At 39.0% G+C, this 552,431-nt stretch overlaps 8 protein-coding genes and 1 pseudogene across 16 annotated transcripts; 6 read left to right on the top strand and 3 right to left on the bottom strand.

Annotated features, from left to right (window-relative positions):
* Positions 1 to 22,146: 22,146 nt before the first annotated feature.
* Positions 22,147 to 22,910, bottom strand: FGFBP3 (fibroblast growth factor binding protein 3). The gene is given in 2 exon segments (XM_037495866.1): positions 22,147 to 22,331; positions 22,334 to 22,910. Coding segments are annotated over 2 exon segments (762 nt in total).
* Positions 22,911 to 29,455: 6,545 nt separating this feature from the next.
* BTAF1 (B-TFIID TATA-box binding protein associated factor 1) lies at positions 29,456 to 110,395 on the top strand. Its single transcript, XM_037497556.1, has 38 exons — positions 29,456 to 29,770; positions 46,875 to 46,998; positions 50,687 to 50,801; positions 53,057 to 53,203; positions 56,040 to 56,203; positions 58,831 to 58,967; positions 61,736 to 61,865; positions 62,121 to 62,189; positions 65,194 to 65,283; positions 65,777 to 65,872; positions 65,968 to 66,144; positions 67,084 to 67,224; positions 68,637 to 68,761; positions 71,462 to 71,582; positions 77,007 to 77,111; positions 79,211 to 79,360; positions 80,203 to 80,345; positions 80,691 to 80,865; positions 82,323 to 82,526; positions 85,053 to 85,479; positions 86,391 to 86,581; positions 89,464 to 89,617; positions 90,296 to 90,405; positions 91,716 to 91,917; positions 94,063 to 94,211; positions 96,127 to 96,279; positions 96,779 to 96,900; positions 96,991 to 97,158; positions 98,170 to 98,247; positions 98,383 to 98,512; positions 100,110 to 100,251; positions 100,337 to 100,467; positions 102,023 to 102,148; positions 105,023 to 105,175; positions 105,956 to 106,167; positions 107,037 to 107,196; positions 107,643 to 107,813; positions 108,916 to 110,395. The coding sequence occupies exons 1-38, from the start codon at positions 29,757 to 29,759 to the stop codon at positions 109,057 to 109,059; spliced, it is 5,550 nt and encodes a 1,849-aa protein (XP_037353453.1). The 5' UTR covers positions 29,456 to 29,756; the 3' UTR covers positions 109,060 to 110,395.
* Positions 110,396 to 127,414: 17,019 nt separating this feature from the next.
* Positions 127,415 to 311,276, bottom strand: CPEB3 (cytoplasmic polyadenylation element binding protein 3). Its single transcript, XM_037497586.2, is given in 15 exon segments — positions 127,415 to 133,107; positions 154,563 to 154,744; positions 164,748 to 164,862; positions 178,803 to 178,921; positions 199,987 to 200,076; positions 201,703 to 201,870; positions 216,481 to 216,504; positions 233,894 to 233,950; positions 241,902 to 242,061; positions 278,944 to 279,762; positions 279,764 to 279,948; positions 280,213 to 280,327; positions 280,752 to 280,892; positions 289,708 to 289,788; positions 311,139 to 311,276. Coding segments are annotated over 11 exon segments (2,136 nt in total). The 5' UTR covers positions 279,938 to 279,948; positions 280,213 to 280,327; positions 280,752 to 280,892; positions 289,708 to 289,788; positions 311,139 to 311,276; the 3' UTR covers positions 127,415 to 132,879.
* A 104-nt stretch (positions 311,277 to 311,380) lies between these two features.
* On the top strand, positions 311,381 to 359,367 carry MARCHF5 (membrane associated ring-CH-type finger 5). The gene is made up of 6 exons (XM_037495598.1): positions 311,381 to 311,741; positions 326,376 to 326,578; positions 350,567 to 350,697; positions 357,394 to 357,577; positions 357,979 to 358,145; positions 358,919 to 359,367. Exons 1-6 carry the CDS (start codon positions 311,707 to 311,709, stop codon positions 359,033 to 359,035), a joined length of 837 nt encoding a protein of 278 aa, XP_037351495.1. The 5' UTR covers positions 311,381 to 311,706; the 3' UTR covers positions 359,036 to 359,367.
* A 45,344-nt stretch (positions 359,368 to 404,711) lies between these two features.
* On the bottom strand, positions 404,712 to 487,112 carry IDE (insulin degrading enzyme). Of its 8 annotated transcripts, none has more exons than XM_037497227.2 (26): positions 478,097 to 478,214; positions 463,194 to 463,250; positions 458,068 to 458,252; positions 456,811 to 457,018; positions 452,141 to 452,310; positions 446,026 to 446,148; positions 441,041 to 441,153; positions 440,361 to 440,523; positions 439,648 to 439,740; positions 438,839 to 438,930; positions 437,490 to 437,570; positions 435,983 to 436,086; positions 433,205 to 433,307; positions 430,023 to 430,145; positions 428,227 to 428,309; positions 423,683 to 423,827; positions 420,850 to 420,960; positions 419,576 to 419,696; positions 418,695 to 418,786; positions 417,616 to 417,727; positions 415,795 to 415,962; positions 413,787 to 414,059; positions 412,718 to 412,779; positions 408,693 to 408,765; positions 407,708 to 407,775; positions 404,712 to 407,004 (listed from the first exon to the last, which is right to left on the bottom strand). In XM_037497227.2, exons 1-26 carry the CDS (start codon positions 478,186 to 478,188, stop codon positions 406,909 to 406,911), a joined length of 3,111 nt encoding a protein of 1,036 aa, XP_037353124.1. In that variant the 5' UTR covers positions 478,189 to 478,214; the 3' UTR covers positions 404,712 to 406,908. The 8 variants fall into 8 exon arrangements, with proteins under 8 accessions (XP_037353124.1, XP_054546532.1, XP_037353128.1 ...); XM_054690557.1 differs by lacking the exon at positions 423,683 to 423,827 and adding an exon at positions 423,052 to 423,196; XM_037497231.2 differs by lacking the exon at positions 478,097 to 478,214 and adding an exon at positions 464,785 to 464,847.
* KIF11 (kinesin family member 11) lies at positions 478,823 to 525,476 on the top strand. 2 transcript variants are annotated; one of them, XM_037497226.2, is made up of 22 exons: positions 478,823 to 478,910; positions 490,817 to 490,949; positions 491,180 to 491,277; positions 491,365 to 491,443; positions 493,393 to 493,578; positions 493,692 to 493,816; positions 496,722 to 496,812; positions 497,717 to 497,959; positions 501,978 to 502,073; positions 503,605 to 503,693; positions 505,205 to 505,292; positions 505,885 to 506,073; positions 506,747 to 506,954; positions 510,146 to 510,318; positions 511,721 to 511,846; positions 512,331 to 512,489; positions 512,878 to 512,984; positions 516,221 to 516,500; positions 518,629 to 518,851; positions 519,822 to 519,973; positions 520,912 to 521,028; positions 523,975 to 525,475. In XM_037497226.2, the coding sequence occupies exons 2-22, from the start codon at positions 490,947 to 490,949 to the stop codon at positions 524,104 to 524,106; spliced, it is 2,964 nt and encodes a 987-aa protein (XP_037353123.1). In that variant the 5' UTR covers positions 478,823 to 478,910; positions 490,817 to 490,946; the 3' UTR covers positions 524,107 to 525,475. The 2 variants fall into 2 exon arrangements, with proteins under 2 accessions (XP_037353123.1, XP_037353122.1); XM_037497225.2 differs by lacking the exon at positions 478,823 to 478,910 and adding an exon at positions 487,445 to 487,587 and having other exon boundaries at positions 523,975 to 525,476.
* Positions 479,835 to 480,374, top strand: LOC119234350 (ubiquitin-60S ribosomal protein L40). The gene has a single exon (XM_037497234.2). It carries the CDS (start codon positions 479,869 to 479,871, stop codon positions 480,253 to 480,255), a length of 387 nt encoding a protein of 128 aa, XP_037353131.1. The 5' UTR covers positions 479,835 to 479,868; the 3' UTR covers positions 480,256 to 480,374.
* A 2,600-nt stretch (positions 525,477 to 528,076) lies between the features above and the next one.
* LOC119234219 (tropomyosin alpha-3 chain-like) lies at positions 528,077 to 533,141 on the top strand (annotated as a pseudogene).
* Positions 533,142 to 540,414: 7,273 nt separating this feature from the next.
* On the top strand, positions 540,415 to 546,241 carry HHEX (hematopoietically expressed homeobox). The gene is made up of 4 exons (XM_037495937.2): positions 540,415 to 540,800; positions 542,935 to 543,113; positions 543,325 to 543,375; positions 545,129 to 546,241. Exons 1-4 carry the CDS (start codon positions 540,437 to 540,439, stop codon positions 545,345 to 545,347), a joined length of 813 nt encoding a protein of 270 aa, XP_037351834.1. The 5' UTR covers positions 540,415 to 540,436; the 3' UTR covers positions 545,348 to 546,241.
* Positions 546,242 to 552,431: the final 6,190 nt, after the last annotated feature.

The following is a 552,431-nucleotide window of genomic DNA, read 5'->3' as shown; positions in this document are numbered from 1 at the left end:
TGGGAAACAGAACAGAGGGAAGCAAAGGGCAAGACAGGAAAGGTCTGCTGTGCCATGTGGGTTCGCTCCTGGCCGGGGATCAAATTCATGTTGCAGTGGCTGCGGAGAGCTTCATAATGTTGTACTTAACCCCTTGATCCACCAGGGAGGCCCTGATTGAAAAATATTAAAGTACAGAGCCTCCCTAGTGGTGCAAGGGGTTAAGCACAGCACTATGAAGCTCTTCGCAGCCTCTGTAGGAGGAGTTTGATCCCCCGGCTAGCCAGGGAGTTACCCACATGGCATAGCAAACCTCTGCTGTCTCGCCTGCTGCTCTCCTCCCACTGCTGCTGCAGTGTTTTTCAGTCAGTCTGCCTGTTCTGTTGCCCACTCTGTCTCTGGTGAATCCTCTCACCCCCGCACCTCTGGCCTGTACCCAGAGGTACAGGTATTTATTTTATGCATAAATAAATCTTTTTAAAAATATATTAGGGCCTCCCCTGGTGGCGCAGCGGTTGAACGCTGGGCTGCAAAGCTGCCCACAGTCTTTGCAGCGCCAGTTCGATCCCTGGCCACCCATGAGGGTCCCTCATGGTGTGACAGACCTCTCCTGCCGCGCCCACTGCTCCCCTCAGCAGTGCTCTCCTCAGCAATGTATTTCGTTGGTCTGCCTGTTCTGTTCCCCACTCTGGCTCTGGTGAATTCTCTCACTCTCCTGCGCTTCTGACTGTACCCAGTGCTTGTATAAATATAATAAATCTTTTAAAAAAATAAAAAATATATTAAAGTACAAAAAGATATCAATAAGGTGTCTCTCCTATCCCCTATTCCTCTGGCACCCAATTCTCCTGTATGAGATGAATGCTGTTACTTGTTTCTGGTTTACCTTACCGGAGATTTTAATGCATATTTAAGCAAATATGAATGTATATATTTTAATCTCATTTAAAAATCCATTATACACACAGTTCTGCATCTTTCTATTTCCACTCAGTGACATCCATGTCAGTATATAAAGAGCATCCTTAGCTTCTTCACAAACACTTGGCATTCCATTTTGTGGATGTGCCACAATCTACCAGTCTACTAATGAATATTGTTTCATGCATGTGTGAATGTTTCAACAAATAAATAAGTCACACATTCATCATTACAAAAAAAAAAAGAAAAAGAAAACAGTAAAGGACTCTGTGGTCGAGTGTTTTTAAAGTGATAATGTATCTATAGGTTCAATTCTCATAAGTAGAGTCGCTGGTTAAAGGGTCAAAAGGAATTGGGGGCAGGAGGAAACCAAAGTAGTTTAAAAAGAGGAAGAGGCACATAGTAGAAATCAATTTCCCCCCTTACCACCTGCCATTCACTTCCCTGCAAAGAAACAACAAGCATTATCAGTTTCCTGGGTATTTTCCTAGAGACTCTGTACATAATCAAATATAAATGTCTCTTCTTTCTCTTTTTTAAACACAAATAGTAGGACACAGACACTGTGGCATTTTCCCCTCTTTATATCTACCAAGACACTCCCGTGTTGGGATAATGTTGACTCAGTTTAAAGGGGAATTTTTTAGACTTCAGTGTGATATGGTTATAATCATTCTTTTTAATATCTCATCCAACAGGAAGCAATTTAGCTCAAGTCTGGGATGCTCAGAGATTTTAAACTCTTGTTTATGTCTATTTTTAATCTGCATGTGATTTGGAGGTTTGTGTTGTTTGCATTTCATCTCTGTGAACCTTGACAAGAAACATGTTCATGGAGGGAAAACCTGAAATGAAACTTCACCTGGGCTCTGCACTCTGACTTGCTAAGTCCTGGGGGATTCCTGTGAGCTGTCAGGGCTCCCACAAGTCTCCTGTCCTGTCCCGCCCTTGTCTGTTTTACACATTGGTGTTCAGCATAAGAATTTGTTAGAAAAAGACAAAGTATGTGCTTCTAATAGATTCCCTTGGATTTCAGAAGAGGTTAGTGAAGCCAAGAGAAGTTGCAAATCATATTCAAGCCCACACTTAGAGCAGGACCAGAATGAGATCTCCCTAGCAATGCCCACCTCCTTCTCTCCTCGCCAGGATCCTCGTCCACCTTCTTAGGACAGTGTAATGGCCTATGTTGACTGCGGAGCATTTAATCAGCTCTTCCAGGTGATATTTATGCCTGTTACGGCCACAACAGCAGAACCCAGAGGACAGCTTAAATAGTGAACATTACAGGGCCTTTGGTGGCACAAGGGGTTAAGTCTCAGCACTATCAAGTTGTCACCAGCCACTGCAGCATGAGTTCGATCTCTGGCCAGGGAGGTGACCCACATGGGCCAGCAGACCTCTCCTGTCTCGCCTGCTGCTCCCCTCTGCAGTGTGATTCAGTGGATCCGCCTGTTCTGCTCCCCTCTCTGGTGAATCCTCTTACCCCCCGCATCTGTGGCCTGCACCCCAGCTCTTATATGCATAAATAAAAAAAGGTGAACATTACAAAAAAAAAAGGTGAACATTAAAAAGGTGAACATTTAAAAAAAAAAAGGTGAACATTACAAACATCAGGTAATGTTAGTAGAAGGAAGACTCAGACATCTGTTCTCTAGATGACACAGGGTGTAGGATTAATGAGTTAATTGGCTTTTTACGCCACTAGCCTCTGTGGCTATCACCTGTGGCCTTCATTGTGTTAACACAGAAGGCACGTGGGTGTGGGCAGTGGGCATGAGTGTCTGATTGTGGACACCTGGAATATGGGTGCATGTGTATGTGCAAGTGTGCACACCTGTGCCTAGGAGGAAGGGGATTAAAAAAGGTGGCATCACCCTGGGGGAGGTGGGCTCAAGTTGCTGTCTCCCTGCTGGCTTGTTTCCCCTTAGTACTATTAAAACCTGTGAAGATGACACCAAGGGCTCCAAAGTTCTCTTTTAAACTGTTAGAACCGATGGTAAACCTACCCACCTGGAATGGTTGCAAAACACGAGGTAAAGGAAATTCTAGATCCAAGTGCTGACAAGAAGAACAATGAATCAAGGGGGAGGTGCAGCACGGGGGCCTCCCTGGTGGCGCAGTGATTGAGCAACACACTGCAAAGCTGTCCACAGCATCTGCAGCCCTGGTTCGATTCCCCACTGGCCAGAGAGATTCTCACATGGCAGGGCAGACCTCTCCTGCCTCGCCCGCTGCTCCCCCCAATAGTGTCTTAGGTCCATCTGACCTGTCCTGCTCCCCGCTCTGTCTCTGGTGAATCCTTTCACCCTCCCACGCCTCTGACCTATACCCCAGTTCTTGTATAAATGAATAAATAAATCTTTAAAAAAAAATGAAACACTTCGGGTTTTGTCTAGGTGAGTTGCCTTCCCACTTTCCTGCAGAGACATTCCAAGGCTCCTAGACATTAATAAACTAGAAACTGTTACAGGGTTCGTTCCCTTTACTCTGCAAGTGGGTCCTTAAGAATGTCAGACTCGGGCCTCCCTGGTGGTGCAAGGGGTTAAGACACAACCTATGAAGCTTCCGCAGCCACTGCAGCATGAGTTTGATCCCTGGCCAGGGAACTACCCACATGACACAGCAGACCTCTCCTGATTTGCCCACTGCTCCCCTCAGCAGTGTATTTCAGTCAATCTGCCTGTTATGCTCCCCACTCTTTCTGGTGAATCCTCTCACCTCCCAGACCTCTGGCCTATACCCCAGTTCCTGCATGCATAAATAAATAAATTAAAAAAAAAAAAAGTCAGACTTGCACACTCTCCTTCCCCAACAGGAGTTTATACTCAGTGGTCTCTGATCTAATGAAAATGCAGGCTGCTAATGCCCACATTAAAAGAAGTTTTCTTTCTCTTCCTCTTCAAGTGCCTGTAGACTTGGAACTACCATTTAAAACAAACAAATTGCAAGAGACCATTTCATGCTCTGGTAGAGTAGAATCTCAAATTATGCTTAGCTAGGAGAAAGTGGTGGACAAAAATCCCCTGACTAGAGCAGCAAGGCTTAGAAAGTGGACTCTAGGTGGAGAAAGCCCTGTCTTTCAGGGGCCACCGCTTGCCTCCACTGACTTGACTGGTACTCTTCCTTGTGGCTTCCTCATCAGGCTGTTCTTGGCCTTTCCTGTTTTATGGCGTCCTAAGTTTGGCAGGCCTTAATGCTTTTTTTTTTTTTTTAAGATTTATTTATGCATATAAGAGCTGGGGTGTAGGCCAGAGGTGTGGGAGCAGAACAGGCGCAACAACTGCAATACACTGCTGAGGGGAGCAGGCAGGGAGGCCCCCATCTGAGCTCTCTAAAGCAGTAAAATAATATTCAGTTCTGCCATTTCATTTTACTCATTATGTATATGCCAATTTACTTACTCAGGTGGTATCATTTGGTGTTGCCCACTTAATCACACTTTCTATAATTGTATGGTTATTGGATAACATAATTAAAATGAGGCATTTACACTTCCATGTCCCATAGATTTTAGAAAATACTGCTAGCTGATGGTATCAAATGATCCAAAAATATAACTTGTCGCACTCAAAGTTTCGATGATTTACTTGGTCCAGGAGCATTACTTGTGAAAATATGTACTTTAAGTTTCTGTAGACCCCAAACCTGATTTTTCTATTCCTATTAATAAAAAAAGAAAAAGAAAAAACTGGCAGGCAGGGGGGCGGAGGAGCAGGGACTTTCTATTTCATGAAATATGCTTATAAAATTAGATAAACACAAATCATACAAACCCCATGTCTCCCTTTTGTTGGGTTCATACAGATCGGTACACATACACAATTTCTGAAGTTGTACCGCGTTTGATTTCCAAAATTCAGACAAAGAAACAGATCTGCAAACACAGCGCCCCAGGAACATCAGGGAAGGGGTCAGATTACAAGGCGGGGAGCCGGGAGGGGGTGCTTTCAGAACCATGGCAATTGTCTGCACCTCCCTGGCCTCCGCACATCTAGCCTCCGCGACACCCGCAGACTTCCTAATGTCCCGCTTTGTCAGCCTCGGGGCCGCGTGTGTGGCGGCGAAGGTAACGTGACTGGGGGGCGCGGGGTCCGCCTGGGAGGGGCCGGGCCTGGCCAGTGGCAAGGTCGGAGCGCATCGGCGACATCACCCCACCGGCATCAGGCCATCGCCTCCATTCAGCCCCGGAATGTGGGCGGGCAGAGGGTGCCGGTTAACCCGCCTGGCGTTAACCCTGTGCTCCCCTCGGCGAAGCAGCACCTGCCGCGCCGGGCAGCACCCCCCTCGCTAGGGGCGCCCCCCTGTCAGCCCCGCCTGCGGGTCTCCCCGGCTCTTTCGACCCCGCGCTGCGGCGCCTCGGGTGCCAGGACTCTGGGTGCTTCAGTTTATCCAAATTTCCTCTACGTGCACGCGTGACTTTTGTTGTTCTAGTTTTTTCAGGTCACCATTTAATCACTATGATTATATTCCGCAGGGCTACGCATTCTCACAGTTCAAATAACTTAGAAAACCTTGCAAAGTAATCGCGGGGCCGGGGAAGCAGAGGCAAAGTAGGTGGGTGGCTTCCTCGGCTGGAAGTCACCGCACAAAGCCCGAAGAGGGAGGCCACGCCCAGGCGAACTCCCAGCGCTGGGCCTGGCCTGCAGCTTGCAGGAGGGAGCGCTGGCCACGCCTCTCCCCTCTCTCTCTGTGTTGTAGTCCTAAGTAGAGGCATCATCGGTTTCCAATTAGTTTTTCTTTAAAACTTTTTATTCAGAATATATTCAAATCTATAGAAAAAATTGAAAATGTTGTACAATAATGCAATTGAAAATTCCTTTATCACTCATCTAACTTCATTTTGCCATAGTAACTGTATCTTCTACCTGTATAGAGTCTTTCTCCTGAAATATTTGAAAGCAAATTGCGGGTCCAATTGCCCTGAAATGGTTCACATGCAGCAAGTAGGACCAGGAATAAGGATGTTTTCCATTATAACCACAATGCTGTTATCACACCTAGGAAAAATTAACCCTCGTTAAATAATACCCCTTAAAAAATGACCATAATAAAATTTTCTCAGTTGCTCTAAAAATGATTTTTAATTTTTTAATTTTAATTTTTGAGGTTACATTTTTGCTCTTCCATTTGTGCACATGTGCCACTCTCTCTCCACCAAACCACCCTGCGAATGAATAGTCCAACTGCCGCCCTCCCCATCTCCCCCTTTTCCTCTGGAGACCAGAAATGCTTTTTTTTTTTTTTTTTTTTTTAAATATTTTAGAATTTCTCTTCAGATACCTTCTTTTTTTTTTTTAAAGATTTTATTTATTTATTTATACAAGCACTGGGTACAGTCAGAAGTGGAGGGTGAGAGAATTCACCAGAGCCAGAGCGGGGAGCAGAGCAGGCAGAAGGACTGAAGTACACTGCTGAGGGGAGCAGCGGGTGGCAGGAGAGGTCTGTGCGCCATGTGGGACCCTCCTCCGGTGGCCAGGGAGCAGCTGGGTATCGAACCAGCGCTGCAGAGGCTGCGGGCAGCTTCGCAACCCAGCGCTCAACCGCTGCGCCACCGGGGAGGCCCCCAGAAATGCTTTTTAACCAATTTTTTAAAAATCAAAATCCAGGGCCTCCCTGGTGGCGCAAGGGGGTAAGACGCAACCTATGAAGCTATCCGCAGCCTCTGCAACATGAGCTCTATCCCCTGGTGGGCCAGGGAGCTACCCACATGGCACAGCAGACCTCTCCTGACTCGCCTGCTGCTCCCCTCAGCAGTGTACTTCAGTCCCCCTGCCTGTTCTGTTCCCCACTCTGTCTCTGGTGAATCCTCTCATGCCCCACACGTCTGGCCTCTACCCCAGCTCTTTTATGCATAAATAAATAAACCTTTAAAAAAATCAAAATCCAATCGAGTTTCAGAAATTGTACTTAGTTGTATTATTTACTTTTTATGGTAATTTTGCTATATATTTTTTTAGTCTGCATAGTACATTTCTAGACATTAAAAACTTGGGAGGGGGGCTGTGGTTATTCTAGCTCTCTCGTGTCCCTTAGGCTAGTTAGTGCATTTCAAAATCAGGATTTTGAGAGAATCTTTTGCTGCTGAGCTTCTGGTACAAATCCTGGGTTTCATATACAGAATAAGGTGTGTTCCTGCTGGGCAGCTTGACTGAACCTTGAGGCAGCAAACTCTCCCTCCCTAGAGTTAAGTATCCCACAGAGTCTTTCCATTTTTCCTACCTCCCCTTGGAATCACAGTGATTTCCTTGATGTTTCACAACACTTGTTTAAACCTAAATAAAATCATTCTGTTTGCTTTTTAGGTGATTTTTAAGAACATTTAAAAGCTTCCCAAGTCCTATCACTCTTGTCCATACGTGTCCATATGTGGAAAGGCAGTATCCATGGAGGGCGCTATTGGAGAGCCTCTTTTCCTACAATCTTGATTGCCTTTTTCTCCTGGCTTATCTATAATAAAAGTGTAGTAGGGCCCCATTTTGCAACAACAACCAAACAACAACAACAACAAAAACTTCCCCTATCTTAATTGACAAACAGGAATGTTATGACCCACTGGTCTAAAATACCTAAAATAAATCTTCAAAAGACAAGGAAAGAGGGGGCCTCCCGTGGTGGCGCAGCGGTTGAGCACTGGGTTTCGAGGCTGCCCGCAGCCTCTGCAGCACCAATTCAATCCTGGGCCACCGGTGAGGGTCCCACCAAAAAAAAAAAAAAAAAAAAAGACAAGGAAAGAGGGCTGCTGGCCATGGCCCAAGTGACAGATGTCCAGAAAAGAAGCGAGAGGCAATGCAGACCCTAAACTGGATTGCCACACCAATTCTTCTCTCTTCCTTAAATTTCTACTTACTCATTCCCACTCCTCCAATAGATCCCTTGGGAAATTCTACCAGGAGACTCCATGTAACAGTTTATCTACTTACTGCTGACCAAGAGAAGGAATGCTAACCATAGCGGACAGGTAATGTCCAACATAAGAAAACTTCAAGAATGAGCCACCAGACTTAGAGAAGAGTCTCTTCTGTGGGGGCGGGCGGGTGGCTCTCCAATAGGGCCCTCCATGGATACTGCCTTTCCAGGCTCCTTAGCCACTCGACTCTTTGGATTTTGCATACTCAATTTCACTGTTAAATTTGTTTCTTCTCACTTAGAAACCATTAAACTAAACTCCAAGTACTGCAGGAGAGACAACAGTCTGCCCAAACACTCCATTCCTTTGACTCTGCCTATACCTCCTTCCAGAACCAGCAGAAAGGATCAATCCCCTGCCAGTTTAGGGGCCAGCATTAGGGAGACCATATTCCCGGCACCTTAGGGAAATCTCTGTCCCGCTGCAGCCTGAAGAAGTTATGGAAGACCAACCTCCCCCCTTCCCCAAATGTTTTTGGGTGGGATATGGTGTGTGCCCGAGTATATTTGGGGAAGGAAGGAAAGGGGCGTTTGATGGAAGCTTAGAGTAGAAAAATTAGGGAGGAAATTTCACAGAGGAGGGGGATTAACATTGTTAAATCAGCTATGGAGGTTTTGAGAGGCCAGGAATTAGAAGTGGGGGCACAGAGGATTATCAGTCCTTACAGAAAACCAGCCCAATCCCAAAGTGATAAATTCCACAAAGTAATACAATTTCACCAAAGAACAATATATAAGGCCATCCCTTGCTCTGGTAAAATGCACTTCTTGCCTGCCTTTTAAGACTGCTGCCTGCCCGTGTCTGTGTGGTGCAGAGACTGCTAAATTCTTTCTCAGAGGAAACCAAGAATCCCACTCACTGAATCCCAACAAGAGTGTATTAAGCAGGGCCTCCCTGGTGGCAAAGGGGGTTGAGCACAGCACTGTGAAGTTGTCTTCAGCCTCTGCAGCATGAGTTCAATCCCCGACCCAGCCAGGGAGCTATCCACATGGTGCAGTAGACCCCTCCAATTTAGCCTGCTGCAGTGTATTTCAGTCAGTCTGCCTGTTCTGTTCCCCACTCTGTCTCTGGGTGAATGCTCTCACCCAGAATTTCATCTGGCCTATACCCTAGTTCTTGTATACATAAACAAATAAATCTTTAAAAAAAAAAAAGGGGGGGCCTCCCTGGTGGCACAAGGGTTTAAGACACAACCTATGAAACAATCCGCAGGCACTGCAGCAAAAGTTCAATCCCCGGCCAGGGAGCTACCCACATGGCGTAACAGACCTCTCCTGACTCACCTGCTGCTCCCCTCAGCAGTGTACTTTGGTGAATCTGCCTGTTTTGTTCCCCGCTCTGTCTCTGGTGAATCCTCTCACCCCCTGCCCCTCTAGCCTACACCTCCATTCTTGTATGCATAAATAAATATATCTTTAAAAAAAAACAAAACAAAAGATGGGCCTCCCTGGTGGTACAGGCGGTTGAGGGCGCACTGTGAAACTGTCCACAGCCTCTGCAGCCTGGGTTCGATCCCGGCCAGCCAGCAAGAATCCCACATGGCGCAGCAGACCTCTCCTGTCTCGCCTGCTGCTCCCCTCAGCAGTTTATTTCAGTCAATCCGCCTGTTCTGCTCCCCACTCTGTCTCTGGTGAATCCTCTCACCCCCCACACCTCTGGCCTGTACCCCAGTTCTTGTATGCATAAATAAATAAATCTTAAAAAAAAGAGAGAGATAAATTGACTTGTCAGGTCCTTACTCTCAGCAGGAATGCAGTAAGTTCTTGCATGATGACTATAGTATATATTTCCCAATCATGCTAAGAGATGATCTTATTTTCTTCTCTTCTGTGTTCCAATTCATGATTCTAGAAGTAGTCTTGAATAAGTAGGGTGTTTATAATACATATGCCAGAGAAAAACTTTTTCAATAGTGAAAAAATCATACTGCTCTTCAGTTTGTGTATATGTAGGTCTGGAAAGTCATAAGGCTTTATCACAGTAGTTTACTTTGGCCACTAGGAATGGATAATAAGTGCCAGACATGAAAATAATTTTTATATACTCAATAATATTAATTTTTAAAAAGATTTATTCTTACTTATTTGTGCATACAAGAACTGGGGTATCGGCGATAGGTGCTGGGCATGAGAGGATTCATCAGAGACAGTGGGGAGCATAATAGGCAGATCTACTGAAATACACTGCTGAGGGGAGCAGCAGGCAAGACAGGACAGGTTGGCTGTGCCATGTGGGTCAGCTCATTGGCTGGGATCAAACTCACGCCACAGTGGTTGGGGATGGCATGATTGCACTAAGACTTTAACCCCTGCATCACTGTGGAGGCACCAATAGTAATTTTTTAAATTAAATAAGTTTTTGGCTGTATTTTAATACCTATGACATAAAGTTTTAAAATTTATTAGTTATAATTTGTATTTCCTTTCAAATTAATAGATTTTTAAAATATATTAGTAAAATAACCTTTTAAAATTAAAAAAATTACATGATTATAACTCAAAACAAAATAAATCAGGTAAAATTAATTTTAATTATTTTATTCAACCTTATATATCTAAAATATCACACATGCAAGCAATATTTTAACCATGAGCTATTTTACATTCCTTTTTTGTACTAAATTATTTCTTTTTTTTAAGATTTATTTATGTATTGTGTGGAAGAACTGCATTGTAGGCCAGAGTTGCAGAGGGTGAGGATTTACCAGAGACAGAGAAAGGAGCAGAATAGGCAAATTTACTGAAATACACTGCTAGGGGGTTCAGTGGGCGAGACAGGAAGGGCCTGTTGTGCCATATGTGGGTTAACTCTTTGGCCAGGGATTGAACTCAGGCCACCTTAGTGGTGATAATGCTGAGACCAAACCCCTAGGCCACCAGGAAGGTCCCTAGTAAGTGTTTGAAACCTAGTGTTTTATAGTTGCAGTGTATACTTGATTCAGACCAGCCACAATTCAAAATCCTCAAATTGGGGGCTTCTCTGGTGGCTCAAGGGGTTAAGTCACAGCACTAGCTGACCTACATGGCCCAGCAGACCTCTCTTGTCTCATCCACTGCTCCCCTCAGGTGTATTTCAGTAGATCTGCCTGTTATGCTCCCTACTCTGTCTTTGGTGAATCCTCTCACCCCTGCAAATCTGGCCTGTACCCCAGTTCTTGTTTGCATAAATAAATAAATCTTAAAAAAAATGCTCAAACTGCAATTTGTCTAGTGTTTGCCATACTGGGCAGTACAGTGAATACTTTGAATTTATTTCAGGAGACATGGCTTCAGCTGTGCTAATAGCAATGCCATTCTTTGGAACAACTCAAAAATTATGTGCAGTATTTTCTGGATCTGCCCAGAGATGTCACATCTTAATGAAATACTTATCAAAATTGACCTTTCAAACACATGATGTAAGTGCTTATTAAATACTCCTAAAGCAATTAGACTTAACCTAGACAAGACAGAACACATGTGAGATGAGTTAAGTCAATAGATTTTATTTGTTTGTTTGTTTGTTTGTTTGTTTTAAAAGATTTATTTATTTATGCATACAAGAACTGGGGTACAGGCCAGAGGTGTGGGGGGAGAGAGGATTCACCAGAGACAGTGTGAGGAACAGAACAGGCAGATTGGAGTTAAGTCGATAGATTTTAAAATGAAGAATAAATTGTAGTTGGTGGTGGAAAAGGAAATTAATTTCAGATTTCTTAATCCACAGTTACTTGGTATAGGTATCACTTGCAACCAATAGTGTTATCAAAAATTTGCCAGAGTAAAAAGTAGATTCAAGATTGTCTATTTAACTAATAAAAGACATTTAATTTTAAAGAAAATTGCTTATTTAAATTGAATGAAACCACATGTGACATGTGAACAAAAGTGACATTCTAATAAAACAGAAGAAAATCAAGGCAAGGAAAAGAAAATGTATACATGACTTTGAAGGAAAACAATTCATTCATAAATAATCCTAAAATAATCTCTATAGAGCCTATTTTCTGGCAATTATACAACAAGGTGTAATCTCTTCAATTGAAGAGAGATTTGAACAATTGAAAACTTTGAAAGATGAATTTAGGAAACATTGTATGGTTTTAGATATTGTTTTAAGAAATGAAACATTGCAATGTAAGTAATTGTGATTTATACGATGAAACTAAAATATTTTATATTTTATGCAATAATGTTAAGCTATCAGATGCAATTCCATTAGAATATTTGAATGTGATTTGTAAAATTGAGGGTTCATTTCTGAATCTAAAATATGTATTGGGCCTCCCTGGTGGCGAAAGGGGTTAAGACCCAGCACTATGAAATTATCCACAGGCACTGCAGCATGAGTTCAATCCCTGGTCAGGAAGCTACCCACATGGTGCAGCGACCCTCTCCTGACTTGCCTGCTGCTCCCCTCAGCAGTGTATTTCAGTCAATCGACCTATTCTGTTCCCCACTCTGTCTCTGGTGAATCCTCTTAACCCCCATACCTCTGGTCTGTACCCCAGTTCTTGTATGCATAAATAAGCAAATATTTAAATATATATGTATATAGACAAATCCAGTTGCTACTGACTTAGCAGAATGAAGTATCTTAAAATTGCAGCTAATAAAAAAAACACCTAAAATTATGACTTAAAAATTATGATGTAATTTTCCATTTCTGGGAAATAGCACATAAATCATATTGTCATCCAAACAGCATAATTAGCAACCCTCAGGGAAAATCTGGAGGGTGAAACCGCTTTGACTATTGTGAATGGCTGGCACCTGCAGTGTTATAAAAGCTTTCACTGAGTCACCCAGAATGAGGGACAAAATACAAATGTATAATACAAAATATACAATATAAGCATATAATACATACATACACAATTTAATACCCATCCAATATTCAATATTCACCAACATATCAACACAACAGACATGTACCATGATCATTAAAAGTCATTGTTTTATATTTTTACCAACTTTCAGTCACACCAAAATTAGCGTTCATATATACACTTAAAATTGTGTTATTTGAAGATATAGTTAAGATAGAATATATTAGCTTGAGTTATGGTTACTTAACATTTAGACACATAAATGTGCAAGTATCAATATGTAGCAAGTATGAGGAAGTTTGTGGGTTTCAATTTGAATTTAATGGCAAACTTTGAGGTATACATTAAAATGATAAATGAAGAAACTTTTATGTTATTCATATTGAATCTGTAAAACTGCAGTACCAAAAATAACACATCAGGCAAATGGAACTGCATGGCTATTAAAAGAAATGGCCTCCTCTGCTATTTTGAACAAATTTACCAGAAAGCAGTAGTCAAATACTGAGGCTGCTAGAACCTCAAGGCTGCAGCCAAAGGCTTCTGCTGGTCTTGTCTTGCCTCCCCCTTCCTTCATCCCACGAGTATCATTATCCCTCCAAGTAACTCCAACTTTCAAGCCTTAAATTTGCCCTTAGACTTCCTAAGGCAGCCTACTTGCCTTTAGGCACATATGAAGTCATCTTTCACTGAGAGCCTCCTCCCTTCTGGGTGACTCACTGAAAGCTTTTGTAACACCACAGGTGCCAGCCATTCACAGTTACTCAAAGTGGTTTCACCCTCCAGATTTTCCTGAGGGTTTATGTTGCAGGCACATCCAAACCCATCTAAGAAAATGCTTGCATACCCCCAAAGTTGAGATAACTGGTGTGAACTAAGAATAAATAAGGGGGTCTCCTTGGTGGCATAGGGGTTAAAGTCAAGCTATTGCTAGCCACTGCAGCCAGAATCAGATCCCCAGCCAGAGAGCTAACCCATGTGCAGCAGGCCTCTCCTGTCTCACCTGCTGCTGCCCTCAGCAGTGTATTTCAGCCTGCCTGTTTTGCTCCCCACTCTGTCTCTGGTGAATCCTCTCACCCCCACCCCCCACACACCTCTGGCCTGTACTCCAGCTCTTATATGCGTAAATAAATAAAAATAAATCTTTAAAAAAAGAAATTAAAGGTAGAACAGTCCTAAACATCTTTCCTTTAGGCACACTACTGCTGGCAAGTTTTCAAAAGCTCCAATCATCTGTGTGTTGTGTGTGTGTTTATGTGATCTATCATGTTGTTTGTTATTATTGCTTTGCTTTGCCTTTTCCCCCCCAATTTACTTGAGAGCATTTCTGAGTTTTGGGGCAGTAATAAGAAGGGGTAAGAAGTGAGAAGAGTAAATAACCACTTCTAAATAAAGCATCCTGCGGCACTGAAGAGTACTTACACCTGGTAAACACAAGCCAAGAGATCTCGCCCTCCTGGGGTTTTCCCACTGACCACCTTCCTTCACCTCTCTACCCACATCTTAAAATTAGAGCAGAGAGGCCTTGTCCCCATCTTGATTTGAAAAAGAATCATTCTCATTGTGTGTGGGAACAAAAGAGCATATGGATCAAAGGTCTAGGGTCTTCAGCCCCACCACAATCACATGAGTACACAGCTCAAAGGCAGGGACTGCCAAGTGAAGTGCTTGTCAGAAGCTTCTGGCCTCTCAAGGGGAGACTGTTACCTAGAAACAGTCTCCCATGTCAGTTACACGGTTTTGTACTGTGCTGCCCACAGTCCTCCAGGAGAAATCTGTATTTAGTCATTTCAAGTTGTACCCGGTATGAAAGCATCCTTTTGAAAATTTTCTCTGTGATAAAAATCCTTGCATGCACTCCAACTCCCAGATTCATTTTGGTTTTCCTTTGGAACTTTAAAATCTGTTTGCCTAGCTCTCATACCACAAAATCCTGTTGGTAGCTATATTGGAATCCTGTTGGTAGTTATATTGTAATCATTTTTAATGTATAGGTTATTTAAAGATTGTACTTTTTTTTTTACTTGGTAAGGCTTCCCATCTAACAATAACAATGAATCCATATATGTTTTTATTTGTTCAAGTCTTTCTTTTCTGCCTTTAATATTTTTATGCTCTTATTATGACTCATATACTTATTGTTGAGTTTAGCTTTAGTTTGTCTTGTGTTAATATTAATGACATCTTCCATTGTCTTTTCTGACTGCCTATTGTCTGCATATGATGACCATTTAATAATTTTAAATTTACTGAAACAGATTTATTGTTTTAAAATGGGAGGGCTTTGCCCTGTTTTATGCCTGCTTTTAAAAACTGAAATGGGAAGAAGTTTGAATGTGTTGAGTCAGAGGTCACAGGAGGGACAGACTTGGGGTAAGTTTATCAAAGCCCTACAGCTGTAAGCATTGGTCAGAAAGTAAGAAGAGTTGCTCTTTGAAGTTGTAAGAAAGCCGTGGAGCTGGGAGGTCAGCCTCTGTCCTCAAGCCTCCAAGATCAGAAATTCTCATCTTTCAAGTCATCCTCACTGAAGGAGATTTTTCTACTGGGCAAAACCAAAGGATTTTGTTAAGAGAAAAGTCCCATATTGCCTGTTCTAAGGGTTCATGCCTACCTATACACATAAAAGCAAGTAATCAAGCTCTAATGTCCCCAAAGATTTTTTAATCAATGAAAGATCCAGGGCCTCCCCGGTGGTGCAGCAGGTTGAGAGCCTGTGAGGCCGTCCTCAGCCTCTGGAGCACTGGTTTGATTCCTGCAGGCCAGAGAGATTCCTGTCTCGCCTGCTGCTCCGCTCAGAGGTGTCTTCCGTTCATCTGACTGTTCTGCTCCTGCTCTGTCTCTGGTAAATCCTCTCACCCTCCCTCGCCTCTGGCCTGTACCCCAGTGCTTGTACAAATAAATAAATCTTTAAAAAATAAATAAAACTACCAGGATAACTCAGAATATCATTACTTCCCTTAAAAAAAAAAAAAAGAGAGAGGCCCAAAGGGATTAGGGGGAGGAGAGTAAGGGAGAGAGATTTCAAAATATCGACACCTGCGGGGGTAAACAATTGCCAGGCTTTTCTGGCCTCCTGCCATTAGGATTGATGTTGGATCCCTGCGGTCCTGAATGCATGCCTGATGGCGGGCACCTGGAGTAGGGTGTGGGAATGCATAGGTGGGTTCACCTGGTCTGAGACTGGCTTTTAAGGGTGGCGTCACAAGAACACCAGAAGAACAGAACCGGAAAGAGAACCAGCAGAGAGAACGAGACCACAAGAGAACACGAGAGAGCCCAGTAAAGAGTAAGATTTGCCAGGGGGTAGGAGACCTACCGGCTTCCTCGGCACCTCTCCCCCCCCCACACCTGCCTGCCCTGTACCTGGTAAACTCAATAAAAGTATGAAAAAAGTGGGGCCTCCCTGGTGGCGCAAGGGGTTAAGATGCAACCTATGAAGCTATCTGCAGCCACTGCAGCACGAGTTTGATCCCTCTGGCCTGTACCCTGGTTCTTGTATGCATAAATAAATAAATCTTTAGAAAAAAAAGTCTGAAAAAACCACCAAGGGTTCCAAGTCTCTCCTTTACCCATCTGCTTGGATCATAGAGAACCAGCTCTGTGCCTTCCGGGCACTACAACACCCCATCACACCCCATCAAACCACCCTTCAGTACCAAATGTCCCAGTTCAAGAAGTCAGGAAGTGAAGGAAGTGAAGCAGTGGGACTCAGCATTCATGGAAATTTAAGTTGCACACACCATTTGGCCACAATTTAGTAATGTGATCACACTGTAGGGGAGCAAAAATCTGTGACCCCAAAGTATGTCTTTTTTTTAATATTTATTTATTGGGGATTCCCTGGTGGCACAAGGGGCTAAGATATAACCTATGAAGGTACTCACAGCCACTGCAGCACAAGTTCGATCCCTGGCCAGGGAGCAACCCACATGGTGCAGCAGACCTCTCCTGCCTCACCCACTGTTCCCCTCAGCAGTGTACTTCAGTCAGTCTGTCTGTTCTGCTCCCCACTGTCTCTGGTGTGGGGGGAGGGGTGTTAGAGGATTCACCAGAGACAGAGTCTTTTGAGCAACAGGGTATTTCATAGAAAGAACCCTGAAGGTTGGGTGGAGATGTAACTGTGATAGCCATAGAAAAGGGAGGTTTCAGATTCCCTGCCCCACCCAAGGAAGGGTGGGGCTGAGCAGCCAGGAGAAGGGAGAAAGTACTGAGAGAGATGGTGAAAGACTGGAGGAGGCACTTGGAGCAGACATATGTGAAGAAACTGCACCTGCTTGAACTTGTACCAGGGACTTGGGGAACATGGAAAAAGACACTTGAAAGAGACATGGGTGAGAGACCCACGGGAAGGCTGACAATGGCAGGTGTTACCTTGACTAGTATTTTGATTTTGCCTTTTTCCTTCCAGACTTGCCTGGCCCATCCTGCCCTTTTCTATGGCACCAGAAGGTGCCTTGGATTTGTGGCAAGCTTTTGGGTCTCATTAGCCCCACTTTGGGCCAACCCATTACCCATGAGGGGATGGATAATTTGAGTGTTTAATTGGAACGTATTTTAACTATATTGTTTCTCTTTGTTGCACACGAATTGTGTTATTTTCTGTTGGAAGTCTTATGCATGAAGAGTATTTTTGTCTTTATGTGGCAGATGGCAGAATCCATTTAAAGCAGGCAAGTTTGGGGGGCCCTGGGTACCTCTCATTCTGCCTGATAACAGAGGTTGCTTTTGAAAAAAAGGTATTTACTTCTGTCTATAAAGGTATATACCAAAAAACCCTAATCTCCTTAGCTCCTTTCTATGGAGAAAGCAGAGGTATATGTGTTATTAAACTCTTAAGATTTTTCTTCTTATCAATCCGTGATGCCTATTTGATTACTTGCCAACCCAAAGAGGTATGGAATGATCTTCTTTGTGCCTTGACAACTCCTATTTGCAAGGGACAATAGAACATATCTCTGGTTGATATGTACTCCCAGAAAAAAGGAAAATTAAATTTTAGGTAAATAAATGGCAATTTACCACAAAGAATGATTAAGAAACCAGAGATATATTTCTAATCCTGAAAATTTCATCATAGAATATGTTAAAAAATATATATTGAGGGTCTCCTTGGTGGCTCAATGGTTGAGCTCTGGGCTGCAAAGCTGCCTGCAGCCTCTGCAGCTCCTGGCTGCCAGCAAGGGTCCCACATGGCATAACAGACCTCTCCTGCCACACCCCCTGCTCCCCTCAGCAGTGTATTTCGTCAGTCTGTATATTCTGCTCCCCGCTCTGGTTCTGGTGAATTGTCTCACACTCCCATGCTTCTGACTGTACCCAGTGCTTGTATAAATAAATAAATAAATAAATAAATCTTTAAAAAATATATATATTATCAGAATACTTTTTTAAAAAGATTTATTTATTTATGTCTACAAGAATGGGGTTACAGGCCAGAGGTGTGTGTGTGGGGGGATTCACCAGAGACAGAGTGGGGAACAGAATAGGGAGATTGACTGAAATACACTGCTGAGGGGAGCAGTGGGGGAATCAGGAGAGGTTGCTGCGCCATGTGGATAGCTTCCTGGCCGAGGATCGAACTTGCGCTACAGTGGCTGTGGACAGCTTCATAGGTTGTGTTTTTTTTTTTTTAAAAAAGATTTATTTATTTAATTATACAAGCACTGGGCAGAGTCAGAAGCGCGGGAGGGTGAGAGAATTCACCATAGCCAGAGCGGGGAACAGAACAGGCAGACTAACGAAGTACACTGCTGAGGGGAGCAGTGGGCGTGGCAGGAGAGGTCTGTCGCGCCATATGGGACCCTCCCGGTGGCTGGGGATGGAACAAGTGCTGCAGAGGCTGTGGGCAGCTTCGCAGCCCAGCGCTCAACCACTGTGCCACCAGGGGAGGCCCCATAGGTTGTGTCTTAACCCCTTGCACCACCAGGGAGGCCCTCATCAGAACACATTTAGAGATCAAAATAACTTTAGCAAATAATTTGTGAATTGGGCAGCACCCTGCCTAGCAAATAGAAACATACTGCAAGGGGTGTGCACAAAGTGGAAGGTGTTTATAGTAAAAAAGAAGGTGGTACAACATTTTTAACAAAAGAAAGTTATTTATACATATGTTGATTTTTAATAATGCACACCTGAAACTTATATAATGCAATGTTACTTCAATTTAAAAGAAAAAAATATTATTTCAGGCAAAGCCACCTTTCCTCACAGGAAGGCAGGAGGTTTTAGCATACAGATTATCTCACTAATATTGATCAGGAAACTCCAGATTGATTGGCTTAAAATAACACTTTTGTGAAAGCTTGAAATGGCAATTAGGTTAAGTATTACATCTGGGTGGGACCTGGCATGAATGACTTCCACTTTGGGACAGCATTTATTTATTTTTTACAAAAATATGGGGAGATCAAAGATTTTTTTTTCTGTTTCTGCCACTAACAGGCCACATCTTTTATCCAATATAGGTTTTTCATGCTATAAACCTCTAAGAACTGCTTTAGCTGCAACACACAAAGTTTAAATGTGTTCTATGTTCATTTTCATTCAGTTAAAATATTTTCTAATGTCTCTTGAGACTTCCTCTCTGACCCATGGTTATCTAAAAGTGTTGTTACATGGCAACCCCAGAGGAAACAGGGTCACTTGGATTGTGAGTCCTTACCCATGGACTTAACTTGGGACAGGGGTTGGGGTGGCAACACACATCTCAGCAGGTATGAACCTAGTCCCTAAATCAAGTACAGTGTTGCTTGTATAAACCATCGTTGCCTCAATAAATAAAATAAAATAGAAAGAACTCAGGACAAGACACAAAGCAGACACACAGAGAGAAATTTTGAAAAATAGGTTTATTTACAAGGAGAGTGAGAAGAAGGGGAGAATTGTGAGGAGGAAGTAGAAGAAGAAGATGATAATTGGCTAGCAATTGGCTGGATATCATCTGTCCTGCCAGCAGCACTGTCTGAGCTGATGGTGGGCATGGTGTGATATTCTTAGTTGCTGACATGAGAAATTGTATACCTGAAACTTACATAGTGTTGTAGACTAATATTACCCCTATAAAAGTGCAGAAAGCTATGATTCTAGCTAGGGTGCTGGATAGTGTTGTTTCATTTCAAATTCCCTTTTCTGGGCCTCCCTGGAGGCGCAGCGGTTGAATGTTGGGCTGCGAAGCTGCCCGCAGCCTCTGCAGCACCGGTTTGATCTCCAGCCACTGGTAAGCGTCCCACATGGTGCGGCAGACCTCTCCTGCCGCGCCCGCTGCTCTCCTCAGCAGTGTACTTCATCAGTCTGCCGGTTCTGCTCCCAGCTCTGGCTCTGGTGAATTCTCTCACCCTCCCGTGCATCTGACTGTACCCAGTGCTTGTATAATTAAATAAATAAATCTTAAAAAAAAAAACCCAAAAAACAAAAAAACAGTTCAAGTTCCTTTTTCTGATGACATCCAATTTTTGCCAACCTTTTTGGGAAAAGTATACATGGGTCCTTATCTCTACCTCCTCTGAGCTCCCTTGCTAGGCCAAAAATGAATTTTACATAATGGGCAGTGTTATTCAGAATGTGACTTGAATGGCATGAAATTGTGTGTCATCTAAATGTTTTGCCAATTTTGTGAATACAAGAATTTACTGATAAATAGGTAAATAGGTAAAAGATACTTTACATTTCTTAGAGGCTGGTTAAAAAGTAAAAAGATCAGAAGATGTTCACTCTCTGTAAGATTGTAGCATTTCCTACTAGTTTGGGGGGTGAGTAGAACAGAAGTTCACTGAAAAGGTAAAAACTATATACCTTTGGGTGACTTAAATGTTTAGTGGTTTCCAGATTGTAAAATAAGTGAAATTGATCAGATGTATTGCAATAGTGGAGAACTCTAGAAGATATGCCTGCTGTGACAATAGTCCAGTGTCATTTGTTGTCGTGTGGGATGGTGGGTCCAATTGTTGCCAGATCTGATTTTCAAAGGAGTTCAAACATCTGGATTTTTTGATATGAAATTATCTAATTTTTATTTTTTTTTAAGATTTATTTATTTATGCATACAAGAACTGGGATACAAGCCAGAGGTGTGGGGGGTGAGAGGATTCACCAGAGACAGGGTGGGGAGCAGAACAGGCAGATTGAAATACACTGCTGAGGGGAGCAGCGGGCGAGTCAGGAGAGGTCTGCTGCACCATGTGTGTAACTCCCTGGCCAGGGATTGAACTCATGCTGCAGTGGCTGTGGACAGCTTCATAGGTTGCACCTTAAGCTCTGCACCACCAGGGAGGCCCAAATTATCTTATTTTTAAATGCTGGCAACAAATCCAAAGTGGAAAGGAGGGAGGAAGGAAAAGAGAAAAAAATAAAAGAGAACCAGGTGCAGGATAAACAGAATAGTGATAGGTCCCAATGTTTGCCAGTTTGTGACATTTGCCTTATGCAGACTTCTTAATTCCTATCTTTTCCCAACAAATCAAGATTATATTTATGTCAAGATATACTCAGAATGACATCAAATGCAGTTATAATTCCCAGTATCTTGCCAGTTGTTTAAATCTCTCCACACATTTTTTTTTTTTTTTTGTGGGACCCTCGCTGGGGGCTGGGGAACCAACCGGTGCTGCAGAGGCTGCAGGCAGCCTCCTAGCCCAGTGCTCAACTGCTGGGCCACCAGGGGAGGCCCCACACATTTTTACTGCTAAATGCTCAATAAAAATATCTATCATTATTTCTTATTTTATTTTACATTTTATTTTAAATGGACTGTGTTTACAATTACATGCAAAAGAGATACAACTTCCATAATGCTCAAGATGACTCTGATGCACACTTACACCTTAAATATTTTTTTTTAAAAGATGAGCAAGTATAAAGAGAATTTTGGGGGGTAAAATCTACTGGAGCCCTGACTTCTACAATTCACTTCTAAATTTAGAAAGTTAATGGGAAAGTGTCAGAAATATTAGGCACCACTCTGTTCAAAAGCAGCACTTCTAAAAGAATTTTAAAACAATCGTCTTTTGACTTCTGAAAATCCATTATTGGAGTTATTTCGACTTCTGAACAACTTCTATTCCTTATAGAGGTTATCTATGATATCAAGCAGCACCACGTATATAGTAATCCCCAAAGTAAAAGCAATCGTTACTCTTCTCAACGGATTGAGAAAACCCTGGCAATTTAACGTTATTGTATCCCGATTCCCTCATGAGATTCACATCGCTTTAGTCACCTTTTCCTTATTTCTTTCAGAATATTCTGTGCCCATCTCGCTCCCAGGACTACAGCTTTTGCCCATTTAAGATATGCCTACTTTCTTCTATTTCCTCTGCTTTTAATTAGGCTGGAGACTTCAACATTTTCAACTTCTCTGCCTTTTCAACAAATTTTACACTCCTCCACTCTCATCCCTAATCATCCCTAATCATCCCTACCCCAACCCCGCCCATTCTAGAACCTGAACACCCCACTCTCTATTCCCAGATCTCTTGTCCTAAAATGCCCTTAGCTTCCCGTGCCCCGCGACACACCTTCCCCACGCTCCCCCAGCTCAGCCATTCCAGAAATTGACAAAGAAGTTGCAGAGGGAGTGCCACTTTTCTGCGCAGTAGGTCTCGGTGAGTTTCGCGTTCTCCTCCAGGCCATCAGGGTCGGGCCGGGTCCCCGGGGTCAGCTCCTTTTCGTGGTCCGAGGCCGCCTTCCTCTTGCCCGCCTTGGCCTTCTCAGAAGGGTTTCCTTTGGGGGCGCGCTGGGGGGTGGTGGGACCCACGCGGAGGGGCCGGGCGAGCGCCCCCGGGGGCGCGCTCGGCCCCTGGCCCAGGGCTTGGATTCCCGGCGGATGCCCAAGGCGGAGGAGCCGGCGGGTGGGGAGCCGTGGGGCACCAGGCGGAGCTCGGCGCGGTGGCCTTTCTTGCCCGCGCACAGGCGGGCCCTGAGCGGCGCGGGGTCGTGGCAGGGCAGCCGCTTCTTGCGCAGCCCGCTCAGCACCTGCTTCCAGTAGTGCGCGCGGCGCGCGGGGTAGTCGGCGCAGCGCCCCGGCTCCCCGCGGTAGGCGCAGTGGTGGCGCGCCCCGTCCGGGCCCAGGCAACGCAGTGCCAGTTCGCTGCCCGCCGCGTGTCCAGGGGCCGGGGGCAGGAGCTGCCAGGTGCACGCGTGCCTCTCTGGGCTGACGAAGCGACCCGAAGAGCCGCCCGCGGGACCCCGGACCGGCTCCGTGGCTCTGCCGGCCGCGCCCTTGTCCCCCCCGGCGGAAGCGAGAAGGCAGGTGCCCAGCAGCAGCGGCCAAAGCGACGCTCGCAGCCTCAAAAGACTCATGGCCCCGCGGTGTCTGCACTCTGCGCTGCTTCTCTGGGGTCCCCTGGATGTCACTGGTGACAGGGCCAGGAGCACAGCGTCCCCCAGACCTGCGAACAGAGGCAAAGATATTATTGATTGAGTTGGGCTAAACTTTTCGCCCAAGCCGTGCACCTGCGAAATCTCCCTCCCCAGACTTTCTAGGCGCTGGTTCACCGTGGGCAGCAGCAGTCTGCGAGGGGCACCTCTGGAAAGTTTTCCTGGCAGGAAACCAATTACTGTCTATTGGTTTTGAAACCAATTGAGCGTTGAGATTTTCTTCCTGGTGCAAATGAGGATAGCAAAATGACACCTGATAATTTTCTCTACTCCTTTTCTCCTTCACCCCCTGCCTTCTCGACCTCTAATAAAATCACTTGAGCCTGTTCCTCAGAATCATGCACTTTGAACTTACCGAGTTCTGGGAAAGATGACAGAGCCTTAATTGGGTAGAAGGAAGGAATGGCTGCAAGAAGGATTAGTCTGTTTTAGCAGGCTCCCACTGAATGAACGTGTTATCAATGGGACAGAAGGGGCCTCCCCCACGATGCCCCTCCCAGACTACTCCAGCACTGGGAGATTTCCCACCCACCGCCCCCCCTCCCCACACCACCCTAAGAGTGACAGAAGCGGCACTGTAACATGAAATACAAATCTTGTATTTTGCTCCCAACGTTTAAAATAATCACACAGATTTTACACATTTCATTATCTGAAAATAAAAGTTACATAGAAAGATCTGATTTTCAAGAGTTAAATAAAACAAAACAAAACAAACTCTTAATATTCTAAACCAGACACTAATTACACTCTATTTTTCAAATAATTCTGAGTTCTGTATTTTCACCCATTTTTCTGATAGCCTTTTTCATCCTAATAATTTGACATTAATTCTAGTAACTGTAACTACTAATAAATAATTAATTGTCCTAGTTTATTAGCATACTATACTGTCTAACAGTTCACCCAGGGGTGGACATTTGCACTTTTGATTATTTTTAGGTTCTACAAATAAATGATAAGCTTGTTACAAAAATTGTAAGTCAAAAAATATTTGGATGATAGTTACAAGATAATCTTTAAGAATTAATGTGTTCTTGAATTTTCAAACTTTTACATTTAAACAAAACCATTTTTTTAAATGGGCAGAAGAGCTAAAAAGAAACTTCTCTTTTTTTTATTTTTTTATATAGAGGCATGTTTTCTTTCTTTCTTTCTTTCTTTCTTTCTTTCTTTCTTTCTTTCTTTCTTTCTTTCTTTCTTTGTTTATACATGCACTGGGTACAGTCAGAAGCGCGGGAGGGTGAGAGAATTCACCAGAGCCAGAGCTGGGAGCAGAGCAGGCAGAGGGACCGAAGAACACTGCTGAGGGGAGCAGCGGGCGGCAGGGGAGGTCTGCACGCCATGTGGGACCCTCCTCCGGTGGCCGGGGAGCAGCCGGGGATCGAACCGGCGCCGCAGAGGCCGCGGGCAGCTTCGCAACCCAGCGCTCAACCGCTGCGCCACCGGGGAGGCCCTAAAAAGAAACTTCTCTAAAGAGGAAATGGCCAACAGGCATATGAAAAAATGTTCAACATCACTTGTAATCAGGGAAATGCAAATCAAAACTACCATGAGATACCATCTCACACCAGTGAGAATGGCACATATTAAAAAAACTAGCAACAACAAATGTTGGCGAGGGTGTGGAGAAAAAGGAACTCTTCTGCACTGTTGGTGGGAGTGCAAACTGGTCCAACCACTATGGAGAGCTGTGTGGAGATTTCTGGACCTACTAAACATAGAACTTCCATATGATCCAGCAATTCCACTCCTAGGTATTTACCCAAAGGACACAGAAACATCAATTCCAAAGAACACCTGCACCCCTATGTTTATAGCAGCACTATTTACAATAGCTAAGCTTTGGAAACAGCCCAAATGCCCAAAAATAGATGACTGGATCAAGAAGATGTGGTACATATATACCATGGAATATTACTCAGCATTCAAAAAAGATAAACACATGCAATTTGAGGCAACATGGATGGCGCTGGAAGGGATCATGCTCAGCGAAATAAGCCAGAAAGAAAAAGAAAAATAGGGCCTCCCCGGTGGCGCAGCGGTTGAGCGCTCGGTTGCGAAGCTGCCCGCGGCCTCTGAGGCACCGGTTCAATCCCCGGCTGCTCCCCGGCCACTGGAGGAGGGTCCCACATGGCGCGCAGACCTCTCCTGCCGCCCGCTGCTCCCCTCAGCAGTGTACTTCGGTCCTTCTGCCTGCTCTGCTCCCCCTTCTGGCTCTGGTGAATTCGCTCACCCTCCTGCGCTTCTGACTGTGCCCAGTGCTTGTATAAACAAACAAAAACTAAATAAATAAAAACATGCCTCTATTAAAATAAATAAATAAATAAATAAATAAAAAAGAAAAAAAAAAATACCGGATGGTCTCACTCATAGCAGGAACCTAGAAAACTTAAATAAGGGACCAGGAAAATGAATAACTATAAGAAAGTGAAAATCAAAATCAACAAAAATCTATGCACCAGAGACACTTTTGGGGGGGTGGGTGGAGGGAGGGGAGGGATTGGGGTCAAAATGGGGGGGTTGAAATTGTATGGGGAATATAAAAATAAAATTTATTATAAAAAAAATTAAAAAAAAATAAAACAAGGGGGGGTGGGAATTGTACCAGGACTGTAACCAAGATGAAAATGCATACATTGTGCAAAAATGAAGAATTATGTAAAAAAAAAATAAAATTTAAAAAATTGTAAAAAAAAAAACACCATTTTTTTACATTTCAGGACATTCCACTGACTTTTTAAAATGTTCTCATTTTAAAAAGGTGATCCTTTTTTATTTCCAGAGTTTATACTTCTGACTATAATTTTTTGTATACAAGGGAGTATTTTCCTAAAGTACCTACTCAAGAAGTCTCATTATATGCCCTAATGTTTTCTATGACAGTATTTTCTAACACTGAACTCCCTTAATGTTGTATTTTAAGTTATAATTTGATAATTACTGTAAAAAACCAAAATGTTTTAGAATTAGAAGAATATTTAAATGTTTTAGCCCCTATTCAATATATAGTAGTGTATGCTGGACTAAGAAAGGAAGTTTTACCACTCTGGTGGAATCGGAGAGTTTACCCAAAATCACAGATTTTTTAATGATAAAGCCACATCATCTGACTTTAAGTGATCAATAATATTTACATTTCAGCTTTGTGTTTCACTATCACTTTCAAAGTATGTTATGTTTTAATTATACCAATTCAATTTATACTGAAAAACAATCAGTACTTATGAAGTTAAGAAATATTAATGTTTTATAAAGTAATTTATTAATACATTTCACAGATGGAAACCCTCTCTTTCCCATAAAACCATATCTGTATATGTAAAGACCTGATAAGTAATTACAGGCTTTTTTGTCTATTGACTTGGCATTACTTATTGTTATCATCGGAACTAAATCAGAATAGTTTTTCAGCTAAAGAGTGACATCTTGTGACATTCTGCACTAATTACAATTGAAATTTATTATCTGAAAAGGCATAATAAGTTTTTTGGGAGACCGTGTTTTCTATCAGAAACACATAGCTGTGCTACTCCATGTTGGGAAGGTGTAACTTCTTATTAGAAGGTACCTTTTAGATAATGTGGCAAAATATCCATAACAAAAAAAATTACCTTTTTAATCATTTTTAAATGAACACTTCAGTGGCATTTAGTACTTTCACACTGTGTTGCAACCATTTCCAGCATCCATCTCCAGAACTTTTTCATCCTCCAAAACTGAAACTCTGTCCCCATTAAATACTAACTGCTTAATCTTCTCCTCTAACTGGCAACCATTATTCTACTTTTTGTCACTATGAATTTGACTACTTTAGTTACCACAAATAAATGGAATCATAAAATATTTGTTCTCCTGTTTCATTGAGTATAATGTTGTAACTGAGGCTGAATGGTCAAACTGGTCTCAGACACTAAGGGCACAAAAAAGAAAAAAATGTATATCTAAATGTTTTCGCTGATACTTGCTTTTGCAGACATAGCAGAGCCTGGAGCCTTATTAGCTAACCTTGAGCTGACTCCAAAGTTGGTTGGAGCTTGAAACACAAACACAGAAAATGGGGACTGCCTAGAGCTGAGGCAACAGAACAGAACAGAAACACCAAAGTCCAGTTATCTGAAGAAAAAAAATCTCTTCATATTTCATGTATGAACTGCCTTGTGACTAGATAATGAACTCCAACCAAGTATATCTTTGTTCATAACCTGTTCTTTAGTCAATAAAATTTAACTCTTTAAATTTATACAAAGCTAATTAGTGGTGGAAAAGTTTCAGAGCAGGGCTACCTCTGAGAGAGATTTGGGGGGTGGGGGGCTGGGGCTTGTATTGCTCAGGTCTCATCATTAACCAAAAGAATTATCAATGTAGTTAATATTTTTGATTGCTTATTGTGGCAGTCACTAAGTGCGTTGCATTCACTATCTCATTTAATCCCCACCACACAACCCTATGAGGTACTAAAATTTTCCCTATTTCCCAAAGGAAGGAGCTGATGTTTGGAAAGTTATATACTCCCTTGACACCTGTGTGGTCTCATCACTCTGGTGGTGAGAAAAGACTTAAAAACAAGCTAATCTGACAACAATATATTTGGTTATTACACTATCTCTCACAAATCTATAACACCAAACTTTTCCCTGTCTCCTAAATATCATTCAGAACTATATAATTACCTCTTAGTAAAGAGTAAGATTTCAAAACGGTATGTAAGATTTTACTAGATGCTTACTGAAAACCCGCCTATGACTTTCTGTTTGATCTAGTGTAAAACCCAAATCCTTTACAATGGCTCTTTCTACTTAGCCTATTTCATCCACTACACAGCAGACACCTGTTAGGTTTTACACTAGGTGTATCATCTCTACCTGAAGGCTCCCCAGGTCTTCACACAGCTGTCTTCCTTTTGTCATTCAGTTCTCAGCTTAAATTCCTGTTTAGCTTTCTTCTCCCCAATGTAGTCCCTAATCACCCTTTATCCCATAATTCTGGCTTATGTAGCATATAAACATGTGTTTTCTCTTTTTCCTTCCACTGGCATATAGGTTCAACCAGGGTTGGCATCTTATCTGTTGTTTTTTGTTAAGTCCCAAAACAATGTTCAACATGTGGGAGGTGTTTAATTTTAGTGAATAAATGAACATAGTACATAGACAGTAATACCTGCTCATTAGTTTCAGGGATAAATTGAGAAGTCAGGTGGGATGAGACTGTAAAATGTGAAGATACTTGAACATCACAGTTCACCCAGATTTTTCTAGTAGCATATACATTAGCGTCTTACAGAGTGACACAGAACAGGTGCCAATATTTATTAAATGAATGAACTACAGACAAGTATTGATAAAAAAAAGAATATCTGGAAGGTGAAGGCCCCAAATGAGCTCATCAAAAATGTGGAAGGCAACAAGAGCTCCTTGACAAGTATTGATTAAAAAAAAGAACTACAGTAAATATTATTAGCTTGGATCTTGGGTAAATTACTTAACCTTTCTCAGCTTAGTTTCCTCAGCTATAAAATGAAGATTAAAACTTAGAGGGCTGGCCTGTAAATTATATGAGATAATGCATCCCAAATGCCTAGCACATAGCAGGTACTTGTTAGTTTCTTTACCCTTACATTAAATACTACTTTATGGGTTGTAAAGCTCTTGTAACCTCTTCTAGATACATGACCTCATTTTATTTCCATACCCATTTATAGTAATTCTCATTTTAAAGACGAAAAACAGACTCAAGGGTTGACACATATTCTTTTCAGGTAATAAGAAGCCAATGGACAAGTTTTATAAGCAGAGGAATGCCATGACAAAAGCAGTGTTTGGGAAGACAAATCTGATGGTGGCCTATAAAGTGGGCTGGACTGAAGAAGTTGGAGAAATTATTACTTTTATACCACAAAAGTCAAGTTTAAGGTGCTAAGGGCCTGCACTAGGTGACAGAAGAATGTTAAAAAACCTATTAAGCGATAGCCAGATAAGCAAAAAACAAAAAAGGGGGGATGGATATAGACTTTGGGGGGGGGGGAATTTTCAATCCCTCTAACTGCAGAACTTCTGGCAAACACGGCAAACCATTTGAGCTGCGTGTTAAATGCCTTTTCCGTTTTACTGATTTCACCCCTCGCAATGGTCCTGCTACCCGCCCTGGAGCATTTTATGCTTCTCTGGATCCTAATTTTCCCAGCAGCAGTCTGGAGGGATAAAGGTGGGACGCCAAGGAATTAGAAAGGATTTGAATTTCCAGAACTTCGGCTAAATCGCCTTTCATCCTTTTCCAGGAAACAGGGGGGTCCTTATTTCTCTTCCCCGCCTCGTTTTAATATTAACGACGCTTCCCAGAGAAGCACAAAGACTTTTCCTCAGCACGCGCCGCCAAAAGCTGAAGCAGCCCTCGGCTCCGGCTCCGCGGCGGAGCCCAGCTCCTCGCGGTGGGCTGACGTCATTTCCGGCGCGCTGACGCTCAGTCCGGCGTGCCGACGCCTGCGTCAGCAAAGAGCGGGGCTGGGGGCACCGGGTTTGAAGTCGTGCGGGTCGGAGCACTGTAGCCCTCGGCGCGGTCTCAGACCCCTGCTTCCCGGCCGCGGCGGGGACGAGCTCGGGGAGGCGGCGGGACAGATGCCCGAGGGCCCGCGCCGGGACGCCGCGCGCCGCACGGGCCGCTCCCCTCTGCTCCGCGGCCTGGGCCTGCGCCGCTCGGCTCTCTGGAAACTAGCGTCCCAGCGGCGCGCCGCGTAGCTCGCGGGGAGCCCCGAACCGCCGGCGCCCGGCCATGGCGGTCTCCAGGTGGGTCTCACTTCTGACGAGCGGCCGGGAAGGCGGCCCGGGAGAGGCACGGTCTCCCCTTCGTGCCTCCGCTGCCGGAGAGGAGCGGTTCCATTGTCACCGGGGCCGGGTGCCGTCTTCCCCCAGACTTGGGAGTTCGCCTCCCCGCCGGCCGGGCTGTGGGCTCGGGTTACTCCTCGTCAGTCGATTCAGAACTGTCTTTCCTTTTGAATAGACCCCTTGGCACTTGAGAGCTAGTTTTTCTGTTCCCTCCTCAGGTTTCTTATCTTTGGTTTCTCTTCCCTCTTTCATTTCTAGGAGAGGCTCTTAGTGTCCTCACCTCCATTTCACCGGAAAACTTGTTAGAACTGTCGAAGTCGGAGAGATTTGAATTACTATTATCTAAGTTACCCTCTAGTTCTGTTAATTTTTTTCTTCTTGACGGCTCTAGGGATATTTTCTTTTCTGACGACCTTTTTCTTTCATAATAGCTTACTTCTTTTGTTTAGCAGTAAACATTGAATCATCGGCGTTGTAATCTTGAGGAAATTATTGTTTTAGTGAGGTGTGCCTTGAGGAAGGCATGGAAGCTGTGTCACAGATCTTACTATTTAAACATTTTGCCAATTAATGGGAAAGTCTCGGAAAGCCAACATTTGTATGTATAGCTCTAGGAGGGAAGTTCTCCTTTCCTCCAATATCATGGAATGGTGTGAGAACTTTTTTTTTTTTTAATTTTAGTGGGCATGTGTACAGGGAAAGGCCCTCTGACAGCAATCAAAAGGATTTACCAAGTTCATTAAGAGTTGATGAGGCAAATTCTCATGGTAATTAGGTGTCTCTGCCATAGAGACTGAAGAATAAAATGGTAGTTAAGAAAAAAAGTAGTTTTTCATTCATTTTTCATAATTAGTTGAGCGCCTTCCTTGAGCACGTTGTGTGCTCAAGCTTTATCTGTTTTGCAGGCGAAAGGATAACCCATCCCTCACAGACTCCCCAGACAACTGATGAAATAGTGTGTGGGAGAAGCCCATGGGAGTTGGGTGAAGGGGGTTGCTAGGTATCTGTATTATGAGGCATGTAATTTTTATTTCATAGATTAATTAAATCCAGTGTGAGGACATTCTTATTTTGTGATATATAAAACTGTCTTGAGAGAATACAAGTCCTATTTTCAACTTTTGCAAGTATAGAAAGGTGTGTCCTCTAACTTGTTACCTGCCATGTTAACATAAATATATACATTAGAAATAGATTGATACATGAATGTAACATGTAGGTAGGTTATACAATGTTTAAAAGAATAAGTAGCTCTTGAAATTCCTTAGAGCAGGCCTATATTTTCACCCTATTGCATATAACCTAATGGAGACAAAAATGAAAGGTAAAAATGAGCCTAATCTGCTTGGCCAGTGCTAATTAACTATTTACAGAAGTTGAGAGCACCTAAATTTTTGAATGGCTGTGTTAGTTTTGAAAGCTACTTCCGTTCTTGACTTTGGATTTACAAGGGTAGTGTTCTCTTTTCTGTAGATTCTTACTTTGCAAAACGCTATTGAATTTTACTTTAGGGGGAAAAAGCCTGTCATAAATTTATGAATGAGCTACTTTTGTGTGTATTTTAGTATAATAGGTTTGAGGAAAACACCTTTCAAACACCTGTGTTTTGGGGGTCAGTTCTTGCATCAGTACTCTCAATGCTTGAGTTCATCTGTGAATTCATTTTTTTAAATATTTGTTTATTTTATTTTTGTTGAATACTTGTTTATACAAGCACTGGGTACAGTCAGAAGAGAGGGAGGGTGAGAGAATTCACCAGAGTCAGAGTGGGAAGCAACAGGCAGACTGATGGATACACTGCTGAGGGGAGCAGTGGGCGGCAGGAGAGGTCTGTCGGGCCATGTGGGACCCTCACCGGTGGCCGGGGATCGAACCTGCGCTGCAGAGGCTGCGGGCAGCTTGGCAACCCAGTGCTCAACCGCTGCGCCACCGGGGAGGCCCTGTGAATTCATTTTGAATAGCAAACTTTTGTTGCAAGCTCACCTCCACACACTTAGCACCTTTCTTTACTAGCTGAATTTACTTTTGCTCCTGTTTGTGTATGCTTGTGGAATTCAGACTCATTTTAATATTATGCAGAATAGATGAAAGATGGTTTAAGATAATAAACTTATTTGCCAGAATCAAATGTAGGATATTTTTGCACTATTTTATATCAGTGTGCATAACTGAAAAGAAACTGATATTTTTTAGGACCTTTTAAATCTTTCCAACAGAAGGGAATTAGTAAGTTGGTACCACCATTCCTTCAGTTACCAGTGTCAGAAATCTGGGAATAGTATTTGACTTCTCCCAAAGCTGTCATCAGATTCAATCCTGTCTTATTTCTACCTTTCTTATCTTTCTCTAGCCAATCTTTTTTTCTTCCCATTCCATTTAACACAATCCTATTCTATACCAAGGTCATTGCTAATATAAGGCACTTGGAACAGCAGCCATTCTGCTCTTCATGCCTCCATGGCATCTCTTTCTAATTTATTCTTCACTTCAGTCATAATATTTGTTTATATGCAAATTTTGATGTTCTTTCTCTTGCCTTAGGATAAAACCCAAAATTACTTAACAAATATATCTTACTAGATCCTTTTTAATCTGGTTCACCTTTTTAGCTCTATTTTGTGCCAAGTTCTCTCCTCTCCCCCCTTCTTCCTTTTATTTTGAGTCTGGATTTTTATCTTCCACTCTTTACCCCTGGAACTTTTCTGCTTTTCCTCCTTCCAAGCCTTCCTAATTCTGACCTTAGTTTTTGGGTTCATTGCTTTGTTCAAAAAGCCTTCTCTGCTTTTACTTCATCTGGGCTGTTTGCACTAATGCGTACTCCTGTCAGTCATAATATTTGTCATACTTTATAATTGATTATTTAACTGTTCTCTACCCATGCCTTTGGTTAACGTAAACTCTGTGAGAAAAGAAAATATGTCTGTGATATTTATCCCTAGCAGAGTGTCTGGCTCTTAGTAGGTGCTTATTATAGTCTTTTAAAATGAGTAAGTTTTAAAATGAATAAGCTTGTGTTTCCTGTTTTAATACCTGTTATGACTTTACCATCATTTATGTATAATAGAACATTCCCAGGGTTTTTTTTAGTGAATTTTACTGCAGCTTTCCTCAGGAAGAAAAACTTCTACAATGGCTTAAAATTGGCCAGGATAAGAATTTTATTTTATTTATTTATTCAAAGATTTTATTTATTTATGCATACAAGAGCTGGGGTACAGGCCAGAGATGTGGGGGGTGAGAGGATCCACCTGAGACAGAGTGAGGAACAGAACAGGCAGACTGACTGAAATACGCTGCTGAGGGGAGCAGCCGGCGAGACAGGAGAGGTCTGCTGCACCATGTGGGTTTCTCTGTGGCCGGCCGGGGATTGAACTCGTGCTGCAGAGGCTGTGGATTGCTTCATAGTGCAGTGCTTAACCCCTTGCGCCACCAGTGAGGCCCAGGATTATAATTTTAATTTTCAAAGCCTAATAATAGGTATTTTCAGAACTATTTTTATTTTTTAATTTTATTATTATTATTTAAAGATTTATTTATTTATACAAGAACTGGGGTACAGGCCGGATGCGCAGGAGGGTGAGAAGATTCACCAGAGACAGAGCGGGGAACAGAACAGGCAGACTGACTGAAACACATTACTGAGGGAAGCAGCAGGTGAGAGAGGAGAGGTCTGCGGGGCCATGTGGGTTAGCTCCCTGGCTGGGTGGGGATTGAACTCGTGCTGCAGAGGCTGTGGATAGCTTCATACTGCTGCAGCTTAATCCCTTGTGCCACCAGGGAGATCCCCAAAAAATTCAATTTAAAAACTATAATTTAGTTTTTTCTCCAGTGGTCTTTGCTATAAAGGTCATGTCTAAAATGTCTAGACAGTAATCATGATTTGACTTTTATTTACAAGCTATACCTTAAGTCTGTGACACAACTTTGCTTTTTTAAATGATACAGTGTTTATAAAGAATTCAGGAAAAAAGGAACACATGCTCTTATGGAAGAAACAAATTGCTACACATAAGCAGAACTTACTCAGTTTTGTTAGTTCTTTGCACTGCTGATACTTCAGAAACATTGTTTCAACTAGCTTATTTTCCAAATAAAAGAAACTTTTACTATAAGAAATTTTTTGATCTGGCCAAAGTTCTTCTAGTGGGTTCTTCTTTAAGGACAGGGATAAAGATAAAATGATCTTTGGGCCTCCCCTGGTGGCGCAGCAGTTGAGCGCTGAGCTGCGAGGCTGCCTGCAGCCTCTGCAGCGCCGGTTCGTTCCTCGGTTCGTTCCCCGGCCGCCGGCGAGGGTCCCACAAAAAAAAAAAAGATAAAATGATCTTAATTACCTGTGGGATACCGTGGTTTCCTTTTGTTTGCTAGTTCTTTTCCTCTGTTACTTCTAGTTTCCTTATGATACTGAAAGAGGAGACTACTATGGTAAAGATAAATATCAAATATTTCATATTGAAAAAATTTTAGAACAAACTGGGAAAGTAAGAGGAAGCAGTAAAGCATTTCTCATTTCAATTCCTGTAGTAAATTCCTCAGTTTCCTTAGTTTATTCCTCAAAGTAGTTGTATGAAGGGTTCTTTTTGTAAACTTAGGATAAAATACATGCAACATAATACTCAGCCATTTTTTTTTAAAGATTTATTTATGCATACAAGAACTGGGGTACAGGCCAGAGGTGTGTGTGTGGGGGGGGGGTGAGAGGATTCATCAGAGACAGAGTGGGGAACAGAACAGGCAGATTGACTGAAATACACTGCTGAGGGGAGCAGTGGGCGAATCAGGAGAGGTCTGCTGCACCATGTGGGTAGCTCCCTGGCTGGGGATTGAACTCGTGCTGCAGTGGCTGTGGATAGCTTCATAGTCTGTCTTAACCCCTTGCGCCACCAGGGAGCCCCAATATGCAACCATTTTTTGCTATAGAGTCTAGATTTTATTTATATAAAAGACAAAATCTTAAGAGGCTATACTTTGTTAGATCAGGCATAGAGGTTGGGAAAAAATGTCCTGAAGTGAATAACACTACTTGATTGTACTTTTTTAGCATTCCTTCAGCAGGTATCTCAGAATACTTTCTGTGTTCAAGGTGCTAGAGATTTAGCAGACAACAAAAATGGAATCCCCATTCTAACTTTATATTCTAAGGTGGGAGTAGGGGAATGTAATTTATCTAGCATGCACCTGACCTTGCCTTTGGTGTAGTTTCACATCCTCATATTGATTCTGTGTGGTATCTTAAGTTAATTTCTTTCTTTTTTTTTTAAAGATTTATTTATTTATGCATACAAGAACTGGGGTACAGGTCAGAGATGCTGTGGGTGAGAGGATTCACCAGAGAAAGAGTAGGGAACAGAGCAGGCGGATTGACTGAAATATACTGCTGAAGGGAGCAGCGGGTGAGTCCGGAGAGATCTGCTGTGCCATGTGGGTCACCTTCCTGGCCGGGGATCCAACTGGTATTGCAGTGGCTGCAGATAAATTCATAGTGCAGCGTCCTAACCCCTTGCACCACCAGGGAGGTCCTTGAAGTTGTTTCTTTTGACCGTAACTTTTTGCTTAATATGTCAGACTTAGTACAGTTTTTAAAGATTTATGTTTGCATACAAGAGCCAAGGTGCAGGCCAGAGGTGCCAGGGGTGAGAGAATTCACTAGAGACAGAGTGGGGAGAACAGGCGTAATAACTGAAATACGCTGCTGAGGGGAGCAACTGGCGAGACAGGAGAGGTCTGCTACACCATGTGGGTCACCTCCCTGGCCAGGGATCAAACTTGTGCTGTTCTGTAGTGGCTGCAGATACTTCTTTAGTGCTGCGACTTAACCCCTTGCACCACCAGAGACGCCCCCTTAGTACAGTTTTTATAACAGATATTTATTTTTATTCCCTGTGTAACAAAGTAAAAATTCAAATAGTTGGTATTTTAAATTTTACTATACTTCTGCTAAATGTAAAAAAGAATACATTACACAGTGCATAAACTTGGTCATTCTCTTTTAAAGTTACATACCCATCCATGTGAAGTACTATGTCAGTTGACCTTCCACAATTTTTTTTTAAGAGTTATTTATTTATTTATACAAGCACTGTGTATAGTCAGAAGCGCAGGAGGGTGAGAGAATTCACCAGAGCCAGAGCGGGGTACAGAACAGGCAGACTGACTAAATACACTGCTGAGGGGAGCAGCGGGCGGCAGGAGAGGTCTGCGCACCATGTGGGACCCTCACCGGCGGCCGGGGATCGAACTGGTGCTTCAGAGGCTGTGGGCAGCTTTGCAGCCCAAGCTCAACTTCTGCACCACCAGGAGAGGCCCACGCAATTTTTTTTTTTAAAGATTTATTTATTTATGCATACAAGAGCTGGGGTACAGGCCAGAGATGCCGGGGGTGAGAGGATTCACCAGAGACAGAGTGGGGAACAGAACAGGCAGACTGACTGAAATATGCTGCTGAGGGGAGCAGCAGGCGAGACAGGAGAGATCTGCTGTGCCATGTGGGTTGCTCCCTGGCTGGCCAGGGATTGAACTCATGCTTCAGAAGCTGCAGATTGCTTCATAGTGCGGTGCTTAACCCCTTGCACCACCAGGGAGTCCTGACCTTTCACAATTTTTCAGAGAGATTAAATTCTGAAAATGGAAATAGGTTGAGGAAATACATGTCTTACACCTTTTCCCCCCATTTTTTATTTGTTTTATTTATTTTTTAAAAAAGCATTCCTTTTTTTTTTTTTTTTTAAAGATTTATTTATACAAGCACTGGGTGGTACAGTCAGAAGCGCGGGAGGGTGAGAGGGTGAGAGAATTCACCAGAGCCAGAGCGGGGAGCAGAACAGGTAGAAGAACCTAAGTACACTGCTGAGGGGAGCAGCGGACAGCAGGAGAGGTCTGCGCACCATGTGGGACCCTCCTCTGGTGGCCGGGGAGCAGCCGGGGATCAAACCAGCGCTGCAGAGGCTGTGGGCAGCTTCGCAACCCAGCGCAACTGCTGTGCCACCGGGGAGGCCCTTTTCCCCATTTTTAAAAAATTTATTTATGCATGCGGGCGAGTCAGGAGAGGTCTGCTGCGCCATGTGGGTTGCTCCCTGGCCTGCTGGAGGATGGAACTAGTGCTGCAGAGGCTGTGGACAGCTTCATAGTTTGTGTCTTAACCCCTTGCACCACCAGGGAGGCCATTTTTCCCCATTCTTGAATGACGTTGGAGGGAAATGCAACATATATGAACAATGAAGTGATAACCTAGTACGTGTTTTTATTTTTTTTTAAGATTTTTATTGTTTTATTTATGCATACAAGAACTGGGGTGTAGGTCAGAGGTGGGGGCGGTGAGAGGTTCACCATAGTGGGGAGCAGACCAGGGAGATGTACTGAGATACACTGCTGAAGGGAGCAGTGGGCAAGATAGGAGAGGTCTGCTGTGCTTTGTGTGTTAGCTCCCTAGCTGGGGATCAAACTCATGCCATGGTGGCTGGCAATAGTTTGACAGTGCTGAGGCTTTAACCCCTGCGCTACCAGGGAGGCACTAGTACATGTTTTATTGTCAAATTTCATGTTTTTTTTCAGTTTCTTTTTGTATCTTTATGAGTTATAGTGCAAACAGATAAAGAGAAGAGGGGTTAGGTTGCAGCTGCCAGCATAACTGCTATAACTTCCATGTACTCTTTCTGTTTTCAAGTTTTAAGGGCAGTTACCTGAAATCATATATTGGTAAACTAAACATAAATAATGTCTTGTGCAATTGTCTCTCTGAATTAAAGTTCAAATTGAAAGTGGGCCAGATTTTCTTATCAATAGATTCATAACCAGTAGATGTTATCAAATATAATTCCTGTGCGTTTTATTCACTTTGTTTTTCCACAGTCTTTGGTTCAGCTTCCATTCAGCTGGACATCTGTTACCTCTTTCTCCATCTGTCTGTCCCTCAGAGAATGAAGAATAACATTTTTTTCCTACTAGCTATTCTGCAAGGGAGGGCTTAGCCAAAAGAAATATTGTGGTAAGTATTGTGTTCCCTAAGCCAGTCCTTTTAAATTCCTTTATCTTCTGACCACCTACCTTCCTTCAGACCTCTCCCTCACTAAAGTCCCTGTCTGCCCTCCAACATAATACTGACTCTGTCTCATACCCTTTATGCCTCCCCCACCAGTTCATTATACCAGCCTTTTCCTTTGTGGCCTGCCCCTGATGCTTATTCTGCTTGCCTCATAGCTGGCTGCCCTGGGATAACAGGTAAGACAGCCTTCTTGGCAGATCCTGGTCTGTCCAACTTTTTGTTCTTGCTTTTGTGTGGTGTCTGATATGCTGTCCCGGAGAAAGGAATGAGAACTGCAAAGGAGGCTTTGAGTCAACAGGACCGAAGAAGCATTCTTGTGTCCCTTGTGTCGCCATTTCTCTATTCAGGGAGTCAAGTTTGGCTATCACCAAAGTGGAAATTGTGAGAATAATTGGCCCTGGAATTGGATGAGAGCGTGAGCTGATCTGTTACCCTCAGAGAAGTTGGCTGGTGGGGAAACAGAAGTGATATGATATGGCAATCAGATAAAAACTTTGCAGAAAGGAGAGGCAAGGGGAAATATGTGGCTGTGAGATAGAATCAGCATTAGGTTACAGAGGAGTGTGCTTCTGATGAAGCTTGGTAGCTGGGGATTAAAGGAAAGTTTAGGAAGGTTGGGGTTATTGAAGGAATATACTACCTACTACATGAACTCCTGCTGGTTGTTTGGAGCATATATGACTGCCTTGATGTGCAGAATGTTGAAATAATACTATGCTGATCTTGTCCCTTATTGAAATGTCACCTTAGCATCAATTCCATTATTTTATAATGTATTTTTATGTAATATAGGTATTATAGGTTAAGATGTTTCTCAAAGAAAGTAAAAAAAAAAAAAGAAAATTGTATTATAGCACACACATTCTTTTTTTTTTTTTGCAGAAGATATTTTTATTGTTCAATCCTTCCTTGACTAGATTTTTTTTTTATAAACTTTATTTTTACATTCCACATACAATTGCGACCCCCTTATTTTGATCCCAATCCCTCCCCTCCCCGCCCCCCACCCCCCATAGAGTGTCTCTGGTTCATAGTTGTTTGTTGATTTTGATTTTTACTTTCTTATAGTTATTCTTTTTCTTGGTCCTTTAAGTTTTCTAGATTCCTGCTATGAGTGAGACCATCCGGTATTTTTCTTTTTCTTTCTGGCTTATTTCTCTGAGCATGATCCCTTCCAGCTCCATCCATGTTGCTGCAAATTGCATGTATTTATCTTTTTTGAATGCTGAGTAATATTCCATGGTGTATATGTACCACATCTTCTTGATCCAGTCATCTATTTTTGGGCATTTGGGTTGTTTCCAAAGCTTAGCTATTGTAAATAGTGCTGCTATAAACATAGGGGTGCAGGTGCTCTTTGGAATGGATGTTTCTGTGTCCTTTGGGTAAATACCTAGGAGTGGAATTGCTGGATCATATGGAAGCTCTATGTTTAGTAGGTCCAGAAATCTCCACACAGCTCTCCATAGTGGTTGGACCAGTTTGCACTCCCACCAACAGTATAGCACACACATTCTTTGGTTAAAAGTGGTTCTTAAACTTGTACTCAAGAAACTTGAACTTTCTTTCTTTTTTTTTTTTTTAAAGATTTATTTATTTATACAAGCACTGGGTACAGTCAGAAGCGCGGGAGGGTGAGAGAATTCACCAGAGCCAGAGCTGGGAGCAGAGCAGGCAGAAGGACTGAAGTACACTGCTGAGGGGAGCAGCGAGCGGCAGGAGAGGTCTGCGCGCCATGTGGGACCCTCCTCCGGTGGCCGGGGAGCAGCCGGGGATCGAACCGGCACTGTAGAGGCTGCGGGCAGCTTCGCAACCCAGTGCTCAACTGCTGCGCCACCGGGGAGGCCCAAGAAACTTGAACTTTATTTCCAATTTTAGATACAATAAATACCAGCTGTTCATAAATACTTGAATACTGTGCAGAGTATTGTAGGGATAAAAAGAATTATTGAAGGAAATAAAGGCTAATGAGTATGACATTACATGATAAATAAGATAACACAAAACAGAGCACAGCAAATAGGAAAATGGCTATTCAAGATGAGAATTCATGTGGATTTTTCAGCAGAGGACGTAATCTGTTTTGTATAGTAGTCTGGGATGGTTACAAGAGGGTAAAGGACTGTAACTGAATCTTAATGTAGTTGAATCAAGAAAAGATATTCCAAGTAGAATAAACAGTATAGGCAAAATCGTGGAAATCTCAAAGTCCTGTGTTTTCGAGATACTTTTTTGTTTTTGGTTACTATATGGTAGGTAAGGCTGAACCATTGTAAGATAGTAATTTGATTAAATGAGCTTTAGGAAGTAAAAGTGGCAAGTAGATCACATTATTACGGGATTATGCTCACCAGGTAGTGGGAAGTGTGGCAGTGCTTCCAGTTGACTTGATTTTGGGATTATGTGTACTGTGCTACAGTTTAAACAAGTAACAATACAGTTTCCTAAGGGAGAAACTGTTGAGTTGACAGGACAGGATTGAATCTGAGAGAATGTTCATTTAAAAGTGGTAGAAGTAGGGAAACCAAGGAAAGAATTACGAGATTAGAGAAGGATAGGATGATATAATGTGAAAATTTCAGAAGCAAAGTAATAAGGATGGGATACTTGACATCAGATGTCATAAAAAAGTTAAGATTGGATTTACAAAAAAAAACGGATTTGGGGCCATCCCAGTGGCGCAGCAGGGTGAGCACTGCACTGTGAAGCTGTCTGTAGCCTCTGCAGCGCGGGTTCAATTCCCCGCTGGCAAGAGAGATACCCACATGGCAGATAACCACATGGCGCGGGAAACCTCTCCTGCCTCGGCCGCTGCTCCCCTTAGCACTGTATTTTGGTCAAATCTGCCTCTTCTGCTCCCCACTCTGTCTCTGGTGAATCCTCTCACCCTCCCATGTCTCTAGCCTGTACCCCAGTTCTTGTATAAATAATAAATATATCTTTAAAAAAATGGATTTGGAGTTTACAAGTTTACTGGTGACCATCAGGTGTGCTGTTTCGGTACTGTAGAAGGATAGAAACTTGATTTATAAGGATTAAATTGTATATGATAAGGGAATTAAAAGAAGTGGTTTTAAACATTTGTTTAAGGTGTAGCAGTTTAAAAAATGTTCTAGATGATGGAGATCAGGCAGTTCATTTTGTGATTATAGGATTATAGGTAGACCTGTGCATTTTTGAAGATAGAAGGAAATGCAATAAATTAATAAGGCATGACTTATGGTATTGGATTAAGGATGATTATATGAGGATAGGACAAGATAGTAACAAGAAAACGGTGAGGCAATATCTAAGCTTAAGAGACTCACTCTAAGGAGAGAACTCTCTTCATTTGAAATAGAGGATAAGTGCAGAGATCACTTTTGAGGTAGTGAGGAGAGAACTTCAGATAACTTGTAGTCCATAGCCTAGAGATCTATTCATTGAAGTAGTCCATTATTATGCAAGAGCTGGGTTGTAGGCCAGAGGTGCAGGAGGGTGAGAAGATTCACCAGAGACAGTGGGGAGCAGAACAGGTGGATCCACTGAAATACACTGCTGAGGGGAGCATTGGCAAGTCAGGAGAGGTCTGCTGTGCTATGTGGGTTAGCTCCCTGGCAGGGGATTGCTTCATAGTGCTGAGACTTAACCTGTTGTGCCGCAAGGGTTTCCTTTTTATCCAACAGTTAAGCATTTCATTCCTTTTTAAGGAATAGGGATTGATAATTGGGACTTGAGGGAAGTAAAAATGATTGTGGAAAGCTTCAAAAACTGTCAGTTTTCTATAATTCTTTACGTATGGATTTATAAACAGGTTAATGTTTTCATTTCCTTTGAGTCTTCATTTTGCAGTCAACTTTGCTTTTGGTCACAATAAGCAGAAACTACATCATGGAAAAAGAATAGTGAAGTAGTTGATATTTTTCTGCAGGGAAGTCTGAAGAACTTGGTATTTAAAAAGTGAAAGATAGGAAAAACATGTTACATGAGGAAAAAACACACACACACACACACAAACAAACAAACAGTGATGTAAAGCTCTAAAATATGGTTAAATTAACTGATTTATTCTCCAAAATAAAAGATTAAGGGAAATTAAGTGAGGTTCCCCAAATCATTTAACAAGTGATAGAACTAGGACGTTTAAAGGTCTCCTAATTTAGAATTTAGTTTCATTTTACCATTCCTTCCTATATATAGGAAAGTACTAGATCTTTGTGAACACTATGCATTATGCAATAGAGTCCAACACAGTTATAAAGAACATATGCAACATGTACACATGAGTCCATTGTAGCATAAATATGATCTTACAGTAACGAAACACTTTTGATAATTTTGCCTGTCATAGAATATATATTTGAAATGAATATTTGTCTTGATACTTACAGAAAGTTATATGTTTAGGTTTAGATATCTTGAGTAGAGACATTCAAAATCATCATCATGTCAATATGCAGATATTTGTTGAGAAGGTTTCAAAAGGGTTTCTCATGAACTTTTTTTTTTTTTTTTTTAAAGATTATTTATACAGGAACCAGGGTACAGGCCAGATGTGCAGGAGGGTGAGAGGATTCACCAGAGACAGAGTGGAGAACCATACAGGGAGACTGACTACGCTGTTGAGGGGAGCAGCAGGCCCAACAGGGGAGGTCTGCCACACTGTGGGACCCTCGCTGGCCGACAGGGATCGAACCAGCGCTGCAAAGGCTGCGGACAGCTCTATAGTGCTGCATTCAACTGCCTGCGCCACCAGGAGAGGCCCATGAACTTTTTTTAAAAAAAGATTTATTTATTTATGCATACAAGAACTGGGGCACAGGCCAGAGTTGTGGGTTGTGGGGGGTGAAAGGATTCACCAGAAACAGAGTGGGGAACAAAACAGGCAGATTAACTGAAATCACCACTGAGGGGAGCAATGGGTGAGATAGGAGAAGTCAGCTGCGCCATGTGGGTAGCTCCCTGGCCGGGGATTGAACTTGTGCTTCATAGGTTGCGTCTTAACCCCTTGCGCCACCATCCAGGAGGCCCTCTCATGAACTGTTAACATCACAACCGATTTTATTTTATTTATTTCTTAAAAAAGATTTTTATTTATTTATTTATTTATTTATTTATTCATTCATTTATTTATTTATTTATACAAGCACTGGGTACAGTCAGAACCATGGGAGAGTGAGAGAATTCACCAGAGCCAGAGTGGGGAGCAGAGCAGGCAGAAGGACCGAAGTACACTGCTGAGGGGAGCAGTGGGCGGCAGGAGAGGTCTGCGCGCCATGCGGGACCCTCCTGGTGGCCGGGGAGCAGCCGGGGATTGAACCGGCGCTGCAGAGGCTGCGGGCAGCTTCGCAACCCAGTGGTCAACCACTGCGCCACCGGGGAGTCCCAACATCACAACCGATTTTAAAGGCAAAAATAAGTTAAAGGACATTCTGGGAGTTATGTTTGAGTTGGGTGAGGGAAATAATTTTATGGGGAAAGTATTTGGAATTTGCTTAATCTTTTTTATGAATAACTGTCAAAACATTTTTTTTCTTTGTCCCACTCGCTCTGAGTCACTGTCCCCCACATCCTGTAGCAATAACTGATGAATGAGTGAGTAAAAGCAAATATTTAGATAGTCCTGAATGAATAAAGAGAAGAAAATACAGTGTCGAATGGTGGAATGTACCTATGCAGAGTGTATGTATAAAGAACATTAATTTTGGCATGTCTTACAGAAATTAATTTTTTTTATAAACAATCTGCTGTTGCAAAACAGTAAAAACTGGAAGCAAAAATTGGGTTGTATGGCTGTTTTTATGTCACGGGTTTTCTTTGCCTCAAATATTTTTTGTGAAATACATTCTTCATACACACCCTTAATTATAAAATTCGAACCTTGCCTCTTTGTGTTTTGTTCTGAAGCATGAGAATTTTTCATAGTACTTTGAAAAATAGCTATTTTAGTTAGGTTTCTTAACAGTTACAATGATTTTGTGCTTATTAGTGACTGACTAGTTTGATAACTACTATCAAAAAAAAAAAAAAGAAAAAGTAAAAAAACCCGCCCATTTCATTTGCCCTCTTACAGATTTACCTTTTCTTATAAAAGACTTTCAGAACTTTGCTGTGTAATTTTGTAGCTCTTTGTGAAAGAAAGAGAATCCCAGAAGTAAAACCTGAACCTCCTTGTTGTTTATAATGTTCATGCTTAGCTTTGGGGGCTTGCTTGCTTTCTCTTTCTCACTAGATAAAATTTGAAGCTATATTCACTAAATTGCTCTTCATATAGGATTGGTCACAGTCAGTATATCCTTAACCCTTATAACCCTGTCTTGTTTCTTTTTTTTTTTTTTAAGAGGCATGTTTTATTTATTTATTTATTTGTCAGTTTGTTTGTTTGTTTATACATGCAATGGGTACAGTCAGAAGCACGGGAGGGTGAGAGAATTTACCAGAGCCAGAGCGGGGAGCAGAGCAGGCAGAAGGACCGAAGCACACTGCTGTGGGGAGCAGCGGGCGGCAGGAGAGGTCTGCGCGCCATGTGGGACCCTCCTCCGGTGGCCGGGGAGCAGCCGGGGATCGAACCGGCACTGCAGAGGCTGCAGGCAGCTTCGCAACCCAGTGCTCAACCGCTGCGCCACCAGGGAGGCCCAACCCTGTCTTGTTTAAAGCACTCTTTATTCCATACATGAAGACACCTTCCTTTTTGCTTGTAACATTCTCTTTGTCTCATTGAGCCTGACGGGGGCGGGGAATAGATCTATATGTTATGTGGATGATTGGTGGTAGTGATTTTACCTTTCTAAAACCAAAGGGCAGAAGCTCTCCTATGCGGGTGCTTCTCTTCACTGACCTCTCCCTTTGCAAAAGCAGCAGTGGCTGCCCTCCTCCCGCAGCTGCCCACCTGTGTCTGTGCAGGCCTCTTTTTCAGCAAACCTGTCTCTTACCCAGCAGCTCTTTTCTGCCCGCTTGTGTCTGTGCAAGAGTCCTTTACTCTCCTTTTCCTTTTTATCATAAATCTGCCATTTTGTATAGATATAAAAAAAAAACCACAAAGAATTTTCTTGTATCCCAGAAACTGATTCGGTTTTGCATTTCCACTTTTTCCAGGTATAAGGCATCGTGATTTTATTCCAAACTTTATTCATTGGATAGGTGGCAGAACTAGGATTTGAACTGTGGTTATATAGGATTTGTACAATATGCAATATGCCTTTATAAACTTTCCTCAGAGATCATATTTATTGCTGTTTCTATCATTTCTATACAAATGACTCATATACCTATGTATCTTTAGCTTCAACTTTTATTTATTTATTTTAAAATATTTATTATTTATACAAGCACTGGGTACAGTCAGAAGCGCGAGAGGGTGAGAGAATTCACGAGAGCCAGAGCGGGGAGCATTCACGAGAGCCAGAGCGGGGAGCAGAGCAGGCAGAAGGACCGAAGTACACTGCTGAGGGGAGCAGCGGGCGGCAGGAGAGGTCTGCACACCATGTGGGACCCTCCTCCGGTGGCCGGGGGGCAGCCGGGGATTGAACCGGCGCTGCAGAGGCTGCGGGCAGCTTTGCAACCCAGCGCTCAACCACTGCGCCACTGGGGAGGCCCCTTAAATAAGAGAAATGATAGATTTAATCAACTGAGGAATAACTTCCAACTTTCTCTTGAACTTCAAGGTCTCTATTCCAGCCATCCTTTTTGGTCTTGCATAGCTATAGTAAATTTGTTATCTTTTCCCATAACTTTTTCTCTTCTAGTTCTTCCTGTTTCTTTATTATTATTATTTTTAAATCTTTAACTATATTTAATTTTAAATTAATTTAAATTTAATTTTTTAAAAGATTTATTTTTAAATCTTTAGATAATATTTTTAAGTTTTTAGAAACGGGTCTAGGCCAGAGGTACTGGAGGTGAGGAGTCACCAGAGACAGAGTGGGGAGCAGAATAGGCAGATCTACTGAAATACACTGCTGTTTCCTGTTTCTTTTCATTATCTCTTCACTTCCTTTTTTTTTTCAAAAAAAAAAATAGAGTTATTTATGCATACAAGAACTGGGGTAAGGCCAGAGATGTGGGGGGTGTGAGGATTCTTTAGAGATATAATGGGGAACAGAATGGGCAGATTGACTGAAATACACTGCTGAGGGGAGCAGCAGGTGAGTCAGGACAGGTCTGCTGCGCCATTGTGGGTAGCTCCCTGGCTGGGGATTGAACTTGTACCACAGTGGCTGCAGATAGCTTCATAGGTTGCATCTTAACCCTTTGCGCCACCATAATTACCTCTTTACTTTCTAAGATTCAATCAGAATCCTTTTCATTTCATTGATGCTTCAGTTTACTTACTATATCATGTGTATTTTACTTCTGCAGCATTTCTCCCAACTTCTTTTTGCCATGATTGTGCAGCTCTGCACTTTTAGCCTAAAATTTTCTAAATGTTTCATTTTACTTTGTTTCACGCTGCTGCCAGATTAACCTTCCTAAAGCATAACTCTTTCCTGACCTTCATAGACCATCATGGTTGAACTATATTTTCAAATGTTTGTATAGTAGGACTCTAGCTACTTCTATAACTGTTATCTTCTTTTGTTCACTTAAGTGTACCCTGGATTACAACTAAGCTGTGTTACTCAGTTCTCTGAATATAGTTTCCATTCTTACAGCTGTACTTTTGTTAGGCCTTATACCAAGTATATACCTTCTCCTTTTCACCAACTAATCTCTACCACTGTTGAAATCGTACTCTTATCATTAAGGTCCATCTCACACCATTTCTTTTATGAAGCCTTTTCAGTATCACTCCATTGGGGATATAGAATTTACTTCTTTTATTCCCATTCCGGAAAACACTTTCTATTTCTTATCTAACACTGTACATTTATTCTAATTATTTGTGTACTTGCCTTACTCGCCCCATCTCCCCATACCAAATTCCTTGAGAGTAGAGATAGTTATCTCCACCAACCCTAGCATTTGTTCATAGATGCCCAAACATTTATGACCCAGACTTATACCTATGAGGAAACATGTTTCAGAGTAACCATTATATTTTCACTTTAGGCTTGACCGTCTTTTTATTTTACTGGATACTGGCACTACTCCAGTTACGAGAAAAGCTGCTGCACAACAACTTGGAGAAGTTGTGAAGCTTCATCCCCATGAACTAAATAATCTCTTATCTAAAGTAAGAATTCTTTTTTTCCTTTTAGTACAATACTGTTGTGGAACTTTGTCCATGGAATAGGTACATGAAAGTAAAGATAGTAATTATTTTATGGTAGTGACACTGTGTGGTTTTCAAATTCTATTAATATTTCTTAGATAGTTAAAAAGTTTTGCTATTTGTTTTTGTTACAAGATTAAAAATACTTTGTTTTTTGCCTCAAGCTTGATTGTTTAAGGTATTTAATAATATTGAACCTTTTGCCTATGACAAATTGGAATCTGACCTAATTTGGTAATGAACTAAGTTGTTAATCTAGTTTGTTAGTGGTTTATCTTGTTCTTAACAACTAATAATTATATTGTAGTTGGCGGTCTTCAAATGGGTAAGTACTCATGGGAAATGACTGAAATATATGAGAAACTAGTTGCTATATTACATTCTTAGTTATCAACTGCTTGAAAGTGAAGGCTCTCTCTGCTTTGGTGGATTTGTGATTTCATAATCCTCTCCCATGTTCCTTCCCTAAGCAATAGTTATATTTTTACTGAACTCTGGACTTGAGGAAGTGTGCCTATGTTCTTTTATTCCCATTCCTCAAAGCACTTTGTATTTCTTATCCATGTGTTTAAATCTTTGACATACAGAATAAAAAAGAGGTTGTTGTGTGTTTATGTTGGGCAGGGATAGAAGATAGGATATGGGAGTAGTATGATAACTTAAACACTGGAAGCCCCAAGAAACCTCTTTCAATTGTTCTTACCTTCTCCTTTCTTTCTTTCTTTTTTTTAAATGAATTCCCATTGTTATTTTTTTTTTTTTAAAGATTTATTTATTTATTCGTACAAACACTGGGTACAGTCAGAAGTGCGGGAGGGTGAGAGAATTCACCAGAGCCAGAGTGGGGAGCAGAGCAGGCAGAAGGACCGAAGTACACTGCTGAGGGGAGCAGCGGGCGGCAGGAGAGGTCTGTGTGCCAGGCGGGACCCTCCTCCAGTGGCCGGGGAGCAGCCGGGGATCGAACCAGCACTGTAGAGGCTGTGGGCAGCTTCGCAACCCTGCGCTCCACCACTGCGCCACCAGGGAGGCCCTCCTTTCATTTTTTTTAAAGATTTATTTATGCATACAGGAACGGGGGTACAGGCCAGAGATGCAGAGGGCTGAGAGGATTCACCAGAGACAGAGCAGGGAACAGAACAGGCAGACTGACTGAAATACACTGCTGAGGGGAGCAGGAGGCTAGACAGGAGCGGTCTACTGCGCCATGTGGGTTGCTCCCTGGCCGGCCGGGGATCAAACTCTTGCTGTAGAGGCTGTGGATTGCTTCATAGTGCGGTGCTTAACCCCTTGCACCACCAGGGAGGCCCCTTCTCCTTTCATTTTATTTTTGTCTCGGATTCATATGAGTAGGAGTTCTAATATACAAATATACAAATTTGCACCATGCAGGCAAGCAATAGCTCTCTTCACAACATATTTTCCACTTAGTATCAGAACTACCACAATGTAGTTGGAGAGAATGATTTGAAACCTATAGGCTTGGAGTTTTCACGTGAAGGATACATATTAGACAGTAGTATACTCATGTGTAAGGTGAGGGGCTAGAGAGGCATCTCCTTTTCTTCTGTGCCAGGGGAGGAGGTGGAGGACTGAATGAATTAAAATTGGAAAAAGTAAACCAGACTAAACTGTGCTGAACTGAGAAAAAATTTCCAGTCTTCCCTGTGAGTTCTGAACAACTTAACTCAGACTTCAGTGTAATTCCATACCCTCAGATAATTAAAAAAAAAGGCAGTTTGTTTCTCGTATCGTCTCCTTTCTCTGTTGTCACTGTTTTCTTGTTGCCTTTTGGTTTAGTTTTTGAACAACTTTATTGAAATATAATTTACATACCCTACAGGTCACCCATATAAAGTGTATAATTCAATGATTTTCATATCGTCTCTTTTCTCTGTTGTCACTGTTTTCTTGTTGCCTTTTGGTTTAGTTTTTCAACAACTTTATTGAAATATAATTTACATATCATACAGGTCACCCATATGAAGTGTATAATTCAATGATTTTTAATATACTTACAGATTTGTAGCCATTTTGCAGCCATTACAACACTGTTTTTAAAACATTTTTATCTCTCTAAAAAGAAGTCTCATGCCCAGTCACTCATCTCTCCTTTTCTCGTACCCAGTCCTAAGCAACCATTAATCTACTTTCTGTCTATAGATTTGCCTGTTCTAAACATTTCACATATGTATGTGTCCTTTCACTTACTTATGTATGGTTTCTTTCACTTAAAATAGTATTTTTTCAAGATTCTTTCATATTTTATCATGTCTCGTTACTTCATTACTTTTTCATCAACAAATATCCCATTTTAAGGATGGACAATGGCATTTCTCCTTTTGGCATATTACCAGTAATGTTGCTATGAAAATTCACATGTTAATTTTTGTGTGGATGCATGTTTCATTTTTCTTGGAGGTTTATTTCTACCTGGGACTATAACTGTGGATTACATGGTAACTATGTTTAACTTCATGAGAAACTGCTAGACTGTTTTCCAAATAGGTTCTACCATTTCAAGTTCAACCAGCAGTATATGAGGATTCCAGTTTTTCCATCTCCTTGTCAACACTTATTATTAACTGATTTTGATATATCCATACTTGCAAATGTGAAGTTATATCTTTTTTAAAAAAGTTCTATTTATTAAGCATATAAGAACTGGGGTACAGGCCAGAGGTGCAAGGGTGAAAGGATTCACAGAGTAGGGAACAAAACAGGCAGACTGACTGAAATATACTGCTGAGGGGAGCGACGGGTGAGTCAGGAGAGGTCTGCTGTGCCATGTGGGCAGCTCCCTGGCAGGGATTGAACTCAGGCTGGGGCAGTAATAGTGCTTAGACTAACCCCTAGGCCACCAGGGAGACCCCTTAATACTTCGTTTGTTAAATTTTTGTATGGTTCATACTTTTTGGTGCTATTATAAATGGAATGTTTCACTTAATTTCATTTTCATATTGTTTATTGAAAGTGTATAAAAATAGGGGCCTCCCCGGTGGCGCAGCGGTTGAGCGCTGGGTTGCGAGCTGCCCGCAGCCTCTGCAGCGCCGGTTCTATCCCCGGTTGCTCCCTGGCCACTGGAGGAGGGTCCCACATGGCACGCAGACCTCTCCTGCCGTCCGCTGCTCCCTTCAGCAGTGTACTTCTGTCCTTCTGCCTGCTCTGCTCCCAGCTCTGGCTCTGGTGAATTCTCTCACCCTCCCGCACTTCTGACTGTACCCAATGCTTATATAAATAAATAAATAAATAAATAAATCTTTAAAAAAAAAGTGTATAGAAATATAAATTGATTGTTATATAGTGATCTGATAGCTTGCTAAAATTCATTCTTTCCTTTGGTTCTTACTAACTCTTTGCATTAGTAGTGGGGCTTAATGAATAATATGCACTTTGCTTTTTGTATGTTAAGGTATATTTTTTTTAAATGCGCTTAAGCATTTTTTAATTAAAAGTTTTCTTTTCCTTTTTTAAGGTTTTGTGATTTCCTCTGAATGATAGTATCTTCTAGATGATTTCAGTAATTTGAAGGCATTTTAGAACTGTTAAATGATAAGTTAATAAATAGCAAGTAAATTTATATTTCTCTGTTCTAATGACATTGGAAAAACAGTGTATTTTCTTGGTATATGACTCATTTTATCATTTTAAGGTGCTGATATATTTAAGGAGTACAAACTGGGATACCCGGATTGCAGCAGGACAAGCTGTTGAAGCGATAGTGAAAAATGTACCTGAGTGGAATCCTGTGCCAAGAACCAAACAAGGTGCTTTTAAGTTGAACAAAAGTTTGCAGTAAAAACTTCACTGTAGAATTAATTATACTGTAATAACATTTTATATTTTAATGGTTTCATTGTTCATTTAAAAGCTTTTAATTTTCATGCTTTTTAGTGCAACCTTGTGAGGAAATGACATTGAGTATGAGCATGCTTTTAGAAAACCACTAGTTAAACAGAGTTTTTAATATATATTAAATTATTCTGCAGTATGCTTGAATCATAGAGACAGTTATTTTTTTCAAGGTGCTTAAATCCTAAAAATAGAAATTAAGTCAGTGCTGTGTAAATGTTTGAAATTGTCTGAGAGAATTTTCTTCTAAATTTAAGCACAATTTCATATGAATATTTGGAAGGGTAAGTCTTTATTTTTTTTGCGTGTCCATTAACTGTCGTGTGGAAATTATTTTTTTTCTGATTGCCTGTAATGACATATAAAAAAGAATGTATGTTTTTAAAATTTTATAAAGGTGTACATTTTGGTTAAGTGAAAATTTAATGAGGGTAATTGGAGTTTCATTTTCTAGTCACTGATAATAACACTTTTTTTTAAAGATTTATTTATGCATACAAGAGCTGGGGTATAGGCCAGAGGTGTGGGGCGGGGGTGAGAAGATTCACCAGAGACATAGTGGGGAACAGAACAGGCAGATAGACCGAAGCACACTGCTGAGGGGAGCAGCAGGCGAGTCAGGAGAAGTCTGCTGCGCCAAGTGTGTTGCTTCCTGGCCGGCCGGGGGATCGAACTCGTGCTGCAGAGTCTGCGGACAGCTTCATAGGTTGCGTCTTAAACCCTTGCGCCACCAGGGAGGCCCAATAACACTTGTTTTAAAAATATTTTTTTTTTTAATGCATATAACAGCTGGGGTGTGGTATATATATATATACACACACACACACACCTAAACTCAGTTTCTTTTTTAAAAAATGTATTAAATTAGTTATACTAGCATTAACGTTTATAGTAAGATTGCTTGTCATCACTAAAAAATTTAAAATATTTGTAGCAGTTCACTTTATTTTTTAGTTTACAGAGGTGTTATATGCAAATACCAGCTAAACTATTAAAGTCACTGAACAATTACTGTACATTTAAAAAATTTTAATGACATAGCCTTTCATAAATATTTTAAGTCTAAGATGTATATATAATTTTAGTAGGAGATTATAATTTGCTTATATTATGAGAAATGAGTCCTACTGAATAGTAGACGCTTTGTGTCCTAAATATCACTCAGGTGCAGGAGAAGGGGGATAATGCTTACTGGTCTAATTTATGAATACATACTGTGAGTGTTTGTATGACAGGTTAGCTCATAATAAATTCATGCTGCTAACTATGGTATTTTTAAACTGTTTAATAGCCATAGTCAGTGGAGCCAGATATTAAACATACATATTTCAATGTCGAGGTGCATTTCTTTATATAACATTGCGCCTTTGTGGTAAAAAACACGTATACCGGTTATTATTCTTATGGTTTATAGAAAGGGTACCACCAAATATTCATAAATAACTAAGAGTTGAGCATAATTAAGCCACAGTAGCTTTTCTATTTCTTCTGCCATTTACTTTTCTTAAAATATTACTGGCCCACCCCAACCAATACTATTTTCTTTCATTCTACACTTTGGCTATATGATCAAGTTAATTATTTTTATTTTACTTATTTATTTTTTAAAAAGATTTATTTTTATTTATTTATGCATACAAGAACTGGGGTGCAGACCTGAGGTGGGGGGAGTGAGAGGGTTCATCAGAGACAGAGTGGGGAGCAGAACAGGCAGATTGACTGAAGTACACTGCTGAGGGGACCAGTGGGTGAGACAGGAAATGTCTGCTGTGCTATGTGGGTTAGCTCCCTGGCCAGGGATCAAACTCATGCTGGTTGAAGACAGCTTGACAGTGTTGAGACTTTAACCCCTGAGCCACCAGGGAGACCCCTTTATTTTATTTTAGATATATTTTATTTATATATATAAGAGCTGGGGTATAGGCCAGAGGTGTAGGGGCTGACAGGATTAACCAAAGACAGAGTGGAGAGCAGAACAGGTTGATTGACTGAAATACACTGCTGAGGGGAGCAGCAGGTGAGACAGGAGAGGTCTGCTGTGCCATGTTGGTTAGCTTTCTGGCTGGGGATCGAACTCTGCTACAGTGGCTGCCCATAGCTTGATAGTGCTGAGACTTACCCCTTGCAGCACCAGGGAGGCCCAAGTAAATTGTTTTTAAACTTCGTCTAGAACCTGCTTCAGAAAGTGCTATAGAAGATTCATCTACTACAGATCGGTTGAATTTTGACAGATTTGATATATGTAGATTGTTACAACACGGAGCATCACTTTTGGGATCCGCTGGTGCAGAGTTTGAAGTACAAGATGAAAAATCAGGTATGTAGTAGTCCTTTAACAGAATGTCTGAAATGTGTGTGTTCAAACTAGTTTGTCACTAGATGGGCTATGTATCAGGCATTTAAAATCTAACATCAGAAAGTGAAAATTAATTGACGTCTGCTGTTGGGAGTTGGGGCACAATGGATGGGGAAAGTAACCAGATGCATTTGTTCTGAAGCCCCTATATGAATACTTTTCTCCCCCTTAACTGAATATGTACCATATATTGCACCATTAATAGGTACATATTAATATTTCTGCAATCATTTCATTATGTAATACAGAAATTTTAAAGTGTTAGCTAAAAGCTTCAACTCAGTAGATTTTAAAATTCAGGATTAGTGATTGTGGTAATGTTTTTACAATTCTGGAAATTTGAGAGACTATGTGATAGTTTTCTTTTTATCATGTGTTTCAAATATTTAAAAAATTGGATCTATTCATGCTGGTGACCAAAGCAGAAACTAAAAATGAAAAATAAATTTGAATAGGTAATTGTCCCATTATCTTTAAACTTACAGAATCCATCTGGATAAAAAAATAAATGTTTTGGCCATTCAAGATTGATGCCTTGAGTGGAAAAAACCTTGATGTTTTTAATGGATTTCTGTAAGTAAATAGTTGCTTTTTTGACTAAAACCAAAACAGAACACCATTTTGTTTTGCTGCTTATTAAATTAATCATTAGTCAGGTCATATCTTGCCAGATATGCTATGTATAGGCATTTAAAATCTAAGTTAATCTTGAAATGATCTTCAATTTGTTCATCTTTTAAAAAAATGTCAAATATTCATTCTCTCACTTCATATGAGACTTCTGTTGAAAGATCTATTTTAATTATTTTGGAGAGAAGAGAATACTAAGTTCTAGAGAAGTACAATTTTTCAATAAAGGAGATAGAAGTCTTTAAAAAAATTTCCAATTTGAAAAAATTATTTCTAAAAATTTACTGATCTTTCTAGTCTACCAAAGGACATCATCAGAGGTCATAGCCCTTTCCAGGAGTAAATCAGTGTCACCTTAGCCATTAAAAAAAAAAAAAAAGTGTGTGTTTGGGTCTTATTCTTGAGATTCTGATTTTTTTTCAAAGATTTATTTATTTATACATACAAGAACTGGAGTGTAGGCCAGAGATGCAGGGGGTGAGAGGATTCACCAGAGACAGAGTGGGGAACAGAACAGGCAGATTGACTGAAGTACACTGCTGAGGGGCGCAGCAGGCACGTCAGGAGAGGTCTGCTGCACCACATGGGTTAGCTCCCTGGCTGGGGATTGAACTTGTGCTGCAGTGGCTGCTGATAGTTCATAGTGCTGAGAATTAACCCCTTGTGCCTCCAGAGAGGTCCCAAGATTCTGATTTAATAGAGCTGTGAAGAGGTCTAGGAAGTTTTATTTAAAAGAAAAAATACTCCACAAGTGACTAATATATAGCCAGAATTAGGAACTCCAATTTTTTGATAACTCACTGCTAAATCTCATTATGCTGTGCTCATTTGAAACCCTATAATTAGGTTTTCTTTAAATGTCTGTGCCTTTGTGTTAGCCTTTGCAAGTATATGAATGACACATACTTTGTAGGTGCTGGTCAGTGTCTTTTTTAAGTTGTGTAGGTTATTTTCCCCAACAGAACTTTTTCTGAATCTATAAGTATACTAAGTTTGAGATTTAGTAGTCTTTACTTTTTTGGGTGTCTAGTGTTTTTCTCTCTGGTTACAGCAGCCTTTAAATTAAAAAAAAAAAAAATAGCCTTATTGAGATAATTCACAGACCATTTAAAGTGTAGAATTCAGTAGATGGACTCAAACCTCAATTTTTAGCTTTAGTTGGACCGTTTAGAGTCTACCTTGTGCATGCATATTTCAGAGGTCAGTCAGAGATTGGAGTTTATATAGAATTTGTGTGTTCTCTCTGACTCACTTCTGGTTTTTTCCTCTCCACATTCTAGTGGCTCTAGTGACCTCTGATTCTGTTTTCTCTAGTTCCTCAAACCAGAAAGATTGTGGATTTTTAAATCCAAATTTTAGGTGTCTCACATAGCTTGGGCTGGTTTTACACTCAGATGAAAAGTTGCAAAAATGGGAAAGTCACCCAGTGACTTGTTCTTCTTCCAGGTAGTGAGAACTCCCCTAAGTATATGCCTATTTTCATTCTCTTTCCAGTACCTTCAGGTAGTGAAATCTGATCTTTTGTAGACTTTGATTTTTGTAGAGGGTTAGAGCAATGAAAATTTAGTCATCATTAAAAATATTGTCTCTTGCTATTGAGCTTTTTTAAGTCAAAAATCTTATTTTAAAAATAATATCTTTGATCTGTTTGCCACTGAAGTATTGAGGATTTTACTTGGGAAATGAAAAATCTGTCCACTTACATGCCTTTATTTTTGTTATTTGGGCTAGGAATGTTCTGTCATCTCAGAATACATAAAGACCATCCTTGGAATAAGTATGAATTTTTTGAGATTTTTTTTTCTGTCAAATGAAATCTAGGTTTTTAAAAAATCCTGGGCAGATATTTCAAAGAATGTGTTAAGGTGTTGCTATATAAAATCATTGGTTTATTTCAGTAGGAAGGGATCTTGTATATACTTGATAATTGACAATAGAATAAAGTGGGAATCACAATGAAATTTCCTAGTGTGTTAGCTAGGACACGGTTTTCCAGTAATGATTAGATATTAAGAGTTTTATGACATGTTCAGATTATGAATGTGGTTTGTTTTGTTGTTAGGAGAGGTATTTTTATCAATTGTTATTAAAAATTTCGTTTTAGTCTTAATCGGTTAGAAGAGTTCTTAACTGATTTGAAGGAACTGTATTTCTTTTCTGTTTAAAGGAGAAGTGGATCCTAAAGAGAGGATAGCACGCCAACGAAAATTATTACAGAAGAAGCTTGGCCTTAATATGGGAGAAGCCATTGGAATGAGTACTGAAGAACTCTTTAATGATGAAGATCTGGATTATACCCCTACTTCTGCAGCCCTTGTAAACAAACAACCTGTAGGTAAAACCTTTGTTCCATTATTAGTAATAATACAAGGGAGTTTGCTTCATTTTTGCTTTGCAGTTGCATTTATTAAAAATCCCATATTTAATTCGCTCATTAGTGCTTAGTACCACCATAATTTAGTGTCTTTAGAAATTGGATTTCTGGTGACAGATTCTAAACAGACAGGTGTTCAGCAGCCTCATAGATACCAAATTGTTAAAGTAATGTGTGTAGGGAAGGCTTCTTAGGAGCCACTGGTTTTGAGAGTCGTAATTGCACTGATGCTGCAATTAGAGAGTGGGAGATAGTAAAGGCTATCACAGATATGTTAATACTAAAAATCGTTAGAGCTGCAACTCATTCTTTTATTTGAGAAAATAACAAGCATACTAAATAGAAAACTTTCAAACAATGCAAAGTATATGCAGTATGAAGTAAAAGAAGTTGAAGTTTCTTTCCAATAATTGATGAACACCCATGTTCTTTTGCCCCACAGGTAACCCTTTTTAAATTACTTGTTCATCCTTTATGAAATTTATATATATATACAAGTGTTTTGTTGTTTTTTTTTTTTTTAAAGATTATTTATGCATACAAGAACTGGGGTATAGGCCAGATGTGCGGGGAGTGAGAGGATTCACCACAGATGGAGCAGGGACCAGAACAGGCAGACTGACTGAAATACACTGCTGAGGGGAACAGCGGGCGAGACAAGAGAGGTCTGCTGTGCCATGTGTGTCCTCCCTGGCTGGCCAGGGATTGAACTCATGCTGCAGAGGCTGCAGATAGTTTCATAGCGCTGTGTTTTACCCCTTGCACCACCAGGGAGGCCCACAAGTGTGTTCTTTATCTTTTATCACTTCATATAGCATCAGATTATACAGATCATTCTTTCTGAACGACTTCCTGCTATTCTATTATATGGCTGAATCATAATTTCGTTCTATATTCCTCCCTTTTCTCTTACTCTTTCAGTTCTTTATGGATGCCTGTGTGCTGCTTTTTTTTTTTTTTTTTCTTTGTGCCCCAGACTTTTTTAAGCTCTAGAAAAAGCTGTGGATCTTACAGAAAATGCACATATAAGTGAAATACTAAATACTGTCTTTTCAGGGGTTTAGCACTCTTCCATCTTATCCTTGTAAGACCCTTTTAGGGTTCCATGGGCTCCATTAAAAGTTCCTGTGTTGCAGTCATTAAACCCTTGTCTTATTCCCTTAACCTTTCCCTTTGCTTAAGTGGAAAATGGTTCCATTTGCCTTCATAGTAGTTACCCTCTAAATCTTTAGAATTTGTTAAACTGTTTTTATGACTACAGAGAGTATGATGATGAATAACTTTTGCAGACAACAAAAGAAATAGCAGATACCAGAAGGGAAAAGGAGAATAGGATAAAGAGATATAAAATATTATTAAAACCAAGAAGGAATGGAAAGAAAGGGATATAAAGAGAAGCAGAGATGTAGATTGGAAGAAATCACAATAAAATAACATCAAAAAATATAGTAATATGATCACAGTGTGATAACTGGGCCTGGGTAAGAAAATGGATAGGGGCCACAAGAGGTTAAGTACTGCACTGTGAAGCAATCCACAGCCTCTGCAGCATGAGTTTGATTCCTGGCTGGCCGGCCACATGGCGCAGCAGACCTCTCCTGTCTTGCCCTCTGCTCCCCTCAGCAGTGTATTTCATTCAGTCTGCCTGTTCTGTTCCCCATTCTGTCTCTGGTGGATCCTCTCAGCCCCTGCATCTCTGGCCTGTACCCCAGCTCTTGTATGCATAAATCTTTAAAAAAAAAAAAAAAGAGAGAGAAAATGGATAGGCAGTTGTATTAGAGAAAACAAGCTATAGACAGAATAGTTGGCTATGTAGTGGACAGATGCCAGTTTGAGGTTTGCAAGATCCATGTTTGTTTGACCTTAAATGTCATGAACCTTTGGGAGAAGTTGCCATTCGCTCACCACTGCTTCATTGCATTGTACATGCACAAATGGTTCCTGGACCAAGACTATAGGACAACATCCCTATCAGTGACCCCGTAGAAGTAATTAGCTGTAGAAATGTACATTTCAGTTGAATCTTGATCATTTAAAGGCAGAAAGGGATTTTGGGCTTGGACGACTCAAAGCATTTCTATCTCACAGCCTTTATGTCTCCTATAAATGGAGAAGAAAACAGAAACAGTTAGGCAATGGGTTGTGAAGATGATAGGAGTAAATGGGCTAAATTGACTGTAGAATGCTGGACACTGACCATTTATGGTTATAGTTATTTTTATTTTTTTCACCTAATGTTCATCAGTTTCTTAAATTGATATTGTTTAACTTTTGGCTGTTATTAGGGTTATTTTGAAGTCTTACCTCTTTAGAGTCCTCTTTGTTGGTTAGGATCATACATTTTACTACATCTGTGACTTAAAGAGGTTAAACACATAAGCATTTGTTGGGAATGGGAAGAGTAGGAAAGAAGGAAGAAGCCAGTGAAATGATGGTGCAGCCATATAACAGTGTCATATAGTTGTCAAAAAAGAATGTGCTCAATCTGTGTCTATCTGTATACTCAGCCATACTCGTATGAGGCCGAGTATGGGTATTTATTTTAACTTCAAAGTTCAAACTCTGTGTTCTTTTATTCTTTTAGACTCTCCAAGCTGCTGAATTGATTGATTCAGAATTTCGAGCTGGGATGAGCAATAGACAGAAAAACAAAGCTAAAAGAATGGCCAAGTTATTTGCAAAACAGAGATCCAGGGATGCAGTGGAAACTAATGAAAAGAGGTAGTAGTCTTTTTCTGCTTATTTATTTAAAACCTTAATGTTAATGCATAAATCTGTGTTGGCTTGAGTTCTAAAACTATTTTGTGGACATTGTGTTTCACTGTGGAGTACCATTTGGATTGGCTTGTTCAATTGTCAGATGATATTTACTATTGCTAGGGACTAGGGCAGCTTCCCCAGAAAATCCACATATGTCAGGTTTATTGTTCTGACTAATTATTATGGGCTGTGAATGTGGGCTGAAAATCTTCAAAGGGGGTAACATGTTCCAGGCAGAGGAATAGGTGTAAATGCTTTAATCAGGGAATTTTCAAGAAACAAAAAGAGCAGTATATCTAGGATAAATAGAAGTGAAAGTAGTAGAGAATGAAGGCAGAGATGTGTTCTAAACCACAAGTTAAGAATGTTGCCTTAGTACAATGAAAAGTGTCGCAGTATCACATCATCGGTTCCCTAGGCTGGAGGCTATGCCAAATAGGGGGGTGATAATCCAGTCTTGGTTACCAAATTCTGTTATAAGAAAGAATTCTGTGGGTAAAATCACTGTCCTCACTTTCTCAGTATGTTGATGAAAATAGTATTTTTGTATGACTTGGAGTAGCATTTCTGAGAATTATTCAAACACCCCTTCTGGGAACATTTTGAGGGACTTACTAAAATTCAGATTCTTGGGCCCCATTCAACTCTGTTAAATTGTAATCTTTAATGATGTTCAAGAAACGTTTGAGGGCCTCCCCGGTGGCGCAGCGGTTGAGCACTGGGTTGCGAAGCTGCCTGCAGCCTCTGCAGCACCGGTTCGATCCCCGGCTGCTTTCCGGCCACCAGAGGAGGGTCCCACAAGGCGCGCAGACCTCTCCTGCCGCCCGCTGCTCCCCACAGCAGTGTGCTTCGGTCCTTCTGCCTGCTCTGCTCCCCGCTCTGGCTCTATTGGGTTCTCTCACCCTCCCACGCTTCTGACTGTACCCAGTGCTTGTATAAATCAATCAATCAATCAATACATCTTTAAAAAAGAGAAAAAAAAGAAATGTTTGAGTAAAAGATCAATTAATAAATGCATAAGAGCCTATGAAAATAAGATTTTATTACAAAAGATAATTTTTTGTTCTTTCCATTCATGTAAAGCTAAAATGTGTTCATTTAAAAGTTAGGCACAAAAGGATATAAATAATAAACATCTGTGTGGCATACATTTTAATGTGTGGCTAAATTGTTGGGCCTTTTTAAGCATGAAATCTTGTTGAACATGTTAACTACAGAGTTTGTTTGCTAGTAGCTTGTTAGGCTCATAGAGTAACCTAATATTAGTATTTCTACTGACTTTAGTCTTATAAGGACTTTTCTCCAAAGATTTGAGTTTGGAAATACTAGACCTTAATTTTTAGAGTTCATGATTCATTCCACAAATACTTGTTGAATACCATTTATGTGCCAGATACTATCCTAGGTCCTCAGGATAAAATAGTGAATAAAATAGGTAAGAACTTCTGTCTTTGTAGAACTTATAGAAAGATAGATAAGGAGCAAGATAAATCAGTAAATGTATAAAATTCATATATCATTTACTTATGATAAAGGGATAAGGAAAAAAAAGAAATACTGCAAGAAAGGAACATATAAAATGTTTTGTGAAGAGTTTGACATTTTAGACAGGATTAGCAAGGGATTCAACAGAGATGAATCTTTTGATTAAATATCTGAAAGAAGCAAGGATGCTAGCCTTCAGAATATCTAGAAAAGACAGTCCAAATAGAGGGAATAGCAAAAATAAATGCCTAGAAGTAGAAACATGCCTAATAAGTTCAAGGGCAGTAAGGTGACCAAATACAGTGAGTGTGTTGGAGAGTAGAGAGGCTCAGATTTCTTTCATCACCTTATAGAAAAAACTGGTTGGCCAAATGAATTATATTTTAAGATGGAGGTTATGGAAAATAACGCTGTATTTTAACAGTGCTAGTTATTTCTTTCTTTTAATACTAATTACACTTATCTTCTTCTTTGTAATAAATTGCTAGACTAGGTTTGATACTTCTGACTTTTTAGTCATAAGATATTTCCTCAAATTTTCTAGACACATTTTTTATTGGTCGCTTGTTTTGTTTCTGTATTTTTAAAGCAGTGATAAAATTATATTGTATTACTCAGTATATTGGTTTTCTCCAGGGTACAACAACCTAAAAATGTTAGGCCGGGCCAGATTTAGGTTGTTATATCAAGGGAATTTAAAGTAAGAAAAGGAGCTTCTTCTTTTAGAAGAGAGGAAGGTAAAAAGCCTTGTTAAATTTGAGATTCAATTTGAAAGCAAGAATTCATTGACTTATATCTATCAATTAGGGGAGTAAGGCATATTTTTGCTCAAAAAAAATTATAAGCAGGGGCCTCCCTGGTGGCGAAAGGGGTTAAGCAACGCACTGTGAAGCAATCCACAGCCTTTGCAGCACAGGTTCGACCCCCCGGCCAGCCAGGGAACAACCCACATGGCGAAGTTGACCTCTCTGGTCTCGCCCACTGCTCCCCTCAGCACTGTGTTTCAGTCTGCCTGTTCTGTTCCCTACTCTGTCTCTGGTGAATCCTCTCACTCCCCACATCTCTGGCCTATACCCCAGCTCTTGTATGCATAAATAAATAAATCTTTAAAAAAAATTTTTTAAGTGGTTAAATTTTAAGTAAAGCATAGCAAAATATGGCAAAACATTTGTTCTAATTATGGTTTCTCTTACATTCATTACTTAACCTTTACTCACTCTTCTAATTGATTTTTATTTTTTTAGCAATGATAGCACTGATGGGGAACCAGAAGAAAAGAGGCGAAAAATAGCAAATGTTGTTATTAACCAGTCTGCAAATGATTCCAAAGTCTTGATTGATAATATTCCAGACAGTTCTTCCTTAATTGAAGAGGTATTATTGAAATGTCCTAAAGTGTTCTTTGAAATTGTTATTTTTTCTTAATGTCAGCATAATAATCTGCAACTGAGAGAAATTTTATTAAAAATCTTATAAATATCTTGATTTCATTAGTAAAATTTTTAATTAAAAATTTTAAAGCCTGTCTAATATTACTAGACCTGGAAAATGAGTATTTTTTAATTAAATTATTAGCGTAAAATATGCCTTTTGAATTAGAAGTAATTCTCTTTTTTTTTTTTTGTTCAGACAAATGAATGGCCTTTGGAAAGCTTTTGTGAAGAGCTTTGCAATGACCTTTTTAATCCCTCCTGGGAGGTAAGATTTCTTCATTGCAATTTCTCTCAGCTCGATTTTCTTTGTTAATGAGAGAACCATGTCATACATAATTTATTTTATCAGGGTTCCTATTCTTCCCCTATATTCCTCTTAGGAGCACTTACAGTACTTAATATCATTTACTGTCTAAGTAGAAAACTTGTATACTGATTATTACTGTTCATACCCTTTCTGTCCTATTTCTTTAGTGAATTGTTCATTTCTTTTCATTTTGTCACCTAAAATATAAAGACTTAAATATCTTTCCCAGACAGTGAAACTTTCCTGTGGAAGTTTATAATTTTCACTGAGAGCTTCTTAACCTCAGAAATACTTCTTCACAGAATATCTTGAACAAGTGCCAATAATATGTGAATGAGATGAAAGTGAAACCCTTTTGGTTGTGAAGTTGAGGGTTGGTGGTCTCAAAGCATTTTGTCCCACCTACTTGCCTTTGGGTATTTTTTTTTTTTAAATACTGTATTGGAATATCTTTTAGCATCCTTTCTGCTCCTGAATGCACTTCTGTTTAAAACTATTCAAGCCTCAAATCAAATGGGGTCTTGAAGAAGTGTGCAATGTCAGTTGCCCTCAGATGACAGTGCAGAAAACTGCGAGACTACAGTGAAGCATTAATCATGAGATATTTTGAGTTGACTTCATTTTACACTGAACACTGGTAACTTTGGAACTTAGTTTTGATGCACTTTTTCTTTTATCTATTTTTATTGAGATAATATTGGTTTATAACACTGTGTTTTAGATATGCGGATTCACACTTTTTCAAATGCACATTACCACATCACACCCAATAGTACCAGTAACCCCCACCACTGTCCATTGAACACTCTTTGTTTCTACCCACATCCCCCCTTCTGGTAACTTCAATTCTGCAATACTTGGATTCTTCCAAGAATTTGTTCTGGCTTTACCTGTTACTTTGTTTCTTTATATTCCACACATGAGTGAAATCATCCATTGTTTTTCTCCTTCTGACTTATTCCTCCCTTTCCTTGATGTTGTTGCAAATGGCAAGCTTACAACCCCTTCATCCCTCCTTTTTTAAGCTGAGTAATATTCTATTTTGTATGTATTTTATACCACATCATCTTTATCCAGTTATCAGTTGATGGGCACTTGGGTTTTTACCATAGCTTGGCTGTTGTAAATAGTGCTGCAGTGAACACAGGGATGTATATATCTCCTTTCAACTCACTGTTTTTATATTGTTTGGGTAGATCTCTAGAAGTGGAATTGCTGGATCATATAGATTTATTTTTTAATGTCTTAAGGCACCTCCCTACTGTTTTCCATAGAGGCTGCACCAGTTTACATTCCTGCCAACATTGTACATGGGATCCTTTTTCTCCACACCCTCGTCAACATTTACTGTTTTTGAAATTTTTGTTTTGGGACATTCTGACGGGTGATGTGATATCTCATTGTGGTTTGCATTTTCCCTATTAATAACTGATAATGGAACATTTTTTTCATGTGTCTATTGTCTGTACTTGTCTATGTACTTGTCTGTACATCTTTGGAGAAGTATCCAGATTGCCTGTTTTTTTGATTGGGTTATTTGCTTTTTTGTTGAGTTGTATAGATTCTTTATATATCTTGGATATTAACCTCTTCTGTGTGTATGATATACAAATATTTTCTCCCTTTCAGTAAGATGTCTGTTCATTTACATGATAGTTTCTTTAACTGTGCAGAAGCTTTTTAGTTTAATATAGTTCCATTTGTTTATTTTTGTTTTTGTTTCCCTTGCTGTTGGAGTCAAGTCCACAAAACTTCTCTAAGGCAAACATCATGGTATATAATGCCTATGTTTTCTTTTATGTATTTTATGGTTAAAAATCTTATTGCCAAGTCTTTATTTTTTTAAAGATTTACTTATGCAGGGGCCTCCCTTGTGGTGCAAGGGGTTAAGCACAGCACTATGAAGCTATCTGCAGCCTCTGCAGCACAAGTTTGATCTCCAGACAGCCAGGGAGCTACCCACATGGCACAGCAGACCTCTCCTGTCTCGCCTACTGCTCCCTCAGCAGTGTATTTCAGTCAGTCCGCCTGTTCTACTCCCCATTCTGTTTCTGGTGAATCCTCTCACCCCCTGCACCTCTGCCCTGCACGCTAGCTCCTGTATGCATGAATAAATTTTTTTTTAAGATCTATTTATTTATGCATATAAGAACTGGGGTACAGGCCATAGACAGAGTGGGGAGCAGAATAGGCAGATTGACTGAAATACACTGCTGAGGGGAGCAGTGGGAGAGACAGGAGAGGTTTGCTGCACCATATGGGCTAGCTCCCTGGTGGGGATCGAATTCATGCTGCAGTGGCTGCTGATAGCTTCATAGTGCTGAGACTTAAACCCTTGTGCCACCAGGGAGGACCTTGCCAAGTCTTTAATCCATTTTGAATTAATTGTTGTGGTTGTCATGATAGTGGTCTAATTTTACTCTTTTGAAGGTGACTACCTGGTTTTCCCAACATGATTTGTTAAAGAGATTTTCTTTTTCCATAGTGTGCTCTTGGTTCCTTGGTCATAAATTAACTGTTTGTGTGTGGGTTTATTTCTGGACTCAATTCTATTTCACTGGTCCTTGTCTCTGTTTTTTGTTCCTGTACCATGCTGTTTTGACCTACTTTATAGATACTAGGGGTGGGGCTGTACAGAACAATAAATGATACTTCCTTCCCTCCACTTCACTGCTGATAATGCTGAATATGGGCAAAGGGTAAAGGAGTGACAAATAAGTGATGGGCATCTCAAAAGAGTTTAAAATAGCTGTTTTCTTAAATTGATGTTAACAAAAATTTCACATGACCAAAACTGTGAAACTAATTATGTAAGGCTTCTTGGATAGTAGAAGAAAGACACTTCTTATAAGTACCACTTAAAGTTTAATTTCTTTAATATCACTTTTTCATACTGAAGCAAAGTTAAATTTAGTTTCTTGAGCATTTAACCTCTTAACATGTGCATCTTGCATCTTTTTAGGTTCGACATGGTGCAGGCACTGGACTTAGGGAAATCCTGAAAGCTCATGGGAAAAGTGGTGGTAAAATGGGAGACAGCACATTAGAAGAGGTAAGTGTATAAAGCAGCAATTATCAAGTTTCAGTAGTTGGCCTCTTTTGCTAAGTAATAGCATAAGCAGGGAAGTAATAGCATAAGCATGAGTATGAGAAGGAAATAATAGATTGGAAAGTAGAGTGAGATGAATAAGGATAGTTTAGAAGTTGGTGACCAATATGATTGGTGAAGCATGGAGACACTAGTAGTAGGATAGATAATAGATACATGATTGTTATAATTGATATTAGCAACTATAAATATTAATTTCTCTTGGAGAATGTAGAATTTATGAATTTTAGAGATTTTGGTGTATTTGAATCTAGTTAATCAACAAAGAGGATGTGGTTGATTTAAAGGTAATAATTGGGCTCTTCTGCATTTTGGTTATTGTTTTTATAACAAAAATAGTATGTCCTTATATTTTATTTTTGAATTGGGCCTTTGTTTTCCCAACCCCAGCTACAGAGTGTGATCTATGTTATTTTAAAAATGTCTGTTTTAACAGATGATTCAGCAGCATCAAGAGTGGTTGGAAGACTTGGTTATTAGACTCCTTTGTGTTTTTGCATTAGATAGATTTGGAGACTTTGTTTCTGATGAAGTAAGTATCACCTAAGAGTCATAATCCTATTATATTTCAAATTGTACAAAGTGAATTTTTTGTAAATAGGAATTTTTTTCTTTTCTCATTTCTAGGTTGTGGCACCAGTTCGTGAAACATGTGCTCAAACATTAGGTGTGGTGTTAAAGCACATGAATGAAACAGGAGTTCATAAGACTGTGGATGTTTTGCTTAAATTACTTACACAAGAACAATGGGAAGTTAGACATGGTGGTCTGCTGGGAATAAAATACGCTTTGGCAGTTCGTCAGGTAAACACTTCAGTTTTTGAAGGATGTAGGAAAGTCTTTTTCCTTTTAGTTTATCTTCACTAATTATATGGAATGACCCTAGATTATTCTTGTTTAAGATTAGCCAGTACTTCCAAGGTTTGTCATCTTGAGATAGTATGATAGAGATAGGTGATGCTAGTAAGAATTTAAGTACAAATCAAAAGATGTTAAGCTAGATTTGGAAAATTCTTCCTATTTCATGGAAGACCAATTCTCAGTAAGATTCCTAGTGTAAGATCACAGGAGCAGCTTCTGGAAGCTGATTTTATTGGGAAAATTGAAGTGTTGATTGGAATAATCTATCATATCCACTTCTTGTGTGTGTGTGTGTGTGTGTGTGTGTGTGTGTGTGTGTGTGTGTAAAAGAACTGGGATGTAGGCCATTGGTGTGTGGGACGGGTGGGATGAGAGACAGAGAGGGGGGCAGAACAGGTGAATTATTGAAATACACTGCTAAGGGCAGCAGCAGGCAACACAGGAGAGGTCTGCTGTGCCATATGTGGGTTAGTTCCCTGGCTGGGGATAGAACTTAGGCTGTAGTGGTAATAAGGCTGAGACTTAACCTGTAGGCCACCAAGGAGGCCCCTTGTCATACCCCCCTTGCTTGTCAGTTGTATTGCATGAGAAGTAGAAGTTAAGGTTCTAGCACAGGGTATGTTTGTGTATGTGGTAACACAGGGAATTGCTAGTCTTACCTCATGTTCTGATGTTTTAAATTGCAAGAATAATGAAGTACTTGATACTATTGTAATCTTTTTCAAATGGGATTAGTACATAGACATCTGTGGATATTTTTCCTTTCTGTTTGTGATTCTTTTTTAATACTGGATTTTATGCTTTCACATGGCAAATTAATTTTAAAAGTCTAAGCACAATAATTGTACTATAGAAAATTAATATATTTTGATATTTTTACAGGATGTAATCAATACTTTATTGCCTAAAGTCTTAACTAGAATAATTGAAGGACTCCAAGACCTTGATGATGATGTCAGAGCTGTTGCTGCAGCATCTTTAGTACCTGTGGTAGAAAGCCTTGTGTATCTTCAGACACACAAGGTAAATTAAATATTTTTTTTTAAGATTTATTTATGCATACAAGAGCTGGGGTACAGGCCAGAGATGTGGGGGGTGGGGGGTGAGAGAATTCACCAAAGACAGAGTGGGGAACAGAACAGGCAGACTGACTGAAACACACTGCTAAGGGGAGCAGCGGGTGAGACAGGAGAGGTCTGCTTCTCTATGTTGGTTTTTCTCTGGCTGGCCAGGGATTGAACTCATGCTGCAGAGGCTGTGGATTTCTTCATAGTGTGTTGCTTAACAACCCTTGCACCACCAGGGAAGCCCTAAATTAAATATTTTTGAATTTTCTTCCCACAGAGCTTGTTTACATTTTGGGTGTAGAGATTTGGGAAAAACATTGAGTACATTTTTCTCTTCATCCTTCATTTTCCTTCTCACTCCCTTGTGAGTCATGTGATCTCGATTAGACATTATCCTTGAGAAGAATGAATATTAATGTACAACCCTTCACATACAGAGTGTATAGGGAACATCTTTAAGAAAAAAGCAGCCATTTCTTCTTTATTTTACTCCTGGTTTTTAAACATGTGAATGATTTTGGCATTTGACTTTTGGATTTTAATTTGGTCTCATTTTTTGAAGTTCCTCTTAAGTTCTATCTGATTTTCCTTTGCATTGTTAAAACTAGAACACACATTTGGAAGTGCAGCAAGCAGTATTTTTAAAATTAAAAACTAAGTTTGTTCTTTTGGTGATGATTATTGCCATGTTAAAATACATTAAAATTACAGAGGGTCGGGCCTCCCCGGTGGCGCAGCGGTAGAGCGCTGGGTTGCGAAGCTGCCCGCGGCCTCTGCGGCGCCGGTTCAATCCCCGGCTGCTCCCCGGCCACCAGAGGAGGGTCCCGCATGGCGCGCAGACCTCTCCTGCCGCCCGCTGCTCCCCTCAGCAGTGTACTTCGCTCCTTCTGCCTGCTCTGCTCCCCGCTCTGGCTCTGGTGAATTCTCTCACCCTCCCGCGCTTCTGACTGTACCCAGTGCATGTATAAACAAAAAACAAACAAACAAGCAAACAAATAAATAAAGAAAAACATGCCTCTATTAAAAAAAAAAAAAAAATTACAGAGGGTCACGACTTGTGTGCCCATACCATATTGTTTTCAGTTTTGTCTTTTTACATAAAATAGTAGATTGACGCATTTCCTGAATTCTCCTACCCATTATGAGCCTGGTTAGGAAGGGAAGTGCTGAAGTAGACTTGAATAGCATTAAAAAGACTTGGTTAAAGACAAGTTATGTCTTTCTTATTTTGCTCAAAACCAGCACTATCCAAGTTCATTGGAATTGGATATGTTGTTGAATCACTAGGCACTCCTTGAATGTAATTGAACATGGCTTATGGATATTTTGCATAAAATTAACAACTTTTCTTGATAACTGATGTTATAGGTACCCTTCATTATAAATACATTATGGGATGCTCTTCTGGAACTGGATGATCTGACAGCTTCAACAAATAGTATTATGACTCTTCTTTCATCTTTGTTAACTTATCCTCAGGTCCAACAATGCAGGTAATTATTTCTATTTAATGTAATAAGTAAAAGATGTTTATGTATATTTCCAGGTAATTAAACCTAATAATATAATGATCTGTCACCTTTGAGAACTATAAGTTGGGAGTACTGTAAGTCTGGTGGTACATTTGGGGAAGGAATTAGAAAAGACATATTCTCTACCCTTGTGTTAATTCATTTATATAATTCTTTGTCTTGTAACTTTAGAAATGTAACCCTTATATTTTAGCTTTGCATATAGAATTTTAACTTTCTTTAGTTGACATTTAATTAATAGTATTATCACTGAACATACATTTTCCAAACTTTGCTCTTCTGTTAACTTTTTCCTTGTAATGTTCATTTTATTATTTTTTTTAAAGATTTGTTTATTTATGCATACAGAACTGGGGTGTACAGGTGAGAGGTGCAGGGGGGCAGGGGTGGATTAGAGGATTCACCAGAGACAGAATGGAGAGCAGAACAGGCAGACTGACTGAAATACACTGCTGAGGGGAGCAGTGAGTGAGGCAGGAGAGGTCTGCTGCGCCATGTGGGTAGCTCCCTGGCTAGCCAGGGATCAAACTTGTGCTGCAGTGGCTGCCGATAGCTTCATAGTGTTGTGCTTAACCCCTTGGCTACAAGGGAAGCCCTGTATTGTTCATTTTAACTCTTGCTCTTGATTTCAACAATTACACATCAGGAAGTGAATATACAATAATGAAATATCATGTGGAAAGGCGAAGGTTGGGTGCAGCAAAAAACATGCACCAAAAAAAGTGTCACCTTTTTTCCTATCCTGATATTTGAAATGAAGCTAATTAACATGTTCCTTACCATGCAGACTGATTCCTGAATATTAATGTTTCTATTAATAGTATCCTTGGAGATACGGAGGGAAAAATTTGTATGCAATTTGAAAAATATCACAGATGAGAAAATTACTGTCCTTAGCCTAGTGAAGTTGTTCAGTGAGTGTTCATATGATTATAAATGTCTGGCTCTGTGAGTGACTCTGTTTCTAATGAAAATCATACTTGTATGAAAAACATGTAGGGAATGTTTCAAATAATACCAGTCTACTGGGAGTACTTCAAAGTTAAATTTACAGTTCACAAGTTGGAATAGCAATTTGTGCCTTTGAAGTAAATGCCTATAAAAGCAAATTAAGATTAAAATTGAAGTGATAATAAATATATGGAGTTTCCTAATTTTCAGATACTTTCATGAGCAATAAACTATTTAATAGTGATTAGTTAATATATGTGATGAAAGTCCTTCTAAAGCTACAAAATGAAAGAGTTTTTAATTACCCCAAATCAGGGTTTGGATCTTTTATCTGTGAAGGCCCAGATAGTGATATTTCAGGCTCTGTGACCCATAAGATCTCTATTGAAACTCCTTAACTCTGCCATTGTAGTGCAAAAGCAACCATCAAAACAGTAAAGGAATGAATGTGCCTGTGTTCTTACTTTCTTGTAAAAAATGGATGGATCATATTTGACCTGTGGGTCTTAGTTTATTGACACTGTCCTAAAGAACTTAGTACCTTTTGAAAAAATCAAGTGCATAGAATCAGAAAAGCTAGATAATGTAAGAAAATGAAAGAATATAACAGAAATTCTGTTAATTCAATATGAATAATGTAGTGTTTGATCTTTTTTCCTTCAAAAATTGCCTTATTAGAAAATTTGCTTCATATGTTGTGATATTTGGCAGATACTGTCCAGCTTATGTAAGAAGAAATGCAGCATGTCATTTGGACCATGAACAATTACACTATTAACAAGACCTTTTTATAATGCTTTTACATATTTTATGTGTTTTATGTCTGTGTGTGCATGTGTTTAATATAAGTAAATTTACTAAATGTATAAATAAATGTAAGAAGTTGTTTTTATACAAATCTGAACGTAATGAAAACAAAAATGATAAAAGGTAGACCTCCTGAAAGGAACCATGAAAGAACAGGTAGTTACACTGGTGTTACTGTTTTTTTTGCTCATGTGTTTTTTTTTTTAATAAGAGGTTTGTATTTCAGAAGCTACTTTTAAATCATTTCCTAATATCAGGTAACTTTTATGCCTCATGGATGTGACAGGAATCCTGTAGTCTAGGTTTTTAGCCTAAATAAGGCTTTGCTTTCTTCCCCATTTAAGAATATAATCTGTGAGAATGAAGATAATTGAGTTTTCCAAGCTTAAAAGCTACATCAGGATAACAAATTTTAAAAGCTACCACCACACCACCTCTTGCTCATTAGATATGTGGCAGAGATGGCCCTAAAAGGGGATGTATAATTTTGTATATCTATTGATTACCCCGTGGAGTTAGCCATGGCAAAAGAGGTAAGGATTTAGCAACCCTGATTTTCTGTATTTAGCCACCAGCTAAGATACATGTCCATTTTCTTGAATAAGAGAAGATTGAGAATTAAGTCAGTTATATTGGAAACTTCTAATATGATAAAGGTAATTCATGGCATTGGTGCTACAGAAGAAACTAATTTTAATATTTCTGCTCTTTATGTTCATTTGCTCTGGCTATTCTGGTGCTAATGTAATAGTTTTGAGTGAGACTTAAATATCTACATGAAAATTATATTACCTTTTTAGAATCTTTCCAAAAAGGTACTCAGTTCACCTGGAAAAAGCAGATAATATATCAATGAGGCTTCAACTGAGAATGAATGAGATTAACTTGTATCTTTTTTATTAGTATTCAACAGTCGCTCACAGTTTTAGTTCCTCGTGTCTGGCCTTTTTTGCATCATACTATATCATCAGTTCGAAGAGCAGCTTTGGAAACTTTGTTTACATTGTTATCAACACAGGATGAGGTAAGAACTAATAATTATAGTAATCTTGAAATTTATATAAATCAATTTTATAAAACAGATCTGACCACTTGGTTACTCTTGCTACATATCCAAAGATCTGGAGAATGTGCGGGGCCTACGAATAGTAGTATAGTTATCTTGTAGACACATAAGCGCGTTACTGTGGCACTAGAAATATTTTAATATTTTGTTCTAGGTTGTAATCCCAATACTTGGAATAGCTTAATACATATGGAACCCTCAGTAAATATTCTGAATGAAAAATTGAATAAGTTCTTCCTGTCAGAGACCTATTGTTAAGTCTTTGCTTGCTGTTTGATTGACAGTTGGATGGTTGGCAGACCCTACCCCAGACTAGAAATCTGTATTTGAAACTCTGCAGTATGACTCCTAAAGATGGACAGTAGGGTTGTTACACACTTGCCTCCTCTCAAGGATTAGTAAATCTTAAGAGGATGGTATTTTCCAAGTATAATATCCTTTAGTAGTCACACATTGAAATGCTGAGATCATTCAGATTATCAGTGTGCAGATGGCAACTGTAATGCCCTGTTAAAGGCATCCCTATTTTTAAGATAACGCTAGAGATCAAACAAAAAAATAGTAGAATTTAGGGGATGTATCAATAAGCAATCCATTATCCTATCATGCTGTTTTTTATAGGTACTGCAATTTGAACCAGTCTTTATTATTTTTTTTTTAATATTTATTTATGTATACCAGAACTGGGGTACAGGCCAGAGGTGTGGAGGGTGAGAGGATTCACCAGAGACAGAGTGGGGAACAGAACAAGCAGATTGACCAAAGTACACTGCTGAGGGCAACAGTGGGCGAGTCAGGAGAGGTCTGCTATGCCATGTGGGTTGCTCCCTGGCCGCCTTGGGATTGAACTCATTCTGCAATGGTTGCGGAGAGCTTCATAGGTTGCATCTTAACCCCTTGCGCCATCAGGGAGGCCCTGAACCAGTGATCTTTATTTTTTATTTATTTATTTATTTTTAAATAGAGGCATGCTTTATTTGTTTGTTTTGTTTATATAAGCACTGGGTACAGTCAGAAGCGCGGGAGGGTGAGAGAATTCACCAGAGCCAGAGCGGGGAGCAGAGCAGGCAGAAGGACCTAAGTACACTGCTGAGGGGAGCAGCGGGCGGCAGGCGAGGTCTGCGCGCCATGTGGGACCCTCCTCTGGTGGCCGGGGAGCAGCCGGGGATTGAACCAGCGCCGCAGAGGCCGCGGGCGGCTTCGCAACCCCAGCGCTCAACCGCTGCGCCACCGGGGAGGCCCCTGAACCAGTGATCTTTAAAAAGCAGTGGTTAGTTTTTAGATAATAGATTGTTGTTTGGATAAAAGTCTGTTTTGTGTTCACTAACCTATGCATCTGTATGTGAATTAGGAGTAGTCCCTGTAGTCTTGTTTTAATATGCAGCATGATAGTGAGTTGTACTTTTGTGACTCAATACCTGTAAATTTTGTTTTGCATTATCTTTGATTTTGTATAATAATCTTCTGAGAAAAATATGTCAGGTTTATTTCATAATCCTTAGTTGATCAGGCATATATGAATGTGACAAAACTGGCATGGATTGTTCTGAGTTATCACTTCAATTTTGTCTAAGATTTGTGGTGTTTAAATGTTTTTAATGTCATATTCCTAAATTTACTTTCGATGAGCCTCTTGAAGTTGTCAAATTTCTTCCCTTTACTTTTTTTAATAGAGTTTATTTTTAAGACCAGTTTTAGGTTTACAGAAAATTTAATGGAAACATAGTTTCCATATTCCTTCTTCCCTCCCCTCCTGCCCTTTCCCCCATTGTTAACATCTTTACATTTGTTACAATCGACCCAAAATTGATACATTATTATTATTATTATTTTTAAGATTTATTTATTTATACAAGAACGGGGTACAGGCCAGATGCGCGGGAGGGTGAGAGGATTCACCAGAGACAGAGAAGGGAACAGAATAGGCAGACTGACAAAATACAATGCTGAGGGGAGCAGTGGGCGTGACAGGAGAGGTCTGCTGCGCCATATGGGACCCTCGCCGGCCAGCTGGGATCGAACTGGCGCTGCACAGGCTGTGGACAGCTTCACAGCACAGCGCTCAACGCCTGTGCCACCAGGGGAGGACCGATGTTTTAAATTTTTTGAAGATTTATTATATTTATACAAGAACCGGGATACAGGCCAGATGTGCGGGAGGGTGAGAGGATTCACCAGAGACAGAGCAGAATGACCGAAATACATTGCTGAGGGGAGCAGCGGGAGAGACAGGAGAGGTCTGCCGCACCATGTGGGTTGCTTCATGGCCAGTAGGGATAAAACCGGCATTACAGAGGCTGCAGACATGTTCACAGCGCTGTGCTCAACTGCCTGCACCACCAGGGAGGCCCTTATTTGTTTTCCATTTCTCAGCAATCATTGTCCTTCATTGCTTGGTATATCCAGTTTCTTGGAAATTGTTGTTTCATATACTTGTCTCTTGTTTTCCTGGTCCATTCAAGCAAGAAATGAAATCTGTTCTTTGATAGTCTGTATTGGCCTATCCGCCAACCTGGAAACCCAAAGTCACTCTCTGAGCTGGCTGGACACTGCTAGCTGGTGGAGAGCCAAAATGGGGGAGCCCCCAAAATTGATACATTATTAAGGTCTAGTTTACATAAGGTCTCATCCTTTCTATTATAGATTCTAGAGGTTTGACAAATGTACAATTGTATGTATCCATCATTACAGTATCATACAGAATAGTTTTACTACCCTAAGATATACCTGTGCTCTGTTTATGAATCCCTCTATTCCCCCCTCTAAGCCCTTAGCAACCTCTGATCTTGTTATTGTTTCCATAGTTTTATCTTTTCCAAATGTCTTATAGTTGGACTCATACAGTATGTGGCCTTTTCACATTGGCTCCTCTCATTTAGTAATAGGAAACTAAGGTTTTTCCATGTTTTTTTTTTCATGACTTGAGTTGTAGTAGTCCAGATTATAGTTAATTTAAGCTTAGAAAAGTAAATAGTCTATGGTAGAAATTTTTTCTGTAGTTCAGTTTTAGCTACTAGCATACTTGAAATCCATTGGCCTTTTTTTTTTTTAATATGGGGAAGGGAATTAAGAGGTAGATAATCTCTAAAGGACTGAAAATGCTATACTCCTCATTGTTCCCCTTTATCTCGACCAACTCAATTAACCCAATTAAATAGACCTACAAATACAAAGCAATAAGAATAGGTTACCTGCCTAAATCAAAGACTATTGGAAGATAGGTGCAAGAGTAATGGGAACTTTTAGATTTGCTAAAGACAGATTGACCCTGGATGTTTTTCCAACCTTGTATTTTCTACTAAGCAGAATTTACACCATGCTATGGGAAAATCTGCATTTCTCAAGTATTTTTTCTTGTGATGATGATAACTATGTGTTCTGGGGTTGGTTTTGTTTGGTCAGATTTTTTCCTCTATTTTTTAAACACAGTTTTTCTCTTTATATATTGACTATTTTTAGGGCAGCTTTAGGTTTACAGAAAAATTAAATGAAAAGTACAGAGATATTCCATATACCTCCTCTCCCATCCCAAGCACAGCTCCCACCATCATCAGGGTGGTATGGATGTTATTTACAGTCAGCAAACCAGCATTTACACATCATTAGCAATCAAAGCCCATAGTTTGTACTAAACTTCACTCTTGATGTTCTACATTTGTTCTTGGGTTCTGACAAATGTGTAGTGATACATGTTCACCATTATTCTATCATGAAGAATAGTTTTGGTACTCTTAAAAACTCCCTGTGCTCTACCTATCATCACTTCCTTTCTCTGCTTTTTTTTAATATAAAGTAGAATTTACTATGTTATTAAAGTTTGTAGTCTGAGAAGAATTCTACAATTTATATCACATGCTGATTATAAATATGGGGGGGGGGAGAATCTTTCTCTCTACATGTCAGTTTGGGATCTACAACCTACTGTTTGTATTTCCAATCACAGGGTTGAGAGTTAGGTTGAGAGAACTGGTAAATGTGGGGAAAATCAGAAATGAGATTTTGGAAAAGTAATATTAAATTATTTGCTTGTTGCTGTTATAGCTTTCCTAATTCTGTTAAGATTGTTTCTAATTCTCATGAGAAAAGATAATTTTTTCCCTCAATGTTCCTTTCCCTCTTAATGAAAAATATTTAAGACTTAGGAAGCTAGTGTGTGGGCCTACCCAACTGATGATTTTGTTTTAGACTTCTTTTCAAACCATTTTGAGAACATGTAACTCTGGTCTTGTCCTTAGTTTTCTATTGGCTATTAAATTATAGGTTGCTTTCTAAATTATGCATGCATTATCCTTAGAACTTCTGGCTTCTGGAATTTCAATATTTTTTTTAAATTTCAGTCTCTTCCAAAATTACGATGTGGCAATAGGTTCACTAGAATGTTTCTACTGATCATTTGTATCAGTGAACTTGCAATTGAACAATAATAAACAATGTGAGATTCCTTTTCTAAATATTGGGCATGTACATAATATATTAAGCACTATTTCAGTTTGATTTGGGTAGGCTTTTGAATTATTGAGAAATTCCTTAGATGGATGTGCTAAATTTGGGCTTAAAAAAATCTCTGAATCCTCTGGAATTGGAAGCAAAATGTTATACTTAGGTCATATATAAGTGTATTTTTCTATATAAAGAATGTTTATAGTTTTTACTGGATTTTCAAAAGATCCCTGACCCAAAACAGACTAAGAACCTTTGCATTACTGGTGATCATACTTCAACTCTGATCATCTAACACATCAGCAGTAATCTGATTATTTTTTCTTTTTCCTTAACAAAGTGGTGACATTAAATGCTGGTTGGTCTGCTCCCATATGGAGGGTGATTTTAACTTACCTGAAGCAGAATTTAGAGTTTTTAATCATAATCATACTTTTTGTTTTTCAAAGATTTATTGATTTATTTATTCAAGCACTGGGTACAGTCAGAAGCACGGGAGGGTGAGAGAATTCACCAGAGCCAGAGCAGGGAACAGAACAGGCAGTCCGATGAAACACACTGCTGAGGGGAGCAGCGGGCGCTGCAGGAGAGGTCTTTCGTGCCATGTGGGACCCTCGCTGGTGGCCAGGGATGGAACTGGTGCTGCAGAGGCTGCAGGCAGCTTTGCAGCTCAGCGCTCAACTGCTTCACCACCAGGGGAGGCCCCATAATCATACTTTTTACAACTTTCCAGTGATTATATGCCATTTAGTTTCTCCAGACCATTGGGGGGGAAAATGGTAGTATTGCTTCAAAGTCTTGTCAAAATTATCCTTGATGAAGGATATGTTGATAAAGGCCATGTTGTCATGGTAGCATATTTATTATTTGACTTAAAACTCATGACATAAGCTGACACCCCAAAATTATATGATACAGCTTTGATTCTGTTTTTGTTTTCAGAACTCTTCATCTTGGCTTATACCTATCCTGTCTGATATGCTGCGACACATTTTTCAGTTTTGTGTTTTAGAAAGCAGTCAGGAAATTCTGGACCTCATTCACAAGGTACACAATGAATCTGTTTATACTCCTTTTCCCAGTAACTTGCTACCAAAAAATTTTAAAACTTTCGTAATTCTAGTCTGTTGTTCATGGTTTTAAGAAATTAGAAATCGCCCAAGAGATTTGAAAAGTCTGGAGATCTGCAAGATGAGACAAAGAAATGGGTTTCTTACAGAATGTAATCATTAAATCCTAGTTGGCCATGCTGCTTTCTCTTACTATGTCACTTAACTAGGAAGTGTTTTAAGTACTTTTGATAGCTTTGATGCATAAAATGAAGGTAAGACTACTTTCCACCAAAATCATTTTGTTATTTACCAGCTTGTATATTGATCCTGAAAAATACCTTTTGGAACTTATTGGTAATATATTGTCACAGTTTAGACATGTACTTTCCCCCCTTACTTAGCAAGATCAGTTAAATGTGATGCACATGTGCTCGCAAAGTGCGCGCGCGCTCTCTCTCGCTGTCTCTCTCTCTGTCCATTTTAAAAGGGCAGGTTTATTTAGGTTTCTTCTTCTTTGGAAGAAAAAGAGAGGCACCTGCATAGTCATAGGGTGGGCAGGAGAGCTTGTGTTGGAATCTTTAAGGAAGAGCCTTTTGACATATTTAATAAGGTTTATGAGGAAAATGGTAGTATTGTACCTTTGGAACATATTCAGTTTAGACCAGTATTATTCTCGTAGGTGACTCATTTTTAACAATGTTGGATAACAGCTGTGTTATTTCTCTATACTTGTCTTAGTCTCTTTAGTGATAGGCATCAAGAAAGAAACTTTACTGATAAGATCATGAATCAAGACTTATATTGTTCTTAATTTATACTAGTGTATTACCCCCTTTAAATTTAGCAGAGGATGTGTATCAGGAGGGTTTTTTTTTTTTTAAATTTATTTTTATTTATGTATGCATACAAGAAGAGGGATCTGGGCCAAAAGTGAAGGGAGGGGTGGTGGTGAGAGGCTTCACCAGAGACAGAATGGGGAGCAGAACAGGCATATCTACTGAAATATAATGCTGAGGGGAGCAACAGGTAAGACAGGAGAGGTCTGCTGAGCCGTGTGGGTTAGCTCCCTGGCAGGGGATTGAACTCAGGCTGAAGTGACTTGATAGCTTGGAGATTTTTGTTTTTATTATTGTTTTATTTTATGTATTTTTTACATAATTTTTCATTTTTGTACAATGTGTGCATTTTCATCTTGGTTATAGTCCCTGTAAAATTCCCACCACCCTTGTTTTCATCCTTCTTCCTTCTCTCCCCCTGTCCCGTAGTGTGTCTCTGGTTTATAGTTGCCTGTTGATTTTGATTTTTATTATTATAATTAGTGTTTTTCCTGATCCCTTATTTGGGTTTTCTAAATTCTTGCTGTGAGTGAGACCATCCGGTATTTTTCTTTTTCTTTCTGGCTTATTTCACTGAGCATGATTCCTTCCAGCTCTATCCATGTTCCTGCCAATGGCATGAGTTTATTTTTGTTGATTGCTGAGTAATATTCCATTGTGTATATGTACCACATCTTGATACAGTCATCTATTTTTGGGCATTTGGGTTGTTTCCATAGCTTACCTATTGTAAATAGTGCTGTAATAAAAATAGGGGTGCAGGTGCCCTTTTGAATTAATGTTTTTGTGTCCTTTGGTTAGATACCTAGGAGTTAGCTTGGAGATTTTAACCCCTGTGCCACCAGAGAGGCCCCCCTGGTGCAATTATATCTTCAAGTATATATTGAATATAGGACTTCTTTCACATCAAGCTGATATATATAAGGGATTTCAGTGACTTATAACTATTTTTTGATGGGTATCTTTTGATTTTGATTTTTGATTTTGATGACTGTTTTTTATGGCTGTCTTTTATTTTAAATGATTTTCATAAAATACTGCAGAAAATTCTTTGTATATCTTTTTTTAAACTATGTTTTGTATTCTTTAGTATAGAAATCTACCTCGAAAAGTAGTATTTAAAAATAAGCCTCTATATTGACTTGTAAAATTATCTCTGTACTATTTCCTACTTAATTTTTTCAATTCAGTATTCCAAAAATAAGTATTAGGTCTTACTAGGAAAATTTCATTTTCATGTTACCCTTTCACTCTGTAGGTTTGGATGGAATTATTAAGCAAGGCTTCAGTTCAGTATGTGGTAGCAGCTGCTTGTCCATGGATGGGTGCTTGGCTTTGTTTAATGATGCAGCCTTCTCATTTACCTATTGATTTAAATATGTTGCTGGAAGTAAAAACTAGAGCAAAGGTAAGTATAGAGAAAGACAGTGTATTTGTTCAGTCATAATTATTAATGCAGGAGGGAGGTACATGGGATATGGGCACAGCGTGGTTTGGTGGAAGATGAAAAATATATATAAAATAAAAATGAATTCTTTCCTTTCCAATAGCAAAAGAAATGATTTACTATTAGAGGCTTTGGCTAGAGTAATCAGAAAAGAAAATGATTAAATTAATGCTTTTTTTAATTGTTGAAAATTTCCAACAGTAAATAGCAAATACATGCTAAACCTTCACTTTGATTCTTCCTCTAAGAAAATTAATGTTTTTTGTCAAAAGTATTAAAGGAGAGATTATAGTCTATTATACCATATATAGTATTTTCCGTAATGATTTCTGTAATACTACATTATGTTTACAGTTTTGAGATCAAATGTAAAGTGTCATTGGGTTCTTAAAAAGAATAATACAGTAACCATGTAAGAAGTCTATTGCTTTATTACAAGTGTGATTTCATTAATTTAACATGAGAAGTTTTTTTTTAAATTAGGACCTTGACAAAATGCATGGTTATTTTTATCTGTTAAAATTTTATGAAAGGACAGTGGACTGTGGTGGAAGACTATGGGTGCTTTGGTGGTGGGAGAGGTATGGTGACCATACTGAGAGGAGAAATCCTACAGTGTCAAAAAATTAACAAAGGGGTAAGAAAATGATACCTACTGAAAAGAGGCTGAATGCCCCCCCAATTTTTTAGTGTGAAAAGAACAGTATTTTAGTAGAATATAACAATGAGAATATTTTCAGTGTTGCACTTTAACTTTTAATGATTAATCTTTAATTATTGGTTTTTTTCATCTTTCCCTCTAGGAAAAAACAGGTGGTAAGGTGCGCCAAGGCCAAAGCCAGAGTAAAGAAGTACTTCAGGAATATATTGCAGGTGCAGACACCATCATGGAAGACCCTGCTACCAGAGATTTTGTGGTTATGAGGGCCAGAATTATGGCTGCCAAGTGAGTAGACATAATTTCAGAAGTCATTTAACCATAAGATTCTGTATTATATCTGTCAATGTATCCTATATATCAATATATAGTTATAGAATAAGAAAAATTGAAGCATAAGAAAACATTCAAAATTTGGGGGGAAGCTTTAAAACGGGGGGTGGGGAGGTGGTGTGTGTGTGTGTGTTGGTGTGTGTGTACACACACACATAAGTGTACAATCCCCTCCCCTGAGGGTTTCTACGTTTTTTAACAAAAACATGTTAACGTCTTCCTTGGGAAAAATTATTGCTTCAATAGGGGAAACTTACTTCAAGTGATTTCTGTAGTTACTTCTTTTTTTCTCCCTCTTAGGTTGTTAGGAGCACTTTGTTGCTGTATTTGTGACCCAGGTGTAAATGTGGTAACCCAAGAAATTAAACCAGCTGAATCCCTTGGCCAATTACTGCTCTTCCATTTGAACTCCAAATCTGCCTTACAGAGAATTAGTGTTACTTTGGTAATCTGTGAATGGGCTGCTTTACAAAAGGTAAGATTTTGCCCCCAAAATAATGAAGACAAATTAATTAAACTAATTTCCATTAGCTGTCAGGATTATTTTCATTATAGTTGACAAACAGAAAGGTGAAACTTTTTTCTGTATGAAACTCTAACAGTTATAGAAAGGTATTCCAAAATGCATTGAAAGATTGTTTCTCTCCTATTGGTCTTTAACCTTAGACTTTCTTAGCACCTCCAGTCTTGAACCTGAGACTACTAGCAATTTCTGTACTTAGTATTTGCTCTTGATCCTGCAATTACTAACAAATGTCCCCATTAAAAAACATTTAAATGGAAGCAGTCCAGAAACTTTTGGTCATTCATTCCTCTGTATCTCTCTTTCACTAGAAAGTATAAAAATTAAGAGGCTTTGAGTATTAGCGATCCATTTGTATGAGTGGTAGCAAGGGCAGAATTTTTGGTCACAGGAAGAATAAAATTTCCATATTTAAACCAAATCTTCATGTTTCCAAATAAGCCTTGCAGCATTTTTAATCTTTAATTTCTAGTAAGATATATGATTTTGTATAAGACTTGCTTCTGTAAATCAAAAAAACTTCCTGCTGGCTTTGTTTATTCCATTGACTGGAATTCTGGAAATTTAACTGTCTGCACTTGCTGTGAGAGTTGTTACTGCCTCTTAGCAGTTTGTCAAAACTGTGTCTAAAAGTAATTGAGCCATGCTCTGTTGCAACTGAAACCGCCCCACCTTTGCCTCTGGAAAGAAGCAAGGCTCATCTGTTTTTAGGCAGGACTCGGTGTACTGGAGAGGCAGTGATGATGTGTTTTTGTGCCTCTCAGACTCAGCAGCAAGTGTTGACAGTTCGGTTTCTGGACCCTCACAGAGCTTCTCTGGATTTACTCTGTGAAGCCCAGGCTGATCACCCAGATCCCACAGAACCCCTCATGGCTCACCACTGAGGCCATTCCCCCTCTGGTTGGGGCAGGCAACAACCAGAGAGAGTGGGAAGGGTTAGTTAAATTTGGGGGCAGGTAAGTAGCTTTTAAATTATATATCCATTTCTACAGTATGGCATGTGAAAGCTGTGGGCTCAACTGTTAAGAAATCTAATGAGTTTTTAAATAACATTTTTAGTGCATGCTAAGTGTTCTTTTCTGACTGATTTCTTTTTACAGTTACATATTTTAAAATCTGCTATATATATAAACATGGAATAAGTTCAGAGTAAAGTAAAAGTAATTAGGTGGAAAATTTAATGGAATGTAATAGTTCCATGTGCATGTTCTGTAGTCATTCATATTAAAATTTTAGAGTAGTTTGAGTGTGATATCTTTTCTCTGTGCAACTAACTATGTTGTTTGGATATAACAACATAGATTCAAAATCAGTAGGAATTTAACTTGGCAGTTTGCAAGTGAAGATTTATGCATCTTTCAAATTATGTTTTTATATTTGCTCTGAATATTTGTTGTCTTATGTTTTAGGAGTGTAGAACTGTTACCCTAGCTGTGCAGCCACGTTTACTTGATATCCTTTCAGAACATTTATATTATGATGAAATTGCCGTTCCATTCACACGAATGCAGAATGAATGTAAACAGCTTATTTCATCATTAACTGATGCACATGTTGAAGTTGGTAACAGAGTAAACAACAACGTTTTTACAATAGATCAAGCTAATGACCTGGTAAGTAAAGAATTTTAAATAGAGCATGAAATAAAGACTAGAAATTTGTCATGTTTTGTTTACCATACAAACAGTAATTTTTTGAAACTGTGGCTTAGTAGCCTATCATCCCTACCCTTTAGAAAGATTATTTTATTGTATTGGCTTTTCTTGAAGTAGGAGAATGAGGAAGGGTTGTTTTGTTTTTTGTTTTTAAATCTTAGCGTCTGACAAACCAATGCACCTTTGTTAGAAAATGTTTTTCCTTTTTTTTTTTTTTTGGTTATTTGTCTTATGATTGGCAGTGTATAGGAAAAATTAGTTCTGTAAGTTCCTGAGTATTTTTCTCTCCCCTCCCCACTTATGATAATATTCAAACATAGAGAAAACGTACAAGGATTAAACATTGAGCACTCAGTATATCCCCCAGCTAGAACCTTCAGTGAACATTCTACTAAATTTGTTTTATCACATCTATCTACACTTCTATTAGCCATCAGCCCTTCATATTTTTTTGGTGCATTTCAAAGCTGCAAATATCAGTATATTTCAGTATGTATATGTCATTAACTCAAATTCAATATTTGTTTTGCATTTTTAAAATAAAATTTATATATGACATCTCATGTCATAACAGCTATATAATTTTTATGTATAATTATATATGATATTAATATAGTTATATAATTTTGAGACACATCTTCACATCTCTTTGTGTACTTCATGCTTCACTCACCTTCTACCAAAGCTTTAGGAAGTGCACAGATCTTCAGTGGACCATTTGATAAATTTAAACAGATGCACATATCTATGAAACCCAAATCCTTATCAAAATACAGGCAATGGCATTACCACTTGCCTGTCAGTCCCTGCCTTTCCACACCCTCTTCTAATGTTTCCTCTATATAGATTACTTTTGCCTGTTCTAGAGCTTTGTATAAGTGAAAATGATATATTCTGTGATGTTTGGTATAAGAATTTTTCATCATGTTTCTGAAAGTAACCCATGCTGTCATAGCTATCAATAATTCATTCTTTTTTATTGTTGAATTTTAGACCTTAAATAAGTATACCACAATTAGTTTAAGCCTCTTTTCTATTGATGAACACTTGGGCTGTTCCTAGTTATTGGCTGCTATAAACAAAAGTGCACTAAACATTTATTTTTTATTTTTTATTTTTAAAGATTTATTTATTTATACAAGCACTGGGTACAGTCAGAAGCATGGGAGGGTGAGAGAATTCACCAGAGCCAGAACGGGGAACACAGTTGGCAGACTGACGAAATACACTGCTGAGGGGTGCAGCGGGTGCAGCAGGAGAGGTCTGCGTGCCATGTGGGACCCTCGCCGGGGATCGAACCGGCACTGCAGAGGCTGCGGGCAGATTCGCAGCCCAGTGCTCAACCGCTGCGCCCAGGGGAGGCCCAGCATTTTTTTTTAAAGATTTATTTATGCATACAAGAGCTGGGGTACAGGCCAGAGATGCGGGGGTAGGAGGGTGAGAGGATCCACCAGAGACAGAATGGGGAACAGAACAGACTGAAAAACACTGCAGAGAGGAGCAGCAGGTGAGACAGGAGAGGTCTGCTTTGCCATGTGGATTGCTCCCTGGCCGGCCGGGGATCGAACTCGTGCTGCAGAGGCTGTGGATTGCTTCATAATGCAGTGCTTAACCCCTTGCACTACCAGGGAGGCCCCCACTAAACATTTTTATACAAGATCTTAAAGGCATATATTTTCATTTCTTTTGGGTGAATACAACAGAGTGAAATTGTTGGTTTGTAGGGTAGGTGTTTATTTGTTTTATAAAAAATTGTGGACCTTTCCCCAAAGTTACTGTATCAGTTGCCCAACTCTGAATATAATAAAAACTATTAAATTGTATACCTTAAATGAAAACAGTTATAGTATGTTGATTATATCCCAGTAAAATTGTTTTTAAAAATAAATTAAACAGTCTTTTAAAGTAATATGATACAACAGTCTTAAAGCTTTAGGTAGCTCTAGGCAATTAAAGATTGAATTAGTTACTTGCACCATTTTTTTCACATTTGCTTTCTGCCATCCCCAAATTACCTGGACATTTTATCACTAGATGGGAAGTCAGAGAAAGAATAAAAGTAATCCAATTAGCAACACTGAGCCACTTTGCAACAGGTACCCTATACATTTTTGAGTTAAGAATATTATTACCTAAAGGAAGTTCATGAATTTTGGTATTATAAGAGTTTATATTTGCTAGTAGCTTCTCATTTCACAAAAGTACATGTGGGTGTTGAGGTTGGTTTTCTCTCAAACATATTAGACATATTTAAAGAATACATAATTTTGTTCTCAAGAACAAAAGAAAGAATATAATGCTAATGTTAAATAACGTCAGATTAAAATAAAGTTTAGTTGGGAGGTTTAAGACATTTCGTTTTCTAAATACTAAACATTACTAGATATTGTGAAACTTAAAACTAAGAGCTAGCTGTCCTTTAGGAGTTCATAGACTATTTGGGGTTGATGTGATTAATGATTTTTAATTTCTCTTTTTTAATAGGTCACTACTGTTTTTCATGAAGTCACATCATCTTTTGATTTAAATCCACAAGTGTTGCAGCAGTTAGATGGTAAACGGCAACAGGTCCAAATGACAGTTACAGAGACCAACCAGGAGTGGCAAGTGTTGCAGTTGAGAGTGCATACTTTTGCTGCATGTGCAGTTGTGAGCTTACAACAACTTCCAGAGAAATTAAACCCTATCATAAAACCATTAATGGAGACAATTAAAAAAGAAGAGAATACACTAGTGCAAAACTATGCAGCTCAGTGCATAGCAAAACTCCTGCAACAGTGTACAACAAGGACACCTTGTCCCAATTCAAAAATTGTTAAGAATCTCTGTAGCTCACTTTGTGTGGACCCCTATCTAACTCCTTGTGTCACATGTCCAGTACCAACACAAAGTGGCCAGGAAAACTCTAAAGGTATATATCTATATCTAAACCTTCGTTTGGAGTAGAGAAAAACCTCTTAAATTTGTTTAAAATTTATGAGTCAGGTATTAACCCTTACCTTCCCTTTCAAGACTATTATAGAGTCTAGAAAACTTAATTGTATCAAATGTTATTGAATGGAAATACTGCCCATAAAACTAGTTTCTTAAATTTATTGCATGCCATTAGATAAGTGAACTCTATTATCTTTACCAAATAATGTGTAATTAGCATTTTTATTTTCATCTGGGGAATTTATATGGAAAATAAGAATTGCTCTTTGTCTCAAGGATCAGCGTTTCTTCATGTGCCTTAGTCTTCTATGATTTTTTTGTTAATGAGATTTTGGAAAAACAAATTATTCAAAATGTAATAAATGTTCAACTTTGGCACAATATATATTAAGAAAAATGTGAATGAAGAAGAGGACAGACATTTTGCATATCAGCATCTTAAAAATGTAATAGGGTGATTCCCCACCCCGACTACCATAATGCTATGTGAACCTGCAGTATTTTGCAGTGGTCATTGTTTCTTAATTCATGGTAACTATGGACATTTATTTTTTAAGAGAGAATTTATATTCTACAATGTTTCTTTTTATATCTAGACATTTATTAAAAATATTAATATACTTAAGTCATAGTCATTCTTGCATATAATTTTTCTTGTTAATATAATGCTACATTTTTTAATATATTAAGGATAATCATAACTAACAAATTTAATGTTATAAATTATCAAATATTTTGTTGACATTTCATCATCTAAAGAAAATGTCATTGTCCTATAAAAATTGAGGCTTAAAGGACAGTTTTAAAATATGTTGTATCTCTTTTAAAACAGGAAGATTTGGTCATCTATATTATGCTTCAAAGTTATTTAACTTTTTTCCTTATTAGGATCTAACTCTGAAAAAGATGGAATGCACCATACTGTCACCAAACACAGAGGTATAATTACACTCTATAGGCATCAGAAAGCTGCTTTTGCTATAACAAGTAGGCGAGGTCCTACTCCTAAAGCAGTGAAAGCTCAAATAGCAGATCTTCCTGCTGGAAGTAGTGGAAGTATCCTTGTTGAACTTGATGAGGTAAATAGTTTTTTTGTTTGTATACTTTGATTTTTAAACACGTATCTTACAGATGGAATTAAGATGTCTTATCAGTTCTCAAATTGTATTTTTATATGTATTTTTTAAAGATTTATTTATTTATGCGTACAAGAGCTGGGGTACAGGCCAGAGATGCTGGGGGTGAAAGGATTCACCAGAGACAGAATAGAGAATAATAGAACAGGAAGACTGACTGAAGTACACTGCTGAGGGGAGCAGCAGACAAGTCAGGAGAGGTCTGCTGTGCCATGTGGGTTGCTCCCTGGCTGGCTGGGGATTGAATTTGTGCTGCAGAGGCTGCGGATTGCTTCATAGTGCAGTGCTTAACCCCTTGCGCCACCATGGAGCCCGTTTTATATATATATATATATATTTTTTTTTTTTTTTTTTCCCCAAAAGACTTATCTATTTATGCATACAAGAGCTGGGGTTCTGCTGTGCCATGTGGGTTGCTCCCTGGCCAGCCGGGAATCGAACTTATGCTGGAGTGGCTGCGGAGAGCTTCATAGGTTGCATCTTAACACTTGCGCCACCAGGGAGGCCCCCCCCTTTTATATTTTTCAAATGAAAGAACTGGAATTTGATAATAGCCTTTTGGATTACTCTAGATACACGATCCAGAAAAATTGCAGACGTCTTCAGATTTCTCATGCCTGTTAAAACTTTTACCCACTTACTTTTGATTATCTCCGTAGGCAAGAAATACTCTTGATAGTGGGAACCTAAGTTATTCATAAATATAAACTAATCCGGGCCTCCCCGGTGGCACAGCGGTTGAGTGCAGGGTTGCGAAGTTGGCCGCAGCCTCTGCAGCGCCAGTTCGATCCCCGGCCACCGCAGGAGGGTCCCACATGGCGCGCAGACCTCTCCTGCTGCCCGCTGCTCCCCTCAGCAGTGTACTTCGGTCCTTCTGCCTGCTCTGCTCCCTGCTCTGGCTCTGGTGAATTCTCTCACCCTCCCACGCTTCTGACTGTACCCAGTGCTTGTATAAATAAATAAATAAATCTTTAAAAAAAAAAAAAGATGCTTATATAAAAAAATATATATAAACTAATCCATTCCGGTAGCAGTATCTTCAGAGATGTTAAGTAACAGTGAAAGCTAACATTTTCAAATACTGTCAATGTCAGAAATTCCTCTTGCTCTTCAGAGGATAAGTTTATAAGTGTCAAATAATTGTTGTTCACAGGCTTTTAGTCAACCTTTTATAAGTATGTAATACGGGCCTCCCTGGTGGCGCAAGAGGTTAAGCACAGCACTATGAAGCTATCCGCAGCCTCTGCAGCACGAGTTCGATACCCAGCTGGCCAGGAAGGAACCCACATGGCGCAGCAGACCTCCTGTTTCACCTACTGCTCCCTTCAGCAGTGTATTTCAATCAGTCTGCCTGTTCTGCTCCCCGCTCTGTCTCTGATGAATCCTCTCACCCTCCCGCACATCTGGCCCATACCTTGATTCTTGTATGCATAAATAAAATACATAAATCTTTAAAAAAAAAAACCAAAGATCAAAGGCAGGAAGTGGCCATGATTACATGGTGGGAGAGCAAAGAAAGAAATGTACTTGGTCAGAGGGTTGGGAGCCAAATAAGGTGAGGCTCAAAAGAGCTATGAGGATTGAAGAAAGTTGTCTTTTTTTCCCCTCTAGTTAACAGGGAGGTGACCCACATGGTGCAGCAGACCTCTCCTGTCTCGCCAGCAGCTCCCCTCGGCAGTGTACTTCAGTTATTATGCCTGTTCCGCTCCCCACTCTGTTTCTGGTGAATCCACTCACCCCCTGCACCTCTGACCTGTACCCCAGTTCTTGTATCATTAATAAATAAATCTTTAAAAAAAATAGAAAAATAAAAGTGTGTGATATGAAGTGGGGATCTAAATTTATTTCCTCATATTATATGGCCACCTCTCCCACTATTAATTCCTTTCCTTCCTTATAATGGTATGTATCTCTTTAATATATCATGCTTCATATATGTGAGAATCTATTTGGGCTTTTTTTCTGTTGTTTTAATTTGTTCCACAGTACAATCTTCATTAAAAATGATAAGAAAAAGTGGTTATTAAAAATCTTACAACTACATTATTACAATGGAATGAATGCTTTAGGTAGCTTTTTGGTTGCAAGACATAGGAACTTACCAGAGATCAGCAGGTAAATTATGAATCCTAAAAGACATGTTTAATGTATTTCTGTAACAAAGAGGCCTATTTTAAGGTTCTTTTATTTAAATTTAGGTATATTTTTTCAAGAATACTTTGAATGAAGACTTTTTCACTAAAGATATTCTCTTTTTTTTTTTTTTGAAGATTTATTTTTATTTATGTGTACAAGAACTGGGGTGCAGGCCAGAGATGTGGGGTGGGGGTGAGAGGATTTACCAGAGACAGAGTGGGGAGCAGAACAGGCAGATCTACTGAAATACACTGCTGAAGGGAGCAGCATATAAGACAGGAGAGGTTAGCTCCCTAGCCAGGGATCAAACTCATGCCACAGTTGCTGGCGATAGCTTGATAGTGCTGAGACTTTAACCCCTGCGCCACCAGGGAGGCCCGCATTCTCATTATTTTAATAAGAGGTCTGTGATTTTGATATTTATACCTCTGGTTTGCATAGAGTTTCCTTTACTTATATAATCTTATATATTTATATATGTTATTTTATGTAAAAATATAAGTTGAGGTTTAAATGCCCATGTAAACTTCATTTTGAACAATATCTATACTGTGATAAATATGTCCAGTACTTAATTGGCTAATGGTAATACTGTAAGTTCTTAGATGGTGACTTTTAAATTCTCTTATAATTTCAAATGCATTATACTTTTTCATGAAATTCTATTTTCAACTAACATTTAATTTTAGGCCCAGAAACCTTACCTGGTACAACGGAGAGGAGCTGAATTTGCCTTGACTACTATAGTGAAACATTTCGGTGGTGAAATGGCAGTGCAGTTGCCACATCTCTGGGATGCTATGGTTGGTCCACTGAGGAATACAATTGACATAAATAATTTTGGTGTGTACATATTTTTCTGAGGTTTTTTTTCCCCCCTTGCTCTCTTCTGATTTGGATTTTTAACAATTTCAATGTATGTCCATCACAAATGTCCTTATAAAGCTGATAAATTTTAAAAACTGACTGTTGGTAAAAACAATTTCATATCATTTTGTATATTTCTCACTTTTTCCCCCCTAAGAGTTTATTTGTATATACAAAAATTGGGGTACAGGCCAGAGGTGTGGGGGTGAGAAGATTTACCAGAGACGTAGTGGGGAACAAAACAGGCAGATTGACTGAAATACACTGAGGGAGCAGCGGGCGTGTCAGAAGAGGTCTGCTGCACCATATAGGTCACCTCCCTGGCCGGGGATCGAACTCATGCTCAGTGGCTATGGATAGCTTCATAGTGCTACGTCTTAACCCCTTGCACCACCAGGGAGGCCCTTCACTTTTTTTCTATTACATATTTAGAAAGAGACACTTGAACTGGATTATTATGTTAAACATCTTTAGTTGCTTTAACTACATTACATTGGTACTTAAATTAAGGGCATAGGCATTTAATATTATATTAAAAAGTAAAATAAATTCTCTCTTGATGGCTGGGGAGGTATACTAAAACTTTTTGTGGACTTCAGATCTTGAAAAACTATTTGTAAGGTAATATGAACTTAAAACAATGTATTTTAATAGATGGAAAGTCCCTCCTTGAAAAGGGAGATGGGCCTGCCCAAGAATTGGTGAATTCTCTGCAAGTTTTTGAAATAGCAGCAGCTTCAATGGATTCTGTGCTTCATCCCTCGGTAACTATTGCAAATGTAGTTTTTATCAAGTGGTCTTATTAAAAGTTTTAAGGCTAGGAAAATGTAACTATAATGTAATCTCTAATAATTCCATTTTCTTTTGTATAGTGTAAATAGATTTTTTCCTTACTAACAGTGCTATTGTGGGCTTTGAGGCAGAACTGGTGCATGAATGAGAGCAGTCACTTCTGGGAGCTTACAATACGGGGTAGTGGGAATGGGTCTCTAACATAGAAACTGGGTATAAATAGGAAAGAAAGCTGCAGCACTATTCATCTGTGCCATCTTAATATAGATCCAAGAAAGGTCATATAGCCTCTTTCTAAGATAAGTCTAAAGATAGAAGGAAGTTACCTGTCTAAGATGAAGCTAGTCACTGGCAAAGATAGAATGTTTGTACTTTTTGACTGTTGAAATATTTCTTACAAAAATTTGGAACAGAGGAAGAAAGAAGATAGACTAGATAATTCTCTAGCTTTTCCGTAAAAGAATGTATTATTGTTTCCATTTAACTGCAATGGGGAGTTCTCTGATTTATAGCTTTGTGAAGTAATACAGCTCTGATTATTCATAACTAACATAAAAGGGAGACTCTACAGAAGAATAGGAAAGAATGAACTTTTCCTGTTTATATAGTAATAAAGTGTGTCCTTTTGTTAAAATATTGCTGATTCATCATTAGGAAAGAAAAAAAATCCATCCATAAGCTCTTATCCTCTATGATCCACAAATGCACACAGTTGAAGCTGTAAGGGTAGATTGTTGAGTAGGTAGCTGGCTCTCATCAACATTAATCTTGGCATTCCATCCAGCAGACCTTTAATAATGGCATATGTGCTGTTTGTGACCATAATGACTGTGGTAAATTTACCAAAGTATGGTATTTGAAACAAAATCAGGAGCACTCAACTTAGTGAATAAAAAGTATGTACCTAAAGTGCTACCGAACTTGAAGGGGGCTGGTGATGTTTGGTGTCATTTTCCTAACTCCTGTAGAAGAATCTTGTAAGCATCTTTTGATGTGTTCCCTATTAATTTTGGAAAGAATTGAGTTCCTAATGCCTGAGAGAGAGTATTAAACAGGGTTCTGCACCTCTATTTTCTTTCTGAAGGAATTATAATGCCTTAGTTTGGGTTTAGATTGATTTTATTGAGAATGTTTTAATAATGTCTTAAGGTAATTGTAGTGTTCTTGAATTTAGAGTTACTTTGAAAATTGAAAACCTCTAAGTATAGGCTATTGTAGTTATATTTTCAACAGTTGATTTCCCTAATGAATATTCTAATTGTCTTAAATGTTTTATTTGTAGTTGGTACAACATTTGCCTCATCTTTATATGTGCCTTCAGTACCCCAGCACCGCAGTGAGGCACATGGCTGCTCGTTGTGTAGGCGTTATGAGCAAAATAGCTACCATGGAAACAATGAATATTTTTTTGGAGAAGGTTCTTCCATGGCTGGGAGCAATTGATGATAATATCAAACAAGAGGGTGCAATTGAAGCACTTGCCTGTATCCTTTTTTTATTTTGGCTATTCAGAAATTATATTCATTTTTATTTAAAGATGTCTAAAATAAAATCCATTTATTCAAATAGGCACATAAATAACCTGTCTTGTCCCTGAAAGAAAACTTTGTACATTTTATTTTGAAGTGTTTTTATATTACATTAGAAGTACATTACGTACGTGTTTATGTTTTATTAAAATTCTCACACTGGAAGTTTAAAGATTTTATATTACATTAGAAACAATTATGTATGTTTATATTTCATTAAGATTTTCACACAAAAAGTTTAAAGAATTGCTATTTTAAGAGATTTTTTCATAAGGTAAAAATAATTCTGTAAATTTAGTAACTGATCCATTTGGTTTATAATCATTTTATGAACCAGATAATATGTATGTAATCCTTACAACCATATTTCCAAAGTTCATTGGTGAAAGATAAATGCACTAAACAAGTAAAAATATTCAGGCAAGCTCTTTGCTAAGTAATAGTATGGCACCCACTGATGTTCTTTTCATTTGAAAATTATTCCACAGATCAAGAAAGATGGAGATTAAATCAGTAGAAACTGTGGTTCAGAAATACTGAATATTTTAGGAGGACTGATCTCTGGGTCTGCTGTGTCCAATTTCTGACAGTCAAGATCCTGGTGGGAAATTTGGAATTAATCTTTGAGTAACACTGAGTTGTATTCCATTGCTTGCAATGTAACTCACTTTATCTTGGTATTGCAGTTCTAGAAATTTATAGGAATTTATCAAAGAATATTATTAGTTGGGCTGTCTTTGGGCCAGAGGGGTGGTAGAACTTTTTTTTTTTGAAGATTTATTTATTTATGCATACAAGCTGGGGTACAAGCCAGAGATGCGGGGGGTGAGAGGATCCACCAGAGACAGAGCGGGGAACAGAACAGGCAGACTGACTGAAATACACTGCTGAGGGAGCAAGGCAGGAGAGGTCTGCCTTGCCATGTGGGTTTCTCCTTGGCCGGCTGAGGATTGAACTCATGCTGCAGAGGCTGTGGATTGCTTCATAGTGCAGTGCTTAACCCCTTGTGCCACCAGGGAGGCCCGGGTGGTAGAACTTTTAATAACTGAAAACCAGACTCTTCATCAGACTACTCCTCATGGAACTGGAAGAGTGTTGCAGTTTCTGTATGCAAAGGAACTTAGATTGTGATATGAAAAATATCTTACTGATGTCTACCTTTTTAGAAAGGACATTTTTGAATTGGACATTTAGAATTGGACATTTTTGTTTAGATTAAAAAATATGTAATTTGAAAAAAAAAGTCATTAGTCAGATTCCTGAAGTTTTCCTGAGATGAAAACATCATTTAATGTTCTTAATCAAGAGAAAATTACAGGGCCTCCCGGGTGGCTTAGTGGTTGAGTGCTGGGTTGTGAAGCTGCCCGCAGCCTCTACAGCACCGGTTTGATCCCTGGCCGCCCTGCGAGGGTCCCACATGGCGAGCAGACCTCTCCTGCCACCCACTGCTCCCCTCAGCAGTGTACTTCGTCAGTCTGCTCTGCTCTCCCCCCTGGCTCTGCTGAATTCTCTCACCCTCCCATGCTTTTGACTGTACCTAGTGCTTGTATAAATAAACAAATAAATATTAAAAAAAAAAACTTTAAAAAAAAAAAAGAAAATTACATAATGTTATAAAGGAGCAATAGTGTGCACATGCTTTTTTTTTTTTTTTTTAAAAGATTTATTTATTTACACAAGCACTGGGTACAGTCAGAAGTGCGGGAGGGTGAGAGAATTCACCAGAGCGGGGAGCAGAGCAGGCAGAAGGACCGAAGTACACTGCTGAGGGGAGCAGCGGGCGGCAGGAAAGGTCTGCACGCCATGCGGGACCCTCCTCCGGTGGCCGGGGAGCAGCCTGGGATCGAACCGGTGCTGCAGAGGCTGCGGACAGCTTGGCAACCCAGCGCTCAACCGCTGTGCCACCGGGAAGGCCCAATGTTACAAAGGAGCAACAGTGTGCACATGCTGTTTTAACTGAATTGTCATAGACTTTGAGGAACTTTACCCTCTTAGAGTAGAGATGAGAGGATGAGGAACAATTTTAACAATATTGGTGTATCTCTTTGCAAAAATGTCTACCTTAGAACCATTTAGAAATTTCCTTAATAATTGACTCAGGTGTAATGGAACAACTGGATGTTGGTATTGTCCCATATATTGTCCTTTTAGTTGTGCCTGTGTTGGGAAGAATGAGTGATCAAACGGACAGTGTCAGATTCATGGCAACACAGTGCTTTGCAACACTAATTAGACTCATGCCACTTGAGGTAAGTTGAAGATACTTGGTTTATATACTTGGTTTTCTGTAACCATGTCTACAATAATTGTGACCCTTTTTAAAGAACATGTCAGATTGGGAAAAAAAGGACAATGTTGTTTTGAATATATTTACCTTATAAGCACTAAGAATTGTATACTTAATGGATATTTCATTGATACTATCCAGAAAGAGAATTGTTCCTAAGTAACCCTGATGATCTAGGTAATCCCAGAATCCAGGTAAAGATTTCATGAAAGGTAAACTGTGCTAAAGTTTTCATGAAAGGTAAATTTGAGAGTGGTAAAGTAATTGAAAGTGTAAAAAGCAAATGAATTCTCCGTGAGACTATTAAGAAAGCAGACTACCAGGCCAAACTTGGAAGATTTTGGAGTAAATTTATGGGGGAGAAATAATATGTGAATCCAATGAAGAAAACAGAAGTAGCTTGAAGCAAGGGAAGAACCAGAATCCCACTACCAAGCTGCTTAAAATATATATATATATAATTTTTAAAAAAGATTTATTTTTATACAAGAGCTGGGGTACAGGCCAGAGGCACAGGAGGGTGAGAGGATTCACAAGAGGCAGAGCAGGGAGCAGTACAGGCAGACAACAGAAATATACTGCTGAGGGGAGTAGCGGGTGAGATGGGAGAAGTCTGCTGTGCCTTGTGGGATTCGTGCCAGCTGGCCAGCCGGGATCAAACCCGCACCGCAGAGGCTGCGGATAGCTTCACAGCGCGGTGCTCAACCCATTGCGCCACTGGGGAGACCTGTTTTATACATTTTTTACATCATTTTTCACTCATAGAAGGAATTTAGAAAACCTAAATAAGGGACCAGGAAAAAAACTAATTATAATAAAGTAGATTAGTTTTTGTTTGTTTTTTTTTTTAAAGATTTATTTAGTTATTTATACAAGCACTGGGTATAGTCAGAAGCGCAGGAGGGTGAGAGAACTCACCAGAGCCAGAGCAGGGAGCAGAGCAGGCAGACTGACGAAGTACACTGCTGAGGGGAGCAGCGGGCGGCAGGAGAGGTCTGCGCGCCATGTGGGACCCTCGCCCGGAGGCCGGGGATTGAACCGGCGCTGCAGAGGCTGCGGGCAGCCTCGCAACCCAGTGCTCAACCGCTGCGCCTCTGGGAGGCCTATTTTATACATTTTTTACATCATTTTTCACTCATAGAAGGAATTTAGAAAACCTAAATAAGAGACCAGGAAAAAAACTAATTATAATAAAGTAGATTAGTTCTTAAACAACCTCACTGCTACTTTTCTGAAACAAACTACTTTAATATGCATCATGAATGATTTATGTGTACTTCACATTAAAGATGTCCATTCAAGAGTTGAGATTTGATAGTCTTTTTTTTTTTCACTCCTTCCAGGACATTCTTAGATGAAACCAGCTTGTAAGAATACTAGGAATACTGTGAGGAATACAGTGACTACTGGTACATTTGTTGCTGAGTCATGAGCAGTTTTGCCCACCATTACTGTTACATTAGTGCAAATGTCAACACAGTGAAAAGGAAACAATATCTTTTATTATGTAATAGCTTTCACTTCAAGGACTCTTTGAAAAGTTTTGGGAATCCTGAGGAATCTGCAGACCACATTATACCTTAAAGAATCATAATACAAAAATTGAGAAATTCTTGTAATAGCATATTATTATCCAACTGTATTTGCCTCTTTATCAAGTAATGCATGGTGTGGGGAAACATAAGTTGTAGCTGTGGTCTTTAAACCTCAAATCTCATTATTTTTAATACTAGTCACATTCTTTAAACTATTTGCCTCCCAATATTTAAACTACAATATTTAAATGTTTTTCTGCATTTATATTTTGGTAAGACTTGAAATTGTTTCATAATCTGCAAGTTATGAGTAGTTTTAAACACTTTAAAAAATCATTTTAGGCAGGCATTCCAGATCCTCCAAATATGTCAGAAGAATTAATTCAGTTGAAAGCCAAGGAACGACACTTCTTGGAGCAATTGTTAGATGGGAAAAAATTAGAGAATTACAAAATTCCAGTACCAATCAATGCTGAGCTCAGAAAATATCAGCAGGTAAAGTTTTATATTTACCTTGTAAATATAGTGACCATTCCTTTCAGATATACCTTATTTCACATTTTTTTGTTTTGTGTCTTATACCCATTTAACTCTTTTGCCTGTAAAAATACAGCTTTTTGTTCTGTCCATATATGTTTTTTAGAAGAAAAGCTTTTTTTTTTTTTTTTAAAGATTTATTTATGCATACAAGAGCCGGGGTACAGACCAGAGGTGGAGGAGGTTGGGGGGAGGTGAGAGGATTCACCAGAGACAGAGTGGGGAACAGAACAGGCAGATTGAAGTACACTGCTGAGGGGAGCAGCGGGCGAGTCAGGAGAGGTCTGCTGTGCCCTGGGGGCTGCTCCCTGGCCGCCTGGGCATTGAACTCATGCTGCAGAGGCTGTGGATTGCTTCATAGTGTGGTGCTTAACCCCTTGCGCCACCAGGGAGGCCCTAGAGGAAAAACTTTTTAATCTGTTCACATTTATAATTTTTCTTTCTCCCAACCTTTCAGGATGGTGTGAACTGGTTAGCATTTCTTAATAAGTATAAACTTCATGGAATTCTGTGTGATGACATGGGTTTAGGAAAAACTTTACAGTCCATCTGCATTCTAGCAGGAGATCATTGTCACAGGTAATTTTAGATGTTATCTTAAAAGAAGGAAGGCATCCAGATGTTGAGAAAGCAAGCAGGGTAATTTATTGTTTTTTTGCTATTGCAAAGGGCCCAGGAATATGCAAGATCGAAATTGGCAGAATGTATGCCACTTCCTTCATTGGTGGTTTGTCCACCAACATTAACTGGTCATTGGGTGGATGAAGTAGGTAAATTTTGTTCCAGAGAATATCTCAATCCATTACATTATACTGGACCTCCTACTGAAAGAATAAGGTAAGAACTATACAACAAAAAACTTTTAACCTTTCATTTTAAGTAGTGCGAAAAGAGTAAAATGTATTAAAAACAAATTCTAGGTAGCATTTTTGGTTATAAGACATAGAAACTTATTCAACTTATTTAAGACAGGTGAGTACATTTACATAATCAGTGAGACTCATCAAAATTCATATTCTTTTACCAATTAATTGGGCTTTCTAAGTATGGAATCTAGAAGGTTATCAGGAACCAAAGCCACTTTCTTGGGGAGCCTTGTGATCATCACGTCTCCTAGGTGCTTCTGTTATATTTTCATTGTTTATCTAAAACCTCTCCCAACTTCCTCTTCCCTAAGAGTGCTTTTGATCCACAGTGACTGCTGTGGCTACTCTGAGACCATCAAACACTGTTCTTGTAGCTTTACCCTCTGCACCATGGGATTGCTTCCTGGCTGGCTGGGTATCGAACTCATGCTGCACAGGCTGCAGATAGCGTCACAGTGCTGTGCTTAATCCCTTGCACCACCAGGGAGGCCCCTCTATTGTATATTTTCACTTGCCTTTCATGATATGATTACTATATTGTCTCCTATTTGCAGATAAGAATCCAAAAACATGGGGCCTGGGTCCAAGGCCATTCAGTTAATTAAATGGGATTAGTGAGGAACTGAACACAGACAATGCACAAGCTTGCACTCTTAAATAATTTACTGTAGTTTTTGTTAGAATTCATTCATTTACAGGTATATAAAATTCAAACTAGCTTAAGCAAACAGTTTATTAATTCACTAAATTGATAATTTCACCAATGAGTTCTTGCTTCAGGAATGATAGTTTGCGCTTCCTTCTCATATGCAACTTGTTCTGTTGGTATCTACTACATTTCAATTGGTGGACAAGATGACCATGATCCCCAGAAGGGAATGTTGAGTTAGTAGGACAGATTAAAAGCACCTTTACAAGGTGGTAGCTATAGTTAAACTTTGCTGATTCCCCTTTTCCTAATCTTATTTATTTTAAAACACAGGTTACAGCATCAAGTAAAAAGACACAATCTGATTGTGGCTTCATATGATGTTGTAAGGAACGACATAGATTTCTTTAGGTGAGAATTAAAATTTGTTTCTTTAGAAAAAGTATTAAATTTGAATAGATTTTGTGTTTTACTGATTCAAGATTTTTCATATAGCTCCTGACATTCTGTAGAAGAAGCTAAAATTTTCCATTTCTTCTCCCCTAGAAATATTAAATTTAATTACTGTATTCTTGATGAAGGCCACGTCATCAAAAATGGGAAAACAAAATTGTCAAAAGCAGTAAAACAGTTGACTGCTAATTACAGGATTATTCTGTCTGGAACACCAATCCAGGTAATTATTTACTGTTTTTCCTTTTTTAAAAAAAAAAACTTTCACCATGTGGAAAGGCTTGAAGTCTTTGCATTTGGCAGTGAATTAAAGAAGGGATTTTGTTTTTTCATTTCTAGGGGTGATAATTTCTCAGTAATTATCTTACTTTTAGAATTATAAATTTAGTATGCAACAGTATCTGAGCAAAGCAAGTTTTAAGTCATATTTCAAATATATTTTAGGCTACAGATATAGAAATCTATCCAACATCTGGGGGACATTAGTCAGACTATTCCACACTGGCTGTTCTCCCTCCAGAGTATTACAGCCCAGTCTGACTTAGCACTGAAAGAAATCGACAGCTGATTCAAAGGCAAATCATATAGTAGAGGTGTGGATATCTAGGGTGAGGAAGCAATTGTAAGGAAGAGTTTCCAGAAACTTATCTTGGAAAAGGAGCTGGGTGAGTATGTAGATGTCTTCAGATATTCTCCAGAGATTCTGTTATTTTCCAGAGGAATTGTTTTGCAAATGTTAACACCCAGCTTAGATATCCAACCTTATAGGTAGAAAGCCTCTATCTCCAGTTAGTGGGAGGGTAAATAGCAAGTGACCTCTAAGATTCATTGTGAAAAAGAAAATTGGTGGTTCTTTATGAATATATGAATATATTTTTCATTTAAATGTAGTTTTGCTATAGACTATTGTTTTAATAACCACAATAGATAACTTAATTACAAGTATTTCCAACTATAATAGAAGCATTTAAAAGGGAAGAATACTCTTTAGTCTTACCAAGATTTTTTTGCCTTCTATTTAAACTTATATGGAAATTTCACAGTATTTTAAATAAGTCATTGCTTTCACAGCAAAAGTTATGGGAGGGGGTTGTTCTTGTTTTGTTTTTTTTCTGAAAGGCCCTCTTTCTTTCCTCCTTCCCCACATCATCAATTTACTCTGAAGTTGGAAGGTGGGTTTTTGCATTGAAGAACAAGGGGACAGAGCTTAAGTGGGATTAGAAGGGTGTCCATACTGGGAGAACAGCCCAGCATGGTAACCAGAGCCTGAGGAGGGCTTCTGAGAAGGCTGAGATAAAGACCAGGGGTGCTACCTTAGGATCCATACATTGGCAAAGTGTCCAAAATGAAAAAAGTGCTGATTTTTTTTTCTCATGAAACTTCAACAGTAAAATTGGAAAGAAGCTATACCTACGCCTTGTGACCCATGAATTCTTGGTGGACTTGAACTATCACCAAATTCTTACAGGTTTTCCTTTATCGAATAAATGGTGCTATGGGCCAAATTCCTTAAAACATGCTGTTTGTCATATTCATCTTTCTGCTCTTCTGTTTATTATTGGATAGATGCTACCAGTAGGGCACAAATTCTGTGGATCAGGCTTATTCTGGTGGAGGAGACTTGGAAATTTCCCCCCAAAAGAGTATTTTCTCCAAGGAAAGCTGAAGTAAAATACAGACTTATACCGTAAACCTAAAAATGTGGTGATAATATGTCACCTATGTCATCATAATGGGCTTTTGTTAATTTTTAACTTTTTAAGAATAAGGAAATCATTCCAGTATACGAAAGATAACTGGTATTCTCTTCTTAAATTCAGAACAACGTTTTGGAACTGTGGTCATTGTTTGATTTCCTCATGCCAGGATTTTTGGGGACTGAACGCCAGTTTGCTGCTCGATATGGTAAACCAATATTAGCAAGTAGGGATGCTCGGAGCTCCAGTCGAGAACAGGAAGCAGGTATGAAAGAGGTGTAATTCTATACCCTGTGCAAGTGAATATATTTTACTCAGAACTTTTTGAAAGCCATTTTCTTTATTAACAGGTGTTCTTGCAATGGATGCATTGCACCGCCAAGTCCTGCCATTTCTTTTAAGAAGAATGAAAGAAGATGTTTTGCAGGATCTTCCTCCTAAAATTATTCAAGACTATTATTGTAATCTTAGTCCTCTCCAGGTTAGGAATCTCATGATAATGATCGTGTTTGTTGGTGGTATGATAAAGTAGAATGCTTTATATAAGCCACAGAAATACCGAATACAGGGGATTAGCCTTTGGCTTTATCACTCCAGTCTACTTTCTGCTTCCCTTAGATTTTAGAAATACTCTTTTTCATACACATGTAGATAAGGCCTAAATGAATCTCTTTGGACATGTGCATTTTTAACATAGCATTAAAACAGAATCTATTATCATACTTGCTTTCTTACATGTCTGCATAATTGAGAAAGTCAGAAGGTTAAATTGGTGGGGTATATAAGCCAGTGTTTATAAAGACCAAAAATATGGCTATTAATGTTATATCCTCACAACAGCTTTATAGGTATTATTAATCCCCATTTTTGCCAAAAAGGAAAGTTTAGAAGAAAAGTTAATTTGCTCAAGGTTATATAGCTACTATCTATGAGGGCTGAATTTCAAACTTTGGGAAATAGGACCTTATCCCTCTTGGATTAGCTATAAATGTTTGAAGTAATTTTTGGCTTCTGCAGTTCTTATTTTACACATAGATAATATCAAAGGGATTTATTTTGTGCCTTTTGTTGAGTAGTACTTTTTTGTATGGGGAAACTGTCCCTTAGTAGGACAGGGCCTATGATCAAAATTTTCTGTTTGAATATTTATTTTATGCTCTAATTAGTATGCATCAATCTTTTTCATTATCAAGAGTTGATTCACTATCACCAAATGAATAAAAGATAGACACATCCAAAAACTTAGCTTTTCCCTCTAGTGTGTAGATAAGATATTAGTATTTACCTTCACAACATGAGTTTAGTGGCGGGACACTAATTTAGATGCGAGAGCTCTATGATCATTTATTTACCTTATCTCTCTGGGCTTCTATTCCTCATTTGTAAAAGTGGAATTAATATTTCTTGAAAGGATGATTTTAGGAGTAATGCAATAATGACTTTCACAAGTAAGTGGAATAAAGAAAAGGCGTCATATGGAAAAAACCTTAGGTCGCTATAACTGTTACACTGTCAGCCAGCATAAGGCTCACTGCTGGAGGGGGAGTGGAGAGGAAAATAACATCCTACTTGGGTTAGCATTTTTCCTTTCACATTGTTTTAGAACCTAGAAGGCAGAACCCAGACCCAAGGTAATGCTTGCTAGGAGTCGTCTTTTAGTCCACAGTGGTGTTCTTTTAAATCTTTTTTTCTTTTTAAATAAATCAATAGGGTATTGTCCACATTGCTTCACTTAAGATTTTTCTCATTTATTTGTAAGGGTTTATTTAGGTTCTCTTTCATCAGTAATATTTATCTTCTAGTACAGAGAAGAAAAATTAATAAGACTGTTTGGTTGCTTAGTATTTTAACAGCCCTACTTTCTGTTTTCTAAATGTAATTTTACTGAAATACAGTACATAATCTAATCAATAGTGAGGTACAAGTATCAGAATTTATTTTCTTTAAAGAGACTGATTTAAATTACTGCTCTTTTTGTGCTTTACTGGTTTTGTTTTAATATACACTTAACTGCTTTGGTGGGGGCAATTTTATAGGTTCAGCTCTATGAAGATTTTGCTAAGTCTCGTGCCAAGTGTGATGTTGATGAAACAGTTTCTTCTGCTGCACTTTCTGAAGAAACTGAAAAACCAAAGCTTAAAGCAACAGGCCATGTCTTCCAGGTATAGATTATAGTCCACTTTTTTAAATGTTTTTGAAGAATGTTCTTCAGTGTAACAATTTTTATATGGACCATGGAAATATGGGTTTATTTAAATTTTTTTCAATAGTATCTATACATTTGTGAAAACAGGTAAAGTACCAGTGTGTTTTTATATTCATAATAAGTATTAATGAGTAATTTAATATTAGATACACAGAATGCAGTATGTATATATTAAAAAATGGTTGTAGGATTGAGAACTTTTTGCTTTCCATTCAAAAACTATTGAAACACCTACCATAAGATAGTAATTTTTCAGACTGGGGTTAAAGTAGTAAACAAAGCAGACCACTTTTCTTGTAGAGATGTAAAATATTTAAAAAGAAATAAGATAGGAGTGATATAATATAGGAGTCAGAAGTAGAGGGCCATGTGGGACCCTCGCTGGTGGCCAGGGATCAAACTAGTGCTGCAGAGGCTGTGGGCAGCTTCGCAGCCCAGTGCTCAACCGCTGCGCCACCATGGGAGGCCCTATAGCGTGACTATAATCACGCTTAAATAGCGTGATCAGGGGTGACCTCACAAGAAGGTGATATTCGAGAAGTGCTCTGAAGGAGGATTGTGCTGTGCAAGTATGGGGTCTAGGGGAGGGGAATCAATCCATAAAAAGTACAGAACTTTTGAGACTGATGATGATGCCTGTGCTTGAGGGACTAACAAATGAAAAAGATGGGAGGTGTCAATTTTTTCTTTCCTTTCGGAAAATAATTTCACCATAGAAAACCTAACTTCCTTGCCACCAATTAAATACTTTTTCTTTTCCTTTTTTAAAGATTTATGCATAAAAGAACTGGAGTGTAGGCCAGAGGTGCAGGGTTGCGGGGGTGGTGAGAGGATTCACCAGAGACAGAGACAGGTTGGGGAGCAGAATAGGCAGGTCTACTGAAATACATTGCTGAGGGGAGCAGCAGGAAAGACAGGAGAGGTTCGCTGAGCCATGTGGGTCAGCTCCCTGGCTGGGGATCGAACTTGTGCTTCAGTGGCTGCTGGCCGATAGCTTCATAGTGCTGACGCTTAACCCCTTGCACCACTAGGGAGGCCCCATCAATTACTTTTTCATTTTTTTTATTTTTTTAAAGATTTATTATTTATACAAGCACTGGGTACAGTCAGAAGCGTGGGAGGCTGAGAGAATTCACCAGAGCCAGAGTGGGGAACAGAACAGGCAGACTGATGAAAAAAATACACTGCTGAGGGGGCAGCAGGAGAGGTCTGTCATGCCATGTGGGACCCTCGCCAGCGGCCAGGGATCAAACAGCACTGCAGAGGCTGCGGGCAGCTTTGCAGCCCAGTGCTCAACCAGTGCGCCATCAGGGGAGGCCCTACTTTTTCATTTTTAAAGAAAGAGGGAGAGGGCCTAACATAGTGGTACAGCGGTTGAGCACTGGGTTGTGAAGCTGCCCGCAGCCTCTGCAGCACCGGTTCGATCCCCGGCTGCTCCCCGGCCACTGGAGGAGGGTCCCGCATGGCGTGCAGACCTCTCCTGCCTCCCGCTGCTCCCCTCAGCAGTGTACTTCTGCCTGCTCTGCTCCCCGCTCTGGCTCTGGTGAATTCTCTCACCTTCCCGTGCTACTGACTGTACCCAGTGCTTGTATAAATAAATACATAAATCTTTAAAAAAAATAAGAAAGAGGGAGAGGGGCCTCCCTGGTGGCGCAAGGGGTTAAGCACCACACTATGAAGCAAACCACAGCCTCTGCAGCACGAGTTTGATCCCCGGCCGACAAGGGAGCAATCCACATGGCAAAGCAGACCTCTCCTGTCTCACCCGCTGCTCCCCTCAGCACTGTTTTTCAGTCAGTCTGTCTGTTCTGCTCCCCGCTGTCTCTGGTGATTCCTCTCACCTCCCATGTCTCTGACCTGTATATACCCCAGCTCTTGTATGCATAAATAAATCTTTAAAAAAAAAAAGAATACGGGAGGGTCTCCCTCATGGGGCGGGGGTTAAGGCGCAACCTATGATGTTATCCGCAGCCACTGCAGCACGAGTTCGATCCCTGGCCAGGGAGATACCCACATGGCGCAGCAGACCTCTCCTGACTCACCAGCTGTTCCCCTCAGTGTATTTCAGTCTGCCTGTTATGTTCCCCACTCTGTCTCTGGTGAATCCTCGCAACACCATCCCCCAACACCTCTGGCATGTACTCCAGTTCTTGTATGAATAAATAAATCTCTTTTCTTTTTAAAGGGAAACAATGGTTGTACCTCTCCCACAGTTTCTATCATAGTGCTCAGCAGTCTTTTGGCCTTTTCTAGTGGAACTTACTAATACAAATCTATGTTCAATGTAAGACCCAAATCATATGCCAAGTGGAAAGAAAAAGACCCTGTAAAATTCTGATTCTCAAACACAACCACTTGAAATAATCATTTAGCTCTACCACTGCATCAGATTATATAAATTGGAGAGAGAGGCAGATTCATAAGGTCCTCTAGACATTTTTATACCCCTGAAGTTTGACAAACCCCTCTGTAGGAAATGCCTGATTCTAGAAGCATCAGTAAATATTGTCTGGCACTTTGTGTGGAAAGAGTTATAGGAGCTAAAGGATAGGGCACTTTTTTGCCAGGAGAAGTTCATTATCTAGTGGGCAGACAGACATAAACAGAACAATTTATACAAGTTACAAATACTCCCATAAAAATATATACAAACTGCACCAGGAAGGAAGAAATCACAAATGAGATATTTCAACTGGTTCTTGAAGAAGTAAGTATGAGTAGTAAGAATTGCATTCTGGACAAATGGAGTAGAATAGGAAAAGAGATCAAGATACAAAACAATTGTGGCATATGAAGTAGACTCATGTATACTTTCTTTTCCTCCTTAAAGGCATTACAGTACTTACGTAAGCTGTGCAACCATCCAGCATTAGTCTTAACACCTCAACATCCAGAGTTCAAGAGTACTACTGAAAAACTGGCAGTTCAGAATTCTTCTCTTCGTGATATTCAACATGCCCCCAAACTCTCAGCTTTGAAACAAGTAAGTTGGTCTTTTAGGCGTTACATGTATGTTACCCATTGCCAATGTGTACATTAGGTAAATATACTTTTCAAAAAGGTTACTGATAGGGCCTCCCTGGTGTCGCAGCAGTTGAGCGCTGGGCTGTGAAGCTGCCCGCAGCCTCTGCAGCACCGGTTTGATCCCGGCTGCTGGTGAGTGTCCCACATGGCGCACAGACCTCTCCTGCCGCCCGCTGCTCCCCTCAGCAGTGTACTTCGTCACTCTGCCTGTTCTGTTCCCTGCTCTGGCTCTGGTGAATTCTCTCACCCTCCACGCTTCTGACTGTAACCAGTGCTTGTATAAATAAGTCTATCTTTAAAAAAAAAAAGTTACTGATAATTGTAATTTTTTTAGTTTTTAAATAACTTTTTAAAAAATTGTGGTTAAAATATATATAGCATAAAATATTCCATTTTAACAATTTTTAAGTGTACAATTTTGTGGGATCAGTAACACTACCAGTGTTATATAATCACCACTATTTACAAAAATTTTCTTCATTCAAACAGAGCTCTGTATTCACTAAGCAGTAACTTCCCATTCTCCTTTCCTCCAATCCCTGGAATTCAGGAGATCTAGGAAGATGCTTTTGGCTCTCTTTTTTGTAATTTTGATTTTGCCAAATTCGGCTTTTTCATTTTCTTCACTATAGATGACAGGTACATTTAACCTTTTCTCACCATGAAGAGAAATATTTGTCACAGTGAAATCGGTTACCCACTTTTACTGAGCACCTTTTAACTATTTTTTTCCCCCAAGTTGCTCTTGGACTGCGGTTTGGGAAATGGCAGCACTTCAGAGAGCGGCACAGAGTCTGTGGTGGCCCAGCACCGGATACTAATCTTCTGTCAGCTTAAAAGCATGCTTGATATAGTAGAACATGACCTTCTCAAACCTCACTTGCCCTCTGTCACTTATTTGAGATTAGATGGCAGCATACCTCCTGGTCAGAGGCATTCCATTGTTTCACGGTAAGTGGGTTGCAGAACTCTCATAAATCAAGTGATAGTCCATGTATTATTACTTACATAGAAGTTTGCCTCATGAGATATTTAGCTATCTGCAGATTTTTTTTATTATATGATTAATCTAACAAATCCCTTTTAAAATACAGATCTACAGAAATATAATTGAAGAGTTTGCTGACTTCAGGAGTGAGCATTAATAAGTAGCCCTAAGAGATTGTTAGGCAAAATAAATTAGAACCCATGAAAGGACTTCTGAGGCAGACATACCTAGGTTTGACTCCTGACTACTAATTAGGCTTTGTTCTGTTTATCCATCCATGCAGCCTGAGTCTCTCAGATAATAGCCTTGTAGCATTATTGTAATAATTAAGTAACAATGCATTCATAGTGAGAAAATATTAAATAGTAGCTTGGTAGCTGCTGTTATTACTGTTGGCTACAATGTTAGTTTTTCTTTACTTTAGAAGCTACTAGATGTCCTTTGTCAGTATCTTTTAGGACTAGTACAACAGTGGCAACCCTCAACCTCTGCCTTCCTTGAAAGATCTAACCTGTTCTGCACTCTCCTGTCTCCACACTTTAAAGGTTTTGTCTCAATTACAATTAGTGTTTACATTTTTTGCAGCTAGTCTTTATAATAATCTAAAATATAACTCAGTTGGACTTATTTTTATGAAATTCCGACATGTCCTAGAATACGTATTATTTTTCTACTATTGAAGATGTGATATGTATTAGTTTCCTCTCATGTGGTCACAGAAATGTCCGTATCATGGGTGTTTAAAGAAATATTCTTACTTGGATTGTTCAAGACTAGTTTGTTTTAGATGCCATAGAAATGTACTAATTTTATTCTAATCTTATGTTTTTAGGTTTAACAATGATCCATCTATAGATGTTCTTTTACTTACAACTCACGTTGGTGGCCTGGGGCTTAACTTAACAGGCGCTGACACAGTAGTGTTTGTGGAACATGACTGGAATCCCATGCGTGATCTACAAGCCATGGATCGGGCCCATCGCATTGGGCAGGTAAAAAAAAAAAAAAAATAAATCACGTGTTAATCTGTGTACTGGGAAAAATACCTCTCCCAAAAGATAAGCCTTGGTTCAAGTTCTTAGTCTGATGTTAAAAAGTGTCATGACCTTATGCAAGTCACTTAATTCTCTGGCACCACTTCCTCATGCATTAAATAAGGTGCTCAGGGAAATAAAATCTGGGCATAATAGAGTTAGAAACCCACAAAAGGACATCAAAGGCAGGCAGACCCAGGTTTGACTCCTGACTAAACTATTTAGGCAGCATTCTCTTGCACCTGTTTATTCCTAAGATGCTGTGATTCCTTGCAAATTTTAGCTCTTGCTACCAGATAAAGAAAAGCCCAATCCTAACTAGATAGTAAGTAGTTCAGTACCTATTATAAGTATATGTAAGTCCCTTGACTTGGTAAACCTCAAAACTCCTTTTTCTCATTTAGAAACGTGTAGTTAATGTATACCGATTGATAACCAGAGGAACACTGGAAGAGAAAATAATGGGCTTGCAGAAATTCAAGATGAACATAGCAAATACTGTTATTAGCCAAGAGAATTCTAGTTTACAAAGTATGGGGACAGATCAACTTCTGGATCTTTTTACTCTTGATAAGGTAAGAACTTACACAGTGTGCTCTATCTTTAAGCAGTTCATAGACTTTCTGGTGAAGACATTGACTTTGGTGTCAACTAAACCCTTTGAGGGAATTTTGGATGTCCAGGTAAAATTTTAAAATGCTGGGAAATGTGTGATGGCTGTCTCTAGTATCCTGCCTCAAGATTTCATTTCTTAGTCGAGTCAGCTAAATGTGGATCTGTGTTTCTGGCTCTACCTATTATCTGGTTACCTTATACAAAATAATTTGTCTGAGCATCGACAACCATAGGCTAACAATGCCTACATGGTTGTGAAGATAAAAATATATAAGTTCTTAGAGTACTGACTCTCAGTAAATTGTGGATAATATCAAGTAACAATCCATAATCAAAAGGATGTGCCAGCTGGGAAATATTGCTTAATCTTGTAATTGATTTAAAGGCATGCATTGGTTCAGAAAATGAATTGCATGCACAGTAGCTATCAATCATGGTGAGAATGACCTTATAATTATCTAACTAACAGAAAGGCAATGTTTAAATCTGACAGAATGTAATTCCAAGGAGTACTATGTGTTAAGCCACATTTTCTAAGTCCCCAAGAGATTGCCAGAATAGAAGGTTCTTCAGTCATGCCATTTAAGGTTGAAAGAACAACATAAACATGAATTGCTATCAAACAGCTTTTATTATTATGGGTGACCTACAGTTAATACATCCCCCTGAGCCCACTTGTGAAGAACTATTACCATGAAAGAGCTCATTGAGGCAACTGGCAAATTTGAATAAAAAGTATAGTCTACTTAGCTTCTAATAAAGGGACTCTCCAACTTATAAAATCTGATTTTAACCATTGTTTATACAAAGCCAATGAAACAATTAAAAATGAGTTCTTTGTAAGGTTCCTATGATTTTGAAATTCTTCCCAAATAAAAAGCTTAAACTGACAAAGCTACTAGAGCTGTGGGAAAACAAAACAGACTCTTGAATGAGATCATGAACTTCCCCGTCACTGAAGGTGTTCATTCTGTTGAGTAAGTGCAGTTTTAGAAACCTAAGTGTGATATTTAAAAGGGAAAATATAATTTCTAAAGTTATTTTTCTGCAAATTTTCTTAAGGATGGTAAAGCTGAAAAAGCTGACACCTCTACTTCTGGAAAAGCAAGTATGAAATCAATTCTTGAAAACCTGAGTGATCTGTGGGATCAAGAGCAATATGATTCAGAATACAGCCTGGAAAATTTTATGCATTCTCTCAAGTAACTATCAAATATTGTAAATGTAATTGCTGCTAGTTCATTTACATTTCTGCTGATATTCAGCAAATTTCAAAGTTTATGGTGAACTTTTAGCTCAATGTGTAAATAGATCTGAAGAATATTCAGCATAACGCTGGTTCTTGTTTCACTGGGGGAACAAGTTATTCTCAAATATTTGCACTGTATTAAATTTAAATATTAATGTGAAATGATTTAAATTTTACATGCTGAATAGCTGCAGAGCAGAGGAACCAAACCAGGTCTACATGTGCTACCACGAGGTGTTCTCACTGGGAACGAGCCTCCTGTCTCTAAATGGTCGCTTTGTACAGCATAATATCCATGAGTGCTTTAGTGTTCATGTACATTTTTTTCCTTTTAAATAGAACTTGTTTTTATAAATGATTTAAAAATAGGGCTTTTTTTTCTATAAAAGCCTTAATGAGCCATAATTTGAATAATGACTACAATATTGGTCAATCTTAGACAATGAACTGAACCAGGCCGTTGGTGGAAATCTTTATATATTAATGCAGATGCATAGTGTTTTCCAAATCTTTAACATCATTTTGTCAACTTTTAATATATCAAATTCAGGTAATGGTCTATTTAAGGCTATGTAACATCCTATTAAGAGGGTGTTTTTTTAATTTATCTAATGGCTAAGATATAGCCAGATTCAGAGAACATATGTACTCAATAGGTTTCAATCATATATAATATATTTTTTGTAACTATGAACTTATACAGTTTTCCTGACGTAGATTTTACACTGTTTAGAATTCTAAAACCTATGGTGAAAAGACTGTTTATTGTAGTGATGCATGAACGAGGCATAAAAGGGAAGCAAACATCCATAAATACACATATCTATATGCACAGATGTTACCTATCCTGCATCCGAAAAGGTGCTTGGTACTAAAATCATGTAGTTATACTGAGCAGCAATAATAACTGGCATGAAAGTGATTAACTAGTGTTAGAAAGTGAGCTCAATGGTGAGGGTGGGTCTATGTATATAGGTATGCAAGTACCTGTATGTATATAATTTTATAAATTTCACATAAATTAATACATGCCTGTGTGCATATATGTATGAGATACATTTGTATATACATGTACAGGTAATAAACATCCCCAAGTTTTGTGACTGGCCATACACATAGGCATCGGTTTAAAAAACCATCAGACCTCAGCTGTAAAATAATTTTTTGTTTAAAATCACTTATACTGTTCTGCAGCATTTAGACATGGACATGTCATGTTTCAGTAGCTTTGACAACCAAACTGTAACATTAAACCTAGCATTCCACAGAGAATAAATAAGACTGAAACTGTAACATATGCAACTGCGTGTTATTTGTAAGAAATTATCACTAGAAAATGTTAAAATTATTATTTCTAGTACAAAGGTTCTAAAAATGTTTGATACTCTATGCTCAAATTGTAGAAGATCAAAAGGAAACTCAGCTATATATAATCAGCTGTATATAACGCTGGGTAGCTGAGCCAGTATTCCTGAGTTGAATTATTTTAATTATTTATTTGCTATTTCTGTAAGCGAGCTACTTAACACCAGCTCAGAGTAATTAATACATTGTTTAATCCCTGCTATTATTAAAGCAATGGGAGGGGGACGAAGCATTCACCCCGTAAAAGTTTACTCAAACTGTGTATGTGTTAGTAAAATTTTTCTGGAAGCATAGACAGGGAAATGCTAACAGTGCTTTGTCCCTCTTTACCCAATCAGAAGCAGTGGAAGATAGTGTGACTACATCTAAAAAGTAGTCTTTGAGTTACGAAAATTAAATCACACATTCCAGCTTCCCAAATAAAGTTCTTAGGTAAGAACTAAGTATTCTCAATTAAGTGACCCATTTCGAGTCATGTAATATAGTTTAGGAATAATGGAGACATAGGGAAAATTGAACAGAGTAGGGAATGGTATTAAAGATATAGTAAATGGTGATATTAATTATATATTAAAGATGTTAATTTTGTGAGATGTGGTAGTTGTTTTAAAATGTGTGCATGTGGGAAATAAAGCATGTGAGAATGTTGGTAATATTTTAAACTGTGGGTAATGGGCTCATGGATATCCATTGTACTGTTTACCCTCTTGTGTGTATTTATTATAGAAAATTTCAAATGGCTAAATTCATTTAGAGATTATCAGAATCATCAAGTGTTTTCTGTAGGAAAAATCTTTAGTGCTTAAGCCTTAATACTAAAATTTGAGGTTCTGGGTATCATTTTTGTTATGTATCTGGCCACAAACATATCTCCAACAAATGTTTTATTCTTTCAAAGTGCTGCTTATTATAATGGTAACAAGAGTAAAAGTCTCTGATTAAGCCAGTATAGCTTTACTCCTTGAGATGAGGGATATATAAGCATATGCAAAAGCAAATACTCCAGTAAAGCTACTTAGAGACAAAGGTGAGGAGAATCACAAAAGCAAAATAGAAATCATAGAAAAGTAACAAGCATTTTGTCACACATCTGTTCCAAATATTTAATCTCAATATAATCTACCTCCTGGTTAAAGACAGATCTCCATTTCCTAGAATACACAGTGGTAGCAGTGAAATCTAAAGTGAAACTGATTTCAAGAACATCTGTTTCACCCAGGTCCAGAGTACTCACTGTGAAACCCTAAAGTAAAACTTGATTTGTGCCAGCTAATAGAACATGTTTGCTGGTCACACTGGCCATCATCTCTAAGAAGATTTTTAAGTTTCCTCAAGAAAGGGTTCCTGCCAGTCTCTGACAAATTCCCTTAAACCAGTAAAGTTCTATTCAAGAATATATAGGCTAAGAACCTGATGTCTTGTAGGATCAAGAGACTTGGTTTTAGGCCCACAGAAGAATATGGAGCTGTAACTTAATTCCTGCCAGAGTTCCTATGCTCACAGAACCAGTACGTACTGGCTATAAAGTCAGCAGAGAAATTGGAATCCCAGGACTGGACCCACAGGTAGGTTTAAGGTCTGGGTTTATGCTGAAAGCACAAATCAAGAAAATAAGCAAACCACTCTGGGACATCATAGAAACAAACACAAAACTGCCCTCTGGGGACAGTTTCAGATAGAATCCCTCCTCTAGGACCCTAAGATTAAAGTTAAGATTAATACACGTGTTCACACAAAATCTACAGGGGACAATCAGCTCCCAAAAGGGAAAAATAAGCGTGTGCAAATAGAGAAATAGGTTCTCTAAAAACTACAATCTAGAAATAATATGATTAAGTTAATTAGGATAAGGAAGATTAGGCATATTTGAAAAAGCCAATAAATGAAAATGTGACTGGAATTGAAAACTTGATGGTAATCAATGCAGATCAGACACAGTTGAAGAGAACTTGTAAACCTGTATCCTACAGTAGGATACAGAACTGGATAGAAAATATGAAAGAAAAGGCAAAAATCATAGATGGAATGAGAGTGTCTCATATACACTTAAAGGAAAAGGGAGATCATGTGAGAGACAACCAAGTCTCTAAGGAAGCCAAATGTGCTTACCTTGCTATTGATTCTTGCACAACTGTTTGAATGGTGTCAGGAGATACGGAACACTGAACAGGAAGGGGAGGATAGGAAATCAAGAATTATCCTTTGGGAATATGCACTGGAGCAAAGAAAGTTTGTTCAATAAATGGTGCTGGGAAAACTGGGTCATTACATGCAAAAGAATGAAGCTTGACCACTACCTCACACCATACACAAAAACCAACTCAAAATGCATTAAAGAACTAGACATAAGACCTGAAACCATAATATATATATAAGGAAATATAGGTAAAACACATGACATACACCTCAGTAACATCTTCAAAGACACATCACCCAAAGCAGGGATAGTGAAGGCAAAGATAAACAGCTGGGACTATATCAAATTAAAGAGCTTCTGCACAGCAAAAGCGACAGTAACCAAAACAAAGAGACACCCCACTGACTGGGAGAACATTTTTGCACACAACACTAATGATAAAGGACTGATCACAAAAATCTACAAAGAGCTGATGAGACTCAACAAGAACAAAGAAAATAATCCAGTGAAAAAATGGGCAGAAGAGCTAAAAAGAAACTTCTCTGAAGAGGAAATGCAAATGGCCAACAGGCATATGAAAAAATGTTCAACATCACTTGTAAAAAGGGAAATGCAAATCAAAACTACCATGAGATACCATCTTACACCAGTGAGAATGGCACATATTAAAAAAACTAGCAACAACAAATGTTGGCGAGGTTGTAAAGAAAAAGGAACTCTCCTGCACTGCTGGTGGGAGTGCAAACTGGTCCAACCACTATGGAGAGCTGTGTGGAGATTTCTGGACCTACTAAACATAGAGCTTCCATATGATCCAGCAATTCCACTCCTAGGTATTTACCCAAAGGACACAGAAACATCCATTCCAAAGAGCACCTGCACCCCTATGTTTACAGCAGCACAATTTACAATAGCTAAGCTTTGGAAACAGCCCAAATGCCCCAAAATAGATGACTGGATCAAGAAGATGTGGTGCATATACACGATGGAATATTACTCAGCAATCAAAAAAGATAAACACATGCAATTTGCAGCAACATGGATGGAGCTGGAAGGGATCATGCTCAGCGAAATTAGCCAGAAAGAAAAAGAAAAATACCAGATGGTCTCACTCATAGCAGGAATCTAGAAAACCTAAATAAGGGACCAGAAAAAAGACTAATTATAGTAAAGTAAAAATCAGAATCAACAAGCAACTATAAACCAAAGACACGGGGTGGGAGGAGAAGGGAGTATAATCAAAATAAGAGGGTGGGAATTTTACGGGGACTATAACCAAGATGAAAATGCACACATTGTACAAAAATGAAAAGTGTAAAAATACATAAAAATAGATTCAAACTAGCCCCAATATAAAGAAAAAAAAATTATCCTTTGGTTATTACACTTGAGATGCCCTGCTACATATCAAAATAGAGGTGTTGAGTAGATAGGAAGACATAGGAGTCTAGAGCTTAAAAGACTAAAGAGAAATTTGTTAGTATTTTAGGATCAAGAACTGAATGAGAGCTCTTAAAGGAGTATCTATCACAAAATACAGCAATGAAAATCAAATGCATGATAAAACATGGATAAATCTCAAAAACAAAATACGTATAGTTTGAGTTCATTTATATAAAGACCAAAAACAGTACTATACATGGGCTCACCTCCCTCCGTATACTTTTAAGATAACAAAGACAACAGCCTCCCTAGTGGCCTAGGGGTTAAGTCTCTGCTAGTATCCAGATGGCCTGAGTTCGATTCCCCAGCCAGGGAGCTGACCCACATGGCTAGCAGACCTCTCCTGTCTCGCCCACTGCTCCCCTCAGCAGTGTTTTCTGTCCATCTGCCTGTTCTGTTCCCCACTCTGTCTCTGGTGAATCCTTTCACTGCCCCCCACCCTCCACCCTCTGGCCTGCACCTGAGTTCTATGCATAAAAATAACAAGATGATTCCTGAAAGAAAAATAAAAAAAAAAAAGATGTCTCGAGATCAGTGTTTTCATGGGGAAAAATGACGACAGAGAATAGGAAAAATTGTTAAGTTTCACTTTGAACACACGGGGGCCTGGTGACCTAAGAGCAGGCGAGCTGGCTGCAACATGGACGCTTTTTTTCTTGGTGACAGAGGCTGACAGTCATCTGGGCCACTAGTACCTGGGGACTACATTGGAGAGGGGAGCACACACCATCTATGGAAAAAAGGGGTCTTCCTCCAGGTAACGGCAGGATTCTGAGGACCAGAGAGCAGCAGCCAGGCTGCTTTGGTAAGGGCCTATGCCATATGGCTAAAAACCAAGGAGCCAGGGCTGGAGGGCAAAATGCCTGGCATCAGACAGTCCTGAGGCCACTAAGGGCACCTGAGGCCATCAGACAGTCCTTATGGCTACTGACGCAGCCTGTGTCCGAGGCAGTGCCTGCCAGCTCATTCCTGCAGCCCCCAGTGTAGGCAGCTGGAGGTCGAGCCTTTGGCGAGAGCCCAGTTAGTGGCACTTGTTGGAGCAAAATGAGATCCCCCTGTGGCCCTCTCATACGAAAGTCTGTCTACAGCTGGCTTCTATGTTCTATGAAACAGCTGCCTCACGCCCGCCTGAGGCCGTCACTGAGAGGACCTTTTCCTGGATTGCTTGCTGCCTCTAGTCCGAGTTTCAGGCCTGGCTGTAGGAGCTTTTTACCTCTGGTGGAAGTTCTGTTTATAGAAGTTACTGGGAACATACCCTGGCCTGCAGCCTCTCCCACAAGAGCTCCCTCCTCAGACTACAGCCCCCCAAAGAAGACTGAGAAAGTTCTGTAAGGCAACCTTTTATAGATGGCACCACCCTCATCCTCCTGTGACCACTCTTGTGGCTGCAGAGTGTCTGCAGTCCCAGGTCCACTGCTCTCAGATTGCTCTTGCCCATACTCCTGAGAATAATGGTGGGTGCAGAACCTGCAGACAAGAGCTGGACTCAGCCGTGGGGGTCACTGTTAGCCGGGGGCTCTGGGAAAGTTCTGACTGAACTAGAGAAAAGGGTTGTTACAGATCTCCCCTCCACTGAGGCACCCATCATGCTTAGTGGGGCTTGAATTTGTGGGGCTCCGACAGTAACCACTTCTGCTGCCCTGGCTCATACCCTGTGCCAGCACTTGAGTCGCAGTCATCCATACTGGGGCAGAGGCATCCGCTTATACGTACCTGGAGCAAATAATCTAGTATTTTATCCTGCACCTTGTAATTTTAATACAAGATCAAGATCTCAAGTGAAAGCAAGCTATTTAGCTCAACCAATAGAAATGAAAAACTAAAAACAAATGCTTAGGGATATACAAACAGCATGATAGATATGGACATTATACTTTTGAGAAGCAAAACTGAGTCGTGTACATTAGTGATCATTTCACACTGTTTCAGACACAAGGGAAGCTCAAAGACCAATGAGAGGGAGGATACGAAGCCAACACTTTGTAGAGTTACATCTACAAAAAAAAAAAAAAAATGCCTGTCTAATGTCATGGTGGGAGATTTTAACAGCCTCGTTAAGAATAAGCAGATTGGGCCTCCCCGGTGGCGCAGCGGTTGAGCGCTGGGTTGCGACGCAGCCCGCGGCCTCTGCAGCGCCGGTTCAATCCCCGGCTGCTCCCCGGCCACCAGAGGAGGGTCCCACATGGCGCGCAGACCTCTCCTGCTGCCCGCTGCTCCCCTCAGCAGTGTACTTCGGTCCTTCTGCCTGCTCTGCTCCCCGCTCTGGCTCTGGTGAATTCTCTCACCCTCCCGCGCTTCTGACTGTACCCAGTGCATGTATAAACAAATAAATAAATAAATAAAATATGCCTCTATTAAAAAAAAAAAAAAACCTGTTCAAAAAAAAAAAAAGAATAAGCAGATTAAGGGGAAAAATGCAATAAGATGCAGATTATTTTAATAATACAGTTAACAAATATGACTTAATATACTCAACAGTTGCACAATACATTCTTTGGCAGCTTTAGCCAACACTGACCATATGCTGAGCCATAATGCAAATCCTAGCCAACTTCGACATATTAAAATCATGCCTAGAGTCCACTTTCTCTGGTTCTAATCAACAATATACTTGAGGTTCTTCCCAAGCAATAAAACAATAAAAGGAAAGCATACAGATGAGAAAATAATAAAAACTTTGTGCTTACAATGATTGTAGAAAATGCCAAGAAATCTACATAAAAGATACTAGAATTAAGTTTGGCTAGCTTGCAGAATACAAAACCGGTGTACAGTCAGTTTTTTTTTTCATTTTCTTTTTCTTCAGTTTTTGTTTATGCTTATACATAGTATATATACTTATGAGTACTAGCATAAAGAAATTGGAAATTCAAATTTTTACAGACTTAACAGCACAAGAATCCAGGAAACGGATAAAAGTCTTCCAAAATAGAAGATCTGTATATAAGGTATTATGTTGAAAATGTCAAAATGCTAATGAAAAAAGACCTTGAAAGTGGAGACACCATATTGTGGACTGAAAATATTGATGTCTTTCCCAAAATGAATTATACACATAAGGAAAATCAAATAAAATTTCTAGTAGGATATTAACTAGAAATAAACTGATTCTAAAAAGCAGTAGAGCTAGAATCAAAGAACAACTACGAAAAAGGAACAGCTGGAAAACTAACATTGCTGGATTTTAATGCTTATTATAAACATACAGTAATCAAGTGGGTGTATTAGCATGAATATCCAGGCCGATGAAAGAGAGTGCCTACTGTATACAAATGCACTGACACGGTCAATTTAGTTGATTCTGCAAAAGTGCTAAGGCAATGGTGTAAGGATGACTGAGTGTCTGTAGGCTAAAGAGCAAGCAAAAATCCCAAACATAGTTCATTCTTTATGTAAAATTTAATTCAAACTTAATCGTGGACCTATATAATAAAACATAACTTCTAGAAGCAAGCAGAAAAGTTTTGTGATTTTTGGATTTGGCAAAGATTTCTTAGATTTGCTATGAAAAGCATGAACCACAGAAGAAGAAAATTATAAATTGTTCTTATCTTAAAATTACCACCTACTCTGAATAAAGACACTTTAAAAAGAGAAAATCCACAAAGTGGGACAAAATATTTCCAAATCACAGATAGATGGCTTATATGTTGACTGTATCAAGTATATTTAAATTTCCAAAGCTCAATAAGTTAACAACCCAATCTGAAAACAAGCAAAATATTTGAACAGACACATCACAGAAAGTAAATGCACATCAAATGAAGTTCAACATCTTTCCTAGTAGGTGTGCAACAGACTCTCCCTACCTCTACCGATGAGAATAGCTCAAAAAATGTGAAAACTAACAATCCAAAGTGCTGATGAATATGCAGCTCAAGGGGAGTCCTGTACACCCCTGTTTGGAATGCAAAATGACAAAGCCACTTGGAAAACAGCTTAGCGGTTTCTTAAAAACTTGAACATACACTTGCAGGTGACCCACCAAACCGCTCCACCAAGGTATTACCTAAATGTTATAGAAACGTATACATAAACGGTTGTAGCAGCATTATCCATAATAGGCCAACAAGTGCGAACATCCCAAATGGCCCTTAATCTATGGAGTAAAAAAGTATATCTATGAAATGGAAGATTGGCTGGCAAAATGAGTAAGGTACTGATACATGGTACAACATGGATGAACCTTGAAAACACGGCTCAATAAAAGCAGTTGGGGGCCTCCCTGGCAGCGGAGGGGGTTAAGCACCGCACTATGAAGCAATCTGCAGCCTCTGTAGCACGAGTTTGATCCCCAGCCGGCCAGGGAGCTACCCATGTGGCACAGCAGACTCTCCTGTCTCGCCCACTGCTCCCCTCAGCAGTGTATTTCAGTAGATCTGCCTGTTCTGTTCCCCACTCTGTCTCTGGTGAATCCTCTCACACACAACCTCCCACCCCCACACCTCTGGCCTGCACCCCAGCTCTTGTATGAATAAATAAATCAATCTTTAAAAAAAAAATAAAGCAGTCCTTAGTTGCACAAGGGGTTTATTCTTAGCACTATGAAGCTATCCCAGCCACTACAGCCCAAGTTCAATCCCCGGCCAGTCAGGAGATGACCCACATGGTGCAGCAGACCTCTCCTGTCTCGCCTGCTACTCCCCTCAGCAGTGTATTTCAGTAGATCTGCCTGTTCTGCTCCCCACGCTCTCTGGTGAATCCTCTCCTCACCCACCTCTGGCCTGTACCCCCACTCTTGTATGCGTAAACAAATAAATCTTTAAAAATACATTGTGCAAAAATGAAAAATAATGTAAACATATATAAAATAAAATTTAAAAATATACTCCACTCCAATTAAAAGGCAGAGACAGTAAATTAAAAAAAAAAACAAGTATACATTATATATAAGAAACCACCTTTAACTATAAACTCATTGAATAAAAGTAAAGGGATAGAATCATCTCCTATGCATTAGCAAGAATGTGGAGAAACTGGAGCCCTGCGCAATGCTGGTGGGAGTGTAAAGCAGCGCAGCTACTATGGAAACAGTATGGCGGTCCCTAAAAAAGTGAAAACTACCATATCATCCAGCAACTCCACTTGTGAGTATCAAGTAGATTTGATAGCAGGATTTCAAAGAGGTAATTGTACACCCAGTTTTATAGCACCATTATTCAAAATAGCTAAGAGGTAGAAGCAACCCACCTGTACACTGATGGATGAATGGATAGACAGAAGGTGATACAGACAGACAATGGAATACTGCTCAGCTTTAAAAGGAAGGAAATCCTGACATGTACTTAAGGATATTATGCTAAGCGAAATAGAACAGTCACAATAAAATAAATACTATGTAATTCTACTTAAGTGAAGTATCTAGCTAAATTCATAGAAACAAAGTAGAACAGTGGCTGCTGGGGCTGTGGCGGGGGAGAAAGTAGGGAGCTGCTTAATGATTACAGTGTTTCTACTTCACAATATGAAAATTCCTGGAAATCTATTGCACAACAATGAATAAACTAAACATTACTCCACTGAACACTTAGAAATGGTTAAGATGGTAAATTTTGGGTGTTTTTTTTCACACAGTACAAAACTTAAAAAGAGGTAGTGAAAGGTGAGGCTAACACAAATCAAAAGAAAGCTGAAGTAGTTTTATCAATTTCAGACAAAGCAGCCTTCAAAACAAGGAACTTATCATTATCACGAGTAAGACAGGGGATTACAGAATGACAATGGGATCAGTTCTCCAACAAGACATAACAAATATTTTTAGGTGTATTTGCCTAATAATAAAGCATTCAAATGAGGCAAAACTGATAGAATTGTAAGGAAAGACAGACAAATCCACTGGTGCGGCTCTAGTCATCAACACATCTCTACCATAACTGACAGATCCAGCATCAAAGATATATACACATGATCTTTTTTATATATTATATCTCTGTGTGTGTGTGTGTGTGTGTGTGTGTGTGTGAGAGAGAGAGAGAGAGAGAGAGAGAGAGAGAGAGAGAGAGAGAGAGAGAGAGATCTTTTCCCCCCTCAAGCTGACATGGAATATTGACCAAGATGGGTCACATTCTGGGCCAGAACACCTACCTCAACAAATTCAGAGCACAAAGTAATTAAACTAGAAATCAATTTCCAGAAAGAGGACTGGAAAATAACAGAATATTAGGGGATCAAGCAAAACATTTGTAAGTAACATATGGGTCAAAGAAGAAATTGAAAGAGAAATTACAAATATTTTGAACCCAATAAAAATACAAATTATATCAGTCTGTGCATGTAATGAAAGTAGTGCATAGGGAGCCTTCCTGGTGGCGTGAGGGGTTAAGAAGCAGCCCTATGAAGCTATCCACAGCCTCTGCAGCACGAGTTCCATCCCTGGTCAGGGAGATACCCACATAGCACAGACAACCTCTCCTGTCTCTCCCGCTGCTCCCCTCAGCAGTGTATTTGAGTCAGTCTGCCTTTTCTGTTTCCCACTCCATCTGTGGTGAATCCTCCCACCCCCCACACCTCTGGCTTATACCCTAGTTCTTGTATGCATAAATAAATCTTTAAAAAAATCTGATGAAAGAAAAGACAAATAGATGAAGAAATATTCTCTGTTCATAGATAAGACTCAATATTGTGAAGATATCAGTTCTTCCAATCTGCTCTGTAGTCATTACACTGCATACCCAAATCCCAGGAAGTTATTTTATGGATATCGAAAAACTGATTCTAAAATTTGTATATAAAAGAAAAAAAGAACCACTACAGTCACCAACATAATGCTAAAGCAGCGTCACCACCCTGGGATGTGTCATTACCATATAGTCAAAGATAAGGGATTGACACTACCTGACTTGAAGACAATACAAAGCTACAGTAATCAAGATGGTGTGGCACTAGCAAAAGAACAAATAGTTCAATGGAACAAAATACAGACCCTCATAAATACAGTCAACTGATCTTTGAAAAAGGAGCAAAGGCAATACAATGGAGAGTTGTCTTTTCACCAAATAGTGCTGTAAAGACTGGACACCCATATGCAAAAATAAAAAGTTAATCTAGCACCTCCCTGGTGTCGCCAGCCACTGCATCATGAGTTTGATCGCCAGCCAGGGAGGTGATCTTCATAGCACAGCAGACCGCTCCTGTCTCACCCGCTGCTCCCCTCAGCAGTGTATTTCAGTAGTTCTGCCTGTTCTGCTTCCCACTCTGTCTCTGGTGAATTCTCTCACCCCCCACACCTCTGGCCTGCACCCCAGCTCTTGTATCCATAAATAATTTAAAAAGAAAGCGTATCTAGACCCATACTTTATACCTTTCACAAAATAGATCACAGACCGAAATGTGAAACACACAACTATTAAACCTCTAGAAGATGAACAGAAAAAAACCAAGCTGACCTTGAAGAAAAAATCAAAATGAGTTTTTAGATGCAACATAGAAGGCATGTCCCATAAGTGGGAAAAAATTGATTAGTTGAACTTCATTAAAATGAAAAAACTTCTGCTCTGCAAAAGACACAATAAGCTATAGACAGGGAGAAAATATCGCGAAGACATAAAGGACTCACCCCAAATTTACAAAAAACTGTTAAAACTTACCAATAAGAAAACAATCAACCCAATGTAAGAAATGGACACAGTCTGAAATGGTGATATCTTGTATGATACCAACTCTATTACATTTTGGAAAAGGCTCAAACTATAGTGATAGTGAAGGAAAAAACAGTGGTTATCAGGGGGTGGGGCGAGGGATGAATAGCTGGAGCACATGGGATTTTTAGGGCAATTAAACAATTATGTCTGATACTAGAATGGGAGAGAGGACAGTGTTCATTTGTCAAAACCCATAGAAATACACAACTCAAAAAGAGAACCCTAAAGTAAACTATGGCTTAGAGTTAATAATAATAATGTGTCTTTATTGGTTGCTCAGTTGCAACAAATATATCCACTAATGCAAGATATAATGGAGGAAATCTGGCAGGGGATGTTGAGGGGGTTCATGACAACTATTATTTGCTTCATTATCTATGAATTTCAAATTGTGCTATAAAATAAAGTGATCATAAAATACAGGATTATGCATTTATTTCATAGACTTGAAGCAGGTTCCCACTACAGAGTCAAGAAAAATGTATCCTTGTGCTTTGTCTGATTGTGGCCGCCAAGATTACAGGGGCAGACAAGGGATTTTTGCAACTCGAATAACCTTGTAAACAGTAAACAGCCTATTTTGCTCCAAAGAGGAATCTAATATTTAAGTTTATAACACGTGTTTGAAAAGTATTCCTCTCCACCTTTGCTTATGGTTGATCACATGGAGAAAGGGATAGAGAAACTAGAGCACTCATACATTCTAGTCAACATATGAAATAGTAACCCACTGGAGAGGAGATTGGTAATTTCTTTTTTTAGTGTAGAGGAACTGGGGTGTAGGCCAGAGGTGCAGGGAGGGTGGGTAAGAGGATTTACCAGAGACCAAGTGGGGCACAGGACAGGTGGATGCACCATATGTGGGTTAGCTCCCTGACCGGGGCTCGAACTCAGGCCAGTTCAGGCCATAGTGGTGATAGCACTGAGACTTAACCCCTAGGCCACCAGGGAGGCTCCCCAAAATTGGTAATTTCTTTAAAAACTAAGCATGGAACTAGCATGCACTCCTGAGCATTTATCCTAGAGGAAAACATGTTCGCACAAAAAAATCTGTGCAGGCATGTTTATAGCAACTTTATTTATAATCGCCCCAAACCAGAAATAATCCAGATGTCTTTCAATAAGTAAAAGTTACACTCTGGAGCACCCATGCTGTAGAATACTTGGCAGTCCAAAGAAACAGACTATTGATGGATATGGTGGCCAAGATGACTCTCCAGAGAATTATGCTGTTTGAAAAACGCCAGCCCTAAAAAAGCCATATGCATTGTATATTTCTACTTTTCTACCTTTTTTTTTTTTTTCAAATCTACCATTCTTGAAGTGAGAAAGTTATAGAACTGGAGAACAGATTAGTCGTTGTCAGGGGCTACAGGGGTGGGGATAGGAGGAAACGTGACTGTACTTTGTGGGGATAGAATGTTCTCTGTCCATACCAATGCCAATATTCTGGTGGTGATATTTAATAGAGTTTTGCAAGAGGTTAGGGGGAAACTAAAGAATACAGGGGATCTCAATTCTAACAGTATATGAATCTAAAATTATATCAAAACTAAAACATGAAATGTTAAAAAATCAGATTATAAAGTGGAAGTGCAGCCAACAGACCTTGGATGTTAAAGAAGACTTTATAAGCAACTCAGTAGATGCACTGGGAGCTAATCAACCTGCCTGGATGGATGCCCAGCCTTCAATCAACTGCAGAGATTAACAGATGGAGTCTGTTCTTTGTTTCTCTATTCTGCCTCTTCCCCAAATTGACTAAAAATCCCCTAGAATGTTGGTAGCTTAAGGGAGAGCAGAAATTGGAAGGACAGTTGGGAGCAAGGAAATGAAGATATGGGTGATCACCTGCCAAGAGGGATGGGGAAGTGGTGGCAATGGCAGCCAGAAAGGAAACCTGGTCACTCAGGAGAATGAGACGTGCATTGCGATGGAGGTAGTGGGGCAATAATTCCATTTGAGCCAAGCATCAGCTTTGGTCTTTCCCAGAATCCATTTTTTCTGGGCTTTACCTGGGTGAGAAGCTGAGTTACAGGATATGCATTCAGCTTTGCAAAGCGGTTTTCTAAAATTGTACCACTTTATATTTCTACCAGCTATTTGTCTAGAACTTCTTTCACACTTGGCATTTTCAGTCTGTTAAATTTTTCATCATTCTTGTGGGCATATATGGGAACTGAGATTCGGTTTGAGTGATGAGTAATGAAAATGAATAAAAGGGTCCTGTCTTTTGAAAGGGGAAGTCAGGCACACACGACAATGCTTCACCTTAGAGAGCAACCCTTGTCCAGGGAGTTATTCTTCCATTTACAAGAGATCATTCTGTGTTACCCTGCGCTGAATGAGGCAAGTCAGGATGTTCCCTTTCACTCAACAGTTCAGCCAAACTATCTTAACCAAAGGTTTAGGGCCAGAAAGAGCAAAGAAGAAAATGACGTGACTTGGGCTGACCCTTGTGGGACCAGAATGAAGAGGTGAGCACGTTCATCATTACAGCCAGGTCTTCTTTAGCTAAATTCAAACAATACCCAAACCTAGAATTTTATTCCCTCCATAATCCTATCTAATGGGATAGAACGAAGAATAACTTTCATTTCTGTTCCAGTGACAGCTGTACTCTAAATCTATCTTTGGGAATCGTTGGGGCCCCCAGAGTTGAAATGAAAATGATTCAAACCTGAAGACAGCTGAGATTCAATAAATGTGAAACCAGCTTTTTCAGAGCTTCCCTGATAGAAGGGCAGAAACTTCAAGAAGGCAGCTATAAGGAAAGCCCTCCCCGGGCAGTTTTCCTAGTCAGAAAGACTGGGGACACCTGCATGAACAAACAACACCCCAGCCTTTCTAACCTCCCTCCCACCTCCCCCCAACCCACTTACTTTCCTAAAGAAACCCCTGCTCTTCCCCTAGAAGTCCTTTATTCCCCTGCATTGACCCCCACCCAGCTAGGTGTGTAACCCCTATCTCTATTTCCAATTATTGAGGGAGCCCCTTCTTTGCACTTCACAGGCAGGTAAGTTTTGTTAATCTCTCTCTTTTTTAAAAAAGATTTATTTATACAAGCACTGGGCACAGTCATAGGCGCGGGAGGGTGAGAGAATTCACCAGAGCCAGAGCGGGGAGCAGAGCAGGCAGAAGGACCGAAGTACACTGCTGAGGGGAGCAGCGGGCGGCAGGAGAGGCCTGCGCGCCATGTGGGACCCTAGCCCAGTGGCTGGGGATCGAACTGGCGCTGCAGAGGCTGCGGGCAGCTTCGCAACCCAGCGCTCAACCGCTGCACCACCAGGGGAGGCCCAGAATTACTCTTACACGTGTAAGTCTGGCTTGTTCACGGAGGCAAAGACAGGAGGGTTGGGAAGCAGAGGGGAGGCGGGGAGGAGGCTCACACCTGAGCACTGAGACAGGTCTCAGTGCTCAGGTGTGAGAAATGACTAGCGCTTTCTCCTTGGAGTTCCTTGGAGTGAGCGCTATGCGGGACCCTCCTCCGGTGGCCGGGGAGCAGCCAGGGATCGAACCGGCGCCGCGGAGGCTGCAGCGCAGCTTCGCAATCCAGCGCTCAACCGCTGCGCCACCGGGGAGGCCCTTGTTAATCTCTCTTGTCAGTTAACAAGACTCATCTCTTAGGAGGCTCCTAATCACAGTCTAAATTGGCAGAGGACAGTTTCTCCTTCCCAACAATCCTCTGCACAGGAGCAGGACCATTACTTCTGACTCCTTCACTGTCACAATCACTAACCTAGTTAGAACCATGCAGTTAAAACACAGGACGTTTAAGGGCTTGCAAAGTGAACCCTGTGCCAAGGGTCTGCTGAAAAACCATGTCTCCATTTTAAAGCTGAGCATGCGTCAGTGTTCACAGGTGTGGCCCTTTCTGTGCTGTAACGCAGGTGCTGGACACAACAGGCCTGTGCTCCGCAGCGCGGGGTTAGGCTCCTGGAAGGGGGCTGCTGCGGCTCCTCTGTGCTAGAACGCCCCATTTTTACCCCTAGAAAAACAGGCTGCTGCGCGCAGGGGCACCATACACCCCCCCATCACGTCATACACACCACCCCACATCACGCCAAGAGTTGGGGCATCGTTGCTGCTCCCCTCAGCAGTGTATTTCAATCACCCCGCCTGTTCTGCTCCCTGCTCTGTCTCTGGAGAATCCTCTCACACACACCCCCGCTCCGCACCTCTGGCCTGTACCCCAGTTCTTGTATACATAGGTAAATAAATCTAAAAAAAAAGTTGGGGCCTCAAACCTTGCCCCAGGGGACGAATCCCAAGTCAGAAGTGTTTTGAAGCCAGGATTCTATTTGCAGCTGGGTGCAGGATGCCCTTGTAGAAAGCTAACTTAAAGGGGACCTGGAAGCGGCTACTGCTCTCCCCGTGCTGGAAGGCACAGCCACTGTGGCTAGAAAGCGGCAAACGTCAAGCGCTGTTCTCGGCGGCCCAGCGGCTGAGCTTGGACGCAGGTCTGGGCGTTAGCATCGGGCCGCTGGGGCCCAGCCGCTCCGGGGCGCAGCGCCCCAGCCCCCGCCGCGGCGCCCCGCAGCAGCCCGAGCTGCCCCCGCGGCCCAGCGCGCGCGGCGCCCCCCGGCCGGGCTGGCTTACCTGCAGGGCCGCGGCGGCGAGGGCGGGCGCGACTCGTCAGGGCCACCGCGGGAAGGGGTGGACGTGGGATCCAGAACTGGGTGCCGGCTGCAGGGTGGGGTGCAATGCAGATGGAGGTGGGGAGGCGGCCTGTCGGGGAGTCCGCGGCCGAAGAGCGTCCGTCGCCTCGGCTGGACAGGAGCGCGGGGCGCGGGGCACGACCCCAGCCGGCCCTCATCCCTTCCCGGGACCGTGCCAGCCCGCGGGGCCCGCCTGCTGCCCCGTCCGCGGGGAGGGCGCAAGGCCGGGGCTCCCACCTCTGCGGCCGCCGCCTGCTGGCGGCTGAGCCCCCCGTGCGCCCCGACGCTGCGCGGGCGCGAGGCCCGGCCTCCTCCGGGAGCCCCCGGTGACCCCCGCGCGGCCGAGGCCGCCCCTGGAAGGCCCCGCGGGGCCCCGCCGCGCCGCCGCCCGCCCCGCCTGATGAGAGCCCGGGGAGGAGGAGATTGCGGACACCTGCGCCGGCCCGCCCGGCCGGGAAGCCAGCCTCGGCCGGGGCGCGAGCGGCTCCAGGTGCCCAAAGCCCCCGAGGGCTTCTGTCCCGCGGCCCCTTGGGGGCCTCTTTCTCAAAGGATTCAAGTCAGCATTTCCAAAACCTCCGTGGGATTTAAAAAGACCCCCTGCCCGAGCTGCCTTGTGGAGAACCTCGTGTAAAAAATGAAGCGAAGCGAACATACTTACGTTTTCATTGCTGGTCTCGATTTTAATTTTGAGAATTGGTTTCACGTGGCAAGTGCTGGCGTGAAAAACCAAGGTGGGCGCCTCTGCCCACCTCGCACTGAACACACACGCTCACCATGTGCCAACGATCAAACACCGTCCGGGGGCTCGTGTTGTGTTTGTTTGTTTGTTTCTTTTTTAATGAGAGTTGTGTCAGCGAAAAGGTGAGGTTTGGGGTACTTCATCTGCTCGATGGGGCGTTCCCCACCCCTCCCCACAAAAGCTAACCCAGCGAATTGGCATGTGCGAATGTTCCCAGGTGCGGATGCTTCTACTCCAAGCTACTCCTTAGCAAATGCAAAGGATGACAAGTGTCCGTACTTCATACAACTAGATTTAATAAGTTGTTATTACAGAAAAAAAGAAGTCCAAACTACAAAGTTGAAGCAGTTGTAAGCAATAGCTGCATTGAGCTCCATGGTGAGTCACAGTACTGCAGTTCCATACAAGCACTATTAGTCCAAGCCCCAACAGCGAAAGCTGAATAAAGGTTACTAGCAAAAACAATCTAAGAGAACAGTAATAAAAGGTACAATACATTTAAAATTAGTTGTTAGTTGAAAAACAAATACAGAGATCTTAGCTGTGAACACTCTAAAAGTTATGTCCATTATTTTGACAGCAAAAATACAAATACCTAACACTTTATACCCCAACAGAACTACATCCAGAAAAGATAAAGAGCAGAAGTTATCCTGTATTAGCACCCGAGTTTTCTACTTGTTACGATTCACTCCGTCAGACAAATTTAAACCTCCCCGAATCACATATCCACTTCTTGACCCATTTTGGGGTATAAAGTCAACAGCATTAATTATAAAATACTCTGTGGTAAAATGGAACACTATTGCAGCTGAGATAGAGAAATTTGGTTATTAAAAAAAAAAGAACAGAAAAAGTTAGCTGACATACCATACAAACTGGTGAAAAAAGCAACAATCCATACAAATAAGCCAGTTTTAACAAAAAGGTACTTTTTTTCACTAATCTGTGACTACTAATCTTTCACTCAAACCTTGCAAGTAGAGATGTCACAATACTCAAATATTTAGGTAGGAGCTTTACCCAGTTAAATGCCTTTTTGTTGCTAATATAATAGATAAATGAAAACTAGCAGTTATTTGCTAATTGCATAAATGCAGTACATTCTGCATTAGCCCATGCCTCACTAACAAGCTATAAAACACAAGATATAGGCAGATATCTAAGCATAATCTTTATACCACTAAGCAAGAATTTTCCAATTTCTTTTCTTCTGTTCCTAATCACTTATTTGTAGTTAATGTAAAATTCCAACCAGTAGTACCCAATTTGAGTTAAAATTTTACATCACAACTTGATCTAATCTATATATTATTTACAAAACTGAATACATAGAGCATACCCAAAAGCCAACTCTGGACACATGTTTCGCTGAGTTATTGACAACCTCACCTCCGTGGCAACGGAACTGGGAGAGGCCACCAAAAACTAGCAGAAACACACCATCTATCTAGAGCAAGTCATTGGATGTTCTGTTTACGCAACACCAGTTTTGCAATTGTATGATTTAAAAAAAATTTTAGGTGCCATTACAATGACACGCTGCCTTAACAGCACAGCTTTGGGTGAGGTGGGTGTCGGAAAAGAACCAGGAGGGAGACAGATCATGCTCGGAGTGGCCAGATGTGCTGCCACAATAAGGGGCGAACGAGGGGCACTGTAACAGGGAGCAGGTGGGGGTGGAGGAAGACAAAGTCCGAGATCGTCCATATACCGTGGTGACGTCTGAGTGTGCTTCCTCAGCACACCTCACGAGCCGTGCAGGGAGGGGACACAGGTGAGACACTGCGACCCAAGTCTAATCACACAGAAAGTCGTGTCCTCTTAGCAACCTTCCTGGACTCTCAGACGTCACCACCGTAAGTGCATGGAAAAGACTTGGCTTAGGTGACAGGCACCGTCTCACACATGGACAGCAGTTGGTGGCAGATTCACACACACACACTCACACACACATGCACGCACACGACATAATGAAGAGTTAGAGGGGAAAAGCAATGTATCATTCTGTTGACCTGGCCAGGTTTTAAACCTGGAGGTGTTTCCGTAAGGGTGACTTCATTATCAGGGCCACAGATTTGGCTGCGCCTGGTGTTGTATAAATCCACTGTGACATCCCTAGAGAACTGTACTGTGACATCCCTAGTCTTACACTAAACCACTGTAATAAAGGAAAAGGCTTGTCAAAATCTCACATGTTCTGCTCATTCTGTCATTTTATTACCCAATTATTCATTACATTTTCCAATCACGTTACATAACCAACCATTTTCATCATTGTCACACTATTGTAAACCACATCAGCAAGTTAATACATAAAGCTTTGCATTTCAAAAAACTAGACACTTTAGTAACAATATTACAAAGGTTTTAGCTTCAAAAATAACTGAAAATGAAAAAAATAAACTTTTAAAGAATTAGCATCATAAAATTAATTTATTCCAAGTAAAAATACAAAATAATATTATGACATTGACCAGATATGAAAGTCCCTCCCAGAAACAACTCTATTAATGATTGAGAAAGCACTCCTTAAAGAAAATACGAAATAAAATGAAAAATATGTAAATATGTTTAATTTTTTTCTTAGCAAAAAATCTTTCTAAAAATAACAATGAAAATTTGTCTCAGTACAAAGGCTACATTACTATTGAAAAAATACCAGCATGAAGAAAAGGTACATATTTGACAGTAGAAAAATGATTTCAGTGAATCACAATGTCTAAAGTTTGCAATGAAAATAAATCTGCAATAAAGATTTATGCCTTTTTTCTTTTCTTTTTTTTTTCTATTTTTTATACAAACAGTACAAACAGTATTGCACATAACAACAAAGAGTCGAGGTTAGGTTATAGCCTTCAAAAAATCGACTAGTTCAAGTGTCACGTCAAGGAAAGGCCACAACAGGACCTGTGATACCCAGGGGCTTCCCAGTCAAGTTGCAGGTCAGAACACCTCTGTGTTTTAAAAAATAATTTTTTTTTGAAGGACCCTCTCTTTTAATATAACATTAACAACTTGGGGGCACATTTATTTACAAAACAAAAGGGAACATGTTATAATTTAATAAACTAAAAAAGTTCTCTTTAAAAAAATACAAACAGAAGAACTCTTTCACAATCCTGGTCAGTCGTGCACAATCAACGCTTGATTATAAATATACAAATTAAGGGAAAGTAGTTTCCACCATCTATTCACAACTTTCAGCACCAAATGGAGTTTATTATTTGTAACCTATTCTTCATGACAATGTTATTTCGCCTTTACTTTTAGCTTTATGCTGTACAATCTTCCAGCTTTTTTTTTTTCTTCAAATCTCGGTTATTTTAGTACATGAAAGAGGGGTGCTTCTTCAAAAAGTTTTGCTTCTTTCACATAATTAGGTAGATTTCTGTAGGTTAGATATGATCTTTAATATTATAGTTATAAAGCTCTAACTTCTTCATTTTCAAAAAACACAAATAAGCATGAAAAAAATAAAGTTACCCATCTGTTAAATCATTTTTCTTGCAGAATTAAATTAATATATATTTTTCTGAATAAACTTACTTAGAAAATATCATTTTCTTTCCTATATTTCAAAATTGAGGTATTGCAAAAGATCATGTCAGTCAGAAAGCATGCCTTTTTCCTTAAAAACAAACAAACAAATCTTCGGCCAACTTTTGAAAACTTTCTAGAATACAAAAAGTAGTAGTGCATAACAAAATTTCTTGTACAGATGAAAAAAACCACAAACATAGAAAAAAAACAAAAACAAAAACAACAAACAGAAAACCACAGCTGGGCTGGGAAAAAAGCAATTATTACCAGAAAGCCCAGACATAACTGCAAAAGGGAGAGTTCTAACAAGCATTTTTAATCCAGTAAAAAACTATTTTGTTTTTTTTTTTTGAAAACCAACTCTAGTTTGAGAGTTGGTAATTGCAACTAAACACTCGAGAAACAAAACAAAACCAAACCAAACCCAAACAAGCAATATTAACTTAAGACAGTACAAGGACATCACAGCACATAAAACACAGCGACTTAAATCTATTCTGCAGTGTCATATCCAGTCAGATTGTCCCCAGAATTCCAAAACATAGGAAGATTAAAAAAAAAAAAAAGATTTACATAGTCTCACAATCATTGTGTGTGTTTTATATATTACTATCTGCAGCCCACGAGTGAATGCTAAAAAAATGTCCATGGTAGTTCTAGCAGGTCTTAATTCTATTCAAGCTTTACAGGAAAAATCCAGGGAATTAAGTAGTTAATTTCTCACCCAGACAACCAACCCTACCCAGGTCCTCTCATTTTGTACAGACATTTCTTTAGCATCACCATCACACAACTTTCTTAAAATGTGCCTAGTTTGTCAATCTGACAACTTATCTCTATATACTGTATATATTCCTAGTGTTTGTAAGCTAAGATGAGCTCTTTGGTTTTCTGGACAAGGTCTGAAGCTATGTAAAATGGTGCAAGCACTAGGAGATTGTAACTAAGAGCTCATGTGTTAGTTAATAATATACCAGTTATGAACTGTCAAGTTCGTTAATGTCTGACACAAAGGCTTTAAACAGTTAAGTTTGATCACAGTAAGACATAATCACTTTACTATATAAAATAAATTGCACAATATATAACAGAGCACCGCAAAGTACTTCATCTACCATCCACAAATTTGCTTTAAGAATATCCTACACCTAGGGTTTATATTGGTTGTAATATAGGTCATTCTGTTATGGGCTCTTCCTAATTTCAGAAGCATTCCATTTATTGAGGCATGCCTTCCTCCAGTCAATTACCAACTCTCTGAATGAAAAAAATCTTAAAAAAATCAGTATTTTATAGCTTATATAGATTCTTAATTTGTGCATTGTGGGAAGGTTTTATACTAGACATTGGATATAAAATTTATTGCATGCAGCAACCTGATTAAGTAAACATGCAGTCAGAAATAGTGACCTTCCATTGAAGCTTTCTGAAGTCTAATCTGATCTCCGTTCGGCAGCTGATTCTATCCCTAAATCATAAAAGTGTGTTGTTGGGTTTTTTTTTTTAATTGATACCTTAGCCTGAATAGAGTACTATGGTATTAATCATACCATTGTAATAGCAGCAAAAGCTATTGCAGCATAAATTTACATAACACTAAAAGATCTAACCAAAATCCTCAGCAAAACAAAAATCAAACGTGAAGGAAAAATAAAGATTCAGCTTATGAGGTATCCTTACATGTCAAAATAGAGAGCAACTAAAGGCTTATTTCATTAAGGGTTATCCTTACTCTAAATGACCCCAACTAATGAGTGATTGCTGAATTGTTGTGAAGTGTTTGCTACATCTGCCACCTACTCTCGAGTATTACACCTTTGGTAAGTCTTCTCCTAGGGGCAACTTTCTAAGTTTCTGAAAATAAGTGCATGCTCCAGTTCAAAAACAATCAGAACAACAGCACAACAAACAAAAAAAATCACAGACATCCACCTGATGGCCGCTGATGAGAATGGCAGTCTACGCACTGTCACGAGTGACAAATCAGGTGTTAAGAAATTAAGGTACCAAGCAGACAAAGGTGTGAATCAAAGTGCAAATCAGTACCGTTATACACTCTGCAATTTTGCATTATACTGGACACTGAGTTCAGTAATATGACTGTAAATAATAATAATAAAAAGACCCATTTCTTCTTTAAAAATTGAGAACAAATGCACAAATTTCCAGAACACTGTAAGCCCTGAGGCAGTGCCCTCTCTTTTCCCTCCTTGTTATCTACTCCAGTACTTGTGGCTGGGTCTGCCCTGGGCTCAGCTCCAGCGGAAAGGGACATGACGAGGGCGGTCACCTCCCTCCTTCACCAGCGGTTTGTGGAACTCCCGCCCGGCGCGGGAATGTATGCTCGCCCAGCAGTATTCGCAGTAATACTGCAGACAGGTGACGTTGGCACAGAAGAACGGGGCAAACTTCCCACCACAGCGTGTGCCCTGGCACTCATCACACATCTGATCATCCAGCACATATGGCTTCACTTCCACCTGGACCCAAGAGGAAAGACAGGAAAAAAAGTTTAGCAAAGCTTCCTCACGTTTCTTCCTTTTGAGAGTAGACAGAATAGCTTAATGGTGTCTCAGTGAGATGTCGCTTTGGAGCCATTCAGAGTCCAGGCTTTGGCAGTTCAGAGTCCAGGCTTTGGCAGTCGCTCTTTGATTTACTGTTTGTATGATCACAGGCAAATTCTTAACCTCCCTCTGCTCTGTATGTTCTATTTGTCTATCCGAAAAGTGGGTGTAACGGTCACACACATTTGCATGTCTGAGAAATGGGTATAGCGTTTATACATACACACGTGTGTATCTGTAAAATGGGAATCAGACTGTCTACCGAAAAGGGTGCTAGTGAGGATGAAGAAGGTAGCGCGTGTAAACAGCACATGGGCTGAATCTGAAAGCCCAGTGGCACATGACAATGGAGGACAAGGAAGGGTGTTTTAGGGAAAGGAACCAGCTAAGACAAAGGCCCAGAAGCGCATAAAGCAGGGCATAAACTCCAGGAATGGCTTGGCAGGAGCCAAGCTGGAGCTGAGGAGTTCCACTGAGGCTGGCGAGACAGGCTTAAGGGAGGTACTGGCATAAGCTACCTAGACCATTCAGGCTGCCTCTGGATGCAGCCAAGAGGTTCCAGCAAAGCAGGATGCAGGGTGCAATGAGGGCGCAGAAAGAGTCCCTGCCTAGGACTAAACAGCTACTCTCCCAGATGTCCTTCCCCTCTGAAGATCTGTTGCCAGCCTCCTCTAGAGTTTTGTCTGTAGCCATGAGCTCCGGTTCACAGGTATATCAGCAGTTGCCATCTCTACTGGGAAGACCCACCTGTACCAACTCTTCGTTGCACAGGGGGACAATGTCCCTCCTCTGGTTTCCGTCCTCCCTCTTCCCTCTCCTCAACCTGACAAGTTAGTCAAGGGCTTTGAAAAAATTGCACATTCACCTCTGTTCATAATGAAAACTATACTGGTTCTGGGATCCCAGCTGGGTTCAAATGTAAGCTGTGCGAACAGGCAAGTTTTTCAGCCACTCTGAGCCTGTGACAACGTTTGTACACTGTTCCAATTTTACAGAATTCCTGGAGGATTAAGTAAATTAAACCACACAGAATTAAATAAAGCGCACAGAACAGTGCCTGGCATGTCATAAGTATTATGCATAGCTGTTACTCCTACTGCCTCTGTCTAGTCTAGGCCATAACAAGTGACTCCTGGATGTGCTCAATATTGATGGTGTCTGCACTGGTCACCAAGTCACCGGCTTCCCTAGTTCAATTCTCCATGTACATGTTGACATTTCAATTATCTACTTTCATAATGTTCCTCTCCTGGTCAAAAGTCACTCAGATTCTCTACAGCCGAATGGATTAATAGGCAGCTGCCTCTGTGTAATAGCAACAACTCAAATACAAACCAGGCCCTTCATGATTTGCCCCAACTCCTCTCTCAGCTACTCCCCAACTCAAATTTTGCTTTACTTGCACTTACTTTTTATCTTAAATGCTCTCCTAAATGCTCAGTCCACTCAACAATTTCAGGTACCCAGTAAGGCCCAGTCTTTTTCTTTTTTATTTTAAAACTAACCATTTCAGAGTGAATAACTCAGTGGTATTTAATGTTCATAATGTTGTGCAACCACCATCTCCATCCAATTCCAGAGCATTTGGATTACCCTAAAAGGAAACCCTGCCCCACTTACTTCCTCTGTAGTCCCCACAGCAACCAATCTCCTTTTGTTCTTTTTGGATTTAACTACTCTGGATATTTCATATAAATGGAATCACATGAAGTGTGACCCTTTATGCATGGCTTCCTTCACTTAACACAATTTAAGAAAAAAATCATGTTTTAAAGTTCATCCATGTTGTAACATGCAGCAGTATTTCATTCCTTTTTATGACTGAATAATATTCCCCTGTATATGTCACATTTTATTTACCCCTTCATCTGTTGATGGACTTGTGGAGAGTCCACCTTTTTAGTTATAGTGAATGTTGCTGCTATGAATAAGTATGTATGCTTATTTATTTGTTTTCAGTACTTTTGAATATATATCTAGAAGTATAATTGCTAGGATATATAATAATTCTATGTTTAATTTTTTGAGGAACTGCCAAATTGTTTTCCACAGTAGCTGTACTGTTTTACATTCCCGTCAGCCATACATCGGGTCCCAATTTCCTTACATATACACCAACACTGGTAGTTTTCCACTTTTGTGAAAAAATGCAGGTGTGAAGTGATATCTCACTGTGGTTTTGATTCCCATTTCCTTAACGACTAATGACACTGAGAATCTTTTCAAGTGCTTGTTAGTCTTCCTGTATCTTCTTTGGAGAAGACTCGAGACCTTTGCCCATTAAAAATTTTCTTTTGTCAGATAAACACATGCAATTTGCAGCAACATGGATGGCGCTAGATGGGATCATGCTCAGCAAAATAAGCCAGAAAGAAAAAGAAAAATACCGGATGGTCTCACTCATAGCAGGAATCTAGAAAACTTAAATAAAGGACCAGGAAAATGAATAACTATAAGAAAGTGAAAATCAAAAACAACAAAAAACTATGAACCAGAGACACTCTATAGGGGAAGGGGAAGGGCAGGGAGAAGAAGGACTAGGGTCAAAATAAGGGGGGGGGGTGCAATTATATGGGGAATATAACCAAAATGAAAATGCATACATTGTGCAAAAATGAAAAAGGATGTAAGAATTACATAAAATAAAATAATAAATTTTTTTCTTGTCTTTTGAAGCAGAATTACAAGAGTGCTTTTTATGTGCTAGGTATTAGACTTTTTAAAAAAGATTTATTTTATTAACTCATGCCATTCGCAGCAACATGATGGAACTAGAAGGGATTATGTTCGGTGAAATAAGTCAGAAGGAAAGAAAAATATCAGATGGTTTTACTTATAGAAGAAATATAGGGGAACCAAACAAGGGATCAATGAAAAAAAGAATAACAATAAAAAACACAACAAAACAAAAATAAACAACTATAAATCAGAGACATTCTGCAGGGGAGGGGGCAGGAGAGGGATCAAAACAAGGGTGGGAAGAGCACAAAGGACTATCGGGATGGTGCACGGGTGAACTGGTGGTGGAGATTCTATGGGGACTACACCTGAGAAAAGAAAGCAAACATCGGGAAAAATAAATAAATAAATAAATAAAAATATTTTATTTATTTATGCATATGAGAGCTGGGGTGTAGGCCAGAGGTGTGGGGGATGAGAGGATTCACCAGAGAGACTGAAGACCAGAACAGGTGGAATGTCTGAAATACACTGCTGAGGGGAGCAGAGGGCAAGACAGGAGAGGTCTGCTGCGCCATGTGGGTCACCTCCCTGGTCAGAGATTGAACTCATGCTGCAGTGGCTGGTGACAGCTTGATGGTGAGACTTAACCCCTTGTGCCACCAGGGAGGCCCTAGGTATTAGATTTTTTTTTTAAAGATGGAAAAATTATTTGATGAATTCTTAAGAAGCACTGAGAATAAACTGTAGCCTAGAGTTAGACAAATTTAATAATAGCTCAATTCCAAAATAAAAATTATTGAAGGTGAGATCATGAAATTTCCTAACATCGGGATATCTATTTATCTAAATAATCTGATCTGTCTACCTATCTGTCGATCAATCTATCTATCCATACCCCAAGATCATTTGAACTAGAAAACATGTTGTATATCTCAACAGCAGTACTAGAGCAAAGAGTCTGAGACTGGGATTTATAAATGCTTTTTCAAAGCACGGTGTTTGGAAAATAGTAGACTTTGAAAATATTTTCTCCTTTTTGTACATTGTCTTTTAGCTTTCTTGATAATGTCCCTTAATATACAGAAGTGCTTAGTTTTGATGACATGCAATTTATCTTTTCTTTCTTTTGTTGTTCCTCCTTTTGATAACATTATCTAAGAATCCACTGCCATTGCCAAGATCATGAGGATTCCTAGGGGTTCGCCAAAGACTTTTAAGATTTTAGCCCCTATATTTAAACTGCCTGATTTGGAATTAATTTTTGTATATAGGGTAAAATAGGGTTCCAACTTCATTCTTTTGCATGTGGATATCCTATAGCGCTAGGACCATTTGACGAAGATACTATTCTTCACCCAGCCTTTTGTAAATCAGAGGCTTCTTAAACTAGCTCAGTTCCACAGAGATCTAATCCTTCCTCTGTGGAACTTAATACTCTATACTGCTCATCCAGCATTTCCTATCTAGGGTCCTGCCTTGGTCAACAGCTCTTCCTAGAGTCAAGCAACCTGAAGAGAGTGTCACAGGTCAAGACAGGGGTGGATCTGACAAAGAATGTGGTCAGCAGAGATCGGTAGACTCCTGGGGGAAGGAACTAGCAGCTTCTAGCCTACTCTTCCTATACCTGAAAGTCCAAGAAGCCAAAATAGTAGAATGAACCCTCTCTGCTCCAAAGCTGAAGGACTACAGGTAGACGTAAGGTATGCAGGAAACTGGTAGTCACCTGTTTCTCTATGTCCATGAGGAAGACTGCTTTGATTCTACAGTTCTGTAGATGCCTATAATCAGGGTACTCTATCATCTATATCTGAGCCCAAATAAGCCTAGAAAGGGGGTCCAGCAGTGAGAGAGAAGATTGGTCTGAACAAACAGAATTCACACTCAGCAAAAGAAAACTGTTGGAGGAGAAGACAATAGCCATTTATAAAACCTACAAACATGAAAAGAGCACTTAGGAGATACAAGCATAGCACAAATATATGTGTATATATACAAATATATATATTTAAAGAATTATTCCTTTATTGTAAGACTGATTTTTTTAAAATTTATTTTGCATAGAAGAACAGCGGTATAGGCCAGAGGTGCAGGGGGTGAGTGGATTCACCAGAGACAGACACGGAAACAGATAGGCAGATTGACTGAAATACACTGCTGAGGGGAGCAGTGGGCAAGACAGGAGAGGTCTGCTGCACCATGTGGGTTGCTTCTGGGCTGGGGATTGAACTCAGGCCACTGAGGAGGGCCGTCGCAGTGGTAGCATTGAGACTTAACCCCTAAGCCACCAGGGAGGCACTGGTAGTATATATATTTTTAAAGGTTACTTTTGTTTAGGTGTAAAAATGGCATTGTGATTTTTTTTTTCCCTCCAGGTGATTTTTTTAAGAGCTTAATTTTTTTTAAATTGAGTTTAAGGTAATTAAAAGTTAACAATTTTAAAGTGAACAATCTAGGGACATTCAATACATTTATAATGTTGGGTAACTGCAATCTCTATCCAGTTCCAAAATATTTACATTATTCCCCAAAAGAAAGCTCATACTCCTCATATTCCACAAGCAATTCTAGTTCTATATTTTGAATAACTCTTTTTTAGAGCTATATGCTGAGTTATTTCAATTATTGCAGGATAAAATTATATGATGTCTTGGATCTGTTTCAAAATCATATGGGGTTAGGGTGGGAGTGGGCAAAGTATAGATAAAACAAGTTGAATTTATTGAAATTAGACGGTAGGAACATTGCTGATAATTGTAATTGGATTATTATACTATTAGGTAAAACTCATCACACTGTTCTCTGTACTTTTATATGTATTCAAATTTTATTATCATTAAAAATCTAAATCACAACATTTTAACTAAATAATGAGATGATAAACTGAAGAGAGGATAATCACTATTAAGTTTATTGGCATATAAGATCAATTAGTAGAACTATATCAAAGCTCTGGAAAAAGTTTAAAAAATAACAAGTAGGAGGAAAGAAGAAATTTTATAATAGATCCAGGAAAATCTAGTGTATGAATAACAAAATTCCAGAGGAACAAAAAGGATTGAGGAAAAGCAATAAGCTGACAAGAGTTCTGAACTGCGTATCAAAAATCCCACCATGTCCAACCTGGACTGATGAGAAAAAAACATACCACCAGGCGCAGTCTGGTAAAATCATTAGCTAAAATTTCTGAACAAGAAAGGTAAAGAGAAACAGCTACATGCTTCCAAGTGAAAAGAGCGCCTTACAATCTCCTACAAAGGAAAGAAAGTAACGACTTCTTATCTGAAATTTCAGAAGCCAGAACATTAAAAGAAAAAGAGTTAATCCAAAATCCAAACACCTAGTTAGTGTATCATTTTGCTGTCAGGAAGACTTGTAAGAAAGCTAGTAGCTTCATGCTATTTTAGTAATAAAAATGAACAAAATTTTTTATTCACAATTTTAACCAAAAAAGTATAAATTACTCAGAATTAAATGACCAATAAAGACAAAGGAAATACATGAAAAAAGATTAAAATCCAAAAAAAAAAAGAGGGAAAAGAATCATAAAAACCAAACAAGTAGACTTATCTGTACAAATTAAGGACTGTGGCCTCTATGCATGTAAGGTTTGGAAGAAACACTCCTGTATGACTGCCCTAAGACAATGACCCACATCACAAGGCAAGCAAGGGATACCTAGGTAGCTATTGATTGATTGTGTGGCCATAGTCTGAGGTGGTCTGAGAGTACCTCACAGATTACATCAAGCACATTCCACTACTTATAAAGGATGCCCTTTCTATATATGTGGCCAACAAAGGACAAGGTAGACCATCTTAATAAGGACTAGGAACCTAGAAGTTTCAGAAGAAAATGAAATATATTAGACTATGTAAAAATAAAAGACATTTCAATGGCAAATGATGCCATGAGAAAAGTCAATAGGCAAATGATGGATTTGGAAAAGTAAATACAAAGAACTCTTGATAACTAACAACAACAACAACAAAAGACATAAAACACAGTGAAAAAAATGGGTGGAAGAGAATTCACATGAGAATTCACAGGTAATCCAAATTAAGAAATGTTCACATATGTTAGTCAGGAAAAAGAATATTAATAGCACTTTACTTTTAGCAGCATGGCAAACATTTAAGAATGATGACTCTTGGGGCCTCCCTGGTGGCGCAGTGGTTAAGCACTGGGTTGCGAAGCTGCCCGCAGCCTCTGCAGCACCGGTTCGATTCCTGGCCACTGGGCGTGGGTCCCACATGGCACGCAGACCTCCCCTGCCTCCCGCTGCTCCCCTCAGCAGTGTACTTTGTCAGTCTGCCTGTTCTGCTCTCCGCTCTGGCTCTGGTGAATTCTCTCACCCTCCTGTGCTTCTGACTGTACCCCAGTGCTTGTATAAATAAATAAATCTAAAAAAAAAATGATGACTCTTATTATTTGCTGGCAGAAAATGTGTATTGTTACATTACATTAGCAAATTCTTAAAATTAAAAATACATAATACATATACTCTTTGACCCAGTAATCCCACTGTTGGTTATTATTAATGCTGTAATTCCACTGCATGAAAATATAACCACCAGCCTTGAGGACATGCAAAGTATATTTATTACAGAATTATCTAGAGTGGTAAAAAAATAAAAACAATGTAAATGTGATCTATAGGGAAAGGGCTGAATAAAATGTGGTACATTCACCCCCCATGGAGTATCATACAGTCATGAAAAAGATTCAATTAATGCTCTACCAGTGACTGAAATGGATGTTCACAACATGGGGACATTAGCATCAGTAGAATGATGTATACAAAATACCTACAGCAAACTGTAAAAATGGAACAAACAAAAAGGTTAAACAATACATTCATACTGATATTTGAAAATACCATATGAATAAAACTGCATCTTCTGTCTTTTCAGACTTCCAGCTGAGCTTGGTAACTGCTTCTTCCTAGCTAAGGATTTTTTTTTTTTTACACTAAGTACCAAAGATCTTTATTATCAGATCTAACACTGAATCTGTGATTGCAGTTAATATGTCACTATTTTGAGAATAAGAGGTCCCACTATCTCCATTCTTTGTAAGTCTTCAGTCACAAGGTTACCTCTTACTCTCATCACAGCAGGAACAAAGGAGTTTTGAGGGATCTAGTCAACATGGTATCTCAGCAGATATATCATGAAATTCCTCAGGTCAAGGTACACAGTGATGCCCTATTTAATCAGCTTCCTTGGGAGTAATGTTTTCTCCTAAGTTACTTTTCTAAAGAGCAGACATTTTTTCTTTCCATTGTTAAAACATCTTGACTTTGGTATTTTTTTGGTGGAAATCTTCCTACAATGTGTTATTTACTCACAAGCAAGAAGTTATGAACATCCTTTTAGTAATATCAAATAATACAGTGGGCAGTTTTCACGTCTTCTGTCACCCTCAAAAATCTGTCTTCTATAATTTTTTTTTAAAGATTTATTTATTTATTTGTTTGTTCATTTATTTATTTATACAAGCACTGGGTACCGTCAGAAGTGCAGGAGGGTGAGAGAATTCACCAGAGCCAGAGCGTGGAATGGAACAGGCAGACTGATGAAATACACTGCTGAGGGGAGCAGCAGGTGTGGCAGCAGAGGTCTGTCGTGCCATGTGGGACCCTCGCTGGTGGCCAGGGATCGAACCGGTGCTGCAGAGGCTGTAGGGAGCTTTGCAGCCCAGCGCTCAACCGCTGTGCCACCAGGAGAGGCCCTTCTATAATTTCTTTTTTGTCTCTTTTTTTCCTTCTATCATTTCTACTGACAACTTTCAATGTCCTTTTTTTAAACTTGCAAATTCTAATCATTTTCATTTGGATGGAAAGGCTAGATAATCAAGTTTTCTAAGCCTTGCACATTAAATGCTAGCCAGACTCTGAATGAACCCAGAAAGGAAAAAAAAAAAAAAAAAAAGATTGGTTTTGGATTGCTACTGTGCTCTCAGAGGCCATTCCAGACAAATACCAGAGGGGCTACCTTCCAGGTGAGTGAGTAGTGTTATTACTGCAAAACAGCTTCCAGCACATGCATGCACAGTGTTGATTCAAAAAACAGAGGTTGGCTCAAAAGATAAGACATACAGCATGACTCAAAATGGTCCACAAACACAGATATGCAAGTTATCTACCACAGCTTCTCAAAGGCAATGGTAAGGCAGTATCACTGACAGTGTATTTAGTCATCAAAGAAAAGAAGCTGCATGATGGCACTGGTATTTAGGTGTCCCTAAGCGAAAGAAGGGTGATGACTGTGTCTCAAATGGATTCATTCATTTGACTAATATTTATGGAGTGGCTATTCCTTGCCAGCCACCCATGTTTTCAAACATTAAAAACTTAAATATAATAGAGAAAATAAGATATAGTTTCTTCCTTAAAATAATTGATGGTATATCTGAGAATTTCCTACCATTTGTAGTTTTTCTAGGTTTGTAGACATCATTTGTAGTTTTACCATATCCTCATGCCATCTGTACTGTCACTGGGTGTTTTAATTGACTATCCAAATGAATTATATTTTTCCTAATACACAGATACATAACTACTGAAATAAAAAAGATTCCTGTTATCCACCTAAATCACCTGGGAGTGTCAGTAAGCTGTAAGACTTTGGAGACACCAACCCAGTGAGATCACATTACTGATATGTACTACTACGGGAGTCCAAATATTAGAGCCCTGTGCAGAGCTGATCACACTGCCCAGCTAACCCTCTACTTCAAAGGGATTTACGGAGGCAGGAGAGAACACTTCCTGCTTCTTATGAAGAGACACTTGAATTCTTACTGTATGCCTAATGGGGATGACTATGCCCAAGTATACGGTAGAGTAAGTATAATATATTGCTGAGATGGTAATCATTAAGGATAAGGAGCACTGATATGGAAGCCTGGATAAGTGGCTATACGAAGCTGATAATTAGAATGATACAGACAAAAAGAAAGCCATATTTTTACATGCTGATCTCTAAGCTGACATGGTTTTATTTCTAACAAGCTAGAGAAAATATTTGGATCTGTAGTCATTTTCATATAAATCAACAGAAATGACCTTCTGAAGTAAATAAAGCAATGACTAAATAGCTCTTAGTAGAAAAGAGATACCTATAGGGAGACAAAAAGCTATTCATAGGTCCAGAATTTCCTTTCCGTGGATTTAAAAGATCATAGAAAGGGAGGCATTAGCCAAGGTCAAACTCTGTTTGAATTATGTGCTAAAGGTCATATTAGGGATAGCTAAAAACTGGTGACAGGAATAATACGTTAAGTCTGCAGGCACCAAGCGATCCCAAGGCAGGGATGCCATGCTTACAGGTGCTGGAGGTTGGGTAGAAGCAAGAATTTTAGTTAATGGAGTCAGAGAGGACAAGCTGGAGAAAGAGGTCAAGCAAAAGGGTATAATTTTTTTTTATTTACTTATACTTTTTTTTAATGCTCACATTATTTTTTAATTTTAACATTTATCATTTTTAAAATTTTTTTAGAAAATATTTGCTTCCCCCACCCCCTCAATTGAGTTCCCACAGAATTTCTTTCCCCAGTGCACCGGTGCACCATCACCTCAGTCCCCTGTGCTCCTCCCTCCCTCCCTCTGATCCCTCTCCCTCCTCCTCCCCTGCAGGATGTCTCTGATTTATAATTGTTTGTTTTTGCTTTGTTATGTTTTGTACTGTTTTTTTTTTTTTTACACTGATGTCTTATTGGGTTCCCCTATATTCCCGTTATAAGTGTAACTATCCGATATTTTTCTTTTTCCTTCTGGCTTATTTCACTGAGCATAATTCAAAAGGGTATAATTTAATAGGGATAAATGGAAAGGCTTGCCAACAAGTCAGGTAGGACATCTCCTATCTGAAGCAACACGCTTCCTGGAAAAAAAAACATTTTACTTGGTGTTTTTATAAACACTGATTTAAAAACCCATTTATTTAAAACATTTATTTGGTGTTTTAAAAGTGTTTATCAAAAACTTTTAAACATAATGTGCTCCTAATCTTGGCTGGTGTGACAGAGTACATTTATTCAGGCCTCCAAACCACAGTAACCTCATTAACATCCCTATTAAATACTGTATTTACAGCTGTTAACATAGGGTCCCCACTGGTAGGTAATACTAAGAAAGTTTAAACACAAATTTTCAGTTTTCAACTAGCTATGAGCTGGAACCCTGCTGTTTAGAAAGCATATGACAGATGCCAGGAAATTAAGGCAGAGACATAAAAATAGCTTTTCTTTAGCAACAAAATTATCCACAACTTTCAGATCAGATATAACAAATTCACAGTTAATAATTTTTAGAAGCAATCTGGAGTATATTATAAAAAAGACAAGGAGAAATGGTTTGGAATTTATTTTCTTTTTACCTTTCAAAAAATGGGACTTACTATTTTCCATGTTTTTAAGTGCTAGGGGAAAAAAGGTTTTAAAATCACCCATATACCTTTCCCACAGTTCAGAGTGTGCTTATTATATTCACACCTTTTGCAGTACCCTACATACTCCACAGATTCACCCTTTAGTCTGGTTTCCTCCCATGCTACTTGGGAATGGAGCTTGAGATGTGGATATAATTCAATCCCAAACTAAGATCTAGTAGCAGAAGACTATATCATGTGGTAAATAAAAGGTAAGAAAATCATTAAAATATGTGAAAAGGTAACTGCTATTGCACCTCCACCGCCACCCCAGCATGAAGACGAGAAAATTGGACCAGCTCTTTCAAGTCAGAACAAACACTCACAAAAAACTGAAAATTGACTGATACCAACTGACTTCTGGAGTTAAAGAACTTGAATATTCTATTGATATAACTATTTGGAATGGAAATGGTCTTTTCCCCATTATTAATTTCATAAACAATCTCTATATTCCCATATGAACAGAAAAGAAACATTTTAACCACTCTAAGGAGTTTTGATACAAAAAATTATCACAATTCTGGTGCCTCCCTGGTGGCGTAGGGGTTAAAGACAGCGCTATGAAGCTGTTCGCAGCCTCTGCAGCATGAGTTCCATACCCCGGCCAGCCAAGGAGCTACCCACATGGCACAGCAGACCTCCCCTGCCTCACCCACTGCTCCCCTCAGCAGAGTATTTCAGTAGATCTGCCTGTTCTGCTCACCACTCTCTCTGGTGAATTCTCTCACCCCCTGTACCAGTTCTTGTATGCATAAATAAATAAATCTTTTTTAAAAAGTTATTCTTAAAGTCTCTAAAAAAAATTATCACAATTCCAAGGGAGAAGACAGAAAGTACAGGACTGGAGAAAGATCAGGGATCAAGACTAGGATGGAGAGGCAAGACAAAAAGGTTCCACGCTGTTCAGAGAAGAATATCTTTCTCTTTCTCTTTTCTTTAGAAGACCCAAACTCCATTTAAAAATCTATTTCTGCCAAAGCTCTCAGATTCTCAGTACTTTAAAATAAGCCTAAGTAGGATTAGTTCAGATAATATTTGAACTCACTTCTGGGTGCTGCTTCTTTCAAAGGGTCAAATAAGACATAGCTATAGTTATAGTTGGGAAGCTTTCAAGTCACATCAGGAGAGGCTAGTAACAGCAGCAGAATAAAGGCTGGATTGTGAGAGTCCCAGACTAAAGCTGAGGGCGGAGATAGTCTGGGAACAGGTCATCAGTAGCCTAACATTTTATGCTACTGAATCATCTTATATATTCTAGCTCTTGTCAGGGACAAAGTATAGTATTATCAGCATTTTTGTTAGTATGGTTACTGGGTCCTATTAATCTTTATGCAAGCTAAAAATATAACACCTTTGGCAGTCTTTAGCTAAAATTCAGACTCAACATGCTTTCAATGAAAAGAGAAAAAAAGATTAAATATATGAAGTACATAAAGTGCTTGCAAGGAAAGGTGCAATGGAGAACATCTCATTAAATTTAAAAAAATGGGTTATTCTAAGTATGCTATTCAAAGCAAATATTGTGTTATGGTTTAGATGATCACAGTGTTTCTTAAATAGAAGTACCAAAGAGCCCCAAACTGGCTAACTGAAAGTCAGTCTCCCTGGTCCTCTGCGTTAAGCAAAAACAGAGTCAAAGGAATATTATTTGTCAATAGCATATTGATTTCAAAACTATCTTCCCATCTTTATAGAGGTGGATATGCTAGAAAGATACAGTACATAAGCTCAAGTTATCAAAACACTAGAACTATAAATCCTAAAGGGAATAGCAACCTTCGATGCCTTAACCAATGTCTCCCTGCCCCACTCAACCCTCTGCAGATAAAAGATACATCCCAGCAACCTGACTTTTGGGTGTTTTTTCAAAAGAATTGAAATCAGGATCTTGAAGAGATATTTGCACTGTAACGTTCCTTGTAGAATTATTCACAATAGCCAAAGTGGGGAAGAAACCTAAACACCTATCCACAGATGGATAAAGAGAATGTGGAATACACAGACAATGGAATATTATTTACTTTTTTAAAAGAAGGAAATTTTGTCTTATGTAACAACATAGATGAACCTTATGGACATTATGCTAATTGGAACCAGCTGGTTTGAGAAGGCCAAAATTGCATCATTGCCTGTATATGAGGTGCCTAAGGTAGTCAAATTCATACAGAGAATGGTGTTCACCAGGGGTTGGGGCTGGGGTGAGCTCAGAGAGTATAAAATTTCAGTTATGCAAAAATGAAGAAGTTCTTAAAGATCTGCCATACAATATTGTACTTATAGTTAACTTTATTGTACTGTACACTTAGAAAGTGTTAAGAAGGCAGATTTCATGTTTTTTCATCACAAGAACCACACACACAAAAGAAACAATGTAGTGGTGCAGGAACACTTAGAGAAAAGGAACTGAGGAAGGGAAAAAGCAATCAACTGCTTATTAAGTTTCTGAATTTGAGCATGAGAGGAGAAAAGAAGCCGAGAAAACATATATATTCCCAACTGGGTTTCCTTGAGCATTACTTCCAAGAGATGGCACAGTTTAGAAGAATTTCATGATCAAAAAATTTGAAAAATTGTGTACTGTCTCCTTCTTGGACTTTCACAATGAAGGCTGGTATATAAAAGATTCTAAGAAGTGCTAGAATGAGCCAGCCTATTTAATGTCCTCAAGAAAATATTTCTGAACTCATTTGACTCAGAAAAAGTTTTTTTTTGTAAGATAGATATTAAAATCCTAAAGGTGTCACAGAGAACAATTTAAGAAATGATCTTTTAGGAGGACTAATTTTAGAGATAGTCTTGGTCAGGGAAGGCTTGCCTACTGAGGGTTCCTACTCATTTAGCCAATCAATTTTATCCTTATCTTGCCTGAAATATTTAACTCCTTTTATCATGTGAAATTCCAACTAGACTGCCTAATAGCCATCTTCCAGTAAAGCTCAAATATTAGTCATTCATGCTTTCATGTAAATCAATGTGTTGATAGTGCTAATGTACATTAACTGAGTGCCTTACAGTTTTCAATAGCACTTTACTTACACCCACACTCAAGCTATATAATGAGTAGTACAGTCAAGACTAAGCCCCAGGTTGTATGAATCTAGTCTAGTATCCTTTCTACTACTAAACATGTCTTTATGGGCTGAGTTGGGAAACTATAACCAATCTCTAAATTGATGCATTTTGAGTTATAAACACCTTACAACAAATTTTTAGGAGACAACATAACCAAGTTGTGCTGAAAAATAGTTGTGGGGAATTCCTCTCAGATTTTCATAAAGAAATCATTCATATCAATCAAATCACATGTTTTTGTTGGACAAAAAGGTTCAACTGATTCTAACCTTGCAAATTTTTTTTAGGAACACATAGAGTAGACAAAAGGGTAGAAAATGGCCATGAGAAAAATTACCCATTTTCTAATGATCTCATTTTTCACACTACAAAAATCTTTCATACGTAAGTGACCTAGACTTGAGTTATAAAGAAAGCTGAATTTAGCAGAGCTTTCACATCTTAAGTGTTCATTTGGCATCACTTCTAAAAATACCATTAAAACAGACAGAATGAGTACAGGTGCCCTCTTTTGCCCTTATTGTACTTAAATACTTTAAGCTGTTCCAGTTTTTCACAGAAATACTGTTCAAAGGAACATAAGCAATTTCATCCTAAGCTAGTGAATTTCAGGATCAAGATTTTTTCATTACTAGAAAAAACTATTGGTAAAAACACCTTTCTAGATTAAAGAAAAAAAAAAACTTTTCCATTTTGTAAATGGAAAGTGCATCCAGTTGTTTACATCTATAAAAGGAATTTAAGATTCTCTCTTTATGTGTCTTGATTAATATCCAACCAGCATGTTGGCAGATTGGCACTTTATGTTAATTTTTTTTTTTTTTTTTTAGTGTCAACTTGAAATAGTTCATTATCTTTATATTAGAGCTTCTTAGTGATACTCAGTAGGCACTTTAAATGAGAAGAACAAAAAGAGTCAACAAATACCCTTGAACACATAGTTAGGTAAGAGTACAGTTTAAATAGGTTAGGTTCAGCAATATTACAATTCAACATTTGTATAGTCTAATAATTTTCTAAAGCAATTCTTTATCTGTCATTATTTATCTGTTCAATAAACTGTGAGAGAGTTAAGCTGGTATTCTTACTACAATGGGAAAATAAAATCAAGCCTTGTCCAATATTACATCATGACTGGGAGAAGTGCTAGGGTGTAGATTCAGATCTACCAATTTCTAAGTCAGGCCACTTTTTTTTTAACTTTATAGCAAAGTTTTACATTATAGTAGAGACTATAGTGAAGTCACCCATGGTTCCCTGTGTAGTGAGGATAGGAGTAGGCATGTCCATTTCACTCCTTAGATACTGATGGTGAAGTCCCATAAAAGCACCACCCTATTAGTGTTCCAGGAAGTCTCTGTTACCTATGAGAGTGGATCACATGTCTCATGAATGTCAAGGCAGAAGAAATAGTGTGTTGGGTATCATACAACCTCAATATTGCCAACACAGGGACAAATTACCAGTTGCTTATAGCTGGTGAACATTAGTCATAAGATATTAAATAAAGCTTACATAAAATGTAAACTTTAAAAATATTTATTTCCGGATGTTAATAATTTTTCCTTTAAATTAAAAAAATGAGGCATGAGTTGCATTTGTGTCATTCATAATAATAATGCTTGGTAACAAGCATCATTATGACACTGAAAACGCTAAACATTTCACTAAATATGATAACCCAGTGGAACTGCATTGACTAACACTGACTTAAAAAGGTTTTATATGAAGACAACATAAAAGTGAAAATCAAAAGCAAAACAACTGCAAAAAGAGCAAAGGAAAATTTCAGCTCATTTGGTTAATGTTCAAAATGAACTACAAACATATTAGAAAATCCTGATAACAAACTCCAGATGTTCCCTGCTCTTTACAGTACATGTTCATCTGGAAAGTTATGTGAAATACTGAAGTATATATAAAACACACTAAGGGACCTATAATCTAAATCAGAGGTTTCTAACCTAGGTCTATGGAAGAAGGATTTCATTGTCTTGAGGGTTCTGAACCTCTCCTAGATTGTCCTCTATTGCAGAATAAAGGAGAAAATATCAGGTCACACCTTAAGGGTTAAGTCCAGCTTTAATGTACTGTAAGTGTCAAAGAACACATTCTGATATTGTAAACAGCAAAACTCAATCCTATTACTCAAGTGAGTATTTTTAACTAGGTGGAAAAGGAAAGCTATGCAAAGTACCCTCTGGTGGACACTGGATATGTCAGTGGTTGGGACATAAGGGTTTTCTACATGGGCCACCTCTTAATGAGTATTCACTCCACAACTCTCTCATTCATTCATTCAAAAATAAGTCCTTAATGTGCATCCACTCTGTGTCAAGTATGTCAAGTATTGATTGAGACTACATTAGCTAATATAAAAAGACAAAGAGTCACTGCCCTCATGGATTGTACAGTTTAACTGGGTAGATGGACATTAAAACAAAGCATTACTTCATTATAGAGATATTTATTACCACAAAGGAATGATAACTGGTATTATGACAATGATCTGTGGCAGATATGAAAGCATCACTGAAGCTAAGACTTGAAGGAAAAGAGGGTGTTAGGCAGGCAGAGGAAACAGTATGTATGATGACCCTGAAAAAATAGAGAAAAATGCCAGTTATGACTGACTTAAGATAAAGAAGGGAGAATTAAGGCAGAAGCATAAAGTACATGAAGGGCCATGTAGGCTATGTTATTTATTTATTTATTTATTTATTTATTTATTTATTTATTTATTTATTTATTTATGCAAGCACTGGGTACAGTCAGAAGCACGGGAGGGTGAGAGAATTCACCAGAGCCAGAGCAGGGAGCAGAGCAGGCAGAAGGACGGAAGTACACTGCTGAGGGGAGCAGCAGGCGGCAGGAAAGGTCTGCGCGCCATGTGGGACCCTCCTCCGGTGGCCGGGGAGCAGCTGGGGATCGAACCGGTGCAGCAGAGGCTGTGGGCAGCTTCGCAACCCAGCGCTCAACCGCTGCGCCACCGGGGAGGCCCCATGTAGGCAATGTTAATTAAATATTTTGGCCTGCATCCTAATGGTAGTAGAACATCATCAAAAGTTTTAAAGGAGAGGAAGACATGATTCAAGATCATGATTTCAAAGAACCATTTAAGAATGGAGATGGGCTAAAGTTGAATTGGGGAGACTAATGGAGAGGCGACTTGAAATGTCCAGGTCAGAGATGACAGTGAGTCTCCACTATCCTTGACAACCTCTCATGGCTGCTTCTAGTTCCTGCTTTCCATACAGCCTCCTAATTTATTTTAAACATTTACTGAGTACCATCCCATGCCACCACTCCCATTTAGACTTCTGGGCACAGGTAGAGGAGTCAAGATCATGGCAGCTCTCTAAGGAGTTACCATTGGAAGTCCCTTCTACCTCTGTTAGTCCTGCCATTGCTAGATATGCCACATCTAAAAATTTGTGGGGCCTCCCTGGTGGCGCAAGGGGTTAAGATGCAACTTATGAAGCTATCCACCGCCGATGCAACTTATGAAGCTATCCACCGCCACTGCAGCATGAGTTTGATCCCCGGCCATGGAGCTACCCACATAGCCCAGTAGACCTCTCCTGTCTTGCCTGCTGCTCCCCTCAGCAGTGTATTTCAGTAGCTTTGCCTGTTCTGCTCCCCACTCTGTCTCTGGTGAATCCTCTCACCCCCTGCATCTCTGTACTAAACCCCAGTTCCTGTATGCATAAATAAATAAATCTTTAAAAATTTGTGAATCATTTATTCTTGGGGGATCTTAATTACAGCTATAGCAATGGTCAGAACTATATCCTGGAACTATCTTGTTCCTGTGACATTGAAGAGTACAGTCTAGAGGATTCCCTCTATAATGTGCCTCTATAATGAGTGAAAGTATTTGGGACATATGCTGTATTGTCTTCTTCTAACAGGGCTATTACCCAATGGATCATCTTAAACAATGCACATTGAAATACTTCTTAAAATATACTGTGGTGATGGTTGCATGATTCTGTAAGTATAATAAAAACAACTGAATAGTCCACTTCAAATTCACTGTTTGTATGATATGTGAATTACAGTCTCAATAAAGCTGTTAGTAATTATAATTAGTCTTTTTCCTGGTCCCTTATTTAGGTTTTCTAAATTCCTGCTATGAGTGAGACCGTCTAGTATTTTTCTTTTTCTTTCTGGCTTATTTCACTGAGCATGATCCCTTCCAGCTCCATCCATGTTGCTGCAAATTGCATCAATTTATCTTTTTTGATTGCTGAGTAATATTCCATAAAACAAAAAGAAACAAACAAAAAAACTATCTCTTACTTAAATATGGTGACATATGACTGAGTGAAAAAAAGGCAGAGCTCTAAGTGCCAAAGTTATAGGTTTCACTGTCCCTATAAATGTTGCATATTGTCATATCTTATTTTATATTTATAGGCAAACCAAAAGATCTCTAAGATGGCAAGAAGATATCAAGACAATAGAGGTTTATTTTCTCCATAAATCGTTTCATTTAAAATGGAGAAGGTGAAAGAGAGGGGGTGAATAAGGAAGAAGAGGAAGAATAATATCAATAATATATATAGATTCTCATAAGAGTTATCTTTTTGAAGAAAGTTGGTTGAATATAAAAAAGGTAAAGGAAATATTCTGGTCAAATTCTTCCTCATGTACCTCCAATACTTTATTTAGGGCGGGTACAACCTGAGAACCCACACTTTAAACAGCTCTAGAACTTTCCTAGTTCCAGCCACTGTTGTGCTGCAGGTGGCCCTCTCCCATGTGTCACATGGGCCAAAAGCTAACGGAGTGGGGCTGCAAACAGGAAGCAAGTGCTCCTTAAAATGCCACCTATCCTGATTCTGTTGAATCTGCATTTATAACAATGCATACTGCAAAGGAGGCTCATTTGATCAGAAAGATAATACAGACCAATGCATTCAAAATAATCAAGGTCTTGGTTTAAAGGCAAGTTTAGGCTAACCAGAAGGAAAGTGAAAGCTTGTTGCATCTCAGAGTTGATAGCAAGGAAAACGGACTGTGAGCATATGTGGGCATCTGCCCCTAATTTTAGGACAGCAAGTTTAAAAATCTTAGCTGGGAGATCCTTGCTAAAATCTTGGAGAGGTAATTCAGGAAAGAAGAATTCCCAGCAGATTTTCTGCAGACATTCTTTTCTTTCTGAGAAAGAAAAAGGGCATTACCAAAGGAAATACAAATGGGCTTATACATGGGGGGATCTCTCTGGAGAAGATCAATTTAAGCTTTGGAAGAAAGATGAATAAATAGACAATTACGAACCTAAAAGAACACCTGTGAAGCGTGTAGTTAACAGAGGCTCAAGATGCCACAGAAAAAATAAGATGAGGTTGGTGATGTTCAATCAAAAAAGAAACAAGAAGAATAACAGTTTGGGGGAAGGAGCATAATGTTCACAGAAAAAAAAAAACAGTTAAAAAGGAGCCCAAATCAACATGGAAGCTGGCTTCTCTCTCTCATAATAAAGAAAATGGCCTTCATATAGGTCAGAGTAAACAAAGCATGAAGATGTTGCTGGGAGGCAGGGGAGAGTGGGGACTCCACCACTTTCACTGATTTCTAATTCTCTCACTTAGATAACTCTCATCCCAGAGCACCAAAGGAAGTGACATGTCCCTTTTTGAAACCACATGGATGGAGGTGGCATTCTTGTGACTATAACATTCCCACTACAATACACAGTGTCACATTATATATATTGCGCATGTGTGTGCGTGTGTTTGTGTGTGTGTGTTTTCTGTAGCTCTTTTGGTATTCTCAGTCTTGTGGGATACACAGGCAATTACCACTGCTCTCATTACACAATGAAGCTCAGAATTTAAGTGACTTGCTCAAAGTTGTTGAGCCCATGGGGAACAGGACCAGATCTAGTCCCAGACATCTGACTTGGTTGGGGCCACAGCTCTTTTCACTAACCAGTGTACCTTTTTACTGCATCGTGAACAAAGAACTGATAAAATTCAAGTTATGTAATATTAACATCGGCATTAAGTGCATCTGTAGTGAGATGAATATTGTTAACCAGCAAGTGCAACTCATATATCTATCCACTGTGGTAAGGTTCTGGCTGTTCAATCTTCAAACCCCATTTCATTTTCACACCGTCCCCAGGAGGGAGCTATAGATGAGGGCCCAGGGCATTAATTTTCCTGGCACCAGTGACTGAGATAGCAGAGATTTTAATATATCGAAATTTGTTCTAGCTCTGAACTCCACACTCATCCTACTGCAACTGGTGAAACCTTCACATCTTAAGAAACTTTAATCTGCTATACAAAATTAATCAGAGATAACTGTAGAGCATAGGTGAAATTTCATAATAGAACATATTTACTACTTTACTTTAGTGCGGCATGTATCCAAAGAACATTCATCCTTTGCTGGAAGCCTTAATAGTCACTGTGCAATTGCGCAGAGAAATGAACAAGACTAGATGCTATTTTCCTACTTGCTCTTTTAATCTATTGATGTAGGTGCCAGATTAGTTCCTACTATTCCCCGTGCTTCCAAACAGTGGGAAGAGTCGGGATTTAAGAGATTTAAACTCATTTCTGTAAAACCAAATAAACATATCAATTCCCTGCAACTCTCTCCTGTGCCCCTCTTTTGATCAGATGTAGCAAATTTTAATTCCTCTAGAGATCAGGCAGGTATCTCAGTGAGCAAAGAGGTAGGTAATGCATATGCATATATGGTATGAGCAGTTAAACAGTGGAGAGGTGAAGAGAGGACAGTAGAGACAGGAACTATTTGGTGCCAATGATTGGAACCATGTGTGATCTTGCAATTTTGAGAGAAAACAGAAGTTCAGAATACTAGTATACTCCTGACCATTTACAGTAAAATGTTAGTCCAAGTTTGTTTATTTTAAGAGCACTATGTGGTCACCTGTTCTTAACCTTAGTTAATGCACTGTCATCCTTTGAATGTTGGTTTGGTATGCTAAATTCTGCAGAGTTATTTTCATAAGTGTAATGTCACCCTGAGGATGAGTGAGGCAGAAGGTCCATTAACGCCTTAAATACCACAGGTGCTCTTTTTTAGCCAGCCTAGATGGATTCCTGGATTAAAGCCTTGCAAGGTAGAGCTCCTCATTCATGAAGGGGTTCACAAAAAAAATTTCATTTCTTTCCCATAGCGATTAGACCCCAAGCAGTTGCTTACCCGTTTGTCAATGTCATTGTGTTGGAGCTGCACAAAGCGAGCGCTGATGGCTGCAATGTAACTCTGCTGATTGGAGAACGCTACACGGCCAGCACCTTTGGGGTACTTCAGCTCTGGGTCCGTATCAATGCCAGCGTAGCAGACACCACCATATAAACGGTCCATGATCATTGCCAACTCAACTGTAAGAAAATAAAAATGATTCTGTATAAACGTTTAGAAGGTACTTCTACCCAGGAAAAGCAAGAACTACTTAAGGATCATGCAGTATGATTTAAAAAAGGAAAACCCATGTTAAGTACCATGAAGAGTGTCCATACCAGTCTCATAACTCAAGTGGGGAAGCTTCTCATAGGATATTAAAAAATAAAATGAAAAAAAATTAAGAATTTACAAACACAACTGAATGTACACAATCAGAAATTCAGCTACAGTATAGAAGGAATGATTCATCAGTAATCTTCCTGTTTTAATTTCTAACTGCTTAGTCCACTGGAGTGGGTCCCGGGCAGGCAAAGCATTTCACAGTGCCCTAACAAGTTAATAAGAAACAGCCCTACTTACTGACCTCTTAAACTGAAAGCAATTACCAAAGTCACACTGCTATATTAATTTTAGGCACAGAGAGGATTAACTCTGTTTTAAATAGAGGCAATATCTTTACAGCCTTATAGTAAGTATCTATAAACTTTTTAAAAATAAATATTTTTAGAGTATATTCTATCCCAACTGAAAAATCTCCACTCTAACCTCTCATACTAAATTCTAAATAATAATATTAGTAATAATTCCAACAATGAACATTTACTGAGCACTTACAATGTGCTGGGAAATACTAAAATGCAACAAAAGCAGGAAAAATACAAACAATCTGCATTATGCTATAAATCCAAAGGTCTGGCCTGCATTCCTTGTCATATTTCTTCTAATCCTTACCAGAAAGGTACAATGGAGAGACATGTAGCAGTTACTTACCTGGGTCCAAACTGCCTGAAGGTAATTGTTTACTTGATACTGGGTGGCACCTTCTCCAGGCATGACCATTCCTTTCAGGCCACTCACATGGTTTAAGTCCAAAAGACTTAACCCTACCCCTGGGGAATAACCCAAGAACCCATTCCCTCAAACACCTACATATGGTATTTGGAAAGCAGAAGACAAGAAAAATAGATGATAATCTAGGCCACAGCCAGTGTCCAGAGACCATCACACACTAGAGCTCCACAGGAATCAGTATCTGGGGAGAAGGAAAGCAGCACAACGTGGTGAGATGAAGGAAGAACTTTGCAGCAGATACAAGGGTGAAAGGGCTAAATGGTATATGAACTCCACTGGATTTCTATAAGCAGAAGGAAATCAAAGACTACCGTAATTGAAGCTGTAGTTAAAGCTGCTGAGGTAGTAAGAAAAGCTATTTTGCCATAACAGAAAGGCTGTCTTTCTACTTAGTATCTTCAAATTTTCTTCCTAAACCTGGCTGCCTAATATTAGTGATTGTTTTCTAAGTACCTATATTCAATAGGGAAGAATGACCTGCAACCAACAGGTAAGTTTCAGAAGGTGAGAAAATAATTCAGCAATAACTAAACCCAAGAATAAGTGCTTCTATTAGAACAGCAGGAAGCCATCCCAACTACTCCATTATGGTCAGAATTCCTGAGTCACATGAGGAATTATACTGCTGATTAGAGCCCAAACAGACCCTAACTGTAGTCTTGGGGTAGGATCCAGGAATCACAGTTATTCAAATACTGGAGTAAGGATCATGCACATACCCTGAATCTCAGAGTTCAGTGATTCCTTACACTTCATCCCAACCACATTAGGAAGCTTGAGTACCTCCTCATAAGGCCAATGTTATTTCACTAACAGAGATCAAGAACTGAAGTTAAGAGTTAATTAACTGCAGACACTAATGAATTTCTCTTATTGGTCAAATAGTCTTAGTAAAATAAGTAACATTAGAGCCTGTAAATTAAAGTAACTTCCAAAGACCTAGCTTCCTCTGGAACAGAATAAGAGAGTGAACACTCCTTCAGGTTGGTGAATGACCAGGAAAAGAATGTTGGCAAGTGACTGGATGGCGCTTCTCCTTTATCGTAGGAAGGATTCAGGAAGTGCCTGAATTAGAAAAAAGGTATTCCAGTTGCAAGCTCGAAGCTCCAGTTGAGGAGAGTTGCTAAATCACAGGTTCTTCTGTAGTAGTCTCCAAATGAATTTTAGGGATCCTTGGATGCCAAAGAAGGCACTTTCACAAGCACGAACATTCCATTACTTTGTGAATCTAGCTGCTGGAAAACCATCTTTGCATGCCAAAAATTAGGTCATGGCTGATGCTGTTGGCAGTTAGGTAGTTTTGATAGGAAACAGAAACCCTTACGTACTTATGCTTTTAGGAAAACTAATTATAAATAAATCATTTCCACTTAAAGCATATATACAGTCATTTTCTTGGCCACCAAAAGGTCTGCACACATTTGAGCCAATAAAGTATCACTCGAGTGAAGTGTAATTTGTTGAGAAGCTGAAAGAAACCAAGATGTAAAAAGGAAGAGATGAACATCTCTCTACCATAAGCTAATTTTAACTACAGAAGGTCTAATACTGTGATCACCCTTGAAGAAAGATAATGATCAAACAGCTACTGTTTGTATTTGGTCTTTTTTTCAACCAGCAAGTCTACATTCAAAGCATACCTCCTGCAGGCTAATCTCTTGGTGGGATTAAACACCAGAGGATATAACTTAAGTACTTACTAAACAGTTTCTAATTATTCAGAAAAGTAACCACTTGGTAAAAACAGCATTAAAAAGAGAAAAGACTAAATATTTCATCTACTATACAGGTAACAGAAACACAGAGTAATAAGCCTTCCTCAAATCTTAAGTCTCAGAATTTTTTTAGATATAGAAGATATAAATTCACCTACAGATGTCAGAATGTACAACTACTTTCAGAGAAGAGATTTTAAAGGATTATTTAAAGTATCATCAGCTAATATAGGAAAATCCCACATAAATCCCTTTCTTTTGTGGGGAGGGAAGCCGAGCAGAGAAGAGGGCTCCCATTTTTTACTATTTGAGAGGAGAGGAGAAAAGTAGAAGAAAATCAGCAAGGATCTGGCAGACTAGAACCTTCTGTATCTTGTGACCTATATACTGAGATCTCAACTCTGCTCATGAAGTCTTAGCCTTTGGATCAAGAATGTGTCTTATCACATCACCCAAAGCAGTGATAGTGAAGGCAAAGATAAACAGCTGGGACTACATCAAATTAAAGAGCTTCTGCACAGCAAAAGAGACAATAACAAAAACAAAGAGAAACCCCACCAACTGGGAGAACATTTTTGCACCCAACACTAATGATAAAGGACTGATCACAAAAATCTGCAAAGAGCTGATGAGACTCAACAACAACAGAGAAAATAATCCAGTCAAAAAATGGGCAGAAGAGCTAAAAAGAAACTTCTCTGAAGAGGAAATGCAAATGGCCAACAGACATATGAAAAAATGTTCAACATCACTTGCAATCAGGGAAATGCAAATCAAAACTACCATGAGATACCATCTCACACCAGTGAGAATGGCACATATTAAAAAAACTAGCAACAACAAATGTTGGCGAGGATGTGGAGAAAAAGGAACTCTTCTGCACTGTTGGTGGGAGTGCAAACTGGTCCAACCACTATGGAGAGCTGTGTGGAGATTTCTGGACCTACTAAACATAGAGCTTCCATATGATCCAGCAATTCCACTCCTAGGTATTTACCCAAAGGACACAGAAACATCAATTCCAAAGAGCACCTGCACCCCTATGTTTATAGCAGCACTGTTTACAATAGCTAAGCTTTGGAAACAACCCAAATGACCAAAAGTAGATGACTGGATCAAGAAGATGGGGTACATATATACCATGGAATATTACTCAGCATTCAAAAAAGATAAACACATGCAATTTGCAGCAACATGGATGGCGCTGGAAGGGATCATGCTCAGCGAAATAAGCCAAAAAGAAAAAGAAAAATACCGGATGGTCTCACTCATAGCAGGAATCTAGAAAACTTAAATAAGGGACCAGGAAAATGAATATAAGAAAGTGAAAATCAAAATCAACAAAAAACTATGAACCAGAGACACTTTTTGGGGGGTGGGGGGCGGGAGGGGAAGGATTGGGGTCAGAATGGGGCGTTTGCAATTGTATGGGGGAATATAAAAATAAAATTTAAGATTAAAAAAAAAAAAAAAAAAAGAATGTGTCTTATACAATAAACATAGTCAAACCACATTCTATGATATCAAATTCTTATTCTGAGACTATGACAGTGATCCTCATTCTAAACTGTCCTGTGTAGAGGACTGAGGGGTAGCTCCCAGGAGCATGTTTCTAACATGTAACCTCAGGAAGATGTGTCTACCGGAGTAAGACACACAGATGAAGGGGGCTCAGTCAGATGGATGACAAGTATAACAGAGTCCATGAGGAAGTCAGGAGTCTCCAAACCACTTTTTATTTTTTCCCTCCTATTCAGTGTTCACATGGTCTGTCTGGTCATCACAGGGGTGGGAAATTGCAGGTCTGGCAGTTATAACCAAGGGCAGTCTGTATTCTGGATAAGACACTGTTTTTAAGACAATTCAAGTTGTCTCATGAACAATTGTTCTATGGAAACAGCAACACTACTTTGAGGCAACCCACACATTGGCTCCTGTGATGAGTTCTACTGTGTCACAGACTGCAGAGGGAAAGGATATTGCAGTTGTTGTAGCATATAGCATTCCCGTGAGTTCCTCTGGGTTATGATTTTGTGTATGAAGTTGAATTTGAACTGCAGTTACTGTTCCCTATATTTGTTTCTGATTCTTCACAGAGACCTGAAGGGACTTTAGCGCACCAGAGAGGAAATCATGTTGAGTCCCCCACCCCCAGAGTGCTGATTCTATCAAAGTCATTCATAACACAATGTCTAAGTTTGAGGTAGCCCCAGAATCAAATGGGGTGGAGCAGGAAAGACAGAAATATTAATACATTTATCTTTCCAATTCTAAATTGTGAATCCAGAAGCCATATTTCTTCTCTTTGGAAATAACAAAGCAGACAGCAAAGAGGCATAAGGGCACCTAAGGATGAAGAAGTTTGAACTTTTGAAAGAAAAGAAGATGAAATGTGAACTGGACATTCTAGATTACCACAAATGAGGAGCTGATTTACAAGGGTAGTTCATTTACCTAAAGAAAAAAAAAAAAAGTGGAAAAAATGTGCTCATAAGCTTACACTGGGCATCCAAATCTTGGGAAATTAAGAATATTTTCAAATAAATGGTATGAACAACCAACTAAACCAGAGAGAAAGCAGTGCTTAATTTGATGAAATCAGATTGGTAGCTAGTTGGCTATTACTAACAGTTAACAGTCTGAGTTAACAGATCTAAGACAAAATCTCAGATCTCAGCTTGATAAAGCAGTTTCCTTCTATAGAAAGACATCCAAATTTGAAGTCTGGAGACAGAGTTTGAATCTTAGCTTTTTTTTTTTTTTTTAAACTTACTATGGCCTTAAACTAATCAATCCCTTTGAATTCTGTTTCCTTATTTCTAAAATGAAAAGTCTATCAGCTATAACCTCACACTTTATTATGAGAATTAAACATATATAAGAGCTCTGAGCACCCTGCTGAGCACAGAGTAGTGCTCACATGTTTAGCTTTGTGCAAGGGTTGTTTTTTCCTCTATTCATACATCTTTACCTAACATTAACTTGGCCTGGTTTCTGCTCCATAAGCACCTGTTTATTCCAGTCTTACTTTGGCTTTATGCTAATGTTACTCAACCTGTCACTGATATGGCAAAGTTTAATATCAGTTGAGGGCGAGGGAAAACAACCACATGCTTACATTAGAAAATTCTTATCCACAAGGACAACACAGTTAATCAAGTCAGTGTGTCAAATCTAGAGTTTATCTGGGACAACTCATATTGAACTTGAGACTTGATGAAAGAAAAAATTTCCACTCTTGAGAAACTTAATATAAGAGGATCTCTGCCTGTCACCACTTCACAGAACAAAAAAAGGATATGGTTATAATATTCCTATTTCCAAAGCCACAAATCAGGATGATTCCTAAAGTCCATCCTTCATAACAATCGGGGAAAGGACAGAGAAGGAAACTTCAGAATCCATCAGAGAATAGCAGCAGGGGAGCAAAAGACAGAAAAGAATTTACAAGGGGCGACCCAAAGATGATGGGCAAATGGTAGGTTCCATGGACTCAGATGAGCAATGTCTCAGATCTGCTTTTCATGACCTGGCTAGATAAACTGTTGGAAGGAAGTTGTGAAATGGAACAGTTCACATGCCTCTAATCAGAGGGGAAGACCATGGGTTTTTCAAACCCAGCCAAAGTTGGGAGGGGCTGGCTTCTGAAGCTTGATCGCTGAGGCATACCTCAAAGCAGCTATCTAAGCTGTGAGGAAGAGTCAGAGAAATATTCATATTTATAAATGGGGAGAGAATACAGGGACCAGAAGCTTTCTCTACTGTTTCCCGGTGGTCTCCTCATAACCCCCAAGCCAAACATTTATTTCCTTTCAGAGTAAAGAGATGCATTATGGACAGGTCCTAATGCCATAGGAATACACAACAGGGCTATTTCTATATTGAGAATCAGGAAGACATGTTGCTTACAATACTTGAATGAAGTTCAGTGGCAACAAGCACCTGCACTACCAGGTGACGGTAGGGTGAAGAACCAGAGAGACTGCTCATTTCATTGTACTAGCTCTGAAGAATATGTAAACTTTAGCCACTTGGTGGCATGGTTAGTCTGCCTAGAGCCTTTCCTAGCATGGGATAGGATTAGGTGGGAGCGTAGAGGGAAAATAAGACCTGAGAAACACCAGAAGATTTCAGGCACACAGTCCTTGATTTGCCCCTGCAACTGATGGTGATGGAAGGAAGGGAGAAGAGACAATAGGAATAGCATATTATCTGACTTAAAGAAACCATCAGGTAACCTAACATCTGGATTTTTCATTGATATTTTTCCATTTCTAGGTTAATAGTTCTAGACCTATGATTATCCCCCCAGCCAGAATTTAGAAAAGGAAGGCTTGTCAAACAACCAGAAGGAGCAACTTAAACTCAGTCAGACAGGAATGCTTAAAACAGGTTGCACTGTTCCTTTAGAAGTGTTTGTACATTTTTGTTTGGTAACATAGGGACTACATATAGAATAACTTATTCATGGTAATGATCGTAAAACAGGGAAATAATAAAGGTAGAAAGTCTCACAACTCACAAGATCCAAAGGAATAACTATTAAGTGATAACATTTTAGTCACTGTGACATGTTAAAGGCCAATTTTTTGCTCAGGATGAAGAAAAAATCCATTTGGACACCTAAAATGTTACTTGCTGAATATAGTCGTCCATATTTGGTCTAGGATCATCATGAATACAGTGCCTGAAATTTTCAGAATTCCATGAACACAACATCCCTGTGGAAATAATTAAAAATGTCCTGGAATATTTCAAAACCAAATTTGAGAATAGAGTATAATTTAGCATCCAATTAATTCAGAGTTAGCATCCTCTGAATAGATTTCTCATTTTCTTCTGTTCTGAAATCTCTGACTTTCTACAGAGGATGAACTATCATAAAATAGTGGATGGTTTATTCAGTCTGACATGATGCACACTTGCTCAGTGCCAATAATAGAGTGGATGCTCAATAAATGTTAACTGTTCAGTTGAACTGGTCTGTAGTCAATTTAAAATTGTCTAGCAAAGTCAAGATGGATTACTTTGACAATGATCTATTCCTAGGCAAACGCCAATTCACAAAGATCAGCATGTTCCAGAGAAACGTAATTCTATGCACATGCATATAAACTGCAGATGTTGACTTTTTGTCTAGATGGCCTCCAATCTGGAAGTTTGGGGATAAGGAGTAAAATTCTGAAATGCAAATACAGGATGTTTAGCCATCTAAAAACTAGCTACACTTTTAGGAGATGTTGGCAATGGGGGAACATTTCCATCAGACCAAGACTGTATAGTTCTATCCATAAAACTGCAGAAACAAGACAATTTAAAAACAAAAAAATTTAACCTAGCTTTAAAAAAATAAACAACTAAAAGAATTTCAAGAGTTATAAAAGGAATAGTATCTAACAGAGAATACAAAATCCCATTTCTGACTAGATAACTAAACATAATTCTTGTTTAATTCTAGAACTTGTAACATTCTGCAGATACAGAATGTTAAAGAAAGAACATAATTTGGCATCTTGGATTTCCTGTCCTTAGGTGACAGTATGATTCTATAGTGTGAAAAACAGATCTTCATCTTCATAAACAAGGAAAATGATTCAAATAATTTAAAAAGGCAGAATAAATGGTGAATAATAAAAAAGTGAATTTAGTCTATAAACTATTATTTATAATTTAAAAATAGACATAAGATGTTAAGGCCAGTTCTGCTATTTTTATATGGTGGGGATTTTTCTTACAGAATTTTTTTTCCCTCAGATTCCCAACTAGCAAAAAAAGAGTGGGACTGAAATATTAAAATATTTATTACAGTTAGTTGCAGTAAAGGATAATAGAATACTAGCGATAGGTATATACATTTTTTTAGAATACATATGCAATTAAAAGGATATGAAAGGAGATTTTTTCCCTTCCTACTTCTAAATATAACACTAGTTAGAAAAATTCAGAAATATTCTACAATGCACCCAACCACAATTTAAAAAAAATTTCTTACAAAATTAAAAAAAAAATTATCTATTAAAAATTACAAGTGTATTTAATTGAGGTTAGATTGGTTTACAACACTGTATACAATTTAGAGGGATAACATCACATTCGTCAAATGTAGGTTACCACACCACACCCACCACAATTTTTTTAAAAGCACAAGCAGTTTAGAAACAAAGGGCTCCATTTGCCCTCATCTCATAATGCTGTTCCTGTTTGAGTTTGCCCCTCCTAGACTTTATTCTTTGGCAGTAGATAATGGGGAGGCATCCCTGTTGCATTGCTCTTTTTCTTTGTTTCAGCACATTTTTCCATCAGAATGAAAATAAGATCCAAAGATATTTGAATTTCTGAAATAGTGTAAAATTACAAGTGCCACACTCATAATTCATATGTTTAAAAACTGAGACTTGAGAATCTATTGTTACATAAGTCAAAAGTTATTTTTAGGAATAGACTGGAGATTAATAAATAAGTTAAAAATATTGAGGAACTTTCAGAATTAAGAAGCCAAAGTCATAGAGCTAGGGAGTCATAGGATATATGTTGTAATTCTATTTTCACAACTTGATTTTAATGATCTCTGCTTTTTGTTTTACTTTTTAGGTTACTTACAAGCAAGACAGACAACGTTGCATCTGCAACTACAGTGGCATCAGTAACCTTGTTTTTTTCCTCTTGTTTTTTAAAAACTCAATTATTTTAAGCACTTAAAGATGTAATTCTTACAAATAATTTTATTATATTCTGCTGGCAATAACATTATCCACAGCAGATTAGATTTGTCTTTAGCTTTCAATATCAGTTTAGCATCACTTTAAATGCCTCAGTCAGTGATGATTCTGCCATACCCTGGCAGGAGTAATTACTTCATTACTGGAAAGGGACTTAAAATAAAAACAGGGAGGCTTTATAAAATCATAGTAAAGATTCTGAAATATTTCATTTTTCAAAGTGCACAAGAACAAATAGGAACCAGTTTCCCTTGGGAGTAGTTCAGCTTGATTTCCAGTGACAGAAATGCCACCAGTGGTTTGGTGCATTACTGAGTGGGCCTGCAGCTGTGCTGGACAGATCTGTCATAGGGGCACTTCTGTTCTGTCATATGTAACAATGCTAACTGGCATTGTGCACTCTGCCAAATATGTTGTTATTATATTAAAAAATACGTGGTTGAATAGGAAAGCACTAAATAGAATTCATCCATCTGAAATCAACAGTTTAGTGAAATTCACTCTTGCACCATTAAGAAATAAAAGCATTTTGAGGAGAAAGCATTTAATCCTGAAAAAAGCTCAGCAAAACGGACATGAGAGCCTTCTTTTTAATAACTGTGTATAGCTGATCAGAAACCCAGAAAATTTGAAGACTAAATGCATTGGGGACTTTGTTGTTGGTTTTGTTTTGTGGTGTTACTATTTCCACTCACCAGCTCGAAGGGGTCGTGGAACTCCCCCAACAAAGATAGTTTTTCTGGGGTCCAAAGGCTGAGAACCATCCATTACAAAGTCACTGTCACTTAGGTTCCATGGTCGAATTTGCACCTGAAAAAAAGTCGTTTACTTGGTCCTTACTTCATTTCCATCAACCCCAAATGAGTATAAGGTGACTAAAGACAAACCCACTGATTTGTGCATTTTCCAACATACACAACCCAAACAATATTCAGTTATTAGTTAATGTAATCTGTGTTAAGTGCCTTTCAATGGAACTCTTGGGGAATGTACTTATAGGCTCTATACTCAACACTCTAGACATATACCATGAAACCTTCAGAAACCACCTGTGGTTTCAAAAGAAAAGGCAGTCTTTTAGAGGTAGAGTCTGGGTTTTGAATCAGATCCATTTTAATACATGACAGACTATCTTTAACCTGTCACAGTTACAGCACTTAGCTTTCTAACAGCCCACCTATAGAGAGGGAACAGGAACATTAGAAATGTTTTCTAAAAATTATCTGTATGTCTGGCTTTTAAATTCTTTTCATCCCCTAAAGTTAAAACATTTCTCTTTCAGCAATATCATTTAACATAGATTAACAATCATTAAGTTAGCATGGAATTACCAGTGATAGATATCAAACACTTTGAAGCCCACAGCATTATCTACTTTTGATTTATTTCATTTTCCTATGAGTCTGGTTAAATAAAAGCAAGTCTAGAGATTGAAGCAAATTTTCACTGAGTAGAAAAAGAAATCTTTGTGGCATATCCGTCTCTATTTGGAAATTTGTCTTCACGAGGACTCTGAATTCCTACCCGTAGTTTGCCATTTTATATAATAAAAAATAAGGTATTCCATCAGAATCATAACCTTAAACCATACCCCTTTAAAGTCCATAAGTGAATTATCAAAGAATAACCTAAAGAAAAATAAAACAAAAATACCCAAAATACCCTCCCATACTGAAAGGATAAGTTTCACCCTGAAAACCAGTCACACGGCCTGTCACATGCTCTGGGAAGTGGACTAGGTGCAGAAGCAAAGAAACCAGTGTCTATCCTTAAGGATCATCCCTCTGCCTTTTCCCTTCAATGATTAGGGTAAGAAACAAAGCAGTTAAATTTTCATTTCCTTAGGACCAGCAAAATTCTTCATTTTCTCCAATCCTCAACCATTAACACTTAATGTAAGGAAACACGAGATCATTTTTCACGTGGCTTAGCTTATAACAGGAGCACTCCTATTTGAAAGGTTATATCTCTAATTATACTTTCAAAACACCTTGAATCAATTCTAAAACTGGCACTGCTCAGTTAGAAGGTCTACAAATTCCTTATGATTGCTACAAAATTTACCATCACCTAACTTTTTGCCTTTTATGACACTGTTGCCTTCCCGTTAGCCAGAAACCATAAAATCTCCATTTAGACCTGAAAACTTGGACCTGTTTACAATTCTGTTATAATACTCAGTCATTTGTGCTACCTTTTTTGCATGAAAAAAGAAAAAAAAACCCAGAACTCCTAATTCTTCCCTTATAAAATTTGGTCTATTTGACTAAATTATCAATTAATTCCTTTGACATTTACCACAAAGGTAAATTAATATCATAAAGCACCACTTTAAAATTTCTTCATAAAGTTTAATTTTTAATTAAAAATAGGATAATTTTCTGATTCTGTGAGGATAGATTCTAACATCACCAATATTTTTATTTTTATTTTTATTGTATTTATTTATTTTTTTGTGGGACCCTTGCAGGCGGCCGGGGAACGAACCGGCACTGCAGAAGCTGCGGGCAGCTTCGCAACCCAGCGCTCAACCAATGCGCCACCAGGGGAGGCCCCGCCAATATTTTTAAAAGAGGAATTTATCTACAATGAGCCCTTTCTTCTTCTAGTCTCATCCCTTATACAGTAGTTAAGGAGTTTCAGGACCTGGTAAGGTAAGTCTGATAGAGGATCATCACTTTGTTTCATAAATGAAAACAATCCCTGAGTGGTCTGGTTTTATTTAATCAGATGCATGGAACATGAAGCCTTCGATGACGACTATAGATTATTGCTGTCCAAAAGAACTCTGCAGAAGGGTGCGAACCCTTGTGCTAAAAGTCTCATTACGTTCTCCTCTCTCCTTCTCTACCACCACCCACCCTCAATTCATCACATCACCCAACCCACCCCCTTACCCTAGTATTGGCATTATAGACTAGGTAAAAATACAGGAAGAAGACTCTAGAGAAAAGTAATGATTAACCCTATTCACAAAACCCACACTTCCCAGCTGCCACCAGAAAACAGCTGCTTAGAGCTCGTACCACTGCAGAATCAGAAAAATGTCAACACAGGCAACATTAGCACACTCTACACTAAGCAAAAAGGAACGCTGAGGCACTGTTTGTACTAATAAGTTCCTCTCACAGTCTGTGTTTCTCTCTGAAATATAAACTCACTCTCACATAAGACATGTTCTCCATCTTCTAAGGTTTATTCTCAGACCTCATGGCCTGATATTCATGTTCTATCTTTTTGACTTACTCTTTGAATATATTTTCTGGTCCTGATTTGTGTATGTGTTTTTATTTTATAATATTATACTTTTCAAGCTGACTCAAATATTTTGTAGAAAGATAGAATGTAACCCACATGGCACAGCAGACTTCTCCTGTCTCGCCGGCTGTTGCCCTCAGCAGTGTATTTCAGTCAGTCCGCCTGTTCTGCTCCCCACTCTGTCTCTGGTGAATTCTCCCACCCCAGCACCTCTGGCCAACATACATCCCAGTTTTGTATGCATAAGTAAATAAAATAAATCTTAAAAAAAAATCTGTTTCTTTAATAATTATTTTTGAGAATGAAAGAAATTAGAACTCTGTCCTAATTCAATATAATTTTCCCCTGGCAAAACAACTCTTACAAATACAGGGATCATTGTGTGTTTGTGAAACAACTCTTCTAGTATGTTGCCAAACAGGCCATACTCTGGGCAACACCCTGAGGACAAGTATAGAGATGCCACCAGAAATGGCGAAGATTCCTTTAAATGAGTATGACAAGATTCCTAGAGCAACCTGACAACATTCACTTGTAAAGGTGACTCTAGGAAGTGGCTGTGCCAGTTGGGCACCTTTGCTCACCAGTCCTTTGGACGTGTTATGTCCTAACAGAAGGACAAAACCAACACAGTTGGCATAAATGTGTCAAGTCTCTAGAACAAAATCTTTTTTTAAGGATAAAGGCAAAAGCCTTTATTTATAACAGTTAGTAGGCAGTCAGTGACAACACCAGAGTAAACCACTCCTTTTAAAGGAAGACATTTCTCAGCTCTAGCAGGTTATCATTTGTGAATGTGTTGTCAGACTTCCTATTTTTCAAGAGTAGTTAGAAATTCAGATTTTTACACGAAGCTTCAAAATTTTAAAATGTTGAGAACAAATTAAAATCACTGTACAGGCTAAACAAAACTATCTGCAGGCCAGATCTACCCTGCGGGCCCCCGTCTGTAATCTCCGGCTTACATGGTTAAGCTACCACACAGTTCACAATGGAATGTTGTGTTCCATAAGCCCTCATGATCGAAAATACAAAAATCACTTCTCTTCGGTTTCCTTTTAACCAAGCATTCCTCTGGAAGCTCTGGTCAGGACCATAAAACCTACTTTTGGCTGAATCACTTGTCTTCTAAATTCTTATGTTGTGAATTAATAAGCTACATCGTATAATTGCTTATCTCCAAAAGCAAACTCTTTTAAGGATAAGGGCGAAAACCAAACAGAAAACTTGATAGTATAAATATACCAATTTGTAATATCAGCCTTCAAGAAATCTAAACCAATATAACATTAATGATATTCTTAGTACTGAATGTACTAGTTTTCCTTTTCAAGGTTTCCTGAAGTATATGTGATAAAGTTCAGGTACCTGTGGTAGTTCTGCCAGTCAGTTTGGAAAAAGTTACAGACTTTCTCTCCTTTCTTGGAGCTTCATGGCACCCACTGTTGCATATTAATTAAAAACTTTAAGAAAGTTCTACAGTAAAGAAATCTATTCAAATGTTGTTTAACCCAATATTTCCAAAATTATTTCCACGAAACTAATTTTTTTTTTGCATAACATCTATTAATATTCACACTTTGGATAACACTGCACCACTGTGCTTTACTCTTGATAGGTATATAACTATAGCACAACAAAGTTAAACTGAAGAAAGTGTTGTAGAAACGTCATTCCAATTTTGGCCTTCTCACTTATTTCTTGGTATTGCTTGAAAAGGTTGCTTCTTAAGAAATTATCTCTAAATGGTGAAAATTATAGTAAAATCAAATAAATAGATGTTAAAAGAATTGAAGGTTTTCTGACTGAACTGCACAAAGGAGATGTTACTGAACCAGTCTGACTACATTGTTACCTGTGAAGAATATCTAATTATAGTTCTATATAAAAAAAGTTTCCACCTAAACCAAAAGTCACTAACACGGATAAGATTAAGTCAAGTATAATTATAGGGCCTCCCCGGTGGCGCAGCGGTTGAGCGCTGGGTTGCGAAGCTGCCCGCGGCCTCTGCGGCGCAGGCTCGATCCCCGGCTGCTCCCTGGCCACTGGAGGAGGGTCCCACATGGCGCGCAGACCTCTCCTGCCGCCCGCTGCTCCCCTCAGCAGTGTACTCCGGTCCTTCCACCTGCTCTGCTCCCCGCTCTGGCTCTGGTGAATTCTCTCACCCTCCCGTGCTTCTGGCTGTACCCAGTGCATGTGTAAACAAAACAAACAAATAAACAAATAAACATGCCTCTATAAATTAAAAAAAAAATAAAAAAAAAAATAAAGTATAATTATAATAAAGAAAAAATCAAAATCAACAAGCAACTATAAACCAGAGACATTATGGGGGTTGGGGGGTAGGGAGAGGAGGGATTGGGGTCAAAATAAGGGGAGTGCAATTGTATGGGGAATATAACCAAGATGAAAATGCATACATTGTGCAAAAATTAAAAATGATGCAAGAAATCTATTAAATAAATAAATAAATAAAAAGATTAAGTTAAGTGCTAGGGGAAAAAAATTAAGAAATGCAATATGGGTCACTTGTTTTGATAGGAAACGATAAGATAACATCATTTCCTAAAAAAGAAAATTTCACTGAAAATTTGCAAAAGCCTCTAAGTTAAAATTAAATATAAAATGTACTTTATTGCATAGTATAAATAATCCTTTAATAATAGGATAAGAGAAAACAGTGTTGGTAAGAACAGTTTTTAACACAGACCTCAGGGCTTCAAGTTTCAGAACATGATCAAGCCTCCCTGTAGCTCTAGGTTAGGCCACAATTTAGTATTTACACCTTCATCTACTAATAAATGTCATCCTGAGTTCCCTATACTTCATTCATCCTTGTCTGGTTACTTCCCTAGGTTACAAACATCCAACTACACATGGCTTTCTTTCCACCTGTTCATCTCAAGGCTGCCACATAAAGCCAGCTAACTGTTAAGAGTCAATAGTACAATCTGAGTAGTGAGCTGAGGAAACTACCTGGCCCCCAACCCCACCCTATTGCTTGTTCTCTTTCCCATACAGCACACAGCTCAGAGTTCAGACTTACTCCTCTCCTATTTCCTTTTTCCTCTTTCAAGCTCCTACTCAAGCTCTTCAGGAAAAGTCTCCATTTTTCGCTAATTGTGCAATCTTTTCAATCTACATGTATCAAAAAACAATACTGCAAAACCACCGGGTTTGTTCTCCCCAACAAGAGCAGCATCCCAGTTCTGACAGCCAGGATGAGTCAGCTAAACCTAGGTCCGCTGACATACCATTGCAACAGCTCAGCTACAGTGGTAATGAACTCAGGTCTACCTCAGCTGTCAGCAGTTCTATTTTAAGCATCACAGACCTCACAGAATGATGGGAGTGGCCCACAGTATCACAAACAAACTGGTGTGTGGTTTGTGAGGCACCTTTATCTCTTCGATGGTATCAGGGGTTGTTTTATTATTATTAACCACGAAAACTAGCAGCCACAACAGCAAAAATTGTGGTTTGGACTCTTCAAAGTACACTCATATTTGGTATCTCATTTCAACCTAACTTTTACCACAAAGCTTCCTATGAAACTAGTTAGCCAATTTCCAGGCGCTTATAAGACACCGACTGGTTCTCAGGTGCTGCTCTCCACCAATGGTAAGGAGGGGATGCCCTTTCTTTAATTTTTGGGGGTCATGGCCAGAAAGGAACCTAGTTGTTCACCAGAGTTTTCGTCTTGATAAGACTTTGGACTCTAGTCAGAGCTCTATTGGGGTCCAAAGTAGAAAATTAATTCTCATACCATTCCTCCCACTCCTTAGATACAAGTAGGTTACAGTTTCCAAAAAGTCTACTCAAAATAGCCAGGATTCTTCCTGAACAGTGAGCCAAAAGTAATGCTGGCAAATTTTCTCCTGCCCTCCAGGATGTCCAGATCCACCACCAGGTTCAGGTAATAGTCTAGGTACAAAAAGGAAACCCCCCTATCTGTATCAAGCTGCATAGTCTTCCTGGTACATGGAAACCACAGGCTTCAGCTCCATTTGGGATCTTCATTTACACTTGAACAATTCAAACAGTACTCTCTATATTGTTTCACAAAGGCACCCAATGCCCTTGTGAGCATGCATAAACTGTGCCCTGAAAATGGCTGTCTACATTCAATATGCTTGACTCAATAAAACCATTATGGATCAAATGCTATAATTAACAATCATATTTATAAAAGGAAGGACAAGAGCACACCTTCCCTCTACAGACTTTCCTAACTACCTCAGGAACATCTGACCACTTTGCCTTCTGAGCGCCCACCACAACTACTCCCTTTAATACTTCTATCATGCCACCTGCAACTCATTAGTTCCCTTACTAGTCACTTGTCTATTTCAAATCGCCATTTGACTCTAGAATCCTTCTACGGCTTAACCTGTATGTCTTTGTGGAGCCCAATCGCCTGGCACAGTGCCCAACCCTTAGTGCATGCTCCGGATTCATCAACGTCTGGTTAACGAAGGTTTTCCTGGGGAGCAGACACTGGTGTTGCAAGAAGATATTCAGCAGTTGCCTTACTAGATTAGTCTCTTCACTGACCTGAGAGCCACCTTTCAGAAGCAGGGACATAGAGGATGTCCAGTCACCACTGTATGCCCCAGGGCTTGGGCACATATTTGATACTACCAGATGACCCATCCAATCAGTGATCCGAATAACCTAGTGCTCATCATCACTGCTGATGCTTCCATATCACTTAGGAAGAGTGAGCATGATAGATAACTCCCTTTTAATAAAAAAGAAGTAATTAGCACTTTTGGGCACCTACACTACACCACTGTGCTAGGTACCTGACACACTGTCACACTCACACTTAAACCTCATCACGGCTGTTAATGCTTCAAAATTATCTCCACTTTAGAGAAAAAGAAACTAAGGCTCAGAAGAGTGAAATCAACTTAAAAGAGAAACTCAGATTTATCTGACCCAAACTCTACATATACTCTTTCCAGTGCAATGACGTTATGTGCAGATAAGATTCCCTGTCTTCCAAGGTTTGCTTCCCAATACTCTCACAGACATGTCAAAATGCATTTATTTTTATTAGTGAGTGATTAATCTCTTTCTTCTTTCCAAACTGATTGATTCTCAACCATTAAAAAATGACCAATAGACTCTTCTTATGCTAACTAAGAAAACTAACAGAGAAGTTCAGGAAAATGATTTTGCAATGAAATGGCAAAATATTCAGTTATTTTAACTTCCAGGTTCATAGATTTAGGCAATCGTGCTTTGCAGCCAGACAACTTTGTCCAATGTCTACATAAATGTGTATTTTCAGCTCCATGGTACTAAGGCAAGGATGTTGTTACTGGCAGGCTGACCACTAAAACTCTTGAGAGGAATGTACACATAAAAGTTCAAGTTACCTAAGTTTTTCCTGGGAAGAAGCCTATTCTTTGAGTGAGTTTCATGGAATACTAATTCCACCAGAATCTTCACAAGTATAATCCCCAAAACAGGTATTTGATTTGCTGGATTAAACAATATCAGGCAAGTTTATTTATTGTACCTTCAGTATACCAATGTTTCCCAATGTGGTTATGGAAACTTTCATTGAAGTAGAAAATGCCTATAAAATGCACAACTTAAGTGCTTAATAAGTGATACCTATTATTATTAGCAAATCCTTTGTCAATCATCCTCTCAACAGACTAGTACTTGACAGAACAAGTGCTCTTCAGAACACACCCTGGAAAACATTGACTGTGATCCCTTAAGGGGCACTGGCTATTTCGTACACTAGACACCACTGAGTACCTGGAACAGCAACATCTTTTATACCTCCCTAGAAAAGGAATGACATCTTCCAAAGATTCAAGCACTAAGAAACTCTGGACCCATTTGCAAATTCAGTAACTCGGGGGCTGGGAGGTAAGATTTATTATGCATAGGAGATTTCTCTAATTTTAGATAAAGAATTCCTTCTTTGGGGAATTCCTATAATGGAAGGTACCCAAACCATAAATTTAGTCCAAGGATTCAGGGGACAAGTAAATAAATTAAGGAGTCAAGAGGATCAGAGTGCTGGAGATTTCCAAGGTGGTATAGAGGACACATATGGTATGGCTTGGTCATGAATTAGAAGATGAACACACAAAATCATATTTGATTGAGCTGAGTAAAATTACAGTTGTTGTCTTAGAAGGTAGTAACTTGTGGAAAGTGAAAGAGTCTGAGTAAATATACCAAAAACCCAAACACTGAGTCAGTCAATCAAGGTGTCCTATAGCTCAGCCCCTGCCCATTTTTCCCAATTTAATTACCTCTACTCGTTCATACATTTGTATTCCAGCTACCAGCCTAAATGTCCTCCATTCATACTGCACAATTTCTCATTTCTGTGTTTACACTGTTGCCTTTCCTTCAAAACTCTATTTCCCCACATCTCTACTCTCCTTTAATCCAAACTTTCTTCATACTTCACGCCTAGTTCAAATGACACTTCATTCGAGATTTCTTTCATCATTATAAGGATATATGAACTCTTCGCTAACTCATTGCTTATATTCACTGTGTTATTTCTCTTATTTATGTGAGAACCTTTTATGTGGCATGCTCCATAGACTTGTGTATTTATATAGTTGTTTTATATACACATAATACTATTAATATTTTGAACACAGGATTTTATGTCTTTTCATAGTAAGCTTGATCTGTAGTAACTTGTAGTATGGCTTGCCCATGGCAGGCACTCACACACAGTTTGAAGGGCGACTCAGCATTTAAAAAAGATGACTGCATGAGGGCTGGAGAGTTATTAGGTATGATTCATTATGGATGGTACAGTAAACAGAGAAAACTTCAGGGAAGAGATGGCATTTGAGAGGGGTCCTAAAATAAGGTTGGGTATTAGAAATTGAGATGGGAGCAGAAATATTTCAGCTGGGTTCAAAAGAAAAACACAAAGGGCCTCCCCGGTGGCGCAGCGGTTGAGCGCTGGGTTGCGAAGCTGCCCGCGGCCTCTGCGGCGCCGGTTCGATCCCCGGCTGCTCCCCGGCCACCGGAGGAGTGTCCCACATGGCGCGCAGACCTCTCCTGCCGCCCGCTGCTCCCCTCAGCAGTGTACTTCGGTCCTTCTGCCTGCTCTGCTCCCCGCTCTGGCTCTGGTGAATTCTCTCACCCTCCCGCGCTTCTGACTGTACCCAGTGCATGTATAAACAAACAAACAAATAAAGAAAGAAAGAAAACATGCCTCTATTAAAAAAAAAAAAAAAAAAAAAAAAACAAAAGAAAAACACAAAAAAGTAAGTTTGGAAAAATGTTAAGTCAGGCTGGGAAGATCTTACATCCCAGGCAAAAGGATCTGGATAGTTTTTGTAGTTAAAGAGGAGTAATTAAAAATACTAGTGGTCCCACAGATACATAAATAAGGGCAGGAGATAACAGAATGACAGACTGGGTAGAATTAAAACTTTAGGAATTAAACCAGCCTCTATTACCAGCTTATTTACTTGCAACATTTTTTCAATTTTTTAACTGAATGACCATATTATCTGAGCAATAATCTAAGGAACTAATCCCTACATAAGCACACTTCAGTGTGGTAAAACAGTTTTAAATATATAGCAAAATCAATCTGTCATATTTCAGGATATATAGACATGTCATTGTGCTATAAACTGCAAGGAAGAGGAAGAAGGAATGTTCTCTGATCCTCTTTTCAAGGTGTTTGTTATCCCACATCTCTGGCCAAACTGTTCTAGAATGTGTGTGTCTCTTTCCTCACCTTCTTTGCAAGGTTACTCCTTTTTTCAGCCTCTTTCTGCTACATCCTCTCAGGTTTTTTTTTTTTTTTTTTTTTTTTTATAGAGGCATGCTTTATTTATTTGTTTGCTGGTTTGTTTGTTTTGTTTATACATGCACTGGGTACAGTCAGAAGCGCGGGAGGGTGAGAGAATTCACCAGAGCCAGAGCGGGGAGCAGAGCAGGCAGAAGGACCGAAGTACACTGCTGAGGGGAGCAGCGGGCGGCAGGAGGGGTCTGCGCACCATGTGGGACCCTCCTCCGGTGGCCGGGGAGCAGCCGGGGATCGAACCGGCGCCGCAGAGGCCGCGGGCAGCTTCGCAACCCAGCGCTCAACCGCTGCGCCACCAGGGAGGCCCACCTCTCAGGTTTCTTGCTATATCATTTTGCTCTCTTGAACCTTCAGATTCAGCCCACTTATACATTCAAAAAGTAGAGCAACCTTCTTGAGAGGGACCACTCTCACAATGTCTGCCTGCTTCACAGGAAGCCTGAACAAGGACATAGTTATCCTCTGGATGCCTGGGACATCTCAGCTATGGAACTCCTCTTGCTGGAGGAGGAAAAAAAAAATCATAGATCTAGACACTTTGCAGTAACTCCTGCTCTTCCCATTCTCTGGGACTGAAGAGTCAATCAGGTGACAAATACTGCTCCTTTTACCATCTTTCAGGGCCAGATCTACACATAGAACAGTCTGAGTGGAGTCATTTTTTTTTTTTTTTAAAGATTTATTTATTTACACAAGCACTGGGTACAGTCAGAAGTGCGGGAGGGTGAGAGAATTCACCAGAGCCAGAGCAGGGAGCAGAACAGGTAGACTGAGAAAATACACTGCTGAGGGGAGCAGCAGGCGTGGCAGGAGAGGTCTGTGCACCAAGTGGGACTCTCACCAGTGGCCGGGGATCGAACCGGCGCTGCAGAGGCTGAGGGTAGCTTTGCAGCCCAGTGCTCAACCTCTGCGCCATGAGGGAGGCCTAGAGTGGAGTCATTTAATTAAAGTACTCACCGACCAAAAATATCTCCCTAATACTACCTAAAACCCACTAATGAGGAGTTCATTTGAGTTAAAAAAACAAACACGATTTTAGAAAGGGTGAAAGGGGACCTTGATAACTGGCTCCGTATTAAAAACAGCAACAATCTGATTAACTAAATCCACACAAAGGGAGTTAGGGTTTGACTTGGGCAGGGAAGGATATGGAGGAAGGACAAAGGACAGAAGATCTGTGAGGTCACTTCAGAACATGTTATATTTCAAAAGAGAATTAGCAAGAACTAAACAGAATGAGAGCACAGCGTTCTGAAAGGTAGCCACGCTAAGAAGTAAGGCTCAAAGGCTGACTTTACCTTGAGTTATTGCCAAGGTCCTCATTTACTACCAAATGTTCAACTCAGCTCTCACTTTCTGTGGGAGCATATAAAGTGAGGTGGACTGTATAGAAAAGTGGGTATGGAAGGGTGGTCAAATGAGGCTGGGAGTGGTGTACATGGAGCTAAAATCAAGAAAGGGACAGTTTCAAAAATGGATTCAAAAGAGCTGGAACCCAAAAGAGAATCTAGAAATATATCAGAATTATAGATATTTGGGGATGCTTCCCATCCTAGGTTTTATTCAAGATGTTTATGCTGGAAATTCTGAGTATGCCTGAGTCAAAGAAATATATGATTGGTAGTCACCATTCAGAATTTACCAAGCTTCAACAAAACTGCCTCACTTGAGCTCAGAAAATGAAAACTTATTTCTGCAAAATGGCAGAAATTTATAGAAACACAAACAATGAAAGTTACTTTCCTCTTAAACATTTCCAAAACAGATAATTACACTAATTATTTTCAAAAGTCTTTCATGCCAAGGGTAACATACAATTTTGGAGAGAAAACACTCAATAGTTATGGTGTTGCCTCCAACCCACTTTCACCTATAAACCAGCACTGCTTATTCCACTCTCGAAAGATGTTCAGTACTGGTGTGGGCTTGCCCTGACCCAGTGCGTTATACTCCTGCTCCTACAGAATCACTGCCATGACCTTTCCAAGGTACACAAGTCCCATCTGCTCAATTCCAGTTTCCTCCTCTCAGTTCGACATCTTTATCTACCATGGGCAGAACAACCTCAATGTGCACCTTTATCCCTCTGCCTTTTTAGATATAAAAAGATATTTCTAATCCTCTCTAATCCCACTTTAACCCTTCATGGCTCACTCTCATCCCCCCTTTATGGGATATACCAGTGGCAGAATGTCTCTGGAGGTTGACCATTTACGTAGACATCTGACCCTGCCTTAATGAGTACAGTCTTTTTGATCTCATCATTATTCCACTGACTAAAAGAATTTATTTTCTTTTCTTATTATTTACTCAGATGAAACACTGAACATTCCCATCTTAGTCATTGCCCATCTCTCTCTCATAAAACACAGCCTCTCCACTCTGCTTAAATTAAGACCAAAGGTAATAGTCGTTCCCTACTCTTTTCTACCTACAATTCCCCCCACCTGCAGAGCTACTTTATCCAACGCTGTCACAGTTGTTACAAAAATTTGGCAATGGTCCCAGAATTAGAAAATTACAGAGGCACTTTCATACTTGCTAAAATCCTAGCTAATTCTGCATCAGTTATTCTACTATGACTCAATATCCCCATTCTTTAGTAACTCTCTCTTTGGCTTTATATGCTGCAGTTGCCAGCATCATTCTTTGGCAAACAATTATAAACCCTGTTACAGATGTCACCATTCTTTTCAGTAGATGTTACCATGTAGCTGAACTCTACTCCTGCTCTCCTGAATCCTACAGCACTATGTAGGACAGATAACACCATCTAGTTACATCTGCACAAGTACCTGACCTCGTAAAATGCTTTCACGTTCATTTTCTTTTTATATGAGCTTCTGGACATCCCAGAGAGGAACGATTTTACAGATGAAGAAACCAAGCTATTGCAAGCCACTGCAGCATGAGTTCAATTCTCAGCCAGGGAGCTAACCCACATGGCACAGCAGACTCCTCCTGCCATGCCCACTGCTTCCCTCAGCAGTGTATTTCAGTAGATCCCCCTGTTCTGCTCCCCATTCTGTCTCTGGTGAATCCTCCCACCCCTGCACCTCTGGCCTACACCCCAATTCTAGTACGCATAAATAAATAAAAATAAATCTTAAAAATATAACAAATCACAAACTCTGCATAAGTATACATTTTACTTATAATTTTGGCTCCATGTTCTCCGCCTTCCCTCTCTTGCCCTGTACAAAGTTATCCAATTTGGAGTAAGTGCTCCTGATCCAGAAGGCTCTATTTAGCTAGCTGTGAGTACCCCTAGCACAATGCTTTGCATTCAAAGGCACATAAACACTGATGATTATGATCTTTAAAAAGGAAAGAAATTATTCCTGCCCTTGATCTGAAATAATGACAGAAATTAATTTCTAAAACCACTAAGCTCATTATTTACTTCAATTCAGAGTTTCTAAATAAGAATTAGTTTAAAAGAGCTGTGAAGTGAAGACAAGGGCGTATTTGTTTACACGCGGTCCTAAAGGTATACAATGAAATACTGCGTAATTGGTTATTAGCTTCCCATCAACAACAGCCCAACTCTACTGCACAGCAAGGTCACCCCGGGTAAGCAGATCCTAGTTACCAGCATTCTCATTACAAGAAAGAGACAGTCAGTTATTCAACTGCACATGAGTTCTGGAAAAGTAACAGCTGGCTGCATATTACTTACCGGTTTATCCTTGATGGTGGGGCTTGACACGCACAGGTAGAGTTTCCCATCTTCTTCTAGGCAAGCATCTATCAAAGCTTGTACTGAGCTCTCCTCCTGGAACAGCAGAAAGGCATAGCCTTGGGGAGAAGAAAAACAAAAGGGTAGGGGGAGGAATCAGTAAATGTATCTCAAAGCACCAATTTAAAATTTATCTACTGCTTGATTTGGACAAATTCTTATTAAAATCTAAAACCCTGAAGTGGTACATATGAAGTTACTGAGACCCTCATGAGACTCCAGGCATCATGTTAGGTGCTCACAGACATTACCTTAATTCTCATAATTACTCAGGGAAGCAAGTTCAGAACACCGGTACAGAATTTCCATTAACCAGGTCTGGCTATCTTTTCACTTTTATGTTTATTGAGATAAAGTTGGTTTACATTATTGTAATGTTTTAGGAGTTGTAGGTTCAAACCTCTATAAATGTACGTTTTCATACGATACCCACCATCAATGTCCCAATAAGGGACATTGATTATTTTTAATCAGAGTAGGCAAGGCAAACTCACATTAACCTGAGCCACAACTTCTAGCCAGGAAACAAGCACCACTTGCCCACCAGCTTCCACTAAGTTTTAGACTTGACATACACTACAACATAGATACACCTTGAAAACATCATGCTAAGTGAAAAAAGCCAGACACAAAAGACCACATATTGTAGAGTCCATTAATATACAATGTCCAGAATAGGCAAATCCATTGAGATTAAAAATATAGTTTAGTGGTTTCCTAGGGCTGTGGGGACTGGAGGCTATCAGTACAGAGTTTCTTTTGGAAATGATATAAGTTTTCTAAAATCAGTTGTGGTGGTTTTATAACTGTAAAAATACTGAAAACCATGGAATTATTTATTTCAAATAGGTAAACTGTATTATATGTAAACTGTACCTCAACAAAAGCTCTATGAAAACTAAAAAGTCCAACAATTAGGCTAGTTGTTAGATGTTACTTGCTACATGTTACTTCTAATGATAAAGCTGTTTCTCCAAGGATACTATGCTGTTTTATGGCAGTGTACACATCTATAAACATAGATACTAGAGGCAGGATTTCCATGGACACAGTCAGTTGTGTTCACTTTAATTCAGTAAGATTTATTGAGTAACTGTTACAAAGGGGGACCATAAGCCAACCAACTATGGGTTATGAGAAAACTGAGATGAGTAAGACCTCTGCCGTCGTGAGATTAATGTGGTAGAAGAAACCGACATTTAGGGCCTCCCTGGTGGCACAAGGAGTTAAGTCTCAACACTATGAAGCTATCTGAAGCCACTGCAGCACGGGTTCGATTCCCAGCCAGGGAGCTACCCACATGGTGCAGCAGACCTCTCCTGTCTTGCCCAGTGCTCCCCTCAGCAATGTATTTCAGTCAATCAGTTTGTTCTGCACCCCACTCTGTCTTTGGTGAATCCTCTCACTCCCCCACACCTCTGGCCTGTCCCCCCAGTTCTTGTATGCATAAATAAATAAATCTTAAAAGAAAAAAAAGAAACAGACATTTAGACAGTTAACTACTTGCTACAAACCTGAAGGAGATAAGTGGGGGCAAAAATGCCATGGGAGCCTAGATGAGCAAGGATTCTGATATGGAAGAATCACCAAAGACTCACAGAGGACAAATATTCAAGGAGCCAACTCTGCCACTTGCTGCCACACTGGCATTCATGAATGGCAGCTGAGTAAAGGCTATCATGAGCTAGTCTAAGGCTGAGTATTCAATTATTCAACCTCTCTAAAACCACTCTAGCTTTGCTGAATCTCTCAGCTGTCACCTCTACTCCTAGTCCTCTTACTGACTAGTCAAAGGAAAGTATCACCAATACCATTCTCTTCTGGAGCTCTGCATGGTACAGATTTCCCAAAAGGTCATTAAGAGGCACACTGGAGCTCCTGCTCTTGGAGAGGACTCCATCTATGTACTGGGACATCAAAAAGGCCTGGGAATGGGGCATGCTCAGTAAGCTGGGTTTCCTCCATCTCCTTGCCTCTGGAAGTTCTAAAAACTGACTGTACTTTCCCTTCACATTGCTGTCCCCCCTGCTCCTCCCACCACATACAATTTTCTACATCAACTTCTCCTCTGGGTTGAACTTGAGCAAAAGGAGGGTATCTCCCCATAAAGGTTTTGAGTAGCTACCATAAAGCTTGCAGATTTTTATTACAACCTGCCTCATAGCTATAAATACCAATATTGGCAGTAAAGACAAGAAAGAATCACAAGTAAAAGGCTGTTACAAATAACACTACCAAGGAAAATAGCTAGAAACAACTTATTTCCCTTTCCAAAGGGAATGGCCCATAATATTTTAATGATTTCTTCAGGATGGCTCTTTTATAGCAAATAATCTTTAACAACAAATCATCTCTACTTTCTGATAAGCAAGCTGCCACTTTCTGTAATGACAATCTTCTCTTAACAGTACAGATAAGAGGTATAACTGAAGTCCAAAAACTTTCAACCCTACTTTCTACCTCAGGCCTTCCAAACAAAATAAAATTCACCAGAAATACCCACAATCATTTATGAAAATAACACTACAGTATCTTTCATTACTAAAATACCTTCTGATACCTCAAACTCAGATGAAAATAGAAATCATAGGATTAAAAAAAAAATCAGGAAGAATCCATCGAACACATTTCCCTTTTGATCTTTAAAAACTTAAGGTCAGGGCCTCCCCTGGTGGCACAGCGGTTTAATGCTGGGCTGCGAAGCTGTCCACGGCCTTTGCAGCGCCGGTTTGATCCCCAGCCGCCAGCGAGGGTCCCACATGGCATGCAGACCTATTCTGCCGCGCCCGCTGCTCCCCTCAGCAGTGTATTTCGTCAATCTGCCTGTTCTGTTCCCCGCTCTGGCTCTGGTGAATTCTCTCACCCTCCTGTGCTTCTGACTGTACCCAGTGCTTGTATAAATAAATAATCTTAAAAAAAAAAAAAGCAAAACTTAAGGTCAAAGCAAACAAAGTAGAAATAGATTCATTCCAGAGTAAGATCAGGGCCTCCCCGGTGGCGCAGCGGTTGAGCACTGGGTTGCGAAGCTGCCTGCAGCCTCTGCAGCGCTGGTTCGATCCCCCGCTGCTCCCCAGCCACTGGAGGAGGGTCCCACATGGCGCACAGACCTCTCCTGCCGCCCACTGCTCCCCTCAGCAGTGTACTTTGGTCCTTCTGCCTGCTCTGCTCCCCGCTCTGGCTCTGGTGAATTCTCTCACCCTCCTGTGCTTCTGACTGTACCCAGTGCTTGTATAAATAAATAAAAAAATCTTAAAAAAAGAGATCAATGTGAGATAGAAATTAAATGAATAATTTACTAAAAGGCAAATTCCACCAGGTAGTATGAAGAGAGTTCTAGACTAGGAGTCAGAAGGTCTGGATTTGGATCCAGGTCTAAACATTTACTATCTGTGTGGTAATAACAGCTGTTGGCTAACATTTATTGAACATCTATCTACCATGCACCAGACACTATTCTAACTGTATGAGGTATATTCATTCACTCAATTAATCTTCATACATATTCTGTGAGGTAAGCACTATTTAAAAGATAGGTGAGCACTATTCTGTTTTATGGCATAAGAAATTGCACAGAGTGATAAAGTGACTTGTTTGAGGTTACCCAGTAAGGGGTAGAGCCATTCACTTTATGTTTATGAGTCTCGACTCTTTCCTCTATATAATGAAGAAAGTAAATATTTGCCCTGATTATCTTGTAAGATACAGCCGTGAGGTAATATATGTGAAGGTGCTTTGTAAACTAAGATGTCATGCAAGTGTCAATTTTTCTTTTTAATTGTATACTTTTTATTGAGGTAATGTTGATATATACCACAGTATGAATCAGAAGTATAGGTTCACACCTCTTCAGATAATTGCCACTTTTTCTTTTACTACATTTGCAACTATTTATGTGATATATAAAATTAGTTTCCCTTTTTGCCTCATAAAAATTAGAATTCAAGTTAATGATATGCACTTTCTACTTTGTTTTTTTTTTTAAAGATTTATTTATTTATGCATACAAGAACTGGGGGTACAGGCCAGAGGTGTGGGGGGTGGTGAGAGGATTCACCAAAGACAGAGTGGGGAACAAAACATGCAGATTGACCGAAGTACACTACTGAGGGGAGCAGCAGGCAAGTCAGGAGAGGTGTGCTGTGCCATGTGGGTTATTCCCTGGCCAGCCGGGGATCAAACTCTTGCTGCAGTGGCTGTGGATAGCTTCATGGGTTGCGTCTTAACCCCTTGTGCCACCAGGGAGGCCCGCACTTTCTACTTTGCATTTACAAGTTCTTAGTACTCTAGATAGACATACGTAATCTAGATACTGAAGAAAAACCTTTATTATTGAATATTACTGTAAACAAACAATGAAATGACTATTTGGCAAATACTTTCATACATCACTAGCCATTTCCATAGAGAGAGAATTGCAGGATGTGGTATTATTTGCTGATTTTAATATTTTTTAAATAAAATGCTATTTTACCTACAAATCAAACTCCTCAAATTGTTGCTCTAAAGCAGGTTCTTTTGTTAGTTAAAAAGTATAAAAAAAAATGGCAAAAAAAATTATAAACTCCTTTTATTCTCCCTTGCCCTCTGAGGCAGTAAGAGATAACAGAATTATAAAATGCCTCAACTTTCAGAAGTGGTGACCTTGTTTCTCAAGTATGTGAGAGGGTACAGAGGCTTCCAGATGTGGTGAGTAATGGGAGACCCTCAATGCATAGCCAGTCTATAGGGGAAGATATGGCATTCTTGGCACTATTACTATGACAACCCTGGATTACCAGCAGAATGAATGACAAGAAATTGCTTACATTTCCACTGGTGCCAAATATGTTGGGGGAGAAAGAGTAGAAAGAATAGTTGAGGGATTTTTGGACAAGCCTGGACTGACCAATTCACTTCTCTAGAGGAAAGAACAGGAAGGGGGAGGCAGCACTTAATTAAGATTATTCCATTTTATTTGGCCAGGTTTTTAAAGGGTAAATTTAATTAAATGTTTCTCCCCCCGTTAATACCTAAGAACACAGTAAGTATAAGAACTTCCACAATTTTCTTGGCTACCTTTCAAAAATAGTTTCCTGAGCTCTTAAATACATAATTTTTCATGTTACAACTTTTTACACTTAATCCCTGGTACAAATACCAATCTCTACCAACTTTACCACCATAACTACCAGTTAGTAAGATGTGCCAGCTACTTTGCCAATAAACACTTTACATGTTAGCAGTTTTCATCCTCACAGTAATTCTACAAGGTAAGCACAATTGTTATTATTTGCATTTTACAAATGAGGAATCTGAAGCTCCAAGATATGGGATACCTCAAATTAAATCCCAGAGATTAAATTTGAGATTAAAATTTAGGTCAGGGCCTCCCCGGTGGCTCAGCGGTTGAGCGCTGGGTTGCGAAGCTGCCTGCGGCCTCTGAGGCGCCGGTTCGATCCCCGGCTGTTCCCCGGCCACCGGAGGAGGGTCCCACATGGCGCGCAGACCTCTCCTGCCGCCCACTGCTCCCCTCAGCAGTGTACTTCCGTCCTTCTGCCTGCTCTGCTCCCCGCTCTGGCTCTGGTGAATTCTCTCACCCTCCCGCGCTTCTGACTGTACCCAGTGCATGTGTAGACAAAATAAACAAACAAATAAAATAAATAAATAAATAAAACATGCCTCTATTAAAAAAAATATATTGATATATTTAAAAAAAAATAAAATAAAATTTAGGTCAGCTTCTAGAGATCTCATTGTTTCTTCATTAATGTATACTATCTCACCTAAAAATGGTGAGGTAAAAATTTCAGTATCACTAGCACCTAATGACTTGCTTATTTATTGTCACCTTTGAGATAATGATCATCTGACAGTGTTGTAGGAAGGAGGAAGTACTCACCTGTGCTTCAGTCCTAAAATTTAAGGCCTATATAGAGCTATCTGCTCTAAAGCCCACAAACACTATATTAAAAGAAGTGGAAATAAGGATCTTAAAACAACCAGGAGAAGTTTAGATTTGGCTTTATTTTGGCATCAAATTTTCATATTTAGTAACTTTTTGTTAAGTTACTTTTTGTTTTTCAACATATTTTAAAGTTATATATTTAAAGTGAGGGCTAACTATTTTAAATAAGATTTAAATAAAATGACTATTACTATCAGTAATAATAGATTTAAGCAAGAATCTTCAAATGGACCATAGGGTTCCTCTGGGAAAGGAATATGGATATTCACACAGTCTTAAAAGTTTCACTTCATAAATTAATCAGTCGATGCTGCACGCCATTATATAGTCTTCCTGAGTCTTGCCGTGAGGAACCAGTTAGATAATTCCAAATTAAGTGACATTCTATACAACATCTGGCATGGACTCTTCAAATAAAGCAAAAGACAAAAAGCCTAGGGAACTGACTAAATTAAAGGAGAAAAAAGAGATAAGACAGTTAAATGTAAAGCTAGTTTTCACTGAATCTTGGAATTTTTAAAAATACTCTAGGAAACATTACTAGAACAATCTAGATATTACTTGTTCTCAGGAGATACATGTTCTCAGAAGATATATGCTAAAGCATTTTAGGAATGGAGGGTCTTGATGTATACAACTTACTCTCAAATGATTCATAAAAAATTTATATATACACATTACACATACAGACAGAAAGAGAAAGCAAATGTGCCAAATGCTAACAACTGGTGATTCTAGAGGAAGGCTATATAGAAGTTCATTGTACTATTATTACAAATACTTTTGTAAGCTTGAAATTTTTCAAAATAAAAATTTTAAATCACAAAGGTCTTTCTGGAAAAGAGGGTAATATGCTCTAATATCCTCTAAGAGGGGTGTAGTCTCTTAAAAGATCCATTAGTTCTTAAAATCAACTAATCCTCTTAGTGATTTGTATGTTTCAAGTATCAACTGCAAATGGAAAAACAAGTCCATCCTGTGCCCTGACTGTGCCCTCAACTGCCACATTCATAAAATTGTGGCTGACCAAGGGGTGGCTGGTTTCTGATTGAGATCAGCCTCACAAGAAAGGATGTTACGGTCTGGATAGAGATCTCTCTTCCCACAGAATCCAGGCACCCTGATTTCCTGTGACATCCCTAGAGACAAGAAAGGCACCTCTCCAAAGCCCACAGTGTTGTCAGACTTTTTTTGACAAAGGAAGTCTGTTCCAAACATTCTATTTGACCTTGGTTTTTAGGTCAGAGGACTTACCTAGTTTGCCTGGAGTTTTGTCTCTAGATTCAATTTAATAGAATCAAAAATGTTTAGGAGGTACAAGATGGGATGCCAGGCACTGGAGCTACAAAGATGAACTAAATAAGAATACTGCCCTGGAAAAACTCAGCTTATAAATAAATGATTAATAAACAACATGAAAATGCTATGTTATGGGGTGTGTCCTGCAGAACACTTGAGAGACAATGGAGTAGAGGTGACCAAACATCAGGGAAAGCCATAGAGTAAAGGTCATTTTTGAGCTGGAGGACAATTACTTTCCTAGGAAGTAAGAACTTGGAATTCCAGAACTTGGAATACCCTTAGAGCACAGGCCAAGGCATGGAAGGGTCAAAGTGTCAGTTCATTGAAGGCTAGTGAACTCTTGAGTACAGGATTGGGGGCAGTGGGTAGGAACAGATGAAGTATTTCATCAGTCCTCTTGCCTGTTGCCTATAGAATACTATATGTCTCTGAACTGGATTCCTTATTCATTTTCCTCTTGGTTAAGAACACTTATCTCCAGGCCTCCCTGGTGGCACAAGGAGTTAAGAAGCTATTCACAGCCACTGCAGCACGAGTTCGATCCCCAGCCAGGGAGCTACCCACATGGCACAGCAGACCTCTCCTGTCTCGCCCACTGCTCCCCTCAGCAGTGTATTTCAGTAGATCTGCCTGTTCTGTTCCTGACTCTGTTTCTGGTGCATCCTCCACCCCCCCACGCCTCTGGTCTGTACCCCAGTTCTTCTATGCATAAATAAATAAATCTTTTAAAAAAGGAACATTTATCTCCAAAATTTACTATACACATACCATATGCCTTTAGGCACTGCTAGGAAATAGTGACACAAAACAAGTCTTTGTTCCCAAGGAATTTATAAGCCAGTATAAGAAGGTCATGAAGAATATACATATAGAGAACTCTATCTAGCAAGTATTTTTTTAATGAAATTTTAAAAGTTAGACTTCACAGAAAGAAGATCTTTCAATAAATACATGGATTGAGAGATCAGGGAAGACATTTTGTAGTTGGAGACACAGGAGCCGGACTTTAATGGCATGTCATTGGTGAAAAAATGGAGAACATTCCAAGGGAAGGAATTAACTTAAGATAAAGAGATGACTCTGATGATACTGCCAAGTCTGAATTAGTAAACGCTTCCCTTGGATTCAGAACCAAACATATTTCTTTGATTATATTTATTACATAGTGTTGAGGCTAAAAAAAAAAATTTTTTTTAAGATTTCTTTATTTATTTTATACAAGTACTGGATACAGTCAGAAGCGTGGGAGGGTGAGAGAATTCACCAGAGCCAGAGCAGAACAGGCAGAAGGACTGAAGTTCACTGCTGAGGGGAGCAGCGGGCGGCAGGAGAGGTCTGTGCGCCATGTGGGACCCTCCTCCAGTGGCCGGGGAGCAGCCGGGGATTGAACTGGCGCTGCAGAGGCTGCGGGCAGCTTCGCAACCCAGCACTTAACCGCTGCCCGAGGCTAAAATATTTTGATTAAGCCTGTTTTGTGTTTTCTATTACACTAGTAACTGTTTGTGAGCCTGAGGCTTGGCAGGCAGGCATAGGGGAAGGGGAGAATGGAAGAAAAAAAACAAGTCTGATAGGTAGAACATTCTCAGAGTTGAAATTTGGCAATCTAAATCCTGTGTTCTTAGTAAAGTCCTACAGTCCAGGGCAGTGACCTGGGGCATTTGGGTTTAAAGTCCACCCTGTTTACATAACCACACAATCTCTATATAAAGAGGTCCTTGTGAAGTCTGCCAATCTATCAGTTCTAGTCACAGTCAGTTCTAACAAGCACCTGACCAAGAAAATGGAGACTAGACTGGGGGTGTGGGAGGAAACTGGTCAAACTAGTTGGATAGTTTTATTATTTCATTATTACTGAGCATTACATTTTCATCAGTAGGAAGGTCACTAATATTATTCAACACCTATTAAGCCTAAGCACTATAGTGGTGCTTAGGTGCACTGTCTTACATAATCCCTTTAATATCCCAGTGAGTGGCATTAACTCAAGATGAATAAACTGAGATGCCGAGATTAAGTAACTTGTTTATACAGCTAGTAACTACTAATGCCCACCCCTGAATCTACAAGTACCTAGCACAAATCTCACTCCATGTCACTTTCCCTAATTCAGCATCAGACAACTGAGAAAATCTGCATTTTAACCCAGTAGACACTTCCCTGGAGATGAAGCTTTAAGCTTGCCCTGCATGTATATTATCTGAACTTTGACAATCTAATTTCCTCTCTTCTTTGTATTTTAAAACTCCTCTGATGAATTCTTTTTTTTTTTTTTTTTCCTCTGATGAATTCTAATGGAGCTGCCAATAGGTTTTCTTTGTGCCAATGGTTCCCCTTTACAAGACTAAACCTATCCATTCTATTTTGAAAGACAACCCAAATCTATGCTCTTGGCTTTCAAAATTTTTCACTAGATTCCCCACAGTCTGTTTCCCATTCTAAACTCGTCAACTGGTATATTCTTTCTGGGTCTCACTTGTTCATAGTCTTAGCCCTATCCAATTCTTGTCAATAAGTCTTGTCTTCTGAAACAGTTTTTCTAACTCAACCTGCCAAATTCACACCTTCCATTTCAGTTCCTGAAATCTGCTCTTCCAAAGAGAGTTCTCATTGAGGTGGTTCTGGCTTCTCTGAACTAAACAAGCACCTCCTCCTTCCCAGCACCTCTGCCTGGTTCTGGTGTGACACAGTACAAGATGTCTCTGTTATTTACGTGTCTGCTTAGACTTTGTCCTCTAGCTTGTACATTCCTACTGCCTATTTCTTTCTCTACAGTACCTCAAACTATAAAATGCTTTGAAATCAAAGATTAACTTATAGTTCATCTTCAATACAATATTGAAGAGTGAGGTGTTTAATAAAACAGTTTAAGCTGAGGGTGTGCTATGCTTAAAAGCAACAAAAAAGGATGCTGATTTATCTGTCAAAGCGGAGAAAAAAATAACAAAAAAGCCTACTTGCTGCTATGCAGTACAGTTTTTATAAGCAAATCCTTCCTCAGAATGAAAACTTCAACTGACAAAATATTAAAACATAGCATTCATAATTCACCAAAGTGTATGAATACTATAAGCCAGGATGTGTGCTTACTTTTTTTTTTTAACTTTAATAGCATATTTTATTTAACCAATATATCCCAAATATTATCATTTCAAGCTGTAATGAATGTAAAATATTATTGAGATAGTTTACATTCATTTTTTTTAAATAATAAATTTTATTTTTATATTCCCCCATACAATTGCAAACGCCCCATTCTGACCCCAATCCCTCCCCTCCCGCCCCCCACCCCCCAAAAAGTGTCTCTGGTTCATAGTTTTTTGTTGATTTTGATTTTCACTTTCTTATATTCATTTTCCTGGTCCCTTATTTAAGTTTTCTAGATATGTGCTTACTTTTTTTTAAAGGACAAGTATTACTCAAAAGTTAACAAATTGCAAAAGGTTAAGTACAGGTTAAAAGTCCCTCACTTCTTAAGTTGATCAGTTTATATAACTCAGAAGGTGAAAAAACTTGGAATCTGGGCCTAAGACAACACTGACTTATTTCCACTCAAGTTATGCTACAAGGGGAAAAAAATGTGAAGTTTGAAAACTTTCCTTTCCAAAGCCAGATTTAGACAACTTCAAGGAGAATGAAAGAGATGACATGAATCCAGCCTGCTTCAGCTTCAGAATGACCTATTTTTCCCACCTCAAGCAGAACCCCCCCTTCTTGTTTTTTAAACAATATCTCCTCAGCTGGGTCAAAGTCAGTCTGAAACCCATGGGACCTGGCTTATGCCAGGTTCACAAATCATGCTGGTATTGCATAAACTTCCATAACTGCATGGCCTTGATCATAAGTATAATCAACAGTAAAGTCTGCATGGACATTAAGTAGCTCTGCGCCTGAAATCTGTACCTCTGATTGCTGGAGTGGACGTTGCTGTCCAAGCAGGCTGAAGATGACCACCTCCTCCATTCCACTGCCAGCATGACCAACTTCTGAACATAGTTTCACAGCTACGTGGCCAGTCTCCTGTCCAACATCTGCAGGTGGCTGCTGGCCTTGCCTTTGCCCTGGATGCCTCTGCCAACAGCAGCTGTGTTCACTGCCCAGCAGGTGCCAGCTCCCCTCTATAGTCCAAGTACTACCATAAGAGGCGAGACTACTGGCAGAATCAGGAGCGGCTGCTCAGTACAGAGCCTGGGGTAGAAGGCTCAGGGTGAGCAGACATTTGTTTGAAGTTCCAGTGACCACCACTTTGGACATGGGCTATTCTCCCAGGAGGCAATACTAAACTAATCTATCATCATTAAAGCTTGTCATGGCCAACTTATCTTCCCTGCTGTCACAGTCACAGCTCCATGCTCAAGGAAGCAGAACTAAACTTTTTTTGATTAAACAGTCAAGGATTCTAAGACTGCTATGGGAAGGATGATTAAGTCATAGCTAGGTGTCAAAAGATCTAACTGGGATGATCAGATTCCTCTTCTCTATAATTGAGCTAAAAATGTGAGAACAATTTGTACACGAAAAACACAGCAAGGTTCACACAGAGAGGTTCACACATGCAGAGGAGAGCTGAGTCATGATAATGGTGGAACATTATAATGAAGAATTAATAGCCCTTGCTGATAAATCCTTATCATCTGCCATCCTCTTGCACCATCTCCATGAAATCTGGCTTTATCATACCTCCTATTATGGGTTTTTTTTGTCACTCATAACTGCACCCCAATTTGAGGTAGCACAAGATACAGTGCTACACAGTCAAAGAAGTCAATTACAAGACAGTCCACCCAAGTCTAGAAAAGGTGTGGCATTAACAAAGAGGCAGAATCCCATGATTATGCTACAGCTCAGACCTGCATGCTCAGTCTAAATCTACCCTTTGGAAGTATCTCAGTCACATGATTGTGACTAACAGCATAGGAGAATTCAGGAAAAAAGCCAGGGACCACTTTCATCTTCTAATAACTGTGAAAGAGTACGATGAATCACATAGCTTAGGTTGCTAATTTTTATATAAAATCCATCCTTGTAATAACATAATTTGTCAGAAGATAGCTTAAACCTGTCTTCCTTTCCCCAAAATGATGCACACTAGCAAAACAAATAAAAACTATTTACTGGGTATAGAGCAGTGAACAAAACAAAAAATACTCTACTCTCCTAAAATGTACATTTCAATCTGGACAACAGACAAATACATAATTTTTTCAAGTTATGATAAAATTAGAAGAAAATAAAATTAGGGTAAAAAAAGAAATAAAATGAGGGCAAAAAGGATAGAAAAAAAGAGGGTAGAGACACTGCTGTTTTAGATAAGGTAGTCAGGACAGATCTCTCTGTTAAGGTGACATCTGAACAAAGGTCTGTTGAAGGGAAGATATGAGACTTCCATTCTGAAATCTGGTTTCTGACATAATGAAGTACTAGCACCCTGAAAAGCCTTAACTGACCTCAAGGAAAAGCAAAGAAGTCAGTATGGCTAGACTGGGTAAAGGAGAGAATGATAGGAGAGGATAGCAGAAAATACCAAAGACTCAACAGATGTGCCCCAAGAGGAAAAGGCTTAAATGATTCAAGTACAAAATTCATACCAAAGTGGTTCCTAGCTTCTATCGGGATCCATTATGTTCCAAACACAGATGCAAAAAGATAAATCTACAACTCCAATGTACCATTTATGTGACTTGGATCTAAGGGGGGGAAATGTGCTGCAGATGTGCAAATTAGCATACATTTCATAAAGAAAATAGCATTGGGAAATCATGTGATATAAAATCTGGAGTCACTGAGATTGTTTTAAAACTCTGGTTAAGCTTCTGCAAATTTATCCTAAAGAAAATAATAGGGCAGAAAAAGCCATATACAAGGATATAACAGAAACATTATAAGTTAAAGTGACCAGATAGCAAGTAAATTATGATGCAATAATAGGTGAGACAGCGTTTTTAGTGTAGAAACAAGGCAGGGAGAAGGAGAATAGAAAATTACATTTCTGCTATTATCACACCCCTTCAAAAAAGATATATGAGTAAGGATTGGAAGAAAACATAAAAATGGCAGTTGGTTTTACTGGGGAAGCAGGATCACTCAACACGAATAATAATAATAGTAGTGGCGAGTAATGGAACAGAAAGGCAATCCCATGCAGCTTACTCTTGACCACTGGCTATTTACCCTAAGTCCTAAACCTGACAGTCGGGCTACAAGCTCGCCTTAATAAAAGCCTGCCTTGAACATGCCTATCTCTGGGCCATCCTAGTTCTGAATGAGAATATTAGAGGACAATATTTAAAACCTGGGGATCTGAGGTCAGCCTGCCTAGGTTCAATTCCTAGTGCTACCATTTATCACAAGACTGTAGATAAACTGTCCTCTTCTAAATCTGTTTCTACCTCTGTAAAATAGGAATAATGCTGCCAACTTTGTAGAATTGGTAAGATTAAATGAGATTAAGTATAGAAAACAGTAACCCATTGCCTGGCTCACAACAAGCCTTCAGTAAATGTAAGCCATCTTAATTATCATTATTCCAGTCCCCTGCAATGTTTGCCTATTCTGTTCCTATCTTACTTTTAAGACCAAGATTTTCCACAGCCCCTGTAAACTGTTCCTCTCCTAGATGTTTAAACTATTTTTTTGCTCAAATGTCATTAACCTTTAATTGATGTGTATTTGAATAAAAATAACATCATTCATAATATTGACAATAAGTAGGGACTGTTCTAAATACTCAACATTGATTTATTCATCTTAAGACTCATCACAACCTTTTGAAGTACGTATTATTAGTATTCCTCTTTTTCAGGTGATAGACAGCATGCCTAGGGTCATACATCTACTAGACGAGGAAACCCAGCAATTTTAGCCCCTGAATTCATGCTCTTTACCATGACTTTAAGTTCCACATATCTGTGCTTTCATGTCTCCTAATGGACACTGCAGTATTCTAAAAAACAAGAATAGTGCCTTGTCTAGACCCCCCACAGACCAGATAAACCCTTCCACAGATGGATGTACAATAAATATTTGCTGGACTGGTATAGCCAATGGTGTGTGATCGTTTGTATTGAGCCTTAAAGCTGTCTGTTGGCATTTAATATGCTTTCTTGTCATCCCCTTTCAATAAGTACCTTCAAATTACCTTCACCCAGCTAATATAAGAAAAACGATGATGATCAGCATTCTGTATGAATGTGGAATTTGGTTCATGGGAAAACCTCTTTTCCAGAGCTCACAGTATCAATTCTATTCCAGAACTAAAGAGCATACAAACACAATCTCAGTGCTTTCCTCAATATTTTGACTACAGCTGGACTTCTTTTCATCAAGATGTAAAAAACATCAAGATTTTGCTTCATTTTCATCAATAGTTATTTGAAGTTATTTAAAACCGATATTTCTACTGGCCCTAGTTCAATTTTCCCTCCCCTCCAAAGACAAACACCACACAAATGCCATTGTGTTCACTTTCGCTAGAGAAGGAAAAAACCCTTCTTCAAGGTTTTTTTCTTTTTTTAGATTTATTTATTTATGCATATAAGAACTGGGGTGTAGTCCAGAAGTGTGGGGGGTGAGAGGATTCACCAGAGACAGAGTGGAGAACAGGAGGATCTACTGAAATACACTGCTAAGGGGAGAAGCTGGCAAGATGGGAGAGGTCTGCTGCGCCATGTGGGTCAGCTCCCTGGCCTGGGATCAAACTCATGGCAAACACTTGATAGCACTGTATCTTTAACCCCTGCACCACCAGGGAGGCCCAAGGTTCTTTTGTATCATTTTCTCCTCTCTCACAACATTGCAAGCACACTTTCTTCATTTCTTCAAAGGTACAAAGGTACTTTTCATACAAAGTTCTCCCCATATGGCACTCCTCTGCTTCTAGCTAATTCTTCAGTTTTTAGGTCTGAACCTTCAAACTGTAGTTGAGAACAAAACACAACAGGATCCAATAGCATAATAATTATTTTTCTTCCCTGACCCCAATTGCCAAATCTGCTCTGCATGGATGCAACCAGAGGGTCAGCACCACGAGATCCAGATTGTCTTCTTGGCCAGGGTCTCACTGGACCATCTCAGTATTTAACCTTAGTTGCCAGCTTAATTGTCAGAGAAGCTCTCTCTTTCCAGATTCCCAGTCTAAATTGATGCCCTCTGTTTAGAGTCTCTCACTGCACTATTTTTCCTTTAGAGAACTATCACAGTTTGTAATTGTGTTTATTTTGTTACTATCTGACTAATTTATTTCCTTCATAGGATTATAAATTCATGAGGTCTGAGACCCAGTCAGGAAAACTCACACGCTGACCTGCATGCCTTTATATGTCTCCCATATTCTCAGTGGTGCGCTGGAAAACATCAAGCAATTAGCTGTATGCGGGCCACAAACAAACTGTTCTAGCGGGCTTGGCATATCTTCAAATGGCTGATCAAATATATTGGTGGCCCTTGTGCTGGGGAGAGCCCAAGTCACTTTCTCCTGCTTCTCTGCTGGCCCAACACCACTTAATGGTACACCTGACCACTATTTCTCTCTACATAGATTTTAAACTCTCCATAAATCATAGAAATGTACATGGTTTATGAACCCTATTCCATAGCTATCCAGGTAAGCCTGCCGGATGAGTGAATGATACTGTTTATTTCAATAGGTGGATACTTTATGAGAAAAAGGTCAAAGGGTTCAATAGTAGATGGTTTCATAATTTCCTCTCACATCTAAGTCTAAAACGTGCAAGCAAAACAAATTGCATCTAATGACCAACCTTAGGTGACCTAAAGAAAAGTATAATAGGGCCTCCCAGGTGGTGCAGCGGTTGAGCGCTGGGTTGTGAAGCTGCCCGCAGCCTCTGCAGCGCCGGTTCCATCCCCGGCTGCTCCCCGGCCACTGGAGGAGGGTCCCACATGGCGCACAGACCTCTCCTGCCGCCCGCTGCTCCCCTCAGCAGTGTCCTTCATCGGTCTGCCTGTTCTGCCCCCCGCTCTGGCTCTGGTGAATTCTCTCACCCTCCCACGCTTCTGACTGTACCCAGTGCTTGTATAAATAAATAAATATATAGATCTTTAAAAAAAAAAAAAAAAAGAAAAAGAAAAGAAAAGTATAATAGACAAGAATGACGCACCACAAAAAGGCACAGACCTGAATTAAGACCTAAGGAATTTGAGGAAAGATGCAACATGAGGGGACATTATGAAGAAGCCACAGAACAATTTGGAGTGAACTACTTAGATTTAGCAATGGGCATGGAATATCAAAGTTACTTCAGTCTTGGAACAATACCAAATTTCTTAAGGCCCTCCCCAAATAGGTCAACCTTCAAACTGTAGTTGAGAACAAAACACAACAGGATCCAATAGCATAATAATTATTTTTCTTCCCTGACCCCAAATGCCAAATCTGCTCTGCATGGATGCAACCAGAGGGTCAGCACCATGAGATCCAGATTGTCTTCTTGGCCAGGGTCTCATTGGACCATTTCAGTATTTAACCTCAGCAATAAAATGAAAGTACCAACTCTAATCTTCTATACTATTATGTTGTTATGTAGGAGTGGTGCCAAAAACCATGGAGTTCACAGAGCTGCTAAACTCTCTTACTCAGACCAACTCAAACGTTCTCTCTTCAGTTCTCAGAAATAAATTTTAATAGGATACTATAAAAGTGATATATCAGATATGACAAAAAAGCAGACCAAAAAAAAAAAAAAAAAGACAATACTGAAACCATTATATAGAAGGTATGACTGAGAGAAATGAAAATATTTAGCTTGGAAAAGCAAAGACTTAAAGAGAAACTGAATAGTCTTCTAAGTACCAAAAGATAAAGGTTACAATAGTGTCTTTTTTTTTTTTTTTTTTTTTTTTTTATAGAGGCATGCTTTATTTATTTGTTTGCTGGTTTGTTTGTTTGTTTTGTTTATACATGCACTGGGTACAGTCAGAAGCGCGGGAGGGTGAGAGAATTCACCAGAGCCAGAGCGGGGAGCAGAGCAGGCAGAAGGACCGAAGTACACTGCTGAGGGGAGCAGCGGGCGGCAGGAGAGGTCTGCACGCCATGTGGGACCCTCCTCTGGTGGCCGGGGAGCAGCCGGGGATCGAACCGGCGCCGCAGAGGCCGCGGGCAGCTTCGCAACCCAGCGCTCAACCGCTGCGCCACCGGGGAGGCCCTACAATAGTGTCTTATTCTGTTTTACTTTGTAAGACACAATTCACCAATGCATAAAGCAGGAAAACATTTGACTCAAAAGAAGGAGAAAATTTAATAATCTAGCTAGGTCTGCAAATACATACACTTTCTTTGAATAAACTTCTTACTTTGACGCTGGATTTCTCAGAAGGAAAATGAATAATTCTCTGGGTTATTCAGTGCAGTAGTCAACAAAGTTTTTTCTTTCTTTCTTTTTTAAAGATTTACTCATTTATGCACACAAGAACTGGGGTGCAGGCCAGAGGTGTGGGGGGTGAGAGGATTCACCAGAGACTGAGTGGGGAACAGAATAGGCAAAATGACTGAAATACACTGCTGGGGGGAGCAGCAGGCAAAACTGCACCATGTGGGCAGCTCCCTGGCCGGGGACTGAACTTGTGCTGCAGTGGCTGCGTAGAGCCTCTTAGGTTGTGTCTTAACCCCTTGTGCCACCAGGGAGGCCCAGTCAACAAAGTTTCTACAAAGAGATTTGAGAGTCACATATAGTCTCTGCTACATATTCACCTTTGTTTGTTTTCACAACCCTTAAAAATAGTAATAAAAAAAATCCTTAACTTGCAGGCCACACAAATATAGGTAGTTTCTAACCCCTATTCTAGAGGAGTATTGTCCAATAGAAATGCAAATTGTATATATAATGTAAAATTTTCCTAGATTTGGGCCTCCCTGGTGGCGCAAGGGGTTAAGACACAACCTATGAAGCTATAGGCAGCCTCTGCAGCACAAGTTTGATCCCCAGCCAGGAAGCAACCCACATGGCGCAGCAGACCTCTCCTGACTCACCCGTTGCTCCCCTCAGCAGTGTACTTCAGTCAGTCTGCCTGTTCTGTTCCCCACTCTGCCTCTGGTGAATCCTCTCACCACCCCACACCTTTGGCCTGTACCCCAGTTCTTGTATGCATGAATAAATAAATCTTTTAAAAAATAAATAAAATTTTCCTAGATTTAATTAAAAAAAGAAAAAAGGTGAAGTCACTTTTTTGCATCTTATCCTGATATAAATTCCAAACAGAAATGAGGTGTCATTTTGAAAAAGTTAAATTTAAATGACAAGTAAAATGAGAAGAAAATCCCTCCCATCGAATATCTCCCAGGCCCTCTAAAAAACTGAGTTTTGTAAATCAGGTTCTACAGGTAGGAATACAAACGTATTTGACCTTCCTTAAGGGTAGCTTTGCAATTTGTATAAACATATACCTTGCTTTTAGAAATCTTCCCTAAGAAAACTCTAAAAGGATAAAAAAGATGAAGGCACATCCTTCATCTGAAGTGTGATCCATGAGAGAAAAACAACTGGTAGTCACTTAAATGTCTATCAATAGACCTAATAAAATAAGTCCTTATGAGGTTTCTCATAGCAAGATGTTAGCATTGGGCCTCCCCAGTAGCGCAGCAGTTGAGTGCTGGGTTACGAAGCTGCCCGCAGCCTCTGCAGCGCCGATTCGATCCCTGGCTGCTCCCTGGCCACCAGAGGAGGGTCCCACATGGCGCGCAGACCTCTCCTGCCGCCCGCTGCTCCCCTCAGCAGTGTACTTCAGTCTGCCTGCTCTGCTCCCCGCTCTGGCTCTGGTGAATTCTCTCACCCTCCCATGTTTCTGACTGTACCCAGTGCTTATCTAAATAAATAAATAAATGAATCTTCAAATAAAAAAAAAGATTAGTTATAAAAAAAAAGATGTTAGCATTGCTGGGGAGTTTGAGGGGATACAGGCAATTCAACAACATGCATACTGGTCCCATTTATGCAAAATTTTAAATTTCATATAAGTATATATTCATAAAGAGATATTAGAAGGTTATTTAATAAAATATATACAGTGGCTATCTCTGATAATAGGTAGATTTGGGATAATTCACTTTAGACATGACCATATACCTATTTATTTTTATCTTTTTACAATGACAAACCCAGTTATTTTTATGGCTTTCTCAGCATGATGACATTTTTTCAACTAGCATCCTTAGAAGTATCTTTTACACGGCATCTGAAAAAGTGCTCCATGCAATATTTATAATAAGTAAGACTTGGAAACAACACAAATGCCCAAAAATAGATGACTGGATCAAGTGGAGATGGTATATACACACAATGGGATACAATTCAGCAATCAAAAAAGATAAATTCATGCCATTTGCATGGCATGGATGGAGCTAGAAGGGATTATGCTCAGTGAAATAAGTCTGAAGGAAAAAGAAAAATATCGGATAGAGGAATATAGGGGAACCAAATAAGGGATCAGGGAAAAAATAATAACAATAAAAAACACAACAAAACAAAAAACAGGCAAGAATAAATCAGAGACATTCTTCACTGGAAGGGGAGGGAAAGGAATCAAAATAAGGGTTGGAAGAGCATAAGGCACTATGGTGACGGTGCAAGGGTGAATTGGTGGTGGAAAGTCTATGCGGACTACACCTGAGAGGAGAAAGCAAACACTGTACAAAAATGAACAATGATGTCAAATATATATAAATTTTTTAAAAAGTGCTACATACACCACAGTGCGGTGAGCAGATTCTTCCATTGCAATAAAATTGTCTGGTTTTGCATGTGCAATGAATACTATTGGGAAAATCTTTTTATACGTGTGACATTAGAGTGTGTTACGCAAAGCACAGTGTGACAAACTCATTCATTCATTGAAATAATGCTACTCAATTAAATATGCCTTTACATAGTGTCATACATGCATCACAAAGTAGTGACCATATTCCTCATTGAAATAATCAACTTATTTTTATTATAAAACTTAATCTTTTAAGTTTAGAAATTCTTGAAAAGAATAGAAGAACATTAAAAGCAAACAGTCCTCTACTTAGTGAGTAGCTTATTATCATAAGTGTCTAAAGAGACTGGGGAGAAGTACAGGTGACAATGAAACCTAAAAACCAGACATAAAAGGAAGCCACTTCTGATATAAGACACATGCATTTTGACTCTATCTTCTTGTGGTGAATAATGTTACACAATAAAACATAAAAAAAAAAAACAACAAGATACAGAAAAGACATCCTTGAAAGTTATCTTTAGGATGTAACACAAGAAGAAAATGTCCAATCTAGGAACATACCCAGAGCTAGTGTTCTCAGAAAAATTGCCTAGATTTTGCAGATATGAAAAACTAGAAACAAAGTAAAATTTTTCATACCTTCATAAATTATCAAAAAGCTACCAAATATAAGTGAAGTAAAGTCACATGAAGGGTCCTCTGTCAGTTTGCCTACAACACTAAGGAAGCTAAGATGCTGAATATACAGACATGGAAAAAGGTAATTCCATACAGTATCACTCTTCAGCCACCAGGTTTTCAAAGTATGGGGTTTATAAAATCGAAAAATCCCACATAAGGGCTATAGGATGCAAATAAAATTTGACTCTAAATAATCTTTCTTCTCCCATCACTGGTATCCTCAAAACCCTAGATTTTTTCTCTCAAAGGAGAAGTTCACGTGGGGCTCACTTAAAATAGACTCAGAAGATCTCCCTATTAATAAAACAGATGCCATGAAATAATCAGTGTCCTCCTGGGGAATGGTCTCAAAATGCAAAGGGTAAGACACAGAAAAAGATGATCAATGTTAAAATGTTTTCTTAATTGGGGGGAAAAGTCAACAGCTATTTCAAAAGTTAAAAGGCTGTGTTTATTGAACTGAACATGGAGACATTTTAAGTGCATTACCTTTAGGAGGAAAATATGACTTGCTTTCAGCTTTGTGAGGCCAGTCTACGACAAGAGGTCCAAACCTGCGAAAGCTGGCAGTGATCTCATCTACAAAACAAAACAAACAACAACAAAAAAAATTGCACACAAGATAGCTCAAAACATGTATTTTTATTTGAAAAATGTTTTCAGGACTATTTTCTAAAGTGCTTTTACATAAATCAAATCTACTAAAGGAAATACCATAGGGTGCGGGGGGAAGGGTGGTACATTTGGTTATTCACTTTTAACTATGAGAATGTGTTTCTAGCTATATTTCATTTCCCTACACTGCCAATAAATTTGATATAAAGAATATGGATAAAAAAAACATGACAACAGCTAAGGTGACGTCTCTGTCAAGTAAAAAGGAGATTCTAAAAATTGGGGTGTGCTGTTTTAGAAAAAAGCAAAACCAAATAGGCAAAATATGCTTTTACTTATGTGAAATAATCTCTACAATCTCTAAGGTTATTAATCCTAGATGATGATTTTTATTTATCAATCTAAGATTATTAATTTAAGATTATTTTAGAAATAGATAATGATTCTTTTGGTGAGCAGTAGGTAATTCTATTGCATTTTAAAAGTCAGTAGTCTCTTTCTTTCAGACTATATACCCTCAGAAGAAAATGTTTCAAAAATTATAGTCGATAAATCTATCTTTTCCTTCTGACTTTTGACTCAAAGCAGAAGGTTGTAATTTAGCTCCCACTCGCTTTTAAGCTGTCACTCTCTCAGCCATGACCAAAACTTTGTCTTAAAGAAAAATCTAGTTGATAGGCAAGATTAACACTAGCATAACAATAGTTTGGAGAGAAAAGAGTTCAGCAATAAAACAATTGTTAGAGATTCTTCTTCTCTCTCATGAAAAGAGAAAATCATGATATATTAGACAAATGTTATAGCTAGAATATTGGTAAAAATTTCTGTTTTAACAATATTTTTATAGCAGATCTAAAGTGTGTTAGAACCAGAGCTGGTTTTTTTCCCCTTAAGTTAATTTATTTCATTTGTCCATTCAATAAATATTTTTGACAACCTACTATATGCTGTTTGGCTTTGGGCATAAGTGAAAACTCACTTTTAGATTGGTGGCATCTGAAAAATATTTTTAAGGAAAAGTCTAGTTAGACTTCATTCTTTGATAATAAGCAAAAGATGGATTACGCTTTTCATTAATAGATATCTATATTAAAATATGAGATGGCATAATGTGATTGGTAAGCAACAGATCTGGAATCAGACTGATTTTTGAGTTCCAACTGTACCATTAGCTACATAATGTTGGATAAACTGTTTCTCTATGATCCTCAGTTTCCTCATGTATAAATGAAGTTGATAAGATGTGCCATATAGGATAGTTATGGGGATTAAATGAGACAATGTAATGAGAAGCACTTAGCACAATATTGGACTTACAGCAACAACTTTATAAATATTAACTCATTATTATTTTAAAATGCATTCCCAAATGAATATCCAGGAAATGGGAAGCTATTGGCAGACTACCTTGTATGAACACAAATGAACAGCACAATCTATTACTTTCCCATCTATCAAATATTAGTCTCATTTCCTGCACACTAAGATAGGGTTATCCTAAAACTGCCATGGGGAGGAGAGGTAAGGCAGGGTCAGATGACACAAAGAACAAACCTAGTCTTTATAAAGTAATTAATGAACACACAGTACCTTCATCAATATCAGGAGGAAGGCCTCCAACAAACACCTTTCTAGAGTAGCGCTCTACTCTTTCTCCATTTTGACAGCGAGTGGGAGAACTTAAGCCTGATGACAAGGACTGATCACCGTGACTGTCGTCCAGGAAGGCATCTTCAAAGGGAAAGAGAGAAGACCGACCTGAAACAAATGTGGAAGTTTCTATAGTTAAAATTATTTTCCTGGACAACAAATGTTTTATTAGGAACCAAAGTGCAGAGGGTAGCATACACACACAAAAAAAGGATCCTGAGCTGTGACTTTTTCAATAGCATAAGCAACTACAGACTACCAGGTTTAGAAAAGCTTATGCTATCATTTTTGTGTTAAGGTCTGTATAACACAGAGGTGACTGGAAAGATACTAAGGAAGTAACATCAAAAACTGCAACTGTTTTACCATGAAAAAAATGACTACACTTTACTCATCTAGTCCCTATCACTGCTGCTAAGAATATTCGGGAGCTATTTTTCCTTTCCCCAGTTACTTTTTAAAATAAATGGGAAAGTTATCTTTATTCACAGATTTTTCTCTGTTTTTTTTTTTATGGTGACCTCAGAGGTTTAGTTCTAAAGATGAGCCCTGATAGCCAAGGGATTATTACAGAAACTGATAACTTCTCTTCTGCTAGTAGGACTAAAGATAATCAAGTTTTCTCTGTCATTCTAAAGCACTTCAATTTGAAAATAAACATTTGCAATAATAAAAGGTGAGAGAAGTAAATGAAAAGAAATTAAAATGTGGAAGTACAGATGTAAATGTGCTTATGACATGTTTACCCTGCTGATTCAGGTGATATTTTAGATCACTCACAAAGTGATTTTCATTAACTCCACAGTCAAATGGTTTGTAGGGCAAAGGTACCTAGCCACTCCACACGAGTATAAAATATCATTCAGTCAGTCTGTTAATAAATATAACACAATAGTGCTACCTGACATTACATAATAAATCCAAGTTCAAAAACAAATATACTTCCTGTTTGAGTCAGTGAGTTCCGGGTAAAACTTTCCTCTACATTCTACTCTAAAAATGAACTGCTTTGAGCACTCTAACTTTTGAAAGGAAAAAAAAAAAAGTAAATGCACACTCTTTTTAAAAAGTGTCTTCCCCAATTATTCTGTCTGTATTTTTCCCTGAAACTACTTACTAGTTCATTATAGCCAGCTCTCTAAAACAGAATATAAATAGCCTTGGAAAAATACTGACCATTTCCTTCCTTTACAAAAAAATTTACTAACGTAACTGTTTATTTTTTTTAACAATGCAGATGGTGTAAGAATGGCACTGTTTCGATGTTAGGAATTAATACATAAAAGAACCAAAGTATTTTTTTCCCATCCTTCAAAGTTTAGTTACAAAAAACAGAACAGAAATCGTCAGCTACATTTTTCAATTTGACAGGAACAAACAACTGACAGTAAGTTTTCATCCCTTCATGTTATTTTGATTGTTGGAGGAAAAGAAATAAACCTGTAACAACTACAGACAAAATGAGTTTCCCAAAGAAATCCACGGATGTTCTCCCATGACTGTCAGTTTTGCTTTTCATGTAATCCACACTCAGCAAATAATGTGCCTACACTGTGACAGGCACACACCCAAATAGGATTTTCCACAGAATGTTCCTATCCCCACCTTTTATCTGTAACACTAGCAACATGAGATGCTCAGAAAACAAAAGTTAGTGGAAAAAGGGAGAACTAATAGTATTTTAAAATAATGAATACTTTATGCCCTTTCCAGAGACACAATTCACACTAGAATACAAAAGATTTGGAAAAGCTCTGCAGCAAAGAAATTTAATCCAGCATTACCTGGACTTAATATTAAGGACCTTCAACATAAATACCTCAGTGGAAAACACTTGAAGAAAACATGATTCCACATTCCAGGAACACCAAACAAAAAATATACATCTCTAAGTTTGGTGAGAGAGGTAGGCAAGACCTTAATTACTAAATAGATAAGTGACAGGGTCTCCCCTGGTGGCGCAGCGGTTGAGTGCTGGGCTGTGAGGCTGCCAGCAGCCTCTGAAGCACCAGTTCGTACCCCAGCCACCGGCGAAGGTCCCACAAAAAAATAAATAAATAAATAAATACATAAGTGGCACAAGAGCACAATGTACTGCCTTACTAGAGCTATGGGGTGTGTGTAGTGGGGGTGGGAGGATGAATGGTGGTGGCGATGAGACATTTAGAGTGATTTCACAGGTGAGAAATCTTGAGCAGAATTTTGTGGATGTGGGAGTTAAGATAAAGAACAAGAATCCATAGAGAAACTTTCAAAATACCTCTTACCTTTCCCTTTAAACCTGCCCTTCATTCCCTACAACCTCAATAAAAATGACTATTATTCACACCCAGTTCAACCAGAAATCTAACAGTCATTCTTAGCATCGCTCTTTCTTTCATGCTCTATGTCTAATCCATAAGTAACAAGTCCTACCAATTCAAACTACAAAATAATTCTTCAATCCATTCCCTCACTCCATCTTCAGTCCTAACTCTGGTCCAGATCACTATCACCTCTCCCCTGAACAGTCTAATGAGTCGTTACAATAGTCTGTTTATCTACTAATTTCTACCTTGTACTCCACAATAGTCTAAACCCTCTCAAAAATTTCTCATGGCTTTTGGATAAAGTACAGCCATCACTGTAAACAGTACGGTCTCTGCCTACTTCTCCTACATCATAGTTGTTGTCTCTCCCTCTAATTTACTAACCTCCAAAAAGGCACACCTATGTTGAACTTCCTGACTATTCTTCCTTGTCTCTGATCCTAAACACAAGGTGTTACCTTCCCCCTCCAACATAAACACACCTTTTTCAGCTCCTCATTTTTCTATTTAATTCCTACTAATTCTTCAGGTCTGTGCTGGAAAAGTTATTTCCCCAGGAGGAACTTTTCTGACCTTTTATATTAAATTAGAACCCCTTCCCTGTCTGCTCACAGCACTTGCCCCAACTCCCATTATATTATTATATGGGTTTTTATTTGGTATCTCATTCCTGGACCCCATTAAATGTAAGCTCCCTTAGGAAAGGGACACACTTAATCTTGTTCACCACTGTATCTTCCTAACCTAATAAAGGTAGGTTATAAGGGTACATAACAGGCACCGAAGAAATGTGAAATGTGAAGAAGTATGCATGGAAGGAAAACAGTATAAGCAAAGACACTATAAGTATATTCTGGAACACAATACACAGGTGTGAGAACGCCAAAAGATGGGACCATTTCCTATAAAACTGAGACCTTTTCTTGCTTCCATTTGTTTAAGTATGATATCCTATACTCTATATTTCAAAAGTGACAGGAAATATGCCCAAATTTCAAAGCTAATATATTTCATTCTAATACTTGTTGTTGTTTCACTTGCTCTCTCTCTTTTTTTTAATTACAATTACTCCTGAGAAGACTCTGATCCCATCTAATCCATCCTGCAACTTGTCAGAATGACCTCTATGTTTCTGGCAATGTTTTTCTCTCTACCTCAAATCCCACACTAGCTATCATCACCCTCACCAACAATTTGCACCCAGGAGTGGGGAGAATAGAGTCTGAAGAAATCTGAGAGATGAAAAAGTCTTGAACTAGAACAATGAAGGGGAAGAAGATGTTTAAGACACACTGGAACAAGACAATTCTTCTTTCTACATGGCCAACATAACCATAGCTTCTCCAGAGTATTTTGGCAAAGAAAATAAAAGAAATAACTGTAAAAATCTGGAAAGTTTTAAAAACTGGTTATGGGTAGTTTAGAAACTTTCCAGGGTTTTAAAAACACACCTCTGTGTCTTATTACTATTTAGAGTACTACAGAGTTTAGTAATAAGGTTACCCCTTGGAAATGAAACTGCTAAGAATTCACATGTACATAATTTTTCTTTAAATATGGGTAAGAAATAAGAATGAATTCTCAGAACCCAACCCCCAGATCTATTCAATATGAATTCACAATCTGCACTGTTAGTAAATTTCCCCAGTGATTCTTTTGCTGGAGTTTAAGAACCAATGAAACAGAGATTATCTGTCTGTAGCAGGCAGCCACTGAAAGAGATACTGTATGAATTTGGAACATATCCAAGCTTAATCAAGTTAAGGAAATAGAAGTGAAATCTATAATCTAGTCAACCTTACTGTAATATGACAAACTGAAGTGCTGATGGAACAAAAGTTACACTGCAGGAAGCATTTAAAAAGCAGAAGTGTAGGGGAGTTTGGCAGATGGTGGCAAAGACCTGGTTTTATTTATCACCTCCATATATTGACAACTAATAAGCAGCAGAGCAAATTCAATAACCCCTGAAAATAAATGAATGACTACAAGTATCCATCAGGAGCAGAAAGGAGTAGGAAACTGTCACTGAATTGTGTTTGTGGCAATACAGGGCAGCATAAATACAAGATGGAGAGGCAGTTGACTACGGGACACATACTCATAAAGGGGACTTTGAAGACCTGGCATGGCACTGAACAAGTGGGTACACAGAGTTGGCATCAGGATAAAGGAGAACTACAGGAGTAGGGGTACAGTAAGGCTTCCAATATACAACATTTGGAATGTGTAACAGCTTGGAGAGCCGGGACAGATCACCTAGGTCTCTGCATAGAAGAGGCTATTATTTGAGCGTGAAACTATGATACTCAAAACATCCAACTTACCACCACCCAGGGCCAAAATGAGACAACAAATGAATACTTTCACTAACCAGAATTTAAGCACCAAGATCTTAACAACAGGAGCAAGTACCCCAGGAAGTCTCCATACTCAGGTAGCAAATATAACAATTTCCAACTTGTGACCCTGTCTCAACTATAACTTGCACTGCAGCCAGTGCTGTATCTAGTGCTCAAACACAGTCCAAAGGTTGAGGGTGGCTTGAGACTAGATGAGACATCTGGGCCAGGGAGTTGGCCTAGGGAAGGGGATCACTGTGGATCCCAAGCACACAACTGTGGTACTTTCAGCATAGTAGGAAACTTGAATCCTTGCCACTCACTGCGGGTGACCTTTCAATGCTCTATTGTCTTGGTTCCTTTCTACCTATTACCCCTTGCCAGGATTAGTTCTCCACCCACATAAACAGGTGCAAAGGCAGTAGTCGGAAAGTTTATTCCTGTTACAACCATAAATACTAAAAATGAAGAGACATAAGAAGATATCACAAATGTTAGAGTAAAAAAGCCCTGAATGAAGTCTCAGTCCAACAGAGCTGCAGAATATGCCTGAATAGGAATTTAAAACAACAATTATAACAATTAGAACTGGATGATGAAAAACATTAACAGAATACAGACGGAGCAAATATAGACTGGTATCATTAGAACTACTGGATCTAAAAAATATAACCAAATGAAAAAATAAAATAGAGGGCCTCAAGAGCAGATAAATGCAAGTAATGGAGAGAATTAATGAGCTTAAAGGTACAAATAGAACAGAGAAAAAGAATTTAAAATGCTATACTTATATCAGATAAAACAAACTTCCAATTTAAAAAGGTAATAAGATGTTTTCCCAGAAAATTATTTTAAGAGTGTATGAAACCAGATTAATTGTCCATGTTCAGTTTGGTCTAATTTTTAAAAATATTTGAACTCCAGTTTTTGTGTATTTGGTGTACATCAACACACGCCAAGAATAAAGAATCAGAAAGAAGCTGGGATTGGCCACCTCTGTATTTCCCTTTGCACCTTGGGTATAAGTAGGCACTAACTATAGAAACAGAGTTCCTTATATGGGTAAGCAGTGTTCATCTATTACAATTTTTTTTTAAAGTGAAGCTGCTCTTCTGTAGTCTATTTTGCAGTGTAAAGCTGTCCTATCTTTTCCAGCAGGAGTTATTCCTTCATTCTTAATTCTTTGCTGAAAAAATCTTAAATCATTTAACATTCCTTTATATTCTAACAGTATCAAATATGGAGTAGAAGGGTTCCCTACCCCCCAAAAGGACATCATCTATTTTGTCTTTTGATTAGTCTTAGAAATACAACTGTATTTCTAAGCTGTATTTTAACAGTTCATGGCTTCCTTTATCAGCACTAGAGTGACTAGTTGTGAATATGAAAACTTACTACTTCCCCCCCCCATAACATATAATTGCTGTATGTTAATGATAAGGTATGGGTAGAAAAAAATGTGAAAGATCACTTAAACCAAAGTGAACAGTTATAAGGGGTATTCTCTCCTGTTGGTTTACCTTCACTTTAGAACCACAGAATATTACATAGTGAATCACTGTCTAGAGCATTTCTAACAGTTGTTTCAGTAGCATATTTGTTTTGGTAATTTTTGGTACTATGATTCTCTGTTCTTGGCGATGTCTTCCTGTTTGTGCAGTTTTTCGTTTGTTTGTGTAATAACTGAGACAATAAATGCAGATGTGTATCTTACCAAAGAGTTCTTTTCTCAAATCTCTAAATTTCTATTTTCTATACAGACCTTTTATACTCCTTTTTTGGGGTCTTGCTGAATAACAAAGAACTTTCATTTTCTACTTTCCTATATACTAAAATGTATAAACACTGCATTTCAATTGACTGTATTGCATATAGTTTTTTTGCTGAAAACTTTCTATAAACACAATTGCCTTGTTCAGTTTTGTTGTAAACTGACTTATCATAATATGTACTATTGATATGCTTTCTGATGTGTTTGATAAGGGCTATAAAATAAAGCTTTAAAAAAGGTAGTAAGAGAGACAGACATTACATTATGATTTAGAGCCTAATAAAACAAGAAGAAAAAAAATACACACATACATATATACATGCACACACATATATACATATATACACACACACACACACCCCAAATGATGGAGAAGCAAGATACATAAAACAATCACTAACATAACTAAAGAGAGAAACTGACAACAACCCAAGACACAGAGACTATAATACTCCACTTAAAACTATGGACAGATCAACAGACAGAGAATAAATAAGAATAGCCTTAAATCAGGAGCTAGACCAAACAAGCTTAACAGATATCTACAGATCACTCCAACTAAAAAACGTTGCATACAAATATTTCTCAAGTACACAAAGACTTTATGTTGGGTCTATGTGCTGTAGATAAAAGTCAGCTGTCAATAAGTGACAGCATAAGAAAATTAGACCAATATCCCTAATGAACACTTTCGCAAAAATCTTCAACAAAACATTAGTAAATTGAGTTCAACAATACATCACGAGGATCACACAGCACAGTCAAGTGGGATTTATCCCAGGGGTGCAAGGATGGTTTAATATATGTAAGTCACTCAATCACAACATTTCAACAAAGGATAAAAATATGATAATATCAATAGACACAGAGAAAGCCCTTGACAGACTTCTGCACCCAATTAAGATAAAAACTCTAAACAAGTAGGAAAAAAAGAATCAACCTCAACATAATAAAAGCTATATATTACAAACCAACAGCCAATGTAATAATGGTGAAAAACTGAAAGCTTTCCCTTTAATATCAGGAACAGGATAAGAAAACCCACTGTCACCACTTCTGCTTAATTTAGTACTAGAGGTTTTATCTATAGCAAACAGACAACAACAGGATATAAAAGGAACTTAAGTCAGAAGAGAAATGAAACTATCATTATTTGAAAAACACATATTATATCTAGAAAACCCTAAAATTCCACCAAAAAGCTATTAGAAAGATGCAGCTCTACTGATCACCTGTGACTATGTAGGTGCCTCTCTTTTTCTTTCTCCTTTTCCTAATAAACCTGTCCTTTTAAAATGCAAAAAACAACAACACAAACAAACAAACAAACAAAAACCTATGAGAAACAACTAATGAATACAAGAAAGTGGTAGGTTACAAAACCAACATGCAAAAATCCACAGCATTTTTATGTACAACCAACAAATGAGAAGAAAAAGAAACTATGAAAATAATTCCATTCACAACTTCTTCAAGGAGAATAAAATATCTCTGAGTTAACCTAACCAAGGAGATGAATGTCCTATATAACAAGATATTATTAAACCATTTGGATTGCGACATAGAGATAGAAAGACAAAGTGAGCTATAACTTTAATATAATTCCCACCAAAAATACCAGCAATATTCTTTAAAGAAATTGAACATAAGATATTGAAATTTATATGTAACCATAAAAGTCTCAAATAGCAAAAGCAGTCAGGGGGAAAAAGGAAAAAAGAAACAGAGACATAAAGTACCAGACTTTAAACTATACTATGAAGCAACAGTACTTAAACAACATGGCATTGGGGCCTCCCTATCTCCAGCCACTGCAGCATGAGTTCAATCCCTCACCAGGGAGCCAACCACATGGTACAGCAGACCTCTACCATCCTGCAGCTCCTACAGTTGAAGGGCACTTCTGGCCTGGTACTTCATTCCACACCTGACCCTTTCATTTTAGTCTTACAAATAGCTCAGAAATCTGGAGGTTTAAAAAAATGGACTATGAGGCCTGACTCTTTCCAGGGGGGGCAGGGGGAGGCAAGCCAAAAGTTCAAGAGAGTTAGATTTTAACATAGGCTTATTCTGACCTTGAATCAGACATTTTACTTATCTAAGTCTCATTTACAAAATGAGAGATTTGAACCAGATGAACGGTTTTCAAATCACTGGGGGCAAAAGAATCCTCTTTAATACATAAAAATCTTACATAAAACCCTAGGATACAAAATAGATAAACATACAGGTCATATTTGGCATTGCTCAGGCATCATAATATGTTTATAAATGAACTCTTGACTTCTACCTTAAACTTATGCTCTCCCATTTCAGGGCCATTTCAACATGCATTGATTGCAATGTACCCACAACCACTCAAGCTAGAACTTGAACATCATTTTTGAGTCTTCATTCTTATTCACTCTTCACATCCAATTTTGCAATTTGATGCCATTAAGGTGGGTTGATTCTACTGTACAGAATACATCTTTCCCTATCCTAAAATATCATCACCTCTTGCCCAGTCTACTACCATAATCTTCTAACTTAAATGATTCACTTTCCCTCTCACTCTATACCAAACAGTAGCCAGTTTAAAAAATATATATACAATCACTTGATCCTGCTTAAAAACATTGATAGATTTCCTTTTGTCCTTAGACCAAGTTCAAAATCCTTACTAGGGGTTAAAGCCCAGAAAGATCCAATTTCCTTCCTTCATCTAACTTCATCTTCAGATACTCTCCCCTCTTTCCCACCAAGCTCAGTCATTCTAGGAGAGACTTACTTCCTCTTCTTTCCTTAAGGTGCCCTTCTTAATAACAGCCATTGACATATAATTTGCATATTCTACAATTTACCAGCTTTACCTATTTAGTAATCACTCCCCATATCCCTGAACCCTCTTAGTCTTAAGCAACCACTAATCTTCCTTCTGGGCATTTCAAAAAAGTATAATCATACAATATTCAATCTTTTGTGATTGCCTTTCATTTAGCATAATGTTTTCAAGGTTATCAATGTTGTAACATTTATCAGTACTTTGCCTGAAATCTTTTATTTTTCTTTTAATTTATTTTTATATTCCCCAAACAATTGCAACCCCTTTAAGGCTTTTAAAATAGTTTTTCTTATAACATCTGGAATTTCCTTTAAAATATCCTTAGGTAGGGCCTCCCCAGTGGCTCAAGGGGTTAAGTCTCAGCACTATGAAGCTATCTGAAGTCACTGCAACTCAAGTTCGATTCCTGGCCAGGGAGCTAACCCACATGGTGCAGCAGACCTCTCCTGTCTCACCTGCTGCTCCCCTGAGCAATGTATTTCAGTGAATCTCATTAGAGAAAAACATTCTACCTTACAGAGAATCTCTCATTTTCCCTGCCTAGTAGTTATCATAACCTTTGAGTATAAAAATGTTTGTTTCACTTACTTATTGTCTCTCCTACTAGAGTGAATACTCAGTAAAGAGACAGAACATATTTAGAATCTAGCACAGCATCTGACCCACAATAAGCACACAAACACTTAATAAATGAAAATTAAAGACATCCAAGAACCTCTCTGTTATTATTCCTGTAGGCCCCTCCTAGACCAACTTTTTGCAAATGTGAAAATCTAGTGATCTTCCCTCCCATTTCCTGTGCCCAAATCTTCCTATTACATAAGCAATAACACTTCATATATTAATATAACTATGAACACTCAGAAATTTATTCAGCTTAGGGCCTCCCTGGTGGCACAACCAGTTAAGACACAACCTATGAAGCTGTCCTCAGCCTCTACAGCATGAGTTCAATCCCCAGCCAGCCAGAGAACAACCCACATGGTGCAGCAGACCTCTCCTGACTCGCCTCCTGCTCCCCTCAGCAGTGCACTTCTGTCAATCTGCCTGTTCTGCTCCCCACTCTGTCTTTGGTGAATCCTCTCACCCCCCACACCTCTGGCCTGCACCCCAGCTCTTGTATGCATAAATAAATAAATCTTTTTTAAAAAAAGAAATTTATTCAGCTCATATCCATGTTTTATTCTGGAACTATCCTTTCCTTTAGATAAGAAAGATCATATAACCAAGTTTGAATTAACAGGATAGTAAGTTTATACCACTGTCTCACTGATAAAACTGATCTCTTTTCCCTTAGGCAGGTTTTGGGCAAAAAAGACCTAACTCCGACTTGCCACACAAGTTTGTTTTATTGGGTTCTTAGAGCTTTTGCTATCAACTAAGGCATCTATTAATGTGGATTAAATATACAGAAGCACTTTTTACAATAGTAACATACTCTAATCATTCATCGCATTTGTTTATTGACATTGCTTTAAAGAATCTTTCCTGGGCCTCCCTGGTGGCACAAGGGGTTAAGACACAACCTATGAGGCCATCTGCAGCCACTGAGCACGAGTTTGATCCCAGGCCAGGGAGCAACCCACATGGCATAGCAAACCTCTCCTGACTCGCCTGCTGCTCCCCTCAGCAGTGTATTTGAGTCAATCTGCCTGTTCTGTTTCCCACTCTGTCTCTGGTGAATCCTCTCACCTCCCCACACCGCTGGCCTGTACCCCAGTTCTTTTATACATAAATAAATAAATCTTTAAAAAGAAAAGAATCTTTCCTATTTTTCTTGTTGCTTTTTTAAGAAATTATGTTAAACATCAAAAGCACTTACATGGCCAACATGTTTACTTATGAAGTCTCCAGGGGACCATAAAAACTCTCATAAAATGAATAAAACAACATACATTTTAATCAGGTATGCTTCTAAATGTGTAGGCAGAGACACCTTGTCTGACACTACCCATTAGACTAGTTCCTAACAGTGGCTGCAATTATATAGGAAAATACAATTAAAAAGTTGTAGAAATTAAAAGTTGTAGAAAAAATTACTCCTGACAGAAAATGTTAAGGTTCTTTAGTGTGAGTTTGATTCCATAAGGGAAATCAGCACTTGTCTAAAACAAAAGAGTATCAATGGGAAATATGATTGGACAATTAAATACTTTATCTACAATCTATGTTCAACTTCTATTATTTCACATCTAATTCTTTTATTTCCCAACTACTACTGTTTCAACTACACTACCAGAAGCACACTTGGTTTGCCAAAGAACCTATCCTCCAATATCTATTAGCAAAGCCTTCATCGAATGCCCAAGTTCCTTTTTTTTTTAGATTTATTTATTTACACAAGAACTGGGGTACAGGCCAGATGTGCAGGAGGATGAGAGGATTCACCAGAGGCAGAGTGGGGAACAGAACAGGCAGATCTACTAAAATACACTGCTGAGGGGAGCAGTGGACGAGACAGGAGAGGTCTGCTTCGCCATGTGGGCATCTCCCTGGCCAGCTGGGATCGAACCCACACTGCAGAGGCTGTGGACAGCCTCATTGCCCAGTGCTCAACTGCCTGTGCCACCCGGGAGGCCCCCAAGTTCTTTCTTTACTTATATCATTTTCATTACTTATATCATGAAATTCACTTTCTAAGGCTTGAGATTTCTATGTCCAGGAATCTTACCCTCTGTTTCAAAAACCATTAATCAGGGAAGCATAGCCCATCTCATTCAACATCTCTTCAGCTGGGCCCACTGCATATACCCAGGAATATCTCTAAGCATCTGGTCATGTAAATTTTACCTCAGTGCTTTCAGATTGAATCATATAGCAGAAGTACCTTGCTTCCCATTCCTCTGCCATCATCTGAATAGTACCTGAAATTGTAACTATTCTAGAAAACTTTTCTAAGTTCATCAGAAGAGTTGAAAGATTCCACTGACCTTATTCTTGCTAACAGATCTCAAAACTGTCATAGATAATCCCCTTTGCTTTCTATTCCTAAAATATTTACTAATGTTGTGTGTAATGCATAGAATATAGTTATAGTTAAAGCTTCAAGTAAAATAACATACATCAGCAAGTTTGCTTTTTAAACTTTGAGAAAGTCGAAATTCGGTTTATAGGAATGGAATCATGCATTAACATAATCCTGACCACAAAAATACATGAGCATGAGGTTACCTGCCAGTTAACATTGGCTAGATGACTAGATCTCATGGAATAAGAATAGATGTGAGGTGCACCTACCCCAACCCACATGGTTATGTCATCTGCACTTAAAGAGGATAACTTTTATTCTTTTGCAGTTTTGGGAACAGAAGAGTAAACGATGGAATGAAACAAATATTTTCTGTCTATTCTTTTTTCATTATTGAAAGTCTACAATTCAGTCTTTCAGCAATACCCCCTGTAAACACACACACACACACACACACACACACACTTCTGTCATTATCTTCTTTATTCATAACTATCAAACTGTAGATTCACAGACAACAGGGTACAAGTCATTGTAGGCAATGTTTAGCTTAGCACTTGATGCAAAGATGATGATGGTTTCTGAAAACAATTGGGTCAAGCCTTACAAATAGATGTGAGGAAGGTAACATGGAAAAAAGGAAAAGTATTCCACCCCCCACCGGAGATTAGAAACTATAGGTGATTTTATATTCTTGTGTATTTATTAATAAGCTATGGTCAATAAAAAATAAAATAATTTGAGAAATATGATGCCAAAATCTGGCTTGTATAGATGTGGTGTGTTACTTCAAAACAATCCTCATTAATGGAGATTGAGACAACACACTAACTAAATGTAGGATACAGTGCTAGGCACAAGAGACAACTTTCCTCAAAGAACTTATCATCATTTGAAGAATCAGGGCATTACAGGAAAAATGTAAGGCAGTAGACGCAGAAGAAAACACTGCCTGATTTCTGGAAGGGGTAAGGCTTGAGTTAGGCTTAAATGTGTGAAATAAGGGTAGGCTTTAGATAAGCAGATGAGAAGAAGAGTGAACTATACATACAAAGGCGAGACAGTGGGAAAGCACATGGGTTAGATAGAGGAAGGTGAAGCAGTAAAAATGGAGAGGCCAAATGATGTGAATCTTGAGTTGATAAAGTGGCTATTCAGAAACATGGAAACATGGAACAACAGAAATGGAAACAGAGGGATAGGCCTGAGAAACCAGAGGGGGTAAAAATTTATATGATCTGATGACTGATCAGCATGTAAGAAGAGGCAAGGCTAATGTCTGCTGTCTACCCGCCAGATGGTGTCTATTTTCCATATAAATTGGTCCATTCCATGTCCCTTTCCTGAAAATGGTCATTTTTCTAGTAACATGAAAAAAGCATGATACAAAATTATTTCTATTAATATTTTCTATACTTTGAAATTTAAAATTTAAAAATAATGAAAAAGTTCAAAAATGTTAAATAATATGTACTTCCATGGTCAAAAAGCAATCCACTACACAAATACTTTTCTTCATCATGCTATGAAAACAAAATTGACCATATAATTCCACCATGAAAGAAGATTTAAACAGTAACTCGAATACAAATTAGGTTGTGCTAATATCCATTCAACAAATAAGATACTATGAATTTAATATAATTATCTTCTCTTTAAGACTCAGCTGTAAAGTCAGAGACAGTAAACAATAAACATGAACTGTAAACATCACCCAATAAGCAGCCCAAAGGGAATGGTTCTGGTCTTTAAGATTACACAGCAAGTAAATTGCTTATACTCTCCCAGCTTCTGCAAATGAACACCAAGCAACATATAATTGCACCATGCTTTTCAGTCTGCATGGATAGTTGTTTCTTTTCCATTTTCATACTGTAATTTCACCAACACTCTGAAGTCAGACAAAGTTGTCCAACTCAATGTATAGATGAAGATACCAGACATAAGTGATGAGCAATGATTACAACCTGAGTCTTTGACCCCACATCTTATAATTTCTTCACTACATTAAGATTACTGTACTTAAGTTTCAGAGACCCTTACTTTTAGTTAGCTTCAAGGTAAATCTGCCACCATATGAAATAAAAAAAAAAATTCACTATTCAGTCTACTGAGATGAGGAATTGCCCTCCAAGACCTAACTTCTGCTTTCTAAGTATGATGAAAAGAACACAGTGGATAAAGGGCCAACACGTACACACACACACACACACACACACACAGACACACACACACACACATGAACTCTATTCGTTCAAGATTATTCACAATATTATACAACAAAAAGAAATAGTCTCTGCCATGTCTTTATTAGGATTAAAAGAATAAATTACCAATTAATAGAAAAGTAATTATAGTAAAAGTGATAAAAGTATTTCACTAAAATAACTAATCTAGAACATCATTCTATACAATAATCATTATTTCACACATAGGTATAAACACACACACCCATATTTAGTCACAATTTCGCAAGCAAAAGATCTCATTAAAAAAAATTTTACCTCGTCTCCGCCCATAGCTCCTGGCTGCATGTAAACATAGAAGAAAACCATGGGAATTTGTATCAAAATGGTGAATTTAGAAATAAAAAAAAATATTCACACAAACCTTTTCTAATTATTCTCAGAATTAATTCGGAGCTACTGTTCAACTTAACTGTAGACATATTATACATGTACATGTGTGTATATAAATAATAGAAAATCCTTTATGAAGCACAAGTTAAATTACTATCTTAAATAGAAATTCAACTGGATGTGGCTAGACACTAGAAAAAAATAGAATGGGTGCTTAAGTTTTACAAATCTTGTAAGGATTTATATTATGGCCCATTATTTATATCAGATATAGAAAAAAGAGTTCTTTAAATTTTTTTCTGATTTATTAATCTTCATTTGTATTATATAATGCCATCAGATACCATTTTAAAGGAAAAATGCATTCATTCCAAATAATTAAAAGCCATAGCATGTTATGGTTATTCTGAATTTCTCTCTCTCTCTCCATAAACAAAGTTTCCTGAAAACTTATAGAAATTTTACGCACAATTAACTCTTGCTTTACAGAATGTGTGTCTGTAAAATTTACAGTAAAGCTTAGCTTCCCCATTTACTTTCCATATAATATAACTGATGGGGGAAAACAAATATTTTTAATATGTTAAAAATTAATTTAAAAGTAGGAAGGGATTTAAGTGCTAGGTACATTCAGGGTATGCTGCAGAATAAAGTGCTTTGAGGATTTTCTTCACTTTCAAAATTCAAGGTCCATGGAAGGCACTGTTACAATGTTTAGTAAAGCTACACAGTGGCATCATATATACATATATAAAACTAGGAGATTCATCTAAAATGATTTTCAAAATGGAAAGTTTCTCAAATTTGAAACCTTGGGTTCTATAAAAATAAATGAGAACTTCTATTTAATCCATTTTTAAAAAGCCTGAGATGGCTTATATCTGAATAAGGTAGTGCTAAAGAAAACTATGTGCCTCCTGGGGAAAGAATTCACTTTTCGGCTAGAAGACTGAAATATCAGTTGGCCAAGTTCATCTTTAACTGTTTTCCACTTTTTTCAGACATAATATTCATCCTTGACTCCATACTTTTGGCATCCTCACTTTCCTTCTAAACAAATATTAGAAAGGATTTCACAATTCAAATTCTACTTTCTCCTAAACTCCTTCCATCACAATAACTCTCAATGAAAAATCTCTCTCCTTAATTCACAAAGTAATTAATGCTTACATAACTTACAAAGGGTATGCATTCTGAAAAAAATTTAAAGAACTTTTCTACTTTTTAGTATTTGGATCATGGAATTCACCTTCCCACAGAATGTATAAAATATGGTTTCCTAGCTTAGCCACTTTATTTATAATAATTTGAGTGAATGAAAAGTAATAGGCAATACTGAAAAAGAAATTAAATAGGTTATGACACCCTAAGCCCCTTCTTCCATTCCCAATAATGTCATGCTGCCCAACACCCCTAATGCAAAACCTCTATTTGGAGAGGAAATAAAATATTCTGTATTTCAAAATTATTCATTTCTCTCCCAAGAAACACATTCCCATTCTTTTATTATTATCTGATTTTTGGTCAAATATGCAATGAAAAAGAATCTGATTACAATACCAAAGATACAAAACACTCATCAGACCTTAATAAGATAAATAAAAATGCTGTTCACTCAACTTTCTAACTCATAAATACTCAGGTAGTGGAGAACATAAAGCAAATTCAGACAGTCTTGCAGGTGGAAGAGCTTGAATCCAGGAGGGGAGAAGAGTTGCCAAAGATCTACTTGGTAGTTTTCATCAAAGCTTCCTTATAAAGTTCATGATAGGTTTTTTTTTTTTCCTTTTTCCATTTCTACTCAAAGACAGTAAACTGATTCATGTCAGCTGGGAACTTTAATATTATGGAATATGTACTATTCCATAAATACATGGTAATTTAATATTAAGGATGGCAGATGGAATAGGCAGCCTGCTTGAAGCAGTGACATGAGACGCTTAAACTTGCTCTTATCACTCATTGAGGAATTTAATTGTGTTACCTTGGTCTTTATTTCAGTATTGTATGTATGATCTCTAAGATAACAATTATTATTATTGTACTTACTGTATCCCAAGAACATCTGAAATGCTTTACATGTATTAAAGTCATTTAGTACACCCCACAAATTATCTCCTCCCCTACAACTTTATAAGTATTCTTATTAGCCTCTTTTCACATAGGAAGAAAATGGGACAGAGAAAAGTTAAGTTTCTTGCCCCAAATCACATAGCTATAAAGTGGTGAATTTGGAATATGAATCTAAGCAGTCCGGTTCGGGAACCCACACTTTCAACCACCTCATGATACTGTTAAATTCCTAGAGGGCAAGGTCGGTATGTTGTGTCCTTTTAATATCCTAATGCACCTGACAGAATGCTCTATACCAACCTAGTATTCAACAATAAAGGGAGGGAGAAATACTTGCTCTGATGGCCTTTAGAATGTAGGCCAACTCTGCTGGTGATTAAAATTTTGATCAAGTGTTCATATGAATGCCATTTGCAAACAGACTAATTAGAGGCAAACTCTTCCCTTAGGGAGAGGTAATGAAATGAACACCAAGGAGAGAAATTTGGGTACACAAAACTTGTCCTTTTCCCTGAGAACAAATGTGACTTTTAAGCAAGAAAGAAAATTGAATACATAAAACTTCAGTCAGTATAGAATAATTTCACATAGAAAAAAAGGAAAGCAGTCATGTTGCAAATTCCACCTATACATTCTATGCTAATGTAGGTTTATACCATATATAAAAAGATGTAGTAGACTCTCAAAGTCCTATCTACTTCTCCCATGAACTTAATTCTTGGATCAATTATTGTCAACATTAAAGTAAAATTCTCTTATCACTTCATATGTATTCAATAATTTTATATCTCATTTAAATAACTGTACCTAATTCTTAGAAGTCTAGATGGTGGTTACCCGTGGCTAAAAGTATTAACTGGAATGGAGTCGGGTGGGGGGGGGTGCTTTGGGGGTATTAGTAATGTTTTAATCTTGATCTAGGTACTGATTACATGACAACACTATAAAATGGACCATCTGTTACTTTTTTTTTTTAAAGATTTATTTGTTTATTTATTTATACAAGCACTGGGTACAGAGCAGGCAGAAGGACCGAAATACACTGCTGAGGGGAGCAGCGGACCGCTGCGCCACCGGGGAGGCCCCCATCTGTTACTTCTTATAATTGGGCCTGTGCTTGATTTTAAATGGCTGGACTCTTATACCTGTGATTCCCAACGTCAATTTATGAACTGTTTTTAAATCTAAATTATGTCAACTACAAAGATCCATCTGAAGTTGCTGAAGTTTCTCTAAGCCAAGTAACATCACATACTGATTCCACTAAGGCGGTTCAAAAAAACAAGAATCAGAGGGAGAGTGGGAGAAATGGGGGTTGGGGGTTGGGGAGAAGGCTGAGGGAGGAATGAGGGAAAGGCAGAGGGAGGGAAGTGGGGAGGAGGTAGATAGATCCACAATCCATTCTGTTGTGGATCAAAAGCCATTTCAGGAACTTAAAGAAGAATCCCAGGGATGCTATACTGATAAAAAACAAATGAACAATATACAAAGACCTTACTTAGCACAATACTTTACTGACTGGAAAGTAACTGTCAAGACTGTTAAAAGTAAACTGGGGGGAACGGCTTCCTTGCAATAAAATCCGTTTCTTAAAAACATCCTCCAAAAGTATTTTTTAAAGCCACTTCAGCATGCAAAATTAAATTCTATTTGAACATCTAATGTTCCTTTTCAGCTTCCCTCTAAGTATTAATCATGCAAAAAATTCAAGCTCAAATGGGTTAATATTGCACAGTTAATATAAAAATGTGCCCTTTTCCCTAATTAGACTGCAAATCTCTGAAGAGCAGGGGTGATGGTGTTTGTCCCTTAAGCGTTCCTCTTTTATCTCTGTCTAGAACAGTAAGATAGTTTCAGCCCACTGGTTCCCAATTCTGGCCAATTATAGTTGAGAAGGTCAATTTCTCTACAAACAAAATGAACTTAGGTAAAAATGATGCTTTCATTTTCATTCTGCACTCAAAGTGTGTGGACATTTTAAAATTCCTTCTTCCTACCCCTCCTCTTTTATTCTTACCCATTTTTTCTCAGAAAAATCTTTCCATTCCATTTATAAGCCTAAAAACTAATACTATTAACTAGCATAATATTAGTATTACTGACACACTTTATAAGGAAGGAATCCTGAGAAGTAACAGGCACTATACGCTAAATGCTTAACATGTCTATTCTAATTCTTAAAGTAAGTATCACAGTATACATCTCCAGATGGGCAAAGGGAGGTCCAGAGGGGATGACTGGCTCAAGGTTATTCATCTATTAAACAGAAGCGCTGGGACTGAATCCAGGTTCAGATTGGTTCTAATGCATTTACTCCTTTTTTTTTAAGTTGAAATAATACTTACCTTCAATAAAATTCATCCACTATAAGTGTGTGGTTTGATTACTTTTGGTAAATGACTATATATGTCACCATTACCATCATTATCAAGCAATAAAACAGTCCATTCTCCCTAAAAAATTTCCTTCTGCCTTTCAGCTTTTGATCTCATTCCCCAATCCATGGCCCCTGGTTTTGTTTGCCTTGTCTACAATTTCATATTAATGGAATCAATTAGTTTAACCTTATTTAGCATAATGTTTTCAAAATTATCTATGCTGATATGTGTTAGTATTTTGTTTCTCTTTATAGTTGAGTACTATCCCACCACATGGGTATACCAATTATATACCCATATATATGTACATACACACACACATCACCATATGTATATATCAATTATCCATTAACCAGCTGTTAGACTGAAATAAGTGCTCACCCCCTCAAATTCATAGATTGAAACCCTATGTGACATGAGATCATAAAGGTAGGGCTCTAATTCAAAAGGACAGGCGTCCTATGAGAGAAGATACCAGCAGTGTGCATGCACAGCAAAAAGATCATGTACGGGCGGTCACTTCAACCAAAGAAAGAAGCCACAGATGAAACCAACCCTATCAGCACTTCTGTCTTGGACTTGTAGCCTCAGAAATGTGAAAAAATAAGTTTCTGTTGCTTAAACATCCAGTCTGTGATATTTTTTTATGGAAGCCCTAGTAAAGTAATATACAAGCTGATAGACATTTGAAAAGCCCTTACTCTTAACCACCAAAACTGAAAAGCCAGTATTTATAGCAGCTACCTATAAAGTCCTTGATTGTACCCAGTTTTTCCCTTTAGAACTTTGATAAACTCCATTATCTTCTAAACATTAACTTTTATGTAATACCATGCAAGATTAATAAAAAGGAACTACTCACCCAAATTTTCTATTTGTTTTATTTTATTACTACTACAACAGCATTACTAATTTTTATTCACCATTACACTTAAAGTTGCTATTTTACTAATTAAAATCAGTATTTTAGTAGATATTTTTAATGGGTTGTTCAAAAAAAATCTAATTGTCATTAATAACATATAAAACCATATCCTACATTCTAACAACTGAACTATTATAACATCCTGCTTTACTGCTTATAAAATCTTATAGAAAACTTATAGCTCTTTAATCAGTCTCCCAAACAAAACAGGAATGACTTCTGTAACCAACACGAAGATGTTCTATAACTGGTTCTTCTAGAATACTTGATCAAGAGTTGACGTAAAAGAATAAGGTAACTCACTTTCATATCTTCCAGTTAGTTTTTTTCAAACTTTCTTCTACATAACAGCATTTCATTCTACTCTAACAAATGAACTAAAACAAAGATAAGACATTTATTCCCTGAACAAGGCTTTTCAGGTTGAAACTGCACAAAAATCCTAAAAAATTAAACAGAATCATTCAGAGAGAAGCATTTTATATAGATAAGAATGTAGAGAGAGAAGTGAGGAGGGGCAAAATGGATGCTGATATGCTCAGGAACCAAAGCGCAATCAAAGGTCTGGCCTCTTGTTCAGCGCTCCTGTTCTCCTCCTTATAAACATGACTCCTCACATTTGGGAACAGAAGTTCCTTCATAGAAGAAAGTTAGAGAAAGGACTCTGCAATAAGAAGCAGCTGCTTATATCTGAGGAATACCCTCACCCTTGTCCTGACCCCTCGAAAACAGCTTCCTCTTATGATCTGGACTTGGGAAAACTGCTGGTAGCAATTAAAGCAGATTAAGCCTTAGGGAGAAAGAGTAAGAGGGAATGTCTGGCATAGTCCTTATACTATTTGATTATTTCATGCTCAGATAAAAACAGACATTGGGTAGGTGTAGTGAGAGGATGGGCAGCACTGCATCTGTCAAGAGGTAAGTACTTTTGGGCCTCCCCTGGTGGTGCAGGTGGTTGAGTGCTGCGCTATGAAGCTGTCCACAGCCTCTGCAGTGCCGGTTTGATCCCGGCCGGCCAGCAAGGGTCCCACATAGCGCAGCAGACCTCTCCTGTCGCACCCGCTGCTCCCCTCAGCAGTGTATTTCATCAGTCTGCCTGCTCTGTTCCCTGCTCTGTCTCTGGTGAATCCTCTCACCCTCCCATGAATCTTGCCTGTACACTGGTTCTTGTATAAAATAAATAAATAAATCTTTAAAAAAATTAAAAAAAAAGAGGTAAGTACTTTTAATTGTGGTGTCTTCCATACACTCTTCACTCACCCTCCCACAGCCAATTAAATTAGTCTCTGGCATAGGGCCATAAGTATTATTTACTTTGGCCCCCATTTTGACTCTGGTCAGAATTGAAAATTACTGCTAACTCAAAAGGAAAAGGGGCCAGGGAAGCAAAGGACAGTAGAGACTAGCACTTGCTAGTGTATATTTCTTGCCAGGTATGATGATAGGAGCAGGACACACTTAATCTTGCCATCTGTAAAGAGGTTAATGTGTCCATCTAAAATAAAAAGCACATGGCCTCCCCGGTGGCGCAGGGGGCTGAGCACAGTGCTGTGAAGCTGTCCACAGCCTCTGCAGCGCCAGTTCAATTCCCGGCCGGCCAGGGAGATACCCACATGGCGCAGCAGACCTCTTATGTCTCACCCGCTGCTCCCGTCAGCAGTGTATTTTGGTCCTTCTGCCTGTTCTGCTCCCTGCTCTGTCTCTGGTGAATTCTCTCACCCTCCCGCACCTCTGGCCTGTACCCCAGTGCTTGTATAAATAAATAAAATCTTTAAAAAAGAAAATAAAAAGCACAGGTAACTTGCCCAAGGTTACACAGCAAACAAGTAACAGATCTAGGATTTAAATCCACATTTGTCTGATACACCCCCAATGCATTATTTACACTATATTAAGTTGAAAAAAGCTTTGTTAGTCAAATAACAAAGCTATATGTGTATGAGGAGGTAACAAAAAAGAGAAAGTTTTACCCTCTTAACTTCATTTAGAGACATCTGCATACCAAGCCTTACTTTAAGTATCAGAGTCGCAGTCTGCATATATATACTAAAGGCCTGAGTAGATGTATGGTTAAAATTCAGCCACTACAAGGGAGATTATATTCTGAAAATAAAACTGATCGCTCTTGGAAGTGTACTAATTCTCTATTATAAATAAAGTATTACTTCGCTAAAGAAGCTAAATGAAATTTGATCTTGTTGGGAAAACCCAAAATTAGACACCCCATTGAATTAAGGGACTAACTAGTTGGCAGAATAATCTGTGACCAAGCCACAGACGGTTATTTGCTGGTTGTATAATATCAGCAAGTTCCTTTAACTTTTCTGGAAAATTAAGAAACTGCCATGTGTTAAATAAGACTGCCCTAAAGATGAAATGGACCATTATTCTCAAGTTTTCTTTCAAAGTGGTCCATTAGCATGGGGAAATGAATCATGGAGTAGTCTTAAAACTTGCTGAAACTAGAAAACCCTTTGAAGTCCCCACATTTATCCTAAAAACTACATTTAAGTTTCATATACCATGTTATCATTTAGCCATGATTTATTTGGATAAGAGAATAATCCTGGGACAAAATTGGTGTTCGTGGTTTTGACCATGTCCTGGAAAACAACTGCAAACATTACAAAAGCAGAGAGGTCTGCAAAAGCATTTTGTAAACTATTAAATGCTAGCTGCATACATATATCATCATGTTATTACCATTTTCCAAAAGAAAGAATTAAAGCAAATCTTTAGGAAGAAACTAAAGTGGTCTGGATAATCTCTGAGGCTGTTACACTGTGCTTTTCACAATCCTGAAATCTTCCTTTTCCCAGTTTATTATACTGAGCATACATACAATGTGCCAGGCATCACATTTGAAACCACCAAACAGCTATTAATTAAAAAGTAGTCTCTGGTTTCTTGCAGTATGCACATTAAAGTGAAACACTGATATTAAGTAGGTAATTATAAGTAGGTGTGGTGAGTACTCTAAATGGAAAGTACAAGTTCTAAAGTAGAGAAAATAAATAGGGAAGTCCACAAAGAAAACTAGGTAACATTTCAATTTCTGACAACATTCAAGTGCATCCAATTCCTGGCACACTAGACACAATTAGGAATTTCTTCCAAAATCCAATAAAATCAGTCAAGAGTACTTGAGACTTCACTTATCTACAATGTTCAATATCAGGTTCAAATCCGGGCCATGTAGACCAAGTTTATTGCTCTATTTTTAAGGAAAAGAGGTTTTATTAAGCATTCCGAGTATAAACAGGTGACTAATAGAAAAATGATTTTCCTGAAGAGACTAAATTTGTGCTTGTGTTAAAGTCGGATAAAAATAATACATCCACTCTTAACAATTAAGCATTGAAAGCAAAGTTTATTACCCTCAACCTGGAGCAAAGGTTCTGCTCTTGGCTTCATCATGTCACCCAAGACAATTCACACAATCTCTTGAACCTCACCTTACCCATCTATAAAATGCAGTCAAAACGAAACAACAATGCTCTTTGCTCCCCCCCACCACATTCATGTACAGCATCCATTCAAAATAGTTTAAGATTTGAGTACTTAAAAGTCAAAGACTATAACATTCCCTCTAAATTACTATTAGTCATTTTTAATTAGCTATCATTTATAATTTATACCAAAATTGTATACTTAAATCTGATCAGATAGAAACAGCAGCACTGGATCGTGTCTGCTCAAAGTTAGAAATACGCAAAGAAAATGACTTTAATCTAAGAATTCCCAAATAATTAATTATCTTTATTTACTCTGCTAAGACATCATTTACACCAACTCATACTGAGCAGAAATACAACATACTCTTCAAATTTCGGAAAATTCCATTTGGAATTCTAGCAAAAACTGGTTCTATTCCCATTTCAGATAAAAGCACCATGTGTTAAGCTCCCTCTCTACCACTTCCTCTCAGCTGAGTCTCTCCCCAAGGAGTTCACTCACAGCAGAGAACAAAAGGGAGGGGGAAGATCAGGCTCTGCATCCACATTGGAGGCTCTGCAAAATATGAAAGTTCACACCAAAACCCTTTCACATTTCCCTTTTTTTTTTTTTTAAAGAGGCATGTATTTTTATTTATGTATTTATTTATTTATTTATTTGTTTGTTTTATACATGCATTGGGTACAGTCAGAAGCGCGGGAGGGTGAGAGAATTCACCAGAGCCAGAGCGGGGAGCAGAGCAGGCAGAAGGACCGAAGTACACTGCTGAGGGGAGCAGCGGGCGGCAGGAGGGGTCTGCGCGCCATGTGGGACCCTCCTGTGGTGGCCGGGGAGCAGCCGGGGATCGAACCAGCGCCGCAGAGGCCGCGGGCAGCTTCGCAACCCAGCGCTCAACCGCTGCGCCACCGGGGAGGCCCTCCCTTTTTTTTTAGATTTATTTATTTATACAAGAACTGGGGTACAGGCCAGAGGTGCGGAAGGGTGAGAGAATTCACCAGAGACAGATGGGGAGCAGAACAGGCAGAAGGACCAAAATCACTGCTGAGGGGAGCAGTGGGCGAGGCAGGAGAGGTCTGCTGCACCATGTGGGTATCTCCCTGGCCAGCCAGGAATCAAACCCATGCTGCAGAGGCTGAGGACAGCGCTGTGCTCAACCCGCTGCACCACCAGGGAGGCCCCACATTTCCTTTTTTGATTCAACAAATGCTCTAGCACTCCTCAGATCTTCCAACATATTTTCAAGAATTAATAAGAAGAAAACAGTGGAAGACAACATAATCTAACACTCCTCCAAGGTTCTTGGTGCATCAACTATGTCTAAACTGTTCAACAATGACTAAGAATTTGTCAAGCAGGTGAATGTCTTTTTTTATATATATGTAAACTTGTTTTAATTTAAGAGATCAAAAAATTTAAGTCCTCATACCACCTATATATTTTATTCCAGGAATCCTCAGTTTAGAAACTTTGATAAGGAAGAGCAAGGGCAATCACCTCTCCCTGTCAGAGAAAAAAATGACACTTCAAATTTTTTATTTACCTTTTATAACTTGGAATAGATGCTAGTTGCCAGTTGAAAGATAAAAGAAAACAAATGACAAAAAGATTTTTAATTTAAATAAAATTAAGCTTTTGTTACTTTACAAAATTTCTGTTTTAAAAAATAAAGAATTCTTTGGCCTATCTTCTCTGAATAAAAACTGTCTCCTTTCCTGCTTTCAAAAGTGCATCAATAATACCTTATTTATGTATGTGCCTCTTCTAGTCTAAACCTCACAAAAACAATGAGGTAGAATATTACACATGGCCCTTTTGTAGGTTTTTATTTTTTTTTTTATTTTTTTTTAAGATTTATTTATTTATTTATTCAAGCACTGGGTACAGTCAGAAGTGCGGGAGGGTGAGAGAATTCACCAGAGCCAGAGAGGGGAGCAGAGCAGGCAGAAGGACCGAAGTACACTGCTGAGGGGAGCAGCGGGCGGCAGGAGAGGTCTGCGCGCCATGTGGGACCCTCTTCCAGTGGCTGGGGAGCAGCCGGGGATCGAACCTGCACTGCACAGGCTACAGGCAGCCTCGCAACCCAGCGCTCAACCGCTGCGCCACCAGGGAGGCCCCTTTTGTAGGTTTTTAAACTAAGGCTTAAGAAGATTCAGAGACTTGATCAACTAGATGCCATCCTTACCAAATGATTCCTCCAAAATCTAAGCTCTTTTGCCCTCTGAAAAATGGAGGACAATGGGCCTCCCCGGTAGCGCAGCAGTTGAGCGCAGCAGTTGAGCACTGGGTTGAGAAGCTGCCCGAAGCCTCTGCAGCACTGGCTCCATCCCCAGCCGCGGGCGAGGGTCCCACACAGCGCGACAGACCTCTCCTGCTGCGCCCACTGCTCCCCTCAGCAGTGTATTTCATCAGTCTGCATGTTCTGTTCCCCACTCTGGCTCTGGTGAATTCTCTCACCCTCCTGTGCCTCTGACTGTACCCAGTGCTTGTATAAAGAAACAAACAAACAAACAAACAAACAAATAAATAAATAAATCTTAAAAAAACAAAAAACAAAAAACATGGAGGACAATGTACTTCTTGAAGTTGTTATATTTTCTGACACTGTAGATTATTTACATTTTCTAGAATTTATATAAACAGAATCATCTAATCTGTTAGATTTTGTTTTGTCTAATCATCTAATCTGTTAGACTTTTTTTTGTCTAGCTTTTGGTTTTTTTATTTTAACATTTATCATTTTTAGACAATATTTCCTTCCCCCCACCCCCTCAGATTGAGTCCCCATAGAATCTCCTTCCCCAAGGCACCCATGCACCATCACCACAGTCCCCTGTGCTCCTCCCTCCCTCCCTCTCACCCCTCTGCCTCCTCCACCCTGCAGTATATCTCTGATTTGTAATTGTCTGTTTTTGCTTTGTTGTGGTTTGTATTGTTAATTATTATTTTTTTTTACACTGATGTCTTATTTGGTTCCCCTATATTCCTGTTATAAGTGACACCATCTGATATTTTTCTTTTTCCTTCTGGCTTATTTCACTGAGCATAATTCCTTCTAGCTCCATCCACGTTGCGGTGAATGGCATGAGTTTATCTTTTTTGATTGCTGAATAATATTCCACTGTGTATATATACCACATCTTCTTGATCCAGTCATCTGTTTTTGGGCATTTGGGTTGTTTCCAGGTTTTACCTATTGTAAATAGAGCTGCAATAAACATAGGGGTACAGGTGTTCTTTTGAATCACTGTTTTTGTGTCCTTTGGGTACATCCCTAGTAGTGGAAGTACTGGAATTGCTGGATCGTATGGTAGAAATGCAAATCAAAACCACACTGAGATACCACCTTACACCAGTAAGAATGGCACATATCAAAAAAACAAGCAACAACAAATGTTGGCGGGGATGTGGTGAAAAAGGAACTCTCCTACATTGCTGGTGGGAGTGCAAACTGGTCCAACCATTGTGGAAAGCTGTCTGGAGATTCCTCAGACTTGTCTAGCTTTTGAACTCAGCATAATTATTTTGAGGCATTCATGTTGTTCTATGTGTCACTAGTTCATTTCTTTTTACTATTGAGTAGTATTTCACTGCCTGAAGGTACCAAGATCTTTTTATCCAGTGAAGGGACACTGGGATTAATTTATAATTTTTGACTATCATGAATAACGCTGCTTTGAACGATCACATATATGCCTTTGTGTGGATATATGTTTTCATTTTTACTCTTAGGTAAATTCCAAGGAGTGGAACTGCTCCATCATATGGTGGGTACATGTTTAACTGCCAAACTTCTGTCCAAAATGGCTTTTTTACATTCCAAATATCATTATATAGCACCTTTAAAAGTACTAAACATCACAAGAGATTAGCAATTCTAAGTCCTATAAGAGCTGTGTATTCTAAAGTCAGGAAGCATTTAATGTAGAAGATTCGTATATTAAAAAAAAAAAAGATGGTGATGCATCTCAATGCAGCCACTCTTGCCTGTGAGTAACTTGTGGGTATAAGATCTTAAATTCCATCTGGAAGTATCTATTGAAATGTATCCAATATAAGATAAACGCATGTTTTGGAAGCCTAACACATAAAGAAAAGGAAATCTTTAATAGGTAGCAATAAAATTGATACAAGCAATCACAGTAACAGCTCACTTGAACATTATCTACCAGTCAGGCACTATACTAAGATTTACAATACAGCCACTTTAGATATTATTCATCTAATTGGTGAAGAAACCAGAAGCAAAGAGGAATTAAGAACGTGGCCCCAAGCCATATAGCTTATAAAAGTGGAACTAACTCCAGACAACACTTTTCATAACTACACTAATTCATTTCATTACTGCATCTTTGTTTCACATATCTTCCAGTCTATTTATCTCTAAAGCTGAATGATACCTTCCCTCAAACACATGTTTCTAATTTTGTACTCATCAAACAACTTTCTGTATTTATCTGTTTTTCCAAGCTCATTCTCTAGTTGACAAAGATGGGTTGATCAGTCAAAAGGACTAAAAAGAAAACCTTGGCAGTGATAGGATACATTATGAAACCATGTATTCTGGTTTTGCACATTAATTTAGTCCCTTTGATTAATCATAGAGGCATCAATATCCTCTTCTGAGAGTTACCATAATAGAGGAAAAACTGCCAACGCAGTCAGTAGTCCTACACAAGTCTACAACTGCTAAAATCAACTCTATACCTAGAGAGCTAACCAAAAAAACCAAGCAAACAAAAAGCAAAAGCTAATGCTAGGGCCTCCCAGGTGGTGCAGCGGTTGAGCGCTGGGTTGCGAAGCTGCCTCCACGGCACCCCAGCTGCTCCCCGGCCACCAGAGGAGGGTCCCACATGGCGTGCAGACCTCTCCTGCCGCCTACTGCTCCCCTCAGCAGTGTACTTCGGTCCTTCTGCCTGCTCTGCCCACCCCCCCCCCCCGCCCCCGCTCTGGCTCTGGTGAATTCTCTCACCCTCCCGTGCTTCAGACTGTACCCAGTGCATGTATAAACAAAACAAACAAACAAATAAAAAAATAAATAAAACATGCCTCTATTAAAAAAAAATTAAAAAAAAATAAATAAATAAAAGCTAATGCTAGTGTTAGAAAATATCTGGCTAATAGATATACTATATATGCGGGGCCTCCCCGGTGGCGCAGCGGTTGAGCGCTGGGTTGCGAAGCTGCCCGCGGCCTCTGCGGCGCCGGTTCGATCCCCGGCTGCTCCCCGGCCACCAGAGGAGGGTCCCACATGGCGCGCAGACCTCTCCTGCCGCCCGCTGCTCCCCTCAGCAGTGTACTTCGGTCCTTCTGCCTGCTCTGCTCCCCGCTCTGGCTCTGGTGAATTCTCTCACCCTCCCGTGCTTCTGACTGTACCCAGTGCATGTATAAACAAAACAAACAAACCAGCAAACAAATAAATAAAGCATGCCTCTATAAAAAAAAAAAAAAAAAAAAAAAAGAAATACTATATATGCGCTGAAAGCACTCTCACAGTAGCCATTTTCCTTCTCCAGCAGAAAAAAAAAATATTGCAAACTTCTAGTGTTTTTGGAGTAAGGGTAAAGAAGACAAAAAGGCAGAATTATATTTTAAAAAGTTAAGAAAAAATATCTCACCTAAGTAGAAGTTGCATATTGTTCAGAACTGTCTTGCTATTTTGGAAGCAACAGACAAGTGGCAGGTCTTACTGATGGGTGAGAATTTCCTCCCCTATCTCCCATTCTATACCCTGCAATCCTGCAAGACCTACTAATCTGGGAGAAGTCAAACTGGTTTTCCATTTCCTCCCCAAAGGTTGGCATGCAAATTCTTCCTAGATTCATGTCTCAGATAAAACAAACCAGTAGATTCTTTGGCTTGATACCAGTCTTGCCAGTCCTTCCACTTCTTAAATGTTTACTGTTTTCCATGGTTCAGAGCCTAGCCTCCTCTCCCAAGTTCAATTTTTTGTCTTTACATGGTATCAGCAGTGGTGATTCTCAGAGGAAGACATAACTAGAAGTCATGCACTAAGAACACCAAAAAATGGAAAACTGGCCCATTCAAAACTGGGAAGTGATAGTGAGAAAGGAGAATGGTCACTGTGATGCTCCTTTCCCATCAGGAGAGCTGAAAACATGGTATCTTCAGGGGAGACTTGGGTTTTGGTGTGGTGAAGGAAGAAGGATGGAAGATTTTTTGAAGCACAAGTTAAGTACACCTTTAAGTAGCATGGATTTTGTATAGCAAACATGAGTAAGAAAGAAGGAGCTATAACTAACTTACATTTTTTAAATCATTGATTCAATTTTCTTCAATTTTCATAGTCCTTTTCTGAAAATACACCTCAACCTCCATTTAGTCTCATTCAATAGTCAAAAATACAAATTATTAAAGTTTCAGTGATTTGTGACTTCATCTCAATTTTTCCTATATGTGAAGGTCAAGGGAAAGAAGAAGGGCACACCAGTCACAGGATAATAACTGTTTGGCTGACAAACGGCAGACATAAAAGGGAAGACAAAAAAATACATGTACGTGTCTATGCATGTGTTACATATGTAAGTCACCAGATGGACTGGCCCCAACTATACAAAAGGGAAAGAAGCTTTGTTAAAATGTATGGGCCTCATAAGTATTCTACCAAGGAAGATATTTTGTTTATTCTGACCATTTTGAGTTGCAGTCAACTTTGAAAGAGTAATACAAATGACAAACTCTAGTTGTTTTTATGGTTTACTTCAAGAAGCCTACAGGGCTTCTTGAACAGGGCAACATCCATAGTCATTTGAAAATAGATAAGCTCTGATATCTGCCATAATGCTTCAAATATGTGTAATTCATCAACATTTAATACAGATAGAAGCAAATTGACCCTTTCAGGACTTTAAAAAAATGTATAGCATCACAGCATCTTCATGCTGAAAGCAATCATTAAGATTATACACACTCATTCCCACAGGCAGACCCACTACCATACTGTTCTTTCCTTATACATTCAACTCTAAATCCCACACGCAGCTGAAGTTTGTTCACAAAGTTTCACAAATGTGCTGAAGTTCTGTAAGTTAATAAGCATGCTTATTAAGTCCCATCATAAAATAACTTACTTCTAGAGAAAAAAACCTTAGAGGTAGCATATTCTAAATGAAAGTGCCCTTTCCTTTAGAAATCAGAAATTATTAGAATTATGAGAACAATTATTAGAATAATTTCCATTTAGAAATTATTATCTCCAAGTGTCTAAAAGAAGAAATACTACCTATTTAGAACAAAATTACATATGGAGTAGCTTAGGACCTGAATCATTAAGCACTAGTGGTTTTTAGCAGTGCTCAGAGGGACATAAGCTACATGTCACAAACAAGGAAATGAGGAATATATCTCTTCAAGATAACCTAAAATCTGCCATACGGAAGTCCAATTGCATTTCAATATTGAAATTGGAAGGAGCAAAGGGTAATACTGTACACAAATTGAGATTTACCCATTATGTCTCCATGTGCACTGAATGTCAGCTTGAAAGTCTAGGAGAATGAGAGAGAGCAACCTGATAGCACTCATTCAATAGAGAAGAAAACTTACATTCTAAGAGGTTCAGTGGCTTCTAAGAACTAATAATTTCCATTCAAAGACAGTTCCACAAAGCTATTTGGTCCATACATATTAGGAAGGAGAATTGATGCCAGCCAGATACTTCTTCCAGTGTTAACCAATACAATCACTTTTTGGTTAAGTCATTAATAATTCTGATAGTCCAAAATTCAATCCAACAATCACACTGACAAAACCATTTCTAACTTGCAAAGTTGTTGACACCTGTACTATGCAAACTCATGAAAAGGAGAGCCCTGGTACACAATTCGAAATACCTGTTGGGTATCTACCAATATGAGCAATTTCTGAGTTATATATTATTAAATTTAATAATAAATGAGTAAATTCATTCACATTCTCTACCCCACTTCTTTTCCTGCTTCTCCTATCTTCTTCCCCATCTTCCTTCTCCCACCCCAATAGTATGTGGCAGGGGTCTGCAAACTTTCCCTGTAAAGGACTAGACAATAAATAGTTTAGGCTTTTTGGGGGGCTCTGCCATGGTAGCACAAAAGTAGCTATAGACAATCTGTTAATGAATAGGTGAGGCTGCATTTCAATAAAACTCTTCACAAAAACAAGAACTGGGTCAAATTTAGCTCACAGTGCCATAGTCTGCCAATTCCTGGTTAAAAAGCAGCAGTTCTCCAACTTTAGTCTGTATATCCATAATACCTATAGAACTTAATAATACACAGATTACTGGGCCCCTATCCTGTAAGTTTCTGATTCAGCAGGTATGAGTGGGGCTTGAATTTTTAGTAAGTTCCCAAATCATGTTGATGTTGCTGGTCCACAGAGCACACTTTGAGGACAAGTGGTATAGAATAATGAGTGCACTCAGTGGAAGGCTGGAAATGTGATGAACAATTAAATCACATGCTATAAATTTTACTGTTAATTTTATAGAATATTTCATATGCAGACTTACTGTTAAGTGCCATAATATTATCTGTTCCTGGATGATGGAAATTTATTCCCATGCGTCCTAAAAAATGAAGTAATTTTATTTTGAGTACAAAGAATACTTAATATAATCATTTCAATACATAGTAAAATATGAACATTACAAAAAGCTAAAATAATCTATAACAATGTTATCAACAACCACAATCATTATAACAGTTTTAAAACAAGTCATAAGACATACACATGAAAAGCCTTAAAACAAAGCCAAATCTCAATAACAAATAAATAAAACAAAATAAAACAAAAAGAAGCTTCTATTAAAGGAAAATTTGTCACCAGAACAAGACTATGATTCAGAAAGAAGAATTCATGTTCTGGTTTTAGTTAGCTGTGTCACTGTTCATTATTTTCAGATAATCAAGACCTCATTTGAATTCGTTTATCATCAAATACTAGCATCCAAGAGAACTAGATGTGATTTGCTCTAAAATAATTTTCAATTCTGAGATATTCAAATTTCACATTAGATAGCCAGTCATTGAAAACTCATCAGGAGCTCAAAATCACTGCCCACCAGAACTTAAAGAAATAGCAGATAGATAAGAGTCTCTTCATTCTGACCAAGGAATGTTTCAGATGTGGAAGTGATACCTAAAGGCTAAGGATGTTCCCTAAACATTCCTAGAATAGTAAAGGGTTATCAAGAAAACCAAGCAAATTTAGTTGATCCTCATCCAACTTTTTATTTCCTATGCTACAATCATTTATTGTAAAGAATTATGTAGTTTATAACCACTACAGCAAATAAGAGTTTTGGTATGTTTCTGGAACTACTTATGTTCCCAAATTTAAAAAGGTACCCCTTTCTGCCCCTTTTCCAGAAGTTGGATCCTTTTTTGGATGCTTCCCATTAGGTCAGCCTGGAAAGATGAAATTGAAAGCAAACTCAGTAGTTTTCTAATTATCATCCTCTATCCCACACTTCTGATGAATTTTCATTAAAGATGCAGTAAAACAAGAGCCTTAAGTAGAGTGTTTTGCAGATGAAGGCATCATGACTTGCTGAAAAGCAGAAAACTTTTTGCCTTTCCCTAATTCTATTGGTCTCTTCTATTTCGACAGATCTCTGAATCAAAGTCAACAAAAGATTTTATAAGAAACTCGAAGTCATTGCAAGATCCATCAAAACCAATTATTTTAATATGATCTAATTATTTTCCCAACAAAACGCAAATTCTTTTCAATAAAACCACTTATGGCTTCTTTAAACTAGTTTCTTTACTTATTCAAAAATTAATGTTTAGGTAATAAAATGGATTATCTTTTTACTGGAGAAAACATAGACAATATAGAAAAATGAAGAAACGGTCACAAGCCAAAGAAAAGCAGTTTCATCATTTTGATAGATAGTCTTCCAGTTAGGGAACGTGCATGTAAAGGATTCTAAGGTTGGAATTATATCATAATTTTATTTTTCACTTAATATATGTCTTAAGTTTTATAGTTATTATAGGATTTTAGGGGAGAAAGAAAAAATATAACAGCAAAAGAAAAACTGATCCTAAATTCAGATAGGGCATTCCTTTTTTCCTTCCTTTTGTCCAACCAATACTGCTGTTTAATCAGCTGTGAAAATAGAATCAAGTGTGTGACATCTGGTGATTTGTGTTAATGCAGTCTGGTGCTGCCAGCGTGACATTTTGTCACCTGTCCATGGTCTGCTATTTTAAAATTGTTCTTGTCAGCTAGCTATCTTTTAAGTATAGTGTAAAATATAAGGTTTCGAAAACTGGAAGGCACACTTGGTTTTACTGAGTCAAATAATGCTGGAGAAATCTGAGACTGTGTCCCACTTTCACCACTGCATAGGGCTGATAAATGGGGGTGAAGAAGATGAAGGGAGAGGTTAGAGAATAGGTGACGTATGGTTACTCAGACTAAAAATCATGGTCTCGAAAGCTCAATTCACATTCATATTTTTAAAAGTTAGTTATAAGAAATTACCTCTACTTTTATTCAAAGTGCCAGAGTCCAATTAAACCCATACTTTCATATGTCCAAAATAAAAATTCAAATTTTAAAAATTCATAATTACAAAAGTCACCTCTTTACTTCTGCAATATGTTATGAGATAGGGAACAACTGTTGTATCTTCTTCTAATCATCCTCCTTGCTCTTAAAAGTGAAGTCCTCAGAAAGCTCCACACAACAGAATGTGAGTGTTGCATTCCAGAAAAGGTCCATATTCTACGGGATTCTAATTTTCTACCAATATTCTCTATAAAGTTGAAGATACATTCCTTCAGAAAAGTATCCACAAGATATAATTATATGATATATAAGAATATAATAAAATTGTGTTTAGATCCTTTTTAAGGAAAAATCATAAAAGTTCAATGCAATAATATTCCAAATATGTTACCAATAACCAAGAAGTAAAAGTTGTGAGGTCCTCAGACCTGAGTAAGGTCAAATCCTAGTTTCTTCACATATTAGTAGTGGATAATTTTTGGCAAGTTATCAATACACGTGTGCTTACATTTTCTCATTTCAGGTTATAATCTAGAACAATTAAATTGGAGTTTCTGGAGGTACCTAGTATTAAAATACCCATAATAATTTTCTTTTAAAAATCTTAGGAAATTACACTACTATATTTGAAGGATTATTGGGCAAATTAATAGGGGGTACATGTTCACAAAAAAAAATCACACAACTTCTACCTTCTATACCCCTCTTCCAGGAATGTATAGAACTCAGACTCCATCCCCCAACCATTTGTGGAGTCTGCTTTTATACAAGACAAACTGGTGCAGGTTGAAAGAAAGTAGCACAAAAATAGAAGTGGAGCAATGATAAAAACTATAGGATTAAGAGCAGTGTATTTTTCTGGAACAAACAAAACTTAATTGAAAGTGCACTTTTTCTAAAACTAGGGGAACTCTACAATCCACAAAAGGTGCCAATTTGTGCAAAGTTTTAAAATATTAAATTAAAGTTGCAATGAATTAAGAAAAAATGCCTTTATCACAACAATGAAGTGGCATTTATCTCTTCCAAGTTTCTGTCAATTTAAATATTTTAACTCACTAAAGATAGTTATTTTTTCCCAGATTCAGTACAGATTTGAAAAGCAAACCCTTCAATATCAGTTCTCAACTGACACCTGTTCTTTTCATTTTTCAAATTTCAGTTCCATGAAAGAGAACTGAGAAAGAGAAAATTCAAATATTTAAACACATTTCTTCAGGCACTACTCCCAAGTAGTTAGCCAGCCTCATCATCTGTCGTAAGAAGACTACTCTGGAAGAGAGAGAAAGGTGATTCCTTTCTGTTTCTTACAAAGATGTCTGCTTGCTGTGCTTCCCCAGTCAGGGGAGAGTCACTTACAATGCCAAAACACCGAGGCTGGTATTTCCCTATTATTCTTTGCTCTCATTACTTTCTTCTCTTTGAACATTAATCCTAAGGGAGGGTATGATTAATCAAATCTAATAAACCCAGGTTTTCACAGGGATTCCCCAGTGGTGAGGTGAACCCTCACCATTAGCAAGCAGGTCATGGGGCAACTGTCAGGAGGGTAGAAGGATGAACATTTTTCCCTGTCTCTTATCCTACTTCTTCCGTTAGAGTTAGAGAGTCCTTCAGTCTATTAAATATGAGAGCAAAGAACAATTCTTCCTACTTAAGCTTCATTCCTGTCTCAACCAATCCAAAGATTTCTATGTTTAGAAGAGTTTCCATTAGTTCATCACCTTTCCCAAAACCCTCCTTTTCTCTTGGAAGCATTCTCTTACATGAACAATAGAAAAATTCTCACATAAAATATGGTAAGAGATAAGTAATTATCAAAATGCTTTTCTGTTATAGTTAAGAACTATAGTTTGACATCTTTAAGAAGCAAAAAATAAAATGCCTAATTTTTATTTAAATAAGGGTCTTGTGATCAGATCAAGATGCAAAGACATTCTTCTGTATACATTTAAAAAAAAAAACTAAATTTTTTCCTCTATTACTTAACTTTTCCTCTATACACTTAACATTAATTTTTATCATGGGAGAGGAGATAAGGGGAGATTTTAACACTTATTACAAGTATCTTCAGTGTTGACCTAGACTAACTACAATATGATTAGAAAACCGCTTAAGCTCTTTACTACAGTAAACAAGTTTTATTAGTTCCTGAACTTATTATTCTGTCATTTTCCACACTCATTCTCCCTTCACCCACAACCATCACGATAATAGTTAAAGTGATTTCTTATTAAATGCATTTCTAAGATAAAACATCTTAGAATTTAACTGTGAACATATTTTCACCACATTCACTTAAGTGATTCATTTTTCATGAATATGATAAACTTTTATTATATGCTCTGTATTATTCAGATATACAATTTTGGGAATCAACGTAATCTAGGAGGATTTTTTTTTTCTTTCTTTTTAAAGGGGTTTTACAGAATGACAATTTATTCTCAATAACCACTATTTATCCATGGCAAATGCAAAATTCCAATAATTTACATTTGAAAGTTTTCAACATTAGTTACAGACTATCTAGTTCCAGGGAAGTAAATATTGTAGGGATATAAGGGTCACTCAGACCAGCCAGCAGGCATACCAATACCATCTCCAAAAAAAAAAAATCATAGGTATCATTTGAGCAGTTTTTGGTGTCAGGGATTTTTTTTTTTTTTTGATCTTCACTCTGACTCTATAAAGTATGTACTCTATTTTATTGATGGACTCTGAAACTGTGAACAATTTTACTATTTCTATAGATCAATAGACAACTAAGGCAGAGTCAGAATTCAGACCCAGGTTTGAATGACTGCAAAGTCAGAAAGACAGCTATAATTTCATCTCATATACAGAGAACATAAAATATCTAAAGGGATGTTAACAAAAATAAAAATCTTTGCTATTTCGATAGTGTCTCAGGTGAGCTTTTCACTTTTCTTTTTGTCTTTTAATATACTATCTGAATTTCTTTAGTGAGCAAGAATTTTTTTTCTTAAAGAAAATTGAGCTCCAGAGAAAAATTCCAAAACAAGCATACAAAAAAACCCCAGTAACTCTGTAACTTGAGTTTGAGACCCTCAAAATAAGTGTTCCCATATTTAAGTGGGAGAAGTAAACACTGAACGTAAGAGGAAAAATCAGGAGGGAAGAGCAGGAAGTATTTTTTGACAGACTCATACAGAAGCCATATGGTAGGTTCCCTAATCTCCCACCTTTCTCTTAAAGCTCACCTAGATGTTTACATCTTTTGACCCTGAGACTCTCTCTAAGAATACTATAAAGAAAACTATGTGCAACAACTCATCCCTAGCAGTATTAACTATAACAGGAGAAAAAGCTGGACCAACTTTAACACCCAAAGGTAAGGCCTATCAATAAATTACAAAGATCAGATAAAACATGGATGTTTATTATGTAAGGTATAGAAATGAAGAATGCTTCTTGTGTTTTTAGTTATCTTTTGGTTTTTGTAATTTTCTCGATTAAAGAAAAAAAATACTATCTTTTCTTCAAAATGCTAGCATCATAACTATTATTAGCAGTAATAAGAATCAAACACATGGTGTCATAAGCCAGACCTGAAAGTCTCCCAGCTGGTAAAGGAAGGCAGGGAGCTCAAACACCCTAACCGGAAGATAATGACAAAGTAATATAATTGACCACAGGAAGTGGTCCATTCATAGGAAATCACTTTGGTGTTATAAACTAAGATGATGTAATGCAACCATACTAACCCATAAAAAAGTATGTATTAGGTGTCTTCCAACTTCCTAGTATATATTATAACTATAACATAGTGCAGAAGTTGAAAGCCCACATTTGCAAGAATAATGGAGAAACTTATACAGAGGTAGTTGAACATGCAATTAAAAAAGAGGGTTTCACAAATACAATAAGGTATTTACATTATCCTATAGTGAGGTACCCTCCTTACACTTTGCCAGTGTAAGTCTCACAAAGAACAGTTGCTTCTGCTTAAACAATATTCACAAAATTCTGGAAGTTTTTTTTGTAGACTGTAATCTAAATCCTTTCATAATTTTTTATTGTTAGAACACAGATTAAGATGAACAGTTATGCATAAAGTAGGGTTGAAGAGTTTAGAATAATGAGAAAATTTAGAATAATGGTTGAGAAGGAAGACAAGTGCAACCTTAGAAGATACTAAAAACACAAAACAGTGTGTGAATAGCACCAGCTTCTTTTTTTTTAACACCATTCTCACTTCTAAGTGAAATATACTTCAAATTACCATGTGCCTAATCTTTTAACTGAAGAAAGACATGGTAACAGTGACTAAATATAACAATGAATACAGGAGATTTTTTTTCCTACTTCTTTTTTTTTTTTATAGAGGCATGTTTTTATTTATTTATTTGTTTGTTTGTTTGTTTTGTTTATACATGCACTGGGTACAGTCAGAAGCGCAGGAGAGTGAGAGAATTCACAGAGCCAGAGCGGGGAGCAGAGCAGGCAGAAGGACCGAAGTACACTGCTGAGGGGAGCAGCGGGCGGCAGGAGGGGTCTGCACACCAAGTGAGACCCTCCTCCAGTGGCCGGGGAGCAGCCGGGGATCGAACCGGCGCAGCAGAGGCTCCGGGCAGCTTCGCAACCCAGCGCTCAACCGCTGCGCCACCGGGGAGGCCCTTTTTTCCTACTTCTGAGGGCCTTGAAATATAGCTTTTCTCAAAATTCTTTATTTTCTTTATTGTCTGTTAACTACCTTCTTTTCACTGGAAATTGAGAGAAATAGAAGAAAATCTTGAGCGTGACAAGAAAATGAACAAGTGGTTTTCTAGTCTGGCTTGAGGAAATATACATCAGGTGTTTGTGGTCAGTCACACTCTATGTAAGGACCTGGTGAGAACCAGAAGAGACCAAATTCCTCACAACTCCAGATGACACAAGGGTTCATACAAGATGGGTAGCCCTGTGGTTAACTCTTCACAGTTTATAGACATTTGGCTCCAAACCAAGTATAGTGGATATTTCCACCGATAATTTCTATTATAGTAGTTCTAAATATCATAGGGCCCCTAATGCATCCTATAACCCAAAAGACAAACTAACTGTAATAATGACTATAGGTTTATTTTATTTATTTATTTATGCACACAAGAACTGGGGTGTAGGCCAGAGGTGTGGGAGGTGGGTGAGAGGATTCGCCAGAGTAGGGAGCAGAACAGACGGACTGACTGAAATACACTGCTAAGGGGAGCAGCAGGTGAGACAGAAGAGTTCTGCGTTATGTGGGTCATCTCCCTGGCCAGGGATGGAACTCATGCTGCAGTGGCTGGTGACAGAGTGATAGTGCTGAGACTTAAACCCTTGAGCCACTTAAACCCTTGAGCCACCTGTGATAATGATTTACATCAGTTTTCATTCTGAATTTACATGGATCTAAAAACAGGAAGTCCTAATATTGCAGACTTTGGGACTTTTTGTCTTCTATTTAACCCAAAACATTTTTATATACTTTATATACTTTAATAGATTTTCCTTGTGTTTAGTATTAGAAAATTCAATGAGATACTGATTGCTCCTATGTCTGTGCAGTGATACTTGCTATAGTAGGAAAGTGATTACATCTTAACAGAATGGCACCCTCTTCTATGAAGTCTTTGGAGATTAGTTTACTAAATCTTTATTCTAGTGTACTTGGAATTAAATGAATTATCCAGAGTCAGGTGAGGATTCCAAGTGTACAAAGCTCAAAAACTTGACTTCTGATCTCATGCTATAATCACAACCTCATCTATCCAAGACATACTTCTGCCAAACATTATTGATTAAAGCAATCAACCTTGATTATCATATGATTATTGTAGCTGAACCCAGATTTTAAAAAAATGCAATTTTAAATACAATCCACAATGCTTTTACAGAAGCAAAATAAAAACAAACAAACAAAAAACAAACAAACCCCCCCCAAAAAAATCACAATTATTAAAAAGCTGATTTTTTGTTTAAAACACCAAGCAAGGAATGGACATATGAATATTCCTAACCTGCAAAATGATTCCTCCACATTATATCAGCGAAACTCATTGGTGGGCCACTGGGAGGGTAGTGTTTACCTTTCAGAGGCTCATGATCAGTCCTTATCATATCCATTAAGGAGTTCTCCAACGAGTGCAAGTTAAAAGTGTCATAGGGCCTACTCCGGTCCTAAAAATAAAAACACAGAACAACAAAACAATACATGAAATTACTTCATAAATTGATACCATATCTTTGCTTCTTGCCATGGGATTGATGACGAATCAAAGTTCCATACAGTTCTAATAACACAGTCTTTCTGTTCTTTAAGAATAATGACTAGGCAGCATTAAGTTTAATTCAAGTTTCCAAATTAATTTGAGTGCACCTTTTTCTATAATTTTTTTCACGTATATGTCCCACAACTTCCAACAGACTTTCTCTCAAATGAAGTAGAAAATAAATTCAAATGGAAGACTCAAGTGAATTAGCTTTGCCCTCTGCCCTTCACCCATTGCCTCCACTGTCAAATGAATATTCTATTCAATGGATAGAGATATTTTTTACTGAAGGAAGACCATAACTGAAAAATCTTAGTCTAAAAACTGAACCACTTTCTTGAAAAATCAAAGGGTACTATAGTTTCTATGTAATTGTACTAGACATCTTTAATATTTATTATTAATAAGTTTAATATTATCAGTAAGTTGTATTAATTAGTTTATTAAAACTAAAATGTGTCTGCAGTACTAAAATTACCTTTTGTATAGCACTCACATGAAAAACTTCAACCAAAGTAGTATTTTTGTGTTAAATTCAAAAACATTTTGAAAATAGGGAATTAATGCAAGTTCAGTGAAAAAAAAATTTCACCCAAGTTTGTGGGAGACAAATTACTTTTAGTAGCCTGAGTCTAAAAGAAAGAGAAGTTCATGATCTAACTTATTATTATAAAACAGAATTAGTTTGCTTTTGTTAAAGAAAAGCAAGATAAACATACACCTCAGCAGTCACACCAAATCAAACTAGAGGAATGACAGTATATTCAGGTTTATCCAGCCTTGAAAATGATTACTTAGCCTCTCTAAGAACAACAGAATAACAAAATGTCAAGATGAGCAAAATGAGATGCAATTGATTAAAAAAAACCTTCAGATACGGTGATTGTTTTCTACATTAAGTCAGTCCTGAACTACAGACTCTATTGCCTTGAATATAACAACACAATTTGTCATTTACTCTGTATCAGGCTAAAATGAGTAAAATCTACTTGAAGATATTTGTTTGTAAATGTGTCAGATTCTAATTTTTTTTCCTTTTGTGTTACAATTCAGCTATGGCTGTATATGAAACAAAACAAATGGAGATAATTTTTCTTCCCTCTTCCTTCCCTCCCCCACAAAAAGGATTGCGAAGCTATTTTCTTCTGGTTTCTGGAAACATGCTATTTATCTATGCAAAGAGACACAAAGGAAGGTGGCATTTCCTCAGCATTGAGAATATAGGAACAACTCAAAAGGTTCCTAAATGCAGTATGTATGCATACGGGTCCTAAGGAAGAGCCCTGAACTAAGAACCAAGCAGCAAGAGTGCTAGAAAAATTAAATCAATTGAGGACTTACAGGTACATCATGATGTACCTTTCCAGCCTGTGACTGACATCCCTCCCTTTATACAAATGAAAAAACTGAACTAGATTAACTCGAAAATCTCTTTCAGCCCTGTACATTTTTTTTTAACTCAGAGATGAGGAATTGGGTGCAGGACCCAAGTGTTTTTATTTTTTTTTAAGATTTATTTATTTGTTCATACAAGAACTGGGTACAGGTCAGAGGTGTGGGGGATGAGAGGATTCACCAGAGACAGAGTGGGGAGCAGAACAGGCAGACTGAGTGAAATACACTAATGAGGGGAGTAGCAGGCAAGTCAGGAGAGGTCTGATGTGCCATGTGGGTTGCTCCCTAGCCGGGGATCGAGCTGGTGCTGCAGTGGCTGCAGATAGCTTCATAGGTTGCATCTTTTTTATTTTTTTTTTTTGAAAAAGAAAAGTTTTTTATTATACCTCCACTTCCTTTTTTCCAATGTTATTCCTTTTTTTTAAATTTTAATTTTATTTTTATATTCCCCATACAATTGCAACCCCCTTATTTTGACCCTATTCCCTCCTTTCCCCGCCCCCCACCCCCCATTCAGTGTCTCTGGTTCATAGTTGTTTGTTGATTTTGATTTTTACTTTCTTATAGTTATTCTTTTTCCTGGTCTCTTATTGCATCTTAACCCCTTGTGCCACCATGGAGGCCCAGGACACAAGTGTTTTTAAATGCACAGATGGAAATCCTATTCGTCCACTCTCCTACCAGGTCTGGGGAATTTGAATGTTGTAACCTAGTCCCTGAATGCTAGAACTAATAGAGAGAAACATAACCAATTAAAATAAGTTTGTGACAGGTTTTTTGACAAACGAATGTATACAGTATAAAGGAAACTAAGTTACATCTACTTGCAAAAAATATACTTGTATATATGCGTATTATAATTTTAAAAATCAGATTCTATAAGGTCCTAAGTGTTTTGATACTGGACCTGCCATCTGACCAGGTATGAAGCTTGTCTTTAATTATTCCCTAAGTCCTCTGTTTTCTCACTGATAAGATGGGATTTTTACCTTTGAGGATTAGGTTGAAGTTATTTAACTATTTATTCACTCTGTTTGCCAAAGAGCAAATTTCTCAGTTTACTGCTACCCTTCCTTTTTTTTTTTTTTTTTTTTGATATTCCAAAATCTTATCCTGGTTATTTTTTTAATATTTTATTTTATATAATACTTACATCATTTTTCATTTTTGCACAATGTATGCATTTTCATTTTGGTTATATTCCCCGTACAATTGCACCCTACCCTTCCTTTTTACCTCCACCCTATTTTTTTTTCTTTTTAACACGCATCACTTATCTGTGAATAGTAGTATAAAATTTCTATGTATCACCACCAGATGGGAAAAAGACGTGGAATATTTTCTTTGATTCTCCATTTTGGTCTCCATAAAATTCATGAATATCTATCTGTCTTTTACTTAAGGTCTCTCTGCAGATCATTTGTTTTGCTTTGGGTTATCACTGGAAACTCCATTTACATAAGACATGAATTTCCAGAAATACAGGCTTATTTGTCCCCATAAGAGGTATTGTGTTCTTTGTCCAAAGGAAAAGCCAGAGGTAATAAAAGTGCTGATGAGGAGTCAAAATGACAACCTGTTTTGGCACTGACAATGCCAGAATGAACACCTACCTAGGAGACTCCTATCATACATGCACAACATGTGGAAAATTGGAAGGGGTATTTGGAGGGGTATTAATTTATCTAAACTAAAGTGTTTCCCAAACAGTTAAAATGGAGGTTCCTAGTCTCTGGCTAAAACACACTTAATCATAATTTTAAAATAAATAAATGTCCTGGGTAATTCTTATGACTGGATAGGTTTGAGAGCCACCCAGATTAGATGATTTTTCAGGTTAAGCTTTTACACCCATTAATCTGAATAGTAAAATAGAACGAAAAAGTAAGGGAAGGTACTAGAAGGAAAGTAGTAGGAAATAATAAACAAGTCTACCCTTGTTGTGGGTCAGTTTCCCAGTTTTCCAATTGATAGAGGTTAATGGCTTAGTTTATAAAAACACAAACTTCAAAATCAGACTGATTTCTGATGATTTTCAAATTCTGGTTTTGTCACTTGCTGGCATGTCACTTTGAACAAACTCTAAGCCTTGTTTATCTACAAAATGGGGACGATAATAATTCTCTCTTTATGGGTGTTTTCAGTACTAAATGACAGAATGTGCAAAGCATTTGCAGAGTGGTAGCTACTGGAATATTAGAGAGAACACAGAAATTATTGTGGTACCACCTCAGAGTACTAGGACACAGACTTAAATACCTAGAGAAGGTTCACAGATGCTAATCTAACAGACTTCACAAGAACTCAACAGATGAAAACAAATGACATGTGAAATGCATGACAGAATTTGCACAGGTTTCTCAATTAAACAAACCCGTGCTGAGAGATTTATTTTTCATTAAAATTACTTCTATCTATGCCTCAGCAATTTATGTTTTATACTATTCATCCTTTCTGTTTTACAAGTAGCAAATGCTAAAATAATGGATGAATCAGGGAGCCTGCAAGAAACAGAAAAGGAAAAAAACTTTAAAAAATGCAGTGAAATTCAACAGATATTATTCATAGAGAAAACTGGACCACACTTGATCATTCAGCAACAAAAATAACAAGTGACAACTAAGCTTTCAAGCCTTTTTTCATAAATTTTGTTTATCGATATAGGGAAAATATCTTTTAAATTTGTTTTTTATCAGGAAGTATTAAAATATTTATAAATAATGCATGTCATTATTGACTCTTTGTCTGAAGATAACCAATAACAGATGCTATCAGTTAGCTGTACAAAGAGGCAGTCCATTCACAGTTCATTAACCCTGCTTTCTTTTTTCCCCCACTTTAACATAATGTTAAGAAATTTATCAACTATAGGGCCTCCCTGGTGGCGCAAGAGTTAGGATACAACCTATGAAGCAATCCATAGCCACCGCAGCATGAGTTCAATTCCCAGGCAGCCAGGGAGCAACCCACATGGCACAGGAGACCTCTCCTGTCTCACCCGCTGCTCCTCTCAGCAGTGTACTTTGGTCAGTCTACCTGTTCTGTTCCCCACTCTGTCTCTGGTGAATCCTCTCACCTGCACCACCCCCCCCCCCCCACACACACACCTCTGGCCTGGACCCTAGCTCTTGTATGCATAAACAAATAAATCTTTAAAAGAAAAAAAAATTATCAAGTATATGTGCCTGGCACTGTTCTAAGCATTCTAAATGCACTATCTCACTACTAAATGAGGTAGGTAAATTTTACCTGCATTTTATAAGTTAAGCAATTAAATCTTGGAGAGATAAAGTAACAGCCCAAGGTTACAAGGCTAGTAAGTGACAGAGTCAGCCTCAAACCCAGTCAAATTCAGATTGTGTTCTTAAGGACTCCCATTGTAGTACCTCTGGCACTTCCTCCTATTCTCTCTCTCAGGTCTGTTTCATAAACTCCCCCTTCAAACTAATCCTCACACAATCAGAGAGAGGCCTCTTTGACTCCACCTGCCAAATAGGCAAGCTAACCTTCACTTGCCCTTGGTCAATTACCCTTGCCCAACTGACAAATAGACACAGGAAGTAGCTGATCTACCTACCAGCAGAGCCCCAGGCCTGTCTCTCCCAGTTCTAGCCCATTCACTTGACTTTCTCATGGAGAGAAATCCAAGATGTTTTTCTATACTTATTGACTTATACCCAGACATTTCATCTCCCAGGGATACACGGTAAAAGGCTGCAAGTGGCCATGAGTATATGAGGGAAAACAACTCTGGAGCCAAAAGACAAAATAAGTCATGGTGACTCCCACGTGCTAGGCACTGAGCTAACTGCTTTACAGACATGATCTTATTCCTCACCAAAACTCTGCAGGGTAAGCATTATCTCCACTTAACAGAAAACTGAGACTTACAAAGATTATGTAAGTGTTCAGTCACAAAACTGGTCAGAGAACAGGACATGAACACAAGTCTGGGACTTTTAAGTCCATGCCAGTAACGTTCCAATGCTTCTACACTGATCACTTGCCATTTGCCCCATGAACAATGGAGGTGTGTCTGGGAAGGAAGGGGTATAGACAGTATCAAAAATCAAAAGGTGGGTAAATGTTTGAAAGTGGTAGGAAAGGATAAAGGGCATCATAAAATAACATAGGAAAACAAGAGAAGGAAATCCTAAAGTGTGATTTATCACACTTCTTCAATATAACATTTCAAACATTTAACACACAAGAAAGTATTAACTTACAAAACTAGTCATTTCTGAATTTCCATCCAACTGCTCTTATTGTCTAATTAGTTTATATTACTTTATCACCACTCCCTACGTATATTATAAACACTATTTGAAGATACTGAATAGATATAACCCATTTTAAAAAGGATATTTAGTTACACAATTAATATATAAACCTATTATTTTCAAACATGCAAAAAGAATATTACAGAAAAAGCAAAAGCTTCCAATCTTGCCTTCTTGTACTCTTTTCAGACCACTTTATAAATTTGACATGTATTCTTTTACATTTAAAAATATATCAGGGCCTCCCCGGTGGCGCAGCGGTTGAGCGCTGGGTTGCGAAGCTGCCCGCAGCCTCCGCGGCGCCGGTTCGATCCCCGGCTGCTCCCAGGCCACCGGAGGAGGGTTCCACATGGCGCGCAGACCTCTCCTGCCGCCCGCTGCTCCCCTCAGCAGTGTACTTCGGTCCTTCTGCCTGCTCTGCTCCCTGCTCTGGATCTGGTGAATTCTCTCACCCTCCCGCGCTTCTGACTGTACCCAGTGCATGTATAAACAAAACAAAAACAAAATAAATAAATAAATTAAATAAATAAAGCATGCCTCTATAAAAAAAAAAAAAAAAAAAAAAATATATCAATATCAGGCCTTCCTGCCAGTGCAAGGGGTTAAAGCACCACACTATGAAGCAATCCACAGCCTTGGCAGCATGAGTTCTATCCCCAACCGGCCAGGGAGAAACCCACATGGCGAGGCAGACCTCTCCTGTCTGGTCTGCTGCTACCCTCAGCAGTGTATTTCAGTCAGTCTGCCTGTTCTCTTTCCACTCTGTCTCCGGTGAATCCTCTCACCCCCAGAATCTATGTGCCCATAGGAAATATGTTCTTTGGGCCTCCCCTGGTGGCACAGGCAGATGAGCACAGCGCTGTGAAGCTGTCTGCAGCCTCTGCAGCGCAGGTTCGATCCTGGCCAGCTGGTGAGGGTCCCACATGGCGAGCAGACCTCTCCTGTCTCGCCCACTGCTCCCCTCAGCAGTGTATTTCGTCAGTCTGCCTGCTCTGTTACCCGCTCTGTCTCTGGTGAATCCTCTCACCCTCCCGCGGATCTGGCCTGTACCCCCAGTTCTTGTATAAATAAATAAATAAATCTTTTAAAAAAAAAAGTAAATAAGTTCTTTAATGCTATTTTCCCCCTAAATATAAAAGTATGCATATTGTTCTATAACATGCTTTCTTTGACTAATAATATGCTTCTGAGATAGATCTCTCCGAAGGAATATGTTCTTGCCTATCCCCTACCCCACCATACACATATTCTGCTTACTAAGTAAATGTATAGTAACTATGATAAGAGAATCAAGTAATCACCCCAGTGTACGTTCTATAAAATAATTTCTAGTTTTGAAGATTTCCCTTCCCCCAATTTTCTCAAAATCTCTCTTCTGGCCCTTTCACTGCATCTTTTTCATGCTTGATCTACTTTGGCATGATGGTTTCTCAGAACCCTGGTTTCTACAAAGGACACCACTAATAAAACATAATGACCTATGGAACTTGCCACTCCTGAGTAAAAATCAAAGAGGCAGTATACCCAAAAGCACAACATGTAGAGATTTCAAGCACAAAATTTGCTTTAGAGTACCATAAAGAATAGACAGGATACTTAATGAGTAAATATTAAATGGGAACAGTAAATAGTAAACAGATGAACAGTAATATAAAATTTCTATGTATCACAAAGTAGAAGTCTAGGAATTTGTAGTTCTAAGTCAATTACTTGCTTTTATTTGTTAGACCTTACCAAAGTATGCAGCTCCTATAACAAATTGAACCTTACTGTAGTACAGAGTGGCCTGACATACATTTACCATAATATTAAAACCTTTCTCAAATAAAGGAAAATCTGTCATTAATCTGAAGAGAAAGGGGAAAAAATAACCTTTCAAATGTAATTTTTCACCTTATCTTCAGTAAGTATCAAACCCTTCAGTAAATGGTAAATTTTAAGCATCTCACATGAGACTATTATATTTGCAGCTCTCTGGAAAAGGTAATTCTAGACTCACCTTCAGTCAATGACAAGCAAATCCCCATTGTATGTAATATGTAACCTAGAGCTACAAAAATGAATCTCTTTTCTGTCCTAATAAAATATAATTGATCTATACTTGCTATGAATTTTAATATTCTTTAAAATTGTTGTTGAGCCCACTTACTTTTCCATGCAACAAATTCTCAAGAGCCCTTAAAATAAGCCTGAAATAAGATTAGAATATACAAGGAAGGAAACACAAAGGACTATGGTGGTGGCGGTTACCCTATGGTGACAATACCTGATGGGGAGAATCCTAATGATACTAAAAGAATAAATTATTATTTAAAAAAGATTAGAATATACAAACAAATTATGACTTCATCTTTTTCTTCTTGAAAACAACTAATTCCAACTACTTTAACCTTTATATCAGATTGCATTTTCCTTTGCTGTATAGCAGCAAACTTAGTTAACTAAGGTTCTAGAGAAATTCAAAAAAAGCAAGAGGACAGTTTTACCTGCTCTGAGAGATGCTCAAAAATTAGATAAACATGACTTGAGTGGAAGCACAACCCAGCAAATTTAACCTAGTTTCTTCCTGCTACCTGCCATCCCTAGTATTTCTTCATAGCTCTTTTTATTAGTTTGTCATGCAGGTCAGTTTATCAAAAATTGGGAAACATGGCTCTTGGAACCACCTTATTCACCTGAAATGACCCTGGATATTGAAATCAACTCTATTGGGTGAATGCCGAAGGGCACAACTAAAAGCACAAATTCCTACTGCTACCATTTCTGACTGTGGTAAACAGAGTAAAGTACATATACACTTTTAAAAAGGAGTGATTATTCAGTTTAGCTGTGCATTAGGTAAAAGGCAGAAATAAGTCAGACTTCAGGAGGATACAGAAAGTAAAAGAAGTTCTCAAGGTCAAAGGCGCAGACCTCAAGGAACTACAAAAATTAAGTTGTCCCTTTCCCTGATACTGTACACACGTGACTAGTTGATACAGCCCCACATCACTAGGTTATTAGTCAGCAGAATATTCTCGAAAGCATGTTATCAGGCATTGATTTATTAAGCATGATAATGCAGAGTGAGTATGACCTTTGCAACCAAAACTTATCTTAGAACATTATGCAAAGGGATATGTAGCTTCTCATGTTTTCTTTTTACTGATCACATGTCAAAATCTTTCCACAATACCAACTACTTCTAGGTATAGTTTTTTTGTTTGTCTGTTTGTTTTTGTTTTTTAAAATATATTCAGCTGCTTAATTTTTTTTTTCCTTTTTTTTTTAAGATTTATTTATTTATTTATACAAGCACTGGGTACAGTCAGAAGCACGGGAGAGAATTCTCTGGTGAGAGAATTCACCAGAGCCAGAGCAGGGAACAGATCAGGAAGATGATGAAGTACACTGCTGAGGGGAGCAATGGGCGGCAGGAGAGGTCTGTGCGCCACTTCTAGGTATAGTTGACTCTCCTGTGCTTCAGGTAATTAGATATAATTCAGTATGTTCTAATTACTTCTTTACATGTCTTTCATCCTCAATAAACTGAAAATTCCATGGAAGCAGAGATATGTTTTATTTCTCTGTATTCCTATCACCTAGCAGGGGGTTTGGCACATAATAGACATTCAGTAAATGCTTGCTTTGCATTTAAATCACCCTCTGACAATTTCATATTGCAAATTTTTCATTTAAAACTAATAAAGGGCTTCTAAAATACAGAGGGCAATAAAATGAAAGGAACTGGGTAATACCTGAATAAATTATACACTTATATAGTTCTCAGTCTATGGTAATGGTTACACTAATAAAAAAATTAAAGAACTACATACTTACTAGAAAGGCTAAGAAACAAGGAAAAATCCCTCAAATTCTAGATGCTGACTAGGACCTGTAACAACCAGAATTCTCATAAACTGGTGGAGGGAATGTAAAGTGGCAGAGTCACTTTGCAAAAGTTTGGGAGTTACTTATGAAGTCAAACATAGTAGCCATACAGTCTCTTCACCCCACTCATAAGTATTTACCCAAGAAAAGTAAACACACATGTGCACGCAAAAACCTGTATGTAAATGTTTATAACAACTTTATAGAATGAGTTTATTCCATAATTTCAAAAATCTGAAAACCATTTGAATGCCAATTATGTACTTTAAAGGGGTGAATGAACTTCGTGATATGTGAATTATATCTTTTTTTTTAAAGATTTATGTATGTATGTTTACAAGAACTGGGGTACGGACCAGAGTTGTGGGGGGTGAGAAGAGTCACCAGAGACAGAGTAGGGAACAGAACAGGCAGATTAACTGAAATAAACTACTGAGGAGAGCAGCAGGCAAGTCAGGAGAGGTCTGCTGCGCCATGTGGGTAGCTCCCTGGCCAGGGATCGAACTCGTGCTGCCGTGGCTACGGCTAGCTTCATAGGTTGCATCTTAACCCCTTGCACCACCAGTGAGGCCCATGAGTTATATTTCAATAAAGCTACAGGGTTTAAGTTTTTCTGAGGTTTTAACAGAAATGATGTCATTACTTGCAAATCATCTACTGCAGGTATAGGACATAAAGCCTAATAACTTTCTTGATCTGTCAATATGACTGAAGAATTCAAAGACTTGACTCTAATGGTTTTGTTCTGGAGCCATTAAAGAACACAGTAACTAAAACTGAACCAGACAGTAGTAAAGTTAAAAAGGCACCCTACTACTTCTAGTCAAATAACTAATGCCAGCCATTGTCGTAGTGTTTCATTTACATTTCTAATAATGACATTAACACTTTTCCAGAGAATTACAAGCAGTTATTAGCCATACTACAAAAAAGAGCATCTTCTCCTGCCTCCCATTGTTTCTAGTGGGTTCTTTTATACCAGAAATTTCTGTCTTATAATGAGGTACAGTGTCCTTAGAGACCCACCTCAGCCCATTTACAACCAGGGCACATTTTAAGAATGATGTGCTCCAGCATCTAACTGGAAGCATTACTGGCCCATGAAAGAGACCTATATCCACAAACACCAAGTCTGCCCTACTGCTGTTTATCTCAATTATTAATTGATTTGAACTGTTAGGTAAGGAGATACACAGCAGAAGTCACAGATTCACCAGAATCTGACAGGGGCCGCGACGTGAACGCTTCTGCTGTGGCCCCCTGTTGTCCTCTATGATCCTTTTATTTAAGAGCTGAGTAGCAAAATACAGCTGCTTTTATACAAACAGTCCTATAGCAGTGAAAGTAATAAAACAACTGAGCCAATTAAGACTAGCAGCTGTCCAGGGTTCTTCCCCCTTTCGAAACCAACAGATGATGCGATCTATGCCCAGTAAACACACAGACTAAGAGCTATATGCTACAGCTCTTCATTGTCACTCCCTAGCCACCACCAGAGATGTCACCAGGGAGGTTGTGTGTTTATTTGTAAGCAGGGCATCTGGTAAGGGTGAGAAAAAAAATTACTCCAAGTTGATGGACTAGGAGCAGAGGAAAAACAGCACATACTTTTTTCTCAGTTTTAAAATACTTTTAGTAAAAATAGAAGGGAAAACAAATAAAAAACAAACAAAACCTCTGTTCTCAACATTACTATACAATACTTACTCCAAATGAGACCAATAATAAAAATAGATTAAGTAACCTAAATAAATATAGTCATGAACTGCTTAACAACATTTGGTCAACAATGGGCCATATATATGACAGTACCCCAATAATACGCTGTGTAATGTAGCCTAGGTGTGTAGTAGGCTGTACCATCTAGGTCTGATTAATTACATTCCATGACATTTGTACAGTGATGAAATAACCTAAAGATGCGTTTCTCAGAACATATCCCCATCATTAAGTGGTGCATGACTGTATAATAAGATAGTAGCCTCAAAAGCCAAAGTTGTCTCAACCATTTATTTTAAAGATTTATTTATTTATGCATACAAGAGCTGGGGTACAGGCCAGAGGTGTTGGGGGTGAGAGGATTCACCAGAGACAGAGTGGGGAACAGAACAGGCAGATCAATGGAAATACACTGCTGATAGGAACAGCAGGCGAGTCAGGAGAGGTCTGCTGTGCCATGTGGGTCTGCTGTGCCATGCTCCCTGGTCAGCCGGGGATTGTACTAGTGCTGCAGCGGCTGCGGATAGCTTCACAATGCCTCTTAACCCCTTGCGCCACCAGGGAGGTCCTGTCTCAACCATTTTTAACTTGATTTTTGAACTTGAACAGGCTTATCCCCTTACCCCCATATGTCTAACCCATCTCTGACAAAAAGAAAATGCTGGTTATAAATAATTGCCAACCTTCAGTGGAAGGAGGGAAATGGATGAGTACATTGTTTCCCATAACAAGTCTTGTAGGATTTAGTAAGTTGTAGCTACCATATAATGGGTGATTAATATATGTCAGAGCCTATGCTAGGTACTTGGATTATTTTATTTAATATTTTTTAAAGATTTATTTATTATTTATGCATACCAGAACAGGGGTATAAGGCCAGAGGTGTGGGGGGGTGAGAGGATTCACCAGAAACAAGTGGGGAACAGAACAGACAGATCTACTGAAATACACTGCTGAGGGGAGCAGTGGCCAAGTCAGAAGTCTGCTGCGCCATGTGGGTTGCTCCCTGGCCAGAGTTGGAACTTGTGCTGCAGTGGCTACGGATAGCTTCATAGGTTGCATTTTAACCCCTTGCACCACCAAGGAGGCCCAATACATATTTTAGATTCAGAAATGAACCTTCAATTTTACAGATCACATTCAAATATTTTAATGTAATTGCATATAATAACTTAACATTATTGCATAAAATATAAAATATTTTATTTAATCTTTACAACTGTCCTATGATGTAGATATCAGAATGTCTAATTTGCAGATAAGAAACTATTAAATTCAAATATTAATACAAATCAGGTGTCCTTGAAGAAGGCTACCAAACACAAAATTGTTATGTAAGCATCCCCAAAAGAACACTTATTCTAAGTCCTTATGCTAATCTTCCCTTTAAATGTTGCCACATTTAAGCTCAACATGTTAAAGTGCCTAAAATGCAAAACATCTACATTTATTAAAATATTTAGCATTTGGAAAGTTAAAAAACTTTACTTTAAAATAAAGCTTATATCACTCTTTAAGATGCTTTAGAGATCATAAGGTAAAATATAATAATTTAGATATGGGAAGTTCTGTCAGAATTTCCAAAATGTCTCCATCACAGAATATTTTTTAAATGAACAGCTTTCTTTGTTACTTTCATTGCTAATAAAATTTTGCCAAGTATGCTAAAGTCTATTTTACTTTTTATTTATTCTACATTTGTTTATAGGGAACTTTTAAATATGCCAAGCATTAAACATAAAAAGTGATGCTTAGTTTCTAGCCACACATAGTCTCTGTCCATAAGAAGCCAGCTGTTTAGTTTAGAGATAATTACTGTATTATGAGGTGAAGGCAATGACAGAGCTAGGTGCTTAGAATTATGAAGCAAAATGATGGAGTGAGCAAAAAGGCTTCCAAAAAAAGGCCAGGGGCACAGAAACTTGCACAGAAACTTGGGTAAAGTTCTTCAATAATCCTAGAAGAATTCAAGAAGAGATTCGTCAAAAGAAATACTATAGAGGCCCTCCCTGGGCCAGGACAGCGCTATCAAGCTATCAGTGGCCACTGCAGCATAAGTTGAATCCCCAGCTCCTGCCTTGTAAAAAAAAAAAAAAAAAAAAAGATACACTATAGATTATAGGCTATAAATAGATATGACTTGTTTGTAAATACTATTAACATTAAGAATATAGCTTAGCAAACCCTTTCTCCAGGTCAGACTTAGGTTAATCTGTGAATGCACATCATTTCAGAATAATATTCTATCATTGAAGACCTTTTTTGTGTGGCTTAAATCTTATCCTTAATTTTTAAGCTTGGGGATAGGAACAAGAACATTATCATTATCTGTTTAGCTGGAGCTGTAAAATATTCACTCTTCAGTATACTAAGGCTACAAATAATATAATATTTCCTCCTATTACCTTTTGTTTATAGAGTACTCTACATCTCAAAAAGCATTTTCACACACATCAGTGCTCATCTGAACACAATTATGCTGTTCTTTAGAGCCTTACTTAGCTTGCCATACCCTACTTCAACATATCCCACAATCTTTCTCCTCTTATTAAACCAACAAAGCTATCAAAATTCTTGGAATTAAATAATTAAACTGATCAATTTTGGCTGTGTGCCCAGTACTGTTTCAACCCCTTTACATGTTTTATCTCATTTCTTCCTCCCAAACACCTATCAAAGTAAATACTATTATTAACCCATTTTACCAAAAAATAATACTGAAGGGGCCTCCCTGGTGGTGCAAGGGGTTAAGTACCAGCACTATGATGCAATTCGCAGCTACTGCAGCACAAGTTCAATTCCCAGCCAGGGAGGTGCCCCACATGGCCCAGCAGACCGCTCCCAACTCAGCCTGCTGCTCCCCTCAGCAGTGTATTTCAGTAGATTCGCCTGTTCTGCTCCCCACTCTGTCTCTAGCCTCTACCCCAGTTTTTGTATGCATAAATAAATAAATCTTTTAAAAAAAGTGAGACGTTCAAAGATAATGCCTAGGAATGCCCTTAGTAACAAGAAGTAAGAACAAACGTAAAATGTTTTTTGTTGCTTCTATACAGCAAAAGAGACATTAAACAATACAAAAAAACACCCTACTGATTAGGAGAAAATTTTTGCACTCCATACAACTGTTAAGGATTACAAAGATTACAAGGAGCTCACATGACTCAACAAAAACATAGTAAACAATCCAGTCCAAAAAAAAGGGTAAAAGAGCCTAAAAGACACTTCTCCAAAGAGAAAATGCAAATGGTCAATAGGTACATGAAAAAATGTTTAATATTATTTATAACCAGGCAACTGCAAATCAAAAAAACAATGAGTCACCCCACCTTACACCCGTGAGAATGGCACATATTAAAAAAAAATAGCAACAACAAATGTTGGCGAGGATGCAGAGAAAAAGGAAATCTCCTGCACCACTGGTGGGAATGCAAACTGGTCCAACCACTATGGAAAGCTGTGTGGAGGTTCCTGAAACTACTAAAAATGGAGCTTCCATGTGACCCAGCAATTCCACTCCTAGGAATCTACCCAAAGGACACAAAACCATTAATTCAAAACGTTACCTGCACCACTATGTTTACTGAAGCAGTATTTACAATAGGTAAGATATGGAAGCAACCCAAATGCTCAAAAGTAGATGACTGAATCGCTGGAATACTATTCAGCAATCAAAAAAGATAAACTCATGCCATTAGCAGCAACATGAATGGAGCTGGAAAGGATTATGTTCAGTGAACTAAGTCAGAAGGAAAAAGAAATATATTGGATGGTTCACTTATAGGAAGAATATAGGGGAATCAAATAAAGGATCAGGAAAAATAAAATAATAAATTAAAAAACAAAACTAACAGGCAACTATAAATCAAAGACATTCTGCAGGGGAAGAGGAGGGAGTGGAATCAAAATGGGGTGCGAAGAACCCAAGGGACTATGGTGATGTTGCACGAATTAGCTGTGGGAATTTTAGGGGAACTACACCTGAGAGGAGAAATCAAACATTGTACAAAAATGAATGATGTTTTATATATATATATAAATATATATATATATATAAATTTTGTCAACTGTAAAGATCTACCATATAAAATTAATAGAAAGAGTGGCAGTACAATATATGTACTTAGCCATTTCTGGACAATACTTGTTCAAAATACAGCTTTAGAAAATTTTATATAACATTCTAACTATTGGAAGGGAAAGTTTAGTCTAATAGACATTCCATCAAGCATACAAGAAAACTCCTACATTCTCATAAATTATATAATAAAGCACTTTACTAACAATGGCATGCTAAGGTAGGGCAACAGATGTATTCATAAAAGTGAGAAATGAAACAGAAACTGCCAGTTGCAGAACTACCCTATGACTTAGAGCACAGAGAAACTGCCGAATTGTGACATGGGACACAAACTAAGACCAAATTGCTCTAAACATCCAATCATTCAGACCCATTTGTTTTAAGACTATAACTTTTTTTTATTAAAGATTTATTTATTTATACATATAAGAGCTGGGGTGTAGGCCAAAGGTGCAGGGAAGGAGAGTAGGTCTGTTAAGAGGATTCACCAGAGACAGAGTGGGGAACAGATCTACTGAAATACACTGCTGAGGGGAGCAGTGGGCAAGAAAGGAGAGGTCTGCTGTGCTCCATGATCAAAGTGCTGCAGTGACTGCTGATAGCTTGATAGTGTTGAGACTTAACCCCCTGTGCCACCAGGGAGGCCCAAGACTATAACTTTTATCCAATATAGTAGCCACTACCTACATATGGTTATAGAGTAATTGAAATGTTGCTGTGTTATATAGGTGTAAAATATATACTGAAAATACAGTCCAAATAAACAATGTAAAGGGCCTCCCCGGTGGCGCAGAGGGTTGAGCGCTGGGTTGTGAAGCTGCCCGCGACCTCTGCGGCGCTGGTTCGATCCCTGGCTGCTCCCCGGCCACTGGAGGAGGGTCCCACATGGCGCGCAGACCTCTCCTGCCGCCCGCTGTTCCCCTCAGCAGTGTGCTTCGGTCCTTCTGCCTGCTCTGCTCCCGGCTCTGGCTCTGGTGAATTCTCTCACCCTCCCTCGCTTCTGACTCTACCCAGCGCATGTGTAAACAAAACAAACAAACAAACAAACAAAACATGCCTCTAAAAAAATAAAAATAAAAATAAATAAATAAAAAATAAACAATGTAAAATAGCTCAAAATTTTTATATTGATCACCTGTTAAAAAAAAATTTTGGACACAGCAGGTTAAATATGTTATTAAAATTAATTTCACATGCTTCTAGAGAATATTAAATAAATATTCCTATGTGCCTAGCTACCTATTTCTAGTCAGCAGCACTTCAACAGACAAATGCATTTAATGGTAGCTCTACTTGAATTCCTGTGTTGCAAAGGTTAGACCTCAGACTATTTCAGTAGCTAAACCGTTCACCAATTTAACCAATTCCTGCCCAAATGTTGCTTACTAATTTGTTCTAAAATTGCCCTATGACTAATCTCAACATCCAAAACCTTATGTAAATACTGTAGCTTCCCCCTTCTAAGATACTTCTGAGATTCTGTCAAGGTGGTTGCTCAGCAAGTTTAGGAAATTCAGTTGTCTAATCAATAAGTTTCTCTTATCAGCATTTGTATAGGATTTTGACAATGAAGGAGTTCATTGACTTCAGTAAGTTGTATTGAGGAATAACAACAACAACAACAAAATAGAAAAAAAAAACAGAAAAAAGTAATATGCAAATTGTTCTGTCTAGTGACATAAATTACCAAGGTCAAAATCCCCGCTTGTAGCAATCTACCTTTTTTCAGAAGGGTGAAAGAATAAAACATGTGAACACTAAGTTCCATGCTATGACAGAAAACAAAACATTAAGTTAGAAAAAAGAGGTTTAATTATATCAGTTGACTGAGGTTTCTGAGTGATATAAGCAGGCTAGAAACATGATTGAAACTTTGAGATTTTGTAGAACCTTATTTTCATGATTTGGCACTCAACTCCTAAATGTGTCTTTAGAGCAGAAGTGGGTAAGGTTTTAGGGGAGAGACAAAACAAACAGGGTCATCTCCAATACTTTAAATTCAGTCTCACAATTCAGAGAAATGCCATTTGAAAGCCTAATAGTCAGTGTAAACCCCCAGTCTAGAATTGATTATACTGTGGCAAATCAGCTTTTTTTTTCAAATCAGCTTTTCTAAGTACACCAAGTCTCCCAAGTTCACAGTGAATTACACCCTGCCACTCTGACTCCAATCAATGGGCTCATTTAAATTTCAGAATTACTACTACTTAATTATACCATATTTATGAAAAGCTAAATTTATCTCCAAATCACTAAAAAGAAAACCATACATTTTCAATTTTCAACTTTTTGCCACTGACACACATTACTCTCAAGTAGAACATAAACATTTCACTTACCCCAAAATTGTCACCCATTCCACCCAAATTTATTTCAAGCATTTCCCTCCAACTTTTTCAGTGTTCTCCACATCAGTAAGTTAAAAGACTTAAAAACAAACAAACAAACAAATTCATGAGATACCCTCCAAATTGTATGGAAACCTAATTATCCCAACTTGGGAACCATGCATGTATGACAAAAACCACGCAGCAGCACCTATCAACGCATTTACTTGCTTTATTAATATAAGGATCCATAATCAATTTTGCGATTTTTACTTTAATCAATTTTGTGATTTTTACTTTGATTTTTCAGCACGTTTATCATTCTCTTTAATCTTGCCACTCTGAGCTATGTTGCTTACAACAAACCAAGGCAGGATGCTAGTTACTGTAGAGCCAGGTCAAATCAATCATCCCCCAAGATGGTGCTGGGGTGGTGTTTGCAAGAAGAGACTTAAGCAACGGTGCCAACTGTAAAAAGAAGTCATCTGAGCATGGCCACTGGAACCCATGGACAGTGGGTTCATGACATGCAACCCTATAAATGTGTCCTATATTTCTATGTTTCTATATTTCTATGTCCTATGTTTCTAGCCTTCCTCAAGTAAAAGGTGTATTTTGAGCATGAGTTGACCCTTCACCATTGCTCAATCAACAAATAAAGCTTCCCTTGCTGTAAGGAGATATTTCATTTTATTGGCTGGAACATTTCTTGAGAAGGAAAAGGATTAGCTTGGAGTTTAGCCCCATGGGCCAGTGACACGCAATCAATGAATAGTGAATAAAAATTAAGTTCGGGCCTCCCTGGTGGTGCAAGCACTATGAAGCTATCAGCCACTGCAGCACAAGTTTGATCCTTGGCCAGGGAGCTGACCCACATGATGCAGCAGACCTCTCCTGTCTCCCCTCAGCAGTGTATTTCAGTCAATCTGCCTGTTCTGCTTCCTACTCTGTCTCTGGCGAATCCTCTCACCCCCCACACTGCTGGCCTGCACCCCAGTTCTTGTATGCATAAATAAATCTTTAAATAAATAAATAAAAAGGATATAAAACAGTGATACTTAATTAAAAATAAGTAAATAAGATACTTTTACTTTTTTTAGATCATTAGTATTACTTCATAATTACATGATCTACTCAAGAAATCTCCTACTCAGTCTCTCCAAGAGTGCATATTTATAAGTATATACATATACAAAAGAGAAAAACTGGTTGTGTTATTTAATGCAAAAAATTGCAAGCACATAGTATTGGAACAAGAACAGACAATGGAATCGAGACCAATGGAATCGAATAGAAAATCCAGAAATAAACCCACAGATTTATGGTCAACTAATCTTTGACAAAGGAGCAAAGAATATGCATTGGAGCAAAGAAAGTTTGTTCAGTAAATGGTGCTGGGAAAACTGGGTCGCTACATGCAAAAGAATGAAGCCTGACCTAACACCATGCACAAAAACCAACTCAAGGGCCTCCCCAGTGGCACAGCAGTTGAGCGCTGGGTTGCGAAGCTGCCCACAGCCTCTGCAGCGCCGGTTTGATCCCCCACCGCCGGGCGAGGGTCCCACATGGTGCGCAGACCTCTCCTGCCACCCTCTGTTCCCCTCAGCAGTATACTTGGGTCCTTCTGCCTGTCCTTCTCCCTGCTCTGGCTCTGGTGAATCCTCTCACCCTCCCACGTTTCTGACTGTACCCAGTGCTTGTATAAATTAAAAAAAAAAGTATTAATAAATTAAAAAAAACCAACTCAAAATGAATTAAAGAATTAGATATAAGACCTGAAAATATAAAATACATAGAAGGAAATATAGGCGAAACACTACATGATATGCACATCAAAGACATCTTTACAGACACATCACCCAAAGCAGTGATAGTGAAGGCAAAGATAAACAGCTGGGACTACATCAAATTAAAGAGCTTCTGCACAGCAAAAGAAACAATAACAAAATCAAAGAGAAACCCCACCTACTGGGAGAACATTTTTGCACACAACGCTAATGATAAAGGGCTGATCACAAAATCTATAAAGAGCTGATGAGACTCAACAAAAACAAAGAAAATGATCCAGTCAAAAAATGGGCAGAAGAGCTAAAAAGAAACTTCTCTGAAGAGGAAATGCAAATGGTCAACAGGCATATGAAAAAATGTTCAACATCACTTGCAACCAGGGAAATGCAAATCAAAACTACCATGAGATACCATCTTATACCAGTGAGAATGGCACATACTAAAAAAACTAGCAACCACAAACGTTGGCGAGGTTGTGGAGAAAAAGGAACTCTCCTGCACTGCTGGTGGGAGTACAAACTGGTCCAATCACTATGGAGAGCTGTGTGGAGATTTCTGGACCTACTAAACATAGAGCTTCCATATGATCCAGCAATTCCACTCCTAGGTATTTACCCAAAGGACACAGAAACATCAATTCCAAAGAGCACCTGCACCCCTATGTTTACAGCAGCACTATTTACAATAGCTAAGCTTTGGAAACAACCCAAATATCCAAAAATAGATGACTGGATCAAGAAGATATGGTACATATACACCATGGAATATTACTCAGCTTTCAAAAAAGATAAACACATGCAATTTGCAGCAACATGGATGGCGCTGGAAGGGATCATGCTCAGTACAATAAGCCAGAAAGAAAAAGAAAAAGAAAAATACCAGATGGTCTCACTCATAGCAGGAATCTAGAAAACTTAAATAAGGGACCAGGAAAAAGAATAACTATAAGAAAGAAAATATGAAAATCAACAAACAACTATGAACCAGAGACACTCTATGGGGGGTGGGAGGTGGGGAAAGAAGGGATTGGGGTCAAAATAAGGGGGTTGTAATTGTATGGGGAATATAAAAATAAAATTAAAAAAAAATTGCAAGCACAGACCCTGTTTTCTAGACTTTCTACAAGTGCACTTCCTATAGTGTGCCAACATAAATTGTTGAATAAATAAAAGGACCCTTCTATGAAGTCTATGGAATACAGCAATAGAGGTTTTTACAGGAAAACTTTTAACATAGATATGTTCTCATACAATCCCAAGGCCTGAACTTATTTTGGTTGTACTTAGCCCACTCAGTACCATCACTCTTAACCCTTTGTTTGACAAGGATTCAAGAAATGGAAATATCCTTATTAGTAGTTTAAGAATGAGAATCGGCAACAGTAGTTCTGACTTCTTAAGCTTCCCATGACAAAATTCAGAGAGACAGAAGCAGCCAGATGTGCTGTGTTTAAGAGATAAAGGGCAAAGACCATCCTCTCTCTTTCTCCTCAATCCTTTTAATGGAGAGGAACCTACATGAAGAATAGTGTGGAAAACACAATGTCACCAAGTTTTAGCAAAGCCATTTAGAGAGGAAAAAAAAAGCAGATACTATTTTAAGTATAACAGAGCTCAGAATCATCTTACACTTCTACATATCCTTTACTCCTTCAGTTAGCATTCCTGATATTATTTTCCTTTGTAAGGTTTCTCAAAATTATACCTTCCTAGATTTGTTGTAAGCCCAAGATAACTACAGTCCTTTCATCAGTCTCCCTGGCCCAGGTTGCACTGTGGCAGGCACACACACTACTCCATTCCATATGCTAAGTCTTTCTAAACATATTATTTTTATTGTGCCACTACTCTGTTCTTAAATCCTTCAGGCTATCCACTGTCTGCAAGAGAAATCATATTTTTAAGTTAGACATTCAAGAACTGATAAGCATCATCAATATTAATTCTGGACTCCATGTTGCATCCTCTCTTATCTTACCATTTTTTTTAATGTTTATTTATTTTTGTGTAGAAGAACTGGGGTGTAAGCCAGAGGTATGGAATGGGGAGGGAATAAGGTACAGTGGGGATGAGAGGATTCACCAGAGACAGAGTGGGGAGCAGAACAGGCAAATTTACTGAAATACACTGCTAAGGGGAGCTGCGGGCAACAAAGGAGAGCTCTGCTGTGCCATGTGGGTCAGCTCCCTGGCTGGGGATTGAACATATGCTGCAGTAGCAGTAATAGCACTGACTTAACCCCTAGACCACCAACTTTCTCACCTATTTTTAACCTACATTTTCTTGCAGTGTAGTATGTACAAAGGTATCTTAAATGTTATTTTTTTTTTTTAAGAGGCATGTATTATTTATTTATTTGTTTGTTTGTTTGTTTGTTTGTTTGTTTATACATGCACTGGGTACAGTCAGAAGCGCGGGAGGGTAAGAGAATTCACCAGAGCCAGAGCGGGGAGCAGAGCAGGCAGAAGGACCAAAGTACACTGCTGAGGGGAGCAGCAGGTGGCAGGAGAAGTCTGCACGCCATGTGGGACCCTCCTCTGGTGGCCGGGGAGCAGCTGGGGATCGAACTGGCGCCACAGAGGCCGCGGGCATCTTCGCAACCCAGCGCTCAACCGCTGCGCCACCGGGGAGGCCCTTAAATGTTATCTTAAAAGCAAATAGGATAAAAAATTATTTTTTTTACTCCTAAAAATCATGCAATCCATCCTTATCTCCCAGTAAGACCCAAAAATCCGCTGCTCTATGCCCCCAGGAGAAACAGGCTTGCGCACTGTGCCGTCATCAAGTTTCCCCTGATCACCAAATCAGCCATGAAGAAAAGACAACAACATACTTGTGTTAATTGTCGATATCAAGGTCAATGAGCACCAGATCAAACAGGCTGCGAAGCTCTAAGACATGACCAAGGTCAACATCTTGATCAGACCCGACAGAGAGAAGGCATAGGATATTTGACTGGCTCCTGACTATGATGCTTCGGATGTTGCCAACAAAATTAGGATCATCCAAACCGAGCTAGCTAATTTTAACATAAATTTTTCACTATGAAAAAAAGGTCCTCTGCTCTAAGGAGGAAGGTCTACTCAATAAACCCACTTTTTGTTCATTTTTCTTTCCTTATTTTGAATTCCCATTCTATGTAGCCAAACCCTATCTGCCCTTTATAATCAAATTATAGGGATATTGTAACTTTTTTTTAAATTAAAACCATTTTAGGCCAAATTCTTTTTACCCCTCCTTGGTCATTCATGACAACTAACACATCACATAGTCTCATACTTGCTTTCATACAATGCTCTGTTTCATGTATAATTAGTTCCTAAGCACAGGATTTGGATAATTTGTGTCATCTACACAACACCAGTCCAAGAGCATAGTATATGCACCTTGTAAATACCTATTGAATTCAAACTCCAGCCAACAACATTGTCACATGTAACACATGTGTGAATTTCCATAGACATAACATTTAAAAGAGTATATAAGAACTTTGCACAGTGGGCCTCGGTGCAGCGGTTGAACGCTGGGTTGCGAAGCTGCCGCAGCCTCTACAGTGCCGGTTCGATCCCCGGCTGCTCCCCGGCCACCAGAGGAGGGTCCCACAAGGCGCGCAGACCTCTCCTGCCGCCTGTTGCTCCCCTCAGCAGTGTGCTTCGGTCCTTCTGCCTGCTCTGCTCCCCGCTCTGGCTCTGGTGAATTCTCTTACCCTCCCGCGCTTCTGACTGTACCCAGTGCTTGTATGAATGAATGAATAAATAAATAAATAAATAAATAAAATAAAATAAATCTTTAAAAAAAAAAGAACTTTGCATAGCATGGATGGTCTCTATAACTGTTTCTATAGAACATGGAACTATAGACATATCTTTTCTACATAGGTTATCTTTTCACAATGCTAACAACTGTGTGAAGTTGTCAGACCAGATCCTTAATAATATACACAATGCAAATTATGCTGAACACACAGTCTATCTTTCTTTGATGGTTAAGAACAAACTGAAATGACTTAGAGGCATCATGAATATCATGACCGTGCCACAGGAGATTTAAAGATTGGATTCTGAAATTGCTTTTAAGAAGCAACTTCTTAGTATAAAACCCCTGATGTCAGCATTCTTGCCTATGGCTTGCATGCATAAAACTGGATTATAAAATGGGCAATTGTTTAACTTCCTGGACAGTATAAAATGGCTGCCTTTTTGAATATTTAATTATTGTAACAAAAGCTGAAGCATCCTTTTACCTAGCTTTGTCCTCTTCATTGAAATCTTCTTCACTGTCTTTCAATGTCCTTCAATACATTCTCTATTATTTATGTTCCTCTAATAGAATGTGTCACTCCAACTCCCTTGTCTGCTTCAACCCTCCATTATATCCCTCGGTGTGAGGAATATATTCAATAGCAAGAGATTTTTTTATTCCTTTCCTCCTCACTCCAGGACTTGCATTTTTTACATCAGGCTATAATTTGCGGTAAGGCTTTTTTCTGTTTCACATTTAACAGAATCTAGGTCTAAATTAGAATATCAAATATCCTATTACATTTCAAAATGAAAATCTTTTATTATACCTGCATGATTCACCAATTTTAAAATAGTTACTCTGGAATAACATTTCATATGCAGGATCATACCAAAGTTGTTAGGTCAAATGGAATCATCTACACTGGCAAGTAGGAAGTAGGAAGTAAGCAGTAAGCTCTAAATTGTTAATTTCTCTATCTTCAGATGAGCTCACATCTTTGGAATGTTGAGGTCTTCAAGGTCAAAATAGGATAAAATCAATTGCCACTCCCAAGCACAAAGCTTATAAAACACTAAAGATATAATGCCTTGGAAAGGAGGGTTTAAAATTTCCCATTCACCGGTTTTACTTTGCAACAGCCTAAAGCATTAACACAACTAGTATTTTATTCTACTTAAAATCAACACAAAGTCTAATTTGACAAAATAATATCCTTTTCATCAGCATTGTAAAACGATTCGTGTCAAAGTATTCAGATTCTGTATTTGCAACTTTAGGGACAACTATTTTTTAAACTAGATTTAACTATTTTGATAGCATCATTATATAGGTTTAAATAATAAAGGTTTTTTTTCCTCCAGATAATTTTTTTCCCTTTTGAATGAGCATGATGGTAATGAGGTACTTGGTAAAGCTTCAACTAAAACTGTGATATCAAAACAAAAACATCAACTCCCTATCCAAACAATACAGAATCTTTGTTTTAACTTAAGTATAGTGCAAAACATGTTTAAGAGTTTAGAACTGGAAAGAGCCTGTTTGTTCTTACCAATCCTTTACGTCAAACATCTTAAACAAAATGCTCGTTAAAATGTCTCTTTACCAGGGGCCTCCCCAGTGGCACAGGGGTTAAAGTCTCAGCACTATCAAGCTATCATCAACAACTGTGGCATGAATTTGATCCCCTGCCAGGGAGCTACCACATGGTGCAGTAGACCTCTCCTGCTGCTCCCCTCAGCAGTATATTTCAGTAGATCCACCTGCTCTGCTCCCCACTCTGTCTCTGGTGACTCCTCTCAACCCCCTGCAACTCTGGCCTATACCCCATTTCTCGTATGCATAAATAAAAATAAATCCTTTAAAAAAAAGTCTCTTTACCAACAGAAACTTAATAGACTATGGTTAGGCTTCCACACTAGCCTCTATCACCTACATCATCTAGTAAACATGGCTTCTGTGTGAAAAACCTCAAGGTCTGGTGCACATCTTTTGGTGAGTTGCAGGTCCATCTTTGAGACTGAGGATCTAGATTCCTGATAATTACTTCTCTAACTCATAAACTCCCAACTTCTACCCTCTCCCCCTGTTCTACTCTCTACTGTAGGTTATAACAGTAGGTTTTCAAAACCAACAACAAAAAAGTGGGTGGGAAAGTAGAAATATTCCTCCAAGAAAAGGAGGTGATTTGAAAATAACAATTTCTGAAAGTAAATATTCTTCAGTTGTATCTCCTGTACCAGGAATCAAATATTCCTCTCTTGAATCAAAATGTTCTAGTCCATTTACAAAAGCATCTTCTACAGTTTAAGCTTTGTTTAACTGACATTCCAAATTAAACTATAAGTTCCTTTTCCCTATAAAAAATGCCCACAGGCTGGGCCTGCCTGGTGGCCTAGGATTTAAGTCTCAGTGTTACCACAGAGATTGCCCTCCCACCACAAAGCCCTGAGTTCTATCCCCAGCCAGGGAGCTAACCCACATGGCACAGCAGACCTCTCCTGTCTTGCCCGCTGCTCCCCTCAGCAGTGCATCTGCCTGTTCTGCTCCCCACCCTGTCTCTGGTGAATTCTCTCACCTCTAGCACCTCTCTCTGGCCTACACCTCAGTTCTTCTACGCAAAAATAAATAATATAAAAATCTTACAATAAAGGAATAATTCTTTCAAAAAATAATTCCCATAGAGCACTCAAAAAGCCCATAAATTTCTGCTCTAGCTGATGAACTGCAGGCTCATCAAAGATGATGGGTTTGGGCGTCCTGGTGGCGCAAGGGGTTAAGATGCAATCCATGAAGTTATCGGCAGCCTCTGCAGCTCAAGCTAGATCCCCAGCAGGCCAGGGAGCAACCCACATGGCACAACAGATCTCTCCTGGCTCCCCTGCCGCTCCCCTCAGCAGTGTACTTCGGTGGATCTGCCTGTTCTGTTCCCCACTCTGTCTCTGGTGAATCCTCTCACTCCGCACACCTCCGGCCTGTACCCCAGCTCTTGTATGCATAAAATAAATAAATCTTAAAAAAAAAAAAAAGACGATAGGTTTATCCCCAAACCTCTTCAATGCTAGTATTATAATTGTGTGACTTAATTTAAAATATGTAAACTAATTAAATGATACCAAAAAAATCATTTGCTTGTTGAAAAAGTAATTTTAATGTTCTAGAAAGAGTTAGATAAAAAAGGAATTGGATTTCTTTTACTTAGAAAGTTCTCAAAGTTTCATATCTATGAAGAGGGAGAAAGAACTTTATGAGATATCGAAGCTTTAAAAATCTTTTAAAAGGGGCCTCCCCGGTGGAGCAGTGGTTGAGCGCTGGGTTGCAAGGCTGCCCGCAGCCTCTGCAGCGCCGGTTCGATCCCTGGCTGCTCCCTGGCCACCAGAGGAGGGTCCCACATGGTGTGCAGACCTCTCCTGCCACCCGCTGCTCCCCTCAGTAGTGTACTTCGGTCCTTCTGCCTGCTCTGCTCCCCGCTCTGGCTCTGGTGAATTCTCTCACCCTCCCGCGCTTCTGACTGTATCCAGTGCTTGTATAAATAAATAAATAAATCTTTTTTAAAAAAATCTTTTAAAAGTTTATTAGGTGCCACGTAGCAGTACTTTATAGCTGTAATTTTTCACCATTGCTTGAATTATGGACCTCTTTGGAAATGTAAAGAATTTTACAGCCCACCTCTCACCCTGACAATACAAATGAATAAAACAACATACAGTCTGGTGATTCTTATATCCTGTCCCAGCTCTTCTACCCTGCACCCTTCAGCAAAGCTTATCTCTATACAGCTCTATGGATTTTAAGCTTCAAAACATTACATCATGTTTACAACCATTAAAAAACTAAATCTTGAATTAGTGCAGCTGAACCAAATTCCATGGTACCTTATTCTCAACTTCACTAAGACTTTACTAATGATATTTTGCACCAGCTAATAACACCCACTGACCTCTCCTTTGAGTTTATTCAATTTAAATAATAAAGGATACCAGGTTTCAGTTTTTTGTTTCTTGTTATTCTCCCATATGGTTGACTGACTAGCAATTCCATATGGTTGTTTTTCTGCCAGGCTGTGGCCCAGAAAAAGGTGACTAATCAGCTAACTCGTACACTAATTCTCAGAGTATGAAAAAAAAAAAAATCAGAGTAGAATCAGAAAAAGCTCTTGACTGAGAATGGTAGTTATTTCTTCTCTCAGATTTAGTGTTCTAATAAGTAGTCCACAAAGTAATCTATCTCAATAAGGTTTTCCTTCCCACGTATTAAGAATCACACAAAAGCATGGGTGGATAAGAGATGTCAAATCACTTGCTAAAATATTCCCAACATCCAGCTTTCTCTTCTGAAGCTCCTCCACTCTAAACCCACCTGGTTTATGAGTCATGAAAATTCTAATCTGCCACTATTAAGCATTTTCATCTCTACATCATTTTCTCCAGCTGCCTAAACCAAGCCCTGAACATCATTCTAAATTCTTCCTCTTTTATTCCTCACATCCAAGCACTCACTAGTCCTTCCAGTCACCCCATTACTTATTTCTCAAGTCTATGCCTTTCCCTCCACTTTAAGTCCTATCAGGTTAACTGTTTTCCCTATCTGTGTTTGGTTCCTGACAATTTATATCCCAAAATAATCTTTCTAAAACAGATATGATAATTTCGCTCACCAACTTAAAAGCCTTACAATGGTTCTGTTTTGCAGCATAAAAATCCTTCAACATCTTAGTGAAGGCACAGAATCCTGGAATGCTCTTTGAGATATGGCTATTACCTATTCTCCTAACGCCATCTCTTACTTGCCTCACCCCTATCTGAATCTTCTATCCTCTTAGCATACCATGTTTTTTCTTACTTGTGCAGTGGTTGATCACTTTGCTTAAAACAAATCTTTGCTGCAACTTCCTACTGTATCCTCCATCCCCTGATCTGCCTATAGGACCCTGTCCATTCAGTTCTAAATACAACTTCAAGGGCCTCCCTGCTGGTGCAAGGGGTTAAGACACAACCTATGAAGCTGTCTGCGACTACTGAAACACGAATTCAATCCCCAGCCAGGGAGCTACCCACATGGCGCAGCAGACCTCTCTTGTCTTGCCCGCTTCGCCCCTCAGCAGTGTATTTCAGTCAGTCTGCCTGTGCTGTTCCTCACTCTGTCTCTGGTGAATCCTCTCACCCCCCCACACTTCTGGCCTGTACCATGGTTCTTGTATTTATAAATAAATAGATCTTAAATAAAACTTCAATATGCCCAAGGATGTTCATTATGTTTAATAGTTAAAAACCACAAACAACCTAAACTCTTCGAATAGAAGTAATTTGTTAAATTTTAATGGATTCCTGTTATGGAACATTATGCAATAATAAAATGTATTTAAGTTTAATGGAATGAAAGCTACAAAAATATGACCATAAAGGGCCTCCCTGACGGTGCAGGGGTTAAAGTCTCAGCACTATCAAGCTATCACTAGCCCTTGGGCATGAGCTGGATCCTCAGACAGGGAGCTAACCTACATGGTGCAGCAGACCTCTCCTGTCTCACCTGCTACTCCCCTCAGCAGTGTATTTCAGTAGATCTGCCTGTTCTGTTCCCCACTCTCTCTGGTGAATCCTTTCACCACCTCTGGCCTACACCCCAGCTCTTGTATGCATAAATAAATAAAATAAATCTTTACAAATAAATAAATGGCAGAAAATACACCAAAACATTAGCAATATTCATCTCTGGATAATAGAATTATAGGCCATTTTTCCCCTTCAAGTTTTAAATAGCAAGCATGTATTTTTTTCAAAATCAGAAGAATTTTGAAAATATTTTAAACTGTGAAGACTTTCTTGGCACCTTTCCAATCCTACCCCCATCACCCCTCCACATGCACACAATCACACCTTCCTTTGATTCAAGTACACATACTCTTTCTTGTGCTTATCACAATCTGTTATAAAACTCATTATACTTTTTTAAATTCAAGTTTGTCATTGAACTGTATGAGGACAGGATATGGTTAAGCTTTAACACCAGACCTCAGAGGCCAGTAAATGTTTATAAAATGAAATTACTTCTACATTGCTAGCTACGTGTAAATGACTAAAAGAATGCCTAATCAATCATTTGTAATTGTAAATCATTAACACATTCAACAAATATTTACCATGTGCCTAAAATATCCCAGGTACTGTCAAAGCCTCTGGCAACACTGCAGTGAAAAGATCCTTGCCCTTGTTGAGCCCACATTCTAGTGTGGGGAAACAAAACAAAACAAACCAGCTCATTTCAGAGAGTGACACAGTCTATAGCGACAACATGGGATGAGGGGACACAGAGGAAATGGGGAAGAGTGTAACATCAAAGGTATATTGGAAGATGGCAAATGACAAGATAGGAGGCAAACAGGTGTGGAAGAAAGAAAAATTGGACATTGAGTCAAAAGACCTGAGAATTCCTGCTATGTCACATTACCAGTAATCTAATAACTTTCTGAGTCTCAATTAGGAAAATAATCCCTAATTCATAAAAATGTATAAGGATTAAATAAGATCATATATGTGAAAAGGTGAGGCCAATGCTCTGTATTTGTTAGCTGTATGTGTTTGGAGGAGGACATCAAAAATAATATCAGAGGCCTCCCTGGTGGCACAAGGGGTTAAGAGTCAGCACTATGAAGCTACCTGCAACTACTGCAGCATGAGTTCGATCCCTGGCCAAGGAGGTGACCCACATGGCACAGCAGACCTCTCCTGTCTCATCCGCTGCTCCCCTCAGCAGTGTATTTCAGTAGATCTGTCTGTTCTGCTGAATCCTCTTACCCCTCCCCCTCACACAAACACACCTCTGGCCTATACCCCAGTTCTTGTATGCATAAATAAGTGAATCTTTAAAAAAAATAATATCAGTACAAACCCAACAGCTGGAGTACATGGATTATGACTGCAAGTGAAGATGCCAAAATAATTTAAATACCATCTCTTTGTTCAGGGACTTCTGTAACAGACATGCAGTTAACAAAAATAGTACATATACTATCCTTTACTGTTACTCTGAACTCAGAATTCTACTATTGATTAAAACTTCTTTAAATAAATAAAATGTGGCAAAGAATTCAATAGCCTGCCTGTAAAATCAAACGCAAACACACAAAAACAGATTCATGATCCAAAGTTGTCTCTCAACTTTTCCGTACAATCTCATAAATTTTATTGGCCTTCATTATTTTTAATCCCCTCCATAACTAGGTTAAATTTCTCTAGTCCAAAAGAGGAAAGAAAATTTTCCACAGCAGATTGTATAAAAGAGGTGCTTCTGGGCACATTTATTTCTTGTCCTTTTTAATTGCTGCTTTCTCTGAAAACTAAAAACTAGGTCTCTTGAGTTTGAGTAGAGGTTTAGATTTTCGCATCGCTAAAAAGTTTCCTCTTTAGTATTCCAATCCCTAATCAGTACCCAAACCCTTAAGATAGATAATCTTTTGTACTTATATATCAATTTTCCAATCTCACATTGCTCAAATAAATGACTGACTGAAAGGGTCTACCGTAACATGCCTTTTGTCAGCCTCTTAAACCAAAGAATTCTCTCCTTTGTATTTCTAAGTTTTACTGTCAAAATTATCCTGACCCTCATTCTAGCCAGTTCTAATATTAATAACTTGATTTAGGAAGTCAGGAACAAAATATAACCAAGACAGGGTAAATTAACTCCAAAAGAATAAGTTGGCTAAAAGTAAATAAAGAAAAATTTTAATCATAGGATGTAAGATGCTGTTTCCATCTAATAATTACCAAAACCTTTCATATCAAAGTAAGAACCCAGCTACTTCTTAGCATATCAAATACACAAATATGAGTCACTATATAGAAACTATGAGATATCCACAGGCTAGGAATGCAGATAATATTTTCTACCTTTACAAACTAAAGATGTCTTTTATGACATCATGCACATTCACCTATGTTTCCACATTCTATGGACATCTTGTAGAGAAATCTATAATGGAGAATCTGTCTCAAAAATGTTAAATATACAGTGTTGTAGAGAAACAGGACAAAAGTACAGCAACTTGTATTCAAATGTACATTCATTTACTTAATGAAAACCTACTAACTTACAGATGCTCAAGAACTTCTAGATGCTGGTTCACTTGGTAGCACTGACCATTTAATTACTTATGTCCAGTTCCTAAAGAGTTACTTTTTTCTCTTATATTTGCCCTTGACCTTGAAATAAATTTGAATGCTTCAGGAGTAAAGATATTTGGCTGTACAACCATGTTACCCATACAAAATCAGTACACAGTGTTTCCTTCCCTTTGTGTACATTAATTGTATGAGCACTTCAAATGATAAAAAGGCTCTTCAGTGCCCATTTCTGTTTTTCTCCTTTGAAGTCTGCCCATAGGATTATATCAGGTATTTATTACTGCTGAGAATTAAGTAATGGTACATTCAGGGTGAGAAAAGTAGGTTTGCTTCCAAGATGCTAATTTTTTTTGTCTTAATTCACTAGTACTTCTCTATTTCAATTTAAATCAAAATGCAAATATTAGGATGGTTTCACATTAAGAAGTTTACATGCCCAGCACCTGTAAAGAACAATAAAGCATATGAAAACGTAATGTAGTAGAACCAAAGCATAACAGAACCCTGATAGAACAAGTCATTTACAAGATACAAGGATGGGCTAGGGAACATTCCTTGTGAAGCTATAACTACTATTGCAAATGCAGCAATCTCCCCAGGAAAGCTTATTTGAAGGTGTGGCTATTCTTCAACTCTCAAGATCTAAATTTGAGGCTCTATCCTGAATTCTAGCTTAGACAACCACACTGGCCCATATAGACAGACAGGCATGACCTTCAGGGAAGTGATTCTAAAGAACTTGAAATTATAGCCTTTGTAGCTCCTGTGCTACCAAATCAACACCTGTAGCAGTCAGGAAATTAAGCATTTCTCCCATCACCAATTAAAATGATCACAGAGTAAGGAAAAGTCTTACACTTGCATTGGTGAGTCAGTCACAAGCACCAGCAGGTAGTTACAAATATACCCTCAGAGCACCATGTCTGGATTTTTCGAATAGACTCTCACTATAATATACAGAGAGTCTTTTATTGCTCTTCCATCCCTGCTGGACACATCTTTCTACCTCCAGATGCCATCAACTAGTATTTAACTATGTACTACTATCAACAATATTTCCTCTAATAAACTCTAACTCTGACTATAATTATCAGTTAGGGAGGCAGGCATGTAAGAACCATAATAGTATCTAATTTTCTGAACACTTTGCACACATTCTCTCAGAAAACAAAACCAAAAGATAGGCTCTCTCCATTTTTTGAAGACTGGGAAAAAGAACCACCAAATAAATAACTTGACCCCTATCATCAGTGACAGAGCCGGGGTTCTAACCTCATTCCAAGATTCTTGGGTTGCCCAATACTGCATGTTGCCCTTTTTTCAGTAAAATCCACAGTTTAACTTAATAATTCATATTGTAGCAAATAAAGCCATAATCTTGACACTTGCAGATTAAAAAAAAACTATAAAAATCACCTGAGCAATGACAATGAATTCCAAATGGACAAGCATTATGTCTATATAATCCTTGAAAGACAGCAAAATAGGCTAACCAATGGAAAGAACTATTTAATTAGAAATTTGTGTCCTAGAAAAAGAATGTCAAAAAACATTACATTTCTGAAAGCATGCCTTTGTATCACCTCACTGCAAGGTTATGAAGAGTTTATATAAAGCTAACTTACTTTTCAATATACAATTTTGAAGCATATCATTTATGTAATTAGATTAATGTTTTCAATAACACAGAAACCTCGTATTTCCCAACTAAACCCCCTTTTTAAATAGATCATAGATAATGTGGCTTTGCTGGCATTTACATTAACCATGCATAATAGGTTCTAAAACACTTTGTGGGGTTGGGTGGACCTAAAGTGGTTTTTCATGAGAGCAGTAGTTAAGAACCAACTAAGGAAGAACCTACAGTTTTAAATCTATGATATACTATCCTTATTCCAAAGCAAGCAGAAGCTAGGCAATTTATATTTACTTCCTGAAGAGGTGGTCTAAAAAAAAAAAAAAAGCAGCATTGATTGGTTACAAAATATTCATATTTCCTCAAAATGGTTGAAAAATACTCATATTTCCTCAAAATTTATTATGAATAGGCAAATTTAAAGTTACTTTAAAAAATTCATTTATAATCCCATGAATTCATGTAAGGAATTTCCTCCTCTGTTACAGGTAACCCAGCAGCCAAATTAAACACTAAATTGCACTTAACTAGACCTATATAGGAAAATAGAAAATTTATATCACTTTCAATTTAGTTAGGGGGGAAGAGAGTTTATAAAGACAGAGATGTACAGAAATCATAACATAATTTGAAGTTTTAAAAAATAACAATATTCAAAAATATATAAATTAAGTAAATAAATATGTAGGGAAAAATACTGATGTGTTGACTCTAAGTAGTGATGTGTGTGTAAGCGTGTGTGTATGCATTATATTTTTCCACCTCCATTTCTATCTATTCAAAAATTTTTAAAACCACAATTTCCAGAGTACATTATAAGGTAAAGAATAGATTCAGCCCAGTCTTCTGCTTCTACCCTGTTTTGTTAACTAATATCCTAGAGGTATTATAGCCAAGATATTATACTCTTCCACCGGCTTTAAAGGCAGATTGCTCCTAGGTTCAAAACTTAGCTCTACCAGTTTCTGGTTGTATGAAATTCAACAAAGTAAATGTACTAACCCTTGATTTCTTTGTTAGTATAATAAGGATAATAATAGTCCTCTAACTCTCAAGGAGTTTCACTGAGAAACTATATGTAAAGGGCTTACCCCAGGGCCTGGCCCATAGGTATATGTTAGAATATCACATTGCTATGGTGACCAGATGCTATCCTCAGACAGAAAAGAAAAAATCTAAATGATGTTACATAGGATTCTGGGGTTATTCAAATTTCACTATTAGTAACCCATACTATGACAACAGCATGCAGTTTCTCTGGTTACTATTGTAATAATAATAACTATAATCAAACATTTTGGATACTTTACCATGAGCTAGGCACTATGCTAAGTACTTCATATGCAGTTTCTCATTAGAACTCCTATGAAGCAAGGAGTGATTATTATTCCCGCTTGAAGTAAGAAAAAGTGAGGCATAAAGTACATGTAATTCTTCCTGAGGTCAAAGACATAAAGCTCCATTTTCAATCATATCTCTCCTTCTATAAATCTTTTGGCCATTTTTGCCTACTCAATAGCACCACCAGGGAGGAGAAGAGACCAAACTCAATATAGCCTGTGTGGCTTTCACTAGCATTACTGGTAAACAGTTTGTTGAGAAACAACTGACAATCTCTATACTACTTGTCAATTTCAGGTCTGGGGATATTTTATGGATTTATTTTCTACCCAGTCCAAATTTCTGGAGATAATTAATCAAAAGCTAGTCATATTCAGATTCAACTCCAGGGAAAAGATAAGTGATGTCTATGCTATACGCTCCTAATCCCTAAACCTCCCTATCAAATTTTAGGTTATCCTCTAAGACTGGACTTAGGTAGGGAACATCAGAATGAAGAAAGGGAGTGTTAGAAAAATAAGGGCTCTCTTACCAAAGGCCTTTCCCTTCCAAAAATACGCACATAATTCCAGAAAGCAGATTCTTCCTTTTCTGTATCTACCAGATGCCTCTTCATTTAAAAAAAACAAAAAACAAAACTTTAAAATAATGGGGAAAATACACTTTAAATATATCTTCCATTCCGGAAGAACCCCTTTGAAAATTTGAAAACACGCTCTCTCATTAAAAACACACAATTCAATGTGTGCACTGTCAGGGCTAAAAATCATTGTTCCAGCCTAGAAAATCATATGCTTCTTCATAACCTATCTCCTCCCTCACAGATAGGAGCTACCCCAAACATCACATCTGAAATGTAGAGAGCAAGAAAATGAAAGCTCCAAATGCACCTGATGCTTTAAACTACTTCTAACAAATGTCAGTTCTGCCATTTTCAGCACTGCTCAAAGGATTTGTTTCATTTCCTTGCCCACCCAAATTGGGTCTTATCCAAACCTTCCTCTCTACTTCTTTTTTTCTTTCCTTTTTTTTTTTTAATGTTTATTATTTTTATTTATTTATGCATGGAAGATCTGGGGTGTAGGCCAGAGGTGCAGGGGGTGAGAGGATTCACCAGAGACAGAGTGGGGACCAGAACAGGCAGATCTACTGAAATATACTGCTAAGGGGAGCAGCAGGTGAAACAGTAGAGGTCTGCTGCGCCATGTGGGTTAGCTCCCTGGCCAGGGATTGAACTCAGGTCACAAGGGTGACAGAGCTTCAGACTTAACCCCTAGGCCACCAGGGAGCCCCTTCTTTCCCTTTTTAACTGAGCCTAGAAGCTTATAGTCAAATCATTTTGGAAGTGAAAGATAAACATCTGCCTGAGAACAAAAGCCCCCAGTGAACACTCACCCTCACCACCCCTTTCCAACCCATGTTCAGGACTCTCTGCCAACAGATGTGCCAGTGGGCTGGATCAGAAAGCAAGAACAGAGTAAGGACACTCCATTCAACCTTTTTGTCTGGGGTACTTCCTGGGTTTTTCATTGGCATTTAACACCAAGACACAAGGCTCACTTTTCATTAAAGATGCAAGACTTTGACTTTGCCCAGTTTCAAATGGTGTAATTGATCTGCATTGTCTTCTTAAATAACCCAACTGGTGAAGGACACTGCAGCTTTAAATATTTCAGTGCTAGCTAGCAAATAGACTCCATTGCAATATGGCTCTGAAGGTCGCGTCCTATTGTCTCTTTCCTCTGGAAAAAAAAAACAATTTCTAAGTGTTTCTTCTAGTTAACATAGGAAGGGTTACCCCTAGAATTTCCATTTTCCACCTTGGTCCCTTATAGAGTTCCGTTGTTTACTGGAATCTCACACTAATAATTTTCCCAGCAGGAGCAATATGCTGATTGCTATTAATGACGCCAGCACCTTAGCGAGACATAAACACATGTGTTCACATTAGTTTAATTGAGCATATGCAACTGTCTGAAATAGCACCACTCAAAGGAGGTTAACCTCTTTAAGAGCAGAGTCGAGGGTGGTCGGGAATGGACGGCTTTCAGGGGGCACCCTGAGCCCAGGATTGCATAACCTGAAATGTGTAGCTACTTAAAACATGAACCTCAGCCTACTCATCCCGAGACTATGCCGGCAATTTGCCATACACTTGCAGCGTTGTCACAGAAGGTCAAAATAAGAGGCACAAGCGGGGTAAAGGAAAAAACGAAAAACAAAAAACCCTGAAAGAAAAAGGTCCTTTCCTAGCCTTTCAGGGTGCGCAAATACGATTCCTCCAGCAGCCACAGTGTACTCGCCAGCGGGACGGACGGAGTGCAGAACTGGAGGGGGGCGGGGAAGCTGGACCTCACTCCATTTTTGAAAGAACAAAAATCAGCGAACAATCACAAGGCCGGGACGGGCAGGGAAGGGAAGGGAAGGGCAGGGAGGGGAGGGGGCACGGGAGCAGGTAGCAGGAGGGCGCGTGCAGGTGCGCCGGAGCATTACCTGAAATGGCAACAGATTGTTACCATTATCGGTCCGGAAAGCGTTATCCTCCATCCAGGACTTGGAGGTGAGCGGAGCGGCTCGGGGGAACTTGGGGGGCGCGATCACATTGCTGGAGAAGGGCTTTTTGAGCGGCGAGATGGGGTTGAGCGGCGAGGGCACCCCGACGCCCACGCCCACGCCCACGCCGACCGCGCGCCGAGGGTCCCGGCCCGCCTGCAGGCCGCCCCAGGGGTTGGACGGCGCGCTCCAGGCGGCGTTCACGCTCTGGTGGGTGTTCCAGCTGGACGGGGCGGACGAGGCGGCGGCCGAGGACGAGGACGGCTTGCTGGTCATGATGGGCTGGTGGCCGTAGGCGGCCGCGGCGCTGCGCTGCGCGTAGGGCGCCTGGCTGGGGCTGGCGGGGGAGCGGCGCTGCTGCGGGGGCTGCGCCTGCGGGGGCTGCGCGGGCTGGGCCGGCTGCGGCGCCGGCGGCGGCTGCTGGTGGTGCTGGGTCTGCGCCAGGCCGAGCTGCGGGGAGAAGGTGCCCCCGAAGACCGGGTTGACGTGGTGCGGGAAGTTCTGGAAAAGCATGGTCCCGTTGACGGGGGTGATCCCCTGGAAGAAGCTGTCCTCCACCGCGTTGGTGGTGCCCGTGGACCAGGTGCTGCCAAAGGACGGCGACAGCGACGCGCCCGGCGCCGCGGGCTCCTGGGGCGGCGGCGGCTGCTGCGGGGGCTGATGGAAACTCAAGCCCGGCAGGAGCGGCGATTCCATCTGCATCTTGTCCGGGCCGTTCGGGGCCGGCGCGGCCGCGGCGGGGCTGAGGGCCGGCACTGCCGCTGCTGTCCTCGGGCTTGGGGGTCTCGGAGCAGAGGGGCGTGGACGGGGCTTCGGCTGCGCTGGGCTCGGGCTGGGGCTGCTGCTGCTGCTGCTGCTGCTGCTGCTGCTGCTGCTGCTGCCGCTGCTGCTGGGGCTGGGTTTTGCTTTTGTCCATCAGTAAATCATCCTGCATGGTTTGCGCAGCTGAAACAGGGGAGAAAAAAAAAAGAGAGAGAGAGAGAGAGAGAGAGAGAAAGAGAGACGCGTTATTGTCAATGCAATCGTTAATGCCCCTCTCCGAAGAAGCGGGTGGGTGTTTTACTTGCGAAAATCCTGTGCCACCGCTACTAGCCAATTGCAATGCAAATCCATAATCTCCCATTTAGCAGAACAGGTCGGGCTGAGGTGGGGGGTGGGGGTGGGGGAGCTCGCGCACGGTCCCTGAAAATACTGGGAGAGCGTCTTCACCCTTTTCTGATGTCTTGGTTCCTTTTCTGTATGAGTGAGAGATGTGCTTATAAGACAGAAAGACAGCAATTTCGCCACGTCTCTTTTCCCTTCACCGGAACTCAGAGCGTTCACCCTGCAATGAGAAACTGATTCTGGTTCCTGTTTTTTCCCAAGCACCACCCTCCCCCAGTTATTTGCATACGTCAATAAATACTGCTGCGTCCTTCAGCAAGGTTAAAAAGACACCGCACACGACCCTTTCTTCCCCCTTCCCAGCTCGAGCATTTTCAAGGCACTGCCCGTCGTACCCCCTCTTGATTAGCAAACTGCCTTCTTGCGTTGATAATTGTTTCATTTAGCAGCAGCGAACCACGAGGGAGGAAATCCTTGGCATTTGTTAGGAGGAGGACTCAGCTGCACAATCATTCTCTGGCTCCCAGTAGCTGCAGCTACTCCATTTTGTTAGGAGACAAAAAAAAAAAAAAAAAAAAAAAAAAAAAACAACACCCAACCACCAAACCCCACTGCTTTTTAAAGAGGTAAAAATCTACTGAAACCTTTGGACGTGTTTGCTTCTTGTTATTGTAAGATTTAGGATTTTCTGCTTATTCTCCAATTTTCTTGTCTCCAATTCTGCCGCAAAAGAAATTTCTTGGCATCTAAGTGCTTCAGGTCTTAACAGGAGCCTGAGAATTTCTCTGCAGAGTGGAGAAATGTTCTGGTTGGATTTGAGGTCAGAGAGTGGGGCGGGGTGGGGGGGGCGGGAGGCGGAGCGAGAGAGGGAGGGACAAGACAGTGAGATGGAGTGGGGGTGGGTTTTTTTTTTTTTAATTCCCTCTGAGATTTAAGTAGACAATCAAGATAATTCTGGGGTTGCCAGATTTTCATTTTTGAACCATCCTGCTGCTGCCTTGGTCACAAGACTTTGGCAAATTTAGAATCCATTCACTTATCACTTGCATTAGCAGTGAAAGATTATGGTTTGAAGACCCTGAATTACCATATGCTAGCAAAAGTGATAAAAATAGCGTAGTACAAAGTCCCAAATTCTCATACATTGTAATTATAGTGCATTGCCATTACTGCTTCATTTAACCATATAAGGAGTGTATGGTATTTTCCGTTTCGCATAGAAGGGCTACAGTCACCTCTGACACACACCCTGCTTTCTTATGCAAGAATGAAAACAGTAATCACTCAAAACCAGGAGACCTCCATACACATAGTTATTCAGTTAGCTTGTCCCTTAGAACATGTTAATTGTTTTTAAATATGTTACTAGTACAGTGCTGAAACCCTGAAAACAAATATTTTGAAATGTTGAAGTAGAATATGACCAAACATATAATTACTTTCAGATGATGATCCAGAATAATTGCAACAGAGTTATGAATGTATGTAATGCATTTAATTAACTTAGGTACTTGGAGAAGCATCTTCCTCAGGACACTTGTGAAAGGACATTCAGATACATACATAAACTCTGCCTTTGGATACCCTCATGATACTAACAATGGTAAAAGAAAATATATGTATTGGAAAGTGATATTTCTGCTCTTAAATATTAAGCAAAATGTCAGACTGAGAGCTGGGATCAAAAGTAATTCTATTTTATTAAAAACTATCTTCAAAATGGTTAATTGTTATCTTTTAACTTAAAGTTTCATACCTAGCCAGACTAGTGAACTCAAGGAAATGCTTCACAGCCACCTTACACTCCTTTTTTATTCCTCACTCCTCCGCCATCCCCTCCTCAAAAAACCCAGCACAATAAGTTATATAGCACAAACTGCCAGCTACTACCAATAAAACCTACCTAAGATGGATTTTGTGTTCCTCAGTTCTCTGGGTTTAAAACAATGGCTTTGATCAGAATTGTAAAATATAACACAAAGAGGCAAGCAAAGCTTGGATTCACAACAGTACTAAGTTCTATTGCTGCCAAAGGAAATGGTCATAGAAAGACATTTTCATAGTGGGTTTAAGCAGGGCTGCAGTAAACCATTATAATATGGGATTTGAATAGCTTTTAGTCATTAGAGTCATCTTTACAATAGCCGTATCATCATGGCTGAAGTATCCATTTGGTTATAATTTTAATATCACTGAGCTTTTCTGATGCTTGTATCAATACTCTTTGTTAATATCTTCAATTTAAACTACATGCTCTTGGAGGAAAAATTTAATGCTGTACTATATAGCAAAGAAGGGAAAGAGTAAGGTGTAGTTAGAATGATTTATAAAGGCTATAGTTAATATTTTTATTAAATAAAAAAAATCATACCACAAACACCGTTTCTCTTTTCAACACTCCTTAAAGCTATGAATTTCACTATCTGCATAAATTCATTCTGTCAAGGTCAAGACCCATCTTTAATAAATAAGACCCTATTGAACAAAAGATAAGCAATGGATTAAGATACCATTTACAGAGGTTAATCTACCCTGTTTCTCAGTAACTGCTCGCATAGTTTGTTTGTTTGGGTAGGATTTTGTTGTTGTTGTTGTTGTTTTTTCTTATTTACAGCAAAGTCGGAGAGATACCTCCTTCCCCTCCCCCTACCACACACACAATAGATCTTCCTTTACATGCAATAACCCAATCACAAATAATAAATTCTAGTAGCAGTTACCTTCGAGTGTCCAGTTTTTAAGGATCGATAAAAATTTTAAATGTACAGTATTTATTTTCTTCTTTCAGGTTGATTATGTGACCGCTCTGGCAAAAGCACTTTGACAACTGTAAGATGAGAGGGCATGCGCACCCAGGGAACTGTGGGGGCTGAAGTCCTTCACAAGGTACTCTGCCTGACTTAAGCACGTTCAGCCAGAAAAGGAGGAGGTCTGGAAAATACTGATTCCAAGAGGAAGAGGTTGTGCCCGGATTACATTACATCTTCCTAACCAATCTAAATCACAAGTGATTGAAATGAAAAGGGGAGAAAATAAACTGGTTTGTCAACTTGATTTAGGAATCCAGGTTAAAAGAGAAACTAGATTGCAGGACTCAAAATAAATGAACTCAGCAGTGCTACCTTAAGTAGTGTTAGAATGGTAATGACTAGGTGGCCAGCTTAGGTATCCTTTCAGAGGGAAAAGGTTGGGGTTGGAAGGGTTAAACAAAGGTGGGGAGAGGGGGAGGGAGGGATACAAGGGAAAGATAAAACACTTAAATCTGACCATACTTAAAAGAAATATCTTTCAATTATAGAATGAAAAATACCTTTAGTATTCCATGTGATATTGACTTTAGAGGTGAGGTAAAAATAGTGACTTTTCCACCAGGGTTTCTTTAAGTTTTCAAATAGAGGGCAAATTACTTAAGAGTCTACTTGATATGTGAATCAACTGACCTCCTTATTTTGTTAAAAGGAAAGTCTACCTTCCATTCATTTAATGATCAATCAAAATCCATCTCTTTAAAAAAAATATTGTGTACATTTTTTCCTTTTTGTTAAAGTGAAAGTGTAGTTGATATAACATTATATTAGTTTCAGGTTACAACATAATGATTTTGTATTTGCATATATTGCAAAATGATCACAATAAGTTTAGATAATATATTTTTCTGTGCTAACCTCCATGACTCTAAGGCTGTAATTTCATACCATATTAACATTAACTGTTATTATATATATCTTCTGAGGGCAATAGTTCAACTACTAGTTTGCTCAAGTGGGAAAAACATACTGTTTTTCAGGCTGTGCTCACCCATAGTTTTATTTTTATTTTTAATTTATTTTTTATTTTTATATATTTTACATCACATTCTTCATTTCTGTACAATGTATGCTTTCTCCTCTCAGGTGTAGTTCCCATAAAATTCCCACCACCAATTCACCCGTGCACCATCACCCTAGTCCCTTGTGCTCTTCCCTCCCCTGTTTTGATCCCTCTTCCTACCCCTTTCCTGCAGAATGTCTCTGATTTATAGTTGCCTTTTAATTTTGTTTTTTTATTATATTTTTTCCTAATCCTTTATTTGGTTCCCCTATATTCCTCCTATAAGTGAAACCATCTGATATTTTTCAACTCTACTTACAATAGGTAAGATATGGAAACATAGATGACTAGACCAAGAAGATATGGTACATGTACACAATGGAATATTACTCAGCAATCAAAAAAGATAAACTCATGCCATTTACAGCAACATGGATGGAGCTGGAAGGGATTATGTTCAGTGAAATAAGCCAGCAGGAAAAAGAAAACATATTATTTTTTGTGGGATTGGGCTCAGTGCCATTGACCCAAGGGGTTTGGAGTACATGTCAGCTGATGAGTAAAAAATTTTACAATGAAGAAAAACAACTTTTGGCCCTAATTCTTAATAAATGATAATAATTAACACTATTCATACTTAATGGAATTTAATTTTATTTGATAATGAACTAATCTCTGCTATCCCTTTCCAAAAATGAGCATGGAAATTTAAGAATGAAGAGAAAATGATTCAATCAAAAACAGCAAGGTGAAAATAAATACCAAGCAAACAAATTATAGAAGGAACTCCAACAAGGACAAAGATCTTCTTTATTGACAACTTGTTTTTTATTTAACCTGAAAGGAAACATTTTCTGAAATTTTGTCTTGGTCACATAGCTCAGAAAAGTTGTTGAAGGCTATAAAAATCATTTGTAGGGCCTCTCTGGTGGCACAAGGGGTTAAGCCCAGCACTGTGAAGCTATCCTCAGCCACTCCCTAGCCAGCTAGGGAGCTACCCACATGGCACATCAGACTTGTCCTGTCTCGCCCACTGGTCTCCTCAGCAGTATATTTCAGTCAGTCTGCCTGTTCTGTTCCTCACTCTGTCTCTGGTGAATCCTCTCATCCCCCACACCTCTGGCCTGTACCCCAGTTCTTATATGTATAAATAAATAAATCTTTAGAAAAAAAAGGACTTATACTACCAGATATCAGGACCTATTATAAATTTGTAGTAGACTGTATGGTTATTGGCACAAGAATAAGCAAATAGACAAATGGAACAAATAAAAGGACCAGAGACAGATCCACATCAGCAGATTTATGAAAATGGCTAACACTTCAGTGCTGAAAAGATAATCTTTTCAATAAAGGATACCCGGGCCAGGAAGCTAACCCACATATGACACAGCAGACCTCTCCTGTGTTTCCCACTGCTCCCTTTAGCAGTGTATTTCAGTAAATCTATCTGTTCTGTTCCCCACTCTGTCTCTATCCCCCACCATCCCTCAGGCCTACACCCCAGTTCTATGTAAAAATAATAATTAAAAACAAAAACAAAAACAAAAAAAACTAGGGGCCTCCCTGGTAGCACAGGGGTTAAAGACAGCACTATCAAGCTATTGCCAGCCACTGAAGCAGGAGTTCAATCTCTGGCTGGCCAGGGAGCAACCCACATGGCACAGCAGACCTCTTCTGTCTTGTCTGCTGCTCCCCTTAGCAGTGTATTTCAGTAGATCTGCCTGTTCTGCTCCCCACTCTCTCTGGTGAATCCTCTCACCACCACCCCCCTGGCACCTCTGGCTTAAACTCCACTTCTGGTATGCATAAATAAATAAATCTTCAAAAACAATACCAGATGGATTGTAGGTCTAAATGTAAAAGTTAAACAATAAAATCTTTAAATGAACACAGGAGAATCTTTTCATGATCTTAAGAGTGGGCAGCAATTCCTTAAGCAGGTAACAAAAGCAATATCCACAAAGAAAAAATACAATACTAAACTAGTTAAAATTTAAAATGTCTGTTTACCAAAATAAAGAATTAGAATAGAAACTTGTAGAATGGGAGAAATATATGTCATAAAATATATGTATATACACACGTAACAAAAGACTTAGAATATCTAAAGGAATCTTATAAATCAATAATAGTAGATATCCTAGAGGAAAATGGGCAAAAGATATTCAAACAGTAAAAAATTCATACTAAAAGGTGCTCTGCCTCATTAATCATAAAAATAAAATCAGAATGACTAAAATTGGAAAAAGCACACAAATATTACATAATAGCAAGGATATGGCAAAATTCATTTTCAAACTCTATTAGTAGAAATGTAATTTACTAGAACCAATTAACCACATAGCAAAAGTATTTATCAGTATCTATTAAAGCAAACATTCACACATCTTGTGACTTAGTGATTCTGAATCTAGCTATATACCTAATAGAAATGCAAATATGTGTTTATCAAAACACATGTTCAAAAGAGCATTATTCATAATGGCCCAAACCTGGAACATCTCAAATACCCATCTACAATAGAATTGATACACACATTTGTGATAGATTTATACAAGGAATATCATAAGGCAAAGAAATTCATAGACTTTAACTCCATAGTACAACACAAATGAATTGCATAAATATAATGCTGAGTAAAGAAGCCTAACAAAAGAGGCCTCCCTGGTGAAGCAAGGGGTTAAGCACAGCACTATGAAGCAATCCGCAGCCTCTGCAGCCCGAGTTGGATCCCCAGCCAGGCAGGAAGCAACCCACATGGCACAGCAGACCTCTTCTGCCTCACGGGCTGTTCCCCTCAACAGTGTATTTCAGTCAGTCTGCCTGTTCTGTTTCCCACTCTGTCTCTGGTAAATCCTCTCATCCCCTGCACCTCTGGCCTGTACCCCAGCTCTTGTATGCATAAATAAATAAATAAATCTTTGAAAAAAAAAAAAAAGCAGCAGCCTAACAAAAGTACATTTTTATTCCAATTCTATAAAGTTCTAATAAAACTAATTTGTGGGGTTGGAAGTCAGCATGGATACCTGTGCAGAAAATATGACTGGTAGGGGACATAAAAGAGGATTTCTAGAATGCTGGTGATATATTCTGTTACTTCAATTGGATGTTATTACATGTGTGTTTACTTTGAAAATTCAAACCCATGATTGTGCATTTTTCTCCATTTAATACTTCCATTAAATTTATAGAACAGATACATGCATCTATAAAGTTTAACTATACTCTGTAGGGTAAAGAGGAAAAAAAGTAACACAATATGACTGAATAGGAAAGCGAACCTTAAGTATGGGTCATCTAGAGAAATAAATGGGGGTGAAGGGAAGGGATCCCTGTGTGCCTGGCCTATACTACAGGCACTAAATGCAAAGATGAAGAGTCAAAATACCTTGACTTCAAAGACCTCACAATCTATGGAGGGGGTGAGGGAAGGAGAGGAATAATTTGGTCAACCATGATAAATTAGATATTCCCTAGGTAACCTAGAAAGCTTTAAAGATTGTTAAAGCTAAAGGCAATTTACAAGCAGGAAGTCCACATCATCTAAGTGAGGACCTGCTAAGCAGTTCCAGATGAGACCAAATTTGAGAACAGAATAAGAAAAAGGGAGCCAAACGAGGCAGATATAGTTTGATAAGCAATCGGAGAGCACCTGAGGTTGGTAATGTTTCTTGCCTCTGTCATTAGTCTTGAATTCATTCATTCAACAATTTTATGAAAGGGCTCCTAGTCACAAAATAGCAATTCCCAAACTTCCCAGTTTATTTACTGACCTTGTCTCTAACTTCAAAGTGAACACTAAGGCTATTAGGCAGCAATGTCCTCAAATCTCAGCTGCCTACTGCCAATGTCCTCTAACACCTCCCCTCACCCCCCTCCACCACCACCCTGGTATATCTCTGTCCCCACCCATACTTCCTTTCTGCTTATCTCAAAGGAACCTGAATTCCCTTACAGGTTCACAATTAAGCCCTCTATCTTTGGCCTAGAACCCAACCTTTACGTTTTCTTAAGGCCTCATTCATTATTTTCAACTTTCTTCTTCCCATTCCAAACAGAAACATATAAATCCTAGCTCTATTTTTTTTTAAGATTTATTTTTTATTTATTTATGCATATAGGAACTGGGGTATAGGCCAGAGATGGGGGGGAGCGGGGAGGAGTAAGAAGATTCACCAGAGACAGACTTGGGAGCAGAACGGCAGATCTACTGAAATACACTGTTGAGGGGAGCAGTGGGCGAGACAGGAGAGGTCTGCTGCACCATGTGGGTCAGTTCCCTGACTGGGGATTGAACTCATGCTGCACTGGCTGGCAATAACTTGATAACACTGAGATTTTAATCCCTGCACCACCATGGATGCCCAGCTCTTAATGTTTCTTCTCAGCCTCTTGGCTTCCAAATATAGCTTCCCCCAGGTTTCTCCTAATTCTCTACACTCTCCCTGGGCAATGTTATGTTATGTTCAAGATGTGGGAAATTGAGTTCACCTCTACCTAGGTTTCCAGATCAAATCTTTTTGTTAAGCTACAAACCATTATTTAACAACTTCTTTATCTAGGATCCTAGAGCACTTCTCCCACAAGTGTGTTTGTAACTCTATTCCTGATTTGCTTATTATTTATCGTTATTTTGTCTAATGACACCACCAAGTTAGAAATTCAGACATGATTTTGTCTTTTCCCTTCTTCCTCACTTAGTGATTACATTGATGGCTAAAATCTGTCAATTGTGCCTCATAAATTTGTTTAACATTGCCTCCTCTTCATTCACAGGTAATATAGTACTTCACCTACACTATGGCAGTAATAACCTGTTATCTCCCATCTAGTACCCTTAAATGTGGCCTCCATTCCAAAGTCTGAGTAATCATTCAAACACAGTTTTAGCATGTTTTCCCCCCTCCTCCTAAAACACTTTAATTACTTTTCTCTTGCCAAGAGGATAAAATATAAATTTAACTCTTCTACTCCTATTCTCCCCTTCCATACCAAACTACTACAGGTCCCTGGGTGGGCCATAGGCTATTGTAATGGCTCTGCACATATTCCTTCTGCCTAAATACCTTTCTACATCTTGAAACTTACTACAATTCACCCATTAAGATCTACTTTAAATGTCACCTCTTTGAAGCTTTCCCTGGCCATGTGAATAGACTTGCCAGTTTCCTTCTTTATATAATTCTGTAAAACAGAATCTATTACAGGAACTTCCCTGGTGGCCTAGGGGTTAGTCTCAGTGCTATTACCACCCACGGCCTGACCCACATATGGTGCAGCAGACCTCTCCTGTCTCACCTGCTGCTCCCCTAAACAGTGTATTTCAGTAGATCCGCCTGTTCTGCTCCTCCCTTTGTCTCTGGTGAATCGTGTTACCCCCCTCTACACCCAGCCCCGCACCTCTCGCCTATACCTGTTCTTCTATGCATAAATAAATCTTTAAAAAAAAAAAATGTTTAGAAAAACAGAATCTATTACAATATTTCTCATTCTTTAGTGTAACTATTTGTTTATACATCTATATTTCCTAGAATAACTCAGAATTGTGACTATATTCATCTTTGTAACCCAGGCACTGATACAGAGAGATAAAGCATAAAAGCATATTGCCCAAATCAAGGAACATGGTATCTTTTTCCCCAATTTATAGAGGCTGAGAGCATCTAATTAACTTTAGACAAAGAGAAATTCTCTTGCCATTAAAGGTATTTCAAAAATACTCTGTTTAATAACACTATAAAGTTTAATAAAGATATTCCATACTAAAATTCATTATAATTAATTTACCCTTTCTCCTGTTGCAGGAAATTTCATTTGTTTCCAAGTTTTCACTATTTTCCAAACTGATTGTTTCTTTAAGCCATATTTCTAAAAAAAAAAAAAAAGTACTTGGTTGAAAGGCATAACACAAAGGCTTTTGATAGATTAACAAATTATTTAAGAAAGGCTGCAGCAGTTAATATTTCCTCCAAAAACGAACTTCTAATATGATAACAAGGTATGAATAGTATCTACAACAAAGAATAATGTAGTCTCTTCTCTGATAATAGCCTAATGTAGAAAAATGTCCATATTGTTTAAAAATGAACAATGATGTAAAAAATTTTAAAATAAAAAACTAAAAAAAAAAAAAGTCTCCAATTTTTATATGTCAAATAAGATTAAGTCCCTTTTGGCATCCTAATATATTCAATGTTTTACTATTTCCTCATCATACCTTCATCTAATAATAAAATAGTGAAGATAAGTTTATAAACTTAGAGTTTATGTTTATTATCTGGAGGTTCCATTTCAAATTATGACATATAAACATGTATATGTGTGTATTCCATTAGACAGAAAAGATGAACAGCTTTCATCTATATTCTCTATGTTTCTTGACTTTAATTGTAATTAATATTATTTTAAAACCTAATATTTATAATAGTTAATATAGCTATGTTCATCTTGAGTTTGAATAATGATTAGTAGAGCAATTATTTTTATATAAAAAGTCTTATTCATCAAAAATTTGTGAACTTACAGAGGAACAAAATTTGTACTCTTAAAAAAAGATCCCTACATTATATTTAGATTTAATCAAATGGCAAGTTGAGTTCCTACACCATAATGTCACCTCCTTTACAAACTGTTTCTAATATAGCTTATCTCCTTAGTCAATTATAGTTTGTTCATTTTACTACTGTCATCATGGTAACTCAGTTATAAGAACCCTCCATATACTGAAAAATTGCAGAATGGTTTTAGAAAATATAGTTAAAACTTTATATGGATCATTTCTTCCCCTCCTATAATAATTGCCATTTCATATTTTAAATTGTCACTAGAAATTTACTCAATTTACTCTGAAACACCATGTGTTCTTTTAGGTTTCAGAGAAGCAAACGCTACCCAGTTAATGTTTTATTTTTCCAATCTCCTGAGTTTCACCATTTCACTTTAAATGATATTCAAAGTTACCTTCACTGAATTGGAACCAAAAAGCTCCTCTCAAAGAGCTGGACTTAGAGATAATACCAGCGTACATATTTTCAACTTCCATCCCCCAAATTTTAGCTATGGTATTGAGTATTTCTCAAGCGCTTTCCAGCTGCTTGCTGGATATTTCCATGAATTAAGTTTCATAGTGTCACTCATCACTATCTAGAGGAAAAGAATGAAATACTGACCCTAGCATTTAAGGCTCCCCGCCTCTAATTCTAACTGTCTTTACAGATAGCATTATCCCCATTTCTCCAGGAAAACAATCTACTCATGGTCCTGAATCTTGCTGATATTACCAATTCCACATGGAATGCCCTCCTTATCCTAATCTCACCTTTCTTCAGAATCTGGTTCAAACCCCAGCTCCTACCAATAGCATCGATCTGCACTACACACATATTACTTTGCATTTTTACTTTCCTTTTTTGATATAATTATGTTAACTCCCCAATTAGAACTCTAGGCTTCTTGGGGGAAGGTGCTACAACTTGAGCTTTTATTCTTCCTCAGAATCTGGTAGAATATCTTGCAGTGAGTTTAGTAATAAGCCAATATTTATGAAGTATATGTTGTGTGCTAGATACAATCCTGAGTTCTTTCCACATATTAGTTTACTTAATCCATGTAATAAACCTATGAGGTAAAACTGTCAGTTCTAGTTGCAGATGGCAAAATGGAAACTTAGAAAGGTGATTCACATACCCAAGATCACAAAACTAGTGTCAGAAGCAGTGTGTCAGAAACACACTATTTCAGGTTTGTCTGACTCTAAAGTTATCTTTTGATTAGTGACTTATACAGTAAGTTCTCTTGTCCTGCTTGATCCATACAGCCCAGGATCAACAACTCAACAACTTTTCTTTTTCCCAGTGACAAAAAGCTTGTAGGTAATGACCTTTGCTTGAAATCAAGAGATATGCTCTAATCAAAGGATTCCAAATTTCATCACCTATGGGCAAAACCTAGTTCCACTTCAGGGTGTTCTAAAAATCAGCATGATTATCTACAAGATGCTAAATCATCAAATGAACTGATTTTAGTCCTCAGGGATCCAGAGAACAAGGTTGATCCAGGGGTGAAAATGATGGAGCAAACTTTTCTTTGTCACAATCCTTGCCAGCTAGTAATTAACAGGTGCTGTACAAGCTGATGAATCACAGGGTTTACCAGAACAAAGGGAAGGGCAATGGTCTTTGTATCTACCCAGGTAGCCTTTGGATCCCAGTATTTGAAATCAAGTAGTGATTTCACCCCGGGTAGCTCAGCGGTTGAGTGCTGGGCTGCGAAGCTGCCCGCAGCCTCTGCAGGGCCAGTTTGATCCCCGGCTGCCAGCGAGGGTCCCACATGGCAGGCAGACCTCTCCTGTGGCGCCCACTGCTCCCCTCAGCAGTGTACTTTGGTCCTTCTGCCTGTTCTGCTCCCCACTCTGGCTCTGGTGAATTCTCTCACCCTCCAGCACTTCTGACTGTATCCAGTATTTGTACATATTAATAAATTTTTAAAAAGAAAAATGAAATCAAGTAGTGTTTACGTATCATCAGTGTCTTACATTCACAGGGAGTATTAGACTTTACCAAACCCCTTCACCTTTATTACTCACTCGATGTTAACAGCTCCGTGCAGTGGATAGACAGCATAGAAAATGCCCTCATATTTGTTTTTGTAGACTGTACAATATACGAAAGATTCACCAAGGATACTCAAACCTAGCACATGCTCTGCTCACCAAGTTCATGAATCTTAGTGTAGCACTGCATCTGCCTAGGGGAAGAAAAACCTTTTCCTAATTTGTATAAGGGACTCTATGAACAGGGAACAGCACTGAGGATGACCGTTGGGATCCCTACTTTAAAGATGTGGGCATCAATTATGCCTCAGTAAAGTTGGAAAAATAAACATGTGGAAACCCAGGTTCTGAGATGTTACAAGATAATAGAAAGTGGTGGATACATGATTAGAATTCAAGTCTTCGAAAGCACTGGCTAGCCTACTTTTCAACTATGATGCGAGTCTCCCATTATTTCAGTTTAATGTAGGCTATCTCTATTTTCTCATGTGGCAGACTGCTATCTTTAGCACTTTATTCCAACCAGCAGAAACAAAATCCAGAGCTTTTTGTCAAAGCTCTGTCCTAAAGTCATAGCTGTTTTCTGATTGATAAAGCTGAGAAACAAATGTGTGTGCCAACCGTACAAAGAGTGATACTTTAGATAGATATCCTAGCACTTTTGAAAAAAACAAATTAGACCACATGCCCTAATATTAATGGACCAAGGAGTCAACATCACTAATATTATAGTAGATGATGTGTGGAAAGGCCATGGGATGTGAAATCTATCTAAATTGAAACACTAGTAGACCATTTACCAGCTATCTGATTGTCGCTGGGTGATAATAAATATTTTTATTGCGTGCATACCATTTGCCATGTCAAGTGCTTTATTTACATGATGAATAATTTTACACATTTCTAAGACTTAAATTCCTTCATTTTCCCATTTCATAGATGAAGACACAGACTCTGAGAAATTCATATAATTCATATAGTTCAGAAATGGGAGCTAAGATTCCAACTCTGACAAACAGGTCCTCAATTTCTCAGTCTTTTTTTCCTTCTAGATTAAAACAGAGCTGCCCTAACTATAATGATCAGAATTACATTAGTGTATATGAGGATATTTTTAATAAATTATAAAGGAGTAAAGGTCAACGCATGAAATCCAAAGCTAACCCTGATACAGACGTTTTTTTCTGGATTTTTTTGGAAGACATACACTTAAAGACAGATTTTCTTATCTCCTTTCCACTCATGGGGAATGAAATTAGTTGTGTTAAGCCCCTATTCTTCTAGAAACAGTGATCTTGTTCTCCAGATATTTCTTATTTTATCTTTTTCTATATCCTGTGTTCCCTATTTATAGAATCAGGGTAGAGAGAGAGAGACATATACTTAACCTGTCACAGGATAAAGATTTTTTTATTAGTTTCACAATCTGTGGCATGACGTTTATACTAACTGATCGTTTAGTCTATATTCCAACTAGGTAAGTATTTCACATACCTTATCAGCTAATCCTCATAATAATTCTAACTCATAAAAGCTATCATTCTTCAAATTTTCTGAAAAGGAAAGCAGGGCTTGGAAACGCTAAATACTTTGCCCAAGGCCGCATAACTAATGGGTAAATAAGCTCTGGTTATTTCAATTGCAAAACTCCAAAGCTCTAAAGTTTAACTCTTACCCCTTACCTCTTGCTACACCTAGGCACAAACCAGAGGAATAATATCAGTGTCTATATTTTCTTTACAATCAGGTTTTTGACTCCCTGTACTTCTTTTAGTGATCACATTTTTTATTATTTTTTTATTATTATTATTTTTAATAGAGGCATGTTTTATTTATTTATTTGTTTGTTTGTTTGTTTTTGTTTATACATGGCACTGGGTACAGTCAGAAGCGCGGGGGGGGGGGGGGGGGGGGTGAGAGAATTCACCAGAGCCAGAGTGGAGAGCAGAACAGGCAGAAGGACCGAAGCACACTGCTGAGGGGAGCAGCGGGCAGCAGGAGAGGTCTGCGCGCCATGTGGGACCCTCCTCCAGTGGCCGGGGAGCAGCCAGGGATCGAACAGTTGCCGCAGAGGCCGCGGGCATCTTCGCAACCCAGTGCTCAACCGCTGCGCCACCTGGGAGGCCCTAGTGATCACATTTTTTAAAACCAAAAATCAAAAGATGTCATCTGACAATCCAAATAATTCCAGAAATATCCAAGATCTGTGGTTCTTGTCCTTTTATTGTTTTCTCCTGTATTTTATCACATAGAACAAGCTCAATTCAGATTGTTTTAAGTTTCCTTTTTGACCCACCCCTGGACCCTTTTGGTGTTAAATCCTTATCTCAAGTAGAAACCTTACCTAAACTCTTCACCCAAAAGTCTCAGAACCTCTTAAAAATCCTACTCTTCCAGCAATGGTCTTTCCCAGGAAGAGTGAGGAGGAAAAAGAGAACTTTACCTCTTCTTTTGAGAGAGAGGCATTGTTTTGCCTCTAATTCCTAAAGTGGCTCTTCTTTGCAGTTTGTGCAGTTGGTCCTTCCGGAGAGGCCAAAAAAGAAAGCACAAGCCCTAAACTTCAAATGCAGAAATTATCTTCAAACTCACTCACTCAACACATTTATTAAACACCTATTATGCAGTGGGCTCCTAACAGTCACTTCCATCTAAAATGCAAAACCAAGAATACCCAAAAGTAGCAAATAAAAAGAAAGGCAAATTCTTTCCACATTGGGGACTGATGAGGAGGGATGAGTTGGCTGTCAACAAACTAAAAACAAGTAAGAAAATATCAGACAGAAAAACTAAAAACAAGTAAGAAAATATCAGACAAAAAGGAACTCTTCTGCACTGCTGGTGGGAGTGCAAACTGGTCCAACCACTATGGAGAGCTGTGTGGAGATTTCTGGACCTACTAAACATAGAGCTTCCATATGATCCAGCAATTCCACTCCTAGATCTTTACCCAAAGGACACAGAAACATCCATTCCAAAGAACACCTGCACCCCTATGTTTATAGCAGCACTATTTACAATAGCTAAGCTTTGGAAACAGCCCAAATGCCCAAAAATAGATGACTGGATCAAGAAGATGTGGTACATATATACCATGGAATATTACTCAGCATTCAAAAAAGATAAACACATGCGATTTGCAGCAACATGGATGGCGCTGGAAGGGATTATGCTCAGCGAAATTAGCCAAAAAGAAAAAGAAAAATACTGGATGGTCTCACTCATAGCAGGAATCTAGAAAACTTAAATAAGGGACCAGGAAAATGAACAACTATAAGAAAGTGAAAATCAAAATCAACAAAAAACTATGAACCAAAGACACTTTTTGGGGGTGAGGGGCGGGAGGGGAGGGATTGGGGTCAGAATGGGGGGGCTGCAATTGTATGGGGAATATAAAAATAAAATTTATTATTTAAAAAAAAAAAGAAAATATCAGACAAGTGCTATAAAGAACGAAAGGGTGATGTGATTGAGACAATTTGGTAGAATATTTAGATTAGATGATCATTAAAGGCCTTAATGATGAAATGACACCTGAGTAAATAAATAGGAAGACAAAATTGATTTAACTCACATTAACGGAAAGGACCCATCCATGTGAAGAGTGGTGGTGCAAGATGCAGAAGAAACAGCTAATATGAAGATCCTAATGCAGGAATTGGCCTTTAGAGCAAAAGTTGGCACGTTTCAGGTGAAAGAGTGAGAGTAAATATTCTAGGCTTTATGTCACATAAGTCTCTTGTTGTATATTCTTGTTTTTATTCTTATTGCTGTAGGTGTTCATAGTCATTTTAAAATGTCAAAAACCATTCTATAAAAATAGGCCTCTAGCAAAATTTGGCCTCTGCCTTAGTTTTCTGACCCTTGCTTTAGAGGAACATCTAATCTATTGTAGTTAAAGAGCAAGTAAACAAAGAGGAGAGTGGCACAAGATGAGGTCTGAAAAGTAAGCAGGAGTCAGATTAGACAGTCTTTTAGGCTATGTTAAGATTTTGGATTTTTTTTGCCTAAGAGTGACGGGAACCCCCTAGGGAGTTTGAAGCAAGGGAAAGGATATAACTCTGACTTGTGCTTTAAAAAGACCACCAGGGTTCTGTATGAAGAACAGATTGCCATGGAGGTAGGAATGGAAACAGAGACAGTGTTTAGGTGGCCAGCTACTGCAATCATTCAGGCAGCAGAAGATGAAGGTGGTAGTGATAGAGACAGAAATAACTGAACAGCCTCATTGAAAGCTATCTTTATTGGAGATGAACAAAATCATGGGAATATTGTTGAAATAATAGTTTAAAATGAAGAGTAGTAAGAAGAGTTCAGGTTAAGCTACAAACAGTATTAAGTTAGATTGATAGGAAAATCTTGTTTAATCAAATTCTTAGAAATATTTTGATTTATAAATATTTGACTTGGGAAAATTACCTTTTCCTCTTTTTTCAGTAAAATGATTCAGTTTTTCATTTGGCTCCTAATAATCATTATTTCCCCTCCTTTAACCAAATGCATGATAAAGTGTACTTAGCAAGTCCTTTCACTTTATGCTGCAGTCAACCAAAAGATCTAAGAAACTTCCAACTTCCCTTGACAATATCCCCCCTTCAAAGTTTTTACTATAAGGAAGTTGTAAATGTAGGTTCTCACACTATCCAAATTCATTTTCCTGTTCTTTCTTGGAAAAAATACCGTTGAGAGTTTTTGAAAATTCTTGGGGCCTCCGTGGTGGCACAATCCACAGCCACTGCAGCACTAGTTCGATCCCTGGCCAGGGAGCTATCCACATGGCGCAGCAGACCTCTCCTGACTTGCCCACTGCTCCCCTCAGCAGTGTATTTCAGTCAATCCACTTGTTCTGCTCCCCACTCTGTCTTTGGTGAATCCTCTCAGCCCCCTCACCTCTGGCCTGTACCTCCATTCTTGTATGCATAAATAAATAAATCTTTTTTTTTAAAAAGATACAAATCCCTCCATCTCTTATAAACATTAATTTTCAGTGAATTAAAGAGACTTTCATCAATTCCATGATAATATAATTCATGATAGTTATGATAAAATGCTATAGAAAAGCACCAGCTGTAATGAAACCATATGATGTTGAGACCTGGGTTAGGAGGTTAGGGAGTAAATAAAGTTGTCTCTTACCTTAGAGTAAAGAAACTAGTCTGTTGTTTATTTACAACAGACAATTGTCTAGAGTAAATAAACTGAATCTTAAGGAATGAAAGGATAAAGTTCAAAGGAAGTATGTTCCATACAAAGAGAACATCAAGCTTCTTCCTACCTTCAGATTCTGACGTGGGGGAGGCACAGTGTATTCAAGGAACTAAAGAAAAAAGCCAGTAGTCACACTCACTACACCTCCAGGGTTCAGTTGGAAAGCCAGAGAAGGTTATGGGGAAACAGGTAAATTAAGCAAGAGCAAGACACAGTCATCAGAAGGGTGGTTTTATTATACTTTTTTAACTTTTCATTTTGAAATAATTTCAGAATTACAACGTTACAAAAAGAATTTCCCTATACCCTTCACCCATGTTCTCCAAATATTAACATCTTAAATGACCACAGTATAATTATTAAAACCAGAAAATATTGAATCAATACTATTCTCTAATTTACATACCTTATTTTACCAGTTGTATCACTAACATCTCTTCTAAGATTCCAATCCAGGATCACAGGGTGCAGATCCTTAGTCTGCTTTAACATAGGACAGTCTTTGTCTTCTGAAGAACACTGGCTAGTTTTTTTTTGTAGAAAGTCCCTTAATTTTGGTTTATCTGATGTTTCCTCATGATCAAACTCAGGTCATACTTTTTGGCAATGATCTTACAGATAAAATTTTGTCCTTCTCAGTGGATCATTTTAGAAAGAACATTTGGACTTGTCCCATTGTGGTGATGTTAACTTTGATCGCTTGGTTAAGGTAGTGTCTGTCATATTTTGCCACCATAAAGCTATTTTTCCCTTTTTATTTAAATATCTTTGGGAAGATATTTTCTGATTATGTGAATATCCTGTTTTTCAACCTACTTTCACCCACTAATTTTAGCAATCATTAATGATTTTTGTCTCCATTAATTATTCTGGTGGTTGCAAATGGTGATTTGCTCTTTTCATCAACCCTTCTATATTAGTTGGAATGTTACTACAAGGAAAAGTTTTCCCTTTTTTCCTGATTTATTCATTTATTTTTATCAGTACAGACTCATGCATTCAAATTTTATTCTGTGAGTTGTAATTAATTATTGTTATTATTTATTTAGCTATTCAACATATCTTTGAGTTGACCATTTGGGTTCCTTCAGGTTAACTCCTCAGTTCTTTTGACATCACCCCATCATTTTATTTGGTATAGCCCTACTTTATGGCTCAGCAAATGGTCTAGAATCATTTACTTTTCCTGCCCCAGTCTGAAATTATTAATTCCTCCAAAAAGACTGGCTCCCTTTATTGGTGAAAGCACTATATATACTCATTGGTTCTGGGATGCCATTGTCTTAGGGCTGCTCAGCAGACAGAGCTAGAAAGATGAACACATCTCTGTGTGTCTATATATTTTTATCTACAAAAACATGAATTTGTATTCATACCTGTAATTCCAGTCAAATATCATCATAGGGTTCATTCTAGCCTTGGAAGTATTTTTCTTTTGTTACTATTCACTAGACGTTTACTGGACATCTGATTCTGTGCTTCCCACTTGGGTTATATAAGTAAAACAGATATGGTCCCCTCTCTGCCCTCATGCAAATGAAGAGTCTGGAGGGCATAACACATAGATTATTTCTTTTTTCTCAAAATATTGCTAAATTTATGGGTTCTAGTGACTCATTCTCACCAGAAAGAATTAAGCAGGTAACCTAATTGCTTCTACATTTCTTTTTTTTTTTTTTTTTTATAGAGGCATGTTTTATTTATTTATTTGTTTGTTTGTTCGTTTGTTTTGTTTATACATGCACTGGGGACAGTCAGAAGCGCAGGAGGGTGAGAGAATTCACCAGAGCCAGAGCGGGGAGCAGAGCAGGCAGAAGGACCGAAGTACACTGCTGAGGGGAGCAGCGGGCGGCAGGAGAGGTCTGCGCGCCATGTGGGACCCTCCTCCGGTGGCCGGGGAGCAGCCGGGAATCGAACCGGCGCTGCAGAGGCTGCGGGCAGCTTCGCAACCCAGCGCTCAACCGCTGCGCCACCGGGGAGGCCCTTCTACATTTCTTAAAAGGCCATTCTACTGGGGAGTCAAAAGAAGAAGGCACAGACTGAGTGGTCAATTGTCAAATCAGTTGAAGGAAGGTGAAAGTGAATATGAGGAAACTAATTATGAAACTGGTAAGTAGTCTAAGGTAAGAGACAACAGTAAACTGGACTGGAGTGAAAGTAGGGGGAATGGAATCAAATAAGTGGATTTAAGAGATACTTAGGAGATAATTGGACTATACCTCGTGATTGACTGAGGGTAGAAGTATGATGTAAGGGAGAAGGAAGACCCAAGGAGGATTCCTAAGAGTGTACATATATACTGGTTCAGATTTCAATATACTATAAATATGTGATTACATGTCACTTCCTTTCATTTGTAAAAATCGATGACAAGAACAGTGCGTGTTCAGTGTATTATTCACATCTTTGTATCCCCAATATCTTCTACAGTCTCTGGTACATAGTTGGAGTTCAAGAAATGATGTTAAATAAATGACTGAATGGGTGAAAAGGCTTTAAACTCTCTAAGTAAAGGGAAAATACTTATACTGATTATCTAGTCTCCCTAAAGGGTGTATGTATCCTTGTCTATTTGTGTATTATGTACACTTTGTGTATTATGTACACTTTTTTTATTATGTACACTTCTATCATTAATTCCTCCTATCCAAGACTAGAACCTGGACAACTACTAAAAAGAGGTAAATATCTAACCATACCGATGTAATTTCACTTTACATCTATCAGATCACCAAAAACCAATGCCCATAATTGCTATCACTAGTAGTAGCTGGGAGTTAGGGGAGATGTCTGTTTCCTCATCTCTCAAATACAACTATAGAGATTAGGTGAGATGTTTCTAGCATCAAGCAGGCAATCAGTAAAAGTTGATAACTGCCATTCTCTCTCTCTCTCTCTCTCTCTCTCTCTCTCTCTCTCTCTCTCTCTCTCTCTCTTTCTCTCATACATATAGATACAGAATGGCCTGTTTTACATCTATCTATCTATCTATATAATATATATATCTCCAAATCTCTATCTCTCTCTATATATATCCAAATACTACTCCTTCTAGACCCAACTCAAGCCACACCTCTACTAACAAGCCTGCCTATATGGCAATATGCAACAACTTTTCTCATCTCAGAGCTCCTGAAGTACCTATCTGTAAAATTATTCAAAACTTTATCATGGGTAGTCCTGTGACTGCTCTTATAACAATTTTTTTTTTTTTTACTTGTTCTCTGGTGAAGTCAGACATACTAGAATTCAAATGTCATTTATGCTATTTATTTGCTAGGACTTCATCTTTCCAACTTTCCATATTCTCATCTGTGAAATGGGAGATATAGTCACCTATCTGATAGTGGTGTTGTTAGGACCTGAAATTATAGGTGTATGGGTCCAGTTCATGCCAGATAGCAGGCATTCAATGACTAGATCAATAGGTGGCCCCTGAGAGCAGTTGTCAGACTGTTTTCAAACTTCAATCACCTCTCAAATACAGCATCCACAGACAGCCTCACACGTGGTGCTGCTTGATATTTATTTATACTCAACCTTTCCAAAATGATCTAGGGCAGCTAGGTGTTCAACAAATATTTATTGAACGATTACAGGCCACACTTTCCAGTCAGATGTTCATTCTTTCTGCTTTTCCATAATAAGCAAAACACCACAACATTGTGACTTCTTAAAAGCTTTTAATCTTCCTTCAGTTGCACCAAGGATTTTCTTTTTTAATTAAAAATTTTAACTATAAAATACATGCTCATAGCAGAAAATTAAAACACCATAAGGGAATAAAAAGCACATTCCTCTCCCTGTATTAACTCTCACAATATGGAAGTAATTTTTTTTTAAATTCTTTGTATTCTCTTCTAGAGATCTTTCAAATTCACGATAGCTTAAAAAAAGGTAATGGCAAAAAGTATATGGGATAATATAGATTTTATCTGCTCCCTGTTTTTGTCACTTAACATGTAGGTAGCACTTATTGGTTTTTGGTGTTTGGCAACTATACTACTTTAAGACATTATTTAAAGATTTACCTTGATTTAACATCAAAATAATATAACCTCCACAAAAGGATTTTTGTTTCTTTTGCTCTACTATATCACTATCATTTGAATAGTACCTGGAACATAAGTATATGATCAATAAGTATTTGCTAATGAATGTATTTCCTTTTGAGGAACTGCCTTCATTCACGATATACTACCCAGCCTTAGCCAAGGGGCAATGAAGATTGATTAGATGCTCCCTTCTTAGATTTTGAAGTGAGCAAAATAAAAACAGCTGGAGTTTATTTACTGCAGTGCTAAAACCATATGAAATGGTTTGAAGCATGAAATGTTCCTGCTACTGAGATTCTCTGGAGTGACTGCTGCTTGACTGTTCATAGACTGTTTCTCCTGCCTTATTTTCAATCCTGTGAGCTCACATTTATCTTTCCAGTGAGTTTCCTTTTGTTTAAGTTAGCTCAGGGTTTCTCAAACTCAGACTATTCACACTTTGGGTTATAGAATTCTTTGTTGTGAGGGATGATTCTGCACTACAGTGTGTTAGTATGTTTAGCTGTATCCTTGGTCTCTATTGATCAGGTACCAGTAGCATCCCCTATTGGAACAACCAAAACACATTGCAAGACATACCAGTTAGCCCCTAAAAGGACTGATTTAGCTAAAACTGATTTTTGTGTAACAAAAATCTCCTAACTAATAGTTACTACTTCTTCAACAACTTTTCATTCTGGCCTATCTAGAAATACCTAATTTGTTTCAATAGTTCAGCTATATATTATGTTAAGTGGATATGACAGTCATTGCATAAGTCTAATACAGGCTTTTAAACCTTTATCTGGTGTTATTTGAAGTAACAGCTTTATGGAGATATAATGAGAACACTACATGATTCACCTATTTAAAGTGTACAATTTAGGGGCCTTTAATATATTCACAAAATTGTACAATCATCACTACAATCAATTTTAGAATTCTTTAATCACCTCAAAAAGAATGCACTGCACATTTTAGTTGTCATTCCTCAAAACCCCATGTCTCCCAGCCAAGGCAACATCTAAACTACTTTCTATTTCTGCAGACTTACCTATTCTGAATATTTCACATAAGTGGAATCATAAATTATGTGTTCTTTTAGACTGACTGACTTCTCTCAGAACAATGACTTCGAAGATGATCCATTGTTGTAGCTTGTATCAGTACTTCATTCCCTTTTATTGTCAAAAAATAACATTGTTTAGATAAACTGCTTTTTATCGATCCATTCATCAGTTGATGGGCATTTGGGCTGCTCCAATTTTCAGCTATTATGAATAATGGTACTAAAACATTCACATACAAGTTTCTGTGTAGACATGTTTTCATTTCTCTTGGGTCTATATATCCAGGGGTAGATTGCGGGTGCTAAAGAAATTTTATGAGGAACTGCTATTTTTCAAAGTGGTTGAACCATTTTACCTTCCCAAAAGTAGGGAAACTTCATTTTATTAAATTTTAAAAGCTTTAATTTATGCATACAAGAACTGGGGTACAGGCCAGAGTTGTGGGGGGTAAGAGGATTCACCAGAAACAGCAGGTGAGATAGGAGAGGTCTGCTGGGCCACATGGGTAGCTCCCTCGCCAGTGGGCATCGAACTCATGCTGCAGTGGCTGCGGATAGCTTCACAGTCCTGAAACTGAACCCCTTGCACCACCAGGGAGGCCCTAGAGCTTCAATTTATTCACATCTTCACCAACATTTGCTGTTCTCCATCTTTCTGATTATTGCCATCCTAGTGAGACTAAAGAGGTATCTCTATACAGTTTTCATTTACATTTCTCTGATGGCTAATGTTGATGAGCATCTCTTCATGTGAGTACTTGGCCATTTCTATACCTTTGGAGAAATGTCTATTTAGATCCTTTGTCCATTTTTAAATTGGGTTATTTGTCTATTATTGAGTTGTAATATATCTTTATATATTCTAGGTACAAGTTCCTTTTCAGACATATGATTTCCAAGCTTTTTTCCAATTCTGTAGGACATATTTTCCCTTTCTTAATAGTATCCTTTATTGCTCAAAAATTTAAAATTTGTCAGTCTTTCGGTAAAAGTAGTGTGCCATGAGCTGCCAGTTTAGATTGCATCTCAGTCATGGAAGTGTTTTTCTCTGAGACAACGATCATGCCGCCGAAGTGTATATATTTCCCATCTCATCACAAAGAATATTAAAAATATGTGTATCCTAGGATCAAGATTTCTTAAAAGAATTTTTTTTTTACTGCTTAATCAAGGGCATTCTTTTTTTTCCCTTAAAGATTTATTTTTTTATGCATACAAGAGCTGGGATACAGACCAGAGTTGTGGAGGGTGAAAGTATTCACCAGAGTCAGAGTGGGGAACAGAACAGACGGATTGACTGAAATACAATGCTAAGGAGAGCAGAGGGCAAGTCAGGAGAGGTCTGCTGCACTATGTGGGTAGCTGCCTGACCCGGGATCAAACTCATGCTGCAGTGGCTATGGCCAGCTTTATAGGTTTTGTCTTAACCCTGTGCACCACCTGGGAGGCCCTCAAGGGCATTCTTTTTTTTTTTTCTTTTAAGGATTTATTTATTTTTTATACAAGAACCTGAATACAGGCCAGATGTGCAGGAAGGTGAGAAGATTCACCAGGGACAGAGCGGGAAACAGAACAGGCAGACTGATGAAATACACTGCTGAGGGGAGCAGTGGGTGGTCTGCCTCACCATGTGGGATTCTCGCTGGCTGGCTGGGATCAAACCCTTGCTGCAGAGGTTGCGGACAGCCTCACAGTATGGTGCTCAATCGCCTGAGCCACCAAGGAGGCCCTCAAGGGCATTCTAGAGGCATGTGCACTGTACAGTGCTCAGACCGAAGCTGCTGGCGGCACCGGGGAGGCCCTCAAGGGCATTCTTAAGTGAACTTTCGTTTGTTGTTTTTTTAACTGCATGCGCATGGTAGTGAAGAACATAAAGTCTCTAGTAGTTTGATGTCAATGTCTTTAATAGTCTAGATGCAGTTTTAGCCACCATTGCTTGCACCATCAGTGTAACTGTCAATGCAGTGAAAAAGGCAAAAAATATTTTATTATTATGAAAATAATCTTGACCTCATATAACCCCTGGAAAGGTTCTCAAGGAGTCCTAAGGGTCAACTAGATGATACTTTGACATCCATGATACAACTCTATGATACGACTCTATGATATCCATGTTTGTTTAAAAAGGAAAGTAAGTCTTTATATATACAAGTAAGACTTCATGTATACATTTCCTCATAGAACTGATATTCCAGAAACAAGATACAGGAAGATGTGGTGTGTCAGCCTGTGATTTTTGCCTATGCTTGCCATACTACTACATATCAGGGCACATAACCCAAAGTTCTTGCGGCAGGTGTGGTGTGACAAAATACATTTGAAAAGGTGTGAAACTTAACTCCCAAAACATATATGGTGGTATATCAAAATCAACTATGAACAACTATGAACAAGACACACTCTATCGGGTTGGGGGCGGGGAAAGGAGGGATTGGGGTCAAAATAAGGGGGTTGTAATTGTATGGGGAATATAAAAATAAAATTTAAATAAATAAATAAATAAAACATATATGGTGGTGTAAACCAAAGTTACCTCATTTAAAAAAAAATGGTATTTAGGCAAGAATAATGAAAAGCAATGGTCCTCCACAATATTTTACAAAGAAAAGTCAAACTGATGGATGATTGTAAAATTTATTTAGTTATTGTAAAATTATTTATCCTTTGTAAACAATTACTCCATTAGAGTAGATATATGCTGTTAGGATTCTATTTTCTGAGTAGCAAATAAAGATAAATAGATTTTAGACTGTTCTCTGTAAGTGGCCAGTGAAGTAGAAGTCAATTCAAAGTAATCCTGTAAATGCTAAGCTAGTAAAACATATTCTGGGGACCAAAGACTTCCAGAAAAGTCCTTTAGAGAGGCCCAGGGACATTATTTACTTGAGAACTACTTAATCTATCTAAGGACCTTCAAGAACATTAGCCATGTTAAAGCAAACTTCTGAAAATAGTTATAGACCATGGCCAAGTAATCGAGATCTAGCCTAGTCCTAACTTGTTTTTGTTTCTAATCTACTCTGCATACCACTGCAAGATTAAACCCCTTAAATCACTCTCCTTTACTCAAGAACTTTCAGTAATAAATTAAGAGTTAACACAAATGGAATTCTTAACCAAGTGCCGAACATTGAACTGAGCAATTTAAATCATTTTCTCATTTAATCCTCCCAGTAAGCCAATAGTCGGTTCTATAATTCTCCCCCTAGAGATAGGGAAACTTCAGCTTAAAAAGATTCAGTAACCTGCCCAAAGTTGCTGGGCTTTGAGTGGCAACGCTGACTCAAATATGAGGTTCTCAACCACTGCAGTATTGTTGCAGACACACAACTGAGCTAATAATCACTTAGAGAACTTGTTTAAAGAAGTTAACTGGGAACAGCTACAAAGCACATGGACATTTCTCTTGATTCACAGGTTTAGGAACCACTACCAGTTAACTTCCTATTTGCCACAGAGAGGAGTCAGTTTCTTGTGTGTAACTTCTCCCTCCTCCCCGCAGCAGCTTCCTCTTACAGGATAAGGGCAAGATTCCTTAAATTGGCCTACAAAGCTCTTTCTAGTCACTTGATAGACCTTTTGGTTTTATTTTGCCCCAAGTTTCTCTTTGTTTTGGTTTCTCCTATTTAGCACAGGGTTTTCCTTCACCAGGTATTCGCATGCTACTCCTTGGCCTGGCATGCTTTATTTCAGTCATCTAGTTAACTCCAGTTCATAGGCCTCAATGCCTAAATAAGAGCTGTATTTAACTGGGTACACTTCCTGAGAAAAAGTGTCTTGACCTACCTAAGTTAAAACCCTAGTTTTAACCTCTCATAACACAATGTACCACAATTGCAATTAAAAAAAAAATTCTGTGACTATCTCTTCTATCAATACTATAAACTGTAAACTACACCAAGATAGGGAGTGTGCTTGTTTTCACTCATAATTATATACCCCGTGCCTACCATAGTGTCTGTCACATGCATTCAATAAAAAATTTGTTTAAAGAATTAACAGATTCAAGACCTTTTAACTATTGCCCACTTAACCAGCCAATCATATTTCCTACTTTTACCCAATAGAGACCTGCAGTTCCAATTAGAGAGGGTAATACCTATCTCCATATCTTTTCATCCTTATTTAGATACAAGACCTTTCCTTCTCTACTTCTTCACTTACATAATTCCTCCTTTTTTCTACATGGTATAGGTTACCAAATTTCCATTTCACAAAACTCTCCTTAATATTCCAGCCCAGAACAGTCTCTTCCAAACTTCTATATCACTTTGTATTTCTATGACACTCTACATCATTTTGTATTTCTATGATGAATATAATTCATCATATTCTGCCCTGTATCATTGTATTTCATAGATAAGTATTTATTTTTCTAAATATAAGCATTGTTAAGTTGTATGTTCTAAAGGGTAGTATATAGTATAATTAGCTACTGGAGTACCCAGGCACTCTGGAAACATTTGCTAAATTAATTAATGAAGATTTTTCTGTGGACTGCAATGAGACCTCAGCCTGCAATTTATTACCAAATCCCCAAATGACAATTCTCCTTAAAGAGTATCTGGATATTTTATGCTATTTCTCTAGGAATACTTCCTCCAGGATCACTTTTGATCGGTAGTTCAAAACAAGTGTGATGGAAGAAAAGTAATTTACTATTTTAAATTTTCTGACAAAATTTTCTGACATAATAAGAGAAGTTCCATACTTAGGTATTTCTAAATACATTACAAATTAATATACTCCATTATTCTTTAGGATAATTCTACATTATTAATCCTTGTTTATATCCCATGAAGGTAGGAGTATTTTAAAATATTTTCCGTGGATTAATTTCTATTTCAATTTCACTGAGGAAACTTTCTTTCTTTCTTTCTTTCTTTCTTTCTTTTTTGGGCTGTCATCATACTGTTATTCTACACTGAATATCATTTACCATAAGCCATTTAACCCTATGTATAGTGCAGGAATGTATTTCAACTTTTTTTGTCAGACTAAGATCTAATTAAGAATTTTTTTCTCTCAAAATCAGAGAGAAATTTATTCAAATTAATCTAAGTCTTATATGAAAATGAAAGAGCCAAGGAAAACAAACTTGATAGACAAGACTAAAATTCAGACTATATGTATCACCCATTTCAAATGCAAGAATTTATTTCATGAATTATCAATTATAATTTTTGCCCATAAATGCCTATATATAAACATATAAAACACATATATGATTCACACATATGTTTTCAGATCCAAGAACTTTCAACTCTTCACCTACATAATTCCTCCTCTACAAGGTAGAGTCTAAATTTCTTCACATGCAACTCTTTTTCCATTCACCTATCAATGCACTCAGAGGTTGTTACCATATCTTGTGCTAGTGTAAATAATACTGCAATGAACATAAGCATGTACATATCTTTTGAATTAGTGTTTTTATTTCCTTTAAATAAACACCCAGAAGTAGAACTGCTAGATCACATGATAGTTCTTCTTTTAATTTTTTGAGGAATGTCCATACTGTTTTCCATCGTGGCTGCATCACCTTAGCTTCTCATCAATAGTACATAAGGGTTTCCTTTTCACCACATCTTATTTTTCTGGTGATAGCCATTCTGACAGGTGTAAGGTATGACCTCATTGTGGTCTGATTCATTTCCTTGATAATTAGTGATACTTAGCATGCTTTGTGTCTGTTAGCCATCTGTAGGTCTTCTTTGGAAAAATTTCTATTTCATTCCTTTGCCCATTTTAAAAATCAGATCATTTGTTTTTCTGTTGCTGAATTATATGAGTTCTTTATAGAGTATGGATATTAACTCCTTGTGAGATGAGTTGCAAATATCTTCTCCCATTCATCAGGTTACCTTTTTGTTTTGTTGATGGTTTCCTAAAAATAGCAAGGCTTTTTTAGTTTGATATAGTCCCATTTGTTCATTTTTGCTTTTGTTTCCCTTGCCTTTGGTATCTGATCCAAAAACACAGTGCTAAGATCATGTCAAGGAGGTTATTCTGTTTTCTTCTAGAAGTCTCTGTGTTTTCTTACAGAGGTCCTTAATTCATTTTTGTTTATGGTGTAAGACAATAAGGTCTTATTTCCTTCTTCTGCATGTAATTGTCCAGTTTAGCTAAGATCATTCATTTTTAGAGAATAGCCTTTCTTTCTTGTATATTCTTGTCTAATTTGTTGTAAATTAATTGACCATATATGTGTGAGTTTATTTCTGAGATTTCTGTTCTGTTCCATTGATTAATGACTGTTTTATACCAATATCATACTGTTTTGATTGCTATAGCTTTGTACTATAGTTCAAAACCAGAGAGTATGATGCCTCTAATTACTTATTTTTACAGCTTTATTGAGATTAATTTACATATCACAAAATTCACCTATATTAAATGTGCAATTCAATTGTTCTAATTTATTAACAGAACTGTGCCATCATCACCATAATCTATTTTATCTTGTTTTTCAAATTGAGGTGTAATTTACAAAGTTGTATAATCATCATCACTCTAATTCTGGATCATTTTTATCACTCCTCCCTCCCACACCCCCCAAGAAAACACACCTCATTCCCACTTAAGAGCCTTTTCCAATTTTTCTCCAACACCTCCAGTCCTAGGCAATTGTTAATCTATTTTTTATCTCTATGACTTTGTTTATTCTTAATACTTCATATGATTGGAATCATAATATGTGATATTTTTAACAGTTCTTTCAATTAACATAACATTTTCAAGATTTATCTATGTTGTAGCATGTGTCAGAACTTCATTCCTTGTTATTACCTAATAATATTCTATTGTATGGCTATACCACATTGGTTTATCCATTCATCAGTTGATAGATATCTGGATTGTTTCCATTTGGGGAATATTAGCAATAATACTGCTTTGAACATTTGCATAAAAGTCTTTATGTAGACAATTTTATTTCTCTTTTGTAGATACCAGGGAGAATTACTATATCAGGACCTAATCACTCATGAGTAATAAATTTTTTTCTATTTCAAAGGGTTTTTGACACAGTCAGGAAATAGACTAATGTAAAATTCTTTTTTAAAAAATAAGTTTGTTAATCTGCTGTTAACTTGGCTATCGACAGATTAGAAATTCTAAGATGAGGTAAGAAATTTTAGTGTAAATCATAAAACTAAATGGAGTCTGCACTAGCCTAGGCTAGCATCAAATTTCTATATTTTGAGCAAGATGTATATATCTGTCTCCTTGTGGTTGACAATTGCTTATCCACAGAAAGGGAAGGCTTATGCAGTAGGAGAGGTAATAAATGCAATTTTTAAATATCAGCTTATTTTTCATCTCTAGCCCGAATCTGCTTCTCACTTCATGAGAAAACGGTGAAACATTAATTATAATTAGTCCTGTAAATTACCAAAATTTTTCATAAAAGCTACCCTTTCAGAAATTGGAGATCAAATAAACTTCTGGTCACATGTTATTTCTGGTTTATTTCCTGGCAATGCACACACTAGTTCAAATATATTCAGGAAGCAAACTTCGAACAGAGAAGAGCTGAATTTAAAATTCTACGTAAAAAAAAGCTTAAAACATATCTTAAATTTAAGAAAATCAAACATCTTGCAGCAGAAATTAGGAATACTGCAAGAAAACCATCACATGTCCTGCCAATCACTGAGCACTAGAGAACGCCACAGGTCGTGCAAAATGCACATTCGTTTAAACCAACAGCACTTTTCCTCCCGCCAAAGCCGTCCCAACAGCCGCAGAGAATAACCTAACCAGCGGCTGATGATTTTCCCCTTTTGATTTCCCACCCTCACCTCCCCCCGCCCCAAACACACACATCCACCTGCTTGGAGGTGTCAAGGCGACTAGAAATGGTTAACAGGCAGCAGCAGCAGCAGAGAGAAACAAACACCCTGACAACCCACAGCTGAGTAAGCAAGAGCTGTTTATTCACGAACATATTCCATTTGGAGCCTGTCGGGGAGCCTGTGAAAGCCCGGGCACAAGGTTCCTAGAGGGAGAAAATAATCTTTTCTCCCTTCCCCGCCCAAACACTCGTGAGAGGCTCGGGTGGGAACCATCTGATCCAGAGAGTCCCTGCCCACCCGCCCCTCAGGAATAACCACCTCAGGCTCTCGAGCATCCGACCCCTAGCCGGGGTTGTGTAACTCCCCAAAATGGGCTCAGGCACGGCAGGGGCTGGCCCCAGCGCCAAGCAGCTCCAGCTACCCCACCCCGCCACGCCAGCCCGACGCCGCGGAGGGCAGGGGACCCCGACGAGTAATGGCCATCCAGCCCCCTCCCCTCACCTGGCTCGATCCCACCTGCGGGCAAGAGCACAGGAGAAAAGAAACAGGCAGGGAGAGCTGACCTTGTTGCTACTGACAGTGGAGCGGCACATTCTGCTGCTTCCTGGAAAGCGGCCCGAAGGACATTTTTCCCCTTGGAGGAAGGAAACGGGAGGGCGCCGGCCGGGCGGCCACGGGCTGGGCGGCGGTGGTCGGGGCGGGCTGTGCAGCCTCCGGCGGGGACAGTCCGAGGACTACATCTCCCAGGCTGCTCTGGGCCGCCTTGCGTCGTGACCCCGGCGCGCACGGAGGCGGCGACTCTTACCTCACAGAGGTAGCTCCTCCGCCTGCAGCGACTCGGCGCCCGCGGTCCATGGACCGGAACCCCGGGCCGACGGGCAGGAACCCGGGCCGCGATCGCCGCCTCCCCGCCCCAAGCTCCTCCTCCTCGCTTCCCACCGCCTCCTCCGGACGCCCGCAGGCCGCGCGCCGCTGCCGCCGGGCTCGCGGAGCCACCCCAGGAGGCTGGGTGGCGGGTTCGCGGCTGCCGCCGGGCTGAGGCCTACTCCGCCGCTTCTCAGTGCTATTGTCCCTGGGCCCGGCGCCGACCGGGTTCACTGGGGAGGGTCGAGCGCGCCGGCTCCGCGGAAGATGCCGGACCAAGCCCTACAGCAGATGCTGGACAGGTAATGGGCAGCCTTGGGGGCGAAGATGAGCCGCGTTCGCTCTAGCCCTCCCCGCACTGCGCCTCGAGCTGTTGGGGAGCGGAGCCCGGCGTGCCGGGAGGAGTTCCACGACCTGGGGGCCGGGTGGGGGGCAGAAAGTTTGGCGTCTGTACGTGGGGAGGACAAGAGTAGGCGGCCTAGGTTCTCAGACTTAAAGCGAAACTTAGTTAAGGTGTGGCGTCTAGTTTTGTTGGAAAGCCAATTTGAAGTGAGAGGGCTTTCTCGTAACCCACAGAATTAGTTTCTTTTTCTTACCCTCGTCTTCCATCCTCCTCCCCCCCACCCCTCCAACTGTATTGTAACGTGTTCTTTGCCAGGGATGTCACTGGCAAAAAGAACCAGTCTGCTTTTCCGGGAACTGATCCCTCTACAACTTTAAGATTTTTCAAAAACCAAGGGTAAGCATTCATTTGGAAAGCTTGATAGGCTTCCCCTCCCCTCCCCCATCTTATCTTCACCCCTCCACCCCACCCCCCAAACTGTAAGGTCAGAGTATCCACAAGGGAGCTTTAACGATCAGACCAGATTAGAGGTTATGGACAAACACCTCGTGAGTCTAACACTGAACATCACATTTTACGATTCTGTGAGTTCACTGAAAAAGTTTCATCTTATATTGGAGTCACTTGCCCACTGCTGGGGGGCTCTAGGCAGTAAAATTTACGGTGAAATCGGCTCCACCGCCCTCTGCTGTTCAAATTCTAGCCCACGGGATCTAACATGATTTTTTGGCGAGGATTAATCCATATTTCCTCTCAATCTAGTCTTAACTTGCTGGCATAGCCAATACTAGAAGGCCAACACATAATATTTGTGGTTGCTGACAGCTCCCAGTAGAACCCTGTTCAGTTAATACAGCTCTTTTTTACTGAGTAAATGTCCAACTGTAAGGTGGTAAAGACCTTTCTTGAGACTTTTCCCCGTTAAGCGATATGTCATATCCAAAACACAAATCATCCAAGAGTACAATTGCAGAATGACAGACATTTTCTTTGGAGCATAGAATTTTCACATATCTAAGTTAATAAAAATTGTGTACTGACTTTCAGTTGAGGTGACCTAATGATTAATCCCTCCCATATTTTTTTTAAAGATTTATTTACTTATGCATACAAGAGCTGGGGTACAGGCCAGAGATGATGGGGGTGAGAGGATCCATCAGAGACACAGTGGGGAACAGAACAAGCAGACTGAGTGAAATACACTGCTGAGGGGAGCAGCAGGCCAGACAAGAGAGGTTTGCCCGCCATGTGGGTCTCTCCCTGGCGGGCCAGGGATGGAACTCCTTCCGCAGAGGCTGCAGATTGCTTCACAGTGCGGTGCTTAACCCCTTACCCCCCCCTTCCATATTTGATATAAGCATTCAGGTCAGATTATAGTGACTACTCCCTTTTTGTGTGAGTAGTTTTATAAGCTTCCGGAAGGCAAAAATTTACTCATCATTATTTATCTTGATTCCTAGGACAGCTTGCTATTCAGCAGGTCATCAGTAAATATTTGTTTTGTAAACAAATGCGTGACCTTGTCATTTACCCCAGTTGTCTAGGGTTCTGATAACTTCTCCATTTTTTCTTTCATTATAATTTAGCATACTGACAAACTGCAGAGGACTACTAAAATATGCCCAGAGACCACCTCCCACCACTGCCAATTGCAATCACATGGCCCCTATTTGGTGCAGGTTATTTTGTAATTAATTTTTTTCCTTCTGAGGGCCTGCTGATTTCACTTTCACTGCTGGGTGGCTTTTAGAAAAGTTCAAGTACTGGAAAGCTAACTAGGCTTTCAAATGGTCTTTGGAGATCTCCATAGAAATAAAATGAAACCAAGGTGTGCTAGTACGGCATTTAAAACTTCTCTGCAGAAATTTGGAAATTCTGGCTGCATTTATTGAAGCAGGTGACTATAACATTGACTTAACCCTTATCTTCTGTACCTTTTGGACATAACTCAGGGTAGATTTTTAACATGCTATTCAAAAACCTTCATTAGCTGTTAGTAGTTTGCAACCTAGCTCCATGTTAGACTCACCTGAAGATCTTTTAAAAATATGAATGGATGCCTGGCCCTACCCAACTCCAATTAGCTTGTTTTGCATCTGGTAAGCAGGCATGACCAGTATCCATAGAGTCCCTACAACAGTCAAATGGAAGGAAGAGCAGGGAAAATAATCTGCTCCACACCCCTCTCCTGCTTGACAAAGTAAATTAGACCCCTCGCTCTGAATGAGTTATTGTTCACACACATACATTCCTTTAGAGGATGTAGAATATTCTGATAGGAACATGCTATATTCTCATTTTCTCTTAATTCCCATTAAAGCAAATTCTAATTCACTGTCATTCGGCATCTTTGTCTTCAGTCATTTCACTGTCCCATTTTGACAGTCACAGACAATAACTTGGAATTAAAAAGCATTTGCAATTAATTCCATTTACTTCATCTGTATGTAAAAAGTGGAAACACTGCAGATGAAGTCCCTTTTGACCGTCATCCCCCATGTCCCATCTCTTCCCTTCTTCACTCTACTCTCATGAATGGGTTTATAGTCTTCCAGTCTTCTTTGTTTAATGTTTTTACATACCATATATAAGTCATAGTATTCTTTGTTTCTAAAATATAAATATATCAGTCTACAATTTGCTTCTTAAAACAGTGTTGTGCTTTCTGTGATGTACAGCAAAGAAAATATATATTATCCATTTTATTAACATACCACTTTTTTTTCTCAATCCATTTCCATACTTAAGACATTTAGGTTCTTATTTTCTCTTTCTTTTCTCTGCTTATATTTGGCTTTCATTGTCCCTATTAGCTTTATTAAGTACACAAAGGACACCAACAATTTCTTACTCAGTAAGCCTAATGACTTTTTACTTGGTCCTCACATACTGGACATACATGGAATGAAGATGAAACTACTGACCACCACCCCCTAACTGCTGGAAGTTATGTTCAATTACACCTTAGTATTTATCTTTGGCTTCTTCCTCCCTTATATGTCACCTTTACTCCTTAAATATGGTTCCGTTCTCAGCATTTATCATTCTTTGTAAAGTGTACCCACTCACTTCATTACTATTTGAGTGACTTACCAATGAGTCTCTTTTTTTCTAACTTCTTTTTTAAGATTTATTTTTACTATTTATGTATACAAGAGCTGGGGTACAGGCCAGTGGTGTGGGAGGTGAGAGGATTCACCAGAGACAGATTGGGGAACAGAACAGGCAGACTGACCGAAGTACACTGCTGAGGGGAGCAGGGGGCGAGTCTGGAGAGGTCTGCTGCGCCATGTGGGGTTGCTCCCTGGCCAGCCGGGGATCAAACTCATGCTGCAGAGGCTGCGTATAGCTTCACAGGTTGCGTCTCAACCCCTTGCGCCACCAGGGAGGCCCTATTTCTAACTTCTTTTATACATTTTAGTGTCTGGTAGAGATTTCCCTTTGTGTATACACAGTACTATTAGCACCTTAACCTACTAAAACTAAACAAGCAGCATATTCCTGCCTTTTACTTAACCTTGATTTCTCAAATTTTGATCTTTGATATGATCATTCTTCTAGTCAGCCTGCCATAAAACCTGAGTTTTGTTTTTCTTTTTAGCTTCTTTCCTTCCAGATCTCCTTGCTTATCAGATTCTTATTTCGCTTGACTCATTTATCTTTTCCAGTTTGACTTATAGCCAGAATTGGCTAAGGTGCGATTATAATTATGTCATGTCGGGCCTCCCCGGTGGCGCAGCAGTTGAGCGCTGGGTTGCGAAGCTGCCCGCGGCCTCTGCGGCGCCGGTTCGATCCCTGGCTGCTCCCCGGCCACCGGAGGAGGATCCCACATGGTGCGCAGACCTCTCCTGCCACCCGCTGCTCCCCTCAGCAGTGTACTTCAGCCCTTCTGCCTGCTCTGCTCCCCGCTCTGGCTCTGGTGAATTCTCTCACCCTCCCGCGCTTCTGACTGTACCCAGTGCATGTATAAACAAAACAAACAAATATAATAAATAAATAAATAAAAACATGCCTCTATAAAAAAAAAAAAAACTATAAAAAAAAATAAAAAAAATAATTATGTCATGTCTATGCTTTAAAATCTACCTCTTTATCACCTATTGGATAAAATCTAAAGTTTAAAGACCTTATGAAGAAGTTTAAATCAATTAATAAAATCCATCCCCAACATACCTTAATCATACTCTTTTGTATTGTACTTCATTGTACCTGAATATATCCTGCTTTTTCATCTTGTTTTTACTTTAGGTTACTTCTTCCCTTTAACATATCCTGACTCTGTCTCGTCTTTAGAATTCCACTCATAATGTAAGTTCAAATTTTTAGCCTGACCTTCAAGATACATCTCATCATTGTTTACATACATTTATTGTGCTTCCAATTATGTGCAAGACACTGAGTACATGACTGGCACCAGCTACCTTTTTAAAGTACCTTTTTTTGCTTCTGTTTAAAAATGAGTGTATGGCCTCACTGGTGGCCTAGGGCTTAAGTCTCAGTGCTATCACCACTATGGCCTGAGTTCCATCCCCAGCCAGGGCGCTAATCCACATATGGCACAGCAGACCTCTCCTGTGTTGCAGGCTGCTCCCCTCAGCAGTGTATTTCAGTACATCCACCTGTTCTGCTCCCCTACTCTGTCTCTGGTGAATCCTCTCAAACCCTCATACATCTGGTCTACACCCCAGTTCTTCTATGCAAAAATAAAATAAATCTTTAAAAAAAAGAATGAGTGCATAAGTCCATATCTTTTGCCAAACCAGTTTGGTCAAAGTTATACCCATTTTTCAAGACCCAGTGTAGATTCTGCCTCATTAATAAGCTTTTTCTGACTGTTTCATCCAGAATTATTTTTGTTCTGCAATCATGTTTGGCAATTCATCTCCAGTACCCTGCAACTCTTTACATGCTATAGTTCATAAGATGATGAAAGATAATATTTTTGTGACACATTGGTATAGACAGGCAAGGGTTAGATTCATGGTTAATTTCCTGGTGTCTGCTTAAAAACAAACACAATTTCTTATACTGGTTATAATTTCCTAAGAAAATGAAAAATGGATCATTTTTCAGGATACAGTACATATGGCAGGATGGTACAGTAAATAAAGCTATTTTTGAGTCAAGGCCTAGGCTCCATCCATGCCTCTCTACTTAACTAAAAAGTTGTGGGTAGATCACTTAACCTTTCTGGGCTTTTCTTTCCATATTTAAGATGGAAATACTTATGCTTGAGGGTTTATGAAGATCAGGAACAAAGGGCATAGCATGAATGTAAGCACAATAAATGATAGTATTCACTGTGATATATTTTCTTTCTGCTTTGCCCTTAAGTAATGTGTCATGATTGTGGTTATCTCTCTGATGAATTCAGATATTTTAATTTACATTTCACTTGGAACACATATAAAGGGATTTCTTTAAGCTCTTGATGGTATAGTTCCTGTTCCAGAATACATGGGATGACAGTTTTAATCCTGAGACCAAGCAAATAGTGCCATTTTCTCCCATGAGGGACCTTCTTGCATTATACAGCATATGGACCTTTAAGCATGTTCTGATTAAAGGAGTGCTTGTCTTTAAATATTCATGCAAATAATTTGTTAAGGCACTATATATAATACTATAGCAGGGATTTAAAATTTGTTTCATTGCTCTCACTCCATCTCGAAATACTTCTATTCTGCTATACTCCAGTTTTCTTCAAAGTGATCTCTAGGGCAGTAGCCTATGATTTCCCAGATCTATTTTTAATAATTGAAGATAAACACCTGCTATTTGAGTCTGCAAAGATAGACTTAACTGCCAGCTGTTTATTAGATAACCATACCTATCTTGCTTGGTTAATTAAATGTGCCAGTGAAAAACAATGTTGATAAAAAGTTTCCTCCTTTTTCCACATACTTTTATTTTTATTTATTTTTTAAGATTTATTTATTTATATAAGCACTGGGTACAGTCAGAAGTGCAGGAGGGTGAGAGAAGAGCAGAGCAGGCAGACTGATGAAGTACACTGCTGAGGGGAGCAGTGGGTGGGGCAGGAGAGGTCTGCGCACCATGTGGGACCCTTACCCAGTGGCTGCGGAACGAACCAGCGTTGCAGAGGCTGCGGGCAGCTTCGCAACCCAGCGCTCAACCTCTGTGCCACCAGGGAGGCCCTTTTTCCACATACTTTTAAAATAATTAACTCAATTATCTAAACAGTGGATAAGTCACGAATGAACACTATGAAGTGAGGTTATCTTTGTCATCCATCCTTTTCCAAAAGGTTTGTAATGTTTAACTTTGTTGTAAGGAACTTTCTGCTCCAGTCAGTGGTCTCCTCCTTGTCTGACCATGTGTTTGTTTCTGTCTCTAAGCTTATGCCATTACCTTATTCTTCTCATTCCCCAAACTTGAATCCTCATCTGTAGGCCTCTCTTTTCCATGAAACCTCAGCTATTTCATGCTGTGTTTCTTACAGTTGTAATCATATTTCGGTATTACTTAAGGTCTCTGACATTTTTTCTTGGCACCTAATATTTTGAGTGGTGATTTGTATGCAGTACTGCTGTATATGTATTTGTTCTTTAACTGGTCTGTAAGTTTCATAAATGTAGTTCTTTGTGGCATCAAATATTGAATGTACTTAGTAGATACTTGAGTTGATTTAGGAGGAGAGCTTGAATAATCTTAGCTTTAAGACAACCCAGCTATATATATTCCTTGAAATGTTTATGAATTTTACTATTAAGGACATGTAATTGGAAAAAAGTTATAAAGTCATGTAGAATTAAATGACTGATCTTTTCTAAAGAGTGGCGTATTACACAGATTAGTACCGGTAAGACTGTGCCGTTGTTCTAAGGAAGAAGTAATAGTCTCTAAATAGGTCTGGTTTAGCTCTTTTACTAGGCTTCGTGTAATCATAGTGATTTGTTCTTTGATCTCTGAGACATTCATATGACTTGCCAAATTTCCTTTCACTTTGTAAATGAATGTGCCCTGGAGCAGAAGGTGTGGGAATAAATACTGGAGGTGTGTATCAGCAAGCAGAAACGTGTAGGAAAACTAGTGGAAGGTAAAGATGGGTGGAAGAAAACAGATGGAGAGGAGTAGAATGAACCTCTTGAACAGTGGCGGTGACCTTGTGAAAACGGGAGGTACTTAGGAATCCAGAACTTTCCCTAGCCAATGCCAGGTGCCAAGCAGATCGCTTTATATGCTGATGTAGGTCAGATGGCACATCCATGAAAATTAGACATAAAGTTGATACCAACAGTTGTCATCTTTGTCAGCGTCGTTGTTAGTGTCCACTTGGCTATTACGTGGCAGGCAGTCTTGAGCTGCTTATGGTCACTGTGTAATTTTTTACAATAGGGGGCTTTTTTAACAGTTGAGACAAAGTCGGCTTACAACATTATATATTTTCTAGGAGTACAAGTTCACACCTTTTTACTGTAGGGGATCTTAACAAAACCTTTTTAATGCTGAGAACTCTGGCAGTGTGGATAAGCCTGTGGTTTCTTTCTCACAAAGTTTTAGAAGAATAAACAAAATATATAGGATCAGAAGTGAAATTGGTTATGTTGAAATACAGCTACCAAAATATTAAAAATCTGACAAAGTAATAGGAATATGCATACACTAAAATGCAAGAACTATTGGTGGATCAGAAAATAACTTCAAACTAGTGGTGAGCAAAATCCTAATTTGGGATTTTTATAGCTCTAAGATAATATGAAATTTTCTGGTTACTATACCAATTTCTAATTGCTGTACTATTACTATTACTATAGTTTGTTTACATTGATCATTGAAAGAAAATTAAATTTTAGAGGATAGCACAAAAAAAGATGTCATTTTTACCCCCATCCAAATTTACCAACTCCATAAATAAGTTTTTCATAGATCACAGATTAAGAACCCCTGCCTTAAAACAGCTCTGAAAGAGGCTCTGTCATTAAACCAAATAACTGGTGAGCAGGGATTTGAACTTGGGCAGTATGGCTCCAAAACTCAGGATCTTTTTCCAGGTAAGGATATCCTACTTGTATTATCTTTTCCTCACATTTAGCTAATTTTTTTCCATAGAAAAAAATCTTAAGCATTATACTTACATGAAAACCAAATAATTTTAAAATGTTTGCTTTGACTATAAAATTGGAAAAAAAAATTTTTTTAAGATTTGTTTATTTCTGCATACAAGAGCTGGGGTACAGGCCAGAGATGCGGGGTAGGGGGAGGGGGGTGAGAGGATTTACCAGAGACAGAGTGGGGAACAGAACAGGCAGACTGACTGAAATACACTGCTGAGGGGAACAGCAGGCGAGACAAGAGAGCTCTGCTGCGACATGTGGGTTGCTCCTTGGCTGGCCAGGGATTGAACTCATGCTGCAGAGGCTGCAGATTGCTTCATAGTGTGGTGCTTAACCCCTTGCGCCACCAGGGAGGCCCTGAAATTTTATTTCTGTGTGAGTGAAGGCAATTTACAAAGGAAAAAAATAAGGAAAAAGGAAAGAATTGTTAAAGCAGAGGTTCTCAAACTTCAGCTATCATGATCACTTAAAGGATTTGTGAAAATAGTGTCAGTGGTTCCTCAAAAAATGAAATTAGAATCACAATGTGATCTAGCAATATGACTTCTGGGAATATACCCAAAATAATTGAAAGCAGTCTGGAAGAGATGTTTGTACACTCATTTTCATAGCAGTAGTATTCACAATAGCTAAAATGTGGAAATGGATAAGCAAATCGTGGTCTATACAGACAATAGTTCACTGCTCAGCCTTCGAAAGGAAGTTCTTTGCTATGCTACAATGTGAATAAACTTTGAGGATACTATGTTAAGCGAAATAACCCAATCACAAAAAAGACAAAATGCCGTATAATTCCATGTGTATGAGGTGCTTAAGAGTAGTATGAATCATAAAGACAAAGTGTAATGTAGTTGCCAGGAACACTAGAAAGGGGAGAGTGGAAAGTTGTTTAATGGACATAGGGTTTCCATTTATAAGAAGAATTGTTATGGGATGGATGTTGGTGATGACTGCACAACAGTGTGAATGTATTTAACACCACTGAACTATTTAAAGATGGTTAAAATATAAGTTTTATGTTATGTGTGTATTTTACCACAATAAAAAAAGAAAAATTATTTTAAAATTAAAAAAAAATACAGAATTGGGTCCCAACCCAAGGGTTTCTGATTCTTTTGGTTTGGGGTCTGAGGATTTACATTTCTATCAAGTTCTCAAGATGATCTTGTACAATCACACTAAGTACCTTTCTGAGAGATTGTAGGATTGAAGAGATCAAGGGAGGAAATGATTTAAAGAGACACAGAACTTCAGCAGAAATTTCAGCCTCTTGAATGTGGACTTTGGTTTTGTTTTGTTTTTTGGACTTTGGTTTTGTTTTGTTTTTTACAAATATAAAGGAAATCCAAGGTTTATTTTACATGGAACAGCTTTCTTCTTGAAAAGACTTTGCAGGCCTCCCCGGTGGCGCAGCAGTTGAGCGCTGGGTTGCGAAGCTGCCTGCAGCCTTTGCAGCGCTGGTTCGATTCCTGGCTGCTCCCTGGCCAACGGTGAGGGTCCCACAAGGCGCGCAGACCTCTCCTGCCGCCTGCTGCTCCCCTCAGCAGTGTACTTCGGTCCTTCTGCCTGCTCTGCTCCCCGCTCTGGCTCTGGTGAATTCTCTCACCCTCCTGCGCTTCTGACTGTACCCAGTGCTTGTATAAATAAATTAATTAATTTTAAAAAAAGAAAGAAAGAAAGAAAAGACTTTGCAGTCCGTACTGAATACTTGGTATATTACAGTTGAGGCATACACAACCCGCATTCTATCTGGCAACAGATAACCTCAAAACCTCAAACATCCTATATAAAATATAATTTCTATTTTATTTTTCTCCAGAGGACAGTTTCTCTCCAGCCCTTAATGACTTAGCTCCTGTACATTAATAGATAGGGCAGCACCTGTAGGTCTAAATCAGGGTGGGGTGTTTGGGCCTTACAGGCCTCACAAGAATAATTCCTGACTACTTTGCTGTGAATGGCACGACTCACATAATGTAATTTCACATACAGGTTGGGAAGCACATAGGCATCCAAGACACTTGCTTCTGAATATACTTTAGGCCTCCACTTTGTTTCAAATGACAAACTTCTTAAGCCTTGCCCTGAGGCATCAGTCCTTACAGTAGGAGCAGCAAACAGGCTATACATGGCCTTGGCCCTTTTTGTCACATTGTTCCCTTTTTTCTTGGTACTTTGTCCACTCCACTCTGTCCTGGCTCTCAAAACCCCCCAGTGTGTGGACTTGAAAGGTTTTTGGCTGTGTCCTTTGAAATGGAAAATAGGCAGCTCCCCTGCCTGCCTATGGCTATGCAGGCATTTCTTTTCCCTTTTCCCTTTGCAAAGCAGCAACACCAGCCGCTCTCTAGCCATCTGTGTCTATGCAGGTATCTCATTTTTCTTTCTGCTTTTCCTAACAAACCCGTCCTTTTAAAATGTTTTTTTTTTTTTTTAAAAAAAAAGGAAATTGGAAAATGGCTAATCGCTCTTACTTTTGAAAGGTGGTCAAGTTGCCATCAATAAGTTGTAGCATTAAAATATGAATTTGTGTTAAAGTAGAATTCATGTTGTTTTGGCTTTAAATACAAATTTATGGTATTAGTAAAAATTTTGGATTTTAAAATGTTTGGTTTTTATATTTATTGGCTATTTTTATCTAAGAAATGACCTGAATCAATAGCAAAATCAAGAGCACATTTTGTCCAGTGTGAAAAATAGAAAAGCTTGTAAGACTCAAAGTCTTGTATAGGGAATCAGGTTTATTTACCTTTCTATGCGAAGTCCCAGTCACTAGGAAACAAAGCTGTTGATAAAAAAAAAAACAAAAAAATAAACTGAGTTTACTTATAAAAACTGTTCAGAGTGATTGTGATTGTTCTGCCATCTCTTAAGTCAATTTCTTACACTGTGATCAATATTGTTTGGGTTTATATAAGTGAAACATGCAAGTGTATATTTTGCCTTAGGCATAGTTTGATCCATGTCTCAAGCAAAACACTTTCCATCTTTCAGCTTTCTCTGGGTTATTTAGGCTCCACATGGTGAAACTCCTGGAAGTAATAACCTCACACTCTCCTTAAGCGTCTCACTTTTCTGCCTCTAGGTCCAATAGAAAACAGAAAGTCTGTGTACCAATTTTCCTGGCATAAATTCTGAGTTTCACTCTGATAAAACCAATTGTATGAGCTCGGCCTTCCAATCACTGTAATCTAGCAAATAGGAGTCTCCCTTAATCCAATCTCAGGACAACACTTCTTGGAACTGGCAATGGGGAGGACTGAGTTCCTAAATCACATACATAGCTGATGTTGCCGAGAAGAGTGGTTTTCCGTAGAAAGTGTGGAGTACTGTTTGTTCCTTAAAAAGGGAAGAAATCATACTGTGTGTTAAATCACAGATTTGTACTGTCCCATTCAATCTATTATGATCTTGAGTAAACCCACCATTTTCAGACATCTCTTTTTCCTTCTTAAAAGGAGGAATATAAGGACTAAAAGACTGAAACATCAAGGAAGTTTGCATCAAGGAAGGATTATGGAATGGGAAAATAGGAAAAACAAGACCTCAGGTGATGTTTCTGGTCAGTTTATCAAAAGTTTAAAAAAATTTTTTTTAATTAAAGTTAAAAAACAAAAGCCAAGGTAGGATTCATGTAAATATTTTGTTCCCTTTCCCTTTTACACTGCCTTGTAGGCTATTTGTCTAAAAACGTGACCATTTTTATATACTTTAATACCACAAATGCCTCACCCTATTTTATAAATGTTCTTTTCAAATTAGATAAATACTCATATGCCTAGTAAGGGAATACATTGATTAATAAATTATTTAGAACCTAATATTTTCTGAACTATTCTTTATATTAAAAATATTTAATCATCAGAAGCAATTATTTCTAGTTTAAGCAAATCCAGTAATTGTCTCTTTTATACAGTTTGCTTTTTCCAGCCTCTCTGTTTTCTCGCCTGTCATTTTTTTTAAAGATTTATTTATTTATGCATACAAGAGCTGGGGTACAGGCCAGAGATGCGGGGGATGGGGGTGAGAGGATTCACCAGAGACATAGTGGGGAACAGAACAGGCAGACTGATTGAAATACACTGCTGAAGGGAGCAGCGGGCGAGACAGGAGAGGTCTGCTGCGCCATGTGGGTTGCTCCCTGGCCGGCTGGGGGATCGAACTCATGCTGCAGAAGCTGCGGATTGCTTCCACCACCAGGGAGGCCCTGCCTGTCATTTTTTTACTGACAAACTTTATTGTATATCAGGGTCTTCAGGACTTATTAAAACATTTCTTCTTAACATGCATGTATCTGTGGTAATTTCAATGGAACCTTAAAACAAATTTCTTCTATGTACTGGGATTAATCCCAATTAAATTATTGAGTTTTCCAGAGCAATACAATCTTCCTTTTGTTTGTTCAATCACTTGGAACTAGTAGATTGCTCAGTAAATGTTGCTGGTAATTTAATTTTCAGTTGCTTGGTTGTTTTGTACTATAATTAAGTTTAAAAAATTTCCCATTTCATATTTATTTGTATTCTAAATTATAAATGTATTTTGGAGTGAAGTATATAGAATCCCGTGAATTTGAAATGTATCAAAAAGTAAGATGGGTTAATGGTAGAGTATACATATATAGCAAAATGATAAGAATTGTAGAATCTAGATGCTGGGAATATGGGTATTCACTTAACAGTTTTTCAACTTTAAAAAAAAATCTGAAATGTTTCATAATTTATTAGGAGAAAATTAACTTATACTTATCCAGAAATTGTGATGTATATGGCTATACAAGTATTCCCATTAGATTGAAGTATGAAATTGCCACCAATATAGGTCAAAAACAGATAAATATAGGGGCCTCCCCTGGTGGCGCAGTGGTTGAGTGCTGGGCTGTGAGGCTGCCTGCAGCCTCTGCAGCGCCAGTTCGTTCCCTGTCCACTGGGGAGGGTCCCACAAAACAAAAACAAAAAAACAAACAAACAAAAAAACCCAGATAAATATAGGCAGTTTCACTTGATTCAAGTGATGACTAAAATTGGCTTAATATAAAATATGATTCACTTTAATACTGATTGTACTTACTGGTCTGGCTATACTTAGCAATATATATTTTTGATTGCTGAAATTAGAAGTTTATAAGAACCTAGAAAGTTTGTAGATATTTTGCCTGTATTTTGTTACCAAAATATACACCTCATTTCCCTGATTTACTTATAAAATTTATATATGTCTACAAAATTATGTTGGTTTTGGTAATGGTTTTGGAAAAATGTATAAACACCTCAATTAACAAGTCTGTTTGCACTAGCATCTCAAATAAATTTTAATGAAAAAATTGTAAAACAGTCAAACCACAGATAATGGTGATAGTCACTGACAATGTGAATATACTTAATGTTACTGAATTATACTTTTAAAAATTGCTAAAGTAGTAAATTTTGTGTTACGCATATCTTACCAAAATTTTTTTTAAAGGTAGCATTTTTGGTTTTCATCAGTAGGGCTTTGGCTATTCGTGTTTTTTTGTAGTTCCATATGAATTTCATCAGTATTTGTTTTATTTCTTTGAAGAATGTCATTGGGATTTTTATTGGAATAGCATTGAATCTGTATATTGCGTTTGGAAGGATGGCCATTTTAATAATGTTGATTCTTCCAATCCATGAGCAGGGGATGTCTTTCCATTTCTTTGTGTCTTCTTCAATTACTTTGAACAGTGTTCTCTAATTTTCTTTGTATAGGTCTTTCACCCCTTTCGTTAGGTTTATTCCCAAGTATTTGATTTTTTTGGTTTCAATTGTAAAAGGGATGGTTTTCTTGATTTTTGTCTTCTTCCGATTGATTGTGTATAGAAAAGCTACTGATTTTTGTGTGTTGATTTTGTATCCTGCTTAAAGGTAGCATTTTTGGAAGGCAGGTGTGCTCACCACTATACTGGCACCATTGTAAGGCAGCATTTTTGGATAAACAAAAATAGTTTGAGGACCTAGACATCTTGACTGAGGTGGGTCAGAATGACTAAAAAAAGCTGCATACCTTCTATTTTTAGCCAGGCTTTAATGAACTATGGCTGAATTAGGAAGCTAAGTAAAATCACAATTTTGGATATTATTGCTGGGGATTCAGTTTTTTCCCTGTTCTAATTAAGAAGTTTAAATTGGAGGACACAACTGAAATTCATGTTCTACTAGAACTGAAGACCTCAATGAGCTGTACCACCTGACTAGTCTTTTACACTAAGCATAGATAAGCTAGTTATTCTATTCCAAATAGAGTAGTCACTTGTCTATTAAAGTGAAAGTGCATAGCAGGTAACAAGTTTTAATTAGCAGTTTCCAGTTTACTGTCAAACTTTGGCAGGGAGGGTCTCATTGAGTTAAATTGTATCCGCCCTAATGGAAATTGTAGTCAAAACTTGTGTTAATTTGAAGAAGAAATAGGGAATAGCTATAAATTAGACTTGAGAGCTATAGTGGAGAGGAGGCCAGAGTCTTAAAGATAATGTCATTATTTTCTCTTTTAATTCACAGAAGTTGCTGGGTGTGTTTTGCCACGGATGAAGATGATAGAACAGCTGAATGGGTGAGACCATGCAGGTGCAGAGGATCTACAAAATGGGTTCACCAGGCTTGTCTACAGCGCTGGGTGGATGAAAAACAAAGAGGAAACAGTACAGCCAGAGTGGCATGTCCTCAGTGCAATGCTGAATACTTAATAGTTTTTCCAAAGTTGGGTAAGAAGATCCTTAAAAACAGCACAGCTATATGTGATGTTATTATATATAACTCTCTGGTCTCAAGTTTTTATGAAATTTCTATATTCTTTCTTTCATTTCCTAAAAGTCAGACATTTGTTTTGCTGATAGTCTATACTATTCTTAATATACTCTCAGATTCACCATTTTATCTCTGTGTTAAATATTTTCATTTGGTTGAGTGGATAAAGAATTTGGACATCTAGGCTTGACCTGCCTGAGGACAGGAGTGGGAGGGAGGGAGAAAAAAAAAGAAAGAATGTGGACATCTTAACTGTGTGGATAAAATCAAATAACAAAACTGTAATAAATAGCTGACTAAAGAGCCTCATTCTCTGGAGACCACTGGTGTAGAGAAAGAAAACAACAGTGTATTTAATGCTTATCCCTAATTCTTCTGTTAATGAAGAAAGTAGAGAAATGTAAAGATTGGATGAAAGCATTAAACTCATATTTGGAATCCTATTTATGTGGTTGTCTTTCTTGAAAACTGCTTTCATTTTTCTGCTAATTGGCAGGCAAGAAATAACCAAAGGTCTTTGAGAATGAGGCTAGCATTGAAAAAATTATAGCAGACTGTTTAAAGGAAGCTGTAACCGAGTTTGAGAATCAGTTAGCGTGTTACATTGCAGCCATATGATATGATTTGGTGTTTCTTTTTGGTGTTTATGCCATGCCAGTTGTTAAACATTTTTAATGTCACTCTTGGTTGTAATCAAGTGGTTTATGAAGGCAATTTGGGTTCTGGGAAGGTCAGGAGGAAAGAAATAACTATCAGGGAAGTAGAATTCAAGGAAAAATTCTCACATTTCTAATGTGAAAAGATTTATAATAGGGGCAAATAAAATGTTTGTTGGTAATTTCTAGCATAATCCATAAGAATCATGGCTTCTTAAAAAGCAATATAGTAGAGAAATATACTATTTTAATATTTGGAATTTGTGGCTCACATGATGTATCACACACCAAATTTTTTCATTATAGTTTGAAAGCAATATTTTAAAATAATTTAAGCATCAGGAAAAGCAATTACTACTGTACTCTTTCTCCACATTAATGTCTGGCTCACTAAAGTTAAGATTTTATATTTAACTTAATTTTCCTACTCTTTAATTTTACTAAATTTGTTAATCCTACTTTTCAACTACAGGTTGTTAGGCATACCAGCAAGTATAAATTGATTCTATTAAATGTTTTAAATATTCAGATAGTTACAAAAATTATTGCACTTCTCACTGAAAATTACATATAATGTTCCATAAGGCATTGAGTTCACAAATGTCTGGCACTTAACAGTAAAGTTGAATATTTCAGTTTGAGAGATGGCAGTTCGGGTAGATAAATACTTTGAGCTATATTCAATTCTAGAAAAAAGTTATTAGGTCTAGTGTGGTAACTGAATTTAAGGCAACCTAAAAATAATATATTGATTTCTTTTTACAAGAAAGAAAAAAAATGGCTAGATGTTAGGGAAAAGTCAAACTCTCTTTGGTTAAGTATTTTTGTCATGATTTAGCCTTTATATTTTGTCCTTTGGAATTATTTCAGTTTCAAATGATAGCTTAAAGGTATACAATGTGCTGCATTCATGTAGATCAGAATTTTTTTTTTTTACTTTATTTTTTTTTCTGACTTTATCAGTGTTTTGAAAAGTTTTATGTTCATTTGAATAGTTTTTATTAGTAGCTTTCTTCCTGACAAGATAGGAAAGCATAGTCTTGTATTTCTACTTTCTTGAAACAACATGCTGAGGATACCTGCTCAAATACTGAGGTTGGAATCATAGTCCCAATTTTTCCATGCAATTTTTAACACTGACTCAATAATAGGAGACTTATTGTCCAAATGACAGCTGTTGTTTTTAAGTGAAGCCATGTGAATTGACTTTCCGGTGCCTTGTTCCTCCTTGCTATACACATGGCTAGTGCTGTAGGTTATACTTAATCCCTATAGAGGTTTTTCAAGTCAGGATTCAAAAATAACTGTTGGTTAAAAAAAAAACCCTTCTCTGTATAGCATGTTTTCACTAATTATCAGTATTAAAAGTTGCCTGTCTATTTTTTTGCATATTATGTATAGGCCAAGAATTTGTTCATTTTCTGAACTTAGTGGTTTCTTGCAACCATAAAACAAAATATTTAAGGGCATACATTTGTGATAGTAATTGTTCTTCTATACTATAAACCATACATTTATATAATGTCCAGTAGTATCACCTAATTACAATATTTTATCAATAGATTTTCTCTCTAAGCCTATTTGCATTAATTTCGTAGCTGATACCCTTTCGTAGCTGATACCTTTTCGTAGTAGTTACCCTTGTTTTTGTTAAAATGAGTTAAAGTTCCTTTGATTGTAGTTTAATCTGCTTTCAGTGACAAAATTCATTATACAGACTTTAGTTTACTGGAGTAGTTGAATTATATGACTGCTTTAGTGACTTCTTGTCCCAGTTTTTATAATATTTGAATTCCTACTTGGTAATGTACAGTGGGAACAAGGTCTGCTAGTCCAAACTAATCACTCCTAATTCACTGATCACAGTCAATTTGAAGATAATACTAACATCATACTATTTATCATTTGAATTAAATGTTTTTTTATCACTCTCAGTCTTTTATGAACCCATTTGAACCATTGATTCATTTCCCTATATTTGGGTTTTAACACAATATGATAGTAGCAGCAAAATATTTAACTCACGTGTAAGAGTTTGTTATCTAAAACAAATAATTCCTCCTGCCTATCCTTGCTGAGTATGTGAAACCTTAGAATGTCACAACTAAAAACCTAAAACAATTTCTTTGAAAGTCATACTTTTCAAGTATATTTGAAATGTTTGTGATCAAAACTTTCCACCCTTTTCCCTCACATTGCCTGTGGATCAGTTAAAAATTTGCTAGGGACCACCAATGGTCCCCAAACAACCCTTGAGAAACATTGGCTAAAAGAAAGACTAAAGGACGAGAGGAAAAATTGTATAGAGAAAGAGATGATAATTAATGTTCTATGGGATCACTCTTTGTAGCAGTTACTTTTTAAGAAAAAAAATTTTCATAGGGATTTAGCCTCAGTCTGGCTAACTGCTAAGTCTGTATCTGTATCTTTTCTGGTATTTAGTGGTGGCAGGAATAAAGGGGTGGTGCCAAGTACTTGTCCCTAATTGTTGATAGGGATGTATTACGTTCAGTAATAAAAAACATGAAGGACTCATCAGGCCTTCATTCCTTTCACTATTTACCACCCATCTTATGATTTGCTTTCTTGACGTGAATTGGGTCTGCTGTGTATTTGTAGGTACTTAAAAACTACTGAAAATGTGGTCTGGAGACCAGCAACATTGGAATCATCTAAGAGATGAAGACCCTTAGTACCTTCCCCACTCACTTCCAGTTTTAATGCCTCAAAATTTGCATTTTTATTAAATCATCCAAAAATTTATATGCATTAAATTTAAGAAGCAGCTTTAAAACATGAAGGGGATGCCAACTGTTTGTCTACTATTAAAAATAAACATTTCCATGAAATTTGAGATCAATAGTAACCTTGTTTACCTACGCAGAATTCACAGGAGAGTATTTCAAAAGAGATCTTGATTCCCAAAGGTAAAAGGGACTGATTCACATTAGATTGCTTATCTTTCAACAGTGTTTTGTAGTTCTCAGTATACAGGTCTTCCTAACCATCTCATTATTGTCATGCTATTTTAAATGGAAGTATTTTCTTAATTGTATTTTTGGATTGTTTGTCGCAAGTATGTAGAATACAATTAATTTATGTATTTTGATCTTGTATTCTGTAACCATGCTGAACTTGGTGATAGTTCTGATAGTATCTTAGGTGGATTGCTTAGGATTTTCTATATACAAGATTGTGTCCTCTCTAAATATAGTTTTACGTATCATCCAGTCTGGATAGTTTTGTTTCATTCTGTTGCTTAATCTCCCTGGCCGCTACAATCATATTAGATTGACTGATTTTCATGTTAAACCAAACTTTGTTTTCTAGGATAATTCCACTTGGTTGTGATATACTATCCATTTTAGATGTTGCTAGATTTGGTTTGCTAGTATTGTGGGTTTTTGTGTCTGTTGTCATAATGGATATTGGTGTGGGTTTTTTGTGATACTTTATACTGATTTTTTATGGGATAATGTTGACCTCATAGAATGATTTGGGAAGTAATCTTTCCTCATAAATTTTTTGGTAAGAATTTGTGAAAAATCGGTATTTTTTTAATTTTTAGAGAGCTAATTGATTTTATTGATTTTTTTTTATTTTATTGATTTATTAATTGGGCAGCATCCCATCTAACCACTGCTGTTAATTCTACTTCAAACGTTTGTTGGTATGAAAGTTGTCTGGCTCTGGGCTTTTCTTTATGGGAAGTTTTTATTTTTTAATTACTAGTTTACATTTTTTAATCCTTAGAGGTCTATTCAGGTGTTCCTATTCTTGAGTAAAGTTTTCATAGTTTGTGTCTTTCTAGAAATTTGTCTGTTTCATCTAGATTATCTAATTTGTCAGCGTACAGTTCATAGTATAGTTTGCTTTTCTTTTTCTAGTTTGTAAAGGTGAAAGGGTAGATTATTATTTTGAGTTTTTTTTAATAAACTTTAATTTTCAGAGCAGCTTTAGGTTCACAGCAAAATTGAGAGGAAGGTATAGAGATACGCTGTATGATTCCCTGTTGCCACACATGCCTAGTCTCCATTATCATCATACTTCACCAGAGCAATCAATACATGGATTACAATTAGTCACTAGTTCACATATGATTTTGCTTTGAGTGTTACGTATTTTATGGGCATGGACAAAGATAATGGCATGTATCTTCCATATTTTAAATGAAATAGTTTCATTGCACTAAAAATCTTCTGTACTGAACCTATCAATTCCTTCCTTCTACCTATCCCCTGGCAATCACTGATCTGTTTTCGTACTTTTGCCTTTTCCAGAATGTCACGTAGTTAGAATTCCATAATATTTAGCTTTTCAGATTGGCTTCTTTCATTTACTAATATATTTAGCATCTCTGTGTCTTTCAATGACCTGATAGTTTATTTCTTTGAAGCCCTGAATAACATTCCATTGTCTGAATGTGCCACAATTTATCGTTCTCCTATATAATGACATCTTGATTGCTTCCAGTTTTTTGGCAATTACAAATAAAGTGGCCATAAACAACTATGTGTGGGGTTTTATGTAGACATACGTTTTCAGCTCACTTAAGTAACAAGTGTGAGTGCTGGATTATGTGGCAAGATTGTGTTTAACTTTGTAAGAAACTGTCAAGCTGTCTTTCAAAATAGCTGTACATTTTGCCTTTCCACCAATAATGAGTTCCTCTTCTACATATTTGCCACCATTTGGTGTGGTATTTTGAATTTTGGCTATTTTAATAGATGTTTAGTGGTATCTCATTGTCTTAATTTACAATTCTGGTAGTAATACATTATGTTGAGCATCTTTCCATATACTTATTTGCAGTCATATCTTTGGTGAGGTGTCTTTAGGTCTTTTGGTCATTTAAAAATGAGATTGTTTTCATGTTAAGTTTTTTTTTTTTTTTTTTTTTTTTAAGTTTTTTTTTTTATAGAGGCATGTTTTATTTGTTTGTTTGTTTGTTTGTTTGTTTTGTTTATACATGCACTGGGTACAGTCAGAAGCGCGGGAGGGTGAGAGAATTCACCAGAGCCAGAGCAGGGAGCAGAGCAGGCAGAAGAACCGAAGTACACTGCTGAGGGGAGCAGCGGGCGGCAGGAGAGGTCTGCGCGCCATGTGGGACCCTCCTCCGGTGGCCGGGGAGCAGCCGGGGATCGAACCGGCGCCGCAGAGGACGCGGGCAGCTTTGCAACCCAGTGCTCAACCGCTGCGCCACCGGGGAGGCCCTTTCATGTTAAGTTTTAAGAGTTCTTTGTATATTTTGGGTAACAGTCCTTGATCAGGCATCTTTTGCAAATATTTTCTTATTGTCTGTAGCTTGTCTTCTCATTCTCTTGGTCTTTTCTTTTAATGTAGTCACTTCTAGCTATAAATTTCTTTCTTAAGCATTGCTTTGATTTTTTTTCTTTGACCCATTGATTATTTAGAAATGGGTTCTTTCATTTTCATATATTGTAAATTTCCTACATGTCCTTCTGTTACTGATTTCAGTTTCATTCTATTGTGATCAAAGAACATACTTTGACTTTCGTCCTTTTAAATGTATAAGATTATTTTATGGCCTAATATGTTTATCCTGGAGGATATTGCATGTGCACTTGAAAAGAATGTATATTCTGCTGCTGTTGGGGTTCAGTGTTCTATAAATATCTAGTTGGTTTGCAATATTTTCAAGTCTATTTCCTTGTTGGTTTTAATTGATATTAGCGTAGCCATTTCACTCATGTGTCTTAATAGATTAGTAATAAATTCTTAATTTTCATTTTAAATTTTCACTTCTGTTTTTCCCTGCCTACACACAAATACACACTCACAGAATTGATTAACATTAGGATTGAATTAAAGAAATAAGGAATGGGGAATACTAATGGGATGGCAACGATGGGAAACTGTAGTTGTTTATTTTTTTAATTGCTCTCAACAAAACATTCATACTTGTGTATAGAATTTGTTAAGGTATTTAAGTATAGTAGAATATAAAGCTTAGAAAAGATATTCACTAGGGATAACTCCTACGAGAAGCCTTTCATTAGTAACAGTGATACCAATAAGTGTCATTTGCTAATAGGTGTCTACTACTTGCCAGATACTATTGATCAGTTTGCCAATATTATTTTATTTAAGGTTCTCAAAGGCTGTATGTAGTAGAGACAGGCCTTCTTTTACAGATAAGAATCCAGGGGAATCCAGCAAATAAGGAGGCAAGATTTTAAATTGCTGAATTTCTTAACTGTCATTCAGCTACCAGTCCACATATAAGTAGTTTCAAGTATAATGTAATAAACAAAATGCAAATTTGAATTTATTATGTATAAATATTTTCTACAATTTGATGACACTGGGATCAAAGGAGAAACATCATCATGCCCAAAATGAAGGCTGGGTATACTGTTGTACTAACAAGTGATCTATTCTCCTTTTTCTTTGTTTTGATATTTCCTGTTCTGGAAATGGAAAGGAATACCAACTACATGAAAGAGAAGATTAGCAACTGCAATATCTCATAGGTGGCAGTATTTCCTTTTAACTCTTTTAACTGTTTACATTTACTTTTTGTATTTTCCCTCCAGATAATATATTCATGTGTTCCAAAATTCAAAACTATTGGGGATAGTAGGATATTCACTTTCTACCATGTCCCCTACCCATGATGCCAAGTAAGTTTCTTTACTTGGAGGTATCACTGGTGTTTCATTACTTGTCAGCAACCACTGTAACAAGTTTCTGGTGTTTCAATCATACATTCTAGGGTGTTTCTCTTTTTCTTCTCTCTTTTCCCCTCTTTTCCCCTCTCTCTACACACAAACTCACACTCACAATATGTATAAACATTAGGATTGAGTTAAAGTAACAAACAAGGAACAGGGAGATACCCAGGTATTGTCAGCTATGGGAAACCATTTCCATGTATAGACCTAAAAGTAGAATGGAAGTGAACTGTTAACACAACTTTTGAGAAAAGTTGTAGAGGATGGAGAGGCTGTTTATAGCACCTGTGATCTTAGAAAAAGAAATGCAAAATGCCTTCAGTGAGAGAGCCAGAGAAATAATTCCCTTAATAGTTTAACCACACTGATTATCTGGTCATTCTGCACATTGTTTGAATATATCAGAAGCTAGAGGGAAAGACTGCCTGGAGGATAGAATTTGTTTGGTCAGCCTCCCAGGCACAAAGAAAGGTGAAGATAAAGAGCAAACCTGGAGAGGCAAACAAAAATATTGAATGCATAGGTTAATAAATTGATATATTCCAGCTTAGTATATTATACATCCTATTTGTTCCACGTGTGTTTTTTCCTTAGCAATATATATGGTAAATACCATTTTATATTAGTGTGTAAACAGCTTCCCCTCCCCTTTACAGTTATATAATATTCCATTACGGTGATGTGTTGTTATTTATAGAATCAGTTTTACTTTTGATGGACATACAGGCTTTTTCTAATCTTTTACTAGATGCTATCTATCATAAACAATTTTGTGTAAAATAATTTTATGCACATGTGCTACTATATCTAAGATAAATGACTAAAGTAGAAATGCTGGGTAAAAGGGTATGTGCATTTATAACATTAATAGATATCATCAAATTGGCTTTTGTAGAGATTATACCTATTTAATCTTCCCAACAGTGTATTGGAGTGCCTGCTTTTCCATTGCCTTTGCCAACATGCTGCTATCAATATACAGAACTAATTATATTTGCTGCCTTAGCATTGATCAAAGCTCAGCAGAATGTTCACTCAGGTATTTTTTTCTCTTTTATTATGAAATATTTCATTTGTTCTAAAAGAATATATCATAACTACATACGAGGAATAAATATTAATAAACCATCTCCTGTTTACCTATCCCTCAGTGTTAGAAGTAAAATATCTTGGTGAGTTCACCTTTTTATTAAGTAGTGACTTTCATCTATAATAATGGCCTTTTTTCTTAAACATCTATATAATATAGAAAAGAAATAGTAATATAGCTCCTCCAGTTTTTTTAATCACCTTGTTATTTTAGGACAATTTTTGATTTACAGAAAAATTACAAAGATGGTACAGAGACTTCTTGTATGTCCCACATCCAGTTTTTTCTATTATTAATGTTTTATATTAGTATGGTACATTTGTTATAATTAATGAACCAATATTAATAAATTATTATTAACTAAAGTCCATGTTTTATTTGGATTTATTTAATTTTTACCTAATATTTTGTTCTGTTCCCAGATTCTATCCAGGATATCATGTTATTTAGTCATGTCTCCACAGGCACCTCTTGGCTGTAACAGTTTCTGAGACTTTTGTTTATGATGACCTTTACAGTTTTGAGGAGTGCAGGTCAGGTGTTTTGTAGATTATACCTCAACCAGGATTTGATGTTTTTCCCATAACCAAAGGTTATGAGTTTTGGGGAGCAGGATCACAAAGCTAACATGACATTTCATCACAGGACAGATACATTCTATCAACATTAACTGTCAGTCATGATCCTGAACTTGATCATTTGGCTAAGGTGGCATTTGAGAGCTTCCTTCATTTTAAAGTTACTCTTTTTTTCTCCCCACCCTTTATTCCAGCTTTCTGAAATGTCTCCCTTTTCTCAACTTTTTTTTTCAGTTCTTGTGAATTTTTTGTTACATTTATTGTGATAACTCACATAGTTGGGGTTTTACTGTCAAAATGTGTGTGTTCTATTGCTACTTTTTTCTCCCCCACCATCTTTTTGATCACCTTCTGCACTGAAGTGTTTTTTCCTTTGATACTGTGTTTCCCCCAGTAAAGTTTTGTACTTTATTTTCCTATTTAAATGGTTATTCCTTAAGATGTATTACTTCTTCAGATATTTGCTTTTCACCCATTCTCACCTTCTAGAACTCTGTTTAGAGTTTTATTTTAAATGTTTTCATTTTATTTTTCATGTTTCTCTTCGAAAGTGTTGTCCATATTTTGGTCCCTCTGTTGTGTAGCATTGTAATTCTTAACTGTTACTCAGTTCTCAAATTCTTTTCTTAAGCAGTCTCTAACCTAGTGATTTTTCTATATGTTCTAGTTGTTTTATAAATGTGTCTGGTCATTTTTTTATAGTCACTTGTTCATTTGTAAATTCAATATTTTATGATCAGATTGATAATTATATTATCTAAAATCTTTAGCCTAAATCTGTTGCTCATGATGCTTTATTTGAATGTGGGAACTATGTTCATATATTTGTAAAAGTTTATGTGAAGGAACTCCAGAAAGATAAGTATTTGCTGTGATAGATGCCAAGGATGGGATTGGATTAATCTCTGACCTAGGGATTTCTCCCATAGCACAAACAAATTTCTAAACTGAAATCAGCATGTCAATTACCTAGATACATATTCCTATAGGAAACTATCTTCCCCATCATACTTTTCTTCTTGAAGATAAGACTGGCTTTTTTGTTGGCTCACTTTGTTGTTATATGGACTTTTTTCCTCGCTAACTCTTTCTCTTAGGGACCGCTCCTCAGCTTTGTATGGACCCAAGACCCAGTGTGACTTGTAAAACCCAGTGTTTGAGCTTTCCCCATTGTAATTTTTTCACTGAAGAGAAATATTTGTCATGGTAGGAATTTCTATTTTCTGAATTTTGTTATCATTCATATCCTAATAATGCTTGGTGATACACACTCAATCCCTTTCATTTCTAATAAACTAGTTAGATCTCATTAATGAGGTTATTAACATGACTTTTTACAAGACTATTTCATAGATATCTTTGTATACTTACTGTATCACAATTTGAGGCACATAATACATAGTTGTCTTCCAGAAAGACATGACAACTGATACCTCAGTAATACAAAAAATCCTAAGAGACTATGAGCCAATTATATGCCAACACATTGGGTAACCCAGAGATAATGGATAAGTTCCTAGAAACACATACCATAGCAAGACTGAATTGTGAAGAAGTAGAAAATTTGAACAGACCAGTATCAAAGAGATCATAAACTTCCCAGCAAAGGAAAACCCAGAACTAGAGTGTTACTCCGGTGAATTCTACCAAACATTGACAGAAGAATTAATGCTAGTCCTTCTTAAACTCTTGCCAAAAAATTGAAGAGGAGGGAATACTCCCAAACTCATTTTTACAAGGCTAGCATTACCCATGTGAAAACTATCAACCAATATCCCTGGTGAATATAAAAGCAGAAATTCTTAACAAAATACTAGCAAACCAAGTTTAATAGCACATTAAAAGGATCATTCACCATGATCAAGTAGGATTATATCTGGGTTTAGATAATGGTTCAACATCTGCAAATCAATAAATGTGATATGCCATATTAAGGAATGGAAGATAAAAATCATTATCTCAGATACAGAAAATACCTGACAGAAGTCAGTATCCTTTCATGATTAAAAGCTCAAGAAATTAACTGTAGAAGGAACATACATCAACAAAATAAAGGCCATATCAGATAAATATGCATACAAAATGGCAAAAGGCTGAAAGCTTTCCCATAAAGAACAAGACAAATATGTTCCATTCTTAACATTCCTACTCAGTGAACATAGCACTGAAAGGCTAAGGCAGAGCAATTAAGCAGGAAAAAGAAAGAAAATACATCCAAATCATAAAGAAATAAAATTATATTTGTTTGCATATCTCATAGAAATGCTATATATTTAAAAAAATACTAAAGACTCCACCAAAATCTGCCAGAACTAATAAATGTTATTCAGTAAAGTTGCAGGAACCAAAATCAACTTACAAAATAAGTTTCCTTACTATACACTAACAACAAATATCTAAAAAAGAAAATTTAAAAGACAATCCCATATATAATGCCCAAAGGAATAAAACACCGAATAAAAATTAAAAAACATTAATGTAAAAAACTGAAGTGACAAAAATAAATGGAAAGAGATATCTTGTGTTTGCAGGTTGCAATAATTAATATTGTTAAAATTCTCATACTACACAAAGCCATCAAAATTCCAGTGGTGTTTATCCACAGAGGTAGAGGAAAAGTTATAAAATTTGTGTGAAAACACAGAAGATTCCAAGTCATCAAAACAGTGCTGAGAAAGAAGAACAAAACTGGAGGCATCACTTCTCCTGATTGAAAACTATCGTAATACTTTGGTAATCAAAACAATATGGTACTGAAAAAAACCCGCACATGACTAATGCAGAATTAAAAGCCCAGAAATAAACTCATGCATATACATCAACTAATATTTGACAACACAAAGACTCTCGAAAAGGGTGGTGTCTTCAATAAATGGTGTGGGGGAAACTGGATATTCACGTGTAATAGAATGAAACTGGATTCCTATCTTTTTTTTTTTTTTTTTTTTTTGTGGGACCCTCACTGGCGGCCGGGGAACGAACCAGCGCTGCAGAGGCCACAGGCAGCCTCGCAGCCCAGAGCTCAACCACTGCGCCACCAGGGGAGGCCTGGATTCCTATCTTTTTTTTAAGACTTATTTATCCATGCATATAACAGCTGGGGTACAGGCCAGAGGTGTGGGGGGTGAGAGGATCACCTAGACAGTGGGGAACAGAACAGGCAGATCCACTGAAATACACGGCTAAGGGGAGCAGTGGTGAGTCAGGAGAGGTCTGTTGCACCATGTGGGTCACCTCCCTGGCCCTGGATCGCACTCATGCTGCAGAGGCTGCGGATAGCATCATAGGTTGCATCTCAACCCCTTGCGCCACCAGGGAGGCCCCGGATTCCTATCTTTTACCACTCACAAAATTAACTTATAATGGATTAGATTTATTTATTTTTTAAAAAGATTATTTATATAAGCACTGGGTACAGTCAGAAGCGTGGGAGGGTGAGCGAATTCACCAGAGCGGAGAAGAGAACAGGCAGACTGATGAGGTACACTGCTGAGGGGAGCAGCAGGCGGCAGGAGAGGTCTGCGTGCCATGTGGGACCCTCTCCCGGCTGCCGGGGATCGAACTGGCGCTACAGCGGCTGCGGGAGCTTTGCAACCCAGCGCTCAACCGCTGCACCACCGGGGAGGCCCATAATGGATTAGATTTAAATGTAAAACTTGAAACTATAGTTTATGGGAAAAAAATGGGTAATCTTGACATTTGCCTTAGTAATGATTTTTTTTATATATACCAAAAAGCACAAGCAACAAAAGCAAAAATCAACAGGTCAAACTGAAAAGTTTCTTCATAGCAAAATAATGAGCAAAATGAAAGGGCAAACTACCGAATAGAAGGAAATATTTACAAACTATCTGATAAGGAGTTAATATCCAAAATCTATAAGGAAGTCAAACTACTGAATAGCAAAAATCAACCTGGCTTTTAAATGGTCAAAGGACTTGAATAGGTATTTTTCTGAAGAAGACATACAAATGGCCAACATCTCTATCAGGGAAATGCAAATCAAAAACCACAATGATATAGTTACCTCACATCTGGCTATTATCACAAAGATGAGAGATAAGACTGGAGAACAGTGAACTGTTGTGCATTGTTGGCAGGAATGTAAATTAGCCACTTTGGTTCCCCAAAAAATCAAAAATAGAATTATTATATGACCCAATTCTACTTCTTGGTAGATACCCAAAGGAAATGAAATCACTATCTTGAAGATATATATATATTCCCATGTTCACTGAAGCATTATTCACAATTGTCAAGACAAGGAAATAAGTTTCCATCAATGGATGAGTGGATTAAAAAAAGTGATCCATCCATGCATACACACATACATATATACAGTAGAATATATGATCATAAGAAGAGAGGGATCCTGCCATTTGAAATAATGTGTGGATCTCAAGGGCATTACGCTAAGTGCAGTCATGGAGAAAGACAAAATACTATATTTTCTCACTTACATGTGAAATCTAAAATAGTCAAACTCATAGAAAGAATGCTGACTACCAGGGGCTGGAGATTCTGGGAGTTAATGGTCACCAGGTACAAACCTCCATCTGTGAGATGAATAAGTTCATGAATAAGTAGTGTACATTCTTCTATCTTTAATGATACTGTATTAAATACATGAACATTAAGAGTAGATATTAAATGTTAACTAACCTTATTGTGGTAATCATTTCACAATATATATGCATCTCAAACCACTACATTGCACTACTTATATATATATATATATATATATATATATATCTCAAAAGCTGAAAAATGTATAGCTATCTTTGTGTGATAAGAATGATCAGTTGGGCCTCCCCGGTGGCGCAGCGGTTGAGCGCTGGGTTGCGAAGCTGCGCGCGGCCTCTGCGGCGCCGGTTCGATCCCCGGCTGCTCCCCGGCCACCGGAGGAGGGTCCCACATGGCGCGCAGACCTCTCCTGCCGCCCGCTGCTCCCCTCAGCAGTGTACTTCGGTCCTTCTGCCTGCTCTGCTCCCCGCTCTGGCTCTGGTGAATTCTCTCGCCCTCCCGCGCTTCTGACTGTACCCAGTGCATGTATAAACAAAAAACAAACAAAGAAACCAGCAAACAAATAAATAAAGCATGCCTCTATAAAAAAAAAAAAAAAAAAAAAAAGAATGATCAGTTGATGAAAGTATTATCTGCCTGATATAGCCAATAGTTCCCTATCAATTGCTACCTGCTGGTTTTAGCAGAGATGGGTAATTTATCTTTCATTGCCTCTAGCTCATAATTATCTATTGCATCAGTAAGTGGTGCAGAATGACCTTGTAATTCTTTTCATTTCTGCATTTACTAGCTTAGAATATTTAAAGATGAATCAAGAAGGAATTTCTGAGTCAAAGTGTGAATTATACATAGCTTTTGTTAGATAATTGCCAAATTCCCCTCCAGAAGTACTATATCATACCATTTGTATATCTGCTTGCAATAGATAGATGTGCCTGTTGTTCACAACTCTGTCAGTAGAAAGTGTTAAAATATAATTTGTTAGGTGAAGAAAGACCATTGTAAAGCAAGTAAGAGTGCTATAGATTGAAAAAGGGTACTAGAAACTATTAAATGTATTTCTCCCAAAATGAAAAAAAAAACTTTTAAAGGGCTTCAATTTTATGCAAATTTTACATTTTTAATATTTTTATGCTATCTGTTACTATTTAAGAATGGTCTACCTCTAGCCACATGATCTTTTATTTCTTTTTTTTTTTAAGATTTCTTTATGTATTTATACAAGCACAGGGTACAGTCAGAAGTGCGGGAGGGTGAGAGAATTCACCAGAGCCAGAGTGGGGAACAGAACAGGCACACTGACGAAGTACATTGCTGAGGGGAGCAGCGGGCAGCAGGAGAGGTCTGTGCGCCCTGTGGGACCCTTGCCTGGCAGCCGGGGATCGAACCGGTGCTGCAGAGGTTGCGGGCAGCTTTGCAACCCTGCACTAAACCGCTGCGCCACCAGGGAGGCCCCGGTCTTTTATTTCTTACATGAAGTCAACCTGTTAATTTTTTGCTCTTTCTCATGAAATGTCTTTTATACATTTCATGAAAATCAATATAGACTTAAGAATTCAAAATTTTTTATAAGATTTTATTTTTATTTATTTTATGCATACAAAAACTGGGGTGTAAGCCAGAGGTGGGGTGGGGCTGAGAGGATTCACCAGGGACAGAGAGGGGAGCAGAACAGGCAGATATACTGAAATACACTGCTGAGGGGAGCAGTGGGCCAGTCAGGGGGTGCTGCTGCATAATATGTGGGTTAGCTACCTGGCCTGGGATTGAACTCACTTCACAACAGCTAGCATGATAGCTCTGAGACAACCCCAACAATACAAGAGAGGCCCAAGAATTCAAATTTCTTTATATTAAGAGTTTCTAATAGTTTATACTTAGTTATCAGAGAAATATTTATTTTTGCTTTGCATTGTACCTAAGTTCCTTTGGGTTCTTAAAATAAAGAAAAAAAATTTAAAAACCAAAATCCTATTCCATAGTGACTCAGTGTTTGGATACTCTGTTGTCAACATTTATTGTTAGACAACTCATTAGGTCCTTTGTAACCTTCATTTATATACTGTCTTTTCAGGAAAATGACTATATCTTCAAAATAAGGATTTCTTGTGCTTATTGTTGGATCACTTTTGGTGTTGCTCTCTAATACTTAAAAGTAGATTTCTTTCTAAGCTGTGCCTTTTAACAGTGTAATGCTTTCTATGTGCACACTATAGATAAGTACAGATAGCTGAATTATAGGTTATAGAACCTTTTTTTAAAAAATTACTCATTATAGATGTAAATCCTTTTAAATCTGGAGTCTTCCTTCTCTTGATTCCTAGATTTTCCTTCCTCTCTGAGTTTTCCTCCTCTCCCTTACATGAGTAAGGAAAAAGGTCTTACCCTTTACTTTAAGGAAAAGGACCTGTATTTTACTTCTTACCTGAGAAATTCCTAAAACAGTCTTTTTTTTTTTTTAAATTTATTTATACAAGCACTGGGTACAGTCAGAAGCGTGGGAGGGTGAGAGAATTCACCAGAGCCAGAACGGGGAGCAAAACAGGCAGACTGACAAAGTACACTGCTGAGGGGAGCAGCGGGCGTGGCAGGAGAGGTCTGCGTGCGATGTGGGACCCTCGCCAGCAGCCGAGGTTCGAACCGGTGCTGCAGAGGCTGTGGGCAGCTTCGCAGCCCAGCGCTCAACCACTGCACCACCTGGGAGGCCCAAAACGGTCTTGTTTTTATTTTAACCTTATTCCATAAGTATTTCCTCAGACATTTCCTGACTTGGATTATACCTTCTATCCCAGAGTTCTGTCACGTTTAACTTGGTCTGCCATTTTTTAAAGAAGTAGCAGCTGAGCAACTACATAACACTGAGTGTACTTGTATCAAGAATTTTATATGCATATTAATTTTTACAAAAATTCTGAGATGGCAGGTATCTTCATTGAACAGGTACAGAAATTGAGACCCAGAGATAACAGTTTGTCCAAATTCATACAGCAGACTTTACCTAAACCTTACGCATGTCCTTGTTTGTCTCACCTCCTAAGGAAATACGAGCTCATATAAAGGAGGAAAGAAAATGAAATTATAATTTCAGTTTCCTTCTTCAAGGTTATATGTACCTGAGTTTTGTGGTAACTCTTTATACTGTTCTCTAAAAATTTGTTTTTCTTTTTTTTCTTTTTTTTTTTTTTAAGATTTATTTATTTATGCATACAAGAACTGGGGTACAGGCCAGAAGTGTGGGAGGTGGGAGGGTGAGAGGATTCACCAAAGACAGAGTGGAGAACAGAACAGGTGAATTAACTGAAATACACTGCTCAGGGGAGCAGTGGGAGAGTCAGAAGAGGTCTGCTGCACCATGTTGGTTGCTCCCTGCCTGGGGATCGAGCTTGTGCTGTAGTGGCTGCAGATAGTTTCATAGGTTGCGTCTTAACCCATTGCGCCACCAGGGAGGCCCTAAAAATTTGTTTTTCATAATAATAAAAGTAATTCTCATGGGAAATTTGAAAAATATATGTATGTTTAGAGCAGAAAAAGGAATGTGTAGTACACTTCCTTGGCATATGTGTAGTATGTGCTTAATAGCACCATCTGTTTTTATGTATTGCTATTTCATTATATCTTAAAGAACTTTTCAATTTATTTTGTAATTCAAAGAATACCTTAAGCATGGTTTTCTACAATAAGATGACAAATAAAAAATTTCCTGGCCTACCATAGAGGGAGGGAGAAGGTAAGGGTAAAGAGGAGACCCAGTGGACTCTAGTGAAGCATTATGGGTCCTGTGGTGGTGTGTCCCTGAATTATGTGTAGTGTTGTAACCATTGTTACCTTAATTAAAAAAAAAAAAGATACAATTGAAAAGAAAAATTAAGTCTATTTGGAGAGACTTATAGAAGGGGAAAATTCTTCTTTCCCTTTATCCAATAAGCTTTAATATTTCCTGATTTTTTTCCTAACTGAACTCTCTTTTATATTAAACTTTTAGATTGAAACAACTTTCTCTTCCTTTGACTCTTTGGAAACAAAACCTTAGATTCTATTCTGGTTTATTCTGATTTTAAATAATCTGTTATAAGATTAGTTTTCCTAAAATATATTTTCATTTTAGCATGTCTCTCACCAAGAACTTCCTTCCTACCTATAATATCATGTTCTTCAAAGATCTGCTCAAGGTTCTCTATCAATTAACCCTCACCTTACTGGTATACCAGCTTTCTAAATATATATTTTTTTATTTTATTGTTATTATTTTTAAAATAAAGTTTTTTGCCGCTAGTTAGGTCAACTAGCATGCTCCCTTTTAAAATTATATACTTCAATTCTAGGTCAGGATTTACTTCTGTTAGTAAACATGTCAGCAATTAAACAGCTCTCTTTGTATACTTATCCCTCTATAATCTTAAAATTTTATTACCATCTGTAGAGTTTGTTCCATACCATCACATATTTGTTAATTTTGCCTTAAAGTTTTCCAGTTGTTAATGTGTATTTATTATTTGTCCCTAAGTAAAGTGTGGGCTCCTTGGAGGCAGAGGCTAGTGTGTTTAATTTTATTTACATTTATTTTAAACATAGTAAAATGCTATCTGTGCGATAGGTGCTTAATAAGTACTTAGTTGACCTTATAGCCTACTAATAATCTATGGATTATTCTTAGGAAGATAAGTTTTCACTTAGCACAACTATGTAATCATAAACCACTATAGTAGTTTTTAGTAACATATTTTATGTACATATACACACACACACACATGGTGGAATGGTACTTGTTTGTTTTGACTCTGGATCTTTTATACTTCAAGATTGGTTGGTTTTTGTTTTACGTTGAGGGGGTTTTGGTCAGTTACTAGTTTAGTTATGTAAAAAATTGTCCAAGAACATATCCTTTCTTTCCCATTTACAATGTAATGACTAACTTCTTGTTATTGAGCAAAGTAACTTGTAACTTGAGTGTGCAGGGTATTCTTGCATAAAGATGTTAAAATACCAATCTAGTAGAATGATGAAAAATGAAACTTAGATAAGCTTGACTCTTAGGTCTTACATGTAGCACCAAAGTCTAGTGCTTAAAACAGTGAGGCATGCCAGAGAGTTAAAGCTGTATTTCATCAGGATTCTTACATACTTTTAACTCTCTATTGAGTTGGTGGTTCTGGTATTATTTCATGTCTTTGAAAAAAATTCACATTTGTTGATTTGGGACCATATAATTAGTACTTGTTTTTAAGTCCTTTAAAATAACATATTGAATCAAATACTTGCCACATAGTGCTGCACTAGTTCCTGTGCCTATCTTCTAATGCCCTATAGAACAGGCCAAAGTGTCCAAACTATTGCCAAGTACCATGTGCTAAGATAACTGTGGCCTAGAGGGTCCCTGAGAGTGATGCCAATCATCATCAAAAAGCATTTTTTAAGCACCTATCTGTACATGGTTCTATCCTAGGCACTGTACAAAACGAGTTAAACAGAAATGGCCCTTGCCCCCTGGGAGTTTTCAATCTAAGATGATGCTGACATGGACAGACATAAAGGATACTGAGACAACTGAACAAACATTGAACAAGAGCATAAAGTACTAACATTATGCACAAGCAAAGGGGTAAGTGCATTTTGTGGGATAGTATGTGAAGGAAGCCTCATGGGACATGGACAGGGTGGGGTAGAATAATTAGTCAGCCTCTATCAGGTTAGGTTAGTTTGCATTGCAAAGTTGGGTTTTCATACAGACTTAAAAGTAAGGCTAGGACATGCCAGATAATGTATGCAACAAAAAGACTTGAAACAAGGAGAGAAGTTTAAAACTGTATCGTTGGACTTTTGATGGCCTCCAAACTGCTATTCTGAATGATTCTAAATCTCAAGGTATTGTTGTTTAGGCTTATCATGTTGGCATTTGACTTTGGTCTAGGTCAAAGCTAGTTCAATACAAAGCAAAAAAGCAAGCCCCCCAAAAAGAACCTGGAAATTTGAGCAGCTTCTGCAGGCAGTCTATTTGCTTGTTAAATATTTTTTATAAATCACTGACCACCTAACAGAAACCTTGGAGTTCATGGGAGCTGTAATCTTCTCAGTAACTTATACAGGATTACATTGTGAAGCACCTATATATGCTCATTGAATTTTGTTCTATGGTAGGAAATACACACTCTGGCAGCATAAATTATTTTTCAAGAATTGGCCAAAGATGTTTTTGATACCTTTCTATGCCAGCAAAAAAGATCTTGAGAGTTCTAGGTATTATTGTAAGTAGTGATGGCAGTTGTTGAACACTTCAGTATTATTCATTCATTTATTGTGTCTGACAGATAAGACTGATTACTTCTTTTTCATTAGACATAATTTAGGAATTTCCCTAGTTCTTAGCTCACTGTTTGATGTTACTCAAATCTGAAATATGAAAATTTGATTTTACCCAAAACATTAGGAGGTAGTTATCTTCTTCACAAAAACTTCTTTATGGTACTAAAGATTTCCTTTTGATTGTAAGTTTCCAAAATTTATGTAAGTTTTCTTCAATTGCTATCCATTGCCATCCATAAATATAGTATTGTTCAAAACATAAGTGGTTATGTCCACTGAGGCATTAAAATTCAACAGTAGGGCCTCCCTGGTGGCATAAGGGTTAAGTCTCAGTGCTATCACACTATTACTGCTGTGGCCTGAGTTCGATCTCCAGCCAGGGAGATAACCCACTTATTGCATAGCAGACCTCTCCTGTCTTGCCTTCTGCTTCCCACTCTGTCTGGTGAATCCTCTCACCTCCCACACCTCTGGCCTGCACCCCAGTTCTTGTATGTATAAATAAATAAAAATAAATCTTTTTAAAAATAAATAAAATTCAGTAGTAACTGTTAAAAATATTTTAATTTTTTATACCCTTATATATTTAGCTTGTGAGGTGCATTTAATCATACTTTTTCTCTCCCCATAGAATTGGGGTTTTCAAGGACTAGAGTCTTGCTTCTTCACTTTCCATAACTCTCTATACTGTAGTGTGACAAAAAAAGAATATAGTGACTGTTGTTGTTTTCCTTCTATTAACCTAAGCCATGGGATATAATAAACTTTCTAGGAAGTCACTCGGAGATAGTGCTGTCATCCATAGAATTTCACTGACTGTTCTTATTCACAAAATAGCTTGTCTAGATAATCTTTAGCTCTCAGAAATATCTACCTTGTGTGGCAGTTTATTATTCTAATAATATGTACTATTCTTGGAGTCATCTAACTAGAAAAGCCTTGACAAATTTAGATGGAATAAAAGAAAGTCTAGACATAATTTTGCCAGAAAAACTGGAATTGGGGGCTATAAAATGTAACCATTGTCTTCATTTTATCTAGCACATCTTTTGCATGTGACTCAAGGGATAAGTAGGAAATTTCCAAAAGGAAGTGAGGATTTTTTTTCCCCCATTCATTTGTTTTTGCTTATACAAAAAGAATTCCAATGATTCAGGAAGAAATTGAGCTCATTATATTTGAACCTTCTGAGATCTTTCAAGGAAGTACAAATCAAACATCTAAAGATTGTGTTCATGATAGATAAATGTAGTAGTGATGGACTATTTTTAAGAATTATATTTTTATCCTACCAATTATTTTATTTTTTTTTTCTAAATTACACTGCTTATACTAACAGTAGATAGTTGAAAAGAGGAGGGAAGAAGGTATATTGGAAGCACATATCTTATAAATTCTGATTGTAACTGGTAGAAAAATAGTATTTTAACTTGGGTTGATTTTGATGTAAAAGGAAGATCTAGATCATAGTTTTTAAAGAAATACCTAGAGAATGCAGCAAATTCTGAAGAGTAATAGGAACATTGATTCCTCTAGCAAAAAGGTTATTTTCCATTTGTAGTTTATATTCTAATTCAGGAGTCAGCAAACTTTTTCTGTTAAAAAAGAAAACTAAACATTTTAGGCATTGCATATGGCCATGTTCCAGTAAACCTTTATTTACAATAAAAAGGCAGCAAACTGAATTTGGCACATGCGTGGGTGATAGTTTTCCAACCCCTATTCTAGTAAGTGGAAACAGAATTACTATGTAAATCAGTGTATGTTAAGTGGCAACAATTGGGAGGGTGGGGCGGGAATAGAGTAGAGTAATCCAGTAGGGAGTATGATGAGGTCAACCTCACTGAGGTGAGAAAGAAAAGGAGTCAGCTAAAGAAACTGAAAAGTGAGTAACTAGTGAGATGGAAGAAAACCAAGAGTTGGTGACATCCTGGAAATGTAATGAAAAATCATATGTTGGGAAGATGAAGTACAAATAAAAGGAACACCAGTGGGTTACACCATTGTACTTCGTATGTGGACGCTGTTTGTGATCTTGATGCGCAGTTTTTTGTGGAGTTGGTTCAAGACAAAACTGTGGGAGAAAGTGAATACAGACAATTCTTTCGAGGAATTTTATTGTAAAAAGGAAATGTAGTAGTGGGACAAGAAGGATTTAGAGAAGACTTTGTTGTTGTTTTAAATAGAAGAAATAATGGTGTATGGGAATAGTCCAATAAAGAGTAGGAGAGAATTGCTGGAGCTGTGGATTTGAATTGGTGAGGGGATGGCATCTGTATGAATGAAGGGATTGACTTCAGATAGGTGTGATGTTGGTAAGTGGGGACATGTGCTGGATGTTCTCTTCTGCCTTCAACTTTCTGATTAAAGAATTATCGATAAACTATAGGAAAGAATTGAGGTTTTATATAAACCTGTGTTTTTGGTTTTGTTTTGTTTTGTTTTTGAGATTTATTTATTTATACCAGTACTGGGTACAGTCAGAAGTGCGGGAGGGTGAGTGAATTCACCAGAGCCAGAGCGGGGAGCAGAGCAGGCAGACGGACCAAAATACACTGCTGAGGGGAGCAGCGGGCGGCAGGAGAGGTCTGCGCGCCATATGGGACCCTCCTCCGGTGGCCGGGGAGCAGCCGGGGATCGAACCCGCGCTGCAGAGGCTGCGGGCAGCTTCACAACCCAGCACTCAACCGCTGCGCCACTGGGGAGGCCCATAAACCTGTGGTTTTTAACTTACAAACCTATACTACAAGTACTTGAGGGACCTTTGGTGACAAACTAAGGTGACAAACTAAGATGTATATTTTAAGGAACAAACTTACATTATGAGATTACATGATTCATGTAATGTTTGCGGCATAGTAGACACACCTGGTATTCATGTAGACACTCAAGAAATGCTGTTACTAGAGGATTTAGAATCAGAATGCACTGAACTAAGTTTACTTTATATCTTTTGCCCTAAAAGATACATTACAATTTTAAATATTAAGTTTGACAGTAATATGAAATATGATCAATTTAATTCACAGGTCCTTTGATGTCTCTCCTAATGTTCTTTCTACTTCACAATGGGCTATCTCTTTGATCAGGGACTCCATAGATGAATGGTTATTCTTTATGTTTAATTATTTTATCATTATATTGCTAACATGAATTTCTTTGTACAGTGAAAATAGTTTTGTATACAACATCTTCCTGTAGATTTTATATCCCCAGAAGGTAGGTAATAAGTTTTATACATGTCTAAAGAAATGTGACAAGTAATAGTTTGTATGTAGGTGGTATTTAACAAGTAATGATGGTTACTAAATCAAGGTTTCATATGCTTTTGGTTAAACTTACATGTTCAATTCTTTAGGTCTTGCAACAAATTTAGGCCTGGAATCCTTCCATTCTGGAAAATTTTGGAGTTAAATTATATTGGGTTTTGTAGCAGTTGGTAGAATACCTCCAAATATAGCTATTCCAAATAACTTCCAGAGGGAGTAGTACCAAATTTCACAGACAGTATATAGTAGTAGAAGCTTAACTGGCACAAATAACGTTACAATGCCATAAAAACTGGCATCATGATCAATTAAAGAACTCTGTTAGGAAATAATACCCAACTAAATAACATATATTAAAAATCTAAGATAGATTCGCTTTGTATAACTAAAAGAAAGTAACTGTGGCTACCTTCACATACACTGTACCAAGGATGTAATGAGTGAAGTCATAGAAATGATACTTTTATCAAGTACTAGCAAATCTAACTATGGCCGGAACTTTTTGGGAAGAGTAGGCTGACTTGGCCATCTCATTTTGCAGTAGCCAGTGTTATTAAGAGATAGAAGTGAGAGAATTATGTCCTTTATAAGAAGCAGTTGTGTTTGAGACTTTAATGCTAGATTTACCAATAAATTTGAAGAGGCTATTTCCTAGAATTTAGAAGTAAGACTATTCAAATCTAGGTACCCATCGTATTTACAGAAGTTATTTCTCAAGCATAAGAACATCTGACTTCATAAAGGTATTTTAAATCTATGGAAAATATTAAACAAGTATTTTTTTTTAAAATCTGTCTTCTGCTGAAACTTTACTTGTTCTCTTTGTATTATAGGTCCAGTTGTTTACGTCTTGGATCTTGCAGATAGACTGATCTCAAAAGCCTGCCCATTTGCAGCAGCAGGAATAATGGTTGGCTCTATCTATTGGACAGCTGTGACTTACGGAGCAGTGACAGTGATGCAGGTTCATTATTTTTACTGCATTCAATGATACTACTTTTGATTTGGAGATCTACTAAATAGATTTTTACTAGAAGTTTTAAAGTTACTATTTTGAACAAGTGTGAACATTCTGATAACTTAAAAATAAGATATATAGAAAACTATCTAGTTAAAAGTCATCTTACTTCCATCCTTCATTTGTTCCAGTTCCCTCTCCCCACCCATGCCCACCCACATAGCCACTATTAGTAGTTTCATACATATTTTTCCAGATAATCTGTTGCACATATACAAGAAAAAATGAATATATTCTCACACTTTTTTGTTACCCAAAAGCAAGCAAGTTAGAGATAGAGAAAAAAAATTAAAAATAAACAAAAAGACCCCAGAAAAGCATATTAGAGCTGTCTCTCTTGCACAAACAGTGAATCTTGGAGAGTTTTTCATATAGCATTCTATGTATAGAGCTAAAACAATTTACTAACCAGTCTCTTGTTGATTAGACAATTAGTTGCTTCCAGTTTTTTGCTATTACAAAACAATGGTACAATCAGTAACCTTTGAGAAAGATTAGGGAGACTTAAATTTCAAGATAAAGTTCTTCTCTCTTTAAACCTCTTCCTTAAAGATTTCTAGCTATCATCCTTGTGCTTTTTGTCTTCAAATCTAAGTATTTTGTGCTGATCTTTCCAAATTCACTCCTGCAAAAGCAGCTTGACCTTTCTGAATGACCTCTTGTGACTTCACACTCAGTATCGCTGAAATTAAACTTCTCTTTTCCTCAATTTGAAACCTGAATTTTCCCCCCATTTTAATTTTGCTGTATTTTTTATTCCTACTATTCTCCCATCTCTTAATTTGTACTTGACATTCTTAAGATCACCTTTAACTCTGCTTCTTAGTTTTATGTCTACCCCACTAAGCCCAAGCAATTTCAATGTTTTATAGCTACAGCTTCTTTTCCACAGTATTTACCACCTGACTTCTTGTTACTCCCCCATCATACCTGAATAGCGAAAGCAGTTTCTTGATTGTTTTCTATCATGCCACTCTTCCAAATGAATCTTCCTAAAATAATGCCATCAGTATCTCACTCCAAATTTACCATCTATTTTGCCTAACTAGTTGCTTTCAAAAGCAGCACCTAGATTGGTTAAGTGTTTCATAAGTAATTCTAATACTTGACACACTTATGTTTGTAGGTGACATAATTTTTCTTCAATGTAAAAGAGTACATGGAAGAAAAAAGGATTTATAGGTAGTATTCTAGAAATTGCACATTACCTCTCTATGCCAAGGTCCATACCAAGCAGTCTTTCTAGTTGCTTAATAGTATGGTGAAACAGTATTCCAAGACTTTTTATTTTAATGTTGATGACACCCCAGAAATCTGGATATAATCACTGCAATGAATCACACATATAATAATCCCTCAATTGTCGTAAGTGTAGTAAAGACTAAGAACTACTAGAAAAAGATTTTTTTTTTTTAAACCTGATTTGTTAAGCAGATTACTTCATTCTGCTTTGAGCCTTTGGCACTGTCTCTCCAGTGCATCCTTATGTTGTTTAGTTTTTTACCTCTGTCATTTGGCTTATGTCATGCTCCCTGCCTGAAAAACCTGTCTTTCCAGTCCAAGTTACCTAATCTAAACCCTCTTTCTGTACTCAGTTCAACCATATTTTATTCCATGAAACTTAACTTCTGCCCACTGTGATTTTTTTCTTCCTCTGTATTCATGACATTTTATTCCTTAATGGTAGCTAATGTGCTAACCAGATTATATTATATAGTTTACCTGAATTATTTAATTTCTTATATTTAGACCGTACTTTTGCTGTTGGAGGGTAATTTTCTAGAAAGTAGAGAATATCTTATATTGATGTTTTTCCTGTATGACATATACACAGACTAACACTTAAAAAACTTCAATGAATATTAATTTTTTTAATATGATGGTTCTTAGTAACAGGTTTGTTTGATTATATTCTCTGCAATAATTTGTTAAACTTCAGTAATGAAATGAATATCAGTATATCACTAGGTCAAGGCAGTTCAGAATGATTCACTGGGACTGACAGACATGAATGGATAGAATAGATAACACATACATTGTTTAATGTACAAATGTGGTTATATAGACTTATATTTTTTGCAGATGAGAAAACTAAGCTCCTAAGAGATTGAATGATTTCTCTTAAGATCTAATTAATTGTAAGAGGTGAGGAAAAGTTTCTAGGCTAGCTCAATTCTAAAAGAAAAGAATTCTAGTAATTAACAGGATACTTCAACAGGACCCTATTAAGAAATATAGTTTGTATCTTCTAAACAGTTTCCAGCTATATTTTGGCATTTTCAACGATATTGGTATGATTTTTTTCAAAAAATTCAGATTGAGCTGAGGTCTATATAAAGTAAAAAACAAATTGAAAGCCCTGATCATTGAACTTCAAATAAAGCCTTAAGACAAGGTGTATATAGATGAACAACTAGAAAAGTTGTGAGGTTATATAGATAGACTACTAAGAACTACAGACACAGCATGTTTTAATATCGTAGAAATGAAATACCATTTGAAATCATGAAAAAAGTCTTGAGCTGACCTTAAAGGAAATAATTTGGATTGGTAATGGGAAGGAACTGCTGCCAGCAAGGAGACAAGAATGAACATGCGGGTTAATCATGACAATAAAGAAGATAGCCTCAAATTATAAAACACATATATTACATGTCACCGTTTAGACTAAATTTTGCATGTACATTGAAAGTGTTTTTCTTAACCTAGAAAATGAGATCAGCTGTGCAGTGAGTAGGTTTTGCTGTGTGATTTAAGAGTAGCGGAAAGCCTTTTACTGCCTGAGCAGGATAGGGTATATGCCCCATAACACCATCAACAGAATTTAGGGTTTGCTTTTTTTAACACTTCACAGTTTCTTCCCTTTTGGTCTCTGACTAATCTGAAGCAAATTAGATTAAGGAATTAGACCACTATTCTTTTTCTATTCCCTTTCCTTCTCTGTTAAACAGTCTGAAGGTTCAATCCCTGTTAATTGTGGGGAACTTGAGTGGGACATTCCACTTACATTTTTATTAAAAAGACAGCATAATAGGGCCTCCCCGGTAGCGCAGCGGTTGAGCGCTGGGTTGCGAAGCTGCCCGCGGCCTCTGCGGCGCCGGTTCGATCCCCGGCTGCTTCCCGGCCACTGGCGGAGGATCCCACATGGCGCGCAGACCTCTCCTGCCGCCCGCTGCTCCCCTCAGCAGTGTACTTCGGTCCTTCTGCCTGCTCTGCTCCCCGCTCTGGCTCTGGTGAATTCTCTCACCCTCCCGCGCTTCTGACTATACCCAATGCATGTATAAACAAAACAAACAAACAAACAAAATAAATAAATAAATAAACATGCCTCTATTAAAAAAAAAAAAAAAAAAAAAGACAGCATAATAGATAACTTTTTTGTCCTGGCACTGGGTTGAGCACCTTTCTAGTACTGATGCAGTTATTTCTTGCAACAATCTTTTGACATAGACATTATTATTTCTAGTTTTCAAGTTTGGAGAGTTTTTATGCCCCGTGCCACAGAGCAGAAAAGAAGCATTAGGATTCCTGTACCTATTCTAGGACTCCTTAAATGAAAGCAGTCCCAAAGGCAGCTGAACATTTTATCCTGGAACAGCAGAAATTTAATATCCAACCTAATTTCACTTCTACCTCTTACTGTGAAGATAACCACCATCAGCATTGTCCATTCTTAATTACTCTATACTTAATTATCCTTACTTCTGACTAAGAATATCTGTTAGTTCATCACTGTTCCTTCCATTTAAAAGTAGGGTTTAGTAGGCAGTGCTTTAAAAGATAACATCTAAATTAAAATCTGTAGCCTTTCAGCATTGTTGAAATGCTTATCTTAACTGGATATGAAGAGCTAGTTTTTAACTCTTAGAAAAACAAACTTTTCTCTAAATCCACAATTGAGTAGTCTTTATTGTATATATAGATAAAGTCTTAAAGAAGACGTTCTATAGTTCTTAATCTCCAAAAGTGAAGTCTTAAAAATAATGTTCTTTCAATTTTGTTATAAAACCAGAATGTACAATGAACCAATGAACTAGTACACAGGGTTCACTGGTTTTGTGTCAACAGTTAAATCAGCACCATTGCTTAATTCAGCTTTCATTTTTTGCCCTTGAGTCTGAATGTGATAACAGGTAGTGTTATACAAATGTATTAACATCCCCTTTGCTTTATAGCATTTGTATTTGCACACTTGATTGATTTGATTATACCTCACCAGACATCTATTTAGCTCATCACTTTATCCCCAGCAACTAGGCCTGTATCTGGCCTGAAATACATGCATGATGAGCCTCAGCTTGAGCATAAGGCATCTCTCCACTTTAGCTTCAATAAGGGAGACAGTGAACCTTTGCTTTCTCTTTGCCCTCTTTTCTCTTTTTTTTCCTCATTCTTGGAAATCTGGTATTAAAGTTTTTTTTCTGCTACCCCTGAAAGGGTATAAACTTTATTTTACTGTAGTCCACATCTGAATATTCACTGTTTTATATTTCTAAACTCATAAAAAAGAATACATTATGCAACAAAGGAAATTTTCAAGTTTCTATGTTTATTTGCTAACACTTTGAGAGAATTTACATCACATTTAGTTATAGCTTTAAGGTGATCACTATATAAAAACAATAAAAGTTACATAAAAGGAATGGCATGGAAAGGCACTATAGTTAAAGATAATCTCTAGGCTAATACACTTTTGTGTGGGATTGGAGTTTATAAAATATTGTTAACCAGAGTATTTCACCATGAGGCAACTTAAAACGACCACCTTTCTTTATGCAAAATGTGAAGTTAAGTTTCTACCTGGAGATACAGAAGAACATCAATACTGATACCATGGTTTTTGACCATTAGGAGAGGCTAGCCTCCTGACCTTTAATGTTATTTTGGCTAGATAAATTAACCAAGTTCAAGTCTGAACTATATCCCTAGCTGAAATTTAAAGAACACCTATTTTAGGGGCCTCCCCGTGGCGCAAGGGGTTAAGCACCGCACCATGAAGTAATCCACAGCCTCTGCGGCACAAGTGTGATCCCCAGCTGGGCAGAGAGCAACCCACATGGTGAAGCCGACCTCTCCTGTCTCACCCCTGCTCCCCTCAGCAGTGTATTTCAGTCAGTCTGCCTGTTCTGTTCCCCACTCTGTCTCTGGTGAATCCTCTCACACACCCGCCCCCCAATCACTGGCCTGTACCCCAACTCTTGTATGCATAAATAAATCTTTTTTTTTAAAGAACACCTATTTTAGTTCTCTCCACTTACATTCATAAAATATTTTTACCTAGATCAAGCCTGCTTTGCCTATTTTGCTCTGACATTCTTGACCTTATTTCACATCTGTAGTCCATCTGAAAAAAATCTGCTCTAATAACTGACAGAAAGGGCATCTCATTTTGTTTTTAAATCCCATTTATCTTGTCATCAGTTTGCTCTCCTGAGTATATATGGTCCCCAGCAGCTGTTAGTCTTCTACCTTCTTTCCTCTTCCCTCATTGCTTCCTCTGCCTTCTTTTTCCCTCCTGCCTATCATAAACATTGAGAAGGTCCTTTTCAACCCTTTCTTCCTAGCTTATTTCTCAAGTGTGATCAGAAAAACTACAGAGTTCTTTACAGTAGTATCCTCCTATCAAACTGTCACTTCATTATGTGATTGAGTGGTCTAAAAGCCCAAGATTCTGAAGTAATCTCTCCCTGACATAACTGCCAGGAATAATCCCAGAGAAATATGTTTAATTTTCAAGTAATTGAGACTTTATGCTAAAGAAAAATCATTTGAGACCTTTGGAAGAGAATTTTGAGGGAGATTCTCTAAAACTAAGTTGTTGACCAACAAAATGAAAATATTGAGAGAAGTTTAAGATTAATCAGTAAGTGAAAAGAATTTTGCCGGGAGGGGAAGCATAGAGATTCACAATTACGGATCATGTCCTTCTTGCCCTCTGGGATCTAAACCAATTGGAAAATAGCCTCAAATTCCAGATGGGGGGAAAGGTTTTTATCTTTACAGCCATAAGAATGGTTACCCTAGGGTTCCTGAATTGGAAAATTGACTGCTGTAATCAAATGTGAACCTCCTACTGCAGTCCCCTAAATTTAGATCTTGGAATTGCATTTTAGGTGAGTTAAGTCTATAAAGCAGGTATTTAACAAGCCAGAGAGATCTTATTCTAATCCAAACACCACTGAGTCAGGAGGCAGAGCCAAAGAGAAGTTTTCAGGCTAGCTCTTGAAGGCCAATTCTGCTCTTGGCTGGCTGTGTTTACCACCTAGAAAGAGCAGGAAAACAGCTGCTGTGCTGGAAAGACAAATAGGACCTACCATTTATAGCCGACTCTACCAAATTAAGGGAATAGAAGCAATAACCTAAAGTCCTCTCCCCTCTATTGAAATGTAATCAATGTGGATAAGCCATTTTAAAAACTCATTCCACTATAATATGACATTGCTTGGAAGCCTTTTTTCCTCCTTAATGACAGACATTTCTTACAAATAAAATCAGGTCTGATTGCTTTCTAGCTTATTTTTAAAACTTCCTATTTCTCTGTCGTTTTGAAATGTAACATTTCCCCTGAAATGAAATGAACTCAAGCATGCAACTGTTCATTTGATATGGAAGTCAATTTTATCAAATGCTATCTGTTTGCAGGTTGTAGGCCATAAAGAAGGTCTGGATGTTATGGAAAGAGCTGATCCTTTATTCCTTTTAATTGGACTTCCTACTATTCCTGTCATGCTAATTTTAGGCAAGATGATTCGCTGGGAGGACTATGTACTTAGACTATGGCGCAAATACTCAAATAAACTACAGATTTTGAATAGTATATTTCCAGGTAAGGCCCTGAATTATAATTGTAATGTGCATGCCCAATTAGTCTTGTAGAAGAATCCTAGCATGGGTTTTTAACTTAAAGATATTTTAGGGCCTTCCTAGTAGTGCAGAGGTTAAGTCTCAGCACTGTGAAGCTATCAGCAGCCACTGTAGCACAAGTTTGATCACCCCACTGGGTAGCTAACCCACATGGTACAGAAGACCTCTCCTCTCTTGCCTGCTGCTCCCCTCAGCAGTGTATTTCAGTCAGTCTGCCTGTTCTCCCCACTCTGTCTCTGGTGAATCCTCTAACCCCCCCCCCACCTCTGGCCTATACCCCAGCTCTTGTATGCATAAATATATATATATTTTAGCTATTCTGACTTATTAGCATTGATACTCTACGCTTTTTTTTCCCTCTAGGTATTGGTTGTCCTGTTCCTCGAATTCCAGCTGAGGCTAATCCTTTAGCAGATCATGTCTCTGCTACCCGAATTTTGTGTGGAGCCCTTGTCTTTCCTACTATTGCGACTATAGTTGGTAAACTGATGTTCAGTAGTGTTAACTCTAATTTACAAAGGACAATCTTGGTAAGATGGCTTTAATACTACTTTTTTTCAAGTGACTACACAAAAGATAATGAACTGCACATTTGTTTAATAAAGAAAAAACAATGGGACTACATAAATATTCATTCTGTGACTCCTGGGCCTTCAGCCTCTATTTGATCCCCACATCCAATAACAGTGAAGAGGCGTATACCCTGCAGTAGTTTTGTACTTCCTGAATATTGCTGTAGGTGATAGCTCTCCTGGAATATGTATGAATCATCACACCCATCCATTTTGCCAGCAAAATTATGGTGAAGAGCGTCTACGCTAGAGTCAGGATGTCTGCTTCAAATCCTGTCACAAATAATGCCTTGCTGAGAATCTTAATTTCTTGACTTCTCTGTGTCTGTAGAATGGAGATAGTGATGGTAGCTACCACAGGATAATTGTGAGGATTACATGAGACATTTCATGGAAAGTACTAGCACATAGTAAGCACTATGTTGTTTGATATCATCATCATCATCATTATCCCTGTTTCTCCCCTCTGATGGCAGCCTGCACATACTACAGGAGCATTCTCCCTGCTATGTCAGAATGGCTGTAGAGCTGGAAGATTGCTTGAGGGGATAACAGGGAAGGTGCCTCAGTGAACCTCTGTTCTCTCTCTTCCCGTCTTCCCCTAGTAAAGAAAACTTCAGTTGTAGTAATTGGAATTAGTTTAGCATGAAAGTCAATGGCTTTTGTTATCTTAAGTAAAATTGTATTTTTTATTGTTCCTCTAAATCTGTTAATTTCCCTTTTTATTTTAGGGTGGAATTGCTTTTGTTGCCATAAAAGGAGCATTCAAGGTTTACTTCAAACAGCAGCAATATTTACGTCAGGCACACCGCAAAATTCTAAATTATCCAGAGCAAGAAGAAGCATAAAACTGTGACTCTGGTTGTTCTGCAGTCCTCTCATCCTTATAAGTCTGTTGTGTTGTTTTGATTCCATCATTAATGCACAGTAGTGGAGATTTGTGATAAACTGCTGCTCTCATATTTTTAAGAAATATAATAAAGCACTTAGGGCAGGGGAAATCCTCTCAGTAATCACGGAACCTGAGGATGTGATTTGTTTTCATTGTTTTGTCTGTATTTCTTTTATGACAGTCATCTCCATTATCTTAGCATGGTAAACCTGGGTTTTGTTCATATTTTCTCCAGACAGAAATGTAAAGATCAAACTGTGCAAGTATTTAAAAATGCACATACTGTTTTATTCAAATGCCTCTTTTGTACATGTTCATGTTAAGTGTTTTCTTAGAATCAGCAACTCAACTCAATGAAGGTACTATGAGGATTTTTCTCACTGGCATAATTTGATTAAATAGGAGTATATGTTCATATGAGGAAATGTAAATTAAATTAGTTATAATTAAATAACAAACCAAAAATGTATGTAAGCATTCAAATAATTATCTGAACAAATGCAATTTTGTTGTGTTTTTTTTTAACCCATGTGATGTCCTCCAAAATGTATAGGGTAAAATTCACAGGGCTTCCATATCACTTTTTCACTATTAAATTTTATTTATATAATGTTGACATCTCATAGTTCATAATGCAATTTTGACTTATGTAGTCTTAATTACTGTTTGTGGGGGGGGGGGAAGAGTCATCATCCTTCCATCACGGGGGTTTTTAAATCCATATTTCTAGAAATTAGAGCTGCCAGTTTATAGTAGTTTGAACACAGAGAATGATTTGCAAAAAATCAATAAAGTTATTTTACTCTCCTCTTTCATTGATGCAGTTATTCAGGTATTTGTTGATCACCTCCTGTTTTGCCAGACACTCTGCAGAGTGCTATGAAATACAATGGTGAGCAAAACAAATTTAGGTTCCTACTTTTACAGAGTTCATGGTCTAGTTTCAAAAGAGATAAAACCAGCAGTGAGTAAACCAAGGTGAGGCCTTGAGATCTTTGTTTTTTTTAACAGTAAGTGAGGAGTTAATTATGAAAACAAGAATTCTTGAATAAACATTGAGGTCATTGTTTTTGGTTTAAGTATTATTTTAAAAGAAAACCAATACTAACGTGTTTAGGCTTTAATTGTCTCGATGAGGCTAGCACCTTAATAATCACTATTTAACTAGTTTTATATTCATTTTTCAAAAGCATTTATTTATTTTAAGCTACTCTGAATAGTGGTCCTTTTAATGTTTAGCAGTCTGAAAGATCTTACAGCTGTTTCATTAATTAAAGTTAAATTTTTAAAAGATAGTTCCAAAAGCCCTAGTTTCTTGTTCACAGTATCTAATGCATGACAATGATGTTTCCCTTTACTGATAATAGGTCACTTCTGTTTAGGAGTATAGCAAATACAGATTGAGCTATGGTAGATTGCAATTTAGTAATTTAAGAAAGGTACCTTTCTATAATACAAATGTCTTAATCTTGAGTTATAACATGAAGTTTATGTGTATGGTTACTGAACATTCAAAGTTGTTATTATCTGAGGAGAAAGGGGTGATTTGACAGCAGGCCCTATTAAGAACACTGCTGTAGTTCTGAAGGGGAAATACAAAATCTATGACTATATATTAAAACTTAGATGATATAGCTATAATTATAAAATATATTGGCTTTTCTTTAATTTTCAACATTAAAAGATGTTACATATTTCCTACATAATTTTGTTGTATAGAACAGCTTTTAGGCTGCCTTTACTAAAGTTATATAAGCACACAGCTCCCCATTACTACTTTAATGCCCAGGGTGAGAAGTAGTTGCCTGGGATTATTGACATGAGGGCTAGTGAAAGTCTAGGAAACTATTTCTTCAGGGGCAGGTGGGAGGGGTTTCTAGAGTTGCAGGGAGGGAACTGCAAGTGCCTGGGGACCAGAGTGGCCTCGAGCCCTGGAACTGAACACTTTTAAATCTAAAGAACCTCAGCTCAAGAAATAGCACGTGCCAGTCTCTTCACAATGGTGACCCAGGCTACCATGAAATAATAAAAAAAAGTACGGGCTGACTAAAGTTGGATGGACCTGGGTTCAACTCCTAATTCTGCTTTTAATTATTGTATGTGTAATCTTGGCTAAATTCCCATTCTTTCAGCTACAGTTTTCGTCATCTCTGAAATGTAATTAATAACTTTTCTCAGAAAACTCTAAGATTTAACTTAGGAAGGAACAGAGGCACTTTAGGCTCAAAATAGCCCCCCTAGTGCAGCGGTTGTTTCTCAATTGCTAGAGTCTGCTTGTGCTCCAGGAAAAGGAAATAAAGAGGCAAAAGAAAGGCATTGGGGGACAGAATAAAGGGATGCTGTAAACTGCTGGGACGGGTGGGCATATTTTGTGTTTTCCAGTTTATGTTCACATTGCTTTACTCTGTTATTTCGATAAACTTTAATGTTTTAAACCTCTTTTATAAAATTCAATGATGACTAATAGAATTCTTTGCAGAAGTTCATTTATCTCCAAAGTGGCTGAAAATATTGTTCATCATTACATGATTATCAAATGACTGTGAAGAATATAAAATTAAACTTAGTGACTTAATTAGTCACTGCCTTGCTAACTGTGCTGTAATTTTTTTAAAAGTCTTGTTTTTAATATAGCAAACTATCTCAATACTGGCTGAATTAGGCTAAATAAAGAATTTTTATGTTCTCTAGGTGTACTTTGTCTGTTGAACAACTCCCAAAACATAATTGACTAAATCTCTACCTACATAATTATTTCAAAATCATAGTTATCGGGCCTCCCTAGTAGAGCAGGGGTTAAAGTCTCAGCGCTATCAAGCTATTGCCGGCCACTGCAGCATGAATTTTATCCCCGGCCAGGGAGATCATGGCGCAGCAGACCTTTCCTGTCTCACCTGCTGCTCCCCTCAGCAGTGTATTTCAGTAGATCTGCCTGTTCTGCTCCCCACTCTGGTGAATCCTCTCACACCCTGCACCTCTGGCTTGTACCCCAGTTCTTTTTTTTTTAAGATTTATTTTTGCATACAGGAGCTGGGGTACAGGCCAGAGGCATGGGGGTGGGTGGGGATTCACCAGAGACAGTGGGGACAGAAGATTCACCAGAGACAGTGGGGAACAGAACAGGCAGATTGACCAAAGTACACTGCTGAGGGGAGCAGTGGGCGAGACAGGAGAGGTCTGCTGTGCCATGTGGGTTGCTCCCTGGCTGGCCAGGAATCGAACTCGGGCTGGAGGGGCTGCAGATAGCTTCATAGGTTGCGTCTTAACCCTTGCGCCACCAGGGAGGCCCCTATACCCAGTTCTTGTATGCATAAATTTTTAAATCATCGTTATCAAGATACTAGTGAGATTTTTCTTCTAGTAAAAAGTAATCTGCATTAAAAAAAAAAAAAAAAAAAACTTTGAAGCCTGGCAAGGTTAGGCTATCATTCTGGCCAACCCCATGTGGTTTAAGCATTTTATGGATAGCAGCTTGCCAGGTTACTGTATGTCAACAACATATACTGCTTTACCAGATTAGATGTTTGTTGAACAAGGCACTGTGCTAAATCTGGGGTATGGACCTTAGTCTTTTTTTTTCTTTATTGAGGTAACATTGGTTTATAATACTGTGTATGATTTAGGGAAACAGGTTCACACCTTCTCAGATGTAACCACAGCACCCCAACAGACCTTAGTCTTAATGTCTTACCACCAAAAGAATGTAAGATCCATAAGGGGATAGATTTTTTTGTTTATTTTACCACTGTTTACTACTCTATTCTACAAATTAAGAGCATTTGGGTCACTGTGGAATACTTTGAACCCTTAGAAGAAGATAGGCCCTGCTTAACTATGGATTGTCCCTGTCAAAATGCGCCAGAAGCAATCTATAACAGGCACAGAGATAATAAACATTTATCTTTCAATGGTACATATTTTTCAATGTATTGATTTTGTACACCAAATATAAGCCATGCAAAAGTAGATAATTTTAAAGTATAAATTTCAATGAATTTTTACAAAATGATTGTATGTGTCATATCAGTCAGGAGATAGAAATTGTACCAGTTATTTGAACAATGGAAATGTAAATGTGATACAAGGAATTGTTAACTAGTAGGAAGCAAATATTGAAAGGCGAAAAAGAATAAAAGAAAGTAGCAGGGGGCCTCCCTGATGGTGCAGTGGTTAAGAGGCAGCACTATGAAGCTATCTGCAGCCACTTCAGCACAGCACTGAGTTTGATCCCTGGCCAGGGAGCTACCCACATGGCACAGCAGACCTTTCCTGTTTTGCCTGTTGCTCCCCTCAGCAGTGTATTTCAGTCAATCTGCCTGTACCCGACCCTGACTCTGGTGAATCTCACGCCCCCCATACCTCTGGCCTGTACCCTAGTTCTTATATACATAAATAAATATTAAAAAAAAAAAAAAAGGGCCTCCCCGGTGGCGCAGCGGTTGAGCGCTGGGTTGCGAAGCTGCCTGTGGCTTCTGTGGTACCGGTTCGATCCCTGGCTGCTCCCCGGTCACCGGAGGAGGGTCCCACATGGCACACAGACCTCTCCTGCTGCCCGCTGCTCCCCTCAGCAGTGTACTTCGGTCCTTCTGCCTGCTCTGCTCCCCACTCTGGCTCTGGTGAATTCTCTCACCCTCCCGTGCTTCTGACTGTACCCAGTGCTTGTATAAACAAACAAACCAAAAAAACCAACCAAACAAGTAAATAAATGAATAAAATACATGCCTCTTTAAAAAAAAAAAAAAAAGCGATAGCAAGCTACTGGAAACACTACAGCACCAGTTCGATTCCCAGCTGGCCAAGGAGCAACCTTCATGGCGCAACAGACCTTTCTTGTCTTGCCCACTGCTCCCCTCAGCAGTGTGTTTCAGTAGATATGCCTGTTCTGCTCCCTCCTCTTGTCTGTGGGGAATCTTCCCACCTATCCGCACCTCTGGTCTATACCCCAGTTCTTGTATGCATAAATAAATTAAAAAAAAAATAGGACCTCTCTGGTGACACAGTGGGTTAAGCGCAGCACTGTGAAGCTATCCACAGCCTCTGTAGCATGAGTTCAATCCCTGGATGGCCAGGGAGCAACCCACATGGCACAACAGACTTCTGTCTTGCCTGCTGCTCCCCTCAGCAGTGTATTTCAGTAGATCTCTCTGTTCTGCTGAATCCTCTTACTCCCCGCATCTCTGGCTTATACCCCAGTTTGTTTACACATAAATAAAATCATAAAAATAAACTTTAAAAAGAAAAATTAAACACTGGAATGGCAAAGGGCAGCTTCATATTCCTTTCACTAGTGTTGCCTTGACAAAGGGCTTTTACAAATTCTCCTCCTTGGAGAATTTCTCCCCTTCCTGGAACTCTGCCCAATTCCCTCTCAGGCCTCTCCTGCCAGAGCACACCAGGCCCACCATGACCTATGATGAGCGATTTACTTGGACTGCTATCCTTGGTCCTGAACCATCTTCATGAGTTAAGGCATAATTCACAATTTGACTGCAAATCAGAATGAGAAGGGAAGCTTGAAAAATGTACTTATTGCAAAGTCCCACCCCCAGATAATGACTCAGTAGGTCTCTGCATTTTTTAAAAAGTAAGGTCTCAGATGAATCTGATGGTCAATTTGGAAATCACTCTACTAGGGCATATTTATTGCTAAGCCTATGCAGTAGACATTCTTGCTTTTTACCTCCCTGTTGGCATCCATTCCCTAATATTCTGGAAAACCCTGGTTCTTAGGAGCATCACTCTTCTCCACTGCCAGGTTTGGACAAGGCTAGCCCAGCTCCATTCTACCTATCCCAACTTTCTGATCATAAATATTGGATATGAGTTAACTCAATATGAGCCAACAATAGAGTTGGGAGGGATGAGATGAGGCCCTCATTATAATGGCACCAACCAAGAGAGATGGAGAGAGACCAGGTCCAATAACCTTTTTGAGCCTCTGAATCGAGTGATCCTCAAGTCAGAAATTCTCCTGGACATTTCAGATAGGAGAGCTTAAGCCAGAGTGTATCTGTATTATTATCAAGAACATTAATGGTGAGTTGGATTTCTGCCAGTTGTGACCAACATTGACTACCATTTCTTAGGATGCTGCTTACTCTTAACCATCTCTCCTAAGATTGTGAACCAAGAAAGAGAAGAAGCAGTGTGAGGAGAGGGCTGGGCCAGGGAGAGAACATCAGAAATTTCTCTCCCTGTGAGGGAAAAATAAGAATAACTCTAATTTGGACATTTTTTAAAATTTTTTTTAAAGATTTAGTTATGTACACGAGAGTTGGGGTGCAGGCCAGAGGTCAAGGGGTGGGGTGGGGTGAGAGGATTCACCAGAGACAAGAATGGGGAGCAGAACAGGCAGATCTATTGAAATACACCGCTAAGGGGAGCAGCAGGCGAGATAGGAGAGGTCTGTTGCGCCATGTCGGTCATCTCCCTGGCTGGGGATCGAACTCGTGCTGCAGTGGCTGCGGACAGCTTCATAGTGCTGAGACTTAACACTCTTGGCCACCAGGCAGGCCCTGTGCTGCGGACCAGCACAGCAATTGACGATGAGGCCGTCTCAGGGTGGAGAGACTGCGCAGGGTGGTCAGGGATTCGGTTAAAGAAATGACAAACAGACACACTTCAAGAAAGTGTAAATCTGAGTGCTCTTTATTTTAGTCAGTGGTCAGTATATATATGTTTTTTCTAAAGGCATAGGATCAGTGAACATCAAAGAAATTAGCTTGCTCATAGGTTTAGCTTATCATTGACAGGGCAGTGATTTATGTCCAAAATACATCTGGACCTAGCTGCATTCCTAAGTAGACAGGCTATTAACTCTTTATATTTTTGTTGTACTAACTACTACTACTATTACCTACTTATGTTTACTCCTAATTAATTGTCATGGGTGAATTTATGTTATAATGCAGTTAATATCAAAGGTACTAAAGTCAAGCACATAATAGAAAGATTATTAAACTAACAATTCTATTATAACACAGTGTTTAGTAATGTTTCATATGCATTAGCCTAATTATTAAATTACGTATGTTTTTTAATTAGCAATCAATGACCAGAAAAAGGAAAGATTTTAGAGAGACAGTTGTAGCAGAATAAAGTTTGTGGGCCTTGAGAAAGCGAGATAAGGTTCCAGGTGGTCAGCATTTCTTTTAATCATCTTTGTGGCCGCTTCTGGTGGTCGTTATCTCTTGGCAGGCATTCGGCTTCTCTGCATCTTAGGGAGTTTGCTGTTCTCCCCCTGCGCGCATGGTTTCTTGCCCACGCCGGACCTCAGGGACCATGGCAACAGCCATTAGCCCTGAGGGTCACTGCAGGGGGAGGTGCAGCAGCCCTGGGCATTTTTAAATCATCAGGATAATTTAAAATCATACCAAGGATGAAACCATAAACAACCAGGGCCAAAGCTGATGTGACTGAAGGAGAGGAACATGGGTGAGCCCAGTGGGCCAGACAGGACCAATGTGAACACACCACCAGTACAATTGTCCTAGGCTGAGGGCCACCAACATGTTCACAGACTTACTTTTTTCTAATTTTCTATTTTGATTGATGAAAACAATGTCGCTTTCCTCTGTTCCTGAAATCTTCTGTTTATGCTACACCGTTTCCATGATTGGTCCTACTGCAGCTTTGTGTTTGACATTTCCAGTGTTTGTTCTCTATGAGGAGCTGGGGTGGTGGGAACCCCTCCATCAGCACACTGAGTTCAATGTTGGCTCCTTCCTATTGTATCAGGAGGATTAGACCCATAGCAAAAACACTGGAAGAGGGCTCGGGGTTGGAGGGAATAATCCATTGTGGTATAATTTCAGAAGATCATTTCTCCAAATAGGAGCTACACGTGGAATTGGGGAAGAATGACAGAAATGCCTGTAACCCTTACATGTGATTTTGAGAGTATCACTGTCTGGCTAGGGTAGGAAGAAAGTTCTAATTAGTGGACACTGAAGTGGGTTAGTATTTACATTATGGGAGAAGGGAGAATTGCCTGGCAGAGGTTCTGGGACAGAGGTAATTAGACAGGAGGCAAGAGCCCAGATGAGAGACCTCTGGGGAGATCTGAAAGGCCAGGGTAAAACAGAAGTGGAAGCTATTTTTAGGGATGTGAGATCAGATTGCAGAGCAAGCAGATCTAGGCATCTAGAATGATCAGAAACAGTTTGAAAGCCGGTGAGTCCAAGCAAAAGGGTGTTAGGGTAAAGTAATGGCATTGGAATGACTGTCAAAGATGTGCAATTTTTAACAAATTCTAGGGGGTTATATGCCTCTGAACTATATTCAAAACCCAGGAGGAGGACCTATGTTTTTCCGACAAAGGTTGTGCTTCTACTGTGGTACAGTCATCAGATCATGAACATCATATTACACTGACCTTTAAAAATGTCGTAGCTGAAAGTCAGAAGGAAGGAGGGAGCACATGGTGGGTTCTGGGGACTGGTTTTGATTTGGCTCTTAGCCTGGAAAGTTGTTATAATGGAGCTCACCTTTGGTTATTTGCTAAATTGCACATTCGTGTGATTTGAACTTCTCTGCATATTATATTTCATAATTAAACAACTTAAAAAAGCTCATCCAAGAGCTAACAGAGAAATATTCCGAGTCACTGAGAGAGGATGGGAATCAGAGAGGAACGAGCAGCTCCTAGGAGGATGTTATTATAAAGTCATTAGAAATAGTGTCTATGGAAAGTTTTTTTTAAAGATTTATTTATTTATGCATACAAGAACTGGGGTACAGGCCAGAGGTGTGGGAGGTGAGAGGATTCACCAGAGACAGAGTGGGGAACAGAACAGGCAGATTGACCGAAGTACACTGCTGAGGGGAGCAGCAGGCGAGGCAGGAGAGGTCTGCTGCGCCATGTGGGTAGCAACCTGGCCGGTAGGGGATTGAACTCATGCTGCAGAGGTTGCAGACAGCTTCATTGTGCTGTGCTTTAACCCCTTGCACTACCAGAGAGGCCCCCTATGGAAAGTTTTTTATTATGGGAGAATATAAATGAGAGATTAAGTAAGTAGTTTACATATATGTGTGGATATAAAATGACAAAAGTATATGTAGGGAAAGGAAAGCTCTCTCACCACACCCTCTTACCTTTACTCCCCAAAATGAATGGAAGTTGGGAGGGCTGTGCGTAGTTCCAGCACAATCCAGTGTCATGGTTAAAGGCACGCTTAAGACTTTGGTCCAATCCCAGCTCTGCTGCTTACTAGTTAAGTCACTTGGGCAAACAGCTTAACCTCTTTGGAGATATTGTAATGCTGCTGGGAAATAGATTCTGGGCAAAACGTACAGTTTATTTAAAATTTTTCTAGCCTGACTGCATAGTTTATGGAGGTCCAATTTATCAGGCCAACTCCACCCCAAGATTAAGCAGATTTTCACAATCTATATATTTTCCTTAGTATGAAAAAGGCTGGAAGTGATTGTGAAGGGTTTGGAAACTCCTTGATACCCTGTTTCACTGCTGTCACCTCTTTGTTGTTTGTTTTATCTTCTAATGGTATTGCTTGATCCATGGGAGAAGTTGGGAAGGGTGAATTGAGGTGCATGCCATACCCTGGGACATTAAGATGTACCTTGCTGCAGCCTGCCTACCCAGCAACTTGTCCCACAAGCACCAGGGCAGAAGGACAGGGAACAAATCCCAGTGATCTGGATCCTACTTAGGGAGAAAAGCTTTGGAAATACTAGAAATCAAAACATTTTTTCTGGGGATGGGTTGGGTAAATCAGATTGAAGTGGTCAATTGTCTGCTGAAGGATGTAGACTAGTCCTTTGGTAGCAAACATAATATAGTACATACAGATGTTGATTTATAGCGTTGTATACCTGAAATCTAAATACTGTTATAAACTAATGTTACCACAATAAAACTTTTTGAAAAAAACATTCTTTTCTGGATAGGCCATCAGCATAGAAATACTGTGGACTTACATCTTTTTTTAAAAATTTCTTTATACAGGGGCCTCCCCGGTGGCACAGCGGTTGAGTACTGGGTTGCGAAGCTGCCCGCAGCCTCTGCGGTGCTGGTTCGATCCCCGGCTGCTCCCCGGCCACCAGAGGAGGGTCCCACATGGCGCACAGACCTCTCCTGCCGCCCGCTGCTCCCCTCAGCAGTGTGCTTCGGTCCTTCTGCCTGCTCTGCTCCCCGCTCTGGCTCTGGTGAATTCTCTCACCCTCCCATGCTTCTGACTGTGCCCAGTGCATGTATAAACAAAACAAACAAACAAACAAATAAAGCATGCCTCTATTAAAAAAAATAAAAAAAATAAAAAATAAAAATTTCTTTATACATACAAGAACAGGGGTATAGGGGCCTCGCTGGTGGGTGGGGCCTCACCTATACCCATCCCCTGCACCTCTGGCCTGTACCCCAGCTTTTAAGTAAATAAATCTTTGGGGGAAAAAAAGGGGGTCTCCCTGGTGGCACAGGGGTTGAGGACAGTGCTATCAAGATATTGCAAGCCACTGTAGCATGAGTTCCATCCCCAGCCCTCCAGGAAGCAACATAACATGGCACAGCAGACCTCTCCTGCCTTGCCCCATGCTCCCCTCAGCAGTGTATATCAGTGGATCTGCCTGTTCTGCTCCCCATTCTGTCTCTGGTGAACCCTCTCACCCCCCACACCTCTGGCTTATACCCCAGTTCTTATATGCATAAATAAATAAATCTTAAAAAAAAAGAACTGGGGTGTAGGTCAGAGGTGCAGGGGGTGAGAGGATTCACCAGAGACAGAGTGGGGAGCAGAACAAGCGGGTCTACTGAAATACATTGCTGAGGGGAGCACTGGGCAAGACAGGAGAGGTCTGCTGCACCATGTGGTCTTAGCTCCCTGGCTGGGGATCAAACTTGTGCTGCAGTAGCTGGTGATGGCTTGATAGTGCTGAGACTTTAACCCCTGGGCCACCAGGGAGGCCCAGTGGACTTAAATCTTTAAAATTAAAAAGTTCCTCTCTCGACCTTGATAATTAACATGATCTGTGACAGCATTTTGTAAGAGAAAAACAATCCTGATGAGATTTAGCTGAGAAAAGTTCCCAGTATATCAGCCAATACCCGTTTCCTCACTCCATCCTAGGATGGAGAAACTCCATCAGAACATTAAAAGTATCCTCTAATGTAGGTCCCCTGCAAGTTGTTTTGGTCAGAACAGAGCATCTTCCCTGGAACTCAGGTTCTACAGCCAATCAGCTACAGAAATTGGGAGAAAACACTTCCCATTTTTAAGCCTGACTCTACTGTCAAATGAGTGGCTCATACCAGTTCAGGGTTTTCTGGTGACAAGAAATCAAAGTTCACTTAAATCTACCCGGCTTAAATGTATCTGATGAGAAGATGGAGCATGATCACACAGAAGCCAAGCACAGGAAGTCAGGCATAGGAGGTTCTGGGCATAACAAAGGCATAACAGTTCCTCTGTCTCTCCTGGGAGCAGTGTGAGTGTATATTTTGGGTGGTTCCTGCATCTCATCGTGTTCCCTAGTGCCCTTCACCTTCCACTTTGAGTGCCCAACAAAACTATGCCCCTCTCAATCTCTTAAATCAACTCCAGAAGAAGACCTTTGCTCGCTCATTTCATGCTTATGAAGGCAAGGATACAGTAAGTTATAAAATCCTGGCTGGCCTAGGAATGGGGTGCTTGAGTGCAGCATCTACCCCTGCTCTGGTGGGTTGTGACTGCAGGTAGGTGGGGGCAGATGTGTCAAAAATGAGTCTGTTGGGGCAGACAATGAATTCCACCTTGTGCAGAAATAATTCTTTTCTGACACTGACCATATGACATAATTGTGAAACTGCTTTAGCAATCATCAGATGTAAATTTATTTTTTTAATTCTTTTTTTAATATTTATTTATTTATGCATACAAGAATCGGGGTACAGGCCAGAGGTGTGGGGGGGGGTGTGTTTGAGAGGATTCACCAGAGACAGAGTGGGGAACAGAACAGGCAGATTGACTGAAATACACTGATGAGAGGAGCAGCAGGCGAGACAGCAGAGGTCTGCTGCGACATGTGGGTAACTCCCTGGCCGCTGGGGATGGAACTTGTGCTGCAGTAGTTGCACATAATTTCACAGTGCTGAGGCTTAACTCCGTGCGCCACCAGGGAGACCCAGATATAAATTTAAAGCTTTCTAATAATTAAGGAACTTAGAACAAAGAGTGGGGGTCAGGAAAAAACTTGAATGAGCTCCCAATGGCACAAAATAATACAGTTTAAGCAACAAAATTGATTATGATGGTGATATACTTTGCCCACATAAAATAAATATCTATAAGTCCTCAGTAATATAAACAGTTAAATACATTTTAAAATGTGGAAAAGGGAAAAACTCTTCCTTATAGTAAAATTCTATACAATTAAATAAATATATAAAGAATGACTGAAACAGAAAAATCATCTCTTGACAACTATGACAGTAAAAATTATGGCATTAAGGATCATTAATGGATGCAACAATTTGTGGGGAAATGTATAACAGAAACAGGCTGTGTACATAGCCTCAACATATATCTCAACAATATACTTATTAATTGCAAAGGGGAAAAGTGACTTTACAGTGGAGTTATCTGGAAGATGCCACCTTAATGAACAGTTCAACGTTAACATCACCAGTAATGTGACGTGTCAGCATCACATGCCTCCTGATACCACGTAATGAGGACACAGCATCACTTATGTGATGTTCTTTCTAAAAATGCATAACCTGGGGCCTCCCTGGTGGTGCAGCGGTTGAGTGTTGGGCTGCGAAGCGGCCCGCAGCCTCTGCAGTGCCAGTTTGATCCCTGGCTGCCAGCGAGGGTCCCACATGGCACGCAGACCTCTCCTGCCGCACTCACTGTTCCCCTCAGCAGTGTATTTTGTCAGTCTGCCTGTTCTGCTCCCCACTCTGGCTCCGGTGAATTCTCTAACCCTCCCGCGCTTCTGACTATACCCAGTGCTTGTATGATTAAATAAATAAATCTTTAAAAATAATAATAAAAATAAAAATGCATAACCTGAATTTAACTATGATGAAACACATAAATCAAACTTGAAAGCCATTATAATTCTACAAATTATTGGACACTGCTCTTCAAAAATCAGGTCAGTAGATCACTAATAGTACTGGATCAATACTAATTTTCTGGTTTTCATAATTGTCCTGTGGTTACAGATAATGTTAACATTTGGGGAAGCTGTATAAAGGGTATACAGGAATTCTTTATACTACTTGTACAATTTTATTTTTAAGCCTGATTTATTTCAAACTTCAAAATGACCAAGTTTAAAAAAGTAACGAGATTGGGCCTCCCTGGTGGCACAATATGTTAAGATGCAACCTATGAAGCTGTCTGCAGCCACTGCAGCGTGAGTTTGATCCCCGGCCAGGGAGCTACCCACATGGCACACCTCTCCTGACTCGTCCTCTGCTCCCCTCAGCAAAGTACTTCAGTCAATCTGCCTGTTCTATTCCCCACTCTGTCTCTGGTGAATCCTCTCACCTCCCGCCCCTGCACACCTCTGGCCTGTACCCCAGCTCTTGTATGCATAAATAAATAAATCTTAAAAAAAAAAAGTAACGAGATTGCTCATTAGTACTGTCTCTCTCTCTCTCTCTCTCTCTCTCTCACACACACACACACACACACACACACACACACACACACACATGAATCTACATAAAACATCTCAAAGAAAGCACAATTTTGTAATAGTGGTCATGACTAAGGTGAGAACACACACACAGGGTTAGAAGAAAGATTTTTTATGATATACATTTTTTGGTATTTTTTGAGGTTTTTAAAATATCATGCATGCATATCTTTAAAATATCACTGAACTACCAAAAATTTTTCATCTTGTAAAATCTGAATTCATTTCAACAACACTTACTGAGGCCAAGTACATCCTTTTCAAGACACTCAGTCTTCTACTGTATCTGTCCTTATTTCTCTAAGTTAAGAACATAATAAACCACTGTGATTACATTTTCTCCCAAACCCATATTTGCATGGAAATTTAAGAGCAATAGACCAAGAAAGAGAAACAAATTTTAAAAAAAACAATTATGATTATTTGAAACTCTCTAGGTCACTTTCTGATTTCCACTCTGTTCCATGAATGCTTTAAAAGTGCCAAATGTGTAATTCAACTCTGCCATTAAAAAGCATGAGTTATTACTAAAATCATGTAAGATAGGGCCTCCCCTGGCGGCGCAGCGGTTGAGCGCTGGGCTGCGAAGCTGCCCGCAGCCTCTACAGAGCCGGTTCGATTCCTGCCCACTGGCAAGGGTCCCACATGGCGCGGAGACCTCTCCTGCCGTGCCCACTGCTCCCCTCAGCAGTGTACTTCGGTCCTTCTGCCTGCTCTGCTCCCCGCTCTGGCTCTGGTGAATTCTCTCACCCTCCCACGCTTCTGACTGTACCCAGTGCTGTATAAATAAATAAAATCTTTAAAAAATAAAAAAAATAAAAATAAAATCATGTAAGATATATTCAATCCCATGTTCCTTGCAGCATTATTTACAATCATTAAGAGTTGACCACAATTTAAATGCCCCTAGCAGGTGACTGGATAAACTTGGTATAAAAACACACGGGACACCACTCAACTATACAAAATATGAAATCCTCTCCCTACAACCACATGGATGGACCTAGAGAGTACTATGTTTAGTGAAATAAGTCAGAAGGAGAAAGACATACACCATATGATTTCACTCATGTGTGGCACATAAAGAAACAAAATAAGCTAAAAATAAACTTTTAAACTACAAAAAGAAGACAAGAAGAGAATTAGCCTGCAGGCTGTGGTTTGCTGACATTTCCTATAGCTACATATGCCATATTAAGATATTCAAGTGTGGGGGCCTCCCTGGTGGTGCAAGGGGTTAACCACAGCACTGTGAAGCTATCCATAGGCACTGCAGCATGAGTTCAATCCCCGGCCAGCCAGGGAGCTACCCTATGGCTCAGCAGACCTGTCCTGTCTGACCTGCTGCTCACCTCAGCAGTGTATTTCAGTCAATCCACCTGTTCTGCTCCCCACTTTGTCTCTGATGAATCCTCTCACCCCCCACACCTCTGGCCCATACCCCAGTTCTTCTGTGCATAAACAAATAAATAAATCTTTTTTAAAAAGGATACTCAAGTGCTTTCTACTTCCTACTCATTAGATAATATTAAAATAATGCAACTGATAACGAGCAGTGTGTGCCTATTTCTACAATGTGAAAAGGTAGGTGTATTTGTAAACAAAATGATGGCAAAGAGCACAACCGATCTTGCCCTTTAGCAAAGTTGTGAAGGTATACTGTTGATGCTACTGCTCTTCTATTTCCCTAAGTAAGGGAAAGTTGATTCTAATAATCCTTGCAAATTGATACAGGGAAAACAGTATTTGTCAGATAAATAGCTGCGTGCCAGAAATAAAGTTTCCTTAGTGTTCAGCAAGGTAGGATAACTAGAATAAACAGATAATGTGAAAGTCTATCTCATTTTGCTTTTAAACTCTTGCTGGAGGAAGTGAAGCCTTTTTGAGAAATGTTTTACCACAGTGTTAAAAATCTTAAAGTAGGGGCCTCCCCGGTGGCGCAGCGGTTGAGCGCTGGGTTGCGAAGCTGCCTGCAGCTTCTGCAGCGCCTGTTCAATCCCCGGCTGCTCCCCGGCCACCAGAGGAGGGTCCCACATGGCGCGAAGACCTCTCCTGCCGCCCGCTGTTCCCCTCAGCACTGTCCTTTGGTCCTTCTGCCTGCTCTGCTCCCTGCTCTGGTGAATTCTCTCACCCTCCCGCGCTTCTGACTGTACCCAATGCTTGTATAAATAAATCTTAAATAAAAAAAAAAACTTATAATATGTAGAAATAAGACTCTAGCTATGACAGAATGAAGAAGTGGGCAAATCTTCTCCCCCCAAAACAAATCTCTTGTTAAAAAATATCTAAACAAACCACTTTGTGCTCTGGAGGTCAAATGCAAACAACAAACTGAGTGGTTTATTCTTAAACAACTGCTGCAACTTTGGGTAAGAACAAGAGGAATTTGCAACCTTTTAGGGCTGCTTCCATCCCACTACCAAGTTTGGTTGGTGCAATAGTTTTACAGGAGTTGGACACCTACTGGGTGGCAAGTAGGGCAAACATGATTTGAAATGGAGAATGAAAAAATCATGGTTGATAGCGCTGTCAGTGAAAGTAGCAGCTTAGCAGAAATTAAATACTGAAAACCTGAAGCTCTGCTGACCTTAGGCTGTGGTCCCAGCTGGGCTGAGTGGTGGATAAGCCAGAGATTTACTAGCACGACTCTGGAAATGACAGAGCAACAATAAAAGGCCCAGGGCCTTCCTGGTGGCACAAGGGGTTAAGACGCAACCTATGAAGCTGTCTGCAGACACTGCAGCATGAGTTCGATTCCTGGCCAGGGAGTTACCCACGTGGCACAGCAGACCTTTCCTGGCTCACCTGCTGCTCCCCTCAGCAGTGTATTTCAGTCAATCTGCCTGTACTGTTTCCCACTCTGTCTCTGGTGAATCCTCACCCCCCCACACCTCTGGCCTGTACCCCAGTTCTTGTATACATAAATAAATAAATCTATAAAAAAAAGAATAAAAAACTTTAATAGAGACATCAGCTGCTTTACACACTGAGGAAGATGGATCCTGCAGATGAAGTGCAGGCAAGTTATTTAAACTAAACTAAAATAAAACAAACTAAAATAAGCCCTTGGGAGGAGAAATCAGTATCTCCAGGTGTTATAGATATTAAACATTCTTCAGCTTTCCAAAAAAAAGAGAGAGAGAGAGAGATATCAAAAAACAGGAAAGTATAGTTCACACAAAGGGAAAAAAGTTCTTAATAAAAACTAACTCTGAATGATCCTCAATGTTGATTTTAGCAGATAAAAATTTCAAAGCAGAGCCTCCCTCATGGCACAAGGGGTTAAGCACAGCACTATGAAGCAATCCGCAGCCACTGGCAGCACGAGTTTGATCCCCGGCCAGCCAGGAAGCAACCCACATGGCGAAGCAGACCACTCCTACCTCACCTGCTGCTCCCCTCAGCAGTGTATTTCAGTCAATCTGCCTGTTCTGTTCCTCACTCTGTCTCTGGTGAATCCTCTCACCCGCTGCATCTCTGGCCTGTACCCCAGCTCTTGTATGCATAAAGAAATATATCTTTAAAAAAATTTCAAAGCAACTATTTTGAATATGCTCAAAGAATCAAAGGAAACAGGTTAAAAAATTGACAACAATAACTCAGTAAATAGAGAATCTCAATAGAAAATATCAACTAGACTAAAACCAAACAAAGGGAAATTCTAGGGCTATGAAATAAAATAACCAAAATGAAAAATTCATTGGATAGGCTCAACAACAGATCTGAGAGCAGAGAAGGAAGGCTCAGCAAACATGACACTAGATCAATAGAAACTATCCAATCTGATGAACGCAGAGAAAAGAGTAAAGAAAAATGAATGGAGCCCCGAAGCCATAAGGGGCAACACCTAGCAAAGCAACTTATGTGCAATGAGGGTCCTGGAAAGAGAGAAGTACAAGAGACAGAACAAATACTTGAAGAAATAATAGCTCAAAATAGTTCAAATTTCAAGAAATACTCAAAAAAGTCCCAAGTAAGATAAACAGACACAAAAAATCCATACCTAGACAGATCATAGTCAGTTTGCTAACAGCCAAAATGAAGAGACAATACTGAAAGCAACAAAGGAAAATGACTCAGCATGCACAGAGGAGGCACAATACCATTAGTGATCAACATCTTGAGAAACAAGGAGGCCAAAAGGCAGGAATGGCATAAAGAACTAAAAAAATTCAACAAAACAGGGGAGGGATGAAGACAAGGAATACAGTGATGGCTCACGGCAGGAGAACTATGGAGACTACAACAATGTAAAAAGAAATTCAATTAACGATAAATAAATAAATCAACAGATAGCTATAACAGAGTCAACAGGATCATACTTTATTTTTTTTTAAATAATAAATTTTATTTTTATATTCCCCCATACAATTGCAAACCCCCCATTCTGACCCCAATCTCTCCCCTCCCGCCCCCCACCCCCCAAAAAGTGTCTCTGGTTCATAGTTTTTTGTTGATTTTGATTTTCACTTTCTTATAGTTATTCATTTTCCTGGTCCCTTATTTTAGTTTTCTAGATTCCTGCTATGAGTGAGACCATCCGGTATTTTTCTTTTTCTTTTTGGCTTATTTCGCTGAGCATGATCCCTTCCAGCGCCATCCATGTTGCTGCAAATTGCATGTGTTTATCTTTTTTGAATGCTGAGTAATATTCCATGGTGTATATGTACCACATCTTCTTGATCCAGTCATCTATTTTTGGGCATTTGGGCTGTTTCCAAAGCTTAGCTATTGTAAATAGTGCTGCTATAAACATAGGGGTGCAGGTGCTCTTTGGAATGGATGTTTCTGTGTCCTTTGGGTAAATACCTAGGAGTGGAATTGCTGGATCATATGGAAGCTCTATGTTTAGTAGGTCCAGAAATCTCCACACAGCTCTCCATAGTGGTTGGACCAGTTTGCACTCCCATCAACAGTGTAGAAGAGTTCCTTTTTCTCCACAACCTCGCCAACATTTGCTGTTGCTAGTTTTTTTAATATGTGCCATTCTCACTGGTGTAAGATGATATCTCATGGTAGTTTTGATTTCCATTTCCCTGATTACAAGTGATGTTGAACATTTCTTCATATGCCTGTTGGCCATTTGCATTTCCTCTTCAGAGAAGTTTCTTTTTAGCTCTTCTGCCCATTTTTTGACTGGGTTATTTTCTTTGTTGTTGTTGAGTCTCATCAGCTCTTTGCAGATTTTTGTGATCAGTCCTTTATCATTAGTGTTGGGTGCAAAAATGTTCTCCCAGTTGGTGGGGTTTCTCTTTGTTTTGGTTATTGTCTCTTTTGCTGTGCAGAAGCTCTTTAATTTGATGTAGTCCCAGCTGTTTATCTTTGCCTTCACTATCACTGCTTTGGGTGATGTGTCTGTAAAGATGTCTTTGATATGCAAATCATGTAGTGTTTCGCCTATATTTCCTTCTATGTATTTTATGGTTTCAGGTCTTATGTCTAGTTCTTTAATCCATTTTGAGTTGATTTTTGTGTATGGTGTGAGGTAGTGGTCAAGCTTCATTCTTTTGCATGTAGCAACCCAGTTTTCCCAGCACCATTTATTGAACAAATTTTCTTTGCTCCATTGCATAGTCTTTGCTCCTTTGTCAAAGATTAGTTGACCATAAATCTGTGGGTTTATTTCTGGATTTTCTATTCAATTCCATTGGTCTGTATGTCTGTTCTTGTTCCAATACCATGCAGTTTTGATGATTATGGCTTTGTAGTATAGTTTGAAGTCTGGGCGTGTGATGCCTCCATTTCCTTCTTTTTTTTTTTCAGTAGAGCTTTGGCTATTCAGGGTTTTTTGTGATTCCATATGAATTTCATCAATAATTGTTCTATTTCTTTGAAGAATGACATTGAAATTTTGATTGGAATAGCATTGAATCTGTATATTGTTTTTGGTAGGATGGCCATTTTAATAATGTTTATTCTTCCAATCCATGAGCAGGGGATGTCTTTCCATTTCTTTGTGTCTTCTTCTATTTCTTCTAACAGTGTTTTACAGTTTTCTTTGTATAGGTCCTTTACCTCTTTTGTTAGATTTATTCCCAAATATTTGATTTTTTTTTGTTTTGATAATAAAAGGGATGTTTTTTTTGATCTCTTCTTCTTCAGATTTATTGTTTGTGTATAGGAAGGCTACTGACTTTTGCATGTTGATTTTGTATCCTGCCACTTTACTGAATTGATTGATGAGTTGAATTAGTTTTTCTGTGGAGTTTTTGGGGTTCTCTATGTATATTATCATATCATCTGCAAATAGTGATAGTTTGACTTCTTCTTTTCCTATTTGGATTCCTTGTATGTCTTTCTCTTGTCTTATTGCTCTGGCTAGGACTTCCAGTATTATATTGAAAAGCAGTGGTGAGAGTGGACATCCTTGTCTTGTTCCAGATCTTAATGGAATTGCTTTCAGCTTTTCACCATTGAGAATGATACTGGCTGTTGGCTTGTCATAGATGGCCTTTATGATGTTGAGGTATGTTCCTTGTATCCCAAGAATTTCAAGGGCTTTTATCATGAATGGGTGTTGCACTTTGTCGAAAGCTTTCTCAGCATCTATTGATATTATCATGTGGTTTTTATATTTCTTTTTGTTGATGTGTTGGATAACGTTGATTGATTTTCGGATGTTAAACCATCCTTGTGTCCCTGGAATGAATCCTACTTGGTCGTGGTGAATTATCTTATGGATACATTGTTGGATTCTGATAGCTAACATTTTATTGAGGATTTTTGCATCAGTGTTCATTAGGGAGATTGGCCTGTAGTTTTCCTTTTTTGTGTTGTCCTTATTCGGTTTTGGTATTAGTGTAATGTTGGCTTCATAGAACGTGTTTGGTATTGACCCTTCCTTCTCAATTTTTTGGAAGAGTTTGTGCAGGATAGGCACTAATTCGTCTCTGAATCTTTGGTAGAATTCATTTGTAAATCCATCAGGTCCTGGGCTTTTGTTTTTGGGGAGGTTTTTGATTACCATTTCAATTTCGCTGCTTGTAATTGGTCTGTTTAGGTGTTCTATTTCTTCTTTATCTAGCTTTGGGTGATTGTAGAGTTGTAGGAATTTGTCCATCTCCTCTAGATTGTTGAACTTGTTTCCATATAACTGTTCATAGTAGTTACTGATTATTCTTTTGATTTCTGCTGTGTCCGTTGTGATTTCTCCTCTCTCATTTATGATCCTATTTATTTGTGCTTTCTCCCTTTTTTCCTTTGTGAGCCTGGCTAGGGGTTTGTCTATTTTATTTATTTTTTCAAAGAACCAGCTCTTGGTTTCATTGATCTTTTGGATTGTTTTTTTAGTTTCAATTTCATTTATTTCTGCTTTGGTTTTTATTATTTCTTTTCTTCTATTGGTTTTGGGGTTTTTTTGTTGTTCTTTTTCTAGATCTCTGAGCTTCGAGATTAGGTTGTTTCTTTGAGTTCTTTCTTGTTTTTTTGATGTGAGCTTCTATTGCTATATATTTTCCTCTTATTACTGCTTTTGCTGCATCCCATACATTTAGGATATTGGTGTCCTCCTTGTCATTCAATTCAAAGAATTTTTTAATTTCTTCTTTGATCTCCTCGTTAGTCCAGTGGTCTTCCAGTAGTGTGGTTTTTAATCTCCATGAGGTAGGATAGTACCTTGCCTTCTTTTTATGGTTTATTTCTAGTTTGATGCCTTCATGGTCAGAAAAGATGGTTGGTATGATTTCAATCTTGGTGTATCTGTTGATGCTTGTCTTGTGCCCCAGTATGTGATTGATCCTGGAGAATGATCCATGTGCGCTTGAGAAAAATGTGTACTCCGTTTTTTTCAGGTTTAGTGTTCTATAGATGTCTGTTAAGCCCAAATGCTCTAGGTCTTTATTTAGAGCTTTGGTTTCTTTACTTATTTTTTGTCTTGTTGATCTATCCATTGTTGATAGTGGTGTGTTGAAGTCTCCCACTATGTATGTGTTTTCTCTGATGTCTGTTTTCAGAGAGGACAACAGTTGTCTGATATATTTTGGTGCTCCTTCGTTTGGTGAGTATATGTTAATGAGTGTTATTTCTTCTTGAAGTATTGTCCCCTTGATCATAATGTAGTGACCATTGGGGTCTCTTTTTATTTTTTTGAGTTTGAAGTCTGTTTTATCTGATATAAGTATAGCTGTTCCTGCTTTCTTTTTTGGTCCATTCGCTTGTAGGATTGTTTTCCATCCTTTAACTTTGAGCCTATTTTTATCTTTTGTAGCTAAATGTGTTTCCTGGAGACAGCAAAAGGTTGGGTTTTGTTTCTTAATCCAGGCTGCAACTCTGTGTCTTTTTATTGAAGAGTTTAGTCCATTTACATTTAGAGTTAATATTGATATGTTAGCATCTGTATTTGCCATTGTGTTTGTCTTTCCTTTGATTTTATTTATTTATTCTTTTAATAACTTTTTTTTTTTGGTCTTCTTTCATTGTTATTCGTCCCTCTGAGGTTCTGGCTTTAGGATTCCTTGTAGTATTTTTTGGAGTGGGGGTTTAGTCGTAATGAAATTCCAGAGTTTCTGTTTGTCTGGGAAGGTCCTTATTCTTTCTTCATAGAGGAAGGAGAGCTTTGTGGGATAGAGTATTCTTGGTTGGCATCTGTTTTCTTGGAGTCTGTTGACTGTCCCTCCACTCTCTCCTTGCCCGTAGTGTTTCTTCAGAGAAGTCTGATGTCAGCCTGATTGGTTTTCCTTTGAATGTTATCTGTCTCTTCCCTCTTGTCAGCTTCATTATTTTTTCCTTGTCCTGGATTCTTGGGAGCTTTGCTATTATGTGTCTTGCTGTATTTTTCCTTTCGTCTTGGAAGTTTGGTGTTCTTCTTGCCTCTTGTATATTAATTTTCAGCTCCTTCGCATTTGGGAAGTTCTCTTCTATTATCTCCTGGAATATTTTCTCTGTTCCTACATCTCTCTCCTCTCCTTCTGGAATTCCTATAACTCTTATATTTCCTTTCCTCATGGAGTCAGATAGTTCCCGAAGTCTTTCTTCGTTCTTTTTTCTTCGTACTTCTCTTTCCTTTTCTGTTTTGGTTCTTTTTATTTCTGTGTCTTCAAGAGTACTTATTCGTTCTTCCATTTCATCTATTCTGCTTTCATTGCTTTTCCCAGAGTTCTTTAGTTCCTCCATTAATTCTTTGATCTCCTGCATTTCTTTTACTTCCCTCTTTAGGGACTCAATTTCATTCTTCTGACCATTGTTTTCCCTCTTTAGGGACTCAATTTCCTTCTTCTGATCATTGTTTTCCTTTATGACTTCTGTCACTTTTTTAATCATGGCAATTTTAAATTCTTTTTCTGGAAGGCTCAGAAGTTCTTCCAAGTTACTGTCGTTGCAATCTGGGGGGTGGTTTTCTTTTTGTGGTGTGCTTCTTTCCTGAGGAGTTGTTAGGTTGCGTGTGGTTCTTCTACTCCCTACTGTCTGTTTTCTAATTTGTCGTATGCATTGGGACACTGTGTTGCTCGGACTGGCCGGCATCTTGGGTGGACTTCTCCGCTCCCCTCTGGCTCCTCCAGGAGCCATCTCTGGCTTCTGGGGGAGCTTTCTGCTGGTTTTAGGCAGTCTTTACTGAAGAAATGTCCCTGATCTAAAATGGCGAAGCAGGACGCAGTCCCTGTGCATCTGGTCTCAGGCACACTCTTCTGCGCGCCCGGTCTGCCCCGGCTGTGGGTGCCTTCTCCCTCTGTGGGCTCAGACTGCTGGTTGGAAGGGGCCTGGCGTGGGCTAACTTCCCAGCTGGCCACTGTCTCCTCCGGGAGCCTTCTGCCCTTTTCAAGCAGTCTTAAGAAATTTCCCTGTTCTATGGGATGTTAGTGACTTTTTTTTCCCCTGGTCGCTAGGTGGCGCCAGAGATCTCTCCTATTGTCCTTGGGGGGCTGTTTTTCGCCCCCCCCCCCGACCCCGTGGGACAGGGAACAGAGCGGGAATGGTAGGGTAAACTTCAACGGCTTTGGGGTGCTGTGTCTGCCTTGTGCCCCACCGTCGTGGAGACCCCACGCCCCGAATTTCGTGCCCCGTTCTCAGTTCCAAAGCCCTCAGGTCCAGGACGCGGGCTGTAGCCCAGTTCAGTGGCGCGGGAATGGCGCCTTTTGCACCAGCTCCTGTGCCTGGGCGCCTGGTTCCTGCTTACTCAGTGAGGGACTTTCACCCCAGTGAGGGCCTCCGCGCGTCTCCCCACAAGCCTAGGTCGCAGGCGCGGGGACCTGGGCAGCCGCGATCCCGATCAGCGTTTGCTTTTCAAGCGCTCCGCTTTTCCGCGCAAGCTTACCGGCTGGCCCGGGGTGTGTGCAGGTCTCCTCCAGAATCTCTTTGTTCTCCAATGGCGCCTGAAGCCGTTCGCTCACCACCATGGCAAATCCTGTAGGGTTCTCCACAGCTCCCGTTCACGGGGTGTGGTGGCTGCAATAGTTCCTTTCCACTCACAGTCCCGCTTGCTGCGTAGTTTGTTCTTGTTGGTCATTTTGGTTTGTTGTTTTCCTCCTCTCTGCGGGTCGGAGAGTGCCGCCTCTGTGGGCGGGGGAGGGGAGCAGGGTTCTGCGCTTCCCTCCCTTCTAGTCCTCTTTTATGGCCACTTTCTTCTTCGGGTAGTTTGCTGGAGTCACCCGTTTATCTTCCGTGTCCCACTTCTCACTGGGACCTGCCGCTTTTCCTCCCTATTAACTTTTTTTAATGGGAGATCTTACTCGCAGCACCTCCTCGCCGCCATGTTGCTCCGCCCCCTCCAGGATCATACTTTAAACATGAAACAAAAGAAAAATATATCCAAATAGAAAAAATCTGAGCTAATTTGTTGCTAGTACATCTGCCTTTCAAGAAATTCTAAAATAAATACACCAGGCTGACAGAAAATAACATACACAGTAACTTGAATCCACAAGAAGAAATCAAGAGCTCTCAAAATGTTAATATATAGGCAAATTTAAAGAGAATTACTTCTTTATTTGTCTCTTAATTTCTTATAAAAATAAAATTGGGGCCTCCCTGGTGGTGTAGGGGTTAAAGTCTCAGCACTATCAAGCTATCACCAGCCACCGTGGCATGAGTTCGATTCCCGGCCAGGGAGCTAGCTTATCCACATGGTGCAGCAGACCTCTCCTGTCTGGCCTGCTGCTTCCCTCAGGAGTGTATTTCAGTAGATCCACCTGTTCTGCTCCCCATTCTATCTCTGGTGAATCCTTTCATGATCCTCCCCCAACATCTCTGACCTGCACCCCAGTTTTTGTATGCATAAATAAATCTTAAAAAAAAAAGAGGGGGCCTCCCTGGTGGCCCAAGGGTTTAGCGTTTAGCACAGCACTGTGAAGCTATCTGCAGCCTCTGCAGCACAATTTAGATCCCTGGCCAGCCAGGGAACTGCCCACATCGTGCAGCAGACCTCTCCTGTCTCACCCGCTGCTCCCCTCAGCAGTGTATTTCAGCATATCTGCCTGTTCTGCTCTTGACTCTCTCTGGTGGATACTCTCACCCCCTGCACCTCTGGCCTGTTCCCCAGTTCTTGTGTGCATAAATAAATGGGCCTTTAGAGGGAAAAAAATGGTAGAAATAAAAATGTATAATATAAACCACTGAATTGTACAATTTAAACATGCAAACTTTATGGGACACAAACTATATTTGAATGAAACTTCAAATACAAGTACCTGAATCACTTATTTTCCTCTAATCTGTATGTACTGGTTCTGCAGATAGAAAGCATTTTACAGCAACACCATATAATAGAAAATTCCTCCATTAGTCATCACCAGCAGAAGAATAGTACTTTTTTTTAATGGGGAAAAACCTCAACACATACCCAGTTAATAAAATTAGAAATGTAAAAGGAAAAGATCCAAAAGCACAAAAATCCTTTGACATATTGTATTCTCTCTCTACAGAAATATCATGTAAAACTAAGCATCCTGCTTATGCATAGCTCTAATTTGGTGCTCTGTTTTTTATTTTAAGTAAGTGCCTGTTCTGTGCTTTGGAAGCTGTAGGTAGTAGAGGGGTATTACAGATTTATTCCATTTACTAATATTTTCAAATGAAATAATTTTTTTATTTTCTCCTTAGAGCTTTTAGCTCTTTAAAAGAATTTCATAGGGCCTCCCCGGTGGCGCAGCGGTTGAGCGCTGGGTTGCGAAGCTCCGCGCCACCAATTCGATCCCCGGCTGCTCCCCGGCCACTGGAGGAGGGTCCCGCATGGCGCGCAGACCTCTCCTGCCGCCTGCTGCTCCCCTCAGCAGTGTCCTTCGGTCCTTCTGCCTGCTCTGCTCCCCGCTCTGGCTCTGGTGAATTCGCTCACCCTCCCGCGCTTCTGACTGTACCCAGTGTTTATATGAATAAATAAATAAATCTTTAAAAAATAATAAAAAAAAATAAAAGAATTTCATAGGCCAAATTTTCTCTGTTATTAATGGACCATAGCTAAACTATTGTCTATCTAAGTTCATATACACCTCCTATTCCTTTGATTTGGAAGGGGTGTTTTGGGGTTTTTTGAGGGGGTATTTTTTAAATCACAGATAATTTACCACCTCTTCATTTCTTATAACCCTGGTGATTAACACCTTTTGTAGGTGAATATGAAATAAAAGTAGATAGTCATGTAGTTGTAACTGATATTATATTATTCCTAAAGCATTCTCCACCGCCTTTTCTTTTGAATATATAGAACACAATAAAACTAATCTTAAGAAGAAAAAAATTCAAGAAATATAAAAATTCATAAATGAAAAATTCTAACACTATTACGGAGTTCATAACACATATAGATGTAATATATATGACAATAACAGCACAATGGAGGGGAAGAAAACTGAGCTTGTCAGAAAGTTTCTGTATTTTACCAGAATCAAGTCAGTATTCATTTGAAGTAGGTTGCGGTATATTAAGATATGCACTATAGTTCTTGGCACCAATCACATTTGGGCAAGAAAATTCTTTACGGATGTTTGGCCGCATCCCTGACTCTTCTTACTAAAAGCACACCCCTACACTCCTTTGTGGCAAGTAAACATGTCTCCAGACATTTTCAAATGCCTCAGTATGTGTAGGGGGAGTGGAGAGGGAGCAGCAAAAATCATCCCTAGTGGAAAACCACTGCCCTAAGGCAACCACTGAGCAAAGAAAGCTCAAATTAACAGAAAAGAAAACCAAGAAAAAGATTAGAATGCTACCCTAAAAATATTTTTTACACAAAAGAAAGCTGAGGTGAACAGAGGAACAAAAAAAAAAGACATGATATATACAGAAAACAAGTTATAAAGCAGCTAATGATAAATGCAGCCATATTAATAAATATATTAAATATAAATAGAATACGGCCTCCCCAGTGGCGCAGTGGTTGAGCGCTGGTTTGCGAAGCTGCCCAAAGCCTCTGCGGCGCCAGTTCGATCCCCGGCTGCTTCCCAGCCACTGGAGGAGGGTCCCACATGGCGCGAAGACCTCTCCTGCCGCCTGCTGCTCCCCTTAGCAGTGTACTTCAGTCCTTCTGCCTGCTCTGCTCCCAGCTCTGGCTCTGGTATATTCTCTCACCCTCCCGCGCTTCTGACTGTACCCAGTGCTTGTATAAATAAATAAATAAATCTTTAATAAATAAATAAATATGAATAGACTAAATACTCCAATTAAAGGATAGAAATGGTCATATTGAACTAAAAAGTATGATCCAACTATCTACTGTATACAAGAGACACATCAGATTCAGACACAAATGATCTGGAAGTAAAAGGATGGAAAAAGATGTTCTATGCACACAATATCCAAAAGACGGCCAAGTGACTATCAGTATCAGACAAAAGAGATTTCAAGAGAAGAAATACGAGAAACACAAAGGGATATTTCATAATAATAAAAGGGTACAGTATATCAAGACAATATAACAATTATAACTGTATATGCATGAATAATAGAGATTCAAAATATATAAAGAAAAAGCTGACAGAACTGAAATGAGAAACAGAACAGGACATCAACAAGGATATATGCCCCTTACTTTGACCTGACAATTACAGAATACTCCATCTGAAAACAGCAGGATATATAAATATATAGACAGCACACTTGGAATATTCTTCAGCAGAAAAACAACAAGATGAAAAAATAAAATCTCAAGGGCCTCCCCGTGGCGCAGCGGTTGAGCGCTGGGTTGCGAAGCTGCCCACAAGATCCCCTCAGCAGTGTACTTCGGTCCTTCTGCCTGCTCTGCTCCCCGCTCTGGCTCTGGTGAAACCCTCCCGCGCTTCACTGTGCCCAGTGCATGATGAAAAAATAAAATCTCAATAGATATCAAATATCAAAGGGTTGAAATCATACTAAGTATGTTTTCTTATTACAATGGAATTAAATTAGAAATCAAAAATAGTAGGAAATGTATGAATTTTGCAAATTTATTGACATTAAACAACAAAAGCTTAAATAACTCATGGGCCAAAGAAGACATCGCAAGAGAAGAGTTTTCCAAAGGGTCCCTGTATCTGTAACTGTCTTGGCATCTCAGCAGAATGAAGTCTGACTTGCCGCCTGACCAGTGAACAGCTGATCCAGGCTTCCCTGGATCACTGGGGTCGGCCTCAGCGCAAAGATCAGCTCCTTGAACCTTCACATCATTCTTCCTTTGCAGATGAGAGGAAATGAGTTCTGAGAGCCCTCTCTACTAACAGTCAAGTTTTAATAGGTTAAGTGAAAATACTGGAACGAGATTCTGTTTCTCCTCCTATTCCTACCCCCTGATGATGGACTTATTAATGACATACAAAAATCCATGTCAGGAGCTTGGAAACCTCTGCTCTCCATAAAAGGTCAGGGGTGTTTTTACCCCAAGGAGAAAGTTAGAGATGACAAAAAAGAATATATCATATTTAATGAAATATTTCAATTTGCAAGTGATAATATTATTCCATTAGAGTCTATCACTCAAAATGTCTCACATCAGAGAATGAATTATTATTTAACTAGTTCTTTGAACTCTCCTTCAGAAACTCTCCTTCAGAAGGACCTATTCATAATACATCACACTATTCTCAAACTGAGAATGTGGGTCATCTGGCATTTTCTTTGCCCTGCTTTTCACTGCAACTATTTCTCAAAGTCAGTACATGAAGAATCGGCACATTTTCGTCTTGGTTATAGTCCCCATACAATTCCCACCCCCCCTGTTTTGATCCTACTCCCTCCTGCCTACCCCCCCAGTGTGTCTCTGGTTTATAGTTGCTTGTTGATTTTGATTTTTACTTTATTATAATTAAGTTTTTTCCTGGTCCCTTCTTTAGGTTTTCTAAATTCCTGCTATGCATACATTGTGCAAAAATGAAAAAATGATGTAAAAAAATGTATAAAAGAAAAAAATCATATTCAAACAGAAAAAAAAAATACCCTCACAGTGACAGAAAAAAAAAATCGGCACAAAGTGTCCTCAGAGAGAGAGCAGAGGCTCACAGGAGGCATATTTACAGAGCCAGGGTGTTGCAATACTTGCCCCTAATCCCTTGTTTTTAGATGAAGAAATAAAGCCCAGAAGAACAAGTGCTGGGCTCTGGGGTGAGACACACTGGGTTTGAGCCCTGGTTCTTCTGCTGGGGGCCCTTGGACTGCCAACCACTTAACTCTGAGGCTGTTTCCTCTCATCTGCAAAATAAAGATGATGAAATCTACCTTACAGGGTTACGGGAGGAAAATGAGATGACCTGTGCCAAGTGCTGAGAAGGGGGCCTTGCACATGCAAACGACAAGTGCGGGCCATGGAGAGCTGTGGCAGAACTGGCATCAGGGCTTGGATATCTGGGTTCCCAATCCAGCAGAGCTCTCCTCTCCTCCACTCCTCCCAACCAGCAGCTCCTATTCACCTCACCACTGTTAACCGCTGCCCTTCCTGTCCCTCAGCCCCCAAATCTTGGAGCCTTTTCATTTACTTCACATGTGTCATTCACTAGCAGATGCTGCAGGCTCCACCCTTAAAATCAGCCAGAACTTAATCAGTCTCACCACACCTGACCCCAGTGCTCCTCATCTCTCACCTCCTGATGGGTCCCCCTAATTTCCCCTGTTCTCCCCAGCAGACCAGCCACAGAGGGATCCTACTAAAATGCGAGATTAGGGCCTCCCCCGGTGGCGCAGCGGTTGAGAGCTGGGCTGGGAAGCTGCCCACAGCCTCTGCAGCGCCGGTTCGATCCCCGGCGAGGGTCCCACATGGCGCGCAGACCTCTCCTGTCGCACCCGCTGCTCCCCTCAGCAGTGTACTTCGGTCCTTCTGCCTGCTCTGCTCCCCGCTCTGGCTCTGGTGAATTCTCTCACCCTCCCGCGCTTCTGACTGTACCCAGTGCTTGTATAAATAAAATAACTAAATCTTTAAAATGTGAGATTATTTTCTGCTTCTGCTCAAAGCCCTCTGAAGAAGCGTTCGACAGGCCCTGAACCCAAGGCAATGGTGGTTCCAGGACCCGAAATGCATGGAAGAGAGACTGAAAGTACAAGAAAGAAGCTGGATTTGGGGCTCCAGAGGTGGGAGGTTAGGCCTCGGCCGCCTCCTGGGGCCTTGGGGCAGCCCAGAATCCAGCTGGCCTGGGGCGGCTGCGTTAGAACCACACGCTGCAGCGAAGACCACGAATTAACGCGGGGCTTACCTTTCTTCCTCCGGGTCTGCTCCCCAAAAGCCAGTGTTCGCTCAGCAGCGGTCCTTGGGCCCGGGTCCACGAAGATGGAGTAAAGGGACCGACGCCAGCAGTTTCCTACAAACCATCAGGCCAATTTAATCAACGCGCACTGAATACAGTTGTGCTGCAAGGGTGGGCGCCTCCTGGGCCACAGGCTACGGCTGCTGCTTCATTTATTTTCCCCCCTTTATTGGGCATGAAGCGGGAGGAGTAGGTGACCCCAGTGCCAGGCCGGCCGTGCTTGACGGGCTTGCAGGTGACGGAGAACTCCCCCAGGTAGTGGCATCATCTCAGGCTGCCTTTCCGACCGAAAGTCTTGCCATTTTAAACGCCCACCCTGCGGCCCAGGTTGATGGCGCCAGGTGCCAGGTGCGTCTTCACCAAATGGGCGTCTCCACGGGGGGCGTCTCCTGCGCGTTGGCAGGCGCCTGGCAGTGAGCGCTGCTCCCGCCGGAGGCCCTGGTTCAGCCTCCGCAGCCCTGCACAGCCGCAGCAGCTGCGGGAAGGTAAGACCTGCAGCTGGTGGTGAATCTGCAGAAGCTTCGCTGCGGCTTCTGCTCCACTCCTGCCATGTTGTCGGTTCTTCAGAACCGGCGGTCTTGCCTGTGCCTGCGCAGTTACCCAGCTTTAAAAAAAAATCTTTTTAGTGTTTTTTTTTTTTTGTGTGTGTGTGTGTGTGTGAAGATTTATTTATTATGCATACAAGAGCTGGGGTACAGGCCAGAGATGCGGGGGGTGAGAGGATTCACCAGAGACAGAGTGGGGAGCAGAACAGGCAGACTGACTGAAACACACTGCTGAGGGGAGCAGCAGGCCAGCCAGGAGAGGTCTGCTGTGCCATGTGGGTTGCTCCCTGGCGCACTGGGGATCAAACTCGTGCTGCAGAGGCTGGGGATTGCTTCAGAGTGCAGTGCTTAATCCCTTACATCACCAGGGAGGCCCCCCCAGCTTCATTTTAAACAATTCTATTCTTTTATTCTGGTAACATTGTTTTACACGACTATATATGATTTAGGGGTATTGCTTCACACCTCCTCAGAAGTATGTTACCACCCCATACCCACCACCAAAATACCAATAAACCTTCACATAGTTTTAATCAGCTTTATTTTTTTTTTGAAGATTTATTTATGCATATAAGAAAGTGGGGTATAAACAATGGGTGGGGGGTGTTGGTGAGAGGATTCACCAGAGACAGAGCAGGGAGCAGAACAAGTAGATCTACTGAAATACACTGTTGAGGGGAGCAGCAGCTGAGACAGGAGAGGTCTGCATTGCCATGTGCTGGATTAAACTCGTGCAGCAGTGGCTGGCGATAACTTGATAGCGCTGTCTTTAACCCCTGAGCCACCAGGGAGGCCCAAAAGGCAAAGGCTTTAAGCTATAAGACTTCATTATTGCCCATAAGTCTACAGGTCATTCCGGACATTCTTTTGGTCTTGACTGGGTTCACTAATTCAACAATTATTACTAGTTTCTGCTGACAACGTGCTGGGCTAACTCTCATGTTTGGATGGGTCTGCTGGCTGGTCTATACTGAGACTGTGGGCTACCTTCATTATACCTCTTGTAGGTAGTGATAGAGGCCCCCAAAAGTATGCAAGGTTTCTGAAGGCATAGTCTTGATATGACAGATCTGTCCTTTTGCCACATTCTGCTGTCCAAAGCAAGTCCCGAGGCCAAATTCAAAGTCAGCATGAGAGGCCACTACCAAAGGTGTGAGTACTGGGGGTGTACAAGATTGGGGCCATAATCTACCATGCCAGTCCCAGATTCACCTCTGCTACTCCACTGTCAGAGATGACTAGAGAAAAACAAAATGATTAAGACTTTGAGAACCACGAGACTTGGATCTCACTTACTTCCTTGTCTGAGTGTGTTTGAGCAAGTTTGTTAACCACTCTGGCATCAGGTTTCTCATCTGTAAAATGAGGATAATAATCTCTCTCCCTCAGAACCAGGGGGATGAAATGACATGAATTGTGGAAAGGTTTCCAAGGACGGATAGCAGGTATTTTACTATGTGGGGCTTGTGGTAAGTGGCCCTTTCCTCCAGGCTATAAGTGGGATCAGCTCTATAAAGACCTTTACCATGGACCAAAGGAGGAGGCATTGGAGAACAGGGAATTGACATAAGCAGACTTATATTTTAATAGGATGCCTGAGTTTAAAAAAGTGTTTAGGGGGTAAGGACAGAAGTAGGTAAAACCAGGAAGTATTGCCATCATCTAGGTAAGTGACGATGGTAGGTTTGACCCAGGTCACTGAAGCAAAGGTGAGAAAAGGAATATGTCCCTGTAGCTGGCAGCTTCTGCTTGCTCAGTGGCAAGCAGGTGGCCTGATTTCAGCAGAGTTCCCTCTGCCACCCAGGCACAGTATCCACTTCTCCTGATCTCTTTCTCTGAAACTTTCCCCCCTCCCTTTCAGCTGATATCAGAAGATTCAAGTGGCAGAGACCAAAAGGACTAACTTATGATGTAAATTAGTAAGTGTAGAACTGAAAGAGAGATGACAGAGGAAAAGAAGGCTGTTAGTCCATAGGTTTTAGTTGCAAAAGCAATCTGCTCAGGTTGATTTGGACAAGAAAAGAATTTGTAATAATGATATTGGGTAATCACACATTTCACTATGGGTAGACAGCCAGGTTCTAGGAGACACAGGTTCAATGCCCACGGCGGCCACGTCACACAGCTCATTAAGTGTGGAAATCCCTACCATAGCCAGAGAGGAGAGGCTCTGCAGCTGCACCACCCACCCCTCCACTAACCCCTCCAGCATCACACCCCAGCCCTGCAGTCTCTGCTGCCTCAGGAATCAATCTGAGTGGAGGCTCCCAGCCCCTACCTCTGGTTCCTGCCTCTAAGTCAATATAAGGAGCCATGTCCAAGCTGCAAGAAAAGAGTTTGACATTTTCATTTCTCTCTGGGTGAGCAAATCTCTGCATCCCACCGTGGTTAATAATGTTGAGACATATGAAGGATCATATGAAGGATCATAGATGCTAAATGGACTAAAAAAAAAAAAAAACCAAAAAAACCCCACACACATGTATACATGTGTCTGTAAGAAAAAGTGTATTGAAAGGACCAGTCACTGTCCTGTGATTATAAAACTACCACACTGATATCCTTCTATGGCTCTAATGCACACTACCAGAAGGAAAATCCAAAGGCAAAAATTACACTCTGAGGGAACCACCTTAAGTAAAAACACTTGTCTGGATATTTGTTTAAGTATTATTGTCAAGAGCATGATTTAAAAATTTTTTATAAAACAATGTGATAAGTTGATAGGATGGATGGATGGATGGTGGATGGGCAGATGGATGGGTGGATAGTTCACTCAATTCCTATATCATTTGACATACTGTTACAGGGAGGGAGAGGGGCATCCCAGAAACCCCAAACCCGTCTGCTCTAAATAGCTTCTGCCATCCACTGCATCAAGACAAAACATAGGACCTTTAATGGAAAGGAAATTTAATACAATTAGTGAACAATACAGAAAAGACAAAAATATAGTTTCTAAATTAATTACCAAATGTTACCCATCCCCTCGTGGGTAAAAGTCCACCCAAAGAGTATTGCCCCAGAGCAAGGCCCGAAAGATTGCCACAGATCAAAACTGCCACAGTGGGGACTCATAGAAAGGGGTCAAAAACAACCAGCCAAGTCTGGAAGGAAAAGAGCAAAATCAAAATCAAGATAAAAGCTGCCATTGTATCCTCCCCATGGTCTCTCACCCACATCTGTGTCACCCAGACTGTGACCAAAAGGCAAGTGCAGTTTCTTCACGTGTCTCTCTGTTCCATGTGCCTCCTCCAGGTTTCCTTGTTCATCATCCTGCTTTCTTCCTTCTTGTCTCCTCCCCAGCTTCTTCTCCTTCAAGCTCAGCTCTACCCTCTTTTGGGTGGGGCAGGGAACCTGGGACCTCCCTTTTTCCTGGGGAACACCCTGTTACAATACCCCAAGATATCTGTAACTAGAGCTGAACAGAACCTTGGAATCCCTTGTATTCAAACAAAGAAATTACCTTTTCAATTTCAGTTAGTTTAAGGGCCTCCCTAGTGGTGGTAGTGCAGCACTGTGAAGCTGTCCACAGCCTCTGGAGCATGGGTTTGATTCCTGGCCAGCTAGGGAGATACCCACATGGCGCCACAGACCTCTTCTGCCTTGCCTGCTGCTCCCCTTAGCAATGTCCTTGGTCCGCCTGCCTGTTCTGCTCTCCACTCTGTCTCTGGTGAATCCTCTTACCCTCCTGCACTTCTGGCCTGTACCCTAGTTCTTGTATAAATAAATAAATATTAAAAACAAAACAATTTCAGCTAGTTTGAGATGAATTTCTGCCACTTGCATCTGAAAGAATTTGGAATATAAAACAATTCTTTGAATAAAATTGACACTTAACATTTGTTGATTCTATGTGTTTGGACTACAGAGATAAATGAACTTACGTGAGAGTATATTTATCAGAAAGAAATGGGGAATAAAAAATGGAAATGTTTGTAGACTTTTATAATCCTCCATCTGTGAAGGTTCGATATATTTTATTTTTTCTTTACAATTTTTTCTTAGTTTAAAAAAAAAGATTTTATTTATTTTTGCCTGGAAGATCTAGGTGGAGGCCAGAAGTTCAGGGGTGGGGTAGAGGTGAGAGGATTCCCCAGAGACAGAGCGGGGAGCAGAACAGGCAGATCTATTGAAATACACTGAGGAAGTGATAGTGAAGGCAAAGATAAACAGCTGGGACTACATCAAATTAAAGAGCTTCTGCACAGCAAAAGAGACAATAACCAAAGCAAAGAGAAACCCCACCGATTGGGAGAACATTTTTGCACACAGCACTAATGATAAAGGACTGATCACAAAAATCTACAAAGAGCTGATGAGACTCAACAACAACAAAGAAAATAATCCAGTCAAAAAATGGGCAGAAGATGGGCCTCCCCTGGTGGCGCAGCGATTGAGTGATGGACTGCGAAGCTGCCCACAGCCTCTGCAGCGCCGGTTCGATCCCCAGTCGCTGGCAAGGGTCCCACATGGTGCAACAGACCTCTCCTGCCGCGCCCACTGCTCCCCTCAGCAGTGTACTTCATCAGTCTGCCTGTTCTGTTCCCCGCTCTGGCTCTGGTGAATTCTCTCACCCTTCCGCGCTTCTGACTGTACCCAGTGCTTGTATAAATAAATAAACAAATCTTAAAAAAAAAAAAAAAAATGGGCAGAAGAGCTAAAAAGAAACTTCTCTGAAGAGGAAATGCAAATGGCCAACAGGCATATGAAAAAATGTTCCACATCACTTGTAATCAGGGAAATGCAAATCAAAACTACCATGAGATACCATCTTACACCAGTGAGAATGGCACATATTAAAAAAACTAGCAACAACAAATGTTGGCGAGGGTGTGGAGAAAAAGGAACTCTTCTGCACTGTTGGTGGGAGTGCAAACTGGTCCAACCACTATGGAGAGCTGTGTGGAGATTTCTTGACCTAGTAAACATAGAGCTTCCATATGATCCAGCAATTCCACTCCTAGGTATTTACCCAAAGGACACAGAAACATCAATTCCAAAAAACACCTGCACCCCTATGTTTATAGCAGCACTGTTTACAATAGCTAAGCTTTGGAAACAGCCCAAATGCCCAAAAATAGATGACTGGATCAAGAAGATGTGGTACATATATACCATGGAATATTACTCAGCATTCAAAAAAGATAAACACATGCAATTTGCAGCAACATGGATGGCGCTGGAAGGGATCATGCTCAGCGAAATGAGCCAGAAAGAAAAATACCGGATGGTCTCACTCATAGCAGGAATCTAGAAAACTAAAATAAGGGACCAGGAAAAAGAGTAACTATAAGAAAGAAAATATCAAAATCAACAAACAAATATGAACCAGAGACACTCTATGGGGGATGGGGGGCGGGAAAGGAGGGGTTGGGGTCAAAATAAGGGGGTTGTAATTGTATGGGGAATATAAAAATAAAATTTAAATTAAAAAAAAAAAAGAAATACACTGCTGAGGGGAAAAGTGGGTGAGACAGGAGAGGTCTGCTGTGCCATGTGGGTCACCTCCCTGGCCAGGGATCCAACTAAGGCCATCTCAATGCTAGCACTGAGAGTTAACCCTAGGCCACCCTGAAGGCCCAATTTTTTCTTGGTTGTTAAGATTTACTTTTTGTGTAAGTGGGACAAGATACATTTGACAAAAAAGGAGAGCTCTTTCTGTATTTTGAAATTTTTGTCAAGTTTCAGCAAGGCAGCAAGGCAAGAACTTAAAATATGTTCCCAGAAAGAAATGAACTTTGACATAGATTTAATGTTAATGTGAGAAACAACAGATTTTAAAACTTAAGCTATTTATAAAATAGGAAGGAAAAGGAGTAAGGGGGATTAAGTCTGTGATTGGGTGAAAGCATAAAATTAAAACACAACTAAAAAAAAAAAAATTAAAACACAACTAAGTATCTGAGTCTGGCACTGAAGCCCTCCATCCTCAATACACCTCTCCACTCCCCCACCCCCACACCAGTTATTTTGCTTTAAGAGTTCTGGGGCATTAAACTTAGTGCGCAAAAATGTGTGTAAGAATTCTGACATAGGGCCTCCCCAGTGGTGCAGCGGTTGAGCACTGGGTTGCGAAGCTGCCCGCGGCCTCTGCGGCGCCGGTTCAATCCCCGGCTGCTCCCCAGCCACCAGAGGAGGGTCCCACATGGTGCGCAGACCTCTCCTGCCGCCCGCTGCTCCCCTCAGCAGTGTACTTCGGTCCTTCTGCCTGCTCTGCTCCCCGCTCTGGCTCTGGTGAATTCTCTCACCCTCCCGCTTCTGACTGTACCCAGTGCTTGTATAAACAAAACAAACAAACAAACAAACAAACAAATAAATAAATAAATAAAACATGCCTCTATTAAAAAAATTTAAAAAATAAAAATTAAATTAAATTAAAAAAAAAGAATTTTGACATACTTCCCATTAATCATCAAGAAAAATGAACAAAGATATTTATCTCTATTCTCTTCTATAACTTACTAAAATGAGAGTCAAGGGAATAATTTATAAGGCAAACTACAAGGATAAATACAAGTGGCAAGGAAACAATAGCAAAAATTTGCAAACAAATATACAGATAAATTCTTAGCAAACACTTCTAAACATGACAAAGCCAAAACCTAAACAAGCAGTGGCAGAAGCACAAGCAAGTAAGCTCATTCCTGCTGCCCATCCCTCAGAATTCTGCCCTGGGGGCACCAGGTACCTTGTGGAACAGGTGGGGTGAAAATTCAGGGAATCACTGGAAGTGAACACAATGGTGAAACCCATTTCCCCTCCCCACTGGCAGAAGATTGGAGTTTTATTGACTGGACATGTAGATTCAGCAGAGCTCTGGACTTTGGGGCTCCAGTCTCCCCTATACACAGTAAGACTAGACTGGAAACAAGGGCCTAATCGAGTCTACACAGCAGTGAGGCCTCTGTTCCCCTTGTCCCTTAGAATCCCAGAGAAATGGTGGTCAATTTAGGGTGCAGTTTTGGACTACCTTTTCTTTCCTCTTTCTTCTATTCATATGTTTTTAATTCTTTACAGTGACGTATTATTTATGTAGTCAAACAAAGTGGAAGAGGTAAATACTTCTCGCCAGGCACAAAGAATGTGTTGATTTGTTCCAACAATTAAAGGACATCTGGAACAGCAGCTAAACTGGAGTGCCATGTGATTCTGTTGATAACAATCCAATTACTCAGCAAGATCCATCTGCCCTTTGTATAGCTATAATTGAGCAATCTTTCACAGAGGAAGAAATTGGGGTTAAGATCACACGACTTAATAAATGCCAGACCAAAATCCAAACCTGCCTGACTCGAAAGTCTAAGTGTACAACCCCATACCCTAAGATCTCAGTGGCTCTGGAGTCTTGTCAAATTGCCGCCCACAAACCTGCATCTGCAGGGTACTAGGAATTAGCCTCATTTTTTGGCAAAAAATACATCAAAGGAATTTTTATCTTTACAGAAATGTGCAATAGGTTGGTAAGAAGATACCTGAAGCAGGATGCATCCCTTCTCCTGCAATATTTCTTTTTTTAAAAATTTTTTTTTGTAATGATTTATTTATTTATGCATACAAGAGCTGGGGTGTAGGCCAGAGGTGGAGGGGTGGTGGTGGTAGTGTTGAGAGGATTTACCAGAGACAGAGTGGGGAGCAGAACAGGCAAGTGTACTGCAATACACTGCTGAGGGGAGCAGTGGGCGAGACAGGATCTCTCGTCTGCTGCGCCATGTGGGTCAGCTCCCTGGCTGGGGATCAAACTCACACTGCAGTGTCTGTCATTAGCTTGATAGTGCTGAGACTTAACTCCTTGTGCCACCAGGGAGGCCCTAGATTTATTTTTAAAATTGAATCAATAACCTCTCCAAGGGCCTCCCCTGGTGGCGCAGCAGTTGAGCGCTGGGCTGCGAAGCTGCCCACAGCCTCTGCAGCGGTTTGATCCCCGGCCACCAGCGAGGGTCCCACATGGTGCAACAGACCTCTCCTGCCGCGCCTGCTGCTCCCCTCAGCAGTGTAATTCAACAGTCTGCCTGTTCTGTTCCCCGCTCTGGTGAATTCTCTCACCCTCCCGCGCTTCTGACTGTACCCAGTGCTTGTATAAATAAATAAATAAATCTTTAAAAAAAAAAAAAAACCTCTCCAAAAAGAAAACACCTACCTTTGACAGCCTCTATGTCTTTATAACCCTTCACGAGAAATATAAGTTGAGAAATGCAAGTCAAGTACTTAAGACATAGAAAAGTGCAAGCTAGATCATCACATATGAATATTTCCTAAAATCCCGGGACCATACCTTAAACTAATTCATTGCTGCCGATGTTGACTCTATTTTCATAATTTTTGGAATGATCTTATTTCAAAAATTTCCACTTCATAATATAGGAATCATGTTACTGTCCTTTTTAAACTTTGTCTTTTTTTTTTTTTTTTTTCAGATTTATTTATTTATACAAGCACTGGGGTACAGGCCAGAGGCACGGGATGGGGAGAGAATTCACCAGAGAGAGCCGGGAGCTGAACAGGCAGACAGACAGAAGACATTGCTGAGGGGAGCAATGGGTGAGGCAGGAGACGTCTGCTGCACCATGTGGGTTTTGCCCTGGGTAGTCGGCAATCGAACACATGCTGCAGAAGCTGCAGACAGCTTCACAGGACAGCGCTCCACCCCCTGCGCCACCGAGGAGGCCCTAAACTTTCAATCTTGATGTCGATTTATATTGCCTGTTTTATTGTAGTGAGCTAGAAAAAGAATGGAAATATTTCTAGGTGTTAGTTCAGGTAATTGGGTAAGATCCATATTTTTTAGCCACCTGTTATTTCTTAAATTAGTTCCTGGTGGGCTTCCCTTGTGGAGGAAGGGGTTAAGATGCAACCTATGAAGCTATCCGCAGCGTGAGTTCGATCCCCGGCCCAGGGAGCAACCCACATGGCGCAGCAGACCTCTTCTGACTTGCCTGCTGCTCCCCTCAGCAGTGTGTTTCAGTCAATTTGTCTATTCTGTTCCCCAATCTGTCTCTGGTGAATCCTCTCACCCCTCACCCCTCTGGCCTGTACCCTCCGTTCTTGTATGCATAAATACATAAATCTTTAAAAAAAAATTAGTTCCTGGTATTTTACCCAGAGGTGAGGAATTAATTTCTTTCTTTCTCTCTCTCTCTCTCTCTCTCTCTCTCTCTTTCTTTCTTTCTTTCAGATTTATTTATGCATACAAGAACTCGGGTACAGGCCAGACGTATGGGGGAGAGGGTAAGAGGATTCACCAGAGACAGTGGGGAACAGAACAGGCAGACTGACCAAAACACACTACTGAGGGGAGCAGCGGGTGAGACATGAGACGGGGAGAGGTCTGCTGAGCCATGTGGGTCACCTCCCTGGCCAGGATCAAACATGCTGCAGCTGTTGCGGATAGCTTCATAGTGCTGACGCTTAGCCCCTTGCCTCACCAGGGAGGCCCAAGGTGAGGAACTTCCAACAATACCAAAGATGATTTTGCCTATCTTCTGCCGTCTTTGCCTTGCGAGGCTGGTATAGCTGTGAAGTCAAGAGAATGGGCAGTGGGGCGCCTATTTCATGGAGAAGTGCTTTATCTCCACCTGGTGGACAACCTTATCTTTGTGCAGCTCATGGTAGTTCTTAAGCCAGGCTGCATTTAGGATCACCTAACTGTTCGCAATTCCCAGGTCCTTTCCCAAACTAATTCAATCAGATCTAGGGTAGGACCCAGGCATCAGTATTTTTTGAAAAAGATTTGTAGCTGGTGGTGGGTGAGTACATTTTAGAAAATGTACTCCTGGAACTACACAATGTTGGAAACTGTTACCTCAGTAAAAAGAACAAACAACAACAAAACCTCCAAAAAGATCTGCAGCTAATTTTAAGAATCACTGAGTTAGAAGAAGCTCTAACTGATGAGTACTAGACAGTCATTCCACCTATACAATTGCATAAAGGAGAGAGCAATGTAGGCAAATTCTATAATCTTCCAAAAGACTTATCCCACCTTGCAGTGGAGAAATCATCAAGGAATTGCTAAAAATATAAGCAATCTAAATTACTTCCTTTGTGATGGATGCAGCAGAAAGTGCTGAACACACACACTTACCACACAATCAGATTAGTCCCTGGGCTAAACTGTCAAGTGGTTTCAATCTGATCTTGATATCTTTAATTCTCAGGAAAAAAACCCAACAACAACATTGTAAAATGAAAATTCTGAAGGCCCTATAGACACCGGGACTTCAAGTATCTTAAATGCCAGGTTTTTCCCATCATCTTTTTGTTCATTAAATCTTTTATTGTTAAAATCAGCTTCTTTCTCACCTTGTTATCTATGAAAAAACTTCTCAAACTAATTCCTCATTAATAACTGCTCAGTCTTCATCATGACACATGCATTACTGATATAAATGTAGTTAATAAAAGGGAGACCAAGTTTTGCTTTGGCAGTTGTGGACTAGGTGATTCTAAACACTCTCACTGAAAGATAGAAAACTTGCATAAAATACATATTATTAAAAGAGTGAAAAGGGGCCTCCCTTGTGGCGCAAGGGGTTAAGCACCATACTATGAAGCTGTCCACAGCCTCTGCAAAATGAGTTTGATCCCCGTCCAGCTGGGGAGCAACCCACAGGGCGCAGCAGACCTCTCCTTACTCACTCTGTTGCTCCCCTCAGCAGTGTACTTCAGGCAATCTGCCTGTTCTGTTCCCCACTCTGTCTCTGGTGACTCCTCTCAACCCCCGCACCTCTGGCCTGGCCCCCAGTTCTTGTGTAAATAAATCTTTTTTAAAAATTCATGATATAGAATTTAAAGCAGGCAAAACTAACCTATGCCATCAGAGTGAAGACAGTGGTGACTTTTAGGTATTAGGAAGAGGTTGCGACATCAGCGGGGAAAGAAGGGATTGTGTATTTGTTGCCCTGAGTTATTATTACATAGGTGTATTTGTTATAGAACAGAGTGAGGGGCATCCCCCCAGAACCCCCAAACCTGTTCGCACCAAGTAGGTGCTGCCATCCGCAGCATTAAGACAAAACATACTCTAGTGCGTAAGACCTTTAATGGAAAAGAATTTTAATACAATTAGTCTGCAATAAAGAAAAGGGAAAGCATATAGTTTCCAAATCAAGCACCCGAAGTTACCTGTCCTCTCGTGGGTAAATGCCCAGCCAGACAGGGTTGGCCCAAATCAGGGCCTCTGAGGCTTGAAAGCCTGCCATAAGTCTAAAGCACCTTCTAGTGGGACAGCCAGCCAGACAACTCTGGAAGGAAAAGAGCAAAATCAAAGCTGCCATTGTTAACCTCCCACGGGTCTCTCACCCACATCTGTTTCAACCAGTCCAGGACCAAATAGCAGGTGCAGCTTCTTCACACGTCTCTCTGCTCCTTGTGCCTCCTCTAGGTCTCCTTCTTGCTCTCCATTCTGCTTCCTTCCTTCCTTCCCCCCTCCAGCTTCTTCCCCTCCCTGCTCAGCTCCACCCTCCCTTGGGTGGGGCAGGGAACTTGGACCTCCCCCTTTCCCTGGAGACCTCCCTGGTACATAGTTACTTTGTGATAAATCATTGAGCTGTTTACCATTTTGTCCTCTTGAATTAAAAATAAAAAGGTTAAAAAACAAAACAGGATATTCAAAAATAGTTTTGTACAAAACCAAGTCTTTGACTTCTTTGTGTTTTTCACCTAAATGGGATAATTTTAATGATGTGCCCCTGGCAGTGCTCCACAAACTTTATTGTATATTTGACTCACCTGGGGATCTTGTTAAAAAGATTTCATCCAGCATTCTGAGGTGGGGCCTAAAGCTCATACATTTCTATCAATACCAAGCTCCCAGTTGATGCTCGTACTTGAGCAGCAAGGACCTAAGCCGGTGCTTCTCAAACATTGTTCCACAAATAGTAATTTTTGTGATTAATAGATGTCATCATTATTACCAATAAGATCACAATAGGATTCTTTGGCTATAATCTCTCCAAGGACATTTAGAATTAATGAACTTACACTTGTCCTATAAACTGTTGTAGTACCATTTATAGAATTTCAAACTGTCCCCCAAATCTCCTACCACCCACTTTATCAGGTGAAACTATTAATACTTGCATTCTCAGGTGTACTTTTATAAAATACTTTCATTATTTTTTAAAAAGATTTATTTATGCATACAGGAACTGGGGTGCTGGCCAGAGGTGAGGCGGGAAAGAGGATTCCCCAGAGGCAGAGTGAGAAACAGAACAGGGGGACTTACTGAAATACACTGCTGAGGGGAGCAGCAGGCAAAACGGGAAAGGTCTGTTGTGCCATGTGGGTAGCTCCCTGGCTGGCCTGGGATACAACTTAAGCTGCAGTGGCTGGCGATAGCTTGATAGCATTGTTTTTAATCCCTGTGCCACCAGGGGGGCCCCATGATTTATTTTATAACGGAAAATTTCTACCTTTGACTCTCTAGCCTCATTTTCCCCACCTCCCTCACTCCCCAGCTCCCTGGCAACCACCAATCAATTCTCTGAATCATTGAGTTTGGGTTTGTTTGTTTTTGATTGCACATATAAATGAGATAATAAGGTAGGTCTTTCTCTTATTTCACTTAGCATAATGCCCTCAAGGTCCATCACTGTTGGTGCAAATGTCAAGCTCTTTCCTCCCAGTCAGCAGTCTGCCTCTTAATGGTATCTTTTGAAGAGAAGACTTTTTTTTTAAAGATTTATTTATGCATACAAGAACTGGGGTACAGGCCAGAGGTATGGGGGGGGGTGTGAGAGGATTCACCAGAGACAGAGTGGGGAACAGAACAGGCAGATTGACTGAAATACACTGTTGAGGGGAGCAGTGAGTGAGTCAGGAGAGCTGTTATGCAGGAAGCTCTGGGGCTGGGAATCAATCTAGTGCTGCAGTGGCTGGGGAGAGCTTCATAGGTTGCGTTTTAACCCCTTGTGCCACCAGGGAGGCCCTCAAATAGTTTCAATAGCAGTGACAGCATCCTTATCTTGGTGTAGATCTTAGGGCAAAGTATTCAATATATTATCATTAAACATCATATTTTCCTGAGTTACTCACGTGAAAAATATTAAGTATAGACTATTGAAGGAAAAAGTTACAATATCGAATGTATGATCCCATTCTACATGTATAAGAAAAAGACTGTGGTTGTTTTTGAATGGTGAGGTCTGATGAAATTGACTCTTCTTCATGCTCCTTTTCTGAATTTCCAAATGGTTCCAGATAGTCTCATCACTCCAGGGTTGTAAAGGAGAATTTGCATTGATTTAAGGGATTTAGCAGGTCAGGGAGTATGGATGTGAACTAATCCCAACAAGGAGGAAGATCCTGCAGGCAGGGTGGTAACTGGCCACAGAAGTACAGGAGATGCACAGAGACTGGGAGGTATTGTCTCACTCCCTCCAAAATGAGCAAAGATTGGGGGATTAAATAAGATAGTGCATGTGAAAAAGGTAAAGTTCCATGCGAATATTTACAAAAGCAAATTGCCTTTCTACTTTTTCCCTAGGTATTAATAATAAACTTGGTAGTTGTTATTATAAGTATCCACATGGCACAATTAAATCTGGAGTTTAAAGATTGGAGTGGAAGTCTGAATTTGTGTTTCCTGCCAAATCCCAGGCAATTATCTTTCTGGGCCACTACCATCTTTGAAAACCTGGGAGGATGATGATGCTAATTTTAACCACCATCTTCCCATGTTAAAAGATTATCGTGGGAGGGCCTCCCCTGATGGCGCAGCGGTTGAGCGCTGGGCTGCGAGGCTGCGCGCAGCCTCTACAGCGCCGGTTCGTTCTCCCGCCGCAGGCGAAGGTCCCACAAAAAAAACAAAACAAAAAAAGATTATTGTGGGAGCTCTGTAGTCTGTGAGAGTAGTCTATAATCTATAAAGTGCTTTATGATGAGTGCTTTAGTTGAGTTGCCCAACATATTCTAAACTCTTTGAAAAGTTGGACTTGGGTGAGAAAAATAGCAATTCTGTATTACCAAAAAGTATTGCCACAAGAAACCACAGTATTAAAGCTGACAGAGAATGAACTTCATTAGCTAGGCAGCACACAACACTAGGGATCCAGGAGCCAATTGGTGAGAGACCCCACCAGGAAAGATTAGAAGGACAGGAACCACACTTACAAAAAGAAGATAAGTATGTGAAAATCCTTGATTTTCACCATAAACTTTCAGGGAAGTTATATTAGAGAATATGATCAGGGAGCCAGATGACCCCCATTCCTCATAAAAAGGAGGAGAAAACTGCCCCAAGTCATAAAACCTGCATAGGGTCTCTGGATCGCATCTCCGCGTCATCCCTGAACACGAGGGTAGACTGCATGCACTATGCACTGCCCTGGGCTGGACACTGAGGACGAGGCATATTTCCTCTTGAAGTGCCTATTCAAGCCAGCTGGCAACACCAGGACTAGAAAGATTACCTTGATGGGGAGTGAGCAGCCAGTGACTAGACAAAATATCTACCTAATCTGCTGCTGGAAATGTGACAAGAAGATGCAAAGAGTAGCTATAGAGAAGAGAAATACTTAGTTTTTCTACCCTTTTTATTTTCCTCCCTGTAATACCTGAGACAAATCTTTCTGGGTATGGAGTCAGTGATGTTTCTGTTTTATGAAACTGGTGTACTCTTAAACTGTCAGGCTGACCCATTTATTGAATTAAATCACCATTACCCAGATATATTTAAACAAAACAAAAACCAGAATTCACTACTTTCTGCATGGAGAACAATGAAAACAAGAAACATTGTCAAATCAGGACACTAAGAGTTTGAGGACTGATCAGTCAAACTGTAAAAATAAAACAAATGCAAACTCCAGAGGTTAAATTCAGGCAATTTATTGTAAACAGGATTACCCTAGCACTCCACCATAATGGCTGTGTCACATGCTCTTTCTTCCACATCAACTAAAAGACTTCTTTTAAAAAGTCACAGGTAACTAATAACTTAATTTGCTTTACAGATCTCATTTACTAAGCTTTGAGTAAATAGCAGTATCTGGGGTAGTCTGTTATTGCTCATGGACTGCAGCTTGGATCCACTTAATGAATCCATTAGTATGCCTGAGTGATCCAACAGTACTCAATCCAATTTGGAAACCAGATGACGCTGAAGCATACTGAACAACAATCATAGGTTCCTGGAAGACTACATGAGATTCCTTTCAGATTTCTTCATATGACTTTCTCATAAAAATGACACTGTTAAATTTCACCCATTTTTTAAAAAGAGCTCAGTTACTCAATAGCACATAATTTTTCACAGAAAAGGTAGGTGGATTATTTACTCTTACAGCAGTAGATTTAAACACTCAGGACTAATTTTAGATCCCTCTTGTATATATTTGCAGTTTGATGAAACGCTGAATAAATAGCCTGCAAATGCATAAAATCAGAAGGAAGTAATGACTCACACACCTTCTGATGGACAAAGACAGGCTTCAAACAAGGAACTCTTGAAGGTAGGGATAAAAAGACAGTTACAGCACCACATTTATCTGATAGTAGAAATGGAGCCCTGCTTTTGAAAACAGCCTCCATAGTAGAGATTATATCATTCTTGCCCCAAATTTAGATTATTTGGAAAATGGCAAATGTGAAAACTTAAGATGTAAAAAGACATGACTCCACAGGAAGAAGTCCTGGCAAATTACTCCTACGGTGGCAAAATGTCATCTGAAAATGCCATTCTTGACTTTGCCTGAGATAGTGAGCAACAGGGCCACGTAGTGTTACTAGTGCCTGTATGTGGAAGTATATTCACAATTTCTCTTGAAGCAAGCCTAACTAACAGTAAATATTTCAAAACAGTTGCTAAATATACAGTAACAGTTTCATCGAAAATAGTATCTCATGAAAAAAAATATTTTTTAAAAGTCCACTCCAGTCATCATCTGTGGGTTTGTATGTTTATATTTATAGATTCAAAAATAACTTACTTAAGGCAAGATTAGACTGGTAGCAAAAGTGATTTTAGAGCTTATAGAACTCATACTATTTAAGAATCCAGGGCTTTATTTATACCCCCAAAAAGGTGACCTTGTACTTGTTGTCTTCTGACTTCATAAAGGGGCAAATATTTTGGTTGGTATTCAGAATGCAATTTCATGGCAGTAAAGAGCACAGGTATTTATAATATATGATGTTAGAAAAGCATGTCACACACACAGTGGGCTCTGAAGTTGACCAAGGTTGTACTTGTTAAACACAGCAACATGTTGATGGGGGAAAAGTAAAATTGATGGAACACTGCAAACCAACTATGAACAAGAATGTCAATATAATTCAATCAGAAAGAAACAAATCACAGTAATCCTGAGAAATTCAGTTTGGGACAAAATTGATGTAAGGTAAGTCTGTATTTCTAGCACTGTAAATAAGTAGGGTGTTCTAAGGTTTTCCAGCATATGCTAGTTTGAATATAAAACATGTTCACGTTTTATAAAAAGATTAAAACCATGCCTTATATAATCAGCAATTTCACTAATGAAAGAAAATTGCATTGTTTATAATCTGCCAAATGTAATGTTCTCCACTGATTTACATGAAACCATCAAGTAGAAAGCCAATTTGAGGATCAATTGTTAACAAAGTTATCTGTTACCTTTCTAAATGTTTTGAGGCCTTTTCTGTCAACCTAGAAGGCTTTTAGGAGAAAGCTAACATTTTTTTTTTTTTTTGACAAGTGACTGTTTTGCAGAATAGGAAAGGAAGATTCTAAAGGAGTATCATTCATCATTTTAAGTACTGTTATATAAGGGGAATTTCCCTTAGTAATGAAAAGAAAACTTTTTAAATATTTAAGAGGCATGTATTTTAAAAATATTCTACATTTATAAGATTTTGTAATTTAATTACTTTGGATTTAATATTTCTACATAATGACATTTGACAATTTCTTTTTTTTCTGTTTGTCTTTGTAACAATGAGCCTGAAAATATTAAGGTGGCTAAGATTGTTTCCCTAGCTCTGGGAAGACTCAGGAATGCATCCACTTGCACTTTCCCACCCATAGGAAATCCTCAGAGTTTTGCAGCCATGAAGTTAATATGTGGTTTCACTAGGGGAAACAGTGGCAGACCACGCTTGAACTCAGTCATGTTCTGAATCACCTCAGGCTGCAAAAAAAACAAAAACAAAAGGTTTTCTCTTAGTATGTTTAGCTGAAAAAGCACACCGAACAGGAATCAACATCTTGCTTTCACAAACACTAGTTTCTACCCGATATATTATACTCTGCTGAGCTGTCTGGCGGGATCAGTAGGGATGGAGCATATATGTAAACCTATGGTGAGTGACCCCAATGATGACTCTGGGCCAGAAGGAAACTCTTCGTTCTTCTCTGGACATACAAGGGCCAGTACACAAGGGTTTAGTACCAATGCTTCAGCAGAGAGGCAGAGGCTGGTGTGCCATCCAGCAAAGGACAATTTCGTCCTCTTGCAAGTAGATGCCAACCTTTTCAGGTGATTACAATACATCTGTAAGTATATTTAGGAGAGGTGTATTAAGGCATTGTGGAGAGGGCTTGAGACAGATGTGGCTAGAGATAATTCATCACAGGGTAATACAACTGTTCAGATTAGGGGCAAAGGCAGATAAGGGCAGAGGCTGAATCTCTGCAGATGAAAAGGGAAAGATGACCACTGGGAGCTGTCTTAGAGAATGGTGACCTGGTTTTTAGGGGGGCTCTAAGGGAGAAGCTTGAACACCTGAGCTGACCTGAAACCTTTAGGTATTAAAGTGTCCTGATTGAATAAGCTCCATCTAAGTACAAAGTCCTCTAAATGTGCAATCTAACATAACATTTATATTTCTTACTTGTGGCAAGGCTGGTGCTTGTGACAAATTTACATCATTTTGACATGGGAACTCTCCAACCACAGGACCTGCAAGAAATTGAAATGTTTAATGTTTTGCACTTATTAATACTAGTATACAAGAGCAACTTGCAAAAAAGAACCTACAAAACAAGACCCAGTTCATGTACTTCTCAGATCCTTTCAGACTGTCTATTCCTAAGACCTTGACTGCGTGTCCTGCCTCCTCTCCAGAGAACCATCGGTGATAGTTCAGGATGTTACTGTGGTTACAAAGCCTTGGCTGCAGCAGCATTAGTGCTCAGGTCTGACTTCACTAGGCCCCAAGGCTTTGGCCACGCAGGAGAATAGGGAGGTTAATGGCTGTGGGGCAAACCTTAGCCGGAGACAAGAGATGGAAAGGACTGAGCACATAAATTGCCTGCTTTTTCTCCCCACAAGCAGGGGGTCCACGTAGCTGAAGTTGGAGATGTCCTACCAACAGCCAGCTGTGTTTTCTTGTAAAGTTTTGGCTAGCTTAGCACTGTGCTAGCCAGTTACTAGCTTTCTCCTTAACGGTCACATTTCTCTCTTCCTTTTCTTTCTTTTATATATATATATTTAAAGAACAGGTTTATTAGGGAAAGGAAAGGGGACAGGTTTGCTGAGAGAGGCCTGCATGCAGGCGGGCGGCTTGAGGAGAGCTGCCTCCACTGAGAGAGGTCAGTGAAGAGAAGCCCCAGCATGGAACAGATCATGGGCAGGCAGGGAGGCTGCTGCCCTGCAGAGGAGAGTTGGGAAGAAGAGGCACTGCATAGTCACAGGTAGGCAGTAGGAGTACTGCCCTCTCTCTTCCCTTTCTTTTGTGCTTTGATAGAGCAGACTATCTTTCTAGTTCCTCTTCTGATGTTATTACTTTCTGGTGCTCTATAAAGATACAGCTATGGCAAGGGACAGCTATCTTGTGTCTAAAAATATACTTAAAAAAATCAGTAATTAATACTTACAAGAATCCATCTCTCTGGCAAGAACATGGACAGACACCTTATGTCTCCTTGGGGCATCTACTGCCAACATTTCCTAGGCAGAAAGAACAAGAAGGTCATCCTTTTACCTGGCTAAGGAACTTAAAGTGAGATGTTCTCTTACAGGTATGAAAGAGCAGCCATCACATAGCCTGAAAAAGAAAAGATGTTTGTGCTGCTTTCCCCTATTACAATATTTCATTTAAATTCTACAAAGATTTGGTAAGGTAGGTGAGAGTTGTTCTAAACACCATTTTACAGATGAAAAAAACCAAGTCCAATGAGATTAAGTGGTGGGCTCAAACTCCTTTAGCTAATAAGCACCGGAGCTGGCATTAAAACCTAGCCTGGTACTCACTGGGGTACAACACAAGGCTGTACCTAGTGATCTTTAATGTCTGAGAGACAATGGCCTGAGCTAAGTCAAGGGACAACTACAAAGTCTGCTTCTGCAAGAAATTTTCCAGATTCTGCACTAGAGCACTGCTGTGGTTCCTCAACTACCAAGAGAGAAATGAAGCGAACATTTTAGAGTACTGCCTTGTATCAGCACTCTACTGTGTTAGCTCACTCAGTTCTCTATAAGCTAGACATAATAATGATACCCATTTTAGAGACACAGAGAGATATGATGACTTTCTGGAGTGACAGAACTGGTAGGGATGGTGTCAGAAGTGGGTCTGCTTGTTCTCTCCATTCCACCACACTGCCTTATGGGATTCCCCATAGTCATTACCATGAATACTGGTAAGCAGTAGGCTGGCAGATGGATCCTATGAGAAAGTATCACCTCACCTTTTCTTTTCTTTTTAAAAAAAAATATTTATTTATTTATGCACACAAGAGCTGGGGTATAGGTCTGAGATGTGGGGGGTGAGAGGATTCACCAGAGACAGAGTGGGGAACAGAACAGGCAGACTGACTGAAATACACTGCTGAGGGGAGCAGCGGGCGAGACAGGAGAAGTCTGCCGCGCCATGTGGGTTGCTCCCTGGTCGGCCGGGGATCGAACTCGTGCTGCAGAGGCTGTGGATTGCTTCATAGTGCAGTGCTTAACAAGCTTGCGCCACTAGGGAGGCCCACCTTTTCTTTTAATGCTGGGCCTTCATTTTGATCTTTCCCTAAAGGAAAATACAGTTCTGATGCAGCTACCCCCGATGACTCAGCCTGAAGTTATATTTTATATCCTCAGAGGGAGAGATCATCAGCAAAGCCAAATCAACTCAACAGTTATTTATGGGAGTGATTATGTCTTGGTGCTGTGCACTATAACGGAAGACCTGCTGATGTGGCATAGCAAACTTGACCATGGCTCCCTCAGCTGGAAGAACAGCCCAGATTCTCCCACGGACTTGCTCTGGCCACCCCAGCCTCTTTCAGGAGCTCAGCCCAGGCTTGCCTCTAATAACCTCATCTAAGAACTTCTTACTTTTTAAAGTCGTTGCTGCCAACGATCTATTCTTGATCCTTTTTCACCCAAACTTTCATGAATCAGTACCAGTAGACAGAACAAGCTCATCAGTTTCAGACTGTTCTCAATACCCTGACCAACTCTGCACAATCTCCAGTTTCCTAAAAAACAAGTAACCAACAAATCACATTTTCTTACAAACTGCATTCACTAGAGTACCAGGTATTCTGTACATTAAAAAAAAAAGGTGGGGCTCCCTAGTGGTGCAAGGGGTTAAGCACTGCACTATGAAGCAATCCGCACCCTCTGCAGCACGAGTTATTCCCAGCTGGCCAGGGAGCAACCCACATGGTGCAGACTTCTGCTGTCTCGCCCGCTGCTCCCTTCAGCAGTGTATTTCAGTCAATCTGCCTGTTCTGTTCCCCAGTCTGTCTCTGATGAGTCCTCTCACCCCCCTGCATCTCTGGCCTGTACCCCAGTTCTTGTATGCATAATAAATACATCTTTAAAAAATAAATAATAAAGGGCCTCCCTGGTGGCGCAGCGGTTGAGCGCTGGGTTGCGAGGCTGCCCGCAGCCTCTGCAGTGCCGGTTTGATCCCCGGCTGCTCCCCGGCCACCAGAGGAGGGTCCCACATGGCGCGCTAGACCTCTCCTGCCGCCCGCTGCTCCCCTCAGCAGTGTACTTCTGTCCTTCTGCCTGTTCTGCATCCTGCTCTGACTCTGGTGAATTCTCTCACCCTCCCGCGCTTCTGACTACTATACCCAGTGCTTGTATAAATAAATAAATAAATCTTAAAAAATAAAAAAAAATATAAAAAAATAAATAAATAATAAAAATAAAAAGGTCCATGGTGAAATTAGTCTAGGAAATGTTTTGTTAATCAAAAGCTGGATTGAAGAAATCTTTATTGCGGGGTTTCTTAGAACTTTTAAAGTGCTAACACACTGTGATAAAGAGTACAGTCATTCCCAAACTTACATAATTCCCAAACTTACGAAACACTTTTTTTAGGTGCTCCTATTAATATCATAGGGAACATTACTGTACCAAGGAACACAACTAGGGAAATGCTATTCTAGATTTAGGTTAAACCTGTAATAAATACTCTCATTTTTAAAGATAAGATCCAGTTGCATAACTACTATTTTCACTACTTGTAATCTCAAATGAATTTATGCAAGGAAAGGAAAATCTTCATTTCTTCTGGAAACATTATAGTAAGTTATATTAGGACAGCATTCTTTTTGAACGCCCATAACCAGTAATGCCTTAAAATGAATATCTTAGAAACCAAAAAGAACTTAATGTAATTGCCCTCTTGTAGGCAAAAGAAAGAACTACCGAGGATACCTAAACTTACAAAATGAAACAATTTTAAATGGTAAATACAACTAAAACTTATTTTATGACTTCAAGGCAAAAAATGTATTACCAATAAAGAGATAATAGTATTTATTAAATGATACTAAGTGCCAATTCCTTGATATACCTCACGCTTCAATTAATACTCCAATTAATTTCTATTTTGGGAGTAAGGAAACTGAGGCTTAAAAGCTTATGTTACTTGGCTACAAAGCTAGCTAGTCTTGCTTTGCCTTGAGTCTGTTTTCATTGGCCACACATGCTTCTTTGCTGCCTACAAGTAAAAGAACCTTCAGAGAAACTGGGATCACTGAGTGAGGCTGACAGCTCTAGCCAGGACACTTGAGACAACTGAACAGCCTGGCAGCGGACTTGCATCCTGGAGCACTGCTCCTATACCTAACTCTGCCCCTCACAGTCCTATTGTAGCTCTCTTTTCATATACACAAAGACCATCTAAGAATGTATTTCAGAATAAAATTATTTTTATAGTTTTAATTATAATTAACATTTAGAAATCAATTATATTATTTTTAATTAAAATAATATATGTGAAAATATTTTAATTTGTATGTTTTTGTTCATCTTCATATGTATATTTTAAAAATAAATTCTATTATTTAAAGCAGTTTTAGGTTCACAGCAAAACTGAGTGGAAGGTACAGACTTCCCATGGTGCCAACCTCTTAAAGACGTTCTGGGAAGACTTTAATGATGATGCCTCCCTTTCATCTTGATAGACTTTCTCAGGCACAGGCATTCAAAACTCATAAGATCTCTGAACACAGTTCAAAGATGAGTAATCACTTATTTTAAAAAAGCAGCACCAGTGGCATCTAAATGGGTGAAGACAATTTATAGTTGTCAGAGCCTAGAACATAACTGAATTCTCAAGTTCCATTTGTTTTCTTCGCTCTTCCTTCTCACCAAACAAACTGAACAATGTTCTCTGTGGGCTGGGGTGCAGAACAGAGAGAAACAAAGGATGGCCAATAAAGGATGGCCTAAAGAAGTGGACTTGGAAGGGCTGCCAACTCTTTGTTCCACAGGGAGAGGAAAAGAGTACTAGAAGCAATATGAATTTTCCCTGTAATATGTGTCAAAATACTTAAATGCATTAAAATGCTTCTTACACAAATCCTGCCCGAATGGGTTCTAAGTGGTAACATGTAACACAGTATATGCAATAATTCCTCATCAGTCAAAATCTAAATGTACAAATTCAACTTACCTTGTAGAATCTGATGATATCTTCCTTGGTGAGTGTCTTTAAATATGCAACTTCTATATTATCTGAAAAAGTAATCAATAATATATTGCTAATATTTCCATTTTGAGTAGTCCAGGACAAATGCACTAATGACAATATATTTCACTACAACATTCTGAAGACCGTACTTTTATGTGATCATTTGCTTCTGCAAGTCATAAGGGAATAAATTTCAAGTAAAAAGTAAGAGGATATCCTGACTTTCTACCTATAAACTATTGGGTCTTGGGCTCATTTCAACTTTTCTGAGCCTCAGTTTTCATTCCTGGAAATTGGGGATAATAATGACTTAACAAGGGCTGGAATGAAAACTAAGGAAAATGATAAAAGATAATTACGTGATGCCAGGCACATGACAAATGGTCAATAAATGGCAGGTTACTATTATCATTAATAGTGACTATAACTGCTAGATAAGTTACAGGTAAGGAAACAGAGACTTAGAGAAGGTGAAAATCTTGGCCAAGATTTTCAGCCTGCTGGTGTCAGAATGAGAAGACAATTCAACTCCTCTGACTTGCAGTGTAGTTTATCACACTCCACCTTTATTTTCTGTATTAGAAAAATGGCAATAGAAGTTGGTAAGCTGGAAACTTCTATGAGCACAGTGCTCCCAAATCTAAAAAGCATGAACCAATTTTTGACTACCCCTAAAGGTAAATCTGAACCCCTCTGCCTCAGGGCAGCAACTGACTCGAGAGTTCTAATCAGCAATTTTTTTTTTTTATTTTTTTTTAGTGTTATGGGAAATAGACACCAACATTTAAGTGCACAGAACACAATGATTGAATACAAAAGTAAAGTTAGATTGTATTATGAGATACAAGTATATCCAGCTCTAGTTTTAGAGAAGAAATAAAACAAAGTTTCTGACTGAAAATTTTAGGTAAATACAGATCTTTAAAAGTACTACATCCCCACTCTCAACACAGTACTAAAACAACACCTACAAAACGAATATCCTTTTGCAGAATGATCTTAAATGTTACACTTACATGTCAATAAATGTTGGGTCCTAGTTCTGCCTTACCTCTGTCAAAATTGTACTGCTGGGAGATGATTTCCTCCCAATATTTAGTACACTCTGCAGATAGCTTCTTTGGTTTGTCTAGTCGACGAATTGCTAATGCTTGAATGTGTTTCTGGAAGGCCTCTTCTGTCATATCCTCTATGGACTTTTCCATGGTAATTAGGAAAGCTTCCACTCTGCTTTCTAGGTAGTGTGGTGGCTTTTCTGACTGGATGATGAATCGTAAGCCCTGTATGCCATTGGCTCGACGTGGCCCACTGAAGACGATATAGCCTGAAACACAAACATCAGTCAGTCAGGACCTGGCATTTTGAGACTCGAGACTTTTAACCTTTCAAAAATTATTTTTTCAGAGCAAATAAGATCTACTTTGGAGTTTCATATTGCTTGTCTTCTGAAGAAATATGAGTAATTAATTACTCTCAGTTCCTAGGGAGAGAACAAAAGAATTCTCTGAAGAATATAGAAGAATAAACCCCGAACAACAGGGTTTTAAGCTGCATATTGTACACATGGATTTTCTTGTGAACAGATGACATAAATTTACAGCATCCACAAGTACAGTACAGTACATGCATTTTCTCATTCTATAATTTTCTTACCACATTTCCTTTTTTCTATCTTACTTTATTGTAAGAACACAATATATAATACATAGAACATAGAAAACAGGTGCTAACTGTTTATGTTATCAGTGTGGCTTCCAGTCAACAGCAGGCTATCAGTAAAGTTTTTGGAGAGTCAGAAGTTATCAGTGTATTTTTGGGGTGAAGGTCAGCACCTCTGATCCCAGGGTTGTTCAAAGGTCAAGTATAGTTAGAAATTTGGATAACACTTTCTTCTTCTTAAACAGAACCAAAACATATTCATCGTTCGAACTCAGATCCCTTAACTAATCCTCAGTCCTTCAATCTATGTTAAAGCTATTTCATCTCTATAAAAATGTTGGACTCACTTTCATGTTCTGACCATTGCCATAAATTTATTTCCTTTCCTATTCAAGTTCCATATGTGAATTTGGCTCCGCTATTGCCTTTCTTATTAGATAATTCAATCCTGAACCAACTCTACTAAGACTGAAAATACCTAAAAACTAAGTAATTGAAGGTCACACATTTACTGTCACCTTGTGCGCTCATGTACTAACTCCCTTAAACATTTTTTAATAAGCAGATCTCATGGCTTGCTTTCTTCAGCTTTTCTGTCCTGAACCACACCTCTGATAGCTTGGGGTTCCACTCCTGAGAAAGAACTATTATCAGCATAGACTTCAGAGTTTAAACACTGTTAGTAGTACTTGAGCTGAAACACACTGAACTATCCCTTACAGTTCTACTTTCCTGATTAAACTATGAGTTCCTTGAAAGGACGGACCACTCATAACATCCATTTTAAATATTTATCATCTAGCACAGTAGTTTTTTCAAAAGATGATTGGTACTTGGAGATTCACACAAAATTTTTTCATGGTTTCTCCTAGTCATTATTGGGACTACTTTCTTTTCTCACTGATCAAACCTGCCAAATCTCCAAGACTTTTAATTTAACAGTACCTGAAATATTTCTTCACACATACTCACTGAGTACCTTCCAGGTGCCTTAGACTTGGGGCTACAAAGATGAAGAAGAGATAATAGCTACCCTCAGGGTTCCCAAAGTTTAGTGACTCTGAGCATCTCTGGATGATGCAAGTCCCACCTTTTTATGCATAAGCAGCTTGTACTTAGCAGAGCAGCCTCTCCCCACTATCCGGAATCTCCTCCTATTGATGTATATGTAATTACAGTGTTATCTCCTTAAGAACTACTTTAATGTCCGTGATATATTAAATGTTTATCTTTTAGATGCGAGTTCTAAAAGATATTCAAAAACAAGGTTTTCATGATCTTCTGAATAAAGTATTCCTGAAGCAGCATGCTAGGTGACTTATACATGTGGAGAATGTTTTCTGGGGACAGTGGTTGATTCTCCAGGTCTATGGTAGCCTTCTATTCCACATTCCTCTTACCCAGCTGCTCCTTGGTACGCAGGGTATTGAAGCAAGGCTCAGAGATGATTTGACAGAAGAGTTCCAGAAACATATTCTCTGAGGTGCTCTGCATGTCTGTTTGGTAATATATCTCGATGCCACAGTTATTATGAACTTCATTCCTCTGCTGATAAACAAACCATCCTCCTAGGAAGTTTCAAAAAGAGAGCAACAGGTTCAAAAATGTAATTTGGGTTTAATAAAATCAATGCTTGTCTGGTTTGTTAAAGTTGTTCAATTTACTTGGTATTTTTTTGCAATTCCAAATTCCAATTAATTTATGAAGAATGTGAAACTCAATTAACTTACCTAGGGATTTGTATTAGGCTTTCAGTAAACATACCTTGAATTTAAAGGGCAAAAACCTTATAAAATGTATTTTATGATTAAGTATGAATGGAAAATGTGATCCACAGTTAAAACAAGTACAGTGTAGTGTATGTAATAGATTATAACTAGCTAATACAAATAAAATTCTCAACAGAAATACCCATTGTTTTAATAATTATACAATTAAACTTTTTTCATACAAGATTTAAAAAGTATTAGTTGTATCTTTATTACCTTGTTTTTCCATTTATCCCTCTATTCTAAATATTGTTTATAAACACTTAAAAACAAAAGTAACGTACATTCTAAAGATTTATTTTATTTACTTATGTATACAAGAACTGGGATGTAGGCCAGAGGTACAGGGGGTGAGAGGATTCACCAGAGAGAGTGGGGAGCAGAACAGGCAGATCTAGTGAAACACACTGCTGAGGGGATCAGAGCGAGACCAGAGAGGTCTGCTGCGCCATGTGGGTTAGTTCCCTGGCTGGGGATTGAAATCATGCTGCAGTGGCTGGTGAGAGCCTGATAACTCTGAGATTTTAACCCTTGCGCCACCAGAGAGGCCTCAAGAAATGTACATTCTAACAAGAGAAATGGAGATATATTTCAATCCCAAAGCAAGAGAAGTGCGAAGAGGTTTAAATAAGGAAAGCTACCAAAAAACTATGCTGGGAGGTCAAAAGAAAAAGTGATTACTTCCAGCTAGGAGCTTTTAGTAGGTGGCTTGTAAGATGGGCCTGACAGGATGAATAAGGTATAGATACAGGTCCATAAGGAAGGGGATAGGAGAACTATTTCAGGAGGATAAAATAGATAGGGGAGGTGACCAGTGCCAGCACCCAAAATATACTTTGGCTGAACAACAACAAAAAAAATCAACTTTCTTATTCCCGGTTTAATATACTTCTTGCTATACAAATTTGAACAACATTAAAAATAATGCTTAATGACTTTTTACATTGAAAGAAAGTAAAGTTAATGCAAAACTCCAATACCAATTCTTATGTTAGCTCCTTATAAAATTTATGCATGAAATGAATATATGTTGTTGGCTGCATCTGTGGCTTTCCTAAAACTATATGTGGTAAAGACTTCTATGGACTTCAATTAGATATTTTTATTCTACTTCCTATTTTTTAAAAATAAATATTATTTCGCGCTCACAGTCAACGTTTCTTTAGCTTTGTGACATTTCCCCTTCCTAACTCCTTTATACTCAATTCCAGTCAATTCCAGTATCATTGTCTTCAAAATAATTGCCTACCTCCAACTTTACTTCTTTGGCCCTCCTACAGAGAATTTTCTGACAGAATTAACTATCTTTAAGCATACTTCTATAAATAGTAGAACCCAGTAGATCTTTACCATAAAATTACACATTGTCATCCAAGTGAATTCACCACCTATAATCACCCACAGTACTATGTCAAAGTAAACTATTACCAAAGCTTTAACATTTCAACTTACTGTCAGGGAGCTGAACTTCTCTATACCGAACCAGCTGACTTGGAAGGAGAGGTTTTGTATGAGCATGTTCAATAAGAGTGTCTTCAACCATCTGCATGATTCCTAATGCAGCCTATGGAAAAAGATAAGTCAGGGCACATTATACAAACATAAATGTATCTTGTCTGTGAGATTAAAATAGTACATTGGATGCTAGCCCATATAACATGAAAACAACATACATGTTGGATTTTAAAATCTTGGTTAAATACACTTGATCCTAGTCAAATGGATAAAAATCAGTTTGTAATACAGTCACTGTGGTAGAAGTGAAGATAAAAAGAGACCCAGAAAAATATCAACACTTATCCTGATGCTGGGGAAAAAAGAAATGACAAAGCTGGAGCGGTACTGGTGATGGGAAGTTGGTTTCAAGAGAAAAACCCTGATTAAAGACACCTGAGGTTATAGCAAAGCAAAGGAGATGAGCATAAGGCTTTGTTCTGAATAAAATGCTCGATAAGAATCCTATATCTGATAATTATAAGCACTTGATCCTGGGCATATTGTTGTGGAGGCAGAATAGCAGAGTTGTAGATAGTGTTGGCTCTTGAGACAGATTGCCATGGGAATTCCAGAGTGATTTCCATGTGCTAAACCCTTGGCATGTATTATTTGATTTAATCCTTATGACTCTAGTTTTACTGAGAAGGAAATTGAGCACGAGAGGTTAGGACACCTTCTGAAAATTACATAACCACTATGTGGCAGTCAGGGATTGAAATCACATTATCTGATTCCATACTATGTATCTTATCAACTACACAGTCCTTCTGTCCTAAACAGGGTAGAGATAATTGTTTCCATTTCCTTTCATGACTGTACAAGGTGGGCAACAGCAGAGGAGGTAGCCATGAAAGCAATTCCACAGTTCATTTCTAACCCATCAGAACCTACTTTCCTCCACAGAGCAGAGAAGGTGGAATGAACATTAATATGCTTATCACGCAGTGGTGGTTAACAGTCTTAGACAGACTAAGGAAAGAAAAAATGCCTCTTGCACTGATCCATAAATGACTGCTGACACTTCAACCACCCACCTGCTTTGTTATGTTTCCATGGAGAAGAGCTTCAATGTGCAGCCGTGACAGCAGCTGAGGTATGAAGGCCTTAAGGCGAGGAAGGGTGACATCTGCAAAGGTGTGAGAAATAGTAAGCTCTATCTATAAGGTTCTATAAAAAAACTCTAGAGATAATCTGAGACAGAGAAACTGCAAAAACAGTACAGAGTTCCTGTGTACAATTCATCCAGTTTTTCCTGACACTAACATCTCTCATGATCAAAATTAAGAAACTAACACTGTACAATATTATAAACTAAAATACACTTTATTTGGATATCACAATTTCTACTAATATTCCTTTTCTGTCCCAGGATCATATCCACAGTCCCACCTTACATTTAGTTGTCAAGTGCCCCATCCCCAACATTCTCTGCAGGCCTCTATCACAACACTCTCTTTGCCACTAGTGAAATGATCTATTTACACTCTTGTTTGGTCATTAGACTGGAGCTTTATGACCTAAGAAACCCCATCTAATTTTTTTTTTTTTAACCTCAAGCATGAGCACTCTTTCTGGATGGTAAGACTTTCAAGCTCAGTTTTTTATTCCTCTCTCTCATCTCATCTGAAGACAATATTAACCAGGTAAGTACTTGGACCAAACACTTAGTCATTTGCAGAAATCTATGAAGAGTAGTAACTAGCTGGTATGGATCCTGATAAAAAACAATGTCGCTAACCTGCCTGAATACAAAAACCACTTCAAGGTCACTCTTGTTTTTATAAGAAGTATGTGCAGTTGACTTTAACAGAATTACAAATTAGAAAGCATAAGCACTATGTAACAGGGTAAACCAAAAATGACTTTAGAAAGAAGTGAAGAATGCTTTAGGTTGTAAGTAGAAAAAGAGTCTCACCATCCAGCGCTTCTTTTAGTTCATCTTTAGTCCAGGCCACTTCAGTCATCAGCAAGCGGAGGTAGTACATGGCATGCTGGTGAGGCTGTTCAGCTCGGAAATTGTTAAGAGACCGCATATACTAGTGAAGGGAGACAGGGGTTCATCAACTTTTTGTATCCTTTAAAAATCAGTTTGAAAGATCAACTATAATAAAAACTTCAGGTTGTATTTATCATGTGTTACTAGGATGCATAAATATTTGCTTCTCCTTTTTGAAGTTATTATATAATTAAGAATGGGGTTTATTCTTCTCTGATCCTTAATAAAAGGCAAGTTTTTTCCATGTCCAAGCTGCTGCTTTACTGCCAGCATTTGACATGTACTGCAAATGCCTTTGATGCCTCAGAAAGTTATCCCTAGTTTTCAGATCCTCTATCTCTTGGCATCCTTTAAGTCTATAAGATAAGGCCATCCCAAAAGTCGCTACTAAACAAACAACATGAGTATGTGTGTGCATATATAATATCGAATCTTCATTTAAAAACTGATGTATTTTTGGTGCACAATAAAGGTCATAGCTTGTTTTTTTTTTTTAAGATTTATTTATACAAGCACTGGGTACAGTCAGAAGCGTGGGAGGGTGAGAGAATTCACCAGAGCCAGAGTGGGGAATAGAACAGGCAGACCGATGAAGTACACTGCTGAGGGGAGCAGCGGGCGGCAGGAGAGGTCTGTGTGCCATGTGGGACCCTCGCTCAGTGGCCGGGGATCGAACCGGTGCTGCAGAGGCTGTGGGCAGCTTTCCAACCTAGCGCTCAACTGCTGCACCACTGGGGAGGCCCCATAGCTTGGTTTTTAAATAAACTTCTATTTTTGGGTCAACCATGAGTTGAATTTAAGTGGAACATAGTTCAAGATTAAAATAGTTTGCCCTAATGTGACAAAGTTCTTGTGGTAGGTAGACATCGGCATGCAGAGTCATGCGTTCTGAAATGGAAGCTGGATGAAAACATGAAGGAATCCTTGAGAGCCATTAGGTCTACTGTAGCCTCCTCCCTGAAAGTCAATATAAATGCCCTAGCTCTTGGGTTCTACAGAGAAAGGGCCTCTGTAGAGAAAGCTTATAGTCTCCTAGGCTTTCCTTCTGGGTAAGAGATTTAGCAGAAACAGGATGAGATGACTGTTACAGGGTTATAAAAGCTTCTTCCTCTCCCCTTTTTCAAAAATGTTCATAAGATGGCAATATTACCTTATAAACAAAAACATTATATATTTGAACTGAGATAACTTACCGCCTCTTTGATAATTTCAAATCTTTTTTCATCAATTTCAAAGGTAGCCATTTTCTCAATAATCTTCTTTAGCAAAATTGGTTGCTTGTCATTGTAACCTCTCACTGAGAGCTACAGAAAAAGTTCAGGGTATTTAAAGTCTAAGAATATCATGAAACAATTCTAAATAAACACCTCAAATTTGATTTTTAAACATTAAGAAAATCCCCAAACCAGGTATATTAAAATAAAAATGAAAGAAATTCAATTTAATGTTCTATTATATAACTTTTAATACTCAATAGGATAACATTAATCATCTTTACTAATACCCCAAAGGATAATTTTGCTTGTCCTATACAAAATCAATAGCAGGAAAACTCACCTGGTGCCAAACTATGGTAGCACACAATACAGCATCAAAATTCAAGTTTTCATTATACGAAAATGAATTCTTGAATTCATTTTAAGTTTAATCTTCAAAAAGTGTTTCTGAGGACTAGCAGGCTAAAACTATTTTTAAGATTTTTATTTATACATATAAGAGTTGGGGTGTAGTCCAGAGGTTGTGGGTGGTGGTGAGAGAATTAACCAGAGACAGTGTGGGGAGATGAACAGGTGGATCGACTGCAGTACACTGCTGAGGGGAGCAGCGGGCAAGAAAGGAAAGGTCTGCTGAGCCATGTGGATTAGCTACCTGGCTGGGAATGAACTCGTGCTGCAGTGGCTGCTGATAGCTTCATAGTGCTTAGACACCACCAGAAAGGTCCCAGCAGGCTAAAACTTTTTATAGGCATGATCCGAAGATGAAAATCACAGAGCGGGGGGGAGGGGGGGCATTATCTAGCAAACTGCTGGTTATGGTCCCAATTTAATTGTCATATTTAAAAAATCATCTGTAAAAATCAGTCAGCCCAGTTTTGTATTATTTGCCACTCTTCTCATTCAATGCTTCTCAATAAGCATCTACACATCTCACAAATTGTTATTTGATAAATCTGCTGATGTCCTAAAAGTCAATGATGGCAAGATAAATGTGTAGTGAGGATCCATTGTAAGTTACATCAGGATTCTGCTTTAGGACAATTCACTTTAATGATATCTGAAAGCATAATAGTTTAAAAATTGGGGACGCCTATTATTCATTTCCACATGGCGGCACCCCCAGGTGCACAAGATACACTGCAACTAGAATGCTTATGAAAGGCTCCATCTGTGAAAAGTGATCCCAAGAACCTCAGCAGAAGTGAAAGTCATTGGCCATGGGAGGAACATAACATATAATGGAAATCTGACTGACAATTAGCAGAAAGCCCATTTTGTCACAAATAAAAAATTATTTTAATGGCAACATGCTATAACAATAGCAAAAAATAAAGAATAGATTATAATTTTTCAACTTAGAGTTTATTTTGATGTCTGAGCTTCAAAGTTCCCTGGACTCTGAGAATGGTTAGGTTTTATAAACTCTTCTACCTTAAACAAAAGCTACCAGAAAATTTGTGTGAAGTAAAAACATGACTGCAAAATAAAATTGAAAAACCCTAAAACCATTTGTATAAGAATTTTTAAAAAGGAGAATGCAGCGCATGCTCTCATTTTCATTTATAGTAAAACAAACAAAATATCCTTAAGAAAAGTGATGAATGTATTCCATAAAAGGGTTGTTAATTTGGAAATGAGATAAAGTTTAGAAACAGAAACTGTTTTAAGAAAAAAGTATCTAATCATTTCTTGAAATGCATTTAATAATGCTTATTTTAAAACACACTTAAAAGTAATTAATGATGCATGTTACAAAATAAATTAAATAAAAATGCCAGATGTATTTGAACACAGGAGCTTTCTACTACTGTCAGCAGAAATAAAAGAAGCTTACATTTAAGTAAGATTTAAGCATCACAACATTAGCTATGAATATCTTTCACTCACAGACAATGTACTCAAATGAACAACATGCTATCAGGATTAATATGTTAAATATTTTAAGCGGAGGAACATGCAAATAAATATATGTAGCATATTCACAAGATGTACTAAGCTCTATTAAATCATTCATTAGTGGAACTAATACTAATTTGAGTTCTTCAGTCTTTAAAAAAGTGCAAGGGAAAAACCATCAGTCTTCTTGTTTAAGAATGCAGAAGTTAATAGTTTTCTCAAGCTCAACATAATGCTTTTTAAATGATGTGGTGCCTTTTCTTTGGTTTTCATTTTACTTACAAGTATTGCATTCATTCCTGATGCAATGCCATAGCTCAAACCTGAGAGGCGTGCTGCATATGTATACTCTTTTAAATCATCCTTCAATAACCTGATAAACAGGTAAGTCATGTTGCAATGGAGAGGATCAGCATAAATGTAGCGACTAACAAAAAGAAAAACAAAAGAAATGCTTTGATACCTCAAGCAATGGCATGGTAATGAAGAAACATGACCGAAGAGTATGGATATGCAGCCTCATGATCTGAATTTCCAGGTAAATAGTATAGGCCAACCTTATGTTTTACAATGGCAGCAAGACTTCATTCTCTGTTGTCAAAGACCAAGACTTCAGACATAGAATGAATGAGACCTAAACCTAATTCACGGTCCAATTTCATTTGAGGAGAAAAATGACAATCTAATGAAAGATGTTTAAAAAAAAAAAGAAATCAAGGAAAATTTGCATTATATGAATGGTATATTGCTGAATACTTAGTAAGAATTAACTGAAAAATTAAATGATGAGAAAATGATTAGCTACAAAGATTAAAAAAAAGAAATTAAACTTATACCCTCAATCAAAAATGCTTCCATCAAATCAATACAAAAAATGTTGATGAATGGAAGGCTCTAAGATGTGGGTACTTACATACATCCCATAGATGGTATTTTGGAGGTCATAGCTCAAGCCTGCTAGCTCTGCTGCATATGCATACTCGTTGAGTGAGTCTTTGAGGAGCTCAAGGTACAAATAGGCCAAGTTATAGTGCAAGGGGTCCACATAAGCAAATGGGCTGGAAGAAAATGTTGACAGTAAAATAGCTGATTTATTACTTCCCAGTGTGATGCGTGGCCTTTCGAGATGGATCAAGACACTGAACACAGGTTAATATAATTTCCTGAAAATATGGTTTAAATTCTTGAGTCTCTTCTTAGGGGAAAAAAGATGTCTGAAGAAGAAGCCTAACATATGCCATCTGTGCTGGGAGTGGTGAAGAGTGAGAAGGCATTGCTTACACCAGATGAGGTAGCAGACAAAAAGAGAGTGGAACGGGCCAAAGTGCAAGTCTACCTTTAGGCTAGTAAAGGCAACACAGAGTTGACACATTTGTATATCCTCATTCTCCCTCTAAGCAAGCCTCACCCTTGGTGGACAGTAAGGGATTGAGAAGGCTTGTGTGCTATCACTATATGAATTTAAAAAAGAAAAACTGAGAACTGTGAAAATGTTAGGTTTTGCCCAAAACCAATAAAGCTAGAACATTGTCGGTAAAATAACTGATAATTTCCACCATAGAACTGTAGTCAGAACTAGGAAACACTATTAATATAGGAAAATTTTTAAGTAAGAAAGGGAAACAAAAGAGTGGAAACAATTATAAAGTACAAGAGCCAAACAGGCCCACAGAGATCACTTCAATCTTCATTCCCCAAATAAGGAACATAATTTTTATCATCTCACATGGTTGGTAGGAGCAGTCAGGATTCAAATACAAGTCAAATGACCTACTCATCTGACTACATGACATTATTTACTTTGATGAGCAGTAAAAGATTCATTCAAACAAGTATGTATTACATGCTTATGACAGAGCTAGTCTCTTCTCTAAGTAGAGGGAATACAGAAGGAACAAATCAGGCAAAGTTCCTGACCACAGGATTCATAGTCTAGTTAGAGAAAACAAGTAATAAATTTAATTATGATATATTAGGTGGTGATAGTATTATGGAGAAAAATTAAGTAAAGTAAGGGGAATGTGAATGATGAGTAGTGATGGCAGAGAAGGAAGATTGCTAATTTACATAAGATAGTCAATCAAGGCCTCTCTGATAAGGTAGGAAGCACTTAACTAAGTAAGGGAGTAAACCCCAAGGATAGGGGCCTCCCCGTGGCGCAGCGGTTGAGCGCTGGGTTGCGAAGCTGCCCGCAGCCTCTGCAGTGCCGGTTCGATCCCCGGCTGCTCCCCGGTCACCGGAGGAGGGTCCCACATGGCGCGCAGACCTCTCCTGCCGCCCGCTGCTCCCCTCAGCAGTGTACTTCGGTCCTTCTGCCTGCTCTGCTCCCAGCTCTGGCTCTGGTGAATTCTCTCACCCTCCCGCACTTCTGACTGTACCCAGTGCTTGTATAAATAAATAAACAAACAAATAAATAAAAAAAAAAAAAAAAAAAAAAAACCCCAAGGATATCTGCTGGAGGTGGGGATATCCAGGTAGAGGAAACAATCAGTGTAAAGGACCTGGGACAGGTGCCTACTAGATTTCTTTGGCAACAAAGTTTCACTCTATCTGTAGCACAATAAATATAAATATACTGACAGCCAAGCCAACAATTTTATTAAGGTTGATAAAGCAAAAGAGGCAAAATGTTTAGCCCCTTAGAAAATTAAAATCAAAGAGAAATTTCTACAGTCATACAAACATTTCCACCTGGAAACTCTAAATGAATGTTGTCATTTTTTTTTTTTAGAGATTTTTATTTATTTATTTATTTATTTATTTGTACAAGCACTGGGTATAGTCAGAAGCGCGGGAGGGTGAGAGAATTCACCAGAGCCAGAGCAGTGAGCAGAGCAGGCAGAAGGACCGAAGTACACTGCTGAGGGGAGCAGTGGGCAGCAGGAGAGGTCTGCGCGCCATGTGGGATCCTCCTCTGGTGGCCGGGAAGCAGCCAGGGATAGAACTGGCGCTGCAGAGGCTGCGGGCAGCTTTGCAACCCAGCGCTCAACCACTGTGCCACTGGGGAGGCCCATGTCATTAATTTTTTTAAAAAGTATTTTAAGTATAGGAAGTACATGACTTTCTTCTTTAGGCAAAGAGCACCTCAGAAACTTATAATACAACAACAGCAGTATTAACAAAATAATAGTCTATGAAAGAGCGCAGGCTCTTAGAGCTTAGGCTGAGCTTCATTATGTGGAAGTGAAAAGTGATATAAAACCAAATCTGGGAGGGCAAAGTAACAGGGCTCAAGATGAGAAAGCAATTCCAAGAGGTATTCTAAAATGATATATCCACATCAGCTGTGCTGGTGAAATGGAGAGGTCCTAATTTTTTTTTTTTTAAGAATTTATCCATTCATGCACACAAGAACTGGGGTACAGGCCACAGGCCAGAGGAGGGGGTGAGAGGATCCACCAGAGATAGAGTGGAGAACAGAACAGGTAGATTGACTGAAACACACTGCTGAGGGGAGCAGCGGGTGAGTGAGGAGAGGGCTGATGTGTCATGTGGGCAGCTCCCTGACTGGGGATTGAACTCCTGCTGCATTGGCTGCGCAGATAGCTTCATAGGTTGTGTCTTAACCCCTTGAGCCACCAGGGAGGGCCCTTAAATTAACTTTTAAAAGAGAATATAATACAATGGAAATGCTTAAATTCTGATTCATATGTTAATTTAAAAACTACTCTGTAGGGCCTCCCCTGGTGGCACAGCGGTTGAGCGGTTGAGCGCTGGGCTGCGAGGCTGCCTGCAGCCTCTGTAGTGCCTGTTCTTTACCTAGCGCCAGCGAGGGTCCCAAACTATTCTGTAATCAGATTTAAATGGTTAAATATGGATCAGGGGTTTAAAAGCTGTAAGAAAAGGGCCTCCCCGGTGGCGCAGTGGTTGAGCGCTGGCTTGCGAAGCTGCCCGAAGCCTCTGCAGTGCCGGTTCAATCCCCGGCTGCTCCCCGGCCACTGGAGGAGGGTCCCGCATGGCGTGCAGACCTCTCCTGCCGCCCTCTGCTCCCCTCAGCAGTGTACTTCGGTCCTTCTGCCTGCTCTGCTCCCCGCTCTGGCTCTGGTGAATTCTCTCACCCTCCCGTGCTTCTGACTGTACCCAGTGCTTGTATAAATAAATAAATAAATAAATCTTTAAAAAAAAAAAAAAAAAAAAAGCTGTAAGAATGTATATAACATAATACTATATGAGATAAAGAGAATTTAGACACAGAAAATTTCTATAAGAATGTACAAGAAATCTAACAGCGTTTACCTCTAGGAAGATCAGAACCCAGAGAGTAGGGATGGTGGAAAGCAGACATTTTTAAATCTAAGAACTATGCTGGGCAGTGTAGAGGGGGAATAGGAGTGATGGATGGTGGTAGTGAGGAACAAAGACAGATGGATAACTTGGTCAAATAAGAAATGGTCTCTCAAAAAGTATTCTGAAAAAGTTGATAATCATAGAAACAAAATGACGAAGTAACAAGTTGCTTAGATTGTTAAAAATATCACTTTGAACTATCAAGAAATAAAACCAGCTTTGCATTGTTCTCTATCAACAATAAACCATGTTTGCTATAAAAAAAAAAAATCTCACTCAGCAAAGCTCCAGATAATATATAAATTTCATGCTATAAAACACATGGTTATAGTTCTATAATCTCAATGGATTTGTTGGTGAAATGCTAATTTTCTACCTAGATTCATGTCCCCTTTTCTAAAACCATTTTAAGCATATTCGGCTTTAATTACATGTCAAGTCAATTAAATAAAATTTAATGAAAAGGCTTATCATTTTGAATAGTATTATAGAGTAAGTTTATATTTCACAAACACAGAGCATTGAATTTTAGAAATACACAATCACAAATTGTAACCTCACAGATCTAAATTTGAACTGGGTGATATACTTTACCACACAAATGAATAAAAGGAGACAGAGAAGAACTGAAAATCTATATTGAGAAATCACTACAACCATAACATTGCTCATGAATTTTAGTAAATACTTCTTAATTTTTATTAAAATCACTTTTAAGTAAACAAGCCAAGATTAGAGAAAACACTATCTAAGCGCTCCAGGTAATTAAAGGGCTTGAAGGGACTCAAACTAATTTAGTAACTACTACCTCTGTGCTAGACAAGCTTCAGGAATGCCAAACCAAAGTCACAACAACAACAAACTCTGATTATTTCATCTTTCTTCAATGAAATGTCTGGGTGTGTGCATAGCGCGTCCCCAGATTCGAAAATCCTGAAGACTAGGGAGGCCATCATAGCGAATATAAATCCATTCAGGTAAAGGGTGCGTTCACCAATGGAAAGAAAGAATTAACAATATTAGTTAAGGACGGCAGTCTTCCTGATTTTAAGCTAAAATCTAATTCCTTTCATTTCTAGATATGGGTCCTCAAGGAAGCAAAGAAAACTTTTAGAAATGTAACTGTTGAATTTTTATAAGAAGCTCTGTAGATAGATTCATTTTACATACCTGAAAAATTCAAAGTTGAGACAAGCCTTTGGCAAGAAAAACTTATCATCTTGTTTGAACCAGAGTTTGCTCATAGCTGTATCCTGTGATGGAGAAACAATTTGATTATGGAAACATGACCACATTAGGCAAAAATGTTCAATCAAATCATTCTTCTAGAGGACAGAGGCAACTGTTGAGTTTTATTCTGGATAGGCTACTGTCTCATGGCCATAAAGCATACTGAGAGGCTGAGCAGATAGGACACTGGAGAGAGGTTTGATGCTTTCAGTAGCAGAGAGCAATCACCCTCCATTCTCCCTGGGTAAGGAAATGGGGATAGAGTGAAGAAAGAAAGAATGGAGATGCCAATACCAACTGGCATTGTCTTTCTGGACAGTGCGAGGCAGACGCAGAAGTCCTTCTGGAAGTATGGCAGCCAGTCTCTAAGGCAGACTGCAGCGATCCCTGTCTGCTGGAATTCATGCTCATATATAGTTTTCTCTCCCAAATTGGACCAAGTTTGGTCTGTCTGACCAAGAGAATTTAACAGAAATGAAGATGTAATCCTCTGAGATTAAATTATAAAGGATATTATGGCTTCTATCTTTAACATCCACTTTACCTCTGGGGTTACTCATTTTTGAGGATGCCAACTGTCATGTCAGGCAACTCAATGGAGATGCCCATGTGGTGACGAATGAGGTCTGCCAACAGCCATACAACTAAACTTGGAAGAGAACCTCAGTCCTAGCTGAGCCTTCAGCTGACTGAAGACCCAGTCAATTGCTTAACTATAACCTAAGGAGAGACCCTGAGACAGAGTTACCCACCTAGGGCATTTCCAGGTCCCTCACCCTCAGAAACTGTGAGATAAAATGTTTATAGTTTAAAGATGCTAAATCTGGAGTAGTTGTTATGCAACTGTGGGTAACTAACATAGAGACGGATAAATAAATGCATCACTCATACTACACTAAAACCAGCCTTAGGTGTTCACTTGGAACTACCTTGAAATTCTGACAAGGGACATAAATGGTTTAACATTCTCCTTTATTTGCTGAGAAGGCCTGTTTAAAACAAACAACAAATAAAAAGAATAGGTTTTCTCTTTGAATAACTTAATTCAAAACTCATTAAAATGTCTTAATAATCTTACTTGCTGAAAATAAATTATATTTCATGTTCCTAAATACTAATTTTTATCTCACTGAGTTAATCTGAATGCTAAATCATGAAGAAAATATATTCTTGATAATTTTTTAAGAAAATAATTTGATCTATTTTTCTATATAATATATCCAAGGTGTGAAATAATACCAGGAAAAAAATTCTGAAGAAGGAAAAATTCCACTTCTCAATCAACTGGCTTATAACTTCATTAACTTCATATAGGAATAGTTTTTAAGGGCAGGAAATCCAAGAGTTTCCTTTGGATATGTTCTCTTCTAGGCTTTAGAAATTCATTATCTCTAACTTACATGATGCAGTATAAATTTACTTCCTTACTGGATCTTCAGTGAATACAGAAAAGAGGCTACTATCTGTCAGCAGATTTGTGATTATAGTCAGAATGGCAATTTTTTTCCTACAAAAACCATAATTCTCTAGAATTTATGCTGTTTACTAGTTTTGTCTGCTTTACATATCTAGCCTTTTAATTTCTTCTAGCTATTCTCTGCAACTTTTCTGTGACCTTTTAGAATATGAGCTTCCCCCAAATCAACATAGTACCAAATGCAAGAAATCATCTTTATTCTCTTTTATGTAATAGCTTGGTCCCCTAAATTTAAATATCACCAATTTTAATATGTTACCTTAATAAGAGAAGGGTATGGTGTTGCTTCTTTTTCCAGTGATAAAATCTCAAAATTTGTAGGAATAAATTCATTTTTCATTGGAAGTTTAAATTTCCCATTCAGGTCAGCATTTTGCCATTTCTGGATGAATAATGAAAAACATATACATAAACAATTAGTTTATTTAAGAGTTTGATTTCAGAGTTTAAAATTGTCCCTTTGCTTAATATCCAGGCAAAGATTAAGGGAATAAATGTCACACAGCACTCTTTACCATCATCTCCAAAGAAGTTACTTCCAAGGTTTGCTGATGGCTTTTTTATGAAACTTGAGGTGGCCTCTCTGGTATTAATGAAGAGTTTGTATTTATTTTTCCTCTTTACACATCTTCAAAATGACCAGCTGAGGTTAAGAAACATAAACTAGAACACTGAGAGGCTGACTGGTCCATATGAAGATTGTTTGCTTTAGTTCTTCAAAGAATGGATAATTAAAGAATAATCTGTATAATACGGGTATAGTCCCACAACTGCTGGGCTATAGGTCATTTGTATAGGAGTAAAACTTTGAGCCACACTAAGTAACTTCCTGTATGACTGGAAAGCTTGGCTAACAGGGGGTTCTTTATTTCAACATTTCGTAAGGCCTGGCTCACACTTCTCCCAGATGATCATGCGAACTTTCAAGTGAACCAGTAATTCAAACACAAAGTTAAGGACAAAGTTGAGCCTTAAGTGTTGACTGTGGTACAAGGCTGACACAACCTACAGGTTGTATCTGTTTCATGGATTAGCTTTTTTTTTCCCCTGGACAAAGAATGAGACTTTTCAAATACACTAACTCTGTATTATACATTACAAGCATAAATACAGTATTTACACTACAAGTTTTTTTTACTAAATATGTATGCTATTTTGAAAGAATACTGTTGAGATCATGACTTCAAATGCCTGTTAGAACTCATGGAGTCTGGGCTCCAGAAATTTACTATATAATGACATAAAATAAAATATGGCTGAACATCAGGGGTTTGCCCATACATAAAAACATTAATTCTCTCTCGTAGTGATCAACAATTGATGGCCTGTGGGCCTGATACAGCTGGTGGTCTGTTTTTATACAGCTGGAAGCTAAACATGGTTCTGATATTTTAAAGGGATTGTTTAAAAACAAAAAACTAAACAAGAAAGAATAGCAACAGAAAGACATGTGGCCTAGAAATATTTATTATGGCTCTTTATAGAAAACATTTGCTAACCACTGAACATTATATGAAACTGAGGTAGAGTATACTCATGATTTATTTCTTTTCAAAGTTTTATTTTTATTTTTCTTATTTTTGCATAGAAGAACTGGGGTGTAAGCCAGAGGTGCAGCAGGTAAGAGGATTCACCAGAGAGAGTGGGGAGTAGAACAGGTGGATCCACTGAAATGCACTAAGGGGAGCAGCGGACGAAAACAGGAGTGGTCTGCTGTGCCATGGGGTTACCTCCCTGGTAGGGGACTGAACTCAGGTCGTATGGATGATAGCACTGAGACTTAACACCTAGGCCACCAGGGAGCCTACTCATGTATTAAAGAAGACATCTCTGAAATGTGCCAGTACCCTCAGCACCACTCACTTATAAAATGAGGCAGTTCTGTTTGAACACATACAGTTCCAAAACATCATGAGCTAGTTTTAAAAGCTAAATGGGTTCGATCACAGGGCACTGATTACTGAACTCTAATTTATAAGACTTTTCATTATCTAAAGAAAATAAAGAGCAACCAACTACCAGTAACTCTGAGTTTAGTATTTGGGAATCCAGCTGATATGGCAGTCTTACAGCTTTTGCAGTTCTATTTTGGTCCCTGTATTTATTTCTTTGGCACCGGGATCCACATTATGCATAAGTGACAACTTAACTCTCCAGAATGACAGAATAGAATAGGGACTGGGAAACACTTAGCGAGTAATTTTATTGCTGAGCAATCAGATGCATTTTTTTTTTTTTAAATCCCACTCAGGGCAGGTTTGTTTTTAGAGTTTGGTGAATAAAACTTCCCTCTTGTTTTAGGATTAGTTCAAGCCAAGCTCTAATTCAAGGGAGAGCAGCTTTCCTCCCAGTTTAGTAAGATAGAGATCTTCATACACAAAAGGGCTCTAGTCACTACCTTTGTACTGTGGATATATCACAGATCTCCTGTGTATCAGTGATGTCTTTCTTTCTTTCTTAAACTTATATCTTCTTTTCTGTATAGTCATTACACAGGTACATTTAAGAAATGTCCATTACTTCAACCATAAATCAGAGACATTCTGCAGGGGAGGAGGAAGGATCAAAACAAAGGTGGGAAGAGCACAAGGGACTATGGTGATGGGACACGGGTGAATTGGTGGTGGGAATCTCACGGGGACTACACCTGAGAGGAGAAAGTATACATTGTATAAAAATGAAGAATGATATAAAAGATATATAAAATAAAATAAAAAATAACAAAAACAATTAGAAAAGTAAAAAAAAAAAAAAAGAGAGAGAGAGATTTCCATTACTTGAGTTTAACTAGGAGCTAGTCACGGCAAATTTTTTGGTGTCTTCCCATAAATGAAAAACACAATCTCAAAGTTACACAGCCAATGAGAACTGAAAAAAGTTCGAGAGAAGGAGATATGACTTAGTTTGGAATTCAATATTTTGAATGGGGTAAATACTATCTAAGCTTACCTGTTTTGAAAAAAATCCTAATTCCCCTGCGTGGACACAAAGAGCAATGATACAAAACAGCATGAAATACAGTACCTCCTAAAGTGAAGACAGTATGATTCTCCAGAGACTGCTCCCTGCCTGTGATCACAGCAAGACTGGAACCTTTGCATTTGTTTTCTGTTCACTTACTGCCATCTCTTCCTGCCTGGCTCAGTGCCTTTGCTTCCCTTATACTTTGTAGTTCAATGATCTTTGATGGCATGAAGCCGCAAGTTAGCTTTACAGACCTGCTGTATGACAGACCTGTGGTGGGGTGGCTGGGGCGCCATTTCTTCATGCTAAAACCTAAGCTACAGCTCTCTTGCTCCTTGCTTTCTGCCCTCAGGACAGTACAGACAGCACTTGGATATCACTTTCCACACTCTGGCCTGTGAGCTGGTATATCCAGGAAATTCATGTTCTTGTGTGTCCCCCACATATCAGGTTTATTCATGGGTGTGTTAACACTACCTTAATGACTTCATCTGGTATAGCTTCTTGTCTGTACTGGGTTCCATACCACTCTTCTGTGCGATCTGTTTTTCCTTCAAAAGATTTAGAAACTACTGCAACCCTAGAAATAGATGGAAAAAACAAACAGAAAAAAACCTATAAGCTTACATTATGTAATAAATTTATATAAAACCTAACTCACGAAAACATAAATAATATCCAAGAATGTGGGGCCTCCGTGGTGGCACAAGGGGTTAAAATGCAACCTATGAGGCAATCTGCAACCTCTGCAGCATGAGTTCAATCCCTGGCCAGCCAGGGAACAATCCACATGGCGCAGCAGACCTCTCCTGACTCGCCTGCTGCTCCCCTCAGCAGTGTGTTTCAGTCAGTCTGCCTGTTCTATTCCCTGCTCCGTCTCGAGTGAATTCTCTTAACCCCCCGCATCTCTGGCCTGTATCCCAGCTCTTGTATGCATAAATAAATAAACCTTTAAAAAAAAAAAAGAATGTGTTGGGTCTCTAAAAGCCAGCAATCCTGTAAGATTAGCCAAATAGGTAATGTATGTATGGAGGTTTCTGACCATAATTTCTTTACTCTGTGATTATGGCCATCACTTTTAGTATGAAAGTGTTTGCAGGAAAGATTTTTGTAGGTATGCTATTGGTTAAAATTAAAAAAGAGTGGCTACAGGAAAAAGTGGAAAAACATCAGCTGAAAATAGTCCTTAAAAAAATCAAAAACAAAGTACATCTTCCTGGGAACATCTTGGAGGCACAGAGTTAACAAGAAATTCCATTGGATCATCTAGAGATCCAAAAGACTAAAAACACACAAAGGAACATTTATTATTATGTGCTAAGTTTGTGCCTTATGCTTTTTTCCTGTCAGAGATTACCACCTATACACCCACTACATATCCATTGGCATTCCTGTTGCTAGGAGAGAAGGTGACAAGACCAGGAAGTCCTGTCTACTGACTTATTAAAAGTGTTCTTTCATGGGATAATAGAAATAGTCCAGAAGAGAAATGAGAGGGAAAAAGAGTTCAGGAAGAGAAGGTAGAGGTAAGATGATACCAAAAGATTATGAGCAGAGTATTAAAAAAAACCCTGGTACCAGTAGAGGGTCACGAGGGACATTTCTGTCTCTGTTGCTTTTCAATTATTGAAGTTAGAATCATTACACTCCACCAGCAGACTCAATCCCAGGCTAAGACCAAACCTATTTTGAATTTTGTGGATAGAGGAGTCCTCAGCCAGTAGCGTGAAGGTTTGGCATGAACTCAGACCTGTCACAGGTTCTACTTCTCCCTCATGTCCAAATTCAAATACCTAAGTCTGTGCCTGATGCTGCTTGTTCTTACCTGTCCTCCCAGAGATTTGATTCTAGCTTCTGAATGTCAGCGTCACAGCTTAAAGTCCAGTGCTTGCAGTCAAAACTAGTGTATGCTGAAACCCCAATCTCTGTATTCTTAGCATCTGTCCATTGAGCTTCACTGCCTGGTTGTCTGAATCATCTATTTCTTATTCATTCATTCCATGTCTATAGATTCCAAACACATCTATAACAGATAAAATCCTCTTTGTAGCTAACTGGATGTGACCTTAACATTTGTTTTAGGGTAGATACCATAAGCAATCTGACCCACCTACTGTGAATATGACTGACTAATCTTCTAGCTCAAGGGTTTCTGATCTGACTTACCTGCCACTGATCACTAACATTTCTAGAAAACAAGGTAAGTAAAAATTTGTTACACAGAAACATAGAGAGGAATTACAGGGTTTAGAATATGAAAGAGTGGTGCATGTTGGAAGTTCAAGAATTCCTTTTGTATTTATAGAGTATGTAAAGAACAACACAGGCACATGAATATTATGTCATGCTTCTTAAGGGCATTCAATACATGACAGAGTTTGCTAAGACTTAGTCCTAGAAATTGCTTCTACTCCTACTGGTTTCTCAAAGAATTTATGGATTGATTTTCAAGACATCAGAAAACTAGGTTAGGAGGTAGAATAGCAATGGAGAGAGGTGGTATTATCATATTTTCTCCATAAGAAATTTGATTTTGGAAGAGTTCACTACACAGATAGCTTTAGTTTCCCTGAATGACAGTCCAGACGTCATAATAATGGGCAAAGGACTGATTACAAATTGTGAAGACTGAAATATTCATTTGGCAGTAGACATGCCCTCTGAAATAAGAACTCTTAAAATTCAGTTGTGAGAAAGTAGAAAAGCTCAGGGAAGGTGCTAAGCTAAATGCTCTGGAGGACAACTATATAAATACTGGGTGAGTAAACAGTTATGGGTAAAGATAAAAAGAGACTGGTCATTTACTGATTGTTTAAGGTTCGTATTTGTTTATTATAGTATTTCCTGAACTGTTGCAATCATGCTTGACAAAAAATTTTAAAACATTTTATTCAGTTTCAAATTCTCAGATTCAAATCATTATTGAAAAATTTAGCAGCCTCCCTGGTGGCGCAAGGGGTTAAGATGTAACCTATGAAGCTTCCGCAGGCTCTGCAGCACGAGTTCGGTGCCCCAGCTGGCCACGGAGCAACCCATATGGCGCAGCAGACCTCTCCTGACATGCCCACTGCTCCCCTCAGCAGAGTACTTTGGTCAATCTGCCTGTTCTGTTCCCTACTCTGTTTCTGGTGAATTCTCTCACCACCCACACCTCTGGTCTGTACCCCAGCTCTCATATGCATAAATAAATAAATCTTTAAAAAAAAAAAAAGAAAGAAAATTAAGCAGTAAGAATAAAATCTGTAAATGACTCACCGGACATTTTCTGGTCTAAGTTTATTGAGAACCATCTCTATTAAATCAGGTCTAAATTCTTCCAGTAAATATTCAGCTGTAAGCACTTCTTCTAGGGGATAATACTTTTAAAAAGGAAAATAAATAAATAAATCAAATGTACATGCTACTATAAAGTTTAACTTATTAATGCAAACACATCTATAACACATTAAATTCATCTTTTTACATCTGCTTCCCCTCCCCCCCAATTTCTTTCAACTATATTTTACTGCACTGGAAGTTTTTCCTCAACCTTTGTTCTTCCCTAATACACTTGAAGCAGTTTTATATTGTGGGATGATTTTGCAAATGAAATCCAAATACACCTGCTTTACAGAGAGCAAAATCACATATTTTCCAGGGAAAAATATGACCATTTACTTCTGGCTAAAAACTATGTATTGCTAATGAAGAGAATATGATGGTGAAATGCTGACACCTATAGGATCCTTGATATAAAATAATACATAATCATGAACAAATTTCCTCTCCAATTTCTAGGAATGAAATTAGACAAGCATTTAGAAAGTTGGGGGAGGGGAAATGACATGTTTTTGGTTGATGAAGAAAAATAACGTAGAAGACAATTTTTTAGCAACTTCTAATATACTGGACAGAAATTAATTTATTCAACAAATAGCTAATGAATTCTATTCTAGGAACAATTTCAGGTGCTGCTGTGGACACAAATGAAGATGCTATCCCTGCTCCATAAGGAGCTTACATTCTGACTGGGAGGGAAGCAGACAACACATAAGTAAATACTGTCATTACAGGTGATAGGCACTGGCAGGAAAATTAAAAGGGGACAGGAGCATGACTAGGAGTGAGGAAGGTTTCTAGGAGGAAGAGACATCTGAATAAAGATTCAAATAAGAGCCTAGCTATACAAACACTAGAGAGAAGTAGGGAAAACAACAACTGTAAAGACCCTAAGAGAGAAGAATAAACTTAATACTTAATTAGGCAGCCAGCAGGCATAGCTAGAGTGAAATGGGAATGGTATTAAATATGGTTAGAGAAATAGGCTGGGGCCAGGTCACCTTGTAGGTCAAGTTAAAATTTGGGATTCTATTACAACTTCGATGGGAAAGCACTGCAGGACTTGACACAGAGAAGAAAAGCAACCTGATTTTGGTTTACAAAAGATCTGAGCCTGGAAAAATCAACTGTGGGTGGGACAAGATGGAAAACAGAACTCAAGTAAGAGCCTACAATGGTAGTCCAGGCAAGAAATGATGGCACCAAAGAAACTGGCAAAAGTGATGATCTATAGCTTTGATCTATAGCTTTTATAAAGGAGCACCTGCAGAATTGAAAAATATTTAAAGTCAGCAAGAAAAATGTCTAGTAATGAAAAATGTTACAGATGATAAAGCTTCAATTTTTATCATTTGTGTATATTGTGTATATTGAAAGTAACATATCTAGAATCAATGAAATACTCTATATACCAATGTATACAGTAAAATAACAACAAACTTACATGCAATACTCCCGCAATCTTAGAGGTATAGCTCCGTGGTCTTTCTTTATCTTTAAATCGAAAAGCAACAGCATTCAGGTCCTAAAATGGAAAGTTAATTCAATTAAACATGACAACAATTATTTGGAAATATTTTCAGTATTTGTTTCGCACTTCAGACTTTCTACTCCATATTGAGTTATTATACTTTCTGAAAAAATAGCTATGCTTGATTTAGAAATGCAAATACAATGAGTAAAAACAAATACAGAATATGATTCTGGGCCTCCCTGGTGGCGCAGGGATTAAAGTCTCAGCGATACCTAGCTATGGCCAGCCACTGCAGCATGAGTTCTACCCCAGCCAGGGAATTAACCCACATGTAGCATAGCAGACCTCTACTGTCTTACCCGGTGCTCTCTTTAGCAGTGTATTTCAGTAGATCTGTCTGCTCTGCTCCCTGCTCTGTCTCTGGTGAATAATTTCACCCCCTGCACCTCTGGTCTATACTCCAGTTCTTGTATGCATAAGTAAATAAAAATGAAAAAAAATCTTAAAAATAAAACACCTTAGAATAGGGTTTATAGCCTCTATTGTTGAAACCAGTCAAACTAGTTATGGAGTCAGAAAAATTGTGTAGAAGAACCTCATAAGTCGACAGTTGCACAGATAATGATTTTACTGACCCATTTTATTGACCCAGAGAAGAGTACCCAGATTAGAAATTAATGTCATAAATTTCACAAGCAGAGATTATATCACTAAACTTTTATCTAGGTTAAAAAGAGTATCTCTCATCTCAAAATAATTTCGGAATTTTTATAGGCCTTAAAGTATGTACCTTTTCTAAACCCTTGAGAAGTAATCTTTAAAAATTTGGAAGACAGATACCGTTTATGCAAAAATAAATAAGAGAGCCAGACTTTCCCATAGATACAATAATGAAATCACTTTTAAGAATACAACACAATCATTATCAGTGTTTGAGAGTGTGCTACACATTTTTATCACCAGATCTGAAAATGAGAGAGCTCAAGTAGCTTTGAGCAGAGAGTGAAGTAAGTTAGGATACAAGTTGGATACAAGTTCAAGAAACTGCTTTCTATGTTCTGAAATAGTAAAGCAATCAATTTATTATTGTTTCCTTAAAAAAAAAAAAGTAAATGAGGGTTTAACCCTTAATTGTGCTCCAGGTAGCCAATCTGACTAGTACAACTAAGACTTAACTAAAGCTACTATAAATTGCAAAATTTTAAGAGTTTAGGTTAGGTGGGAAAGAAACTTCACAAATTTCACTGGGACTTAAGTTTAAATTACATAATGTTTTTAAAAAAATTTAATTATAAAAATATTTTAGTGTAACAAAGTACCTTGCACTCTTGGAAAACCCATTCTTGAGGTCCTTCTGCACGTAACTTCTGAATGTATTGAAACATGTGCAAAATTATATCTTCAACATGTACTGGAAAAAAGAGGCACACTTAAAAACCATTCAGTTCTCAAATCCTTCAGTGAACTCACTCCTCAGACAAAATCAGCTAAGTATGAAATGGTGCCATTTGAAAATGGAGTCCTCAACCTCCAAGGACTGATTAATTTAGAGTTCCACACACGTGGCCATATGTGACTGAAAGGGATTTGGGGCAGTAAGTGAGCAATTGGAAAGTCAAGTACACATTTTAAAAGTGCAACATAATGATCAATTGTTAAGGAGGAAAAAATTACCCATGAAAACTGGAGGCCAAGGTACACATGAAAAATAACATGGATAAAATGCAGGAATTAAAGTGTTTATAGCATTACAACATAAAACAGATCCACAGCAGGAAAAAATTTTTTAAAATAAATAAATCATTAAAAAGTCAATTTTCGGGGCCTCCCTGGTGGTGCAAGGGGTTAAGATGCAACCTCTGAAGCTGTCCACAGCCCCTGCAGCACGAGTTTGATCCCCGGCCAGGGAGATACCCACATGGCGCAGCAGACCTCTCCTGACTCTCCCGCTGCTCCCCTCAGCAGTGTATTTCAGTTAGTCTGCCTGTTCTGTTCCCTGCTCTGTCTCTGGTGAATCCTCTCACTTCCCACACCTCTGGCCTATACCCCAGTTCTTGTATGCACAAATAAATACATCTTTAAAAAAAAAAAGTCAATTTTCATTCAAAACAAAAAGACCAGTACTTACATAACCCTTCCTCAGTCAGGTCCACATTAATGATAAAAAACATAAAACCTCGAGCTCCTTCCTTCTGTCCTCCAACAAGAGTATTTACCCAACCTGTAAAATCCAAAGAAAATCAACATGATTGCATAAATGGCTTCTTTTAGGATGAAATTCTTTAAAAACTCTTATGTTCCCAAAAAGTTAAAAAAGGCCTCTTGTAGAAAAGATTGAAAGAAAAAAAATCAGTTCAGGAAAGCAGCTTCAGACACTGCAGAAGACTCAAAGGATTTTTTTTTTTGGTTGGAAACTTTCTTTGGGACTCCTCAAATCAAGACTAGACTATTGTGTATAAGTGTGATGTAACAGCAGTGCCTGAGCTGAAATGGGTCTTGGAATTCATTTATTGACTAGACTCCAGTACACGCTCTGGTTTGATGGATGAGAACAGCTTTTTGAAATATTTAACCATAGTTGCTCAGTAATGAAAGGCAAAACAAATTAAGAAAGGAAAAAAAAACCCCAAAGCAAAAACAGGCATAACAATTACCACCTCACTCTCTTAAAACCTTAAGTTGCCTCATCCAAAAATGTTCCCTCATAGAGAGTTAGTGGTATAGTGGTGAGTATAGCTGCCTTCCAAAAATGTTCCCTTATAGAAAAATATTTAGGAGAAAATGAGAAAGTAAAAGATGCAGTGGAGTACTAATCTCAGAAACTGGTGCCGAGAGACTTACCCTTTGATTTAAGTTCTGATAACAGACTTCCAGGACCTTCATGCCCTATGAGATGACCAAGGTAATGACCAGGATTTGATTTGTAGTACTTCTGAAGGTCAGGTATGGGAAATGTCACATAAAGATTCCTAATATCTTTAATGGGTACTATTTTGTACAGTTGCTGAGGAAAAAACCAGAAACAAATCACAAAAGAATGATTATATACAATTCCAACTGAATTAAATATTTACTGAAGAATACTTGTTTTCATAGAAGAATCCCAAGTTCAGGAAAGAATTAACTGCCAGAAATAAAAAACAACTGACTAAAAAGAAATTAATGATCTGACTTCATTCTAAGTGGAATTTCATTACAATTAGTATGCAGATTAAGTTTGGTTCCCTGGACCATACAGCTAAATACCTCTGGATCCTGGCCTTCTGGCATTAGAGTATAGCTTCTACAGTCGGCCAAGGCTATAGCTACCAAAACTACAAACATGCAAAGAGCAGAACATACTGATTATTTTTGGTGATACCTGTCCGTAATAAATATGAAATTGGTTTGGTTTGATGATCAAATATTAAAGACTGTATAAATAATAAAACAGCCAAAGTTTTTCACTTACACTGATAAAGTAGGCAAATATTATGTTTATAAATTTAAAAAGAAAAAATGCTAGGAATACATGCACATACTTTCAGATGTTCTTCTTGGAAAGGGTGTTCAGGAAATTCTGGCAAGGGGACACTTTTGTTCTCTACTTCAGAAAATAACTTTACCACCAGATTAGTTAAGTCATCTAAAGATTCTGCAAGAAAACAATGAAAACAAACTCAAACTAATTACAACATAAGAGGTATACTTCAGATTTTAAGATTGTGAGTGTGTGTGTGTAAAACCACTATATTGTACATCTTAAACTTATACAATAAAGTTAGGAGAAAAAAAAACCTACCTTAGGATCTCCTGAAAAATCTCAGGACTAGAAGCAGGAAAACCTAGGATTTTTTTAGAAATGCATCTGACAAAGTTAAAGTATGCAGTTAAATACTACCAGTGCCTATATAACTTCAAAAGTTGCTAAGCAATAATATCACATATGTCTAGCTCTTTAGATTTATTTATTTATTTGCTTGTTTACTTATTTATTTATTTTATACCTGTGGTACAGGTCAGAGATGCAGGAGAGTGAGAGAATTCACCAGAGACAGAGCGGGCAGCAGAACAGGCAGATGGACAAAATACACTGCTGAGGGAAGTAGTGGGCGAGGCAGGAGAGGTCTGCCGTGCCATGTAGGTTTCTCCTTGGCAGGCTGGGAATCAAACCTGTGCTACAGAGGCTGCGGACAGCTTCACAGTGCAGCACTCAACCCACTGTGCCACCAGGGAGGCCCCTAGCTCTTTATGTTTTATGTTTCATAAAAAATATCTTGCAATACATTGAAGACAAATATTAGAAACAATGATTAGTTGCATTTGAAAAACTTATTTTTTAGAATTTTAAGATTTATTTATTTATAAATAGAAGAACTGGGCCTCCCCGGTGGCGCAGTGGTTGAGCACTGGGTTGCAAGGCTGCCTGCAGCCACTGCAGCATCAGTTCGATCCCACTGGGCGAGGGTCCCACATGGCGCGCAGACTTCTCCTGCCGCCTGCTGCTCCCTTCAGCAGTGTACTTCAGTCCTTCTGCCTGTTCTGCTCCCTGCTGTGGCTCTGGTGAATTCTCTCACCCCCCCCCCATGCTTCTGACTGTACCCAGTGCTTGTATAAATAAATAAATAAAACTTAATAAATAAATAAATAACTAAATAAATAGAAGAACTGAGGCGTGGGTTAGCTCCCTGACTAGGGATCGAACTTGTGCTGCAGTGGCTGCTGATAGCTTCATAGCTTTATATATGTAAATACAGTAACAAAATTCTACTTTTGGATGAATATCAAGAAATGACCTGAGGAGAGGGTTCAGTGGTGATAGGAAGAGATGAGGAAGAAGAACCTGATGATTTCCGTTTTATATTTTCCTGTATGGGATAAATATTTCCTATGCACACATATTACTATTATTCTAAAAAGAAAAATGTTGAAAAAATATTTTCTTTTTAATAAACAAGGTAACCACTCAATTTAAGTCTGTATTCCCAGAAAAAGGCTCTTTATAAAGCTATAGACATTCATCACTTGTTACTATCATGAAGCATTTGGATCAAATAAGAAATTTCCCTTGATAGTCTATGACCCATTTTTTTTTTTTGTAATTTTTTTTAAGATTTATTTATTTATTTATACACGCACTGGGTACAGTCAGAAGTGCGGGAGGGTGAGAGAATTCACCAGAGCCAGAGCGGTGAGCAGAGCAGGCAGAAGGACCGAAGTACACTGCTGAGGGGAGCAGCGGGCGGCAGGAGAGGTCTGCGCGCCATGTGGGACCCTCCTCTGGTGGCCGGGGAGCAGCCGGGGATTGAACCGGCGCTGCAGAGGCTGCGGGCAGCTTCGCAACCCGGCGCTCGACCACTGCGCCACCGAGGAGGCCCTAATTTTTTTTTTTTTAAAGATTTATTTATCTATTTATTTATACAAGCACTGGGTACAGTCAGAAGCACGGGAGGGTGAGAGAATTCACCAGAGCCAGAGCGGGGAGCAGAGCAGGCAGAAGGACCGAAGTATGCTGCTGAGGGGAGCAGCGGGCGGCAGGAGAGGTCTGCGTGCCATGTGGGACCCTCCTCCAGTGGCCGGGGAGCAGCCGGGGATCAAACCGGCACTGCAGACGCTGCGGCAGCTTCACAATCCAGCGCTCAACCGCTGTACCACCGGGGAGGCCCAGTCTATGACCCATTTTGAACCTTCCCATGAACTCTCTAGAGAGTACTTAAACACTATTTGAGAATAGTCTTTTTTAGCATGAAATTTTCTTTAGGTCTATGAAAGTGGGCATTTTCACTTTATTTATAAAATGTACCTATTTTTACTTCAATTTTTTGGACATGTATGCAGGGCCCCAAAATGTCCAGACTCAAAAAAGAGACAAACCAGTGGTGGCTTGTTACATGATAAGTGAACTGAGAACAGTACAGGTATATTTGGAGCCTGAGACAACTTTATGTGACTTAAAACAAGGTTGGCAGTCAACAAAAGTTTGTCAATCTGAAGGGCTGTGAGGCCCTTTAGAGCAAGATTCTACCAGATCTACCTCTCCTTTTGAGTATTTCTGTCTCAGAAGTATGTATGTTCACAATGTGACTTTTTAAAGGTAAGACAGCTATACAATACTGCGGTGTGTCTTTCCCACAAAGCTGTGAGCTACCAGGGATTTGGAAACTGAGTCTCACTCATTTTTACATCATCAGGACTTGGCAACCCCAGTGTCTATCCTGTAGACAGTTATCTATTTGCCAAGTATCCAGGTAATTAGTGCTGCCCTAATTAGAGGGATGGCCCTGTGGCAGAACAGAGAAAAACTTCTTGTTCCTTTGTCACAGAGATTCCTCCACTTCTTTCTTTCCTCTTCTTAAAGGATCAGATTATCCATTAAACTTCTAAGAGAACTTGATTCCTCCTCACATCTCTGTAAAGACACCTCTCCCAAGCTCCTCATCAAGTTCACTGAGCATAGCACAGGAAGTCAGTCATGCTGGGAGAGTGCTGTGTGTGATCTAAGAGTTGAAACCTCTCTTGTTTCTTTAGACACTTGTTCTGTCATTTTCACTAAACCAAGAACACTGAAGACAGTATGTATGATTCATCAGTTGACCTTACTTGTCCAATACATAATTACTGAAATCATGTGTTTTATCTCAAAATGAAATAGGCAATAATATAGATTAGGTATCTATTCCTAGAACCAGGCTCTGCCTACCAAGTAATATTTAACATTCTAGACCTACCTACCTTTAGCAAACATGTAAGATTATTGGGCCTCCCTGGTGGGGCAGGGGTTAAAGTCTCAGTCTATCAAGCTATCGCCAGCCATTACAGCATGAGTTTGATCCCCTGGCCAGGGAGCTAATCCACATGGTGCAGCAGACCTCTCCTGTCTTTGCCCGCTGTTCCCCTCAACAGTATATTTGAGTGGATCTGCCTGTTCTGCTCCCCACTCTATCTCTGGTGAATCCTCTCATCTCCTGTACTTATACACCAGTTTTTGTATGCATTAAAAAAAAAGGTTATCAACTGTGTTTTTTTATTAGCCTTACTTCCTGGGTGCATTTTATATCCTGGTTCCTATTACCAACTTAGAATATGGATATAGTTGTTTATTTTCTAACTGCAAAGTAACACTTGCCAATAGCAGAAAACTTAAAAAGAAATATAAAAAGAAAAAATAGAAATGACCCATAATCTCATGAAAAGAGTAGTCACCATTTATGGAGGCTTTGCTATATGTCAGGGAATATGCTTTTATTGCATTATCTTGAATAAACCTCACAACAGGTATGATATATCACCTCCATTTTACAAATGCAAAATCTGATGTCCAGAGAACTTAAGTAGCTTTGTTAACTCACAATCACAGAGTAAATGACATATTGAGAATTCAAACCCACGTTGTCTGACTCCAGAGCATGAATGCATAATTAATATACCATAGTATTAAATTTCCAGTATATGTCTTTCTATTATTTTGTCTTATATCTACACAATATATGCCAAAACGGGATCACATAGCACACAGTATTTTTTACAGTGTGCTTTTATTTTCTATTTAATATATTAAGAATAATTTCCCACATTAAAATCATGTCATAAAAATTATTTATTCACTAATCCAGACACTGATATAAAGCTGTTAACAAAATTTCTATTGTCAAGAGACTAACATTTCTGGTAAGTGGAAAACAATAAATATTTACTATTTCATGGATTACAAATGTTATAAAAGAAAAACAATGCAGGTGGGGTAAAGAATGTCAGAGAAAAATGCTGTTTTCTATAAGATGCTCTGTTATATGGCTTTAACATCATTATTTAATCAACCTTCTATTAATGAACAATTAGACCATTTATCATTTTTCACTAATACTATGCTGATGAAAACATTACTGTATATTACCTATTCAAACAACTCTGATTATTTTCTTTGACTACATTTCTAGAAGATGCACTTTTTTTTTTAAAGATGTACTTTTTAACATTAATGTATTTTGTTAACCTGCCCTCTAGAAAGTCTAGAGCAACTATATAAATTGTACAAAATACCACAGTCAGTACAAAAAACACCCCTCTCCTATGGTAGGTATTGCTTAAAAACAAAGCCAAAATTAGAAGAGGGGAAAACAAGATATTATCGTTAGCTAATTTGGTTTTAAAAATCAAACGTCTGCTATTTACATTCTAAATAGTTTTCTCAGTTTATCAGCAACTGCCTGTTAATTATGTTTCTAGCTTTTTAAAATAATGTCAAATATGTCATTCTTTTCCTTTATACTTTCTATCTTGCTTTGATCTGCGTAGAGCACCTACTAGTAATTTACATTTTCTTCAGTTCACCATATAAAATCATCTAAACTTCTTTTTAGAACACAGTAAAAAACAAAATTCCCTTCTACATATTCTCTACGAGATCATTTTCAAAAACCCTGAATAGATCAAAGGTTTTATCTCATATTCTTTTTGAATATTTTACAAAAGTGAAAATGGAACACTTTAATTATTCAAGTATATGAAAAATTTTAAGGATTCTTACCTCGTCCTAAAACACAAATAGCCATTAAATTGGATGAATAATAAGTAGAATGAAACTTTAGTAGCTCTTGTCTTACATCAATGCCTTCCTGGTTTGGTCTAGTCTCTAGAGTATATTTGTTACCTGGAAGGGAAAAAAGAAAAAGCCAAATACGACTTTAAAGTTTTAAAAATAATGACATTGCTTTTAGTCATAAAGTTTTAAAAATAATGACACACATAATGACTAATCAAATATGTTTGAATGTAAGCCAGGTAAACAGGACAGAACACTATATACTAGTGACATTTTAAACTATAAAGTTTTCCCTTAGGAACTTTAAGTGCTTTATAGAAAATATATACTCTAAAAATCCCTATGAGATCCAGGATATTATGAGCACTTACTGGAAAAATGAGATCCAAATGGCCTCCATTCACACTTAACTTTAATTTTCAATTCCCTATGTGCTCCATAATTAATTGAAGAAAATCACTGAGGGATCTTTTTGGAACTTGCTAAGTTACTTGTGGAAAGAAATGTACTATTCTTGGCTGGAGAATTAAATTTGTGATGTAAATTCTCATGGATAGATCAAGACTGGTAAAAAATAGGATGCAATGCTATTTTCATACATCTCAAGCAGTATATATATAGTGTACCACTATATCTCTTATGAAACTTAATAACAAATTTAATTAGGGTAAAACATGCATGTCAAAAGCAAATAGTTGACTCTTTAAGTATTTACCTGTCTAATAAAAAACTTGTAATTTAGAGTCTGGGGATGGAATTCCAACTATCAATGTCTCTATAAAAAGTGGGATTTTGAGGCCTCCCTGGTAGTGCAAGGGGTTAAGTTTCTGCACTATGAAGCTATTTGCAGCCAGTGCAGCATGAGTTCTAACCTCAGCTAGGGAGGTGACCCGCATGGCACAGCAGACCTCTTCTGTCTCACCTGCTGCTCTCCTCAGCAGTGTATTTCAGTAAATCTGCCTGTTCTGCTCCCCACTCTGTCTCTGGTGAATCCTCTTACCCCCACTCCCCCAACACACACACACCTCAGGCCTGCACTCCAGCTCTTCTATGCATAAATAAATCTTTTTTAAAAAGTGGCATTTTGAGGAGAAATATCTTAAGATCCTAATATAACAATGTTTATTATTGATCCTGTTTGCACCATTAAGTGGGTGCATGTCTTTCATCTGCAGAGGATAAAACTATGGCAGAACATATTCCTGAAGTATTATTTTGGCCCCTTGGGTTTTTATAGTGACCCATGAAGTGGCACTGAGAGAGTCCTTCTTTTTCTAAGTTAGACACTTACAGAGAGCCACTAGATGGCGTTCTCAGACACCCAGTCCTTTGCCCCTAGAATTGCATTACACTCTGAGTTCAAGCCCCAAAATGCTTGAATCAATAATCAAAGTGAAGAAAAGAAAGTGTGCAAGAAACAGCCTAGTAAGTATTCATTAACCCTTTTCTAGTGACAAAACAATCGAATGTTGTATGGAATCATATTCATTAGTAGTAGGCTGGTTCTTAACTATTCCTCTCAATTTCTCACTAAAGATCTAGATTAATTTCAGATCTGCTTTCATTTTGGGTGCTGAGGGATTCTACCTGGACTCCCATTTCCTCTAGGAAACAAAAAAAAGCTGTTTGCTGGGCAATGGTTTAAAGCGCTCTCATATTAAGGTAAAACTTAGCATTGATGGTACCTCTCTTTTCTAACAAATGAAGATTCTAGAAGCCTCAGTTCCAGAGGGACTATTCCTTAAAGCATCCTTTATAGTATACAAAGCTCAGATTATTACAATATGCATACTAAAGTCAACCCACCGGATACCCAAGTTTAGAGAAATTAAGTTTTATTTCAACACACTATAAATGTGATACTGTTAGACTGAAATCAGAATTTTAGTCTAAACGTGATGTCATTTGCCTATTTACAATCTGGTCAGTTTTTTGTTGTTGTTTGTTTTTAAATCTCAAAGTTTACAAATACCAAGATCATGGCCTATCATGAAGAACTTAAAATTATTTCAAGGTCAGTTCTTCTGCCCAACTGTGAATATGCAGGCATTGCTCTTCATCAACCTCCTCTTCTTTTGCAAAGCAGTAGAGGCAGCTCTGCTCCCAAGACTGCCAGCTGTGTCTATGCAGGCCTTTCTTCTAACAAACCTGTCCTTCTCAGGGGCCTCTCTTTTTGCCTGTTTATGTCTGTGCAAATATTCTTTACTTCCCTTCCCTTTTTATAATAAACCTGCTCTTTCGGATATCAAAAAAAATTATTTCAGGTTAACTAAAATGGATAATAAGTACGGCTCAAATAGTCTCAGACTTGCTATTAAGTATATAAACCCTTTTACAAACGATCTCTTATAAGAAGTTTACTAAAAACAGAAAGGTTAGCTGGTGGAAGTTAAGAGCAGGAAATGAAAGGAAAAGCAAGTCATAATGTACAGAGTTCAATAATTAGTCCTTAAATTACAGAATGGACTCTGTCAGTGCACGATCCCAAGTTAGGGAGGTGGGTGGAACAGGCACTGGCTTTGGTGTTGGCAGCACTATAAGCTAAGCCAGGGTCAACCATCTTCTGGCTACATGACCTGAGCAAGTTGATATCATTCCTCCCAGGCTCAATTTCCTACCCTGACATTGGTAAGGTGTTTTTTTTTTTTTTAATCAAACTAGAAAAAAATACTTGTAAAATATTCTAAGACTAATATTTAATATCCAATAAGTAGAGTGAAAAAATATGAAAGTCTGATAACATCAAGTACTGTTTAGGGATGTGGAAAAATAAGAATTCAGATACTGCATGAGGGAAGGCAAACTGAGTCAGCTACAACAGGAAACAATTTGGCAATATCAAATGAATCAGAAGATATACATAGCCTACACTACACAGTAATTCCACTCAATCCTGGATAAATATACCCTAGACAACCCTGTGTACAGGAAACATACAAGAATGCTCATAGCAACACTATTCCACTAATAGGAAAACAGATAAATAGTGCTACATTCCTTCAAAGAATCATTCAAATAGCAGTAAAAGCCAAAAAAACCTATCAGAGGCATACTCAATAATATGGCTAACTTTTATAAAATTAAATGAAAAACATGTAAGTGGTAGCAATTACACTAACATGCCATTTTATAAAACGTAAAAAACTATACAATGTACTTGCTTAGAGGTAAATACATGACTAGCAGGTTTTTGTTTTGTTTCTGTTTTTTTTATAACTTTTTTTTCAAAGATTTATTTATTTATGCATACAAGAGCTGGGGTATAGGCCAGAGGCGTGGGAGTGAGAGGATTCACCAGAGACTGAGTGGAGAGCAGAACAGGCAGATTGACTGAAATACACTGCTGTCCCCTAAGCAATTTTCAACAATTTATACTCTGTGGGAAGCAGTGAGTTTGAAATCTGTTTTAGAAACTAGAGATGTCTCCAACTGTATATCTGTCTGGCAAAGATTCTCAGGGAAAGGACAATTTGGTAGTTATAAACATGAAAATATTAAATGTCTTAAAAAAGTCAAGATTTGAAGGTTAGGCTAATAAATCTATAGTTATCTGGAATTATTATAAACTTTTAAAACATTTTTTCTTCTTGCTACAGCAAGCAATTTCTAGAAAAGAACTGAAGTTTTTTGAGATTATGAATTTTCCTAAAAAAGGTTCTTTCTCCTCTTAGGGTGAGTACATACAAGTACAAGAAGTAAGTTAGAGAGGATTTGAGTGAAAACCTCTTCAATGTCATAATAAAGCACCTACAGACTTCATTAATCCAGTTCTAGTTTTTAGTACATTTCTAGTTTTCCATAGACACATATGCTAATAAGGGGAAAAAAATGACTAACAAAATCCATGGAAAAACTTAGGGAGTAATAACAAATGACTAAATGAGCTGGAACACACCAAATATTTTTGTATCCATGAGATTATGATACTAAAAAACAAATTAGTCATTCAAGGATAAGGAACCAACTCATTTTGAAAACTGGTAAATGAAGGGAATGAATCAAGCATTTGTCCTGCCTTTCCTATAATAACTGTATCACTGGGTAGTCAAAGAGCAGAAGCGATTTCTTTTTGTAGCAGTAGTCAATTGATGTGAGAAAGACTAACAGAATTAGAAAATTAGAATGATGGAGGTGACTTACTGAGTATCAATAGTTATATCATAAATAGAGAAACAGACATTAAAAGTCTATCTATCTAGCTATCTATGATGAAAGAATACATTACCACCTAAGAAATTTTGTCAAAAAAAGGTCAAACATAAATCTGATCAAGTCTCTATATCCACCTGCCAATCTGTGGAAAAGTAGAGGACAGAGGGATGCAATCAGTAAAATCTATGCTGTGAAGAGTTCTATACAACAACCAACCTGATTCTTCAATAAATATATCTAGTGGGCCTCCCCTGGTGGCGCAGCAGTTGAGCACTGGGATGCGAGGCTGCCGACAGCCTCTGCAGCACCGGTTCGTTCCCCAGCCACCAGCGAGGGTCCCACCAAAACAAAACATATATATATATATATGTATATATATATATAAAAATATATGATTTTTTAAGAGTCAGATTTCTTAAAGATATATTTGAAATATTTATGAGTATAACGATGATGACTGGGATATCTTCAAAAATAGGATGAGAGGGTGAATGGGAAGGCAGATCGCACAGGGCTAACAAGGGGCACAATGATGCCTACAATGGGTTCATTACAGTATTTTGCCCATTTTTGTATGTTTTAAATTCTTTACCTAAAAAGGTGGAGGGAGGGAAAGAAGAAACAGGAGGGAAAAAGTAAAAGATTAACTTTTATCAGTTCTAATTTTGTGTCATTATCATCATCCCAGGATCACAAGTCATTCCTCTGCTTCAAATTGCACAATATCTTTTTTGTTCAAATCCATTTCCTCACTCCATTCCTTCATGCTCTCCTATACAAAAGCATTCTTTGCTATAGCTAAACTATTCCAATTCATGTTCTCCAAAAGACACTGGGCTTATTCCTTCGTCTTTTCTTCTTGTCACAGTTTTGAGGGTCAACCTAATATCACAAAAAATACAGGCTCTGCATTCAGACTGGCTTGATACTCAGTCCCAAAACCTACACAGACATTTACACTACCATCTTACCTCTAGTGAGTGTGTGGCATTTACCACTCACAATTTACATTAAATGGTTCTTTATGTTAAATGGTTCTTCTTTCTGCCTAAGAAAATCCTATCCACCATTGAAGAGAATTCAATCTTAGGCAACCCTAAACAAGGCAGAATAGAACAGTGGCAAAAAGCAACAGATCTGGGTTTGGATCCTGGCTCCAGCACTTCAAAGGTGAGTGACCCCAAACAATTTAATTATCATTTCTTAAGTCTTAACTTCCTTACCTTTATGACAGAAATAATAAGAACATATATCTACTGGTGATTTTGTAAGAATTAAGTGATATAATCCAGGTTAAATGCTTAGCACAACACTCAATTAAAAATTAGCAAAGAGGAGGAAGTAAAGAAGAGACAATGACCTTGGAAAATCAAAACTGAGTTTATACTCCAGTAAAACCTAGGGTGTGCCTTGTCTCTCCAACTAACCTGTAAGCACTTTCAGTATAAAGACATTGATTACACGTCTCTGCATTTTCTAGTGCACTTTATATGTGGGGGAACTTAAAAAAAAAAACTACTTGTCAATCGAGAGAATGTGGGTTCACTTATAATACCCTCCTCAGAATCTTATAATCCCCTGACACATGGTACAAAGCATATTAGAAGAAATAACAAGAAAAATGTCACTCATAAGTCACTCAAATGCTGAAATACAGCACCCTTCTCTACTTCCATGTGCCATCCAACTTTGCCCTTCATTCCATTTATACACGAAAGAGTACCTGCTTTTCTCTCCTCATCCACTCCTTGACTTCTCCTTTTATTTCCTTTCTAGCTGACTAAACCCAGATGCTCCCACAGAGTCTGTGGGGTTATATACAGAGTAACAGATCACTAAAAACCTAACCAGAACTAAATTTTTACTGTCATGCTTTAAAGTATTTTTTAAAATGCAACTGCTTCTGCTTTCAGGAAGAACCAATGCATGAAAGCCACTGTTGACAAACCTGTCCCAAATTTGCTGAAGGGATGTTTGGGATTCCCTGTAGCTTTTTCCAACTGGAAGAGTCTCCAGGCATCGTTCATCACATTCTTCTCATGTTCTGAATCAACTGCATTCACTTCTCTGTCTTTGCAACTCTCATCAAACAAGGGACACAGGAAAAACTGTGCAAACCTATGGGTGTGAAACATAATTCAACAGCTGTTATTGTTTTTAAGAGTGGTCTTTCTTTTTTTAAAGATTTATTTATTTATGTTTGTTTGTTTGTTTGTTTATTTATATAAGCACTAGGTATAGTCAGAAGCACGGGAGGGTGAGAGAATTCACCAGAGCCAGAGCGGGGAGCAGAGCAAGCAGAAGGACCGAAGTACACTGCTGAGGGGAGTAGCAGGCAGCAGGAGAGGTCTCGTGTCATGTAGGACCCTGCTCCGGTGGCCGGGGAGCAGCTGGGGATTGAACCGGTGCTGCAGAGGCTGCAGGCAGTTTTGCAACCCAGCGCTCAACCGCTGCGCCATGGGGAGGCCCTAGAGATTTATTTTTATTTATTTATGCATATAAGAACTGGGGTATAGCCAGAGATGTGGGGGTGGGGGAGGTGAGAGGATTCACCAGAGACAGAGTGGGGAGCAAAACAGGTGGAATGACTGAAATACACTGCTGACGGGAACAGCAGGCAAGACAGGAGAGGTCTGCTGCACCATGTGGGTCAGCTCCCTGGCTGGGGATTGAACTCATGCAGCTGTGGCTGTCAGTATCTTGATAGTACTAAAACTTTGAGTGGTCTTTTAAAAGATATGTTTGAGGGCCTCCCTGGTGGCGCAAGAGGTTAAGCACAGCACTTTGAAGCAATCCGCAACCCGCAACCTCTGCAGCACGAGTTCGATCCCCAGCTGGCCAGGGAGCAATCCACATGGCACAGCAGACCTCTCCTGACTCGCCTGCTGCTTCCCTCAGCAGTGTATTTCAGTCAGTCTGCCTGTTCTATTCCCTGCTCTATCTCTGGTGAATCTTCTCATTCCCCACATCTCTGGCCTGTACCCCAGCTCTTGTATAAATAAATAAATCTTTAAAAATAAACAAATAAATAAATAAAAGATATGTTTGAAACTTAACAGGTAGGAAATATAAATTTTGCAGATCAGAAAAAACTACCATTACTACAAAGAAAAAAGGAATATAAAATAAGCACTAAGACAACAGAAAAATATAATTAATACTGGACATACAAAACTTCAGAATTAAATCTACACAAAGATGTTAAATAATCAGTGAAAATATAAAAAGACTAACATCTCTGGTTCTAGCATCAATCTCCATGTTTATTTCATACTACCAAGCAATTCTCCAATATCAGGTGGGTGGCCAATAATCTGCCTCAATTTATCTGGAGACAGCATCAGATCCCACAGTGTAGATCTCAGTTCTACAAGATTGCCACTCTACCTCCCCACTTGCCAATCTCAAGTCTAGGTTGCCACCTAGCTTCTGACCAACCAATCAGGGATTGGGGATTCCCACAATCTCCTGCTCAGGTTAAATTAATTTGCTAGAGTAGCTCTCAAGACAGAAAAATATTGTATTCACTCTCTATTTATTACAAAAGGATACAAATTAGGAACAGCCAGATGGAACAAATGCTTAGGGCAAGATATATGGGAGGGACACTAAGCTTCCATGCCATCTGAGCATGACCCTTCCCCCAAATCTCCACATGTTCATCAATTTGGAAGTTCCTGGAATGCAGTCCTTTTGGGTTTTTCGGGAAGCTTCATTCCATAGGCAAGATTGATTAAATCATTGACCATAGGTAAAAGAACTCATCTCTAGATCCTTTCCCCTCCTTGAATGATCTGGGAGTGGGACTCCAAGCTCCAGCCTTCCCATCACAAGGCTGGTTCCCCTGGCAACAGGCCCACTCCAAAGACTGGGGTGGTTCCTGGGCCACCTCATTAACATTACTAATGGCAACTTTATTCTCCTCATTTAGGAAATATCCAAGGGTTTTAGGAGTTACAGGCTAGGACTGGGACAAAGACCAAATATTTCTTTTTATAAATCACAATATCACAACACAAAAAATTCATGGCAAACTTATAGACATGGCAGCAATCTAAGACTTGCCACTTGGCATATCTATGAAAATCCTTGTTATATATAAAGCTAATTTGCCCCCCAAAAGAGGGGGGGGAAAGCAGGTGATAATTCTAGGCAAATCGATTTAAATTTAGTCTCAGGCATTTTAGGACAAATTAAGTGATCTAATTTTAGTTTTATTTGAATATGTTTTCTGTTTATGGAGAGAAACTTTTAATTAGTGAAAAAATGGAGTGAAAAATCTGACATAGTAGACTGACTAAAGACTTAACTGTGGCCTTACTAACAGATTTTAAAAATCTTAATAAGCAGCAATCTAACAAATAACATGGGATGTAACAACAAAATTACCCAACATGTTTTTCTTGAGGTTATCCTTAGTAGTACCCAAATTTAACAAGGAAACCCTTAGTAATAAATTAACTCTCTTATCCCCAGTTACAATTTAAATCATAACTTCATTTAGTAATTCCTAAGAAACAGTTGATTCCATCTTTTAAAAACAAGATCCAGGGGAGAAGTAAGTAAAGAATAGAGGTTCTGTCTGAATGGGACTATTATTCAATAAACCTAAGAGATTCCCAGGTATGTGAATATATATTAGCAACTGCATCTCACAGTCTAGTTGTCAAAGAGGCTATTTTCATTACTTGCTATTTATTTTAAGCACACAATGAATACAATAATGTAATATGTACTTTACACATATCAATCCAACGATAAACTATCTGGAGTTCATAATAAAGATATATGGAAACATAATAAAGATATATGGAAACAATAAAGATACATGGTATTTCTATCCCAATATATTCAGGCTGAAAGAGTGCCTAATAGCTACATGCCATAGTTGCATAGGCCTCCATGAAGGGTCAGGATTATGATACAGTACAAGAGCATCTTTGATTATACACATGCTTTAAAAAAAAAAAAAAAAAAAAACTATGAGCCAAGTAACAGACATCTTTTATCACACAAAAATCTACTATATGAACAGCTGTTGTAGTATTTGTAAAGCAGGAAATTAAATTCAGTGTATGATCGCTGGGAATTCATTAAGTGAAGTCTTCTGGAAATACATATGAAAGATGATTAAACCTCCAATTTGCAGCTTCAAAGATTGAAACAGGGCCTCCCTGGTGGCACAAAGGTTTACACACCCCACTAGGAATCAATCTGGCAGCCTCTGCAGCATGCGCATTCAATCCCTGGCCAGCCAGGGAACAACCCACATGGCCAGTCAGTTGTCTCCTGTCTCGCCTCTGCTCCCCTCAGCAGTGTACTTCAGTCAATCTGCCTGTTCTGTTCCCCACTGTCTCTGGTGAATCCTCTCACCCCTACATCTCTGGCCTGTACCCCAGCTTTTGTATGCATAAATAAATAAATCTTAAAAAAAAAAAAGATTGAGACATAAGCTAGAATAAGAAACAGGCTACTCTGATCTAGCCATGAATCCTGAACTCATGCCTTTGCCCCATCAATGCCCTTCATTAATGAATAAACTCAAACTATTAGGCTTTTAAAAAATATGACTATTATTAATACAAATAAGCAAATAAAACTGAAAATCACTAAAACTGTCTTTCAGACTTCCTTATAGACCCATCAAAAAGCTTCAAAATTACACCTTCTTGGTAACACAGAAAACTATAAATATTTACCAAGGAAAATTCACACTTTGAATAATTAATCAAATCATTAATAAAACAAAAAAAAATCAGAAATTTTTAGCTGTATAGAAAATTGACCAAGAAATTAAATTGGACTGATGGCGCTTGTTCCAGAAAAAACTTCCACAAAATGTCCCCAGAACTGAAACAGCAGTTCAACAAACACTCTGTATCCACTGAGCATACCTGAGAATCAGATGAAGAACAGAATATTTAAGTTCTAACACTCTCAAGAGTACATTTGAAAGGCGATCCATGACACTGTTACAGTTATTCTGTCACATGCTTTATATGTAATACCAGTTAGAATGGGATGGACTGGTGAGAATTTTATAAGCCAATAAAATAATTCATAGGTCTGAAGGCTTGTTTAAAATCATGCCACTATTTTTCCTCAACCACATGGTAAATAGATTACATCACTCATTTTTTTTCTTTTTTGTAAAACATGGGGAGGGAAAGTCACTTGTTAAAATACCTTTTGTTAAACTATAACATTATGAACATATCTTTTATTTTTTTTTTTTTTTTTAATTTTCTAGAGGCATGTCTTATTTATTTATTTATTTATTGTTTGTTTGTTTGATACATGCACTGGGTACAGTCAGAAGCGTGGGAGGGTGAGAGAATTCACCAGAGCCAGAGCGGGGAGCAGAGCAGGCAGAAGGACCGAAGTACACTGCTGAGGGGAGCAGCGGGCGGCAGGAGAGGTCTGCGCGCCATGTGGGACCCTCCTCTGGTGGCCGGGGAGCAGCCGGGGATCGAACCGGCTGCAGAGGCTGCAGGCAGCTTCGCAACCCAGCGCTCAACCGCTGCGCCACCGGGGAGGCCCATGAACATATCTTTTAAAATAATAATAATAAGTGATAAGTGCACCAAGTTGGACAATTCATAGGGTATTTAGCATTACCTGTCTAGGGCACCTTCTAGGTGTTCATGGGAAACATCAAAATAGTAATTGGTATGCTCTCCACTAGTAAAGGCATTTGAACTTCCAGCATGCTCACTGAGAAACTGGCTATATTCGTTTTCTTTAGGGTATTTCTTTGTTCCCAAAAATAGCATATGTTCACAAAAATGACTTAAGCCAGCGATATTCGGGGGATCTGACAATGAACCTGAAAGAAGAGAAAAATGTATGTAATAAATCATTTTTTTAATGTTAAAAGTTTTCAAGCACAGGTAAATTATAGATGATTTGGAACTTCTATTAGCAAGGCAACTCCAACAATACAAGCAGGGTAAGTTAAGCATCGGCTGACCTAAAATGGTATTATTTGGATTCTAGCTGCAGCTTTTCACATTAATTACTTGGTGACCTTCAGCAGATTACGTAATCTCTCTGGACATTTGCTTCCACACACATCACACTGAAGAGAAAGAAAGAGTTGAATTCACTGTTTTGTAATGGCTATCTAGTACATTAGGAAACTAATGGCCACCAACTAAAAACTAGTTCTAATTAAAATACTAGTTCTTATGAAAGAACAATCTAGTTTTTGTATTTGCAAGAGATAATATAGCATAGTGTTAAGAGCATAGATATAGGGGTTAGTAGCTCTATTAGCTGTGAAACTTTGAGCAAATACTAACTTGTCTTAGTCACTTTTCCTACAACCTAACTTAGAGTTTTGTGTAACTACAAATTAGATCTTTGCAAAGCACACAGCACTGTGCTTAGCAATAATTATTGGTTCAACATATGATGGCTATTACCTGATTTTTTCAATTCTAAAATACCACTGAGTAAACTAAAAGCTCTTCTGATTGGAAAAACATAAACACACCTCACTAAATGTACTTACTAATAAGAAGCAGCCTGATTAAAACAGCATTAAACGTGGAAGAAATGTGTACCCAACATTGCAGGAAATATATTTCCTAGTATACCAACAATGAAAACATTAAAACTGTTACTGTTACTGTAAAGGATGGAAATTAATTTCCTTGCTGCTAGGTCACCTTTGCTGGGAGCTTAACAAGATGCCCTTGGTAAATGTAAGACTATTTGACACAGACAACTATAATTGTACAAGGTTACTATACAAAGTAAGGTACAACAAACCTGTAACTACAAGGTCTTAATTTGCACAAATAAGGAGAGTACCAATAACGTCAACATTGGTCAATGAAAATGAACAGTTTAGTTCATGATTTTAAACTGTACCTATGTGTACATCAAGTGCTGCTGAAGACTTGTCTGTGGTGGGATCACTGATGAGAAGTACTTTGATTCCATTGGCCAGCTCTAGACCACGATATTCTCGTTTGTCTTCAGGAGATTTCACTATGTGATTTTCCAGTCTCTTGATAGCTTGATTATTCATTTTGCTGTAAGTATTCTTCTGGAAACTAGAAAGAAAAAAAAATTAACCGTTGAATTGCAACTGCTTTTCTTCTTTTAAACAAAGAGTAACATCAAATAAACCCATCAAATAAATACATTATCAGATTTAAAGTATGTAGAAGAAACTTTTTATAGACTGTTTACTACCTATAGGGTATAATAATTAAATAATTTCTCTTATACCTCATTCTTTTAGAGGAATGCTAACAATATTGCTATCATGGAGCCATATTTATCTAGAACATATAGATGGGGATTTGAAATAGGATGGGTTGGCTCATGAGTTGGTGAATGTACTGACTTAGAATAGAATTTTCAATTACCAATAATTGCTTCCCTATGTATTTCGGAGGTATCTGCTACAGTAAGTGAAGTGAGATGTTTTCTGCAAACTATTACTGAGGCAGCTAGAACAATGTTCAACCCAATGTTATTCAAACTTGGAAGCCCTGGGTCTGATATACACATGCCCAGAACACAGGGAATTCCAATAAGGAACAATCCTGTCAAAATAATAGACTTGGGCTGTCCTATTCAGGCAGCAAAAGAATAACAAACAAGGCAGCAATAAAAACAAATGGGTGGAAGAGCCCCAATAAGTTTTATAATTATGGTAAGTAGTTAATGCCAGAGCAGAAAGAGTCCAGCATGGTGGTTCCTCAAAAAATTAAAAATAGAACTACCATATCACCTAGTAATACCACTTCTGGATATTTATCCAAAAACTAACTGGAAAAGATATATGTCCCCCACATTCACTGGAGCATTATTTACCATGACCAAGATAGAGAAACCACCCATATGTCTAACTGTAGGTGAACAGATTAAGAATGTGTGTGTGTGTGTGTGTGTACACAGGGAATATAATTTAGCCATAAAAAAGAATGAAATCTTGCTATCTGTGACTTATGGATTGCACTGAGGATATTACATATAGTAAGTGCAATAAATCAGAAGGAGAAAGACAATTATATGATTTCACCTATTTGTGGAATATAAAGAAAAAAGAGCAACAGAACAAACAAAAACAAAGTTTTAGTCTCTAGTAACAGAATGTGGTTACCAGCAAAGAAAAGGAGAGGCAGGAGTAGGTAGAGAGAACTGATTGGTTGCTGGTGGGTAATGACTAGACATTTGGCCGTGGGGATGGTGTGATATAGACAGTATTGAGGTGAAAAACTGTATACCTGAAATCTATACAGTGTTATAAACTAAATGTTATCTCAATAAAAACAGGAAAAAAACCTGGAAATTAAGGGAAGGAAAAAAATCCACTTTGTTCTTAAAATACTTTCTTCTCTAAAATATTCTGTAACTATCCTTCTGAGTAACATCTGATAAACCAAAGAGGTTTGCTGCTCTTAAGACTGTCTCCTAGGGCCTCCCTGGTGGCGCAAGGGTTAAAGACACAGTGCAATCAAGCGTAGCCAGCCACAGCACAGGATGCAAGTCATCCTGAGGTTGATCCTGATGTTGATCCCTAGCCAACCTAGCTCACTAGGGAGCTAACCCACATGGTGCAGCAGACCTCTCCTGCCGCCCGCTGCTCCCCTCAGCAGTGTACTTCGGTCCTTCTGCCTGCTCTGCTCCCCGCGCTGGCTCTGGTGAATTCTCTCACCCTTCCACGCTTCTGACTGTACCCAGAGCTTGTATAAACAAACAAACAAACAAACAAATAAATAAATAAATCTTTAAAAAAAAATGTAATACTACATTTTGGGGATTTAAGGCCACCACTGGAAAATTCAAAAGCGATTTGGAAGTAAGAAGTCATTATTAACAAATTCTTTCTACTTCATTAGTCATTAGCCACTTAAATTCAATGTTAAAGAGAGAAAAAATATCTGAGCACAAAGTTTGAAAATATGGTGTTTTGTGATTAAAAGAAAATTCTCATAGTAACAGAAAATGGTCTAAGACTCCAAAGAGGGGCATAGGGATAATAATCCTGGTAAAAGGTATTTCTTAAAGGACAATGTGGCCTGCAGCAAATGCCTTCAATACACAATTGGTTTTAAAAACCTTGGTTTGGGTTCCATATAAATTACTCTTTTTTAAAAAATTAGTTCCAATACAGTGGCAACATTAAAATAAAATAAATCACAATACAACCTGCATTGAGACCTTAGCAAGAAGGGCCATGTTCAAAGGCAACAACAAGGTGTGCACCACAGGGAATGTCTAAGCTCCTCCCTGCAAGGCTGTACTGAAGAAAGGAAGGAAAAAGGCTGGGATTCTAGTGAAAAAGTTCACTAAGTAAGAGCAAAATCCAAAAGTTGTCTTGGTTCCAGTACCATTGTTTATGTCCAACCCCTGCTACTAGTCCTGTCTCAGCAGGTTTGATTTAGAGGAAACAAGAATTACAAAGGATTAAAATCTAATAGTGTTGATGATAGAGCTCTAAAATTCTTCTGTCGTCTACAACTGTAACAAGGAGATGAAATGAGCTCACTTTAGAAGGACAAATTGTCTTATTCTGTGGGAAGTGAAAAATTCATTATAATTAAGATGTTCAACTATATTCTGTAATTTATTTTCAGAATTCAATTTCTCTTGTACAGATTCTCATTTTTTTAGAGGAAAAATACGATCAGAATTCATCACAGGCATGGATATAATTTGCTTAGACATCAAAGTTATATCTGATTAATATCCCTGGTGTGGCTGAGTAAAGAGATGAAATTACTCTAGATGTCAAACATAAAAATTAGAACTACTGTTAGACAATTTGTACATGAGATCAAGGACTGCTATAAATTTCCAAATTGGCAATGCTCCCAAATCATATGACTTCCTGAGCAAGTAAAAACCAAAAAACACACAAAATCAAAATAAAAACAAAACACAAGCAGCATTTTCAAACAAGATTCATCTCCAGCAATCCATTTTCAATAAGCATAGTCTCATTTTACCTACAGTGTATCTATCATGTTCCACAACAATTTGATTCTCACCTGCCAAACTGCAGGAAATGATCCCAGCTCTTCCTCCTCTGATGAATTCATCAACAGATTGCCTGTCTCTGTATTTATACTTGAGATCACATGTCTATTCATCTCCGCTCCCTCATTAGCATAAAGCCTTCAAGGATAATTTTATTTATTGCAAATGTTCGCTAATAAGAACCAGAGTTAGCAGACAAGAATACTGACTTTTAGATGACAAGTTAATGCTAACTCAAATGCTTTCCCAGACATCTATTTGATATTTTTAACCTGTCAAAATCAAAATTTCAGGAGCAATTAAGTACTTTTCAATTTTAGACACATTCTCCTTCATTGGAAACTTTATAACAAGGCACTGAATTGTCTCTGTTCAGCATTCTGATACACTGGACAGATGCTTAATAATTACAGCATATTTTGTAATTTTGTTCAGAATTTAAAATGACTAAAATCACTGAAATAAAAGCTAGAAGAGTCACTGGATGTTATTTAATCCTTTGTTCTTGGACTAGCAGAACTGGCTCTTCCTTGGAGCTAGTTAAAAAATGCATAATATCAGAAATCACTAGAGTCCTAAGGAGACAGAATCTACATTTTAACTAGGTCCTCAGAAGGGCTTGCCCCTCATCTTACTTATAAGGAAATTACAGCGCAGGAAGCTTAAATCACTTATCCAAGATAACACAGCAGAAAATCAGTATTAGAACTCACCTCTTAATTCTCAGTCCTGTGTCTACCCTAGCACCCTATATCCAAATATTTAAGGAGACCTACTATGGTTCAGATGCTATGTCATAACAAGTTCATTACATAAGATCAATTGACCAGAGCCCTTATTCTGAAAGAACCAGACTTACCTTTTTAAGTTTGATGACAAAGCTGTCCCTAGTATGCTATGGGAGTATTGAAAAAGGGAAACCTAACTCCCCAGGAGAAGAGGGCAAACAAGGTGAGTGGAAGCACACCAAATAAAAGGACTGGAATACCTGAGGCAAAGAACTGGTGGTGAGAAAAAAATGAGGCATACAGTGGAAAAACAAGAGTGTGGTGTTACTGGAACTACAACCAGAACTTCCAATGTAAGATCATGGATTTTTATCTAGACAATGTAAAGGCCTAAATTGCAGGTTTGCAAAAATAAAGTCCCAAATCAGTCATTTCCAAATTTCCCTGCCAAGAAATTTTTATGCAAATTATCTTTTATTCAGGTGACTATTACAGCCTTTTCATCTCTAAGTGTTTTGCAGCCTACTTAATAGGAGGCTGGGAATTTTTACTTTGCCTTTTGTTCCTACCCCACCACCATGGCCCCAGATATATTTAAAGTTAAACCTGATCCATTTCTAATTTCTAAATGGATGACCTATAAACCTGCACAGATGAATAAGCATGCTAATAGTCAAATTAAAAACCCAAACCTCCCTTCTGTGGAATCCATCCACCCACTCCTAAAACTATAGGTGGAAGTAGAGGCTTACCTATGGCACTCTTGAATGTGGAGGAGGCACCCAGAAAAAAAATGTCTGGAATTAGAACCACGCCATAAACATCCTTTCATCCCAACAGAAGGCAGAGGTAAGTAAGTAGAGTAAGCAATCTCATGAAACCTAGGGAGCCTCACTATGTTAACATAGTTTAAGACCACATATACCCAGACATTTTTCATGTTATCTGACCTAAAAAATAACGACATGTCTCGAAACCATGAGACAGGTTCTTCATCAGTTGAGGCATTGGTTTAAATAATAGATTCCCCCTCAGCAATTTTCTTTTTTAAAAAAAAAAGATTTATTTATTTATGCATACAAGAACTGGGGTACAGGCCAGAGGTGTGGGAGGTGAGAGGATTCACCAGGGACAGAGTGGGGAACAGAACAGGCAGATTGACTGAAATACACTGCTGCCCCCTCAGCAATTTCATATGCCAGCTAAAACATAAAGGTGGGTATAAACTAAAATACCATCAATTAAACCTTATTTTCCCATGATGAGATGTTTTACCTTTGTTCCAGGCAGAAAGTCAGCTGTTCTAATTCTGGCCCTCTGGAAAGGAGTTTGCTATGAAAAAACAAACCCTAAATAAGAGTGGTTGCAATGTAAAGGAATACTACAGAAGTATTCCTAATACTACTAATATTCGTATTAGAAGTATTCCTAATACTACTATCATCTTGGAGATAAGTGCATTCCCAAATTTTGTTTTAATTTTACTACATAGGTAACAATAGCTGTTCATTCCAAAAGCTTAACAGAACACTTCATAGAGATTTTAGGAAGGTTTAAGCAAATGAACAAAACCTCCATTTCTTCTCTTGACACACAGTTCGCTATAGAAGGTCTCTTAGAGTTGTGGTTTTGGGGACCAAGGGAGTTTTAAAGTATCCTTCTTGCACAGGTTGCCTTCTGACTATTAGGGAAATGTGAGATAAAAGTCCCTGTACAAAGATAATCCTACCAAACACTCCCATTTTTAAAATGTCATATGCTTTATACACTACTCATTTAATCTTACTTTTCTCCCTAAATGCTGGGACACAGCAGCTGCTGATGAACATTCTCCTTAACCCAAAATGAAGAAACAAAAGCTCAGTGACTAAGTGGCTTGCCCAAGGGCATTCACACAACCAAGGCAAAGCCATGGCAAAGCTTTGAACCATAGAGAAGGAGGAAGCGTGGGAAGGGGTGGGACAGAAGGTGGTGCTAAGACAATCATATATTGTTTTCTTCCAGGCTCCTAGTTACCACCCCACAGTCCTTCCCTGACCTCATTCTCTTTGCTTATAATCCAAAATAACAAGAAAACAAGGAAACAAAAATTAAAATATGTCAAAATAAATGCTTTAGTTTTTTACTCCTTCCTTTCCATAAGGAAAAAACAGGCAGAGGAAGAAGTGGGAAGAATGTTTCTAATCTGTCAAAAGAGTCCCTGGATTGAAAACCATATTATCTCATTATACTTTGCTGATAAAAAAGCAAAAGGCAAATGGATGGTAGGATTAAAGAAACAGCAAGTTTAAAGAAAGAAGAGAGTATAGAACTGTCTCATGCATTGAAGGAAACATGAAAATAATTACTACCACAAACATAAATAGGTGAATTATTTTTCATTAAGTTAGGGAACAAGAGAAAAATCATATAATTATCTTGGCAGATACAGAAAAAGTAGTTAACTAAATTCAAGTCATTCTTACATTAAAAAAAAAGTCAGCAAACTAGAATAGGAGGGAGAAAATTCCTTCATCTGAAAACGAAGCTACAATCTACAAACACTACAGCAGTTATCATACTCAATGGTAAAATATTGCAAACACCCTAACTCCCCATGAACAGGATGCCATTATCACCTCTTCTAGTCATTATTTTACTGGTAACTCTAATCAATCCAGCAATACAAGAAAAAGAAAACACATAAAGATAAGAAAACAAGGGGGTAGTGGGGGAAGCTATCATTATTCTCAGGCAACATGATTATGTATATAGAAAATCCCAAGAATTTACCAACAACTCCCATTTCTAGGTAGGATATAAGAGATCACAACAACCTGTCTCTACTTCAATAACTAGACAAAAATATGATAAGTTAAAGAATTACGTTTTCACAGATGTTGGAGAGTTGTGAAAGCAATGAGGATTGGAGGCACTGGAATTCCAGAGAGAGGAGAAACCTCTGAACTGAGTGGAAGAGCATCACCTCTTTTCTCTGGTGTTATTTGCCAATTCTGGGTACAGACTGAAGATCATGTTTGGCCCAAGCAGAAGGGCTTTCCTCAATGAAAAGAAACTTGAGGGTTGGTGGGTACATGAGCTTGATGTGACAGATTAAAGTCCCAAGATACACAAGCTCATAGCTGATTTTTGCCACAGCAGATTTTCTGAGATACTACCAGAATGGCTTACTAGAATGGCTAAAGGAAAAAAGATGGAAAAATATCAAGTGAATGATAAGATATAGGGCAATCCAAACTCTCATACACTACTGGTAGAAATGCAAATTGGTACAACCATCTTCAAAATCTGCCAGGATACACTGAAACTGACAACATACCTTAACAAATCATTAATTAGATATACTCAGAAAGCATTTATATGTTTATAGTAATACTATACTATTTTTTTTAAAGATTTATTTATTTATTTATACAAGCACTGGGTACAGTCAGAAGCATGGGAGGGTGAGAGAATTCACCAGAGCCAGAGCGGGAAGCAGAACAGGCAGATGGACGAAATACATTACTGAGGGGAGCAGCGGGCGCAGCAGGAGAGGTCTGCACGCCATGTGGGACCCTTGCCGGAGGCCGGGGATCGAACCGGCGCTGCAGAGGCTGCAGGCAGCTCCACAGCCCAGTGCTCAACCACTGTGCCGCCAGGGGAGTCCCTATAGTAATACTATTTATAACAGCCAACACTAGATCAAATGTCTCTTAACAGGGATAAGATAACTTTGATATAGTCATATAATGGAATAGTATACAGTAATAAAAATGAATAATCTAGAACAAAGTACAACTATGAGTATATATCTCACTAACATAAGGTTGAGTGAAAGAAAGAAACTAGATGCAAAAAAGTAAATACATTTATTTTAAGTGCAAGAACTAGTAAAATCAAGCTATGTCTTTACATCAGGATCGTGATTATCCATGGTGTAAGAAACAGCAATTAAAAAGAAGCATAAGGGGTCCTTCTGGGGTACTACAAATGAGCTTTATATACAGGTATGTTTAGTTTGTGAAAATTCATCAATATGAACTCTTATAAGTGAAATGTCTTTTAGTTTTCGAAAATACCATAAAACATAAAAAAGCGGGGGAGGGGGGGGTGGGAATGTTGTGAATTACTCAAGGTCCATGAATTACTCAAGGATATAAGTTACCTTCTACCAAAAGCCATCCTGGAAATAGTACCACTTGGATAGTGAGAAGTAATTATCCTTATCAAACAGATACTAAACTAAGAACGGTCACTAAGAAATAATAATCCAATTAATGTGATAATTATCAAAGCCTTCTCTGGTATATCCTAAGACAATTATTTCTGTTGATGTCATCTTGGCCACAACAAATAGAAGGCCTGTTTGAATATAGCCTGTGCCAACTCAGTAAATAATAAAGCATGTTAGAATTTTTAACTCAAGTGTTTACTGATTATGTACGATTTGAAAGCTAGTTTTTAGTAATTACTTTAGACACCAGTTAAGATTTAAAAATAAAACTTGAGGAGCTCCTTGATGGTGCAGGAGTTAAAGACACAGCACTATCAAGCTATCACCAGCCACTTTGGCATGAGTTTGATCCCCTGGCCAGAGAGCTGACCCAAATGGTGTAGCAGACCATTCTTGTCTCACCCACTGCTCCCCTCAGCAGTGCATTCCAGTAGATCTGCCTATTTTGCTCCCCACTGTCTTTGGTGAATCCTTTCACCCCCACACTCCTGGCCTACACCTCAGTTCTTGTATGCATAAATAAAAATAAATCTTAAAAATAAAATAAAACTTGACATATCCAGGGCCAATTACAAATAACAAGCATTAATGTAATCCAAATAAAAGAAAAATGATTAAAAGTTTAAATAATAGATTCCCCCTCAGCAATTTTCTTTTTTTAAAAAAAAGATTTATTTATTTATGCATACAAGAACTGGGGTACAGGCCAGAGGTGTGGGAGGTGAGAGGATTCACCAGGGACAGAGTGGGGAACAGAACAGGCAGATTGACTGAAATACACTGCTGCCCCCTCAGCAATTTTCAACCATTTATATCAAACAACAATTTTCACTCCAGAATTTGAATTAGAAAAATTCAATTTTATTTTAAAATTTTATTTTAAAATAAAACCATATAAAGCTAACATTGCTTCAAATTCTGAATTAATTTTAAATATAGGTCATCTTCCTGATAGATGCACCATGATCCCAGACACTACAGACAGCTCAAAGATTTCTGCCATGGTTTCTAAAGATTAAATCATAGGCTAGGAAGTGTTACCAACCTATAACTAATTCTCTAAAGTCAGCCCCTCAAGGAAAGCCAACAATAAACATTCATACTCTGTACAGAGAGGTGCATCTCCCACTCAAGTTGTACCTATATGTATACCCTGGTTCTGAAAGAAAGAGAATGCTGCCCTCTTCAGATAATGCTGGTTCAGAGAGCTTGACCAGCACTCTGCCTTAATCTGATCCTCCATGCCAGCTCTGATGCGCTGACCACTTCCAGCCAACTGGATCAGTAATTATATATCCTAAGGTTTATCAAATGACCCCTTTGCTGTTCAGATCTTGCATACCACTCAACTCTTCTGGTCAAACTGGTATTTTTACTTATTTTTCTTAAAGATTTATTTTTATTTATTTATGCATACAAGAAGAACTGGGGTGTAGGCCAGAAGCGCAGGGGGTAAGAGGATTCACCAGTGAGGAGTAGGACAGGTAGAGTGATTGAAATACATTGCTGAGGGGAGCAACGGGCAAGACAGGAGAGATCTGCTGTGCCATATGTGGTTAGCTCCCTGGCTCCAGGGATAGAACTCATGCCACAGTGGCCAGCAATAGCTTGATGGCGCTGAGACTTTAACCCCTGTGCCACCAGGGAGCCCCCAAACTGGAATTTTTAACCACATATAGTTTTGCCAGTCAAGAGTGACATGAAGTTTTCATATGGGTCCATTAAATCAACAGAGGTAACTAAAGTTGCATCAAATTAGGGTAACCTTTACAGACTTTCTCCTGTAAAATCAACTTGACCAAAGCACAGTATATAATACATAGAAGGCTCACAAAAGGAACTTTATATTATAATCATCATTATTATAAAGCTGATCAAAGTTAACAAAAACAAAAAAGTCACAATTACTTTCTAAAAAGTTATAAAATTACTATGGTACTACTAGGGGAAGTAGGATGCAAACAGACCACCTCAATCATCACCATGTGACTATTAGCATTCTCAATATATACTCATACAAATTCCAGTTGCATACTATCATCTCCAGAGGTCAGTAACATTACCTGGGCAGGCTGGCAATAGAAAGATAATTGATAAGACTACCAGAAAAACAGGTAAATAATTATCCATCTCCAATTGCTAGAGTCACTATTTATCAGCAGTTCTCAATAAGTGACAATTTTGGTGCTCATGCTGACTTCTGGCAATGGTGCTACTTGCAAATAGTGAATAGAGCACAGGAATGCTGCTAAGCATCCTACAATGCACAGAGAATTATTTAGCCCAAAATGTCAATAGTGCCAAAGATGAAAGATCCTAGAGTTTATAGCTCTGACTTTAGCATCTAAAAATAATGGTTAAGAATCACTGCAATCAAATACTACCCACTTAAATAAACCAGAGAAAACTTCACCAAAACACAGACAGTTATCTACATTAAATTATTATCTATTTACTTATTTAAAAAAAAAATCTAAACCAGAAAAGGTAACATGAAGAGAGGGTTAAACTTATAGTGAAGGAGAAAATAAGAGGTTTACAGAACCCTTGTCCTTAAATAAATAAGTGATCTAGTGCACAAGGGAGTCTGCTTTAGAAACACAGCCAGATCCTTACTGAATGCTCAGTATCTTGCACCGAATAAACTCTTTATAAACATTGTATTGTATCTTCAATAAATCTACATAGATTGTATTATTCCCTTTTTTACTGGATGCAGAAATTAAACCCCTAAAAGTTATTTGGTTAGGGTCACAGAGGTATTAAATAGAAGCAGGATTCAAACCCAAGTTTTCAGACATCAAACCACCATGCTCTTAACCACTCCAAGAAGTAAGAAAGTTTTTCTTATGTATAGTGACTAAATCTCTGGAAGGATACTGAGAGCTGTTGAGTATGGTTATATGTGGATAGAAAACTACTAGATGATCTTTGTACTTTACAGAATAGTTCAGAAAGAATCTTCAAAAGGATAAAACTTAAAAGAATTTGAATGTATCAGGATATTCTTACTAAGTTTATATGCCCAAACTGAACTTCTCTGTTGTTAACTTGGATCAGCTACACCATGTTATAAAAGAGCTAATTAATAAAGAAAAAATCTAGACTCTATTTCCATTCACTGATGCTGACAAGTTGGTTCACTTAAACTAGTTTATTGGCTCACAACTGGGGCAATTTCCAAAAGAATTTTATTAAGTGGTTTGTGACGTGAGATGAAAGTTTTAAGCAGACATTGGAACAGAAATCACTGTCCAATTCCAGAACCTAGTTTCTCACTCAATTGCTGACCTAAAGTGGTTTGGCCCAATATTGCTTCACTTTTAGGCTTTTGTTTCTTTCTACATAGTCCTCACCTAATGTAGTCAGTAGAGTCTTAAACTGCAACTCTAAGTGGAAACAAATTATAAGGAAACTAAGTATTCAAATAACATTTTGTTAATGTCAGCTAGGATTCTTTCTCCCCCCTCAACATTATAAAGAAATGAAACATTATTAAATTTAAATTCAAGTAATATTGGTTCACAATACTGTGTATGATTCAGCGGTACTGAATCACACCTTTTCAGACATATGTTACTACACCACACCCACCACCAAACCACCATCATCCGCCATAGTCCAATGAACCCCCTCCATACCCAGCTCTCTATCTTCCCCTTCTTGCAGCCTCAATTATGCAGTCAGACTTTCAGGGTTTGTTACCGGTTTGGTTTGAGAAACAACATTATTTATGGACCTGCTGTACAGTGGTATTTCATACTATAGGATAGAGTAGTTTAGAAAGTAACAATCTAGACTCTCCCTTTCACACAAGATGCTACTTTGTTGGGCCTTCCTGGTGATACAAGGGGTTAAGTCTCAGCACTATCAAGCTATAGGCAGCCACTACAGCCTGAGTTCCATCCCAGGCAAGGGAGCTAACCCACATGGTGCAGCAGACCTCTCCTGCTCCCCTCACTGTATTTCAGTCAATCTGCCTGTTCTGCTCCCCACTGTGTCTCTGGTAAATCCTCTCACCAACAACACCCCCACCCCCACACCTCTGGCCTACACCCCAGATCTTGTATGCATAAATAAATAAAATAAATCTTAAAAAAAAGAGGCTACTTTGTTTCTTTACTTAGATACAGACTTTAAGAAAAGCTACCTTTCAAGCTCCATCTAGCTGACTGGCATACAACTTTGAAATTACAGCCAGCTGTTCCATCCATAACTGGATATATGATATATACATAATACTTTCTTGTCTTCATAGTTATGGTGGCATTGCTGTTACTGTCCACATTCACTGAACACAACATATGATTAAACATATACATTACATGCATTTCTTGTTTAATTCTCACTACAAACCTGTGGGGTAGATACTACTAATATACCCATGTTACTGATGAGAAAACAGGCTTGAAGAGGGAAGCTAAGGGCACCAGGTCACACAAAAAGCAAGTAGCAGTCCACTCACTGTGGTTCCAAAATCCCAGCAGCATCACAAAAATACTAATGACTTGTTGTTGGTAATTACATTATCACTATGGATAGAAGTGCATTATTACAACTTTTCTGTAAGTATAAGATTAGTCAAAAATTAAGGTTTTTTTAACTAAAAATACACAGGTAGTCAGACTCCCCATCCTCCATCAAAAAAGAAAAATGCTAACATAAAAGGATGTCTATACATTAAAGATGATATTTTAAAAATTTTATGTTACTAGACCAAAGGTAAGAAAAGGTAGGGGGGAAAAGTATATCAAAGGCTTTCCTAAGAATAAAGACACAAATTATTTTATGGTTCCCTCTCCCACCACCCTCATCCCAGACCATTAAACAAGAAAGTTCTCAAATTTGGGAGTTGAAGCACTTTTTATTTCTTTTTTTTAATAATCACCCATATAACGAAAAAAAGTTATTCTGGTTGTATACAAAGGGTTATTTTCAAAGTATAAAGGAAATACAAATTACCTAGATTGCACCCTCCAAAGATAAATACATTTTCAAGGTATCTCCTTTTAGAAACGGTATTATATACATACATATATTTTCCCATATAAATAATTACAAATTTAAGTGCAACAACCACTCTGTTTTTAAGACTCCCTATTCATCACAGCTTATATTGGCTAACCCCTGAGGTTCTTGGATGGGCCCTCTCCAGAATTCTTATCTGGCTAAGACACTTATTAGCTGTATATCCTTTAGCAAGCTAACCTCTTTGAGCCTCAATTTCTTTACCTTAAAAAAAAGAAGATAACCTAATACCACTCTCTCAGAATTAATGTGGTCATAAAACAAGACAACATATGGAAAGCTATGAAATACAATTTATAACATAATAAACATTCACATAAAACTAAACTTTTTATGGCTAACTTCAGCAGCATCAGTGGTTGCTGCTTAGCCTTGTTGGAGGCTCTGGACCCATTTCCTATGTTTTTTGTTTTGTTTTGTTTTTAATGTCTGGGTCCTTTTAAACCTGCAGGTTTTTTTTTTTTTTTTTTTTGAGATTTATTTATTTATGCAAGAGCTGGGGTGTAGGCCAGAAGAGAGAGAGAGAGAGAGAGAGAAAGAGAGAGAGAGAGAGAGAGAGAGAGAGAGAGAGTGTGTGTGTGTGTGTGTGTGTGTGTGTGTGTGTGTGTGTATTCACCAGAGACAGAGTGGGGAGCAGAATAGGCAGATCTACTGAAATACACTGCTGAGCGGAGCAGCAGGCGAGAGGTCTGCTGTGCCATGTGGGTCACCTCCCTGACCAGCAGGGGAATCAAACTGGGGAATCAAACTCATGCTGCAGTGGCTGACAATAGCTTGATAGGGCTGTCTTTAACCCCTGTGCCACCAGGAAGGCCCCCCCCCCTTCCTATATTTGAGCAGAGGAAATTTAATTAACTCCAGTGGTAGTACAAGACTCCAACCTGGTTCTGATCTTTCAAGTGAACACTTCCCTAGAGCTACAGACTTGATTATCATTCTGGTTCCCTTTCTGGGCATTTAAGGTTTGCTCAGTCTTTTCATTTGCCCTGAGAGATCCCTCCAAGTCATCCAATTTCCTGAGCCAGCTCTGAAGTGCCCAAAAGACTGTGTCACTGTCCTACCACTGTACCTGACCAACAGTTCTCTTGGCATTCCTTTAGAACACCAGCCACCCACCAGGCAGGAACAACAACTTCCCTAGCTGTACTTCCTCCCGCCTGAAGGTGAACCTCCCCACAAGAGATTTCCCTACACTGTGGCCCCTCCTTGTCTAGGCTCATCTCCACACTAAAACTCAAAGTCAGTGAGGCCCAAGACTTTAGATCTCTTTGACTCCTCCAACTCCCACTATACCAACCACAGTTCTGACTCCTCTTTCATACTTTATCTTCTACAGACACTCTTTTCCTTATTATTTGCCCTACTTCTTTATCCTTCAATCTCTACCTGTGCTTTCAACAACCAAAGTAATCCTCTATAAACACAGCTTTCATATGTCGTTCTACTGGTCAAAAGATATGAGGTTCTGTGCTTTTATATGATAAAATCTCCCCTCTTGATTATAGTACAAGATTCCCGACTTCTGAGTCTTCACTAGTACCACTTCTTTTACCTAAAATACTTATCTCTCTTCTTCTCTGTTCATCCAATTTTTTTCTCACGGTCCCAGGAAGTGGTTTCCATTGCCTGCTTTGCTTTGTTGTTTATGCTTGTTCTGTCCAATGCTCCTGCCCCAGAAAAGAAGGGCTGCCAGCATCCACTTGGCTAGAGGGAAATTTCCAGCCCAATGGAGTCTCAGGAACTCCCTACCACAAGCAACAGCTCGGGCAGAACGATGGGCCCCTTGTCACAAGTAGCAGCTTGAGAAGGGATTGGGAGAGTGCCAGGCTTGCTGTGGTAGCAATATAATTCCAAGCAGCAAGTCAATGGAGTGCAAATGTCCTTGGTTTGGCATTGCACCAGCACTGCCATCATGCCCCTAAGATCTGGGGCAAGGTGATAGCCTGTTCATTCAAATTTTATATTTCTTTCAAAGACATTTACTCTAATCCTATGTTCTCTGTGAAGCACTCCTGATCTCACTAGTAAAAGAGCATTTGAAGGAGAGGGAAAAACTGAAAATAATCTGACAAAGCACAAGTCAAGCAAGGAGACTAGTATGACTACAAAGAAGTGAGAGTGATTATTTTGAACCTGATCAGAAATGTGGTGAGAGGCTAGATCCCAAAGGACCTTTCTTCTTGCTATTATACGAACTTTGTCTTTAACTTTAAACCGGGGCCTCCCTGTGGCACAGAGGGAGGTTATCACGTCACTGAAGCTATCACGTCACTGAAGCACATGTTTGATCTCAGAGCTATCATGTCACTGAAGCACGTGTTTGATCCCTGGCCAGCCAGGGAGGTAACCCACATGGCACAGCAGACCTTTCCTGTCTTGCCTGCTGCTCTCCTCAGCAGTGTATTTCAGTAGATCTGCCTGTTCTGCTCCCCATTCTGTCTCTGGTGAATCCTCTCTCACCCCCTGCACCTCTACTCTGCACCCCAGTTCTTATATGCATAAATAAATAAATCTTTAAAAAAAAGAAATGAAAAGGGCATTCTAAAATTGGAAATGAACAAAGCATGAACAAGAGACAATAAATTGGTGAGTCTGGTCAGGGAAAATTAAAGTTATGTTGAGAAGTTAAGGTAGAGTCAACCTACGATACACTTAAATGCCAGGTCAGCAAGTCTGAATTTGATCTTAAAATAGTGCAGAAAAGTAGGTGATGTCTAACCAAGACAAAGGCAGGGGGAAAGTAGTGTAATAATAGGATTAATCTGATAAGGGTCAATTAGTAGGATGATAAGATGCTAAAAAAATTCAGCTATGAAACTTGTAGATGTGCGATGTTGGGGATAATGATTATGCTCTGAACTACAAAGGTGAGGAAGATCAAGTTTACTCCAACAAACTTTGGGATGGGAGACACAAAATAGTTTGATCTTGGGACCTGGCAGTTAGGGAAAAGAGGGAGATTCAAAGATTACTCCAATTTCCAGGCAAAATGAAAAAAATGATACTGACATACACCAAACTAGGAAAATCAACAGAGAAAACTGGGTTTGAAGGGAAACCATTCATTCATTCATATGATAAACATGACAGGCAGAATGTGATACCTCCTACTTAGTGAGCAGTAAAGTCCTACCTTTTTTTTTTTTTAAGTTACCCACTTTTAGTAGGCAAGGGGAAACTATAGTTCTTTGGAGGGAATAAAAGACTTTCTAGCTTTAACTCTGCACGAACTTACAAGTTCCACTTTTCAAAGAAGAAAGTATGGTTATAAAACATTATTATTTTTTTTTAATAATTTAAAAGACACAACAGAACACAAAAGTGGAGATGCTTAGTAAATGGTCAGAGGTTGTAAAAGAGTGAAACTACCCACTATTTGATTGAAAGTTCCTTGAGGACAGAAATGACCACTGACTCTTTTGTATTCCTCACAATGCTGAGCACAGTAAGTGATCACTACACAGCAGACATTCAAATAATGGCTGAATGAACAGACAGAGACCATAAAACAATTCAACTGGAAACACCCTACCAGGGGCTCCAGAAGCCAACATACGTAGAGAATCTATCACTATGGAACAAGAGTACTTTAGTCCTGTCACCTTAGCTGACAGGCAGGCTGATCGGGTTCATGTTTAGGAGATCTAAAATACCAACAGGGGAACAATTCTTATGAGAACATATACCAAAGACAGGGTGAGGGCCTCTCTGGTGGTGCAAGGGGTTAAGATACAACCTATGAAGCTATCTGCAGCCACAGCAGCATGAGTTTGAGCCCCAGCCAAGGAGCTACCCACATGGTGCAGCAGACCTCTCCTGACTCACCTACTGCTCCTCTCAGCAGTGTATTTCAGTCAATCTGCCTGTTCTGCTCCCCACTCTGTCTCTGGTGAGTTCTCTCACCCCCCCCCCATGTCTGGCCTGTACCCCAGTTCTTGTATACATAAATAAATCTTTTTTTAAAAAAAACAATAACAAAAAGGCAGGGTGGGTAAAAGTGGTGAACTGTTTGGTAAAGGATAAAACTGGACTTTTAGCAGTGAACTTGATATTGTCCCCAAGCCAAAATTCCAAGGCATACAGGCAGAATAACTTTGTACTATGTGTGGACTGGGTCAATGCTAATTAAAAACACTCAAGGGTATCCTGTCCCTTTAGACATTAAAAAGCACTTTTTCTGGTTAAAAGTAGTTTAAAAGTTTGATTCTTAATAGTCCCACCTGGTATACCACTGTTTCCTAAGCCTAGAGAACAGAGAAATGCAAAGTAGAGCTGCCTGCAAAGTGAGATGACTGATGCTTGGGGGTTTTGGTTGCCAGGAACTGATCTATTACCTCCAAGTTCCCCCTATAGCTCAGAAAGTTACATATAGGTCCAATTTATCCAATATGGTCTGAAAAGGGGACAATGAGGCTGCTTTTTAAAATGAACTGATCTTATACAAATGCTTTATGACCATTACTTTCTCAAGAGCAAAGAAATGCCCAAACACTGTTAAGAGTTCAGAGCTCAAGCTCTCGCATGAGACAGTAATGGGTTAAATTTCAACTCTTCTATCAAATATGACCATACATGTTAAACACATTCTTCCTACTATGTACGATAGGGTTGATCACTTTCCTCAAGATTTGAGTATGTGTGGTAGTTTCAGACGTTAGTACTCTCCTTCCTAAAACTATGCCCTGGTCCCTTAAATTAGATCTACATTTTCCCTAATAGCTGCAGTCAATAATTTTTAGGGTAGAGTTTTCTAAATGCTGATCACATTCATCATGCTTTGAATTTCCTGAATTTCCCTCTCTGAGAGCAACTTTATCCTAAAGCTCTGTTCAACCTGCCATTGCTTCATCAATGAAGAACAGTGGGAGAAACCATAGAGCAAGTAGAATTGTACATAGGACATGCAAATCTTTTAGTTGTATGAAACTGTTAAAATTGATGCTTTCTCTAAAAATCACAAATGCCACACACTGAAAACAATCAATCTGGTAGCAATAAATCTTGCCTATCAACATGAATTAAGAAAAAAGTGCATTGATCTTTTGACATTTTATAGAGGATTCTGTGGTGTAGTGGGAAAGAAAGGAGGGAAAACAAGTTCCAAAGATTCTTCATTTGTTTTTGGCCTTCTTAGTACTATAACCCACCATCCTAGTTCATATAGTAAAGACTAAGTCCCAACCTGTTTCTCTGCCTCAGGTCTCTCTCCAGCTGCTCTTTTACATTCAGTACAGTCACCAAACTAATATCCAAATCTACCAGTTTCATCAGCTCATTCCCCAGCCCCCAAATTCTTAATGATTCCCTACTATTCACAGAGGAAAAGTCCAACTAAAATTCAGGGCCCAGGCTATTATTATTCTACTTTTATAATACTGCAGGACTTGTTTTTGCCTAATTCCTCCCAATGGAAATTCACCAGTGACCCAACTCGACTAATGTGCTCCCTGTCCCCCCAGTACAGATTACCTGCACACCTAGACTTAACTACCTCTATCCCTGCCCACCCTCCCAGACACCCTCCTCTATCTCTGCCCCACAATGTGTTTCTACCCTTTTTTTTTTTTTTTTTTTTTTTTTGTGGGACCCTCGCCCCTGTCCGGGGATGGAACTGGCGCTGCAGAGGCTGCGGGCTGCCTCGCAACCCAGCGCTCAACCGTGTTTCTAAAGTAAACACTGCCCACTGGTCATCTCTGGCCCTGGTCAAACATCTTTTCAGCTGGCTATACTCTCGTGGTATCTTAATCCCCTCCAACAAAGTCAAAGTTCCTTGGAAAGAAGAACACATATTTCCGGGGGGGGGGGTCCTATCACAGTCCCCTGTACTTGGCAGATCTTAGATTTAATCAAAACCAGAGGAAGGGAGCCTCCCTGTTGGGCAAGGGGTTAAGCACCGCACTATGAAGCAATCCACAGCCGCTGCAGCACGAGTTCGATCCCCCGCCAGCCAGCTAAACACATGGCGCAGCAGATCTCTCCTAACTCGCCCCCTGCTCCCCTCAGCAGTGTACTTCAGTCGATCTGCGTATTCTGTTCCCCACTCTGTCCCTGGGTAATCCTCTCACTCCTCCCATTTCTGGCCTGTACCCCAGCTTTTGTATGCATAAATAAATCTTAAAAAAAAAAAAAAACAACAACTCAGAGAAAGGGTTCAAATAAAGTAAGTAGAGCGAGACAATACTGCCCACCTTTGCCAATTCCTTCCTACTCAAAGTAAAGAAAGAGTACTCAGCTTTTGCAACAAGGTTGAAAATTTTCAGTACACACAGAGCGGCAACACTGAGCGAGAACGCCACCGGATGGCAATAAATTATAAATAAAAGCCCCGCTTCCCGCTCCTGGTTTTTGCCACAATCTCTGCAATTGTGGGGAAATTACACAATCTCTCTGGGCCTCCGCCTTCTCGGGTGTACATGGAGGCACCGTGACGGACACCAAGTGTCTTTCGGCTCCCGAATTCTCCCGGGCAGGAAACCCAACAGCCGTCTAGTCACTCAGGCAGAGGCAGGAAAACTTTACGTTTCCAAAGCAGACATTTCCAGACAGTGCTGGGAACTCAGTCCCCGCAGGAAAAAGCCGGGGAGGCGGGAGAGGAGGGCGAGAAGCGGTCTCCCCGGACTGGGATTCCCTCATTCACCCCATGGCCGGAGACAGCCGGCCCGGGGCTCGCGGTCCGCTCCCCGCAGGCTCCCCGGGGTGACCCCGCTCCCGCGCCGCCCGCACTTGTGACACACGCCCCGTGACCCGAGGTCACAGCCCCGACCGCCCTCGCCTCCCGGCCGGGCCCTCCAGCCGCCCTTCCAGGCCCCGCGCGGCCTCGGGGCGCCGTCCCCGACGGGCGGCGCGAGGGGCGGCTTCAAGTGCTGAATCACCACTTTGCAGCCCGAGCGCGGCCGCCGTGACCCGCGGGCCGCGAGGCGCCGGGCGCGCTTACCCGCGGAGGCGCTGCGGCGGGCAGGAGCCGCGGAGGGAGCGGAAGGTGCTGGGCAGCGCCGGGTGCAGCAGCCACGCGAGCCGGTACCGCATACCCCAGCGCAGCCGCCGGGAGCGCAGCGGACGCTTCCTCCTGACGCGGGGAGGCGGCCCGGGCGCCGCGCATGCTCAGTCCCTCGCGCCGCGCCGCCCAGGAGAGCGCCCCGGCGGCCGGAGGGGGCGGGATGGCGGGGGCCGCGGCCCGGGCTCAGCGCGGGGTCTGACGGGCTTTGGCCGGGAGCTGCGGCAGCCCGGCCGCCCGGCCTTCCAAGGCGGGGAGGGTCCGGTCCGGGTCACTCGGGCGCACCTGGGAGGCGGAGGTGTGCACCTGGGGGTGGGGGTGGGGGTGGGGTGGGGTGTGTGAGTGTGTGTGTGTGTGAGTGTGTGTGTGTGTGTGTGTGTGTGTGTGTGTGCGCGCGCGCGCGCGCAGGACCTCACGCGCGCTCGGAGGACGCAGGGGCCATGTTTGCGGCCGCGTCCCCGCGGGCTGGGGGCCCGGCCCTCGCAGGTGTTGGAACAAGGTCAGCCGGCGCTGCGGCCTCAACTGAAAACGGATCCGCGGCCCGCGGGCTCCCTCTACAGTGCGGTGGGGTCGTCAGCCACAGCGGGTGAAGTTAGAATCGGGGTCCACCAGAGGGAGGCCTGGACCTTGGAAAAGCCAGCAGCCCTGCGAAAACCGAGGTGAAGGTGGGACAGGCCAAAGCAAAACAAGGCTATCGTGGACTTTCAAATCCACAATAGAAACCAGAACTTTTTACTACAACGTAACATACAGGGTACGTTGCAGTTTATGTAACAGTAGTAGTACTACTACTACTACTATTGTAGTTATATAACTACTATGTAACCGTTTGTGACTGTAATACTATTGTCAGTTTACTTTCCCTGATGACTATGGTACTTTGCATCCGAGAACAACCGAATAGTTGCTGTGGATCTTACTTTCCATTACATTATTTTATGGGATTCTTGAAGGAAGTGTGCAATTAGGAATAGTGACTCCTTAGCTTAAGTGCTTTTAGGTTTCTGTGTGGCAGACCAAAGACTGCAGCCAAGAACAGTGTTCTGACTCGTGTTATCACTTCAGCTGGGAATTCAGAAGGAGGATCTTTTAATCAAGTGGATGTTGGATGGATGAACAATGAGGTGAAAATTACTACATACCTTCAGTGGTGTCTGCAAATATGTGATCATAAGAATGTTTAAATTACGGGCCATCCCTGGTGGTGCAGCGGTTGAGCGCTGGGCTCGGTTTGATACCGGCCCCTGGCGAGAGTCCCACAGGGCGTGCAGACCTCTCCTGCCGCCCGCTGCTCCCCTCAGCAGTGTACTTCGGTCCTTCTGTCTGCTCTGCTCCCCGCTTTGGCTCTGATGAATTCTCTCACCCTTCCGCGCTTCTGACTATACCCAGTGCTTGTATAAATAAATAAATACATACATACATACATACATACATACATACATACATAAATCTTAAAAAAAAAAAAGAATGTTTAAATTACACCCAGTGTGGGCTAGTCAAACATCTTGGAGCAGTTCATCTGAGTGTTTATACAGACTTTTGAATATATGCTCACTTAGGAATCTATGCATGAATTGGGGTTACTATGGATTCAGGCTTTGAAGGACCTGAAACATACTTTGGAGAACCACTTAAATAGAATACAAATTAAGAATACAAAAGAAGGCCGCCCTCTTTCTCTTCAACGAGGCGGCCGCGCGGCAGTCGCAGAAATGCAGATCTTTGTGAAGACCCTGACGGGCAAGACCATCACCCTCGAGGTCGAGCCTAGTGACACCATTGAAAATGTCAAAGCCAAAATCCAAGACAAGGAGGGCATCCCACCTGACCAGCAGCGTCTGATTTTTGCTGGCAAACAGCTGGAAGATGGTCGCACTCTCTCAGACTACAATATTCAGAAAGAATCTACCCTGCACCTGGTACTGCGCCTTCGGGGTGGCATCATTGAACCTTCCCTCCGCCAGCTGGCCCAGAAGTATAACTGCGACAAGATGATCTGCCGCAAGTGTTATGCTCGTCTGCACCCCCGTGCTGTCAACTGCCGCAAGAAGAAGTGTGGCCATACCAACAACCTGCGCCCCAAGAAGAAGGTCAAATAAGACCCTTCCTTCCTTTGCCTGCAGGCAACTCCTGCCCAAGCCCCTTGACGCTGGGCCCTCAATAAAGTTTCCCTTTCATTGACTGAAGCAATAAAAAAAAAAAAAAAAAAAAAAAAAGAATACAAAAGAAAAAAAAAAGAATACAAAAGTAGGAAAGTAGGAATCAAAGTAATTAATATTTAGGGAAAAATTACAATATATTAATCAAGACTTGAAGATTCAGGGAGCCTCCCCTGTGGCACAAGGGGTTAAGTCTCAGCACTATGAACCTCTCTGCAGCCACTGCAGCACAAGTTCAATCTCCCACCAGAGAGCTGAACCATATGGCACAGCTCTCCTCAGCAGTGTATTTCAGTAGATATGCCTGTTCTGCTCCCCACTCTGTCTCTGGTGAATCCTCTCACACACACACACATTCTACCTCTGGCCTACAACCCAGCTCTTGTATGTATAAAAAAAAAAAAGACTTGAAGATTCAGGACCCTTTTCTTATGAGATCACCTAAGCTATTAGAAATACATAAAAATGCTTCCCTTCTTACAACCCCTTGTCTGGGACCTGTCCAAGTGAACATCACTGAAGTTGAAATTTCATTACCTTCTTGATAAATGTCCCTCTGGTTGGAGTGTGTGTACTAGCATAAGAAAGGATATTATCGTTTCAGTAGAGGAAATAAGTGGAAAGAAACTAACAATTTTGAGAATTTACTATGTGTTTGACATTGTACACAGATCTTATTTAATTTTCACAACCACCCACCCCGCCCCTGTAATGGATATTCTCTACTTACTACAGCTAAACAAGCCAAAACAGTGGAATAGAGAGATTAAGCAATTTACCTATGAATGCACAAAAAAGTAAAGCTGTATTTTGAACCCAGCACTGACAGAGTCCAGAGCCTGTGAAACTTTCTTATTCTTTTGTTGACTTGACAAATATTTATTGATTACATTTAATGTGCCAAATGTTATTAAAGGTGCTAGGGAGATAGCAGTATACAAAAATGATGTTCTGTCTTCACGGAACTTACTTTCTAGCTGTGTGGGGAAAACAGGCAATAATCAAGTAAATAAATGATGAAAAGTGCTATAAGGAAAAATGAAGAGCAGGCTAAATGGATAGGAACTAATGGAGTAGGAGACTATTGATATTTTAAATAGGATTGTCAGGAAAAGGCCTCTGTGATGAGGTAACATTTGAGCAGAGCCCAGATGAGAAAAAGTGGGCAAGATGAAGATCCCGGATATAATCTTTCCCACAAGTATAAAATGTGAACCACCTAGACACCTACTTTAGAGCAGAAAACAGTAATACGACAAGTCATTCCCTTGTCACTGAAGAAAGTGTTAGATACATATTCAAATGTGAGTATTCTAAAACACACCTGAAGCCAAATGTTGGTTCATCTGTGCTATAGTTTCCTTCCATTAGCCCAGATTGAGTACCATGGAGCTCACTCAGGTATTCCTAATGAATTGAGGGGAGAAACCCAGAGGCAGATTTGGCAAATTGCTAACATTTAGAAAAGCAATGTTTTGAACTAATCTATTTTCTTGTTAAATAATCAAAATATAATAGAATCTCCTGAATTCTCAGTCTACCAGCTCAAAATTTTGTGCTAATAACTAAAGAGAAAGGACATCTAAGAAATTAATAACAAAATAAAATTTAAAGTTATGTTCAACATGTTTACTGAGCATAGGTATATAACCCTATATGGTCACAAACATGAATTAAAAAGGTCCTGCCCTCAACTAGTTTTTGCTGGAGTGGGAGGAAGACAGCAAAGAAAAGGGATAGTACCAATGTCCATCCAATTTCCGCTCTCCCTACAGTCTTACAAGTTCCAAACATGCTCCTAATGTAAGATAAAATTTCACCATATTAGTCTAGTCCCAACTGACCTGCATAACAAGTTGACATAACAAGTTACCACAAGCTAAGTGGTTTAACAAAACAAATTCATTCTTGTAGTATGAAGGCCAGAGTCCAAAATCAAGATATCAGAGTCACACTCTTACTCAAGCGTCTTAGGAAACCAGGCCCAATAGAGCATACTATGTAAGAATCTATTCATATAAAGTTAAAAACCAGGCAAAAATACGTAGTGTTAGAAATCAGGTTAGTGGTTGCTCTTGGAGCGGCAGTGATTGAAAGGGAAAATAAGGGAGGCTTCTGGGATGTGTTTTATGTGGCTGTGTTCAGTTTTTGAAAATAGACTGGGCTGTACACTTATGATTTTTTTATATTTCTGTTTGCTGTACTCCAATCTTTAAAAATCTCCAAAATCTTTAAAAATCTTTAAAATCTCCAAAATCTTTAACTCTCCAATCTCCAAAATCTTTAAAAAAGTAAAACACAAAAAGAGAAATATATTACCAAATATGTTTGGTTCTTGTTTGAATCCTAATTTGAACAAACCTATTGTGTGTAAAAAAGAAATATTTATGAGACAATCAGAAAAGTGAAAACATTGATTGTATATAATTGTGTTAATTTCTTGGTGTGTTAATTGTTGTGCTTTTTAAATATATATATGTGCTGAAATAATAATTCATGGGGAGGGGGAGTAAGCTAAATAAAACAAAACTGGTCAAGAAATGACAATTATTGAAGCTGGTAGTGGATGTCTGGCAGATTTATTATACTATTCTCTTTGCTTTCGTATCTGTTTGAAATTCTCCATGATAAAAGTTTTATAACGCAAGTTTTAAGTACAGTACTATAGTAATAAAATACACTTTATAGTATAAATACTTTATAGTAATAAAAAAGCAACATGAATTTTTAAAAATGTCTATAGATAATTGATTTATTAACTATAGATCTATTTGTTAAAAGTTTTCCTAAGTGAATACTTGTTTTCCTTAAAGTTTGAGTTTCTTTATGGTTAGTACCTGAAATATTAATATAAAAATCTATAATTCATTTTCCACAGTAAAATTACTCTAGATTTATCAATAAAGATGGACCCAGATCTTGCTTTAGATGTTGAGGATACACCAGAAAAAAGAACAATCAGGTTTCTAGTTTTGTGGGGTTTACATTGTAGTGAGAGAGATAAACAAGTAAATTAATACTTGTATAAAGTAACATAGTGTGATTAAAATAATAGTAGGGCATCCACGGTAAGTTTTCCTGCTGTCCAGTTTCGACCAACTAACAACTCTGGGACTTTCCTTCAGTCATTGCTACTGTCCCTGTGGGTGAACTGTGGTGGTAAAGATCTCACCATCTGTATTAAGGGAGATGATGCATGTCCTGGGCTGCTGACAACAGAAGCATGCGTATGAGACATTTTAGGTAGGAGCTCAGCAAAAGGTCAGAGCCTGTGATTCAGTGTTTGGGTTGCATAGGCAGCTGTCAATGGAGATTTAGCTTCCTTGGCCCTTCTCAGGAACTCTCTTCCCAATTCCTCTTGGGATTCCCCTCCTACATCCTTTTTGCTCTAATGTCCTAGTAATAATTTTCTCAATTAGCACTTGAAAGTTGGGGATGGGCAATCATCTGCTTTTCCTTCCTTACTGTTTTGCTTAGGGCTTTTCTCATGATCCTCCCTTAATAGCCTAGCTTAAAAGTTATACATTGTGAACATTGTTTTTTCTTTTTGAATTCTTGTTGTATGAACACTAATTCTCCTAGATGCCTTTGGTGTCTAGAAAGAGTCCTGTGGTAGGCCAAAAAAAAAAAACAGCAGAGAGAATGAAACTTCTGCATCTTCTTTTGCTATGTGGAGAAAGTAATACATGGGGTTGAAAATCTACTTTAGATAGAGTTCTTGGGGAATGTCTCTCTGAGAAAGTGACATTTAGGTTGTGACTTAAAAGGTAACAGGGAGTCACTTATGAGAACAGGTGAGGGGAAGACTCCAGACAGCAAAAGGATCAATAACAAAGGTTTTGGACAGGAGAGTCTGGCATATTTCCTCTTCCTTTCTCTCCCAATTAATCTTTGTTATTGAAGTTTTACTATTAGAATATTAATAACTGTAACCAAAACTTGGACTTGGGGCACTTATTACACAAGGATTTGGGAACTATTTTTTATAGGTTTATGAACAGTTCATGAACTGTGTTTTTTCCTCAATTTATAAAGTACACACAGATATACTGCTTTTTCTCCTTGGTATTCATACCCACAAGCATACAATAATAGAACCTAACATGATTCTGGTAGCTATGGAAATAGAAAACTAAAGTCAATGGATGAAGAAGATGTGGTACACATACACAATGGAATATTACTCAGCAATCAATCGCAGCAACATGGATGGAGCTGGAAGGGATCATGCTCAGTGAAATAAGCCAGAAAGAAAAAGAAAAATACCAGATGGTCTCACTTATAGCAGGAATTTAGAAAACCTAAATAGGGATCAGGAAAAAAGACTATAATAAAGTAAAAATCAAAATCAACAAGCAACTATAAACCAGAGACACACCACAGGCAGGAAGAAGGATCAAAACGAGGGGGGTGGGAATTTTACAGGGACTATAACCAAGATGCAAATACATACATTGTACAAAAATGAAAAATGTAAAAAATGTATAAAATAAAAAATAAATTTTTCTTGTTATTGTTAAAATAAAAGAAAACTAAAGTCAAGCACTCCTCAGCTATTCACTAAAGAATTTCATAGATGTTGCTCAAGAGTGTTAAAAGATTATACAATTAAAGTGCTTATGAATATATGGGAGAGTGGATGACGGAGTTTGGCACAGGGGGTTGGATGAAGGGTGAGTGGAACGTGTACACAATGTAATCCCAAAGTTAATATTTAAGAAATTAAAAAATGCTTATGAATAATTTTTAAGGACTTAGAATAATGGTTCAGTTATATTAAATAAAAATTCAGGATGCAAAACCACATGTCATTCCAATTGCTTAAAATATAGGCAATTAGAAAGGACATCAACATATTGATAGTGGTAATCACTAAATGATGGAAATCCACTATCCACAAATGAGTTCCAGAAAGAGCAAAAATATGAGTAAAAATGTCCAATGAATAATTCTAAAATATTTCTTAGCACTGAAGGAAATAGGTTTCCAGATAAGGGATTTACTAAATGCTCACGCCAAAGGTTAAAAATAGATGCACACTAAGGATATCATGACAGAATTTCAGCCCCCTAAAGGGAAAAATACTGTTTAAGAAAGAACAGAGAGAGGGGCCTCCCTAGTGGCCTAGAGGTTAGATCTCAGTGCTATCACCTCTAAGGCCTGAATTTCATCTCCAGCCAGGGAGTTAATCCAGGTATGGCACAGCAGACCCCTCCTGTCTTGCCTGCTGCTTCCCTTACCAGTGTATTTCAGTAAAAATCCACCTGTTCTGCTCCCCACTCTGTCTCTGATGAATTCTCTGTCACACACCACCTCTGCCCTATACCCAGTTCTTCTATGCAAAAATAAATAAAATCTTTAAATAAATAAATTTGAAAGCTCTTAAAGAAAAGAGGGCACAGTTAGGTGGATTGTAAAACCATCACAACTATCTGATTCCAGAACATTTTAATCATCCCCCAAATAAACCCCATCAGCCATCACCTCAAGACCCTGGTAGCCATGAATCTACTTTCTGTATTTGTAGCTTTTTCTATTCTCAGCATAGGATTTTGAGCTGGCGAGATTATTCTGGATTACCCAGGTGGGTCCTAAATATATGTATTCTTATAAGGAGAGGCAAAAGGAAATTTGACACAGAAAAAGAGGAGGCAGAGAATGGAGGGATGAACCACAAGCCAAGGAATGCCAGCAGCGAGGTACATAAAATGGATTCTCTCCTAAAAACACTAGAGAGCCTGATCCTGCCAGCACCTTGATTTTGACCCAGTGAAAATGATTTAAGACTTTTGCTCTCCAGAACTATAAAAGAACACATTTTTGTTGTTTCAAACTACTATGACTTTGTGGTGACTGTTAGAGCAGTAATAGAAAACTAAGATACACCTCCAAAAAATGAAGTAAAAATACTTAGAATCTGGAACGCAATATACAACTTATATAGAAATGCAGTGTCGGGGTAGAATAAAATTTTTAGATAAGCAAATTCTCATGAAATGTATTCCCTCCTCTGTACTCTTTCTCAGGAAGCTACAGGATGTACATCAATCCTTGCAGAAAGGTAGTCCTAAAATGCCCATCTGATCTTGCTTGTTGTCATTTTGCAATGAAGAGTTCTTATCAGTTAAAGTATAAACCCAGAGTCCTAAAAATGAAATTCAATGTCTTTTTCATCAAGACTTGGTATCATAGTAGCCTCACTTTATTTTTTTTTAAGATTTATTTATGCATACAAGAGCTGGAGGACCGGCAAGACGTGGGTGTGTGTGTGTGTGTGAGAGAGAGAGGATTCATCAGAGACAGAGTGGGGACAGAACAGGCAGACTGACCTAAGTACACTGCAGAGGGGAGCAGCAGGTGAGCCAGGAGAGGTCTGCCGCACCATGTGGGTAGCTCCCTGGCGAGCCGGGGGATCGAACTCTTGCTGCAGAGACTGTGGATTGCTTCATAGATTGCGTCTTAACTCCCTGCGCCATCAGGGCGGCCCCACAGTAGCCTCACTTCCAAGGCTTCCTAATTATTCTTCAAGACTATTCTGGATGCTGCTTTCAGAGAGTGGCTGCTTTGGCCCTCTGGCCTGTGTGCTCCCGCGGCACTTTCTTACAAATATCTCCTAATAACTGTAATCACGACCACCTTTCCTGCGTGCTGACGCGTGCCAGTCTAAGCTACTTACCCGCACTACCTCATTAATTCTCACTGTAACTCTCGGAAACGTTGCTGTCGTTTCCATTTTGCAGATGAGGTAACACAGCTCAGAGTCTGCACGTAATTGGAGCAAGGCCGCTTTAAGCGCCGCAGCTCCGAGCGCCGAGCGCCGCTCGTCGCTACGCCGCGGGCCACGCCCCGAGGGTCGGGCTCTACTGACGACACCCGTCCCATGGTGCTTTGCGCGGCCGCGCTGCCATTGGCCGGGCGTCCGGGCTCCTTTTTCAAATTGAGGCGCCGAATCGTTGCTCGGTTTCCGGGCCTTCCTGGAGAGACGACGTCGGTGCCTTGGGGGCTGCGGCGGGTGCGGGGCTGACGCCGGGGCTAGCCAGTGCCCCCAGTGGAGAGCGGGACGCCGACCTGCTCGCGCCGCTTCCTTCGGCCACGCCTGCAGCCCGCAGGGGCGGTGGACCTCGCCGGCCGCCCAGCCCTCGCGCCCGCTGCGCCCGAGCCCGCGGCCAGGCCTGAGTGGTCGGCGGCCGCCGTCATGGCGTCCCAGCCGAATTCCTCCGCGAAGAAGAAAGAGGAGAAGGGGAAGAATATCCAGGTGGTGGTGAGATGCAGGTAGGCAGAGCCTGACGGGGCCCGGGGCGTCCGGGCTTCGCTGCTGGTTGGTTTCCCTGCGCGGTCCCGGAATAGGAATTTTGCAATTTCGGGGAGACGCAAACCTTGGTGTTTCATAGCTCCCCGCGTTCTGTTCGAGAAAACCATGTCAGGTTACCGTGCGGAGTAAATGAGCGTGTTTTTCAGAAGAAAGGACTTTTTTTGGGAAGTTTATAGTTTAAACGGCTATTCAGAATTGATCACAATTTCTTTAGTGAAAAGTGTGTTCTTTTAAAAAAAATCTGATGACGAAGATTTAGTTGTCATTTCTATAGATCACTCCTTGCAGCTTGTTAATTTGGAAATAAGACTGTATACCTGCTTTGTGGATGTTTTATTATTTGTGTTGAGATTACCTTCATCTCCATCACCTCTAAAAACGTAGTTTTTTGTTCTCTTGATCCCAGATGCAAAGTTTACTTACATTCTGCTAACCATCACTGTATTTAAATTTTGAAAGTTAGGTCAGAATGAGTTTATGTTTTTAAAAGGTCAAGGAGATAATTTAAGGCAGTATAGATAGCTGTCTGATTGTGCTGTGTCTTGGTCTTTTCTGTACCAAGGGAGACAGCTTTTTCGGGATGGGTTGGTGTTGTTATTCAACTCTCCCCGACTGACTTGAATAACTACCCAGTTTTAAAATGATCTAGAGAAGAAAGAACATACTTGTACAAACTAATGCTCAGAGGTTGATTTATTCAGCTTTTTAGAGGCCTTTCACAGTTTAATGTGTGTTTTGTGTGTCAGTTTTTGTTGCTGTTGTTTTGACAGCTATTAGCAACTCTTATGTAAATCCAAACTTATTGTGAAGTTAAAAGTCTTCTTAAATAATGTATCAACAGGTTTGGTTATTGCATCCCCAATTTTGGTGATTTGAATCGTAGATATCAGAGGTAGTAGCTTTCTCAACTAGTTGTGAGAGAGGAAGTTTGGTGATATCTTAAGTCTAGCCAATTACCAGTTGCATTCTAGAGCGTCTGTTGTCAGTTACTTGTTTTGAAGATGAAATAAACAGCCTATATAATAGATGCAAATATTTGTTAGGTTATTTTGATCATTTAAAGGCAGATTGCCTTTTTTATTATTTTATTTTTGTAGTTTTCTTTTTTATTGTTACAAAATGATCAGACCTATAAACATTTTATAAGGAACAATATAATAAACACCTGTATGGTCATCAACCACATAAGAAAGGAGACAGCCATTATAGCTGTAACTCCAGTCAGTGAATCTCTCCCCATCCCTCTGCCCAGTTAAACATTATCCTGAACTTCATGTTTATTATCCCCATACAGTTCAAGTCTTTATTTTTTTTAAAGATTTATTTGTGCATTCAAGAGTTGGGGTGTAGGCCGGAGGTGTGGGGGGTAAGAGGATTCATCAGAGACAGAGTGGGGAGCAGAACAGGCGGATTGACTGAAATACACTGCTGAGGGGAGCAGCAGGCAAGACAGGAGAGGTCTGCTGCCCCATGGGGGTAGCTCCCTGACTGGAGATCGAACTTGTGCTGCAGTGGCTATGGACCACCCCATAGGCTGTGTCCCAACCCCTTGCGCCACCAGGGAGGCCCTCAAATTTGTTCTTTTGACCAGTCAAAAATACGCTAGGGAGTGGGCCATTACCAGAAGATGTTGAGGTATGATTTGTCTAGTAGTGAAGGGAAAGATAATTTTGTATTTGACATTTTCTTCTATAATATATATTACTCAATGGGAAAAGTGAACTCAGATCAAGGCGCAGGCGGTTGAGCACAGCCCCGTGAAACTGTCTGCAGCCTCCACAGCGCTGGTTTGATTCCTGGCTGGGCTGGCCAGGGAGATGCTCACGTGGCGCAGCAGATCTCTCTTGTCTTGCCCGCTGCTACCCTCAGCAGTGTATTTCAGTCAGTCTGCCTGTTCTGTTCCCCACTCTGTCTCTGGTCTTGTGAGTCCTCTCACCTTCCCGCACATCTGGCCTGTATCCTGGTTCTTGTATAAATAAATAAATCTTAAAAAAAAAAAGAAAGAAAGAAAAGAGGTCTGTTTATGTTTTAAAAAAAAATAACTCCTCTCTTGATTGGACATTTGATGGTGTGGTGTGAAATGTACAGTAGCTTAGGTGAGAAACTGTACATACCTCAATAAATTGTTACCTCAATTTAAAAAAAAAAGAAGAAAAATATCTCTTTTGGCCCAGATTTGTGTTGATTATATAAATATCTTTTGGATGCTATTCTGAGGACTGTTTTTCTTTTTAGCTTTCTCATCATTCCCCATAGAATAGCATTTATTAAGTAATATAGTTGAACAGATGAGTGCTTGTTGTGTGCTAAGTATAGTAGTAGGCACTGGGGAAATAGTAAATTAAACAGATTTCTTTATCTACATTGTGATATTGGTACTACTATTAGCCCCATTTTTTAAATGAGGAAACAGGACCAAAGGACATTAATTACCCAAACAGACTTGATCAAGAGACCTCACTGCAGAAATGACTAAGGAAGAGTTTAGCTTAAAAGGTTTCTTCCCCAGAATCTTTCCTTCACTCTTGCTTCCTGCCACCCCGATCGAGACATAAAACATTAAATGTTTACTGTTTGTTCCCATAGCACCCTGTCTAACATAACTCTTTCTAAATTTCACTTCTCTATACTCATTTGTTTTATGTCTCTGTTCCCCACTGGACTTCAGTGTGAGGACAAATAAGTTAATGCATGTAAAGCATTTGGAACAGTGAGTACAGGTACACATAGCCTGCAACAGATCAGTCATTATGTTTACCTGCTTTTTAAATTTGTTTCCAGTTATTCCCTAGCAAGTTAGTATTTTGAACAAAAATTTGGCATGTTTTTTCTATATCATACTCTTAACTTGATCAGATACTGAGAAGAGTGGAAATAGAATTCTGAAAAATAAGCGTTGTATTTTTATAAGTTTTTAATTCTGCTAGCATCTGCTCCAAGAAACTGTCAGAATTGGAATGTTTTTATACATTTAAAAATAAAAAAAGCCCTAACTTTATTAGGGAATTGACACTCTTAAAGTTCTGTTTGGCTTAGTTGTATTTATTTATTGCCCTTTTATGCCCTATCACCAACAATGTAGTCAAAACCTCACATTGTTCTTGTCTAAAGTAAAATAGTTAATGAAAAAGTCATCAGTAACCTAATAATTAAGACTCCTTGAATAACTTTGTGTATTTCTTTTTGTAGACCTTTTAATTTGGCAGAGCGGAAGGCCAGCGCCCTCTCTGTGGTAGAATGTGATCACGCACGAAAAGAAGTTAGTGTCCGAACTGGAGGACTGAATGACAAGAGCTCACGGAAAACATACACTTTTGATATGGTATTTACTTCTTAAGTTTTTATTATCCACTAATGTAAAGTCATCCTAGGATACATATTTTTTCTTGGTTCTAATATACAATTTTAACTTGATTGGACTCTGAGTTGTCAGATGGTTTCTATTGCTTGAGTCAGTGAACGTATTAAAAACAAAAATATTAAAGTTATATACATTATATAAGATTTTAGGGATTTTTTCTAAAGACTTTTTTTTTTTTTTTTTTTTTTTAGGTTTTTGGAGCATCCACTAAACAAATTGATGTTTACCGAAGTGTTGTTTGTCCTATTCTGGATGAAGTTATTATGGGTTATAATTGCACTATTTTTGCGTGAGTGAAACACTGTTTTTCAAATTGGTGAACAGGTTTAGATGCGTAAATTTGTTTTTTCTTTAATGTCTTTGTTAATCTTGACAGATATGGCCAAACTGGCACTGGAAAAACCTTTACAATGGAAGGTGAAAGGTCACCTAATGAAGAGTATACTTGGGAAGAGGTACTTATTATTTATATAGCATTTATATCACTAAAGTGACTGAAATAAAGCTTGGCTAAGTGCCTCTGTCTTGAAGTAAAGAAGACCAGACTATCCATATAAAACATGAATTTAGGATAAACTACTTTTATAGTAAAATTGAAGTATATGGTATGGTCCCTATTTAAAAAACATCGGAAAATAGAGGACCAATACACATGGTACAGTTAAGTTATAAAGAGGAATCTATTTGGGACTGAATATTTAGAGCAGAATATTGTGCACATGTGCAGTATGAGTAAGGTCTGAAGAAAAGACTTTGCATTGAGTGAATGAATCTCATAAGTTTAGCCTAGCCAGGGGTGGTATAGTACTTTATTAATGATGACCTTGAGTGTTCAAGAAATTAAGGTAACTATTGTTGAATATTATAGAAAGCACATTTCACAAAGATTTCCACTAAATGTGTTTAAATGATTTTAAGACTAAGTTTTCCAAATTATTAACATAAAGAGAATGTAGATTGTTTTTTCTAGTGGATATGTAGTTGAGGCATTTGCTTACTTTACAAGCATGGATAGTAAGGTTACAAAATTGTGGGGCCTCCCTGGTGGCTCAGGGGGTTAAGCACCGCACTATGAAGCAATCTGTAGCCTCTGTAGCATAAGTTTGATCCCTGGCTAGCCAGGGAGCAACCCACATGGCGCAGCAGACCTCTCCTGTCTTGCCCATTGCTCCCCTCAGTAGTGTACTTGGTCAGTCTGCCTGTTCTCTTCCCCACTCTGTCTCTGGTGAATCCTTTTACCCCCATGCCTCTAGCCTGTACCCCAGCTCTTGTATGTATAAATAAATAAATCTTTAAAAAAAAATAAGTTTACAAAATTGTAATGTTAGGAGGTATGGAATACGCTTATTAGCGTAGTTTCAAAATTTGGAGAGTCATAGCAGTTTTATTAAGAATACTTAAATATATTAAAAACAGTCCTGTTTTATGTCAGAATTAAGGAATATACTATGAGAAGGGCTACTGTTCTGATTTAAATGGTGGTATTCTCATGAAGAAAATTGGAAAGGATTATTGAAATTGGCTTTATAAATAACTTGGTTCAATTGGTTTCTTTTATTTTTTAATTTTTATTTATGTATTTAGCATGGAACTGGGGTGTAGGCCAGAGGTGCATGGGGTGAGAGGATTCATCAGAGACAGAGTGGGGAGCAGAACAGGTGGATTCACTGAAATACACTGCTAAGAGGAGCAACGGGTGAGACAGAAGTCTTCTGCACCATATGTAGGTTAGCTCCCTGGCTGGGGATCAAACTCAGGCCATAATGATGTAGTGCTGAGACTTAACCCTTACACCACCAGGGAGGCCCCCCTCATTTGATTTCTGTGTAATATTAGACATGAAGTGCCTGGCATGAAATACCTGGTAGATTGTGGAAGGTATGAAAAAGAATAATTATTGTTGAATAGGCTGTTGTAAATGACTTGACTTCTCTAACATTAAATTACTTTCTTTTTAAATTTTTATTCTTTTTTTTTTTTTTTAAGATTTATTTATTTATGCATACAAGAGCTGGGGTACAGGCCAGAGGTGTGTGTGTGTCAGGGGAGGGTGATTCACCAGAGACAGAGTGGGGAACAGAACAGGCATATTGACCGAAATACACTACTGAGGGGAGCAGTGGGCAAGACAGGAGAGGTCTGCTGCACCATGTGGGTAGCTCCCTGGCCAGCCGGGGATTGAACCCATGCTGCAGAGCCTGTGGATAGCTTTACAGTGCTGTGCTTAACTCCTTGCACCACCAGGGAGGCGCTAGTTTCTTTTTTAAAACTAGTTTTGTCACACTTATGTTTGAATGTATTATAATGTTTAAATTACGGTAAAGGAGGCCCTTGTTATGTGTATTTTAACTGCCACAGTAAATGGCATTCTTCTTTGCTTTAGTCCTTACTAATATAATTTCAGGATCCCTTGGCTGGTATAATTCCACGTACACTTCATCAAATTTTTGAGAAACTTACTGATAATGGTACTGAATTCTCAGTCAAAGTGTCTCTGTTGGAAATCTATAATGAAGAACTTTTTGATCTCCTTAATCCATCTTCTGATGTTTCTGAGAGACTACAGATGTTTGATGATCCTCGTAACAAGGTAATTCAGATTTGAGAATGAAATGTTTCCGAATGATGATGTGTGATGATTTGAGGTGTCAGTATACTTTTTTTTAAACCAATCTAATGGATGCTCTTTTGATATTTGGTCAGAGGGGAGTAATAATCAAAGGTTTAGAAGAAATTACAGTACACAACAAGGATGAAGTCTATCAAATTTTAGAGAAGGGGGCAGCAAAGAGGACAACTGCAGCAACTTTGATGAATGCATACTCTAGGTAAGAAAGCCACAATCTCTGCCACAACCCCATTTTCTTTGTAAGAATTATGAACTTGGGGGAAGTCAAATTGGAGTGGGTCAAGATGTGGGTCATATCTACTTAGATGGTAAGCAAGATTGCATGACTTAGTCATTGTGGTTTATTTTAATTTTTTTTTTTTGTAAAGATTTGTTTATGCATACAAGAGCTGGTGTACAGGCCATAGGTGCGGTGGGGGTGGGGTGAGTGGGAGGGTTCACCAGAGACAGAGTGGGAAACAGAACAGGCAGACTGACTGAAATACACTGCTGAGGGGAGCAGTGGTCGAGACAGGAGAGGTCTGCTGTGCCATGTGGGTTGTTCCCTGCCCGGCGGGGGATTGAACTCGTGCTGCCAATTGCTTCACAGTGCTGTGCTTAACCCCTTGCACCACCACAGAGGCCCCCATTTCGGTTTATATGGAGAGCACCAATATTAGAAGAATGTTAAAAAACAAATAAAAACAAGTTCAATTAGCACAGAAGCTTTTTTTAAGCAGAAGATTTTTTTTCCCCAAGAGAAATACATGGGAGCCCAGGTTGAAATGTGACTGCTATAGTTGGTTTAGAGATAGGATGCTTAGAGGCTTATTTCCTTCCACTTCCTTCTTTCCTTGAATACTTTTCTGGCGCCCTTGTGGGCACTTAGAATAGTTTTTCAAATCCCTGGTTGAATTAGGTTTAGAAGTCAAGTGACTTCATTCTCTTTCCTCCCTCTCCCCCCCAGTTTTAATGAGGTATGATTGATAAAAGTTATATATATTTAGGTTGTACAACATGATTTTTTTTTTAAGAATGGCTTAATATTAATGAATTTAGGGAAATAGTCACTAACGTTGACTTTCAAGGGGAGAAATGGGCATATTTGATGGTACCCCTATCAGATGAATCCAGGATCTTAGAAATGCAGTTTACCAGTCAGAGGTCACTTTTTTCTGCTGGTCTTTGAAGGAAACATAAAGCATATTAGAAAGAGTTATGGGTTGGAAGTTAGATATTTGTGTTTAGTTCTAGTTCTGCAGTTAGCTAGATACTGTGATGTTAGATAAAGTAGTAAATTTATCTAAATGTCAGTTTCCCCGTCTACAAAATGATCATTATGGGGTACATTTCTTATTTCTTTGTTCCTTTATAGTTGGAAGTTGCTATAATATGCTATAACAATTGTAATTGCAACTGTATAAAATATGCATATATTTAAAGAAAAAAGAAAAATAATATGGAAGTAAATAAGATTGTGTAATTATGGATGATTTCAAAATTATAGTGAAGTTTTTGCTATAATAGTTTTCCATTTTTAAAAATTGATGTAAGCCAATCAGAAATAAGATGGAAATATTTATTCATTTGTAACTTAATTTTATATGGAATTGAGAAGGATGAATTTAAGATTAGTAAAATTTCTTTAAATATCTTTCTCTGAAATATAAAATCATTCTAGTCTCTATTTTTATGAGTTTGATTCCCTCCCGCCCCCAGATTCTATATATAAATGAGATTATACAGTACTTATCTTTCTCTGTCTGATTTAACTTTCTTACAATAATGTCCTATAGGTTCATTCAAGTTGTTGCAAATGACAGTAGATTGGAGTAAAGCTCTCTTTTTATAGTTTTATGTAATAAAAAGAAAGAAAATATAATTCAGTTTTTCAATATCCGAGTTGACTTCTATATTATTGCATTTATTCCAGAATCCTAGATTGGAAATGGTAAATGATGGTAGAAAAACATGAGATGAATATTATAATTTAGAACTATAGTTTATAGTTTTCCTTCTGCTCTTCCCCTTTTATGTAATTTAAAATAGCTTATTTTTTTTTAAGATTTATTTTATGCAAGAACTGGGGTGTAAGCCAAAAGTACAAGGGGTGAGAGGATTCACCAGAGACAGAGTGGGGAGCAGAACAGGCAGATGACTGAAATACATTGCGGAGGGGAGCAGCGGGAGGGGCAGGAGAGGTCTGCTGTGCCATGTGGGTTGCTCCCTGGCAGGTCAGGGATTGAACTCGTGCTGTAGAGGGTGGCAGTAGCTTGATAACGCTGTCTTTAACCCCTGCGCCACCAGGGAGACCCTAAAGTAGTTTAAATAATCTTTATAAAGATGATACTTGAAAAATTTTCAAACAACTTGGAAAATACAAATAAGAAAATTAATAATTACTCTAGTCACCATCCATGGCACTAACAAACATAATGATGTTTATCAGATGTCATTTGTCCAGAAAAGGGAGATGTCTTTGGTTATCCATATAATTTTTGTTTCCCTCAGAAAAAAGCTGAATGTCAGTATATAGCATAGGATAGACTTTAGTACACTGTAGTGTAGCCAAGATTATCTTGTAGTGTTTTAGTTGTCACTGTTATTTACTATTTCTGCTGTTGGAGGGGGAGTAATAACCTATTTCTGATGATATTGTCAAAGCAGGGCAATATAGTTTTATACCAGGTGACATTGAGGGAAAGTAACTGATGACTTGCTTTTTGCTGTTTGAATTTAGGGCAATGACATATTTCAAGTGGTTCTTATGAATAGGAAGATTGGTCAAAAGCCTTCCTCTCTAACATACCACTCAACTGTCCTAACCTCATCCCACCCCACATTTAGGTTTTAGAGGTGCCTGAGGATTCTGGTTCCTAACCCTGTAAACATATTTCAGATAGCTTCTATTCAGGGCCACCTCTGCTGGAAGCAGGTACAAAAAGTCAAAAACCTAAACGTCACTCTACCCACTGCCTATCTTCTAAAATCTTACTGATAGCTCCCTTTTGATACTATCTCTGTCCTTTTGGATTTAGATCTTTGCTGTTTTTAATATTTTGTTACAGAAAGCTTATATAATGTTTTACATTTTAATGACTAGGCAACTTGATCTTGTTTTCTAGTCGTTCCCACTCAGTTTTCTCTGTTACAATACATATGAAAGAAACTACAATCGACGGAGAGGAGCTTGTTAAAATTGGAAAGTTGAACTTGGTAAGCATTTACCTTAGTATCAGTTTCATTTTTTTCTCCTTCTAGCTTTATGGAGGTATAATCGATAAATAAAATTACATATTTAAAGTGCACACCATACTGATTTGATATACGTACAGTTTGTGAAATGATCACCCCAGTCAGATTAATTAACACATCCATCACCTCACATAGTACCTGCTTTTGAATGAGAACATTTAAAATCTAGTCTTCCCAAATTTCACTATAGTATTATTAGCTATAGTGTTCATACTATACATTAGATCCTCAGAACTTATTCATCTCATAACTGAAGACTTGTACCCTTTGACCAGCATCCTGACATCGCCTTCACCTCAGCCCCTCTCCAACCATCGTTCTATATTTGTTTCTGTGAATCCCCTCACTCCTCTCAGATTTTATATATATAAGTGAGATTGTACAGTATTTGTCTTTCTCTGGTTTATTTCACTTTCTTCATTCATTCTTGTTGCAAATCATAAAACTTTCCTATTTCTCATGGCTGAAAATATTTTGTGTGTGTGTATAACATTTTCTTTATCCATTTATCCATCAACAGACATTTAGTTTCTGTATCTTGGCTATTGTGAATAATGCAATGAACTTGGGAGTATAGATAATCTCTTTGAGATACTGATTTCATTTTCTTCAGATACATATACATAGTAGTAGAATTGCTATATCATAGGAGTTGTGTTCCAGTTTGTTATTCTTGATCATCTCATAGTATAGTTTGAAATTTTGTGCTTTTAGATAATATTTTATAGTCACTATTAGCTTTGTAGTGTGTTGTTAATTATGTAAAACTATTTTACTGATCATTTAATAAGTGTAATATGAGAATGAAAGTCTTCAAGTATAAATCTGGTAGACTGACAACTTATTTTTATTTTTAAAATTCAAGGTTGATCTTGCAGGAAGTGAAAACATTGGTCGTTCTGGAGCAGTTGACAAGAGAGCTCGGGAAGCTGGAAATATCAATCAATCCCTGTTGACTTTGGGGAGGGTTATTACTGCACTTGTAGAAAGAACACCTCATGTTCCTTATCGAGAATCTAAACTAACTAGAATTCTCCAGGATTCTCTTGGAGGACGTACCAGAACATCTATAATTGCAACAATTTCTCCTGCATCTCTCAATCTTGAGGTAAACCTTTCAAAAGGTATCTGCAAGTATAGTAATTATAGTTGTTATTTAGCTGTCATTTATTTAAAAAGTTTATTAATTATTTGTAATTCTATACTATAGTAAAAAGAATTCAGACGTTGTATATGGACATAGGGTACCACTGTAAAGAGGTTGAATGAAGTAGTCTCGTGGTAGATGAAATTATAGTACATTTTAAATAATGTAACTAAGTTGTACAGTGAAAACTATAAGACATTGACAAAAGAAAAGAAGAAATAGAGAAATAGGTATTCTTTGTTCATGGATTAGAAGAATTAACTGTTAAAATGATCTTCTTAGCTGAGAAATATACAGATTCAAATAATCCCTATCAAAATTGCAATGACTTTCAAGAAAATAGGCAGCACTCTGCCTGCCCATCTGTGCCTGAGCAGGTGCTTTTCACCAACCCTCTCCCTCTGTAGGGCAGCAGCCTCCCTGCCTGCCTGTGACCTGTACCTGCTAGGGCTTCTCCTCACTGACCTCCCTCAGCGGAGTCTGCTTTCCTGCAGCCATGCAGACCTCTCTTAGCAAACCTGTCCCTTCTGGGGCAGCTCTTCCTGCCTGCTTGTGTCTCCTTTACTTTCCTGTCCCCTTTCCTTAATAAAACTGCCCTTTAAATATTAAAAAAAAAGAAAGAAAGAAAATAGAAAAACATTACTAAAATTTGTGTGGAACTACAAAAGATCCTGAATAGCCAAAGCAATCTTGAGTTAAAAAAAAAGAGAGAGAAATTTACTCCTCAAATTCAAACTATACTACAAAATGATAGTAATCAAAACAATATGATATTGAAATAAAAACATGCATAGATCAATGGAAAAGAATTGAGAGCCCAGAAATAAACTCATACATATGGACAGTTAATTTAAGACAAAGAAACCAAAACAAACATTGGAGAAAAGGAAGTTTCTTCAGTAGTGTTGGGAAATTGGACAGCCACATGCAACGAAATGAAGCCTAGACCATTATCTCAAACCATACACTAAAACTAAGTCAAAGTGTATTAAAGACTTGGATGTAAGACCTGAAACCATAAAATGCATACAAGAACACTTAGACTTTACATACCTTGGAGATACTTTTGGGTACTCCAACAACAAGGGGGCGGGGGGGGAAGAAAAATAAATGATAAGGGCCTCCCCGGTGGCGAAGCGGTTGAGCGCTGGGTTGCGAAGCTGCCCGCGGCCTCTGCAGCGCTGGTTCGATCCCCGGCTGCTCCCCGGCCACCAGAGGAGGGTCCCGCATGGCGCGCAGACCTCTCCTGCCGCCCGCTGCTCCCCTCAGCAGTGTACTTCGGTCCTTCTGCCTGCTCTGCTCCCCGCTCTGGCTCTGGTGAATTCTCTCACCCTCACGCGCTTCTGACTGTACCCAGTGCATGTATAAACAAAACAAACAAACAAATAAATAAATAAATAAATAAATAAAAAAACATGCCTCTATTTAAAAAAAAAAAATAAATAAATGATAATACATCAAACTAAAAAGTGTCAGCACAGCAAAAGAAACTCCAGTAAAACCCCAAATAACCAAATCAAAAAATGATCTAAAGATATGAACAGACCATTTTCCGAAAAGGATATACAAATAAACTATAGATACAGGAAAAAAAAATCTCATTTTCACTTAATGTTAAAGAAACACAAATCAGAAGCACAGTGAGATAGCACCTCACTCTTCTGAGAATGGCCTATAGCAATAAGACCAGAAACAAGTGTTGGTGAGGTTGTGGAGAAAAAGGAACCTTCATATACTGTTGGTAGGAATGTAAATTGGTACAGTCCCTATGGAAATGGTATGGAAGTTCCTCGGAAACTAAAAATACATCAACCATATGATATTTGGCTTCTAGTGGGGGACTATTGGTACTTAAGTATCAGTACCATATGGTACTTCCGTTTCTAGACGGAATTATTGAATATGAAAACATAATTTGAAGAATATGAAAACATTACTTTGAAAAGATTTATACATCCCTTTCTTTATTGCTGCACTACTTACAATAGCCAAGATATAGAAACAGCCTATGTGCCCATCTACGGATGTTTAAAGGAGATGTGAGATATATAGATACATAGACTATATAGGTATGCCTATATATGTGTATGTATATATATATATATATAGAGAGAGAGAGAGAGGGCGAATACTATTCAGCTATGAAAAAAGATGAAATATTGCCATTTGTGACAACATGGAGGGAGTTATTCTACATGAAATAAATCAGAAGACACATATTGAATGATTTTACTCACGCGGATTATAAAGAAACAAAGCAATGTTCACAACTGTCATTACTCTTAATGCCAGGGTGTCTCTAGGTACCTAAATTTCAACTGAAGGAGAAGCAGGTTAAGTAGGGAGGGCTCTAAACCATGGCTCTTACAAAAAGCCACATGTAAGAGTACATGGGGTGAAGAAGGGGTGAAGAAACCACATCATTACAGCCACGATACTGTGTCACTCCATGAAATTAGATCTTTTTTTTTTTTTTTAAAGAATTTATTTATTTATACAAGCACTGGGTACAGTCAGAAGCACAGGAGGGTGAGAGAATTCACCAGAGCCAGAGCGGGGAGCAGAACAGGCAGAAGGACCAAAGCACACTGCTGAGGGGAGCAGCGGGCGGCAGGAGAGGCCCGCGCGCCATGCGGGACCCGCCTCCGGTGGCCGGGAGCAGCCGGGGATCGAACCGGCACTGCAGAGGCCGCAGGCAGCTTCACAACCCAGCGCTCAACTGCTGCGCCACAGGGGAGGCCCATGAAATTAGATCTTAACAGAAGTCTGCTGAACTTATTCCAAACAACTTATTCCAAAGAATAAGAAGTCTGCTGAACTTATTCCAAATTTGGTGCTTCACAAGAACCAAATGAAGCCTATCTGGTTCACCTTTTTGTTGACGCCAAACTATGGTATCCATGCCAAACATGTCACAGTTATGCCCAAAAATACCCGGCTTGCATGCTGCATGTGTGGAGAACATTAATAAGAATCCACAATGATGGGAAACATTTTGTTTTCAAAACAAGAAATTTCTCTTTCTGTTATTGGTAGTTCTGAATGTTTGATTTTTTTTTTTTTTTTTAAGATTTATTTTATTTATGCATCTAAGAACTGTGGTATAGGCCGGAGGTGGGGGGAAGGGAGGCAAGAGGATTCACTAGAGACAGAGTGGGAAGCAGAGCCGGCAGATTGGCTGAAATACACTGCTGATGGGAGCAGAAGGCACCATGTGGGTTATCTCCCTGGCTGGGGCTTGAACTTTTGCTACAGTGGCTTCAGATAGCTTCCTAGTGCTGAGACTTAACCCCTTGCGCCACCAAAGAGGCCATGTTAGATTTTTTTTATCCATGGGATCAAAAGGACCTGAGTATATTATTGTAAGTGGAAAAATAAGGGGCAGAAATCCGGTATTGGCAGTTTTTCCATCTTCATCTTTGTGTGGATTTTCAGTATAAATGTCCATGTTTCAGTGAACAAGTGTCAGTGATTCAACTTTATAACAATTTTAAATAAACCTGTTAAATATTTCTGGACAATACCAACATTTGGATATTTTTAAAACAAATAGATTTCTTATTGATGGCAAGTAAAAGGTATTTGTGGCATTTGTACCATACAGTAGATTCCAGCCATTCACCGTATTTTCCTGAGTTGTGTTAAATGTAGGTACATGTTTATATTGTCCATCTTCTGTGCTATTTCTGTAAGTTTGCTGTTATACTATTTAAAAAAAGAAAAAAAGACAAAGCAAAGAAGCAGACAAAACAAACCTTAGATTTGGACTACAGAACTGAGGTTACTGGAGTGTGGGGAGCGGAGGGTACAGGGAGCCCAGTGGCTTGTGGTGGGGGACTATTGGTACTTCAGTGATGGGCATGGTGTGATACCATATATTTTGGGAAGTGTTAACCTAAGACAGTGATGTAAACCAGTATTACTTCAATAATAATGATGATGATGAAAGAATATAACTATTATCAAAATTTCTTCACAGGAAACTCTGAGCACATTGGAGTATGCTCATAGAGCAAAGAACATAATGAATAAGCCTGAAGTTAATCAGAAGCTCACCAAAAAAGCTCTTATTAAGGTAGTTGTGAGTTTTTTATTGAGTAATACAATCTTGTTTGACAAATGTGAAAATAAGGAAGTAAAGTAGAAAACTGTTAAATACTTTTTAAATTGCCAGTGGTAAGGCTTTTTTTCTTAATGATTTAAATTACATCATATGTTAAAAGTTTTTTGTGTGTTATATGTTGACTTTACCAGTTCTAGAGAGTCAGCAAAATTTGTACTTATTTACAAAATTTTTTAGAGCTTTAGGATATAATTTACATACTATGACATTCATCCACTATAAGTCTTATAATTCAATGATTTTTAGAACATTTCTGGGGTTGTGCAACGTCGCAATCAATTTCTAGGAAATTTATATCATTCTATAAAGTTTCCTTTTGTCCTTTGCAATCAGACAATCCCCATTTGCTTTCTGTCTATAGATTTGCCTTTTCTGTACATTTCCTATAAATGGAATTATACAATAGTGTATTGCATCTTGCTTCTTTTCCTTGGCAAACAGAGACCATTTATGTTGTAACATTTATTAATAAATTGTTTCTTGTTTTTCTTTTTGCCAAATAATCTATTAACTGATAATAAAACTTTTTGTGTATCCATTCACAGATGGACATTTGAATTTTTGCCAGTAATGTGGCTGTGAACATTAGAGTACAAGTTTTTGTGTCCATGCATTTTCATTTTTCTTGGGTAGATACCTAGCAGTGTAATTCCTGGGTTGTAAAGTAAATTTAAAAACTTTTCCAAAGTGGCTGTAATTTTAATTTAGCTTCTTTCTTGTTTTATGTGACAAAATGTTTCAGGTTCATGTTGAATGTTTCTTGCTCCCCAGTCTGAGATCAGGCATTTCTCTAAGGAATCTTGTTTCCTTTTAGTGTAAAATGCTATTTGGAGACCAACATGGATACTTTCTTCAGCAGCCTATGTTTTTATGTTCATTTATTTTTTTTTTTTAATTTTTTTTTAAAACGGGCAAGTTTTTTTTTTTTTTTATTAATTTATTTATTTATACAAGCACTGGGTACAGTCAGAAGCCTGGGAGGGTGAGAGAATTCACCAGAGCCAGAGCAGGGAACAGAACAGGCAGACTGACGAAATACACTGCTGAGGGGAGCAGTGGGCACATCAGGAGAGGTCCGCGCGCCATGTGGGACCCTTGCCTGGTGGCCGGGGATCGAATCTGCGCTGCAGAGGCTGTGGGCAGCCTCACAGCCCAGTGCTCAACCACTGAGCCACCAGGGAAGGCTCTTTATGAGTACATTTAAAGGCATTTTCAAAGCCATAGAAAGACTTTATCCTAAACAGGTTAATAGTGAATAAAAAGTATAGTTATGACATTTTTTGTTTGTTTACTGAGGTAGCATTGATGACAACATATTCTGTTTTAGAGGTACAGGGTTACACATCTTGGTTATGATTTTTTATCATGTTTATACATTACAAAGTGTAAAAAGTTTAACTTTGTTTTATTTGTGACACATCCTCCCCAAACTAAATAAATAAAAAGTTAATTTCTAAATTGGTATCTAAATCTTCTTGTCTAGGAATATACAGAAGAGATAGAACGTCTGAAGCGAGATCTTGCTGCAACCCGTGAAAAAAATGGGGTATACATTTCAGAAGAAAATTTTAGGTAAGCCCTTGGCAATGGAAATTAAATTCCTAGACTAAATATTTTCTGCTAATAGTCTGTAAGAAGTACAATTTACTTATGTGACAGTAGGTAAAATCTTTATATCTGCTGTATCCTATGAATATTTTTGTTTTGATGTTAGATTTTTTTTTGATGTTATTAAACAGTTTATTTTTAGATTTTTTATTTATGCTTACAAGAGCTGGGGGGGTAGGTCAGAGGTATGGGGAGGTAAGAGGATTCACCAGAGACAGAGTGGGGAGCAGAACAGGCAGATTGGGGCCTCCCCGGTGGCGCAGCGGTTGAGCGCTGGGTTGTGAAGCTGCCCGCAGCCTCGGCGGCGCCGGTTCGATCCCCGGCTGCTCCCCAGCCACCAGAGGAGGGTCCCACATGGCGCGCAGACCTCTCCTGCCGCCCGCTGCTCCCCTCAGCAGTGTACTTCGGTCCTTCTGCCTGCTGTGCTCCCCGCTCTGGCTCTGGTGAATTCTCTCACCCTCCCGCGCTTCTGACTGTACCCAGTGCATGTATAAACAAAACAAACAAATAAATAAATAAATAAAACATGCCTCTATTTAAAAAAAAAAAAAAAAAAAAAAAAAAGAACAGGCAGATTGACTGAAATACATTGCTGAGGGGAGCAGCAAGCGAGATAGGCGAGGTCTGCTGCACCATGTGTTATCTCCCTGGCTGGGCATTGAACTTGACCTAATGCTGCAGTGGCTGCCGATAGGTTCATAGTGCTGAGATTTAACCCATTGTGCCACCAGGGAGGCCCCAGTGCTACAGTTCTTAATCGCTTTCTCACTTATGACATCTGATACCTTCAAGTCCCAAGCTTTTCCTAGATTATATGGGCCGTTGGTATACCTGATTACACTTAGATTCTATCCCTTCACTTCTAGTTCGTTTTTTTTTTTTAAGATTGATTTATTTATGCATACAAGAGCTGGGGCACAGGCCAGCGATGTGGGGGATGAGAGGATCCACCAGAGACAAAGTGGGGAACAGAACAGGCAGACTGACTGAAATACACGCTGAGGGGAGCAGGGGTCAAGACAGGAAGAGATCTGCCTCACCGTGTGGGTTTCTCCCTGGCCGACCGGGGATCGTACTCGTGCTGCTGAAGTTCAGAGGCTGCGGATTGCTTGATAGTGCGGTGCTTAACCCCTTGCGCCACCAGGGAGACCCTTCACCTCTATTTCATGTGCGTTACAGTTCTCTGTCACCATTGTAGCTTCTCAGATTATACACACATAGATGCTTTTTCCCCTCTCATAGCCAGGGATTCTCAATTTTAAAATAGAAGTCACAAGAAAAATATTCCATTTATGAAATAAGGACAAGGGATACATTTGTATTTTACAATATGTATTTATTGGTTATTGACACTTAGGCATCAATATTATGACAAATGGTAAAGATGATGTGTAACTGCCACAATTGTGTTAGAATAAACTTTAATAGAATTGAGAAAAAATATTAACTGAAACTCATATTAATCTGTATTTTAGAGCCATGAGTGGAAAACTAACTGTTCAAGAAGAACAGATTGTAGAATTGATTGAAAAAATTGGTGCCGTTGAAGAGGAGCTCAATAGAGTAAGCATTCAAAACAATATTGAATGTCATATGAAAAGCAATTACTGACATTTCAGAATGTGAGAGACCTGATATATTTTCTTGCTGACCCATATACTAAAGTTAAGTGTATGTTATTGATAATTTTACCATCATCAGTGATAAAGAAGAAACTGTTGTGATATGTATATTAATGCTACCTTATAAGAAATTAACTGAATTGTATTTATTGTAAGTCTAAATGGTGAAATGCTGAAAAATTTTCATTAATGTGTTTATCAGATGAGGAAATGCAGGTATTGGGTTAAACCAGACGTTAAACAACAAAGGTGGAAAGACCTGACCCTTTTCTGTCATGCTTAGATTGGCAGTGTTGGAAGGAACCTGAATACTTAATCCCATTGTACTAGTCCAGTTATTTGTTTTTAATGAATTTACAGAAAGAAACCAGACACCATAGAAAATGTGTTAATCTACCTGAGAGCTTGTTACAACTTTTTCTTGAAAATAATTCATTTGGTTTATAAGATGATGATATGAACTGGCCAGGTGTTTTACCAACCAGTTTAACTTTTTTTAAATAAAAAAAAAATGTTTAATGTTTTATATTTAGGTTACAGAATTATTTATGGATAATAAAAGTGAACTTGACCAGTGTAAATCTGACCTGCAAAGTAAAACACAGGAACTTGAAACTACTCAGAAGCATTTACAGGAAACCAAATTAGAACTTGTTAAGGAAGAATATATCACCTCAGCTTTGGAAAGCACTGAGGAGAAACTTCATGATGCTGCCAGCAGGGTTTGTCCTTTATTTTAATTTGTACTTGCATTAAGGAAATTAGAGAATGAGTAGAAGTAACTTTCTTTGCTTAAGCATTAATTTTGAAATTCTGTTTATTCATCCCAAATGATATTTCTGTCAATTTGAAAATGTTATTTTACTAGTTCATTTAAATTCTCCTCACTGGAGAAGCTGACTTATGACAACACTATTTCACTTATATTCAAAGCTTATGACAAGAACTTTTGAAAATAGAACATGATTTTAATATACTTCATAGACATTTAGAGTAATGATGTTGTAACCGCTTTTTCCCCCCATGGTGATTGTAATTAATCAGTCATCAAGAATTTTGCAACATCTAATGATGGAAGATATTGCGAGTGTTTAATGTTTTATTCAGTTTACTTTTGAGGAAATATAATGGGAAAAAATTATGAGGGAGAATAATTATAGTAACATGTTTCAAAAAATCAGTTTTTCTTGCCTAGATGAGTAGGGATGCGGTGGTTATTCCTTGCCCAGATGGCTATGGGATTAAAACATTCCTGGGTAACCGAATAAATTAACATGAGTTTAAAAATTTCTTCAGATTACAATGACTAAAACCTCTATTCAGAAGAAAGCATTATGTAGCACAGATTTTTTTTAGAATACTCTTGTCATATCCATTTATCAACCTTTTTTTTAGTTGCTTAACACAGTTGAAGAAACTACAAAAGATGTATCTGGTCTCCATTCCAAACTGGATCGTAAGAAGGCAGTTGAACAGCACAATGCAGAAGCGCAGGATGTTTTTGGCAAAAACCTGAATAGTCTATTCAGTAGTATGGAAGAATTAATTAAGGATGGCACTTCAAAGCAAAAGGCAATGCTAGATGTTCACAAGACCTTGTATGGTAAGTTCAAGCATTACTAATTATTATAGGCATTGTATGTTTAATGTGAAACTAATTTCAAAACCGATGATTTAATATGTTGTTTTTTTTGTTTTTTGTTTGTTTTTTGTGGGACCCTCGTCGGTGGCCTGGGAACAAACCGGCACTGCAGAGGCTGTGCCTCACAGCCCAGCGCTCAACCGCTGTGCCACCAGGGGAGGCCCTGATTTTAATATCGGGTTTTTTTTTTATAAATTTTATTTTTATATTCCCCATACAATTGCAACCCTCTTATTTTAACCCCAATCCCTCCCCTCCCCGCCCCCCACCCCTCATAGAGTGTCTCTGGTTCGTAGTTTTTTGTTGTTTTTGATTTTCACTTTCTTACAGTTATTCATTTTCCTGGTCCCTTATTTAAGTTTTCTAGATTCCTGCTATGAGTGAGACCATCCGGTATTTTTCTTTTTCTTTTTGGCTTATTTCGCTGAGCATGATCCCTTCCAGCGCCATCCATGTTGCTGCAAATTGCATGTGTTTATCTTTTTTGAATGCTGAGTAGTATTCCATGGTGTATATGTACCACATCTTGATCCAGTCATCTATTTTTGGGCATTTGTGTTGTTTCCAAAGCTTAGCTATTGTAAACAGTGCTGCTATAAACATAGGGGTGCAAGTGCTCTTTGGAACTGATGTTTCTGTGTCCTTTGGATAAATACCTAGGAGTGGAATTGCTGGATCATATGGAAGCTCTATCTTTAGTAGGTTGAGGAATCTCCACACAGCTCTCCATAGTGGTTGGACCAGTTTGCACTCCCACCAACAGTGCAGGAGAGTTCCTTTTTCTCCACACCCTCGCCAACATTTGTTGTTGCTAGTTTTTTTAAAATGTCCCATTCTCACTGGTGTAAGATGGTATCTCATGGTAGTTTTGATTTGCATTTCCCTGATTGTAAGTGACATTGAACATTTTTTCATATGCCTGGTGGCCATTTGTAGTTCTTCTTTGGAGAAGTTTCTTTTTAGCTCTTCTGCCCATTTTTTGACTGGATTATTTTCTTTGTTTTTGTTGAGTCTAATCAGCTCTTTGTAGATTTTTGTGATCAGTCCTTTATCATTAGTGTTGGGTGCAAAAATTTTCTCCTAGTCGGTGGGGTTTCTCTTTGTTTTTGTTATTGTCTCTTTTGCTGTGCAGAAGCTCTTTAATTTGATGTAGTCCCAGCTGTTGCTCTTTGCCTTCACTATCACTGCTTTGGGTGATGTGTCTGTAAAGATATCTTTGATGTGCATATCATGTAGTGTTTCGCCTATATTTACTTCTATGTATTTTATGGTTTCAGGTCTTATGTCTAGTTCTTTAATCCATTTTGAGTTGGTTTTTGTGTATGGTGTGAGGTGGTAGTCAAGCTTCATTCTTTTGCATGTAGCGACCCAGTTTTCCCAGCACCATTTATTGAACAAACTTTCTGTGCTCCAATGCGTATTCTTTGCTCCTTTGTCAAAGATTAGTTGACCATAAATCTGTGGGTTTATTTCTGGATTTTCTATTCGATTCCATTGGTCTGTGTGTCTGTTCTTGTTCCAATGCTATGCAGTTTTGATGATTATGGCTTTGTAGTATGGTTTGAAGTCTGGGAGTGTGATGCCTATCTTAACGACCTTAGGTGACATTGTCACTAGTTACCCTCCCATGCCCATACTGTCTGTTCCAACTAGAACTGCCTTTGAATTAAAAGAAGTAAAGGAGCTTATATTCAATAAGCAATAAGTGTGTAGGCTTTAGAAGTAAAAATCTGCTACATCCCTGACTCTGCCTCATTTTTAATAGATACTACTACTATTAAATTTTTAGATTTTTTTTCTCTAGAAATTTTTTGTGCATATCTTTCTGCAATTTTTTTTGAGAATATGTATTTTGAATGGTTTCCATATTCTCTGAATAAATGTATCATTTTTAACTATAGCCATTTTTTTCATTTAGAAAAAAGATACTATGATATTTTATTAGATTATTAGATATTCCATTATGAAAGTTTTACCCTTATGGAAAATTTAGAAATGTAGAAATGTAAAAATAATTTAAAAATCACCCAGATTCTAGTCACTCTAAGTCAACTATAAATTTTATCAATTTTGTGACCTCTTTTACCCACTGTAATACTTTGTATTCCTTTTACTTATTAAAGATTAACGTTAGAATATTCTAATTTTTTTTTTACTAGGGATTATAGTTGTCAGTTATAAATACCCACAAATGTCAAGTATTTACAGAATATTATAGAACATGTGTGTGTGTGTGTGTGTGTGTGTGTGTGTGTGTGTGTGTGTGTGTGTATATAAAATGTAGGGAGCCAATTTATTTTAATCTTGCTTATTACTAAAATTTCTACAAAGATATTATTTTGCCAGCCTCTTGGTTTTTCTAGGTGCATTTAAATATATTTATGTTCAACATCACTTGTAATCAGGGAAATGCAAATCAAAACTACCATGAGATACCATCTTACACCAGTGAGAATGGCACATATTAAAAAAACTAGCAACAACAAATGTTGGCGAGGGTGTGGAGAAAAAGGAACTCTCCTGCACTGTTGGTGGGAGTGCAAACTGGTCCAACCACTATGGAGAGCTGTGTGGAGATTTCTTGACCTACTAAACATAGAGCTTCCATATGATCCAGCAATTCCACTCCTAGGTATTTACCCAAAGGACACAGAAACATCAATTCCAAAGAGCACCTGCACCCCTATGTTTATAGCAGCACTGTTTACAATAGCTAAGCTTTGGAAACAACCCAAATGCCCAAAAATAGATGAATGGATCAAGAAGATGTGGTACATCTATACCATGGAATATTACTCAGCATTCAAAAAAGATAAACACATGCAATTTGCAGCAACATGGATGGCACTGGAAGGGATCATGCTCAGCGAAATAAGCCAAAAAGAAAAAGAAAAATACCGGATGGTCTCACTCATAGCAGGAATCTAGAAAACTTAAATAAGGGACCAGGAAAATGAATAACTATAAGAAAGTGAAAATCAAAATCAACAAAAAACTATGAACCAGAGACACTTTTTGGGGGGTGGGGTGCCGGAGGGGAGGGATTGGGGTCAGAATGGGGGGGTTGCAATTGTATGGGGAATATAAAAATAAAATTTATTATTAAAAAAATATATATATTTATGTTAAAATTTACCTTTTTGTGTGTGTAGGTAACCTTCTATCATCCAGTGTCTCTGCATTAGACACCATTACTACGACTGCACTTGGATCTTTCACATCTATTCCAGAAAATGTGTCTACACATGTTTCTCAGCTTTCTAATACGATATTGAAAGAACAATCGTTGGCAGCAGAGAGTAAAACTATACTTCAGACATTAATTGTTAGTAAATCTTTTAAAGTATTTTTGAAGGGGAACGTTTGATAAATCTTCAAAAACAACTAACTGCTTTTCTTTCATCTTGAGCTTTATTAGACACAGTGATAAACAGCACTTTAAGAGAGTACATTTCTATTTTTAAAGGGAAATCTCTGCACTATTTTATTTATCGAGGAGATTAATTTCCAAATGCGTGTTACCTTTGAGACTTTTTCCATTTATATTTATGACATTTAAAGTAGCAGCTATTAAATCTTAAGATAACTGGAAAGTTAGGTTTAACTCAAGGTGAATTCAAGGGACCCATGACGTGGAGGGTCGTGAAATCACCCAAGGGTCCTGACCCAACTAGAAGAGGATATTAGGTGGTTATATTTGGTGGTTAATTTTGAAACTACAGTAATACATAAAGTGTGCAAGAAAAATTATGTAATTAAGTAGTTACAGAATTCTAGGACTACATAATAATTTGTGGGATCAGATTTGTGTGGCCAAGCCCTTCTGGAACTTAAGTGGAATAACCAGTGCCTCAGTGCAAGGCGCATAGGTCAGATCCTCCCCCCCTCACCCCCAGCTTCTATAATAGTTCCTAACCTATACTGCATTCTTAACAACTTTTTAAAAAGATTTATTTTTATTTATTTATGCATATAAGAGCTGGGGTATAGGCCAGAGGTACAGGATTGGGGGATTGTGTGTGAGAGGATTCACCAGAGACAGATTGGAGAGCAGAACAGGCATATCTACTGAGATACACTGCTGAGGGGAGCAGCGGGCAAGATGGAAGAGGTCTGCTACACCATATGGGTTAACTCCCTGGCCGGGGATCAAACTCATGCTGCAGTAGCTGGAAATAGCTTGATAGCACTGAGACTTTAGCCCCTACACCACCAGGGAGGCCCACATTCTCAACTTTAAATGTATGTTGGCAAGAACAAGAATCTGACAAGTCTTCAAGGTATACAATAGATTATATGTTGTCAAGTCCTCAAAGTGAAAACCTTTAGGCCAAAGCCTGTCTTTGTAGGCTGTTTGGTCTCCTCAGCCTTCTTGACTAGTAACCTAAACTTGAAATTTGTTTTATTAAAATGTAGGGTTGTAATGCTGAAGCCTTATCAATTGTATATTATTTTCCCCTCTTCTGAATTTTTCTAACTTTTGTTTCATTGGACTATTATGAATCTATTATATACTAACTGACCATTTTCTTAGTTATTAATGGTGGGATAAATGAGTTATGCTGAATATAAACCCTATTATCAAATTGGCTCTATAAACTAAAGAAAATGTGCACTTAAAGAAAATGTGCACTTAACTTTAATATGTGTTTGGTTATTTAGGATATTTAACCAACCATGTTTATGGAAGTGAAAATATTCTTTAAGACTTTCTTTTTTTAAACCAGAATGAACTCAAGACAGAACTTCTAAGTTCACTGGAAACAATTTTATCTCCCGCGGTGGTGTCTATACTGAAAATCAATAATCAACTAAAGCATATCTTTAAGACTTCATTGACAGTGACTGATAAGGTAACAAATGTTCTTAATATCTGAAAATCAAATTTTTTAAGAAAGAAGGTCTATCAGTGGCCACACCTGGAGATACATCTATATGCACAACCCAAGGGTTATGAAAAAAAAATCTAGAAGAGGGAGGGGTTATGGTGCTCTCTATAATTGATGTGGTCAGTAGAGTCATGACCAAGAAAAATGAGAGATGAACATCAAGATAAATATTAAATACACATGGTAGCTTACACTGACTGTCATGCTGTCAGATGGTGGAGAAAGATATGTATGTAGATGTCTACATGCTTGCTTAAATTGCATAAAATATCTTTGGAAGTATTAAAAATGGTAGCAGTCTTCTCTAAGAATGGGGTTGGTGCTTGGGTTCTTGGAATTGGAGCAGGAAAGGGACTTTACTCTGCATACTATTTTCTACCTTTTCTGTTTTGTATATTAAAATTTCTTTTAATTTCATTAAGATGAGACCAATCTTTTTTCTTCAAAGATAGAAGATCAGAAAAAGGAAATGGATGGCTTTCTCAGTACATTGTGTAATAATCTACATGAACTACAAGAAAATACAATTTCTTCCTTGACTGAATCACAGGAGCAGTGTGAAAACTTAACTGAACACCTGAAGACAATAAAGAAAATCCATTCACAGGTATTTTATTTAGCTGATTTGGATATTGTAAAAAGAAACTTTTGTAATCTTTAACTTGATTATCCTTGTTATACAATCTCAATGCTATATAACTGAGAATCCTCAAAGTACCATAACCACTATTGGTTATAGCTGTAAATATGTAAAAAAATTGAGAATGCTTTTCTAGATTAGTTAACATTTGAAACATTGCCACATATAGATTCCTATACTAAAGTACAGTAAGATAATACGATTGTTTCCTCAAACCAACATGAAAGATGAAGTTGGATAACCATACCTTTAGGACTACAATGAGAATAAAATGATCCTCACTTGGGAAAATGTCAATTTAGAAAAAAGTTCAAATACCATAATTTTAATCTCTTCTCCCATACCTTCCTTCCAGGAACTTTGCCAGTTAATTAATCTTTGGACAGAGAGATTCTGTGCTTTGGAGGAAAAGTGTGAAAATATCCAGAAACCACTTATTACTATCCAAGGCAATACAGAGCTGTAAGCTGTTTTTAAATTTTCTTTTAACTTTTCTGTGTGAAACTTTCAGAATAGAAAGCTTCAAAGAGTATTTGATTTCTTATATTAATCTAATTTCTTAGTTAACATTTTACTATGTTTGCTTTATCTTTCTCACTCACTCTCCCCTTCTATAATATTTTTCATAATTTTATTTTCTGAACTGTGAATAACTTAGTCATAATGCCCACTTTTCCCTAAATATTTCAGTGTATATTTTCTAAAATCAAAGATGCTTTCTTATATAACCATCATACAGTTATTTCAAATGAGAAAATTAAAACTGATAACCACTATCTGATATATAGGCCTAATTAATTTTTTTTTTTAAAGATTTATTTTTTATTTTTATTTATTTAATTTATTTATACAAGCACTGGGTACAGTCAGAAGCGTGGGAGGGTGAGAGAATTCACCAGAGCCAGAGCGGGGAGCAGACAGAAGGACGGAAGCACACTGCTGAGGGGAGCAGTGGGCGGCAGGAGAGGTCTGCACGCCATGTGGGACCCTCCTCCAGTGGCCGGGGAGCAGCTGGGGATCGAACCGGCGTCGCAGAGGCTGCGGGCAGCTTCGCAACCCAGTGCTCAACCGCTGCGCCACCGGGGAGGCCCCCTAATTAAAATTTTGCCGATTGTCTCACTGATGTTCTTTTTTTCCTTTTTAAAAATCTATTTATTTATGCACACAAGTCATTAAGAACTGGGATGTAGGCCAGAGGTGTGGGGGTGAGAGGATTCACCAGAGGCAGAGGGAGGAGCAGAACAGGCAGATTTATTGAAATACACTGCTGAGGGGAACAGCAGGTGAGGCAAGGGAGGTTTGCTGCGCCATGTGGGTCAGCTCCCTGGCCAATCGAATTTACGCTATAGTGGCTGCGGACAGCCTCATTAAGTATTGAGACTTAACCCCTTCCACCACCAGGGAGGCCCAATAATAAACTGTTTATTTTTAACTTAATTCACCTTCAAGTAATTTGCTGTTTCATGTGTAATGAAAGGATCTTACAGTGGTATGCTTTTTAGTTCTCCTTCCCATCTCATACGTATTTTCATAAACTTTACTTTTCTATATACTGTATACATCCTAAGTACATTGGTTACTTTATGCTACTTTGATTGCTTTATGTATTTTCTTTTTTAATACAACTAGAAACTTTTAAATTACAAATATGGCTCCATTATATTTCTGTTGAACTTGGCTGCTTTAGAATTCTAGCTATCACCTGGTTTACTGCCTAATTCCTACATCTGTTTTTCGATCCTGTTGATCCTATTCATTATATCATTTTCCTTTCCAAATTCTTCTTTCTAGATTTTGAATTCAGAGAGTTTTTGGACTTTTTATTCCTACATCTAGAATTAAGGTTTCTTGGCTGCTTCCATGTTTTGAAGGGAATATTCGAGTTAGGTAGAAATAAGAAGGGAACTATACTATACTTTCTTAAAGCCTATATAAACTATTTTTCTTGTCTTCCTAACATTTATTGTCCATATCAATGTTTATCAAAGTATGATCCAGGGACTCTGTATCAGTCACCCAGGAATTGATGCCAGTTGTATACTTGGTGAAGTTCGAGATTCACTGTCTTTAGTATTTGTTGTTTTGTTTTATAGTCATTAACAAATCTCATCATCTTACTAGGTTGTAAGTTTCCAGAAAGGATAGATTTGTGTTGATATTCACCATGCTTACTCCTTAAATTTCTTATCCCTTTTCAGTCTTTTCTACTTAATTTGTAGGTGTACTTCATTTTTAACACAATTACTTGGTTTATTCACACGTGTGCCATCTAATGGTGACACAGAGTAACTCTCATTCCTCAAGTTTTAACTCTGGCCCTCTGAGATGACTTTGAATATTATCATAAGGAACCTTTCTGAGAGAGAAGGAAGTCATTAATGAATTTAAAATATATATTCTAACTGACAGTTTTATATCGTGTTTATGTTACAGTGTACTTTGTGTGCTATATGTATAGTTTTTCACAGCTCAGTATAACTTTATAATTATTACAAGGCTTTCTGATTTATGTCATAGACAATGAAAAACTGCTTAAGAATAGAATGGCTTGACAATTTAGAGAACAGGCTAGAGGATGTAAGAGATGCCTTTGAGTAACATAATAATTTAGGGTCTCCCTGGTGAAGTAGGAGTTAAGGTCAGCATTATCAACCTATTGGCAGCTACTGCCACAAGAGTTCGATCCCCGGGCAGGGAGCTGACCCATATGGCACAGCAGACCTCTCCTGTCTCGCTGGTGAAAACAAATCTTTTTTTTTTTTTTAAGATTTATTTATTTATATAAGCAATGGGTACAGTCAGAAGCGCGGGAGGGTGAGAGAATTCACCAGAGCCAGAGCGGGGAGCAGAGCAGGCAGAAGGACCGAAGCACACCGCTGAGGGGAGCAGCGGGCAGCAGGAGAGGTCTGTGCGCCATGTGAGACCCTCCTTCGGTGGCCGAGGAGCAGCCGGGGATCAAACCAGCGTTGCAGAGGCTGCAGGCAGCTTCGCAACCCAGTGCTCAACTGCTGCGCCACCGGAGAGGCCCAAACAAATCTTTTTTTAAAAGTAACATAATTTAGTAGGAGGAATAAAACATCTAAGTAGATTTAATTTTAATAATCATACAGTTACTGCTCTAAGAACTACAAGAAAAAGCATTATATCTGGAAGAGGACTATGAAAAAGTTTTACGAAAAAGAAACATTTAAGAGGTCATTTGAGGGCCTCCCCTGGTGGCACAGCGGTTGAGCGCTGGGCTGCAAAGCTGCCCGCAGCCTCTACAGCGCCGGTTCAATCCCGGCCACCGGCAAGGGCTCACATGGCACTACAGACCTCTCCTGCCGCACCCGCTGCTCCCCTCAGCAGTGTATTTCGTTGGTCTGCCTGCTCTGTTCCCCCGCTCTGGCTCTGGTGAATTCTCTTACCCTCCTGTGCTTCTGACTGTACCCAGTGCTTTTATATATATATATATATATATATATATATAAACAAACAAACAAACAGAATAGGTCATTTGACAGCAGATGTGATGTCAGTTTGCTGTGAAAATACACTGACACAGCATTCATTCTCAGTGTAGAAGATTAACACCATATACTCTGGAGCCAGGCTGCCTGGGTTCAAACATGCCACTTTATAAGTTGTGTGATCTTGGACAAGTTACCTATACTTTGAATCTTGGTTTTCCATTTTAACAATGTAATTTTCCTTTTTAGGAAATGTAAGAATATAATCAGCAAAACAGCTTCTTACAATACAAAATTTTGTGCTGATTGTGATGATGTGTCACGTGAACTCAAACATTTTAACCAAGAAGGTACAAAATTGGTTGAAGAGTCTGTGAATCACTGTGATAAACTCAACAGCAACCTTGAAATAATAACTCAAGAGACTGAACAGCGATGTGAGACTCTGAACATGAATACACTTTGTTTTTCTGAGCAGTGGGTATCTTGTTTAAATAAAAGGGAAGAAGAACTTCAGAACTTACTGCAGGTAATGACTTTTGTAATAACTTTCTTATAATTGGAACCAATTCTGCGGGAGAATAGTGATAATAAGATGCCTAAAATATTCCTGGCTAAGAACTGATTTCAAAACAAATGATTTTTTTTTTAAAGGTTTATTTATTTACGCATACAAGAACTGGGGTGCAGGCCAGAGATGTGGGGAGTGAGAGGATTCACCAGAGACAGAGTGGGGAACAGAACAGGCAGAATGACCGAAATACACTGCTGGAGGGAGCAGCAGGCGAGACAGGAGAGGTCTGCTTTGCCATGTGGTTTCTCCCTGGCTGGCTGGGGATCGAACTTGTGCTGCAGAAGTGCAGAGGCTGCGGATCGCTTCATAGTGTGGTGCTTAAACCCTTGCGCCACCAGGGAGACCAAAACAAATGATATTTTAAAATATAATGAGTGATTAAATCTTAAAGAATTAAGAGTTGGTTTGTTTATGTATGATGTTATTTCACTATATGTGTCTTAGATCTCAAAGTTAACATTTGTCTAATCTAGCCTCTATCTATTGGATTTTGGACTATCATGGACATTGATGTGTTGATATCTTCAGTGAAGAGCACCCTGTCTTATGATATATGATATCTTCTATTTATATGTCTTTTACTTTAGTTACGTTCAAAGTTGCTATTGCAGGTTAAGTATTTAAGATATTGTTCTGGTTGCTCAAAAGATATTGATCGGTCTGTGGCTTGCTTGTACATAACACTTGCATGAATGCTTTGTGGCTTGGTTTTTCTTTATTGTGCAGTAAGAGGATTTTACTAACATTCTCAGGAACCAGGTAAAAAAGTTTAAGTAGATAAGTTACTTTCAATAAAAGGCACCAGCTCATGGAGAAATAGCTGATTTCAGGTTTGAAGCAGGAAATGAACAGGATAAGCTAGAGATCATGTCATTGGCAAGTATAGAAGTTTTTACAGATAAATGGGGTTGTATCAAAAAGACATAATAGCCAACTTGATGATATTTCCCCTGTTTTAAGGTGGTAAAATTTTAGCATCAAAAAGCGTAATTGCTATAATAGATTAAAATACAGCAAATATATGCAAACACACCCATAAAAATTTTCATGGGCCTTTGGATTATCTAGAGAAGCAGTTAATTATTCTGAAAATTGGTAAATAAAGGGAAACAATTGAACATCCCATTTGTCTTTCCCACAGGTATTCCTTCTTGGTTTAGTAGGGTAGTGAATGAAAAGTTTCATAGAAGAATCTTAGCTAATAAAATAAAGAAGAATTGATAAAACAACACCATTTTGTTTCATATTCCCTAATGAAGGTTTTGTGTCCCCTAGAATGCCCTGTTGATAGTAACGACTATATACACCATTTGATCAAAAGCTGATAGGGAACATTAAAATTAATAACATGATCATACCTAACCCATTGATAAATCTTAACACAAGAATCACAATGTATATTTTCAGCACCACATATGAAATATTCTTGCCCAGAAAACACTGACTTAGATCAAGCCTCTGGATTTAACTGATTTGCAGATAATATAGAGGACAGATGAACATATAAGCCTATAGATCAAAAGAGGTAAAACTAGATGACCTTAAGTCCTAATTTCCTCAGAGCAGTCCTTATTTATATCTGTTGTGCTGGGGTAATTATTAAGAATGGCTCCTTTCTTTCATAAAAATGTTCCAGTTTGGATAAATAAATATAGTCACCTATTTAAAGACATCTCAACCAAATCAAACAAACCAATTGTGAAAAACATTTGAGAAAATTGGTAAAATTTGAACACTGACTAGTATTTCATATAAAAAAATCAACATTAAATTTTATGTGAGAGTGGTCTTTAAAAATCTCTTAACTTTTAGATATGTATGCTGAAATAAATGAATGAAATAATACAGAATTTGCTTTAAAATAATCCTGAATGGGGAGGGAGAGTAAGTGACCAGTCTGTTTGAGCTATATTCTATGTATCAGTAAATGGATACAGAGGGGCTTTATAATATACTATTCTCTCAACTTTTGCAGGTATTTTTCAAACATGGAAAATTTCAGGGTAAAGTGGAATATGCTATATTGAATAAAACACCAACAAGTTTAACTTTAATGATGAAAACCCACTTGTATCATTCACAGATTGTAAACCAAGATTGTGAGACTTCATGTTCAAAGATTAATGAAAAATTAAGTGAACATAAAGCAGCTCATGAGAATCAACATAGTGTTTTTCTTGGTCGGATAACTATTGATGAAAAAAATACAATGGCACAAAGTCTGGAACTTGATGAGAACATAAAAATTGGTTTGACTACGCTTAATTGCTTTCTGCAGCAAGAATTGAAACTAGATACCCCAACAGGTACATTACAAGGGAAATTAAGAACTGGGGTGTAGGCCAGAGGTGTGGGGGGTGAGAGGGTCCACCAGTAACAGAGTAGGGAGCAGAACAGGTGAATCTACTGAAATACACTGCTGAGGGGAAATACACGGGCAAGACAGAAGAGGTCTGCTGCGCCATGTGGGTTAGCTACCTGGCTGGGATCAAACTCAGACCGCAGTGACTGGTGATAGCTTGATAGTGCTGAGACTTAATCCCTGCACCATCAAGGAGACCCCTAAAATTTTTTTTTTTTTAAAGATTACCCAAAAAATCATGGAGTGAATTTTATGGTTAGTAAATTATACTTCAAAGCTGTTTTATTTATTTATTTTTTAAAGATTTTTTTTTATTGATGCATACAAGAACTGGGGTACAGGCCAGAGGTGCAGAGGATGAGAGTATTCACCAGAGACAGAGTAGAGAACAGAACAGGCAGATTGACTGAAATACACTGCCGAGGGGAGCAGTGGGCAAGTCAGGAGAGGTCTGCTGTGCTAAGTGGGTAGCTCCCTGGTTGGGGATTGAACTCGTGCTGCAGTGGCTGCTGATTGCTTCATAGGTTGCGTCTTAACCCCTTGTGCCACCAGGGAGGCACAAAGCTGTTAATTTTTAAAGCACTTATTTATAAAAGGATTTGGTGCTAAAGAATGTTGGTTTATTTATTTATTGTCTACTTTCCAGTGAAGTTAGGTTGTTTTACCTCAGAGATGGAAATTTTGTGTTTTGGGGGTGGGTTTGGAAAAAATTGACTCTATTTAAGATCAATTCTCAAGCTGAGAAATATTAATTCATACAGGTAATATATACCTGATTGATAAGACTGATTCCCATGGGTGGCAATGGTTATATGACAAGGACTCAGTGCGAAGTATAAGTTCTAGCATTAAGAACAGAAAGTCTTGTTCATATCCACCTATTAATTTTTCCCTCTATGTAATGTCCACTAAAGGTACAACACCACAAAGGAAAAATTATTTATACCCATCAACATTAGTGAGAACCCAACCACGTGAACAGCTCCTTGAACAGTTGAAAAGGAAACAGCCTGAGCTTTTAAAGATGTTAAACTGTTCAGAAAACAATAAAGAAGAGACCTGTCAGGTAAGAGTTAAAGCATAATTTTAGAAATCTCCCATAAATTCTTTTTTTAAAGATTTATTTATTCATGCATACAAGATCTGGGGTATAGGCCAGAGATGCGGGGGGGTGAGAGGATTCACCAGAGACATAGTGGGGAACAGAACAGGGGGACTGACTGAAATACACTGCTGAGGGGAGCAGCGGGCGAGATAGGAGAGGTCTGCTTCACCATGTGTGGTGCTCTCTGGCTGGCCGGGGATCGAACTCATGCTACAGAGGCTGCGGATTGCTTCACAGTGCAGTGCGTAACCCCTTGTGCCACCAGGGAGGACCCTCTCCCATAAATTCTTGATGTCATTAACTTTATGTGAAGAACTTTATTCTTTGCCTTTGAATCCTGTCCTGTGTTTCATTAGTAATAATTGCCTGGTCCTTAAAATGGTTTCTTTGAATCATTTTTTATTATTAATCTAATAGGTAATAGCTAGTGTTTATGTTGTGTATGTTATGTGCAAGACACTATTTTTAAACACTTTGCATACATACTTAGTAAATTCTGAGGTGGGTCATAATACTATCCCCATTTTACATATTAAAACTAAGAATTATCTTGTCACAAGGATGGAGTTGGAATTAGAACCTAGACAATCAAGCGCTGTAGTCTATTCTCTTAATTATAGTAATTATAGAAGAGATGGGAAATCAAAATATTGCAAAGAAGAAAATAAAAAATAATCTAATCCCATTCTGAGATAATGACTTTTAACATTCTAGTATAGGTACTTCTGTTCTACATTAAAACATTATGGATTGTTCTCACTATTTTGTAGACTTGCTACAAATTTTGTTGAGGCTTAACTTTTCTAGAATGGGCATTGTTATTTTCAAAGAAGAAAACTGCTTTTTGTGAGGATTTTTAAATCCTTGGGCTTAATCACTAATCAAGCTTCTTATTTTAGGTTTTGGATGAAGAAAAGACAGATCTGGGGAATACCGCTGAAGAACCCCCAAGTCAAGAGACATCTGTAGATACCAGTATGGATTGTCCATCAAGTGGTGGAGTTCCATTTTTCCAGGTATCTGATTATTTCCTATCAGATAATCATTCCACATCAGATGTAAGTCCATCGATTGCTGTTCATTATAAAGGCATTACTCTGGAAATAGAACAGCAAACAATTTTCTGTCATTTCTTTGTAATGACTTGTTAACTTTACCAGTTTAAATTATTTACACAAATGTTGATCATCGGGTTTTCTGTAAGGTAAATAGAGGCAAAATTTGACTTAATCACCATCCTCAGCTGGTAATCTTCAACTCCTATCAATATCCCCTTTCTATATCCTGCATACCAGAATGGACACTAGGAGGTACATTTCTCTCTTTGCAGTTCTGACATGGAAGTCTTGGGATCTTTTTTTTTTTTTTTTTAAATAGAGGCATGTTTTATTTATTTATTTGTTTGTTTGTTTTGTTTATACATGCACTGGGTACAGTCAGAAGTGCGGGAGGATGAGAGAATTTACCAGAGCCAGAGCAGGGAGCAGAGCAGGCAGAAGGACCGAAGTACACTGCTGAGGGGAGCAGCGGGCGGCAGGAGAGGTCTGTGCGCCATGTGGGACCCTCCTCTGGTGGCTGGGGAGCAGCCGGGGATCGAACCGGCAACGCAGAGGCCGCGGGCAGCTTCGCAACCCAGCGCTCAACCGCTGCGCCACCAGGGAGGCCCGGAAGTCTTGGGATCTTCTCCCTGCCCATAGGCAGACTCTGTAGGCTAGGCAGTTTAAAAAAGATTGCAAAACCAAAGACCTCTCGGATTCTATTAGTGATTTCACTTGCCAGGAGCTCTTCTTTTGTTGACTTATTCCCCATGTTTCCTGAATTTATTTTTTGCCTGCCTTGATCCTGTTATTAAATCCTGTGACCTCTCCCACTCCCCCCCCTTTTTTTTTTTTAAAAAAGATTTATTTATTTATTTATACAAGCACTGGGTACAGTCAGAAGAGCGGGAGGGTGAGAGAATTCACCAGAGCCAGAGCGGGGAGCAGAGCAGGCAGAAGGACCGAAGTACACTGCTGAGGGGAGCAGCGGGTGGCAGGAGAGGTCTGCGCGCCATGTGGGACCCTCCTCTGGTGGCCAGGGAGCAGCCGGGGATAGAACCGGTGCTGCAGAAGCTGCATGCAGCTTCGCAGCCCAGCGCTCAACCGCTGCGCCACTGGGGAGGCCCCCACTTCCCTTTTGAACACTGTTGGGAATATGGTACTATAAATACTATAAACTGCCTAGCATTTTTCCCTCTTTTGAAGACATGAGCCTATATAGTCTGTGTGGTGAAGATTTCCTTACGCAGGCCATTGATAGCTACATTTTATAGTCAAGGTGCTTCTTATGATAGGCAAATGCGTGTATGTGTCTTTAACAGATTGGCAGGTCTTTCCACTCAGGTCTAAAGATTCACTGTCTCTGATTTATATATTTATTTTTTAAAAGATTTATTTATGCATACAAGAACTGGGGAGTAGGCCAGAGGTGCGGTGTGTGAGAGGATTCACCAGAGACAGAGTAGGGAACAGAACAGACAGATTTGCTGAAATACACTGCTGAGGGAAGCAGCGGGAGAGTCTGCTGCACCATGTGGGTCACCTTCCTGGCGGGGGGTTGAACTCGTGCTGCAGTGGTTGCAGATAGCTTCATAGTGCTGCATCTTAATCCCTTGCACCACTAGGAAGGTCCACTGTCTCTGATTTAAATAGTCATACTTTTTCTCAGATTCTATTAAATTTTACCCCCTGATTTTTCCTAGCTTTTGCTTTATTGTGTACTGTTAGAGACTTCTATATTTGTTTTCATTTTTCATCCATCTCCTGTCCTCTTTTAAGGTAAGAAAAGGTAGAAAGATAAGAAAACAAAATCTTAGTAACTTTGTAATCCATGATTGGAAATTTATTATTATTTATTTATGCATACAAGAACTGAGATGTAGGCCAGAGGTGCAGAGGATGGGGTGGGGGGAGCTGAGGATTCACCAGAGACAGAGTGGGGAGCAGAACAGGTGGATCTACTGAAATATACTGCTGAAGGGAGCAACAGGCAAAACAGGAGAGGTGTGTCAGCAACCTGGCCAGGGATCGAACTAAGCTCTTGTTGCACTGGCTGGTGATAGCTTGATAGTGCTGAGACTTGAACCCCTGCGCCACCAACGAAGCCCTTTTAGGCATCTTAGAGGCTAAACTTAGTGACTCAGTTGTAGCTAGGAAGTCCCTGTAATACCAGAAAGCATTTGGGATTGGTTTTTAGATTATCAACTGAAATCCAGATATTATTTTTCCTTCCTAACAGTCTGATAAAATTTTTCTGAATTTAAAACTCCAAAGTTGATTTATGATTTATGATTAAAACTCCAAAGTCTCAGCATTAATGACTGAATCTGTGATGAAGTTTTTAAAATAAAAGAAAATTAAAGCAGCTGCGTGTGAGAGGTAGCCCATATATCAAATTATCTGCTTAAATAAGTAATGCCCTTTTTGCATGATAGCAAATCTTTGTTTCCCTAGAACAGGGTTTCTTGATATTTGGGCTTGATACTCCTTTGCTGTGGTGGCCTGTTCTGTGTATTACATGATGTGTAGCAGCATCCCTGGCTTCTACCCACTAGAAGTACCCTCTAGTTTCATTAGTACCCTCTAGTTATAACAACCAAAAATTTTTCCATATGTTACCGAATGTTTCTTGGGGGCCCAAAATTTCTCCCTGTTGAGAACCAGTAAAATCTGTAATCATACCTTGGAAAATCATACAGAAAATTAGTATTTCTTTTATCCCACTTCTTCTATTAGTGATTAAATGAAGGCATTCATCTGTACTTGCCAAACCAGTTGTTGGCTCTTATGCCTTGTTGAGCCTATTCTGAAGTTTTTTACACTCAATTTTTTTACTATAACCCAGAGAACTTTGAAAATAGAATATAGCTAATATGTATCTAATGTTACTTTATATTGATTTAATTTCTTCTCTTAAATCCACAGCGTAAAAAATCACATGGAAAAGACAAAGAAAACAGAGGTGTCAATCCAGTGGAGAGGTCTAAAGTAGAAGAAACTACAGAACAATCTGTCACAAGGAGCAGATTACCTCTGCGAGCCCAGCTCAATCTTTAGTTAATTTGAGGATCGGTACTTTCATTTTTTAAGAAAAATAAAAACTGTAACCTCAGAATTTGAGCCTGTGTATAGATTTTAAATGAATAGACTATATCGAGGCAATTCTATCAATTTAGTTGTGTTTAATATGTCTACCCATTTTTCTGTCAAACCTTTAGTTCACTGTATTAAGTTTAATTTGGCATTTACATTGAGTAAATATGCATTTCTAGCTTTTGTAAAATAGCCTTTCATAACAAATGAAAACTATTTTTCTTGTATATTATTAAGTAGCAGATAATATAGAAGCTGCAGTGTTCTTCCAGACTTGACCTTATGTGGGTAAATATTACCAATACTTGTCCTCAGGAAGGATCATCTCCTGTCTTTTCTTGCTGTGATTGAATTATGCCTGTACTTGCTGCTGCCTTTTCTAGACTTTCCCATTCTGCCTTTTCAGCTCATTTTCTCCTTTTTGACACCAAACCATTTGTAGAGCTATAAAATAGTATCCATTCTTATTATTAGAATTTACCTAGAAATCTGTAACATTTCTGTGATTATCTTTAAAGTTCACTGTCAACAATAACAGAACCCCAATAGTTACCCTTCATTCAATATTTTAAATTTGTTTCCCCCATATGTAAAAACATTGTATTCCTTTTAGAGGCCTAACACATTATTCCCTCCTCCCCCACAAAGAGTTGATAAAAAGCCAAGTTACCTAGAATATGAATGGCTATTATGGGAGAACTACCTAAAGCTCTGCTTAACAACTATTGGCTCCATTTTAAGGCCTGTGTCTTGAGTAGAAAGTTAGTAATTTTTAGACTTTTGAAGATATTATGACTATAACTTATATACTTTGTCTGATGAAACTTTTTTCTTTGTATATAATAAAGTGAGTTTATTTTTCTCCATTGAAATCTTAAACCTTAAAATGGTGCTTACAGTTTAATCCAAAAGCCAAATTTCTGAAAGTTGAGATGTTTCAGCATGAAGAACTAGAACACTTAGAAGGAATATATATATATATATACAAAGAATAAATTTTATGTCCACATCAAGTTTGGTGTATAAATTTAGAAATATTAAACTTTTATAGCTATGTAAAACTAAACCCTATTGAAATATTACAAAATGTGCTACTTCGAGGAACTCTATTTACCTTGCAGAAATATTATCTTAATAAAACATATAATTTCTTGGCAAAATCAGATGTCAACATAAGCTGTGTATAATATCAGAAAATAAATCACCCTTGGTAAAACCTGTGATTAATAAATTTGGTTTCTGCATTAATTTGCTTGCCCCATTATCTGGCAGTGGTTATGGCTATAGGATTAAGCAACTTGTATTACAATTCCTAGAATAAACTTCTATACAGGTACTTCAAAGTAAACATCCCTGGCTTTCATTTGGATTCCATAGAGCTGCACATTTTAGTTTAAGATTAGTGGGAAACGACTATCCTTTACAGGACCTGAAGTCCACCTTTAAGTCATCATTCACTGTGATAAGATTTATCTAGGAACGCTAATACAACTAGTTTAACTGCATGACAGGTGCAAACACAAGTATTTGGAGAATTTTCACATCCATAGCCTTTAAATTAGCCCTATAAGTTTTCATATACAATGTCAAGCACTCTGAAAATAGCTATCAGCAAAAATGGCAGAGTAGATAACTTCAATGACCCATTCCTCCACAGACACAAAAAACATTCAGAAACAATTTGAACTCTGGAGAAAACATATTTTCAGCAGTTAGCAAATGTTAAATCAAGGAAAAAACCTTAAAAACTAGGAAAGTTTTGTGGTATTTCACTTGCCCTTGCTCTATTCCCCTCCCTAGTTCCGTGGTGGTCTTGAAGACAGATGGCAACTTGTGTACTCAGCATGGACCGCCCCCTCCCCAGCCTCCCACCCCTGTTCCCTGGTTCTGAGGGAGCAGAGGTCTTTTTTTGTTTGTTTGTTTGTTTTTGTTTATGCATGCACTGGGGACAGTCAGAAGCGCGGGAGGGTGAGAGAATTCACCAGAGCCAGAGCAGGGAGCAGAGCAGGCAGAGAGACCAAAATACACTGCTGAGGGGAGCAGCGGGCGGCAGGGGAGGTCTGCGCACCATGTGGGACCCTCCTCTGGTGGCTGGGGAGCAGCTGGGGATTGAACCGGCGCTGCAGAGGCCACGGGCAGCTTCGCAACCCAGCGCTCAACCACTGTGCCACCTGGGAGGCCCGATTTAATAGGTTTTTTTGTTTGTTTTGATGATTTGAAAGATTTAATGCATTTTTTTTAAGTAATAAATTTTATTTTTATATTCCCCATACAATTGCAACCCCCCCATTCTGACCCCAATCCCTCCCCTCCTGCCCTCCACCCCCCAAAAAGTGTCTCTGGTTCATAGTTTGTTGTTGATTTTGATTTTCACTTATTCATTTTCCTGGTCCCTTATTTAAGTTTTCTAGATTCCTGCTATGAGTGAGACCATCCGGTATTTTTCTTTTTCTTTCTGGCTTATTTCGCTGAGCATGATCCCTTCCAGTGCCATCCATGTTGCTGCAAATTGAGGGAGCAGAGGTCTTAATCTTAACCTTTCGTTCATCTAAATTGGAATTCAACCAGGGTGGAAAAATGGCAGACGTTTCTCGAAAATACTATAAGGCAAATGAATAAACCACACTCACTGGGGGGCAAAAGGTAATAGTTGAGGCCTAAAGCCCAGAGAAAAAGTAGAGGAGACAGTATCTTAAGGAAATTAAATCAAAATTATCAGTGAGAAAGTCATGTCCATGGCAAGTTGCATGCTCAGAAAAGACCACTGAAGAGCCAACTCTTTCACTGCTGACTACTTTGTGTTCCCTGCTCACTGATCTCTGCCTAGTGCAAGCAGTAAATGAAGTCTAAGATATATTTAAAATGACCTACCTGCGCATTGAAGATGTGTTGCAATAGCCAGTGTGTAATATGGGGAATTTTTTTACTCTATTTTTGGCCATTGGTACACAAGGAAATCTACCAACACTAGCTGAACAAAAGCAAAAGGAAAACTTCAGAGACTAGTACACCAAAGAAGAGAGACTTTACAAAACATTAGTTTAGACGTCAGTCACTAAACAATTAACTACAGCCCACAGTAAGGAACAAAACACTGAGGAGTGAAGAATCTGATTTCAAAGTTATCACATTATTACATTCCAAAAATTATCACAATGATCAAAATGTTTTAAACAAAATAAGCATACAAAGGAAGTGGCCCATTCACAGAAGAAATTAATGTCATCCCCAAGGAAGCACAAATGTTGGACTTACAAAGACTTAAATCAATTGTCTCAAATTTGCTCATAGAACCAAGATTAAGAACAATGTGAACAAATAAAGAATACTGATAAACTAAAAAAGAGCCGTACAAATTTGAAGCTGAAAGTGTATTTGAAATAAAAAAGTGTTTCAATAGCAGATGTGAGCAGATAGTAGAAAGGTTTGGTGTACTTGAAGGTAAATAGAAATTTTCCAATCTGAGGAGCAGAAAGAAAGAATGAAAGAAATATAAATAGAGCTTAAAAGACCTATGTAACTTAATGACGCATACAGCATTTGCATAGAGGGAGTACCAGAAGGGGAGGAAAGGAAAGGGAAGAAAGAATGTTTGAAGAAATGGTCAAAACCTCAAATTTGTCAAAAATAATTGAATCTGCACATCCCAGAAGTTCAAATCCAAATAGAATAAACCCAGAGAAATCCAAAAGATACACTATAATCAAACTGTTGAAGCTGAAGGCACTTTTTTTTTAAAAGGCTACTGGCTTTATTTTTTTGAATTTTTATTTTTTTAAAGATTTTATTTATTTATTTATACAAGCACTGGGTACAGTCAGAAGCAGGGGAGGGTGAGAGAATTCACCAGAGCCAGAGCGGGGAGCAGAGCAGGCAGAAGGACTGAAGTACACTGCTGAGGGGAGCAGCGGGCGGCAGGAGAGGTCTGCGCGCCATGTGGGACCCTCTTGAAAGCAGTAAGAGTGTAACCTTCTGTGGAATTCCTAGCCCCCCTTATTCTCGGGCATATTGTCTTGGTACCCAGAGTTCCTGCTTGTCAGCTAGGTATAGGGTTGTGCAGGGAGCCTCTCACCAAGGGCAAAAGTCCTGGTATGAGGAACATACTTGGAAACCAGTATCTGCCACGCATGCACACTCCCTATGTACTTACCCCACCTTTGTACTCAATGCAAATAAATACAAGGCTGCCTTTGGATGGGGGCTGCACATACTTCCGGTGCAGCCCCCCTAGGCTTCTCATTGCTCCACATGGACATCTTTCCCTCTTCCAGCGCAGATTCAACACTGCCACCCCACAGGCAATAACCTTCAAGGACATGCAAATCAAAATCACAACATGGCCTATCCACAAAGATACTAAACAGAAAAATAAGTGTTGGTGAAGATGTTTCAACGGAAACCCTCAAACACTGCTGGTGGGAATATAAAATGGTTCCATCCACTGCAGAGTTTGGTGGTTCCTGAAAAAAGTTAAACATAAAGTTATATGACCCAGCAATTCTACTTCCAGGTATCCTAAAAGAAAACACTCAAAAACATACACAAATGTTCAGAGCAGCACATTGCACAAAATAGTATAACAAAATAGTATAAACAACCTAAATACACATCAACATATAAATGAACAAAAAGGTTTATACATTAAATAGATTATTTCTGGGCCTCCCCGGTGGTGCAGTGGTTGAGCGCTGGGTTGCGAAGCTGCCCGCAGCCTCTGCAGCGCCGGTTCGATCCCCGGATGCTCCCGGGCCACAGGAAGATTGTCCCACATGGTGCGCAGACCTCTCCTGCCGCCCACTGCTCCCCTCAGCAGTGTACTTCGGTTCTTCTGCCTGCTCTGCTCCCCGCTCTGGCTCTGGTGAATTCTCTCACCCTCCCGTGCTTCTGACTGTACCCAGTGCTTATATAAATAATAAAATAAATAAATCTTTAAAAAAATAATAAAAGCCATTCAAAATATAAAAGGAGGGCCTCCCTGGCGGTGCAAGGAGTTAAGCACAGCACTATGAAGCAATCTGCAGCCTCTGCAGAACAAGTTTGATCCCCGGGCAGCCAGGGAGCAACCCACATGGCACGGCAGAACTCTCCTGTCTCCCCCGCTGCTCCCCTCAGCAGTGTATTTTGTTGGTCTGCCTGTTCTGCTCCCCGCTGTGGCTCTGGTGAATTCTCTCACCCTCCCGCACTTCTGACTGTACCCAGTGCTTGTATAAATAAATAAATAAATAAATCTTTAAAAAGAAAAAAAACGAATGGTGAGCTTTGCGGTGTTTTAACCTACCCTTTTCTCATCACTCTCACTAGCTTTTCTAGAATGAATCCACAATCATAGTGAAGATCAGTCTAGTAGTCACTGACAAGTGTAGAATAGGTTTGGAACTCCCTGAAAATAATTATCACTCAGAGAAATAGAAAAACACCTGTGCTTTCAGTCTATCTACTCCTCTTTTCCCTAGCAGTGCAGGGGTCATTCTTATGACTTATATTTAGTGATGCCAACTTGGTGCAAGGCATAGGGTTGGGGGGTAGGGTGGGGATGGGCAAGAATGACTAAGGCAATAAGAACTCTTGCTCTTCAGGAATCATTAGACCAATAGACCTTATTGAGGAAGACTTGAGGAATCATCTTACTTTTTTTTTTTTTAAGAAATATTCTTTTTTTTTTTTTTAAAGATTTATTTATTCATGCATACAAGAACCGGGGTACAGGCCAGAGATGCGGGAGGGTGAGAGGATTCACCAGAGACAGAGTGGAGAACCATACAGGGAGACTGACTAAATACACTGCTGAGAGGAGCAGCAGGTGAGACAGGAGAGGTCTGCTGCGCCATGTGTGTATCTCCCTGGCCGGTGGGATTGAACCCGTGCTGCAGAGGCTGCAGACAGCTTCACAGTGCTGCACTCAACCACCTGCACCACCAGGGAGGCCCAGAATCATCTTATTTTTGTACATTTGTTTTCTGAAATGAATCTGGGCACTGAGCTTCTCTTTTCCTCTTTTACATCATTACCACTTCAACTCTTCAGGCCCTCTTCCCTTTGCTTGGCCTTTTCCTAGATCAAACATGGCTCTTCTCTTTTTAGCTTCAGTGACAGAGGTTGGAGGTGCCAATAATCAAAATTATGAATCCAGAGAAAGAATAAATTAGAAAGATCTTTTCTAAGATTTAGGACATAAAAAAAAATAAGATTTAGGACATAAATAGCCTTTCTGCTGTTAAAATTTTTTGTTTTTCTGCCATATGCAATGGAATTTTATACAGTTTACAAAGTTAAAAAAAAAACAACAACCAAAAAATCATTTTCTCTTCAGCTTGGGAGAAGAAAAGCTGGACTACACCAATTTACTTCTTCACAGTTTATTGTTTGCTGCCAGACAAACTTTATTCTGTTCTCTCAAATAGAAGGATGTGGAGAACACATACTGGATCAAGCATCATGACAAAAAATGTAAAGGCAGGGCCTCCCTGGTGGCGCAAAGGGTTAAGATGCAACCTATGATGCTACCCGCAGCCTCTGCAGCACAATTTTGATCCCCGGCCAGGGAGCTACCCACATGGTGCAGCAGACCTCTCCTGTCTCACCTATTGCTCCCCTCAGCAGTGTTTTTCAGTCCATCTGCCTGTTCTGCTCCCCACTCTGTCTCTGGTGAATCCTCTCACTCCCCCACACCTCTGGCCTGTACCCCAGTTCTTGTATAGACAAATAAATCTCTTTTAAAAATGTAAAGGCAGTGACACATTTAATCCTCATATCTGTATAAAAAAATGAAATCAAAATAAAACAACACAGGCTAAGAGTAAATGCTTTGTCAGGACACAGAATCAGAAAGCATCAGGAAAAGGTCCATGCTTTTATCTAGTGGGTAACACTACTACTGCCTCATGAGTATATATAGTCACAGTATAAAAACAACCACCAGATGCTAAACAAAGAAAAGGCAAGATTAGAATGTTGTCTATGTGATATTTGGTTTATTGCTACACTAAGAATTGTAACAACTGTAGAATCTTTTTTTTTTTTAAAGATTTATTTATTTATTTATACATGCACTGGGTACAGTCAGAAGCGCGGGGAGGTGAGAGAATTCACCAGAGCCAGAGCGGGGAGGAGAACAGCCAGACAGATGTAGGACACTGCTGAGGGGAGCAGCGGGTGGCAGGAGAGGTCTGCGGGCCATGTGGGACCCTCCCCGGCAGCCGGGGATCGAACCGGAGCTGCAGAGGCTGCAGGCAGCTTCGCAGCCCAGTGCTCAACCACTGTGCCACCGGGGAGCGCCACAACTGTAGAATCTTGAGTATTACCTTCTTTGAGCATTCCAGCTCTTTAATCTTCACACTGTGTGTTTATTTAAACCAGGATAAATTCATGACAATAACATAAATCAGAGGGTCTGAGGGTTGTTTTCAGGACATTCATTCAATCATACAGTTATAACAAAGCTCCTTGAGCTCCTGTTAATCTTTCTATCCCTTACAGTTTAATAAACCTCAGGTAAATTTCAAAATGAAGATTCTCTCTGTGATCAAACATTCTCCAAATCCAGGTGATGCACATTTATTCCAAGCAACATTTACTATAGCAATGCTCTATAATCATAAAAGTATCAGGAGAGCCCCATGGTCTGTTCTCTATGTTGTTGTAATTGTCATCATCATGGCAACTACATTTATTGAGTATTTACTATATGCCCACGATTTATTTATTTATTTGTTTTTAAAGGTTTATTTATTTATTTATTTATACCAGCACTGGGTACAGTCAGAAGCGCTGGAGGATGAGAAAATTCACCAGAGCCAGAGTGAATTGCAGAACAGGCAGACTGACGAAGTACACTGCTGAGGGGAGCAGCAGGGAGACAGGAGAGATCTGTCGCGCCATGTGGGCCCCTGGCCGGGGGCCGGGGATCGAACCGGCGCTGCAAAGGCTGGGGCAGCTCCGCAATCCAGCGCTCAACCTGTGCGCCACTAGGGAGGCCCGCGGCAACTACATTTACTGAGTATTTACTATATGCCCATGATTTACATGCAATGACTAGTTTAATTCTCACAACAATAGCAGGAGAGAAATATTTTAACCCCTATGCTACTTTTGAGGAAACAAGTGACAAGTGCTAAGAAACCAGTCAGAGCTTACAGTGGAGCTAGAATTCAAAGTGATATTTAAGTCTATCCACTCACTATTCAAAAATAGCTTTGGTCACCTACTACATGCCAGAAACTGGTTCAGAAAACTGGGTCAAAATTCTAAAAGTACAGGAGAAGTGGCTGCGAACCCAAGCGGAGGATGCAGGCCTCTGAGCTCCCCAGGATTTGTGTGGCAACCACGAAGGTGTCGTGTCTTCCAGGCCAGGAAGCGCCTGATCAGGTTCTGCAGCCACAGGGAGGACAAGGAGCAGAAGGCTCAGCGCATTCCGCGGAAAGTAGAGGGAAAGAAGAAACTGGAGGAGGATGAGGTGGCCTCTTTGAACCTTGCAATCTGGCTGGTTGAAGGGAAGCTGGAGAGAGTTCAGAGCCCCAGGTCATGGCCCTACTGAAGCTGGAGGCAGGTGAGAACGCTGTGCTGAGAATGAGAGAGGGTACTGAAAGCGGAGTCTTAAAAGAGGAATGCCAGGAAATCAAACTCAAAGAAGCTAAGCCTGCTGCAGAAGAGGCAGGTAGAGGTACGAAGAGGTGACTTTTAAGCTGGTGATTATTGAGGGGGACTTGAATGCCCATAGAAACGAGCTGAGGTGGCAGAGTCCTGTTGCCGAGAGATGGATGAGCACATTGAACTAATGGATCAGACCCTGAAGGAAAGCACTCTCAAAAAGAAGACAATTATGAGGAAGAGATAAAGATGCTTACTGATGAACTCAAGGTGGCAGAGACCTTTGCTATTTGCAGAGAGATTGGTAGTCATGCTGCAGAAGAGTTTGCGAGATGAGCTCTATGTTGAGAAACTGAAGGACAGTGAGGAATTGGACCGAGCTTCCACCCCAAACCCCCTAATTTTAAGATAATATAGAAAAGTTTTGTACACAGCTATTCACAGTTCTCGAGCACTGAGTGATACGAAGCACTGTGTAACGGCACTTTGAGAGACACCAACTTCAGACCCACTGTGCAAAAAACTTTTTATTTGATATAGCCCCATTTGTTTTTTTTTTTTTTTTGCTTTTCTTTCCTTTGCTGTTATAGTCATGTCCTCAAAGATGTTGCTGAAGCCAGTGTTGCAGAGTTTTGCCTGTATTTTCTTCTATGTATTTTATGCTTTCAGGTTTTACATCTAAGTTTTTAAGCTATTTTTGAGTTAATTTTTGTATATGGCATGAGAAAGTGGTCCAGTTTCTTTCTTTTGCATATGGCTGTCCAATCAGATTATGTTTTATCTGCGATGAGTTCACTGCCAAGCAGGAGTGTAGGCTAACTCAGTGTCTTTACCTGAAGTCCCCGTTTTTCTAGGAGGTGATCATCCCCAGCTTTCATAGATCCTCACTCAGGATTTTGGTTTCTCCTCTACCTCCCTCTCTGGACCAAAGCTATGACCTCAGCAGTCCTGTTGAATAAGGCCTTGTGACATCTTTGTGGGCCTGGCATTGTGACATTTGTTGCCTTTTCCTTTTCTCAGTATAAAACCTTTAATGTGCCCCTTAAAGTTATGGATGGGGGATTTTGTGTACATGAGATCTCAAATGATTTCATGAAAATTAAAAAACCAAGACCAGAATCTGAACTGGCTTTAAATTCTTTCTTCAGAAATTTGGTTTCTTGGCAATAAACTTCCTCTTCCTCTCCTTTCTGGGTGATTAGAAGAGCACCTGGTGATGAAAAGAAAATGCAAATGAAAGAGCATGGGATCCAGGGCAGTAGGTGGTAGTATTGATTAGAGAGGGTTCATGGTCCCAACAGTGAGTCCTGGTTCATTATTTCTGGTATTTTCTCAAGAGTTGTTTGGTTCACAAATCTGGATTATTTGTTATAATATCACTTCTGCTATTGTAACGCTTGTTAAAATTATTATAGAGTATATCACTGACTTTCATTTGATACCCTTTCATTGTTAATAAATTAGGTTAACAGCTTTATTGAGATAGGATTCATACCATATAATTCATTAGTTTAAAATGTTTTTTAAAGGATACTCACAAAGTTGTGTAACCATTGGTACAATGACTTTTAGAATATTTTCATGACCTCAAAAAAAAAAAACTGTACCCATTTACAGAGTCAGTCACCCTCCATTTACTCCCAACTTCCTCCCTCTTAGGTAACCACTAATCTACTTTGTTTCTCTGTAGATTTGCCTATTCTGGACTTTTCCTATAAATGGAATCATGTAACGTTGTCTTTTGTGTCTGTCTTCCTTCATTTAGCAAATTTTATCTGTGTTGTAGCATGTGTAAGTACTTCATTCCTTTATATCACCAAATAATATTCCATTGCTTGGCTGTGCGCGTTTAATTTATCCATTCATCAGTTAATGGATATTTATGTTGCTTTCCACTTTTTGTCTGTTGTAAATAAAATTCTTTTACGAACATTTGTGCACAGGTTTTTTTTGTGTGGACATGTGTTTTCATTTCTTGGGTGTATACCTAAGTGTGAAATTATTGGTCATAGTGTGACTGTGTTCAACCTTTTCAGGTGCTACCAGATTATTTCCCAAAGCAGCAGCTTTATTTTGCACAGCCACCAGCAATGTATGAGCGCCTCAAGTCTCCACATTCTTACCAACATTTGTTATTTTCTGTGTTTAAAGTAAAATTTTATAGCTATCCTAGTGGGTGTGAAGTGGTGTCTTATTGTGGTTTTGATTTGCATTTCCCTGATGACTAATGATGTTGAACATCTTTTGATGTATCTTCTTTGGAGAAATGTCTATTCAGTTTAGATCTTTTTCTCATGGAAAAATTGGCTTCTCCCATCAAAATTAGGACTTTTTATTGGAATCTTCATCACCTTTCTAATGTAACAAATAAATATCACAAGCTGCACCCAATGTTTCATGGCTCATAAAGCCCGCCTACCTTACATGCTATCTAAGGTACCTTGTAGTATGTAAGACGTGGAACGAGAACTTCACTGAAGTGACATGATGACTATGGCCCATGCGCTCCAGAGCTCTGATCCTGTCCATGACATGGATGAGACATTTCTATCTGATCACTTTATCATCTTGTAAATCTGTAAAACATTGACTAACTAGATTTTGGCAAATCTGAAATAAAATATAGTAAGATGACTTGACATGTGACTTAACAAAGGATGAATCATTTCAACAGTTGATGATAAAAAAACTTTAATAGGTAAAATAGAACCAAGTTGTTATAATAAAATCCATCAATGCTTTCAAGTAATAGCTCATTTGAAGTTTTACCTCTATGTATACTTAATTATAGAAAATAAGTTGCAAAAATTTTACCTAATTTCCTACTAGTTAGGTTAGAGTTGAAAACCACTTTCTCTTCTTACAAAGTTTGGTCTCTTGCACAATAGCAGTGACTAAAATTAATGGTGCCAAATTTTTTGGAAAGAGTCTTGTTTAATTCAGAATATAATTAAAATCTCATGTAGCTTTATTGGTTTTAGTATCCAGCAGAGAAAAAATATTGAAACTCCAAGAGATTTTGAATTAAATAGCTACAACAGTTTTGTTTTATTAGTTCTGACTGTGTGAAAAAAATTTTAAGGACAACTTTGGAAAAATCTAGTTCTTTTAGAGCCCCAAATGACTTTTAAAACAATAAAACAAACTATAAAACCTACACAAGTGATATTAAAAATTATGTAGTTCAATAAATGTGACATTCACAAATGTGGTTGTAATTTTTTTTTAACTATAGCAAAATGAACATGGATCTGACGATTGGATTTAGAAGAGGTAGTGTTATATAGTTTAACAGAATTAAGGGCTTCAATTTACTGGTAAGGATTATGTAGTGGAGTTGGAATGTTATACCAATGCCTTTTAAGATCTCCATCCACTCACAGGCTCTGCTGCTAACTCAAAGAAAGAGATGATGCGTCTCTTTTCCTATATTGGTGATTATTTCATTAGCATTTTAATATTTGTTTTTGTAAGATTTGTAGATTTAGATTTTTTGGCTGGTGACTGAGTCATGTGCAAAATAAACATATTTGAGAGGGAGAAGGAAGAGTGGTTTAGTGATTTATATAAATTTGTTATCTCAATTACTAGATGGGTGTAAGGGGCAGGAGAAGGAGAAAAATGAGGATAAGGGAGATACAATTTGTGAGAAAATAATAATCACAGGGATCTGCTTAGTTCACAGGGGTCCCAATCTTTGGAGACCCAAACAACTTTGAAGGCACCTTTGGGCTTCATGTTATATTGACAGTGATTGTCTTTTCTCTGTGTCTAAATCCTGCCTCTGTCCTTGGTACAGAGAACGGCACACTTATGTTCACAGTTCACTTGCTGGAATTCTCCATCAGGTCAGGTGATGAGAATTATGACTGGAGGAGTGGCAGTATCAGACCACACCAGAGAGACCAGAGATTGGCAAAGCCCTCCACAGATAGTTTCCAAGGACAATGCACTATCCTAAGTTCTACAGACTTCACAAATGATTCAAATAACTTTTTTTTTTAGATTTGAAAAATAAAATTTTATTTTTTACATTATTTTTTAAATTTTTCATAGCATTGTTCATTTTTAAACAATATTTGCTTCCCCCCACCCTCAAGTAACTTTTTTTTTTTTTTTTTTTTATTTAATAGAGGCATGCTTTATTTATTTGTTTGCTGGTTTGTTTGTTTTGTTTATACATGCACTGGGTACAGTCAGAAGAGCGGGAGGGTGAGAGAATTCACCAGAGGCAGAGCGGGGAGCAGAGCAGGCAGAAGGACCGAAGTACACTGCTGAGGGGAGCAGCGGGCGGCAGGAGAGGTCTGCACGCCATGTGGGACCCTCCTCTGGTGGCCGGGGAGCAGCCGGGGATCGAACCGGCGCCGCAGAGGCCGCGGGCAGCTTCGCAACCCAGCGCTCAACCGCTGCGCCACCGGGGAGGCCCTTCAAGTAACTTTTACCTTAAAAAAAAAAAAAGACAGGGACCTCCTGTTTGCACAAGGGGTTAAGCCTCATCACTATGAAGCTATCAGCAGCAACTGCAGCCACTGCAGCCCAAGTTCAATCCCTGGCCAGGGAGCTGGACCATATGGTGCAGTAGACCTCTCCTGCCCCGCTGCTCCAGTGTATTTCAGTTAATCTGCCTGTTCTGTTCCCCGCTCTGTCTCTGGTGAATCCTCTCACCCGCCACACCTCTGGCCTTTACCCCAGTTCTTATATGCATAAATAAATCTTTTTTTTTTTAAAAGAGTGCTCTCCATGTTTTTTTTTTAAGGTTTACTTTTTTTATTTATGCATACAAGAGCTGGGGTATAGGCCAGAGGTGCAGGGGTGATGAGAGAATTTACCAGAGATAGAGTGGGGAGCAGAACAGGTGGATTTGACTGAAATACACTGCTGAGGGGAGCAGCAGGGCAAGACAGGAGAGGTCTGCTATGCCATGTGGATCAGCTCTCTGGCCAGGGATTGAAGTCATGCTGCAGTAGCTCTGATAGCTTCATAGTGCTGAGACTTAACCTCTCATGCCACCAGGGAGGCCCTGCTTTCATTTTTTAACACACAAAATCATACTTAAAAGTTTTTATATTGGACAATTTCAAATCTACAAAGAAGCTGAAACCAGTATAGTGAACATTTGTGTATTTTTCACTTAAATTCACCAATGAATAATTTTCTAATTTGGTTTATCTCTTTTTTAATGTATACATATATGTATATATATAATATGTGCCTGTGTATTGTGTGCATATTAAACTATTTGAAAGTTGCAGATATCATGACCTTTCACCCCAAAATATTTTAGTTTGCATCTTCCCAAAATAAGGACAACTTATCCACAATACCAACACACCTAAAACAACAGCATTAATAATGTCATCTAACATAGAATTCATATTAAGCTTTACCCTATGATACCCCCAAATGTCTTTTATAGCTTTTGGTATTATGAGATCTGGCAAAAATTCTCATCCTCAGCAATGTTTAATTGAGAGATTTTAGTGTCCGATAATGATAATTATTACATTTTTCTGATTTTATTAACCTTTGTACATTTGTTAACTGGTATTTTTCCAGCTTTACAATCCAACATTCTTTTCTTCTTTGAGTGTCACTAAGGCTAATGATACTATGAACTGTTATATTCAATGTGTTATAATGCATATTTGATACATAAAACATCCCAAAATTGGCCAAAGATCCTTCAAGATGGTTCCTGTCTTCTTTCCATGGATTCTGGCACAAGATGCCTTGATTTCACCTTGTACTTTTCTTGCCCCAAATCCAGAATCAATCACTTCTTCAGCCACTGTGAATAGGTCACGCACCCACATGGTTCAACTTTCCAAATATAAGATATTCAGTCCATTCTCCTTCCATCTCCACCTTTCTCTTCATAGACAGCTGATGTTATTTGGGTTTTGTGTTTTTTTTTTTAAGAGATAGTTCATATAACTAAGCAGAGGTACCGATATTCATAACTCAGTCCTAATGTTTTAACTCAAATGATAGCATATCACACTTGTTGCATTTGTCTTTGCTAGTAGCTCTTGTTGGGCGACAGATTCTAAAAGATGCCTATGCACCCACCTCAACCCCAAATCAGTAACCTTTAGACTGAGTCCCAAAAGGTTTCAGAGAAAATCTCAGGGGAGGTGACTCGACTCAAATTGCCCTGACAACTAGCACTCACATGTCATTCTCTGGGCTTGGAATGTTCTCACCCTGTAGGGTCGTTGGTGCCTACTCACTTTTCAGACATGTCTTTCTTGGGGAAGAAAAAGAAACCTTTTTCTTTCTTAAGCCCCTCTTCCTCCACCAGCAATTAGGTCATGTCCCCTTGTTATAAGGTTTCAAATCCCTAAATACTTCTCCTTCTCAGCACATACGTATATAAGGCACCTTATTAAAATCTGTTTCCTGCTTCAGTGAGGAACTACATCTGTCTCGCTCACTGCTGGCGCGCAGTAGCTGCCCAGCAAAAATGTGCACTGTGAAACTCGAACTCAGGTCATCCTGCTCCCAGCCCACTCTTCCTTCTACTGCGATCCGCTATTTCAGAGAAATAGTTCCAAGATGTAAAGTAAGAAATCTCAAGAGAAAAAACCGGGAAGTCTTTTTATTTTCTCGATTAATGAAGGACCTTAGCAGAAACTGCTCACCGCGAGGTGTGACGACCGCAGGAGGGCGTCAATCAAGAAAATGCCCCCTTGGCCCACAGGCGAGTGGAGCTGCACAGAGCCGAAGTGCCACCGCTTCAATAGAAAACACGTGCAGACCCGGGCGAGGTGGGGGAAGCGCCGCGAGCAGCTGCTACCCCCAGGGTCCGGGGATAGGGGACATGCAGCCCCACCGGGTTGGAGCCTGCACAGCCTCTGCCCGCCACCGGCGCAGGACCCAGGCCTTCTCTTGATTCCTGCCCGGAGCGGCTTCTGCCAGCGTCCCCAGAGAAGTGACTGAGTTCGGGGCCCAACTAAAATCAGCTGGAGCGGCCAAGAGTCCACAGGACAAGTCTAGCTGTGCATCTCCACTGGGACGCAGTTAGGGCCGTGGATCTCTCTCTCTCTCTCCTAGGAGCTGCCCCAGGAATCCGGTCACTCTCTTTCGCTACGTGCCCTGGAGACGCCCCGGGCAACAGCCAGTGCCACCGTTACTCCCGGGCGCGCGCCGACCGGAGTGGACGCTCTCCCTTCTGAGAAGCCTCCACCCTGCCACTGGCCTCTACGGCCGGCCGATCCGGGTGCAGCTGTCCCTCAGCTGGGGGCCGGCTGCCGCCCCCCGGGGCTCGGGCCTGGACCTGAGCCCAGGTTTCTGCAGAGATGCCTCGGGGCTGCAGCGAGGGTCGCGCTCCATCAGCTGCTTTCCTCGCGCCTTCCCCGACGGGCGCGGCCCTGCGCGTCCGGACGCTTCGAGGGCGTCCCGGGATAGGGGTCTTGGTGCCCCCAGCGACGGCGGCGCTGGGTATCGGGGCGCAGGGTCTGGCGAGGCTGGGCGATCGCGCGTCCCGGGGGCGGGGAGCTCGGCCGGCGGGGGCGGGCCAAGGGTGGGGGCGGGAGGCGGCTCCCGGGGCTCCGCGCCATTGGCCGCAGGGCCCGGCAGCAGGAAGGGGCCAAAGAGCGCGGCCCCACCCCGCGGCCGGCAGAGCCTATCGCCGGGAGCGCGGAGCGCGGATAAATGTAGCGCCGCGGCGGGGCTCGGCGACTCTCCTAGCGCGGGGCGCCGCGGAGCCATGCAGTACCCTCACCCCGGGCCCGCGGCGGCCGGCGCCGTAGGGGTGCCGCTGTACGCGCCCACGCCGCTGCTGCAGCCCGCACACCCGACGCCCTTCTACATCGAGGACATCCTGGGCCGCGGGCCCGCCGCGCCCACCCCCGCCCCCACGCTGCCGTCCCCCAACTCGTCCTTCACCAGCCTCGTGTCCTCCTACCGGACCCCGGTGTACGAGCCCACGCCGATCCACCCCGCCTTCTCGCACCACTCCGCCGCCGCGCTGGCCGCCGCCTACGGACCGGGCGGCTTCGGGGGCCCCCTGTACCCCTTCCCGCGGACGGTGAACGACTATACACACGCCCTGCTCCGCCACGACCCCCTGGGTAAGGCGGCCGGGGTCATGGCGGGGCCGAGCCGGGGCGGCGGCGAGCGAGGCGCCACCCGGCAGGTGGCAGCGCCCCGGAGGCGGCGGGCGGAGGGGAGGCAGTAGAAAGTAGTGGCAAAAGCCATTGAAAAGCGGCTGTCGGGCGCGCGCGGGGACTGGAGGCGCGGGCCCCGGCGGCGCGCAGCCCGGCTTGACCGCACCATGACTCAGATTGGTTTTCCTGCACCTTGCAGGCGTCGGGGCGCGCGGTCTCGGGCCCTGGGGCGCGCGGGCTGGCGGCCGAAAGCAGCCCTGGGGAGGGGCGCGTGTCTCCAGGGGTGACCCCCGTCGCTGAAGGGACGGCGAAGGGAGTGCCAAGGCGCCCCGGGCCGGGAGCGGCCCCTGGAGCGCAAGGGAGAGCTGCCCGGCCCGGGTGGTTACGGGGCTGGACCTGGTACAACAAGCTTGTGCAGTGCAAGAGCCTGACCCTTTCCGTTCATACAGGAAATCTTGAGTTCTTGATAGGAGTAAATCTGGTTTCAGAAGCTGTTAAGTGTTTTCCTGGCTGCGTGAAGCAGACCCTTCCCCCGGAGTAGTGCACGCTGCTGATTATTTTATCGACATCCTCAATACAGACAAATTCAGGAAACACTCGACTTCTGATAGCCGGGATCCGTTTTTCTGATATTGTTCATTTCCTCTGTGTGGGATGTGACTTTATGGCAGCTAAAATAACCAGTTGCTTCCTATTTTTTTTTTTTTTGAGGCTGTTTTGCACCAGTCTGAAACCTGACGTAAGCAAAATCTCGAGAAAAAAAAAAAAACAACGTAAAAAACCAACAATGCCAGCGTTCAGAGCCTTTAGGCTAAGGCCTGTATGTCCACTGACGGACTAAAACGGACAGATTAGCCGGTCTTTGGAGTAGAAAGGGTAGTACGGACACCTTGGATATATAGAATTTTCTGGGTTTGCCTGCTCAGTGCGTGGCCTTAGAAATAAATGCCTCCCCCGCACCCCCACCGCGATCTAAGGTCTGGGTGGCCCCTTGGCGCCTCTGGTATATGAAGTTCCAGGGTAAATAAGGAATCGGGGCTCCTTGCCTTGGGCCTCCAGGGATTTAAACTTACTCCCTGTTTGCAGCTTCTGTAGGGAACATGGAGACAACCAACATTTTCATTAATTAGCATTTAATGTCATTTTATTGTGGTGTCACCTCTAGCTCAATCCACCTTCCTTTCTCATCGTTACAGAGATCTGGAAGGGGTTACTTTTCTTTCTTTCTTTTTTTTTTTAAATGCTATTATGTTGTATTTTTTTTAATTCAAACTTGGAGAGTTCGTGCCGCGGTCTCGGCGTGACTCTGTTTTCCTGCTAAGGGCCAAAGAGGGACCCTGAGCTCGGCTGGGCCTGAGGACGAACGTTTTCACAAAGCGCGCCCTGGGTTTCCTTGGGTTACTGCTGGGACTGTGCAGGAGGAAGCAAAGGGTTTTTCGAGATAGACCAACAGGAAACACATTGACGGAAATGTTGCCATAGCCCACGGGGTGGCTTTAACTGGCCGCCCCCGCAGGCCGGGTGTGAAATCAGAGGAGGCCGCGGCGCGCTCGAGCCTGGATTGGAAGCGCCACGCGCGACCCATCGCCGGCGCCCAGGCTGGAGGGCTTCCCGGCACAGCCTGGCGGGATGTCTCCCTGGCCGAGACCGCCTGCGGGTGGTGTGACAGTCGCTTTACAGTACATACACATCTGGGTATTTGGAAAGTGAGGTTCTCCAAGGGTGAGGACCTAGAAGTGCAAAAGGTTGTGTGTAAATTCGACAGCCACTGGACAAAGAGGGTTGTATTTTAAGCTCCACCTACAACGAGTGTTCTTTTGAGGATCAAAAGATTTGTGTTTGCATCAAGCTCTGGTTGTGTGCGTGTCTCTGAGTGTACTAGGGTGGTCTGTTGCCGGGCTCCGTCTTGATGCGTGACTTTGGGTGCCTGTGGGCATGTATGTCTGTTGGTGGGAGCGTCTTGGGTAACCTTGAGTCGGTGTGCATGTGAAAGGGTCTGACTGGGTTTCCACCTGCGTCCCCTCCTGCCTTTGTTATCCAGATCTAGGGTCTGCCAGGCCACTCCTGGGCGCTCACAAACCATGGCTCTTGTCCACAGGCAAACCTCTGCTCTGGAGTCCTTTTTTGCAGAGGCCTCTGCATAAAAGGAAAGGTGGCCAGGTGAGGTTTTCCAACGACCAGACCATCGAGCTGGAGAAGAAGTTTGAGACCCAGAAATACCTCTCCCCGCCAGAGAGGAAGCGTCTTGCCAAGATGCTGCAACTTAGCGAGAGGCAGGTGAGCGCGCCCGCGGGCTAGGACAAGCTCCTGGGCTGGGGTCGCGGGGTGGAAGAGAAATGTGGAGCCAAGGTGCACCCGGGCAGTTTCGCCCGGCGGCGCAACGCCTGGAGCGCTGGTCTACCCCGCCGCTCCGGCTCTACTTCGCCCCACCTACCCCGGGCCCTCCAGATTGCGGGCTCACGGGAAGTTTTCATTCTCTTTCTTGTAGGTCAAAACCTGGTTTCAGAATCGCCGCGCTAAATGGAGAAGACTAAAACAGGTATGGACATGGTTCTGTTTCTATGGAAATAAATATTTTTATCATGTTATCTCAATGTGAGGCCTGTTATGGGTTGTATGCAAAAGTCATTTGAGAGACTATTTAACCTCTTCACCTTGATTAAAAAGGCAAATAGTCCTGCTGAAATGCAGGATGAGTTGCTCAGGTGGCAGTAATGTTAAAAGCACCTAATGCAGTTCCTCTATCAATTATGCTTGGGTTTTCACACACTGGCTAGTAAAACTCCCGGCTAATTGTTTTATAAACCCCATATGTTGTTTATCTAATTAACGCAGGAAAGATAAAGTAATTGACAGTAAATTACTTAAGCAGTTATCTTTGGGAGAAAATTGTTTCTTTTATTTACACAGCCATAATAAAACCAGGCAGAGCTCAGGGCAAATATAAGGAAATAAACACCTTTAAGTCTTGTTTGCACTGTTTTTTATAATTAAGTATCAAAGAGTTTAAAAAATTGTTTTCTATCTAACGTAGCTCTTAAATGAATATAAATCTTGTAAAGAATAGTCAAGTCTCTGTAAAAAGCAGCTTAAACTTTCTAACATTATTCCAGTGACCTTGTTACGCAACATGAGATAAAAAGTTAAGGCTAATTCAGTTTTTAAAGCTCTATTGACTTAAAGCTAAAGATTTGTTTTTGATTTCCTAATCTGAATATATTCTCCAAAGTTACCTGAAAACTGCTGAATTGTTTATTTGCTAGTGTAAATACAATTTATAATAAAAAAGATATTTTTGAACCAATAATACAAGCGGGGAAGTTGAAGACAGTGTGCATTTTTAAATTTAGTGATCATGCCTACTTTAAAACAAGATGGTATCACAAGGGCCACTTTGAAACAGAAAATAAGATTCCTATAATTTCATTATTGTAACATGATTTTAAAATTTGCAGATTCCCTCTTAATTGATGACCTTGTGCATCCATTTCTTAACCTAGCTGCATGCCTGGTGAATATATTCTAGAGTCCTGCTTTAAAAAAAGCTTAACTGTATGTCATATTTTTATAGTGTTTATGTCCATTCTAGGATTAAAAATTCATCAATTTATTTAGTTCTTGGTCAAAGACTTGACAACAGTCTTTGTCAAAGAATTTAAAAATAGTGGTTCCTATGTAAAAGGTATTTTTTCTAGAAATTCTCCCCAGATTTTAAGTAGGTTGTATTTGTCTCTCTTCCAGTTCTGATTTTTTCCCTTTGCCATGTAACTTGCCACACACATTTACATGTGTTTGTAAACTTACTACAGAAAATGGATGCAAAAGGATTCCAGCTAATAATTTTTAATTTCCTCCTTAACTTACCTACAATTTAGCATCCATAGTTTTTAAATGTCTAGAAGATAATGTTAATTGGCAAGGTTTAAATATTTGTGTTATAAAGATAATGTGTATCTTAGTGATCTGATTTCTTTCCCCACCTATACTTTTAAGAATCTTGAGACTATGGGTCTGGATTGGATTTAAGTGTTCATTTCACATAATACATATTCATGACTGGTTGTTCTTATCTGGCAAGAGTATAATGTTTCTCTGCTATGTCAGGAACTTTTGTCTTTATCTCTTTCAAAGTGAGAAAGAAGCACAAGTATTTATTTTCTGAATAAAAATTATACATGAAAGCAATTGATAAACTAAAATTCTGAAAGATGGAAGAGGATGAAGACATTTTGATTTAGGTCTCTCACCTCTTCATATTTCATGATCATACCATTTTCGTTCCCTTTATTTAGGAGAACCCTCAAAGCAATAAAAAAGAAGAACTGGAAAGTCTAGACAATCCTTGTGACCAGAGGCAAGACTTGCCCAGTGAACAGAATAAAGGTGCTTTGGATAGCTCTCAGTGTTCGCCCTCCCCTGCCTCCCAGGAAGACCTTGAATCAGAGATTTCAGAAGATTCTGATCAGGAAGTGGACATTGAGGGTGATAAAGGTTATTTTAATGCTGGATGATAACCACTGACATTGGCATGCTCGGAAAACTGGACTTGGAAATAACATTTGCTCCAGAAAAATCTCCATAGATAAGCTGGAAAACTGTATGAAAACAGGAATCAATGTTCTGGCATTCTTGAAACCTAAAATATTTGGTTCACTGGCTATATAACAAATTCACAGTGAAACCTTAATTTTGCCTTAAGAAATGGTTAATGTACTGAAATGGTTAATGTACTGGTTCTCTGATAAAGTGACTCTACACTGATTAAATGCACCTCCAAGACAATTTTTATTTATAAAAAATAATTGTGAGCTTTCGTTAAATTTTAAGTTATAACTTTAAAGATTTTAAAAGAATTTTCTTGAATGACGTATCCATTATCTGTTGATATCTCACTTAAAGAAAATCAAAGAAGCCCACAGAGCTGTGCCTTGAAAAGGGGGCTGAAATTCAGGCAGCCTTGGGCTATTAAAGGAAACATTCTTTACTTTTCTATGTCTTACTTATATTGCTGCCTTAAATCCAAAACCATTTCAGAACTCTTGGGGGTGTATGTGTTCTTGTCAGCTATAGTTGACAATAAATGCTTGTTTTGTACTATGACTTAGTACCTACCTGACCCAGGTGTTAAGGGTATATATAGTACAGTCCGATTCAAGCAGAGCAACTGACTCCTTGGTGACTAAAATTAATCACAGGCAAACAAGTAGGTTAATTCCATGTAAGTAGATGTAGATATTGTGTTTTATATCAGTGTTTATAATGTGTGTATATATAATTGCTCACTGTAAAAAAAAAAATGGCCAAAATGATGCGTTGTTTTTTTTTTTAAAAACAGTATCTTGTCTATAAAATAAATCCGTCGGTGGGACGACTGACCTCGTCGGACCCCTCTCTCATTCTTTGATTAAAACACACTTTTCTGAGAGCTCCTGTGATGCCTGGTTCGGTGCCGGGCGCTGGGGCCGGGTGGGCGCTGGAGCCGGGGCTCTTGCTGCTGGTAGCGCCCGGGGAGCGCAGTCCAGGGCCGTGGGCGGACGGTGGGCGCCTGGAAGTGGATTTCAGCTTCTCCCCGGGTGTGTATGGTGGGGCGCTGGGTGTGCGTGTATGCGGGGCGGTCGGGAGGCCCCAGTCGCCCACCGCGATCCGGGCAGGCCCAGGCCCTGTGCCCCGCAGGCGGCGAGAGGAGTCGATGCCGAGGTCGGCGGTGCTGCAGAGCGCGGCCGTCAGAGCCCCATCGATTCGCCTCTGCTCACCCGGCCGGCCCGGGCCACTGTCCTTGACCGGCGTGAGTCAACACTGCGTCATTCCTTGGCGGCTGAGCCCGGGGTGGAGGGGTGCGCTGACTGGGAAGAGGACCCTGGCCGGGAGAAGTGGGGGGTAGGTCGTTTGCACCAAGGCAGCTGTCTTCACGCTTAAGAAGCTTCAGAATCACCTGCAGGGTTTGTTGAAAGTCACCGCAGGCCCCCAATCCCTAGCGAATCTTATTTGGCAGGTCAGGGAAGGGAACAGAAATTTGCACTTCTAACAAGTGCCAAAGTAATGCCAAAGCTGCTGGTCGGGGGACCAGCGTTGAGAACCGTTGTTAAAGGATGCTGTCTGTGTGGAAGAGGCTGGTGGGACCAGCCTTCACTTGTCCCTTGTTGGCTTCCGGTGGATTTGTTCTCAAAACCTGAATATGAGAGAGCGGGAAAGCAGGGCCTTCAGGCTGGTGAGAGCCGGTTTGATGACCGACTGGAGTGTGCTGGGTAGAGCAGGGAGTGTTGTGATGTAAGGAGGAGGGGAGTGCTGAGGTCATGAGGGTTGTGGGGCTAAGGGGAAAGGTGGGCTGAGATTTTTGACTGGCCCAGGTTTTAGCTAGCATTTGCTTGCTTGCTGAGTCACTCCAACGTTGTAGGAAAACAATGAGGAATACCTGTGGAGGGAGAATCTGGAAGAGCTCTAGTTTTAGCCTTGGCCTCCATGAAAGCCTCCAGTTGTTGTGGAACTGGGTGCCTCTTGGCCAAGGGCCCATAAAGCAATGATTTTGCCGTTGGCCAGGCTGACCAGAGCTGTAGCTCTCCAAACCTTGGTATTCAGGTGAAGAGGGAGTAAAAAATTCATAATTCTTAAGGAACCATGGTTCTTAAGGAGTTGTCATATCTTGCCTTCTTAGATTCTAAGAAGATCTTTAGATGTGATTTTATGTTTTTGAGAAAATTAGTATTGGGTCCTTATAGAGGCACATAAGCCTGGAAGTTTAAAGATTTGAGTTGATATTTTAGCTCTTGGCCTCAATTCTCTCATCTGTACAGTGAAGACGGTCTAGTTGATTTATATAATTCCTTTCAGTGCCCCGTTTTCCAACTCAGTTCAAGTTCTTTATTGTTTTCTTACTCCTATATGTCTCCTCAATGTTGGAGCCCAAAGTAGAAATCTAGTTGGAGGGTCTCCCCATCAGAGGCAGGTTTGAGTTCCCTGACTCTGCCTGATAGGTTACATCAAGGATTCAGAAGTCATAATTAGTCTTATATGAAAATGGGATTGTCTGTATCAGTTTTGAAGAATGGGAGGCTTATGGCCCTAATAGTGAAATAAAGCAATCCTGAAATCTCTCTGTGTGTCTCTCCTGCAGATAACCTCTGGTTAATGTTTATTCTTGTAAATACCTGTATCATGTTTATCAAGCAGAGACATAGAGACTTATAAATTGATTGATGCTATAAAAATTAAGGAGTGAAATCTTATTTTGAAACAGACATTTCCCTGAAACCAGACCATTTTCCAGTTTAAACCTATCCCTAACTCTTCAAGTTACTCATCTTCTGAATCTAAACATGTCCTTAAGAATCAAGTACATGTTAACTGGAGGAAGTACAGTAGTCTTAGGACCAAGGTTGGCATTAACTGTTTTCTAAAGTGTCCCAGTACAGACTGCCAGTGAATATTTACAAATTCTTCCTACAATCCAGGCATTTTTCATTTGTTTGTCTTCTGGCTATTTCATGTTGAAGCAGCATGTATGACCTTTACAGCACAACTCTTGTCTTGTTTTTAACTCTTTTTATCAGGAGATTCAACTTGAAAATGGTTATCATTTAGCAGAAAGACAAACAGAAAAGCACATTTTTGTAAGCAAAACGTTAATGATTGGAAGAATTGCCCTAATTTCACCATGACAGTGTGTGATTAATCCCCTAGGTCGTGTACTTATACTTTAAGTTATTCAGTTCGTTGGTCTTTGATATTCAGAACCCTTTCTAACTTAATAGGATATTGATTTTGTTGGATGATGTACTTTGACTCTTTAAACAACATCATCGCTTTTAGGGATGACTAGCCTGCTGTGTAGTAGTTTATTTAGAGAACTATTGCATAAGGTTTCTTTTTCTAACTTTTTATGGTTTTCTCAGGGTGAAAGCTGATAAGACATCTTGTGGGAAAAGAGGAAACCATCTCTGATAGTGAAAGTACCTATTCTCTTTCAACATTTCTGACAACCCCCCCCCCTTATTTTTCGATATTTTCATTACCTTGAGTATTCATGCTAGTTAATCAGGACAGAGCAGAGATTTAAGAAAATGTATTTGGACTTAGGGGAAATGTATGTTGCTGGAAATAGACCACAACTGCCAGAATTCTCATTCCAGTTCTACTACCTTGTGGAAGATGATGGAACACAAAACCTTACTCTTTTCACTTCTTTAGTCTCATAACCAATGATCTTTTACATCTGTGATTGGAGGTGACATTTATGTGACTACTGAAAATATGGGCCAGAATGTGGACAAGCACACAATCACCAAGAACACTTCTAAATAGTTTGGATTTTGACATCTCATAATAGAAGTAATCAGTTATTGTACTAACTATACTTTTCATTCCTTAGGGGTTCATGAAATGCTAGCTTGACTCTGGTCAATCTAATTTTGTCCCTTGCTACTTTTTTCTTTTTTGGCATTGTTGAAATATCTGAGATCCAAGGACTACAGAACAGGCGCGATTCCTCCAGCTGTGGCTATGGGGAAAACCCCATCTCAGGAACTGATGTGGTGCTGGATGAAAGCAGGGCTGGAAGTGAGGCACACCAAATCCTCTACAACTCCCTTTCAGGTTGGGGACCTTGGGAAACACAAATTCTCAGTTTCAGTTCCTAGAGAGGTGGGCGGCTCAACGAAGAGGCATCAATACCCTGTGCCCAGTGGCACCAAATATTAGCCAGAAAGGCTAGAAAGCCCTTCTTTTAAGGCAGCCCTTTGACTCGCAGTTGCAGGCGGGAAATCTCCTCAGTCGGATGTACACAAATCTCTCCAGACAATAGAGAAGGCTGCGGGGAGGAGACCTTGGAGCTGGCAAAGGCATTTCCTGTCTGCAGAGGATCTTGACTTTGGAGCATCCGGCAGTCGCCGCGAGGTTTTCGAGGCGGCTCAACACTTTCCTGTGTAGTTACTTTAAAAAACAGTGGCAGCCAGTTTCAAGTGATTTTCCAGGTGAAAGCTAGTGAGACTACTCTCACTTAATTTTTTTTTTTTGAAGCATATTTTCTAACGATTAGAATTGATTCTAATTTGGAAGAGGAGTTTGGCATCATAGAAAATCTTAAATATGCAAAAATCTCCTCATTCTACAAAGACCACTACAGGGAAATATTAACAGGATCCTGATCCTGCTCCCCTCCCATTCATAGATACTGGCAGGGAGAGAAATGCCTATTGAATTTGTCTCCATTAAATTTGTTTATATTTTCTTGTGGTTTCATCATGCCCTTCATCTTCCCTTGCTGCTCCACTTCTTTCCTTTTCTGCCCCTCACTCCCTGCCCCCAAATCTCAGAATTTCTCTTCCTCATTTAGTTTATTAACTTTTAAGAATAGAAAGTGACTAATTTCAGTTCTTTAGACACAATTAGAACTTCGATTTTCTTCAAATATATAGAAATTTTCAGTTTTCTCCTGGCAATCTTAAGTTTGAGGGGGCTACTGCTGGAGTCCTAAAACACACATCAGCCCTTCAAAGGGCCTTGCCTGAGTTTAGCAATTTCTTTTTAGACAGGATAAGTAGTAATAGTGATGATGACAGAAGGGTACTAATACTTTCTAGGGGTCAAGCACTTACTAGCACTGGATGGAGTGCAGCAGACAGATGCTGCAGTAAGGTGTAGGCACTCGACACCTGGCTCAAGCCATCCAGTGCCTCCTAACACAGAGAACAGGATATTCTGTTCCAGGGAGAGGGTGAGCATATTCACTGAAGAGGGTGAGCATATTCATTGAAGAGGAGGTGAAAGAGGCAAGGAATTAGTATGACTAAAGTGTTCAAAGATTTTGGGATTCTAGAGTTTGGAACAGGATTTGAGCGTTGGTATCTTCTTCCTCCCGTCACCCAGATCTCTTTGCTTTTTTGTTTGCTTTTCTATGTTTGGAAGTCTCATTCCCCAGGGAGTTTCATGGCAGTTTCTGTCCACCCTTAGGCTGGGCCCTCCCTACCCATCTATTTAAAATCACAACTCCCTCTTCTCTATTCCCTCCCACGGTATATTTTTCTCTATTTCATTTATTACAATTTGATATATTTTGTCATTAATCATTTATCTCTTCTCATTGAAATGTTAATTCTGTGAAGATAGGGATTTTTTTTTAAGATTAATTTATTTATGCACACAAGAACTGGGGTACAGGCCAGAGGTGTGGGGTGTGGGGGTGTTGGGTGAGAGGATTCACTGGAGACAGAGTGGGGAACAGATCAGGTGGATTGACTGAAATACACTGATGAGGGGAGTAGCAAGCAAGTCAGGAGAGGTCTGCTGTGCCTTGTGGGTCACCTCCTTGGCCGGGGATCCAATGGATAGCTTCATAGTGCTGAGACTTAACCAGGGAGGCCTGGGATTTTTCTGTTTTGTCTGCTGTTATATATTTCTAGTCTGACACATAGTAGGTGCTTGAGAAATAGGTGTTAAATTATGAATGTACATATATATTGAGCACTGACTATGTATTAAACAGTAAATGTCCTTCATATCCTTCATGTCATTTAATCCTTACAAAATCTTATAAGGTGGTATTGTATTTCTTCCTTGTCTGATTCATTGATGCGTGTTCCACAGATAGTAGTACAATGGCGTAATATGGAATCCAGCACTGTGTTTGGTGAGCAATGTGCTTGCAATGTATTTTGTACTACAGAGTGAAAGCGAAAACCATGTCCCCCCCAACATAGAGGAGAAACATTTCCCTCCCTCCCCAAGCCTTGAACTCATTATATTTCTACTTCCTTGGTCACCAAAAACACGGCTTCCCTGGATGGTTCCGGAAGTACAGCAGAAAACATGGCTTGGCATGAGTGAGGAGAGGGTATGTTTAGATCTGCATAAGCACTAAAAAAGGATGTTTCCCCCTCCCCCCTTTTACCCACATGAATTTTAAGAGGAAGTGCTTCTGTGGGTTTATATTGGCTATCTTGCCCTTTAGACTTGGCAATTTCTTTCAATTTCCAATTTACACTTCTCAATTTCAATCAAGAATTTTGTTTAAGGGGCCTCCCCGGTGGCGCAGCGGTTGAGCGCTGGGTTGTGAAGCTGCCCGCGGCCTTTGCTGCGCCGGTTCAATCCCCGGCTGCTCCCCGGCCACCAGAGGAGGGTCCCACATGGCGCGCAGACCTCTCCTGCCGCCCGCTGCTCCCCTCAGCAGTGTACATTGGTCCTTCTGCCTGCTCTGCTCCCCGCTCTGGCTCTGGTGAATTCTCTCACCCTCCCGCGCTTCTGACTGTACCCAGTGCATGTATAAAACAAGCAAACAAACAAACAAATAAATAAATAAAAGCATGCCTCTATTAAAAAAAAAATTAAAAAAAAAAAAAAGAATTTTGTTTAAAATATACCTAGTCTACTGAAGAAAAAAAAAAAGAACAAAAACCAAAAAACCAAAACCAATCACCATTTGTGGTAGCCTGTTACTGCTGTTTAGCAAATGGACACAGGAAACCCAAATGTTTTAAACTGATTTTAAAAGTATTTCATGAATTGCAAAGAAACAGATGTAGAAGGAACATAAAACGTGTTTGCCTCACACCCTGATTCAAAGTTTTAGCTTTCCTTAGCTGCTTATGGAATCTGCATTACTAC

The sequence above is a fragment of the Talpa occidentalis genome, unplaced genomic scaffold (assembly GCF_014898055.3).
Source record: "Talpa occidentalis isolate TD23 unplaced genomic scaffold, MPIMG_talOcc4v2.1 talOcc4.8, whole genome shotgun sequence".
NCBI lineage: Eukaryota > Metazoa > Chordata > Mammalia > Eulipotyphla > Talpidae > Talpa > Talpa occidentalis.
The sequence above is the reverse complement of the archived record's forward strand: the minus strand, read 5'-3'. Positions and strand labels throughout refer to the sequence as shown.

Bases quoted from the DNA above. Each gene is read 5' to 3' on its own strand.
- HHEX (XM_037495937.2), top strand. From the start codon at position 540,437: ATGCAGTACCCTCACCCCGGGCCCGCGGCGGCCGGCGCCGTAGGGGTG. The intron at 543,114-543,324 runs GTGAGCGCGCCC...TCTTTCTTGTAG, and splicing joins TGCAACTTAGCGAGAGGCAG to GTCAAAACCTGGTTTCAGAA. The intron at 543,376-545,128 runs GTATGGACATGG...CCCTTTATTTAG, and splicing joins AATGGAGAAGACTAAAACAG to GAGAACCCTCAAAGCAATAA.
- KIF11 (XM_037497225.2), top strand. From the start codon at position 487,511: ATGGCGTCCCAGCCGAATTCCTCCGCGAAGAAGAAAGAGGAGAAGGGG. The intron at 491,444-493,392 runs GTACTTATTATT...ATATAATTTCAG, and splicing joins AAGAGTATACTTGGGAAGAG to GATCCCTTGGCTGGTATAAT. The intron at 506,955-510,145 runs GTAAGTTCAAGC...TTGTGTGTGTAG, and splicing joins TGTTCACAAGACCTTGTATG to GTAACCTTCTATCATCCAGT.
- BTAF1 (XM_037497556.1), top strand. The intron at 66,145-67,083 runs GTAAACACTTCA...ATATTTTTACAG, and splicing joins ACGCTTTGGCAGTTCGTCAG to GATGTAATCAATACTTTATT. The intron at 86,582-89,463 runs GTAAATAGTTTT...ATTTAATTTTAG, and splicing joins TCCTTGTTGAACTTGATGAG to GCCCAGAAACCTTACCTGGT.
- LOC119234350 (XM_037497234.2), top strand. From the start codon at position 479,869: ATGCAGATCTTTGTGAAGACCCTGACGGGCAAGACCATCACCCTCGAG.
- MARCHF5 (XM_037495598.1), top strand. From the start codon at position 311,707: ATGCCGGACCAAGCCCTACAGCAGATGCTGGACAG. The intron at 350,698-357,393 runs GTTCATTATTTT...ATCTGTTTGCAG, and splicing joins GAGCAGTGACAGTGATGCAG to GTTGTAGGCCATAAAGAAGG. The intron at 358,146-358,918 runs GTAAGATGGCTT...TTTTTATTTTAG, and splicing joins ATTTACAAAGGACAATCTTG to GGTGGAATTGCTTTTGTTGC.
- IDE (XM_037497227.2), bottom strand. From the start codon at position 478,188: ATGCGGTACCGGCTCGCGTGGCTGCTGCACCCGGCGCTGCCCAGCACC. The intron at 440,524-441,040 runs GTATGTGCATGT...TTTTTTCCTCAG, and splicing joins TCCAAGAAGAACATCTGAAA to CAACTGTACAAAATAGTACC. The intron at 407,776-408,692 runs GTAAGTATTAAT...AATTTCTTGCAG, and splicing joins TGCCAGAGAGATGGATTCTT to GTCCTGTGGTTGGAGAGTTC.